Source organism: Homo sapiens, chromosome 14, assembly GCF_000001405.40.
Source record: "Homo sapiens chromosome 14, GRCh38.p14 Primary Assembly".
Classification (NCBI taxonomy): domain Eukaryota; kingdom Metazoa; phylum Chordata; class Mammalia; order Primates; family Hominidae; genus Homo; species Homo sapiens.
In genome coordinates this window covers 100,783,656-101,345,815 of record NC_000014.9, presented here as the reverse complement: position 1 = coordinate 101,345,815, position 562,160 = coordinate 100,783,656, and the positions used below count along the sequence as shown (strand labels likewise).

Here is a 562,160-nt window from a genome sequence, read left to right as displayed (position 1 = left end):
GTTATTGAAAGAATTTGTGTAAACTTGATTTTGTTTCTTTCCTAAATGCTTGGTGGAATTCTCTAGTTAAGCCAAGTGGCCCTGGGATTTTCTCTGTGAGAAGATTTTAAACAGCAAATTACATTTCTTTAATAGATATGAAGCTGGGCTATTTGGATAACCTGTTCTTGAGTGAGATCTGGCAGTTCATGTCTTTCAAGGACTTTTTCCATTTTATTGAAATTATTGAGTTTATTTATAGAAAGTTGCTCATAATATTCTCTCATAGTCATTTTATTGTCTGCAGTATTTTCAGTGATATCCTTTTTCTCTCTTATTTCTGATATTGGCAATTTGCTTTTTTCTCTTTCTTTTTCCAGATCTGTCTGGAGAGTGGTTTATCAATTTGATCCTTTTTTTTTTTTTTAAAGAGATGAGGTCTCACTATTTTTCCCAGGCTGGTCTCGAGCTCCTGAGCTCAAGTAATCCTCCTGCCCTGGCCTCCCAAAATGCTAGGATGACAAGCGTAAGTCACCATGCCCAGCCTTTTGCTACATATATTTTTTAAATAGAGGTTGCTTTAGGACTTTCAGTATAAATCTTAAATTTATAACAGTCTGTCTTTGAGTAATATTAGACTACCTCCCATACAGCACAACCATCTTACCAAGCTGTACTCCTGTTTCTCCCTTTCCAGCCTTTGTGCTATTGCTGTTATGCCTTTCATTTCTTCATATACTTTAAGCCTCATTATTAAGCTTACTTGAAATAGTCAATTATCTTTTAAAGAGATTTTTTTTTAAATAAGAGAAAATGCCTTTTATATTTATTCAATATGGACCATTGCTGGTGCTCTTCGTTTCTTTGCATACATCTAGATTTCTATCTGTTAACATTTGTCTTCTGCTCAAAGGGCTTACTTGACCATTTCTTGCAAGTGAAGGTCTGCTGGCAATGGACTTCTTCAGCTTTTGTGTATCTGAAAAGGTCTTCCTTTTTGCCTTTATTTTTGAAAGATAATTTTTCTTGGTGGGTAAATAATTCTAGATGGACAGTTGTTTTCACTTTCAGATGTTGCTGTATTATCTTTTGGCATACTTTGTTTCTGATAAGAATTTGGCTCTCATTCTTACATTTGTTCTTCTGTACATAAAGCATTTCTCCCTCCCTTATGCTGAATGCTTTTAAAGTTTTCTCTATATCACTGCTTTTGGGCAATTTTACTATGATGTACAGTGGTTGAGGTTCTTCAAACTTCTTGTATCTGTGGGTTTATAGTTTTTATAGAATTTGGAAACATTTCAATCATAATTTCTTCAATTTTTTCCCATCTGCCTCTCCTTCAGGGACTCCAATTACATGTAGATTGGGACATTTGAATTTGTCCCAGCAATGCTAATTCTCTGGTCAGTCTCCCCTTCCCCCATCTTTTTACTTTCTTTATTTTATTTTGTGTGGCTTGCATTTCTGTGTCTTCAGGTACACTACATTTTTTTTTCTATAGTGTAATCTACACTTCATCCTAAGCTTTAAAAAAAACTCTATCAATTCAATTTGTGTCTTCTTTTCTACAACTTCCAATGCCTCTTTTTCAATATTCTTATGTTCTCCTCTACCTTCTTTACATACAAAATATAACTTTTTAACATCTTTGTCGACTAACTCTACATACAAAATATGATAACTTTTTAACATCTTTGTCCACTAACTCTATCATCTGTGTCATTTCTGGGTCTGTTTCTATTGATTGATATTCCTGATTCTGGGTCATATTTTTCTATTACTTTGCATTCTTTTCCATTGGATGCCAGCATTGTACATTTTATTTTGTAGGTGCCGGATAACTTTATATTCCTTTACATGTTCTTGAGTGTTATCCTTGGAAGCCATTGTGTTACTTGGAAACAGCCTGATCCTTTTTGAGGTTTACTTTAAAGCGTTGTCAGGGGAAACCAGGATGGCCATTGGTGTAGGGATGATTTTACTTTGCTCTTGTGGCAATAGCCTTCTGAGTACTCTACCTGATGCCTTGGGTATTACAAAGTTTCTCTACTTGGACTGGTGAGAACACAATCTGTTCCTGGCCCACTGAGACTCACACATTTTTCTGCCTGTTCCTTTCTGGTGGGAGTTTCCTGGCCTTGGTAGTTGTCTTGCAGGCATACATCCATCAGTACTCCATGGAAGTCTCCAGGGGAAGCCTCGTTGAACTCTGCCCTACAATTCTAGCTGCCTGGGCCTCCCTGGGTTCTCAGCTCTGTCTCCTCCTTTGAGGGAACAGCAGGCTCTGTTTGGGTCAGCTTTCCCTGGAACGTAGCCTGGAAAGGATTTCTAGGTGGTAAGTGAGGACCGTGGTAAGGCTTGCCCATTTGTTTCCCTTCTTTAAAGGATCTCTGCTCTGTGTGGCCTGTTGTTCTGTGTCCAAAAATCATTGTCTTTTTTTTTTTTATAGTTGTTTTGTCTGGTTGTTTGGTTGTTTAGTGTGGGAGGGCAAAGCTAGTTCCTGTGACTGCATCATGGTCAGAAACAGAAATTCTGCCTATGGACAGAGCATGGTGGCTCACACCTGTAATTCCAGCTCTTCGGGAGGCCAAGGCAGGTGGATCACTTGAGGCCAGGAGTTTGAGACCAGGCTGGCCAACATGGTGAAATCCCATCTGTAATAAAAATACAAAAACTAGCCAGGCCTGATGGTGGGCACCTGTAGTCCAAGCTACTCGGGAGGCTGAGGCGGGAGAATCACTTAAACCCAGGAGGCAGAGGTGGCAGTGAGTCGAGATTGCACCACTGCACTCCAGCCTGGGTGACTCTGTCTCAAAAAAAAAAAAAAGAAAAGAAAGAAATTTTACCTATATATTTTTTTATTGTGGTAAAATATACAGAACATGAAAGTTACTATCTTAGCCATTTTTATGTGTACAGTTGTGTGGCATTATGTACATTCACATTGTGGTGCAACCATCACCATCATCCACTCTAGAACATGTTTATCCTTCCAAGTTAAAACTATGTCCCCATTAAACAAGAACACCCAATTTCTACCTTCCACCCAGCTCCTGATAACCACCATTCTACTTTCTTAATCTTGGAATAGTACAGTATTTGTCCTCTTGTGTGTGGCTTATTTTATTTAGAATAACATCTTTAAGATTCACTCATGTTGTAATATTGTGTCAAATTTTCCTTCCTTCTTCAAATGTTTAATTGACACATAAGAATTGTACATATTTATGGGGTAGATGTGATATTTCGATATGTGTATACAATGTGTAATGAAAAGCGAGGTAACTAGTATATCTATCACCTCAAACATTTACCATTTCTTTGTATTGGGAGCATTCAAAATCTTCTGGCTGAATAATATTCCACTGTATGGATGTACCACGTTTTGTTTACCCTTTCATCTGTTGATGGGCACTTGGTTGTTTCTACCTTTTTGTTGTGAAGAAAGCTGCTATGAACACAGGTGTACATATATCTATGTGAGTTCTTTTCTGTTCTTTTTGCTATCTATCCAGAAGTGGAATTGCTAGATCATATAATAATTATATTATATGTCAACTATTTTGAGGAAGTGCCATACTGCTCTCCACAGTGGCTGTACCATTTTACATTCCCACTAGCAATGCACAAAGATTCCAGTTTCTCCATGCCCTCTTCAATACTTCTTTTATGTTTTTTGATCGTAGCCATTCTAATGGGTGTGAAGTATCTGCACTGCAATCTTTAAACTTTGTTCTGAGAACACAAAAGAATGGGCTCCCGGTCAAGCAGGGCTGGGGGATGGTGGGCAGGGCACTTTCCCAGGGTTGGGGTGATTGGAGCTGAGTCCAGCACTCTGCAACATTGCTTTAAATTTACTCAACTGTGAACTCCCTGCAGCCATTGCTGTACCCAGTGCCCATCACAATGCCCAGCAAGCCCTGAGTGCTTGCTTGGTTGGCAGACATGGCAGTGTAGACAGCCGACGGCTTTGGAAACTGATTCAGTGTGGCTGCAGCAAAGGAGGTGGAAGGGGGAGACACGGGATGAGGCTGGAAGGTGTGGGGGAAGGTCACACTCAGGATGCAATCTCTATCCTGGGAGCTATGGGAGGATCTTCAGTAGGGGCCAATATGGACAGAATTGCCTGTTTCAAAGATCACACTGACCATAGGAGATTGTTCATCACCTGCGGAGAAGTGATTTTACGAAATCAGTGAAGACATAAGGAATGGAGGATCCGGTTGGCAAAGTGGGGATGAGGCCGAGGCAGAGTGCCTTAGGGTTCTCCAGAGAAACAGAACCACCAGGGGATATATCCAGTCATGCCTGGCTTGATGATGGAATACCTTCTGAGGTATGTGTCATTAGGTGATTTTGTTGTGCAAACATTAAAGAGTGTATTCATACAGGCCTAGAGGGTAGCACCTTTTGCTCCTAGGCTAGAAAGACATACGGCATGTGACTGTACTGAATACTGCAGGCAGCTGTAATCCAGTGGTAAGTATTTGTGTATCTACACATATCTGAACATAGAAAAGATACGGTAAAAATATGGTATCATAATCTCGTGAGACCACTGTAGTACATGCGGTCTATCATTGATTGAAATGACATTATTCAGTGCATGACTCATGTGCGTGCGTGTGTGTGTGTGTGTGTGTGTGTGTGTGTGTGTGTGGGAGCCTTATTATGAGGAATTGGCTTGCACGATTATGGAGGTGAGAAACCCCATGATCTGCCTCTGCAAGCTGGAGCCCCAGGAAAGCCCCAGGTGCTATAGTTCAGTTGGAGCCAAAGTCCTGAGAACCAGGGTAGACGATGGTGTTAAGTCCCAGGCCAAGGGCAGAAGAACATGAGATGATCTTTTTTTTTCCAGCTCAAGCAGGCAGGTAGGAAGAAAGAAAGAAAGGTGAATTCCTTCTTCCTCCACCTTTCGTTACATTCAGGGCCTCAAGGGGTGAGATGCTGTCCACTCACACTGGGGAGGGTGATTTGCTTGGCGGAATCCACTCAAATGCTCACCTCATCCTGAAACACTCTCATAGGCACACCCAATAATGATGTTTAATCCGGGCAGCCCTTGGCCTGCTCAAGTTGACACATACAATTAGCCATCGCACAGAGGATGGGAGAGTCAGTTCCCACCTTCCTCTTACGACGATGGCTAAGCTCTAGCCCAGGAGACCCTGCCTCCTCACGCATGTCACAGGCCACCATCTTTGGCAGCAGGTGGCAGAAATTCAGTCCTTGTTTGGGAACTCACAGATGATACGAAAAGAGACTAACATGGGAAAGGGGAGAGGAGTTTGTCTCAATCTGGGCAGATATCTTCCACTTCTAGAATCTGAGAAAGTGATAAAAGAACTTACTGAAGAAGCATAAGTTGCTCATCTTGGTAGCTGAGCAAAGGAGTCCAATGAGATTAATTTCCCTGCTGCTGAAAATCTGTTGCATGAGTTTTGGGTTTCCCTTTGTCCTTTTCCCCCTTGGCTTCTGGTATGAAAATGACAGCTCCACATTTGCTTGACACTGTAGAACTATGAAGTCAAGAAAACAGAAGGCTTCCATTTGTTTTTTATAGGAGTGCTAATGGCCTCTTCTCAGATTTGTGTCTGCCTCTGGGTAAATGGCCAGTGCCTTTTGTCATGAAATTAAAACCATTTGAAGCAAATGGGAATTATAAGTGTGTGACCATTATCGAAATGCATCTTTAAATTTCATAAGCTCATAATTTTGGATACGTGAATTCAGTGCACATATTATTTTAGGTTTGTGGAGTTTTCAAAGGATATTCAAGCTTAAGGAAGGGAATTGAAAAAGATCTGATTGTATTGAGAAATACAAATAAAATCCTAAGCCCCCCAGCTGACTGAATGGACCTCCTCTTGGCCAAAGAGACCCCCAGAGAACCTTAAAAACTGAGTTCCCGGCCATGGGATGGATGAGAGGTCAGGCACACCTCAAGACAGCCCCTCCCTCGCTAACCGCCATTAGAGTTTCTTTTTAAAGAGATAAACAGAAACCAGCCCTTTTGAAAGATTTGCTCCACTGCTGATTTCAACCAGTCACCTGACGTTACAGCCAGACCCCCTGCCTTTTGCAGTTTAGACACAACAACTGACCAGCATGAACGCTAGAGATAATCAGACTGACGATAGGATGCCAAATTGCAAGTAAGACCGGAGGCCGTGGCAGGCAAGGGTTAAATCACGCACCTCTGTGCTTCAAGAATAAACGAGGCTCTCACTGCCACGAGGTTTTGTCTTTTTTCTAACAGCTAAATAAGCATTGACCTCAAGATAAGCAATATTAAAACAATGGCAGCTCCACCAGATGCTGACTAACTGATCCCTGTCCCGCAAGCCATAACTACAGCTTCGAGTGAACAAGAGACTGATTTCAGTAACTTTCCCCTGATGGGAGACCACCCTCCAGGGACTGGTTCTGGCTGGTCCATGGGGACTGTGCACTGAGTGCCTTGGAGTCCCAGCTGCACCTTGCGACATATAGGGCCCAACTGTAAAACATTTAAATGTGAAGTCTTCACTCCCAGGTGAACATGTGTGTGTTGATGGATGTAACAAAGATGTTTGCTTACTACACGTGCACACAGCCCCTCTTCATGAATCTTCCCAGCTCCTCCTATAACCTGCTAAATCTGTACGCTTAGCCAGCTCCTTCAGCATAGTTTCCTCTTTTACTGTTCCTTCTTCAAAGTGCCTGTTCCTGATTTAACAAGTTGTTAAACAGAACAGCCTACAGGTTGTAATCGTTTATAAAAAATAAAACTCCTCTTTTCTAAATGTATAGATCTCGTGATTTTAAGTCAATGGTATCATGGCAAAATTTGTTACCTGTCCCCCAACTCCCCACTCCCATTGGTTTCAAAGTTTCAGGACAATTTCTATAATTAATAAGAAGCTCTGTGGCTGGGTGCAGTGGCTCATGCCTATTATCCTAGCACTTTGGGAGGCCGAAGCGGACAAATTACTTCAGCCCAGGAGTCTGATACTAGTCTGGCCAACATGGTGAAACCCCATCTCTACCAAAAATACAACAACAACAAAATTAGCTGAGCATGGTGGTACATGCCTGTAATCCCAGCTACTGGGGAGGTTGAGGGTGGAGAACCCCTTGAACCCGGGAGGCGGAGGTTGCAGTGAGCTGAGATTGCACCATCGCACTCCATCCTGGGCAACACAGCAAGACTCTGTCTCAAAAAAAAAGAAGAAGAAGCTCCATGACACATTACACCACCTGAGACTCCCCAGACCCTGGTCAGTGCAATCGCGTCTCAGCAACCTGTGTGCCGTTCTGCGGCTCCTTTCCAGCCTCCGTCTTCCATCCTTCCCCTGCCTCCTACCTTTCCTCTTATTCTGTCTCTTTTTAAGACCCAGTTTACCTGTCGCTTACTTCTCTTGGAATTATTTTTACTGCTTATGAAGATTGGTTGTTATGTTCTAGTAGCAATGACAGATCTCCAAGCCATTTCTTCCTTGGAGAATTTCTCTGCTTTTAAAACAGGCCCCTGGATATTTGATAAAAGCAGCTGCGGAAGCTGTGAAGAGTGGCTGACACCTTTGTTTCTAATGATATTTTAAAGATGTTCCCATTGGGAAACGTGGAACTGTGTTTGAGAGGAAAACAAAACCCAAAAGCTTATAAACAATGATATTAATGATGATGGAGACTTTTCCTCATAATTAAATAAGCAGTCCTAATTTTATAAAATACAATTATCAGGAGTTTAGATTTTTAATCTCCTGTGTATTTTGAAGCATGGCTAAAATATAATAAATCCTAATTGATTTCTTCCAAACAAGCAAAGCCTACAAAAATCCATGGAAAAAATTTACCTTTAAAAATAAATATTATAAAGTCCACACAAATTCACTATTTCCCAGCAGAAAAAGAGCTAGCCCTTTAGAGAAGGGACCCTCCTTGATCTCCAGGAATGACACTAAGGGGGAGCAGACCATTCCTATTCAGAAAACGTGAGCTGAGCCTTGTCATTCCCTTTTCCTCTTGGAGCAGAGGCTGGCTAGTGGAGGTCAGAAGACTGAGGTCCTAGAATGGGAAATTTGGGCCATGGAGAAAAGGAGGCAAAATCATATGACTTGGTGTTAAATGTTTTCATGGCTGTGGGAAATAAACCCATAAGTTCACCCTACAGCACCTTCCTCTACACTGCTCATGTGGCTGTTTCTTCAAACCAGACTGATGAGCTATTTATTTTATTAATTTGTTAAATATAGATGGATGCTGGGCTGACAGCGATGAATAAGAGAAAGCTCAGCCTGCTGCCTCGATGGGGTTTATCTGCCACTGGTAGAGACGCCCAACTCACAACTAAATAACAACCAATGATTTCATCTCATTTGCCACCGGTGACTTGCAGGAGAGGCTGCAAAGCCTGGAATGAGTGGGCTTGACCCCAGATTGAGGCTCGGGAAAGAAGGCTTCCTTGAGGAAGCCATGTTTGAACATTCGAAGGATACAGGCAGGTGCACACAAGGTGGGGAAGGGCGTTTCTGGCAGACGGCATAGCATGTAAAGGCCCCCGAGCAGGAAGGGCAGAATGAGGAAAGAAAAGACAGACAGACAGTGTGGGTGTAACCAGGTGAAAGGAGAGCAGTTCATGGAGCCAGCCTGCAGGGGAGGGCACTTCTGGGCCCACAAGTAATAATGTTGCCTCATGGTGGCAATATTTTGGCACCTTCTTCCGGCCACAGCAACTCCTCAAATGTTACTACTGGCTGAGTCGAGCAATTTTGTCTTCAAGGTCTTGAAATGCCTTGGAATGGAATCACGTGGCCTGGGAGCATAGCACCCTCCTCCCCTGGGCGGCAGTCCTGGACTGCTCACCTCTTCCCCTGGCCACTGCTCACTCTGTTCCTTGCAGTCTGAGGTACTTCTTGAAGAGATGATGGCAACCAACGAGGAGCTGAGGAGTGTCTTCTTCATCCCTGACATCTGTTCCTGATACACCATCTGCCCTAGACAACAAGCCCACGTCTTTCTTCTTGTTCTTCCTTCTCCACTTCTTGTTTGGACTCTGGGAGTGGAGGAAGTCATTATGCCTCACGCTCGGGGAGCCTGCAAACATTCTGCAGAGGAAAAGGGGCTTGGGGAATTACTTTCTGGGCTCCTATCGTCTCTTCTTGACATTATTTGCTTGGGGGCTCAGCTTTCCAGCTGGCTGGAGCAATTCAGAGAGGTCTGTCCTTCCCAACAAATGGAAGGGAGGGGCTCAAGGTTACTCTGTCCTGCACAGGTGGACATTGGCCCAGCAGGCTGCAAATGTAGATGAGATTTTACATAGACTCTAAAAATCACCATGACATTATCTAACATTAAAAAAAAATCCTGCAAGCAAATTGGACAGAGGACTGAAGCAGGGAGAGATGCTGGGAAAACCTGTTTTCTTCTCAAAGCACTATCAGTGACATGCCATATGGTTTTTGCCAAACCATTTGGCTGCTTTAAGATTTTCTATTCCCAAATGTAAAACTGAGCTAATAGAATTTGCCACCCCACTGGGATATCACAAGCACTAATCAGAATGTCTATAAATGCCTTTGAACTCCTTTGGAAAAACATGCAACCAAAATACCAAGTGGGATTTATATAAATGTCATGCTAACCCTAGATCTTCATTTTGACAGTGGGAATTTAGGGCTTACGTGGATGCATTTATTACAGTTCTCACCGAAATTACACATGACTGGATGCCTTGAGCTTTAATTTTTTTTTTTTAACAAGACTTTGCAACCTGCCAGGTTGAAACTCAGAAATTTTTCAAATGTGAATTCCGTTATGAAGAACAGTTTGCATTGAGGAAGTTTTCTTTAACTATCTGGGTCTATCCCATATGCCATGGCCATTGAGGTCCTGTCATCACCTTTGGTTTCCTTGAACTGAAAATAAGACAACCTGATCTTTTATCCTCAAATCTTTGGGGCGTGCTATGGTGCATTATCTTAATACTCATGCATTCTCTGTCCTTTCTGTTGGGAGAATTGAGAAAAAATTTCTATCGACAAATCTGCAAAGGTTCATCCTTTAGAAAGCCCCATGACTGTTTATTTGACTCTCGGATAATTATACTTAAGTCCATGTGTTTACTTCGGAGATCTCCAAAAAGAGTAGAAAAGATCTAGCAACCCCAAATTAGTTTAGGAACCAGCATGTCCCTTGCTTTAAGGAACACAGTAAACATTTCAAAAGAGCATGCCAGCTCATTATCTAACTCTCTCTTCAGTGACTTCAGGGAAAACAGCAGCAGTTAAGCAATGTTTGCCAAAAGCAAATCTGGGGACGGGTGTTGATTTTAAAAGAGAAGGAAAGAAGAGCTAGTTGCTCGCTGCAGGTTCTCCTGGCTCGGCGGCGCGGAGGCAAAGGCCTGTTTCTGCAAAGACTTTGTGAGGCCCCATGACTCTTCCTCAACCTCCCGACCGCTGGAGGTCCCTGATAGTTGAATAAGCTAAGTGCAATGTGCCCGCCCAGTTCTTTCCTGGAAGATGAAACACAGCTCCCTGAGTCAGGAGACAGAAGAATGGATAAACATTCCTCAATTGCTGTTGATAGGTTCTCACCCCAGAACCCAGGCAGTCGGCCTCATGCTCCAGAGTGCAGGTCCCATAAGGCGTGAGTATGGGGGTGTTTTCCACCATGACATCAAGTGCATCCCCACACTGCCCCCAAACGTAATTAGCATGTCCTATGGCTGTTGGAGATTCTGGCTTGTTTCGAGAACTAGCTTCCTGGCACTCTAGGGCTCAACTGCAAAGAAATGCTCTTTTGTGATAACGCATCTGGACATCCAGTGCAAGAAACTGAGCATTAGTCCCCCTGACCCTCCCACCCCCCAGAAAGACTCCAACTGAAAGGTTGCACAATGGCTGATCAAAGTCCACCACATTTCTTTCCAGGGCTACGATTTTGTTCTGTCTCCACTCTGGGGAGTTGGAAGGCTGGAGCACGGACGAGCCATCTCTCCCCCTACCTCCTGGTGATGTTTGGAAATCTTAATTTTGTTTTATAGGTCACAGGTCAGCCCATCCATGCCGATCCTTGTAATTGGACAGGACGTGCTTTGTGTGGTCTGATTACATCTTTTCTTTCAGACCCAAGGGGAGCCGTCAATTAGAGCCGTGCTTGAGCCTAAGGCTGACCTGAACCGTTTGAAGGCAGATCTTCCATGGAGTGCCCCGGTACTACTTCATTTCCAGGAATCTTAATTACAAGGCATTACTCTGATGGATTGAATGTATTAAGTAGCCTCAATTCACCCCAGTTTGCAGCCCTTTGGGAGGCGGCTCCCCTCCCATCATTTTCTGCCCCGCTTTGCTGCCCCAGTGCCATGGCACCAGGAGGGCTTTGTTCCAAACCAACTTTGAGCTGTGAGTATTATCAGAGGCCCCTCCCCTGCCTGGAGGCCTTTCGGAAACTACTTTATCTCTTGCAGGTCCTTTTCTGGAAAGGTCAAAGGGATGAGAGGGGTCTCTGCAGTGTCCTGGATCTGGTTTCAACCTCACCTTCTCCATGTATGAGAAGACAAGTCACTTGGATTCACCATGCCTCGGTTTCCCCAGATGGCAAGCAGGACTCAGCCTTTTGGTGAGAATCAGATAAGACTTAGAATGAGATGAGAATTACATGTGAATGCACAGTTGGGACGTGGTGCGTATTTCACTGTGGGGCTGTGACTGCCAGGCAGACCTGAGATTGCTTCTGAAGAAGAGCCGCTGACTGGTTCGTGGGCCATCTCGGCAGGATGTGCACTGGGAGCAGGTGCTCCTGACCTTCCTCCATGGTTCCTGCCAAGTCCTCAGTGATACGGAATGCTAGCCAAGCCCCTGGGGGAAGGGACACAGGGCCCCTCTGAAATTTCAAAGCCGGTTTGCACAGCAAGTTCCAGGAGAAGGTGGGCACATTTGCATAGCCACCAAGGAGCCTCTTTGTTGGAAGGGAATCAAGGCAGGACCCTCCTCCTTTTTTCAATTTAATAATGAACAGCCGGGCATGGTGCTGACTTGGGGCTGCTGGCAGGGACAGGCACCAGCGTTGCCAATGGAGAGCTAGCTAGCTATGAGAGAAATTCAGGGGCAGTGCCGGGGGCTGAGTGGGGGTGCCAGCAGTGTGTGCTGGATGGGAAGTGGGGCTGGGGGGCCTTGCTAGGAGCAGTGGCTACCGATGTGTGAGCAAACCAAAGGAGTTGTCACCCTGGAACCTGCTCAACAGAGCACCCGGTGATCACCCTGCTAGGACATCCTTGCGGCTATGGACAAGTGCCCATTGGGTGACTCAGGCACCTTATCGGAGCCCCTCCCCAACCCCATGTGGTGAGTGCAGTCGTATTCACTCTTTACCAAATAGCAGCTTAGCATCCACTTTTCTCCCTTTTTCTTCTGGGTCACCAGAGGGCTTAAGTGTGACTGGTTGCAGACGTGGCACTTGTGGCCGTGTAGGATGCCACACGTGGCTGATGTGGAAGGGGCACTGCAGGTGTGACGGATGCCAGGCACTGAGGAAGCAGCTGCATGCCCTCTGGCCTCACTGGTACAGTTTTCCAGGTGCCGTCTCACACCCTAAGCTGGCCAAGGCATCCTTGGGGATGGCCCTGGAGCAGCGCCTCCCTATCTGCTCGCTGCAGAGGTGACAGCATTTAATATGGCAAAGGCTTCCCAGGGGCCAAATGGAGAGGTCATCAGAGCCTCGTGGTGAGAGCCAGGTCCAGATTTGGCTTTCTGGAAGTGAACGACTAACATGATCCACCTATGACCACAGATTGTTCTCTGAAATAAGTCACAACTTTGAAAGAATGAGTGAGCTTTCTCCTGGGATTTGATTTGGTTAGAGGGTAAGGAGCACACTGCTTTGGCCACACTGTGGGTCTCTAACACGGTCTCCAACCCTTTGTTCCATTTTCTCCCCTCCCTCTTCCCCTTGTCCCCCTCATTTTCTTTCCTTTCCTTCCTTTGAACAGTACCTGGTCCATCAGAGGACGAGCTTTCACGTGTTAGCCAACACCTCCGTCATCACCATCATTGCCATGATCATCGTCCTCATCACCTTGACACGCTGAGCTTTGTAGCTTAAAAACAAAATGCCTTTAACAATGTGCAACAGGTCTAAGATGCCACCTTTGGGATCAGATGGGAGTTTGGGATTATTTCTATTTTCCAATTGTTCAGCCCCCTCCCACTAAGTGCGAAGCGGAGAGCCATTAAGTTGCAATGGATTTGATTCACCACGTGGCCCCTCAAATCCTTTCTGGAACAAGATTGGATGTAAAAATAAATCAAATAAATGCATTTTCAGCGTGTGCAGCCCAGCCCAGAGCTCCTTGCAGATGACTTCTTCCTTTCAAGCATGTGCCCAGCCAGTGCCACTAGGAAAGTGTCAAAGAGAAAAGCCGGCTCTGGCCCCGGGTTGCATTGGAGCAGTGGATTGAGCTCTTCAACTCTCAGCACTTCAACACTCCGCTTGTCCCCTAAGGGTTTTCTGAAGGTCACTGATGCTGGCAGGAAGTGTGGAAAAAGGATGTTTATACCTGGGGCCGGGAGATGGCCTCTCTCAGGCTGGGAGAGACTGGCAGAGCTGCCTGATAATGAGAACAATGCCATCCACACCATTGTGAGCACACGGTAAGCCTCAGGCATGTGGTACACCTGAGAGGCGCTTCTGTGTCTCCTGGATTGTTTATGACAATCATGACAAGCAGCCACTGCCTTCCCATTTCACAGCCAAAGGAAGCATGGTGTGGGCAGATGCAGTTGCAGTTTGTCTCCAAGGAAGGAAAGTGGCTGAGTTGTAAGTGGCTGAGTTGCAGGCTGGACTTCGGTCCATATTATTATGGGTTGAACTGTGTTCCTCCCCCCAGATTTATGTTATGGTCCTACCTCCCAGGACCTTGGAGTGTCACTTTACTTAGAAGTAATGTAGTTGCAGAGGTAATTAGTTACGATGAAGTCATGCTGGAATGGGGTAGGCCCTCGTCCAATAGGACAGGTCCTTATCAAAAGGGGAAATTTGGAGACAGACCCGCACTCAGGGTGGATGCCACCTGAGGATGGAGGCAGAGGTCAGCGTGGTGCTTCTACAAGCCAAGGAAGGCCAAGGATGACCAGTGAGTTAGGAGAAGCCGGGAGAGGCCAGGGACAGATCCTCCCTCACAGTCTTAGAAAGAAGCAGTCCTGCTGACACTGCAGTCTGGATCTTGCAGCCTCCGGAACTGTGAGCGAGTACACTTCGGCTGTGTAAGGCACACGGTCTGTGGTGCTTTGTGAATTACGGCATCCCTGGGAGACTGACACAGACATCAAACCAAACCTGTCCCCTTTCCACTGTATTTCCTTGAGCTTTAACGGAGCAACGAGAAGACTTTGAAGGCCCCCTTGAGTCCTCTACAGGGTGAGGACGGAAAGGAAGCAGGCCTGGGCTCCAGGGTCCCAGGGCTCTGGGAGAGGACTCTTGGTGCCTGCTGGTGGCTGTTCCCTCCTCCTCTCTGTCAAGCCACTTTTCCCGTTTCTGCACTCGCTCTTGGGCTGAGACTCCTCAAGAGGGAACTCCCTTGGTGCCGCCATCTGCGGCCGTGGGAGGGATCAGAGTGGCCCAGCGGCCATGCAGAGGGTGCGCAGTGCTGAAGAAGTCATGGAGGTGAGACCCACTTGTGAGGCTTTTGAAAATGTTCACTTTTGGATAATGAGCTTTTATTTATTTATTTATTATTTATTCATTTATTTTCAGCAAACTGATCTCTTACTAGAACGAAGTCAACAAGAGCTACCCTTGGACTCTGGATGCCTGGGAGGGTCTGGAGCCGTCGGGCAGAAGGAGAAGGTGGAGCGGGTCTTCCCGGAGGCCGGCTCCCACGGGGGCGGCCAAGGCTCTGGGCCTCTCGGCATGCCTCTGCGGATCCTGTTGGATCCAGAACCGTCTGGATCACCTGAAGAGTTATTTGATACCAGCTGATTTTCTAAGGGGACAGCCGGGTGGGGATATCATAGGCAGGCACACTGGCTTCAGAATTAGAGGCCAAAAGTGTGGACTCTCTCAGCCACTAACTCAGTTCTGCTCTCTGGCAAAACCCTTCGCAGCTCGGGCTGCCCTGTCTGTGAGTGGAGGTGGGCAGCTCCCGTCTCAGAGTCCTGGTGGGGGTGAGGTGGAAGGCCCCAGGGGCGGCACCCTCCAGTGAACTCCGTAGCTTCCTCCCCTTCATCTCCCACGTTGTTTACAGTGTAGCTAGGGGTCAGGACACTGTCCCTATTTCATATGCTTTGTTTGGCATTTTCGGTATTTAAGCCTCTGTCAATTCAATCAGACTTCGCTACAGAAAGGGCAAGATACCAGGAAATGCAGACAGTGCCTAAGCATCGTTCCTCATCTCGAACAGTGGTTCTAAGTTGACTCTGTGGTGTATTTCTAGTGGCAATACTAGATATTTTCCTTTATAGCAAAAATGAGAATCTTTATTAAAACAACTATGTATTATTATTTAACATCCTGATTCCAAAGTGACAGCTATATGGCATGGCTTATTAAGAAAGTTGATATCTAGGTGCTTTGACAGTTTACTAAATCTTTTTTTAAAAATTTATTTATTTATTTTTGAGACATGGGGTCTTGCTATATTGCCCAGGCTGGTCTCAAACTCCTGGCTCAAGCAATCCTCCCACTTTGGCCTCCTAAAGTGCTGGGATTACAAGTGCGAGCCATGACACCCAGCCCAGTTAACTAATTCTTGATGATTGAAAGCTTTATAGCCCTAGTCTCACCTCACTCTTTAATGCCTGCTTTCCACCTCTGAAGCTAGAATGTTCCTGATGCATACGTGTGGGTCTAGGGTGGTGAGTGGGAGTTTTCTCTGTCCCTGATCTCTGCTAATAATATTGAAGGATACAGGCCTAGTTTTTCACCATCCCTATTCTGAACTAGGGAGGAAGGAGAGAGAAAGAGAAGGGGGCAGTGGAGAGAGAGAAAAAGAATGAGAGAGAGATTGAGAGAGGAGGCAGGCAAAACTCCTATCTATAGGCCATTTCCGTGCCTTTGAGAATATTAATTCCTGTGGCTTCTCCTGGAGAGAATGAACAATTTTCCACTCTCATAAAGAAAAAAGACAATTTCCTTCCTCCCAATAGGAGTTTGCAGGGGCCCTGTGCTGCTCTGGAAATTGCACGAAATGTCAATACTATAGACAGACATATACATTAAGCTCTTCTTAGCCTGGCTCCTTAACAACCACTCTGGTGTCCACAGCCTGCCTTAACGACACACTGCCTTAGTGGTGCGGTCCAAGATGACTGGTTTTAAAAAGAGCTGTGTCCTCCTGGTGCAGACAATCTCATGACGACAATGTGTTAGGCAGGAAACATGTGGGTCTTCAAGCAGAATTCCCGTGACTCTGAGCTGAGACTTACCACGGGGACCCTGAATTACTTGGAACCTTGTGCTTTCAGCTTTGGAGGGTGCGATGGGGTGGGGGGGCCTCTCTTTTAGCAAGATTTTAAGCTCATGAGAGGCACGTCCTGCCCTGTGCCTCATTGCCAGCAACCTCTGTAACCCTCTAGAACCTGAAACTTAATGATAACTGTGTGGGGAGGGCCTGCCAGAGGGCTTGGCTTTGACACTTGTTTATGGAGCAGGCAGGCGTGTTGCACCCCTGTTTGCAAAAATGGGGCTGATTTTATTCTTACTGTGAAGGTCTTTAGCTATTTTCTTCCAGAGAAGTACTACCTTTCCTGTTCTCTCTCTTTTCTAAACGTTTCTTTGAAATATAATACATAGGCAGAAAAGTGCATAGGAGTGTACAGCTTGATGCCTTTTCATTGACGGAACACACCTGTGTAACTGGCATCCAGATCAAGAGACAGAATATCCCATAACCTCTGAAATTGCCCCACTCCCCTGCTCCCCACCACGGTAAATCACTAGCCTGCCCTCCAATGATACAGAGCAGTTTTGCCTGTTCTTGTACTTTACATAAACGGAGCTACACAGTATGTGCCTTCTTCGCGCCTGTTTCTTTTGTTGCAACATTTAGTCATTTAGTCAGATTTAGCCACAGTCTTGCCTGTGGTTTTCAATCCTTCATTCTGGTTGTTATATGGTAATCCAATGCATGAATGTACTACAGTTTATCTACTCTACTGATGAGGAACACGTAGTTAGCTTCCAGTTTGGGGCTATTACAAACAGTGCTGCTGGGAATATTGTAGTTTACACTTTTTGTTGCATGTCTGTGAGCGTGTCTACTGGAGGGCATACCTGGGAATGACATGCTAAGGCCAAGGGCTCGTTAATCTTTAACAGACAGATGCAACCAAGGCCATGACAGTTTGCAACGGCCAGGAGGGAGAGTCCTGCTTGGGTACATCTTGGCCATACATTTTGGTCAACACTTGGTATTTTTCTGGTGCACATTTTCGTTATTTGCCTTTTCTTTTTCCTCCCCTCTCCTCCAGAAATACAGCCATTTGGATTGACAAAGATGCAACAGCAATTCAATGGCGGAATAGTCAGTAGTCGGTTTAACCAATGGTATTGGAAAAATGGGACATCCATATGTGAAAAAATGAACCTGGGCCGGGCGCAGTGGCTCATGCCTGTAATCCCAGCACTTTGGGAGACTGACGCAGGTGGGTCACAAGGTCAAGAGATCGAGACCATCCTGGCCAATATGGTGAATCCCCATCTCTACTAAAAATACAAAAATTAGCTGGGCGTGGTGGTACATGCCTGTAGTCCCAGCTACTGGGAGGCTGAGGCAGGAGAATTGCTTGAACCCGGGAGTGGGAGGTTGCAGTGAGCCGAGATGGCGCCACTGCACTCCAGCCTGGTAACAGAGTGAGATTCCGTCTCAAAAAAAAAAAAAAAAAAAAAAAAAAAACCTGAACCTAGACTTCACTCCTCATATACTAAGAGCGTGTGTATGTGTTCTTTTCAAACACCTGTGGAATATTTACAAAAATCCTGTTAGGAACAAAATCTCAGCCAAGTCCCCAAGGCAGAATTCACTAGGCTAATTTCTCTGACTTCAACGGAAGACAATTAGAAATTAGTATCCAAAGAATGTCGGCGCTAAGAGGCGGAGGGTTTTCGTTGTTGTTGTCCGTGGCTATAGCCCCAAAGCCTAGAATAGTGCCTGGCATCAATTTCTGAATTAGTGAAAAACGTAATGAGGCATACTGATTAGAACACATCCAATAAAAATTAACAGAGGAGCTAAAGTAACGATATGTATTGTTTATTGAATGTCTAGAGGTACATTTTCCAGGCTCTGTGTAACATCCTCATGAAGAATCCAAGCCCGTTCCTTCTGCTCTGTATTCTCATTGTCTTGGCCTCATGGTCCCAAGATGACGATGATGATTATACTAGTATTAATAACTATTATTATTATAAAGATAATGATAGTTCGTATGACTTGCTTTGTGCCAATTGTTGTTCTGAGCCCCTGACGTATTGTTATACATTACATGCTCACATCTGTCCATGAGCTAGGTGTAATTTTTCCTCATTTGCAGATGGGAAAATAGAGGCATAGAGCGATTCAGTAACTTGTCCAAAGTCATACAGCTAATAATTGGTACAGCCAGGAGTTAAGCTCAGGCATAGCCCATAGTCTGTGCTTACTTTCTAAGTTTTATTTTAACTCCAGGTGTTGTATTTTCACAGCCAAAGCAGGAAGAAAGAGGCCACATGAGGCCACGTAGCCACAACAATCTCAAGGGAGGCCGGGAAATTAAGTATCTGACGAAAAAGAGCAGGAGTTCCACCTTAAATGAAGCAGGAGCCAGGCCTGAGAGCAGGACGCACTGCCATGCTGAACAGAGGGCCTGGTCCCTAAAGCAGGAAGGAGTCAAGGATCGCAGTCGGGATTGACAAATGATATCTCTGCCATATTAAAAAATAATCTATCTACTTGCAAATTTGAAAAAATTCTAGATAACTTGGGTTAAAAAGAAAATGAACACTTTGGGAGGTTGAGGCGGGCAGATCACGAGGTCAGGAGATCGAGACCATCCTGGCTAACAAGGTGAAATCCCGTCTCTACTAAAAATACAAAAAATTAGCTGGGCACAGTGGCGGGTGGCTGTAGTCCCAGCTACTCGGGAGGCTGAGGCAGGAGAATGGCGTGAACCCGGGAGGCAGAGCTTGCAGTGAGCCAAGATAGCACCACTGCACTCCAGCCTGGGTGAAAGAGCAAGACTCCGTCTCAAAAAAAAAAAAAAAAGAAAGAAAGAAAATGAAAATCTATTTAGAAATAATTGGGAATAGATTAACTAAAATTCAGAAGAGGAGAAAAAATCTAAAGAAGGGGAAAAGTCTAAAGAGAAGGATAACCCATAGAAAAAAATGGAAGGGTAATCAGAGGACTACAGGCCCACACTGCTGTGCAGGCATATTCTGCATTTCTAAGGAATAATGACATTCATATTAATATTATACTTATAAAAGCTATTCCACAGAATATAAAAAGATGATCTCCAACTCATTCAATAAAGCTAGTATTACCCTGACACCAAATCCAGACATAACTAGTGCAGAAAATATATACGCCACCCCACTTGTGCAAATGATACAAAAAAATTCCAACTAAAACATGAGCAAATACAAGAATGCGATGTACTAGAAGATCACATTTTTCCTAGGAATGAAAAGATGGTTCGAGGTTAGGGAACCTATCAGTGTAATTTCCTGCAATAACAGTTAAAAGAGACCGACGATATGACCGTCTCAGTAAACATAGCAGATAGTGTGTTGCTGCTCCATCCTCTACCTGACCTTCTGAGGTCTTCTTGCAGGGATTAGAAGTCTGGAAGCTCCATTTCCCAGGCTCTCTGGCAATGGTTCCAGTTTAGTTTCTACCACTGAGAGGTACTCATTAGTTTGGCAAAAGGTGAAGAAGGCTGGACTGGAGATGTGATTGCTGTTGCACAGGTCACAGACTGCCTGAGCCTGGTTCCACACCATTCACAGAAGACTATCATGGGAATCCTCTTGGAGCTGTGCAACGTGCACGCCCTGCCTTGGGGCAGGGAGGGGTTCTGCAATATAATTTTTGCAGAAAAGAATGGGCATCATCTTTTCAAAGTATTCGGTACTAAGGGTTCCCCCTGAAAGATGTAAGTTTCCTTCTGTTGGCTGAAATAATATAAGAAATGGAAAAAGTACACTTTCAAGAATTTCAATTTAGATACTGTTTGTATTTGTGTGTGTATGCAAAACAGTTCTTGTATTTTTATGTACAAGATTTGGCACAATAAATGCTGATTTTCTTGGGGCTGTGGATAACATTTCTGGAGCGGTGTCTCACTTGTTTACATAGATTATTGACTTGCAGGAGTTCTTCGCTCTGTGTCAAATGCCTCTGTGTTAACTGGTTAGAAACTAAACAAGTTAGACCTGGCAGGCTTCAAGTCTCTGCAGGCAATAATAGACGTTATCAGTTATTGATATCGAACATCTTTATGGGCAAGCATTGTGTAAGTTGCTTTAAAATGTCATCTAATTTAAGGTTTGCTATTGATTGATTGATTCAGTGAATTTTTAAGGGGTAACTCCTGTGCAAAAAACACTGAACTAAGGCCAGAAGATGAATAATAAGAATGATAATAAGCCAAATGCGGTCTCTGCCCTCATGGAACTTACAATGTGTCAGAGAAGAATCTATGGAAATACAATTGGGGGCTGGGTGCCGTGGCTCACGCCTGTAATCCCAGCACTTTGGGAGGCTAAAGCAAGTGGATCACAAGGTCAGGAATTCAAGACCAGCCTGGCCAAGATGGTGAAACCCTGTCTTTACTAAAAAATACAAAAATTAGCTGGGCGTGGTGGTGCACACCTGTAATCCCAGCTACTTGGGAGGCTGAGGCAGAGAATTGCTTAAACCCAGGAGGTGGAGGTTGCAGTGAGCCAAGATCACGCCACTGCACTCCAGCGTGGGTGACAGAGCAGGACTCCATCTCAAAATAAATAAATAAATTAATTAAAAAATAAATAAATAAATAAAATAAAACATGACTGGGGTCAAGACTAGGTAAGTACATTCCTCTGGGGCTCCAAGAAGTGAGTGAAACGGAAGCCCTGGACAGGAGACAGGGGGCAGCCCTCAGGATTCCTGGAAGTGGATGGTAACAGGCTGACTGGAGGAGGAAGCTGGAACTGAAAGAATTATTGTATCAGCAGCGAGTCTCATTCGACACCCATCTTTCTTCTTTTCCCTCCAGTATCTTCCAATTTGACCTCAAAGGCAGCTGAAAACCTGGAATTACATATTGACTATGCACAGAAAAATCCCAAGGCAAGCCCTCTGTTTCTAGTCTGAAAGACAGGAAACAGGGGCCCTACAGGTCAGAAAGAATGGAGAAAATTCTTTTCCCTCTCGTGTGTTAGTGGTTGTCCTTTCTTGTCCTTTATGGAAACAATAACTCTGACAACTGCAGATTTCTTTCACAGGCCCATGAGTCAGTGGCAGTGGGATGGCGTTTGTTAACTGCTGAAAGAAAACCGTCAACACAGAATTCTTTATCCACTGAAAATTTCCTTCAGGAATGAAGATGAAATAAAGACATTTGCAGAGGAAGGAAAACCAGGAGAAATTCTCCCCAGCAAACCTGCTTGCTTATTTGATTTTGGTACCTGTCATTAACCCTCATAAATAAAATCTGCTATTGTGATACTATGGAAGTTGCTAATTTTATCCTTGTTCTTAAAAAAATAGTGTTAGAAATAAATTTTCAGTGCTGTAAAAGAAATAGCACTCGAACATAAATTTAATTTTCTCAGCAAGGCAATTTTACTTCTATAGAAGGGTGTGACTCATAGATGGAGCAATGGTGAGAGCACACCTGAACAAGGGAGAGGAAGGGGTTCTTATCCCTGATGCAGGTAGCGCCTACTGCTGTGTTGTTCCCCTATTGGCTAGGGCTGGACCACACGGTCTAAGCTAATTCCTATTGGCTATTTTAAAGAGAGTCAGAGTGGTGGGGTGAGTGGTTTGCAGGAAGGACAGTTACAGAACAGGTGACTCAGGATGACTAAGAACAGAGCAGGTGACCAAGGATGACTAAGGTCAGAGCAGGTGACCAGGGGTGACTCAGGACGGAGCAGGTGACCAGGAGTGCCTCAGGATGGAGCAGGTGACCAGGGGAACAGATGTGAACTACTGATTAGAACTGGCGGATTGTTTACTGAGACTAGGGGCAAGGAGACGAGGAGAACGAAGAAGTTAACCTTGAAAATGAAGAGCAAAGAACAGGGGAGCTGAACGTACTGATACGTTGGTTCTTTGGAGAGGATCTCAGAACTCATTGTACTTAACAATTTACAGGCTAAAACCTCTGAAGAGGAAGTTATTATATCCTACAATTTCCCCCCTTCCAATTTTCATAGTCCTTCCTCTTCAAATCTTTTTAACATGTCTTGGCTTTGCTGCTCGACTGAATCCTCTAAAAGAAAAAAGCTGATCTGAATAAGGTGGAGGAGAGTTAAGGAAGGTTTTAGTAAGTGCTGCTTTTATAAGTCTTTGCACCAGCCCACGGATGCAGGGTATGACACAACACCTAACAAGAATGAGTGCACCTATTACAGCTGCAAGAGAAGTAAGAATTGAGGCTATGATTTCTTTCCATTTACCGAACTACTTTTCTAGCCATCCTGAGAAAGGGTTATTGACTTCAGAATTTTTAGCTAACAAGTTGGATAAAGCGGTAAGTCTTTGTAAGGCCCTTGTTATGCTCCCAGTGGGGGCAGTGTTGTTTGGGATAAAGGTATAACACTGAGTTTTAATCATAATACACACACCACCTTTTTCAGCTAATATCATATCTAGGGCCATTCTGTTTTCCCAGGCCATCTGGCTAGTGGGCCCCAATTGTTCTGCTATTCCTTTGACAGCATCCCTGGTGTATTTAACAAACCACTGATGATTATAATAGGTGTAATTCATCCAATCTACGTTTTTATTGTCACCCACGAAAATATTGAGCCAAATCCTGCAGCTATTTGATCTTGAGCTTTAAATTTGTCTGGTACTCCTTGAGGAACTCCAATAGCATTTACATAAACATGGGGGTCAAAGGACCCATGTGGAACACTTCTTCTTTTACGATTTTCTTAATCATATTGACGGAATGCTAGGGTGAAAGGGATGGCCACTTGGACTACAGCACAAGTGCTGCTCTAATTACTTGCAGAGTACCCAGCAATAGTCCCCTGCAATACCACCATGCACCTGCTCCAGGATGAACAAGGGCAAACTGATTGGTAAGCTCTTGAAAAGGCTTGGTTTTGCTGTACCCTGTTAAGTCTCCAAGGAATGCTAACTTTTCCTCCCTCCGTGAAAGGCATGAGGTGAAGTTAACATCAGGGGCTGGAGGCCGGATGGCCCTCGGGGGCTGACCCGCAGGGCTCTTGACCTCAGGGAGCAGCAGTGAAAGAGTCTTGCATGACTCATTGCCCCAGGCTGTGGGGTTCTGGAAGAGAGCTACCATACAGCTCATGCCTGGTCCATGAGAGGACCACACAAGTGGAAAGGGGACAGTTTGGGTCTCTGGCCTGCCTGTCACACAAGCATAACAGACGGTTTTGTTTAGCATGCAAACAGAATATTTAATCCATTCCAGCCAAGTATTTGCATCCTGATACCCTGTTTCAATTGCTATAGTTTGTTCTAAATCTTTAACCTCTACAACAGCTACTTTGGTTTTATCATTGGGTATATAACAAGAGAAGGTTTGGTTAGCAGAGAACTTAGGAGAGGGAGAAGGGGGTGCAGGAGGTGACAAGGCAATGAAGCACATTTCAAAAGATCCTATGGGGTCCTTCCCTGAGACTTCTGCTCCTACACCACAGAAATGGCCTAATAAAGGGGAAGAACTCTGGGGAGCAGAGATGGTCATCTGTGCTGGATTACACTGGCTCAGCTGGCAAAGGGGAGGGTAAACTCCTTTAGTAAAATGAATATATGGTTTTAGGAAACTGCAAATACTAGTTGGGGTGGTCCAACCTTCTTCTTTAGTATTTTATAGAGCATTGGACCAACTTCATCAGAGAAGCTGTGTTCTAGGAGGACAAGATTCCCAGTTCATACTGGAATCTTCGTCAAACTCCTCCCAAACTAACTTATCCCAGTTAACAGATTTCCAGTCTGAGGAGAGCTAGGAAGGATAAAGGAGCTTTTTTGAAGTGGAGAGTTTTCTCTGGTTTGGAAAATCTCCACAGGTCATCACAAGGCAAGCATCAAAAGTAATGGTTTGGGGTGAACTTGACCTAGTTACATTAATAACAAGAGGACTAGCAATAGAAGGGGAAAAGAAAGAGATGCAATATAAGAGGATCAAGCCTGTTTTCACTTTAGCTTGGTTGGGTTTGGCCCTGAAACAGCTGCCCAAGATTCTGGAGGGGGTGGTGCTCTTTTGACCCAGGTGGGATGAGTCCATCCTCTCTCTGCTGTTCGAACCGCCGTCTCGGTGTTTAGAAGCACTAGGTAGGGTCCTTCCCAAGCCGGTTCGAGTTTTCTTTCCCTCCAACTTTTGATGAGGATGTGGTCCTCAGGCTGATGCTGGTGTATTGGAAACTCTAGGGGTGGTACATGTGCTAAAAGACCTTTAGTTCTGAGGAAAGAGAAAGTGGAAGATAAACCAAGTACATAACTTCTGAGAAATCGATCTTTTGTTTTGAAAGTGGGAAGGTCAACAGTGGAGTACAAACAGGGCAACCTATATGACACTTCATAAGGGGCTAAGCCAACATCTTTCCAAGGAGCAGTTTGGATTCTCAACAGGGCAATGGGAAGGCATCTAGTCCATGGCACCCGAGTCTCTAAGACTATAGCTAGGCGGCTTTTTAACAGTTTCGTTCATTCTTTCCACTCTTCCTGATGAAGGTGGGTGCCAGGGAGTATGATATTCCCATGTTATATCTAGTACCTGGGCTAATTTCTTAATGGCATGTGCAGTGAAATGAGTCCTATTATCTGAATCAATGTTTTCTGTTAATCTAAACTTGGGTATAATATTTTCAACTAATGCCTTGACTGCATTATTAGCAGTTGTACTTGAAAAGAGAGTAGCTTCTACCCAATGAGTAAGATGATCTACTATTACTAATAAATACTTTAGACGACCAATTGGAGGCATCTCTGCATAATCAATCTGGATCCTTTGAAATGGCCTTAAGCCTGGACTCCTACCCCAAGGGGTAATCTTATAGTTTGTTTATTGGTTTTCTTTTATACTGAGCAAATGTCTGCAACCTGTTTGGCCAGGTTATAAATTCCTATGCACCCATAAACCCTGAGGACTGCATCACACATGGCTTGGGGCCCCCAGTGGGTCCCTTAATGCAGTTGGAACAAGATTTCCCTCATGAGGGGTTTGGATAACACTTCTTTCTGGTCTGGCAATATCCATTTTCCTTCTGAATTCTCTTTAGCACCTATTTCTTATTAGTTTTTTGACCAAAGAAAGCCAAACAGCATTTTATATTCGACAATGCTTCCTGTATGGTTTTATACCAGATCAGCTAAACTTCACCTTTCTATTAGTGTGCTATTAATGTTAAACTCGATTTTAATAAAATCTTGTAGACATATTTATCCAATTGTAATGTCTAACCATAAGGTAAGATTTTTAGCGACTCTTTTTAACCCTTTATAATTTTTGTTAAAGAACAAGTTAGTGCTTTAAGAAAAACCCATTGTGCTTTTATTTAAATGTCCTGTTTACAGAAAAACTGGATGATACCCCTTTAACTTTAGCCAATATGTTTACACACAGAACTTCCTCTACAATTAACGTTTCAAAACTTGCTTAAACCTTCAAAACAATTTTAACCTTTTAATGTAGGTAAAAATCCACATTCTTATGCCTCCTTATAATTCTTTTACCAAAAGTATATTTTACTTTCCTTACACACCTTGCACATAAACTGTTTCTTCAAAAGTTTTACAGCGAGGAGGCCTACTTTTAAATTATGCAACATTTCTTGCATAAATTCTCTTTAATAACATTTTTCATGACTTCCACAGACAATCTTTGACATGCCTTAACTTTCTGACTTGTTGTAAACATCCCTTTCTTTAAACAACCAGTCAATTTATTTTAGGATAAGAATTTACCATATAAGATTCTTTCTACATAAACTCTTCTTTTTTTAATGTCAAAGATGATAACCATTCTTTTCCAAAGCAAACTTCCTTCATGTCTGTGGACTAGACTGCCTAAGGCCACAAGGTTAGAAGTTAGAATGATACATGTTACACTGTTAACTTTTAGCAAACTTTACTTTTGTTGAAAACCTTGGAAGTTTGGGATTTTAATTATGTGCTGGGTTTAGAGCTTAGGACCTAGACAGAAGTGTAGATAAGGTCTGGCCCATTCTAGCATTTAACTCCATGTGTCCTGGGTTTTACCTAGCTGCAAAGCAGGCCAATTGTACAGCTAAGGAACGGTAGCCTGTTTGGCTATCTGATTTGCTAGGTTATTTCCTCAGCTTTCAAAAGAAAGGCGTTTTTGGTGTCCAGGGACGTGGACAGTACCTATTTCTTTTGGCACTGAAGGTTATTTAATACTTGGGTGATTAATTCCTTGTGGACCAGGTCTTGCCATTTGCTATTAATAAGGCCTCATTCAGTCCAAATGTTTCCAAGTGTGTGAGCCACTCCAAAGGCGTACTTAGAATTGGTATAGATGGTTCCTTCCTGGTTCTGTAAGTACTTTAAGGCTTGGCTGAGTGCAAACAGCTCACACATTTGAGCAGACCAATTATTAGGCAATTTTCCTAACACTATTTCTATAAGAGTTTCTCTATCGATTACTGAATGCCAATTGTGTCTTTTTCCCTCAACCACCTGGGAGGAACTGTCTATAAATAAGTGTCGTCCTGTCCTGAAGGAGTTTCTCCTAGGTCTGGTCATACCTTTGTATGGTAATCAGTTAAATCTAAACATGTATGCTCTTTCTTTAGATTTGGATCTCCTATTAGGAAACCTGCTGGGTTAAACAAATTGTCAGTGGTTAATGTTAAATCATGTTTTTTCTAACAGAATAGCATCATGCTTTAAGATTCTTGAATCAGTAAGCTACCTTTTTGTTTTCTGACTTAGGATAGTTTTGACCTGGTGAGGTGTGCTCACAATGAGGTTTCCTCCAAAAGTTATTTTTCTACATTCTTCTGTTAGCAAAGCAGTTACCACTACAGATTGAATGCATTTGGGCCATCCGCGGGTTATGAGGTTAGGGATTTTTGATAGGAAGGCTACAGGTTGCCAGTGGCTTCTGTGTTTGGGGTAAGTACTTCTAAGACTACACCCTTGTTTACACTGACAGAGAGATGAAAGGGCAGTTCTAGGGAGAGAAAAGCTAGGACAAGGGCAATTACTAGTAACAACAGGGTTGGTGGTTTGGACTATCTGATTAACAGCGCTAAGGTCTTGCACTAACCGGTAGGACCCGTCTGGCTTCTTTATAGGCAGTATTGGAGTGTTACAGGGAGACATATAGAGTTTAAGAAGCCCATCACGTAGAAGACCTTCAATTATCAATTATAGGTTTTAAATTTACATTGGCTTTTAAAGGAATAGGATATTGCTTTCTCTACTACTTCCCCAGGGGTTTCTAATTTAACGTGAATCGGAGGAATCTGTAACTTTCTTCGATTCCCGTCTTTTGACCATACCTCGGGATGAATGTGTTCTTTGTCTGTGGTGGTGAGCAAATTTAGGGAGGGGAGAAATTTTCCATGATTGATTTGGAGGCCTAAGCCTAATTTTAGCATTAAATCTCTTCCTAATAGATTTGTCCCTGCTTCCAGAATTAACAGAAATTTAATACTAGCTGATCAGTTTTTAAATTTCACTTCTGTCTGCTCTAAGATTTTTGCTCTAAACCCCTCTCCTTTTACCCTGGAGATAAAAAGTTATCCTTGTGAACAAGTTACACTAGATGGAAGATAAACTGAGAAGCGAGTTACTCCTGAATTGATTAAAAAGGTAATAAGCTTAGGTTTAGGTCCCACTTCTAAATTTAACAAGGGTTCTTGGTGGGACTCAAGATAAAAAGCTAGCACCCCTGACTTCCCTAATCTTCTTCAAAAGCCATAAGTGGGATGACATTTTCTTCCTTTTCCCATTTGGGACATTGTCTTTAAAAGTGATCTATTTTTCCACTTTTGAAACATTTGCCGTGTAATTTCTTAGTAATGTCTGGCCAGCTATTGGTGACAAAGTGGAGCTTTAACATTCTTTGTCCAAGGAGGTCTTCTGATTCTAGGTCAGCGTATTTTCTCTTTTGCTCTTTAAGCCTTTCTAAAAATTCTGTCTGTCCCTCATCTTTTCCCTGTTTTATATTAAAGCCCTTGGTAAGACTCTGGGTGCAGAGCACCAATTTTCAAATTCCTTTTATTACCATCTCCCTACGGTCTTTCATATTTCCTCAATGGGCTATATTGTTGTTATCCCATTGAAGATTCTGGGCTGGGAATTTTTGTTCAGCTGCTGGGACGTTCTGACCAGGAGGGTGTTTATGTTCCCAAAATGTCATAGCGGCCCTGCGTATCATGCTCCTCTCTTCTCCTGAGAATGAGATGCCTAAGACAGACATTAACTTGTTCCAAGTATACAACTGGGGCCCTAAAACTGATCAGTTTGATCTGCCACTCTATAAGGGGCATCTAAGAGTGGTTTAAGCTCCTTTTTTTTAGGTTTAGCGGAAGGGTCTGGGGTGGCAGCTGCTTGGGGGAGAAGAAGGTTCTTTAGTCCAAATAAAACAGCAGTATTTTATCATTTGCTGCTTTTTCTTGTATTTGGTCCTTCCATCATCTTTCTAATATTCATTCTAACATTAGGCCTAGGGGACTGTTAGAGGGGATATTATCATGATCATGATCTTTCCTATCTTTACTTGCTATATTTCCCATCCTGGAGAAAGTGTTTTTCCCTGAGTCCATGGGGCTCAATCTCTCTTATTAGAAATTTCTTGCACCCTAGTGAGTCTGTAGGGCTTAACCTCTCACCCTCCAGCTTTTGTGTCATCCTTCTGCGTCTGCTTCCATTGTGGGGATTTTCAGGTCCTTCTTAGGATAAGCTGTATGAGGTGATTGCAGAACCAGATCCGGACTCTGTACTTGCTCCGCCCTCAACTGTGTGTTTCACTCGCACACTTTCAACCTCCAGGATGTCCTGACCACCAAGGAATACTTCACTGCCCCCCATGGCTTTTCTTACCTTGATATGTCCCAAAAAAGAAATACTTCACTGCCCTGCAGCTTTTCTTATATTGGTCCCAACCACCAAGGAAATACTTCACCATCCCCGCGGCATTTCTTACCTTGGTCTGTACACAGAGTTACCTGGTCACCATGGTATGTATTTGTAGGCCTTTTCTTCCTGCATTGCTGAGATTCTGGCTTTATTCATTGCACTGGGTGGGTCCCAATTCCTTACCTCTGAGGCCACCACAACGTGGCAGCAGGGTGTGCCTCCTCACAGGAGAGGATGGGACCCTTCCCCAGAGAAGAATGGGAATCCTGGGCAGACCCGCAAATTTGTTAGAAATAAATTTTCAGTGCCACCAAAGAAATAACACCCAGACATAAATTTAATTTTCTCAGCAAGGCAATTTTGTTTCTATAGAAGGGTGCACCTCGTGGATGGAGCAATGGCAAGAGCACACCTGGATAAGGGAGGGAAAGGGGTTCTTATCCCTGATGTAGGTAGCCCCTACTGCTGTGTTTTTCCCCTATTGGCTAGGGTTGGACCACACAGTCTAGGCTAATTCTGATTGGCTATTTTAAAGAGAGCTGGAGTGGCGGGGAGAGTAGTTTGGCGGGAAAGACAGTTACAGAACAGGTGACTCAGGATGACTAAGAATGAAGCAGGTGACCAAGGATGACTGAGGTCAGAGCAGGTGACCAAGGGTGACTCAGGACAGAGCAGGTGACCAAGGGTGACTCAGGATGGATCAGGTGACCAGGGGAACAGATGTGAACTACTGATTAGAACTGGTGGGTTGTTTACTGAGACTAGGGCCAAGGAGATATAAAGAACAAGGAAGTTAACGTTTAAAATGAAGAACAAAGAACAGGGGAGCTGAATATACTGATACGTTGGTTCTTTGGAGAGGATCTCAGAACTCATTGTACTTAACAATTTACAGGCTAAAACCTTTGAAGAGGAATTTATTATATCCTACGATAGCATTACATATTTCAGACCAAGAAGTCTAGAATTATTATGAGCCAGCATTAACTGACTTGCCTGAGGCTACACATCTGGTTTGTAACTAGGCAAGGTTCGGACGTAGATTTTCAAGCTCACTCATCCTGGGGTGCTGATTTACACCAATGTACACTGGCCAGGGGCACCAGGACAAAGAATGCCAATACTGGTTCAAATGATCATCTTTTTAGATAGGCACTTCTCATTTGTTGACTAAATTTTATGATCAGTTTGGAACTTTTATGTTGAATTTCTATGCTTTTGGTTGCTTCTCTAATTTGGCCTTCTTGCAGCCCATTCCATTGTGAAAGATATAGTTGCAAACCATAATTATTAATAAACAATAAGGAACAGGGTTTATTCACTTACTTTGAAGATACTCTATCTCTTCCCAAAATAACCACCTATTCTAGTATACATTAAAATATTTTTTAATTGACTTGATTGAGGTGTGATTTCATGAGGTTTGACTAATCTTAGTGAAATATTTGTCACCAAAAGTTCTGCCATGTGACCTCATAGTCAACTCTCCCTATCCCGTGGCCACAGGCAGCCACTGCACTGCTTTCTGTGAAAAGATGGGCTCATGCCTTAGGCATTGTTTGTGTCTGGCTGATTTCGTTCAGCATAATATTTTGGGATGTTTATCCATGTTACTGTGTGTATCAGTAGTTTGTTCTTGTTTATTGCTGAGTAGTGTTCTATTGCAGAGATATGCTCTAATCACCAGCAAGTAGGCATTTGCATTGTTTCCAGTTTGGGGCTATTAGGAATGAATGTGCTTTGAACATCTGTATATAAGTTATTTTGTAGACGTGCATTTTTCATCCCTCTTGGGTAAATATTTACAAGTAGGATTTTTGGGTCATGGATAAGTACGTGTATGTTTAACTACTAAGAAAGTGTCGGCTGGGTGTGGTGCCTGTAATCCCAACACTTTGAGAGGCCAAGGCGGGTGGATCACCTGAGGTCAGGAGTTTGAGACCAGCCTGACCAATATGATGAAACCCTGTCTCTACTAAAAATACAAAAATTAGCTGGGCATGGTGGCAGGCATCTGTAATCCCAGCTACTCGGGAGGCTGAGACAGGAGAATCGCTTGAACCCGGGAGGCGGAGGTTGTGGTGAGCTGAGATCGCGCCATTGCACTTCAGAATGGGCAAGAAGAGCGAAACTCCCTCTCAAGAAAAAAAAAAAGAAAGAAAAGAAAAAGAAAGTATCAAACGGTTTTCTGAACTGTGTGGACCATTTTGCTTGTCCACAAACAATATATGACGGTTCCAGGTTCTGCAAATCCTCCCCAGCACCTGGTATTCTGCGGTGGTATCTCACTGAGGCTTCCCACTTGCATTTCACACGTGACTCATGGTGCTGAGTCTCACATGCTTACCAGCCATGTGTATGACTTCTTTGGTGAAGGGGCTGTTAAAATCTTTTATTCAGTTTTAAATCTAGGCTATTTGTCTCTGTAACTTTTTAAACAGGTAAAACAAGGCTCAGGAAGCCACCCACATAGAGAGCCACGGACAGGCGCACCCAGGGACATGGGACACACAGAAGGAGGGACACCCACATGGGCACACCAGTCCTCTCGGGGAGACGTGTGCACACGCAGACCCATGCAGGAGGGCAGAAGGGGGTGCACTTCAAGTCTGACAACATGTCCTCACATACACATGCATGCACATGCATGCAGACATGGTGGAAGATGCCCAGTCACACAGTCCAGTGCTGCTCCTGTGCCCCCAACAAACTGGGAAGGTTTGTATCGGGGAGGGATGTGAAAGGTGGTAGAGGACAGGGCAAGGTTCCTTGCCCTCCAGTCCGCAAACTATCAGCCCTGGAGAGCGTTCTGCGTGCCTGCAATGGGCAGCAGGAAGAAGTAATAGATAAGAACAATGAAGGAAGAGCCATGAAGGCAGCAAAACACCAGCTTCAAGGAGCTGCCTGAGAGAGCAGCCCACGGGAAGCCTCCCCCACCATGTCGCCTGTTGTTGGGGATGAAACCAACTTGGGGGCAGATGGAGGGGGCTCCACAGGAGAGAGAGCCCAGGGAGAAGCAGGTCGGGGCAGGTGTCTTGGCTTGATACCCAGTGGCCCTCCATGGACACCGCAGGCCAGGGATGCAGTGTGCAGACCACCCTGTAGGGGCGTCAGACACAGAGCCACTCACACAGGGGCCTCTCTCCACAACAGAAGGCCACAGGAGGTCACAGCTGGTGTCCCATTGCTGTGCAGGGCTCTAAATGCAGGTCCGGGGACTGGAGATTAATCTTAGAGACTTTTTTTCTCTTTAATTAGTAGACTTTTTTTTTTAAGAGTAGTTTTGATTTTACAGAAAAATTGACCAGAAAGTATATAAAGTTCCCAAATATGCCCAAGCACAATTTCCTCAATGATTTCTATCTTGCATTAGCATGGTACCTTTGTTGTAATTGATGAGCCAATTGATACATTATTATTAATCAAAATGCACAGTTTACATTAGGGTTCACTCTTGGTGGTGTGCATTCTGTGGGTTTTGACCAGTGATAATGTCAAGTATCCATCATTACAGTAAGCTCACTTCTTCATCCCTCCTTTCGTTCCTCCAAATCCCTGGCAACCACAGATCTTTTTACTGTCTCCATAGTTTTGCCTTTTCTAGAATGTCATTCAGTTGAAATCACGCAGTAGGTAGCCTTTTCAGATTGATTTATTTCCCTTACTAATATGCTTTTAATATGTCTTTTCATGGCTTAATTAGCTCAATTCTTTTCATTGCTAAATAATATTCCACTGTATGCATGTACCATAGTTTATTAATCCATCTCTGCTTTGTATATCTTCTTTGACGAGGTGTCTGTCCAGATCTCTTGACCATTTTTAATTGGGTTGTTTTCTTATCGTTGAGTTTTAGTTTTTTGTGTTTTAGACACGAGTCCTTTATCAGACGTGTGGTTTGAACATCTTTTTACCCCAGTACGTGGCTTGTCTTTTCATCCCTTAGCAGTAACTCTCACAACCAGATGTGATGAATTTTAATGAAGCCAAACTTACCAATTTTTTCTTTCATGGATCATGCTTTTGGTGTCGTATCTAAAAAGTCATCACCAAACACTTAGGCTTTCTCTTATGTTATCCTTACAAGTTTAATAGTTTTGTGGTTTACACTTAGGTTTATGATCCCATTTTGACTTATTTTTTGTGAAGGGTGTAAGTCTGTGTCTATATGCATTTGTTGGCATGTGTGTCTGGTCATCACAGCACCACTTATTGAAAAGACTATCTTTCTCCATTAGGTTGCCTTTGCTCTTTTGTCAAAGATCAGTCGATTATATTTATAGAGCCTATTCCTGGGCTCTCTGATCTGTTCCATTGCTCTGTTTGTCTATTATTTTGCCAATACCACACTGTCTGTTACTGCAGCTTTGTAGCAAGTCTTCAGGTCCTCTAAGTTTTCCTCCTGGATGTTATATTAACTATTCTGAGCCTTGCCTTTCAGTCTAAGTTGAAGAATGTGATTGTCAATATTCACCAAGTAACTTGCTGAGATTTTTATTGGGATTGCACTGAATCTATAGATCAAATTGGGAAGAACTGATAACAATATCATGTCTTTCTATCCATAAACATGGAATATCTTTCCATTTATTTAGATCTTTTATTTATTTCATTAGAGTTTTGTAGTTCTTCTCACATAGATTTTGAACATGTGTTGTTAGATTTGTACCTAAGTATTTCATTTTTCTTGGTGCTAATTATTATCTTTTTAATATCAAATTTCAACTATTCATTATTGATATATAGAAAAGCAATGACTTGTATGTATTAATCTTGCATCTTGCAACCTTGTTACAATCATTTATTAGTCTCAGGAGGGTTTTTTGATGTGGGGGATTTTCTACGGACACAATCACGTCATCGTAAAAAAAAGGCACTTTAATTTCTTCCTTTCTAATCTGTATGCCTTTTATTTTCTTTCCTTGTCTTATTGCATTAGCTAGGACTTTCAGTACAATGTTAAAAATCAGTTGTATAAATGTAAATAATTATTATTTATTGCGAAAGAAAAATATCTTGGGCCCCCAAAATCACTAAGCGAAAGGGAAAAGTCAAACTGGGAACTGCTTACGGCAAACCTGCCTCCCATTCTATTCAAAGTCATCCCTCTGCTCACTGAAATAAATGCATATCTGATTGCCTCCTTCGGAGAGGCTCATCAGAAACCCAGAAGAATGCAACCGTTTGTCTCTCACCTACTTGTGACCTGGAAGTAGCCTCCCCGCTTAGAGTTGTCCCACTTTTGCTTAGATTCTGGACCAAACCAATGTTCATTTTACATATGTTGATTGATGTCTCATGTCTCCCTAAAATGTATAAAACCAAGCTGTGTTCTGACTGTCAGGGCTCTGAGCACAAGCTAAGCCATCGTATCCCATGTGACCTGGAAGTATATATCCAGATGGCCTAAAGTAACTGAAGAATCACAAAAGAAGTGAAAATAGTCTGGTCCTGCCTTAACTGATGATATTACCTTGTGAAATTCCTTCTCCTGGCTCATCCTGGCTCAAAAGCTCCCCCACTGAGCACCTTGTGACCCCCACCCCTGCCAGCCATAAAACAACCCCCTTTGACTGTAATTTTCCACTACCTACCTAAATCCTATAAAACGGCCCCACCCCTATCTCCCTTCCCTGACTCTCTTTTCGGATTCAGCCCGCCTGCACCCAGGTGAAATAAACAGCCTTGTTGCTCACACAAAGCCTGTTTGGTGGTCTCTTCATACAGACGCGAGTGAAATTTGGTGCCGTGACTCGGATTGGGGGACCACCCTTGGGAGATCAATCCCCTGTCCTCCTGCTCTTTGCTCCATGAGAAAGATCCACCTATGACCTCGGATCCTCAGACCAACCAGCCCAAGGAACATCTCACCAATTTTAAATCCGGTAAGTGACCTCTCTTTACTCTCTTCTCTAACTTCTCTCACTATCCCTCAACCTCTTTCTCCTTTCAATCTTGGTGCCACACTTCAATCTCTCCCTTCTGTTAATTTCAGTTCCTTTCCTTTCCTGGTAGAGACAAAGGAGATGCATTTTATCCGTGGACGCAAAACTCCAGCACCGGTCACAGACTCGGGAAGACAGTCTTCCCTTGGTGTTTAATCACTGCAGGGACGCCTGCCTGATTATTCACCCACATTTCATTGGTATCTGATCACCGCAGGGACGCCTGCCTTGGTCATTCACTCACATTCCCTTGGTGGCAAGTCAATTGCAGGGACGCCTGCTTTGGCTGCTCACCCACATTGCAGCCCAGGGCTGCTCACCCCACCCATTCTCTCCATGCCTCTACTCTCTCTTTTCTCTCCACTTTCCTGGGGGGCAAGCACCTCCCACCCCTTTTCCACTTTCCTGGGGGACAAGCACCTCCCACCCCTTCTCTCTGTGTCTCTACCCTCTCTTTTCTCTGAACTCGCCTCCTTCACTATAGGCAACCTTCCACCCTCCATTCCTCCTTCTTCTCCCTTAGCCTGTGTTCTCAAGAACTTAAAACCTCTTCGACTCACACCTGACCTAAAACCTAAATGCCTTATTTTCTTCTGCAACACCGCTTGACCCCAATACAAAATCGACAATGGTTCCAAATAGCCGGAAAACAGCACTTTCTATCTCTCCATCCTATAAGATCTGGATAATTCTTGGTGTAAAATGGGCAAATGGTCTGAGGTGCCTGATGTCCAGGCATTGTTTTACACATTGGTCCCTCCCTGGTCTCTGTTCCCAATGCAACTTGTCCCAAATCTTCCTTCTTTCCCTCCCACCTGTCCCCTCAGTCCCGACCCCAAGTGTTGCTGAGTCTTTCCAATCTTCCTTTTTTATGGACCCATCTGACCTCTCCCCTCCTCCCCAGGCTGCTCCTCGCCAGGCCAAGCCAGGTCCCAATTCTTCCTCGGCCTCCGCTCCCCAACCCTATAATCCTTTTATCACCTCCCCTCCTCACACCCAGTCCCGCTTATAGTTTTGTTCTGCCACTAGCCCTCCCCTACCTGCCCAGCAATTTCCTCTTAAAAAGGTGGCTGGAGCTGAAGGCATAGTCAAGGTGAATGCTCCTTTTTCTTTATCCGGCCTCTCCCAAATCAGTTAGCGCTTAGGCTCTTTTTATCAAATATAAATACCCAGCCCAGTTCATGGCTTGTTTGGCAGCAATCCTGAGACGCTTTACAGCCCTAGACCCTAAAAGGTCAAAAGCCCATCTTATCCTCAAAATACATTTTATTACCCAATCTGCTCCCGACATTAAATAAAACTCCAAAAATTAAATTCCAGCCCTCAAACCCCACAACATGACTTAATTAACCTTGCCTTCAGGGTGTACAATAATAGAGAAGAGTTGCAATTACTTGCCTCTGCTGTGAGAGAAACCCCAGCCACATCTCCAGCACACAAGGACTTCAAAACGCCTAAGCCACAGCGGCCAGGCATTCCTTCAGGACTTCCTCCCCCAGGATCTTGCTTCAAGTGCTGGAAATCTGGCCACCGGGCCAAGGAATGCCCGCAGCCCAGGATTCCTCCTAAGCCGTGTCCCATCTGTGTGGGACCCCAGTGGAAACTGGACTGTCCAACTGGCCTAAGGCTCTGACTAGCTCCTTCCCAGATCTTCTTGGCTTAGCGGCTGAAGACTGACGCTGCCCAATCACCTTAGAAGCTTCCTGGACCATCACAGAAGCTCTAGGTAACTCTTACAGTGGAGGGTAAGTCTGTCCCCTTCTTAATCAATACAGAGGCTACGTACTCCACATTACCTTCTTTTCAAGGGCCCGTTTCCCTTGCCTCCATAACTGTTGTGGGTATTGGCAGCCAGGCTTCTAAACCCCTTAAGACTCCCCCACTCTGGTGCTAACTTGGACAACATTCTTTTATGCATTCTTTTTTAGTTATCCCTACCTGCCCAGTTCTCTTATTAGGCTGAGACATTTTAACTGAATTATCTGCTTCCCTGACTATTCCTGGACTACAGCCACATCTCATTGCCACCCTTCTTCCCAACCCAAAGCCTCCTTCATGCCTTCTTCTCATATCCCCCCACCTTAACCCACAAGTATGGGACACCTCTACTCCCTCCCTGGCAACTGATCACCAGCCCATTATCCCATTAAAACCTAATCAACCTTACCCTGCTCAACACTAGTATCCCATCCCACAACAGGCTTTAAAGGGACTGAAGCCTGTGATGACTCACCTGCTACAGCATGGGCTTCTAAAACCTATAAACTCTCCTTACAATTCCCCCATTTTACCTGTCCAAAAACCAGACAAGCCTTACAGGTTAGTTCAGGATCCGCACCTTATCAACCAAATTGTTTTGCCTATCCCCCCCATGGTGCCAAACCCATATACTCTCCTATCCTCAATACCTCCCTCCACAACCCGTTATTCTGTTCTGGATCTCAAACATGCTTTCTTTACTATTCCTTTGCACCCTTCATCCCAGTCTTTCTTCGCTTTCACTTGGACTGACCCTGACACCCATCAGGCTCAGCAAATTACCTGGGCTGTACTCCCGCAAGGCTTCACAGACAGCCCCCATTACTTCAGTCAAGCCCAAATTTCTTCCTCATGTGTTACCTATCTCGACATAGTTCTCATAAAAACACACGTGCTCTCCCTGCTGATCGTGTCCAGCTAATCTCCCAAACCCTGACCCCTTCTACAAAATGACAACTCCTTTCCTTCCTAGGCATGGTTAGGTACTTCCACCTTTGGATACCTCGTTTTTCCATCCTGACTAAACCATTATATAAACTCACAAAAGCAAACCTGGCTGACCCCACAGATCCCAAATCCTTTCGCCACTCCTTTCCATTCCTTAAAAACAGCCCTAGAAGCTGCTCCCACACTAGCTCTCCCTAACTCATCCCAACCCTTTTTCATTAACACAGCTGAAGTGCAGGGCTGTGCAGTCAAAATTCTTACACAAGGACTGGGACCATGCCCTGTGGCCTCTTTATCCAAACAACTTGACTTTACTGTTTTAGCCTAGTCCTCATGTCTGTGTGCGGTGGCTGCCGCTGCCTTAATACTTTTAGAGGTCCTAAAAATCACAAACTATGCTCAACTCTCTACAGTCACTCTCTACAGTTCTCATAACTTCCAAAATCTATTTTCTTCCTCACACCTGACACATATACTTTCTGCTCCCCTCCACTACCTCTCAGCAAGCCAAACTCATTTCCTTAACTCAAGCCCTACTCTTGCAAAAGGACTACTTGTCAATATTTATACTGACTCTAACTATGCCTTCCATATCCTGCCCCACCATGCTGTTATATGGGCAGAAAGAAATTTCTTCACTACACAAGGGTCCTCCATCATTAATGCCTCTTTAATAAAAACTCTTCTCAAAGCCGCTTTACTTCCAAAGGAAGCTGGAGTCATTCACTGCAAGGGCCATCAAAAGGCATCAGATCCCATTGCTCAGGGCAACGCTTATGCTGATAAGGTAGCTAAAGAAGCAGCTAGCGTTCCAACTTCTCTCCCTCATGGCAGTTTTTCTCCTTCTCATCGGTCACTCCCACTTACTCCCCTACTGAAACTTCCACCTATCAATCTCTTCCCACACAAGGCAAATGGTTCTTGGACCAAGGAACATATCTCCTTCCAGCCTCACAGGCCCATTCTATTCTGTCGTCATTTCATAACCTCTTCCATGTAGGTTATAAGCTGCTAGTCTGCCTCTTAGAACCTCTCATTTCCTTTCCATCGTGGAAATCTATCCTCAAGGAAATCACTTCTCAGTGTTCCATCTGCTGTTCTACTACTCCTCAGGGATTGTTCAGGGCCCCTCCCTTCCCTACACATCAAGCTCGGGGATTTGCCCTTGCCCAGGACTGGCAAATTGACTTTACTCACATGCCCTGAGTCAGGAAACTAAAATACGTCTCGGTCTAGATAGACACTTTCACTGGATGGGTAGAGGCCTTTCCCACAGGGTCTGAGAAGGCCACCGCAGTCATTTCTTCCCTTCTGTCAGACATAATTCCTCAGTTTGGCCTTCCTACCTCTATACCGTCCAATAACGGACCGGCCTTTATTAGTCAAATCACCCAAGCAGTTTCTCAGGCTCTTGGTATTCAGTGGAACCTTCATACCCCTTACCATCCTCAATCTTCAGGAAAGGTAGAATGGAACAGACTAATGGTCTTTTAAAAACACACCTCCCCGAGCTCAGCCACCAACTTAAAAAGGACTAGACAATACTTTTACCACTTTCCCTTCTCAAAATTCGGGCGTGTCCTTGGAATGCTACAGGGTACAGCCCATTTGAGCTCCTATATAGACACTCCTTTTTATTAGGCCCCAGTCTTATTCCAGACAGCAGCCCAACTTGGACTGTGCCCCAAAAACTTGTTATCTGTACTATCTTCTGCCTAGTCATACTCTTATTCACTGTTCTCAACTACTCATAAATGCCCTGCTCTTGTTTACACTGCCGGTTTACACTGTTTCTCCAGGCCATCACAGCTGATATCTCCTGGTGCTATCCCCAAACCACCACTCTTAACTCCCTCTTAAAGTAAATCAATAATCTTTGCTGGCAGGGCTATGCTGAACCTCCTTGGGCACTCTCTAATTGGATGTCCTGTGTCCTCCCAATTCGTAGTCCTTTAATACCAGTTTTTCTCCTTCTCTTATTCGGACCTTGTGTCTTCCGCTTAGTTTTTCAATTCATACAAAACAACATCCAGGCCATCACCAATTATTCTATATGACAAATGCTCCTTCTAACAACCCTGCAATATCACCCCTTACCACGAAATCTTCCTTCAGCTGAATCTCTCCCACTCTGGGTTCCCACGCCACCCCTAATCCCGCTTGAAGCAGCCCTGAGAAACATCGCCCATTATCTCTCCATGCCACCCCCCCAAAATTTTCACTGCCCCAACACTTCAATACTATTTTATGTTATTTTTCTTATTAATATAAGAAGGCAGGAATGTCAGGCCTCTGAGCCCAAGCTAAGCCATCGTATCCCCTGTGACCTGCACATATACATCCAGATGGCCTGAAGTAACTGAAGAATCACAAAAGAAGTGAAAATGGCCTGTTCCTGCCTTAACTGATGACATTACCTTGTGAAATTCCTTCTCCTGGCTCATCCTGGTTCAAAAGCTCCCCAACTCAGCACCTTGTGACCTCCACCCCTGCCAGCCATAAAACAACCCCCTTTGACTGTAATTTTCCACTACCTACCCAAATCCTATAAAATGGCCCCACCCCTATCTCCCTTCCCTGACACTGTTTTCGGACTCAGCCCGCCTGCACCCAGGTGAAATAAACAGCCTTGTTGCTCACACAAAGCCTGTTTGGTGGTCTCTTCACAGGGACGTGCGTGAAACTGACCACCTTGGACACATGTCATCAGGACCTCCTGAGGCTGGGTCACAGCCTTGTGACCTCAAACTTGGCAAAATAAACTTTCTAAATTAACTGAGACCTGTCTCAGATTTTCGAGGTTCATATTATCAATTAAAAACCAAAATTTAAATTAAAAAAAAAGGAAAGCAGTGTTGAGGAGGGCATTCTTACCTTGCTCCTGATCTTAGCAGGGAAGCTTCAAGTTTCTCAACTTTAAGTGCAACCACTGTTGGCTTTTTGTTGAGCTTTGACAGCTGTGGGTTCCTTATCAAGTTCCCCTCTAGTCATCTTTGCTGAGAGCTTTTATCATGAATGGGTGTTGGATTTTGTTAGATGCTTTTTCTGAATCTGCTGATATGATCATGTGATTTTTCTTCTTAAGCCTGTTGAGGTGATGGATTACATGACTAGATTTTCAAATGCTGAACCAGTTTTGTGTACCTGAGATAAATCCCACTCGGTTGTGGTATATAATTCTTTTTATGCATTGTTGGATTTGACTTGCTAATTTTTCATCGAAGATTTTTGCACCTATGTTTACGAAAGCTATTGGCTTATGGCTTTCCCTCCTTGTGTCTTTGTCTGGTTTTGGTTTTAGAGTAATGCTGGCTTTATAGAATGAGTTACAAAACATTCCTTTTGCTTCTATTATCTGGAAGACATCATAGAAAATTACTATCATTTCTTCCTTAAATGTTTGGTAGAGTTCATCAGTGAACCCATTCAGACCTAGTTCTTTCTGTTTGGAAGGTAGTTATTTATTGATTCAATTCCTTTAATGCATACATACCTATTCATATTATCTATTCTTTCTTGTGTAAGTTTTGGTAGATTGCATCTTTAAGAAATTGATCTATTTCTTCTAGGTTATTATATTTGTGGGCACAGAGTTGTTATGGTAATAACATTCTATTATTATCCTTTACAATATTCCTTTAGAATCAGTAGCAGTGGCCTCTATTTTATTTCTAATGCTAATAATTTGTGTCTCATTTCTTTCTTTGTTAACTTGGCTAGAGGTTTATCAATTTCATAGGTTTTTTTTTTTTAAAGAACCAGCTTTTGGTTTTGTTGATTTTCTCTAGTAGGTTCCTGATTTCAGTTTCATTGATGTCTGCTTTAGTTAATTTTTTCTGTCTACTCTGTTTTTAATTAGTTCTTTTCTAGTTTCTTGAGGTGGAAACTTAGATGATTTGTTTCAGATCTTTCTTCTTTTCTAAAATGCCTTATTTCAATGCCATAAACTTTCTTCTAAACACTGCTTTTGTTGCATCTCACAAATTTTGATAAGTTGTATTTTCATTTTCATTTATTTCAAAATATTGCTTAATTTCTCTGGAGACCTTTTTCTTTAACTGACGTGTTATTTAGAAGTGTGTTGTTTAATCTCCAGGTATTTTTTAATTTTCCAATTGTCTTTCTGTTATTGATTTCTAGTTTTATTGTGTTCAGAGAGCATATTTTATTTTTCCATTCTTTTAAACTTGTTGAGGTGTGTCAGGGCTTAGAATTTGGTCTATCTTGGTGAATGTTCCACGTGAACTTGAGAAGAATGTATTTTGCTGTCGCTTAACAAAATATTCTATAGATATCCAGTAAACTGGCTGAATGATAGTGCTGTTATGTTCAACTATGTCCTTACTGATTTTCAGTCTGCTTGATATGTCCATTACTGAGTGGTGTTCAAGTCTCCACATGTGACAGTGGAGTCTTCTACATCTTCTTGCTATTCTATCAGATTTTGCTCCAAGTATATGACACTCTGTTCTTACACATTAGAGATTGCTATTTCTTATCAGAGAACGGACTCCTTTATCATTATCCAGTGCCATTCTTTACCTCTGATAATTTTCCTTGCTCTGAAGGCTGCTTTGTCTAAAACTAATATAGCAACTCCAGCTTTCCATTGAATAGTATTAGCATGGTATAACTTTCTCCATCCTGTTACTTTTAATCTATCTGAGTCTTTATATTTAAAGCAAGTTTATTGATTTTTTTTTAATTCACTCAGACAGTCTGCCTTTTAACTGAAGTATTTGGACCACTGGCATTTGAAGTGACTAGTGATGTTTGGATTAATATCTATCACATGTGTCACGGTTTTCTATTCCTTGTCCTTGTTTTCTGTTTCTTTTTGTCTTTCACTCTTCTTCTGCCTTCTCTAGTTTTAACCAAGCATTTTGTGTGATTCTATTTTCTCTCCTCTCTTAGAATACTAATTAAAATATTCCCCCACTTATCCACAGGTTTGCTTTCTGTGATTTCAGTTACCCACCCTCAACCACAGTCTAAAAGTAGGTGAGTGCAGTCCAATAAAATATTTTGAGAGTCAGACAATATTCACATAACTTTTATTACAGTGTATTGTTATAATTGTTCTATTTTATTATTAGTTATTGTTGTTAATCTCTTACTGTGTGTAATGTATAAACTAAACTTCATCTTAGGTATGTATGTATAGGAAAAACAACCATAGTCTATATAGGGTTCAGTAGTATCCACGGTTTCAGGCATACACTTGGGATCTTGCAATGCATCCCCCATGGATAAGGGGGGACTACCATGTCTTCCTTTCTTTTTTTCTTTTACTTTTAAAAATGGCTGTTCTAGAGTTTGCAATGTACATTTGCAGCTAATCCAAATTCGTCTTCAAATAACGCTATACTGTTTCCTAGGGAGTGCAGGTACTTTGTAATAGACCACTCTCAATTCCTCCCTCCTGTCCCTTAAAACATTGCTGCTGTTCATTTCACTTATTCTAAAGTATAATCAGTAAATATATTGTTGCTATTATTTTGAACAAATTGTTGTTTGCAAGATCAATTAAGAATAAGAAAAATAAAAGATTTTACTTTACCATTACGTATTCATTCTCTAACACACTTCTTTATGTTGACTCAAGTTTCTGACCTATTTCATTTTCCTTCTCTCTAAAGAACTTCTTTTTAACATTTCTTTCAAGGCAAGTCTAATGGTGGCAAATTCCCTCAATTTTTTTTTGTCTGCAACATTTTTTCTTTACTTTTGGAGGATAACTTCACTAGATACAAAATTTTAGGTTGTTGGATTTTTTTCTTTCAAACTTAAAATGTTTAACTCCAACTCTTCTTGCTAATGTACTTTCTGAAGAAAAGTCTAATGTAATTCTTAACCTTAATCTTTAGAAATTCTCTTTATACTTTTCTCTCAGTTACTAAGAGAGGTGGATGAAAATCTCAAATTAATTGTTCATTTTCATTTCTTCTTTTAGTTTTGTCTGTTTTTTTGCTATACATATTTTAAAGCTCTGTTATTAGGAGCATACATGTCTTTGTTGTGTATATCTTGAACTAAACATTTTGTCATTGTAAACTGTCCCTATCTTTTTCTGGGAATATCCCTGGTCCTGAAGTTTTTTTGGTCTACTATGCACACAAACACCCCAGTTTTCTTGTTATTAGTGTCTGTGTGATATCTCCTTTCCCATTCTTTTATTTTCATCTATGTGTGCCTGTATACTTAAACTGGGATTTTTATAGACAGCATATAGTTTGATCTTGTTTTTCCTTACCTTTTAGAATATCTTCTAATTAAAAAAAATAAAAGCCCAACACAATGTATCTGGTTATAATAACTGAGACATTCAGCCTTTAGTGTGAAGTTTTAGGTTAATCTGGCTAGGAGCTGAACTGTGTTTAATGTTTGATGTAGTTGTAAATTCCAGAGGCTTCAAATTCCTCTAGGGTTTTTGTTTTTTTCTCTCTCATTGTCTTTCTGTTTCTCTAAGAACTATTTCTTAAATACACTCTGTGCTTTCTAGCTCTCTCACCTGTAATTCATCATTATTACATTGTAGCCCTGTTGATGTGGTTGTCGAGTATGGGAAGGGAAAACATTCTATCATCTTATGATTATGCTTTTGGCTTTTAATGAGTTTATGTCCCTGGGTTGTGACTTTCACAAGTGTTTCTTAGCTTTGCCCTTTTCTCCCCAGCTTAGGTAAGACAGGAAGACCAGAGGGGGTAGGAGTTTGGAAATTGGCCTGGCTCCTGAAATAAGGCTCTGATAAAGTTCTTTCCCCTGCTGAGTAGGCCTTTGTTACGGACATGCTCTGAGACTATTTCAAAATGGTTAATTTTCCCCTCTCCCTGATTGAGATGTGAGGGGATTTTTTTTGTGGCTATTCACAGTGAAAACTCAGTGGGATTAAAAATAAAACCTAATCAAGTGGAGGAGGGGTAGCTAGGAATGTGACCCCCAGAAATGTCTCACTCTTATGCCAGTCCACATTCAGCTGCTGGAAATTTGTCCCAATTACCATTAATATGTTCCCACCAGTTTATGACTCCAGTGGCTTTTGCTCCAGGTAAGCAGATCTCAGCTGTGAGCCTCTGTATTCTCCTGTCTCTCCCATTTCTGAGTGGAGTCTTCCCTGGGACCTCAATTCTCTGATGGGTCCAACAAAGGCACTGATTTTCACTTTGTTCAGCCTTTTTCTTTGTAGTAAAGATGGGAGTGATTGTTTTCAAATACTTTACATGTCAGAGCTAAAATTGGAAGTCTCCAGTATTACTTTTTTATTAAGTCTAATAATCTTTGCTTTTTAATTTAGACCATTTATATTTTAAATTTAATTCTATAATCTTGCTATTTGTTTTCTCTTTCCCAACCTCATTATACCTCATTCTACGTCCTTTGTTCCTGTTCTTCCTTTTTCCTGTATTCTTTTGGATTCATTTTAGCATTCCATTTGCTCTCATCTATAGGCTTATCAGTTATACCTTTGCTTTATGCTTTTTAGGCTTATCAGTTATACCTTTGCTTTATGCTTTTTAAAGCTTGATCTAGGATTTATGATATGCATGCTTAATTTATTGCAGTTTATGTTCAAGAAAAGTTACTATTGTGTGATGTTGATCAAGAAAAATGATGAGACAAGTCTCAATCATTTTAAGAGATTTATTTGCCAAAGTTAAGGATGTGCGCCCGGGAGACAGTTCTATGTCTTTCTTTGAAGATAATTTTGAGGGCTCTAAATTTAAAGGAGAAAGGGTGAAATATTGAGAAGTACACGATTTTCGTGTAAAAAGCAGGTAGGGAAAAAGAATCATTCATGCCTTTGTCTGGCTCAGTGAATCTGCATTTTTTTTTTTTTTTTTTTTTTACATAAGATGACACAGACAAATGGGGCAGAGGAAAAATGCAGAGAATCTGGATTTTACATGAGATAACATAGACACAATGGGGCAGGGGAACAATCAGATATGCAGTCGTGTCTGGTGGGCCGGGGTGACTGCACCTGTAAAGATAAGCTATCAGTTTGCATTGCCATGGTGAAATTTTAACAGAAACACCTTAAAAGATCTTGCAGCTCACTAGGAATTTCCTTGTGGGCAAAATACAAGGGAGGCATGTAGCTTTTCATCTTGTAGCCATCTTATTTAGGAACCAAAAGAGGGAGGCAGTTTGCATGTCCCACTTCCCAGCTTGACTTTTCCCTTTGGCTTAATGAGTTTAGGGTCCCAAGATTTAATTTCCTTTCATAGTGTATTCTGCAAAATATATAAGCTGTATATTTCTGTTTCTCCCTCCTGTCGTCTGTGCATTGTTGTCCATATATTATTCTACAGATGTTACAAACTCCTAAGACATTATCATTAATTTTGTTTTAAACAGTCATTATTATTATTATTATTACTATTATTATTATTTAATTTTTGTTCTGAGACGGAGTCTTGCTCTGTTGCCCAGGCTGGAGTGCAGTGGCGCGATCTCGGCTCACTGCAAACTCCGACCCCTGCGTTCAAGCAATTCTCCTGCCTCAGCCTCCCTAGTAGCTGGAATTACAGGCATGCACTACCACACCTGGCTAATTTTTGTATTTTTAGTAGAGACAGAGTTTCACCATGTTGGCCAGGCTGATCTCAAACTCCTGACCTCAAGTGATCTGCCCACCTCAGCCTCCCAAAGTGCTGGGATTACAGGTGTGAGCCACCGCGCCCAGCCACTGTCATTATTTTTAAAAGAAATTTTAAAATGAGAAAACAATGTCTTTTAGATTTATTCACAGTTTTGCTTTTTTTTTTTTGCTGCTTATTTCTTTGTGTTGATCTGAATCTCCATCTCATATAATTTTCTTTCAGTTTAAAAACCTTCCTTTATCATTTCTTATAGTGTAGATTTATTCATGGTGAATTTTCTCACTTTTGTTTATTTGAAAAAGCATGTACTTCAGCTCAACTCTTTTTTTTTTTTTTTTGATACAGATTCTCACTCCATTGCCCAGGCTGGAGTGCAGTGGCACGATCTCAGCTCACTACAACTTCTGCCTCCTGAGTTCAAGCGATTCTCCTGTCTCAGGCTTCCAAGTAGCTGGGATTACAGGTGCACACCACTATGCCCAGATAATTTCTATAGTTTTAGCAGAGACGGGGTTTCACCATGTTGGCCAGGCTGGTCTCAAACTCCTGACCTCAGGTGACCCACCCACCTTTGCCTCCCAAAGTGTTGGGATTACAGGTGTGAGCCACTTTGCCTGAGCTTCAGCTTGATTTTTGAAGGATAATTTCAATGAATGTAAAGTTCTATGAGGATATTGAAACTGCCTTTGCAAAATTATGACTGAGACAGTGAAAGAGATCTAACTTAACTGACTCTATCTCACCTCTAACCTCCAAGCTGTCTTTGTTCAGTCCTGGGTGTATGTTGAACTAACTTTGGGAGAAACTTAGCCTATAGTTTAAAACCAAGGCTATAACAACCCTTTCCCAAAGCAAACCTCCTTGCCTGGGGACTAGACTGCCTTCGCATGACTAAGAAATTAGCCACAAAATTAGAAATTATGGTTTAGAAGTCATGCAGCTGGAGGCTACAAGAGTCTGACCCTCCCTAAACTGCTCCTAAGATCAGTGCTTGAGATTGCAGACCCTGTGCTTGATGAATCAGCTGGCACCACCCAGATCAATAAACTGGCTCATATGATCTTGTGGCCCCCCCACCCAGGAACTGACTTAGCACAAGAAGACAGCTTCGACTCCCTATGATTTCATCTCTGACCTGACCGATCAGTGCTCCTGACTCACTGGCTTCCCCTCACCCACTAAATTGTTCTTAAAAACTCTGATCTGTGAATGCTCAGAGAGATTGATTTTTAATAATAACAAAACTGTGGTCTCCCGTACAGCAAGCTCTGCGTGAATTACTCTTTCTCTGTTGTCATTCCCTTGTCTTGATAAATTGGCTCTGTCTAGGCAGCTGACAAGGTGAACCCATTTGTATTACATTATTTAAAAGATGTTTTGTATTATCTTTTGTCTTGCACTATTTCTGATGATAAATCAGCAGCCATTTTATCTTCATGCTGCTGTATGTGTTGTTTCTTTTTGTTTTACTAGATTCTTTTAAGGCTTTTCCTCCTCCATCCCCCTCCCTCAGTTTTACTGAGGTAAATAACAAATATATATATTTATGTTCATTGATCGTTTATTCAGTATCTATTAGACTGTCAATTCATCCAGTGACTTTTTAATTTCAGATAATTTTTGCCTTTATTACTTGCATTGGGCTCATTTTTATAGATTTCATATCTTTCCTCATTGTGTTCATGTTTTCCTTTAAATCCTTGAGCATATTTATAATAGTCATTTAATTTTTTTTTAATTTTTAACTTTTATTTTAGGTTTGAGGGTACATGTGCAGGTTGGTTGTATAGGTAAACTCGTGTAATGGGAGTTTGTTGTACAGGTTATTTGATCACCCACGTACTAAGCCTAGTACCCAATAGTTATATTTTCTGATCCTCTCCCTTCTTCCACCCTCTATCCTCAAGTAGACCCCAGTGTCTGTTGTTCCTTTCCTTGCATTCATGAGTTCTCATCATTTAGCTCCCACTTATAAGTGAGAATATGTGGTATTTGGTTTTCTGTTCCTGTGTTCATTTGCTAAGGATAATGGCCTCTGTATCCATCCATGTTCCCACAAAAGACATAATCTTGTTCTTTTTTTAGGGCTACATAGTATTCCATGGTGTATATGTACCACATTTTCTTTATCCAATCTGTCATTGATGGGCATTTAGATTGATTCCATCTCTTTGCTATTGTGAATAGTGCTGAAATTAATATTTGCATGCATGTGTCCTTATAGTAGAATGATTTATATTCCTCTGGGTATATACCCAGTAATGGGATTGCTGGGTCCAATGGAATTCCTATATTTAGCTCGTTGAGGACTTGCTATCCTTTTCACAATGGTTGAACTAATTTACAATGCCACCAACAGTGTATTAGTTTTCCCTTTTCTCCGCAACCTTGCCAGCATCTGTCATTTTTTGACTTTTTAATAATAGCCATATAATGGTGAAATGGCTTAGCTGTAACCCCACCCAAATCTCATGTTGAACTGTAGCTCCCATAATTCCCATGTGTTGTGGGAGGGATCCCCATTGAATCATGGGGGCAGTTTCCTCATGCTGTTCTCATGATAGTGAATAAATCTCATGAGATCTAATGGTTTAATAAGGGGAAACCCCTTTAGCTTGGCTCTCATTTCTCTCTTGCCTGCTGCCATGTAAGACATGCCTTTTGCCGTCTGCCGTGATTGTGAGGCCTGCCCAGCCATGTGGAACTGTGAGTCCATTAAACCTCTTTTTAAATTATGCAGTCTCAGGTATGTCTTTACCAGCAGTGTGAAAAAGGAATAAGACAGTAAATTGGTACCAGCAGAGTGGAGTGCTGCTGTAAAGATACCCGAAAATGTGGAAGTGACTCTGGAACTGGGTAACGGGCAAAGGTTGGAACAGTTTGGAGGGCTCAGAAGAAGACAGGAAAATGTGAGAAAGTTTGGAACTTTCTGGACCCTTGTTGAATGGCTTTGACCAAAATGCTGATAGTGATACGGACAATGAAATCCAGGCTGAGGTGGTCTCAGGTGGAGATGAGGAACTTTTTGGCAAGTGGAGCGAAGGTGACTCTTTCTATGTTTTAGCAAAAAGACTGGTGGCATTTTGCCCCTGCCTTAGATAATTGTGGAACTTTGAACTTGAGGGAGATTATTTAGTGTATCTGGCAGAAGAAATTTCTAAGCAGCAAAACATTCAAGAGGTAACTTGAGTGCCATTAAAGACATTCTGTTTTAAAAGGAAAACAGAGCATAAAAGTTTGAAAAATGTGTGGTCTGATGATGCAATAAAAAAGAAAAGCCCGTTTTCTGAGGAGAAATTCAAGATGGCTACAGAAATTTGGATAAGTAGCGAGGAGCCAAATATTCATTGCCAAAACAATGAGGAAAATGTCTCCAGGGTATGTCAGAGGTCTTCAGCACAGCCCCTCCTATCACAGGCCCGGAGGCTGAGAAGAAAAAAAATGGTTTATTGGGCCCAGGGCACCACTGCTGTGTGCAGCCTAGGGACTTGGTGTTCTGAGTCCCAGCCACTCTAGCCATGGCTAAAAGGGGCCAAGGTACAGCTTGGGCTGTGGCTTCACAGGGTGCAAGCACCAAGCCTTTGCAGCTTCCACATGGTGTTGAGCCTGCAGGTGCACAGATGTCAAGGATTGAAGTTTCAGAACCTCTGCCTAGATTTCAGTGGATGTATGGAAATGCCTGGATGTCCAGGCAGAAGTTTGCTGCAAGGGCAGGGCCCTCATGGAAAACCTCTGCTAGGGCAGAGCAAAAAGAAATATGGAGTTGAAGTGCCCACACAGAGTCCCCACTGGGGCACTGCCTATTGTAGCTGTGAGAAGAGGGCCACCATCCTCCAGACCCCAGAATGGTAGACCCACCCACAGCTTCCACCATGCACCTGGAAAAGCCACAGACACTCAACTCCAGGCCATGAAAGCAGCCAGAAGGGAGGCTGTACCCTGCAAAGCCACAGGTGCAGAGCTGCCCAAGACCATGGGAACCCACCTCTTGCATCAGTGTGACCTGGATCTGAGACATGGATTCAAAGGAGATCATTTTGGAGCTTTAGGATTCGACTGCCCTGCCGGATTTTGGACTTGCGTTGGGCCTTTAGCCCCTTCGTTTTGGTCCATTTCTCCCATTTGGAATGGGTATATTTATCCAATGCCTGTACCCCGATTGTATCTAGGAAGTAACTAACTTGCTTTTGATTTTACAGGCTCATAGGCCGAAGACACTTGCCTTGTCTCAGATGAGACTTTGGACTGTGGACTTTTGAGTTAATGCTGAAATGAGTTTAGACTTTGGGGTATTGTTGGGAAGGCATGATTGATTTTGAAATGTGAGGACATGAAATTTGGAAGGGGACGGGGCAGAATGATATGGTTTAGCTGTGTCCCCACTCAAATCTCATCTTGAATTGCAGCTCCCATAATTCCCACATGTTGTGGAAGGGACCCCCATTGAATCATGGAAGCAGTTTCCCCCATACTGTTCTCATGGTAGTGAATAAGTCTCATGAGATCTGATGGTTTTATAAGGGGAAACTCCTTTTGCTTGGCTCTCAGTTCTCTCTTGCCTCCTGCCATGTAAGATGTGCCTTTCACCTTCCACCATAATTGTGGGGCCTCACCAGCCATGTGGAACTGTGACTATATTAAACCTCTTTTTCTTTATAAATTACCCAGTCTCAGGTATGTCTTTATCAGCAGCGTGAAAATTGACTAACACAAATGGCTATTCTATGAAGTGATTATCTACTTCTTCCGTCATCTCTGTCATTGGTGTCTGTTTCACTTGATTGATTTTTCTCCTGGTTATGGCCAACTTTTTCTGATTGTTTATATGTCTAATCATTTTTAAGTTGGATGCTGGACCTTATGCATGTTACATTTGAGAAAAGAAAAATAGCTCAGAGCAGTCTGGGCTATTTGAGGTATGCAAAATTTCGCAGGCCCTGCAAGACATGAGTGTATGGGGGGACTTCAGTCACACCTTCCACACCCATGCCCAGGGGCAATTGTTGAAAGTCATTTTGTTCCTGACTAGCTGCCTCACCCATTGTCTTCATGTTCCTGGAATTTGTGAAACAAAGAATAATATACAGCCAATCAACTGCTTATGTTATTTTAATGTAAATTCTTGGTAAACAACTTAGGAACTGCCTCTTTTTTTTCTTTAAAAACCTGCTAGCAACTGTTGCTTATCAGAGTATATATTCAGGGCAATTGAAATCAGTGCTCCCAGGTTGCAGTTCTCAGACTTGACCCAAATAAACTCTTACATTGTTTGCCTCAATTTTTTCCTCTAGATCAACACAATATTGAGTGTGTAGCTTCTGTTATTTTCCAAAGAATGTTGAAGTTCATTTTAGCACTCAGCTAAGTTGCTTGCAGATCAGACCCTTTTGAGGTTTGTTTTTAACCTTTATGAAAGCATTTTTAAAGAAGGCTCCCTCTAGAGCTAATTCAGCCTGACTACTTAGTCATACCCATTCTGAGATCTCCTGAATGTCCTGGGTGTTCCTGAGGTATCCCCTCTCTGGTTAGTTGAAATGCAAATTTATTCTTGTCCTGAGTGAGCTCTAGGCATTGTTCAACTTACAGCTCTGAAGTTCTTTACCCAGCTTTATGGAGTCTCACCCTGCACATGTATGGCTTAGTCTTCAGTCAATGTCTTTTTTTGTTTGTTTGTTTGTTTGTTTGTTTATTGAGACAGAGTTTTGCTTTGTTTCCCAGGTTGGAGTGCCATGGGGATTGTAGCTCACTGCAACCTCCACCTCCTGGGTTCAAGCGATTCTCCTGCCTCAGCCTCCTGAGTATCTGGGAATACAGGCATGCACCACCAGACCCAGCTAATTTTTGTATTTTTGGTAGAGACGGGGTTTCACTGTATTGACCAGTCTGGTCTTGAATTTCTGACCTCAAGTGATCTGCCTGCCTCAGCCTCCCAAAGTGCTGGGATTACAGGCATGAGCCACCTTGCCCAGCCTAGTCTTCAGACAATGTCTAAAGGGAATCACCATGCAGACTCCGGGACCCTCCCTCTCTGGGTAGCCCCCTCATCTCGGGTACTCTGAACCTCAAGTACCGGCTGCCTTTGCCTCCCCAGACTCCACACTGTATCCTCACCTCGGTGACACCCCATCCTGCACTTGGGTCCCCCTCCCTGTCCCCTCTTCTCTTGGAGATTACAATCTTTGCTGCTTGTTTTCCCATGTCTGGAAGAAGTTGTTTCACAGTCATTGTCCAGTTTTCTGGTTGTTTATTCCAGAAGAGCAAGTTCAGTACCAGTGCCTCCATCAGGGCCAGAGGCAGAACTCTGCAGCCTGCGTTCCACGGGGCAGAGAACTCAATGGATTCTATTCAGAGAATCTCAGAGTGAGTCAAAGTTAGATGACACCTTCTGGATATAATCGAAACTTAACAGAATGTGGGAAAATCGTTTTTTTTTCTAATGAAACATGTGTTAGAACATGGCCCTGGGACAGCAGAGGCTCACCACACTCCACCAGCAGAATGATTGGAGACGAGGAGGGGGTCTAGTTTAGGCAAATTACTGTTATCCAGAATATGGATCAATAAAAAGAAAATACCCAATAGAACCGGAATCACTAAACTTTATTTCTGTAAACACCCAGTAGTAAATGTTTTAGGCTTGGCAGGACACATATAATCTCTGTCACATCTTCTTTTATGACCCTTTGTAAAAACTATTCTTAGCTCGCGGGCAATAGAAAAACAGTCCACAGGCTGAATTTGGCCAATTGGCTATAGGTTGCTAACCCTTACGATGGAATAATAGCATAAGCCATTCACAGAAGAAGAAAAAGAAAATTACTAATGCATGTATGAAAAGAGACTTAGCTTCCATAATCATCAGGAAAATATGATTTAAAGTAAACAAGAGAACATTTCACACTAATCAAGTTGGTAAAATGTTAAAAGACTGACAGTATCAAGAGTTAGTGGAGATAAAGAGAAACAGCCATTCTCACACACTGCTGGTAGGAGTGTAAATTAATTCAGCCACTTTGGGAAGCAATTTGTCAATATCCAAAGCAAAATTGGAATTGAAAATGCATATTCACAAAGACTCGGCTATTCCACTTCTAGATCTATTATCTAAAGAGACTCATACATAATTGTGGCATTATAATAGGAAAATAAATTGGAAACAACTTAAGTACACACACACACACACACATATATCAACATGGTTACATCTCAAAAACATTATGTTGAGTGCAAAACAAGCTCACTGTGTAATATCATTTATGAAATGTTTAAAAACATACTGCAAACAACACTATGAATTATTCATAGATATCTCTTTCTGTAGGTGTAAACATGAAAACAGTGGACTGGAGAAACCCACGCCAGATTCAGGGGGGTGAAATTCATGGTACCTGCGGGGAGAGTGCCCTGAGAACGAGAACAGGGAGGCAGCCTTATCTGTAATATTGCGTTCCTTTTATAAAAATGTCAAGCAACTGTGATGAAACATGAAAACTTGTCGGTTTGAGATGGTGGCCACACAACTGTTTGCTATGCTGTTCTCTTTGCTCTCTGTCTTCTTAATTTCCTGTGAAAGAGAGAAAGACAGAAATCAGTTTGGGCCATCCATACAAGTGCAGTGTGAGGCCAAGGACGGTAGTGATGGGTGTCAGGCAATTTGCCTGGCTGCCTGGCTGGTCCCTGGCTCTCTGTGTGACCCCTGGCCCTCTCTGCCCATCAGTGTCCCCAGCTGTGGCATGAGGAGTGTACTTCAAAGTGGATCTTGCTACTGAGTCCTCACCAGTGTTTGTTTAATGGAATAGACTAGAATACATTAGAAAACATGAGTGCATCAGCTACGTGGGCTGGAGATAGGGGAAGGGGGAGTTAGTGTTTAATGGGTACAGAGCTTCTGTTTGGGATGACGAACAGGTTCTGGAAATGGGTGCTAGTGCTGATAGTCAACAATGTGAGTGCACTGACTGCCATTCAACTGCGTGCTTAAAAAAGGTCAAAATAGTACATTTATGTGATGGATATTTTTGCACAATGAAAAAAGAGTGCATGGTGTGGAGCAAGGGTAACTATTGTTTCGTGAACCTTTCCTTTTCACGGATTTAAACAACTGGAAACTCAAAACCCTCTGGGATAGAAGAAGCCATTTTTAGAAGGCTCCATGGCAGCAAGGGCTCAGGAAGACAGAAGACAGACCCTCATGCCTTTTCTTCCACCTCTCGGTCTTTTTATTACTTCAATTTTACTTTCACACTCCTGCTGCTGGTTCCAGCCTCTCCACCAGACATCCAGGATTGGGGCCAATGACATTCTCTACCCCACTTATCCAGGCAATAGGATTTCAATTTCTTTTCTCTTGAGGTGGAACTGCATTGTGTTCCAAGCAGCCCCATCAGCGTTAAACGCTCACCATAATGATGATGGCCATTAGTCTGCCAAGCTCTAAGTAGCAAAAGAGAAGAGAGAGAGAGAGGGGAGGCAATGCATTGTGCCATTTAAGCAGCATGGGAAGTGGTGATGGCCAGGAAAGCAAAAATAGATTGATGTAAATGGGAAGCCTTGCCGGGGAGGGCACAACTGAGGGGCCTGGAGAGAGAGCAGCTCCGGGCCCTTCTGTCACCGTGCTCCACTTTGTCAGGGCCCATCACATAGAAAAATCAGCCTGGGGCTTTTAATGCACAGTTTGGAGAATTAGTTTCAATTAGCAGAGAGACATTTTAAATCTCGAGAAATATTCAGCCTTCATAGATTCCATTTAGCATTTAAAATCCATTCTCAGCACTCATAGAATCATAGAGCATAAAACTAGAAAAGACCTTGGAAATTATCCCCGCAGCTTCCTTTGTACAGGGGGGCATGGAGTGATGGAGCCTACGGGGTCAACCTGCTGAGAGGCAGCTCCAGGACTTAGAAGTCAGCCTCTGGGCTCCCAAACCCCGTCTTCTTTCCATTAATACCCCTGGCTTCCCTTCTCTTCCCTAGGAGTGGGGGGCAGTGACCCGTGATATTTCCAGTTTGTGCACAGTTGTGCCTGTGTGTGTGTGTGTGTATGTGTGTGTGTGTGTGTTTATGTATGCGTGTGTGTGTGCATGCATGTGTTTGCCAGTGGTAAGGACAGAAAATAAGTGGCTAGTGACCTCCTTGGACACCTACACCTAACTCCGCAGCCTTCGGTGACCTAAAGAGTCAGTCTGTGCCTGGTGGTGGTCTGAGAGCCGCTAACACAGTCACGTTGCTGCAGGCCTGAGCTCATGTTCTCGTTCCATCTCTGCGCCCTGGGAGGAGAGTGGCCACAGCACTCCAAGTCTGTTTCTGCAGCTGCAGAATGAGCTCAATAGTGCCTACCTTGCAGGGCATTTTTTGAAAATGGATAATTACATGAATAGGTCACACACATAGTAGGTCTTGGTAAATATCCCTTTTCATCTCACATAAGAACTCTCCAAGGGCAGCCTGATGACAAGGTGGTCTCAGCGCCATCGTGTTCCATTTCGTGGCGTCTGGAACCAACACTTAAGCAGAACAGCACATCCCACTTGTTTACATCTCTGATACCACCACCTCCTTTTGCTAATGGGCTTCGGTTTTTCCTTTTCTTATTCTCTTTGCCTAAAGGCAACAACGCTTGTCTTTAATCAGCATAAGGCAATTTAGTACCCCTCACATCAGCCTGCCAGGAAAAATGAGCCATTAATTTCCTGGAGGTTCCAAGAACACACTTTTATTTGTTATACTACAAACACATTGAGGCTGCTGTGCCGGAAAAAAAAAAAGAAAAAAGAAAACTACGCTAAGTCCCCTGTTTGCCCAAGGTGACTCCGTAAAAATTAACTGCAGTGTTCAAGGCTGTCTTTCCTCTTTGTGACACAGCTGATGAACTTAGGTGTGATTCGAAGAGCAAAGTGCAGGTGTGTTTACCACCGTCGCTCTGTCAGGGAATCTGTTTCAACTGTAAAGGGATGCGATGCGGTTGTGCAATTTTCGGCCTGGGAACTGCATAGGTAAATAAAAAACAAGACGCGGTGTGAGTTTGGCTGTTCTTTTGCCCGCAGTTGGCTGTGGCCTTCTCCTCATCTTCACCATCCCTCCGGCAGTTTCCAGTAGAAAATTCTGGTGAAGGCGCTGGCCGTTCTTGCAGCGTTTCCCAGGATACGTTTGCCTCTCGCCCTGCTGAAGAAGATATCCTGGGCAGGTGGTCCTTTCATGGCTGTTCCTCACGGACAGTTCACTGCTCTGCTCAGAGATGTGTCCTGCCTCCCTGCTGACGCCACTCTGGGGGCCTGGGTTTGCTGTGTCAGCCAGAACCTCCACTTGCTGTTGGGAGGATCTTGCACCTGCCCCACACCTACTCTGTGGGTCCCGAGACCTCCCTGCCATTCCTTGGAGGGTCTGTCAATTTCAGGGTCTGGGGTCTGAGCAAGGGAAAGTGGGGAATGCCACTGTCCAATTTTTGCGCTGCTGTTTGGGTCTGGCAGTAAATCATTGAAGAGTCAAGGCCGAGTCCACCAGGGGGAGGGAAGAGGCAGAGAGGCCAAGGCCCATCTTCAGCATGAATGAATTGGGAGCTGGCCTTGAAATCAGAATTGGGTAATCACCGACATTCCTTCCTGCTACTGGGGGTGGCCATAGCTGGAGAGCTGCTGTGGGTGGCTGTGGACAGAGGAGAGGCTCAGAAAGGGGCCGGAAGCAAGCGACGCTCCATGTTGTGTAATTATTGTCCAGACTTTGATCTCAAGCGACAGGGTCCTCGGGGAGCTTGCTGCACTTGATTTAGGAGTCTGTTCTGCCGTCTCCCACCGCAGACTCACAGCGGCTCCTCCTGCAGTGTGAAAGAGTGGTGCTGACTCTTCTAGGATACAGTAACAGGAATGGTTGTTCCTGTCATACGTGAGGCTTCCACCTCCTCTCCAGGGGAGCAGAAGAGGGCTTCAGGGTGGGGCATCCCTCCAGCAGTGGGGGCCACACCAGTCAGCGCCCTTCCCAGGGGAGCACCCTGGGCCCCTGAATTATGCTTCTTGTCCCCACCACTGACTCCTGGGGACCCCGTGTCCACTCCAAGCTCCAGCCTGGCTCCAAGGAGGGAGCCACGTGAATAGAGTCTCAGTACACTGTAGGGTGTCCTGCATGAGAGGCAAGCTCAGGCACACGCCCTTTTCATTAATTCAGCAGAAACAGGAACATACTCTTTTCATTAATTCAGCAAAAACAGGCACACGCAGGGAAAGTGAAGAGAAAATAAGGACAGAGCATGCAAATGTAATAGCATCAAACCTGCCCTACTTCCCGCGCACACCAGCAGAGTGCTTGACTGTTCCTGGCCATCTCCTTGCCTCAGGTAACTCTGCTCAGCAAAGCTTCACAGGCCTCCATTCATCAATGTGGGATGCCAGGGACATGGAGGCTGGGATTCGGAGTGGACATTGCTGGGAGCAGATGTGCTTCAGGCATGCCGGGGATGTTCCTGGAGCTGGTGAGGGGGCGCCTAGTCCAGGCTGGGGGAAGGCTGAGTCCAGAAGCCAGCTCGGGAGGGTTGAAGTGAACTATGAGGTAGCAATGCCTTTAGGAGAGAAACTGGGAGGCTGGGGCTATCCTCCACAAAGAAAATGGGATGCTCTGGACCAGAAGAATGTCTGCAGGTACCATCATTTTGGTTTTTGCTAATTTTTTATCATTTCTTCACTCATCATTAAGCAGGGAGATTCTGTATGTGTCTGCCGCAGAGCTGGGGACACAGTGACTAGCCACCAGCCCTGCCCTGAGCAAGGAGCACACAGCCAGTCAGGGCTGCGTCCCTTGGCTCGTGGCCTCTTCCTTCATCTTCAGGGTGGCTGCTGAGTCTGAGGGTTTGAGTCCTTCTCACATCCCCTCCTGCCTCCTTCTTTTACATTTAGGGGCCCTCTGATGACACTGGGACCCACTAGGGTAATCCAGGATAATCCCCCTATTTTAAGGTCAGCTGATTAGTGACCTTAATTCCATCAGCAACCTTAACTCCACCCCTTGACCTACAAGCAACATAGCCACAGGTTCCAGGGATCAGGATGCAGACATCTTTGGGGGGACATGATTTTGCCCACCATAGCTTCCCAGAGGGGCTGGCATCTAAACTGATCCTGGAAGAGCGCACATGAGCTTGCTGGGTTCTGCTGAGGCAGCAAGAGGACTCTCACCACTAACAGAGCAGATCTCTTATGTGTCCTCTTGGACATTTGGAAAGACTGGTGCGGTGGGGCGGGGAGACATTAGAAATGGGCTGGTTTTTTGAAAAAGGAGACAAGACCCGGTAGAGATCAGCATGAGTCGGGGGTGTTACAGCGAACACCCAGTCCCTACCATGCCCATGACATTGGCACCATTTCCAGCAGGCGCAACCCCACACAGACCTCGGGGCAGCAGCCTGCTGGGCAGAGAGAGCTTGTCCCTATTCTGTATTTAGGCACAAGAGAGGATTCGGGGAAGGCAGCCAGATGTGCGAGCTGATGGAGACCATGTCCAGTCGGGCTTAGTCCGGTTCAGTCCAAAGGCATGCACTGTACTCTGAGGCCATTTCAAATGTTGCCAAGACCCCTGGGTTCAAGCCAGAAGGAGGACCTCTAGTCAGAGCTGGGGGTGGGGGTGGGGTGAGGGCAGTGGGTATTGTTGTAATTGTTTCAGAACATACTAAGTTAATTTATTTGTTTTGCCTTGTGCCTTTTAAACAGGCTTTCATCATCGAATGTGTTTTCCATCTCGTCCTGTCGCACAGGTAGGAGACCTTGTATTGTTTACTCCTGGAGGCGTCTCCTCCCCATAGCCCTGTTTAGTCGGCTGGGCAGGGAGCTCGTCTTTTTACAGCCTGTGCTTTGCGTGGCCTGGCCGCCTTCTCCGTTTTCACTCCCCTTGTTGATCTGAACCCCTGCCACAACAGCATGCTTCCCTCTGACTTTCACACCAGAACAAATTCCGTGCAGGAACATGGACCTGTCTGCTCTAACCCGGCCCACACCCCGCCACTCCCCTGCCCTCGGCCTCCAGTAGCTGAGTGACCAGGGCCCAGGGATGCCCACACAGGAGGCAGTGAGGTGTGTGGAGGACCCAGAGGTGGGCGGGTGGGTTCCAGGACCAGCCGGGCTCCTCCTGGACTTCAGGATCACAGGGTCCCACGTCAGGGCTCACCACTGCTCCCCTCAAAGCTGGCCAGGCCCGTCCACCTCCGTCTCTCTTCCGTGGCATCTCTAGGTTTGGTTCAGGGCAGGGAGCCAGCAGCCCACAATTGTTCACCATCTTGTCAGGAACCAGAAGTTGTCCAGCCCCCTTATGTTGGCAATGGGGAGACGCTCGGTGCTTCCATTTAGTACACGTTCATGGATGTTCGTTCTAAACCAAAGTGGCAGAGCTCAAAACCATGGCCTCCAGGGGCCTCCCCAGCCACCCAGAAGCAAGAGCCAGTTTCCAGAAATAGACCCCCATCAGATCAGCTCTCCAGAGAACTGCACCAGGGTTCCTGCCGCCCCTGCTGAAAGCCCTTTGCGGTCTGCCCAGGCTCCCCTCCCTCTGCTCTTCCCCTTTCTCTCCATCCTCCAGTGGCCATCCTCACGGACGCACTGCCCTCCCACCTTCCCGATGCCGCCCTTCTCTCCTGGACTCGCTCCTCATCCTGGAAGGTGCAGCTGAACTACTGCCTCACCCCACTCTCTCTTGGTGTCCTCCCCCGCAGGTCAGCTGCACTTTTCTGCTGTGTTCTTGCCTCCGTGACTCACGATTGTCATATTTAGTTATTATCGTGCATTACTGTGTGCCCATCTGCCCCACTAGAAGGTAATGGAGTTGTGTCACTCTCGACCATGTGCCTGCAGCCCAGCTCAGAGCTTGGCATAGACTGGGCATCAGTGAATGCACATTGATTGGGGTGATGGAGCGCTTGCCCGTCACCAACAGGAAGGGGCTGCACGACTTCTGCTTCCTGACAAGATGGTGAACAATTGGCGGCTGCTGGCCCCCTGCCCTGAACCACACCTGGTGATGCCGAGGAAGAGGGAGGGAGGGAGGGGGACAGGCCTGGCCAGCCTTGTGAAGTCTCTGAGGCAACTGAAGGTGGTTGGGTCCTGCTACGTGGGAAAATGTCACTCAGAGCAGAAGAGACTTAAAGCCAGTAGGATGCTAGAACACAGAGGTAAAGGAGAGGAATTTAATTCAGTAAAATGTACAGTTACCTAAACAGGCATGGATTAGTCAGGGTTCTCTAGAAGGATAGGACTCATAGGATAGATGAATATATGAAGGGGGGTTTATTAGGAGAATTGACTCACATGATCACAAGGTGAAGTCCCACCGTAGGCTGTCTGCAAGGTAGGGAGCAAGGAAGCCAGTCCAAGTCCCCAAACCTCAAAAGTAGGGAATCCAACAGTGCAGCCTTTGGTCTGTGGCTGAAAGTCCAAGAGCCCCTGGTGAGTCCAAGAGTCCAAAAGCCGAAGAGCTTGGGAGCCCGATGTTTGAGGGCAGGATGGGAGTAAGAGGAAGCTGGAAGACTCAGCCAGTCTAGCCTTTCCACATTCCATTAGCAGCTGATTAGATGGGCCCACCCAGACTGAGGGTGGTCTACCTCCCCAGTCCACTGACTCAAATGTTAACTCCTTTGGCAACACCCTCATATACACACCCAGGAACAATACTTTGCATCCTTCAATCCAATCAAGTTGATACTCAGTATTAACATTTCGAGGCAAGAACCGAACCAAAACAAAGCCAAAACACAAACCTGTAAGACTCTCAAACTAAAACTCTAAATGATACCCATGTGATTTCAGGAGGGGCTATGGAGTGAAACTGTGGATAGTGAGCTAAGCTTAATTTGAGGTCATAATAATGTAACTACAACTGCATTGAAACAAAAATAGAATGTATACATTTCTATCAGCGAAAAACCTTTCCGTCTTTCTAATGCAAGGTGGGAAAAGAAAAGAGAATACAAAATGAAAGTTAAATAGAAAAAAAATGGAATAAAACCGCTGAAATAAAACTAATTATGACAGTAATTACAGTGAGTGTAAATTGGTTGAATCAATTAAAAGAAAGAGACTTTTGCAGTGGATTTTTAAAAAAGAGTTTCAACAATAAATTGTTTCCAAGAGATGTGCTTAAAATAAAAGAATGTCTAAAGGTTGAAAATAAAGACACAAAAATATATATTGCAGGCATACAGGAATCAAAATAAATCTAAGGTAACAATTTGTTAAACATCTCCCAAAATAGAATTTAAAGTTGGAAAATATAATGTTGGTCAAAAAAGAGATACTATAGAGTAGTAGAAGAGAACAGTAAATATAAAAAGACATTAGAGGGCCAGGTGCCCTGGCTCACGCCTGTAATCCCAGCACTGTGGGAAGCCAAGGTGGGTGGATCACGAGGTTAGGAGTTTGAGACCAGCCTGGCTGACATGGTGAAACCCCGTCTCTACTAAAAATACAAAAATTAGCTGGATGTGGTGGCGCGTGCCTGTAGTCTGAGTTACCCGGAAGGCTGAGGCAGGAGAATCACTTGAACCTGGGAGGCGAAAGTTGCAGTGAGCCAAGATCGCACCATTGCACTACAACCTGGGCAACAAATCTCAAAAAAATAAAAAAGATAAAAATAAAAAAATAAGAGAACAAACTTTTGGGTTCTAGGAATGGCAGAGTAGATTGTATCAGACCAGCCTTCTGCCAATAACAATTACAAACTCTGGACCAACTGAAAAAGCAACTGCTTTATGGCACTGCTGTGCAACCAAAGGCAAGAAGAAATCAGAAGGCATGTGACCCCGGAGGGATGGAAAAAAAACCTACTGTCTGAGTCCTGTATTTTTTCAATTCAACCAGATTTTCTGGGGAGGGCGCTCCCAGTCCTTGGGGCACAGGAGGAATTGAGCTCACCTAAAAAGTGAAGTCCTATCGGGCTGAAAGGTTTGAGTGAGAAACCAAGACTGAAAGCAGCTAGGAACTGTTTTTGTTGCCTTTCTTAAAATATCAGATTGGTGCAAAAGTAATTGAAGGTTTTGCCATTAAAAGTAACGCCAAGAACTGCAGTTACTTGTGCACCGACCTAATATAGTTCACACACAGTAAAATTCCCTATTTAAGGGTCTAATTCAATAATATACATTTTGAAAAATATGTATTCATGTAAACACCATCGCGATTGTGATATAGAACCTTTCTGTTGGCCCCCAAATTTGTCTCTTGTCCTTTGGAAATCAGTCCCTTCTCAACCCCTGAACCCCAGCAATGGCTGATTTGAATTTAGTCACTACAGTTTTGACTTTTTTGAGAACTTCATATAATTGGAATCATGAAGTGCATAGGTTTTAGTGTTTTCTGTCTGACCTCTTTCATTTAGTGTACTGGTTTTCAGCTTCATCCATTTTGTTGCATGTATTAGAAATATATTCATTTTCATTGCAGAGTGATAGCTATTGTATGGTTACACTTCAATTTTTTAATTCACTTCAACAAACATTTGAGTTGTTTCCAGTTTTTGTTGATTATGAATAAGACTACTGTGAACATTCACGTATAAGTCTTTTTGCAAACACGTTTTCAGTTCTCTTGGACAAATACCTCAGAACAGAATTTATGGATCATATGGTAAGTGTGTAACTTTAAAAAAAAGGACGAGACTGTTGTCCAAAGTGCCTGTGTAATTTTGCACTGCTACCAGGAATATGTGAAAGTTCTAGTTGTTCCCCCATCCTTGTCAACACTTAATGTTGTCAAACTTCATTTCAGCCATTTTAGTGGGTGTGTAGTGGGGTAACTTCACTGTGGTTTTAATTTGCCTGTCCTAATTAAAAATGGCATTAGCATCTTTTCAAGTGCTCACTGGCCATCTGTATATCTTACTTTGTGAAGTATTCATTTAAATGTTCTGCCCATTTTTAATGAGGTTGTTTGTCTTATAGTTGCAGTGTAAAGATTGTTTAGTCTGGCTACAAGTCTGTTTTCAAATATGTGTTTGGCAAATATTTTCTCTCAGTCTGTGGCTTTCCTTTTCATTTCCCTAACAATGACTTTTGAGAAGCAAAAGTTTTAATTTTAATGAAATCCAGTTTATCTTTTTCTAAATAGGTTGTACTTTTTCCATCCTATGTAAGAAGTCTCTTCTTAATCCAAGGTCACAGAGTTTTTCTTCTATATTTTCTCCTAGAATTTTTATCATTTAGCTCTTTTATTTAAGTCTGTGGTTCATTTGAAGTAATAAGGTATGAGGCAAAGCTTGAGCTACATTATTCTCTTTTTTTGCATATGAACATCTCATTGTTTCAGCATTTGTTAAAGACATTATCTATTCCTTCATTAAATTGCCTTGGGACCTTCATTAAAAGACAATCCACACATATGTATGGGTCTGTTTAAGAATTTTTCCCCTTCCATTGCATTGCTTTATTTGCCTACCTTTATCCCAATACCAAATTGTCTGTTTTATGCACCTTCATAATAAGTATTGAAGTCAAGTGGCATAGCTAAAATTTCACTGTAAATATTGCCTTTGCTTTATCACATCAATTTAATGTCATGTTTTCATTTTCATTTTGTTCAATATACTTTTCAATTAATTTCTTTCTTGACCCATGCATTATTTAAAAGTGATGTTTAATTCCCAAATATATGAACACTTCTCTGATTTCCTTCAGTAGTCGACTTCTAATTAACTCTGTTGTGGTCAGAGAAGATACTTCAGATTATTTCAATTATTTTAAGTTTATTCAGAATTTTTCTAATGCCTGACAACATGACCTATCTTGGAGAATGTTGCAGTTGTGCTTGGAAAGAAAAGCACATTTTACTGTCACTGGGTAGATTGTTCTCTATGTGTTAAGTGTGGTTATTTGGTAATGCTTTCCAAGTCTTACGTATCTTACAGATTTTCTGTGTTATATATACAGTCATGCACTGCAAAATGACATTTCAGCCGTCAGTGGACTGCATTGACCATGGTGGTCCCATAATGAAGCTGAGAAATGTCTATCACCTAGCGACATCATAGCTGTCATAGCGCAAGGCACAACTCACCCATTCGTGGTGATGCTGATGTAAACAAACCTACTGTGCTGCCAGTCATAGAAAAGTCTAGTACATACAATTATGAACAGTTCCTAATACCTGATCATGATAATAAACAACTCTGTTGCTGGTTTATGGATTCAATATACTACACTTCTACTGTTATTTGAGAGTGTACTCCTTCTACTTATTAAAAAATCAGTTAACTATAGCCTCAGGCAGGTGTTTCAGGAGGTACCCAGAAGAAGGCATTGTTATCATGGGAGATGACAGCTCCATTTGTTTTTTGTTTTGAGATGGAGTCTTGCTCTGTGGCCAGGCTGGAGTGTAGTAACATGATTTTGGCTCACTGCAACCTCTGCCTCCAGGGTTCAAGCGAGTCTCGTGCCTCAGTTTCCCAAGCAGCTGGGACTATAGGTGTGCACCACCATGCCTGGCTAATTTTTGTTTTCTTAGTAGAGACAGGGTTTCACCATGTTGGCTAGGCTGGTCTCGAACTCCTGACCTCAAGTGATCTGCTAACCTCGGCCTCCCAAAGTGCTGGATTACAAGCCTGAGCCACTGCACCCAGCCTCCATTTGTTTCACTGTCCCTGAAGACCTTCCAGTGAGGTAAGATGGGAGGTGGAAGATAGCAATACTGATGATCCTGACCCTGTGTAGGGTTAGGCTAATGTGTGTGTTTCTGTCTTAGTTTTTAAGAAAAAAGTTTAAAAAGCAAATAATCATAATAATAGAACAAAACGCTTACAGAATAAGGATATAAAGGAAGAATATATTTTCGTACAACTATACGATGTGCTTGTGTTTTAAGCCGAATGTTATTACAAAAGAGTCAAAAAGTCAAGAATATTGGAACGTTTATAAAGAAAAATGTTACAGTAAGCTAAGGTTAATTTATTATTCAAGAAAGAAAAATCATTGTAGTAAAATTAGCATAGCCTGAGTGTGCAGTATTTGTGAAGTCCACAGCAGCATACAGGGATGTCTTAGGCCTTCATGTTCACTCCCCACTCTCTCACTGGCTCACCTAGAGGAACTTCCAGTCCTGCAAGCTCCATTTATGGCAAGCGCCCTTTACAGGTGTCCTCTTTTTTATCTTTTACACTGTATTTCTACTGTTCCTTTTCTCTGTTTAGATACACAGATCCCATTGTATTACAGTTGCCTACAGTATTCAGCACAGTATCACTTCTTGTAGCAGGCTCCACCGTCTAGGTTTGTGTAAGTGCACTCCAGGATGTTCTCACAATGACAAAGTCACCTAATGACACATTTCTCAGAATGCATTTCCATCATTAGCAGCACCCGGCTGTGCATCTATAACTGATCACAGTCTACTGGTGCCATTTTACTAGTTCAAGTGAAGTTTTAAAAAATCACCCCTCTCTACATCTCTACTCTTTCTAGTTTATAATATAGTTGTCTTAAATATCTCTTCTACATACATTGAGATCAGACAGCATTATAATTTTTGCTTCAACTGTCAAACATGACTTTAAAAACTCAAGGGGAGGAGGAAAGTATACTGTATTTAATTATATTGTTTCTCTCTTTGTTGTGAATCCTTCTTTCCTGGTGTTCCAGGATTCCTTTATTTTAATCATTTCCTTTATGCTTAGAAAACTTCCTTTAACCATTCTTTAGGGTAGGGCGGCTGGTGGCAAATTCTTAGTTTTTCTTCATCTCAGAATTCTCTGATTTCTTAATTACTGAAGAATATTTTCTCTTGATACAGAATTCTGGGTTGGCAATTCTTTTCTTTCAGGACTTGAAAAAATGCTTTGTCACCTCATTCTGGCCTCCATGGTTTCGAACATAAAATTCATTGTCATTTTAATTGTTTTCCTCTGTAAGTTAAGTGCTGTTTCTCTCTCCCAGCTTTAAAGATTTTATTTATTTTTTGAATTGTCTTTAGTATTGAGGAGTTTAATGTGTCTTAGTATGAACTTATTTGGGTTTATCCATGTTTGAGATACACTCAGCTTTTTAAATATGTAGGTGGTATGATTTGGCTGTTTCCCCACCCACATCTCACCTTGCATTGTAATAATCACCAGGTGTCAAGGGCAGGGCCAGGTGGAGATAACTGAATCATGGGGCCACTTTCCCCCATACTGTCCTTGTGGTAGTGAACACATCTCACGAGATCTGATGGTTTTATAAATGGGAGTTCCCCTGCACAAGCTCTCTTGCTTGCTGCCATGTAAGATGTGACTTTGCTCTCCATTTGCCTTCCACCATGATTGTGAGGCCTCCCCAGCCATGTGGAACTGTGAGTCAATTAAACCTTTTTTTTTTTTTTTTTTTTTTTTTTTTGAGTTGGAGTCTCACTCTGTCACCCAGACTGGAGTGCAGTGGTAAAATCTTGGCTCACTGCAACTTCCGCCTCCTGGGTTCAAGCAATTCTGCCTCAGCCTCCTGAGTAGCTGGGATTACAGGTGCCCACCACCACACTCGGCTAATTTTTGTATTTTTAGTAGAGACGGGGTTTCATCATCTTGGCCAGGCTGGTCTTGAACTCCTGACCTCGTGATCCATCCACTTCGGCCTCCCAGAGTTCTGGGATTACAGGCATGAGCCACTGCGCCTGGCCCTCTTTCCTTTATAATTACCCAGTCTTGGGTATGTCTTTATTAGCAGTGTGAGAACAGACTAATACAGTGGGTTTATGTCTTTTGCCAATTTGGGAAATTTTCGGCCATTCCTTCTTCAATTACTTTTCCAGCCCCACCTTCTTTCTCCTCTCATTCTGGACTTCAATGGCATGAATGCTAAATATCATGTTATAGTCCCACAGTTTCCTGAAGCTCTCTTCATTTTTTCAGTCCATTTTTCCCTGTTGTTTTATTTTTAACTACAGTGATTCTTTTCTCTGTCCTTCATATTCTGCTATTGAGCACATTTATTGAGTTTTACATTTTTGTTATTTTTTTTTCTGTTCTGTAATTTTCATTTGCATTGTCTTTATATTTTCTATTTCTTTGCTGAATCTTTCTATTTTTTATTTGGGTTGAACGTGTTTTTCGAGGCATTTTTAGTATAGCTGTTTTAAAGCCTTCATCTGAGAATTTCAACATCTATGGAGTCTTGGTTTAAGCATCTGTTGATTGTCTTTCTTCATTCAAGCTGTTATTTTTTTGTTTCTTGGTATAATTAGTAATTTTTAAATTGAAAACCTGACATTTTGGGTGTTATATTTTTGGATCCTAGAATATATTTAAACCTATTGCATCAGGCCTCCACTGACACTGCCCCACTGGAGAAAGAGGAATGCTGTTTTGTTGCTGCCAGGTGGAGGTGGAAATCAAAGTTTCCTCTCAGCCTCCACTGAGACGCAAGGAAAGGAGAGACTCCTCCTTACTGTTGGGCAGGGGTAGGAGTTAAAATCCTCTGCTAGGGCTGCACTGATTAAACCTTGGCTGAAAGGCCCAGGGATGCCTCATCACTCATCCCCACATTGCTTCCATTGACCCTGGGGTGACCTTGCGACTGCTGACCTTTATGTCTTGATTCCACTTCAGTAGGGATGGGGAGGGGTCACTCATTAGCGATGAGTGATAATGGAAATCCAGGCTCTCCACGTGGTCTCCCCTGACTCTGTGGGGTGTAGTGTCCCCTGGCATGGATGAAAGTCCTTACTCCTCATTCAGCCTTCTTTGACGCTACCCCAGTGGAGGGGCTGATGTGCCTTCTTACAACCCCACAGGGCTAGAGAGCTACGCTCCCCCTGCAGTTTTAAAGGGCAAGGGTGGAGTTAGGGCTGCAGCTGTTTGTGTGGTATTTGACAGGTGTGGAGAGGTTCTTGTCTAAAAATTTTCTATATTACTAGCTTGCCCATTTACTCATCCTTTACCAAGAGAGAACAGGCTTTTGTTGGGGCTGTTTTGGTCTGCACACATTGGCATTTCCATGTTCCCAGATTATTTAACACCAAGTCTGGGATATTTAAGGCAAAAAGAAAACCCAGGGAACTCAATTCCATGATGTTCTTGAGATCCTGAGGTCCCTAGCCAGCTTTCTTTCTTCTTTTCACTTTTTTGTATTTCTTATGTTTGTTTTATATATAACGTCCAAGGCATTTAGCTGTACACGCCAATTCCATGGTGTTCTTGAGATCCTGAGGTCCCTAGCCAGCTTTCTTTCTTCTTTTCACTTTTTTGTATTTCTTATGTTTGTTTTATATATAACGTCCAAGGCATTTAGCTGTACTTAGCAAGCGTGAATAGAAAAAGTATCTACTCCATCTTCCAGAAGTAGAAGCCGTCTACTGTATTTAATAAATCAAATGATACAGTGTTATAATTTTTGCCTTAGACAGTCTTGCTGGTGTTTAAAAAACATTAAGCATGTGTTTACTTTTGTGTATGTGTGTACTCAGTCTTTCATAGTATCCACATATTTACCATTTCCAGCGTTCTTCCTTTCTTCCTGTAGATACATTTCCTGTTAGCCTGAGGCACTTCCTTTACTCATTCTTATAGAGCAGACCTTCTAGAAACTCATTCTTTTTGTTTGTCTGAGAATGTTTTTATTGCTCATTCAATTTTGAAGGATTTACTAGCTATAGAATTTTTGGTTGAGTTTTTTTCTTTTGCACATTGAATGGCATTTGACTGTCTTCTTGTTATCATTAATTCTGATAAGAAGTCAGCCATTAATCACTTCTCCCTGTACATGATCAGTTGTTCTTTATTTTCTGCTTTTCAGAGTTTATCTTTGTTTCTTTATAAGCATTTTGGAATTCCATGAGAAACCCACAAGGGCCACATCCCAGAATCAATGGCTACATTCCAGGACTAAGGCATGAATATAAATGGACCTGCCCTGACAAAGCTTAAAACCACGTCTCTGCAGGAGTCAGGTGATCCACAAGTTACTTATATCAACATTCTTCACAGGAAGACACAGAATCAAAAGGTCTGAAATGTATCATTCATGATGTTCAGCATACAATAAAAAATTAGTAGGCATGCAAAAAGTAGAAACGTTTGACCTATCAAGAGAAAAAAATAGTTTGTTCTTAATAAAAGTAGGCTGCATTAACAATCCAGATCTTAGAATTAGAGAGCGATCACCTTAAAATACCTATTATAACATGTAAGTAATTCACAGGTAAAGATGAATATACAAATGCTTTATTAAACTTATAGTGAGGTTATGTCACAAACTCAGTGAGTTAAAAATACTATAAGTCAAAAATGCACTTAATACTCTTATAAACCAAACCCATCATAAAGTAAAACAAAAACAAAAACAAACCCATAAGTTGAATCATTGTAAGTTGGGGACTGTCTGTAATAGGTGAAGAGATGAGGAATTTTAAGAGAGATATAGAAATCATAAATAAAGAATTAATGTACATCACTATCTGAAGTCAAGTATTTATTGGATAGGATTAACTTGATATTGGATATATTGTGGAGAGAAAATGATCAGCAAAAATGAAGAAATGTCAAAAGAATTTCCTAAACCAAAGCACAGAGAGAATTTTAAAAGGCAAAAACAAGGAATAGAGAGAGCCTCAGTGACCAATGGAACACTATTAAACAGTCTATTATATGTGGAATCAGAAGCTCAGAAGTACGTAAGAGAGAAGAAGCAAGAAAAAAAATTGAAGAAATAGTTGCCAAAACTTTCCCAAATTTTATTAAAAACATCCAGCCACTGATCTAAAATCCTCTGAGAAACTCAAGCAGGATAAACACAAAGAAAACCACAAGTAAGCATATTGGAGTGTGGCACAAGTTTACTCTTTGACTTTCAGCTGCTGAAGCTTAAAGATAAAAAGGAAAAAACAAAGACACGTGAAATATAGGGAAACAATGCTACAATGATGCTGTTCTCCTCATAAGAAACAAGGTAAGCCAGAAGGCAACAAAAAAGTATCTGTAAAATACGGAAAGAAAGAAACATTCAACATAGAATATCCTTTAAAGATGAAGATAAAATAACACACTGTCATTAAATTGAAGTGAAAGAACTGGCAGCAGATATGCATTATAAGGAATGCTAAAGAAAGTTCTTTAGGATGAAGGTGTGTAAGACTTGATAGAAACACACCTGTAGGCTGGGCGCAGTGGCTCATGACTAAAATCCCAACACTTTGGGAGGCTGAGGCGGGTGAATCACTTGAGGTCAGGAGTTCAATACCAGCCTGGCCAACATGGTGAAACCCCATCTCTACTGATAATACAAAAATTAGCCAGGCGTGGTGGCGGGTGCCTGTAGTCCTGGCTACTTGGGAGGCTGAGGCTGGAGAATCGCTTGAACCTGGGAGGTAGAGGTTGCAGTGAGCCAAGATTGTGCCATTGCACTCCAGCCTGTGCGACAGAGCCAGATTCTGTCTCTAAGAAAAGAAAAGAAAAGAAAAGGAAAGAAAAGGAAAGAAAAGGAAAGAAACACACCTGTAGAAGAGGAAATGAAGAGCACTGAAATGGTGAGTATATAGTAAATAGACTATTTTTTCCTTAATTTCTTTAAAGTAAGTGGTTGTTTATATAACAATGTAATGTGGAGTTTATTACATGTAGAAATAAAATATATACAACAATTGCAAAGGGGATGGGAGAGCATTAAGTTAAAATATACTATCGTAAGATTCTTCTATATCAAGTGGTATAATATTAATTCAAGGTAAATGTGACAACTTGATGCATGTTGTAATCCTTAAAGTAACCACTAAAAGAATAATGATTAAAATATTAAGAATCATGCAAAGAGATATGCCTAAATATCCAAAAGAGGCGATTCATCAGTTGCTAAAATGATGACTTGATTTGGCAGGAAAGGAGGAACAAAGTAAAAAGAACAAAAAGGGAAAATTGAAAACAAATAGCATGATGATTTATTTAAACCCAACTATATTAGTAGTTACGTTAGATGTAAATGGTTTCTAACAGAGATGAAAAGGGACATTTTATACTTGAAGTATTAATTTATTGAGAAGACATACTAACCCTAAGTGTCTTTGCACCTTATAATAGAGCTTCAAAATACATAAAGCAAAAACCGGCAAACCGAAAGGAGAAATAGATACATACAAAATCATAGTTGGAGACTGTAACATTCCTCTTTCAGAAACTGATAGAACAGACGAGGTGCAGTGGCTCATGCCTGTAATCCCAGCACTGTGGGAGACCGAGGTAGGTGGATCACCTGAGTTCAGGAGTTTGAGACCAGCCTGACCAACATGATGAAACCCTGTCTCTACTAAAAATACAAAAATTAGCCAGTTGTGGTGGTGCACACCTGTAATCCCAGCTACTCAGGAGGCTGAGGCAGGAGAATTGCTTGAACCCAGGAGGCGGAGTTTGCAGTGAGCCGAGATCCTGCCACCGCAGTCCAGCCTAGGCAGCAGAGCAAGACTCCATCTCAAAAAAAAAAAAAAAAAAAAAAAAAAGAAAAGAAACTAATGGAACAAGTAGATCAAAAATCTGTAAGATATAGAACATTTGAATAACACTATCAACCATATTGTTATAATTGGCATTTACAGGTGATTATACCCAAAAAGTGCAGAATGCACATTCTTTTCCAGTGCCCACGGAACTTCATGAAGAGAGAATCTGCTGTGCTGTAAACCAAATACCAGTACTGATCTTCGACAAAGCAAACGAAAACATAGAGTGGGGAAAGTTGGGATAATTGGCAAGCCACATGTAGGTGAATGAAACTGGATCCTCATCTCTCACCTTATACAAAAATCAACTCAGGATGGATGAAGGACTGAAGTCTAAGACCTGAAACTATAAAAATTCTAGAAGAGTACATTGTTTGATTATAATGGAATTAAACTGGAAATCAATACCAAAAAGATAACTAGAAATCCTCAAGTTTGAGGAAATTTAGCAACATACTTCTAAATAACCAATGAGTAGAAAAATGACTAGAAATTAGAAAAGCTCTCAAACTCAATTAGAATGAAAACACAATATATCAAAATGGGTGGGTGCAGACATTGACAATATACCTAACCAGTAGTCTACAAAACTGTTGAGATCATCAAAAACAAGCAAAGTTTAAAAAATTGTCACAATTTAGAGAAGCCTCAGAAGACCTGATGACTAGACATAATGTGCTCCTGGATAGGATCCTGGGACATAAAAAGATATTAGGTAAAAACTAAGGAAATTCACATAAAATATGGACTTAGTTATGAATAATATACCAATGTTGGTTCATTAGTTATGACATACATGTAGATGTATGTTTACTTACACATAAGAGATATTAATAGCAGAAGAAACTGGCTATTGGGTATATGAGAACTCTCTGTATTGTCTTTGTAAATTTTCTGTAAATGTAAAGCTATTCTTAAAATTAATAAGTTTTTTAAAGAAGTGTAGAATTTGGCTAAATCAGTTTTAGGGAAAATTACAGTTTTAAATATTTACACTAGAAAATAATAAAAATTTATATCAATGACCATATATCTTATATTACAAAGCTAGAAAAAGTAGAAGAAATCAAGCCTAGAGTAAATAAAATGAAGAAATCTAAAGATAAGCATGGCAGTCAACTAAATAGAATATGGTCAAACAAAACAGAAAATTAACAAACCCCAAAGTTCGTTCTTTAAAAATATTAATAAAATTTAAGAAAAAATCCAGCAAGACTGATTTGAAAAATAGAAAAAAACCCAAATCTCCAATATCAAGAATGAAAGAGGGACCATCACTACAGTTTTACAGACATTACTAGGATAATACGGAAATATTATAAGCAAATTTATGCAAATAAATTCAACAATTTATATGAAATGGAAAATTCCCTTGGAAAACCCAACTTACTGAAATGAAGACAAGAAGAAACAGAAAAGATGAAAATCCCTATCTTTATCTATCATGGAGCTTGAATTATAATTTAGAGCCCACAAAGAAAACTCCAGGCCCAGATGGCTGCAATTTTTATTTCTATCAAACATTTAAGGGGAAAATAATACCAATGTTATACAAACTTTTTTCAAAAATAGGAATGAAAATTTCTCAGCTCATTTTATGAGGTCAGTGTAAAGCTAATACCAAAATCTGAAAAGGGATTATAAGAAAGAGAAAATTATAGATCAATATTGCTCAGGAAATTGATGCAAAATTTCTTTTTTTTTTTTATTATACTTTAAGTTTTAGGGTACATGTGCACATTGTGCAGGTTAGTTACATATTTAAACATGTGCCACGCTGGTGCGCTGCACCCACTAACTCGTCATCTAGCATTAGGTATATCTCCCAATGCTATCCCTCCCCCCTCCCCCCACCCCACCACAGTCTCCAGAGTGTGATATTCCCCTTCCTGTGTCCATGTGATCTCACTGTTCAATTCCCACCTGTGAGTGAGAATATGCGGTGTTTGGTTTTTTGTTCTTGCGATAGTTTACTGAGAATGATGATTTCCAATTTCATCCATGTCCCTACAAAGGACATGAACTCATCATTTTTTATGGCTGCATAGTATTCCATGGTGTATATGTGCCACATTTTCTTAATCCAGTCTATCATTGTTGGACATTTGGGTTGGTTCCAAGTCTTTGCTATTGTGAATAATGCTGCAATAAACATACGTGTGCATGTGTCTTTATAGCAGCACGATTTATAGTCCTTTGGATATATACCCAGTAATGGGATGGCTGGGTCAAATGGTATTTCTAGTTCTAGATCCCTGAGGAATCGCCACACTGACTTCCACAATGGTTGAACTAGTTTACAGTCCCACCAACAGTGTAAAAGTGTTCCTATTTCTCCACATCCTCTCCAGCACCTGTTGTTTCCTGACTTTTTAATGATTGCCATTCTAACTGGTGTGAGATGGTATCTCATTGTGGTTTTGATTTGCATTTCTCTGATGGCCAGTGATGGTGAGCATTTTTTCATGTGTTTTTTGGCTGCATAAATGTCTTCTTTTGAGAAGTGTCTGTTCATGTCCTTCGCCCACTTTTTGATGGGGTTGTTTGTTTTTTTCTTGTAAATTTGTTTGAGTTCATTGTAGATTCTGGATATTAGCCCTTTGTCAGATGAGTAGGTTGCGAAAATTTTCTCCCATTTTGTAGGTTTCCTGTTCACTCTGATGGTAGTTTCTTTTGCTGTGCAGAAGCTCTTTAGTTTAATTAGATCCCATTTGTCAATTTTGTCTTTTGTTGCCATTGCTTTTGGTGTTTTGGACATGAAGTCCTTGCCCATGCCTATGTCCTGAATGGTAATGCCTAGGTTTTCTTCTAGGGTTTTTATGGTTTTAGGTCTAACGTTTAAGTCTTTAATCCATCTTGAATTGATTTTTGTATAAAGTGTAAGGAAGGGATCCAGTTTCAGCTTTCTACATATGGCTAGCCAGTTTTCCCAGCACCATTTATTAAATAGGGAATCCTTTCCCCATTGCTTGTTTTTCTCAGGTTTGTCAAAGATCAGATAGTTGTAGATATGAGGTGTTATTTCTGAGGGCTCTGTTCTGTTCCATTGATCTATATCTCTGTTTTGGTACCAGTACCATGCTGTTTTGGTTACTGTAGCCTTGTGGTATAGTTTGAAGTCAGGTAGTGTGTTGCCTCCAGCTTTGTTCTTTTGGCTTAGGATTGCCTTGGCAATGCAGGCTCTTTTTTGGTTCCATATGAACTTTAAAGTAGTTTTTTCCAATTCTGTGAAGAAAGTCATTGGTAGCTTGATGGGGATGGCATTGAATCTGTAAATTACCTTGGGCAGTATGGCCATTTTCACGATGTTGATTCTTCCTACCCATGAGCATGGAATGTTCTTCCATTTGTTTGTATCCTCTTTTATTTCCTTGAGCAGTGGTTTGTAGTTCTCCTTGAAGAGGTCCTTCACATCCCTTGTAAGTTGGATTCCTAGGTATTTTATTCTCTTTGAAGCAATTGTGAATGGGAGTTCACTCATGATTTGGCTCTCTGTTTGTCTGTTGTTGGTGTATAAGAATGCTTGTGATTTTTGTACATTGATTTTGTATCCTGAGACTTTGCTGAAGTTGCTTATCAGCTTAAGGAGATTTTGGGCTGAGACAATGGGGTTTTCCAGATATACAATCATGTCGTCTGCAAACAGGGACAATTTGACTTTCTCTTTTCCTAATTGAATACCCTTTATTTCCTTCTCCTGCCTAATTGCCCTGGCCAGAACTTCCAACACTATGTTGAATAGGAGTGGTGAGAGAGGGCATCCCTGTCTTGTTTCAGTTTTCAAAGGGAATGCTTCCAGTTTTTGCCCATTCAGTATGATATTGGCTGTGGGTTTGTCATAGATAGCTCTTATTATTTTGAAATATGTCCCATCAATACCTAATTTATTGAGAGTTTTTAGCATGAAGGGTTGTTGAATTTTGTCAAAGGCTTTTTCTGCATCTATTGAGATAATCATGTGGTTTTTGTCTTTGGCTCTGTTTATATGCTGGATTACATTTATTGATTTGCATATATTGAACCAGCCTTGCATCCCAGGGATGAAGCCCACTTGATCATGGTGGATAAGCTTTTTGATGTGCTGCTGGATTCGTTTTGCCGGTATTTTATTGAGGATTTTTGCATCAATGTTCCTCAAGGATATTGGTCTAAAATTCTCTTTTTTGGTTGTGTCTCTGCCCGGCTTTGGTATCAGAATGATGCTGGCCTCATAAAATGAGTTAGGGAGGATTCCCTCTTTTTCTATTGATTGGAATAGTTTCAGAAGGAATGGTACCAGTTCCTCCTTGTACCTCTGGTAGAATTCGGCTGTGAATCCATCTGGTCCTGTACTCTTTTTGGTTGGTAAACTATTGATTATTGCCACAATTTCAGCTCCTGTTATTGGCCTATTCAGAGATTCAACTTCTTCCTGGTTTAGTCTTGGGAGAGTGTATGTGTCGAGGAATTTATCCATTTCTTCTAGATTTTCTAGTTTATTTGCGTAGAGGTGTTTGTAGTATTCTCTGATGCTAGTTTGTATTTCTGTGGGATCGGTGGTGATATCCCCTTTATCATTTTTTATTGCGTCTATTTGATTCTTCTCTCTTTTTTTCTTTATTAGTCTTGCTAGCGGTCTATCAATTTTGTTGATCCTTTCAAAAAACCAGCTCCTGGATTCATTAATTTTTTGAAGGGTTTTTTGTGTCTCTATTTCCTTCAGTTCTGCTCTGATTTTAGTTATTTCTTGCCTTCTGCTAGCTTTTGAATGTGTTTGCTCTTGCTTTTCTAGTTCTTTTAATTGTGATGTCAGGGTGTCAATTTTGGATCTTTCCTGCTTCCTCTTGTGGGCATTTAGTGCTATAAATTTCCCTCTACACACTGCTTTGAATGCATCCCAGAGATTCTGGTATGTTGTGTCTTTGTTCTCGTTGGTTTCAAAGAACATCTTTATTTCTGCCTTCATGTCATTATGTATCCAGTAGTCATTCAGGAGCAGGTTGTTCAGTTTCCATATAGTTGAGCGGTTTTGAGTGAGATTCTTAATCCTGAGTTCTAGTTTGATTGCACTGTGGTCTGAGAGATAGTTTGTTATAATCTCTGTTCTTTTACATTTGCTGAGGAGAGCTTTACTTCCAAGTATGTGGTCAATTTTGGAATAGGTGTGGTGTGGTGCTGAAAAAAATGTATATTCTGTTGATTTTGGGTGGAGAGTTCTGTAGATGTCTATTAGGTCTGCTTGGTGCAGAGCTGAGTTCAATTCCTGGGTATCCTTGTTGACTTTCTGTCTCATTGATCTGTCTAATGTTGACAGTGGGGTGTTAAAGTCTCCCATTATTAATGTGTGGGAGTCTAAGTCTCTTTGTAGGTCACTCAGGACTTGCTTTATGAATCTGGGTGCTCCTGTATTGGGTGCATATATATTTAGGATAGTTAGCTCTTCTTGTTGAATTGATCCCTTTACCATTATGTAATGGCCTTCTTTGTCTCTTTTGCTCTTTGTTGGTTTAAAGTCTGTTTTATCAGAGACTAGGATTGCAACCCCTGCCTTTTTTTGTTTTCCATTTGCTTGGTAGATCTTCCTCCATCCTTTTATTTTGAGCCTATGTGTGTCTCTGCACATGAGATGGGTTTCCTGAATACAGCACACTGATGGGTCTTGACTCTTTATCCAATTTGCCAGTCTGTGTCTTTTAATTGGAGCATTTAGTCCATTTACATTTAAAGTTAATATTGTTATGTGTGAATTTGATCCTGTCATTATGATGTTAGCTGGTGATTTTGCTCATTAGTTGATGCAGTTTCTTCCTAGTCTCGATGGTCTTTACATTTTTGCATGATCTTGCAGCGGCTGGTACCGGTTGTTCCTTTCCATGTTTAGCGCTTCCTTCAGGAGCTCTTTTAGGGCAGGCCTGGTGGTGACAAAGTCTCTCAGCATTTGCTTGTCTGTAAAGTATTTTATTTCTCCTTCACTTATGAAGCTTAGTTTGGCTGGATATGAAATTCTGGGTTGAAAATTCTTTTCTTTAAGAATGTTGAATATTGGCCCCCACTCTCTTCTGGCCTGTAGGGTTTCTGCCGAGAGATCCGCTGTTAGTCTGATGGGCTTCCCTTTGAGGGTAACCTGACCTTTCTCTCTGGCTGCCCTTGACAATTTTTCCTTCATTTCAACTTTGGTGAATCTGACAATTATGTGTCTTGGAGTTGCTCTTCTCGAGGAGTATCTTTGTGGCGTTCTCTGTATTTCCTGAATCTGAATGTTGGCCTACCTTGCTAGATTGGGGAAGTTCTCCTGGATAATATCCTGCAGAGTGGTTTCCAACTTGGTTCCATTCTTCTCATCACTTTCAGGTACACCGATCAGACGTAGATTTGGTCTTTTTACATAGTCCCATATTTCTTGGAGGCTTTGCTCATTTCTTTTTATTCTTTTTTCTCTAAACTTCCCTTCTCACTTCATTTCATTCATTTCATCTTCCATTGCTGATACCTTTTCTTCCAGTTGATCGCATTGGCTCCTGAGGCTTCTGCATTCTTCACGTAGTTCTCGAGCCTTGGTTTTCAGCTCCATCAGCTCCTTTAAGCACTTCTCTGTATTGGTTATTCTAGTTATACATTCTTCTAATTTTTTTTCAAAGTTTTCAACTTCTTTGCCTTTGGTTTGAATGTCCTCCCGTAGCTCAGAGTAATTTGATCGTCTGAAGCCTTCTTCTCTCAGCTCGTCAAAGTCATTCTCCATCCAGCTTTGTTCCGTTGCTGGTGAGGAACTGTGTTCCTTTGGAAGAGGAGAGGCGCTCTGCATTTTAGAGTTTCCAGTTTTTCTGTTCTGTTTTTTCCCCATCTTTGTGGTTTTATCTACTTTTGGTCTTTGATGATGGTGATGTACAGATGGGTTTTTGGTGTGGATGTCCTTTCTGTTTGTTAGTTTTCCTTCTAACAGACAGGACCCTCAGCTGCAGGTCTGTTGGAATACCCTGCCGTGTGAGGTGTCAGTGTGCCCCTGCTGGGGGGTGCCTCCCAGTTAGGCTGCTCGGGGGTCAGGGGTCAGGGACCCACTTGAGGAGGCAGTCTGCCGGTTCTCAGATCTCCAGCTGCATGCTGGGAGAACCACTGCTCTCTTCAAAGCTATCAGACAGGGACATTTAAGTCTGCAGAGGTTACTGCTGTCTTTTTGTTTGTCTGTGCCCTGCCCCCAGAGGTGGAGCCTACAGAGGCAGGCAGGCCTCCTTGAGCTGTGGTGGGCTCCACCCAGTTCGAGCTTCAGGCTGCTTTGTTTACCTAAGCAAGCCTGGGCAATGGCGGGCGCCCCTCCCCCGGCCTCGCTGCCGCCTTGCAGTTTGATCTCAGACTGCTGTGCTAGCAATCAGCGAGACACCGTGGGCGTAGGACCCTCCGAGCCAGGTGCGGGATATAATCTCGTGGTGCGCCGTTTTTTAAGCCAGTCCGAAAAGCGCAATATTCGGGTGGGAGTGACCCGATTATCCAGGTGCGTCCGTCACCCCTTTCTTTGACTCAGAAAGGGAACTCCCTGACCCCTTGCGCTTCCCGAGTGAGGCAATGCCTTGCCCTGCTTTGGCTCGCGCACGGTGCACACACCCACTGACCTGTGCCCACTGTCTGGCACTCCCTAGTGAGATGAACCCGCTACCTCAGATGGAAATGCAGAAATCACCCGTCTTCTGCGTCGCTCACGCTGGGAGCTGTAGACCGGAGCTGTTCCTATTCGGCCATCTTGGCTCCTCCCAATGCAAAATTTCTTAAGAAAACATTAGTAAATCAAATCCAACAGTATGTAAAATAATAATACATAATGACCAGGTTAAGTTTATCTCAGAAATATGAGTTTGGTTCAACATTTGAAAAAATAATTCAATTTAAGTTGTCACATTAACAGATTAAGGAGAAAAATCATATAATCATTTTGATAAATACAGAAAAAAATTATGATATTTAATGCTTATCTATGATTTAAAATTAAAAAGAAACATCTCAGTAAACTAGTAATGTAAGAGAATTTCCTCTCACTAATAAAGAGATGGTATCAGAAACCTACAGTTAGCATCATCCTTAATGGTGGAAGCCTAGTCCAGATCATAAATAAGACAAGAACTTTCACTTTCAATCCATCTATTTCTCATCGTTCTGAAACATGTGAGGTGATCTCTACAATTGCCCCAGTTTATTGCCTGGAGAGAGTTTGCAAGCTGTGGCGCAGTACTGGGGAGCCCTGGCAGAGTGAGACACACTCCCCGAATGGAGGATTTCAAGATGAGGGTCCTAACAGACCAAGGCAAAATTAGCCAGTTGCGGTGGCTTACACCTGTAATCCCAGCACTTTGGGAGGCTGAGGTGGGCGGATCACCTGAAGTCAGGTGTTTGAGGCCAGCTTGGCCAACGTGGTGAAACCCCTTCTCTACTAAAACAAGAATTAGCTGGGCGTGGTGACGCATGCCTGTAATCCCAGCGACTTGGGAGGCTGAGGCAGGAGAATCACTTGAACCCCGGAGGCAGAGGTTGCAGTGAGCTGAGATCGCACCATTGCACTCGAGCCTGAGCAACAGAGCAAGACTCAGTCTCAAAAAAAAAAAAAAAAATTGGAAAGGAAGAAGAAGAGTGCACTCTGTTTATTCTCAGAGGACATGATTGTGTATATGAAAAACTAAGAAATCTACAAAAACAAAACCTTGCTAGAAATAATAAGCTAATTTAGCAAGGTTTCAGGATCCAAGGTCAGTATACTAAAATCAATTTCTTTCTATACACTAGCCAAAAAACAGTTGGAAAAAGGAATCCAAACATAATACTACTTAAGCCAATATAAAAATTAACTTTTTAGGGAAGATTTAAAAAGCTGAAAATTCAAAATAATGTAGTCTTTATAGAAGATTCCAAGAAATAGGGAGCCATGTTCACACATGGGGAGACTTGGTCTTATTAAGATGATAATTCGCACCAGGAGGCTTTGATCAACAGAGTCAACACAATCGCAATTCAATCAATACCCCAGTAGGCTTTCTTATAGAAATGGATAAGCTGAGTTGTAAATGTATGTAGAAATAGGCTTCTACTTCCAGCTTTAGATTCCTCCCTGTTAAGATTAAGTAACAGGGAACAGATTGTTTGATCTGAAACAACAAATTTTTTAAGAAGACAAAACACCCAAAATGACTTTTTTCAAGACCCTTGATGAAGGACAGTGATCCTTGAGAGATGGGAAATGCATGAGGTAATCTCTCCGATTACCCCAGGTTATTGCCTGCAGAGAATTTGCAGGCTGTGGTGCGGTAATGGGGAGCCCAGACAGAGCAGGGAAGACTCCCTGAATTGAGGATTTCAAGGTGAGGGTCCAGGGAGACAAAGGCAGCTGGAATTCACTGGGTAGAGTACCAGGGAGGAGAAAGTGGTACAGAGAAGGAGCCCCAGATATCAGCAGAGGCACCCCTGGAAAATTCCGTTGACTGCTGATCTGCCTATTTATGTGAGAAAACTATGCAAGGCCGAGGAGAGAATGACTTGAACAGATTAGAAGTAACCATGCCTGCTGCTCACACAGGGCCAGGAATATTGCCTGTTCCAACAGCCAGGCGGGAAAACCTCTTAATTTAGGGAGCTTTGGGTCAAATAAAGGGTTTGCTTCAGTAATGAAAAATAATTAGGCCTAATCAGAGCCAGAACTAGGATGAGGCAAATGAGATCTCTCTGGCACAAAAATTTAAGGAGGACCCTGCCCTCGTATGACTCTGAGAACAGGTGTCTCCCTAAATTTTGTACCATAGGCACCTAACTTTCTTTACCTTTGTACCAGCCCTGGCCCTAGATCAAACACTTTGCTGGTCTTGTCTATCAAATCCTAGAGAGAAGGCCCAAAAGATCAAACTATTTTTAAGCGATTTAACTGCATCTCAGGGCACAGCACAAGAATATGCATAGAAATCCAGTACCTAACTGTAAAATCCACAATGTCTGCAATCCAATCAAAGATTCCCAGGCATGCAAAGAAGCAGCGAAATAAGTCCCATAATGAGGAGAATGATCAATTGAAACAAACCCAGAAATTTCACAGATGTTAAAATCAAAAGACGAGGACACTGAAGTCACCATGATAACTATATTCATTATGTTCCAAAGGTAAATACAGTCATGGAGAATATAAAAAAGACCCAATGAAACACCCAGAGATGAAAACTACACTGTCCATGATGAAAAATATTCTGAATTGGATTAACAGCATATTAGACATTGCAGAAGAAAAGAAGAGTGAACTTTCAGATACGGCGATAGAAAATACCCAAATGAAACACACAGAGGAAAGATTTAGATGGAAAAGGCATCCATGTGCTATGGGACAACTTCAAGCACTCGTGTACATGTAATTGGAGACTCTGAAGGAGCAGTATCCCCTTGTTCATGGATCAGAAAACTCAAAATTGTTAAAATTTGAATTCGCCACAAATTGATCTGTAGATTCAATGCAATCCCAATCAAAATTCCAGCAGACTTTTTTGTTAGAAATTGAAAAGCGGATTCTAAAATCTATATGGAAATGCAGAGAAGCTAAAATAGCCAAAACAACTTAAAAAATATAGTTGGAGGGCTGGCTCTTCCTGATTTCAAGGCTTATTAAAAAGCTGTGAAAAAAAAAGCTATCATGTCATATTGACTGCAAGATAGACAAATAGGTTAAGTGAACGAGAATCAGGAGCTCAGAATTAGAGCCACAAAGGCATACAAACTTGACTTTCAACAAAGGTGCAAAAGTGAGGGAATGGAAAACGGCATTTTCAACGAATGGTGCTGGATCTATTGGGTATCTATATCTCATAAATTACACTTTGATCCATAACTTGCATTATATACAAAAAGTGAACTCAAAGTGGATCCTAGACCTGAATGTAAAACCCAAGGCCATAAAGCTTCTAAAAGAAAATATAGGAGAAAATTTTTGTGACCTTGAGTTAGGCAAAGATTTCTTAGATGTGACATTAAAAACATGATCCATAAAAGGACAAATAGATAAATTGTGCTTCATTAAAAGTAAAAACTGCTGTTCTTCAAAAGGTGCCATTAGGTAAATCAAGACAAGCCACAGACAGGGAGAAAATATTTTTAAGGCATATATCTGATAAAGAACTTTTATCTAGTGTACATAAAGAGCTCTCAAAACCCAATTATAAGAAAACCTAATTTTTTAATGGACAAAATATTTGAACATATACTCAATCAAAGAAGACATATAGATAGCAAATAAGCACATGAAAATATGCCCAACATGATTAATCATTAGTGAACTACAAATTAAAACCACAATGCGATACCACTGCATACCCACTAGAATGGCTACAGCTAAAAAGATGGATCATGCCAAGTGTTGGCAAGAATGTGGAGCCACTGGAACTCCTGTCCACTGCCAGTGGGAATGTAAAATGGTGTAATCACTTTGTAGAACAGTTTTCCAGTTCCCTAAAAAGCTAAACATACACCAACCCTATGTATCAGCCATTCCAACCTGAGGTATTTGTCCAAGAGAAAGTGTCTAGTTCACTTGGGCTGATGTAATAAAATAACACAAACTGGGTGACTTATAAACAAGCATTTATTTCTCACTGCTCTGGAGGCTGGGAAGTCCAAGAAGAAGAAGCTGGCAGATGTGGTGCCTGGGGAGAGCTCTCTTCCTCATAGATGCCACCTTCCTGTCCTCACATGATGAAAGGAGTGAGGGAACTCTCTCTGGCTTCCTTCGTAAGGGTGCTAATCCCATGATGAGGGCCCCATCCTCATGACATAATCACTTTCTACAGGCCCCACCTCCTAATACCATCACCTTGGGGAATAGCATTTCAACATAGGAATTTTGAGAGGACATAAATATTCAAACCATAGCAGAAAGCATATGTCAACAGAATGCAAAAGCATGAGTATGTCAATGCTCATAGCAGTTTTATTTATAATATCCTCACCTGGGAAACAACCCAAATCTCCACCAACCAGTGAATAAGTAAATTTTATTACAGGCATATAATGGAATATTACTCAGCAATAAAAGGAATGAACTATTGATACACTCAACAACATGTGTGGATCTCAAAATAACTGGGTGAGAGAGATCAGACCAAAAAAAGAGAGACAGTATGATTCAATTTATATAAACTCTAAAAAGACAAACTAATATGTAGCATAGAAAGCAGATCGGTGTTTGCCTAGAGAAAACAGGAGGGAGAAAAATAGGGATTAGAAAGAGGCACTTGAAAACTTTTGAGGCTGATGGATACATTCACTATCCTGATAAGGGTGATGGTTTCACAGTTGTATAGATATGTTGGATCTTACCAAACTGTACACTTAAGATACAATAAACAGGCTGGGCGTGGTGGCTCGCGCCTGTAATCCCAGCACTTTAGGAGGCTGAGGCAGGCGGATCACGAGATCAGGAGATCAAGACCATCCTGGCTGACACGGTGAAACCCCGTCTCTACTAAAAATACAAAAAATTAGCCAGGCGTGGTGGTGGGCGCCTGTAGTGCCAGCTACTTGGGAGGTTGAGGCAGGAGAATGGTGCAAACCGGGGAAGTGGAGGCTGCAGTGAGCCGAGATTGCACCACTGCACTCCAGCCTGAGCTACAGAGCAAGACTCCATCTCAAAATAAATAAATAATAAAAAAAGATACAATAAACAATGTTTATTGTATGCCAATTGTTATATCTTAATAAAGCTGTTCAAGAAATTACATGGAAATATAAGGACCTAGAATAGCCACCACAAGCATGCTAAAGATAAATACTGTTTCTGACTTGGACTATTTGACTTCAAGCATTACTGTAAAGCAACAGTAATTATTTTAGTATGAGACCATCATCCCCCTTTATCCACAGGGAATACGTTCCAAGACCCCCAGTGGGTGCCTGAAACCATGGATGGTACCAAACCCTATACGTACTCTGTTTTTTTCTTGTACATGCGTACCCATAAGGAAGTTTAACTTACAAATTAGGCACAGTAAGAGATTAACAAAAATAATTGATCCTAAAATAGAACAATTATAAGAATATACCAGCATCACTACTCTTGTGCTTCAGGGCCTTTATCAGGTAAAATAAGGGTTATTTGAACACAAGCAGTGTGATATGGGGACAATCGATCTGATAGTTGAGATGGCCGCTAAGTGACTAATGGGCGGTGGTACAGACACCACGGATAGGCTGGGCAAAGGATGGGGTGGGAGAGCAGGAGATTTCATCCTGCCACCAATTTTAAACTTATGAATTGTTTATTTCTGGAATTTCCCATTTAATATTTTCAGGCCATGGGTCACTGAAACCTGGAAAAGCAAAAGAAGGGACAAAGGGGAGCGGTATGTTGTTACACAGCTAAATCAATGTGACAGAATCCAGAGCCTAGAAACACACCCACATGTATCTAGTCAATTGGTATGTGATGAAAGTTCCAGTGTAATTCAATCGGGAAAGGAAACTTTTCAACAAACAATACTGGAACAACTGGATATCCATATGGAAAAAAAAATGAATCTTGACTCCAATGACATATAAAAATTATTTTGATGTAGATCGTAGACCTAAAATTAAACGTTAAATCACTGGAGAATATACTTTTCAGAGAGGATTCAAAAATGATAAGCATGAAAGAAAAAAATTACAAACTGGACTTCATAAAATAAAAGATTTCTGCTCATTAAAAGGCTCTTTTACTAAAGTGAAAATACAATCAACTGATTAAGAGAAAATATTTTTAGTACCTATATTTGAAGAATAACTTATATTCAGAATATGTACAGAGCTCCTACAAATCAAAACTAAAAAGGTAGTCCTATAAAAAATGAGAAAAAGAATTGCATAGATACTTTACAAAAGAATATATAAAATGGCCAATAAGTACATGAAAAGGTACTTAGCATTATTAGTCATCAGAGAAATGCAATTTAACACTGCAATGAGAATCCATTTCATTCCCACAGAATGGCTAAACTTGAAAACTGAAAATACCAAGTGCTGATGAGGGTATGGAACCGTGGGGATTCTCATAACTTGCTGTTAAAGTGTCAAATGCCACAACCACTTTGAAAAATTATTTGGCAATCTTAAAGAAGTAAATATATACTTAGTCAATCATCAAGCAATCCCACTCTTAGGTATTTGCCTGAGAGAAATGAAAACATGAATCCATAAAATACTTGTATAAAATTATGCATAGCAGTTTTATTCATAGTAGCTAAAAACTAGAAACAACCCAAATGTCCATCAACAGGAAAATGGCTCATAAAATTGTGTTCTGTTCATATAGTGGGAAACTACTTTGCAGCAGAAAGGGATGTATGAGTGATATGTGCAACAACATGAATGAATATCCTAAGCATTGTGCCGAGATGAGCACACGCCTCACAATTCCATTCACATGACGTTCTGCTGCAGGCAAACTCAGCTATGGGAGTGAAGTCAGAACGGTGGCCAGGGTGGGCATGTGGCAGCTATCTTGGTTGATAAAAATGCTCTACATCTTGATTTGGGAGTTGGGCACATGAGTGTACACATTTGTCAAAACACATTATACCGTACACGTATAATCTGTGCATTTTGTTATATGTAAATTATGCCTCAATGAAAAGAGTATTATGGAAAAAAATAACCGTGAACATATGTTCTCCCAAAAAAGTAACAATGAAATACATGAAGCTGCAACCAATGAAACCATAGAGGAAACTAGATAAGTGAATAATTATAATTGTTATTAAAAATAAAACTCTTGGAAACTGTTAGATTGGCAGATCAAGCCATCAAAAACATAAAGCAAAGATAGAGAAGATTGAATAACAATGACTTGGAGCTCTTTAGAAATGGAAATGGCAAAGATATTCCCCTCAAAAAATTTTCAGGCATAAACAGCTTTAGATAAGGATTCTACCAGATATTTAAAGATGAAATACTTTCAGAGAAGTTGTTTTAGAAAGTAGAAAGTAAGGGAAATCTGCCCAACTCATTTTATGAGGCTAACATAACCTTGATTCGAAATACTGATTAGGCCAATATAAGAAAAAAATAGATCTACTTCATTTATAAAAATAGATGCAAAATTCCAAATAAGCTACTAGCTAATTAACCCTACTGTGTAGTTTAAAAATAATCTAGTTGGATTTATTCTAGGAGGGTAAGAACAATTTGACATTAGAAATTCTATGAATTTATCTACCATATTATCGGACTAACAGAGCAAAGTAACTCTTGACAGATGCCGAAAAGGATTTGATGAAGTTCAACGTCTCTTTCTGATTTTTTAAATTTCTCAGAAAACTCTGAATGGAACTGAATATCCTTAATGCAATAAAGCTTTGCATATTAAAAACTTTGTAGAAAACCTACTACTCTGCAGATGAACTTTAATTCATTCTCTTTAATGTTGGAAACAGGACAAGCGGAAGCACCGCAGCTATTCAACCTAACACGAGAGGCTCTGGCTAGTGCCATAAGATGAGAAAATGAAAAGATAGGAAGAGAAGAGGGAGGGAAGAGACGCAGCTGTCATCACACGCAGATTATATATCATCTACATAGAAACCCAACAGAATGAACAGAAAATTGATTGGAACTAATAATAGAGTTTAGCAAGATTGCTGAATACAAGATCAACTTACTAAAATTAGTGGCTTTCCCTACACCAGCATTAACCAATTAGAAATATAATAGAAAAAGAGATACATTCACAAGAGGAACCCAAATGATGAAGTATCTAGAAATTAAGCCAGAAATAAATGCAGAAAACCTTTATAGAGGAAAAAAAAATTAAAATTTTAAAAAAACGTAAAGGACATAAAAGAAGACATAAAAATGGAGAGATGAAATTGAAAACATCAAAAGGACATAAAAGAAAACATGAACAAATGGAGAGATAGACCATTTTTATGGATGCTTTAAGTTGTAAAAATGTCAAATCTTCCCACATTAATCTATAAATTTCATGTAATTTTGTTCAAAATACCAGCTGGATTTTTTTGAGGGACTTGACAAACTCATTCTAAAATATATATAAGCCATAATGTCCACAAATTGCTAAGTCTATTTTGACAAAGAAGAGCACATGTTTTGGGGGTGAGGAGTGGACTTACCCTGCATGATCTGGAGACGTCTTGCAAAGCCAGTGCCTAGCTCGGCTGGCTCTCTGCGGTCAGGCAGGGCCAGGGATGCCTCATACGGCAGGTGTTGGCCACCTCCATCCTAGGTGGTTCAGGACCCCAGGGATTTATTGTACCCTATGTGATGGCCCCAGGGAAGAACACGTTTCCCAGCCCATTCATATGCTGGCTGGATTGAGCTCCTTGTGGCTGTAGGGATGAGGCCCTCATTCCTTGCTGACCCTCAGCTCCTGGAGGTCGCCTGCATTCCTGCCAGGTGGCCCCTTCATCTTCAAAACCCAAAAGCCAAACATGGGGATGCTTCCTCTCATCTGAGCCCTCTCACACCTCAAATGTCTTTCAGGGAGGGCCCAGGGCTCACCTGATGCAGGCTCCAGGGATTGTCTCCTTTTTTTATTAACTCCAAGTCACCCGATTAGTCACCTAATCAAAGGAGGATACCCCTCCAGAGGTCACAGGGGGCCCTTGCGCTCAAGGAGAAGAGATCATATGCATTCTAGGGGGCATCTTAGAATTCCACTTACCACATCATAGTAATGAAAACAGAATCGAGGGCTTAAAGCCGTATCCTTCACACAGGAAACATAGTGTGTGATAGAGGTGGAGTCACCAGCCAGAGGGGAGGGGATACATTATTTTATTGTCTATGTAGGGAAAACTGACTCACTGTACAGAGAGAGAATTAGATTGATTTCCTAACACCTCATACCACACACATAGAGAGTCTGGATGGGTTAAATATAAATGGATTAAAATACTATGTGTGAGGATAAAACTATAATATTAATTAGAAGTGTGCAGAATACCCTGTGATTTTCAGGTGGAGGCGAGGCTTCTTAAATAGGGTCTTTGACAAAGCACAGCCTATAGAATAAAATGCTAATGGGGTTGACTAAGTCAGAATTAAATATTTCATCCGCAGAAAATAGACTCAAAGTTAATGGAGGGCTACGGACTGTAATATGCTATTTACAACGCTGGCATTGATAAAGGATTACTATCTAGAACATACAAGGGACTGTCAGAAATCAATGAGGAAGAGATGGGAGACCTGCAGAAAACAGTGGGCAATTCGGAGAAGGGAAATCTGAAAAGCTAACAAGTACGTGAAGTGATACTCAATTTCAATAGCAATTTGGGAGGGAGATGCAAAAATAATAAGATACCAATTTTGCAAAAAACAAAACATTGTTGGGTAACACTAATGTTGACCGAGCTGTGAGGAAACAGGAGCCTAACTCATTGTTGCTGGGAGCAGCTGATAGTGATCTGGCTGCACTTAACACGTTACTTTGTGTGGCTCTTGACTCAACAATCCCCCTCCTTAAAACATGCCCCTGAGAAACTCAAGCACGGATCCAGGGGCCAGGGGACACCAAAGGCATCATTGTCCCAGCTCCTTTTGCAGAGATGACAACTTAAGTGTCCACCCCCGGGGCATGGGTAAGTACAATGAAGATGCACAGTGCAGAATTCCGTGAAATTGTCAAAATCCCTGAACTAGAAGTCTACACAGCCACAAGCAGCACAGACAGATTTTTAAGGCATATTGTTGAATGAAAAAAGTGAGAAGCAGGAGCTCGATGGCACAACAAAACATACTCACATTGGAAGCAGTACTTACACACAAAAACAAGCTACATGTGTTTCAAAGTTAAACACCCATTCAAGAACATATATGAAACCTTCCCACGAGTATGGTGGGGATGAGGATGGGGAACAGAAGGTGAGAATTGGTGACATAAAATATGATAGGCAATTGGTAATGTTGTGCCATAGAGTAAGGAGTAGGGTGAATTCAGCTGTCTGAACTTAAGTGCACATCTCAAACATATATAAATAAAGGATATGTGATGGTTGGTCTCCACGGACGCTGCTCCTTCCAGAGGTCTGGGCGACTGCTCTGAGAAAGCCACCTCTGCGTCCCTAACCCTCAGCTGTGTCCCCGTGGGCATTCCTCCATGCTGGAACTAGCAGGCTGGGTGCAGTTCCCTCCCAGAGGACTCTACGGAAAGGACCTTCCCTGGGGGGCGAGAGGAAGGTGGGGGAGGCAAGCTTCCAGCCTGTGGCAGGTGGTTATATTGTTCCAACTATCTGCTGTTCCTCTCTGCAGGAAGATTACATTCTCCATGCTGTTGACGTCAAGGCTGGCCACAGGACTTGGCTCGGCCAACGACGTGTGGGTGGGTACATTGTGTTTCACTTTCAGGGAGCGGCTTCCAGAGCCAGTGGGTGCTTCTCCACGGCCTCAAGGCCAGCAGTGTGGGGATGAGGACTGTGAGGACCACCCATATCCAGAGCAGGGACAACAGGGCCACTAATATGGATTGTGGGGTGAGTGAGAAAGCAACAGAGGTGGTTGGAAACCACTGAACTCTGGGGGCTGCCTGTTTCTGGAGCGTAGCCCCACTCAAGCTGACCAATGCAGAGCTTCAGCGGGGGAACCCGGCCCTGGTTATCCTCTTCTTCATAACTTTAGAAGTTCTAAGATCTGGCCACAGGCTGGAGAGTGAGAAGATCTGATCAACTTTTCAACTGCCCTGACACTCTGTTGGAGTGGGTCGTTATACAGAAAACTGGAGAAGCTCTTGTCCAGAGAAGGGAACTGAGACAGCCGCCCACCAGCTCTCAGCTGTCAGAGTCCCGCTGTCCCTGGACATGAAAAAGAGGCTTCTTGAGTGTCCATTGCCATGGAATTCATCCCGCCTGGGGGTGCTAAGCTGAGCGAGGGCCCTTAAGGATGTATTAAGGGCAGAATAATGAGGTGATGACTAAGGTCCTCCCACCTGGGCTGCAATTATTTCATTTTCCTGGAAAAATGGCATCATCATGATGAATACTTGGCTGATTTCAGGGCAGATTAATGCACTTGATATGCAGTGTATCCCCGTTTATCACTGGATGTGTCTTGCTGAGAGCTCGTACCTCTTAATCAGCCAGGGCCGGCTCTCCCAGCCAGCTCACTCACAGCTCCCAGCCCTCCCAGAACAAAGGACTTGCGGGGAAGGGCAATTTTTCAACCTTATGTTCCATTTCTTCGTTTTCAAATTATTTAAACACAACTTTCATCTCCTGTTACAGGCCAAATGGTGTCTTTCCAAAGATTCCTGTGTTGAATCCCTAAAACCTTTGGGGCTCAGAATGGGATTGCGTTTGGAGGCAGGGTTTTTAAGAGGTGATCAGTTCAAACCAGGTCTTTAGGGTGGACCCTAATCCCATAGACTGGTGTCTTCCTTATCAGAAGAGGAGATTAGGACACACACAGGCACAGAGGGAAGACCGCGTGAGGACACAGAGAGAAGACGGTATCTACAAGCCAAGGAGAGAGGACTCAGAAGAAATCAGCCCACTGATACCCTGATCTTGGATTTCTAGCTCTGTGGTTTAAGCCCCCGGCCTGGTAGTTTGTTATGGGAGCCCCAGTAGACGCATTCATCCCTGTTCAGCATCCTCCAATGGCTCTACATTCTCCGATTTACCAATACTGGCCTTTGGGGGCCATTGAAACACCTATTACCACTCCTACCCCAATATCTGTATCCCCTCAAATAGCTGTAGTCTGTTTTCTAATTGCAGGTTCAAAAATATGGGAAGCACCTTTCCTCTGGAGGCAGCCTGTTCAGCCTCTGTGCACGGCAGGCCATTCGAGGTCTCATGTACCCAAGTCAGGGTGTGCCCTCCCACTCCCGGCTGCTGTCTGCTCTGGCATGTGCTGAGAAGGCTGAATGTGATAGGGGCTTGCAAAGACAGAAGTATCCACAACAGGAACAAGAGGCTGGGTGTGGTGGCTCATGCTTGTAATCCCAGCACTTTGGGAGGCAGAGGCAGGTAGATCACCTGAGGTGAGGAGTTCGAGACCAGCCTGGCCAACATGGTGAAATGCCGCCTCTACTAAAAATACAAAAATTAGCTGGATGTGGTGACGGGCGCCTGTAATCCCAGCTACTTGGGAGGCAGAGGCAGGAGAATCACTTGAACCCAGAAGTCAGAGGTTGCAGTGAGCTGAGATCATGCCACTGCACTCCAGCTTGGCCCACAGAGTAAGACTCTGTCTCAAACAAAATCAACAACAACAACAACAATGACCACCACCAAAATAGGAATAAGAGGGAAAAGGGAACAGGACATAATTGTGTGAGCTTGCAACAAAACAGGTTAGGAGCCAGTGTTTCCGGCCCACGGTGAGACTGGAGGCTGCCAGGCTGTCTCTCACAGCCCTGAGGAATTTCCCATGTCCAGGGCCTGGCTTGCACCCCGCCTGGTGCCTCAGAGGTGGACTCTTCAGCGCCAGGTTCATAAAACCAGGTGCCAGCGTGCTAATGTTCAGCAGGCAGCACAGCCTGTCGTGTGGCCTGGACGCGTGTGGGCACGACCCGCGTACTCTCCATAGCTGGGGGTCCGTGGGATGGCCCATTAGGGCCAGGCCTGGGGCTGGCATGGAGCCGGAGTGAAGGTGGGGAGCTAGGCAGGCTGTTGTTTACTTGCCCTGGACTGAGAGAACTGCACAGGCTGCAGCACGGCGTCCGGCCCTGCCGGTGTGACGGGATGGGAGCCACCTGGAGACTGTTTCATGTTGACTGCACACCCCAGAAACCCACCCGCTCGGTCTCCCGAGATGGGGGTGGCCGATGCTGTCAGCCTGTCCCTCCCGTCTGCCTCCTTGGGACCTCCCCAGGTGACCCAGGCTTGCTTCGATGACACAGTCTTGCTCTAGTCTGATTTGAGTCAACATTTAACCACGGGGGTGCCAACTTTACCCATGCAGTGACCTGCATCTCTGCCCTCCAAACCTTCCTGCACTCGGTTGATGCTACACTCTCAGAAGGAGGTTTTGTTCCCCTTATTTCCATATTTGAGAGGTCCCCCCAGGGGCCTGAGCTCATGGGCTAAGAGGGAGAATTGAAGAGTGAGATCAGCAAGTGGGTCTGGATGGAGGCTTCTCTGTCCCACAGCAGGTCAGCTGGCTCCTGCAAGGCCTGTCTTTCTCTTCTGTTGGGTGTGGATGGTGGTGTCTTTGTCACAGGAGGGCCCTGGCATTGGGCAGCAAGCACATGGAAGTCACCTGAGCACACACAGCCAGGTGCACAGGACATTGCAGCTGGCAAGGTTTGGGATGAATCGGGTTTTAGGTCCCCCAATCTGTTCTCACCTGCTTGGCTGCGGAACTTCAGAACAAGATCTTCCACTCTGTCTGCTGCCCCAAAAGGGCCTCATGGAGGGTGACAGTGGCCACTAGGGTGAAGGCGATGGGACCTGAACGTCCTGCAGAGAGGTTCAGCTAAGATTTCAGTGGCAAGAGCAAAGGCACGGATATTTATCAGTCCTCATCCTGTGTGGATTCCAGGGTGCTCTGGAATGGTTAGAGTGGGCAAATCCCATAGAGGTCATGCCCCTGGCTTTGCACGGAAGGGGAAACCGAGGCAAGGAGGCTGGAGGAAAAAACTGTTTAGCACACAGTGTGATAAAAGCAGAGGTGCGGCCGGCATGCAAGGCCTGTGGCTCCTAACCCACTTCCTGCCTGTCCCCCGGAAGCTGCCTGTTGTCAGGGAAGGGACTTCCCTCCTTTAATGGGACGTTTGTACAAGAAGGGGGGACCGTTTCCATGGCATAGGAGGCTCTGATACTTCTGATGCACTTCCCCCCTCTCTCATTGGAGTGTATGTCCCCCCAGACCTTCGCAGTACTCAGGAGATGTCTCTCATGCTCCTTTACCTGATGGGTACAGATACGCCCAATGGTGGGCTGGAATGGACCGGCATTTTGTGCACACTATGCGGGCAGGCACAGAGAGGATTTGTGGTGTGAGCGGAGCCCTGCGGGTCCTCTGCAGCTCAGCTCACAGTGGGCCATGAGGTTCCACTCAGTGCCACGGGCACCAGATCAGGGGGATGAGTGGGCAAGCTGTGGATGGTGAGGCAGGAAGAGGCCCAGTTCTTCCCTCTTGCTTGGCCTCTGCGAATCTAAAACCCACAGCCCAGGGGACTTCCTTGTTCAGCTTGGCCACTTTTGGTGGGCGCTTCATGCTGTCTGCTAGTGGAAGACAGTGAGATGGTAGAAGCCACATGCAGACCCGGGCCGGCCCAAGGCCAGTGGGGTGGGCTCCAAGGTGGCCACGTTCTCCTGGTCATGGCTACTCAATCACACCAGGATTCAACAGGGCTTAGCTGCTCTGCCCTGGGAGCTCCAAGGGCCATAGACTGAGTGGACTGAATTCACTGCTCTGTTCCCAGCACTTGGCCCAGGGCACAGATGAGGGCTCAGGATCATGGTTGGAGAGGGAGGGAGACATGAGACAAGGAACAGCCCACTCCCTCGTTCCCTAGCACCTCCTTGGCCCACACCCACGGGGCTCCTCCTCACCACACTCCAGAGTCCTGTGGCCATGGTCCTGATGGTCTCCATGCTGTCAGATCCCAGCTTCTTGTTCCCTCCCTCCTTGAGCTCCTGCCTTCTTCTGGTCCTGGTCCTGGTCCTTCCCTGCCTGAGACTGGCCACGCCTTTCCAGCCTCATTGCTGCCCACCCTCCCCCTGGGCCCTGAGGTTGGATTTCCAAGGGCTTTGTTCTGGGTGCTCTTCCTGCATCTCTGCATCGCCCTGGGGAACTTCATCTGGTCCCAAGCCCCCACCACCGTCTGAGGGTCTCCTCCTTGGACCACCTTTGACCTCTAGACTTCACACACCAGCCCGCATCCTTGGCAAGCTAAATATGGCATTGCAGAGCTGAGTCAGAATCTTCCAGCACACTTTCGTGAGTGTCACTCAGTAACCCGGGCACCTAGGACAGCCACTGCCCAAGGACGCTGCCACCGCATGTCTTCCTGGTACATGGGGGATGCTCAGGGTAAGCATCGGTGTGAACCGGGGTCCGCTCTGTTTGCAGGGTCCTTGTCCCCTCAACTCCATCATACCTCCTCCATCCCCAGTGAGTGCTGGCTCATGCTCTAAGACGTCCTTCAAGCTTGCCCCATCTGCAACCTTCTCAGGCCGTGGGCTTGGAAGTGGCCTCCTTCGTGTGCTCCAAGGTGGTCCAGGCAGGCCCCCTTGTCCACCCTGATCACATGTGGCAGCTACCAGCTGCTCGTCTCCTAACCTAGACTGTGAGCTCTTGGGGGTGGGGCCGGGGTTTACCTGCCTCTGCACCCCCAGCACCTAGCACAGAGCTTGGGGCCTGCAGGAGCTCAGCAGATGTGGAACATGCACTGCCCTGCACCTGTGGCTGAGACCCTGGGAATCCTGCGTGCTGCCTTGCATTGCAGACAGAAGGCGGGAGTGCTCGCCTTTTCCCAGCTAACGCCCGTCACCGTAGGAGTCAGCACCTTGCGCGCAGCCTCCGTCTGGAAGCTTTCCAGTGCCAGCTCCCATGACCCTGAGTGTGGAGTCTCCTCTGCAGGAAGCAAGCGCCTCCACTGTGTGGCTGGGGGCTATCTAGACAGAGGGGGGCCAGGGCACCTCTGATCTGGCCTCCCTACCTTGTTTTGTGGTTGAGCAAAGCAGTGCTTTAAAGGGAATTTATTTTTCCAAATTGCAGAACAAAGAACACGATGTTTAGGAAGAAAGCACATTGCTTACATTTGAAAAAAATTAGCAGCATTATATAATGAAAGACACTTGAAAGTGTTGACTCACCCCGGGCTGACATACATCTTTGACTAGTTTGTGAAATACTCATAAAATTACATCCTGTTAATTTAAGACTTCTTATGCTAATTTTCAGTCAATTTTATTTGCCTAAGAAATTTATTGGTGGCCTTCAGGGTAACAGCCGGGTTTGGTCCAAAGATGTGGGATTCTTGTTAAAAACACCATGCCAGGGAAGAGAAACAGAACTCAATGTTAGGGCCAGAAGGATGGGAGGACAGCGTCAGGGCGGGGTGGGCTCTCGTGGTCTCCCCAGGCCCTGCCCTCAGAACCGGGCAGGGTGATGCTGACTCAGACCCCGCCCTGGTCCACACAGAGCGGAGCAGCCCTGGTTGAGTGCAGCACCCCTACTTTATAAAGGAGAGAGATGAGAGACCAGAACCCTTGACATTGCCCCTGAGCGGAGATCCACTGCTCAATGCACCCCACAAGTTGAAGTCGGCAGGAGGAGGTGGTTCTAGATGAAGAACATTTGGGTGATGTGTGAATTTATACAACAGCAAAAGGAGGCCACTTTTGTAAACTGGCATCCATCTCTTTGGGCAGGGAGGCAAGTTTATATTTGGGGCCCCCAAGCTGAGCCGGCTTCCTGGATGTGCAACAGGGCCCGGCTCTTGGGGTTGGATGTTCTGCTGTCTCTATCTTGAAGTTCCTGATAAGGAGCCCACATTCCCATTTTGCACAGAGCCCCACGAATCACATGGCTGGTCCTGCCCTCCGAAAGCAGATCACAGAACAGAGGACAGTGAAGGGCCCACGGTTACCACCCTCCGCCCAACACCAGACAGTTCTAACAATGTTCTCCTGATCTTGGCCTCACCCACCTTCCCTTCTCTAAAAGGAGGATCGAGACCCTCATGGCACCTGCATCCTGGGAGAGCCCTGCCATGGCACGGTTCTGGAAGTGAGGGCCACAGCCCCCGGGGAAGCTCCCCCAAACAGCCTCCTTCCTGTTGACCAGGACAGAGATGGATGGTCAGTGGTTCCCTGGGGTGGAATCCCCCTCCTCACCTCCAAACCCACGTACACACATGTGGCATGTTATGCCCATGCTAACCCTGAAATTCACCAGGAGCCACCGCCCTGTGCCAGAAGAGGCAGAGGATGTGCTCCCCATGCAGCCCGTGGGGAGGGCGTGGCAGGCAGGGTTGCTGTCTCACCTCCCCAGGCACCTGGCTGCTGTGGCCTGGTCTCGGGGCTCCTGCTACTGGGTTTTAGGCCCCAGCCATTCCCGCTTACAGCCACCCCAGGGCGGCTGGCCCCGTAACTGTCTCTGGCAAGCATTAGAGATAGGGCAATTTTGAGAACACGACCAGCTCAGAGAGTGGTGGTCTACCACAGATGGCTCGTCTCCATCCCTCTTAAGAAGTCTGGGCAGATGTTTTCTGCTGGATGTTGGTTGTTGGAGGTGGGAAGGATGGTAGTGGGGGAATCTGTAGGGTGCCGACTGATGTCACCTTAGGTCAAAAAAGCCCTTCTGGAGGGGCTGCTCTTTCCCAGCTTCTCCGACCAGGGACCACCAGATGGGCCATGACAACGCCTGCGTAGGCCGCCCCTGCTAGTCCAGTGCCTCCCGTCTTTCCAGGGGACCATTTGTAGCCCCATGCAGCTCTGTGCAGGCCTTGCTCCTGTCCCTTGTCCTCTACAATTGGGCAGTGCCCCTTCCTTACACCTGACGGTTCCCCGTGGGCCAGGCCTGTGTCAGGTTCTGGGAGCACAGGGAAACCTCCTTGCCACCTGCCCAAGCAGTGCCTGGCCCCGGGGAGAAGGGGAGGGCCATGGCTTGGAAGTCTCCAGAGGAATCATCCCTCCTGGCCCTGAGAGGCCTGTTTGCCCTCATCTGGGGTGCCCGGGGTGTGCTGTGGATCCCATCTAGTTTGTCCCCTCCCTGTGAACCCAGGGTTCCTCCAGGATTCCAGCTGGGCTCTGTTTGAGTGGAATTGTCTTGTGTTTGCACCCTCTCCCGTTATTCTGGTCTCGAGTTTTTCTCTCTATCCATCTTCTCTCATTTAACATAGGTTTCCCCAACACCCCCCGACCCCCGCACCAGGTTCTGAGACCCACCAAGATACAGAGTGTGATAGAACTCAGACCCCGACCTCGAGGAGCAGAGGGGGAAATTGAGGCCTGGAGAGGGAGGAGACCAGTCCTCATGTATCTGACAGCCTTCTCCTGAGACAGACGTTAAGAAACAGTTCCTGGTGGGGACACAGGACACCTGGTCACTGAGCAGAAGCTTCAGAGAAAATGTAATTCAAAGCAGAGACCTGGAGACTGCATAAGGACTGACCAATGGAAGAGGTGGTGGAATGGGTAGAGTCCCAGAAAGGAGAGGCACAGGTGCAAGCAAGGACACACACTGGAGGGAGGGGCGGCTGGGGAGGTGGGCGGAGGCCGAGTCCCCCAGGGCATCGCGTGGTGGGAGGTGGGGTCTGGGACTTGGCGCTGGGGTGGACCCTCATTGCAGGAGAGGAGACCTGGAGTGCACTCTGGCTGCAGTGCAAGGCATGGGCTGGAAGGCAGCAGGCCGAGGGTCATCAGAACCAGAAGGTCCAGGACAGGCTGAGGCCTGGAGAGGGGCACAGAGCGATGCAGGGCAGTAGGTAGAGTTGGGGGAGACTGTGGAGGACTCGAAGCACGCCTGGGATGGACTCACCGTCCATAGGGCAGGAGCAGAGACATCCGGAGGGTGCTGCTTGGGAGGCAGCGTCCCTGACATGCCGTTCACCATATGGAGCTCCCGGGGGTTTGTGGGGTGGGGGCAGTGCGGGGAGATGAAATTAGGGTGCGGCGGCTCTGAGAACCCTGTGTTGTGTCCTCTTGGCAGCTGGAACTTAGATCTGGAAATCTGAGGCCCCAAGAGGCAGATTTTCCCATCGTCCTTCCACAGGGATGATTGGATCCACAGGACGAAGTGGAGAGGAAAGGCCTTGGGGTGCCGGGGGCTGGGGAGAGGGGTTCACCAAGGAGGGTCCTGCGGAGGCTGGAGGTTTGCAGTGAGAGAGCTGGGAGGATGGGAAGCTGGGGTCAGAGATGGAGTCTGAGGATGTGGGCTCAGAGGATGAGGGGCAGGGGCGGCTGGATGGCACTCCTAGACACAGCCTTGTCCTCTCCTCAAGGTGCACCAAGTGGACGAAGAGCAACTTGTGAAGGGCCTACGGTGCCTCCAGGAATGGAGGGCTACCTGTGAGGCAGTGGTGTCTTCCTGAGACATGTGGGAGTTGAGGAGGCAGGCTGAGCGAAAAGCTGGGGGCTCTGGGGAACAGATGCAGGTCTGTCTCTGAGCCTAGAGTGGGAAGATGCAGAAGATGAAGGCATGAAAACTACGGGAGGAGTTCTACAAGTGGTGTGGGGGGCATTGGACGCCACAGGCATAAAACAAACCTCACGTCCTATCTAAACCTCGCATCCTATCTAAACCTCGCATCCTATCTAAACCACGCATCGTTTATCTAAACCTCGCATCCTATCTAAACCTCGCATCCTATCTAAACCACACATCCTACCTAAACAACGCATCCTATCTAAACCTCCCATCCTGTCTAAACCTCGCATCCTATCTAAACCTCGCATCCTATCTAAACCACGCATCCTACCAAAACCTCGCATTCTATCTAAACCTCGCATTCTGTCTAAACGACGCATCCTGTCTAAACCTCGAATCCTATCTAAACCTCCCATCCTGTCTAAACCTCGCATCCTATCTAAACCAGGCATCCTATCTAAACCTCGCATCCTATCTAAACGACGCATCCTACCTAAACAACGCATCCTATCTAAACCTCGCATCCTATCTAAACCTCGCATCCTATCTAAACCTCGCATCCTACCAAAACCTCGCATTCTATCTAAACCTCGCATTCTGTCTAAACGACGCATCCTGTCTAAACCTCGCATCCTATCTAAACCTCGCATCCTATCTAAACCACGCATCCTACCTAAACCTCGCATTCTATCTAAACCACGCATCCTATCTAAACCTCGCATCCTATCTAAACCAGGCATCCTATCTAAACCACGCATCCTACCAAAACCTCGCATCCTACCTAAACCTCGCATCCTATCTAAACCTCGCATCCTATCTAAACCTCGCATCCTACCAAAACCTCGCATTCTATCTAAACCTCGCATTCTGTCTAAACGACGCATCCTGTCTAAACCTCGCATCCTATCTAAACCTCGCATCCTATCTAAACCTCGCATCCTATCTAAACCATGCATCCTACCAAAACCTCGCATCCTACCTAAACCTCGCATTCTGTCTAAACGACGCATCCTGTCTAAACCTCGCATCCTATCTAAACCATGCATCCTATCTAAACCTCGCATCCTATCTAAACCTCGCATCCTATCTAAACCTCGCATCCTATCTAAACCACGCATCCTACCTAAACCTCGCATCCTACCTAAACAACGCATCCTATCTAAACCTCGCATCCTATCTAAACCTCGCATCCTATCTAAACCTCGCATCCTATCTAAACCACGCATCCTACCTAAACAACGCATCCTATCTAAACCTCCCATCCTGTCTAAACCTCGCATCCTATCTAAACCTCGCATCCTACCTAAACCTCGCATTCTATCTAAACCTCGCATTCTGTCTAAACGACGCATCCTGTCTAAACCTCGCATCCTATCTAAACCTCGCATTCTATCTAAACCACGCATCCTATCTAAACCACGCATCCTACCAAAACCTCGCATCCTACCTAAACCTCGCATTCTATCTAAACCACGCATCCTATCTAAACCTCGCATCCTATCTAAACCTCGCATCCTACCTAAACCTCGCATTCTGTCTAAACGACGCATCCTGTCTAAACCTCGCATCCTATCTAAACCACGCATCCTATCTAAACCACGCATCCTATCTAAACCACGCATCCTACCAAAACCTCGCATCCTACCTAAACCTCGCATCCTATCTAAACCATGCATCCTATCTAAACCTCGCATCCTATCTAAACCTCGCATCCTATCTAAACCTCGCATCCTACCTAAACCTCGCATCCTATCTAAACCTCGCATCCTATCTAAACCTCACATTCTATCTAAACCTCAAGTCCTATCTAAATTTCACGTCCTATGCAAACCTCACATCCTATCTAAAAATTCACTAAGATAGATCAGAGATTTCAATGTAAAACTACACAACTTTGTTTAAAACATAGGAGAAAAGCTTTGCAAACTGAGGGCTTGGTGGAGAGTTCTTAGACATGATACCAAAAGCACAATCCATAAAATAAAAAATCAGACATTGGACTCCATCGACATTAAGAACACTTGCACTGTGAAGTTCCCTGTTCAGAGGATGAAAAGGCAAGTCAGACTTGGAGGAAATATCTGAAAAGCATATATCTGACAAAGGACTCATAGCTAGAAAAATAACAAATTCTCAAAACTCAAAGGTATAAAACAAACAATCCAATTAGAAAATGGGCAAAAAGCATGCATAGACATTTCTCTAAAGAGAACATACGGATGGCAAATAGGCTCACAAAAAATGGGCGACAGCATTAGCCGTTAGGGAAACGCAAATTAAAATCATGAGAGTTATCAATATATGCCTATTAGAATGGCTAAAAGAAAATAAAAACTAGTGACAACCATGAGAAAATCATCAAATGTCCTCAATTTGAGAGACATTCTACAGAATACCTGACTAGTATTCCTCAAAAAACAAAACATAACAATAAACACAGTCATAACACCAAATGCCGGTGAGGATGGTGAGAAACTGGGTCTCTCATATATGGCCAGTGGGAGTGTCAGATGGCAGAGCCACTCTGGGAAAATTTGGCAGTTTCTTTAGAAACTAGGCATAGCCTTACCTTGTGACCCAGCAATTACATTCCTGGGAATTATTCCCAGAGAAACGAAAACTTTCCTTCACACCAAAACCTGTGCACAATGTTCACAGTGGCTTCATTTGCAACAGCCCAAAGCCAGAAACCGGAAGGCCCTTCGGCAGGTGCACAGTTAAACCGTGGTGCATCCGCGCTGGGGAATACTGGTCAGCTCCCGCAAGGAACCAACTGGGAACAAGCCCAGCGTGGATGGACCTTGGGGCCCGTCTCCAGAAGCTGTGTGTCACAGCCTCAAAATGACAAAATTACAGAGATGGAGACAGACTGTTGTTTACCAGGGGATGGGGATGGGGTTGGGGAGAAGAAGGGCATGGATGTGACATAAAGGGGTTGCAAGAGGGATCCTTGTGGTGATGGAACTGATTGTGCTTTCCTAAATGTACCCATGTGAGAAAATTGCATAGAACAAAATATATACACATACACACATGCACATGACGAACACATGTGCTGTGGACCGAATGTTTGCGTTCTTCCAAAATTCGTGTTGAAGCCCTAACCCCCCAAGGCATGGTATTAGGAGGTGGGGCCTTTGGGCGGTGATGAGGTCTTGTGGGTGGGGCCCTCATGATGAGATTAGTGAGAAGAGACTTAAGAAGAGATGGTCTCTCTCCAGCGTGCCGGGACTCAGCGAGAGGGCAGGGACTGAGTCTGCCAGCCCTGTGATCTCGGACTCCCCAGCTTCCGTATCTATGAGAAATAAATGTCTATGATCTGTAGTATTTGTTACAGAAACCCCCACTGACTAGGACAGCTTGTAAAACTGGTGAAATCTGAATAAGATCTGTGGATTCCACCGAGGTCAGTTTCCTGATTTTGATATTGAACTATAGTTATGCAAGATGCTACTTTTGGGGGAAACTGGGTGAAGAGTGCATGGGACTTCTGTGTACTATTTTTGCAACTTCCTGTGAATTTATAATTATTCCCCCCACCCCAACCCCCCAAAAAAAGAAGGAGAAAGAAGTAAGGGAGAGTGCGGATGCCTGGAGGGTGCACAGCGTGGGCGAGGGCCAGGCATAGCAGAAACATGGAAAGCAGCAGAAATATGCAGAGGGCAGGTTGCTTCCAACATCCTAGGCAAACCTGCCAGGCCAGACGTCTGGGGAGGTTAACTCAGGTAAGGAGGAAAGGGTGGGCCCCCAGGAATGGTGCCTGCTGGGAACAGGATGTGACCTCTCAGCCCCAGCAGAGAGAGCCCTCTGCCCACAGAGGTGTGTGCCCAGGCAAGCAGGGGGCACACGGGGACTTGTGTCCCCCACCCCGCCGCTGGGGAAAACCAGCTCTGCGGGAGCCAAAACTTGATTCCATTTGGAGCTCTGGGTAGTGCTTTTCAACAATAACCTTTTCCATCAGGGGAGGGTCTTCTGGGGCTTCTCGGAGCCACAGTCACAGCCTGGGCTTCCCAGCAGAAAGAAGTAACTAAACGATCTTGCTTTGCACACTAGGAGCTGCTGCACCCACTCTTCCCAAGTTACATGAGGACACAATTTATCTTTAGCCCGAAGCCACCTGCTTGGTAATCTGTTTCTGTGTACCCAATTGATCCCACCATCCTTACATTAGCTGGAAAAGCGGCTGACTTTATTTAAAGCAATCAGCTTGCACAGATACCCTGGACGGGGTGGTCCCAGGGTGCCCGTCTGGGCGGCCGCCGTTGGGTGACCCTGCCCTTCTTTGAATGGTGGAGCCGTCTGCTCCAACCCAGGCTAAGGAGGGACTCATGCCTTGTGAAGGTAACACTCCAACCCCAGCGAGAGGGTTTCATGCAGATTGTCGGTGGAGATTTTCCCCTCGCTGGTCACTGAAGCTATACTTCATTTTAACGTTTTGGTCCTTCTTCCAGGCAAATGATTAAATTGGTTAATAAAAAGTCTGGAAGCGTTTGTACCCAACACTGCTCGATGCTGGATAAATTGTGAAGTATATTGTTTTAATGATGTCTTAATAACTCTGAGGTTTGACCCTAAAGGAGAAGAGCTGCCTGTGCCCCGCATTCACTGGGTCATCTCAGATGCTTCTCCCCTTGTTTCTCCCATGACTGAGCAGCCACGCATCTGGACAGGTATCCAGAACACTCCCTCCCCTCCCTTCCCCTCCCCTCTCCTCTGTCTCTCCTTCTCTCCTTCTCCCTACAGGGTGACTGTGCATGTCGGCTGCCCCTCTGATTCTTCCATGGTCAGGATCTGTTGTGAGATACATTCACATAGAGGCTGAATTTAAATGATAAACAAATGTGAGTCATGACCCAACAATGTGCAAGTGGGCAGGCCACAGGAAGCCAGGGAGTGAGGGGCTTGGTCAGCCTCCTTTAGAAGGTGGCCCTGCAAAGATGCAGCCTCCGAGAAGGTGGCAGGGGCTGGCTCTTGGCAGGCCACCTACTGGGCTCTACAACCCACCGTGCGGAGGCCGTGTTTCCCCGCTTTGCAGATGTGATGTGAGGCACAGAGGGTCTGACCTCAGCAGGGGCGTTGGACGTGCAGGCGTGTGCACCTTCTGCTGAGCCCCAAAGACTCCCGGGCCCCTCCTTGCAGTTAGGACAGGACTCGCCAAATGCCTCCAGCAAAAGGTGCACATAGCTTCACTGCCTTTTTTTTTTTTTTGTATTGTGGTAACAACACATCACCTAAAATTTGCCATTTTAAAGCGTACACATCAGTAGCATTAAATATATTAACATTGTTGGCTCACCATCACCACCATCTGGTTCCAAAACTTTTTCATCACCCCAGATGAAAACCCTGAACCCATGAGCAATCACTCTCCATCTCCCTGCTCCTCCCAGCCCCTGGTAACTACTAAGCTGTCTTCTGTCTCTATGGGTCTGCCTACTCTGGACATTTCATATAAATGGAATCACACAATATGTGGTCTTTTGTGTCTGGTTTCTCTCACTTTGCATAATGTTGTCAAGGTTCCTCCATGTTGAAACCTGTATTGCATCATTCCTTTTTTATGGCTGAGTAATATTCCATTGTGTGCACACAGCACGTTTTGTTTATCCATTCATCTGTAGAGGAGATGGAGCATCTGGGTGCCTCAAGGGGTCAGTTCATCTCCAGAGGCATCTCTGAGTGGGACCTGCAGGAAGCGGGGACTTAGCATGACATTCACAGCTGCATCCCCAGTGCCTAGAACAGTACCTGGCACAGAGTAGGTGCTCAGGAAATATTTGCTGAATAATGAACAAATGAAAGAATACTTGGGTATGGTTGCCAGGAGTGACAGTGACAGCATTTTTGCTCTGATCTTCTAGAGGGAAGAGAGGGAACCCAGCTGCTACGACCACCATCTGTAGCCAACTTTTGGGAGAAAAAGCCAGTCTAGGGCTCTGGGTGCCAATCACTAGATGGGGAGTCAGGAAACTGGCCACAGGGTCGTGGCTTCACCGCACATGGGCTCTGTTACTTAGAAAGCTGAATGAGTTTCCAGTCACTGTCACAACAAATTACCACACACCCAGTGGCCCACAACAACACATGTGTATCACCTTGCTGTTCTCGAGGTCAGAAGTCTGATCCGAGTCCCAGGGGATAAAATGAAGGCACCCACAGGGCTGTGTTCCTTCTAGGGTTCTAGGGGCAGCATCTGTTTCCTTGACTTTTCCAATTTCTAGACCCATCTGAATTCCTTGGCTTATAGCCCCATCCTCCGTCTTCAAAGCCAGCCATGCAGCAGGACCTCCAATTCTCTTCCAACCCATCATCAGGTCTGTTCCTGACACAGCTGGGAAAGGTTCTCCGCTTACATGGACTCAGTGATTAGATGGTTGAGACTGCTTGGCTAACCCAGGATACTCTCCCAGCTCAAAATCCTGAATGTAATCACCTCTGGAAAGTCCCTTTTGCCATGTAAGGTGACATATTCGCAGATTCTTGGGATTGGGACACGGATGCCTTGATGGGGGGACATTATTCTGTCAGCCACAGAAGCCCCTTGGCCTGAGACTTACTTTCCCCATATGAGAAGGCAGGCCAGATAATTTCCAAGGTCCTTCCCAGCTCTTGGAGTCAGGTCATTGGAGCAGGAAGGAACAACGGCTCTGACATATCAATGGATCATCATTGAAGCAGGTGCCTTGGAGCAAGGCCCTGTCTGGCCAAATGCTTGATTTGACCTTTCCACCCATGCTTTTTCCGACTCCTCATGGTGGCCTCTGAGAGCTCTGTCCTCCTCTATTGAGGTGAGAGACACAAGCGTCAGGGAGGCCGAGTGGCAGTCCCTGGGTGGCGTGGGGACCTAGAGCCCCACTGTGTCTGTCAGACACAGAAGCAGATGGAGTGCTCTGCTGTTTGCACAGGTGATTTGTGTAAAATGCAACCACTTTAGAGCATTTTTTAAAAAAACCTATGAATTTTGCATATTTGAAATTGGTCCTTTTAGGAAACTGGAATATATACTCAATTTAGTCATTAATGTAAAAGGTTTCTGAAATGGACTTTCTCAGCAAAAATGTGGGGAGGGGGTGTTGTGGAGAATATCCGCTGATGTGACTGTAATGGTTGAGCTATTTGCCTTCTTTAAGTCTTTTTCTCAGGAGGAGCGAGCTGCAGAAAGAGAAACTGCAGAATGATGTGCAACATCTGGAGATTCTAGAGGTGAAACATCTGTATCTGTGGGCTGGCTGGCCCCTGGTCCCTAAATCCACGTGTTCTTTCTGAAGCTGGCTCCGCAGATGCCAGCAAGCAGCTGAGAAGACACGCAGTGTGCGGCTTCTCAAAATCCAAGATGGGACCGAGATATTCTCCCGGGGAGATGCACAAGCTCCCAACACCAAGCCCCCCAAAGCTTTCATCTTTACCATGTCCTTCCCTCCACTTAGGCTCCTCTGTGGATCTTACCATCTTGCCCCGAAAGACTTAACACTGCTGGGGGAGGATGGTCAGCACAAACACTACCCTTTGCTTGGAAGTGTGCCCTTTCAATAGTTCAAAGGGTATCTTTCAAGGGGCCGAGCTCTCAGAGTACAAGGCAGGGCCATGCACACACTGCGGTGGCCCCAGTTGTTTGCATAACACCTGCGGCAAGAGCTCTGCAGGTCGGCACCCACCGAGGGAGAATTGCAGCTGACCCTGAACCTGGGCCAGCAGCGCCTGGCAGAAGGGCTGAGGTCACAGACACTGCCTTCTTCCTGATAAGTTTCTGAGAAACACAGGTATGTGATGGGATGAGTCTGCAGCAGGCTGGGCTTCCTGGTACAGCCAACAGGATGGAGCTGTCCCGCTCTCATCGTCAGAGGAGCTTCGTAGGTGCTGCTTGTTGAGATCATGGTGGTTTGATCCACAGGAAGGATGCAATGCATCTATTTGTACGAGTGTGTCTTCATTCATCCCTTTGTTCATTCAAGAAATATGCGGGGACCTTCCTGCCTGCTCCAGGGAATAAAAAATAAATGCGAAAATCTTCCTGCCCTCCTGGAACTCACAGTCTAAGGAAAGAGACATACTGGCAGGCCACCTGTTACAATGTAGCCCCTTTGTTTATTGATGGATTCATTCATTCATCAAGTACCTCTTGCAAGCTGTTTATGTGGTAGGTACCTGGGTGCTCACCAGGGATGAGTCCACAAGAAGCAGTTAGTTAAAATGTCAGACGTTGCCTGTTGAGTGGTGAGCAGACATAAACCTTTTGAACAATGTGAAAATAGCTCCTCAAGAATCATTTGTTGAGAAAAGACTCTTAGGCCTAAAAGGTTCATTTGAAACCTTATATTTGATAACCACATATCAGATGCAGCCAACAGTATTTGCTGCTTCTTGCATCCATTGATCACTCACTGGGCACCCAGTAGGCACCAGAGGAGTACAGGCATGACAGAGACACAGCCCCAACTTCCAACAGCTCGTGGGTGGTTTGGGAAGAAGAAAGGTCAGAGCCCAGCGTGAGACCCATCTCTCACCCACCTGATCAGCACACAGCAAGTGCCTGGACTTCTTCTGGGACTTCTGGGCTCTACCTGGAGTTCTCTGCCTCTTCAGGGACCACCCCATTTGCTTGATAATTGAGTGACTCCTGGTAGCCTCCCCCATCCCATTGCCTCACAGTACTTCTGAGGGCTGGAGACAGTTTCTTTCTACAGATGAGAGCACCAAGACCCTCTGAGGAACGGTCACCTTGAAGGAGTGGCCAGCCTCCTCTGAGACCGGGGTGGCAGGAGGCACGCTTGGAGACCCACTTTCACTGGGTGGCCTGGTCCTTAGGACCAGCCCATTTCTGCCCTTTGAACATCAGCAGATTCATTTTAGGGCACTTGGTCCTTGGGGTTGGCTCTTGCTGCAAAGGCACCATTTTCTCCATTTAGAAACTTGGTCCTTTTGGAAGCTGGAACATATCATTAATTTATTCATTAGTTTTAAAGATTTCAAAACAGACTTTCTCAGTGAAAAAAAATGTGGAGACATGTAATCCCAGCACTTTGGGAGGCCGAGGAGGGCGGATCACGAGGTCAGGAGATCGAGACCACCCTGGCTAACATGGTGAAACTCCGTCTCTACTAAAAAAAAAGACAAAATATTAGCTGGGCGTGGTGGCTGGTGCCTGTAGTCCCAGCTACTTGGGAGGCTGAGGCAGGAGAATGGTGTGAACCCGGGAGGCAGAGCTTGCATTGAGCCAAGATCGCGCCACTGCACTCCAGCCTGGAAAAAAAAAAATGTGGAGGCAGAGGAGGGCCCTGCAGGAAGCTGGAGCTTTGTCCTGTGGAGGATGGGCGCTGAGTGTCCAGGCTGGGGCCTTAGCACTTGCAGGAGGCGGCGGCGGCGTTGGACATGTGTTCCTGCCTGGCAGAGACCTGGGGACACGGAGCTGAGGGGTCCAGGCAGGGGTGGCCAGTGCTCTGAAATCAGCCAAGTTTGCCTAAAAAGAAACCGAGGAGTGTGGAAGTTAGGACTTGTGTCTCCTCCAGATACCACCTGGGAAGGAGGCCAGGGGAGGCGGAGTCCCCTTACCTGACAGCTGCTTTGTGAGACTAGGCACTGTGTGCCCATGGGCATGGATGGGGCTGGCCGGTGGAGAGGGCATCTGGAGCAGGCCACAGCACCCATGAGGTCTTGGGAGCAGGACACACTGGGCCAGAGTGGGTGGGAGGGAGACCACGCAAAGGTTCTGCTCAGCCAACCCCGCAGCGAGTGTTTCTGTACAACAGAGAGGCTGTTTTAATTCAGACTCTAAGAAGGATGGACTCTGCCCATCACAGGGGGACTCGGACCCCTTCTTGGGGACCCCATGCTGAGTCCGCAGCCCCCAAGACCAGCATCAAGTCCTCAGGGCCTGGCACTCACCTACCACCAGCAGTGGGAAGGAGCTGCAGAATTCAGTGACAGGTCACACATCCACTGCTTACCTGCCTGGGCTGAGACCAATGCCTTTGGGATGCACCCTGGGAGGGCCTGAGGACAAAGGCAGAAGATAAGGTCCACCATCAGCGATGGAGGCAGGCAAGGATCTGGCACACTCCACAACTTCCTCCTGCCCTGCTGGTAACGGGCCCTCAGAGGCACCTGAATGAGGGAAGGTGGGCCTGGCATGTGTGCCAGGACCCTGGGAGGCCGTCCAGTAGACGGAGGCCATGAATGCGACTGCAGCTGAACTTTGAGCCGATAGGCACATTCTTTTGAGTTAACAACCCCAGTGGGGTGTTTTCATCTGCGGGACCCCGGGCAGTGGGCTGTGCAAGCCCAGCTGCTAGAGTCCATCTGAAGTGGGGAGCTGGCAGAGGCAGCCCGAGATGGACAGACCCCATCACCTGAGATGGGCGTCCCTCAGGGGAGCAAGGCACAGCCCTGTGCCTGGGAAAGAGAAAATCCACCGGGAACCTGGAGGAGAGACAGTGCTGTTGTTGTCAGGCTCAGCAAATAAAAACACAGAACACTCTGTTACATTGGAATTTCAGACCAACAATAAATAACGTCTTCATATAAGCGTATCTCAAATGTTGCATCTTTGTCAGACATTCCAACGTAACTGGGCATTGTTTTTCTTTTTTTTCAGATATTTCATCCGGAAATTGTGTAAGGAAGACGAGTTCTGACAATGCTATGAGGCTGCCGTTTGGGGGGATTCTGTGGTGGGAGGACAGCCCTGCCCGACCTCCTGAGGGCCCCCCACCCATCACCATGGCCCTGAGAGGACCTCTGTAACTTCCGCTCACAAGCACTTTTCTCTCCCAGGCCCACTCTCTTGACCAAAATAGAGACTCTTGAAAATGCGTCTGGCAGGGACAGGGGGATGGGTATTGGCCCAGCCCCTCGCTTTCCTGGCCTGAGTCCTCATTGGCCCAGAAAGGACTCGTTCTTCTCTTTCCTTTCCTCCCAAGAACGGGAAAGCCCGGGTGGCTGGCTCCAGCAGCAGGACACGCAGCTCAATCCTGCAGAAGCTTTGAGGATCCCCTCTGTAGGGGGTTCTGAGGGTACATTCAGGGCAGCTCCCAGACCCTGCTGATCAGGTCTTAAAGTCCAAAACTCATGAGATGTCTGATTGCGAGGGTCCTCAGCCCTGCCAACCCAGATGCTGCAGCTGAGGTCTGGAACCAAGGGGTGACCTGGCAGAGGCCACCAGGAGCTGGTGGCAGGCAGGAGGCATCTCCGGGTGGGCGCATCGGATGGGCTGGTCCTTCCTCTTTAAGATCCCTGGCAGTTGGTTTAGTCAAAAGGGGCTGGTTCTCCCCTCCAGAAGCCTGGGCGAGGTGGCCCACCTGGAAGGGACAGGCACCATCCTGGTGGGTCTGGAGGTCTTAGGTCAGAAAATCTGCTGTTTTCTTGGAGGGGGGCTGGAGGACAGAGCCCCTGCACAGAGGGGGCCCATGGCCTTGGTCCTTCCGGGGCCCTATCTGTGGTTCGCTGTCCACTCCAGCCCCAGGCCCTTGGGCACTGAGGATGGCCACTGGGGGGCAGTGCGAGCCAGGAGACCTGGCAGGGATCCACTGGAGCTCCCTGCCCAGCGGGCCCTGCCCAGGAGGAAGCGGCCCAGGGTGGTGAGGGGCCCTGGCAGGCACCCCCGCCTCTCCTGCCTGAGGCGGTTTGGGGACCAAGGCCCTGCTTGGGTACTGAGCTTTTCCCTGATGTCTGTGATCACAGCCCTGGCCATACACAATCACGCACACACACACACGTAAGCACACACATGAACACACGTACACGCTCATAAACATCCACACTCAAGTGCACACACGCAAACACATGTACATGTACACGCAGAGACAGTCATACTCACACATGTACACAGACGTGCACTCACACGCGTTTATAAGTCACACACAACCCACAGAGACATGTTCCCACACACACGCACCCTATTTTGCACATACGGCACACACACAGGCCCAGGAGGGTGGCAGAGGCACCAAATGCCCTCTCGGAATGCAGGGACCTTGAATTTTCCATTTGTTTCTCCCTTGCCGGCAGCCTAGCTGGGAGCTGGGCTCAGACCCTGCTGCTTGAAGCAGGGTGAGCCCCTGTTAGGTCCCCACCGCCAGGCTGGGCCTTCCTCAGAAGCCCCTTCTGCTGCCAAGCAGACCCCCGGGTCCCTGGGCTCACTGCCCTCCCTCTGACCTTGTACCCCAGCTGGGCCGTGTCCTCTGCGAGGCTGGACCCCGCGTCCCTTAGGAGCCCACCCTAGAGGGGGATTCTCTGCTCTCCCGCAGCCCCACTGTGCGGCGTGATCGCACTGGGTGGTCGTGTCCTCTTCTGCGCAGGGACTCCTCACTAGGCTGGAGTCTGAGAAAGGCCCCCCACCCCCGCTGCTCCCCCACTTCCCTCTCTCTTCCGCCATTGTCCTTAGCTGTCTTCTTGCAGCTGCCATCCTCCCTCTGTCTTACAAAGGGAAACCTGGGCCCCCAGCACAGGGAGTGGCTCGCGCAGGGTCACACGCAAGTCAGGAGTGTCTTTTCACAGCTGTCCGAATGCAGGGGGAGCTGCTCCCCTCAGGGACCTTGGTGAGCCCACCCCTGTCGGGTGGGCGATGAGAACCGATGCCCTGAAGTCCCTCCCCCACCGACTCTAGACCACCCTATTTTCATCTGGCTCTGTGAATATGGAAACAACACAGCCCCCAGCTCCCACTCCCTTCCTCTCTCTGCAAACAAGCATTTCCTCACCCCTAAGTGCCATGTCTGCCTGAAAGGTCATGGCTCCTCGAGACCTCCCTACTCTGCTCCCCCAGGGGACCGTCTCTCCTACCCCCTGGACATACAGCCCTTGGCTGTGGGTGCAGAGCCCTTGGCTGCGCTTTCCTTGTTGGGTTTTCTGCTGGTGCGGTGAAGGAGGGCCACCCGACTCCCTCACCTCAAAGAGGGGGACGTGGGAGGCCCCAGCAGAGGGTACATCTGCAGCAGGCAGGGTGTGTGGTGGGGCTCTGGGGCTCTGGGGCTCTGGGGCTGTGGGGCCATGGGGCTGTGGGCTGTGGCTGTGGGCCGTGGTCTGGCCTCACCACTTGCTGTGAACAGGTTCCAGCCCACAGCCTTTTTTCATGGAAGAAATTCTCTGGCTAAATCCAATTCTCCCAGTTGCCAGACAAGCCTGCCACAATCCCATATCCTGTTCTAGGGACGTTTGTTTAGCTTTGTGCACAGACAAAATCGGTGAGAGTTTCTACATACAGAGTGTGCCTTAACGGGCTTGCATTTGAGGCTGGGGTCTGTGTGGGTGAGGGCGGAAGGTGGGCCTTGCTTCCGACCCTCCGCTGTGTGGCCTTGGGGAGTCGCCATCCCCCAGTCTCCACTCCTCCTCTGCTGTAAAACGAGGACAATGGGGCCCAACCTTTGGGGTTGCTGTGAGGATCCCTTTATACACCCGGCAAGGGGCCCCTTTCAACAGTTCCCCCAGAATGGGGATTGAAATCCTGAGGGATTCCCGTTGCCATCAGCATAAGAGGCCTCATCTTCCCCACCGTCTCCGAGGGCCCTGGATTATTAAGAGAGTAACCAAAACTGAGGTTTTCATTCCCCATGCTCCTCTGAGCTCCTCGGTCCCGAGATGCTGTTGAGGCCATGTTTTCAGTTCCCCAGGCCTCCGGCTGGCAGGAGCCTCCCCTTGGCTCTGATCCTGTGCCATCAATCTTGCTCACCAAGACTCAGCCCCCGTCTGGGTGGGCTTAGGGAGGCGGGAGGCCTGGTGGCTTGGCACGTGGAGGGGGCCGCAGAGGCGCATGCAGGAGGCCCTGGCCTTCCTGGGGAAACGCCTGCCAGCACCTTTTGCAAACAGCCCGCCGGGGCAGGAGCAAGAATGCGCGGGAAGGAGCAGTGTGGGGAGGAATGGTGCGGGGTGGAGTGGTCTGTGCCGTGGGCCCTTGGGGCCTGAGGAAGGGCAGGTTTTCAGGAAGCCCCTGAGGCCCAGGGTGCACTGTGCACCCTCATTTTGCCACACGTCTCCTCTTGGCCTTTGCAAACTCTGCTCTCCAGCTGCCAACATTTTTTGACAGCGAGGCACCGCTTTAACCAGACCCCAGCTCCTGGGCCTGAGAGCACTGCTTTACGCGGGCTAAGCACAGGCCCGGCGCCGAGAGAAAACACATTCATGAAAGCATCCACATTAATCATGGGCGATGGCACAGAAAGGAACCGAGGCTAGCACTAGACAGCACTGTGTGTGGGGGCACTTGTGTGTTCATGTGTGTGTGCGTGCTTACATGTGAGCGTGTGTGTGTGCACTTACAAGAATGTGTGTACGGATGTATGCACGTGACCGTGTGTGTGTGTGCGAGTGCATATGCTCACGTCTGTGTGTGCGTGACTGTGTGCGTACCTGCCTGTGGGGGGGCACATGTGTGGGCATGTGTATGTGGGCATGTGTATGCAGGCATTCATGTGTGTGCACTGTGCTTGAACGCTGGCAACATGTCACCAAGAATTCTGCTAGGCAAGGAGAAAGAGGCCCGATGGGCTGTCCCAAGCTTTGTTTTGAAAGGCCCTTTTCCTCTCCTCCTCACAAACCAAGTCATGCCTCTCTGACTTTGCCATTTCCCTTGGCCCTGGCGGCGGTGTTTGCCAGCTCCGCAGGGAGGTCTGGTGGTCTGGTTGTGGGGTGGTGTTTCCCACATTGTTGAAAGGTTTGGTGGGCAAAAGCATCCAGTTTTCATCCTGACCCCAAAACCTCCAGCCAAGGCAACTGACACTCAGTCAATAATAATACAAAATTAATCTCATGTTTATATGGAATCTTCCACCCCAGAGACAATCGCCTTGTTTGGAAGCTGGGGGTGGATTAGCTGGTGCGTGACCCGTGTGGGTGAAAGTGAGGAAAGCCAGCTTCAAGGCCAGGCCACCACCACACTCTGTGACCTGGGACCTGCCACCCACCCTCTTGGCCTCGACATTCCCTAGAAGGAAGGACCAGGGCCAGGTGTCTCCTGGAACTCTGAAATCCTGAATCAGAAGTGTGACCCTGAGAGTAGGTCTGTGTGCTCTTGCTAGGAGGATTTGCTGTCTAAAGGCCATGGCATCCAAGGTAGGTTCTGAACATGCAGAGGCTCATGGAGGAGGAATACAGGAGGAGGGGAAGGCATAGGGTTGGCTCCTGGGACTTGTGGGCTGTGTGGGGTTTGGGGTCTGTTTCATGCTTGACACATGTAAACATTTACTCAAACTCTGTCTCACTTCATGAAGGAACACCTCAGCCTACAGGCACGATATAGCAAAACTAAGTGAAACACAAACACACAAAAGGTCCCAGGTAAGAGTAAATATACATGAGAAGAACTGAACAGCAAAGAGAAAAGTAAAACACAAATATACAGGCCAATAGGTCCTGTAGAGTGGATTTGTCTGAAGTTTTGAATTTGTCTCTGAGATTCCTGGAAGCCAAAATGAAAAGGGAAATAAGATTAGTTCAGTTGTCTTCACAATCCCTTAGAATAAGATTTCCCAACTCTCTATCCATCAGGGCACACAGAGAATATGTGAGACCCCAGGGGAAAATGTATGGGGCCACTGTCATCATCCTGGAGACCGTCCCATGAGCTGAGCAGAGCAGTGTCTTTGCACACCAGTGTTAGGAAAAGGCTCTGTCAAAGACAGCAGTCATTCAGTGCTCTGGAAGGTGCAAAGCTTTTTCTAGCTTTGGCTCTGAAAGATGCTTTTCTCATGAGGCTCCATCTAGGTGGCCCTGAAATGAAAAATGGATAATGTCCCCAACAGCATCTGGACAGCAAATGCGGTGATGAGTCTCATAAAACTGCTTCTTGTAACTGCCCCCCGTGAAAGCTGAGGGCACGCATCCAAATGGCAGAGGCTGCAAGGTGAGAGTGAGCTACAGGCAGACAACCTTGTAAACCTGGCTGGGCACTGTGCCCACCTGCAGGGTGAGGCAGGTACTCGTGCCTTTCCTGAGCACCTGCTATGTGCCCAGTCCTGATAGGAGGTTTATATACATGGTCCTGTTCAATCCTCCCACACTGAGCACAGTGGCTCCAGAGGCCCACTTCATAGATGAGGGCCCAAATCTCATCCATGACCCAGCCTCACACCAGGTCTCTGTGGCCCTGCAGCAGCTCTGTCCTCTCCCTTGGCCTGGTCCTTGGACCTAGTGGTCACCTAGGGTGCAATGCTCAGGCTGTGGTTCTGGAGCTTTCCAGCTTGTTCGAGACAGCAGGGTGAGGCACCTGCACAGGTTAGGGTGGGCACCACCACAGCCCAGGCCTAGGCATGGTGCCCTAGACAGGGCACTGATGGTCAGCTCAGCCTCAGAAAGGGCCAAGGCTCACACACCTGCAAGTCCCTGCATGGGATGAGGTCCTCACACCCTCCCTGTGCCCTTGTCCTCGCTGAGCCCTTCCTTGGGGTGACCCCATCTTATCCACAATCACACCTCTATCCCCATTTCACAGACTTGGAAGCAGGCACAAATGATACAGGAGTGCTGGGAAGGGAAGAGCGTGGTCCCTTTAAACGATACGGAAGCAGGGAAGGGAAGTGCTGGGTAGAGAAAGGCGGATCCCTGGCCGGGGCTCCACCCCCACGGACCTAGATGAGGACAGGCATTTCCTGCCCATATGCTGCATTTACCAAGACCACCCTGGACTGCCTCGCCTCCATCCTGGGCCTATACAAACCCTCAAGACACTAGCGGGCCAGAGGAGGAGAAGAGCACATCGGCCGCGGAAGGAGACACCAAGCGGCTGGTCTGGTCATGGAGAGGCTGCGGAGGGGGCGAGGCTGCGGAGGGGGCGAGGCTGCGGAGGGGGCGAGGCTGCGGAGGGGGCGAGGCTGCGGGGGGGGGCGAGGCTGCGGGGGGGGGCGAGGCTGCGGGGGGGGCGAGGCTGCGGGGTGGGGGGCGAGGCTGCGGAGGGGGCGAGGCTGCGGGGGGGGCGAGGCTGCGGGGGGGGCGAGGCTGCGGGGGGGGGGCGAGGCTGCGGAGGGGGCGAGGCTGCGGAGGGGGCACGTCGGCGGGAGAGCACAGCGACAAGCCCCGGCACACCCGCAGGCCCTTGAACCAGAGGGACGAGTCGGAGTTTGGCTGGGGCAGTCAGGGGAGAGCCGGGGCCGCCAGCAGCCCAACTCCAGGGGAAAACCGTCTCCCTTCTGGCTCCCCCATGGGCTGAGAGCTATAAATAAAACTCAATAAAACCTTAATAAAACTCAATAAAACGTTACACTTATTCTCCAAGCCCAGGTGTGATTCAATTCTTCCAGTACACCAAGGCAAGAACCCTGGATGCACAAAGCCCTCTGTCCTTGCCTCAAGGTGGAGGGTCTAATTGAGCTGGTTAACAAAGGCAAACTAAGAGAGTACCTGTAACACACACCCACTGGGGTTTCAGCTGTAAACATTCACCCCTAGACGCGGCCATGGGGTCGGACCCCCATGACCTGCCCTCTGTGTGCTCCCCTAGAGGTTTGGGCAGCAGGGCACTGATGGAGCGAGTCACATCCCCATCGCACGCCCTGCGAGAGGGACAAGGGAACCTTTCCTGTTGTACAGGAAGGTAATAATAGCTTAGCTGGGATGAGAACCCAGACGTATCCGTAGTCTGGAGGCTCGTGTTTAGAGACGGACAGCCGTGAAGATGTTACACCTAGGGGAGGAGCGAGGGGATAGCTACCCAGGAGCACGCAAGGAAGGGAGGAGCTGCCCAGAGGGAGACCAGGGCCAAGGTCTCTGGGCAAGGGCAGGGGAGGGCCAGGGAGGGCTGCCGGACAGTGGAAAGCGCTTGCCAGGCAAGTGGGCTTTGGGGAGCAGGGAGCATTCTAGACAGAGAAGACTGCACACAGAGGCCAATGTGAGCTGCTGGGCAGTCCTGGGGAACTCCCAGTGGGCAGAAGGCAGAGCTGCAGGGCACAGGGGGCCTTGGGAGTCAGCCTAGGAGGCTTCCCAGGCTCTGGCCCTGAAGCCTGGGGCTCCACAGACGTGAGTCTGCACCATAGAGGCATCGTCTTGACGTGAGCACGCTGGCAGACGCCACACACATTCACCAGAATGACGCTGGTTATTTTATTTACCTGAAGTTCCCCATGAATTTTAAGTTTTTTATTTTTATTTTTCATTTTTTAGAGAGAGAAACAGTGAAACGCAGTTGCTGGGCCCTCTGTGTCTTTCTGCAGAGAGCAAGGAAGGCCCAGGAAATGAGTGGCCTGGACCGTCGGTGGGTGAGGCCTGGACCCCGAGACCCCTCTCCTGGAGGGAAGTCAGGATGGAGAGAGACCCAGATCTAAGGCCACGAGGACTTGGCCTCCCAGAGGGCTGGGGGGCAACCAGTGAGATGGGGTGGGGGCTGTGAGGCCCCAGAGGCGTTGAGAAATGTGAAATTCCTGGCAAGAAAAGGAAGTTGTTTGAAGGAATTGGTGGGCTGGGAGCCAGAGCCCTGGGGGCTCCTCCAGGGACACCGGCAGACGGGAGTTACTTTGTCACCTTGTTCCTCGGATTGACTGTGTTTCTCTGAGGACGCCTCGGGCGGAGACTGGGCCACAGGCAATGCATATTTGGGATAGCGCCTGTGCTGAATCCTTTGCCCAGACATCACACTTCCCTTCTGCAAGGCTGAATCCTAGCTGAGAGACATCCTCCCAAACACCAATCAGCGCTCAGCGCTCCCCACCAGGCGGCACAGACCCCGCGGTTCTCACAGACCCCGCGGTTCGCACAGACCCCGCGGTTCGCACAGACCCGGCGGTTCTGCAGCTCCGTTCTCCGGGGTCCTCCAGTGCTTGAATTTTGAGAAACGCTGCGGTCAGCAATGGAGATTTGTCTTTGAAATATTATCCCACAAGATGGCCCATGTGGCCCCATCTGGTTCCCCTCCCTTTCCCCTCACACCACCATGGATGGACGGCCGGGGCTCTGGTCGCTCCCTCTTGAGTCTGTGCTCCCCACTTGGGTTCCCGGGGAGATTTTCCTGAATCCAGCACTGCTGTTCCCCTCACTCAGGGGCCAGCCTCGAAGGTCATCTCCAGTCCCCAAACCTGCATTCAGAGCTCTGCAGGGCTTTGAGACACTAACTGTGTGACCTGCTGCGGCCATTCTGAGAGAGGCCTCCGCGTAAGCTGCTCTGTGTCTGACGCCCCTACAGGGTGGTCTGCACAGCGTCCCCGGCCTGCGGTGTCCAGGGAGGGCCAATGGGTATCAGGCCGAGACTCCTGCCCCGACCTGCTTCTCCCTGGGCTCTCCCTCCCATGGAGCCCCCTCCATCTGACCCCAAGTTGGTTTCATCCCCAGCAACAGGCGACATGGTGGGGGAGCCTTCCCGAGGGCTGCTCTCTCAAGCGGCTCCCTCGAAGCTGGTGTTTCGATGCCTTCACGGCTCTTTGTTGTTCTCATCTATTATTTCTTCCTGCTGCCCTTTTGCAGGCACGCAGAACGCTCTCCAGGGCTGATGGTTTGTGGACTGGAGGGCAAGAAACCTTACCCTGTCCTCCTCCACCTTCGACATCTCTCCCCGATACAAACCTGCCCAGATTGTCCGGGGCTTGGGAGCCGCACGGGGCCGTGTGACTGGGCATCCTCTGAGTGTATGCGTGTGCAAGCGTGTGTGGGCACATGCTGTCTGACTTGAGGTGCACATCCTTCTGTCTTTCGGCACAGGTCTGCGGGTGCACGCATCTCCCCAGGAGGGTTGGCCCCCGCCTTGTGGTTGTCCCTCCCTATGTGCCTCCCACCCCTGGGTGCGTCTGTCTGTGGGTCTGCCTGTCCCTGGGTGCACCTGTCTGGGGTCCGCCTGTCTCTGGGTGCGCCTGTATGTGGGCCCGCCTGTCCCTGGGTGCGCCTATCTGTGGGTCTGCTTGTCTCTAGGTGCGCCTGTCTGTGGGCCTGCCTCTCCCTGGGTGCACCTCTCTGTGGGTCGGCCTGCCCCTGGGTGCGCCTGCCTGTGGGTCGGCCCGCCCCTGTGTGCACCTGTTCGTTGGTCTGACTGTCCCTGGGTGCCCCTGTCTGTGGGTTGGCCTGTCCCTAAGTGTGCCTGTCTGTGGGTCTGCCTGTCCCTGGGTGTGCCTGTCTGTGAGTCTGTCTGTGACAGGCCCCCCCGAGCTTTGTCCCAACCCTGACTCTGCCCCTGTCTCTTCTTGGTCAACAGAGATTACTAGAAAGTTATGCCCTATGCGGAGATGAAACTGACTTCCCTGGGACTCTGGCCTGTGGGCGGGCTCTGAGTCTGTGCCAGGCCAAGGCCACAACACGCACTGTGTACTTTGTGGCCTGCAGCTGGTCCCTGGAACGGGAGAGTGGTTTGGGCTGGAATCCAGCCTGGGACCCCTCTGCCCACCACGGTGTGTGGCAGACTGGAGGAGGGGCACCTTGTCCTTGGCATAAAGAGGCAGAGCTCACTCAGCACAAAATGGGGAGCAAGGGGTGCTCGTGGTCCAGCTGCCCCCTCCCAGGACTATGGACAGGCCTAGCGGGTGGCCATGCTTCTGGCTGCATCAGGCTTCTGGGTCAGGCTAGGCCCAGCTGTTTGTCCCTGGACCCCCTAGGCAGCTTCCCCCTGGCCTCTCTGCACCCCCCTGTGTCTCTCCTCCCTAGGTTTTCCAGGCTGAAAGCTGATGTGTCACCCCCACCCAACCTTCTCAGTGGATCCCGTGACCTTTACGTGAAAATCCATGCCCCCTTAACTTGGCGTGCAGGACTCTCCTTCCACGACCTTGCCGACCTCAGGTCTTGGCCACCCCAGGCCAGGCAGTGCCACACTCTCTCCCTCACCCCTGCTGCTGCTGTGCCCTTTCCTCCCCCTCCCTTCAAGGCCAGCCCTGTACCCTCCACTAAGCAGCCACCTCTGCCAGAAGCTCACGTTCCCCTTGGCAACGCCACGGCACCTTGAACCCTTACATGCAGAGTCCTGTTACTGGCTGATGTGACGTCTTCCCGCTCAACTGAGAAAGTGAGGCCCAGCCTGGGCGTCAGCCCCAGGAGGGCCAGTGGGGGTCGCTCAGGAAGTGCGGGGGCAGCAGCTGTGCAGCCCTGGATCAGGAGCACCCACTTGGCACCCCAGAAACCAGGGGCAGGCGTGTGTTGTGCTGAAGGTGCAGGAAGGGGGTCAGAGGCGGAGGCGTCCACATACAGACACAGGAGAGCTCTGAGGTCGCTTGCCAAGGCCTACCAGGCCAGGCATCCAGAGGAGGCAAAGAGGCCCCTCCGCAGCCGCCCACCCCTAACTGACATCCCCCACCCCCACTCCTTGGAAGACCAGTTCCAGGAATTCAGCTCTCAGTCACGACCTGGGGCCCGTCTCAGCCTGGAGATGCTGAGATGCTGTTTCCTGGAAAACAGGGTCCCACGGCCCCCGGGGGGCCCTTGTGGGGAAGGCTCACACCCTGGGCAGCCGCCAGGAGTCAGCAGGGGTGAGCGGATTCTGCAGACTCCCTGGCCAAGATACAGCTGGTGTGGGTGGGGCCCAAAGGGGCAAGAGGGAACTTTGTGGTCAGAGGGGGTAGCAGTTTCACTATCAGTCCCCAGTACCACCTTAAGAGAGGGGACACCCACTGGGTGCCAGGCTAGGGTCCTGGGGTACTCCTGTCTCTGTCCCTGATGGGTTCGACGTGGCCCCAGGCAGCCTGTGCCCAGCAAGCCTCTCACCAGGACAGCCCCAGCTCCTGAGCCTCTGCCCAGCGTCCTGCTGTAGGCGTCTCTCCTGAGCGCTGTCTTTTTGACCCCTGGCGTTCCTCTGGGGCTGGTGTGATGTGAAAATGAAGCCCAGAGGCGTTGGCCTACACAGGGGGCTGCGTGCCCTTCACTGGAGCCCCCTGGCTAAAGGAAGACAGCATGGCTTCTACCCCCGCAGGGGTGCAGGAGAGACCTGGGGACAGGTGTGCTGGGAGGGTGGCCAGTTCCGGGCCCTCAGGGCGATGGGAGGGCTCACAAGGAGAGGACTCACATGAGGATGGGCCCCAAGGCCCCCTAAAATCACTCCTGCGTCTGGATTCGGGTGAGGAGGGTCCGTGGTGAACTCTGACACTAGAGGGGCGACAGCGAGCAGCTGGAGGAGGCTTTGGCCACCTTCCCGCAAAGCTGGCCTTTATCTTGCAGGCAGCTGGAAGGTACAAGCAGGGATTAACAGGCCTGGATTGGCCAGACTCATGTTCACTTCTCCGAACACCGAGGGCCCCCGTTGGGTCTGCTCTAATTGGTTTATGTCTGACTGTAGCAAAGAACAAATTGATTTCCCTCCAGCTGTTTCTGCAGCTTCGGTCCTCACTCAGCCGTGGGCGGCCTGCTCTTCATGGGTCTGCTCCTGTCATCTCTGCTTCTCCAGGAACATGGAGTGGGGGGAAAGAGGTGGGGAAGGAGTCAATGTACATGCGAGGGAGCCTGCCTCAGTGTCCCTTCCCTGACCCCGAGCTCCCGGAGCTGGAACACATGCATGCACATCCGCACACACACGCACACCTGTGTCTGGGCTCGACATGGGCACCTGCAGGAATGAAGCCTCACATCTGAGCAGAGTGGGCTCCTCACCCATCACCCGAGGTCAGGAGTTTGAGACCAGCCTGGCCAACATGGTGAAACCCCCACCTCTGCTGAAAATACAAAAGACTAGCCAGGCGTGGTGGCTCAGACCTGTAATCCCAGCTACTCAGGAGGCTGAGGCAGGAGAATCACTTGAACCTGGGAGACGGAGGTTGCAGTGAGCCGAGATGGCACCACTGCACTCCAGCCTGGGTGACAAGAGCAAAATTTTGTCTCAAAACAAAACAAAACAAAACAAAATAAAACCCAGGCTCGCTGCTGTCACTGCACGGGACTTTGAACTCAGAGCTTCAGTCATGCTGGGGTTTTTACAAACTCGCCACCCATGTTCTTGCCCCTGGGCCTTTGCACATGCGGTTCCCTCAGGCCAGGAATGCCAGTGCATCTCCTTCCTGCCTCTGTTCTTCGGTTGACTGACAATATATCATTGTCCTTCAGGACCTGCTGGCAAGTCCCCTCTTCTGAGAACAACCCCCGTGTTTGCCCTGACAGGACGCTCACCACGCACCGAATGGAATTGTTCCCTGGGCTGGTCTGGCCCCACCACCAGGCATGTGTCTGCCAGGTCTCTGCAGCCACCATTCCTGGAGCATGAGCAGCCACCATGCTAGAGAAACAACAGGGGCTCAGGGTTTGATGAGGAGACCAGGGAACAAGTGGAATAATGGGTCTGTAACCCAGATAAACCCCAAGGCCCACATGTCCAGGCACAGCGCTGAGTCACATGCAAAGAAACAGCAGTCCAGCAACCAGAGAGTTGAGAAGGAGTCCCAATCCTTGTTGCCAGCTTTGGAGAAAAACGTTTTAGGAGATGCCTTTCATAGTTCCAGCAAGGTCTCTGTGAAGCCCTCACTGTCTTCTCTCCCCAGTTCTCCCCTCTCTGATGCCCCTGTCGTCTTTCTCTCATCCCAACACTTACAAAAACTTGTCCTGGCCCCGTCGCAGGGCTCTTTCTCTCTCTGACAGCGCCCTCTCCCCCGGCTCTTTCTGATGCAGCTAGACTTGGCCTCCTGGCTTCTTTTTTTGTTTCCTTTCTGCTTTACCCATTCTCCATATTTCTGTGCAACAAAGGGGAGCCCTGGAACTCACCCAGCCAGGAGGAGCCCTCCTCCCTCTCTTGCCCTCTAGAGACCTCTCTCTTTGTGCTCTGTCTCCCAAATCTGCATCATAAAAACCCTTGAAACCCAGCTGGCAAATAGAGGGCTCTCCTTGGGGCTGGGGGAACAGAAAGGGTGAAGCCGAGCCAGGGAGGTCAAAATTCTCTTTATTCCACAGGGGATGGGGCCATTCACATGTTAATAAATCATATTCCCCTCGTGGAGCAAGGAAACCTTCTTACAAACTGCATTTTCACCCCTCACAATTGCTCCGTGAACAATTCTACAAATAAGGAAACTGAGGTGTGTGTTGTCAGGGAGGAGAGTTGGAGGGGGGCCGTGACTCAGAGAAGGCTGCCATGTGCAGGAGGACTGTCCCCAGGAGGGGCACACAGCCTGCTGTTTTAAAATCCCATACTATTCCCTATCCTGGGTTCCATCCATACATCCCAGAATGAAAGCTGGCCCAGACCTTGTGGCTCAGACAGCCTCGTGTGCAGCCAAGAATTGCTGACTGGAGGCACATATTCAGGGATGGGAGGAGGAAATTTCCAGGGTCTCAGTGAGTTCCCTTAAGCAGATTATATACAATTCCCTGCAAGCACCACATATACCGTTTTGTTCCTAATGTTGGCTAGATGAACTGTTCAGAAAAGTTCAACCTCAACTCCTTGAAAAGCGTAGATCTGGAAGTGATTCCGGTTCCCGCACGCCCTCAGAGGATGCCCAGGCAGGCAGAGCTCTGGGGAAGCAGAGGCCGAGGGCAGCTCTCCACCAAGGCAGCTGGGGACACTGGATGGATGCAGGCCTTGGGTATAGGTGCAGCCGGCTGTGGGAACCGGTGTCCTCTCCTGACACCAGGCCTGCTTTTTAAGGTCCCTAACTACCTGAGTTTCACTGATGTGTTGTTCTTTGTTTTGGTTTAGTTGTGTTGTTTTTGTTTGTTTTATTTTGTTTTGTTTTGCCTCCTTCAGGGTTTATGGGTTGGGGAAAAAGAGGAAGCCAAAAAATTTTTTTTTTTACGTTTTACAAAAGTTTTAGTAAATTGTTCTTGTGCAACTGAAAAGCTGAAGGATTTGAAAGAAATCTATGGGCTAGGGTCAAAGTACCCAAATCAAGAACAGCTTCCTTACTCCCCACCAACCATATTCTTGTCTACCGCCCCCTCATGTGTCCTTTATAGACCTCAGGGCCACAGCCCAGGAGAGGGCACAGGCTGGGGACAAAGGGTTCTAGGCCCCCAGCAGGGGCAGGGGCAGCGGCAGGACAGATCCATGAGGATGGGGCAGGGTCTGAGGGGCCAAGGCAGAGTCACCGGCTGAGAGCATGCAGCGCCTTAGTGAGTTGCTGCTGCCATGACAAATTTCCAAAGCCTGGGCAGCCTACAGATAGCCCAGCTTTACTTCTACAAGTCCGGGAAGCTGGAAGTCAGGTTGCCAACATGGTCAGGTTCTGGGGAAGGCCCTCTCCTGGGCTGCAGACAGCTGTCGTCTCATTGTGTCCTCACATGGTAGAAAGAGGGTGAGAGAGCTCTCTGGGGCCCCTTTTAGAGGGCACTAATCTCATTCGTGAGGGCTCCACCCTCGTGACCTAGTCACCTCCCAAAGGCCCCACTTCCTAATATCATCACTTTGGGGGTTAGGATTTCAACATCGCATCTGGGGGGACACAACCATGCACTCCATAACAAAGAGGGAGACACACCGTGTAGGGAATGGGTCTGTCCATGGCAATGGGGCAGGGGGCTAGGAGTGTGAGTTGGGGACTATGCCCCAGGAAGCCCAGAAGAAGAGCAGAGTCACCTCCCATGACACTTCACATGTCATGGGAGGTGAGCTGTGACCAGGGAGGCTGCAAGGAAAGCCCCCATACTTCATGTGGTGGGGCCTGCCCAGCAACAGAGGCATCACTGGCAGGGCACGATCACTCCTGGAAAGAAGAGGTCACAGCATTTGGGCAGAAGCACCACTCAAGGGTAACTTAAGGCATGGCTCTCTTCTAGGGAGGGGCATGTGGCCACACCGCTGGCACCACTGACGTCCGAACACGGGCTAGGACCTCCCGCCATGGACTCAACTGTGGAAACACCGCGACCTTCTGGGAACACACAGATGATGGCCAGTGTGAGCTGTGCAGTTCGGCTGTCCTCGGTCACAAGAGGCCTGATGAGACCCAGACACTCACCAGGGAAAATGCGATTTCTCATTGGATCTTCCTTCTTGGTTTTGTAGAATAAACATTTGTCAGCTCTGGGAGCACGTATACCAATTAATTACCACTTGGACAGGCTCAGAGGCGCGTGCCATCTGAGGAGCCTGCTCATGGTCACGTTTTCCTCTCTGTGCTCTGCCCGGCCTTGGGGATCAAATTAGGGGGTGGGGTGGCTTTCAGGAGTCCAAGATGTGGAATGAGGCCTCTGTAAGGAAGTTGTGTTGGTTTCCTGGTGGCCTTTATAATTGCACTAGGGTTTTGGTGGGGCAGGTGGGAAGGAGGGAGGAAGCAGAAATGTCACCTTCCTGGTAAGACCCACCCGGACTGCCCTATTTACAAACGTACCCTCTGGTCACCATGATCCTAACGCACCCCTTAACCAGCTCTGTTGCTTTCTTGTTTTCCATAGCAGTGAATACTTCCAACATTCTGTACATAATTCATTGTTCTATTTTGTTTATTTTTTATTTTCTGGTTTAGACCACCTCACTGTCCTCGTGTCCACCCCGAGGGTCGAGCTGTCAGAGCTTGCTCTCCAGTGCAGCTCAAATGCATAGAAGTCACCTGGCTCTCGATAATCATTGGTATGGAATAAATATTTGACAGTCAGCAAATATTTGATGAACTTTTACCTCTCACTAGGAAGGATAACAGGGACTAGAATTCCCCTCCCTCCTGAAGCATCTAAAAATCTGGACAAAACATGTGAAATCAACAATTTTCAGACATGAGACATCAGACAGTTCAAGACGGTAATCCCTGAGACAAACAATGTGAGCCCTGCGATTGCGCCAGCTTGCTGTCTGGAGACAGTTTCCAGGCCATGGTGCAGGGAGGAGGACTGAGACAGAGCCAGGGTCTTTCTGAATTGAGATGGAACTGGGAGTCTGATGAGGCCGAGGCAGCTGGAGTCCACAGGACAGAAGAACGAGAGGCACAGAAAGGGAGTTTCTGAGATGTGCAGAGGGATCTCCCCCGACCCCTAGCATTCAGTAGAGGGCTGATCAGCACATGGGTGGGCAAACTGCATGGGAGGAAAGACCCACCCAGAAGCATTCGCAGCAACAGTGCCCATGCTCACGAAGGGCTGGGAGTAGTGCCTGTTCCCACCAGCCAGACTGGACAATCTCACAGCTTCTGGGCACCCAGGAGAGTACTCAGTAGGGTGTCAGCCCAGTAGTGGGGTGAAATTCACCCTAGACTAAATGATGCTCTGGTCCCACCTAACAGAACTTAAAACCAAGCCTCAAGAGGATCAAACTGTTTCTAAGTAACTTAACTGTGTCTGAAAACAGTATTTATAGGAATATAAACGTCAAGCACCTAACAAGGTAACATTTATGATGTCTGGGATTTAAGAAAAGATTACCCAGGCATGCAAAGAAACAGGAAAATATGCCCTATAATCAGGAGAAAACCCAATCAAGCAAAACTGATTCAGAAATACTAGAGATGATGGAATTAGTCAACCGGATGAGAAAACAATTATTATAATTCTAATTCTCCACGTTCAAGAAGCTTCAGGAAAGATTGAGCATGTTAAGTAGAGACATGTAATGAAAAGAGATGTAAGTCAAACTTCAAGAGCTGAAAATACAATTATCTTAGATGAAAAATATACTGGATGGGATTAACAGAAGATTAAATACCACAGAAGAAAAAAAGATTAGTTAACTTGAAGACATAATAATATAAACTATCCAAAATAAAACATATGGAAAAAACAAAAATTGAAAAAAAAATAAACAGAGAAGAAGGAAGCTATGGATAACTTCCAAAGACCCAAGGAATATGTAAACTAGAGCTTCTGGAACAGAGGAGGAGGAGAAAGAAAAAATATACATTGGAAAAAAATAAAGCAGAAAATTTTACAAATTTGATGAAAACTATACATACCAAGATCCAAGAAGTTTAATGAATCCCAAGTCCATGAAACGCGAGGAAAAGCACACCCAAGCACATCAGGGAAAATTGTAGAAAATAAAAAGCACACATTACATACAGAGGGACAAACGGAACGAGGAGAGCAGACGTCTCGTCAATAGCAATGCATGTGGGAAGACAATGGGTAAAGTCTTTATTGAAAAAAACAAATGATCAGCTTTCCATTCTATACCTAGCAAAGATATATTTCCAAAATGAAGGCAAGGCTGGGCACAGTGGCTCACACCTGTAATCCCAGCAGTTTGGGAGGCCGAGGTGAGTGGATCACTTGAGGTCTGGAGTTTGAGACCAGCCTGGCCAACATGATGAAACCCCGTCTCTACTAAAAATGCAAAAAATTAGCCGGGTGTGGTGGCAGGTGGCTTTAATCCAGGCTACTCGGGAGGCTGAAGCAGGAGAATTGCTTGAACCTGGGAGGTGGAGGTTGCACTGAGCTGAGATCGTGCCACTACACTCCATCCTGGGTGACACAGCGAGACTCTGTCAAAAAAAAAAAAAAAAAAAAAAAAAAAGGTAAAATAGACTTATTTAGCATGCAGAAGCTGAAAAGAATTTGTGAATTTGTGATCAGCAGGCCTGCACTACAAGAACTATTAAAGGAAGTCCTTCCAGCAGAAGGAAATGAATTACAAATAGATGCAGGGATATATGCAGCAGAAATAAGAGCACTGGGAATGGTGATTATGTGGATATATATTTTCCCATTATTCAAAATAGCTTTTTAAAATATAATTATGAGCCACTTGGTGCTGAAGTCACCTTAGGGACCCAGGGACATGGATCGGGGTGCTGACAGCCTTCAGCAGCTGAGGGCCCTGCATTGAAGGTCCTGGATGAAACGCACGGCCAGACCAACCGGGAAGGTGAATGCCAAGAATGGAAGTGTTTAATGATGCAGGTCATTGCGTTTCTTTGTCTGGAGTATGTTCAGAACCGTTTCTGAGCATGTCCACAAGCCAGTATGCAGATGATGATCTGATGGTGAAGAGACGACCTCAACGGGGTTCATGAAAACTAGTTCCCATGTACTGCTTGAAACAGCTGTCATCCGCAAAGCACTTTACCCAGCATGGACGCTCCACCTCTTGCCACAGCAGCACAGACAGCTAATGGCATACCTGCTTCTAGAAGACCCTTCTACCTGGAGGATCTTCCTGTGGCATCTACCTCCCTCATGAAGCAGAAGTCATCTGGCACCTGTGTGCAGTCATCTTATCGCTCTGCATTTGTGTAGGTTGGAACAGTTTCATTCAGCGTGGACTTTATCAAGACTGTGCATTTAGGCCTACAGTTCATATCCCTGATAACTATCTGGGTGGTGCCTGTCCACACTTGGTATTTGACGTTCCTCCCTTTCACACCCTCATTAATTCCATCTCTGTGAACTGGATGTGCAGAGAGATTTGCAAAGTAGAGGCGGAACCATAATTGCACTTGGGAAGTACCCATCAGTACAAAGAAACATTTCTTCAAGATTGATACAGCAAACCCCCTAAACCCAGAGGCTACAGTAGTGTGTGTGTACAGTAGTGCGTGTGTGTGTGTGTGTCCTTTTAAAAATAACGTGGTTGATGGTTTTAAGATGTGTCCCGCTTGTTTATTTGAGCAACCTAAAATAGCAGACCCACATTCCATTAGCTTTTCTCCATGGTATCCATCTGCACATCATGAAACCAGAGGGAAGAAGCTGGATGAGCTGCACAATAATTGTGTTCCTGCGATGTGTAAAGCCTGACTCAATGCCATCTTTCAGCAAGGAAGAAAAAACAGCAGCAACCTAGGAGATGCCGAATCTGTGGACCTTGGCCTGGTGAGAGCTGATCAATGGCAAGCACTGCCTATGAACATAGCAAGGTAAACACAGGCCACTGCTCCGCAGTAGAAAGGAAGCAACTATTGAGACACTCCACAGCTGGAAGAGAGCTCACGAGCATTGTGCTGGGTGAGAGCCACTAGTCTCCCAGAAACAGGGCGGTGGCTAGGGAGCATGGAAGGAAATCTTCACCATAGCCATGCGGTGACAGAGACAAGGTGGTGTGTACAGTGGTGTCCTCACCATCCTCAGCTTGTTTGGGAGGTATTTATTGGTGAGTTTCCAGGACCCTCAGGACATTCTGTGTCCTTCTGAGAACAAGGTAACACGTAAAAGCATTTTGTAAACTCTCTGTGAAAAGAAGGGGTTATGACCTCCAATGCCAGGGAATCTTCTCCCTTGAGATTCCCACGACCCTCTGGCTTGACTGCAGTGGTGAGATGGGGGTGTTGCAAGAGTTCATGGTCAGAGTCCACAGTGCTGTTGCGTGGCCCCAGGCAAATGACCGTTGGGGAAATAAGACAATCCTCCTGTCAAAAGACCCTTCTGTACCAAAATAGAAGAGAGAGAATGCAGTTTAATCTTAAGTAAGCACTGTGATATTCACATGCATGTAAGATAGCACAAAAGTGTCTCCAGAGACTGGACTTCAGAATTTCAACAGACGTGCACAGAAATGCAGAAAAGAGAAGAACGAAGCATTCTCCTATCTCCTAGACAGATAAGAGGACCCACTTGTCTATCTGTGAAAGATTTCCGAGGTCCTCTTAGGGGGTTGTGTTTACAGTTCCAAGGGTCAGGAGGCCTCATATCTTACATAGTAAAACTAAAAGATTGGGCCTCTTATCGGACTGATTATTTTTTTCCAAGGAGATACCCTAAGGAGGAGAGGGTGGAGAGGAAGCGGCCTCCTTCCTGTTTATTAACAAAAAAGGTCCATCATCTTATCCTTACATTGACTTAACTAAGCTTCCATTTCCTCAGCTGCAAAATCATGTTGTGCTCCGTGTGCAGCATCGTGCCTACTGAGGGGTTAACCACAGTCTGCAGAGAGCGGGTCCTCTGCCATTCCGCCTCTCTCCCATATGCTTGTCCCCCACATAGATGCCTGGGGGTAGAGGCTGCATAGCCCAGAATCATCCCGCGTCCCCGCCACTGCCTCTCACTAATCCCATGCTGCTGATGTCCTGGCCTGATCCACATCTGGTCTGCATCTCACATGCAGCCCCGGGACCCACTGCCCTTCAATTAGAAGGACTGCGTGTTAGGTAAATACGACATCTTCCAAATGTCTCAGGGTGAGCGCGGCCTCCCAGCCCATGCGATGGAGCCAGCTGTGATTGCTGCAGATCGAGATTTCACAGATTTAGCTTTTCTCTTGCAAAGCTAAGCTCCCAGAGAGATCATGGAACCTTCTACTAAGAGTTCTGCTGTTGTCAATTAAGAAATATTTTTCTTTCTTTTTTCTTTTTGAAGAAGGGATGTCATCATTTTCAAGTGTCAAGAAGCTGAAACAAACAGTTGTTGGGGATGTTTTTAGTGAAGTTTTGACTTCACTGGGGTTGTCTTTTTGATCCAAGTGATGTTACTCTGAGACCAGTGAGTGAGCTCACGTCCTACCTGAGTGATACCCAGGGGAGCTCAGATGTCATTGCTGGCTTTCCAGCTTTGCTCAGGGAGGGATAGGGAGGACCAGGTCCTTCCAGAATAACCCCCTCACCCCCCAACATCCTGCCTTACAGGTGTCTTGACACTTGATACTCATGTGATACAACATGCAAGAGCTTTAGAAAGTGGAAAGAGGTGTCTTCATGCACACCTATCTTAGCGGCAGGAAAGGGGTCTTCATCATGTATCCCCCAGTGGCTTGGCACGTTGCGGTGGCTTTGCTGAGTGATTCAAAGAACTCTTCAGTGTCCAGGCCCAGATGTCTCCGTGGAGTGTCTGGAGACTTCATATTACGTGGGTGTATGAGTCAACTTGAGCTGCTGTAACAGAACACCTGAGACTGGGCAACTTAAACAGTGGAAGTTGATTTCTCACAGTTCTGGAAGCTTGAAAACCCAAGATCAAGGTGCCAGTGATTCAGTTCCTGGTGAGGGCTCTATTACTGGGTTGCAGACGACCATCTTCTTGCTGTGTTCTCACATGGTGGAGAGAGAGAGAGAGAGAGAGAGAGACAGAGAGAGAAAGAGAGAGAGAGAGAGGTCATAGCTCTTCTTATAAGGGCACTAATCCCATCATAAGGCCTCCACCCTCAATGACCTAATTACCTCCCAAAGGCCCCATCTCCACATACTTTCTTTTTTTATTTTATTTTTATTTTTATTTTTGGAGATGGAGTCTTGCTCTGTTGCCCAGTCTGGAGTGCAGTGGCACAATCTCGGCTCACTGCAAGTTCTGCCTCCCGGGTTCATGCCATTCTCCTGCCTCAGCCTCCTGAGTAGCTGGGACTATAGGTGCCTGCCACCGCGCCCAGCTAATTTTTTATTTTTATTTTTTGTATTTTTGGTATAGACAGGGTTTCACCGTGTTAGCCAGGATGGTCTCGATCTCCTGACCTTGTGATCCACCTGCCTCGGCCTCCCAAAGTGCTGGGATTACAGGCTTGAGCCACCGTGCCCGGCCCATCTCCACATACTTTCATATTGGGGGTTAGAATTTCAACATATAAATTTGGGGATGGCCTGACACAGTCCATAGCAGTGGGGGTAATACGGTTTGGCTGTGTCCCCACCCAAATCTCATCTTGCAGTATAGCTCCCATAATTCCCACATGTTGTGGGAGGGACCCAGTAGCAGATAATTGAATCATGGGGGTGGTTTCCCCTATACTGTTCTCGTGGTGGTGAATAAGTCTCATGAGATCTGATGGTTTTATAAGGGGTTTCCCCTTTTGGTTGGTTCTTTTTCTCTCTTGCCTGCCGCCCTGTAAGACATATCTTTCATCTTCCACCATGATTGTGAGGCTTCCCTAGCCGCGTGGAACTGTGGGTCCATTCAACTTCTTTTTCTTTAAAAATTACCTAGGTTTTAGCCAGAGAAATTAAGCAAAGCAATTCTACAAACATAGAAAAAATTATAAATTTGTTTATAAATTACCTAATACAGGGGTCAAGGGGTGAGGCAGTTCCCATGTAAGATTTACCCGCCCAGAGCTCCAGGAACACCAGGAGGGCAAGTGCTCTGATGCCTCAACCTTCAACTCCCTCTGGACCCCCCAAATCAACACTGTCCCAAGGACCAACCTTTCAAGCCACAGCTTGAATTCAGGCTTACTTGTGCCTACCTGCTCACCTTTAGGGCACTCATCCTCCCCCTCAGCTCAGGGTCAGCCAGCATGTGAACTGGGTACCTCTAGGCCTGGGATTTTCAACTTGTGGATGATAAAACATTAGGGAGTCCAGGGAGTCATTTTTGTGGCCCATGACCAACGTGTTGTTTAAAGAAATAAGAATAGAAAAATCAGAATGTGTTCCTAAAGCCGTAGCTGCTGTTATAGTACCTATAGCAGGAGCAGTAGCCTGATGAAATTTTTGTTGCATATGTAATGCAAGAGAATCAATGTGTCTGCTTAGACGCATGGGCCAGGTCCTTATTTCTAAGTGGGTTCTAGAGAAGCTGGAAAGCTGCTGCTTTGGGGGATGCTGAGAATAAAAAGATTCACACTATGTATTCAAGATGCCTCAGACAAGGCACAGAGAAGGATATTTGAGGCAAGAAAGCCCTCTGGGATCATCTTTGCTGAACATCTCTTTTTACAGCTATGGAAAAAGAGGCCAAGAGGAATCCAGAAAGTTGCCTCAGGCCATCCATGGGTTTCTGCCTCAGGCCTCCCCAGGGCTCCTCCTAGGAATATAGTAAGGGACAGGGTAAAGTCAGTGAAAACGGCAGAGTCAGGACCTCCAAAAAGTGTCTCCTTGAAAACAATGAGAATACCGGCAAAAATTGGCAGCATCAACGATTTCAAAGTTCTGGAAATTGACCATAGGCCTGCAACAATTCTAGGAGGATTTATTCAAGCAAACCGGCAGAATCTTACAAAGAACAAGCCTTGCAGCACTTTAACTTACTCTATCCCCATGCCACACTCCCCAGCCCTGTGGTAGACTTGAAAACCAATAACCCACTATCAGGGTGAAGACTAATAGCTTGGCAGCCGCCAGAAAGGAAAAATGGCTAGAAGCAACTTCAAAGCCTCATTAACAGAATTGTCATTACTTGAAGTCTGATGGTTCACTAAACCCACTTGCAAGGTTGTCTTTATTTGACCTGACTTGGAGTTCTCCTGGTACAAAAAGCATTTTCAGTGGGGCATTTATTGGAAACATTTATAGGCAAATGTTTAGCTTCATGGTAACCAAAGCAGTGGGTAAGAGTTTGCGAAACAATAGGGTAGCCAACAAGCTTCAAATTACAAAGCTGGGGAATGACACGTCTACAGGAGCTGCGAACCAACATCTTTCCAGGAATCCAGAAGGCCATGTGCATGTTCAGGAAAGGCCTGAGCTCTCACCTCTACCTCTGGCTGGTCTTGAGGCTCTACAGAAGTAAGAAGTAAAGGCTCAGCACTTTGAGAGGCCAAGGCCGGGGATCACCTGAGGTCAACAATTTGAGACCAGCTTGGCCAACATGGTGAAACCCCGTCTCTACTGAAAATACAAAAATTGTCTGGGCCTGGTGGCAGGCACCTGTAATCCCAGCTACTCGGGAGGCTGAGGCAGGAGAATTGCTTGAACCCGGGAGGCGGACGTTGCAGTGAGCCGAGATCACGCCAATGTACTCCAGCCAGGGCAACAGAGCGAAAGTCCCTCTAAAAACAAACAAACAAAAAAGGAAAGGCTAAGGCAGAACTGCCTGGCTGGACATTTTAATGCTAGAATGTGCTCTCTCAGTCTTTGCCAAGGAGCTCTCTCTCTCTCTCTGTGTGTGTGCTGTGTGTATGTGTGTATGTGTCTCTCTGTGTGTGTGTGTGTGTGTGTGTGTGCGTGTGTGTTGAGGCACTCCGACTCACGGGATGCAGTTAAAGCAATGCTTAGAGGCAAACTTATGGTTATAAATGTTGATGTTAAAAAAGAAGGAAGGTCTTATGTCAATAATCTAAACTCCAATTTTAAGAAACTAGGTAAATGAAACCCAAAGCAAGAATAAGAAGGCACATCATCAAGATTAGAGGTGAAGTTAATGAAACAGAGAATAGAAAAGTAAGAGAAAGTCAGTGAAGCCAAATGTTGGTTCTTTGAAAGACTGACAACACTGACCAACCTTTAGCTAGACTCATCAAGGAAAAAAAAAAGACTTAAGTTACTAAAGTTGGAAATGGAAGAGAGGATATTAGTATCAATTTTACAGAAATAAGGAAGATAAGGAAATACAATAAAAAAAATGCCCACAAATTTGGTAACCTAGAAAAAATGTACAAATTCCTATAAAGATGTGAACTACTGGCCAGGAGTGGTGGCTCACGCCTGTAATCCCGGCACTGTGGGAGTCCCAAGCAGGCAGATCACTTGAGGTCAGGAGTTCAAGACCAGCCTGGCCAACATAGTGAAACTCTGTCTCTACTAAAAATACAAAAATTAGCTGGGCGTAGTAGTAGGCACCTGCAATCTCAGCTACTCAGGAGGCTGAGGCAGGGGAATCACTTGAACCCACGAGACGGAGGCTGCAGTGAGCCGAGATTGTGCTACCACACTCCAGCCTGGGTGACACAGTAAGAGGCCATCTCAAAAAAAAACAAAAGACATGCACTACTGAAACCAACTCAGTAAGCAATAAAAATGTTGAGTAAATCTATAATAAATAAAGAGGTTAAATTCATAATAATAATAACAACATTATATTTGCCACAAAGAAAGGCCCAGGACTTGGTGGCTTCCTTGAATCTTAAAGAAGCGTTAACACCATTCACAAAGTCTTTTAAAAATAGAAGGACAAACATCTCCTAACTTATTTTATATTAATTACCCTTATACCACAGCCCGACAAAAACATCACAAGCCAATAAAACCACAGATCAATATCTCTTATGACATAGATGCAAGCATTCTCTACAAAATACTAGCAAAGCAATTCTAGAAACAAAATATATATATATATATATATATATATATATATATATATATATATATATATTATGAAAAAGTAAGATTAATCCCAGGACTGCAAGGTTGCTTTAACATCCAAGAGTTTATCAATGTAATACACCATATTCGTAGAATAAAGAATAAAAAATACATGTTCATCTTGATAGATACAAAAAAGAATGGCAAAATTCTAACACCATTTCATAACTCCTTTACATGTTGTTTCACTTAATAAACTTGGAATACAAGAGAGCTTTCTCAAGCTAATAAATGGCATCTAGAAAAATCCCACAACAACTGTCATGTTTAATAGTGAAACACCGAAAGCTTTCTCTCTAGGGTCAGGAAGAAGACAAGGATGCCCACTATCTTCACTTCTACTCAACATTACACTGAAGGTTTTAGCCGAGAAATTAAGCAAGAAATAGAAATAAAGGCATTCAGATTGTCAAGGAATACAATCTCTATTTACAACTGATATACTCTTGTATATGGAAAATCCTACAGAACACACACACACACATACACACACACACAATTAGACCTAATAAATGCATTTGGCAAGGTTGCAGGCTACAAAATGAATATGCAGAAATCAATTTTACTTCTTTACAATAGCATTGAACAAACAAAAAATGAAATTAAGAAAACGATTAACTTGCAATCGTAGCAAAAAGGATAAAATGCATAGGAATGAATCTAACAGAAGAAGTATAAGGATAATACATAGAAAACTATAAAATATTGAAAGAAATTAATGAAGTCTTAAATAAATGGAAAAATAACCCAAGTTCAGAGATTATAAGTGCTAATATTGTTAAAATGGCTACATTCCCCAAATTGATACAGATTCAATGCAATATCTATGAAAATCCTAGCTGGGTTTTGCAGACATTGACAGGCTGATCTTACAATCCATATGGAAATGCAAGAGCCTGGACTAGCCAAAACAATTCTGAAAGAGAAAAAAAAAGTTGAAGGACTCACACTTCCTGATTTCAAAATTTACTACAAAGCTACAGTAATCAAGAATGTGGCACTATATAAGAATAGCCATATAGATCAATAGAATGGATTTGAGAATACAGAAATTAGCCTTTGCATTTATGACTTTTGGAAAGGGGACCAAGAAAATTCAATGGGACAAAAACAGGTCTTTTCAACAAATGGTGTTTATAGAACTGGATATACCTTTATAAGAGCTCCAGGATGCAGGTGAGAGTACCATCCTGATGGAGCACAGAAATGAGAAATAATGCATTGAAAAGGGTAAAAATAGTTTCACTTGACCTGCATCGCTTCTCTTACAAGCTCACAGAGTGCAGCACCAAGAGAGAGCTTGTTGGTCTACAAGTTCTCCTGTGAGGAAAAGATAGATCAAAGTGAGTGTCCAACTTCTCCAGCCTTCTCAGAGAATTTTAAGTGAAAAGTGACTTATCACATACAAGGGAATCCTCATAAGGCTATCAGCAGATTTCTCAGCAGAAACCTTGCAGCACACAAGAGTGGAATGATATATTCAAAGTGCTGAGGAAATAAAACTGCCAATCAAGAATACTATACCCAAACACTGTCTGTTAAAAATTAAGGAAGACGAAGACTTTCCCAGATAAACACAAATTAAGGAATTTTGTCACCACTAGATCTGCTATATGAGCAGTGCTAAGGTAAGAGTTCAGGTTGAAATAACAGGATGTTAAACAGCAACATGAAAGCATATGAAAGTGTGGATCTCACTGACAAAGGCAAATATATAGACAAATACAGAATAATGTAATACTGTAATGGAGGTATGTAAAATCACTTCTAACTCTAGTATAAAAGTTAAAAGATTAAATACTAAGAAAAACTATAACCATAAAAATTTCTTAATGGAAGCAAAATATAAAAAGTGAATTCCTGCTGGGCGCAGTGGCTCATGCCTATAATCCCAGCACTTTGGGAAGCTGATGCGGGTGTATCACTTAAGGTCAGGAGCTCAAAACCAGCCTGGCTAACATGGTGAAACCCCATCTCTACTAAAAATACAAAAAATTAGCGGGGCATGGTGGTTCATGCCTATAATCCCAGCTACTCGAGAGGCTGAGGCAGGAGAATCACTTGCACCCAGGAGGCGGAGGTTGCAGTGAGCCGAGATTGTGCCACTGCACTACAGCCTGGGTGACAGAGCGAGACTCTGTCTCCAAAAAAAAAAAAAAAAAAAAGTGAATTCCAACATCAATAACTTAAAGTGTATGCACACGTTGGAGGAGGAGTTTTTCTACATGTAATTGAATTCAAGTTGTTATTGGCTTAAATAGACTGTTACAACTATAAGAAGTTTCATGCAAGCCTCATGGTAAACACAAAGAAAAAAACTTAGATACAAAGAAAGATCAAAGTATATTACCATCAAACCATCAAATTAGAAAGCAGCAAGATGAGAAAAGAGAAACGAAATAACTACAAAACAGACAGAAAAAAATTAACAAGTGGCAATAGTAACTCCTTACCTAGCAACAATCATCTTATGTAGAAATGGATTAAACGCACTAATCAAAATATGTAGCATGGCTGAATGAATTAAAAAAACCCAATCCAACTATTACTGTCTATAAGATATTTACCTTAGATTTAAGGACACACAAATGCTGAAAGTGAAGGTATTGCAAAAAGATATTTCATGCAAATGGTAACCAAAATGTAGCAGGGGTGGCCACACTTAGATCAGACAAAATAGAGTTTAAGTAAAAAAGTACCACAAGAAACAAGGAAGGAAATTATAAAATGATAAAAGGGAGTATATATACGTGTGTATATACATATATATGTACATACATATATATAATAAATGTGTATGCACCTAATATCAGAGCACCTAAATATGTAAAGCAAATACTGACAATTTGAGAGGAGAAATAGAGAGCATACAATAAGAGCAGGAGACTTCAATACCCTAATTTCAGTAGCAGATAGATCATCCAAACACAAAATCAATAAAGAAAGAGCAGTGTCAAACATTATAGGGTAAGTGGACCTATCACACACACAACATTCTACCCAGTAGAAGTAGAACACACATTCTTCTCAAGCACACACAGGAAATTCTCCAGGAGAGATCACATTCTAGGTCACAAAAGAAGTCTTAACAAATTTAAGAAGATTGAAATCATTCCAAGTTCCTTTTCCAACTACAATGGAACGAGACCAGAAGTCAGTAACACAAGGAAGAAGGCAAAATTCCCAAATACACAGAAAGTAAACAAAACACTCTTGAACAACCATTGGGCCAAAGAAGAATTCAAAGGGGAAATTAGAAAGTATCTCAAAACAAATAAAAATGAAAATACAATGTAACAAAATGTATGGGATACAGCAAAGGCAATACTAAGAGGGAAGTTATAACAACAGATGCCTATATTAAAACGAAAGAAAGATCTCAAATAAACAACCTAACTTTACACCTTGAGGAATGAGAAAAATATGAACAAATTAAGTCCAAAGTTAGCAGAAAGAAGGAAATACCAAAGAGTAGAGCAGAAATAAATCAAATAGAGAATTAAAAAAATAGAAAAAATTCAACAATAAGAGTTAGTTTGGGAAAATATCAACAAAATCAACAAACCCTTAGGTAGGCTAAGAGAAAAGGAAAAAGACTCAAATAAATGAAATCAGAAATGAGAGGCAAGATATCACAACGATGCCACAGACATAAAAAAATTATGAGACTATCATGAACAATTATATGCCAACAAATTGGACAACCTAGAAGTGGATAAATTCCTGTAAATATACAACCTACCAAGGCTGAATCAAGAAACAGGAAGCCTGAACAGGACAATAGCAAACAAGGAGATAAAATCAGTAATCAAAAACCTCCCAAGAAAAAAAAAGTCCCAGGGCCAGGTTTCTTCACAGGTAAAATCTACCAAACATTTAAAGAAGAATTAATACCAATCCTTCTTAAACTCTTCTAAAAAAAAAAAAAGAGGGAACAGCTCCAAACTCATTTTATGAGGCCAGAGTCATCCTGACACAAAAACCAGACAAAGAGAACACAAGGAAAGAAAACAATTGGCCAATAGCCCTGATGAAAATGAATATAAAAATCCTCAAGAAAATATTAGCAAACCAAATTTAACAACACATTAAAAGGATCATATACCACGATCGAGTGATATCTACCCTGGGATGAATGTATACTTCAACATATGCAAATCAATCAATGGGATACAACACTTTAACAGAATAATCACATGATAAAAAGTACATGATCTTCTTAATAAATGCAGAAAAGCATTTGACAAAATCCAACATCCTCTAGTAATAAAAACTCTCAACAAATTAGGTAAAGAAGGAACTTATTTCAGCACAATAAAGGCCATATGTGAAAATACCACCGCTAACATCATACTAAATGGTAAAAACCGGAAAGCTTTTCCTCCAAGATCTGGAACAAGACAAGAATGATTATTCTTGCCACTTCTATTCAATGTAGTGCTAGGAATCCTAGCCAGAGAAATTGGGCAAGAAGAAATGAAAGTCATCCAAATCATAAAGGGAGAAGTAAAATCATGGTCTTTTTGCAGATGATGTAATCTTATATGGAGAAAGCCCTGAAGACTCAACAAAATAACTAATAAATGAATTCAGTAAACTCAGGACACAAAATCAGCATACGAAAATAAGTTGTTTCTATGCATTAACAATGATCTATTTAAGAAGGAAATGAAGAAAGCAATCCCATTTGTAAAAGCATCCAAAAGGAATAAAATACTTATTATTCATGGATTTATGGATCCATAAATGGATAGGAAGAATCACAGATAGGAAGAAAAAATACTGTGAAAATGGCCATACTGCCCAAAGTAATTTGTAGATTCAATGCTACCCCCATCAAGTTACCACTGATTTTCTTCACAGATTTGGAAAAAAAACTACTTTAAATTTCCTGTGGAACCAAGAAAGAGCCCTCATAGCCAAGACAATCCTAAGCAAAAAGAACAAAGCTGGAGGCATCATGCTACCTGACTTCAAACTATACTACAAGGCTACGGTAACCAAAACAGCATGGTACTGGTACCAAAATAGATATATAGACAAATGGAACAGAACAGTTGCCTCAGAAATAACACCACACATCTACAACCATCTGATCTTTGACAAACCTGACAAAAACAAGCAATGGGGAAAGGATTCCCTATTTTATAAATGGTGTTGGGAAAACTGGCTAGCCACATGCACAAAACTGAAACCAGATCCCCTCCTTATACCTTATACAAAAATTAACTCAAGATGGATTAAAGACTTAAACATCAGACCTAAAACCATAAAAACCCTAGAAGAAAACCTAGGCAACACCATTCAGGACATAGGCATGGGCTGAGACTTCATGACTAAAACACCAAAAGCAATGGCAACAAAAGCCAAAATTGACAAACGGGATGTAATTAAACTAAAGAGCTTCACACAGCAAAAGAAACTATCAACAGAGTGAACAGGCAACCTACAGAATGAAAGAAAATTTTTGCAATTATTTTTGCCACTTCTATTCAATGTAGTGCTAGGAATCCTAGCCAGAGAAATTAGACAAGAAGAAATGAAAGGGCTGACAAATAGCTAATATCCAGAATCTACAAAGAACTTAAACAAATTGACAAGAAAAAAACAAACAACCCCATCAAAAAGTGAGAGAAGGATATGAACAGACACTTCGCAAAAGAAGACATTTATGCAGCCAATAAACATGAAAAAAAGGTCATCATCACTGGTCATTAGAGAAAGGCAAATCAAAACCACAATGAGATACTATTTAATGATTGCCAGTTAGAATGGCAATCATTAAAAAGTCAGGAACCAACAGATGCTGGAGAGGATGGGGAGAAATAGGAACACTTTTACACTGTTGGTGGGAGTGTAAATTAGTTCAACCATTGTGGAAGACAGTGTGGCAATTCCTCGATGATCTAGAACCAGAAATATCATTTGACCAAGCAATCCCATTACAGAGTATATACCCAAAGAATTATAAATCATTCTACTATAAAAACACATAAACATGTATATGTTCTGAGGCACTATTCACAATAGCAAAGACTTGGAACCAACCCAAATGCCCATCAAGGAGAGACTGGATAAAGAAAATGTGGCACATGTACACCATGGAATACTATGCAGCCATAAAAAAGGCTGAGTTCATGTCCTTTGCAGGGTCATGGATGAAGCTGGGAATCATCATTCTGAGCAAACTAACACAAGAACAGAAAACCAAACACTGCATGTTCTCACTCATAAGAGGGAGTTGAACAATGAGAACACATGGACACAGAAAGGGGAACATCATACACCAGGGCCTGCTGTGGGGTGGAGGGCTAGGGGAGGGATAACATTAGGAGAAATACCTAATGTAGGTCACGGGTTGATGGGTGCAATAAACCACCATGGCGAGTGTATACGTATGTAACGAAACTGCATGTTCTGGACGTGTACCCCAGAACTTAAATAAAAAAAAGAATGAACTTAACCAAGGAGGTGAAAGACTTGTACACTAAAAACTATAAAACATTGATGAAAGAAATTAAAGTAGACACAAATAAAGTCACTCTGTTTTCATGGACTGGAAAAAATATTATTGTCAAAATGCCCATAAAACCCAAAGTAGTCTATAGATTCAAGGCAATTCTTGTTAAAATCCCAATGGGATATTTTACAGAAATAGAAAAAAAACCCTAAAATTCATATGAAACCATAGAATACCCCACATAGCCAAAGTAATTTTGAGCAAGAAGATGAAAGCTAGAGACACCACACTTCCTTATCTCAAAATGTATTACACAGCTACAGTAATCAAAACAGTATGTCAAGAATTTGCCCTTTTTCTAACTTTTTGTTCCTTCTGGCCCCCAGCAATTGGATGGCATTAATGTAAATCAGTAAAATTATTATGGAAAATCATATAGAGTTCCTCAAAATATTAAAAATAGAATGACAGTATGACCCAACAATCCCACTTCTGGATATCTGTCCATAGGAATTGAGATCAGGATCTCATAGAGATATCTGTGCTACTATGTTCATTACAGCATTTTCACAATAGCCAAAACATGTAAGCAAACTAACTGTCCATTGATGGATGAATGGATAAAGAGAATGTTGTATACAAACACAATGAAATATCATTCAGCCTTAAAACAGAAGGAAATCCTGCCCTTTGCAACAACATGGGTGAACCTGGAGGATATTATGCTAAGTGAAATAAGCCAGACATAGAAGGACAAATACTATACAATACCACGTGTTTTAGTCAGGGTTCTCCAAAGACATAGAGCTGATAGGAGAGATGCAGAAAGAGATATATGAGAGAAGGTTTATTAGGGGGATTGGCTCACCTGATTATGGGGGCCGAGAAGTCCCACAATAGGCTGTCCCTAAGCTGGAGACCCAGGGTAGCAGGAACTGTGGCTCAGTGTAGGTGTGAAGAGCTCAGAACCAGGAAAGCTATGGTATGATTCTAAGTCTGAGGCCACAAGTCTGAGAAACCAGGTTGGCCACTAGTCTAGTCCCAGACTCCAAAAGCTGGAGAACCTAGAGTCCTGATGTCCAAGGGCAGGAGGAGAGGGGCATTCTGGCTTCCTCAGAAACCATCATCACTGCTAGGAATGTAAAAAAAAGTGGAAACCACCCAAAGGTCCATCAAAAGATTATTGAATAAGCAAAATGTAGTAGATCTCTACAATGGAATATTATTCAGCCATTAAAAAGGAAGGATGTTTGACGTGTGCTGCAGTGGGGATGATGGCGGGGCAGATCATCCTGCCTTTAGGACCACATGGTCCAGTGGAGGAGGCAGAGCAAAAACACCTGGGGCCATTGGAGGTGGAGGGGAGCTCAGGGGAGCTTGGAGGAGGTGAGGTGGAGCCATGTTCTGCGGGCCTCATCTCAACAGTCAATGACAGAAGAGGCAGAATTTACCTCAGAAAAGACACGTGTGTGCCCGAGCTGATGGGAACATTCCCTAGGCAGACTGAGGACGCCAGGCCTGGCGAGCTTGGCCTACAACCTGCCTGTGGCCAACTGCAGTGCTGATGGGGAGGCTCCATGGGCCTGCCTAGGTGGACATCATGCCTGCAACACACGAGATATCAGATTAGAGATAAAGCCACCATGGAGGACGTTGATTTTTAGGTGCCTGGGTTGAGAAGTCACAGATCCAGTTTGCTTGAAATGATCATGAGGGTCGAAGGAAACCCAGACCCCTGTGAGGAAAGGCTGTCAGCGTGGCCGAGGTGGACCAGGACAGACGGAGGGAGGGGAGTTCCTGGCAGGCCCCCACTTTGATGGCTGCTCAGTGGCCATGGGGTCAACTGGGCTGTCTCCGGCCAGGGGACAGGGCTTCGGCACAGTGGTGTGAGCCCTGCGGGCACAGGGCTCCCAGAAGATGCCAGGCCTCCAGAACTGCCCCTGTCATTCGGGCTCCTCTCCCTGCCCTTGTGGTCTCCAGCGGCGTTGCTCCCTGGTTCAGAGAAGACGCGCTCGGCTCTGACTGACCAGGCACTCCTGCCGGCTGTGCCTCCCCATGCTGGCGCTTTCTCCAGAAGCACCTTCTCAGAGGTGTGGTTCCGAGTCCCCAGCGCCTGCCCGTGGGCCTACATGCTCAAGTCTCCAGGCTTTCCTTCTTTTTTTTTTTTTGAGATGGAGTCTCGCTCTGTCGCCCAGGCTGGAGTGCAGTGGTGCGATCTCGGCTCACTGCAAGCTCCGCCTCCCGGATTCACGCCATTCTCCTGCCTCAGCCTCCCGAGTAGCTGGGACTACAGGTGCCCGCCACCACGCCTAGCTAATTTTTTGTATTTTTAGTAGAGATGGGGTTTCACCATGTTGGCCAGGATGGTCTCGATCTCTTGACCTCGTGAGCCACCTGCCTCAACTTCCCAAAGTGCTGGGATTACAGGCGTGAGCCACCACTCCTGGCTGCCTCCAGGCTTTCTGAAACAACTCCCCAGCAGGGCCAGGTTGTGCTCCGCAGAATAATGTCTCCCAAGATACCTAAGCCGTTTCCTCGACCTGTACAGATGTGATCCTGCAGGTTGAAGGGACTTTGCAGGTGTGATTAAGCTGAGGATCTTTTGAGTTGGAGAGATGAGCCTGGATCACCTGGTGGGTTTGATGTCATCACAGGAGTCCTCCTAAAATGACGAGTGAGGCAAGAATTGCAAGGTCAGAGCCACGTGATGTGGGAAAGGCTTGACCGGTCATTGCTGGCTTTGAAGGCGGGGAAAGGGCCACTGGCCGAGGGATGTGAGTGGCCTCTAGGAACTGGAACAAGCAGGAAATGAATTTCCCCTTCCAGCCTCCAGAAAGCCCAGCACGTGCCGTCCATTTCAGACCTGTCCTCCGCACTGTAAGGCAAGACATTTGCTTTGTTGTAAAGCCACTAAGTGTGGGTCCTTTGTCACCGCAGCACAGGGAAACCAGTACACCACCCAAGCCTGAGCCCCCACCCCGTGTGAGCGGGGCACAGTGCAGAACACCGGGACGGCATTGAGGATGGGGCCCGAGAAGTTGGTGACTCTTCCTCCCAGCTCGCATGAGGATCCTGAAGCCCTCGAGGAAGTGGCTGACATCTAGGGCTGGAGCCAGGCCTACAGGCAGTCCTGGTCCAGCTCACCGCTTCTCCAAATCAAGGTCATATGTGTTGGGATGCAGTGGGGAAGCAGGATGCCAGGGTCACCTCCCCATGCCTCCTCTCAGTTTCGGCTCTTTGAAAGCGCATGCCATCTTCCAGGCTCAGAAGGGTGTGCAGGTGGCCCACGCCCTCCAGGAAAGGGGTGCATTGTGTGGGGCTATCTCTGAAGCACAGAGAGGCAGAAGCAGGAACCATGTCCAGGGAATGAGTAGTGAGAAGGCCTTGCCAACTCATGCCATCATTGCTTATTATGCCCCTGCTGTGTATGAGGCGTAAGCTGGGTTTTGTTAGGGATCCAGAGAGAAACTCTCAGTAGGGGGTGGAGATACAAGTGTGCAAAGAGTCACAGCAAAGACCAGGCCAGGACAGGCACGAGGCACGCCTGGATCAAGGGTAGGTGAGGGCCCAGCAAGCAGGGTTCCAGCAGTGCCCAGGAGAGCTGGCTGCTGGAGGAGGTGGTCCAGTGCTTCCTTCGTGAGATGGATCCAGGAATCCGGGATGGCATGAGCAAAGGCCATGAGTGGAAGAGGCTGGAGGGAAGTCACTTGACTGGAGGCTGAGCTGTGTGGGGAGTCCTGAGGCCCCAGGCAAAGCCCTGGAGGGCTGAGCATGAAACCCAGAAGATTGAGCTTGTCCTGGGGGCACGGGGAGCCAGGACCGTTCTAGAGGGCTCTCTTTGGAAGCCCCAAACGGACAAGGATCTGGCAGGGTTGAGACTGCAGACTGAGGCCAGGGAGGAGGCCGGAGTCTCACTCACCAAAGAGGGGATGGGCTCAGCCCACAGCGGGAGTGGGATGGAGAACAAGTGCCAGCCAAGACCCCTACCTGAGATGGGTGGCTGGGGCAGGGCACCCGGGCTGCTCTTCCAAGAAAATGTCACTTACAATACAACACTGGGGGAAGGAGCCAGAACCCTCCCCAGGATGGTTCCCATGTCCTGGAGGCCTGGCCCTGGCCCACTTCTCCCTGCTGCCCTGTGAATGGAGCCCCCGCTCTCCAGCTCGAACAGGGTTCTCTGCACCCCCTTGCTTCTCAGGGATGTTTTCCTTCTGAAAAGTCCTGCCTGCATGGCTCCCTGGAGGACAGCACGCCTCCACCTACCCTGGGATCCTCGATTCCATTCCCTCTAATGAGCCCATCTGAGCTTGGGCAAGGCAATGAGGAGCGCCAGGCCTTCTCAGAACTGCTCTCACAGCCAGACAGGCAGGCGGCCCCAGCACGTTGCCCACTGCCTTGCCACCTTGTAATGAGCGGGAGAAATCTGGGAATTAATGAGGACAGGAAAATTAATCACAGGTTGCTGGGAGGCCTGCTGCAGGCTTGCAGCTCGGACTCCAGGTCCAGATTTGGGGGTGGGGATAGGAGATCTGGGGTCTAGGATCTTGCCATAAACATGGTGCCTTCCTTCACCTGTCTCACACTCAGAGAGGAGACCGTCCGGGGCAGAGTTAGGGGACGAGCAGGAGCCTTGAGGATGGAGTCTGAGTTCTGGCCCTGCCACCTGCTGTGTGATCTAGAGGTGGATGCTTAAGCTCTCTGAGCTCTGGAGTCCGCCATCTTTTTTTTTTCTTTGAGATGGAGTCTGGCTCTGTTGCACAGGCTAGAGTGCAGTGGCTCGATCTTGGCTCACTGCGACCTCCACCTTCCGGGTTCAAGTGATTCTCCTGCCTCAGCCTCCTGAGTAGCTGGGATTACAGGTGACCGCCACCACGCCCGGCTAATTTTTGTATTTTCAGTAGAGACGGGGTTTCACCATATTGGCCAGGCTGGTCTCGAACTCTTGAACTCAAGTGATCTGCCCACCTTGGCCTCCCAAAGTGCTGGGATTACAGGTGTGAGCCGCCATGCCCGGCTGAGTCTGCCATCTCTTAAAGGAAGAAGATAACCTGTAGCGATTCTCATGCTGATGAGGTGTCACACGTTTTACCAACCCCAAAACACACAGTTAGGAAATGAGCCCTTCGCCTCCCCAGGAGCTCACAGTCTCACTGCCCAGAGGATTAAAAAGATGTCCACATGGTGATGGCCCAAGGCAGTGTCCCTGGATGCACAGACCGTGGACCTGGACTTCTGGGGCTGCTCCGCCTTCAGCAGGCCACAGCCATCCCAAATTGCTTCTTGGGAAAGGGGAGGAAGGGAGGGCAGGGAAAGGCACAGAGGTGGGAGAGGACATCTGTGTTTCCTTTTCCAGTTTGATGGGGCAACTTGCAGGGGAGAGAGGAGACACAAGCTGCGGATGCTAGTTGGGGCCAAATGAGGGTGGGTGCATGTTGCCAGGCTGAGAGCGCGGCTGTGTGCCCCGACATATACGGAGGGCAGGCATCGCTCCACTCTGTGCCCCCCACCCCCTGCCCCCTGCCCCCTGCCCCCTGCCCCCTGCCCAGCCACGGCCTGCTCTGACCTGTGGTCAGCACTGGGGTCGGCTGTGGGGTGACATAGTCTAGTCCAGATATCATTGGAAGGCACAAACAACACGGCCCATCCAGAGACAGCTGCCGGAGCATTTTTTATTCAGGACAAAGATTTTCAAATGTGTTTTCAATCCCCTTCTAAGAAAGTAAGTTTATATAGAAGACATTTGGCCTTCCAGACTGCTTCGCTTATAACAGACTCTTTGTTTACCGCTGGGTATGGCCAGTGCCTGAGAAGGGAGTGGCTCTGACTCATGATGGGTGCAGGTGGGCACAGATAATTGCAAGTGAGCTCAGGTGGGCTCAGCTCAGAGGTGGCCTGAGGGAAATGCCATGAGCAGTGGGCTTGGAAGGAAGGGAGACACAGCGTAGGGCCCTGAGGTCTCTCCCATGACTGGGAGCTGTGGCTAGGTCACTGCTAGGGTCCTCTGAGCTCCTGTCACAAGCTGACTCTCCGTGGGGAGTAAGGACCACAGGGCTGGAAGTCAGGAGGGAAAAGCTCTCATGGGCCCCAAGAGGCTTTTGAGGGGCCGGCTGAGTCAGTGCCTGCAGTCCCCCCAGCAGCGGCTGTACCGACCCCAGGCTGGGGGCACAGAGGAGCGGAGGAAGGAGGCGCCTGACAGCAGGGCTCACGCAGAACTAAGAGGGAGACTGAGGCTGCGGGACCCGGGGTGGGGCTGAGTCCAGGACCGAGCCTCTCGGCTATGGGGCCACTTTGGTGCTCTCAGTATCCACCCGAGAAGACCCTCATGGAGGAGCTGGGCAGCCTTGCCTCAGCTCTGCTGGAGAGGCCTCGGAGGCTGGCTGCTCAGAGGCTGCACAGGCGAGTTGCTATGCTGCTCCCGGATGCGTTCAGCACAGGCCTGGGCATCCCTGCCCAGCTTCTGCCAAGACCCAGCAGGACCTGCCCACACCCCAGGTGTACAACCTGGGCACACACGAAGCGCCACCCCAGGGACCCACAGGAAGGCCTCTTCCCGCCGCAGGTTCACGCTGCTTCCCTGATATCCTTCAAGGCCTCAGAGAGCAAAGACTCGAGCCTCAAGGTGCCTGGTGAGCTCAGGACCACCTGCCCTCTCCTCACTGGCCTCATTCCTTCCTGGCCTCACTCTCTTCTCCTCCCCTTTGCTGCCCGGGGACTGCACGCTCCTTCCAAGGTGGCTTCTCTCTTTCCTTGGCCTCAGTGAAGACGTGGACCAGGGCCTGGGGGCTTACGTGGAAGGGAGAGGGTGCTGGGGAAACCGGGTCTTCCACTGTGGGTGGGGAGAGAGCAGGATGGAGGAGGAGGCAGCTGAGGGAGAAGACAGAGAGGCCAAGCAGGAGAAAGCGCTGCACCCAGGTCTCCAGAGGGTAGGAGACTCCCTGGATCCAGCAAGGTCCTTGGCTGCAAACAGCAGAGACGGCCCCTCTTGCCGCAGGGGTAAAGGACGTGTAGGGGCACCCAGAGTGGAAAGGCATCAGATAGGTGGAGCCCAGGTCACAGCCCATGGCCTGGCTTCCAGGAGGTTCCAGCAAACTCCCCCACCCAACTGTCTCTACTCCACCTGGAGACTCAGCTCCCCCTCCAGGAAGCCCTCCTGGAGCCACAGCCAGGCTCTGTGGGCCCTGGAGATTCCTCTGTGCACTTATCTGTGCCCAGCCATGCCAGCCTGCTCTTCATCAGCCCGGGAGTTTCCCTACGGAGGGAACAGCATCCCACTCCTCTCCCTGACCCAGGGCCCAGCCCAAGGTGAGGCACAAAAGCAGACGGGCGGAGGTGGAGCCGCTGGTAAAAAGCAAGTGAGCGCCAGAGGCCTGCACTCAACCCTTCTCAGCCGAGAGGCTGCGGTTTGGGCCAGGCCTCTGCTTGGCTTCTTGGCGCAGGAGTGGGAGGGCCAGTGAGGATGGGGGTGGGGCCATGTTCCTGCTAATTGGGTAAGCCTGTTGGCCATGCCTCAGGAAAGGTTTTCCTGGTTGCTTTCATAATGAAATGTTTTATGACATCAAATATTCCTCCTCATTAACCCAAAAGGTTAGGGAACTGCACCTCTTTTGTTTCCTGGGCAATTTGGTCTGACCTTTAGTTAGTGAAGGAGGTTGCTGCTGCCTCCAGCGGCTGGCTAGAGGGATCCTGCATCTGATGTGGCCCTTCTGCTGTGCCTGTGGCTCCCCAGTTGCCTCTGGGCCATCCCAGCCTCAGTTTCCCCATCTCTGTCATGAGTTAAGTTGGACTCAGTGGAGGGGCAGGGCAAGGGCCCTTTGGCTTCCTTGGAACTGGGAATGAAGGCTCAGTTTGTTTGGGAAGCCTCTTGGGAAAGGGTGGGCGTGGGTCTGTTCCCCTCACCCCAGCCTTATGCCTACCTGCTCCTGCTTTGGGCCCCCTGGAAGGCTGGCAGCAGAGGGGACCCCTTTACAGACCTCATGCTCGGAGAGTTGCTGTAGCTTGCTAAAGATGAGTTTGTCTCTTAATTGCTTGTCCACCTGGTTTTAATAACACTTTGCCCTGCAGAAATACTCACCCCTCAAGATTCTCACCCCTTGTGTGAGGCTCCAGCAACATAAGTAGAAATTAGAGCACTGGGAAGCTCTGTTTGTTGGAATAGCACTGGGAAGCTCTGTTTGTTGGAATAGCACTGGGAAGCTCTGTGTGCTGGAATAGCACTGGGAAGCTCTGTGTGTTGGAATAGCATGACAAACAGGAAAAGAACGAGTGTGCCTGCCTTTATGGGTGGCTCGCCCTGTGCCAGACACTCATTTATCTTTGCTGAAATGTTCTGTAATGTGTGCTGTTATGATTCCCATTGTACAGATGACACCATGGAGGTTCCGTGAGGTTAAATGTGATCTCACAGTTTACATTTGATGGAGCTGGGCTTTGAACCTGGGGACCGCATCCTCTCACCCCTCTCCTTTTCTGCCACCTTGGCTGGGAAGTGGAGGAGTTCTGACTCACAGCCCAAAGTCCTGTCTACACCGGATGCCAAGAGAAGAACCCGGCATACAGCAGACGGTGAAGATGCAGGCGCAGCCCTGCCAGGGGGTGGGCAGTGGGGTGGGGTGGGGGGCAGGGCTCCGAGCTGCTGGGGTGGCTGGGCTCCGTAAACAGAGGAGGGTGGAAAGGTGGTGGGGCCCCCAGTCTGCCCATGATAAATGTGGTGATTCGTGGACAGCCGTCAACAAGGGCTAGAGAAATCTAACGAGCCCAAAAAACGCCCTGCACGAAAATCTTTGGAAAAATCAACGGGAAACCAAAGCCTGCCAAAGACTTAAGCTTGTACCACTCGCTTCTTTGGAGCTCATCGGGCCCAGTTATTTAAGAACAACCACCCAAGATCAACTTTAGAGCCACTTTTCCTTGCAAGGAGAAGGCAGAAAGCTGAGAGGAACATAAGGAGGAGAAAAAACACGGAACCTTCTTTGACGGGATCCGTGTGCCTCTTGCCAGGTTTACACTTTGAAATGAGAAGCAAATGTTGGGAAAACATGTCAGACGATCCAGGCTCTGAAACCAGTGAGAGGCTTGGAGGGAACTAAGGAGGGGCGGGAACAGCCTGCATGAGGCCAGCGGCTCCTGTCAAGAGGAAGGGGCCTGAGCAGGAGAGCCCCACGGGCCCCCAGAAGGGTGGTGACACCGTCCGTCCACATATGGGCACCTGCCTCAGGAACTTGTCCAGAGCAGGTGGTCACGCTGTCACATGGAAATGGGTCTCAGGACTGGAGATGTGTCGAAGCCTGGAGCCAGGAAGCCTGGGGTGTTGGGCTCAGGACAGGCATGAGAACTGCCCTCCCATGTCTGCAAAGCTCCCAGGGGGTGAAGGAGCCAGAGAAGGTTCTTGAATTAGAGGTCATCTCCTTCTACCCAGCAAGGCACCCAGGACAGCATCCTGTTAGCACCTCCGACCTGGTCATCTTGTCTCCCACTTTCCTCTGGGAACAAGTTCCTGGGAGCCCCTGCAGGTTTTTCTGGCACGTTTGCCCTCTCCTGGGATCAGGCCGAAAGTCACTTTCTCCAGAAAAAACAGGATTCCACCTGTGCTCCTGCAGCTCCCAGGTTTGGGAGTGAACAGCGGGGACAGGTTCCTGGGGGCACTGGAGGTCATCCCCTTCCTAAGGGGGCCGGCTCCTGGCTCTGGTGTTTTCTCCATCCCTGTATATAACCACACCTCGAAGGACCTACTCTCCCACAGGCCTGAGCACCCACCCACTATGTGGCACCAGGCAGCAGAGCACATGGGCAGGGGCTATGGACCAACTTGCACCTCACCTTCAGACTTAGGGGCACCTGGGCTGGGAGTGAATGCCTCATTCCTGGAGGCTGTCTTCTTGCAGGGCTGTGGGAAGAGAGGGTAGAGACTGAAATTAGGATCCTCTCAGCTCAGATATTTGCAATGCTCCGGCCGGCGGTGGGCTGGGAGGCCTGGAAGACCTGGCTTGGCCTTGCCTCTTCGTCCCCTTCCTATGGGGCAGACTCGGGGACAAGACCACCCAGAGTCCCAGTGTTCACGGGCATCAGAGGTGCTGCCGCCTCTCACTGTGGGGCTTGGAGGTGCTGACTGTCTGTAAGCGCACAGCCCCCAGCCTGGAACCCAGCTCTGGGCAGAGCGGCAGGTGAGGGCTGCAGGGGTTCTGACCTCAGGAAACCCTCTCACTCCTCCCCTTCTGTGTCTCTCGCAGGCCCCCAGGGCAGAGACTACTTGCGTGGCTGCTGAGGGCACTCAGGCACCCCCACGCTGGCAGGTGTGCACGTTCCCACCTGCTTTGGGCACCCAGGGCCTTCCGGCAGCCAATGCCACACTGACTGTGGTAGCCCCACAGCAGGGGGCCGAGAACCTGGTGGGAATGCTAATGCCGGCAGGTGGATACCAAGGTGACAGCGTTTATGTGCCCAGCCCCCTGCCAGGCCGCATGGCTCAGCTGATAACCGCTCATTACTTCAGGCAGGCGCTCTGCCCTCCTAACGAGCCTCTTGGGGCTGCTTCCTGCAAGGAAAGTGCTTTCCTGTGCTTCAGTGGAGATGGAATAAGAGAAATAGGTACGTGTCTAGGGCAGGATGACAAATCGTTCCGTGAGCTGGACTTTCTAAGGTGTTGTCAAAAGTGCCTGAACCCAAGCGGGAACCCTTAGGGACAGCAAGGTCTCCCGGGAGAAATCCAGGCCTGGGGCAGACAGGCCGGGGCAGTACCCCCTCCTTTGCTGGCCACAGCCTGACTGTGGCCTCTCAAGACGTGCCCTGTCTCCCCTGGAGAGGGCTTAGTGAGCCCCAGCCTGACGTGGCTGTCCTGAGAATGAAACAAGAAACTGAGGCACGAACACTCTGCAGAGTTGGAAGTGCCCACACAGCCCCAGAAGGACATGGTAACACCCTTGGCAGAAGCCTCCATTCACACGCCCAGCTCCTCCAGCCCGCTAGCAGTGGGAGTCCAGAAGCAGGAGTCATGACTTGGTTCAGGCGTGATGAGACCCCGCTGGCACTCTGAAACCCCACCAGCCCCCAGCACCGAGCCCGCTGCACTCCTGGTGTCTTGCGCTCATAAACGGCAGTGCTCACTGTGCATGTAGGTTGTCAGCTGCTCTCCTCTGGCCAGGCACCAGGGGCCAGGGCTCCAGCAGGATTCGTACACCTAGGCCCAGGGCAGACAGGGCTTCCCAGACCACTTGTCTGCTCACCTCCAGGAGATGGGTAAATGAGGGCCACTATGGCAGTGGACCAGGCTGAAGGGACAGGGCTGTGACCAGCCAGGGCACTCCTGCCTGCAGCTGCCGTAGTTGGGGGAGACCCCTGTTCAAGGGCAGGGGTGCTTCAAGGCAGCATGATGTTTGCCTCTGGCACCTGAGGCTTGCTGCTTCAGGAACCAGCTGTGGATGGTGCTCAGTATTTCTGCTCTGCATAGGAACAATGGCCACTGGTCCCCGGGGTGCCGAGGCTTTGATGAGACCTGTCTCACTCAGGGTCCAGGGTGCCAGCAGCCAGCTACATCTGACACGGGTGGAGCCCATGTGGTTTCTGCTGGGGATGGGACCTCACTTCTCACTCCCTCCTCGGCTTTGCCTGCCTGTGTCAGCCCCAAAACGGAGCTTTCCTAGCAGATGGGGAAAGGCGTCTTGCAGGGAGAGGGAGGCATCCACTTCTCCCTGCAGTTCATTAAATCTGGACACGGGGATGCTTGTAGCAGCAGAAAGCTGAGTGATTTGTAATAACAGATGACAAACTAACACAAGTTGTTTTTTAATGACATTCTAGTAAAGTTGTGTCCCAGCCCCCTGGGATGGGTTTGTCTGACTGACCCACTGGAGCCTTCTTCGTGGGGAAAGGCACAGAGAACTTTGGTATTGAGCAGAATTTCTGTTCTTACAGCAGCTCCTGTGTCGCGGGGCCAAGGGAGCTGGAAGCCTGTGTGAGCACTGCCCCCCACAGCTGCCAGAAGCCCCTCAAGTTCCCTGGCTGGTCCCCCTGGGGGAGTGTATGGCCGAGTGGATGTGCTTGCTGGGTGAGGATAGAATGACACTGCACCTCTCCCATCCCCTGAAGACCCAGCTCAAAGACCATCTCTTCCAAGAAACCGTCCTCAAACCCTCTTGCCTTCCCCAGCCCCTGCCAGAAATGGCCTTTCCTTCTCCAGGCCCCCAGGGCCTCCTGTGGGCCTCTCTCAGATGGGTCGCCCTTGTTCCTTGGCCTTTGTTCCACCCATGCTGTGCACCCTACGGAGTCCTCTGGGACAGGAGAGCTGTCTGGGAGTCCTCTGGGACAGAACAAGATTTAAGGCTGAAGGTTTCCAATAGGAATCATCAACATCCCAGGAGGTCCCCTGGCAAAGCTGCCTGGTGCTTCCCCACCAAATTCCAGAAGAAACATGGTAACAGATGGCCTGGGAGCAGAAATCAAGCCTCCTTTCTGCCTTGCGGAGACTGCTGAACTGGTAGCCAGTAGGCAGGCAGACAGGTCATCTCTGGCTTCCAGAGAGGCACTGAATTAACAGGGTCCCTTGGGCAGCCATGGGAACGAGACAGAACCATAAGGCCTTTCAGTAAAATCACAGAGGAACTGTAGATCCATGACTGTGCCCAAGGATACAGCGTGGACCCTGAACAAAGCCTCAGCAACAGGCCCGCCCTGCCTCTTCCTGCCCCACACTTTCCTCAGTCAGGTCAGGGAAGACAGAAGACAGGTTTCCCAGCCTAGCAATGCCCAGACCTGGGAGGAGACTCTCATCTCACGGGTGACCTGTCGACGGTTTACAAGTGCATGATGTGGAGTCGTGGACTTGGCTGGTCCTCTATCTGTGTTGATTGGACCGGAATCTGCATCTGGGTAAACTGAGGTGAGGGGCTCCCAGACACTGGACGGGGTGAAGGCAAGGTCAGCACTGGAGGAAATGTTCCTGCTCGTCTCAGCTGAAGCCCCATTTCCAGGTGACCAGGGGTGACATCCCTGCAGAAGTCGCCCACCCACAGGCCACCCTGCTCTTGGGAACTGAGTCACATTCTACTTAGTAGCTTGGGGATGGTTTTACTTTGCAGTTAAGTAATCTTTAATAAGGTAATTAAAAAGGAAAAAGAAGAAAAACAAAGGCAAATGAGGTAACCGTGCAGCAGCATTATTGCCAGGGAGGGGCAGCCCTTCCAGGTTTGGCCTCAACACCAGCTATGGCCTCTGGTGCTTCTGAAAGGTCTCTGATTGACACTGTTCCAGGCTCAGTTCATCTCTACTTGCCAAAGGTGAGGTTTGTCTGCTTCCCCCCACAGATGCTGCCAGGGTCCTGAGAGTCAGCTTGGGGAGGGTGAGTAGATGCAGGGGTAGGGATGGGAGGGTGGATTCTGGGCTGGGTTGCACAAAGGCAGGCTCTGGGGCTTGGAGAGGATCCTGGGCCCCATCTGCATAATGAGCTCTTGACAGTGACAAATGGATAGTGACAAATCATATCCGCTCTCTCGTTTCATCCTTGCAGTGGCTCCAGCATGGAGACAGTGTCGGCTCCACTTTAGGGAGAAGGAAACTGAGGTCCAGGAAAGTCGGGTGGCTTTCCAAGGGCATCCCCCATGGAGGGATGTGGTGAGGGCTGGCCCAGGCCTTCCAGCTTCATCCCCACTGCTCCCACTATACGGGAAGTCTTGTGGGACGTATCCTGTGGCTGAACCTCTTCCCATCCAGCAGCATGGGAACCTCTTTCCATCTTCTTTCTCATGAAGAAAACCAAAAACAAGGATTTCCACTTCTCGGAGCAAGTCTTTACTCCACTCTTCTAATCCACTGTGTCCTGGACCCCACCCATATGGGGCCATCCTCCTGTGCCCAGCACCAACTCCGTCCCAGGGACCTTGGCTGCAATCACCTTCCTCTCTCACAATTCACAATTTTCTGGATTTTTTCCTCATGTCGTTTCCACTGACTCCTCACCAAAGCTCATCTCTCTCATGCTTCCCAGCCCTTGATCTGGACATCATAAGGCTGTAGAAAGATCCTAGGATAGAGACCGAGAAAGCTGAGTTCTAGAACTTTCCATCAACCAAAAGCATTATTTTTAACAATAAAAAGATTTGCAGGTTTGAGGATGGCTTCAGAGAAAGCTGCAGGATTCCAAAGCAGAATGTAATCTTTGGAAGCCCAGGTGAGTCTCCACCTGGCTGTGTCATGCTGCTTGCATCACATTGCTGCTCTGAGTCTTTATCTTCTCACCTAAAATTGACGTGGTTGTGATGAAGACTGAGCAAGGAAACACAATACTGAACTCAGTGCTTGGCATGTGTCAGGTGGATTGGTAGTACAAGCACCTGCCCTTCCTTCATGACAGGCAACCAGGACCCAAAACTTTCATCCATCTAACTTTCCATCCATACACTCACCCGTCCACCCATCCATTCTCTTATCCATTCTGTCATCCATCCAGCCATCTATCCAACCATCCATCCATCCATCTATCCCTCCCTCCATCCATATATCCATCCATCCATCTATCCATGCATCCATCCATCTTTCCATCCATCCATCCATTCATCCATTCCTCCACACATCCAATCATTCCTCCATGCATTCAGCCATTTCTCCATCCATCCATGCATCCATTCCAGTCATCCATCCATCCGTCTATCCACTCATCTATTCTTCCACCCATCCAACCATTTCTCCATGCACTCAACTATCACTCCCTTCCCTTCTCCCTCACTCCCTCCCTCCATCTAACCATTCATCCATCCATCCATCCATCCATCCATCCATTCATCCATCCACCCATCCACCCATTTTCCTACCCATTCTCTCATTATCCATCCATGCATCCATCCACTCACCCATTCACCCATGCATTCTCCTATCCCTTCTCTCAACAAACCTTCCTTCCTTCCTTCCTTCCTTCCTTCCTTCCTTCCTTCCTTCCTTCCCTGCTTCCAATCCTTAGCCCTAGATTATGTCACAGCTCTGGATTTCTGTAGCATGAGTTCACTGCTCTTACAGCTCCTCACAGCGGCCTCTCAAATTCAACTTCCTCCTCCCAAACCAACACCTTTTCTGAGAACCCCTCAGAAGGCCCTCTCCACTGTTCTTTGGCAAAAGACTCCATGGAGAACTTCATGCTATTCTTTAAACTACGGTTTTTTCCTCTTGCCTCCCCCCAGGCCCTCCCTCCTTATGTACCCACATTACTAAGCATGTTGCATTATGGGGCAAGAAGTAGAAACAGAGTAATTACCCATCCTTTTTGACTTTGTTTCCTGAGAGACAATTGAACAAAAATAACCCATTGTCATGTGGTCCCTGTCACAGCTACAAAATCTCTGGAGGTCTGGCATTCTGGGTCACAGATGCTTGCTCGCTTGGCACTAACTGCCATTGAGAGGGACAAGTTTAGGTTTAGAAATGCACAAACAACCCAAGATGAGTTGAGAGTATTTTCCTTTTTTTCTTTTCCTTTTCTTTTTTTGGTGCTCAAGTCTGAAGTTCTTTTCAATATGTCAGGCTTTTCAAAAAATGATTAAAATGCACCAGATTATTAAATAGAGCTGCTTCAGACTTAATTTAGCAAACTGTAACATTTTTATCATTTTTATAAAGCCCTTTTTAATGAAAACCGTCTGCAAGGAGACCAAATATCGAGGCTGAAATCATGTTTTCTCTATATTTGTTATCCCTGAAGATGTTGTTCCCAGATTTTACAGAAATAATAAATTTCATTTAGAAGTTTGGGCCTCCGCAGCCGTGCCACACATCTCTGAATTTTCCAATTTGCAGTGCGAGAAGCTCATCCCACTGTAATTTCTCACGCTTGCCAGCTCCTGACCGCAATTTCATACCTTCCTTGCCTCTTTGTAAATGTAGACCTTGTAGCAACATTCGACCCAATATGTTTATTCTACATGAGCCCAAAAAACGTTGTTCTAATGAGCATAAACATATTTTCTCAGTGACAAAATGTTTTCATCCTGTGGCTCCTGATTTTACAGGTCACTGCTTTGTGCTATTTCCCACAGGTCGTCCCCTCAGCCACCGGGAATTAGGCAGGAGGCGTCCGAGCTGGCTTTACACCATACAGGGTGTCATCTGTTTCGGTGTTGTGTGTGCCTGTCAGACATCCAAGCCTGTCCTGGACACCCCTCCAGTGACACCTCATTAACAGAGGTGAGACTTCCAGCCCCAGAAATTGTGTTTGCCATAAAACTACCTCGAAAGTGATTTCTCAGGTCCAAGGCCTGCGACCTGTCTTGGTGGCCGTCTGATGGCCTGTCTCCATGTTGGAAGCAGAGGTGGCTGGAGCCCGAGCTGCCCTGTGAAGTGGGCCAGGCCCTGTGGCCATGGCTGGCCAAGGTCATGACTGGCACACAGCCAGTCAGAATTACGCCTGAGAGCCAAGGTAGTGGGGCGTGGCGGGGGTGGGAGTGCTAACCTGGTTTGGCCCCTCTGGCTTCTGGAGTTTGGCTACAGAAGTCAGGTGGGGTCACGGGGCCAGGTAGTTCCTCCCTGGCTCCTCCTGGAGGGCGTCTTGTTAACTCTGATCTCTGGAGAGCAGAAGAGGGTTTGATGAGTACAGTGGAGCCCACAGCATAGAAAGGGCATCTGTCCTTCGGATCCCCCAAAGCCAACATCCTAACACTAGTCAGAGTCTGTAGGCCAGTCCGGTTCTCTTCAGCAACTGGGCTTTGGCTGGATTCTGAGAGCACCTCCAGTTCCTCCTCTCTGACGATCGAATTGGGAGGCAATCTGTGGCCAGGGGCACCCCTCTCTGCTGTGATTTCAGCCTCCAGGTGCTGCTGGTCCCAGGATGGGTTTGTATCTCCTGCTTTGCACCTGACTTGCAGGCATCACAGGTGCAATTGCTCTCAGTGCACTTTGGGTGCCCAGTTTTTTATCGAGGACTGGAAGTAGGGTCACCAACCATCCTGGCTTGCCTGGGACTGAGTTTTCTGGGATGCAAGACTTTCGGAGTTAAAATCAAGAGAGTTCCGGGCACACCAGGGAGGCAGATAAGCAGCGTTTATGCCGCCGCCTTTGGTGAAAAGTCATTTTCTGTAGGGGGGCCAAGTGGAACGTATCTCTCCTCCACCATACTGCAGGAGCATGGACGCCAGGGCACACCCTGCGTAACACTGTAAGTGTTCCCCGGCTGCTTCCAAGTGCCAAGGGATGTTCTCTCCACTTCTTCTTCATCCAAGAAGTTTAGGCAAACCAGCACATTACTGTCTGGGGTCATTCTCAGTCCTCAGCACCAGGGGACTGGCACCCAGGGAGCTTGATTCCATGAGTAACTGGCCTTCCCAAGAGGCCAGTTCTCTCAACACACTTGGGAAGAGACCGAGGCCAGAGGGGACAAGACTGGCCCACTGTCACTCAGTGAGTTGGTGACACTGTGGGGATCTGGACAGACCCCAGGGCACTGACCTCCCAGCACAAGGCTTTTTCTACCATGCACCTTGCCACGACCTGGCCCCAGCAGACCCCCCACATTCTCCTCCCAAGAAGCGAGGCCAACTTTCAGTTCAGCTGAGGTCACCCAGAACTCCCGGTGGCTTTTGTCACATCCAGCCTTACACTCCCATCAGTGCCAATGTCCCCAACCAGCCCTACCACCAAACTAGCAATCTTCTGAACCCCATGCTGTGAAGAACAAAGGACCAATTCAGCCTCCTGGGCAGGGAAGGGGTCTCATTAAGGCCCTGGGAGCCAACGTGGGGGCTGAGGTATTGTTTTTAATGGAATAACAAGAATTTGCTGTTATGTGTTAGATTAAAGGCTTTATCCTGGGGAATTAATCGGATTGCTACTGGCCTTGAGTCGCATAGCCTTTGACTTCACATCCTCAGAGAAGTCACAGACCAGGGCTGTGAAATTGGTTCATTTCTCTTTCTGGTATTTAATGAAGCCCCAGACAGCCGTGGCACGGCATCTCCTCCCCAGGGCGGCTGTGAATTACCTCTCACCTGCACTGGCGACAGTCTCTGAGCACTCACCAGCCCACCCCCCTCCTCCGCTAATCCATCCAAGACACACTGCCAGATTCATCCTCGGAAAACATAGCTCTGGTCACGAACTGCTCAGAAGCCTGGGTCTGCCCACCGCCTCCAGAATAATCTTCAAATTCTCCCATCCCCTGAGCTCCTGTTTCAACAAACTTCAACTTTTTATTGGAGTATAATACACAGGTGGAATAGTACATGGATTGGAGGTGTACATATTGAATTTTCACAGAGTAGCGGTGCAGGCCTCTAGCCATCCCCCAGAACAAGAAACAGAACCATGCCAACGCCCCAGAAAACCTCCCACCACACCTCCCTTCCGGTTGGCAGCCTTCTGTCCCAGGGGTGACAATTACTCTGCTTTCCACACTATTTTTAAGTGGTTTTTACATTTTTATACATGAAATTATACAGTACGTTGTGTATGCTTTTGTGTTCAATATGCTTTAAAAAGGTGGCCTCTCCTTCCAGCTCTGCATACCCCACACAGCCAGGAAATAGTAGGCACCTCCCAGACAGACCCCACCATGCGACCCTGCTCCTCTGGGCATCTATCATGCCTCAAATCCTTGACTATCTGATCAGGAGCCCCCTTTTCCAGGAAGCCCCTCTGGATTCCCCTGCATGCTGAGAGCTGCTTCCTACGGGTAGAAACTTCCCCCGTGTGAATCTCTGGTTAGACCGGGAGCTGCTCAGGGATGGGGACTCCTGGGGGTACCTGTCTAAGGACTTGCCTCCCAAGGGGAAGTTTGTCCATAAACAATAGTGCTTGCCAGTCCATTATGAGTTCCCGTTTCTTCCTCTATTGTAGTGTATCCTGTCTCAAGGCATGAGTTTGCTTGTCATTGTCATCATGGATTTCAGATGGTGGTATAGTCTCCTGGGAAAGAGAGGGAGGAACCAAGAAAGAAGCCAGGAAGAGAGGGAGGGAAAGAAGAGGGTGGCTAAATGTTTGAAGGCCTACTATGTGCAAACCCTTGTGGTCACTATGCTGCTATTGCCTGGTTCCATCGTCTCAACCACCTCCTGAGGTGAGTTCAATTTCCCTACAAGCTGTGTGGCCCTGCACAGGTTGCTTGACATCTCTGAGCCTCTGTTTTCTCCTCTGTAAAGTGGGGATCATGGAACCCACCTTGCAGGCTGCTGTGTGGACAGGTGATAGTGAGGCCAAGAGCTGGCCCGGGGCTGGGGGCACGGGAGGCCGCCAAGTCACAGCTGTGATCACAACCTCGATGTCCTGTCTTTGCATCTCACCTTGGAGGAAGGAGGAAAGCCAGAGAAGCTCTTCCCACCCCGGGAGGAAGCTGGGCAAATCTCAGCACCTCCTTCCTCCTCTTGCAGACTCTGCTGGGTGTGACCCAGTTGAATATCTCTGGAAGCCCCCGCAGCTAAGCAGGGGCCATTCCATTTCTTCCAATCTTGTCCAAGGTGAGGGTCCAGCCCAGGGGGGAGGACTGGGCCATGGTGGCTCTGGGCACCCCCGGCACCCCTTCCCTGAGGTCTGCATATCTCCAAGAGGAAGGGACACACTGGAACTGCCTGGGAGCTGGCAAGAGGTTTAGATCTCTGCTTGGCACAAGACACAGAGGTCCGGTTGCTGCTCTGCTGAGGTGAAAGCCGGGATCGGTGGGGCCTCGGGTGTAGTTTCTAAGGAAACGTCTTTCCGCCACACCTTCATTGTCGGTGACTGAGACCCCAGAGTTCTATCTTCCATCTGGCAAAAATCTGTGAAAGTTAGTTCCTATTTCATACCCAACAAATACCCTAAAGGGACTGAAGATTTAATAAATGACAAATAGCTAGAGCATTAGAAAAGGGAAGAAAAATACCGGACCCTCAGATGGGGAAGGCTTTCCAAGCAAGATGCAAAATCCAGATGCCGTGAAGGAAAATAATAACCAATGTAAGATCATGAGACCACTGAGTGCTGAAAGACACACACACATACACATGTACACACACATACACACAGGCACACACACAGATGCGCACACACACACACACAGGCACACACACAGATGCACACACACACGCACACACACAGATGCACATGCACACACACACGCCACACACACAAACACTCGCACACACACACACACAGACTAAAATTAAAAGATAAATAACAAACTGGAGGAATATAGTTGAATGTTTCTGATAGACAAAAGAGCAATACCCTTAATAAACAAAAAAGTTATAAATTAATTGAAACAACTCTCAATAGGAAAATGGACAAAGGCTCCAAGGAGGCAATTCACAGGAGAGCAGTAAAAATAGCCAGAAACATCTGAAGAGTTTCTTGACCAGAGAATTTTACATTACAAAATGAAACAATGAGATGTGGGGTTCCTTTTGCTGCTGACATCGGCCCAAGAGTTCCTGTTTGACAGTAGCCAGGGCTGACAAGGGTGTGAGCAGCAGGTGCAAGCCTGTGCATCCACGCCGCGTGCGTGCCTGTCTAGGGAGGGTGCTTAGGAAGAATCTTCCACGATGAAAAATGCAGCAACCCCCGGACGCAGCCGTGGGTTGTAGGGATCCGGCAGGACCTGCTGCAATGTCTTTCTCTGGGTCTCAGCAGGACACATCTTGTCCACGCATGCCTGTTCGTCTTTAATGCTCTCACCTTAGATCCCATAAAACTGGGGCACCCCCCCCATCACCCATGTGAAGAGAGGTGGGGCCCAGGGCAGGTTCAGTGCACGTGGGGCACTCCTGCTGTGACCGCTCCCTGCAAAGCCTTTTCCCCTGCTGGGTCCACCTCATTCTGGAGGACACCCCCAGATCTCAGGCCATGCATGTGTGTTCAGGCCTGGGTGCAGTCACAGCTCTCAGGGTGGTCGCAGTGGCAGCTGCTGGGTCTGGGGTTGGGGACCTTGGCCGGGCAGGCTCCATGAGGCTCTCCTGTGCATGAGCTGACTCACATGCGTGCTTGTGGGGCCTGTCACACCGGTTCTGGGGATGGCAACCCGGGATGAGCGCCCCTCAGCCTTTCCATGGGGCCCAGAGCCTGCCAAAGGTGGCAGATACTTCAGGCCTGGAGTGGGGTTGCTGCCGGCCTCCCAGCTGCTGACAGCCTCCTGGGAGAGACCTATGCCTTCCCTGCAGGTGGCCGCTGTGCTAGACGCTCACATGTGTGGCCTGGGCGGGCTGGGCCGGAGGTCCCGGGCATCCCTGCCCCGCGGTCCTAGTGTGAAGGCTGCACTGCCCACCAGGTGGCCTGGCTCCAGGACTGGAAAGAGAGGACCCTTCCTGCCCAGGGTTTCTCTCCAAGCCCACAGCGCCTGGGGAAAAGCAGCCCCTCGTCCGCAGCCGCAGCTCATGGTGCCCCCTAGCGGGATCCGGGCTGGCGGCAGCTGCATGAGCAGGGCTTTGGGGTGGGTGGGAGCAGCCTGGCTCTGCTGTCCCTGCAGCCTGGGCCTGGGGCCTGTTGCACAGGGAGATGCCCCTAGAAATGAAAGGAAATGAGAAAGTGAGGAGGACCCCGGGACCAGAGATGCAGAGGAGGGAGGGAGAGGGGCCAGGGGGAAGGAAAAGGAAGAAAGGGAGTGGGGAAGGAAAGGGACAGAGACTCAGAGACTGAGAAGGGGGAGGATAGTGGAAGAGGGGAAGGGAAGAAGGAGCAGGGGTAGGCAGGGAGGGAAAGAGGGGAAGGGGAGGGAGGGAAAGAGGGGAAGGGGGGCAAGGAAAGCCCTGAACCAGGGCAGGGAGAGACGGAGCTGGAGAAGATGCCAAGGGTGTTCCCCACCCCTGACTCTTCCATTCATCCTGAAAGTGATTTGGACACACATCTGCCTCACTCTCTCAGGGAAATGGTTTTCTTGTCTATGAGTGGGTTTGAACACCTGACCCCTCCCTGCCCCAGTGCATCTTGCAAATCCCTTAAACTTGTCAGGAGACATAGTCGCAGCCTCTGCGATGGTCTCTGGAGACTCTGGCCTCCTGGTGTTCACACCCAGAGTAATCCCCTCCCCTTCAGTGGGAGCTGGTCTTAGTGATGGCCTCTCATGAGTACGATAAGCAGACATGATGGGACATCACTTCTAAGATCAGGTTTTAAACACCATGGCTTTCGCCTTTGGGTCCCCCCTCCATTAGATCTCTCACTCTGGGGGAAGGAAGCTGCCATGCTCTGAGGCTGCCCTGTGGGGAAGCCCATGTGGCCAGGGACCAGGGCCTGCCCATAGCACATGTATGGACTTGGGAGTAGAGCATCCCCACACCAGTCGAGTCTCTGATGAGACCATAGCCCCAGTCAACAGGCTCATCACAGCCTGTGACAGACCCTGGGACAAAGGCACCCAGCTGAGCCATCCAGGTATTCCTGATGCTCAGAACCTGTGAGATGATGAATGTTTTTGGTCCCCAGCTGCTAAATTTTGGGGTTATTTGTTACACAGCCACAGACAGCTAATACAGGAGCCCCCCAGGGAGAACAAAGGGGTCTGCCTCTGAGGGAGTGTGGGCACTGGCCGGTCACTCTCTGGACACTCTCTGGCCTTGGGAGCTCTCTTGGTTCCAGCCTTGGGGTTCCAGATGGGGAAACAGGCCTGGAACAGGGTGGCATTTGCCTGAGGTCTCCCCTGCTTTGGTCAGGGGCTGGAGTGCCTTCCTTGGCGGGCCTGACTTTGGGACTTAGAGACACTAGGTCCTCAAGGGCTCTGCTGGGGGAGATATGCTGCAGGCTGTTGGTGCAGTCACAAGAGAAGGTCCTTGGACCCTGGCAAGGGCAGGCACAGGGCAGGTGCTGACCAGGAGGACAGCATCCTTCGACCTCCCCTGGCCCCTCACTCTCCGTTCCTCATAATGGAAGTGATTTGGGGAAGGTAGGGTTGGAGGGAGTGGGGCTGGGGTCAGGGCAAGGGTATGCACTGGTCTCTGTGATTTGGCTAAATGGTGGTCCTGCAGGTGGCTTAGAAGGCTTAATTCCCCACCCACACCTCCCACTATAAGTGAGGAGCTGGGGCCCGGGAAGGAAGGAAGTGGCTCAAGCTCACAGCAGAAGCTCTGCAGAGTGGTGAGCAGGGCCACTGAAGCCTCCAAATCCATGGGCCCTGGAAACAGCTCCCCACTTACCCCACAAACCCTCACTACATCTGGAGACCAGAGCTGGCCAAGAAGGAGAAGGAAGTGGGGAGCCAGACATGCCCACATCTGCACCTCAGGTCTGAGGCTGATGGGTCTCCCCACTTCCCCACACATCCTCTTTGGGCCCCAGTTCTGAGCCATGGTGAGCACTCTGGGCATCACACTCGACAGAAATGATGATTTAGGCACACCAGATAAGACACAGGGTGCCTGATTAAGTGGGAATCCCAGACAACCAATGAATAATTTTTAGATATAAGGATATTCATGCAATATGTGGGATATACTTATACTAAAAAAGTATCTATTGTTTATCCGAAATTCCGACTTCACAAGGCATCCTTTTTCTCATTTGCAAAATCAGGCAATCCTATGACAAGGGCAGGCAGGCTCCATACAGGTGGCTGTGAGCCTCTGGCTTTGGGCCATGTCACACTATTCCTTAATTGGGTATGGGAGTTAGGGACTTAGCAGGGAAGAGCTGGAGTCTGATAACTAAACACCAGCACCTCTTGTTGATAACTAAACACCAGCACCCCTTGCTGATAACTAAACACCAGCACCCCTTGCTGATAACTAAACACCAGCACCCCTTGTGATAACTAAACACCAGCACCCCTTGCCATCTTGGGCTGGATTTCAGCCCTCACCTCTTCATACCCTGGGCCTTGAGCAGGCAACCAGCAACACAGCCCTTTGAGGACAAGGTGAATCGGGATATCTTGAAGGGTAATGAGCTCCCTGTCATGGGAGGTGTGTCAGGACTGAGAATGCGATAGCGGGAGAGGAAAGGAGGGCATAAGCCACTCAGCTCACCAATGGGTCTAGAAAGAAGTTACCGAGGACTCTCCTGGGAGGGGTGCCCTTGGAACAGATCTTGAGTGCCGGGGGGGGGGGTGACCCAGAGGGAGCAGGGAAGGGAGGTGCAGGCAGGAGAGCAGGCCCTGCAGGGGCTAGAGGAGGTGCAGAGAAGGGTGTGGCTGGGAGATGGTGACCAGAGGCTGGATGAGTTTCCTATCGCTCCTGTAACAAATCACAACAGACTTAGCAGCTTGAAACAACGCAAACTTTTCTGGAATCAGAAAGTCGACATGGAGCTTACGGGGGTAAAATTGAGGTGTGCTCAGAGCTGGGTTCCTCTGGAGGCTCTAGGAGAGAATTCCCTCCTGAAGCTTTTCCAGCTGCTAGAGGAGCCTGCATTCCTTGGCTCATGGCAGCATCATTCTAATAATATCTTGTCCATTGTCACATTTCCTTCGCTGACCCTGAGCCCTCCCACCCACTGACCTCCTTCTTACCTTATAAGAACCCTGCGATCTCACTGGGCTCACCTACATAATCCAGGATCATCCCAGATCATCCCCCACCTCAAAATCCTGAATCACATCTGTAAAGTCCTTCTGTCACACAGGGTGACACATTCACCGGTCCCAAGGGCTGGGACATGGGCATCCTTCAGGGGCATCCTGTGATTTTCCCAACAAAGGCAACTGCCAAGCCTGGCAGCGGCTAGTCAGAGGCAGCCTTGGAGCCCAGTTTCAGGGATGCAGGCCTTTTCTTGAGGCCCTGCACCTCAACTGAGTAGGGCCAACTTCAGGCCCTGCTGGTCGAAGCCAGTGTGGGTCAGGGGCAGCCTGAGCCCCCTGTGACCCTGGTGTGGCCAGTGGAGGTGGGTGGCTGTGTGCTGGGACTGACCCCCCGTAAGTGTCAGCAGCAGAGCTAGGGCAGGGAGGGGGCGTGGGCAGCTCGCCTACATGGGCAAAGCATGTAAAACACGTGCTTCACATTAAGGCTGCAAGAGTGTGATTCCCATCCCAGCCTGGCACACCAGGGACGCCTGCTGCACGCAGTCCTGGCAGGGTTCAGCAGCTGCTGCAGAATTCCGAGGCTGTGAGCACTGCCTGTGGAGAGCAAGGCCTTTGATGTTGACAAGGCGGCGGGGAAGGAGGAGGGGGCTGAGCGTGAAGTCCCCCCATCCCCAGCCCCAGCCCCAGCAGGCAAGGTCTGCTTTCCACAGAGCCTGGCATTTTGGGGCCCTACTGGGGGAATGCAGCCCACACACACGAGCCCTGCTAGCTGGAAAGGTTGAGCTAAGGTCCTCAGTGAGGCGTGGCCGAGGCCTTCTCAGAGACAGCATGATGGGAGGCTTAGCTTGTGTTTGGGCTTCTGCCTCCTCTCCTCTACTTTTGCCTCATTTTGGCCTTCACCTTTCATCAGAGTGGGTTGAGTCCCTGTGGGGACTCTGTTGGGGACCTGAGGATGCCCCTGTTTCTCTGAGTCTGAAGAGAATTCATCAAGGCCCTCATCAAGAGCCCCAGCATGCTGACCATGGGGTCTCACTGTGGTCTGGAGGAGAGGTTCTGCTTCCCCAACCCCATCTAGACCGATTTTCTTTATTATTATTATTATTTTAATTTTTTATTTTTTGAGACAGAGTCCCACTCTGTGGCCCAGGCTGGAGTGCAGCGGCACAATCTCAGCTCACTGCAACCTCCGCCTCCCTGGTTCAAGAGCTTCTCCTTCCTCAGCCTCCTAAGTAGCTGGGACTACAGGCGCCCACCACTACATCTGGCTATTTTTTAAATTTTTAATAGAGACGGGGTTTCACCATGTTGACCAGGCTGGTCTCAAACTCCTGACCTCAGGTGATCCACCCGCCTTGGACTCCCAGAGTGCTGGGATTACAGGCGTGAGTCACTGCGCCTGGCCTAGACTAATTTTCAAACCCTGTTCTCCATCCTGTGCCCACTCTGGTCCTTGCTCTTGAATCGTGCTCCAAGTTTCTCACCTCGGAGACTTTGTCTGTGCCATTCCCTCCCCACAAGAACATCTTGCCTCCAGCTCCACCTCAGAGCCCGGCTGGCCTTCACTGCCATGTGCTCATCTTCTCTGAGTCTTTTCAGGAACCCATGTCTTCCTGCTGCCCAATCTAGTCCGTTCCATGCTGTTCCGGGTTCTCAGAAGCCTGGGTCTCTAGCTCGGACGCGGCAGTGATCGCTCTCCATCTTGGAGGACGGCTGGGAATTTCCATGTCTCCACCCACCCTGTCCCACGCCCAGCTCAGGGCAGTTGGTCTCCCTGCACAGGGTCGCTTTGGACATCTGTGACTCTGACACTGAACAGCATTACTATGACACCCGCCCTTACAGCCCTGTTGCCTAGAATAGCCCCTGGTACGTGGAAGTGGCTCCCTACAGCTAGTGAATAAACGGAAGAGTCTGGAGGTGAATAACGCTGAGAGGGGTGCCAGGGTCCTGGAGCCCTGCTGGGCCAGGGGGCGGTTCTGGATTTGTAGGTGCCTAGGGGAAAAAAGTTGGGAAAGAGGTCATGCAGAAGGGGACATTTGAGCTGGGTTGTAAAGGCTGAGTAGGAGTCTGTGAGAGGGAGAAGTGGAGAAATTCGTGCTAGAATGAACATTTTTGTCCCTGTGGACCCAGGGTCAGCACATGCCACCCCGTGTCCATGTTCTGCCTGAGACCTCTTTTTGCATGGCCTGTGAGCTAAGAATGGCTTTACATGTGTGAAAGCTTGTCTTATAAAAAAGGCAAAGAAGAATATGCAGCAGAGACCGTATGCAGCTTGCAATGCCTGAAACGTTTACTCCCTGGGCCTTTACAGCAAGGCTTCCTGAGCCCTTTCTGCACAAGGGGGAGGATGTACATGGGGCTGACCCTCTCCTAGGAGCTCCGGGAGGGCTGAGGATGGGAGCTTGAGCTGACTTGCACATGGGGGAGAGAGCTATGGATGTGGATCCACCACCCATTACTGCATGAGCAAGGCAAGCCCCTGCCCCTCTCTGGCCTCAGTGGGTGATGGCCTCTTTCTCACAGGAAGGCGGGAGGGCTGGATGAGATCACTGCTGTCACAGAGTTGAGCAGGCCTGGCCGGGGGGCCCACCGTCTCTGCAGCCAGATCCGTGACCCTCGGGCCTGGGAGGGAGAAGACTCCCACACTCCGTTTTGAATTAGCCGTATTTTCCACCGGCTGCCTGAGTCTGGAGGGACCCAGCAAGACGATGTTCCAAGCTTAGTAACGTTTCAGCGCTAATGAGCTGGAATTCTGGTGGTTTCTTTTATTCCCACTGTGTTTACCTCAATCAGCGATCGAAGGTTGGCTGGGATGGTTGTCATTTTCTTCTGTGATTACAGCTCTGGCAGGCGGGCCTGTTTTCCAGGAAAGGCCACTCTTTCCCATCTCTGCGCGGACTAACAGTGTCTTTGGAGGCCCCTGGATGCCAGACTGGGATATGGGTCACAGCAGCAGACACCGGGTGGACACCAGGCTTCTCGCGTAACTCTGGTGCTTTGCATCAGCTCGTGTTGTGTCCGGTTGTAACTGTCGGTTACACTTCCTGAAGACGGGGGCCATTTCTGAGTTATTGTCTTAGTTTGGATTCCCCCAGAAGCAGAACTTGAGACAAGGTTTTAGTACAAGCAGTTTCTTTGGAGGTGATCCCAGTAAACACAAATAAGGGGCAGGATGCATTTCCAAGCAAGCTACCACTGGGAGAAACTGAGGCACAATCCTCCTGGGGAGCCCCAGGGGTCAGTGTAGGGCATGTGCCCTGGAGCTACCCCATGCAGAAGTGGGGAGCGCTGGGGTCCTTGAATGACAGCACTGCTCCTAGAGATGTCAGCTTCCTAGTATTTCGGGCCAGCCATGTGTGCATAGAGCAGACCTTAGCAGCTTCAAAGAAAGCACCTCAGGCAGAGAGAGGCAGCAACTGGCAGCTGGATGGCGGCTGGCACGCTCTGAAATGTTAGATCCAAGGGGATGTAGCAGGGCAGGCCCAGCGCATCTGCTACCATCATGTTTACATGTCCTACCATCCACGCCTATGCCACTGCCACGCACATGTCTGGTCCTTCTAAGCTCTGCAGTACATCATGGCCAAATGACTCTCCTTTTAATGGACAGGGAATTGGCCCAGAGTCCTGGGAATACACGTAGATGACCGTTACCCGGACAGTGTGACCTGTCCGGATTTCTTAAGTGCCTGCTCTGTACCAGGCCTGGGAATGCCTAGAGGACGCTGACCCAGGCAGGCCCCCGGCTCCCCTGTGTCTCCTCCAGGGCTCAGCGGGACACCACCCAGAGAACGTGTTCAGGAATCGTGTGCTGAGCTCCAAGGTGCTGAGCAATGCCCTGTATCAGGAGCGTCCAGGAGGGCCAGGCTGGGGGCCTCGATAGCAGGCCAAGCTGATGGCAGGGGAGCTTCTGATGTGCCACAGGGGCCAGGCAAGGCCTCTGACTTGGGGTGGGAAGGGGTTGGCCTATGTTGTAAAGCTCATACTGGCTGATGGGCTACGGTCCTAGGGGTGCTCATGAGCCTAAGCACACACTGTGCAGCCCAGGGACCTGGCCTAAGGGGAGGTCCAGGTGGGTGGGGGAAACGCAGGCCATGTCACTTTCTGTACAGTGGCCCCAGTTACCGATGCTGAGGCAGCAGCATCCCCCTCCCTCCCTAACAGCCTGAGTCCGGCTCAGGAGACACCTGCCCTTCTCTTATTGTCTTTGGTCTGCACAGCAGCTGTGAAGAACCAGGCCTAATAACACCACTTTGCGGGTGACACCGCTGAAGTGGCCTTGCTGGTGAGTGGCCCAGCAGACCTCACTCCTGAAGATGTCCTGGCCCTTTCCCTTGGTGTCAGCGATGTCCACCACACAGCAAATGGCCAGACACTGCATGGCTTGATGTAACACGTTTCTGTTCTCACAGTTCCTGTGGGGCAGGAGTCCAGGCCTGGCTGACCTGGGGCCTCTCCTCAGCGTCTCATGAGGCTGCAATCAGTGTTGGCTGGGTCGCATTCTCATCTGGAGGCTTAACTGGGGGGAAATTGGCTCCCAAGCTCATTGGGGTTGCTGGCAGAACTCATTTCCTTGTGGCTCGAGAACTCATGGAGGCTGGTTTCTTCAAGACCAGCAGGAGACAGCATCTGACCCTGAGGTCCAGGCCCTCCTTTAAGGGCTTCTGCCTGAAGAACGCAGGCTCACCAAGTGTGATATTAATACTTCAAAATCCACCAGCCTCGATCTGCAATAACTCATCTCCTATGCCATGTTCTGTTGCTTAGAATTCAGCCTTGGGTCCCCCACACTGAGGGACTGCACAGGCACGGACAGTGTGGGGAGGGAGGGACTATTGGGGTCACCTTGGGGTCTGTCTGCCACACCATCCTTCATTCATTTGGCCAAAAAATGTCCCAAGATGCTGGCCTTAGCTCACACCAACTAGAATGGGCACTTGGTTTTGTCACCCACGGAATGAGTATTGCTTTCTGCTGCCATCTGAGGTTCCTCTAGTGATGGTGCCTCACTGGGGGCATGCAGCCCTGGGCAAGGGCTGGGTTCTGTGGGAGGGAGGTGCGGAGAGCCCTGAGTGAGCCTCACCTCTCATCTGCATGTATATTGCCTGACTCTGACCCAGGAGCCCACGTGGAGTGCAGACCTGGAGGCATGTCTTTAGCAGGGTACGCACTCCTGCCCACACCTCTGGCCTCCTGCCCACACCCCTGGCCTCCTGCCCACACCTGCCAGGCAGAGCCTTCTGTTTGGATCTGCCGCGCTCCACCTGCTTTGTGACATTAGGGAAGTCACTCACCCTCTCTAGGCCCACGTTGTCCCTCCAGTGAAGTGGAAACGGATGGACTGGGCAGGGCCCAGAGTCCTCACCTATACCAGGGAGACAGTGCCACCCAGGAAGGGACTCTCTCTGAGACTGTGGTCCTGGTGGCAGGGGAATCGAGGGAAGGACCGGCTGGGGCCCAGCAGAGGAGACTCAGCAGAAGCCAGCATCTCCACATCCGCCTTTGCTCTCTCTCCCAAGCCCATACTGTTTTGTAAAAAAAATAATTTTGCCTTCTTTCTTTAAAACAACAGACAGGCAATAAGCCTCCTGTGCTCAGGGCCTGGAAGAGACTTGCGAGAAAGTGCAAGCAACAGAGCCCGAGGGGTCACTGCAAAATGCCAGCCCTGCCGCCCTCACCACTGCGGGGAACACAGAAACCAGAGCCTGTGGTGGCAGAGGGGAGCTGTGGGCGGTGGCAGCAAACACTTGAGCTCTCCGCCGGCCACTTATGTCCCCGTGAGCCCTCACTCAGACATGTGCCAGCCCACGCATCAGCCATCGCCGGCCTCCACCTGCAGGCTGGGAAGGCAGCTGCCCGGTGTGTATTTTACATTTGCCTTTTCCAAAGCCAGCCTAGCGTGTGGCCTCCAGTGGTGCTGGCCTCCTGCTGCCTCTGCGTGGCTGACTGGCATTTTGGAAAAAAGTGAAGTTGGAGGGTGTTCTCTTTCCCTCTTTGTGAGAGAGGTCTGGGGTGCAGGCTGGTGGGTGAGGGGAGCTTGAGCACTGGGCTGGGGTGACACTGGCCAAGTGGGGTGCCAGCCATGTCCTGAGCCAGGCAGGAGCTCAGGAAAGCCCCTTGCCCTCTCTGGGCCTCGTCTGCAAGCTGCCCTGTGCCAGACTTCCTGGAACTCTTAGGATGGAGGCCCAGGGTGGGGATGGGGGAGGATGCAGCCGGTGGGAGCAGGCTCAACCCAGAAGATGAGGTCCCTGCTCGGGGTGTGCACATCTGCACGGGGAAGTGCTTCTTTTTTATGAGGGGACTTCAACTGGTTAAATTTTACAGCAATAGGAAACTTGTAACCTCACTTAGTAATTACATGGAGCCCTGCAGTGAGCACACCCCATAAAAGTCCATTGCCCGTGGGAACCTGGTGAGGGGAAGAGCTCCTGCCACCTCCTCTCCTCTGCAAGGCAGGCGATGCCCAGGCCCTCAGGGGTGTGGACGTTGCAGGCACCTTGAGGCCCCATCAGAAGGGTGGCTCCATGCCAGGCACCCCAGAGTGTCTGCTGGTGGGGTGGCCTGTTCAGTTTTCTCTCAGAGGACTGTAGATAGAGCCTCTCTGTTACTTGAACCAATGCCTGGCTCACTGAGGCCACACAAGGGCCACATCACACATGCTCCTGAGCAACAGCTGGGTGTGGGCAGCAGAATAATGACCCCTAAGGGTGTCCAGTACCCAGAACCTATGACTGTGTGACCCTACCTGGCTCAGAGACTTTGCAGATTTAATTAAGGATTTGGAAATGGAAAGGTCTCTCTGGAGTGTCTGCTGGGCCCAACGTAACTGCAAGGGTCCTTATAAAGGGAAGAGAGAAGCAAGAGGGTTGGAGTCAGAGGGGGAGAGGTGACCATGGAGCAGATGTTGCGGTGATGAGGCCACTAGCCAAGGAATGTGGACAGCCTCTAGAGTTGAAAAAGACAAGGAAACAGCCTCCAGGAAACAGACAAGGAAACAGCCCACACCTTGGTTTCAGCCCTGTGTCAGACCTTTGGCCTCCAGACTTGTAGGACCAATTTGTATTGTTTCAGACACCACATTTGTGGAAGGTGATTATGGGAGCAGTAGGAAAAGAATCCACCAGTGCTATAGACTAAATGCTTGTATCACCCACCTGAGCCGATGTGGTTTTGATATGGTTTGGCTCCATGTCCCCTCCAAAATCTCACCTTGAATTGTAATAATCCCCTTGTGTCAAGGGCAGGGCCAGTGGGAGATATTTGAATCATGGGGGCAGTTTCCCCAAACTGTTCTCATGGTAATGAATAAGTCTCATGAGATCTATGGTTTTATAAATGGGCATTCCCCTACACAAGCTCTCTTGCCTTCCGCCATGTAAAACATACCTTTTTGCCTTCCGCCATCATTGTGAGGCCTCCCCAGCTGTGTGGAACTGTGAGTCCATTAAACCTCTTTCTTTATAAATTAGCCAGTCTCGGCTATTTCTTCATAGCAGTATGAAAATGGACTAATACAGATTGGAAGTTATGTCCCCTGCAAACCTCCTATCAGATTGTAATCCCCAGTGTTGGAGGTGGAGCCTGATGGGAGGTGACGGAACGAACCCTGGGGGTGGGTGGGAGGTGACGGAAAGAACCCTGGGGGTGGGTGGGAGGTGACGGAACGAACCCTGGGGGTGGGTGGGAGGTGACGGAACGAACCCTGGGGGTGGGCTTCTCATGAATGGTTTAGCACTGTCCCCTTGGCGCTGTCCTCATGATCATACGTGAGTTCCTGCGAGACCTGGTTGTTTAGAAGTGTGTGGCACATACCCCCACCCTTGCTCCCTCTCTCACCGGTTGATGTTCCTGCTGTCCGTTCACCTTCCATCATCAGTAAAAGCCCCCTGAGGCCCCTCCAGAAGTGGAGCAGATGTGGCACCTGCTTGTACAACCTGCAGAACCATGAGCTAATTAAACTTCTTTTCTTTATAAATTACCTGGCTCGAGTACTCCTCTCCTCTCCTCTCTTTTCCTTTCCTTTCCTCTTTTTTGTTTCACTCTTGTCACCCAGGCTGGAATGCATTGGCGACATCTTGGCTCACTGTAACCTCCACCTCCAGGGTTCAAGCGATTCTCCTGCCTCAGCCTCCTGAGTAGCTGGGATTACAAGTGCGTGCCACCACCCCCAGCTAATTTTTGTATTTTTACTAGAGATGGGTTTCACCATATTGGCCAGGCTGGTCTTGAACTCCTGGCCTCAGGTGATCCACCCACCTCAGCTTCCCAAAGTGCTGGGATTACAGGCGTGAGCCACCTCGCCCAGCCCCTGAGGATTTCTTTACAGCTACACAAGAACGGCCTAACACAGGAGTCATAGGCTGAAATCCTAATCCCCACGGCGATGGCAATAGGAGGTGGGGCCTTGGAAAGGTGATCAGGTCATGAAGCCTTCACAAATCGGATTGATTAGTGCCCTTATAAAAAATGCCCCAGAGAACACATTGGCCCCTCTGCCATGTATGAACACAGCGAGAAGGCACAGCTGTGAACCAGGAAGTGGACCTTTGCCAGACACCAAATCTACCAGTGCCTTGACCTTGGACCTGCAGCCTCCAGAAATGGGAGAGAAATTTCTATTGTTTTGAAACCTCCCAATCTACAGTAGTTTTGTTATCATAGCCTGAATAGACTAATACAGAAAATGGTAGCAAAAAGCAGGGTGCTGCTGTACCAAAATCCTTAAAAATGCAGAACTGGGTCATGGACAGGGGACAGAAGGTGGGTGCTAGAAAAACAGATGCTGCTGTGAATGGACTGTTGAACTTACTTGGATCTATCATTTCTTCCTTCTTTCCTATTTCTTCCTTTTGGAATGCCTATCCTATGCCTGTCCCACCACTGGATCTTGGAAGCACATAACTCGTTTGGCTTCGTAGGTTCACAAGTGGAGAGAGATTGGCTTCGGGCAGTTGTACCTTGAGTTTCACCCATATCAGATTTAGATGCTGTTTAGATGAGACTTTGGATTTTAGACTTCAGAGTTGGTGCTGAAACAAATTAAGATTTTGAGGGTTGTTAGGACATAATGAATGTATTTTGCATGTAAGAAGGACATGGATTTGTGGGGGGCATGGCAAGAATGTGATAGACTGAATGTTCCTGTCCCTCCAAAATTCATAGGTTGAAATTTCATCCCTGGAGTGATGGTATTAGGTGTTAACCTTTGGCGGGTGATTAGGTCAGGAGGGCAGAGCTCTCATGAATGAGATTAGAGCCCTGATAAAGAGACCCCAGAGAGCTCTCTTGTCCCTTCTGCCATGTGAAGACACAGAGAGAAGATGGCTGTCTATGCACCAGAAAGCAGGACCCCAGCGAATTCAGCATCTGCTGGTACCTTGATCTTAGATGTCCCAGCTGCTAGAACTGGGAGAAAAACATTTCTGTTGTTGCTAAGCCACCCAGGTTATGGTATTCAGCCTGAATAGACAAAGAAAATCAAGTGTGCAGTAGATGCTCAATTAATATCTACCAAAAGTGTTGAAGTGTGGACACAGTCAAGGAAAACCTGAAGGATTTGTTCAAAGCCCTGATGCAGCCCAGAAAGCTGGAGTCAAGGGGACCCCAGGGGCAGCCAAGGAATGGCTGCTGGAGAAGAGTCTAGAATCATGAGAAGGGTCTATCTAGGCAGAAATGACATCATGCGCTATTGAGTGATGGCTATAGCCCTGCCGCTGTGCTGGGCTCTTTTTCCATCCATTCGAAAACTAGTTCTCGAGAACCCACTATTTGCCCTTACGTTCTTACTTTTACACACACTTTTTAGCTGAATCTTCACAGCTACCCTATAAGGTTTGTACAGCTTTTATCCCATTTTCACACAGGAACAAACCCAGGTATAGAGCAGTTAAGAGACTGCCCCAGCGTCACTCAGCCAGTGAGTGGCAAGGCCAGGAATTGAACCCAGCTCTTTGTCACCCATTTGGCCACATTGAGAAGAGCTAGGGTCAGCAACCAGAAGGAGAAGGAGCGGTCAGGTACAGAACACCAGCAGCTGGAGGGAGGAGGTGAGGGGCACGGGAACCCAGGCCAGAACCCACATTTTGCTCCTTAACCAAAACTGAGCTCTCTGGGACTGGGCACGGAGTTTCAGGAGTTTGAAAATTCTCTGAGGATATTTTTGACATGTGTTTTCTTTTTAATAATAATCTAAAAAGATTTTTACTAGTTATACAGGGAAAACTCTTTGTGGTGTTTTATTCAGTGTCTTCCACACTGAGGACTGTAGTCCCTGAGAGCATTCACTGATTTAATTTGGGAGATCTTTGAGAATTTTGTTTCCTTATTAAAGGGTTGGGGGAAAAATTAAAGGTAGAAACTTCTGGTTCCAGGCAAGATAAAGTGGCCCTCCTCCCTCTCTAGTTTCTTTTTTGATTAAAAAAATCCCAACAATTCTGGACATAACAAACAAGCTTGATAAGCTTCTGAAAGATGGGAAGAAGGAGACGGATGACCCAGGGGCCTCGGAACCATAGGAACAGCATGGCAGTGAGTGTTCGGCTTTTCTTTTTGCCTCCTGTATCTCCTGTACTGGGTGCTAGAGAAGCTGCCACCCTAACCACCAACAGGCACAGACCAAAAAAAACAAAAACAAAAACAAAATAAAAAGCCATAAGAAAAGCCTGTTTCCTCTAGCCAAAGATAAAATGGCAGCTTAGCAGAACAGAAAACCTTTTTTAAAACACCCATCCTACTGCAGCCAAACCAATGAAATGATTGCCTCCCTGCCAGAGAGACCAATCAGGAAGCTCAACCTCCATCTCCACCCACCCAGCAGCAGCAAGGCCGAGCAAGCAGCCTACACACGTGCGTTATGGTCCCATCAGCCAGTGGTGCTGGTGAGGTCCGGCTGAGAGCTGAATATATCCCCCCTACCCAGAACCGGTGAGGCAGCGTAAGGCTGAATGAGGCAGTGCTAGCTGAAGCTTTGCCCCCACCCTGCTGATGTCAATGGGGTTTAACAGAGAACCATACTTCCACCCCCACTCAGCAGCAAACAGGCAGTGCAAGTTTAGTGCTCTGCTTTCGAGAGCGGGGTCAACTTTCAGCCTCACCCTTCAGCAATGAGGTGGGATGAGTCAGGGAACCACTGTTGCTGGGGTGTTGTTGTCGTTGTTGTTGTCGTTTTTGAGATGGAGTCTCGCTCTGTCGCCAGGCTGAAGTGCAGTGGCATGATCTCGGCTCACTGCAAGCTCTGCCTCCCAGGTTCAAGCAATTCTCCTGCCTCAGCCTCCCGAGTAGCTGGGACTACAGGCGCACACCACCACACCCAGCTAATTTTTGTATTTTTAGTAGAGACGGGGTTTCACCATGTTGGCCAGGATGGTCTCGATCTCTTGACCTTGTGATCTGCCCACCTCAGCTTCCCATAGTGCTGGGATTAACAGGCATGAGCCACCGCATCTGGCCAGCTGGAGTGGTTTTAAAAGAGCAAGGTGCACAGTAAAACCACACCCTCACCCAGGCCTGACCACTACACCTGAGCAGCATGACTGCCTGTTAAAGAGGAAGATTAAATAGGATACAGAGTCTCCTGACACAGTACTCAAAATATCCAGAACACAATAAAAAAGCCATATTGTACCAGGAACCGGGGCAATCACAGCTGAAATGAGAAAGTCAACAAATGCCAACATAGAGATGAATCAGATGTTGGAATTATCTGACAAGAATTATAAAGCAGCAATCTTAAGAATGCTTTAGCAGCAATTGTGAACATACTTGAAACAAATGGAAAGATAGGAAATCTCAGCAAAAAAATGAAGATATTAAAAAAAAAACACACACACACACACCAAAGGGAAATTTCAGAGCTGAAAAAGTATAGTAACTAAATTAAAAAAAAAAAAAAACTCACTAGATGGTTTCAGTAGTAAATTAGAGATGGCAGAGGAGGGAAGTGGTGAACTCAAAGACAGATCAATAGAATTCAAAGACAGACCAATCTGAGCTACAGAGAGAAAACAGACTGAAGAAAATGAACAGAGACTCTGGGACTATTACAAAGGTTCTAATATTCCTGTCACTGTAGTCCTAGAAGGAGAGGAGAAGTAAGGTGAGACATTAAAAGGATCTGAGTAAATAAAGGCTGGAAATTTGCCAATTTTTTTTTTTTTAGAAAGACAAGCGGCCTTGCTATGTTGCCCAGGCTGGTCTCGAACTCCTGGCCTCTAGTTATCCTCCCACCTTGGACTTAATTTAAGTTTGTCAAAAGCATAAGCTTACAAACCCAAGACATGAAGAGAACCCCAAAGAGGATGAACTCAAAGAAATCCTTGCCAAGAAAAATCATAATCAAATTTCTGAAAACTAAAGACAAAGACAAAGAAAAATTCCTGAAGGCAGCCAGAGAAAAATGACATACAGTCATGTGCTGCATATGATGTTTTGATCAATAAACTGCATACACGATGGTGATCTCATAAGATTATAACACCGTATTTTTACTGCACCTTTTCTACATTTAGATAGGTTTAGATACAAAAACACTGACTGAAGTATTACAGTTGCCTACAGTATTCACTACAGTATAACGCTATGCAGGTGTGTAGCTGAGGAGCAATGTGCTATACCAGAGAGTCCATGTGTGTAGTAGGCTAGGTTTGTATAAGTACACTCTATGATATTTGCATGATGACAAAATTACCTACTGACTAATCTATCAAAATGTATCCTCACCATTAAGTGATGCATGACTGTATTATGCTTAGGGGAACACCAATCCAAATGACAGCCGATTTTGCATCTGAAACCATGAGGGCCAAGAGGAAGTGGCACAACATTTTCTGAGTTCTGAACGAATGGAACTGTCAACCCTCAAATTCTATATCCTGAAAAAAAAATTCTTCAGTAATAAAGGGGAAATAAACTCTGATAAAATCTTTTTTTTTCTTTTTTGAGACAGAGTCTTGCTCTGTCACCCAGGCTGGAGTGCAATGACACGATCTCGGCTTACTGCAACCTCTGCCTCCTGGGTTCAAGTGATTCTCCTGCCTCAGCCTCCTGAGTAGCTGGGACTATAGGTGCCCACCACCATGCCCAGCTAATTTTTGTATTTTTAGTAGAGATGGGGTTTTACCAGGTTGGCCAGGCTGGTCTCGAACTCTTGACCTCAGGTGATCCACCCGCCTCAGCTCCCAAAGTGCTGGGATTACAGGCATGAGCCACTGCATCTGGCTGAAATATTTTAAAGACCTAAATAAATAGACATTCCATGTTTGTGGATTGGAAGTTTCAATATTGTTAATCTATAGATTTAATGCAATCCCAGTCAACTTGCCAGAAAACTCTTTGTTGATATCAGCAAACTTATTTAAAGTTTATATGGAAAGGGAAAAGGCACAAAATAGCCAACACAATACTGAAGAAGCACAAAATTGAAGGACTCACACTACATGATTTCAAGAAGTATAGTAATCGAGCTACAATAATCAAGACAATGTGGCATTAGCAGAAAATAGACACAAAGGTCAGTGAAACAGAATACAGAATGCCGAACTGGACCCACACAATTCTAGCCGACTGGTCTTTGACAACAGAGCAATGGCAATTCAATGGAGAAAGAGTAATCTTTTCAAAATATAGTGCTGGAATCATTGGACATCCATATGCAAACAAATGATTCTAAACACAGACTTTACACCTTTCACAAAAATTAACTCAAAACAGGTCATAAACCCAAATGTAAAATGTGAAACTATAAAACTCCTAGAAGAAAATACAGAAAGAATTCTACTTCACTTTGGGTTTGCTGATAAATTTTTAGATACAACATCAACAGCATGATCCATGAAAGAAAATGATGATAAATTGGATGTTATTAAAATAGAATCTTGTGTACTGCAAAAGACAATAAGAGGATAAAAATAAAAACCACATATTTGGGGTAAATATTTGCAAAATGCATACCTGTTAAATAACTTGTATCCAAAAATTTTTTAAAGAATTATTAAAAATTAGCAGTAAGAAAACAAACAACCTAATTCAAAAGTAGGGAAAAGATCTTCATGGACTCCTCATCAAAAGAAGATATATACATAGCAAATAAGTACGTGGAAGGAGCTCAAAATCATTTGTCACTAGCAATTTGCAAATTAAAACAATAATGAGACACCAATACACACCTATTAGGTTGGTTAAAATCCAATACCAATTGCTGGTGAGGACGCAGAGCAACAGGAACTCTCACTCATTTCTGGTTGGAATACAAAATGGCACAGCCACTTTGGGAGACAGTTTGGCAGTTTCTTACAAAGCTAAATATAATCTTACCATATGATCCATCAATCATGCTCCTCAGTATTTACCCAACTGAGTTGAAAACTTATGTCCACACAAAAACCTGCATATAAATGTTTATATCAGCTTTATTCATAATTGCCAAAAACTGGAGATAACCAAGATGTCCTTCATAGAATGGATAAACAAACTGTGGCTCATCCATACAATGGAATATTATTCAGCAATTAAAAAAATGACCTATCAAGTCACAAAAGACATGGATAAATATTAAATACTCATTTCTAAGTGAAAGACCACTGTTAAGCATATTGCTAAATGAAAGAAGCCAGTTTGAAAAGGCTACATTCTGTAAGTTTCCAATTATATGGCATTCTGAGAAAAGCAAAACTATTGAGACAATAAAAAACGATGGTTTCTAGGGGACTGGGGGTACAATTGAATAGGTGAATCACGAGGGATATTTTAGGGCAGGAAAACAATCTTGTATTATACTGTAATGTTGGCTACATGATACATACATTTGTCAAAATCAATAAAGCTTTACAGCACATTAACATATAAATTCTTTTCCATATATGCAAATTTAAAAATCATTTAGGAGGTTGGGACAGCCCAAAATGGAAGGCAGTCAGTGAAAAAATCATCTAAATGCATTATAGATGTATAAAACAGCCTAACTGAAGGGAATGGGAGGATAAGGTGCTCACTTAAGTGACTTTGAATGTAGTAGAGTCTGAACACTAAAAGCAAAAGAACTGTACCTAAACACTGCATTCTAGTTGATAAAGTTGTTCCCACAGAGGGTACAGGTTGACATGAAACTGCTATAGATGTACACTGGAAGAAACAATTAAGTAAACAGATGACAGAGGATGGGAGCCAAGTTTTTTATTGTTAAGTAGTAAATTACAGATAAGCCAGGAGTCTAAAATGATACATGTAGCAATCGATTAGAGTTGACATCAGTATAAATTCATGTTTAGAATAATGTAAATACATATAGTTACATACAGAAATAGTAAAGATGTGTATATACATGATTTAGTATAAACAAACATATCGCTTTGCTCCATCAGTTGAGAGGGCCTAGAAGCAATGACACTACAGTAGCAATAAGCACATCTTTCACCCAGACCTTGGTTTCTAACACCATTCTCCAATAAAAGGAACCAGGAATTCTTGGAACAATGATTGATTCTAGGACTGGGTCAGGAAAGTGCAAGATGGGCCTGGAGTATCTTGTAGTGCCAGGAAGAAAGACAGTGCAAAACAAACAAACAAACAAAAAAACCCAAACGGGAAACTCACAGTGATACGAGGTATGTCAATGGGTTAGAGGAACCAACTGAAAGAGCTTCCAATGGTCAAAGCTAAAACAATGAGTGATAAAATAAACGTAGTATTGGGTGATAGCCAAAAGTATAAAATAAATACTGATATAAATAAATGATTGAATACATAAATAAATGACTACAGGCAATCTCCTGTGCAGAATTCTAAATAATGATGTGGGTATCGTGCCCTCAAGGAGGTAGAGCGGCGCTACCAACTCCTTCAGTGTAGGCTGCACATAGTGACTTTTTCCCAAAGATTACAGTATGGAAAGGGAGATGAACAAAGTCACTTTACAGTGGAGAAACCTCACAAGCCCTACTTCAAATGAGGTGATCAAGGTCAACATCAGCAGTGATGTTAACATTGGTAATATATACCCTTGACGTGATATAATGAGAACAGCACTTTACTTCTGTGATCTTCCTCCCCCAAACACATTGCCCCATCCTTATCATGACAAGAACATCAGATCAATCCCAATTGAGGGAAAGTCTACAAAATACCTCATGTATACTCCTCAAAACCCTCCAGGTTATCAAAAAATAAAAACAGAGCCTGAGAAACTGTCACAATCAAGAAGAGCCTAAGGAGACATGATGACTACATGAAGCAGAATCCTGGGACAGAAAAAGGATATCAGGGAGAAAGTGAAGAAAGCTCACTTTTAAATAGAAAGCATACAAATAAACTGCAGACTCGAATCAACAATAACATATCAGGCCAGGAGCGGTGGCTCACGCCTGTAATCCTAGCACTTTGGGAGGCCGACGCAGGCAGATCACCTGAAGTCAGGAGTTTGAGATCAGCTTGGCCAACATGGTGAAACTCTGTCTCTACTAAAAATACAAAATTAGCTGGGTGTGTTGGCGCATGCCTGTAATCCCAGCTACTCGGGAGGTCGAAGCAGGAGAATCACTTGAACCTGGGAGGCAGAGGTTGCAGTGAGCCGAGATCACACCAATGCACTCCAGCCTAGGCAACAAGAGTGAAACTCCCGTCTTGAAATAAATAAATAAATAAATAAAATAACATCAATAGTGGTTCATTAATTGACCAATGTATCATACTAATGTAAGATGTCAAAAACATGGGGAAATTGGGTGTGGGTATACGGCAACTCTCTGTACTATCTTTAGAATAATTCCATAAATCTAAAACTGTTCTAAAATTAAAAGTTTATTATTAGAAATTCAAAAAAATTTCAAAAAGAGAAGAGAAAGAAAGGAATGAACTGTTGGTACATGCACCAACCAGAATGGATCTCCAGAGCATTGTATTTTATATATAAAGTCAATCTCAAAATCTTCATACTATATGATTCCTTTTATGCAACATTTAAAAATGACAAAGATATAGAACTGGAGAACTTATTAATGCTTTCCAGCAGACAGAGATGGAATGGGTTGTGCAAACTACTTGAATAGTGAATAGTTATGTGAGTCGGTTGTAAGAAAGGGGCAGCACAAGACAGCTTCTTTGTATAATCGGTGATGACACAAATTTGTGTATGGAATCAAATTGCACAGAACTGCATACACCCTCTACATATACACAAATAAATGCCTGTGAAAATGGAATAAGGTCTGTAGTCTAGTTAACAGCATTGCGCCAATGTCAATTCCCTTGTTTTGATACCGCACTAGAGTTAGCACCATTAAGGACAACTGGGAAAAGGGTATATTGGAGTCTGTGTTCTAGTTTTGCAATTTCCTATAGACTCCTGTGAGTCTATAATTATTTTTTAAGTTAAAGTAAAAGTCTGAGTACTCCAATAATGGCAGAATAGCTTGTAACAGACTCTGTTTTCTCCTGACAATAATTACACTCTGGACAAAATATAAAAACAGCCATTTGAATGAACATTTAAGAAAAACCTGAAACAGGCTAAGACTTAAGAAGACATGACACCTAAAACAAGGAAACATTAGGTGAGATGTATGTTTAAATGATGTTTCCCCGAGAGACACTATCCAGTGTGTATCACATGCAGGAATAAGCTCAAGCAGAAAGTGACAGTCTAAAGAGGCTGCTGAACCAGAGGCCTGGGTTAAGAGAAACCATAGAAGCTGAAAGTGGGGAAGAAAGGAGAGAGTCATGGGGTGGAAGGAAGTATCCCCAAATCTGCATACCAATTCCTCTTCAAAATCTTAGCTAACTCCTAAACTGCTTATGTATGAGTAAAGACTCTAAAAATCTCAGTGAAAAGCAGCACCTAGAAGTCTGAAAGATCCAAGCAGAGATTTAATCAGCTGCCCAGTTCAGGAGGGATAGAACTTGAAGTTCCATTTTTGAAACGTTATCCCTTCAACGGAAGCCAAAGGAGCCATGCCTTATGTATAAGGACCATGTTCCAGGGCTAAGGACCACACTCTAGGACTAAGGGAAAAATGGGAAGGAACTCGCCCTTTGAAAACCTTAAAGCAAGCCTCTCCCAGACCAAAGTAATGACTGCCACTTATTTATTTGCCTTCCAGAAAAAAGGAAACACTCTTTAAAGGAAAATAATAGAATCCAGAGCTTCTATGATGTATCGCCTATAATGTTTATTGTATGGTCAAAAATTAATAGTGTAAACCAAACATAAAATTCTATGTGCCCCTCAACCAACTGAATGGATCCTTCTCCTGGCCAAGGGGATCCAAAGAAACCTGAAAAACTAGTTTTGGCCATGACAGCAAGTGGAGATCAGACATGGCCCATTATACTCTTCTCCCTTTGGAATTAAGGCGCAACGGATCAGCATTAATATTACAATGGGGATCATAAGACAAACAAAACAGACTCTTTGTAGCAATGATACCCACTCCAAACTGACTCTGGTATAGCATCCCATGACAGATAGTAGGCCCTGAAGGAAACCAAAGTATTTTACCCCAAAATACATTTTCTTTAACATATTTTGAAAAGCCCCTGCAAAGCCATCTTTTGTAGGGGAAATGTTCATTCTCTAGAGAATCTCTTTTCCTTACTAGGTCTTTTTCAGAGAGTCTGACACCTTTTAAGGTCCTATAGACACTTACCATCTATTCTCTCTGAAGCCTGTTACTTGAAGGCTTCACCTACGTAACAAGAACCTTGGCTTCTGCAACCCCCCCTTATCTTAACTCAAGCATTTCTTTATTCTGACTTCAACTCTTCAGGCAAAGCTTAACTTCTTCAACCAATCACCAATCAGGAAATCTTTGAATCCAGCTAGGACTTGTGAGCTACCCCAACCCTTCTTCACCTCAAGATGTCCTGCCTTTCCAGGCTGAATGTACTTTACATGTACCGATGTGTGTCTTTGCCTATGATTTCTGTCTCCCTAAAATGTATAAAACCGAGCTATAACCCAACCACCCTGGGCACATGTTCTTAGGACCTCCTGAAGCTGTGCCACAGGACATGAGCACTCAAATATAAGACTCAGAAGAAACCTCTTTAAATATTTTACAGAGTTTGGCTTTTTTGAGGTCAAAAGTAGGCATGAAAAGGAGCAGAAAAATGTGACTCATAATCAAAAGAAAAAAGCCAGGCAAAAGAAGCAAACTAACAGATGACTCAGATATTTGAGTTAGTTGAGAAGAAGTTTAAGTAAATTTTTTACAGGAAAAAGATGGATATATTATGTATATTTCCACTGTAATGAGAAATATCAGAAGAGAAATAAAAAAGAAAAAGAATCAAATAATAATTTGGAAACTGGACAATTCAATATCTGAAATGAACACTGTATTAGAAGGCAGACTGGAGACTCCAGAAGAAAGCATCAGTGAACTTGAAAATAGGTCAATAGAAATTAATCAAATTGAAACCTAGAAAAAAGTTAAAACTTCAAACAGAACTCAATGTGAGACAATGTTAAGAAATCTAATATATATGTGATTGGATTCCTAGAATTAAAAAAAAAGAAAATGAAACAGAAAAATATGTAAAGTATTAATAGCCTCCCCCAAATCTAAATTTAAGTAAAAACACTAACACACAAGTCTAAGGATCTCTGTGGGCCTAAACAGTATACATACAAAGAAAACTACACCTGGATATACCACAGTAATATTGGGAAAACTAAAGATAAGAAAAATCTTAAAAGTAGTCAAAGAAAAATGGTGCATTACATACAGCGTAGACAATGATAATAATAACAATGGACTTCTTGTCAGAAATAATAGAGGTCATAATGAAAGGTCCTTGTATCCGTTCAAACCTCGAGAGCGCACCAACAGACAACACCAGGCGGTGTGGAGCAACACGCTGTTTTAATGAGCCCCTGGGTGCGGGCTGGCTGAGGCCTAAAATGGCGTCAGCCCCAAATGAAGAGGGGGAAGGAATTTTATAGTCCTCTGTAAACAGGAAGTGTCCCAGTCTGACGTGACTGCTAGGTAGTACCCGGATGGCCTCTTTCTTGATCTTTAGGGGTACGTGTCTTCCGGCCAGGGTAGGTGTCTTCTGGTGGGCTCTCTTCCTGCTTCTGCTATCTTGCTGACACACGCTGCTGAAGTAAGTAGCCTTGCGCCTTGGGACTGGGCCTGAGAAGGGGGGAGTTACTCATCCCTTCAAGCTTTCAGGCCCTGGGGAGAATCTTTCACGTAACAATAGAAGAACATCTTTAAAGTGCTAAAAGAAAAATATGGCCTTCCAGAATTCTGTCTCCAGCAAAAATATCTTTCAAAAATAAAGGAGATTTTCAGTTTCCAGTCAGGCATGTAAGAAGCTTAAAAGTTGCCACTCTCTCCCAAAAGGTAAAAAAAAAAAAAAAAACTGAACAAACTGCTTTCAAAACCAACGACTTGTTTGAAAATCAATGACTCTTCTTACATCTGTACAAGAGGTGAGATGCAGGGCACTCCTCTTCCCCCCTGAATTGGAAAGATAGGCAAATTCAGAGATTCAAAACTTACTGGAACAGAAACCCATTCACTGAAACCTCATGGAAACCAGTGCCAGCATAGAAAAACCTAAAGTGTAATCAAAAAATTGCTGGAGGCTTAATGTGGACAAATCTGAGAGCTAAAAATTCCAGGAAGAGCCGGTCATGGGAGTAGGAGGGAACTATCTTGTGAGTTTTACCTGCAGAACCTCTATCAGGTCCTCATAGTGAATATTGGAGAAAAATTCCCTCCTGCTTCTGGCAAGGAAAGGGGAAAGGGAACCATTTTGATATATACTAGAGCATTATATTCTTCTTAATAAGGTCTGCCCTCAGGAGAAACTATTTGACCAGAGCTTAACCTGCTGGGGTTTTATCAGAGCCTAACTAACCTGGGGAAAGGAAAATACCCATTTTCAGCCAGCTCTAGCCTTCTACATGGAGGAAGGGAAATACCTAACTCCAAAAGCTGGTTCTTTGAAAAAAAAAAAATCAATAGAATTGGTAAACCTCTAGCCTGGTTAACTAAGAAAGAAGACACAAATTACTAACATCAGAAATGAAATAGAAGCCATCACTACTGGTCCCATGAAAATGAAAAGAACAAAAAAGGAATGCTATAACAATTCTATACCTACAAATTTAATAATCTAGAAGAAATGAACCAATTCCTTGAAAAATACTCTGCCAAAACTCACATAAGAAGAAACAGATAACCTGATAGGCCTATATCTATTATGGAAATTAAATAAATAAATAAATAAGAACCCTCTAAAACAGAGAGCACTAGATCCAGATGGGTTCACCTGTGAATCCTACCAATCATTCAAAGGAGAAGTTATAACAGTTATCTACAGTTTCTTTCAGAAGATAGAAACAGTAAGAATACTTCCTAAATCATTCCATGAGGCCGGCATTACCCTACTACCAGTCCAAAGACATCGCAAGAAAAGAAAACTACAGACCAATATTGCTCATGAACAGAGATACAAAAACCCTAAACCATACTGGCAAATAAATCCAACACTGTATAAAAAGAAGTATATACCACAACCAAGTGGCATTTATCCCAAGTATGCAAGGCTGATTCAACATTCAAAAATCAATCAAATGTAATCCATCACATTAACAGGTTAAAAAATTATGTGGTCATATCAATAGATGCAGAAAAACCATCTGACAAAATTTAACACCTATTCATGGATTTTTAAAACTCTCAGTAAACTAGAAATAGAGAGGAACTTCCTTAAAAAAGAATATCTGCAAAAACCCTACAGCTATCATATTTAATGGTGAGAAATTTGAAGCTTTCCTGTTAAGACTGAGAATAAGTCAAGGATGTCTCTATCACCACTGCTTTTCAGCATCATGCTGGAAGTTCTAGCTAATGCAATACAAGAAAATGAAATTAAAGGTATAAAGCTTGGGAAGGAAGAAATAAAACTGTTTTTGTTTGCAAAAGACATGATTGTCTCTATAGAAAATCAAAAAGGATAGAAAAAAAGCTTCCTGGGCATAATAAGCAATTATAGCAAGGTTGCAGGATACAAAGTTAATACCCCAAATCAACTGCTTTCCAATATACCAGCAATAAACAAGTGAAATTTGAAATTTAGCACCCTGAACATGAAATACTCAGGTACAAATCTCACAAAATATGTACAAGATCTATATGAAGAAAATTACAAAATTCGGATGAAAGAAATCAAAGAATGGCCAGGCATAGTGGCTCACACCTGTAATCCCAGCACTTTGAGAGGCTGAGGAAGGTGAATCATCTGAGGTCAGGAGTTCAAGACTAGCCTGGTCAACATGGTGAAATGCCGTCTCTACTAAAAATACAAAAAGTAGCTGGGTTTGGTGGCACGTGCTTGTAGTCTCAGCTACTCAAGAGGCTGAAGTAGGAGAATCACTTGAACCTGGGAGGCAGAGGTGGCAGTGAGCCAAGATTGCACCACTGCACTCCAGCCTGGGTGACAGATTGAGAATCTGTCTCAAAAAAATAAAAAATAATAATAATAATAATGGAGAGATATTCCATGTTCATGGATTGTTGTCAGCTCTTCCCAAACTGATCTGTAGTTTTAATGTTATCCATTAAAAATCCTAGCAAGTTATTTTGTGGGTATCAACAAATTGAATCTAAAGTTTATATGGAAAAGCAACAGATCAAGATAGCCAACATGATGTTAAAGGAGAAGAACATAGTTGGAGGAATGATACTACCTGACTTCAAGACTTACTATACAGCTATAGTAATCAAGACAGTGTGGTATTGGTAAAAGAATAGACAAGTCAATTAGTGGAACAGAATAGACAGCCCAGAAGCAGACCCACACAAATGTAGTCAACTGATCTTTGAAAGAAGCAAGGGCAATACAACGAAGAAAAACAATTCTTTCAACAAATGGTGCTGAAAGAACTCTACTTCCACATGCAAAATAATAAATCTAGATACAGACCTACATCCTTCACAAAAATTAACTCAAAACGATCACAGACTTAAGTGTAAAATGCAAAACTGTCAAACTACTAGAAGATAACACAGGAGAAAACTTCAATAACCTTAGGTTTGGAGATGACTTTTTAGATATGACCCCAAAAGCATGGCCCATGAGAGAAAAAAAATCATAAGTTGGACTTCACTAAAATAAAAAAATTCCCAACTTGGGCAACATAGTGAGATTTCATCTCTATTAAAATTTTTAAAATTAGCCAGGCATGGTGGTGTATGCCTGAAGTCCCAGGAGGCTAAGGCAGGAGGATCACTTGAACCCAGGGGTTAAAAGCTGCAGTGAGCTATGATTGCATCACTGCCCTCCAGCCTGGGTGACAGAGTGAGACCCTGTCTCAAAAAAATAAAAATAAAAAATTTCTGCTCTGCAAAAGGCATTCTCAAGAGAATAAGAAGAAAAGTCACAGACTAGGAGAAAATATTTTCAAAAGATATATCTGATAAATGTCTTTTATTCAAAATATACAAAGAACTCTCAAAACTCAATAATAAGAAAATGAACAACTTTATTTTTAAAATGAGCCAAAGACCTTAATAGACACCTCACCAAAGAAGATATACAGATGGCAAGTAAGCATAATTAAATGATGCTCAACATTGTCAGAGAAGTGCAAATTAAAACCACAACCAGCTACCTCTACACGCCTATTAAAATGGCCAAAATCCAGAACACCGACAACACCACATGCTGCTGAGGATGTGGAGCAACGGGAACTCTCATTCATTGCTGCGGGAATGCAAAATGCTACAGTCACTCTGGAAGACAGTTTGACACTTTCTTACAATGCTAAACACACTCTTACCACACAATTCAGCAATCACGTTGAATTTACTCACAGGAGTTGAAAAGTTATGTCCATGCAAAACCTTCACATGGATATTTATAGACTCTTTATTCATAATTACCAAAACTCGAGAGCAGCTAAGATGTCCTTCAGGAGGTGAATGGATAAATAAACTGTGGTATATTCAGACAATGGAATATTATTTAGTGCTAAAAAGAAATGAGCTATCATAAAAAGACATGGAGGAAGCTTAAATGCGTATCACTAAGTGAAAGAAGCCAGTCCCCTGAAAAGGTTACATACTGTGTGATTCTAACTATATGACACCCTGGGAAGGGCAAACTATAGAGACAGTATCAATAGCAGGGGGTAGGAGGGAGGGAGAGATGAGTGGGTGAGGCACAGAGGATGTTTAGGGCAGTGAATGTTCAGTATGATACTATAGTGGTTATTATATACTATAGTGTTATTATAAATTTGCCCAAATGCATAGAATGTACAACATCACGAGTGGACCGTAACATACACTATGGGTGGAATGCTGTGTCACTGTAGGTTCATCAGTTGTAACGAGTGGACCACTCTGGTGGGGGATGCTGATAATGTGGGAGGCTGGGCACGTGAGGGGTGCTCAGGAGGTGTATGTACCTTCTCTGTACCGTCTGCTCAATTTTCCAGTGAAACTAAAACAGCTCTAAAAAATAAAAAAAGTAAAGTCTAATAAACATGAGAGAGAAATAATGACATTCTTGGGGAAATGAAATACAGGAAGATTCTTTGCCAACAGACTTGCACTACAAGAAATGCTAAAGGAATTTCTTCAGTCCGAAGGGACATGATAATGAGTGAAAGTTGTGCTGTGCAGAGAGGAATGCAGAGCGTTGGAAATCGTTACTATGTGCATAAATGGAAAATTGTATTTTTCTAATTCCTTAAAAGACAATTGATTGTTCAATGGGTGAACAATAGGGCTTGTCACTTACTGAAGTAAGATTTATGGCAGCAATAATTCAGAGGATGGGAGGGAAGAAATGGAATTATACTGCTGCATCTTAGCTTATACGTGAGATGGCATAACATTCATTCCCATTGGACCATTATGTGTTAAGAATGCATATTGTAAGCCTGCAGAAACAAGTAAAACTAATACAAAGAAGTATAGCTGAAAACCCATAAAAGGAAATAAAATGGAATACAAAAAAACCCCCAAATAACTCAAACGAAGGTATGGAAGAAGAAAGCAAAGAACAAATAAAAGGGGGTAAATAGAAAACCAGCAGTAAGATAGTAAACTTGAACCCAACCGTATCAATCATTTTATTAACTGCAAGTAGACTAAACCCCCTAATTAAAATGAAACATCTCCACTCCAGATAATAAAAGATAGGCGTGGGATTTCTGCTTTCAGGCGTGGTGAGGCAATACCCTACTGAAACACTCCCACCCCTACACACACCCTACAGAAAACAATTGTAAAACCTGGACATAATAAAGAATTTTGAAGGTACTGGGGAATAAAAACAAGCACAAATATCTGGAGGAAGTGCTCAGAAAACACGTCCATGTGGTGCAGAATTTTGATAATGGGCAGGGGGATTATGTGTGTGGGGGCAGGGGGTATATGGGACCTCAGAGCTTCCAACTCAATTTTGCAATGAGTCTAAAATGGCTCTAAAATATAAAATCTATGAAAAAAATTATGAGCACTTGCCAAAAAAACAGGAACCAGATGAAAGAAGCTACCACTGGCCAAATTCAGGATAATTAGAGCACAAAGATAAATAATGATAGTAATGAGTTTCAACCCATTGAATATAAGAGAAATCCACATCTATGCTGAAATGAATAAAGAAATAAATGTGGAGAAGGGAAAGTTCTTCCTTCAGAAGAATTAAAACTAATAAATATGGAAGGAAAGATGAAGTTAGAAAATCATCAAAAACTATCAATGAGGAAAGACATTTAGAAATTAACAGTTTCTAAATGTTTGTGTGTATTTATCTGTTCTCACACTGCCAATAAAGACACACCTGAGATTGGGTAATTTATAAAGGAAAGCGGTTTAATGGACTCAGAGTTCCACATGGCTGGGGAGACCTCACAATCACAGCAGAAGGTGAAGGAGGAGCAAAGACACATCTTACATGGCAGCAGGCAGGAAAGTGTGTGCGGGGAAGGCCCCTTTATAAAACCATCAGCTCTCATGAGACTTATTCACTATCACAAGAACAGCATGGGAAAACCCCACCCCCACAATTCAATTACCTCCCTCTGCACCCCTCCCACGACAGGTGGGGATTATGGGAGCTGCAATTCAAGATGAGATTTGGGCGGAGACACAGCCAAACCATATCACTCTGTTATGAACTAAATTGCATCCCTCCAAAACTCCTATGTTAAAGCCCAATCCCCAGTACCTTAGAATGTGACAGTATTTGGAAATAGGACCCTTGGTGATTAAGGTTACATGATTAAGGTTAGGTGATTAAGGTTAAATGAGGTTGTATGGGTGGAGCCCTAATCCCATATGACTGGGGAACCTTACAGGAAGAGAAAGAGACACCAGGGATATGTGCACACAGGGACATGCCCTGTGAGGACGCAGCAAAAGGCAGCCATCCACAAGCCAAGCCAAGGAGGGAGCCCTGTGGAGAAACCTCTTACTTGGTGAAGGCTGTCAGACACACACAAAATGATTCTATTCTTGTGAAGGTCTAGGGCAGGCAAAGCCAACCCATGGGGATGTGAGTCAGAGCAGCGTCAGCCTCTAGAGGGGAGGGGTCCATTGACTGGAGATAGGGTGGGCTTTCTAGGGTGATGGACATGTTCTATGTCCTGATTTGTGGGTTAATGATGTGGGTGGTTGCATTTTCAAAACTCATCAAGCTGTTTATTTGAGATATATTTTATTGTATATTGATTCTACTTCAATTGTAAAAATTGCAAAAAAAAAAAAGAAGAAGAAGGAAGAGGACTGGGGCTTCCATATTAAAATAATAAATTAAATTAATTCAAATAAAGAGTCTGAATCTTACTGACTTGAGACACCAGGGTGTCAGGGGCAGTAGGCAGGGACCCAGAGGGGTGACCCCCTCCCCAGCATGGGTCCCACAGGCCCTGGAAAGGGAGTTGGCTCATCTGCAAGGCTGAGTTCCCACCTCACATTCCCTGGAACAGGAGGAAAGACCCCAGATGCAAAAGTTATCTGAGCTCTTCCTCTGCTGTGATAGGGTGCGGGGGAGGCTGCACACCTCATATCCGGGTCAGCCAAGCATCTTCTCCCACAGAGCAAAGCAAGGATCTCCCATTATGTTCAGCACTAGGCTTGTCCCAAGGCAATGTCTCTAGGATTCCCCAGCAAAGAGGAAGGAGAAGGGAAGACTCTCCTGAAAGGACCTCGTGGCCAGATGCACACAGCAGCAGGAAGTGCCTACGGGGCACTGAAGAACCAGACCCCACCAAGGTCAATGTGAGCTCTGGGTCTGGGGTAAGAAGGACAATGGGGCAGGAAAGTGGGCCTGGAGGGAGGCCTGGGGGAGGGGCTCGGGGGCAGCTCTAGACCTGGTGAGAGGGTTGGGAGCCCAGGAGCCCTGAGTGTCTGACGGCTGCTGACCAATGGACTTGGAGATTTTTCTGGAAGTGCCTGAGCGAGGACGGCCAGGGTGTGGGCTGGAACTGGGAGGGGGCTTAGGGTCTGTGCCCAGGCCAGCGTCACAGAGCTCAGGGAGAGGTTGTCTCCCTGAGAAGGGGACAGCTCGGCCAAGTGGTCTCGGAGGGCAGAGCTAGGGCCAGGGTTGGGGGCCGATGTAAGAGGGTTGACCTGGCTTTGCCCCCAGTTCAACCACTGTCCCTTTCTGGGCCTCAGTTTCTCCATCTTTGAAATGAGGAGGATTAAACTGATGCTATGCAAAATCTCCACCAGCTTAAAAGAAAAAGCTTTGTGACTGTCCTGTGTGAAGTACAGAGAGGCAAATTTGGCTTCATCTAAGGAAGAACATTCCAATATTCATAAGCGGCCCTGAGATGGCTGTGGGGTGAGCCACGCTCCCCTACATTGCTCACGAGGTTGTCCAGGGGCGGAGGTGCGGTCCTGGGCCAGGTCTCTGAGGCCCTCACATACCCCCGGTTCTCCTGGTGCACCCATGAGAAGCATCCCAGGCTGGCCACTGCCTCTCTAGGAATCAAGCCCCGGGAAATCAGACTTTCACTTCCACGGAGATGTCTGCAAATGGCACCTGTGAGTTCCATCACCCGGCCTAAAGACTCCTCCTTTTCCCATTGAGGACATCCAAGCCATTTTGAAACCCAGTTCCAGAGACCACACCTTGATGACAGCACGTTCATAACTAAACCCCGTTTCTCCCTGCCTTGGGGTCCATCCCAAGACCCGCTCCTCTCTCCCTCCAGCAGTGAGACCATGGAGGGGGAGCCTTGAGAAAACCAGGGTCACTTCAGCTCGGAAGGACTTGGCCCTGCGCGCCGCCACTGGCACCGACCTACGAAAATAGCTGCACTGGCCGAGTTTTGCTTTGCTGACGAGCTTTGCTGAGCGGCGAGAACTCGCCAAAGCAGATTTCCAGTTTCCAACTGGCTTTCAGGAAAAAAAGAAAAAAAAGGCGGGGCGGGGGAGATGATTTTCTTTTGGGCTGGCAAAGACACCAGCCGTGTTCATGCCGGCTGGTGGCAACCTATTCAGGGGCCACAACTTCCGCGGTCATTTATTTGCCGCTTCTTTGAAAGCCCACCTCCCTGGCAGTCTCGGCGAAGCCTTGAATCTCACGGCTCCGCTCCCTCTGGAAGGCGTGGAGAGGCCCAAGCCGGGAGGGCTGTCCGGGCACAGGCTCTTGCTCCATCCCCACTGCCCCTGGTGATGGACGCCATGGGAAATGGTGAGCAAGGCAGGGAGGTGGAGGGAGGTGGGGAGGAGGAGGGGGAGCTACGGGAGGGAGTGGGCACTGGGAGGGAGGCTGAGACCCCCGAGTGGGAGCGCGACCCCGGCTTCTTGTCCCTCAGCCCGGAGTCCAGGGAAGCAAGCCCTGGAGTGTTCAGGCAAGAGCCCACGCCCTGGCCTCACCCGGCGAGGTGGGTGGCGCTGCCATGACTCACTCTGCCCCACCCCGGCCCAATCTGGCCTCCCCTCCATCAGAATCCCTTGCCAAAGACTCAAAGGAAGCAGCGTGGTCAGTCCCGAGTCCTCCCCACGCCCGGCCTCAGGTGATACACAGTGGGTGTCAGGTTGCTGTTAGGCTGAAATCCTTCCCTGCCCCTGCCTTCCTACTGCCTGCTCTTCCCCTTTCCTTATGTGAAGAAAGGTGAGCATTTGCAGCCCAGGCTGTCAGGAATCCCAGGCCTGCCGCGGCCTCCCTGAGCTCCTGGGGCAATTCCATGTCTACAGTTCTTCAGTTCCACAGTGGTGTCAAAGCCCATGGTTCATGGGGACACAGTCCTTTCCACTGGCAGAGACCAACTGGGACTGCCAGGTGGAGGTGCTGCAGTCAGCCATGGGGGCAGGAAAGGGAAGGTAAGCAGAGAATGGGGGTGAATGGCAAGGGAGGAGGAGAATTAAAGTCAATCTCCCTCAGTCGCTGGTATAACTCCTTACAATGGAGACAGAGAGGGAGAGGCACAGAGAGAAAGAAGGGACAGAGGGAGGATAACTCCCTACAACAGAGACAGAGAGGGAGAGGCACAGAGAGAGAAGGAAGGGAGGGAGAGAGGAGGGAAGGAAGGGAAGGGGAGGGGAGGGGAGAAGAGGGGAGGGGGAAGGAAGGGAGGGAGGGAGGGAGGGAAGGAAGGAAGGAAGAAAGGAGAGGAAGGAGAGGAAGGAAAGGAGGGGAGGGAGGGACAGCAGGCCGTATCTTTGGTGCAGGGATTATTTCCATTTTATAATCTTGAGGCTCAGCCATGCAACCAGAAACTCTCCAATGATTCCAGACTTATTGTGACCCAATTTAACTCTAGGTCAGATGCTGGGCAGGAGACCCTGGACTTGGAGTGTCACAGACAGAAGGCAACTTGGAGGGCAACCGGGTCAGCCCACCCACTCCCCTCAGGGAGACTGAGGCCCCAGACAGAGGGGAAGTGACTTGTCCAAGACCACACCAGTGCTGAGCTTTCTTTCTGCATAGACCCTGCTCCCTCTGGAGTTTGTGCCTCAGTGTGCAGTTCTGTGACCTGACTGGATTGGTCCAGATGACTCAAAGTTCCTCCAAGCTGAGACATCTGCTTTTGTTCATGGCTTATTCCTGAGAACCCCTGGAAAAGGCAGCTGCAGCTGGAGCTGGCCCCCGCCCCTCCCAGGCACTCCAAGGCCAAGGGTCCTTTCCCTCCTGACGCAGGAGTCACCCGTGGGGACAGAGGGGGGGATCAGCCCACCTGCAGCCCACACCTGCAGCGGAGGGCAGGAGAAGGCAGTGGTTCCCCTGGGAACGGCTCACCTGCAGGGGCCTGGGAGGGTCTTGTGAGCTCCTTGGATCCAGGTGGGAGCAGCCTCCATGCAGAGCTCAGACAATATCTTCCCTGGGGAAGTTTAGACAACCAGGCTGGTGAGCAAACTTCCTAGATTTGATTAAAAGAAGCCTGACGCTTTCAGGTTCTGCTGCTGACAGCCGAGAGCAGACTTGCCTCCTGCTCAGCAAGGTGGGGGCCACTGAGGCATCTTTTCTTTTAAAAAAGAAAAAACAAGAATACCATGGTGATAGTGAGGATGTGGAGCAATTGAGATACCCTTTTTCTTTTTTGCTGCTTGGAATGCAAAATGTTACAACTGCTTTGAAAACAGGTTTGCAATTGCAGTTTCTTATTGCTTTAAACACACACTTACCCCGCAACCCAGCAAATCCTCTTTCAAGATATTTACCCAGAGGAAGTGAAAAGAAGTTATGTTCACACAAACACTTATGTGTATAAGTTTGCGGTGGTTTTATTCATAATCACCAAAAATTAGAAATAACACAAATTTTATTTAACCGATGAAATGCATAAACAGACTGAAGTATATCCATAAAATGGACTTGTACTGGAAAATATAAACAAACTACGGATATGTGGAACGTGGTGAAACTCAAAAGTGTTATGCTAAAAATGACATAACTAGGAAATTCCGTAAACCCCCTCTCCCCCAAAAGCAACAGAAATACTTGCAAAACAATAAAATTCGACCATTTTTGAATTCTGGAAATTAACTACACGCGAGAACAAACTGAAAAACACCAATTACCAATTACTGAACCTTGGTAATACCAGTGGGTCTGTGGTGTATTTAACTTGGGGCTATTCTCATACTCTCTCACCCTCCAGCTCAGAGGTGCAGTGGTGGTGAAAAGCCAACATTCTCGCAGCCAAAAGAGGATTGACTGCTTTAAAGCTCTGTAGCTGGAAGAGAGGATATTGCGTGTTCTCAACACAGAGAAATGATAAATGTTTGAGATGATGGATATCCTAATTACCATGATCTGATCATTAACATGGCATATATTGAAACATCATTATCCATTTTATATATATATATATACACAATCACTATGTGTCAATTAAAAGTAATTTTTATTTTGTCAGGCACAGTGGTTCATGCCTGCAATCCCAGCACTTCAGGAGACTGAGGCAGGAAGATCGCTTGAGCCCAGGAGTTTGGAACCAGCCCTGGCAACATAGCAAGATCCTGTCTCTACAAAAAAATTTTTAAGAATTAGCTAGGCATGGTGATATGCACCTGTGATCCCACAGGTGATATGCACCTGTGAGGTGGGATGATCACTTGAGCCCAGGAGTTCGAGGCTGCAGTGAGCCATGATCGGACCACTGCACTCCAGCCTGGGCAACAGAGTGAGACCCTGCCTCAAAAAAAAAATTTTTTTAAAGGGCCTATACTCAGAGAAAGTCAGTAGTTTAGCCCAACCAGAAGCTGCCTAGAATATCTCTATTCCTATGATGTTGTTGCTATTTGACTTGTCTGTGAACTCAGCTCTGCAAATAAAACTTCATGCCCATGGCACTACTGAAAACGGTAAGAATCTGCTGGTAACATTGCTGCTGCCTAAGGCTATGATTTCAGTTGGGGCTAACAAGAGCCTGGCCGAAAAATGAAAAGGAAGACATATAGAACTAAAAAGCCATGGGGAACTTGAAGAGTTCTGTATTTCTGCCTGTGCAGGGCTATATACACGTCCAAGAAAGACCTGGGGAAGGAGGAGGCCCTGTCGCTCACTGCTGACCTTGAGGCCCTAAACAAGCAGGAAGTGGAAACTACAGAGGGTTTTTAAACTGCTTGAAGTTTGAAAGTATGTACATTCCCACACAGATAACTTTGGCAAAGGATGGAGAACCGATGCTCAAGGCAGTTAAGAAAATCTGATCGATCACTTGCTGAGCAATAAATTGTATTGACAAAAGACTGAACCCCAGGAGACCAGGCTTAAAGATATAAACAAACTGATCAAAAGGTGGGGAACAAGGAATTTAGTGGCTGCATAGTACAGGAAACAGAGTTATGCCAGGAAAGCCACTAAACAAACAGGCAGCAAAAATAAAAACAAAAGCAAGCAAAAAGAGAAAAGAAAGACCCAGCAAGAACAATTCCTGGAAGAGGAGAAACTAACGACAGATTGTTACAATGTGTTATCTAAAATGTCCAGTTTCCAACAAACAATTATGACATATGCAATAAAATGGGAACATATAGCCCATTCAAAGGAAAAAGACCAACCAACAGAAAATGCCCCTAAAGGCACCTAGATGTTAGATTTGGGAGACAAAGAATTTAAATAAATACGTAAATTTGGGAGCTTAAAAGTACAACACCTAAAATAAAAAATTCACTAGAGAGCTCAAGAATGAATTTGAACTCAAGTAAGAAAGAATCAGAGGCCAAACATTTTTAAAGAATGAATACCAATTCTTCACAATCTCTTCTAAGAAGTAGAAGAGGAGGAAACACTTCCCAAATTATGAATATTCTGAGGCAAGTATTACCCTGATACCAAAACAAAAGAAAGACACCGCAAGAAGAGAAAACTACAGACCAGTATCTCTTATTACTATGCATGCAAAATCCTCAACAAAATAGTGGCAAATCATATCCAGCAATGTATAAAAATAATTCTACACCATGACCAAGTGAGATTTATCCCAGGAATACAAAGTTGGTTTAACACACAAAAATCAATTAATACAACACTCTATATCAATAGAATTAAAAAACAAAAACTCCATGATCATCTCTATGCAGACAAACTACACGACAAAACCCAATAAACATTATGATGAAAACACACAATAAACTAGGAATATAAGATAATTTTCTCTGAAACTGACAAAGGGCATCTTAGAAAAACTCACAGCTACATCATATTTCATGGTGAAAGACTGGATTCTTTCTCTATAAGATCAAGACCAAGACAAGAATGTCTGCTCTCCTCATTTCTATTCAGCATCGTATTGGGGTTTCCAACCAGAGCAATTAGCAAGGAAAGAAAACTAAAGACATTTAGATTGGGAAAAAAAAGGTAAAAGTATCTCTATTTGCATATGTCATGATCTTGTATATATATATATAGATTATGAATAACCCACTTTAAAAAACTATTAGAACTTATAAACAAATTCAGTAAGGTTTTAGGATATAAGACCAATACATAAAAATTACTTGCATTTCTATACACTTGCAACAGACAGACTAAAAATGAAATTAAGAAAATAATTGTATTTACAAAAGCATAATAAAAATGAAATAGGAATAAGTTTAACAAAAGAATTGCAAAGCTTATACTCTGAAAACCACAAAACATTGTTGGAAGAAATTAATACAGCTCTAAATATATGGGAAAATATCCCATGTTCCTGTATTGAAAGACTTAATTTTGTTAAGATGGCAATACTTCCCAAATGGATCTATGAGTTCAACACAATCCCTGTCAGAATCTCAGCTTTTTTTTGTAGAAACTGACAAGCTAGTTCTAAAATTCATATGCAATTCAAGGTATTCAAAATAGCAAAAATAATCTTTAAAAAGAAAACCAAAGTAGAAAGACTCACACTTCCTGACTTCAAAACCTACTACAAAGCAAGAATAATTACTATAGTACAGTACTGGAAGAAGGGTAGATAAATAGATTAATGGAATAGAATTGAGAGTACAGAAATAAACCCACATTTCTAGGGTAAACTGATTTTTGACAAGAATCCAAGTCCACCCACTGGAGAAAGAATGGTCTTTTGACAAATGGTGCTAAGACAACTAGAGATCCACACACAAAAATAATGAAATTGGACCCTTACCTCACACTGTATTCAAAAGTTAACTCAAAATGGATCAAATTTCTAAATGTGAAAACTGGAACTACAGAATTCTAGAAGGAAACAGAAGGGGTAAAATCTTCATAATCTTTGATTTGGCAATGGATCTTAGATATAACATCAAAAGCACAAGCAACCAAAGTAAAACCAGACATATCAGACTTCATCAAAATTAATTTTTTTTGTTTGTTTGTTTTTCCAAAGGACACTATTAAGGAAGAGAAAAGACAACACACAGAATGGTAGAAAATATTTGCAAATCATATACCTGATAAAAATTTGTAATAGCCAAAAGGTGGAAGCAATCCAAATGCCCACCAACTAATGAATGGATAAACAAAATGTGGTATATCCATATAATGGAATATTATTTGGCCATAAAAAGAAATTAAGTATTGATATATGCTATGATATGGGTAAACCTTGAAAAAAGTATGCTAAGTAAAGAAAGCCAGTCACAAGAGGCCACAAATTATATAATTCCATTTATATGAAATGTCCACAATTGGAAAATTTATAGAGACAGATAGTACATTAGTAGTTGCTTAGGCCTGGGAGGAAGAGCATATGGAAAGTAGGAGGATGATAGTTAAAGAATACAAGTTTCTTTCTGAAGTAATAAAAATGTTCTGAAGACTATACTTTCAGGGATCATTTCTATAGTTCATTACTAGAGAAGTTTCTCTGAATGTGTAGAGCACCAGAAACTATGAGGAGGAGGCACAGAGTTCTCTCCTGAGCATGAAGCTGGCACTTGGTGTTGCTTTGCTGCAGCTGCCACTTACCATTGGTGATTGTTCTTGTCTTCCTCTTGGAGAGTAAGAGAAAGAGAATGCAGTCTGAGAGGTTCTTGTTTTCACCAAAAAAAAAAAAATTCTGAACTTTATTGTGGTGCTGGTTGCACTTATTTGTAAATATATTAAAGACCACTGAACCTGAACTTTTTTAATGGATCCATTTTATATTATATGAAATATATCTCAATAAAACTTTTTTTTTAAAGAAGATGGATGTAGATGTGTGGCATTATTTCTGAGGCCTCTGTTCTGTTCCATTGGTCTATATATCCATTTTGGTACCAGTACCATGCTGTTTTGGTTACTGTAGCCTTATTGTATAGTTTGAAGTCAGGTAGCGTGATGCCTCCAGCTTTGTTCTTTTTGCTTAGGATTGTCTTGGCTATATGGGCTCTGTTTTGGTTCCATATGAAATTTAAAGTAGTTTTTTTCTAATTATGTGAAGAAAGCCAATGGTAGTTTGATGGGGATAGCATTGAATCTATAAATTACTTTGGGCAGTATGGCCGTTTTCACCATATTGATTTTTTCTATCCATGAGCATAGAATGTTCTTCCATTGGTGTCCTCTCATTTCATTGAGCAGTATTTTGTAGTTCTCTTTGAAGAGGTCCTTCACATCACTTGTAAGTGGTATTCCTAGGTATTTTATTCTCTTTGTAGCAATTGTGAATGGTAGTTCACTTATGATTTGGTTCTCTATTATTGGTGTATAGGAATGTTTGTGATTTTTGCACATTGATTTTGTATCCTGAGACTTTGCTGAAGTTGCTTATCAGCTTGAGATTTGGGGCTGAGACGATGGGGTTTTCTAAATATACAATCACGTCATCTGCAGAGACAATTTGACTTCCTCTCTTCCTATTTGAATACCCTTTATTTCTTTCTCTTGCCTGAATCCCTTGGCCAGAACTTCCAATACTATGTTGAATAGGAGTGGTGAGAGAGGCCATCCTTGTCTTGTGCTGGTTTTCAAAGGGAATGCTTCCAGCTTTTGCCCATTCAGTATGATATTGGCTGTGAGTTTGTCATAAATAGCTCTTATTTTGAGATATGTTCCATGAGTACCTAGTTTATTGAAAGTTTTTAGCATGAAGGGGTGTTGAATTTTATCGAAGGCCTTTTCTGCATCTATTGAGATAAACATGTGGTTTTTGTCATTGGTTCTGTTTATGTGATGGATTACGTTTATTGATTTGCATATGCTGAACCACGTTTGCATCCCAGGGATGAAGCTGACTTGATCATGGTGATCATGGTGGATAAGCTTTTTGATGTGCTGCTGGATCGGTTTGCCAGTATTTTATTGAGGATTTTTGCATTGATGTTCATCAGGGATACCGGCCTGAAATTTTCTTTTTTTGTTGTGTCTCTGCCAGCTTTTGGTATCAGAATGATGCTGGCCTAATAAAATGACTTAGGGCGGAGTCTCTCTTTTTCTATTGTTTTGAACAGTTTCAGAAGGAATGGCATCAGCTCCTCTTTGTACCTCTGGTAGAATTTGGCTGTGAGTCCGTCTGGTCTTGGGCTTTCTTTGGTTGGTAGGCTATTAATTACTGCCTCAATTTCAGAACTTGTTATTGGTCTATTGAGGGATTCAACTTTGTCCTAGTTTAGTCTTGGGAGGGTGTATGTGTCCAGGAATTTATTTTATTTTATTCTTTAGATTTGCTAATTTATTTGCATAGAGGTGTTTATAGTATTCTCTGATGGTAGTTCGTATTTCTGTGGGATCAGTGGTGATCTCCCCTTTATCAACCATCTGATCTTTGACAAACCTGACAAAAACAAGCAATGGGGAAAGGATTCCCTATTTAATAAATGGTGTTGGAAAACTGGCTAGCCATATGCAAAAAACTGAAACTGGATCCCTTCCTTACTCCTTATACAAAAATTAACTCAAGATGGATTAAAGACTTAAACGTAAGACATAAAACCATAAAAACCCTAGAAGAAAACCTAGGCAATACAGTTCAGGACATAGGCATGGGCAAAGACTTCATGACTAAAACACCAAAAGCAATGGCAACAAAAGCTAAAATTGACAAATATGATCTAATTAAACTAAAAAGCTTCTGCACAGCAAAAGAAACCACCATCAGAGTGAACAGGCAACCTACAGAATGGGAGAAAATATTTGCAATCTATCCATCTGACAAAGGGCTAATATCCAGAAACTACAAAGAACTTAAACAAATTTACAAGGAAAAACCAAACAACTCCATCAAAAAGTGGGTGAAGGATATGAACAGACACTTCTCAAAAGAAGACATTTATGAGGCCAACAAACATATGAAAAAAATGTCATCATCACTGGTCATTAGAGAAATACAAATCAAAACCACAATGAGATCCCATCTCACACCAGTTAGAATGGAGATCATTAAAAAGTCAGGAAACAACAGATGCTGGAGAGGATGTGGAGAAATAGAAACACTTTTATACTGTTGGTGGGAGTGTAAATTAGTTCAACCATTGTGGAAGGCAGTGTGGCAATTCCTCAAGGATCTAGAACCAGAAATACCATTTGACCCAGAAATCCCATTACTGGGTATATACCCAAAGGATTATAAATCATTCTACTATAAAGACACATGCACACGTATGTTTATTGCAGCACTGTTCACAATAGCAAAGACTTGGATCCAACCCAAATGCCCATCAATGATAGACTGGATAAAGAAAATGTGGCACATAGACACCATGGAATACTATGCAGCCATAAAAAAGAATGAGTTCATGTCCTTTGCAGGGACATGGATGAAGCTGGAAACCATCATTCTCAGCAAACTAACACAGGAAAAGAAAACCAAACACCACATGTTCTCACCCATAAGAGGGAGCTGAACAATGAGAACACATGGACACAGGAAGGGGAATGTCACACACCAAGGCCTGTTGGGGGGCGGGGTGCTAGGGGAGAGATAGCATTAGGAGAAATACCTAATGTAGATGATGGGTTGATGGGTTCAGCAAACCCCCATGGCACATGTATACCTATGTAACAAACCTGCACATTCTGCACATGTATCCCAGAACTTAAAGTATAATAAAAAATAATATAATAAAATTAAAAGGATGGAATGATCAACTGTTTTGAATGTTACTCAGATAAAAACTCCCTCTCCCTCTCTCTCTCTCTCTCTCTCTCTCTCTCTCTCTCTCAGTGGTGGCAGAGAGAGAGACAGAGTAAGGAAATTGGTAAACTTAAAAATAGACCAATAGAGATCATTGAGTATAGGGAACAAAAGTAAAAGAATGAAGATAAAATGGACAGAGTCTCAGATATCTGTAAAAATCATCACATGTACTAACATATGCATAATGGGAGCCCCCAAATGAAAAAGAGAATGAGGCAGAAAATGATTGAAGAAATAATGACTAAAAGGTTCCCAAGTTGGATGAAAAGCATTAATAAAAACATCCAAGAGGCTTGACAAAATCTCAGTAGATTAAACTCAGAGATCCACACCTAAACACATTATAGTCAAACTGATAAAAGTCAAAGACAAAAAGAACGTATTGAAAGTAGCAAGAGAAAACTACTTACAAGGAACAATGGTTTTCAAATAAGACTAATTGCTGACTTCTCCTCAGAAACTGTGGGGCCAGAAAAAAATAACATAACATCTGAAAGCGTTAATAGCAAAGACTGTCAGCCAATAGTTTTATAGCCAGCAAAACTATCCTTAAAATAAAGAAAAAACAAACATATTTTCAGATAAACAAAAACTGAAAAAAACCTATTGCCATAATATCAGCCATACAAAAAATACTATAGAAATTCTTCATGCTGAAAAGAAAGGGCATTAAATAGTAACTCAAATCTACATAAAGAGACAAAGAGCACTGGTAAATATAACTATATAGGTAAATCCAAAAAAACAATATGAATGTATCTTTGTTATTTTTTTCTCCTCTCTAATTTAAAAGAAAACTTTACAAACCAATAATTATAAATCGATGTTGATGAGAAAACAATGTATATGGTTGTATTTTGTATGACAATAACAGCATAAAAGAGTGGAGAAGACATAGAGCTAGAGGGAAACAAAGATTTTGTGTAGTAGTAAAATTAACTTTGTACTAATCTGGAGTAAATTGTTATAAATAGAGATAATAATTGTAATCTCCATGCAACCATGAAAATAACTCAAAAATACATAGTAAAAGAAATGGAAAAGTTTTAAAATGGTACACTAGAAAATATCCATTTAAAACATAATAAGTCAGTAATGGTGGAAAATAAGAACAAAAAGGGAATAAGACATAGAAAATAGACAGCAAAATGATGAACAAATCCTACCTTATCAATAATGACATGATCTGTGCTGGAAACCCCATGGTACATGATTACCTATGTAACAAACCTGCACGTCCTGCACATGTACCCTGAACTTAAAAAAAATTTGAAGAAAATAATAATAATAATAATGACATGAAATATCATACCAATTGGATTAAAACTCCAATTAAAATGCAAGGATTGGCAGAATGAATAAAAAATATGATCCAACTATATGCAATCTATAACAGACATAATGTAGATTCAAAGACACAAACAGGTAGAAAATATTGATAAATGGAAACAGATGTACCATGAAAATATAAAAAGAGTTAGAGTGGCTATATTAATACCAGACAAAATGCATTTTAAGACAAAAAGTTACTAGAAACAGAGATGACATTTTATAATGATGAAAGTGTCAATCCATCAAGAGGATATAGCAATCGCAAACATGTATGCACCTAACAACATAGTCCTAAGAGACATAAAGACAAAACTCAGAATTAAAGATAAAAGTAGGCAATTCAACTAAAATAGCTAGAGATGTCAATACCTTACTTTCACTAATATATGGAGCAGTTAGACAAAATAAGGAAAAAGAAGACTTGAACAACACCACGAGCCAACTAAACCTAACAGAAATGTATAGAACATTTCACTCAACAACAGCAGAATATGTATTCTTCTCAAGAGCACACTGGACATTCCTCCAGGATAGACCACGTTAGGCCATAAAATCAGTCTCAATAAATTTAAAAGGACTGAGATCAGCAAAGTATGTTCTCTGACCACATGGGATGAAATTAGAAGTCAAAGACAGAAGGAAATTTGGGAAATTTACAGATATGTGGAATTAAACAACACACTCCTACATAACAATGGATCAAAGGGTAAATTGCAAGGGAAATTAGAAGGTATGTTGATAGGAATGAAAACAGAAACGCAAGATACCAAAACTGTGGTATGTAGGGAAGTCATGCTCAAAGGAAAATTTATGCCTACATTAAAAAAAGAAGAAAAATTTCAAATCCACAGCCTAAACCTCCACACTAAAAAACTAGAAAAAACAATGCAAACCAAACCCAAACCAGTATAAGGAGAGAAAGTGGAAAGTGGAAATTAACAAAAAATAATAGAAAAACAATAGAAAAGATTAAAAAACAAAAGCTGGTTCTTTGAAAAGATTGACAAACTTATTGTAGACTGACTAAGAGCAAAAGAGAAAATACAAATTACTAAAATCAGGAGAAAGGGGACATTACTACCAGTCTTATAGAAATAAAATGTATTATAAGAGACTCTTGTGGCCAAGAAATTAGATAATCTAAATTAAATTATTTTCTGTAAATCACAAATGACCAAAACTGAAGGAATAGAAAATCTGAATTATATTAATACCTATAACAAGTGAAGAGATTTCGTTAGTAATCTGGAAAATTCCCACAAAGAAAAGTCAACGTCCAGCTGGTCTCATTGGTGAACTCTAACAAATGTTTGGAGAAGAGTTAACACTAGTCCAAAGCAAACCAAAAAAGTGAAGATGTGAGAACACTTTCCAACTCATTCTATGCAGTCAGTATTGTCCTGATACCAAATCACACAAAGACATCACAAGAAAAGGAAATCAATATTCCTTGTAAATATAGATGCAAAACTCCTCAACAAAATACTAGCAAACTGAATCCAGTAGCATATAAATAAAAATAACTGTACACCATGACCAAGTGGGATTTCTTCCAGGAAAGGCTGGTTAACCAAAAATAAATTAATAAAATATATATCAATAGAAGAAAGGATAAAAATTATACAGTCATCTCAATAGATGCTGAAAAAGCATATAAAAAAATCCAATACTTATTCATGATTAAAAAGAAAAAACTGCCAGTAAAATTGGAATAGAAAGGAACTTTCCCAAGTTAATGAAGAGTATCTAGGAAAAATCTATAGCAAAGATGAAACTTAGTGGTGAAAAACTGTATGCTTTCCTCCTAAGAACAAGTAACGGACAAGAATGTCTGCTTTCATCACTTCTACCCAATATTTTCTTGGAGGTTCTAGCCAGAAAAATGTAGTAAGAAAAGAAATAAAAGATGTCCAAATTGCAAAGGAAGAGGTAAAATTATCTCTGTTTGCAGATAACATGGTCTTTTGCATCTACAAAGAATCCTATTAGAACCAATAGGAACTAAAAGAACTAAAAGAATCCACAAAAATATCCTATTAGAACTAATAAACAAATTCAGCAAAGTTACAGAGTTAACATACAAAAGTCAGTTTTATTTCTATACACTAGCAATAAGTAATCTGAAATAAAAATAAAAATCTGATGATAACTTTCACGTTATCATCAAAAACATAAAATACTTCAGAGTAAATTTAACAAAGAGGTACTAGGCTCATAGACTGAAAATGACAAAACAGTGCTTATGGAAATTAAAGAACTATTTAAATGGAGATATGTTCCATGTTCATGAATTGGAGGACTCAACATTGTTAAGATGACAATTCTCCCCAAATTGATCTACAGTTTTAACGGAATCCTTATCACAATTCCAGAAATTTTTTTTTCTCCAGAAACTGAGAAGCCGATCTTAAAAATTATATGGAAATTCAAAAGACTCAGAATGACCACAGCAATCTTTGTTTGCTTTTTTTGGTTGTTGTTGTTTTTGTTTTTGTTTTGAGATGGAGTTTCTCTCTTTTGCCCAGGCTGGAATACAATGGTGTGATCATGGCTCACTACAACCTCTGCCTCCCGGGTTCGAGTAATTCTCCTGCCTTGGCCTCCCAAGTAGCTGGGATTACAGGCATATGCCACCATGCCCAGCTAATTTTTGTATTTTTAGTAGAGATGGAGTTTTGCCATGTTGGCCAGGCTGGTTTTGAACTCCTGACCTCAAGTGATCCACCCACCTCGGCCTCCCAAAGTGCTGGGATTACAGGCATGAGCCACTGTGCCTGGCGGCCCACAGCAATCTTAAGTAAGAACAGAGTTAGAGGATACTGTATTAGTCAGCTAGGGCTGCCCAAACAAAATATCACTGACTAGGTCACTTAAAACAACAGAACTCTGTTCTCCCACAGTTTTGGAGACCAGAAGTCTGGAATTAGGTGTCAGCAGGGCTGCACTCCTATGAGGAGTTCAGTTGAGATTTTGTCTCTGTTCCATTCCAGCTTCTGGGCTTCTGGTGGCTCTTGGCATTCCTTGGCTGTGGCCACATCGCCCTACTCTCTGCCTGCAGCCTGGCGTGCTCTTCTCCTCTATTCTCTCCTCTGTACATCTCTCATAGGAACATTTGTTATTCGATTTAGAGCCCACTCTGACAATCCAGCACCATCTCATCTTAAAATACTTCACTTAATTGCATCTGCAAAGACCCTTTCTCCAAATAAGATTGAATTCACAGTTTCCAGGGATTAGGATGTAGACATATCTTCTTGGAGGCCACCATTCTATTATAGAGGGTGTTCACATCCCAACTTCACAACTTACTATTAAGCTGCACTTATCAAGGCAATAAGACACTGTCACAAAGATAGACATATAGATCAACAGAACAGAATTTGAGAGTCCAGATATAAATCCTTATATTTATGGTCAATTGATTTTTAACAAAAATGCTAAGGCAATTCATTGCCAAAACCTTTCCAACAAATGGTGCTGAGATAACCGGATATCCGTGCAAAGAGATGTTCTTGGGCCCTTACCTCACACCACACACATACACTGCTCCTGTTAGCAGCTTGATGCCAGGCTCGTTCTGAAAGTCTGAGGTCTTCTCTGTTGTCCTGATCTAGTCTCAGTCTGGGGCAGGTTCTCCGCACCAGGTTTCAGGGGCGGGTCGTTGCCTGCCTTCCTACCCTGATAACTTGGCCTTGTGTCTGTGGTTGGTCTTGTCGGGGAGTTCCCTGCACCTCCCTAGCAGTTGCAGCTTCTGTTTAGCATCAGGGCCAGATCCAGCAGGGCCCAAGGTGCATTTCCACTTTACTCCCAAGGCAAAGTGTTTTTTCTTGTGCCCTTCTCTCCAGAAACAATGGGCTTTTGCCTGTGCCCTGGGGTTGCAGATTTCACTACCCCTCCACCAGCAGCGTAAAGCTTTTACTTCTTAAGACTGAAGGGTCTGGGGACATGGGCAGTCATTAACGCGCATGCCAAATTAGGGAAGCTGTCAGTTATCAATCAGTTATCAATCAAGTCCAGGTCATTTGGGGCCAACTGTTACAGAAGCCAGGGTTTAGATCATCGCTAAAGATGGCCACGTGGCCTCCTGCAAGTCTAACTCACCGTAGGTTTGCTTCCTGAGTTGTTGTTGTAGATTTGTGTTAGTTTCCTGGGCAGGTTGTAGGTCAGAGTTCTGTTTTCATCTATGGCCCAGCCATCTTCGGTTTATATATTAAATCTCTCATGGCCATGTTGTCAGGTCTATGATCTCCAGCAGGACAGGATAAAGTCTTTAGGACACTGAGCTCCTTCAGGATGAGGCCATGTTTTAGGGCAAGTGCATGGCTTAAGGCCATGGGCTCCCTCAGGACAGGGTGATGGTTTTCACACTGTAGTTGCTCTCAGGAGAGGGCTATCACAACTGTGAAGTTGGGAGCTGCCCCAGAACAAGGCCAAATAGACTGGGGCCTTGGGGCCATGAGCTCCCACAGACAGGGCCCTGGCTTCAAGCTCTGGGCAAACTCCGGACAGGATCGGGGCTGTGAGCTCCTTTTGGACTCGTAACTCTCTCAGGACAGGGGCCAGGCCTTTGGCACAGTGAGCTCCCCAGGGACACAAGCCCAGTCCTGTGTCCCCAGCACGAAGCAAATCTTGGCACCAGCTGCCTACAGCAGTGGCTTTGCCTGATTCTCGAAGGTTTGCGGCAAAGAAGGGGCTGGCTGTGCAGGTGGGGGCTGGGAGGGGGCTGTCCTGGAAGGCTGGTGAGTGGCCAGAAAGTGAGCAGAAGCAGAGGTTCCAATATCACTCCACAATCTCTTCCCAAATCTGAAATCAGGAACATGTGGCTCAAATCTCCTGTTTAGGTTCCAGTGCTTAGCACTTGGCAAGGATTTATGTAAATCCTATACCTTCCAAATAAACCCGCCTGCAGGCTGAGGCTGGGAAGGGTCTTTTTCCCTGAGGGGCCGGGACCATGAGTGCACAGAAAGTGGCTTCTCTTGGCCTGCTCATCACCACTTGGGCCTTTTGCCTCAACCCCTGCCAGAAGCTGCCCGACAGTTGCCTGTCACTCTGTCATCCAGACATGCCTGGTGGCACTAGCCAGGGCATACATGCAGGAGACACAGATTGCCTGGGCATGGACCAGACCTGGCCCCCAAAGTCCCCACCTGGATCTCCCATCAGCCCCCAATTCAGTCACACTGACTTATGCTCCAGCTGAACTCGCCACCCCTTTGCATGTGCAGGTCCTTCTTCTAATGGGGCTGTCTGTCCCCTCTTAGCCCCTGGTACGAGGCCTCCCGAAATCCCCAGCCCCAGAAAGAGCCACATGTGTGAGTTCATCGAGCACAGTCATCATCACTTTTCTTCTCACAGAGTGAGCGGCCCTCCTGTAAGTGTTTGCAGCATCTTGTCATCAGAGAACCTCTCTGAACCTCTGTTTTGTCTTCTGTGGAAGGAAGTCATCATGGCGTCTACCAAAAATACGGGACTGGGGTAAGGCAAGTGAAGCACTTATTGGAGGCCCAACCTTTAGTTTGGTGGGAGGGGGCATGCGCAGAAAAACTCAGTAATTGAGATAAATAATATTTTAGCACAATCTATTTAAATATCAAAATTAATGCAAAGATATCCCCGATAAATGAAAGATCAAAATTGTAAATAGAGAAACTCAGTAATTGAGATAAATAATATTTTAGCACAATCTATGTAAAAATCAAAATTAACTCAAAGATATCCACGATAAACAAAAGATCAAAATTGTGACTCAAGGCAGGAAAGACGATTCATATTTCTGCGGTTTCCTTTGGCTTCAGGAAACTGTTCAGTAACTGTGAAATAAAGGACCTTAGATTGAAGGACTCTTTTCAAAGTTATCTTAGCAAACCTCCTTGTTGAACGTGAGGGAAACAACGGCTGAGGGGTGGGGCTTTACTCCAAGTCAGTGACAGGGCTGGAGCAGGGTGCAGGGTCCTGGGCTTACCCAGGGCTCTCTCTGGGGTCTGCACCTAGACCGCCTTACCTCCGAGGGAAACCCTGCAAACCTCAGCCACGGGCCCCGCCAATTGTTCCTGGCAGCGCTGATCAAGGGAGGCCGGCCCTGTCTCCAGGTGTCCGTGCGAACTGACCTCTTCTGCAAAGTGACCAAAGTCCCCTCCCACTGTAAGAATCCAGCCCCTTCCTTTCCCCATTCTGCTCCATTTCCCTCTGGCTATTCAGTTCCAACCTAATTTATGTTGTTTGTTTATTCTAGTTGGTTCTATCCATTCCTTTCTACCTCCTAGTCTAGCCCGCTCTGTTTTATCAACTTTGGCTTATTTTGTGCATTTATTCCATCCTGTTTTATAGTTTCCATTCTAGTGTATATGTTCCATTCCTTTCTATTTTATTTATTTTATCCATTCCATCCTTTTGGGTCCACCCCACCTCACTGTGCTCCTGCACGCAGCCCCGCTGAAGGGCCCCAGTGTTTATTTAGAAGGGCACGGTGGAAACATCCATGTCTGCAAGCCTGCCTCCCAGGGGCCGCCTGCCGCCTTTCCGGCAAATGCCCACATGAGCTCATGCTTTGTGGTTGGGGCTTTAAAAAAAAAAAAGTCAACAAATTTGAAGGGAAAGCAAGGCCTGTCTTTCATCTGATAGCTCCCAGATCCGTTTCTGATCAGCCTCCCATCATCAGAGGTGTCTGCAAAATTTCAGCTGCAAACATTCACCTCCATGTTTGCCTCCGCACCCGCTGCCAGCTGTCTGGGCACCCGCTGCCTTGGGGCTGCACTGCAGACGGGGTTGGGAGGGACCTTGGGGCTTCATCCCATCTTGATGCTTCCTCAAGAAGAACGTTCTTGTTGGGGTGGCAGCCTGAGCTTCTCTCTTAACTGCCTTGTGCCTTCCACGCTTCCAGAATTGTCATAAAACTAGGAAGACACACACGTATGCATGCAAAAACGCACAATATCTCAACTTCCACTTCCCTGGCCCAGCGCCCTCAGCGCCAGGCTCTGTCACAGAGATGAGGGCGCCCATCAGGCATTAAGTGAAACCTAGTGTTTGGTGCTTTCTTTTTCCTTTGTTGTTGCAAAACGAAAATGTTTCTCTTGGAAATCAATGGTAATGGTCTGTATTCTAGACCTTTGTCTTTGCATTGACATGTATAGGTGGATATTTTGCCAAAAAAAAGTTGTTTAGTATTGTTCTGCCATGATTTGGTTTCACTCCTGGACATATTGTCATGTTGGCACATATAGATGTATCACATTTTTACTGGCTGCATAATATTTCGTTGTATGAAGTATTGTTTTGTTTCGTGATTTCTCTGCTGAAGAATTTTTATTTTTGCTTTTACAAATAAAGTTGCAGCAAACATTCTTGTTCATGGGTCTTTGCATACACATTTGTGTGATTATTCTTATTGAGTGGATTCTTAGAAATACTATTGTTTGGTAAAGGAATATCCATATTTTAAAATATCTTAGGTGTACAAATTGCCCTTCAATTTGTCCTTCGAATTAGTCTTCTTTACGTGAGCAAGAGTGATCTTTGTAAAATGAATTTGGTCATGCAATTTCCCAACATTAAAAACAAACAAGAAAAAACTCTCTGGAATTGTGGCTGACTTTGTGCCCTGGAGAAACTGGGCTGTTGGACCAGGTTGCAAATGTCAGATACCTACAGGTATCAAGGGACTGTCCAGGTGCGGTGACTCGGTTTTATCAGAAATGAAAGCTCCTTTCCTCTGCCCCAAGTTCACCTCCCAAGCCCGTCTGAAACCAGCTGGTCAGATACAGGTTCCAGAGACTTTGAGATGGGGCCCCCTGGGGCTGTGGCTGAGGCCGGACCAGGCAGGCCTGGACCGAAGCCCTCAAAGATGACACCAGTGGGCTGGAGACTCGAAGACTGTGTCTCTTCCCTCCTTGGAGCTTTGGCGTCCTTTCCTATACAGCGAGGGGAAAGCACCTACCCTGGATGGTTTTCACTGAATGAGAAAGAATGATGAGCTTGTTTTGTAAATGTCAGAGGGTGATCTGATTGCACATCCTTCTTATGGAGCACAGAAAATACGATCATTCTTATGGTATAAAATAACGATTTGATCCATTCATTCCACATTGCTGTGTAGTTTCCATTCTGGTGCACACATCCCCTTTCCTTCTGTTTGATCTATGTATCTATTCCATCCCATTGGGTCCACACCTTCTCCCTTTCATGGGTGACAGCCCCAGAATTCCGAGGACAGGGTGTGGGGGCCCCTCGGCCCCTTGGGTGGGCTTTCGAGGCACGGTGCCTGGAGAGAACATCTGGCTGAGCAGGTGGGTGGGGGGCTGCCCTGTGGAGAGACACAGGCCAAGTCTGTCTCCAGGGAGGTGAGAGGGCAGAGGTGCCTAGCGGTCATGGGTCAATCCCTGCCCGCCTGTGCCATCTCCACCAGACCCACTATGCTGGGAGCTAGGGAGACTCTGCCCAGGGGATCCTAGTTTCGCCCAGATGGTGGTTTCTGGGCTCACGCTACAAAGCAGGCAGAGCCATCACAGGCACAGCTAGGAGACCTCCAGCTGGAAGCCATCACCCATCCTTCAGACAGGAAGTCTGAGGTTCTGGGACCCCTCCCAGACCCTGCACAGACCTGCAGTGAGGATTGGGGTTTCCCACCCCAGGCCTTGACTCCATCTACAGAGGTCCCATGTGGGCCTCAAATGCCTGTCTTACGTTCAACAGAAGATGCCAGCCAGGATGCAGGGACCCCCCCCTGAGCCTGGCAAGCAGCCACGGGAGGGCTGAATCACAGTTACGCAGCCTTGGGCCCTGGTGCAGGGTCTGGTCCAGAACAGAGGTTCCGTGAACAAGGTGACTCCCTGACTTGCTGCCCTCTCGGGCATGCAGCAGGCAGTAAACGCTGGGCTTGGTGTGGACCAGCGCATCTTGGGGAGAGTGGGGCATGGGGAGTCGTGGGGTGTCCTGACCCTGCAGCACCTGCCCTGCCCCAGGAAGCCTGTCTCCTTGTGGCTCAGAAAGATCGTGCTGCCTACGTACCTGGAGCTTTGGACACAGGAGCTCCCGGGGACAGCGGCCGGGCCTGTGACTGGCCATCCTTGCCACACATTATTAACAGAACAGCCCCTGCAGGGGCTAGAAATTGGTTGAGCCTCCTGGTGGGAAGATCCAATTTTCACCTAAGCAGAAGTAGGAGGAGGGAGGAGGAGATGCTACTTCCTGAGGGGCCCAGCACTGCCCTCTTATCTCTGCTATGCCCAGAAGGTATCGGCTACCCATCTCCCAGCCCGACTGAGCAGACAGATGCTGGCCGACACAGCTGGCCCTGAGGTTCCTGGGGGCACACACCATGAGCTCTGTGGATCTCGGTTTCCTTGTCTGAAAATGCAGGAGCTGCATGAACCTCTGAGTTCTGAAATCTGGCTTGAAGCACCCCCAGCCAGCTCTGAACTGAGTATATCAGCCACTCGGCAAAACGCCTGGGGCACCTGCTCTGTCCCAGGTGCTGGGGCTCTGATCCGAGGCCAACCTGGAGGGGTTGAGTCTCACAGGAGTGATAGCTCTGACAGATAAGGGATTCACAGGGCAGGGGACAGGGACAGAATGCAGGCTGCAGTGGGAGCTCTGACAAGGGGCATCTGGCTCAGGCCAGAGGCTGTCACTTATTCATTCAACAAACATTTATTGAATGTCTTCTACGCACCAAGATTTCTAGGCAAGCAGCAACAATGGACAAGGTCCTTAGCTTCCAGGAGCTGACATTCTAGTGGGTGGGAGGCAAGAGAGGAGCAAGCAAATGAACATGTCAGGTAACACCAGGCCACAATCATGCTGTAACAAAGACAAAACAGGGACTGGGTGAGTGGGTGTGGCTATGGCTGGTGGGGACAGGGCTCCTCTAGATAGGGGGTCAGGAGGAGGGGCTCGCTGAGGAGGAGACAGCTGGGTAGAGCCCAACATGGCTGCCCCAGCCAGGGGCCATGCTTTGGAGTCAGGGCTGGCAGGACCCACAGGACCTACTGGCGGTAGGGACGGAGCTGGCCAGGAGGCTCCTGGGCTCTGGTCTGAGCATGGGGGTGGATGGAACTGCTGGCGGCCACAGCCAGAAAGCTGGGGAGCAGCAGGCACGTGGAGGGGGTCTCTGTTTTTGTCCTCTCAAGTCTGGAACATGATGGTTTGGGAATTTGGAGGTTTGGTCCTCCTCCCCTCCAGTGTGTGGGCTGGACGTGGGGACTGGAATCCAGCAAATTGCAGCCCCTGCGTTGGATACTCAGCACCAACCGGGCTGTCTTCCACCCAGCTCTCGGGGGCCATGTGGGGTCTCTTTCCCTGTCTCTGTCTCTCTCTCTCATTCTCACTCTCTCTCATTCTCTCTCTGTCATTCTCTCTCATTCTCTCTCTCTCATTCTCACTCTCTCTCATTCTCTCTGTCATTCTCTCTCATTCTCTCTCTCTCATTCTCTCTCATTCTTTCTTTCTCATTCTCTCTCTCTCATTCTCTCTCTCTCATTCTCTCTCTCTGTCATTCTCTCATTCTCTCTCTCTGTCATTCTCTCATTCTCTCTCTCTCATTCTCTCATTCTCTCTCTCTCATTCTCTCTCTCTGCCATTCTCTCTCTCATTCTCTCTGTCATTCTCTCTCTCTGTCATTCTCTCATTCTCTCTGTCATTCTCTCTCCCATTCTCTCTCTCTGTCATTCTCTCTCTGTCATTCTCTCTCTGTCATTCTCTCTCTCTGTCATTCTCTCTCTCTCATTCTCTCTCTCTCATTCTCTCTCTCTGTCATTCTCTCTCTGTCATTCTCTCTCTCTGTCATTCTCTCTCTCTCATTCTCTCTCTCTCATTCTCTCTCTCATTCTCTCTGTCATTCTCTCTCTCTCTGTCATTCTCTCTCTGTCATTCTCTCTCTCTCTCTCTGTCATTCTCTCTCTCATTCTCTCCCTGCCACCTCCTCCCTTGTCTCTTTCTCCTCCTGAGTGGAAGGAAGGAGGGATGGACGGATGGCAGACAAGCATCTCCTCTGCAGAATCTGCCCCTCCTGGGGCCTCAGTTTGCCCATCTGGAAAACGTCAAAGTGGACCTGATGTTCTCCTTTGAGCTGTTGTTTTCTGTGGGTTTTATTGCTTTTGATGCTTTTGAGCTCAGTCAGCAAATTGTTCCCTGTTTTCTTTCTATTTTGAGAAGGCTTCTTTCCCTGGTGAATGCAATTTTCAAGTCTCTCTTCCATCATACTTTTTTTTAATGATATAGTCTTTCAAAGTGGCCTTCTATTTTTACTTTTCCTTTGGCAAGATAATTTCTAGCCCTTTTCTCACCACCCAACTCAATTTCCTTTGTTAATTTCCAAGCCTCTTCTTTCCACAGGGGCCTCACCTCTTAGTACTTAATTGATTTCTTCTATCACGTAATTCCACGGTTTCATCAATAAGCAATTTTAGACCCATTGTCAATTTCTATTTTTTATACCATTTCATCTGCTCAGAGGCCGAGAACATGGATTAGACACAAGATGAGATTTCATTATCTCTTAGACGCCAGTTTTCCCCCCTGGCCCCATTCACTGAAGCAAGAATGTCTTCTGGACTTTGCTATATTCCCTTCTAATTAATTACTCTCCTTTTTATTCACTTCCCTCAATTCTGTGAGTTTAAAGTGTAAATTAACACGTGTATCCTGCTTCAAATGTCATTTTAATGTTAGGGGACTTTGCGCATACGCGATCCCCGTGACCCTGCGGCCTCCTGTAGACACGGACAGTACCTGCAGTGGAACTCTTTTTGGGTTCAGTGGGGTTTTTCCTGTGCCCGGCTCTGCCGACGTCCTCTGCCTGCTTGAATGCCCTCTCTAGCTGCTGCTTCCTGCCACGCACACAGGCTGGGGGGAGGCAGAGAGCAACAGGAGCCCAAGGGGGCCAGCCAACCTCGATGGGCCGAGCAGAGCCCAGGAGCTATGTCTCCACTCGGCAAACACGAGCCCCGCAGGAGCCCCTTGCTTTTTGCAGATGGGTTTTGACACGGCCAAGACTCTGCAGACCGTTAGACTTTTTACCACCTTGAGGAGAAACCTGTCAAAAACATTCCAGACTGTGTTCAGCCATTGAGCGGGTATCGACCGCCTCCGCCTTTGCCTCTCTGGAGAGGGATTAGTTACCATCTGAGCCGAGTGAACCGCACATGGAGCTTGACGCCCCTGCACCCTGCCCCGGATCCTACCTGCCGGGAATCTCCGGGTGCGTGGGAACTGTCTTTCCTAAGATCATGATTTCTACCGCAGGTGGGATGGGAGGTGCTCTGCCTCTTCCATGTCTGTTCCTGAGCGACGGCACGCCAGGCAGAGGCTGAAGCCCCGTGATGGCCAGAACACCCACCATCCACCGCTCCTCTCAGGGCCCTGCAGCTGCCTCTCCCATCTAGATGTGGGCACGGTCACCCTCAGTGGGGCCAGGCATGAAAGCAGCTTCCTTGTTTCCACTCTTCTGTGAGAACAGCCACCAGGAGGCTGTGTTGAAAGTCAGCCATATCCCCAAGTGTGCCTATCTGCACCACGAAGAGGTTGGGGGGCACATAGCTGTGAGATCATGGCTGCCACTTCTTTGGGAGGTCTCTCAGGGGAAAACAGCCATCTGGCTTCCGTATCAAAAAGAGCCACATGCCTCCTGACCCACTAGTGTGGCGTATCTAGTTGTCCTTTCACTCCTGTAGACTGATCATGCTTCTTTTTTCACCATGGCTACTAGGAAGCTCAGTAAATAGGATTTCAAGGCAGGAACTTTGTGAGCTTCAGATCTGACTCCACTTGCTGCTGTTGTCCATGCCTTCCTTCCTCATCTACTCATTTTATTCTCCTGTAACTCATTCATTCATTCCCTTACCGAGCACCCTGTCTTACCAGACACTGGGCAAGGGGCTAGGATCACAGCAACACCCAAGTGCAAAGGCGCTCAGGGAGATGATAATCTAGCATCATTGAAAAGCAGCAAGTCAAAGTACAAGATCCAAAGTGCTGGGATGAGACTTAAACAGGAACATGGGATAAGTAACTGGCTTGGGCAAGGACTGCTCTATAATAGTGGTGATCTGTGGACAGTGAAGAAGAGCGCTCTGAGGAGACGACATTTTAGCTGAGAATTGATTACTGTGAAGGAGCTAGATGTGGTGGTTGAGGTGGCAGAGCCTCATGCCTGGAAAGGGCCATGAATGTTCTGGAAATAACAAGGAGGTTTGTATGGCTGGAGCCAGCAAGAGGAGGCAGGAAGGAGATGAGGACAGAGACATCATCAGCAGGGACCTTGCAGGCTTTGCCACCACTTGTGCATCTTAGGTCGCCTTGAGCACACCTTTCCTGAAATCCTTCTCTGAAATAAGTATAAGAATGAACAAATTTATATACAAATGTATGCTTATCTACATGCAACAACTCTGTGCCTTTTGATCTTTCATCAGCAGTTTGTCTAACATGGTTGTACAGTGTGTGTGTGCATGCACAGAAAACGGCAGCATCTCCATGCCTCAGTATTTGCCTTAGGGAACACGAACCCCAGCAATACCTGCCTGGGGTTGTTGTGGGCATTAAATGAGTTAACACTGACAGCGGGCTGACGGCCTGTGGAAGGGCTCCCTATGTGTCAGCTCTCGTTACCAGTGTGTGTACATCTGACATGTGGGACTGGTTAGGGAGGGCGTGAGTCTGGACATGGTTACTGACACGATTAGTTACATAAGATCCGACGGTGAATGTTCCTGTGGACATCTGGCAGGACATATATAATCTAATAAACATCCGTAACCTCTTTAGAGCTTGGGAAGTGTTTCCCCAGCTCTTCTCTCATTTGATTGGAGAATGACCTCAGCTTACGAGAAACTCCTCGCTGTCTAGGGCCATGGTTAGGATGAGTTTTTCCCCCACTGTGGGGTTTGCTGAGGGTCCACACCCAGCAGTCATAGGAGGTGACCCAGCGTGTCCAAGGACTGGGGCCCAGGCCTGAGGGCTGGGGGTGTGTGGCTGTTGGCTGAGCAGGGCTGCAGGGGCTGAGATCACTGTCTCCAGGGTCTCGTTTGGGGGTCGTGGCAGAGTGGCGGAGAGCTGAAAAGTACAGAACTGAGCAGAGGTAGGGGCCCCGGGGCAAGGGGGCCTTGGCTGGTGTAATGAAGGACTTCCTGTCACCTGGGGTTCTTCTCCCAGAAGTGGACAGGGCAGGCAGCCTTGCCAAAGGGTGAGCTCCCCATCCCAGAACCTGCAGCCAGGTTGTGATGTCTCAGTGCCCTGGCCTTGAAGGAGGGGCTATGGGGGCTATGAGCCCAGGCCAGGGGCTCCATGCATACTGTCCTACAAGCCCCTTTCTTTGGGGCTTCTGTTTCCTGGTCCGAGAAATGAGGAGGGCACGAGAAGCTCCCAGGTCCTCTTCATTCTCTGATGCCCAAATTCCACAGAACAACAAGGCTCTCTCAAGCCCGTAGTGGTCAAGGAATAGTTTGGAACATTGGTGGCCAGCCTGCCTCATCTCGTCAAACTGAGAACCAAGGGGTCCTGAGAACACATAGCTTTGGCTGTCTCTGCACCACGCGCGGGAGCAAGAGGGCTCGGAGACCGGCCCGCAAGGATCACGAGTGGCCTTCGCTTTCCAGAGCAGAAATCCCAGGGCTCAGGGCCAAGCTGGAAACCGAGGAGGCCCTGTCTCTTCTCATTCTCCTCATCGCATTGGTGGCTAATTGACCACAGGACAGTATCTATGGCATGTATACAATAAACATGACTTCAGCTGTCTGGAACCATCTTCCTGTGGGGCTGTCCATCGCTGTACGGCCCCCAGCCAAGTGCTGGGAGGAAGCTCCCGCTTTGGGGCCAAAGGCAGGGTCTCTCCTAGGCAGGATCTGGCCCCCCGAGGGCACCAGCACAGCCTCCATCTCTGCCCTGGGGTTGGTCCTCGGCACACAGTGATAGGCCAGGGCCGCCTCTGCTCACCTGAGGGCGCTCGGCAGAGCTTTATGGTGAGCAACAGAACCGGGTTCCGAGACGCTGCAGACACCTGGGTCTCATTTCTTCCTCATGGTCTAGGAGGGTGACGGAGGAGACACCAGTCACAAGAGGCCTCCAGGAGTGCCGACGTGCCCCAGACCCGGGTGCTGAGGAGCAGCTGGGGAGGAGCCATGGGTCCCTGGGCAGACGGCGGGGAGATGGCAGGATGGGTCCAGGGATGGGGCCTGGTAGGGCGCTGTGGTTTCACTGGCCACGACTTTAGAGAGGTTTCCTTGGGAACCAGCGACTGGGCCGGAGGCAGGAGGAGGGTGGGCAGAGGGGACGCGCAGCAGGGTCACACTTGCCTGACCCACCCCTCAGGCCATGCCACCCCCTAGACGGGAACCTCCTCCCACGCCAGGGCATATGAGTCCCTTACCCGTGGTCCACTGAGGTCCAAAAATATTAAACAGAAATCCCAGAAAGAAACAATCCCTAAGTTTTCAATTGCATGTCGTTCTGCACGGCTGGATGAAATCTCTCACCTTCCCACCCTGGACACGCGTCCCCCTTTGTCCAGCGTCTCCACACTGTAGGCGCCCTTCCTACCTCTTAGTCACCTAGGAGCCCTCTCGATGACCAGGTCTACCGTCATGATGTCATAGTGCTGGTGGTCAAGTCACCCTTATTTTATCTCATCATGGCCACAAAGTGTGGAGAAGCAGTGCTGGCATATTGTTATCATTGTTCTATCTGGGTTATTAACTATTGTGGTTAATCTCTTCCCGTGCCTGATAAACTTCATCATAGGTATGCATATACAGGAAAAAACACAGTAGAATAAGGTCCAGTCCTACCCAAGTTTCAGGCTTCCACTGGGGGTCTTGGAATGCACCCCCCCCGATAAGGGGGGACCCCTGTGTAAGGAGGGAACCCCGATGCTGATGTTGAGGCTGACGATATTCTGTTCAGGAGGGCAGCTGCGTGTGTTGGCCAGACTTCGCCTCTGCAGACTTACAGGAGGTTGTCCCTAGATCCAGGTTACAGAAGCTGGCCTGTACCCAAAAACCAGTGCGTGCACTGCATGGCTGTACATGTGTGTATGTACGTGTGTGCACCAAGGGGAGTGCGTATGTGGGTGTGGGTGAGCACATGAGTACTTGTACCCATATGAGTGCATGTGTGCATGGCTCTGAGTGTGTGTCTGAGTGCCTGTATGTAAGGGTGTGTGTTTCTGTCTGTGAATGTATGTATACGAGCATGTGTGAGTGTGTAAGTGTGTGTTGCCTGCGTGCGTGCCTGCGGGTGTGTCTGTGTGTGCTGGGAAGGGGGGTGTCAGTCCCATGACTTCCCCAGGTGGCCAGGGGCTGAGGCTGCAGCATGTCCATCCAGATGAGCAGGCTGACCTTCTCTTCAGCTCATCCTGGAAGGTTTTCCCTGGGCCCAGTTTGACCAATGCTTCTTGGGCTGGGCTGTTGGTGTCCCACGCACAATATTACTTATGACTAAGGATCCTTGCTGCAGAAAATGGTGACTGCATCTGTCCTGACAGTAACAACCCTTCCCACCGTCTGTCATCCAGGACGAGGCTGTGGTGGGGACATAAAGGGGACTGGGGCTGGATTGGGAGCTGTGCAGAGGCCCATAGGGATGGGGCTATTAGATTCTCTAGAGGTTCTATTGGAATGGGGGTTAAGCTACCCTGCCAGAAGCAGGTGGGTGCTTTCACTGGGGTCCTCCCATTAGAGCAGGAGCCCCGGGCTCTGGGACCAGCCATGTCTGCCACACTGATAGGTGACTTCTGACCCTCTCCACCCTACAGGGACCCCCCAGTTCTCACCAGCCCTCTGGAGTCCCCCAACAGAAACATCTAGGGCAGGGCATCGGGAGGCAAAGTCCAGAGCAGGAGGATAGGAGGCAGCCCAGGGGCTCAGGCACAATAGCATTCAGAGGACGTGAGGCCGGCATAACCTCATTGCCTAGTCACAAGTCACAGGTGGGCTCTGTGGGGCTTTTGTAGACTCTGAGCTCTGTCTGGGCCACAGTCATATCCAAACTCCCCTTGGATCCTGACCTGCAGGCAGCATCTCCAGATCTTAGGACCCCAGTCTGGGAGCCTGCAGAGGAAGACATGAGGTAATAGCGAGGAGGCGGCAGCCAGATGTGTGGGACGGTCAGTGTCATGATGCAGAGGCCCTGGTCAGCAAGGAGCAGGATTGGAAACCCCCTTGGCTCTGCGCATCCTGAAGGGGAAGGCGCCTGGTGCCTCTCTACCCTTCGATGTAACTGACGCTGTGGGGTATAATTATTTTCCTCCCTCGGTGCGAGCTGACACAGGCAGCAGCCCTGCGTGGTAGGAAGATGAGCAATAAAGCATTCTGAAATGAAGGCTCAGTGATCCGGAAGATTTAAAGCACCCTGCGTAGGAAGCAGGCTCGGGCAGCTCAAAGCTGGCTCCAGTGCCGGCCAGAGAGACGTCTTACAGCCCCCTCTTGGGTGATGGCTGTGAGGTATGGAGGGGGAAGCAGGCATCAGCATCCAGATGTTGACTCCTAGAGAGGCCTGAGGGTGGTAGGTGACCTGGGCAAGACATCAGGAGCCTAGGGCTGTTTTATTATTTGTTTCGTAGGGATGTTCAGGATTAAATATTTAAAGACTTTTAAAAATCAAGGCATAACATATGCAATAAAATGCACGCATCTGAAGTGTGCAGCTGGATGCATCTCACAGGCACAGACATGCAGGAAACCTCTATCTCATCACAGAACATTTCCACATCCGAGAGGGTCCCCTCGCCCCTCCAGTCAACAACCCCAGAAACAGCAGCAATGAAGCTGTTGGCATAGATGGTTCTTGCCTGGTTCTGGGCAGATAGAAACGGCCCCATGCAGCATGTACATGTGCGTGGTTGCCTTCTTTAGCTCAGCAGTAGGTCTGTGAGATCCACCTGTGTTGTGGCATGCCAACAGCTCTTTCCTTTTCCTTGCTGTGTAGAATTCTTTGCATGAATATAATGGGATTTACTGCACATGTTACAGTGAATGGGCCTGGGCTCCCAGCCTCCTGGTCCCCACCAAAGGCAAGCTTCTTCCTCTCCCATCTGCTTCCCATTCTCCTGCTGACCGCAGTCTCTGTCCATCCTCCCAAGCTCTCAGAATCTGAGGCTCACGGTGTCAAGAGTGGAGGAATCAAGCCGATCGGGCTGGCTCTCCACCCAGACTGGGGGACTCCTCACTGAAGGGCCTCCACCTGGAAGATCAGGGCATGAGAGCTTCAGAGAGAGGCCAGGGGTGCTGACAGGTGAGCAGCCCTGGAGGCCTCCTGAGGACAGGCCCACCCCGTCCCAGTGCTGGCCTTGATCTATCTAGGGCCCAGTCCCACCGCAGGCTCCCTTGGGCCCTTCCAGGGTCTCGGGGAGGAAAGCCCTGGAATGACCTCTCATCATCTCTCATCCTATTCCAGAGATTTCTGGATAACACTTGTGCTTGAGAGGCCGAGCTCATGGGATCCCAAGGAGGCAGAGCTGCTAGAGGGGCCACCTGAGTTCTCCAGTCCTGGGAACACCCCACTTCGCTCTGAACCAACAAAGGCCTCCGCTCTCCCATTCCGAGGTCGTGTCCTGGGATCGCTGTGTTGAGTAATTACTTACTGGAAGCCGTCCCTCCCTCAGGTGGTGGGTGGGCCGTGTGCGCGCAAGTTCGAATTGTGTGTCCACAGAGGGAATATTCATGAACTCAGTGGCGGGGGTGGGGGTGTTTTGGAAGACAGACTTGGATTTCTGAGGGAGAAGATACTTACAAGGCCTTGGTGGCCAGCCAGGTTCCCCCTCAGCCTCTCGGGCAAGGACCCCAGGAGGCCACACATCGGGGGAGGCCTGGAGGCCCTGGGGCCAAGTATTTGGTTCCTGTCGATGAACAATTTAATGAGAGTTTTCAGAAGGGCCAGACAGCCCTGGGATGAATGGCTGATCCCAAAATAGCCTCAGCTGGCACTTGGGCAGCTTAAAAGAGGCTTAAAAACAGAAAGAACCTTCAAAGAAGGGTGCCCGGGTGCCCCTGAAGCACTCTCATGCGGAGGCCTGGGGTTCTGCTCCCCAGGGACGCTGCCCTGCCCCACTCTGCCCTGAGCAGCCGGGCACAGATGCACTCTGTCACATCCCGTCCTGGCAGAGGCCAGAAGGGGCTTGGCAGAAGGAGCCTTAGGTGAGCACCGTTCCCACCCAAAATGCCTGCCCTCCAGTCCGCCACGGTCGGCCCAAGCTCCCATACCACTGCCCATGTTGGAAAAGCCCCTCTTGGCAGCCCCTATCCCCCAGCAGGCAAGAGTGGTCCTGAGCCTGGAAGGAATGTTCTAGATGGGAAGAATTGTCTCCTACTCTCGGTGGGGTGCCCCGGACCAGCTACAAATGGTGAGGAAGACTTGACTCAAGAGTATTACAGCAGGGACAGAGATGGACTCAGTTCTGAACACAGTGGGGACACCTGGGGATTGACAGCCCATGGGCAAAGGGAGGGGCTGTGGATGGAAAATGATGACGTGGAATTCAATCATTTGTCAAGGGGAGGGGATTCTCAATCAGCTCACTTAGGATTCTCTGCTAAAATTGAGTTCAGCAGGCCGTGGTGGAGTCTCGTGGAGAAGAGCTCAGAGAGAAGGGCCCAACTGAAGGGCAGCCAGGGAGGGATCCCTGTTCAGCCACACGGAGGGCCCCTTGTCCTGAACTTCCTCTCGGATTCACTGCTCGCTTCAGCCCAGTTGCCCTCGTTGGCTCCCCTAGCACAGCTGACGTAGCCCTGAGACTTCCTCAAACCCGTTTAAAAGCTGGGGGACAAAGGGGAAGGAAACGCAGTGAGCACACCAGCAGGCTTCTGTCCCCAGCCAGGGCCCGTTCCTCTGGGTGGCCCTGGCTCGGGCCTCCGGTGGAGCCTCCTGCTCTGCGGATCTTCTGGTTTCTCATCTGCCCTCCCCTGAGCCCTGGGAGGACGGCGCTCACCGACACACTGGAGCTGCGCAGTTTCAGGCCACTGTTCCCAGACTTGCACTGACTCCATGATGATCAACTCTGCCCAGGAAGTTGTCTCAGAGGGTCACCAGGAAGTGCACGGTCCAGGTGGGCATTGGGTCATCCCAGCCCCAGAAAGGCTTCAGCATCAGAGGGCTGCAAAAATCTGTGTCCCCTGGCCCCCACGGGACACAGTTCTGCAGATACAGGGCTTCCCAGCAGGGCCCCAGTTCCAGCCCTCCTTGCTTCCAGGCACAGGCACAAGCTTCTTCTCAAAAAGACTGTGAGTGGAAGGGAAGTGGGCCACTTCCGGGCTGAGGTTTCTGAGATAGGGCTGGGCCATCCCCCTGGCCACTTTCCTTCTTTGCCAGCTGCACACAGAGGGCTCTGACTCTCCCTGAACAGCAGAGCCACAGGGGTCCCTGAGTCAGCCAGGAAGAGGGCCACCTGCCCACCAGAAGCACCACATGGAGCTGTTCAGGAAGCAAGAATTAACGGTGTTACATGAAGCCACTGAAATGCGGAGGTTTTGCTTGTTAGATGCTATTATAAGTTCCCTAATATGGCATGTTATAAATCATCTCTGGCTGCCTCTGAATACAGTGTGTTTTCTAAACCAAAAGTCGCAGAGTTTATTCCCGCCTTCTTTAAACCTCCGCAGTGCATGGCTTTCCCTCCTGGATGTCACGCACCTGCCGGTCCCCTGAGCTTTGAGTACTGTCTCCCTGAGCCGCACGGGATGGTCACGCAGGGTCAGGGCCCGTCTGGCCATCGCTGTGTTCTTGGGCCCAGCACAGGCTGTCCCCCGGTGGCTGTTTAGAAGAGGGGCAGGGCTAATAGATCCTAATTGTCTCTGCCATGCTCCTCCTGTCTGTTCTGGGATCAGTGGACGCCTCGTTCCTCTTGTTTTTCATTCGTGGGACTTTCATGGGAAGCTATTTCCCTGACGGCTGTTTGCACTGATTTTTCTGAGACGAGCAACATCCTTTGCTTCTTTTCCTCTAATCATCTGGAAATGCTGTGTCTCTTGGCATCGCTGTCTTGCCTGTCTTCCACCCACCAGCTGTCCAGCTCAGAGCACTCTCAAGAGAGTTAGCTCTGGAAGAAGGACACAACCCCCTTCAGAAGGTTCTGAAATGTAGAATGCTGCCTCTCCCTGGGGCTGGGGAGTTAAGGGAAAGCACGGTGTGGGAGGGAGAAAAGCAGGACTCACCTCTGCAACCCGAGGCTGCCTGCCGAGCAGGACAGGAAAGCAGGAGGTGGGGGGAGGAGGAGAAAGACTCCTTTGGGGGCAGGAGCCTGAGTTCATATCCCGCTCAACCACGGGCTCGCAGATCCCCAAACTAGAGGAGATCCGAGGTGCAGGAAGAATGAATACCCAGTGCTTGCTCCCCTTTCAGGCAAAAGAATCATTCTGTTCATTTGACAGATGAGAAAACTGAGGCCGAGGGAGTTCAGGTAATTGGGAAACTAAGACTCAGCCGGGAAAGTGATCTGGTCAGGACACACGTGGAGTGGTACACGATGGATGCAAACCCTAGCTCCTCCGACTGCCCAGCTCTGCCCCTGACCACACCTTCATGGTGTCCATGGATATGTTCGAGAAGGATGGCAGCCCTGGCCTCCTGCCTTGGAGCTGGCCCCTCCCGGCGATCCAGCCCTCATCTCTAAGAAGGGAAAGCCCAGCCCCGTCACATCCTGGCCACGCCCGACTGTCTTCACGCTCCTGGGGCTCGCTCTTGGCTCCCAGACACCCCATGTTCACTGTGCCCCCCGGGCCTGGTCTTTGTCTAGGGCCTCCTCCCTCCTTGCTCAAGCTGATTAAAGCTGATCTCTGTTCCAAGCAATTAAACTCCAACCTGAGACCCTGCCCCTGGTACCGCCCAGGGCTGCTGTTGGCTCCACGGAGACAGCGTCTTTCTTTGCACAGCTGTACATGCGGAAGGGATGGGCTCGTTCGGAGTCAAGATGGGGTCATTTGGGACAGTTCTGGACTGGGCCAAGGTCAGGAGACCTTTCCACCATTGCAGTTTCCTTCTAGTGTATAAGATACACAAACAGCAACACATCTGCCTCTAAAGCAGGGGAAAAAGAACAAGAAAAGCAAACTCCTTCTTAAAGCTTATTAGGAAGACAACACGTCATGTTAATTCTTTTAGTGGAGTGATGATGCGGGGAGAAACAACACTGCAAGTCCTCAGGGACTCTCCCCCACGTGCTCATGGAGACACTCAACTCTGTTCCAAAGAACAAAGTTGAAATAGTTTGTAGGCGAGAACTTGATGAAAATTTGACATTTGATAAGAAACTAATTTTGGTGTGCCTTTTTAATACCTTAAAACACTATAGTAATAAACAACATCTATAAATGTCAAACTTTTCTATTTTGATTATGTTGCTTTGATTTTTATCAACTTTTTTTTATTAAAAATCCACTGTAAATGAAATAGAGAAGGGAAGATCGGCACAAAAAGATAAATTTTACAGTTTATCAAGATGTAAGCGACAGCATCTCATTTTTTTCAGCACTGGGATTATTATTTTTTGTCTCACTGTGGTTATTATGATGTTTTTATCTTTGTCTTCGAGTCTAGGAAACTTGCAGAGCTATGGGAACTGGGATTAAATTGCAGAGTGAAGGCGGCTTTCGCCTCAGCAGAGCAGAAAGATGCCAAGGTGGGCCAGGGATGGGGGAGGAGGGACATGCTCAGATTCTCTAGCTCTTTGGGTAGCTGCCAGAAGAGTGGAGTTAACTCTTCTAGGACCATAGCCCTTCCCTGGCTAGTGCTAAAGTTCCTCTCTGAACCCCTGTGGGTTCCCCCACACCCACTCCCCATTCTGAAGTTTCACATTTAGTTGAGGCCTATGTCCTATGGCTGTCCAGGCTCCAGTGGGGGATGGATCTAAGTCTGGGTTCCCTGTGCCAAACATGAAGGCAGTGTTTGTGAGTGCTGGAAGGAGAGATGGAGGGAGGTGGATAAATGGGGAGATGAATGGATGGATGGATGGGCATAAGGATGTATGGAAAAGTGGATTGACAGATGGAGGAATATATAGATATATGGAAGGAGAAAAGGATGAATGGAATGACAGAGGGAGAAAGAAGCAGATGAATGGGTGGGTGGATGGATGGACACATGGAGAGATGGATGGATGGGTGGATGGATGGATGGATGGATGGATGGATGGATGGACGAATAGAAAAGTGGATGGAAGGATGGGAGAATATACAGATATATGGAAGGAAAATGGATGAATGGAATGATGGAGGGAGAAAGAAGCAAATGAATGGGTGGGTGGATGGATGGACACATGGAGAGATGGATGGATAGGTGCATGGATGGATGGATGGATGGATGCATGGATGGGTGGATGAATGAATGGATGGATGGGTGGAAAAGTGGATGGATGGATGGATGGATGGTTGGATGGATGGATGGATGGATGGATGGAAGAATACGTAGATATATGGAAGGAAAATGGATGAATGGAATGATGGAAGGGAGAGAGAAGCAGATGAATGGGTGAGTGGATGGATGGACACATGGAGAGTTGGATGGATGGATGATGGACAGATGGATGGATGATGGACACATGGGTGGATGAACGAATGGATGGGTGATTATATGAATGCAGGGAGGTATGCATGAAGATAGGGAGAAAGGGGGAGGGTGGGAGAGCAGGCCTGTTCACTGGCTGGCAATTTTAGAACCACAACCTGTCAAGGCTTTAGTTCAGGCTTAATAACCTCCCCAGATCCTTCTGGCTCTGAATATTTTCAGTCCTCCAAAGTCAAGCTCAAAATAAAAGGGAAGGAAAATAAATCTCTTAAGGTAGCCTCTGTGTGCTTTTGAGAAGCAGTCACTTACAAGGACAACCATAATAATCATTTTTCTATTCCTTCCCAATTTGTAAAACATGTCCATGCCCTCATTTAACCCTTACAACCACTTGGAGATGAACATCATCCCAGCTTATCTGACAGCGGAACCGGGACTCAGAGAGCAGGGGTTTGCCCAAAGTCAGATTGCAAGTGACAGACAGAACTGGATCCTGGAGAGTCGAGCCTTCTGGCCCCTCTCCCCCAACAAGTCCCATCTCTGGCCTCAGGAGGCCGAGCTTGCTGGAGGCCCAGGGTGGTGGGTGGCATGCCAGATTCAGCTTCCTTTTGTGCAGTCTGGTGGGAAAAAAGGAGCCCGACAAAGCTGGAGAGTATCGGAAGTCTTGCCTGAGACGCAGAGCTCTGGAGCGTTCCAGGCCTGTGAATTCCCTGCTCCTGGAGGGCAGGTGGGAGAGGAGCTGATGCTGTTCACGGTCAGGTCAGACGGTGCCGCAAGCCTGTCCTGAGAGATTTGGGATCCGGAGGTTTGTGCACAATGGTGGCAGCAGCACAGACGTAAAGCCCCAGTCCTCAGCATCAGAATCCGTGACTCTTCTGAAAATGTGACTTCAATTCCACCAGCGCTGCAAGAGCACTGAGCTTGGAGTGCTTGGAGTGGGAAGGGAGGGGGGCTTGAGGGTCACTCAGTGTCCATGAGTGGTAGATAGAACTGGGTCCTGGAGCAGCTGAGCTGCCTGTGCAGACCGGCAGGGCCACTGTGAGCGTGTGCTCAACTGCTGCAATTTCTCATCCCACCCGTGTCTTCCGCTGCTGTGCTCCTTTGCTGAGAAAAGAAGGTCTTGCAAGTCCATAGGGTTCCCACATGTTAGATGCCTCTGCACCCTTGAACTCCAAAGAGTTTGTGATCCCAGGAAGCAGCTCTGAAATCCATTCCATAGAACTCTGGAGGTGACCGCCTGCTGTGCAATAAACAAAACCTCCAGACACCCCCACCCCCAACAACAGCTTAAGGAGCCACTGGGTGCTGAGAGCAAGGAGGGAAACCATGACCACACCTCTGCCTCTCTCACCTCCTTCATGGCCTCCTGCAGCCCTGGGATGAGAGGGGACAGCGCCCTAACAGTGAAACAGGCCCTGGAGGCAGAGGCTGGCCCCCTCCTCTCCCCTAGGGACTGTTGCTACATCAGGGAAATGACCTTAGATTTTCCCGCCTGTCCACCGAATTATCTATACTCTATTCTAGACAGCTCAGGTCCTGAGTTGAGTGAATTTGGTAACTATTTTAGTTTGCTGAAAGACCCTGGCTGCCTGCAGCCGAGGTCGGTCAGTGATTTTCCCCAAAGGTGTTTGTAGGGTCCCTAGCTGGGGGACTCCATGTCCACCCACTCACTGGCTCTTCCTCCTTGGTCCCCCATTCCGCTAATGCTGCCTGGGCACCTGCCTTCCACCCAGGGGCACCGGGCACCGAGGAGATGGGCGGGAGCAAACTGGGACATTTCTTCCCTTGAGAGTGATATTCTCTCCAGGGAGGGACCACATAGGGGAACCAGAAGACACAAAAGGCCATTACACTTCAAAAAATAGATTTAGGGGTCCAGGGCATTCCATTAACGTTGCATGGTGGTGAGGTCTGTGCCGTTAGTGTAGCCATCACCTAAGCAGTATACATTTGTACCCATTAAGCAGTTTCTCGTCCCGCATCCCCCTCCCACCCTTCCAAGTCTCCAGTGCCTCTCACTCCACACCCGGCATCCATGCGTATGCATTGTTTAGCTCCCACTTATAAGTGAGAACATGCGGTCTTTGACCCTCTGCGTCTGCTATATTTCACTTAAGATAATGGCTTCCAGTTCCATCCATGTTGTTGCAAAAGATGTCAGTGTGCTATGAGCGAAGCCAGCAGCGCACCTGCGCAAGCACACTGTGGGCAGAGCCTCCTGCAGGAGCTGTGCTTCAGCTGAGTCAGAACGAGATGCAGAAGGAGACGGGAGCCGCCTTGGAAGGAGAACTTGGGGAACGCAGTTCCAGCAGGAGGGACAGCGGGGACAAAGGCCTGAGACTGGGAGGCGGCTGGCTCTGGACTGGATGGGAGGCCGGGTGGCCACAGGATGACAACAGGAGGAGGTGTGGGATGGAGCAGCTGCAGGGTGCTTGGGTGGGCCTGGACACCAGATCTGGGTTTATCCTGAATGCAGAAGGAAATGAGGACAGATTGAGCAGGAAAGGGAAGGGACCCAGTGTGGAAGCTGATGCTGGACCCTGACTATTCAGCAGGGACTGTGAGCCATGCCCAGCCATGGGAACACAATCCAGTGGGGACGATGGATGGGGGACGAGGCATAACAAGTGTGTCCGGGGCCCTGAAGGGGGACCAGGGGCTCCGGGCAGCAAAGCTGGATGTTGGCTGCAGCCTGGTGTTTGGGAAGGATGTTGTGAGAGAGGTGGATGATGAGCTCCTGGGCATGGGGGAACCAGGACTGGAACACAGCCTGTCCGACCTCCCCACCCCAACCACGCTTTCTCCACTGAGCCCCAAACCGTGGAGAGATGGAGAAGGAGGTGCATGGCCCTGCCCAGTAGTCAGGAGGGCTGAGGCAGAGGCCACTCCCAGACCACCCTGGGAACTGCCCAGGGGGTGCTGGGTGACGTGGCCTGCAGCTCCCCAGTCTGGCACTGCTCCCAGACTCCACACCCCAGGATGAAGCCTCCTACAACCTGGCAGATGTCTTACCTGCAGAAACAGATGCCGGGGTCCAGTCAGAGGCTCTGTTCTCTTAGGAGGCCAATTGAAGCGGGGCCTTCCTGGATCCCGACTGTCTCCTCCCAAATTTGCTGCTCTGCCCCAAATGCAATTGGGGCCAAGTTTATTCCCCAAGGACCTCTCTGGGGGATTCTCTTTGAATTTCCCTTGAGTATTACAGCTGGAGGCCAGAGCTCCAGAAGGAAGCCAATGGCCAGGCTCCAGTCCTCCTGGAAAGCACAGTGGCCAGACCCAGAACGTGTCTGGGTCTGCCTGGGAAGGCTCTCACCGAGGTTCCTGGTGGAGCTGGCCTCCGGGACCTGGGGGCTCCAGGCAGCAGTGGCAGCCTGACCTCAAGGTGGAATCTGGAGGCCAGTGTTGTTTGGGTTTTGGTGGTTTAGGGCTTGAAAGGGGCCCAAAACACTGTCAGCACCTCTCCTGTGATTGATGGCCTTAAGAATACGGTCTGCAGGCACAGGCGCTGTTGCTGCGCTGGAGACCTCAGTCATCCACCGACACCCTCCAGCCCCCGCGGGCGGAGCCCTGCCAGGAGCTGCCAGGAGAGGTGCCGAAGGCTCTTCCAGAGCTGTCCTGCAGGGGATAATGGCCCCATCATCAGAAGCAGGGAGTTTGGGCCTGGCCATGGGGAGACTAAAGCTCTGGCCTTCGAGAGTGGCTGTGCAGGTGGCTTCACCTGGGGACCAGCACAGGGAGTCTGGTGTCCTGGAAAGGCGTGGGTGGGTCTGAGGGATGATTGGTGACTTTCCTGTGGCTGCCGTAACAAATTGCCACAAACTTAGTGACTTAAAACAACACAGATTTATTATCTTACACTTCTGAGGTAGGATGTCCAAAATGGCTCTCCTGGGGCTACGTTCCAGGTGCGGGCAGGGCTGGTTCCTCCCGGAGGCCGCAGGGGAGAATCCCTTTCCTTGCCTTCTTCAGCTTCTAGAGGCCGCCTGTGCTCCTTGGCCAGTGGTCTCATCCCTCAGACCTCTGCCTCCCCCGTCATGTCTCCTCCTCTGACCTCTGTCTCTCTCATAAGGACCCTGGTGATTACATGCGGCCCACCCGGATGACCCAGGATGACCTCCCATCTCAGGGTCTTGACTGTGAGCCCCATCTGGAGAGTCTCTTTTCACACATGAGGTGGCACATGCCCAGGTCCCGGGGACTAGGGTGTGGACATGGTTGGGGGGCGTTTATTCTGCCGCCACCAGTGATGCCAAAGATGGAGGAGATGGTGGCCCCATCCTCCCAGCTCTGAGCTTCTGCCCTGGATTTATCTGTTCCCATCAGATCAATCTCCAGGACCACTGAAGCCCGCAGGAGGCTGAGGCACGGCCCTGCTCCCACCTCCCCAAATCCAGCTCCTGGCAGAAGTCTGTCCCAAGGGGGCTGGAGGGTGTCAGTGGATAGCTACCACCTCTACTTGGCTCAATGCCTGCTTTCAGGGGCCTGCAGCCCCACCCACCTCATCTCTGTCAACACACCATCCTCATGAGCAAGTGGAGCTGCCCCCTTGCCCACCCGCCTGGGCCCGCAGGCCCCAGCAGGCCCCTGCATGCTCCACATCCTTCTTGCTTCCTGGCCTGTCCCTCCAGGGCCTCAGAACTTTCCTTACCCTATCGCCAGGTCCCTGCGCCACCCTGAGGGGGCCACAGCTGCCTGCACTGTCAGCCGGATCCACTAGCCCCAGAGCCCACCAAGGCAGGGACGGTGCCCGCTTTACTGTTGCGGCCTCAGAACCCAGCGTGGGGCATGTCCGGTGCCTGCACATCCTCTAAGCATGCGGGTGTGCATGGGCCACAGGGACTGCGCCACTTCAAGGCACAAACGCCCGGGGGCCCTCCCTCCAGGCCGTGTTCCCAGGCAGTTCCTGGGGCCCCTACAGTCCTGAAAGGCCCTGTCCCTGTCCACGTGCTCTCCCTGCTCCCTGAAGAGGAGCCTGAGGGGACTCGGCCGCAGCCTGCCATCCCTGCGGAAGCATTGTGAGGGGCACAGGCCTGTAGGGGTGGGTTTCCCTGGAGGCCACCTCCGTCACGGCCACAGTGGACACTATGGCAAGCTCCAGAATGGGCCCCCACGAGCCCTTGAAGTGTCCGCATCCCCAAGGGTGGGGACTCCAGAGCACGTATTGAAGGTGGGGGGCACAGACAGGGCCGAGGAAAAGGGGGCAGACCTGGGGAGGGGCTGGCATACAGAGAAAGAGAAGGGTGAGGCTGGGGCGCAGGGCACAGACAGGGCCGAGGAAGAGGGGGCAGACCTGGGGAGGGCCTGGCATAGAGAGAAAGAGAAAAGTGAGGCTGGGGCGTGGGGGGTGGGTTTAGAGTTGGGGTTTCCTTCATTCCCTTCTTCCCTCTCTGAGTGCCAGGCACCGTTCTGGGGCCAAGAGCTCAGACAACAGCCCTGCCATCCAGGAGTGCTGGGCTGGTGGGAGACAGTGACAGACATCAGGGCATGGCCCCCGGGCAGGGGGAAGGAGAGGCCCCAGCCCCAGCTCAGCCTGGGTGGTGAGGGAAGGCTGGGGCAGGTGGCATCAGAGCCAGCCCCGGAAAGACAAAGACGGGCTCCTCGGCGAAGGAGGAAGGGGAAGGAAGGAGGCGGTTCAGGCCTAGGAAACGGCAGAGGCAAGGGCAAGGGCAAGGACAAGGAGCGGGGGCCTCGCTGGCTGACGCCCACTGCACAGCTGCCACTGCCCTGGGGCCAAGCAGGCTTTTCTAGAATGTCCCCAGGTCGACGCCTGCCTGAGGAAGGGTGGGGGCGCGGAGGGGCCTCGCACTCAGAGAGGAGGCTCAGGGTGTCCTGGGCCACGAGGTGAGGCCGGAACCTCTCAGTCTATTTTTGGGTCCCAGCTCTTTCATCCCCAAGAGCGAATGTTCACTCCTTTGTGAGCAGCCTCAGAGGCCCCGCGCCCCTCAGCTCCCGTCAGTCCCCCTTGGCCCCATGACTGTTGCTATTTAAAGGCATCTTGGTCCAGGCCAGAGAAAGGGGTAATTAGGGGCCTGGAAGATGAAAGGGGCCGCCGCCCCCACCCTCCATGTGCCTGCCCTCGTCGAGGGGTCAACAAAACCCTCTTTGTGGCCCTGCCAATGATAGGCACCAAGGGGGACCACTGGGCCACACGGGAGACATGACTGCGCCCTTCCCCAGGGTGGGCTGGGGTCTCTGCTGCCCACACACAGGGCCCTGGGCCACCAGGGTCAGCCTGGGAAAGTGTCCCCAGGCTGAGGCCCAGAAGCCCTGGGGCAGAGCTCCCCCTGCTCTGCTGGGCACCTGTCCACCGTGCATCCACAGACCTGGTGACAGAGGTGGGAGGGCGGTGTAACCGGCTCCTCTGGGAAAACTGCCCTGCCCTGGTGGTCATGAGGCTGCTGGGCCCAACGGGGTCTCTCATGGGAGCAGAGTGAGCCCGTGCCACAAAACGCCCTTTCTGGGCCTGCCAAGAGCATGTCCTCGGCCACCCAGCATCTGGCCCGAGCACTGCAGGTGGCACGGAGCATCCCTGCTTGTCCCCCACCAGCCAATGTCCCCTGCAGCCATGGAGGCCTGGGCACCTGCACCCGACCATCCTGGGTCAGGAAAACTAGGCCCTGGGATGTAGCATGGGGGTGCCTGCTCTCCACACCAGTCCCAGGCCCTGACACGGCGGCACCTGGTGTCCCCAGCCCTCCTGCTTCCCGTCACTCCCCTGATTCACAGCCAGGCCAAAAACAGGTACCAGCAGAGGCACCAGCGGGGCAATGTTCATCGAGGTGCCCTCTGTCTCCCTCTGTGCCTGTTCCTCTCTTTCTCCACCTCTCTGTCTCCGTGTGTGTGTGTGTGTGTGTGTGTGTGTGTGTGTGTGTGTGTTCTACCCAAAGTGGTTGCCTGCTGGGAACTTCTTAGAAACGCTCATTCCAGGCCCCACTCCAGACCTGCTGGAGCAGAGGGAAAGGCAGCAGCCCCTGCCTTCCTGCGAAAGGGTCCGGAAAAGGGCCTCAGCCACAGGTCTGACACCTGAGGGTGCACGGCCTCCTCTCTGGCCCTGGGTTTGGGCCTCATTGTCCTTATCTGAGAAATGGGAACTGGGGCTGGAGTCTCCCTCACAGCCCTGAGTACACTCAGCCCCTGTCCCCTAAGCCCGCCACTGACCCCGGGTCCTCCTCCTGCCGCCTCTGGAGGAGGGCTTAGGTCTCTGGTCCCCTGTCTGCCCACCAGGCCATTGTCACCCCCTGCACTCTGCCGACACCACTGTCATCAAGGTCCCCACCAGCACCTTCCCTGGCCTCCTCTTACTGGTCACGGCCGCACTGGAGACCCTTGGTCCCCCACCTACAGGAGCCATTTTCTCTGCGGCACACCCAGGCCCCTCCTCCCATCCAGAGCTCTGTCCCCGCTGCTGCAGCTTCTCTTCTGACCTGCCTTGTCACCTTCCTCTTGCACAGCCAGGTGGCTTCTGCAAACATCCCGATTCCCATGGCTACACAGGCTCCCAGCGCTTAGGATCCTCCCCGCCACTCCAGCTGATCTCATCTCTATGCTAGTCCCAGAACAAACAGGGTCCTTCCCACCTCCAAGTCTTTGCTCAAGCCGCTCTTCAGGTGTGGGATGAGCACAGCAAGAGAATTTATCATGGCCTGAGGTCCTGCAGGGTTCTTAGGTCAAAAAAGGGTGGTTCCCAGCCCCTGGCCCCAAGCAGGGAATCAGCCTCACCTCCCAAGCTCATATTAGGTGATGCCTGGCTCTCTCTCAGACCAGCTGCCATTCACTTCCCATCTGTGAGCCTCCATTTCTTCATCTGTAAAATGGGCTGTAGCATCGACCCTCCTCCTACTTGGCAAGGACTAAGTGCAGGTGACATTCCCAACAGGAGTGGGGGCCCAGTGCACACCATTCCCTCGTCCCCTTCCCTGATCCTCAAATCCGTCATGAGGATCTCAGCAAAGTAGGAGAGGAGCCTTTGGAAGAACATTTGTTCCGAAGCGTCTCATTCCTCAGCCTCAAGAGCACCCAGCACGCACCTGCGAATCTCTGGTTTTCCAGGATTCTTTATTTCTGGAAGACCAATGTACCTTTCCCCACTGGGCCGGGCAAATGTGACACTGACCCTGGCGGGACAGCCTGGCAGGTCCTGAGTGCATGGGCCTCTCTGGGCACACCGGCCTATCTCCAAGACCTGAGAAAGGCCGGGGGAATGGCAGAGCAGGTGGGAGGCTATGACACTGTCAATTCCGGGGCATGTGGCCCAGGACCAGAGAAACAACCCTCTCCGCTTTCTCACAGAGGAGATGGTCTGGACAGGCATGCGGCCGCCATGGGGAATCAGCAGCTCCACCATCAGCTCTGGGAGAAGCAACTACCAAAATCACACAATGACTCAGAGAAAGTGGAGAGACGGCACTCTGGAGGCTGGGCAACCTTGAGGCCAGGTGGCTGCTGGAATGGATGAGGCCTGGCCCAGGCCAGGGGGCCCCGTGCTCCGGGAGTGAGGCTGTCCTACCCAGCCCTGAGCTCCGACTGGCTGACCAGGGTGAGGATGGAGTCAGTAACCTTTGGGTGCCAGCTGCACGTGGGTGTTGAGCTGGTGCTTGCATTCCTTTGTTTGTTTCCTGGGAGCCCTAGGGGCGCCCTGGGTGGGTGTCCAGCCCGCGGATGGTGCTTGCATACCATGCTCACGGTGATGCTGAAATCCCAGTGTCAACCCATTGTACAGATGAGGAAACTGAGGGGTAAGGCACCGAGTCTCTTGAGAAGCAAGAATCCCATCCTAGTGTCTGGCCACCCCACCCCACTGCGGGCCAGGCAAGCTAGGTTTGCAGTTATTTGGAGGTGGGAACAGGCCCTGGGTGGGTCCCCCAGCAGCTCTGTTTGGCAGTTGGCCAGAGAGTGAATTTGAGGCAAGCATCTGCCTCGTCCAGGGACTTCTTACCATCTCCTTCCAGCCATGGCAGGGACCAACCCATCAGCCAGGGGGAACTAGACTAATTCACCCAAGGGTGGGTAGACTGAGGCCTAAAGAGGAGGGCAGCCTGCCCAAGGTCCCTTACTGCCAGGAGTCATCGGCCTCCTGGAGGATTCCCTTATTTGTTTATTTATTTATGTATTATTTTTGATTGCCTGATACAAATTGCATGTTTATGGTGTTCAACATGATGTTTTGCTATACGGATGCTCTTTGGCTTACAATGGGACTACATCCTGGTTGTAAGTTGAGAGTTGAAAATATTATAAGTTGAAAATGCCATAAATAAAAAATGCATTTAATACACCTAACCTACCAAACCTCACAGGTTAGCCTAGTCTGCCTTAAACACATTCCAAACACTCACATTGGCCCATAGCCCATTTTATAGGAAAGCATTCCACATCTCATGTAATTTATTGAAGGCTGTGCTGAAAGTGACAAACAGAATGGTTGTATGGCTCCTCAATGAATGTTCACAGTTGCAAGCGCAGTGGGCCTGAAGAGTATGGGAAGCGTGGAACTACAATCAATTGCTGCATGGTAGGGATGCTACAGCCACAGGATCATCCATTTCTCTCTCTCCTGTTGGGGCTCGAGACAAGCTGGGGGAAGGTACTGGGGCATCCACACCACACTTGTCAATGGATTAGCAGGCACAAGTGTTCCACTGGAAGACACCAAATTCTGACAGCACGGTTTGTTTCCTCTTTTCATTATTACCCTCCAAATGCTGGCAACACAGTACCCAGTAGAGTATTGGTTATTTAACCTCGCGATTGCGTAGCTGACTGGAAGCTACAGCTCTCTGTCACTGGCCTGTGTCATGAGGGAGTATCATACTGCATATCACTAATTCAGAAAATTTTTAGATATGCTGGGAGATGAGGCTCTAATTTCCTTCTTCTGCATGTGGATATCCAGTCTTCCCAACACCCTTTGTTGAAGAGACTGTTATTTCCCCATTGTGATTCTTAACATCTTTGCTGAAAATGAATTGACTGTAACTATGTGGATTTATTTCTAGGCTCTTCATTTTGTTCCACTCGTCTATGTATCTTTTTGTGTGTGCCAGTACTATGCTGTTTTAATTACTATAGCTTTGTAGTAGATTTTAAAATGAGGTAGTGCAATGCCTCTGTGTTTGCTCTTTTTGGTCAAGCTTACTTTGGCCATTTGGTTTTTTTCTGTGGTTCCATACAGATTTTAGGATTATTTTTTCTCTTTGTGTGAAAAATGACATTGGAATTTTAATATGGCAAGGCATTGAACCTGCAGATTGCTTTGGATAGTATAAACATTTTAATGGGATTAAGTCTTCCAATTTATGAACAAGAGCTATCATTCCTTTTCTTTGTGTCTTCTTCAATTTCCTTCATCAATATTGTATAGTTTTCAGTGTACAGAGTGATATGGCTTGGCCCTGTGTCTCCACTCAAATCTCATCTTGAATTGTAATCCAAATTGTAATCTCCCAGTGTTGAGGGAGGAACCTGGTGGGAGATGATTGGATCATGGGGGTGGTTTCACCCATGCTGTCATCATGAGAGTGAGTGAGTTCTCATGAGACCTGATGGTTTTATAAGTAGCAGTTTCTCCTGCTCTCCTCTCTCCTGTCGTGCTGTGAAGAAGGTGCCTGCTTCCACTTCGCCTTCCACTATGATTGTAAGTTTCCTGAGGCCTGCCCATCCCTGTGGAACTATGAGCCAATTATACCTCTTTTGTTTATAGATTACCCAGTCTTGGGCATTTATTTACAGCAGTGTGAAAACGGACTAGTACACAGATCATTCACCTGCTTAAGTTTATTTCTAAGTATTTTAGTATTTTTGTAGCTATTGTAAATGGGATTATTTTCTTGATTTTTTCCAGATGGTTTGTTACCAGTGTATGGAAATACTACTGATTTTTATATGTTGATTGTTGCCTCCTGCCACTTTACTGAATTTGTGTATTGGTTTAGTGACTTTTTTGGTGAATTCTTGAAGGTTTTCTATATAGAAGAACATGTCTGCAGAGACAATTTTACTTCTTCCCTTCCATCTTGGATGTCTTTTATTTCTCTCTCTTTCCTTATTGCTCTGACTAGGACTTCTAGTATTACGTTGAATAGAAGTGGTGAGAGTGGGCATCCCTTTCTTGTTCCTGATTACAAAGGAAAATATTTCAACTTTTCACAGTTGCATATAATATTAGCTTTGGGATTGTTGTGTATGGCCTTTATTGTGTTGAGGTACGTACCTTCTGTATGAGTTTGTTTTCATGCTTCTAATAAAGACACACCCGAGACTGGGTAATTTATAAAGAAAATGAGGTTTAATGGACTCACAGTTCCACGTGGCTGGGAAGGCCTCAAAATCATGGCAGAAGGTGAAAGGCACATCTTACATGGCAGCAGCAAGAGAGAGAATGAGAGAGCCAAGTGAAAAGGGTTTCCCCTTATAAAACCATCAGGTCTTGTGGGACTTATCCACTACCACAAGAACAGTATGCGGGATACCACCCCCATGATTCAGTTACCTTCCACTGGGTCCCTCCCACAACATGAGGGAATTATGGGAGCTACAGTTCAAGATGAGATTTGGGTGGGGACACAGCCAAACCATATCACCTTCTATACCCAATATGTTGAGAGGTTTTTTTTTTTTTTTATCATGAAAGGATGTTGGATTTTGTTGAGTGTCTTTTATGCATCTGTTGAGATATGGTTTTTGTTCTTCATTCTGTTAATGTGATATATTATATTTATTGATTTATAAATGCTAAACTATCCTTGCATCCCAGGGATAAATCCCACTTGCTCATGGTGGGTGATCCTTTTAATCTGCTGTTGAATTAGATTTTTCAGTATTTTTTTTAGAATGTTTATCAGAGATATTAGCCTGTAAATTTATTTTCTTGTAGTGCCCTTCTCTGGCTTTGATATCAGAGTAATGCTGACCTCATAAAATGTGTGTAGAGATATTCCCTTCCCTTCTATTTTTTTGAAGAGTTTGAGAAGGATTAGTATTCATTGTTCTTTACATATTTGGCAGAATTCAGCAGTGAAGCCATCAGATCTCGGGCTTTTCTTTGCTGAGTGGTGACCACAGTGCAAGCACATGGGGAGAGACCTTGTCTCCAGGGCCTAGTGTGTGAAATAGCTCACTATGGCAATGGCTAGGCAGTCTGAGTTCTAAGTGAGTGCAGTGCAGCCACAGAGCTGAGTCTGGAGTATGTGCACTCATGGAGTGGCTGCAGCTTGTGGGTAAGAGGCACACGCAAAGTTGGGAGAGGTGGTAGCTCCTTGCCTGAAGCAGCACACCAGTGGCTGCTCTTTGGGTGCGGGGAGGAGGTTTACAGCTGCATCTCCCTCTCTGGGGTTCCCCGGCAGGAACAGCTGCTGGTAACCTCCGTAGCAAGAGATGGCAGTATCCTCTGTGGAGCAGACCACTGGAGACCATGGTGGCACCCACTCTGTGGCTCATACCAATGGCCTCATCTTTCTTCTTTGTTCCTAGCCTTCTCCTGGCATCTCAGATGTGCCAGTCTCACTGGTGATCCTTTCTGTGTAATATTCTCCTTTTTTTTTTTTTCTCCGCTGGGTTGCTGCAGATTTTTCAATGGGTCCCTGAGCCCTTCTGGGACCATTTTGGTTCATGCACAGCTTTCTATATTTGTGTTTTTGTGGGGACGAGAAGGCTGTTACCTTCTACTCTGCCATCTTGGTGACCTGACTCCTGCCCACAGGATTCTGAGCTGGCAGTGACCTCAGGGATTTGGCCCCCAGCCCTTGGTTCAGGGCAGGAATCTGTGCCTGGAGAGAATGAGGGTTTGACCAAAGACTCTCAGAAGGTCAGTGGCAGCAGGTAAAAGACGGGTTTTCCTGCTGTCCCAAGAGACAAGGCTCAGCCCCAGCTGTCCCCACCGAGCAAATCACTCACCCCCAGGACCACTAACCCCCCACATTCTCAGAGGCCCCATGGCATTTGTGAATCAAACAGACTTGAGAGCAGCAGGGTCAGAGTGGGGGTCTGAGTCTTCCATGCATAGGTGGGCTCTGTGGGGGCCCGGGGCTCTCCACTTGCCCATAGTGAAGGGCTTGAGACACCGCCCTGCCCCTAAGTTTGACTCTGCTCTGTTTCCCCACCTGTCAGGTGAGAAACCTGGGAAGGGTCTCAAAGGGCCTGCCTGTTTCTTAGCTTCTGAACTGTGAGTGTTCTTCACCCCACTGCTTACCCTTCTATCCCTAAGAAATCTGCCTTGTAGAGGCCTGGAGTTCAGGGTCCCAGGCCCTGAGAGCAGTGACCTAGCCCACTTGGCAGGCTCGCCCTGGAGCATCTGATGCTTCCCGCACCTGCAGTTGTTCCTTCACCCCAGGCTTTGAAAGCCCTGATTCAAGCTCTCACCTGCTCCTTTCACCCCCAGATGAAATTCTGAGCTCCTCAGTTACTGCAAAGCCCTGCCTGTTGGGGCCCCCACACAGCCCACACCCTGTCTGGGATGGACGGGCCGTCCACACAGGCCCATAGCCATCCTACCTCTGGGCCTGGCTCCTGCTTAGCCTTCTGCCCATGGGAGAGGAGGAGGCATGACCTAGTGTGGGGCTGGGATGACAGCCAATCATAATGGTGAATTTTACTAGGCATTTGCTTTCCACCAGGCACTCTTTTAGAATGATCCACTCCTGTGTGTCTGTAGCTGACTCTCCCCTCGTATGGAGGAGACTGAGGCACGAGACTCAGGGCCTGCTGGAGATGGTGCAGACAGCAAGGGGAGCCAGGCCACAGATCGGCCAATGGCCCTCTGCAAGTCGCTCTGCTGCCTCTGGGGGAGGCGGAGGGACATCAGTAACGTGGCGCCCAGCTGCCGCGGGTCCTGCGGGGTGTCGGGGTAAGAAAGGTCAGGGCCGACTGGTTTCAAGCGGCAGTGAGCTGGGGAGGAGAATGATGATGTCATCCCTACAACCAGAGCCCCCGCGGTGCAACCCCTGAGTGGGAAGATGGTGCCTTCCACATGCCCCACACACAGCCTGAGCTGGCCAGAGGCAGGGAGCGCCTCGGGTGGGCTGGACAGGCTCTGTGGTGAGGGTGATAGCTGAGCGGGGCAGCGAAGTGGAAGGACGCCTGGTTGGAAGGGAGTGGCCGGCCCAGGCAGAGAGGCTGGAGTGCTGAGGGAGCCAGCTGCAGTGCGGGGGACGCGTTAGCGATGTATTTGAAGTTTCTGCAGGGAGGGCCCCACTGAGCCTGCACCAGCAGCCTGGGCCTGCAGCCTCGGCCCCTCCTAGCCAACATCGGTGAGGGTGTTCCCCCAACGTTTCACCTGACTCTGTCCCAGCTCAACTCACCTGGTAAGACTCAGACCCCATAACTCTTGTCCCGAGACACAGCCTTCCCTGCCCTCCCCCACATCCTACCTTCCCCATTTAGAGGAATTGGCCTCAAATGACCCACAGCAAGGCCCACTAGCAGCCAGGACTCCAGGGAGAGTCACCACCGGACAGCAGGCCTGGCCCTGGCCCAGGTTCTCACCACCCACGTTCCAGTGTGTCCAGACCACAGCCGAGACACTGTGTGCCTGCTTGCCACCTGCAGCCCATCTGGTGCCCTGGAACCCCCTGGAGCACATCCCCAGACAGGGACTCGGCATTCCTCACGCCACCAGCAGGGCTGCCCCATGCTGGCCTCCGAGCTCCAGTCCCTGCCTGAGACACTGCTCAAGCGCTGCCTCCTCTCTGGAGCTGCCCCGATCCCCCCAGGGCTCCCTGGGGCTCCCGAAACCCTCCTGCTATAAAAATGGTTCAGGGCCTTCAGGGCCTGGAGTCAGGGAAAGCAAGGCTGGACCCTGGCTGTGCCTCTTTCCAGGCCAGGGCCTTGTCCAATCTGTATCTTAGTTTTTCCATCTGTAAAGTGGGCTGGGTCCATCATGGGGCTGTGGGAGGGCTCTGGAGGGAATGTGGACAGCAGTCTTAGCTCCCAGTCAACAGCCACATAGGATTCAGAAACCTGAACTGACCCAGTCTGGGGGACCATCTCCATTTGTCTCCAGGTCCCTGGTAGCCAGCACAGGCCAGTGTCCAGACTCCCTTAAAAATAGCCAAGGCCAGGCAAGGTGGCTCACGCCTGTGATCCCAGCACTTTGGGAGGCCGAGGCGGGTGGATCACCTGAGGTCAGGAGTTTGAGACCAGCCTGGCCAACATGGTGAAACCCTGTCTCTACTACAAATACAAAAATTAGCTGGGCGTGATAGTGCATGCCTGTAATCCCAGCTATTCTGGAGGCTGAGGGACGAGAATCACTTGAAGTTGGGAGGCGGAGGTTGCAGTGAGCCGAGATCGCGCCACTGCACTCCAGCCTGGGCCACAGAGTAAGACTTTGTCTCAAAAAAAAAAAAAAAAAAAAAAGCCAAACTCCCCTCTAACATTTATAAACCCCCATTTACATGTCAAGAAAAATTGAATTTGTGTTTCTGATTCATTTACAGTTAATTTGTGAATGGCTGTTCTACAAGAGATAGCTGGGTCCAAACACTCCAGGCTGCAAATACCCAAGGTTGCAAATGTCCAAGGCACAGTCTCGCCTCCCTTTAGGGACACTCCCAGGATGGCAGGAAGCTCCTCTTCGGATGGGGCCTGGGCATGGGCAGAGAGACAGCATGACAGCCACAGACTCCAACACAACCAGGCTCCTGGTCCACTGGGAGCCTCCTGTCCCAAGTCACGGCCACCGTCCCTCACATCAGCAGTTCTCCAGCTATCCATGACTGGCCAGGGAGGCCCCTCATGGATGGTGAGAATGGCAAGCCGGGGAGAGGCACTGTATGGGCAAAGATGGGAAAGTTGGCATGCCCTTGGATGTGGGCAGGTAGGCAGGTGGCCCATGGAGAGGACTGGCTCTCAGACCTGTCTCCTGGGATCTGTTTGCTCAGGCAACCATGACCAAGTATCACACCCTGAATGACTTAGGCAGCAGGAATGGATTGCCTCACAGTTTTGGAAGTTGGGAGTCTGAGACCAAGGTGTTAGCAGGCTGGGCTCTTTCTGTGGGCTGTGAGTTAGAACTTGTGCCAGGCTTCTCTCCAGCTTCTGGTGGTACACTGGCAATCTTTGGCATTCCCCACATGTGTGTGTAACTGTGTCCAAATTTCTCCTTTCCCCTTCTTTTTTTCTTGGCCTTTGGTGACAATTATCCATGTATTTTTATGAGTATATCACAGTTGTACATATTTTGAGGGTACACGTGGTATTTTGATACTTTTATAGAAAATAATGAGTAAATCAGGATTATTAAGATATCCATCATCTCAAATATTTATCTTTTTTTTATGTTGGGAATATTACAAATCTTCTCTTCTAGTTATCTTGAATAATATACACAAAAATTATTGTTAACTATAATTTCCCTACTGTACTGTCAAATACCAGAGCTTACCCCTTTGAAATTACCCCTTCTTGTAAGAACACCAGACACATGGGACTAGGGCCCACCCTAATGGCCTCATGTTAATTTGATTATCTCTGTAAAGACCCCATCTCCCAATTCCAAATGAGGTCACATTCCAAGATACTAGGGCTTAGGACTTCAACATATGAATTTGGAGGGCACAGGCTAGTCCATGACATTTCTCAACAGACTCATTGGCCTTGGTGGGGGGGGGGGGGTGCCCGGGTGACCACAGGTGTGTAAAGGGAAGGCATGATGAGCCCATGGACAGCAGAGAGAGTGGGAGCAGAAGGGCAGAGCAAGGCTGTGAGGCAGGGATGCCCTCAACAGGAAGGTTGTCAGAAGAGCCAGGAAGGGCCAGTGCAGAACTCGGTTTCATGAATGTGGAATGACCTAAGTTGGGGCAACATGGCAAGAGGTTAGCCCAGGTTGGGGGGTCAGACCTACCTGGGGTGGAGTCTCAGCTCTGCAGTATCTGCCCTCTGAGATGTCAGGCCTTTAACAGCTCAAGTTCAGTTTGCAGATCAGAGAAATGGGATGGTAACCACAGCTCACAGTGCATGGCAAACACTTGGCTCTTGACAGGGAACTCAGAACCAAGTCTGGACAGGAGAGCCAGCCTGGGTTTCTTCAGTGCAGTGTCAGGCCCTGGATAGCCCCTTTAAATCACTGAGTTAGAAATGGGGCTGCCCACTCCTATTCAATGAGTACTAGAAGTCCTAGCCAGAGCAATTAAGCAAGAAAAAGAAATAGAAGGCATACAAATAGGAAAGGAAGAAGTGAAAATATTTGCTGATTAAATTACCTTATATACTGATTACCTTGAACACTTCATCAAAAGCTGTTAGAACTAATAAACAAATTCAGTAAAGTTGTAGGATACAAGATGCAAAACTTAGTAGTGTTTCTATACACTAATAACAAATGATCTGGAAAAAAATTAAGAAAACAATTTCATTTACAATAGCTATAAAATAAAATATTTAAGAGTAAAAACTAGAAAATATTGATGAATGCAATTGAAGAAGATAAAAAAATTTTTTTTAAATCCTGTGTTCATTGATTGAAAATCAATATTATTAAAATGCCCATATGACTCAAAATGATCCACAGATTCAGTGTATCCCATATCAAAATTCCAATATCATTTTTCACAGAAACAGAAAAAATAATCCTAAAATTTACGTGGAACCACAGAAGACCTCAAATAGCCAAAGTAACCTTGACCAAAAGGAACAAACTCAAAGGCATCGCACTATCTAATTTCAAAATCTACTACAAAGCTACAGTAATCAAAACAGCATGGTACTGGCACAAAAAAAAAGACACATAGATTAATGGAACAGAATAGAGAGCCTAGAAATAGCCATGCAGAGCCATGCATTTACGGTCAATTCATTTTCAACAAAGATGTCAAGAACACATAATGGGAAAATGACAGTCTCTTTAGTAAATGATCTTAGGAAAGCTGGATATCCACATACAGAAGAATTAAATTAGACCCTCATCTCATATCATATATTATTACAAAGATCTACTCAAAACGGGTTAAAGACTTCAATATAAGACCTAAAACTAAAACTACTAGAAATAAACATAAGAAAAAAGTTTCACGACATTCGTCTAGGCAATGATGTTTTTGGATGTGACCCCAAAACCACAGGTAAGAAAAGCAAAAACAGACAAGTGAGATTACACCAAACTACAAAGCTTCTGCACAGCAAAGGAAACAATCAAAAGGGTGAAAGCAACCTAAGAAATGGGAGAACATATTTGCAAACCATACATCTCATAAGAGGTTAATATATAAGAAACTCAGCCCAACAGCAAGAAATCAACCTGATTAAAATTGGACAAAGGACTTGAAGAAACATTTCTCAAAAGAAGACATACGAATGGTCAGCAGGTATATAAAGCAATGCTCATTGTCACTAAATCATCAAGGAAATGCAAATTAAAACCACAGTGAGATATTACCTCACACCTGTTAAAATGGCTATTATCAAAAAGATGATGAAACACTTACCAAAAGTGTTGATGAGGATGTCAGGAAAAGGAAACCCTTGCACACTGTTGGTGGGATTGTAACTTAGTACAGCCTTTTGGAACACACTATGATTCTTCAAAAAACTAAAAATAGAACTACCATATGATCCAGGAACATCACTTCTGAGTATACATCCAAAGGATACAAAATAATATGTCAAAGAAATACATTACAGCACTATCCACATTAGCCAAGATATGAAATCAACCTAAGTATGCATCAGTGGATAATGGATAAACGAAATCTGACAAATATGTGGAGTCCTGATAAGATAAGTAAGCAACAGTGAGGAAGAGGCCCCAGGAGAGGGAGAGAACAATTGTTCTGGGAAATGGCTAATCACAGACAACCCACTGGCACAGCATCCTGTTCCCGAATACCTCATTCTGCACATAGCCCCAGCAGCACCACCTTATAAAACTTCCCTCCAGCCTCTGCTTCTTGGTAGACAAGCCCCTTCTCTGCTGTGCTGCCTGTTGCTCCCTTGAAACATACTTTCTCTCTAATAAACTTGTTTTCTTTAACTTACTGCTGTTTCAGTAAATTATTTCACTGCCCGCAACGCCAGCCCCAATCACCACCCACATCGCCACTGACAACAACATATACAAAGTGGAATACTATTTAGCTTATAAAAGAAGGAAATCCTGTCATTTATGAAATGGATGAGCCTGGAGGACATTATGTTAAGTGAAATAAGCCAGGCACAGAAAGACAAAGACTTCATGTTCTCACTTATATGTGGAATCTAGAAAAGAGGAACTCACAGCACCAGAGAGTAGGGTGGTGATTGCCAGGGGCTGGAGCGTTGGAACTGGGGAATGTGGAGATGTTGGGCCAAAGGTGCAAAGTTTCAGTGAGATGTAAGGAATACGTTTTAGAGATCTATTGCACAGCATTTTGACTATAGTTAATAATAATGTATTGTATATTTCAAAATTGCTAGAAGGGTTTATTTTAAATGGCCTTACCATAAAATATAAGTATGTGAGGTGATGGATTTGTTAATTAGCTTGATTTAATTATTTCATGTGTATGCGTGTATGAAAACATTGCAGTTTTCTAAAAAGTAAACTGAGGCACATAAAATTTTGAAGAGTTTATTTGAGCAAGCAATGATTCATGGATTGGGCAGCTCCAAACCAGAAGGAGTTCGGGACCTCCTCCAAGGGAATGCAAGAGTGAGGCTTTTACAGAACAAACATAGAAGAAAAGCAAAGAAAATATTTGATTTAAACACAGCTATGCCGTTGCATTTTTTGGTCTATCCTGTTGGAAAGTCACTAGTTATATAATTATAAGTTTGTTGGATACTTCTAATTGGTTGAGCTTAAGCTCTTTTTTTAAAAAAAAAAAAGTAGGTATTTAAAAGAAATAGCTTAAGTTTTGCTTATGTTTGCAAATAAAGCAAGGTTGAGGTCACTTATGAGACCTAACTGGTTTTGTCCTCTCAGGAATTCATCAGGCCCAATCTCCATCTTCACTTACTTTAACAACCCCACACCTCACTCCCCTTTGTTCACCCTCTCAGCATGCTGAGGGTGTGACCAGACAGCATAGCTTACTCTCAGCTGCCACTATTGATATAGTCACTGGAGCAGTCTTGTAGGCATTATCATTATCAACAGCTGCATTGGGATGTAAGGTCACGTTATCATTATTATCCAAAATTGAACATTCATTGTAAGACTTGAGTGGTCAGGTGGTTCAGGTCTCTAAATTGTCTAATCCTGATGGCAATCATTTGAGGTGTGAGTGGCTACTGGAAAGTATTTAAAATCCTCACAAGGATACAAGGACTACAGGGAAGTGAATACAATGACTAAGGAGAATGAATACAATGACTAAGGAGGATAATAGCCAAGAACTATTGGCTGAAAAATTCCCTGGAGCAGAGATCCCAGGAGTCAAGATTTAACCAACTGAATAAATCCAACGAGGAAGCAGTACCTATTTGATGAGAAATGTATTTGTTAATGAAAAGCCTTTTAATTTGGGGCAACGATTTCTAATTTATGGACATAGAAGCAACATTTTTTATTAAAACGAGCATAAACTACTTCTTCTTACCAGATCAAGAACTTCTATGGAAGTTAGCCTATGGAAGCTAAATTGTTCATTTCAGATTGTATTGCTTGAAGGAAATTCAAGCTGTCATCCTATGAGAGTAAACTAAAAACAAAGATTAATATTTGGAGTATACTGTGATCTTAGAGTTTGAGTCAGAAGGACAGCTAGTTGAGATTTCTAGATTTGAGTTTGAAACATCTTTAGAGGGGGGATGAGCATGGCAGCTGTAATCTAATGGATTTTCCTGATTTGCAGTTAGAATATCTCTGCTTATGTCATCAGATACTCCTCTGGTGAACTCTCCAAGTGACCCATATAGCAGCAGGCATGAACATTGCCCATAGATGGTCTGCTATAGTGATTTTTCTGAAGTTTAAAGTCCTCCAGTTTCAGCTTGCAGAGCTTAGGACAAAGGAACTTTTAGCTTTTTACTAAACTAGAAGAAATCGGAATTCACTCCCGTTTACAGATGGGTAATAAAACCTCAAAGAAAATGAACAGGACTAGAATTTGACCACAGATGCTCCATAGGTTTCTATTAAAATAGAATCTTTTTAACAGACACTCCCATTTTTACCAAAGGTAATTACAGTAAGATTTTTTTAATAAGTCCAGTTTCAATTAACTTGGCCTCATTATTTATGTAAGTGTAACAAGAATAGTAATTCTGTGTATTTTTAAAAATATAATATTTTAGTCGGTGCTTTGGTAGTATCTGTTGATGAAAAAAGCCAAACACTGTAAAATATGTAGAGACTTATTCTGAGCCAAATATGAGTGACCATGGCCAGCAACACAGCCTCAGGAGGTCCTGAGAACACGTCCCCAGAGTAGTTGGCTTACAACTTGATTGTATACATTTTAGAGAGACAGAAGTTACAGGCAAAGACATAAACCAACACATATCAGTGGTTCAGCTGGTAAACATGGGACATCTTGAAGTAGGGAGAGGGGCTTCCAGATCATAGGTGGAATCAGAGGTTTTCTGACTGGTAGTTAGTTAAAAGAGTTAACCTATTTGCCTGAAAAGTTGAAGTCAGCATAAAGAAATGCTTAATTTAAGATAAGGAGGGTTGTGAAAGCCAAGGTTCTCGTCATGTAGATGAAGCCACTAAGTAACAGGCTTCAGAGAGAATAGACAGTAAATGCCTCTTATGACGTTTACCTTAAAACCTACCTTAAATGACCTTAAAAGGTGTCAGCCTCTCTGAAAAAGACCTAGAAGGGGAAAAAGATTCTCTACAGAATGCAAATTTCCCCCCACAAAAGATGCTTCACAGGGCCACTTCAAAATATTTCAAAGAAAATATCTTTGGGCGGTAAATACTCTGATTCTCTACAGAGCCTGCTATCTGTCATACAACACTACAGCAGAGCCAGGTTGGAGTTAGATATTCTATTGCTACAAAGAGTCTGTTTTGTCAGTCTTATGTTCTCAATTTCAATGTTAATGCTGGTCAGTTGTGCCTGAACCCCAAAGGGAGGAGGGCATGACAAAGCAGGTCTGACCCCCCAACTTCCCATCATGGCTTGAACTCACATGATAAGGCAGGTCTGACCCCCCAGCTTCCCACCATGGGCTGAACCTGCATGACAAGGCAGGTCTGACCCCCCCAGCTTCCCACCATTGTTGTACCTGAGCAAGTTAGAGAAAACGCCACACTTTGAGACGAATTAAGAGTCCGTTTATTTAGCCGGCGGCCAAGAGACAGCTAACGCTCAAAGTTCTCTTGGCCCCGAAGAAGGGGCTAGATTTTCTTTTATACTTTGGTTTAGAAAGGGGAGGGAGTTCTAGTTAAAACAATTTTACAGAAGTAAAGTAGGCAAAAAAGTTAAAAGGATAAATGGTTACAGGAAAGTAAACAGTTCCAGGTGCAGGGGCTTTAAGACTATTACAAGGTGATAGACGCGGGGGGCTTTGGGCGTTATCAATCGGATGAATTCCTGGGAACTGCGGATATTGCTCGCCACAGTATCTTATCACTCTTGGATGTGCTGGGAGTCAGCTTGCAAAGGTTAAGTCCTTGAGGAAGGGGCTGCCAGTGAAAGAGCCAAGATGGAGTCTGTCTGGCTCTCTTAGCTGAGAGTCAATTCAGGTGGAAACAAGGCTAGGTGATTAAAGGGAAGGGAGAGTCTAAGAACAGGGTTAGTAAAAACAAGGTTGGGCATTACACCAGGGCCTGAACTCGTTTTTAAGGTTTCTTTGTGTTCCCCTTGGCCAACGGGGGCATCCATTCAGTGGGTCGGGGGACTGAGAATTTCATTTTCCTTTACATATTCAAGGAACTTTATTGATTTTCTATCAGTCAACTTTAGTTTTTTTAAAACTATCTGGTGAGGAGAAATGTCATATTAGACCTCTACAAACCTCTCTAAGCTAAGAAGCCAAGCCAAAGACTTTCCCAATTATGGCCTGTTACAAGAAGTACAGATTCTCCCCTCTGCCCCACTCCGAGATGGAGTCTCACCCTGTCACCCAGGCTGGAGTGCAATGGTGCAATCTCGGCTCACTGCGGCCTCCGCCTCCTGGGTTCGAGAGATTCTAGTGCCTCACCCTCCTGAGTAGCTGGGATTACAGGCATGCACCACCACCCCTGGCTAATTTTTGTATTTCTAGTAAAGACCGGGTTTTACCATGTTGGCCAGGCTGGTCTTGAACTCCTGGCCTCAGGTGATCCACCTGCCTCGGCCTCCCAGAGTGCTGGGATTAGAGGTGTGAGCCACTGTGCCCAGCCTCAAGGAGCACAGATTCTTATTGAACCTAAGCAAACACCCATATTGCCATGAAAATAAAAATATTTAATATGAGTTCCCCAAATTCTGGAGGAATCAGGTATGGAGAAAAAAATAAATGCTCCATTTTTGTTTACAAAAGTATATTTTATCACCGCTATAACTTATAGACAGCTTAAGAGAAAAGAGAAAAGGAGTTTATTAAATCTAAAATACAAAGGCATTGAAGAACAAGCAATGTTTCCAACAAACAGTCATAGAGATTATAATTATCTTCAGTTAACTTGATCCCATGTAATTAATTTTTGTTCTGTTTGATATTGGGTTAGCAGCTTTATGAATCCATCAGTTTTTCATTACAGTTCCGGAAATTCTCACCCAGTCCTATAGTATGATCTTAACATTATCAGAAACCTGTACTTGTCAGTCTTTTTCATGACTCTCTTGAAATTTCCTATCATGCAACTGATAAGAAAATTTGGTTATTTTGGTGACATCTAATATTTTATGACAATAATCACAATTATAATAGATAACACTATATTAGGACATATCAGATTTTTAGCAATTTCATACAATTTCTGTAATACTCATATCAACAAATTGGTATAAATTAAAATATAAATTTAAGAAGGTTTAGCATCGCTTATTACTTAGCAATGCCTCTCTTACAGTTAATAAGCCTAATTAGTTTAATATTTATTTTTATAAAGGAGAAAAATTCTTTTTTTTTTTTTGAGACAGGATTTCACTCTGTCACCCAGGTTGGAGTGCGCTGGTGCGATCACTGCCCACTACAGCCTTGACCTCCCAAGCTCAAGCAATTCTCCCATCTCAGTTAGAACTACAGGCACATGCCACCACGCCTGACTAATTTTAGTATTTTTTGTAGTGACTGGTTTTCTTCATGTTGCCCAGGCTAGTCTTGAACTCCTGGGCTAAGGCGATCTGCCCACTTCAGCCTCCCAAAGTGCTGGGACTACAAGCGTGAGTCACCATGCTTAGCCGAAAAATTCTTCTGAGATATTCTAGGGACCCTTCTGGAAACTCCCAAAGCTAATTCAAGGTCAAAAAGACTTAATTCAGAATTTGATTTAGGAAGCTATCAAAAATGTCAGAAAGTTTCAAACATTTGATTAAATAGGATCATAGGTCACTGCGAAACAATACCAAAATGACAAACGATTTTGAAGGCAAATGCAGAAAACTACATAGTTGTAAAAAAAAAAAACAAAACACTTAGCTCTTTCAGTCTTAAAAAGACTCACTTTTCTGAAACAATCTAAGACCTAATAAAAGACTACATGTGGCATAAGAAATTATTTGATAAAACACAAGATGTTTGTTTTCTGGGCCAATTACTTAAAGGGTAAAGAAAAAACATTTTATAATCAACAACAGACCAATATTGCAAGAAAACTTCATCCTTTTAGCACAGAGAGAACCCAATTCTAGCTTTGTATTAGTATTTACTTAGCTTATTTTTTAACCGTTAGAAATAAAATTTATCTAATCTTAATAAAACTCCCTTTTCACAGACCTACAACTTTCTATATCATTTAGTTTTTGTCTCACTCATTTTCTTCCTTTTCCTTCTGGAACAGTCAGCCACCTTGCTTTAAGACAAAATTATTATTTTTCCCCTAATGAAAACACATACCTTGTATACTTTTCCTTATTAAGGTATTTTTAACATATTATTAAAGTATCCATTTTGTGTGTATATTTTTCATATACACTTGTTTTCTTCATCCTTATTATTTATAGTAGTTTTAATTACGTATATTAATTAAGATCCTTAACACTTACTAAACTTTATATCCAGTGAAAATCAGACAGTGCACAATTTCATAATTTTTAAATAGCATATGTTTCTTCATAGCACTGGACATGCCTGCCAGTAAACCCAGATACCTCTAATTCCTCCTAATAAGAAGCAAAAGATATGTAAGCTTAAACTTATGTTCAGGAATTAATGTTTTAGCAGTTTGTATTATTTGGAAATGGTCTAGATATTTAATGAATACCTACCACTTAATTTAACTTAGTATAGTTTTAAGGTTTCAAGTTATCAAGAAGATGTTGGAAATTGTTTTTAGACAGACATATTATAACACTAAATAAAAGTAGCTGTCATCTCATGTTATTTTTCTTGTTGACAAATTTTGTAACAAAGATGACATAAGCTTATTCAACTAGTAAAGCTAGATGGAATATACTTTTTTAACTAAATCACAAATACTTTTATTTATTAAAGATTAAAGTCATTAGAAACTTGAAAATCAGTGGGGTTAGTTCCTTTCTCTTCTGAGAAAATACTTATTTTATACATGAATTTACTTTTCCTTTAGACAAACTAAACAGACTTCTTTCAATATTATTTCTAGGAATACCATCCAGATATATCATTTCTAATAATAACATCCATATATAATATCATTATATGCAGAATAATATTACATAAAATTATATACATATATGTACGGCTATATATGTGTATACATACATATAAATTAGATATATGCCTATATACATTTATATGTATATATACATATAAATTATTTATATGTATGTTTGTCTATATGTATATGGCCAGACATACAAATAATTTATATGTAATATTATTCTACATATGTGGATGTTATTATTAGAAATGATATATCTGGATGGTATTGTTAGAAATAATATTGAAAGAGATCTAATTTGTTTAAAGAAAAAATAAGTGCATGAATAAAATAGTATTTTCTCAGAAGAGAAAGGAATTAACCCCAATGGTTTTCAAGTTCCTAATGACTTTAATCTTTAAAAAATAAAAATACTACTGATTTTCATATATATATGCATATATTTTGTATATATGTATATATATAGCCATACATAAAGATACAGGCAGATGCAAACAGAGATTCATGGAGTCTGTTCTGTCATTTTAGCCACATTTCAGGTATAATAATATAAAACTCACTAGTTGGATCCAAATTTTGTCTCTGGCAGTTAAAGTTACCTGCTCAGATGGCTAAAGCCTTTTATTAATATTTGTGAAAAGGACTTTTAAGATTTTTCATTTACCATTTATTTCTAAAAAGTTTCTCTTTATGCTTTCCTTCTGATGAGTCATTTCCCTGAAGTCTGCATTTCAAAGATTTAGACATCTCAAAGGCAGAGGAAAAGGACGTGAAGTTTTCTCTCATAAGGAATTTTGGGGCATATTCCTCTCTTATCAGGAGTCAGTCTTAATAAGACTGTAGACTGAATTATAGGTGAGTAACGGAGGAGATACCCAGTCTATTTCCAGTGAGTCTTTATCTGTTTTAGCCTTAGGTGGTTGCTTTTATAATAGCTCAGAGTTGTGTGCAAGACCAAGAATTAAATTTAGTTGTTGCAGGTACAACTGGTTCATTTAAGGATCTAATTTTTTAAGGAAGTTAGTGTTGAGGAGATTCAGATGGAAGAAGCAAGACTAAAGACTATTAAAGAGGTTAGTAGATTCAGAATAATTTTTTATTAGTGTGCTGTAGAGATTCCTTTAGAGAGATTATTTTTTGAGTCATTCTGTCTTTTGGAAACCTCTGTATACCAATCAAAAATGTATCTCGGCCAGGCACGGTGGCTCACACCTATAATCCCAGCACTTTGGGAAGCCGAGGCGGGCGGATCACCTGAGGTCGGGAGTTTCAGACCAGCCTGACCAATATGGAGAAACCCCATCTCTACTAAAAATACAAAATTAGCCGGGTGTGGTGGCTCACGCCTGTAATCCAAGCTACTCGCGAGGCTGAGGCAGGAGAATTGCTTGAACCCAGGAGGCAGAGTTTGCAGTGAGCCGAGATCACACCATTGCACTACAGCCTGGGCAACAAGAGCAAAACTCCATCTCAAAAAAAAAAAAAAAAGTATCTCATTGTTTCCGAGGCATTTGGGATCACTTTTTAAAAATGTACCCATAGACAAATAATTACATCTAGAATAAAAGTTTCCCCAATATGATCACTCTAAGTTTCAATTATCTTCCTGAGTTGCATCCATTTCTCTAGAAAGGCACAGATGCTGGGTCCCTAGATAGTTTCATAGTTTCAAACACAAAATTAGCTGGAGTTCTAAATGGAGGAGTCCTGGGCCTCTCAGATTCTGAAGAACCCATAATACTTTGTTTTTCTAAAACTTTACTTACCTGAGGCTTTCAACTGGATCCAATCCAGTTTTTGTTGAACACTTAGTTTGACCTCCAGATTCCAACTTGGATTCCAGGCCTATCCCAGAAACAGAGCACTACCCTGGACCTAGTCCAGTCCCTATCAGACCCAGTTTGACCTCCAGAATAAAAGTTGTTCAAAGGAAGTCAAACAGCTCAGGATACAAGTTGCAAAGCTCAACATCCAAGAGAGGCTTACCCTGCGATCGCCACAGCGGGTCCAGTAGGTGCCTGTGTCTGGTTATTCATTGCTCCTGGGAGTTGTCAGGGGTCTCCTTTAGCTCCCACTCTGAACACCAAACTTTTAAAATGGTAAACTGAGGCACAATAAAATTTTAAAGAGTTTATTTGAACAAACAACAATTCATGAATCAGGCAGCTCCAAACCAAGAGTGGTTTAGGAGCTCCACTGAGGAACTGCAAAAGGAGGGCTTTTAAAGGATGGACACAGAAGTTAAGCAAGTATTTGATTGGTTACAGTTAAACTGTTGCCATATTTGTTTTATCCAGTTGGAAACTCCTTAGTTATATAATTATTAGTTTATTGGCTACTTCCAGTTGGCTGAGCTTAAATTTTGTTTTTTGTTTTTTGTTTTTTGTTTTTTTTGAGATGGAATCTCACTCTGTCACACGGGCTGGAGTGCAGAGGCGTGATCTCGGCTCACTACAACCTCCACCCCCCTGGGTTCAAGCAATTCTCTTGCCTCAGCCTCCTGAGTAGCAGGGATTACAGATACCCACCACCACATCGGGCTAATTTTTGTATTTTTAGTAGAGACAGGGTTTCACCATGTTGGCCGGGCTGATCTTGAACTCCCAACCTCAGGTTATCCACCCGCCTTGGCCTCCCTAAGTGCCGGGATTACAGGGGTGAGCCACTCTGTTGTTCTTCAATACAGGTATTTTCAAGAAATAGCTTAAGTTTTGCTTATGGTTGCAAATCAAGCAAGGTTCAGGTCACTTACGAGACCTAAGTGGTTTTGTTTGCTCAGGAATTCTTCAGGCCTAGTCTCTGTTTTAATTTAACATATCATACCCCATAAATATATACAATTATTACTTGTCAGTTAAGAAAATAAATGTGGCTGTAACTTCACATTAACCAAGAATATTGCTGAGTGCTGGGAAGAAGAAGCAGACAGGGAGGGGCAGGTTTCAAAACGATTTAATTCTTCAATGTGCTTCTAATTTTCCTTATCCATGTCATCTAATTTCTCTGCAAGGACCACTTAGCACTTGGTTCTGTTTCATGGCAGAGAATTCCTGCCACATGCGGCTTCCCAGAATCTCCCAGTCATGCCCACTAAAGTGCACAAAGTGCAGCGAGGGGCTGATGGGCACAGGATAGGAGCCCCCCATTTCCTCTGTGGCCCTGGGCAAGAACCTTCACCTCTGAATGGGTGCCATTTGCACCTGAGCTAAACAGATAGAGAAATGCCTACACTGGACTCCCCTGGACTCCCCTCTCACAGCATGTGAGAGCACTCTCCGGCGTAAAGCTCCAAGAATGCCTGAGATGGAGCGGGCTCTGTGTCCTGCCAGGCCCTGCCAGGCCCTGCCAGGCCCAGGCCTCTGGGCCTCTGCTCACCAAGGCCAAGGGCCCATCCTTGAACCTGGTCCTGATCACCCAGCAGATTCCAAGCATGGTTTCCACCCCAAAGGCAAAGGCCTACTGGCCACGGTAGCTCGTGAGCTCGCCAGGCTCAGGTCAGTTCTGGGCCATAAACACTTCCTACTGGCAGAAAGGGAAAGAGATTCCTGTCCCCTGGGTTCCCTGGTCTCTGTTTCCCTTCCCTGCTCCAAGTGGCCATTGAGGAATCTGGCCACAGAGGGCAGGAGCTCAAGGCTGGCAGGACATGCCATGCGGCGAGCCCTGGGCTCTGCACCATACATAGGCCTTGTTTCACTGCTTGGTAATGCCGGGATTGTTATTTCCAGTATTTTGCAAGAAGCAATGTTTATGTGATGTTTTACCACTGGCAATCTTCTTGTGGTTTTTGATGGGTGCCAAACAAGTCTCCAAAGGCCGTAGTGCTGGAAGCACACAGCGGGTGTCCAGGGCTGAGCCTCTTGCCTTCAGGGCTGAGCCTGTGAGCAGGACTTGGTGTCCACACTGCCTCCTGCACGTTGCTCCAGGGTCAAAGCCATGTGCAGTGGTGCTTTATGGACCCCCACTGTTAGAGAGTTTATCTGAGCAAACAACTCTTTAACAGTGATGTGATATGACAATGAACGGGGACACTCACCCCAGTTTTTCCACTCTGCCCCCCAGCCCAAGTCCAGGCTGCTTGGCCACTGCCACCATCTCTGCACTAGGGGGCCTAATCGCAAGGGACTGGACTAGGTTTGCAGAAGCAAACCCAGAGGAGGGGCTCCTGGCCTTGATGCCTTCTCACACTTACCTGCTGAACAAGGAGGGCCATGAGTTAATCGTCAGCTCCCCATACCTGTCCCTCCTGCTGCTTCCTCCTCTCACCAATAGCTCCAGAGTGCACTTAGGGACCAAGCCAGGAGCCAGCCGCTGGCCTGCGTTACTCCCCTAAGGCCCCAGCATCCACTTCGAGTGGATCATTTCTCTTATCTCAGCAGTGCATGGATCCGCCAGCTTCTTTTAGTCTCCTGGATCCAGTCACTCCATCTCTACCTGGACAGGGGAAGAATCATCTGTATGGACTCTCTGCTGCCCCCTCACCCACCCTTACCCCTGCAACACACACACACACACACACACACACACCCCACACACACACACACACACTCATACCCCAACAGCATCTGGAGTGAACTCCTGGGTGGGAAAGCGTGCATATGTCACAGTCCTTTTTGGTTCCCAGAAACACTCGACCCCTACCCACCTCTCCAGCCCCATCTGCTATGAGCACAGTTTCCCCATCCCAAAATAGTTCAGAAAGCCTCACAGTCCTCCTTGGACCAAGAAAGCTTACCAACCCAGCTGACCCAGCTCCTTGGCATGGCCACCTCAGTGGGCAGTTGAGTGCCAGGGTCCCTGAAGTTCCCCCTCAGCACCTGCCATGGATCCACCAGCCCGGGAACTGCCCACACCCATCCTGTGCTGACCCATTAGTTCTACAGTCTTCTGGAGCCCAGGATATCTCCAGCCATGACCCTACATGGGAAGAGAGGGCTGCCTGAATCCCAGGGCTCCAGTACGTGTCTGCCCTGCAGCCCCTTTGCAGGTGTGACCCTCAGAATGGGAATGTTTACCCCAGAAAAAAATTCACTCATTTACGGTCAATTGAATTTTGACAAAGATGCCATGAACACACATGGGGAAATGACAGTTTCTTCAAAAAACGGCATTGGGAAAGTTGGATATCCATATGCAGAAGAATGAAGTTAGACCCTCATCTCACACCATATACAAAAATCAACTCAAAATGGGTTAAAGACCTTCACATAAGACCCAAAACTGTAAAACTACTAGAAGAAAACATAAGGGAAAAGCTCTATGACATTGATCTGGGCAATGATTCTTTGGCTATGACCCCAAAACAACAGGAACAAATATAAAAATAGACAAATAGGATTGTATCAAATTAAAAAGCTTCTGCACAGCAAAGGAAACAGCAGATTGAAGAGACAATCTATGGAATGGAAGAATATATCTGCAAGCCCTCTAACTTATAAGGGTTAATACCCAAAATATATAAAGAACTCAAACAATTCAACAGCCAGAAAACAAATACCCTGATTCAAAGATGGGTAAAGGATCAGAATAGATAATTCTCAAAAGAAGACATACAAATGGCCAACAGATATATGAAAAAATGCTTAACACCACTAATCATCAATGGAATACAAATTAAAACCATGATGAGCTACTACCTCACAACTGCTAGAATGATTATTATCAAAAAGATGAAAGATAACAAGTTTCGGTGAGGATGTGGAAAAAGAAAACCCTTGCACACTCTTGGTGGGAATGTAGATTGGTGCAGCCATTGTGGAAAACATATGGAGACTCTTCAAAAACTGCAGACAGAATTACCACATATCTCAGTCGGTTTGGGGCTGCTATCACAGAATACCTGAGCCTGGGTAATTGATGAAGAATAAAGATTTATTTCCTACAGTTCTGGATGTTGGGAAGTTAAAGGTCGGTGGCCCATATCTGGCAAGGGCCTTCTTGCTGGGCCATCCTATGGTGGAAGGTGGAAGGTGGAAGAGCAAGAGAACACAAGAGAGGGCCAATGAGAGAACAAGAAGGGGCAGAGCTCGCTTTCATAACAAACCCACTCCTGAGATAACCACATTCATCCATTTACAAGGATAGAGCTCTCATGACCTGATCACGTCTTTTCTTTTTTTTTTTTTTTGAGATAGAGTCTCGATCTGTCACCCAGGCTGGAGTGCAATGGCGTGATCTCTGCTTACTGCAACCTCCGACTCCTGGGTTCAAGCAATTCTCATGCCTCAGCCTCATGAGTAGCTGGGATTACAGGCACCCGCCACCATGCCCAGCTAATTTTGTATTTTAGCAGAGACGGGGTTTCACCATGTTGTTCAGGCTGGTCTCGAACTCCTGGCCTCAGGTGATCCACCCACCTTGGCCTCCCAAAGTGCTTGGATTACAGGCATGAGCCACTGCACCCGGCAACCTGATCACCTCTTAAAGGTCCTATCTGTCAACATTGTTGCATTGGGTACTAAGTCTCCAACATGTGAACTTTAAGGAATACATTCAAACCATAGCACCACAGGATCCAGCAATCCCACTTTTGTGTATGTGTGCATATGTGTGTGTGTATATATATATATAATGCAATCAGGATGTCAAAGAGGTTATCTGGCCTCTCATGTGCATTGCAGCACCATTCACAATAACCCAGCTATAGAATCAACCTAAGTATCCATCAGTGTACGAATAAAAACAATGTGGTATATATAAACCATGAAGTATTATTCAGCCTCAAAAAAGAAAGGGATCCTGTCATCGTCAACAACATGGATGAAGCTGGTGGATGTCATGTGAAGTGAAATAAGCCAGGCACAGAAAGGCAAATACTGCCTGATCTCACTTATATGTGGAATCAAGAAGAGCCAGACTCACAGAAGTAGAGGGTAAAATGGTGGTTACCAGAGGCTGGTGGTGGAGGCATTTAGAAGATGTGGATCAGAAAACACGAAATTTCATTCAGACTGTAGGAATAAGTTCAAGAGATCTGTTATACAACATGGTGATTATCGTTAACAACAACACATTGTGTCGTTGACAATTGCTTAGAAAGTAGATGTTAAGTGTTCTCACTACAAAAATATAAGTATGTGAGGTAATGCATATGTGGATTAGCTTGATTTAGCCATTCCACAATGTATACATATATCCAAGCAATATGTTATACATGATAAATATATCCAGTATTTATTTATCAGTGAAAAACAAATAAGCAAAGGAGTGAGAAGGCTCATCTCTCCCGGCCCTAGTCGGGACGGGAAAGCTCTGTGGAAGTGGGTTGGTTTGTGGATGTCGCCGGGCAGAGTGAGGAGTTGCTTCCCCTAGAGAGCAGGTTTTTTTCCTGGTCACCTCTCTGGGCTCCACAAAATGGGGCTTCTGAGTAAGTCAGATGGTCTGAAGGGAACGTTACCAGTCTTTGGGCCCAGCATTGGCCATATATGTTTGTGATGACAACTGGCCCTGGCTTTGTGTCCAGCTTCAAGCTTCTCCCTCCCTAAAACCTGAGCCCCAGTCCTTCCAGGCACATCCCAGCTCCTCACAGAGGCTGTGCCATTGTACAGATCAGCCCCTCTGCATGTGCTCTTCCTTCTGCCTAGGATGTCACCTCTCCACCCTGGTGTCTAGTGAAGCCATTCCTCCCCTGGCACCGTTCCTGGGTTTGGGGTGGACTCTTCCTCCCTCTCAGCACCTGCCTGCACAACCTGCCAAGGTTCTTGTGCCTAGGGCCCAGCCTAGAGCCAGGCACAGAGGGGAACGGGGGACAGTCACCATTTGCTGAGTTGGGGAGTAAGCAGGTAAGCCCTCCACCCCACCAGACAAAGGCAAACACCCAGCTTGAGGGGCCCATGTGGAGCTGTGGTTAAAAGCATGGGCTCAAGCCAGTGAGACAAGTCTGGGGCCAGGTCCAGCCACCAGCCGTTCCACTCTGGGCACGCCGGGGAAGCCCTCTGACAACAGGCTTGATTCCAGTTCCCGCCCCCAGAGGGCAGGGTGGAGGATGGATGACTGCGTGAGCAGCACCCAGCACAAGGCGCTCTGTGACTGTCGGCTTCCACCAACCCCCATGTGATTGTTGATATTGCATTCTGGATGGCACCGAAGCTTGGACCTGGAGCCCCGATCCTATGACCCTGGTGGCCCCGGTCGGGAGGTGGGGTAGGAGGGTCTTCCCAATCCTTCCTTTCACTTAGCCTTGGGCAGTGGTAGATCCAGCAGGAAGGGGGTGCCCCGAGTGGTCCTCGGTCCTGTGGATTTGAAGCCTGGTGTATAACTTTCCCTGTGCTGCTGTAAAACTTACCACAAATTTAGTGGCTTTAAAACAACACGAATTTATTATCTTACAGATCTGGAGGTCAGAAGTTCAAAATGGTTCTCGCCGGGTTAAAACCAAGGCATTGGCAGGGCTGCGTTCCTTCTGGAGGCCTAGAATAGAATTCCTTTTCTTACCATTGCAGCTGCTAGAGGCCACCTGCACTCCTTGGTTCATGGCCCCTTCCCCCATCTTCAAAGCCAGCAGCATAGCATCGTCCAGTCTGTCTCTTGACCTCTACCGCTGTTGCCTGATCTCCTTCCCCTTTTGTGACTCTCGCTCTCCTGCCTCCCTCTTATAAGGATGCTGTGATTACACTGAGCCCACTCAGGTAGTCCAGGATCATATGCCAGTCACAAGATCCTTAACTTAGGCACATTGGCAAAGTCCCTTTAGCCCTGTAAAGCAGCAAAGCAGCATGTCCCCAGCTTCTGGGGATTAGGACATGGACATCTTTGGGGCTGTCCCCAGCTTCTGGGGATTAGGATGTGGACATATTTGAGGCTGTCCCCAGCTTCTGGGGATTAGGACGTGCACATCTTTGGGGCTATTATTTGGTCAAGCACACCTGGGATTTCAGGTCCTCTAACCTGTGCTCCAAACACAGTCTCACATCTCCACCTCCAGCTACCCTGGGCTGTGCTGAGGAGGGACCCCCAGGTCCTTGCCACTCCCCCAGGTCTCTCATCCTCTCAGTGGGCTGAGACTGTGGAGCCGGAGGGCCTGAGTGCAAATCCCAGCTTGCCACTTGGAAGCTGTGTGACCTGGGCAAGTTACTTAACCCCTCTGTCCTCTGCTCATAAGTAAAGAGGGGATGGCAATAACACCCCACAGTCCCCGTGGAGCTGGGATGAGGATTCAATGAAGCTACGTTCCTAAGATGCTTAGAACGATGCCATGCACAGGATGTGCCCTGTAGTGACAGTTGTCACTACCTGGTTGAAGCCTGGCCTCAGTCTTTACCAGTGAGGAAGAGAAAACCAAGCGGCCTCTGCTCCCGTGAAGCACTGGAACCTGATCTGGGCCAAGTTATTCTCCTGTTGGACAGGAGCCATCTCGCAGGAACCAACCTCAGACAAGTGTCTCTGAGACTGTGACAGAATTAGACCAAGGCTAGGCCACTCTTTGTCCAAACACAGACAAAAGCAAGGTCACTGTGCCACCCTCAAAATCCCAGCCCGTCCCTTTGTTGGCAAAAGTGAGTGGCGGCAGCTGCTTTACGGGTTCTCCATTCTGCTCTGCCCACAGCAGATGAGCTTTGTCGAGATGCTTGATCGTAGAACCACCCTGAGTTCTGACAGCATCCACACTTGAGGGATCTCCTGCTTCTTTACATCCTCCCCCAAGCCCCCAGCTCTGGCCCTGTGTGTGCACGAGTTCTTTCTAACTCCCCGATGCATGCCTGGCGCTTCCCTGCAGGGCGTGCTCTCTCTCTCTGCAACATGTAATGAGCTCAAACTGCGTAGCTACAGGTGGGTCCCAGTGGGCTCTGGCTGGAGGGCTTTACTTTTGGTTTTATTTGTACAAATTTATGGAGTACATGAGAAATATTTTATATGTATATAATGCAAAGTCATCAAGTCAGAGTATTTAGGGTATCCGTCACCCAAGTACAATACATTTTCTTAGTATAGTCATCCTACTCTGCTATCAAACATCGAATGTATTCCTCCTATCTTACTGTAGGTTTGTACCTTTAACTCACTTCTCTTCATCCTCTCCCTTCTTCCCCACTCCCCTTCCCAGTCTCTGTTATCTATTTTTCTACTCTCTACCTCCATGTGTTCAAACTGTTTAGCTCCCACATACAAGTGAGAACAACAGATATTTGTTTTTCTGCGCCTGGCTTATTTCACTTAACATAATAACCTCCAGTTCCATCCGTGTTACTAAAAATGACATAATTTCATTCTTTTTTATGGCCAGATGGTAATCCATTGTGTATATATACCACATTTTCTTTATCTGTTCTTCTACTGATAGACACTTAGGTTGATTCCATATCTTTGCTATTGTGAGCAGTGCTGCAATGGACGTGTGAGGGCAGGTGCCTATTTGAAATACTGATTTCTCTTCCTTTGGGTAGATACCCAGTAGTGGGATTGTTGGAGCAAATGACAATTCTCTTTTCAGTTTTTTGAGAAATCTCTGTACTGTTTTCCACAGTGACTGCACTAGTTTACATTCTCACCAATAGTGTACAAGCTCCCTTTTCCCTGTATCCTCGCCAACATCTGTTATTTTTTGTCTTTTTATTAATAGCCATTCTGACTGGGGTAAGATGATATCTCATTGTGGTTTTGATTTGCATTTCCCTGATGATTAGTGATGCTGAGCATTTTTTCATATACCTGTTGGCCATTTGTATGTCTTCTTTTGAGAAATGTCTATTCGTGTCCTTTGCCCACTTTTTAGTGGAATTATCATTTTTTTCCTGTCAAGCTGTTTGAGTTCCTTGCATATGCTGAATATTAGCCCCTTTTGGCTGAATAGTTTGCAAATATTTTCTCCCATTCAACAGGTTGTCTTTTCACCCTGTTGATTGTTTCTTTAGCTGTGAATAAGCTTTTTAGTTTAATTAAGCCCCATTTGTCTGTTTTTGTTTTTGTTGCATGTGCTTTTGAGTTTTACTCACAAATTATTTGCTTAGACCAATGTCCAGAAGAATTTTCTCTTCTGGTATTTGTATAGTTTCAGGACTTACATTCAATTCTTTAATCCATTTTAAGTTGATTTTTGTATATGGTGAGAGATAGGGGTCCAGTTTCATTCTTCTGCATGTGGCTATGCAATTTTCCAAGCATTCTAATGTAAGTTCCTGTGGAGTTTGTCAAAGATCAGTTGGCTATAAATATGTGGCTTTAGTTCTGGGTTCTGCATTTTGTTACATTGCCCTAACTGTGTCTATTTTTATACCAGTATCATGCTGTTTTGGTTACTATGGCCCTGTAATATATTTTAAAGTCAAGTAGTGGGACGTCTATAGCTTTGTTCTTTTTGCTCAGGATTGCTTTGGATATCTGAGCTCTTTTTTTGGTTCCATAAGAATTTTAGGATTGTTTTTCCTAATTCTGTGAAGAATGACATTAGTATTTTGATGAGGATTGCATTGAATGTATAGATTGCTTTGAGCAATATGGTCATTTTAATGACCATATTGTTTATTTGTGTAATCTCCAATTTCTTTCATCAGTGTTTTTTGGTTTTGCTTGCAGAGATCTTTCACCTCCTTGGTCAAAGCTATTCCTAGGTGGGTTTTTTTGTTTTTGTTTGTTTGTTTGTTTGTTTTGGTAGCTTTTGTAAATGGGATTGCCTTCTTAATTTCTTTCTCAACTAAATCATCATTGGTGTATAGAAACATTACTGATTTTTGTACATTGATTTTGTATCCTGCAACTTCACTAAATTCATGTATCAAATCTGTGTTTTTTGGAGGAGTCTTTAGATTTTTCTAGATACAAGGTCATATCATAAGCAAAGAGGGACAATTTGACGTCCTATTTTCTAATCTGGATGCCTTTTATTGGGTTCTCTTGCTTGATTGCTCTGGCTAGGACTTCCAGTACTGTCTTGAAGAGGAATGGTGAGAGTGGGCATCCTTGTCTTCCTCCAGTGCTTAGTGGAAGAGCTTTCAACTTTTCCCCATTCAGAGTGATGTAACTATGGGTTTGTTGTAGATGGCCTTTATTATTTTGAGGTATGTTCCTTGTATGTGCAGTTTGTTGAGAGTTTTTAGCATGCAGGGATGTTGAATTTTATTAAATGCTTTTCCTGAATCTATTAAGATGACCACACGGTTTTTGTCCTTCATTCTGTTGATGTGATGTAGCACATGCATTACATATGTCAAACCATTCTTGCATTTACATCAGGTATAAATCCCACGTGATCATGGTATGTTATCTTTCTGATGTGTTGTTGGATTTGATTTGCTAGTATCTTGTTAAGGATGTTGGTGTCTATGTTTTTCAGGAACACTGGCCTGTAGTTTTATTATTATTTTTCGTTGTGTCTTTGTCTGGTTTTGGTATCAGGGTAATACTGGGAAACCTTGAGGGAATGGATAAATTCCTAGAAATATGCCACCTACCAAGACTGAATCAGGAAGAAACAGAAAACCTGAAAAGCCCAAAAACAAGTAGCAACATTGAATCAGTAATAAAAAGTCTCCCAACAAAGAAAAGTCTAGGACTGGATGGATTCACAGTCAACTCCTACCAAACATACAAAGAACTAATACTAATACTCCTGAAACTATTTCAAAAAAATCAAAGAGGAAGAAATTTTCCCTAACTCATTCTATGGGACTGAAGGGCTTTGACCCCAGCTGTGGGGCTCTGGGCTTACGGTGTCATCACTCTGCGCTTATCTGGAAATGAGATGAGATGCCTGGGAATGATGAGGTGAGGCCTGTGGGGCACCGGAGCACAGAAGCGCCACCCCACCCCCACCCCCAAGCTCCCCACCAATGGAGACACATCGGGCTTGCCGTCCTCCCAGGGGGAAGAGCCTTGGGCGAGACCATCTTCTAGTGCTCTGCCCTGCCCTGCTCTCGGGAAAGGCAAGGGTGAGCACCCTGTACAGCGAGCCCTGCCCACCAAGGAGCCACAGGCACAGGCGTGCTGCAGAGCAGATACGCAGCCTTTGGTCCTCTTGCATTTGTGGAAACTGCAGTTCAGAAGCATTTTCCCTGGGGACCCAGAGTTTGGTGCAGTGCCCAGCAGGGGAGGTGGGGTCTCCCCAGAGACATTCGGGAACTGTGGGCAAGCAGGTGGGCTTAGTGGCTCTTGGGATCAGGCATTCATCCCAGTGTACCCTGTGCCAAGCCCCACTGAGCCACCAACTCAGATCTGCTGTCACTCCATGATATCTTTTGTACGAAGTTTTGGCTTTAGAAGGCCGGGATCCTGAGATCTAAATTTTTCAAGCATTTTTACCCTTCTGTTGGTCCAGGCTTATACAGCTCCCTGCACCCTCCGGCAGCTTCCTGGAGGAAGGGGGCTGGGGCTTTGGAAGGAGGGGAAGATCCCCTAGAGTCAAAAGAGTGGGGGTACTGAGAGTGAGAAAGAGGAGGACTCCCATGGACCTCACTGGGGCTGGGAGAAAGATCTTGGGGGAGCACCTGTCCCCCTCATTGGCTTGGCTGTGTGTTCTAGAAGGTGTGAGAAGAGCCTAGCTACTCAGAGCTGGGGGCTTTCTTGAACAAGGGTCCAAAGTGGATGCTGGGGGCTCTGGAAATTATGGGGCCAACGGAGTGGAGTGAGTGTCTGCATGAGCACAGAGGTGAACAGCTGGAGCCAGGAGGACCCAATGGGTGCATGGTCCATTTTCCACCTGGAAACTGGAGGCCCAGAGAAACCAGGAGTCTGCCCAGGGTCACCCAGCAAATACCCAGAGGAACCAGGCAGAGAGCGAGGCGGTCTGCCGTCCCCCTAGGGTGCTCCAACAGGGTGTGGGGGCCCTGAAGCCCACGGCAGCCCCTCACCCCCCCCCCCCCCCAGGCCTGAGCCGGTCTGGCAGTCCTCCATCCTCTTCTGGAGGCTGGGGGTGGGACAGCGTTGCAGGGGCTCTGTGAGCTGCAGATCCCGAACCCAGAGCAGCCCCCAGCTCAGCGGAGGGGTGGCTGTGATGTCTGGTAAATGTGCGGCTCTCGGAAACCCGCTCTCCTCCCTGCGCCGCCCCTCCCCTGCACCGTGCAGTGGGGGCTCGGGAAGTCTACGTCAAAGGCTCAGACACCTGCTCCCTGCACCCAAGCCGTCATGGTCGGCTTGCCTCCGCTTGTCCAGAAGTCTCCAGGCTTGGGGCCCTGATTGCCAGCCGGTGACACTTGGTCTCCCAGCAGCTGCCCCTTGAGGGGAGCGAAGCAAGGTCAAGTTCTCCAGCAAACCCCATCCGCCCCTCCCTCCTCCCCGCCAGATCAGTGTGGGATCGGCAGCGCCTCCCCCCGTAGCCCCTCCCTCCAGCCATCCCGGCGCTGCCCACCCACCACACCGCTAGCGCCTCTGAACCTCGCCAGGCACGTCCGGTTCTGCGGCCCCCACTCCGCCCCCGCCTGCCGGGAGCCGCGCAGTGAGTTACTGACTCCGCCGGCGCGCACTTCATTTATTCAATAGCTCTGGGCCTGAAAAACACCGGGGAAATTGCATCCCATTTTCCCCAAGCCCATTAGCAACCAGCGGTCTCATTCTCGATGATTCCGCTGAGCCACCCCGGCTCTAGGGGAGGGGGTTTTATTCTGCCTCTGCCGCCACCCCCACCCACCCTCAGAAGGGCACCAGCTTTTCCAATCTGTGAACCCCAAAGAACTGCAGGGCAGGGACCCCTGGGGACCCCTCAACCCCCCTCACCCCCGCAGCCTTCAGTACCTCCCGCCGGCATTCCTCTACCCCCTCTCCATGTCCACCCAGCCTGGCCCCAAGGGCGGATTTCTTCTGGCTCTGGGCTCTATTCTCGGGAGGGGGGCACTGGGGTGGGGGCGCCCAGATTTGGAGTGGCAGCACCCCCTCCGCCTCCACCTCGGGCTGTGGGACCGCAGGCAGGTGGCTTCTCTGGCCTGCGTTTACTTTTTTTTGGCTGAAAAGGGGAAAGGTGGAACCACTGGCTGGCTGCCAGGAAAGGGCATTGGGGGAGATAAGGGGTGTAAAGGCCTTGACGAACGGGGTCCTCTTGGCCAGGAAGCATCTTGGGGCTGCACTGGGCACACGGCATTTTCCCCAACCCAGAGGTGGGCGCCCAGTGCCAGTAACTGGTCCAGGCTTCTAAAGGTCCCATTCCTTTGTCTCTGCAGCCTGGTGCGCCCTGCCAGGCAGTTGCGGGGAGGTGGTGGTCTCTCTGTGGGGTCATAGTTCAGAGCACGCGTGCTCGGAGACATAGTTAAATAGAAGCTGAATGCGTGAAATATGAATACATCCTCACGGTCCTCGTCTCGTTATAGGTTACAAAGTGCCGGGAGCCGTGCAGGGCCAGTGAACCCCTCGCTGAGACTCAGTTTGCTGCCATCACAAGTGCTCTGAGAATCCTGGAGAGGGAGGATATTGGAGACAAACGGGACTGCTGCCCGCCTTTTAGGCGACCGTTGGAGGCTGCTCTGTGCCGGACACAGGCAGGGTAGGTGGAAACCCCGCAGCAGTTCCAAGTTTTGGGGTTTTCGGGGGAAACCCATGAAGTTACCCCTCCATGGAAGGGGTGGTCTGCACCCGTTCTTTTCCCCAAGCGGGGGGAAGAGACAGCCTTAGTACAGGCCGGGCTTGCCCCCTCACCGGGGCTGTCTGTGCAGCTGTCACCCTCCTTCCTCCTGGACCTGCCAGGAAAATGTCAGCCCCGCGAGGGAAATGGCAAAGGGAAGATGACAGCAGACGAGAGAAACAACAGCCCCACCTGACACAGCCAGGACCCTGCGGAGAGGCGGCAGGAGCCCCCACTTCCTCGGGACTCAGCCTCTGCACCCCGGGACTGCCCATGGCCCCTCTGAGGGCTCTCCTCACTCCTTCCTCCCTCATTAGGGAAGAGGCCAGTACCCAGCAGCCATGGCCCAAGCGCAGGTGGTCTGTTCTGTGCACCCAGCATCCCCCTAGGGTCTAAACCAGGTATGGGGCTGAAATGGGAGAGGCAGAGAAGGTTGGCAGAGAGGCCTGGGGTGACGGAGGAGGAGTGGGCTGCTGGGCTCTGTTCCGGGCATGCTTTGGTGTCTCTCTCTCAAGAACCCAGATCCTATTATGAGGACACGGAAGCCCAGAGGGTTCAAGTGACAGCCCCAAGGTCACAGGCATGGGCGAGCTGGGCTAGTGGCTCCGGTGTGTTGGAGCATGAGGCTCTGGCAGCATTGATGCCACCTTTGCCCCCACACCCATCCTCAGGGTTAGTGCCCAAGTTGGGGGTGAAACCTGGCCAGCTTCAGTCCACTGACTTTTCAGCATCCCTTCCTGAGGCTTAGAAACTTCTTTGTCTTTTGGAAAACAAACTCTTTCTGTGCAAGAAACTCCACTCAATTCTTGGGCAGTGTGACCCCAGTCTTTTTAGTCAGAAGTGTCACTTCCTCTGCTACCCACCAAAGAGGGGGTGTGGCCAGCCGAACAGTCCCCAAACCAGGGGTGGTACCCCCTGCGCCTCAATAAGAAAATGAGTGTGGCCAGGAGGGGAACTGGATGAGAGTGAGAAATCACCCATCTGTGAGAAGAGAGGCCTCATCACCGGGGAGAGAGCGCAGAGTCAGCTTCAGTAGTGACTGGGACAGAGAGAGAGTCCTGTGGCTGTGTGATATCAGACAAAGTCACCCAGGGACAGCTGCACAGGTGTCAGTTGCTTTGGTCTTACAAAGAACCAGAAGAAAGCTATGCTTCAAAGAGAACTGGGTCCACTCTGATCCCAAGCCTTTCTTCTAGCCCAGGTCCTGATACAGCACCCACCCACCACCAACGTCCAGGGCTCCTTGCCATCCCTACCAGCACGTGCTTCTGCTGCCCAACTCCCTCGACTCTTTCCTACCCATCCAGGGTCCCTGGCCTCTGCTCAGGCACAGAGAATGCCCCCATTCCTCAAATGCATGTCAGTGTGTGTGCACGTGTACATGACAGGGCACGTGTGGTCATTTAGAGATGTGCACATTCCTTAACCCATTGAAAGTCTTGGCATGGGTTGTGGCCTCGCAGGAGAGCTGTGAGTTCATGGCAAAGGGGGAGATGGGGTGGAGCTACCAGGGTGAAAGTGGCAACGGGCCACAAAGCCCTTTGCTGGGATTTTTGGCTCAGACAAACTCAGGGAAGGCTACTCTGTGGGGCCTGCCAGTCCTGGGACCCCCCACTGTACCTCAAGCCCACCTGGGTCACAGCACTGATGGCTGACCAGTGTTCCTTGGTCCCATGTATCCTGCCCTGTGACCCCGAGCTCATTTGCCTAAGATGCATTGAGGATTACCAATCCCAGTGCCCTCCAATTCTCCCTCTCCACTCATCCCAGGCGCCAGGCTCTGTGCCAAGCCCAGGTCATGTTCCCAGTTTTGAACACAACTCTGTGGCCCTGACTTGAATTTCTACCTCTGTATCCTCCCATCAAGTCTGTGGCCCACTCCTCTCCCTTACAGCTCCCACAGCTCAGAAGTCAGCGGAGCAGAGTCCCCAGGAAACCAGGGTCAGGGATGGAGGCTGCTGAGGAGCGGGTCTGGGTGAGGACCAGCTTGTGACCTGTAGCTCCGGGGACCAGAGTGTGAACGATTTTGGCATAGATGCTGCTCTGAGCTTCCTAAGAGCAAAAACGGGCTGTTGCTGTTTGCGGTTCTTGTTCTGTTTGGGGGATGCCATCAGGTGCTGGGGGCGTATCAGGAGGGCACAGCCCCAGAGCCAGCAGTGTGTGGGGGGCTGGACCATCAGGCCAGGTCCCCGGGCCAGGGTGAGGTCTGGGCTGCAGGTGCACAGCGACCTCAGGATTGGTGGGGGTCCTCCCCAACCATGGATCACTGAGGGGGAGCCCCAGTTTAACGTGAACCTAACAGGCATTTAACTCTCATCCTGCCTAGGAGGTGGAGGCCAGATACAAGAAAACCACAGTACCAGTAAATGACAAAGGCTGGATCTTAACCCAAGTCCTCCGACTCTGAAGGCCATACCCAACAGGTCCCATTTTATTTGTTTTACTTTTTTTTAATTGAAGAAAAAAAAACTAGCATTCCCCTACAGTGCCCCCCACCTGGTGGGGACATCTTGGGTTGGCAAGGCCACCACTTTCAAGAGTAGAAGTGTTTTTCAGCAGGAGGAGTTGGCTGCACCAAAGGAGCTCAGGAGAAGCTGGAGTCTCAGGCCCAGCAGGAACAGCCAGAGGTTTTGCAGCTTTGCCCAGCGGCTGGGTTCGCCGAAGGGTCTCCCTGGGGGTTCCCAGCATGAGCCGAAGCCACCCTCCCCTGTGGGATCTGTGAGGCCAGGCATTGGGCCTCTTTAGGCCTCAGTTTCCTCCCCTGTCATAGGCAACTGACAGTCCCTCTGGAGCGCCACTGGGGCTGCAGAGGGAGGCCGGAGAGATGGTGCCCCCCCTCCTCCCCGCCACCCCCACACACAGCCCTCAGCAGGATGGTGGCTGCCTGGCCGATTGCTTTTGCATTTGCAGCAGAGCGGGGGAGTGAGGCCAAGCTGAGTGCCCCCTCCCCCTGCCCAGCCAGCTCAGACCCAGGCGGTGGAGCAGGAAGGCTCTGGGGAAAACAGTGTGAGTCACCGGGCGGCCAGAGTGTGTCCTTCCCTGCTAGCGCACTACACGGCAGGTTTCATAGGTAATGATGTCATTTATGAGGCTCCCGCTTGGGGCTGTGTCTGAGTCAGCCTGGCTGTGTCGTGACCAAGCGGAGGCTGGCAGCAGCGAGGCGTGGGCACGGGCTCTGCCGCCGGGCTCTGGCCTCTGCCCCCTCGTGGGGCCCAGGCTGCCAGCCCCAGGCCTGGAACGGGCAGGCAGTGGGGCTGGGGGAGCCGTTTGAGACCTCGGATTGATGAAGAAGCATGCATTTTCGTGACCCTGGCTCCTGCCTTGGAACGGGGGGCTCGCATGCAGTGGAGGGGGACCCAGGAGTGAGCCCCGACTTCAGGAGGTTGCTCCCTGCAAAGTGCTTGTTGGGCGAAGGCCAGTGACATTCTGTGCGAATCCCTGCTGAAGGCAGATGGCCTCCGTTGTTAAACCTCCCGCTTAACAAACATCATCTCCGAACATACAGACACACAAACATATTTACATTTTTATAATGTGTATTTATTATTCAAATAGCTTGACAGCAAAGTGTTTGAAAACGAAGAGCAGGAATTCCGCGGTTCCTGCCCGGCCTCGCCATCCAGCTGGGAGAAGAGCATGGTCATTTCCTTCACTTAGTCCACGGCCACTCGGCGCTCATCCCCAGCACAGCCCTCCCCAGGCTGCGGCAAAGACTGTTGCTGTCCTGCTGAGGGATGTGCCCCCGGGGATTCAATCGAGATTCTGTAAGATGTGGGGGATGTGGCGGGGTGGGGGGTGGCTTCTCCACATCCCCAGGGCTCTCCTTCTTCCCCAGTGAGGTGGGAGAAGCCGCAGATTGGGGTCTGCTGAGGAGCGGGCCTACATGAGGCCCAGGTCGTGACCCATGGCTCCGGGGACCAGAAGGTAAACAGTTTCGGCACAGGGTGCTCCCACTAGGTCATAGGTGGATTCAGCCTTCTCTGAGAACCGAGAAGATTCTGGAGTCTTTTGAAGCAGGAAAGGAGATCAGAGGAGGAGATGGTGGCAAAGCGGGGACTGAGACTCTTGAAATGTGTTTATCCCAGGCAGAGCAGCCGCTGAAAGGGGAGATGGAGAGAGAATGTCAAAAGCAGCACTGGGTGTTTTCCTGGGGTCTCTCCACAGTGCCCCATCATTTCCGAATCACCAGGCCCGCTGGCACAGGGGTCTGCAGCCCAACCTCGCAGAATGACCCCCTCTCTGCAGGCGGGCATCACCCTGACAGCCCCCTCCCAGGACAGAAAACCTATAGACACCTGGCTGCTGGGTGTCAGGCCACCCGCCCGTTTCTCTTCCTTTCCTTCCAGCCTTTCCTCTCCCAACCAGCCCCCTCCCCACCCGGTCCCCCTTCTATTTTTCCTGGCTAAAACCAGCCACAGATACCACCACACCCGGAAAGAGATAAATAAATAAAAGAAAAACAACCTCAACTGTGAAAAGCAGTCCAAATCTGAATTTTTTCCGGCCTGAGTTAATTACACTTTAAATTGGCATGTTTACTGATCGGGGAATTTCAAGTTAACAGAGACAGCGCCCCCTCCCCAACTGTTTGTACAGTAGAACTCAGCAGGCTGGCGGGCTCCCCCAGGCCTTGGCAGGTCCTGCCGCTCCCCTGCCAACGAGAGAGCATAACAGAAACATCTATTTTTGAGTGTTAGAGAAAACGAAGATCTCACAGATGGCGGGAAGCAGCATTCTGGATGGTTTCCTGCACCCAGGCTCTGTGCACCTTCTCAGCAGCCTCTTGCCCCAGGAAAGACCAGGGCCTTTGGCCTCTCGGGACCCTGCAAGCTAGCTGCCTTGCACAGGGGGCTGTCTGCCTATCCCATCGTCGAGGGCCGAGCCTGGTCGAGGCTCCCCATGCTGTAGCACTGTCCAGTTGGCTCTGACCCCTTCTCCTTGGAGCAAGGCTGTGTGGGGTGCGGAGGGGGCTCTGGGCAGGAAGCAGGAGTCCCTGATGCATTCATTCACTCAGCACACACCAATGGAGCGAGGAGCTACACCAAATAAAGTGGTGGCCTGATCTCTGCCTTCTCAAGACCGACCCTAATAATGGGCCTGGGTCTCCCCTAGACCCCATGTACCTTGGAAAAATCCCATCCCTGCTCCAGGCCCAAATAGAGGCAACCAGTGGATCTTCTGATGGATGCAAACCCAAGGAATGCCTCCGGGGACAGGCCAGACCCCCAGCTCACAGCCACATCTCTCCTGGCAGAAGTGGCCTGATGTGGCCACCCCCGCCCCAGGCCTTGGTTCATGGTCGGGATCAACCGCAGGCTCTGCCGTGGGATGTCCACACCCTCAGGACCCGCCGGGTGCCCTGTGCTGCCCACAGAGGAGAGACAAGGCCAACAAGCATCACTGAGCACTTTCTCTGGACTCAGTCCTGTGCTAGGTACAGGGATGCCATTGTGCACAAGTCAGAAACAGCCGCGGCCCCAGCAGAGCCTGCAGTCTGGGTAGGGAGATACTTGCTGATCTAAGAATCAGAGCAGTGGATATCTGACTGCAAATTGAGACTGCCTGTGAAGGATGAATCAGGGAAGGCTTCCTGGAGGAGGTGGCCTCCCAGAGCTCAGCTTGTCCTTCCTTGAGGTCCTTTCCATTCCCAGTCCCCCTCTGGTCACTCACTTGGCCCAGGGCCTAGGGCCTTCGGGCAGGCAGTGCAGCTGCACAGGCAGGTGCTGTACCTGCTCCCCTGCACGCTGCTGGGATAACGGGAAAATGATGAATGAGGCCCCATCATGCCCTGCTTCCCGGCCCTCAAGCCCATTCCCATCCATGACAAATTGTCCCTCTACCTCCACAGGGTCTTTTCAGCAGCCTCGCCTGGGAAGCCTTGGCAGCACTTGGTGGAGATTTATGCCCATCTTCCCCAGATTCTTCTTTGTTTTTCTGCTTCTTTATTCCCTCAAAATATGCTTTTATTTATTCATTCCACAAACGTTCTCTGAGTGCCTCCCGTGTGCTTCCTCCTGGTGATAGAGAGATCGGGTTCAGTACACCCTCCTGTGTTGAACACCTGCTTTGCACTGGTGTCTATGGTCAGATTTCATCCAAGGAGACAGGCATGAACTAAGCACCTACTATGAGCCAGCACTGCCGAGCCAAGGGCCCTGGCTTCTAAAAGCTCTGCCACAGGGTGGCCGAAACCCCAGCCCCTTGGGTATTGAGGTCCTGGCTTGGTGATTTTGCAGCCCTTCTTGGTCTGGGTCGCCTCAATTTTTACAAAGAAGGAAGCCGCTCGTTCATCAGAGGTGGGTCTTGACCCCAGAGTCTCAACCCCAAAGCTGGGGAGACAGTGCTCAGAACAAAAGCCACAGCAATGCACCCTGCCCTCTGTGGACCTCAGTTTTCTTACCTGTCCAAGGGTGTGAGCAGAGAGGCAGGACAAGAAGGGAGCAGCCCTGACATTTGGGGGTTCTCTGAATCCTTGAGGACCCCTGACGACCGTGAGCTCCGTGGGTCTCCAGGACTGCACCAGCCAACGTGTCTGTGCAGAGTGGTGGTACACAGACAAGGGTGGGGGTGGTGAGGGGAGCACCTGGTCCCACCCAGGAGAGATCAACCAGATGGTCTCAGCGCACCCACCACCTTCACTAGGTCTTGTTCACTCCATGCAACTGAGGCAGTGAATATAGCCCTCAACTGCCATCAAGCGGAGTGAAAAACACAGGTCAACATAGGTCTTTGGTATTTGGATGCCCATCATGCTTTGAGTCTTCTGACAAAGCAAGCAGCCCTCTCCCCAGGCCAGACACGCACCAAAGCATCCCACTTCATGGGTGATGGCACCAAGTTGGAGAGATGACAGGTGAGTACAGAGAAAAAACCATGAATATTCTGGCAAGCTAAGTCTGGGGGAAAGTGAGCCTACCTCATCATATGATACCAAGAAAAGAGGCCCATTCGGTGAGCGATCTGTCTTCCAGGACACAGGGGCTATTCCTAAAGCCCGTGCAAGCAGGGTGGGTGAGAGCACACAGCCTGGAGCCAGACCCTGCCCCACCTCCAGCTGGGTGACCTTGGTTGACTCACTCAACCTCTCTGCGCTCCATTTCCTCAACTATGGAAAAGAAACTGTCTCCTCACAGCAGCTGATGGGGCCCAGGACCAAGGCAAGCGCCCCAACACGACAGCTATTACTTCTCCTCTTATCTCCCGCTGAAACAACAAGGAAATGGGAACGGAGGTCCAGGTTGTTCAATTTCCCAACCACGTCCAGGAGACATAGTGGGGATAAACCGGGCCCTTGCACTGGAGAAGGGAGCACACCTCGTGAACTTGGACCGGCGGCAGGGTTTACACACCGCACTGAAGACGGGACAAGTCACAGAGCCTCTGGTTGAAGGGTCCATGGAGACTTTCATCCTGGCCACCTGTGGGGCACACGTTCTTATTTGGCTTATCTGATGAGAAAGGCCCTTTGTTTATTTTTTCTTCTCCGCAAACAATAGATAAATCAATCATTTTTGCTTTTAATGAAATTCTGCATCAAGTGGCACAGGGTCACTGTGTTTGGGTTAGAAATCGGCGGGGAACATGCACGCTGCTGCATGCCGGGCCGACGCCGGACTCACCCCCTAATTCTCAAGTGGCGCGTGATGCACCCAGCACTCTTCCTGAGTGGTGGCCTGGGAGACTCGGCGGGGGGGCCGTGCCTGTTAACGCCGTGGTGTGCGGGGATGGTTATATTGAAGCTATTAAATAAGGCTAATGTCACTCTTCCCCTCACACACACATTTAATATATTCCAAAGATGTGTAGATGCATTAACAGCAATTTTCATCTCCAAATGTTCCCATTTAGTCAGCCCCATGCATAAAATATGAGCCCTAACACCACGCTCCAGCCCGTTGCAGATGGAGTTCCCCAGAGCATTTGGCTCTCAGCGCTGGGGCGTTTGCTGGAGGGGCGGGGGCGCGATCAGTCGGCATCTGCAGGGGAACACAGGGCCTGTCACTTCCTCTGGGGCTTTGGTGCCCCCACCCCCCGACAAGTGGAAGAGAGAACCCAGACCCAACTGACTCGTGCCTCCTGCAGCTAATCTCAGCCTCATCCTGGAAGGGCAGAAAAAGCTAGAAAACCAAACAGCTTTGAACAAATGGGAAGAATTTCTAAAAATCAATTAACATATTCATGTACTCCATCACCACATCTTATTGACTGCCTGCTTTGTGCCCAGCACCTGCCTGGGAATTCATCTGATCCGGTCCCTGCCTTTGGGGACTCCATTAGTCAATCAACAAACACTCACTGTTCTGCTACTGAACACAGCAGGGGATGAGAGAGAGAGAGAGAGAGAGAGAGAGAGAGAGAGAGAGAGAGAAATTTCTGCCAATGAGAAATCTCACAGTCTAGGGCACAAAGAAGGTAGACATTAACATTAGGCAATTTCAGAGAACTGTAAGCTAGGAAGAAAACAGTAACGGGGCAACTGGTAGAATGTGATAGGGAAGAGGCAAGGGGAGCTGCTTTTATAGGGTTATCAGGGATGACCTTGCTGAACAAGAGCCATTCCATCCCCTTGGGAATTGTGAACCCCTGGGAAAGGAAAATGCAAAGGATGTGGGCCTTTAAGGAAGGAAGGGCCAGAGCCTGGACAGGAGGCAGCCGAGGGCAGAGCAGGGCGGCCCAGGACCCAGCTCCGGAAGGAGGGGCATGTGCAAGGCCAGAATGAAGGATGAAAACACGTGGGGGATAGGCTGTGGCTCCAAAAGAAGAGGGGGGCTGCCACTCTGAGGGCCTGGGGGGTCCTCGGATCATTTTGGTACCAAGCCCAAGGGAAGGGGCCTGCAGAGGTGCCCTGGGCAGCGGAGTTAAACAGCTGGACTCTGCACTTGGAAATGCTCTCCCTGGCAGAGGGAGGGGCACTGGAGGGAGACCCAAGTGCCACAGGCTGGAGGGACCTAGCCTGTGGGGCGGCCTCTCCAGCAGGGCTGTGGCCCAGGGGCTGGGGAAGAGGGGTGCTGAGGGAGAGTGGGAGCAGGCAGCCCAGAGGGATGGTGCCAGGGATCCCCACTCCCATGCTAGGCATGGAGAGGAGCGGTCCCGAGGAGGAGGACAAGGGGGAGGGCAGGCACAGGCTGTGACTTCCAAGGCAGCGACGTCTCAACTAGGGGATGACGGGAGCCCAGCTCAGGAAGATCTCCCGAGCCCAGGAGCTCACTGATCAACAATGAGTGATAAAGGACAGCCTTAGCTCATTCTTTGGGGTCACTCCTGAGGTGCTCCTTGCCTTCAGCCCTGGACCCTGGGCATGGGCAGCATGTTCTGGAGTCACTAAGTCTCCAGGTCAGCTGCAAACAGGCCTCTGGTCATCTTCCTGTAGTCTGGGCAGGCCAGGGGTGCAAATATGACATAAGCATCGGGTAGCTGAGAGCCAGCCCAGCCTGGGGGATGTGCCAACCGGAAGCAAGGGCATGGCGGGTGCTCCCGCTGACACTGGAATTGGGGATGCCATTCTGTCACACTTCCAAAGCCCCCCAGAACAGAGTGGAGCTGGAAAATTAACAGGCCAAGTGACACAGGTCCTACACAAAGTCCACAGGGTCAACCAGCGCAGAGCCAGCTGCTGCCTGGAGTTGACAGCAAAGAGGAAGGCATCCAAGGTGGGATTCGATATCGGAAAGAGGTTGACTGTATAATATTCATCATATAGAAAGTGAACACCTCACAGGCAACCTATTTCAGGTACCACTGAGCAGCACTGACTCCAGGGAGGAGGCTTCTTCCACAGGGAAGGGCCCTGCCACCCACCCGCCTCCAGGATGGAGGCCAGCACAGGGCTGCAGGTGGAAGTCAAGCGCGTGCTCGGCCACCAGCCATGCCTCTGGGGGCCCACAGGGCGCGCAACCGGACCTCCCCGACATCAGCAGGTGCAGGAATCATGCAGGTGGGATCTGATACTGAAGAGAGGCCGCTCGTGTCTTGTGTGTCATGATTTCTGTGAATGCAACACAGGCCACCTCTCCTCAGGCACCACAAGGAGCAGCACACGCACACGGCCACCCAAGGCACCAGCTCCCACCCAGGGTCTCACAGCACTGAGATGAGCAGAAGGCAGCCCAGGTGCAGGGAATGCATGCAGCCGCCCCCAACATCCTGGCGAGGGGTGGGTGGCCTTCCAGCAGGATGCCTTCCAGCGGGACTAGCTCCCCCGTGTCCTCTGCCTCGATGACACTGGCCATGAAAAACAGACTGAGCCCCGTCACCATTGCTCATCAGCTTCATGACCGCCCCCCACCACAGTGCACAACCCTAGCATCTTCCCCAAAGTCCACATGGCCCCCCGAAAGCTCTCCCAAAATGATTCAATGGCGGGGGTCAGGGGAAAGGATGACAAATGTCACACCAGCCCATGCATTCACGTACCCTGGAAAGTCCCGCCTCAGGCGTGGCGCCCGCACACCACCGGGCGGTAGCGGTACTGAAAACAGGCCATCTGTGTTATATTCGTCATTAATAAAAGCGAACTCATCACAGACAACCTCTTCTCAGGTACCCAGAGTGCCATCGGCTCAAGAACGTGGCTGCCGCGTCCCGTGGTGCCAGCGCTGCCCCCGGGAAGCAGTCCTGAGGACGGATGGGACATCAAAGGTGAGAAGACACAGAGACAGGAAAGAGACCCCTGCCCGGCCCACTCTCGGTGACCAGGCCCCACTGAGGCAGCGACTCCAAAGCACCCGTCCTGCTCCTACCCTCAAAAGGGCTTCATCTCCAACGGGTCCTCCAAGGTGAGATTTGATACTGAGAAAAGATCAACCATGTATTATTCGAAGTCAATAAAGCGAATATAACACGGTCGATCTCCCTTCAAGTACCAGGAAAGGCGCTGAGCTGAAGCGCGATCGGCTCCCCGGCCCGCAGGCCCCACAGGCTGCAGCGGATACGGACGGCTAGTGGACCAGGTGAAGTACATTAGAAACAATTACTTTCCAACTGGTCGACCATCCATCCCCGTACCCCAGAATGGTGCTGATGCCGGCGTCCTTCCCCGAGGTGCCCCAGCCTCCAAGACGGCCTCCCTGGTGGAATTTGATACCGAAAAGGGGTTCACCGAGCAACATTCGTCGTCCAGATGCAAAGTTGCTCGGGTAACCTCTCCCCGAGTACCATGGAGAGGCTCAGATGCTCGGACTAAGGTGAATGCTTGCAGGCGGCTGTGCTTGCAGAAGACCCTCCCCCAAGGGCAGCACAAGGTCTGGGCATTCAGAGCCCAGAGCCTCACACTCTCCAAGGACGTTCCCAATCACCAAGTCCAACGATTCCAACCCCTTCCAGAATGAATCTAGAGACTCTTCCCAGAAGTTGAGTGCAAGACCCAGGTAGGATCTTATACTGAAAAGACGGCAACCTTCCTTGGGCACCTTGCTAAAGATGAAAATGAAACCCTGCTCGCACCCGCTTTTCATTCCCAGACCCTGAGAGGGGGTGACCCTGTAGGGACCCCTGCACAAGCACAGAGCCTCCCTCCCAGCAGAGGATTCCTTTGGCGGGAGCTCAACGGGGCACAACGCTGACCCCAGACCTGCGGTCTCACCAGCACCATCTCCAGCCCACAGAGGCATCACCCCAGGATCCCTCAAAGAGTAACTTCACAGTTATCAACAGCTGGCTGACCATCTGATTAGCCTCATAAAGCAAGTGAGACATTCAAAATAAGGGACTGGGGGGATAAATGCAGCAGAAGAAAGCAGGTGAGTCACAGATGTCTTCTCTTCACAAGGGTCAGGGCAGCCCTGACCTCAGAACCCAACCTTCCCCAGACTCAGAGAACACCCAGAAGGTGCCTCCTGGAGCGGGCAGCCAGCAAGCATCGGGCCAGACGATGGATGCCACAAGCAGAGTCCAGATTCTGTGCCCACCACCCATTCTGTGAACTTTGGAGTGGGACCGACAGCAGAATCCTTTCCCTGACGTTGGCATGAGCTCAGAGAGCCCTCTGCGCCTTGCTACAAGTGGAGCAAGAGGCCAGCCATGCGAGGCCTGCTGTAAAGAAAGAAAAGATGTCACAGACGACTTCCCTTCAGGAGCCATGGGCACTGACCTGCATCAGAGCCTCCTTCCTGGGGCAGGCATCACCTCCCAAGGTGGTCCCGGAACGCACCGGAGTCAGCAGGAGTGGAACAGATGACATGCACCGTGGGTACAATCGGGCCTGTCCCATGGGCGGCCCTCAGGCACCTGCCCTGGAGAGGGCTCCGGCTGCAGGCCGCCTCCTGAGGGTGCTGTTGCTTCTGGAAATTCTCCAGGTAGGGTTTGATCTGAAAAGAAAGCCATGTGCAATGCTGGTCACCAACAAAGCAGGCCAGCAAACAACGAGCTCTTTCCACAGCCCCAGCAAGGTTTTTGACCTTGGAAACATCAACTCCAGAATGACTTTCAGCCTCTATGACCAAATGACATTCGGCACCAACGAAGGGCACGTCCTTGGGGCCAGCATGGAACCATGTAAGGTATCAACAGCAGAGTCTGAGGAAGGACTGAACCCCAGAATGTTCCTGGATGCCTGTGTGTTCATCAATAGCCTTGGAAGTGTGAAAGGAAAGTTATCTCGGGCCCCTAAAATCACTAAGGAAAACTCAAGCTGGAAGCTGCTCAGGATAAACCTGCCTCTCATTCCATTCAAAGTCATCCCTCTGCTCACTGAGACAGATGCGTATCTGATTTGCCTCCTTTGGAAAGGCTCATGAGAAACGCGAAAGAATGTAATCATTTGTGTATCACCTGTCTGTGACCTGGAAGCTCCCTCCTTCCTGCCTTCGCTTCAAGTTGTCCCACCTTTGCAGACAAAACCAATGTACTTCTTACATGTGCTGAATGATGTCTCATGTCTCCCTAAAATGTATAAAGCCAAGCTGTGCCTTGACCACAGTACTTCCTGAAGCTGTGTTACGGGTGTATCCTCAACCTTGTCAAAATAAACTTTCTAAATTAACTAAGAGCTGTCTCAGATTTTCTGAGTTCACAGAAGCAACTGTCCTGAAAGACCAGACCCCACTGACCGTAGAACTTCTGCTTCCCTCCGGAGTCAGCGTCTCACCCAGAACCCTCCGTGGGGATGGAGGGAGACCAGGTGATGCCTGTCACTTACGTATGAATGCTCTGGGGACAACATGCACCCAGATCCCCGGGAGGACGCCTTACCAGTGTGTCACGCCTGAAGTCAGCACACCTTTCCGGGAAGCTCTCGGGAAGGTTTGGGGCAGCAAGAAAAGATCAACTGCATAAAGGGGGAGACTGTATCCCATTTTTTGACCCTAGGTTCCTACTGACCCCACCAACTCCACTGTAAACACGCACAAATGTAACCACCTTCACAAGAATTGTACCAACACTGATATTCATAGAAACGTGTTTTTCAGAGCCAATGCCATTATACTAATCCAATTCCCTGTTTAGCTTTCCTGACCGCGCTGTTGAGCTGTTTTCATTTCTCTTATTTCCCTTGTTATTTTCCCCAAATCATTTTCATTAGGATCAATTTTTTCCATTTAAAAATCTGCATGAAGATTTGATTCCTCAATGTGTTCTTGTCTACATCAAATATCACTGTTTATCACCGCCGCCACCGTGAATTTCCTTCCATGGCTGCCACGTCGGCAGCTTGCTATTTCCCCAGGTCAAATGTCACAGCTGAAATGTTGTCAAGAAAATTGGATTCCTCTGCCAATTTGTAGTCAACTGAACACATTTAGCACTGTGCCGTTTCAGCTGTTTTTAGTTTTATTTTGTGTTGATTATTTTTATCAGTATTATTTAATACAAATGGGATGAGATACTGATAGCCTCTATTTGTTTCATAACCCAGGAGAAAATTGGGAACAATGTTTGGTTGGGGGATAGAAAGAGAAAGATAGAGACAAGGAAAGGTGCAGAAAGAAGCACAGTGCTTGTGAGCTAGACGGGGGTCTGGGGCTGCAGACTCGTCACAGACCCTGCCAAGTGTGAGCTCTTTGTGTATCCGCGAGGTCAAATACCTTCCGAAAAAAAAATGGTGGAGTCAAAATGTCTTTGGGATCAACACAGCCAAAATGGTGATGTAAAGAGACAGGGTCCAGGGTAAGAGCTAAAGCCGACGCGACACCAACGCCATCCTCCCCGGGCCGCGAGCCCCGCCCCCATCATGAATGAAGCTTGTGTTCTCTGAGCGACATCTGTTCTCATCCACCGCAGAGGACCGCAGAGGGCAGACCACCCACGTCTACCCCGTCCATTCTTGCTCACGGGAGGGGTGTAGATGCCCCTGAGCTTGCCACTGGGTCCCGGAAGCCATCCCAAGCAGGATTTGATACTCAAACAAAAGTTGCCTTTGTGTGATTCAACATAAATAAAGCGAATTCACCAAGGGCAACCTCTGCTCAAGGGTCAAACATCAGCACGGGCAAGAACACACCGAGATGCCTCTTCACCAAAGGCGGCATTGCCTGCGGGACCTCCCTGCTGACTCCAGCTGCAGGCTCGCTGGCTTGCTGGCTCGCTCTCTCCCCTCTTGCTCTCTCTCTCTCTCTACCTCCGAGAAGCCCCCCAGGCAGTGGTCAGAACATGGTTGGTCATGGACCAGCTTCTGTAGCCCTGGAGCAGGCAGTGGGGGCGAGGCTATGCACACACACATCACAGGTCAGCCCGAGCTAGAGTCAGCCCCTGGTCACCTACCCTAGAGGGGCTGGAACACCAAGGTCCACCTCCAGAGCCGGTATCTCCTCTGGAAGTCTCTGAAGCAGGATTTCACACAGAGAAGGGGGCTGCCAATGAACCATGTGACCGTGTTCAGTCCAGCCTACAGGGGTTTGAGGGAGGACCCGACCTGAAGGCTGGCGACTCCTCGTCCAGCGCAGCATCCTCAGAGGGTGGGTGGGGCTGCGTCACAGGGACAGCACAGGCTCAGGTGACTGTACTCCATGCACTCCATTCCAGGAGGCCTCAAAGAGAGTTCAACCAAGAAAACAGGTCACGCTGCCTATTCATTCATTCAGCATCACACCTACTGTGCACATCTGGCGACACAGCACCAGGCAAAACAGACAAGGACTCTGCCCTCAGGGAGCTTCCATTCTAGTGGCGAGAGGACAATGAGTGCAGATGACATAACATTCATATAATGACCATCCTCAGAAACAATGCTTATCCTACAGCCACGTGCCAGACGCTGTCTAGACACTTCACAAAGAGCACGTTTCCACTCCGCTGTTAACCCTGCTTTACAGAGGAAGAGACTGAGGCCCAGAGAGCTGATAGGTGAAGGGATTTTCCAAGGGCACACAGCTGGCAACATAAGGTAGTAATAAATGCTATTAACAATTCTCGTCTTGCAGTAGGAATAACCGAGTCGTGCCATGGAAATGTGTCTTTAAACAACATTAATTCTCACTGCTGAGGAAACCCCCTTCACCCCTTGCTTCCCAGAGGTCACCCAGAAGATAAGGTATTTGAGGGCGTAATGTGGATGTCTTCCATTCAGCCAGGAGTTCCTTTCCCTAAAGTGTGCCACACAGCCAAGATGATTTCACACCTAAAAAGGTTGACTAAATGTGGTTTATTCACTGACGAGTCTTCAAGGATGCGACTAGAAGACCACCATGTCAACTAAAACGTCAGCATCATTTCGGGGAATTCCTCCTAATGATGGCCGGGATATGAGCCAAGTGATGTAAGTCACACAGAGAGCACCTGTCATGCGGAGGTGATCCACTTCCTTACCCTGCGCAGGTGCCGGCTGGGCTTTCCCCTCGTGACGTTTCCCAAGAAGAATTGAGTACCGAAAGGAGATTGGCCATGTAATACTCATCATAAATAAAATGAACACACCATGGACAACCTCCATTCGAGTACCTGACTTGGGTGCTCGCTTCCAGCGCGTCCCAGCAGCAGGCCTGAGGACGGACGGGATACTGAGAGTCAGGAAGGTGGCAACACACCACCCACGAAATAAGCTCTGCGGTCCGGGCCGCACTCCATCCCTTACTTGCAATTAGCACCTCTTGCAGGAAGCCATTCAGGGAGGGAAGTGCCACAGCAGAGAGGTCTGCAGAGCACCATCTGTGATACATGAAGAGAGGGCAGCAGGGAAGACAGCAAGACGGTGTCTTGTCAAACATGCAGTGAGCCGATGAGGGAACTGCCGCCTCTTTCGAGGAAACTGCCATGGTAAGCAAGCAGGACGCCTGCAGGTGCACGACCCACCAAGAAGAGTGTGCACACTGTCAGCTTCGCCGTGCGTTCAGGCATTCAGACACCAGTTCTAGTTCCTAAACTCGGCACCACCCGAGGGTGCTTTAAGGCTAGATTTAATGCTTTCAAAAGAGTCCACTATGTAGGATTGGTCAAAAAATAAATCGAATGCATCATGGAAGACCTCTCCACCAGTACCACAGAGTAGCTCTGATAGGAAAAGCTCCACTTCTTCCCCAAAGGTGGCACCATCTCTAGAAACCTCCCCAAGGACGGGGCACACACAGGGTTAGGGCCAGGGCACACTGCTGGGTCGGCTATGGTCAATGGTCCCCTTCCTTACCCTGGAGAGGAGCTGACACCCTGAAGTAAGACTCCGCTCCAGGAAGCCCTCCAAGGCGGGATTTGGTACTGAAAAATAGGTCAACCGTGTATGATTCGTCACAAATAAAGCGAAGGCAACACGGATAACCTATCTTCAAGTACCACACGCTAGCGCAGACCCAATGTCAATGCCTGTTCTCCAAAGTTGGCCTCCTCCAGGAAGTCCCCCTAGGAGACAGTGAACATTGACGGTTAGCAGACGGACTGCAAGAGGGTTGAGAAGAAAGCACACGCCCTGTATTCAACCATTCCATCCCGGACCCTGCAGCCATCCAGACCTCAATGCCTTTGCCAAGGTGGGTGCATGTCTAAAGGAGCACTGCCAGGGAACCTGATGGTGGAGAGGCCAAGTGCACAGAAACTCAGCATTTGGATCAGAGCAGGGCACATTCCCTCATCTCACATTAGCATCGAGGCTGACAGTAATGATCCTTTCCTTACACAGGCCTTGTGTCCAGGAACCCTCCAAAGCTGAGTCCATGACAAAGAGACTGACTTTACAATATTGATCATACAGAAACAAACAGCATTGAATGCAAACTTTATTAGACCATGGCATGGCACTGACCTCAGAATCATGGCCTCATCCCCAAAGGTGAGCATAATTTCCAGGAAGTCTTCCTAAGGATAGATTGCATGCTTGGGGTTAATGGTACTTCATATATGGTTTTTCAAACTCTTCCATTGTTAGCAGAAAATTCACATACCTGGCCAGTGGTGCTGACTCCCACGACCATCTCAGAAGTGGCATTGCCATAAGGCATCCTGCCAGGGTGGAAGGTGACACTGAGGAGGGGGCATCTGGGTAGGATTGTTTTAAATAGACAAATGCACAGTGCAAATGACAACAGACTGACGTGCAGACAGATGGCAGCAAGGGGCCAGATGACAGACTTTCTTCTCCTCCAGTACACAATGAAATGAACAAAACAGATTATTTCACCAAAGAAAAAACCAACACCTGGAGTAGAAAAGTGCTCATAAAATGAATAAATCCTTGAAACAAAGGAACGATTAAATCTACTCATCAAGAAGGCATATTATGATTCAGAAAAACTAATGAATAAAAATAGTGACTGAGTCATAACCCGGTAAAGTCACCAACGTTCAAGACTAAAGAAAGAATCAGGAAATCTAAGCAGGAAAAAAAAAAAGTTCATCCATCCAAGGGAAAGCAGCTGTCCCCAGGCTTGTCCACAGCAATGGTTTAACACCAGAAAGCAATGGAGGCAAGTTTACAAAGTTCAGAGGGAAGAAACTGGGAGCCAAGAATGTCATGCCAAGTTCACCCATCATTCAGCTCAAAGGCTCCATCCCAGCAACAAGCACTGATAGGGAACCCTCTCCTCCACAAACATTGAGAAGTGTTGGATAAAATGCAACAGCAGGCAAAATCAATTCCCAAATAAACATACAGCTGAAAGGCAAAACCCTCAGGTGTTAATGAAAAGAATTAGTTCATGCAACCTGCCACTAAGGGATCTAAGGGATGCTGTGCTGGCTAGAGGCTCCAAGGGTCTACAGTCAAGTTCAAGTACAAGCAGGATGAAAAGACATGACCGTGCATCCAGGAGAAGTTGATCTGGGAATGGAAAGGGGAACCAGAAAATTTTATAATGGCCAGGGATAAGAGAATTTGTCATTTTTAGGGAGTGGATAGAATGAGGTCTCCTGTGAGATACCAAAGGTTCAGGACAAAGATATGGTGAGGACTTCTGCCAGCCATATGTCTGGGAATCCTTAAGCCAACAAAATGAGTTGAAAAACTGGTACCAACTGGTAAATTCCTTGGGGTACCAGGCAGAACCAAATGCAAACTCATGTGCATAGGGATTGAAACAAAACAGAAACACCTAAGTGCTCAACTGATGATAACCTCACAACACAAAGCTACAAAAACCATGAAGAAAAGCACCATCATGAGAGTCAATAGATTCAACAAAGAAAGGGGCTTGTATCCCTAAAGCTGAAAGAAATTATACAATAAATATCTTTAAAGTGACTAAAGAAATTTTAAAAACTTGAAATCATAAAGGCCAAATAGAACAGAATGAAAAAAAAATGGACAGATGGGAAAAGGTGTAAGAGCAATGGTCAGACATTCTCAGAGACGAAATACCTCACAGAACATAGTACCTCAAAGTCTTTCCAACAAGGTTTGTGAAGATCGCTAGATAAAATAGTCCAGGTAAGTAAGAGCTACATGGAGAAGCCACATTAAGACAGCTAGTGAAAGCCTCAATGCAAAAAACAGTGGACAATAGCTATAAATTTCTGAGAAAAAACAAGTAGGCTGAGACTTTTATACCTAGTTAAGCTGTCCCTTGTGCATAAAGAGATATATACTCTCAAATGCACAGGAACTCAAGGGTAGTGTCTATGAGCTATTCTCACAGAAACAATAAGATCATTTCCATTGAGAGATAAATTAAACTTAAAAACTAAAGAACGGAGAAACCTCAGTTAAAAAAAAACAAACCTTGTGGTCAGAAATGAATTCATTTAAATATAGAACTATGGCAAAACACCTGCAAGAATTATAGTTCTAGAACAAATTGCAGATATTTATAATGTAAAATTAAAATGTATAATTGAGAAAAAGCAGGAGATAGTAAGCAAAGGAAGAATAAGAATGCTGACTTCTTTATCTTTCTGAACTAGGAGTGAAATTGAAATAGTTAAAAACCATAACAATCCTAACCACTTAATTTTTACACTCTAATTTTTCTTAATTTTACAGGGATCTTTTAGGAGTTGCTACCTGTGGTGGTAAAGCGAGAAACATTTATCAATCATTTCAATCTCCTTTAGCTTGTTTTTTATGATAAATTCAAGGAAAATTATAGTTAGCATTTTTAATAAAATGATTAGGTACAGTGTGATCTCATATTTTCCCTGCGTCTGTCTTGTTTTTCTATTTGCATGTATGCTCAGACAGGTGTATGAAATTTCTAAAGCCCTTAATGGTTATTTCTGGGTGCCAGAGAATTGGGCAATTTTCCTTCTTTTTCATTTAGATTTTTCCACATCGCTTGAATTTTATTAAGCATGTGTCATTTTCATAAATATGGTAATAAGGTAGAATAATTATCCTTTTTGAAAAGAAAAACAAGAAATTGAAAATGCAACTGTCTTCTGTTCTTAAATTTGCTGTGGCCTCCAGATCAACAGATGTGGTGAGTCACCCTTCCAGTGAGTCCCCAAGAATGCTGAAATCAACGCCCCTTCCCTGAATTTGTCAACATGTCTAAGAAGTCCTTCCTCCATGGTAAGATTTAATAGTGAAAGAGAAGAGAACTATACATTGTTTTTCTTTAAAAAAAAACACAAAACCCCAGAAGCATCATGGGCACCACCACTTCCTCAGTCACAGAGGGGTCTTGAGCACAGATCACATGCTTCTTCCCCAGGAATGCACTGGCTGAGGATTAGGAGTGCTAGCAGCACCTACCCATTGGTTCCAGGGCCACACACATGTTCAGTTGCACTGGTGTGGAACCAACATGAGTATGGTGTCCCCTAAATCGGCATCAGGTCCAAGAAGACACCTGGTGAGATCTGATACCGAAAAGAGGTCGACCGTGTATTGGGCATCATTAAATAATGCGAACTCACCACGGACAACCTCCCTCCGAGTACCATGAGGTGGCACTGCTCGCAGCATTCCTGCATCTTCTGCACAGCCTGGGCAGCTTGGGAGTGGCCTCTGAGGGTGGATGGGACCCTGAGGATGAGTGGACCAGGTGGCTCAAACCCATGCTCTCCGGCCAACCCCAGGTTCACCAAGCCAGGATTAGTGTGCACAGAAATACCACTTCTTGTGCTCAGCTGGCCATGCAGGCAACATTTAATAATGCAAGGATGTCAGTGGCACAGGAGTCATTAAATATGAAGCAAACCACACACAAATGTGTGTGCAAAAGCAGGCTAAGCACTGCCTCCTTGGTAAACCTGGGATTCCCTTACAGGAATTCTCTGGAGGGTGTAAGGCTGCTGTGGGTTAGTAAACCAGGGGTCGCACAGAGTCCTGTTCCTGTTTTCTTCTGTATCCCGACGGCTGACTAATAAAAGATGCTTCTAGATGCCCAAGATTCAACTCCAAGGTTGAATTTGATAGGAATAAAAAAAGAAGTCAGCCATGTGTATTTCAATCTTAACTTTTAAAAAATTAGGGCATCCCAACAACCTCTCTCGATTTTCCTAAAGTTGGTAGTGCCCCAGGAAGTTGTTTTAGGGTCAGCTTGGACTCTAAAGTTAGTAGGTCAGTTACATGCATCCTCAGGAAAATGCTTGCCATGGGGTCAGCCATCCAGAAACCTACCTTGGAAGCAGCACTGGCTCAGGAAGCCCTCCGAGGCAGAATTTGACACTAAAAGAGAGGAGAGCCGTGTATGACTCGCTTTGATGAATCGAATTCATCACGGCCAGCCTCTCTCCAAGTACCACACATGAACACTGGTGAGAAATCCATTGCCTCTCTGGCAGAGGTGGCCGCCCTTCTCGGGAGTCCTGTTAGGAATGGGTGGGATAGTATTGGGTAGTGGGCCGAGCCGAGTGACATACACCCACATTAAGTGCATGCTCACCCGAGGCGCACTTACCTTAAGGGAGTGCTGAGGGCACTGCCTTCTCCCCAGCAGCAAGGATGCAGTTCGTCCTTCCAGACAAGACAGGGAGCTTTTGCGTAGCTCACTGGTCCCTGACAGGAGAATCATGGCCGCTTCCCAAAGCCGCATTATCTCCATGGAGCCTCCTAGGGAGAGACAGGATGCTGGGTATTAGAGGACGACGTGACAGACCTAACAAAGGCAGCACATGCTCTGGGAAGAAGGATTCAGTCACACACCCAGGAGAAAAGCTGGCCCACATCAGGTCCCTCAACAGAAGACAACATGGCGTCCCACATCGGAAGTCAACACTTCAAGGAGGCTGTCACAGTGGTGAAGGGGCTGCCAAGGCTGACTCATTGCATTTTAAGTAAACATACACCCCCAAGAGCACGTGTCATCGCAGTCCACCAAGCAGTCACAGCAAGTCCATGGCCGCTTCCCCAGAGTTGGTGGGAGCTCTGGAAAGTCTTCCTGGAGTGGGAGTGATGCTGAGGGTTGGTGACTAGGTGGCCCACAGGGTGAACACAGTGCATGCCCCTCTGGTCAACCAGTCACACACCCTGGACGGTGCTGACACCAACATCTCTTCTGGAAGTCGGCCTGGGGCCCAGGGAGCCTCTCTTCAAAGTCTTGTGAGGTGACGCTGGTGACAGAACCACAGCTGATTCCCCAGAGTTGGTGAGACCCATGGGAAGACCTCCTATAGGTGCATGGGAGGCTCGGATTATCGGGCCAGGTGACTTACAGCTAGGTCAGCGCATTGTCCATGGCCCGCCATCCATTCTTGGCTTTTCCACATGGTTGACACAAAGACTATCTTTCCTGAAGCTGCCATTGTGTCCAGGAAGTCCTTAGAGGTAGCATTTGGTACTGAAAAAAGTGTTGTCCGTGAATGATTCGTCATAAGTAAAGCGAATCCACCACGAACAACTTCTCTTCAAGTACCACAGAAAAGCAGAGACAAGACAGACAAGGAGTCCCCTTCCACTTCTCCAAGGGGAGTGGCTGCCAACCACCATCCTGTGGACAGAGTGGACACCGAGCATTAGTGAGGCAGCTTACGGGTGTCCTAGGAACACACTGGAGTTTGGGCAACCCTTCACTCACCTCCCTTGGAGTGGTGCTGGCACAGTCCCCCTTCCCTGGAGTTGAAATTGTGGTCCTGAATCCACACGCACAAGGTTTAGAAATAAGAAGAGGGAAGCCACTTGTCACACGCCAGGAGCACTCCGCAGTGTGTAGACCCCAGGGTTTCTGAACAGGGCCTTGGACTTCTCAACAGAGCACACTGAGTTATCCATCAAGCACATCAAGGTGCCAGCCAGGCTCCCGCAGGGCCCACTGAACTAGGGAGGTCCAGAGGGGGCCCCCTTTTGCCACTGCAGGTGCCCCTAGAGAAACTGCCCAGCTCAGGCACGCCAGGCTCCTGGTAGGTTCCCCATCACTGCCCTGGGTAGATTCTCTATCAATGCCCTTGTGGTCAGAGTGATCTTTCCAACACAGACCACGCATCCCCCCTGCTCACAACCCTTCCAAATCCCCCATCTCACTCAGAATAAAACCTGGAGTCCTGCCTCTCCCAGCTCAGACCCAGCGACTCCCAGCAGCTCGGTTCAATCCCACTGGCCTTCTTGCTTTTTCTTAAAGATGCCAGGGGGCTTTCCATGGGCCTTGCCCTCCTCCTGAAATGCTCCTACCCCAGACCTTCCTCTGGTCCACCCCACTCCATTCCCACCCACATCCTCAGAGAGAGCTTTCCAGACCCCTGTATTTAACACAAAGGTCCACCTGCTTTTACCTCTTTCTGTCACTGTAACCCGCTTTCCCTTTCCCCATAAAACCTAGCAGTGGACAAAATTACGCTTCCTAATTCATGTGTTCTCATCCGTCTCTTCCACCAGAATGTAAAGTCCACATGAGCAAGAACTTGATTTCATTCACTGCTCTCTGCTAAGGTCCAGAATCACCTAGAACACAGTGTGCACTCCATCACTATTTATGGAATGACCAAGTCATTCCTTGTTATTTGATCAACTCATGAACCATGTAGTTATGCTATAAACAAAAGAATCTGATTTTTTTAAAAAGAGAGAACTTTATCGAAACAAAATCATGGTGGCCAAAGTCACCAACCCTCTCAATAGCCATTATGGCCATGGGCAGGACACAGCTCTGGCAGGAGAGTGAGCTCAGGGAGACGCCTCAGAAACAAAGCTCAGACTGCTCAACTAACTCTCCACAAACTCCAACAGATGTGGATGCCAAGTCTCCCCAGAGGGCGGTGCTGCTTCCAGAAACCCTTCCCTGGCAAGATTTGGCACTCAAAAATTCTGCCCTGGAACAAAAGCAATAATGATGACCAATTACCTATCAGTCAGTCCGGCTGATGACAGTAACACTACCGAGCCAGCATGTCTCCAGAGATTCATCTTACCAAGGGTGAGGGTCACTTGGAGCAGGTGACAGACGTCTTGTGTGAATGGGCCTCTCACTGGTCAACTTCCCCCAATAATGTAGTGCAGACACCAAAGCCCCTTCCAGAAAATCACAGCCTTAGAAGTAACCATCTTCCTCAGAGATTCGATTCTGGTCATGGCTGTGGCACATGAAGAAGCTAGTGCACTGCGATGGCCCGTTCACATACATACCTTGGGTGGGAGGTGAAGCCAAGACCCCTTGCCTGAAGGCGGGACGCTGTCCGGGAAGCCTTCCAAAGCAGTATTTGATACTGAAAAACTGGATGTCCCTGTATGATTCGTCATAAATTAAGCGAACACAGCAGGGATAACCACTCTTCAAGTACCGAAGGCTGACGGTGACGGCCCACGTCTTCACCAGAGTCTGCCTTCCTTCCAGCTAGTCCGCCTGAGGATGAATTGGGGACAGAGGGTTAGGAGAGTTGAGGGGTGCACAATGTCAATCAAGCCCTTGCTTTCCAGCCAACCATGCATTCTTGCCCCTGGAGAGGGACGAAGGGCAACAGCTCCTTCCAGAAAGCTTCCCCAGCAAGATCCATACTCAAAAAAGGCACTCCCTCATGAGACTGGGCATAAAGAAAGCAAACCCGGCAAGGAGAAGGTCCTTTCAAGTGCCAGAAAATAGCATGGCCTAGGAAACCACCACCTTGTCTTCTGAGCTGATGTGGCCTCCAGAAGTCACTGGATAGGTAGGGACTGTGGATCAACTGACATACACCATTTATAAAATGTACGTTCTCTGATCAACCATCCATTCCCCTATCATGGACAGCACCCTGCCTCCAGGTCAGGGTCCTGCCAGGGGACATCTCCGGGGAGTTTGTCCTGAAAAACAGTGGTCCAATATGATAAGCCACAAACCCAGGCGAGGCCCCACGGTCAGCCTCAACCCTGCTCTGCCCCCGAGGCCTCCAGAGCCTGGAGGCCACAGCATGTGAGTCTTACTCCAATGAAGACACAGGCTCTGCCATGGGTCATCCTTACGAGTATTTCACGAGGTGCTGACACCAATGCCTCCTTTAATAATTCCTTGGAATTATATCCAGGAAAGAGGTGATGCTGAGTTGCATTTGCAGCAGAGAAAGCATTGTAGAGGGAACCTGCCATTGACGAGACCTCCCCAGGTGTGTCAGAGGAGTCCCCCTGCCTCCTCTTGTAGGTAGCCTGGATGCTGAGGGTCAAGGACAGAGAAAGCCTGTGACCTGGCTTGATAATCTGTCCTGTGGCCTCTGGCTCTGCAGCACCTCCTGGATCGTGGCCTCGTGCTGATGGCCAGAACCTTTCCCCGGAGTTGCCCTCCCTTCTGGGGGACCCTCATGGGCAGGCTGCATGGATAATGAGAATTAATGACCCATTTAATAGGTATCATCAATTCAGCCCCCTCTCTGCCTGGGACACGGAGTGGGGCTGAGCACCGAAATGGTCTTGCCCAGAAGTCCCCCAAGGACGGGTTGCTTGGGCCATTGAACATTGGGCATCGTCAGCAGACCCTCCCCCAGGTACCTGGTGATGGTGCTGACATAGACCTCCTCTCTGGTGGCGGGACACCTCCACACATTCTCCCACTGTGCAGGAATGAGGCCAACTGTGTGGTCTTTGTCATGAAAAATGCAAGAGCACTCCGGTGGTTCCTCACCAAGCCCCACGCCGCGACACGAGCACATCGGGTCCCCCGGCCAGAGCCTGTATCACTTCTAGGGCTTCTCCTGAGGGTGGAATGAATTCTCTGGGTTAGCTGTGCAGAGAACACATTCGTCAACAAAGTTCATATCCCTGCGTCACCTCTGTGCCCATACCTCAGGCGAAGCTGACAGTTTTCTTACTGTGAAGCCGGCACCTGCAGGCACCCATAAAGAACTGACTCCACACAGGGACCCCAGCGCACTGGCCACCTCAGATAGGACAAAGCCACGGAGGCAGAGAGCAGTGGGGCTTTGCAGCCACTCCAGGATGCTGCCCCACACAGGGACCACATCCTGAAGGGGGCGGGGCTTGGTGCCACTGCCCTCCACTGTGTTAGTCCATTTTCTGGCTGCTGATAAAGACATACCCAAGACTGGGCAATTTGCAAAAGAAAGAGGTTCAATTGGACTTACAGTTCCACGTGGCTGGGTAAGCCTCACAGTCATGGTGGAAAGCAAGGAGAAGCAAGTCAGGTCTTACGTGGATGGCAGCAGGCAAACAGAGACCTTGTGCAGGGAAACTCTGCCTTATAAAACCATCAGCTCTCATGAGACCCATTCACTATCACAAGAACAGCAAGGGAAAGACCCACTCCCCTGATTCAATTACCTCCCACCAGGACCCTCCCACAACACAAAGGAATTCAAAATGAGATTTGAGTGGAGACACAGCCAAACTATATCATCCACCAAACGGGGGATCAAGGACAGCCTCCCTTCTCCATAACCAGGGGACACGCTGGAGTCCGTGTTCTCCTCTCAAACCAGGTGCTGTGTGCAGGAAGCCCTCCAAGGCAGCATCACAGAGCCGAAGATTCATTAGCTGCATGGTCTCCATCGGGAAGGAGTGAAGGGAACCTGGCACCGTGCCAGTGTCTATGAGCACCAAGCAATGGACCAGGAGACCCCACCAGGTCGGCTGGCAGAGGGAAGCTGACCTGAGGAGGAAGTGGCACTGGGCCAGTGACCTGGGTGAGGAGTGGGAACACAGCCCAAGTCGGCCTGCCCTTCACACACCCACAGAGGTGCTGGACTTCATCCAGGGAGCCACCCTGAGAGGAAAACAGGCTGTCCTCAAAGGAGTCCGCATGGAGGAGTTAACCTCTCCTCAAGTGTCCCAGTGGAGTGGTAAACCTTGTCCTTGCCCCCAGGGACCCACCCTGAAAAGCACTGGGTCCAGGAAGGGACCTAGCCCTGTGGCTAAGCCACAGACCCAGCCACTGGGGGAAGGCACAAGTTGGCATTCAAAGAGGAGGGAACCTCACATAACTCGCAAAAACACATCGCATTCACAGCAAACACAGCAAAGCAACCCAGGGCTCTTCCCTCCACCAGCCTCACTTCCAGGAAGCTTCCCTCACGCAGCACGGAGCCGGGGCAGGGGCTCTCAGCTCACACAAGGCACACACTCTCACGTCTCCTGTGGGGGCGGCCCTCCGAGGCAGAGTCTGATATTCAAAAAGAGGTTAACCATGTATTATTCATGATGAATGAAGCGAACATAACACGGATAACCTCTCCTCAAATATCCTTGCATAGTTCTGAAACGAAAACCATGGCCTCTTCCCCACCGTTGTCTTTGCTTCCAGAAGATTCTTCTTGGGATGAGCTGAATCCCAGGGTTGGGGCAGGGAGGTGTTCACATCCTGCAAAGAAAGCACACGTACTGGCATTGACCTTCCATTCCCGTACCTCAGTCTCAGGGCCCAGGCAGCCCTGGCACCAAAGTCAAAACCCTGACATTGGAACCATGCTCAGAAAGACTTCTAAGGCAGGTTCCATTAAAAATATATGAAAGCTTCCTCCACGGATTCCTGAAAGACGGGATTTGATGACGAGAACCAGCAGAATGCATGTCAGAGATAAGCAAAGCCATCATGAAGAATTCTGTTTCCGATAAAATGGGGTGTCACTGATCCCTGAAGACAGGGTCCCTACCGCAGAGATGGTCTCAGTTCCTGGAATTTCCTCCCGATGACTGCTTGGAAACGGAGGGTCACAGAATTCCAGGGCCCAGCACATCAATAATGAATAAGCGTGCCGTTGACCTGCACCCGACAATCTTGCAGCAGCTTGACACCGGCGGCCCCTCCCTGAAGCAGGTCTTGTATCTGGGAAGCCCTTTGAGGCATGATTTGATTTTAAAGAAAAGTAATCTCATGCTATTTACGCATGTGAAAGTGAACCCTTGTTCACAAACCAAAACATGGCACGTTGATTCTGGGCCGTTCTCCCACGATGGACGGTATATGGCATGTGGGGAGACAGGCGACACATATCACAGGGAAAGCACCTGGTCTCCAGCCCCAAACCACTGTGAGTGTTGTCCACAGACCGGCGGTATTAGCATCACTTGAGAACTTGCTAAAAATGCAGAATCTTGGTCCCTGAATCAGAATCTGCTTTTTAACAAGATCCCTAGGTGATGAAAATCTTAGGAGCATTTTTAAAGTTTGAGAAACACTACTCTAGCCAACTATTCATATGCACACGCACACAAACACACACACACACACACACACACCCCAGAGGTGCTGTCGACCACAACGTCTTATTCCATGAGAGTCTGTCTAAGATGGGGTGGTTCCCAAGGAAGGCACGAAGCCATGCCACGTCCACCAAGAATAATCCAAATACCCAACAGGCAGCTGCTTAGGAGCTGCCAAAAAGTAGTAATAGTAACAGGAAATGTACGGAGTTTTTACTAATGTTTGCATTCCCTACAGGAAGTGTTTCATACTCAGAATGAAGGCTACAGATAGGAGAGGCTGGACCCAGGTTCCCCGGTCCACCATCTACCTAGAGAGAGGCTTGACCCCGGCATCTCTCCAAGGAATTCCTCGTGGCTAAGATTTAATAACAAGAAGAGAAAGAGAGATGAAATAATTGTGAACATCTTCCAATAAAAAGATATGGCACCAAGCCCCTAAATGGCATCTCCACCCCAAAGCTAGCATTTGTCCAAGGAAATCACACTGGTGGCTTGCATTCTGAGATCACTGGATTCATCATTATAAATCATCAACACAGTCACACTCCATGGTGGGGCAGGCACCAATGTCCCCTCACTGAAGTCAGCACTGTGCTTTCAAAAACTTCTGAAGCAAATTTGGATACTAAAACAATGGTTGTCCGATATTAATCATCATAAATATAGAGACCATACTACGGACAGCCATTCTTTAAGCACCAAAGAACTGTGCCATCAAGAAGAGCTGGGCATCTTCTCCAAAGTTGGTGTCTCTTCCAGAAAGTTCTTCTCAGGTAGTCCAAACAATGAGGATTAGCAGGTCAGCTTCACACATTGAGAGTCAAGCCCATGCCTGGGGGTCAGTCACACTCTTGGGCAGGGGAAGGGGGTCTGGCCCCAATGATCGGTCCCTAAGGTTTGCTTCATGTCCAAGAAGTGCCTCCAAGAAGCAGGATTTGATAAGTAGCTTGAATGCTGCGTCACCCACAACACACACCCATGGCCAATGCAAATCCCTGATAGCACCAAGGAGTCCCGTGGCCCCCTGCCAAGCGTGGCCCCGCCTCCAGGGTTCTGAGGTTAGGGCACAAGTGTCCCCACCACAAACCAACTGCATGCGCCCTCATCCCCACCCAGGCGTGAGCCCCTGGGAAGGGCTGATGCGTGCATCCCTTTACAGAACTTGTCATGGCGTCCAGGAAGTCTGCCGAGGCAAGATTTGATACTCAAAAAGAAATTGTCCTTGTATGATTCATCATAAATAAAGCGAACACACCAAGGATAATTTCTCCTCAAGTATGAAACAGCAGCACGGACCACCACCTCCAGGTCTTTGGCTCAAGGTTAGATGGTGACTGCTTCGTGGCAAACCCAGTCACACACTCGCTCATGCACACACACCACGCACACACAGGCATGCACAATGCATGCACCAAGTTTGACCTCTCTTTAAGCACCAGGGAAGCAAGATGCCATAGAATCCTCACTCAGCTTGGCATCCTCGCTCAAGACTCCTTCAAAGCGTAGATAGTGGCCGAGGTCAAGAACCCAGGGACTGTCTCTCTTAAGTGGAGCAAATGTTCTCGGCACCCCTGCTGACCCCCACTGCATGTGGCATTCTGTATCAAAAGCCACTGTGTGAATGGCTTAGCTGCCAAGCATCAAGAGCATCACTAGCCCCCATTGTAAACACCGTGTATGCTCTGGGCTTCCTAGTCCATTCCATACCCGATGAAGGACTTGACTTCCATGTTTTGACACTGTTCCAAAAACCCATGGAGAGATTTTAGTCATAAAACCACCACCACCACCACCACCACCACCACCAATGATAGTTTCACAGCACACAAGGGTCCTGGCTACCACCTACGAAGTGCCGACCACGGGGCTCTGCTCTGAGCCGTGTACAAGTCTTAACTCGTTCAGCCCCAGCAGCCCCAAGAAATGGACGCCAATGTGATTCCCCTTTGACATGTGAGACAATGGGCACAGCACGATGAGATCCTTGCCCAAGGTTGGACGGTTAGTAAATGTCAGAGGTGGGATCCAAACACAGGAAATCGAGCTCCAGAGTCTGCGCTCTTGATACTGAAAAAGTGGATGACCCTGTACGATTCGACATGAGCAAAACGAACAGGACAGGGATAACCACTCTCCAAGTACCAAAGGTTAGCACGGAAAAGAAAGCCACTGCCTTGGGTGGACTTGGTACGTCTTCAAGGCGCGGTCCTGGGGATGAATTAGATGCTGAGGGTTAGTGGACCGGGTCACATACCCCAAGCAGAACATGCACACTCACGGACCGAGTAACAGCAGGGACCACAAAGCCACTACCCCACACGAGCGCCACCCCAGCCATCGGCCCGGGCTGATGACTTCCCGCTCAGGAAGCAGGGACCCAGACCACACACATCGTGCATGCTTTTGGCCCCGCCCACACTGCACCAGGAGAGGGGATGTCCCAGAGGCCACTGCCTTCCCTAAAGTCATCCAGGTGCCCGTGAAGTCCTCTCTGTGAAGTGGGGACCCGTGAACGATTTGCCACACACAAAACGGATACACACGGTCATGCACACACATACCGCATCCCTTGCTGAGTGTGGACTGGGTCCAAGACAAGGTTTGATACTCACAGAGAGCTTGCCCTTGTATATTCCATGTCAATAAACCGAATATACAAAGGGCAACCTCGCTTTAAGTACCAAACAATAGCACTGGGCAGGTTCCTCACTATCATTCACGGGGCCGGCCTCCTCTCCCGGGGTTCATCCTGGCGGGGGAGGGGGTGGGAGATGCGGGATCAGCAGACCAGGTGGCAAACACCACCTGCCAGCTGTGTGCCCATAGGTCAGCTCTCCATCCCAAAGGGGCCAGGAAGGGGCAGACGCCAGTGCCCCTTCACCAGAATCAGCCTCTTTTCCAGGCATCACTCCAGATTAGAACTTGTTCCTGAAAAGGAGATCCACCCCACGGGCCTTCCTGGGCACACGCAGAGCTCAGCTTCTCACTTTCTATAGGAATTCCCTGGGGTGGGACCACCATCTCCTTCCCAGTGTGGGCACCTCTCCAGGAAGTTTTCCTAAGGATGCACTCAGCACCGAGGTCCCAGGCACTGGATGAATTTACACCTTAGACAAAGCAAAGGCCCTGTGGTCACCATCCCTTCATCCATCTCACAGAGCCGTTGACACCAGTGTCATTCTCCATGCCAGCCCTTGCCCCACCCCTGCCAGAGGCTGGCATCGTGGCCATGAAGCCATGCTAAGAAAGAGCACAGGGTCAACAGTAGTAAACCCCACGTACCCCCAAGTAACTGAGGAAGCAGACCCACAGCCCATTCCCCACAGTGGTCTCTCCTTCAAGAAGGGGAGAGGAGCGGGAGCCGCCTGGTCCAGGTGGCAGGTTATGTGACTCATTACCCAGGCGTGGTGCTCACCTCTCTTCAGCTGGACGTTCGCTTTCCTTGGGCTGAGGATGCTGCGAATGTCCTTCCTGAAGCTGGCTTCGGGTCCAGATGACCCCCATGGCAGTCGGGGTGTAAAAAGCCGGCAGTCACACGGCCCAAGGAGTGTCTCCACAAACACAGAACAAGAGTCCCATTCTCAGGCAGCCATCCTAGGTGTGAGCAGAAAGCCAGCAGTCAGAGACGGGGCACAGACATCGAGGCAGAAGCAGGCGCCCTCTGACCTCCCACATGCACGCACCTGGTGCGGGGCTGACAGCTCCCACGGCTCATCCCCAGCGCTGCCTTCATGGGCAATCACAAATGACAAATAGAAGCAAACCATTCTTACAGATTCAGCCTGGGGACTGCGAGCTGGATCATGAACACCCAAGCATCAAAAAAAAAAAGCGCTGATGAGCACACCTCAGCCCCTTCCCCAAGGTCAATACCACCTCCAGGAAGCCCTCCTGGGGCTGGCCTACCAGGCTCGAAAACAGCATAGACAGAGCCAGTGCTCCGTGGTCCACCATCACTGCTGTCTGTGTTCCCCTTGAAATGATCCAACATCCAGGTCCCCCTTCTAAGGCTGATGCTGGGAACAGGAAGCCTTCTGTGTATGACTTGGTACCAAGAAGAGGCAGATCAATGTGTGATTTATCCTTAAAAAAGCAAACCACCATTAAACTTGGAGCACACAAAAAGGTCCCTCCTCTCCCACTGCTTCCAGGGAGTCCACAGGAAGAACCAGCATAGAGGGCGAAGGCAGAACCCAGGGGCAGCGTCACAGCCAACCTCACGTTCCCGGACATGGAAGCCAGGCCATACCTGAGAGGGGCTGACATCCGAGGCTTTGTCCTGGAGACAAGCAGGGTATGAGTGTCTTCTCCGACAGTTTGATACGCAAATGAGAGTCTCCCCCTGTATATTCGCCATTAATCAAGTGAACATACAAAGGGTATCCTCTCTTTAAGTACCAAAGGGTGGCTCAAAGAGCAGGTGAGGACCATGCCGGGTCTTTGCCGGAGTGGACATCTCCTCCTGCGAGGCCTGAGACCAAGGGGGAGGGGCCCGGTGACAAGCCTCATCTGGCTGACCCTGGAGCTGGGCCTGCACCTTGCACATTGTGGCCTGGCCCCGAAAGGTGGCACATCCAGGACTCCCTGCAGGCGAGACTGGCTTCTAAACAAGGGAACAGGTAGGCATGACTATCAGTGTGCTCAGCATGCATGGGTGAACCTGCTTCAAATACCCACAAGCTACATGGACAATGGAACCATCACCTTTCTCCAAAGGGGCACAGGGTGTGAGGGCTCAGCCCGGCAAGACATGGAGTTATCAGAGAAGAAGGCATCTGCAGGCATTCTCAGAGCTGGAGAGCGCTGAGACAATGTCTCTCCTCTGAGGCTGGTTGTCCTAGAGATGACCAGATCCAAGAATGTGTCACCTGTACCTACCTCGAAACAAACAAAAAGAGGGCCCCAGCGTCAGACTCTAGCGACAAAGGAGTCCTGAAGACCAGACACACCTGCCCAAGGCACACTCAGGTGCAATCACTGGACAATGTGCTCCGAGGACTGGCCATTGGAGTCCAGCGACAGTCCCAGAGGGCACAGGCAGGCTCAGGGAGCTCCACCAGTAACTTGCCTTAGAACAACCTGACATCCATGTGCTTCCCTCAAGGCTGACACTCTCTCAAGGATGGAGACCACCAGGGAGTGGCAGGTCAGGGGAGTAGCAGGTGAGAAGCAGCATCAGCTCTGCGCTCCACCATCCACCACCCATTCGTGTGTCCGGAGAGGTGCGAGGTTAGTGCTGGACGCAGGAAGCCCTCTGGGTATGACTTGGTATGGAGAAGAGGCAGATCCATGTGATTTATCCTTAAAAAAAGCAAACCACCATTAAACTCAGTGCACACAAAAAGGACCCTCCTCTCCCACTGCCTCCAGGGAGTCCACAGGAAGAACCAGCACAGAGAGCGAAGGCAGAACCCAAGGGCTAGGATCACAGCCAAGCTCACGTTCCCAGACAGGGAAGCCAAGCCGTACCTGAGAGGGGCTGACATCCGAGGCTTTGTCCTGGAGACAGCAGGGTCTGAGCGTCTTCCTCGACAGAGTTTGATACGCAAATAAGAGTCTCCCCCTGTATATTCGCCATTAATCAAGTGAACATACAAAGGGTATCCTCTCTTCAAGTACCAAAGAGTGGCTCAAAGAGCAGGTGAGGACTATGCCGGGTCTTCGCCGGAGTGGACATCTCCTCCTGCGAGGCCTGAGACCAAGGGGGAGGGGCCAGGTGACAAGCCTCATCTGGCTGGCCCTGGAGCTGGGGCCTGCCATACAGTTGACTTTACTTCCCAGCATCTCTTCACGACAGGATTGGTTACCAAAAGACAGGCAATCCTGTACCATTTGAAATAATGTAAATGTAAAATGGCTGAAATCCCTTTAGGGCCTGCAAAAACACCCTGGGAGAAGAACCTCTGCCTCTGCCCAAAGCCACTGCCTCCAGGAAGCCCTCCTGGTGAACACTGGCTAAGGGAGGTTAGAAGATGCAGTCACATGCATCATTAAAGAAAAAAGAGAAACAGAAATCCAACGCACTCCGTTTGCAAATCACAAAGCAGCACTATGACAAGTGTCCCTTCTCCTGAATTTGGCATTGTATTCAGAAAGCCATCTGAGCAGTTAGTTGTTACTCAGAAGTATTCATCTAGGGCAAGATTCGTCAAAGGAAAATGAGATTCTCATGGGCCAACTCTCTCTGAATAAACACATGCTAACACCAGGAATCCAAGGGTCTTTCCATTGGCAAGAATCCCTAAAGGACACCAATGGACTAAGAGAGCAGTGGGGCTTAGAGGTCCCAGCAGCAAGTCCTGTAGCCACACTGGGTGCTCTGGGGCCTCCTTCCTGTGGACTGGCCTTCCCTCAAGTGGACAGTGAGGTCCAAAAGTCACTCCAAGGATGGGCTAGGTATGGAGAGTGGGTAGACCAGATGACCCACATCTACATTAGACATTGACTTTGCTGACGGTCATTCTTTCATGTATCTGGGAGATGCACTGACCACGAGACCTCTTCTCAGAGGCTGGCATCATGCTGGGCAGACCTGCCGGAGTAGCAGCCCATGGATGCTTTGTGATAAGTAGGGCCCATCAAGGGAGGCCCTTTGTTCTTTTCTTTTTTTTTTAACCTATTGTGTTGAGACAGGGGTCTCTGTCAGCCAGGCTGAAGTGCAGTGGCACAATCTTGGCTCACTACAACCTCCCAACTCCCGGGCTCAAGTGATCCTCCAGCCTCAACCTCCTAAGTACTGGGACCACAGGCGCACACCATGACACCCAGCTAATTTTTGTATTTTTTGCAGAGATGGGGTTTCGCCAAGTTGCCCACGCTAGTTTCGAACTCCTGGGCTTAAGCCATCCACCGTCTCAGCCTCCCAAAGGGCTGGGGTTACAAGCGTGAGCCACCGTGCCCGGCCAAGGTAGGCCCTTTTTGCTAGGCAGAACAGGTGGTCTGAAGAGAAAACCCTATATCATCTCCAAAGCCAGCATCTCTTCCAGAAAGTTCTTGGAAGGAAGCATGAGATGAGGAGGGTCAGAGAACCAGGTCACAAACAGCAAGACAGAGGCACATGCCCTGTGGTCAACCATCCACACCCCAGGGCTATCCTGGCCATCTAACAGGTTGCTGGAGTCAGCCTTGTTCCCAAGAAGGCTTCCCAGGCAGGATTTGCTCCCCAGAGAGAGTCTGCCCTTGTATAATCATTGCAAGTAAAGCAAATGCGTGAAGGATTACCTCTCTTCAAGTAGCAAATGATGGCAGTGACAGGAAGGCCATTTCCTCTGTGACTAAGTTGCCACCAGCTCCAGGAGCAAGCCTTAGAGACACAGATGGGATCTGCATGGTGAGAGCAGCACACCGAGGTGTGAAGTGCAGGCCCGTGGGTGAATCACACATCTATTCCTTCCATAGCCCCTGAAGCAGTGCCCCTTCCTGAAATTGACAGCCCACTCAGGTATTCTCTAAGGTACAACTAGTCACAGTAAAAGAGGTTCATTCCAGAAAATGCATTGCAATCATGGTAAACATACAGAGAACAAACTTCATTCAAGGTCAATGAGGCAATACTGAGAACACAGCCTTGTAACAACACATTATGTGTGCACCAAGGGCAGTGAGCAAACAGCAGAGAAGCTGACGGCGTATTTCATACAAAGTACAATTCTGTGTCTGTCCGTCCTGTACCCAGGAGGGGTACAGATAACATCTCCTCTTCCATGGCGACTTCACGTCCTCCGAGGTTTTCAAAGCAGCATTTGATACTGAAAACGTGGATTTTCCTCTATGATTAATCATAAATAATGTACTCATAGAAGGAGAATCTACCTTTTAAATACCAAAGAAGGATTCCATCCAGGAAAGCGTGCACCTGTGCTTGAGTCATCAGAAAAGAAAGTCACATGAGGCAGACGAGCTTCCAGGGAAGAACTGGCACCACGAGACCCACAATTTAATCTTCACCAAGTTGGCGTCTCGAGATGGTTCTCGGGCATACCCCGTTCATTCAGATACGACGTGCGGCCTACCATCTTTGCACCTACTCAGGCCCTACGGTCTCTTCCAGAAACATTTCCAAAGCAGCATTTGATACTGAAAACATGGATTTTCCTCTATGATTAACCAGGAATCACGTAAACATAGAAGGAATATCCACGTTTTAAATACCAAAGAAGGACTGGGCTCTGGAAAGGACAAATCTGAACACAGTTCATGGAAAATGGAAGCAAGACAGTAAAGCAACCGTTTTCAGTCCCGTAGCATAGCTGTGACAACACACCACAGCCTGTGCACCAAGCTGGCTCCTCAGCGAAAGGGGGCTTCTAAAGGTGATGGTCAGCAGACATATGGCACGAACTCAGCACATGTTCTGCGGCCCACCATCTTTCCACTTACCCTGGAGGGCTCAGCCCCACCTCACGTCCCTGATGGTGGCTTCAGTCCAGCCATGATCCCAAGGCAGCATTTGATACTGAAAACGTGGATTTTCCTCTATGATTAACCATCAAACACGTAACCATAGAAGGAAAATCTACCTTTTAAATACCAAAGAAGGTTTCATCCCGGAAAGCACGAACCTAAGTACAATCCATCAAACACAAAAGTAACATAGCACAGAGGAGAGCATTCGGCCTCATGGAGAAAATGACGACGGAGCCCAGCCGCTTGGCCGAGCGGGCAGCTTGCGAGAGGGGTCTCCTCAAGGCGGGTGGGTGGTCCGCAGACATATGGCACGAATTCAGCACATGTTCTGAGGTCCACCGACTTTCCACTTACCCTGGAGTGGGGGGGGGGACTTTATTGTCTCTTCCCTGATGGTGGTTTCAGTCCAGGAATGTTTCCAAGCAGCATTTGATACTGAAAACGTGGAATTTCCTCTATGTTTAACCATAAATAACATAAACATAGAAGGAATATCCACCTTTTAAATACCAAAGAAGGATTGAGTCCTGGAAAGCATGAACCTAAGCACAATCTATCAAAATTAAAGACAGCACAGGATAGGTGCAGTCGGCAGGGGCCTCCCGGGCTAGCGGCAGTGACATGGGCCCTGCGGAGGACGCATGTCCCAGGACAGACCTTGCTAACAAGAGCTTAGGTTCTGGGATTCACCTTCCATCACTCTCCGCATGGGGGAGGGAGCTAACCTTCCTCTCAGAAATGTTCAGAAATGTTTTAAAAGCAGCCTTAGATACTGAAAATGCGGATTTTCCTCTATGATTCACCATAAATCCTGTAAGCATAGAAGGAACATCCACCTTTTAGATGGGAAAAGTGGGAACAGCCCTGGAGAGCACAAACGCAAACATGATTCATGAAAGACAGAAGGTAACAGAAGCAGGTGAGCACTTTGCGAGTCCCACGTGGGAAGCGCAGGGCCCACCCCTGGCCTCTTCACATCCAGAGATGGAACTCCTATGCAGGCAAACGTAAGTTTGGGGTCTGCCCTGCTGTCACTCGTCTGGGTGGGGGTAACCCTAATGTCTCTTCCCTAATGGAGGCTTCATGGTCAAGAGCGTTTCCAAAGTAGCATTTAATTCTGAAAAAAAAAAAAAAAAAAAGTGAATGTACATCAAAAATTTGCCACAAGTAAAGCAGGCAAAGTAGGGATTCTATGCTTTGAATTCGAAAAATATCAAAAACAAAAAGAAAATAAGCCTGTCAGGTTCCTAAAGTCACATCGCCTCCATGAAGCCCTCCCAAGGCACCTAATGACCAATGTCATGTAACTGTGGGCTGGAGCATCCTTCACATACCTTGGAGGGAGAAGGACACCCAAGAATCTTCCAGAGACTGAAGCTTGTGTCCAGAAAGTTTCAATCGGCAGGACTGGTCATGTTGGTGTGACAGACTGAGGAATAGGCAAACAGGTCAAAAACAATGTCTCTTTAAATACAACTGAGAGAGGTAGCAAAACATGATGCTCACCAGCCCCTACCACCACCACCCTCCACCACCACCACCACCACCACCACCAACACCACCAACACCACCACCACCAACACCACCACCACCACCACCACCAGTACCACCACCACCACCACCACCACCACCAACACCACCACCACCAACACCACCACCACCATCAGTACCACCACCACCACCACCACCACCAATACCACCAATACCACCACCACCACCACCATCACAACCACCACCACCAACACCACCACCACCAACACCACCACCACCAACACCACCAGTACCACCACCATCACAACCACCACCACCAACACCACCAACACCACCACCACCAACACCACCACCACCACCACCATCAGTACCACCACCACCACCACCACCACCACCACCACCACCACCACCACCATCAGTACCACCACCACCACCACCACCACCAATACCACCATCACCACCATCACCACCACCACCATCACCACCACCACCACCACCACCACCACCACCACTAATACCACCCTCCAAAAACAATGATCACAGCTTCCAGAAAAATCATTTTTGGGGTGGAGTGGATGCAGAGGCTTACTAAAATAGCGACAACACATGCCTCCCATAGCAAAAAATGAAGGACCAATAATCCCAGACTCAAACCCTATCTCGCAAGGGTGCCATCACTCCAGGAAGTGCCGCTAAAACGGCTTCAGTTCTGAGGACCAGGAGACATTTTCCACAAGCAAAGCGTATGCTCCATGTCCCACCCTCCATTCACATTCCACACACGGACAACCTACACCAATCTCACTTCTCTAAAGCTGGAACTGGTTCAAAAAAGTCTTGTACTTGAAAACCACTACTTCTCACACATGCAGAGTTAGACATTCCTCCTACTGGCGAATGGATCAGTGAGTGGACCAGATAACACCCATTGTCTGCTATTAGCCAGTCCCTCCCCTGCAGTCACAGCTTGTTGAGGAAGCAAGTCTGATCCCCCGAAGCCCCCAAGCACGATTTGGCATAAATAAAGCACGTCTACATGGACAAGCATTCTGCACATACCAGCCAGAGCAAGGCCACTTCCCCCAGGTCGGGGCTGCCTCCACGAGGCCCTGTTGAGAACCAGTGGGACATAGCTGGTTAGGGAATTGGACGGTCTGAGTCATAAACATGTATTCTGTGTGGCCAGACATCATTCGTGTCCCAAGGAGTGGGTCTTGCCAGGATGGTCCTGAAGGAGGGGGACATGTGATTGAGGAATAGCTGCTGGCTGGGCTTAGGGGTCTTCTTTTGGTAACTGAAACAGCGGCAGCCTGGAAGAGCTGGGGTAGGTGTAGTAACCAGCCAAGGAACTCTTCTTCCCCTGTGTTGGGAGAAAGGTCAGCCCACACACTGTCTCTTCCAAGGGGCTGGCATCCCTCCCTGAGGGGCCTGGCTAGGGTACCCAGGCTAGTGAACTGACACATCCGTGTCTGCCCCGGGCCCTCAGCTCTAGGTGCAGCTGACTCCCCAGGCCCTGCTGTGGGATGTGGCTGCAGCAGCCCTGCTCAGGACTTGTCCTTAATTGCATATGCCCCTAATTGGTTTCTTCCGCTTTTTTCACCTGCCCCCTCCCCACTTCCTCCTGGAATGGGCTTCCCTGATGGTACTTCCTCTGTGATTAACCATAAATCCTGTAAGCATAGAAGGAACATCCACCTTTTAGATGCAAAAAGTTGCTGGCCAGATGCAGTGGCTCACGCCTGTAATCCCAGCACTTTGGGAAGCCGAGGTGGACGGATCACCTGAGGTCAGGAGTTCGAAACCAGCCTGGCCAACATGGCAAAACCCCATCTCTACTAAAAATACAAAAATTAGCCAGGCACGGTGGTGGGTGCCTGCAATCCCAGCACTTTCGGAGGCTGAGGCGGGCAGATCACAAGGTCAGGAGAGCAAGACCATCCTGGCTAACACAGTGAAACCCCATCTCTACTAAAAATACAAAAAATTAGCCGGGTGTGGTGGCGGGCACCTGTAGTCCCACCTACTCAGGAGGCTGAGGCAGGAGAATGGGATGAACCCGGGAGGCGGAGCTTGCAGTGAGTCGAGATTGCGCCACTGCACTCCAGCCTGGGCAACAGTGTGAGACTCCGTCTCAAAAAAAAAAAAATCAGTTTGCCTCCCATGTAGTCACAAACATTCCCATCCTCCTCACGTATTTGCCATTTTTTTTTCCAGTGTATACCTATGTCCTCCCTATTCTTTAGAGTTTAAGCTTTGGCAATCAAGAGACAAGCTAGTGTATATTTTGCCATTCTTCTAAAACTCTGAAAACTGTGTTACACATGGTTTTGTTCATATTTCTTGGTCCATTTCTTAACAAGAAATTGGTGGTGTAGGACCTAACTTTTTATGTATAGATTTACCTTAGGAAACAGGATTATATGGTGATTCATTCAATAAAGTCTCAATTCTCAAAAGAAAAAACAAATAAAGGAAAACACTTGCCAGCTGTTCCACCATCTGCGCACATACCCTCTGCGAGGGGCTGACAGACACCCACACTGTGTTCCTGAACTTCACACCACGTACAGCAAGTCCTTCAAGGAGGCACTCAGTGCTTTAGGAGGTCCACTGTGGGGTATCTGCCACACACAGAGTGAACACATCACCAATAGCCTCCCTCCAACCATTCCTGGCCGGCTTCTGGGGTGCTGTCTCTCTTCCAGAGCCCAGGGTGTCCTCCTGCAAAGGAAACAGACGGCAAGGGTTAACACACAAGGATACGTACCATCAGAGATGCAAGGCTTCCTTGAGGCCCTCCTCTGACGTACCTGAGGTGATGGAGGCAACAGTGACCCTCTCCTGACATAAGCAGCAGTGAGAGCAGAATCCCCCCTCGATGGGAGACAAGGATCTGGTCGAAAGAGAACTGTCCATGTCGCGTCATCCAACAACTGTGCTTCCCCTTCCACAGGGGACTCAGAGCCAGTGTCCCCTCCAGAGGTCCTCAGGCTGAGGGTCCACCGGCCAAGTGGCACGTGTCATATACAGACTGTGGGGCCTGCCTTCTGCTCCCACAGCTGCACCTTCCCTGAAGTGGGCACCCCATCATTTAGAAAGGTGGCACTCAAATGAGTAAAACAGGTTGACTATGCAGGCCACAGCTTGGACAGCCTTTCTTGATGGAATGTCCTGACATGAAGACCGGTGCTGCTTCTCCAAAGTGTTTCTGCCACCGGGAAGTTCTCTGGAGGGAGGCCAGAGCCCAAAGGATGGGTGGAGCAGCTGCCCACTGTCTGAAGGGCACCTGCTGAGGCCAGCATGGTCCCAGTGTCACCAATGGACTGCCGTTAGCATCTCCTTCCAGAAGTGGGTTCTGACCTTTCCCGATGGCACATGATTCTCAAATAGAAGTGCACCATATTTTTCATCATAAATAAAGGGAAAAAACACAGATAACCTCTCCTCCAGTACCAAAGTGTAGCCCGGAGAGCAGTCCCACAGCCTCTAGTTCTGGCTGGCAGAGCTCCAGGAAGCCCTCCTGGGGGACAGGGATGCTGAGGTTCGGGGGACAGGGATGCTGAGGTTCAGAGGACCAGGTGGCCGTGGGGATGACGCGTATGCTCTCTGGGCAACACCCATCACTCACCCCAGAGAGCTGCTGATGCCACCAAAGCTCCCAGCTCAAACAGCCTTTCCCTTCAAGTGGGATTTGATACTGAAAAAAGAGTGGCCAAAAATGATTCGTCACAAATAAAATGAACACACTGGGGAAACCTCTTCTCTTCCAGGGCCCAAGGATGGACTGAATGTGGGGACTGGACACCCGGACAGCAGTGTCTTCGGGAAGGCATGTGTTCTGCCGTCAGCCATTGTTCACTGCTCCCGATTTGGGGCAGACACCAATGTCAGACACCATCTCTCTGATGCTGGTGATCAAGGAGCACATCTCTCAGAGGCAGAACTGGCACCTAGAAAGAGTGGGGCGGGGGCTGGGCGCACTGGCTCATGCCTGTAATCCCAGCACTTTGGGAGGCCAAGGTGGGTGTGGATCATGAGGTCAGGAGTTCAAGACCAGCCTGGCCAACATGGTGAAACCCCGTCTCTGCTAAAAATACAAAAAATTAGCTGGGCCTGGTGGCGGGCGCCTGTAATCCCAGCTACTTGGAAGGCTGAGGCAAGAGAATCGCTTGAACCTGGGAGGCAGAGGTTACAGTGAGCCAAGATCGTGCCATTGCACTCCAGCCCAGGAGACAGTGCGAGACTCTGTGTCAAAAAAAAAAGAAAGAAAAAAAGAAAAGAAAAGTAAAGAAAGAGCGGGGCAGGGAGGATTAGGCTCCAGTAAATCACCACTCTGAGAAATCCCATCTCCCAGAACCACAGGGACGCCTTCTGCCACAATTGCTACCCCCAATCAATTCTTCTGTGGAGGTGCGGGTGGCAGTCCCCCAGATGGCATGTCCTCATGTCCCCTTCAGCCATCCCCTCAAGCCTCTGGAGAGAGCGGATGGGGGCAGGGGTCTTCATTGCTTATTTGTTTTTGTTGTTGTGGCAGCTGCTTCCTTTTTTATTTTTTTCTTGGCTGCTATGATCTGAACTCTTCTCAAATGTTGGGGAACGCTTCTCAATGGAGCCTGGAAGTGCATCTCCCCAGCCTCCCTGGCAGCGGGGAACTGGCATGTGGTTGAGGCCTCGCCAACTGTGCCTGTCCGAGAGGTGGGCGTGGACTGAGGACTGAGGACTGAGCATGGTCCCTGAGCCCACCAACACACAAAGTCACCGAGGGGCTGCCAGGACAAATCCTCCATGTACATACCAAGAGAGGTAGTGACACCAGGTCCCATGCTCAGGGTCCCGTCGGGGATGGAGGCACTTCAAGGAGATATTTGATACCGAAAAAGAAGTGCACCATGTTTGTTTCGTCACATATAAAGCGAAAATAACATGGGCAACTTCTTTTCAGGTACCAGAGATGAGCACGTCCTCCCTGCCAGAGGCACACCTGGGCGTGAAGGGACACTGAGGGTCAGGGCGTGAGGGCAGGGCCGGGCAGACGCTGCCAATCAAACTTATGCTCAATTAAGCCTAAAAGCATCAGGTAAGTTGGCTCACCCCAGGGGAGGTGGGGGACATGCTTCGAAGGGCTGGGCTGACACTGAGCAGAGGCGGACAGTCATCACGGATAAAGCAAACCGATCCCAGACTCCCTCTACTTCGGGATCCCAGGAAGTCTTCATGGGCAGAATTCAATAATCAGGGCAGACGGCTTTCGGAATGTTTACTATCAACCCTGCAAATGCTCATGGAGAGCATCACTTCAGAGAAAATGGGATGGTCCTGGACCCAAAAATAGAATCTCCTCCATGAGCCCATGGTTCCAGGAAGGAGATGGGAAGACAAAGATATCGAATCAGGAGAAACAAACCACCAAGGCAGCCCCGGCTCTCGGTGGACCCATCTCTCTGTGCACCTTGCATGGTGCTGACCACTGCACCTCCTCTCTAAAGTGCTCCGGGTTCCCTGGAGGCATGGCTTGGTTCTAAAACACTGACAGTTAAGTGTGAGTTGTGACAAATACAGCCAACCCACAGAGAGCCAAAGGACAGCAGGGGCCAGGAAAGGACAACGGCTTCCCCAAGTCCACATCACTTGCAGGGCAGCCTCCCAGAGAGAGGTGGATTCGAGGGAGAGTGAATCGGGGCAGAAGTTCTGGGGCCCACCATCCATCAGGCCTTCCAGAGAGGACCCAGTGACCCATTGCTGGACACAAAACACGGTAATTGTGCATCATTTGTCAACCATAAATTAAATCACTAAGACAAAGCTTTGAAAGCATAAGTCCATAAGAAAAGTCACCTTCCACCAAAACCCTGCCTTAAATAGGACACTGAAGATAGATAGGCAAACCGTGAGAAACACATCATTGAAAAAAATGCAGGCTTTCCCAGTCACACTGGAAAACACACTGTGGTATCATCTGTTTGTATTGCAAGTAAGATAAGATCTAACTCCAACTGGCTTAAACAAGTAAGGGATTTATAGACGTATATAACTAAAAAGTACAGAGACAGAGCAAGCTTCAGGCAGGGTTTGATCTAGGGACTCAAATGATATCATCCAGGCTCTTCTCTAGGTCTCCAAGATGCCTTTCATGGTACAGACTCCCTCTGCTGTGTCTGCGTGGCACCAAGCCCTCTCCTCTCAGTCCTTAAACGGCTGTGGGACCTTCGAAGCTCACGTCAAAGTTCACTGTCTATTCCCAGCTGAATGGAATAGACAGTGTCTACTCTGGCAGCTATCACAGGAAAGGGAGAAACAGTTTCTTTCCCAGAAGCTGCAGCAAGCATCTCCTTGCCTATCACTGGCCCAGTGGGGTCATGGGCCTATTCCGGAAGCAATTGCAGTGGCAAAGGAGAAGAGATCAAGAGATTCGCTTAAGCCTGGGCTGGTGGAGGAAGTGGGGCAGGGTCAATGCAATCAAAGCACACGGCGGGAAGACGGGAGCTTTCATAAAAAAAAAAAAAAAAAAAAAAAACAAGGAGAAATTTAGGAAGGAGAAAAGACATGGGGTAGGGAGGTCCTGATCAGCGTCCACTACAGGGGCCCATGTGCCTTCCCTGAAGTTGCACCCAAACCAAGACGTCTTCAAGGCAGAATAGGATACTGAAAAAGAAGTGCACCGCGAATGTTTCGTCACAAATAAAGCGAAAAAAACACGGGCAACTTCTCATTAAGTACCGCACGTCAGCACCGTTGACAACACTGCTTCTCCGCGGCTGGTATCACTCCTGCGGGCTTCCTGAGAGCACATGGGTCCTGATGCGCACCGGGCAACCGGTGACAAAGATATGGCCGTGCATACAACCCCCTCAAGACCTGGGAGACATCTAACAGGTCTGCCCCCTCTGCACAGGTGGCATTGTGTCCTGGAGCTGCTTGTGAGCACGATGTGTTCAATTTCTCAATAACAAAAAGTCTCCTCCAGTAGCACAGAATATGACAATGGCACAGAAACAGTGATTTTGCATCCTAAAAGTCCTCCTGAGGATACATGAGGAGGGACCAGGAGAGTCACAATAACTCCCCAGATAAGATGGATGAGATCTACCACCCACCCTTTAGGGACAAACAGCAAAGTGTCTGCCCTGATGGAGCCTCTGAGCCAAGGGAGTCGTCATAGAATGGGTAGCGCAAGGGATTTTTTAACATTTGCCTCAAACAGATGGAATGACCAGGGGTCCTGGCACAGCGTCACCACTGTCGATCAGCCTGAGCCGGAGAAGAGCCCCCGGGGCAGACCGGAAGCTGCGGGTTAGGGAGGGATGAATGAGCAATGAATAAAACCCAAGTTCTCAGGTGGTCCACGTGGACAACTGACTTGGTGGTGGCAAATCCTCACCGGTTCCTGCATTCACACCTCACCACAACCCCCTCCCGGGTGGAGTGGGCCTCCCCGCCCCTTGCCTTGGGTTCGGCCGTGTAATTGTTCTGGTCAATGATCTGTGGGTAGAAATATAGCAGTTCCCAGCCTTGGCCTTAAGGAGTTTCTGCGTTTCTAATTACTTTCTTGTGCCTCTGCCGTAGCCATGGGAGCATACCAAGGCCGGGGTGAGAGCTGTGGGTCCCAACTTCAGCCCTCAGGGCAGGCCTTCTCTCCACAAGCCATCCTAGGTATGGGAGGGAGACTGAGGATGAACGGACCAAGACACACACCCGAAATAGAATGTCTGCTCTCAGACAAGATGTCCACTCCCATACCTCTCCATGGACCTGACGCCAACAGCCCTCCCCTGAAGCGCGTGTCACAGCCGGGACACATCTTCCGCAGTCTGACACTGAGGGCATCCAGGGCATCTGGGGCCTCGTAAGGCAAGCAGAGCTGAACAACAGACAGAGATGAGCAACGGCAACAAAGCCCTTTCCCCAAGCATGGACTGAACGCTGCCCACGAAGCGGCTGGATTCTGAGTGGTCCCAACACAGGAAGGGCTCATCTCAATCACGCTGCCAGCTCCTCAGTCCCCCATCCACGACTCACCAGGAGTGCTGCTGACACCAGTGGCCCTGCCGGAATCTAGCTTCATGTCCAGGAAGTCCTCCTATGGAAAAGAGATGGGCCACGTAGCATTCATCAAACACATGGCAAGCTTTGTCAGACAGCCTCTCTTCATGTAGCACAGAATAAAGTGGCCCTCACTACCACAGCTGTCCCAACGCCTGCCCTGTCCTGCACACACACAACACTCCTCAAACCCTTCCGAGGATAAACCACACCCCTGTACCAGGTCACACACACACCTCCTGCAGTCAGCATGTGGTGTGGGGTGGGACTTTCCCTGATGGGGCACTGAAGCCCAGGCCTCTGCAATCCTGGCATTGTCTGTGGCCAGACTATCAGCCCTCCTGGGCAGGATTTGAAACCAAAAGAGAGATTATTCACTGATGATTGCTTATATTGATTTTAACGAGGTAGGAGGAGGGGGCCCCGAAGGGAAACCCCTCCTAAAATCCTGCAGAGTCCCACGGGCCCCACGTCCTCCCACATCTTCTCCGAAGTTGCCATGTGCACCAAGATGTCATCCCACAGATGGACCGGGCGCTGGTGGATAGTCAAACGGGTGACCTACATCGTAAATGAAGTGCACGTCACCGGTCTACCATCCCCTCAGCTACCCTGGAGAGCAGATGGCACCATCGTCCCTTCAATGACGTTGCTAGCGTGTCCAGAAGGCCATCCAAGCAAGATCTCACACTGAAGAGGCGCCACCCACCGTGAATCAACAAATAGACAAACACCACAATGAGCAACCTCCTTCAACCACAGAAGCACAGGCCCTTCTCCAAACTCAGCTTCCCCTCCTAGGGGCCCTCCATGGCTGGGGCCTGAGAGCCACACCCCCACGACGCATGGCACGCTGTCAGCCTCGCTTGCGCCTACCGAGAGTGGAGCCGGCAACGTCCCTCCCTGAAGGCTGCATCAGGAACAGGAAGTGCCTCCAGGGTGGGATTTGATACTAAAAAAGAGGTTTCCCGTGTATGTTTCATCATAAATAAAGAGAAGACAACACGGACAACCTCTCCTTCGAGTATCGAAGATTAGCACTGATCAAAAAACAAACAAAAAAAATCAAAACAGAACTGCCGAATCTTCGCCGATGTTGGTGTCACCTCCAGGAAGATTCCCCGAATCTACATGGCACTGGGTAGACCAGACGTCAGATGGCTTCTATTTGCGTGTCCCAGGTTGCTTTTGGGAAGTCAGCCAAAAGCTCTTCAAGCCTTCACAATGAAAAGAGGTTGCCCGGGAAACATTTTCCGCCAATACAGAGAACACTTTAGGTACAACCTCTTTCCAGGTATTGGAGCTTTCCTGACGGTGGAACCAGGGTTTCCTTGTGGAAGTCCAGGCCACGGGAAGTGCCCCTAGTCATAATGGTTTGCATCCCAAAGTCAGTGCGTCAAGAGAGCTCATGAGTAAATCTCGAATTCTGTGGTCAAGAAGCAGGTGGCTGGGTCTGCAGTTAGCCGGTGCCCAGGCCCCTGTGTGGCACTGGCCATGGGTCCAAGCAGCCTTCCAGGCAAGGTGTGATTCCAAAAACAGATACATGGCACCGAGGAAGCTGTAAGCAAAGTGAGTGCCTGCTACACACGGCTAGGGAGGGAGGGTCGGGGAAGCCAGGAGCACCGCCAGGCCACCTTCCTCCAGGTCAAATCCCACTTAATGCCTTCTGCTGCCTTCAATCCAATTCAGCAGAATCAAGAAATAAAAACGAATCTCATTTCCTGATGTGAGCTCCCCAAATGTTTTAGCCAATTCTGGGCCGGATTTTCTGTTTGCTATAAAACTCCTTTGACAATAATTGTTTTCATGGTGGGGGGAGTACTGTTATCTCCAGACTCTTTTGCATCTCAACAGAGAGTTAGATCAATCCTGACAGGGCTGGGGAGAATCAGGGGTCAGAAAACTTCAGGTTTCCTCTTACAAAGTTGTAAAATTGTGCCCTCTTTTCCCCCGAAGGTGGACCCCGGAGCAGAGGTCTGAGAAGAAAATCCCAGGGCCAGGCTGCGGCTCTGCACCCTTGCCACCTGTCCTTTGACCCCTCCGTAGCCAGCAGAGCACCCAATCTACATGGACCCAGCAGCCGCCTACCCTGGATACCCCGGAGGCAACAGCATACTGCCTGCTGTCACATGGCCTTGACACACTCTCTCTGCCCTCTCTTTATGAGGGCTCTTTTCGGCTGGAAGGAACGGTGTTTGGGTATCAGCTAATAGGAAGGATTGGTGGCGGAGGTCATTGGTGCTACCTCATATGTTCTCTCTGGTTATAAAAAGCAGGGTTGACATGGAAATACCTGGCCCTTCTCCAGAACCTGAGGCCCTCCTCCCTCACAGTCCCATCCCCAAATGCCACAGATGAGCCGAGGACCCACAGTCACAGCTAAGTGCCATCAAAACAAATGCAGCACCAGCAAAACCTACTTCTGTGCCTTGGCTTTAGAGCTGGCAGGGAGCCTTTTCCTTCCCCAGAGGCTGGCATCACCTCCAGGAAGTCCTCCTGGAAAGGATCGGGCACCAAGCATTACTGCCAGACAGGACGCTTAGAACAGGGGAAGCACCCATCTCGGCCCACTCACCCTGGCCTGGGCCTGACAACTGTCTTATCCGGAAGCCTTCCAAACTGGTGTTTGATACTGAAGAGTGGTCCACAGAAATGATTTATATAAAAGAAACAGATATGCCAAAGGAAACCTCTCCTTGAGCACCCCAAAGAAGGACCATCTGCAGAAACACAACCCTGAGGGTAGGTCAGATGTGCTGGTCAGTGGAGCAGGTGTGTTCCTGGGGAGGTACATGCCCCGTGGTGGGCCATCCACTCCCTTCCCCTGGATCAGGGCTGGTGACAATGCCCTCCCTTCAAGCTGGCATGACATCAAGGATTCCTCCAGATTTAAAGGAAGTCAACTCCACAATTCCTGTGAGAAATAAACAGGTCTCAACCTGGGCCAATTCCAGGGCCCCCAAGGTCTCCTCTTGACCTCAGAATCAGCTTTTCTTCCCTAAGGTGTCATTATATCCAGGACATCCTTTCAGAATAAACTGCAGGCTAGGGGCAGGCGTGCAGGACACCTGCACTATCTGTCCAGGGCATGCTGGCATTCCCCTGCTGTGGGCTGGGCTCATTCAAGCCCATCACTGAGTGTGGCAAGGACGAGGCATCCCCCTACAGCAGGGTCAGATGCCGAAAGAGCCTGAATTACACACACGATCCGTTGGGAGCACAACGAAGGCAACCACAGACAACTCACCTGCATGTTCCGTGACACTGTCGTGGTGACACTGTCTTCCCCCAGGCTGCCATCACATTGAAAAGTCCTCCTAAGAAGGGATAAGACATTGAGGGTTAGCGCAATCGGTGGCAAAATTCAGAAACATGGGGCACGCTTAGTGATCAGCCATTTGCTCGTGTCTCCTTATTTATGTCCACAGCACCCCTTCCCTGAAGCTGAGGTCTGGACCAGAAGGCCTCCAAGATGGGATTTGATACTGGAAAAGAGGTTAACCAGGTGTGTTTCGTCCTCAATAAAGAAACAGAAACCCAGAAAACCTCTCTTCAGGTACCACCAAGTAACACTGACAAGAACACCACTGATTCCTTCCCCAAACTTGACATTCAGTCCTGGAAGTCCTGTTAAATACGGATTGGACACTGGGGTTAGTAGAACAGATGACATCAGTCAAAATAATACAGCACAGGCTTCGTGGTTAACCATAGATTTCTGTCCAGTGGACTGGAGCTGAGAGTAACGCCCTTCCCTGAAGCTGAGGTCTGGACCAGAAGGCCTCCAAGATGGGATTTGATACTGGAAAAGAGGTTAACCAGGTGTGTTTCGTCCTCATTAAAGAAACAGAAACCCAGAAAACCTCTCTTCAGGTACCACTGATTAACACTGACAAGAACACCACTGATTCTTCCCCAGACTTGACATTCAGTGCTGGAAGTCCTGTTAAATATGGAATTGCACACTGAGCGTTAGTTAGTTGATTTGCCGGAAGAAGCCAAGAGTTGGATGCATGCTGCTTGCCAACCATCTATCCAAGTACCCCAGTGGAGCAGACCCCACATCACGTCTGGAAGTTGACATCACAGCCAGAGGTGGTGATGCCATAAAAAGGCTGGTCACAGCAGCTATCGCGTTTAGGGTTAACCTCCAGGGCCATCTTTTCTCAGTTACTCAAGAGAGGCACAGATGCCCCAAAGCAAGGCTGACTCCACCAAAGGTCCTGCTAAGGACCCAGTGGAGACTGAGGTGTGACGGGCCAGGCGACCTTGGTTGTAAATTAAAGTGCATACACTCAGGTCAGCTGATCACTGGAGGACTTTGGGATGGTATAGACAGCATGCCCCTTCCCTTGAACTTGGATGCCTCCACATCTAGGAAGCCCTCCAAGGAAAGAGATCGGAGTGAAAATCAGTCCAACTCAGCCACATTTGGCATACATGTCGCAAACGCCTCGCAGATGCTCTCTTCAGAGTCTAACAGAGTGCAGCTGGCCCCAGTTTACTGTCTCTTTCCCAAAAAGTTGACACCTCTTCCAGGAAGTTCTCCAAGGGGGCATTAGATACTGAGGGTTAGTGGACCAGGTCACAAACGGCACAAATAAAGCGTGTGCTCTCTGGTCAACCATCTCATGTATCCAGGCACGTGCTGACACCACGCTCCTTGTCCGCAAGTTAACCCTGCTGCCAAGCCAGAGCAGTGTGCTGAGAAGAAGGCTGCCACACGTGAGTTATCGTCACACACAAGACAAACACATCACAAACCCCGCTGGGTCACACTGAGCGCAGACCTAGTGGCCCCCACCCCCGCAGTTGATGTTAGCTCCAGGAAAGCTTGCAAGGCGGGATTAGATACTGCAAAGAGGTCGACCGTGTAATGTGCGCCATAAATAAAGCGAACGCGCCACGGACCACCTCTCTCCAAGTACCAAGCAGCAGCCGTACTGACACCAGGACAGTGGCTCTTCCGCAAAGCTGATATCACCTCCTGGAAGTCTTCCAAGGCGAGATGTGATATTGAGAAGAAGTAGACCATGTGTCCTACGTCACAAATAAAGCGTACACACCATGGTCAACCGCATCTTCAAATACCAGGAAGTGACGCTGACCCCTGGCTCTCTTCCTTTCACCTGCTATCACCTCCAGAAAGCCTCACAATGCGCATCATGAACTACCAGCCACCGGCAATGTGGCAATGACCACAAACCCACATCCAATGCCACTACCACCTCCAGGATGCCCTGTAAGGGTGGGACCGGTACTGAGTTCTTGGCTGGTGGACCAAATGGCCAATGTAATAAATAAAGGACTGGGTCTGCAGCCAACCACCCGGTGACCTGCACTGCACCCTGGCTACCACTCAGGCCTGGCTCTCAAGTCGGCATGGCCTCCGGGAAGCCCCAGGGCTGGCTGATACTGAGAATGAGTGGACCATGCTACATCTGTCATTCAACAATGCATATGCTTTATGCTCTACCATCTCTCCAAGTACTGTGGAATGGCGCTGAAGCCAGATCAGTGTGTCTCCCACGAAGGTGACTTTGCCTCTCTCTGGGAAGCCCTCTATGACTGAATTTGATATTGAGAAGATGTGGACCATATTACATACGACACAGAGATAGCGCATGTTCTATGGTCAACCATCTTTTCAGGTACCTTGGAGAGGGCTGAGGTCAGAGCCGGTGTCTCTTTCCTCTCACTAGCATCACCTCCAGGAAGCCCTCTGAGGCCTGATGTAGTATTGAGAAGAGGCCACCATGCAATGTCTGCCGCAGATGCAGTGGACGCAGCACAAAGGAGCCCCTCAAGAATGGAGATGATGCTGGAACTAGTGCTATGACTGACACTCGTTCCTGCCTACAGAAAGCCCCCCGAGGTGCACGCTGTTATAGGAAGGTGGACGAAGTAACATGCGTTGTAAGTAAAACATATGAAGCATGGCCAACTTCTACTAAGTACCCCGAGGCAGTACTTGTACCAGAACTGGTGCTTTGTCTCCTAAGCTTAACATAACCTCCCTGGAGACTTTCCAGGCTGAATGGGATACTTCAAAAGAAGTAGACCATGTTACATACGTCATGGGGAAAAGACATGCAGTGTGGCTGAACCCTTTTCAGGTACCGTGAGGTCAGTGAAGAGGCCAGAACCAGTGCTCTGTCCCTGAGGCTGGCAGCTTCTTCAGCAAGTTCTCCAAGCAAGGGTTCTGGGATGGAGATAGGGAAGAAGTGGGCCATGGAGGCACTTCCTCTGTAAACATACACGATGGGGTCGAGCAGCTCTTCATGAGGATCAGTGCTGAGTCCAGAGCTGGGACATCTTCCCCCGAGATGGCTAGACTTGAGATGGAAAAAAGATAGACTGTACACGCATCAGCAAAGACAAAAACGAGTCAGTGCGTCTTCAAGTACCTGGAGTGGCATCATCTCCTGGACCCATATCTGCTCCTACATGGGCGTACTGTCCTGAAGTCATCTGAGGAGGGCTCTGAGGATGAGAGGTGACCTGTTTCACATCCCTCGTTCATGAACATTTGCGGCACCAGCCACCGTTTCTTCAATTACTCCAGAGGGATGTGCCAACGTGGGCAGTAGGACACCTTCCTGGAGGTCATCCTTGTCCTGAGGAAGTCACTGGAGGCTGTGTTTGGCACTGAGGAGAAGACCGCATCACAAGCATTGACAGAGAAAGCACACATCTAAGAGTCTACCATTCCACCAAGTGCCATGGCATGGCGGATGCCGAGACCCGTGGCTCTCCTCTAACTCCAGGCTTTCTCCAGGGAGGTTTGGATGGCTGGGCTGGATACCAAGAAGCGGTTTACCATCCCACATACATATTCAAAATGTATGTGGGACGGTAAACCATTTCTTCAAGTACCGCACGATGGTGGTGGTGGTGGCTGGAAGAAGGCTCATGTCCACGAAGTTGCCTGAGGGCGCTTCTTCTAGGCTGCATTTGACGCTGAGAAGAAGCAGGTCACGGTGTCTACTGAATAAGCGTAGCGTAGTCAACCACGTCATTGAGCACCATGGAATGGCACTGATTCCGGGAAGAATCAAGGTCTCCTCCCCAGGGATGGCGCGATTTCCCAAGGCAGAACTTGATTTAAGAGGAGCGAGATTATGCCATTTTGCATCATGCAGAAAAACACATGCCATACAGAAAATCATCTCTTCGGGTGTCATGGAGAAGTGGTGGTGGGTCCAACCGTTCCTCCCCGAAGACAGCGTTGTTTCCAGGAGCCTCGGGGATGGATTTGATACTGAGGGTTAGTGGACCGTGTTACATACGTCACAGATAAAGCGTACGCTATACGGTCTACTATCTCTCCAAGTACCACACAGAGATGCCGAGGACAAAGGCTCAGGACACATCCAGAAAGCCCTCCAAGGCCTTGAGCTGGGTGGAACCAGAAGGGAGGTTGAGCACAGCACATGCATCATGCGACAAGCACACACAGGCCAGGAGTCTCGTCTTCATGGTCGGGGGTTGACATGAATGCTCGAAGCAGTGGCTCATCCCCAAAACTGGCAACTCCTCCAGGAAGCCCTTCGAGGCCGAAAGTCCCACTGAGAAGAAGTGGACGATGATATGGATTTCATCACTCCATAAATACTGATTAAGTGCCTGCTGTGTGCCAGGCGCACTGTGCTGGGTCTGAAGGAGTGGGTAGATGGGAGGGAGGACATGGCACATGGCTAACAGAGCTGGTTAGGGGAGTGGGGAGAAAATCAGAAATACAAAATGGCCCACGTGCAACCAAAGAACATCCATCTAGTTACACTAACCAGGCCAAGGAAACAGTACTGGGCACCTGAGGCCCAGATCTTACCTATTAGTGAGCTCTAGTCTTGGGCATTAAAAAAAAAAAAAAAGTGCCCTAAGGCCATATCTGCCTCAATACCAAGGGCATTTCCAGGAGGTCCTCTTAGGTTGGATTAGATTCTGAGCAGTAACCACCATGCCATCTTCATGAACAAAGCAGGAGTTGTTTTGGTCAACCACCTCCCTAAGGACAGAACCACTGTCTCATTCCCAGACTTGGCACTGCCTCCGGAAAACCCTGAGACTGAATGTAAGATTGATCAGAGGTGGACATTGGTATAAACAGAAAACTTCAACACAGGAAAGCAACTCTTCAATGCCACACAGCGGAATGAAGGATGGACTGGTGGGTCCCCCTGAAGGTAGTATTGGCTCCACGAAGCCCTCCAAAGCTGGCAGGCTACTGGGAAGTGGTAGCCCATCTCACACAAATCCCTCCTTTCGCACAGGCCACATGGCAAATCATCTCTTCCAGAACCACGGCTGAGGCTGGAACCGGTGTCTTGAGCCCAAGTTGCATCACTTCCAGAAAACTCCCCAGAGAGTGCATTTAGTGCCCAGAAGAGCCAGGCCTTGTTGCACAAGTCAGACATCAACCATGAGCCACAGAAATTGCCGTGGAGCAGTGCTGAAGCTAAACCACGTGTTCTCTTCCCTGAAGTTGGCAACACCTCCAGGAAGCCCTCCGAGGATGGATTGGATACTGAGAGTTAGTGGACCATGTTACATAGGTCAGAAATCATAACGCCTACGTTCCATAGTCTACCATCTCTTCAGGAACCACGGAATGGTGCTGACCCCAGAACCAGGGCCTTGCCCCTGAAGTTGGCGTCACTTCCAGAAAGCTTTCTGAGGCTGGATTTGGCATTGGAAGCAGGCACATGGTGAACATAAACAACCCCTCCTCCAATGTGGGGCAGTGGCATTGATGGGGGAAGGGGTGCCTCTACCCTAAGTGGTAATTCCTCCAGGAAGGCCATGTCAACTTGGAAAGACTGCGACAAGGCAAAATGTACAATACTGACCATGCTTTGGCCATTATGTGGTCAACTATCTCTTCATCAAGATAAAGGGCAGTGTTTTGTTCTGCATGGCAAATGGGACACTCCAAGAGCACAGTTCATCATATAAAAGGGGACCCTCAACCTCTAGGTAAAAACTTCCCTAGCTCACCCAAGTTCCGATGGTCCTCGCCATGCTCTAGACCACCTTTGGAGACTCAAACCACAGAGCTGAGTGGGCAGTGCGTTCCTCCAGCTCCTGATTAACCTCTCCACCTCCTTCAGGAGGTCTTCCTTGATTTTCTCCATCCCCTTTCATGGCACAACTATCCCATGTGAATGGAATGCAAAGCAATGATTTGTTAGCCTCCAGGGAAAGGACAAGGGCAGAACCCTCAGCAGCCCTGCAGGACAGCTCGGTTGTCCTCTAAAGTCCTGAACCCCAGTGTAGACGGGGCCCTGCAACTCAGTTGTTGAAGTCCTAACTCCTTAGGAAGTCATTCAAGGCATCATGCTCCCCTGCTCCCTCCAAGTGTGAGCTAGTCTAGTCTAAGAGATTACCCTCCATACCCCGTGCATTGTCCACATGCCTTTGCTGGCACTACTCCTCCACCCAGACCCCGTGTCTGCTTACATCTCTCTGAAGCCCAACCAAATGGCAGTTCTTCCACGAGCCCGACCCCACCTCAGCCAACTCAGGCCTTTGCATCCCTGACCCTCCACAGCACCCTGCCTGCACCTCTCCTCCAGCCCACTCACATTTTCCATGTGGTCACTCGTAGAAATAAACTTGTGTTTACTGAACATCTGTGAGGTGCTGGAGCTAGACCAGTAAATAAGACACAGTCTCTGCCTTCCTGCAGCTGCTAGCGTTGTGGGGAAAACCAACATTAAAGTAGTTATTGCAGAGAATTGGTTTCAAAATGTGAGGAGGCCAAAGTGTTGTGAAGGAGCAGAGAGCATTTAACAAGAGGCTCTCGCCAATCAGGAAAACTTCTCAGAAGTTTAGATTAGAAGATAAAGGATGAGGGGACTAAGCCAAGAAGAGAGAGGACAAGAGTGGACACTGTAGGGTAAAAGCAGAGGACCAGATGGAGCATGGACTGGATGGAGCATGGGTCAGATGAACATGGTCGGGGTGGACAGTGGACTGGATGGAGTATGGACTGGATGCAGTATGAACTGGATGGAGTAGTGGTCGAGGTGGGGCGTGGATTGGATGGAGCGTGGTCTGTGTGGGGCATGAACTGGATGGAACATGGACTGGATGGGGTGTTGACTTGGGGGAGTGTGAACTACATGGGGTGTGGTCTGGATGGAGTAGTGGTCTGGATGGGGTGTGGACTGGATGCAGTGTGACTGGATGGGGTGTGGTCTGGGTGAGGTGTGGTCTGGATGGGGTATGGTCTGGATGGGGCGTGGATGGTCTGGGTGAGGTGTGGTCTGGATGGGGTATGGTCTGTATGGGGCGTGGACTGGATACAGTGTGGTCTGGATGGGGTGTGGACTGGATGGGGTGTGGACTGGATGGGGTGTGGTCTGGGTGAGGTGTGGTCTGGATGGGGTGTGGACTGGATGCAACGTGGACTGAATGGGGTGTGGTCTGGATGGAGTGTAGACTAGAAGGGGTGTGTACTGGATGGGGTGTGTACTGGATGGGGTGTGGTCTGGATGGGGTGTGGACTGGATGGGGTGTGTACTGGACAGGGTGTGGACTGGACGGGGTGTGGACTGGATGGGGTGTAGACAGGATGGAGTGTGGACTGGATGGAGTAGTGATCTTGATGGGGTGTGGACTGGATGGAGTGTGGACTGGATGGAGATTGGTCTGGGTGAGGTGTGGACTAGATAGATGGACTGAGGTCTGGATGCAGTGAGGACTGGATGGAGTAGTGGTCTGGATGGTGTGTGGTCTGGATGGGGCATGGACTAGATGGTGTGTGGTCTGGATGGGGCATGGACTAGATGGTGTGTGGTCTGGATGGGGTGTGGACTGGATGGGGTGTGGTCTGGACAGGGAATGGACTGGATGCAGTGTGGACTGGATGGGGTGTGGTCTGGATGGGGCATGGACTGTGTGCAGTGTGGACTGGATGGGGTGTGGTCTAGATGGGGTGTGGACTGGATGGAGTGTGGCCTGGATGGGGTGTGGACTAGATGGGGTGTGGTCTAGATGGGGTGTGGTCTAGATGGGGTGTGGACTGGATGGGGTGTGGACTGGATGGGGCGTAGACTGGATTGAGTATGAACTGGATGGAGTGTGGTCTGGATGGAGCATTGCAACCGAAAGAGTATCCATGTGAATTGAGCGTGGGGAGCCAGAAATGTGCCAGAAGTGAGTCTGAGGATCTGGGTGGCACCAGATCATTCAGGACCTTAAAACAAAGGTAAAATTCCGACTTCTCTTCAGGCTAAGGGGAAGCCATTATTAGCTGATAAAGGACATCGCGAGCTTCCTATTTTTACAAGATTTCTCTGGCTGATGTGAAATCTCTGGCTGATGTTGCTGGGAGTAGGAGCAGGAAGAAAGAGTACAGAACCCCAAAGAGAGGATGGTAGGAGTCATGGAGACAGGAAAGCGGCCATGTTTCCGAATATTTAGGAAGAAGAGCACAAGAGACTTGGCAACAGCCCAGATGTGGACAAGGCATGGTGGGTCATGAGAAAACATGGGATGTCCCTGCGGGTGTCTGGCCTGGGAGCTGGCCGAGGGTGGGGCCGCTCTTGGAGCTGGGGGTCACTAGATGAGGACCACGTGCTGGCGGGGCACACTTAGTTTTAAGTGTGCTGAAGTTGAAGTGCCACCAAGAAATCCGAGTGGAGATTCTGAGTTGCCAGTTGGTGGAGGCCCCTGATGATCTGTACCTAGCTCTCTGGGTGGAGTGGTGGGGTTGGGAGCCACAAAGAAGTGAGATACAGAGAAGCCGCCAAGAAGATGGCAGGTAGGTGAGGGGAGCTAAGGCGGATTCTTGAGGTATCTAAACATAAAGGGACTAGAACATAAGAGCCAAGGGGGAGGCTCCAGTCGGGGGGCGGGTGGGGAACTCACTCAGGTCCCCCCTTGGTATGGGAACTCCTCTGGGGCAGGAAAGGGCTGTGCTGGCCTCAGCTTTGTACCCCTAGTTCCCAGCACAGGCCGTGCATGCCACAGCATGGTGAGGAAGGAAGGAGTACAAGAGATAGACCCCAAAAGCATCCATGTCCTCCTGGAGAAATTGGCCTGGGTCCCCACTAGCCTCTTGGGTATCTAGAGAGGTGGGTGGACCCACCTTCTCACCCAGCCTCCCAACACACCAAACTTGGGCCTGGAAGCTCCTGCTGACCACAGATGGCTGGCAACCCTTCTCACTCCCCAGACCCCAGTCACTGTTCCACTCCCTCATCCATCCTTTCTTGCAAAGGTGCACAGATTCATCCACTCCTGCACACACCCCTCTCCCTGAAGAACCCACTCCTCCGCAGAGTCATCCGCTCCTCAGCTACGCATCCTCCCATTGGCTCGCTCAGGTACTCTCTCGGATACTCAACCATCGATGCATTTTCTAGCATGCCTTGCGCAGAGGCTGAGACTGACTCAGTGCTCCTGCCTTCCAGGGGCTCAGAGGCTGGATAAGGGAAAAACAGATACTCAACCCACATGACGTTGATCAGTTAATTCAGAGTGCATGAAGTGGTAGGATTCAAGGTCTACACGATCTATAGTCCAGAAACAGTAAGTAGCCCCACCTACTGCGGGGGGGCAGACCACAGAGGCAGAGAGAGGCCATTTGTGCCCCCCAAAGCACATGGCACAGGACTGGGGGGGATGGTGAGTAGAGAAGGCAGGGATAAAACTCAACACCTTCCTTAGCGTTTGGGAGGGCGTAACAGTGGGAGGAAAGGGAGGAAGCAGATGAATATGAAACTTAATTATTCCACAAAGGGCAAAGTCAGAGAATACTATTTCATTTGTTACCATAGAGAAATAATAGATGTAAGCGTAGTTTTTCAAAAATTGAAATGTAAGCACTAACAGACATAGAAGCTGGTTATGTACTTTCCAAATCACAGAGAAAATTAAAATTTAAAAAAAATGTAGTCTCTGTGAGATAACAAAAGATAGCAGGGAAAAAAGGGTGAAAAAAATAAAACAAGCATTAAGTACATTTTTGTTTTTAAGCGCAAACATGACAAATAAGACACAAAACGTAAATGGGTTACACATCCTTTCCAAAAAGAATGCTCAGTTTGGGTCAAAAGACTCCAACTGAAACTATATGTTTTCTATCTGAGACACAATTTAAATAAATTAACTCAAGAAAATTCAAAGTTGAGGGATGGCACAGATAAATAGGATGGCCTCAATTTCCATGCACTGGAATCCCAGGCAGCCCACACAATCATGCACTGACATCCTCCAAACCACGGAATGCAGACAGAAGCTGACTGCCAGCAAGCAGTCAATGGCACCCCCAGTTTTGCCTACATAGCCATTTTTTTTCAGTTTGCTTGTGCAATTTTAAATATTTCTTTGCAGAGGCTTTCAAAGGGTATTCTCAGGGGCATTTGGGGTCCCCCATAGCATTTTAAGGAGGGTGCCCAGCACCAACAGCTTGGGGTCACAGCACAGCCCTGAAACAAGGCAGCCCTGACTTGATCTATTTTACTTATGGGGCTTCTGGGTAATATTTGGTCTGAATAAAGGGTTTGGCTGCCTTTGAAAGCAAGTATTTAATTACATTTTGCTCCCATTGTTTTATAAATAAGTGGAAAATGGAAAAACAAAGTTGCTGATACCTGTGGTAAGAGCACCGATCTCCTATATACTTAAGAAATTAGTATAAACATGGACATCGTTAGGCGGACCCAACGTGGCCAGTCCTTGGCCTTGATAATTGAATTTAAGGCAGTCGACTGAGTGTTTGAAAAGAACAAAACTAAAGAACATCCATGGAATGTTAGAAATTGCCTGGAAGATTGAGCTCTCGAGGAGCAAAATTCTTTGGAACATGCAAGTCTCCAGTTCAACTTTCAAACAACACTTTGCAGAAACAATTACATGAGAAAGTGAGGCTACCTAGCTTAGGAACACAAATGAAAAGAAAACAGATGTGCTTCTGTGATTTCAGGTCATTAAACACCTCTCTGAGGGGGAAGGTATAATCCACAACAATGACATAGCATTCATGAACATTTGCATTAGAAATAAAATAGCACCAAAACAAGGAAAAAGAATAGAAACATCGTATCCAAAACTCTTCCAGTCCTAAAAATATCAAATAAGTAAGAAGTCAGTGATGAACATACCTCAAATCTAGAAGCAACAACAAACTTAACAGAACATGAGAAAAACAGGAAAGAAGCCCCTTCATCTCATCAACATTAGGTCACCGTCCAAAAAGTTCCAACCAATGTAATGAAACAAACAAAAACCAGGTACATCCAGTAAACTCTTAGATTGAGATTCAAAATACGGTTGCTTATAGATTATGTAATTCTTTACTAAGAAAATCCAAATAAAGACTAAAAAGCTAATAAAACTAAATGTCTTTACATCAAAATCCATACCTTATAAACAAGTACATCCTACTTTTAAATGTCCACAAAAATCATTTACAAAATCAATTATATTATGCACAAAAAAGGCATCAATAAATTCCCCCAAAGTAGAATGTATGTGTCCACATTCTCAAGCCACAATAAAAGATAACCACAATTGAATTAAAAGTATAAACAACTTACAACTTTAAAAAATTAGAAATTAATTTTTTAAAATCAGCTCTAGTTTTGAACATTTAACTCAGATAATCATTTCTTCCAATAACAAGAAGAAACAAGAAGCCTTATAACAAATATTTTAATGTTCTGAAGACCACATATTAAGACACATGAAAATGCAGTCAAAATTGTGAACAGAAGCAAGTTCATACCATGAAATATTTTCATTATTAAAGAAGAATAACAATAGGGCATATATGGACAAATCCATAAAACAAACTTAAAGAAAGCAGAAGAAAGAAATCAATAAAGACAGATATTATTTAATTTGAACACAGGCACACAAAAACCAGTTGAACTGACAAGTTATCCCAAGAACAGATTCTTTGAGAAACCTCTAAAATAGATATTCTTCTAGGTCATCTAATGAAAAAGAGATAAAGTATGCACATACAAAATTAAGAATGACAAAAGTGAAGTAATCATAGAAATACATTAAAATTCTAGTATAAAAATACTATTTATAATCCTATGTGAATAAGTTTTTAAATCTCAGAAAAATCTATTATTTTCTAGGATAAATAATATCTAAAAACATTATTGAGCACTCATTATGTGCCAGAACCAGTGCAAGGTACTTTATCTCTGAATCCTCACGCTGGTCCTGTTAGGGCCCTCGGAGGCTTTCGTTTTAACCATTTAACAGGTGAGGAAACTAAGAACTAGGGAGGTGACACAGTTTCCCCATCATATGGAAAATGAGAGAGCCAAAATCTTAAACTGGATTTGTCTAATTCCAGTGCCTGCGCATTTAAACGCTGAGCTATGTTAGAAAAAGAAGCAAAAATTCTAAAGACGTAGAAAACCTAAAGAATCCAATAAATACAGAAGAAATAAGAGACGTTACCAAAGACTTATCCCAGGATAGTTACATACGTGAGTTCTTTCAAGCTTTCGTGGACTAAATCATTCAAATAATGCATATATGGTACAGAACATAGAAAAAGATGGAATGTTCCCTAATTTATTTTACAAAGTCAGCATAACTTTGACACCCAAATTCAACAACAAATAGATTTGGAAAATTCTAAATGAAATATTAGCCCAGCAAATCTTGTAGTGTATTAAAACAACAATACACCATAATCAAGTAGAATTCAATCAAAAATGTTTCAAAGTTACGAAACATTAGCTTATTGTATCAACAGATCAACAGAGAAAAACAACATGATATCTGCAGATATCAAAAAAGCATTTCATAAAATTCTAACTCCAATCCTGATTTAAAGTCTTATATTAACTAGGTATAAATACTTCATTTATTTAAAAAATCTCAACTAAAAAATGATTTGCAACCATACTTAAAAGTGAACCAGAAACAAGACAAGATTTCTGTTATCAATAATATAATGTTTTAGAAGATCTAGTCAAAGGAAAAGAAATAGATGAGATAAAGTGACAGACAAAAATTGCATTATATATAGATATGAATGACCCTTTTTTTTTGACATGGAGTTTCGCTCTTGTCACCCAGGCTGGAGTCCAGTGGCACAATCTCGGCTCACTGCAACCTCCGCCTCCCGGGTTCAAGCAATTCTCCTGCCTCAGCCTCCTGAGTAGCTGGGATTACAGGCACCCACCACCATGCCCAGCTAAGTTTTTTGTATTTTTGGTAGAGCCAGGGTTTCGCCATGTTGGGCAGGCTGGTCTCGAACTCCTGACCTCAGGTGATCCGCCCACCTGGGCCTCCCAAAGTGCTGGGATTACAGGCGTTAGCCACCATGCCCAGCCATGAATGACTCTTTACCTAGAAGTTCCAAAACACTCAACTAGAAACTTGTAGAACAAATTAGAGAATTCAGTGAGATGAACAGTAACAATAAATATACAGACATTTCCCTACATACCAATAACAACCAGTTAGAAAATATAAAGAAAGTGGATCAAATTCACAATAGAAGCCATACTTAATTCCTTGAGATAAAAATAACAAATTGTGAATCTGTCGAATTTGACAACTTATGAATATATATGTATACATAAAACTCAAAATATCATGCAAAGCCTGTTTCAAAAAATATCAACTCTCTTTAAATTAATTGACAGTTTTATAAGGTTCCACACAATATCCATAAAGAATGTTTTTAACTTTACAATATCACTACAGTTCATCTGAAAGAATATACAAATAAGACTAACGGAGAAAATCTTGAAAAATAAGAATTAAGGAAGACTATTGCTACTGAGTAATAACACATTTTAACAATACAATATACTAAAATAAAGCAATGACAAAGCAATGGATAATAGAAAACCAGAACAAGAACCCGAGCTATAAAAGTATCTAGCATGTATTAAATGTGGAAGTGGAACAAATAGTTATTTCTCACAATAATTAAGATGATAAGTAAAGATTCAAATATAAAAGATGAAATCATGAAAGAACTAAAAAAAAAATTAAAGTTCAGTTTGGGAAAGGACTTTCTGAGCTAAAAGAAAAATTCAAGTGAAGAAACTGTAAGGAAAAATTAAAGATAAATTTTTAGAACATAGTAATTTTTAAAATAAAAAATAATTTATCAACAAAATGAAATGGCAGATGAAAAAGTGGGGGATCCTGGTAACATATGATATAAAAAGAGTTACTATTCTTGTTAAAAAGGCCTTACAAAATCAAAATTAAAAATGAACACACCTACAGAGCAACATGGGTAAACGATTTCCAGTTCTAAGTGGTAAACTGAACAAAGCTTGCCTGCTCTGCAGGGAGAAAAAAGTTTCAAAAGACCTATTATTAATATTATCAGAGATATTAAAGAAGCAATTGCATTCATAAAACAAATTGTTATATAATATTTAGAATATAATTTAAAAATTAAAAATTAGAAATATGAAAGCAGAAATGAAAATAAGTTAAAACATAAAGATAGGGAAATCCTTCTTAGAAACAGAACATGAATATTAAAAGTTGAAAATCAAAGGAAAAATATGGGAATATTACAAAACTAGTCAGGAGTTCCAACATACAAACAATAGAAATGCTAGGAAGAGAGAGGCTGGGCACGGTGGCTCATGCCTGTAATCCCAGCACTTTGGGAGGCCAAGGTGGGTGGATCACTTGAGGTCAGGAGTTCAAGACCAGCCTGGCCAACATGATGAAACCCCATCTCTACCAAAAATACACATATTAGCCAGGCGTGGTGGCACACGCCTGTAATCCTAGCTACTTGGGAGGCTGAGGCAGGAGAATTGCTTGAGACTAGGAGGCAGAGGTTGCAGTGGGCCAAGATCATGCCACTACACTCCTGCCTGGGCAACAGAGTGAAACTCCATCAAAAAAAAAAAAAAAGAAAGAAAGAAAGAAAAGAGAAAGAAAAGAAAAGAAAATGCTAAGAAGAGAAAACAAATGTGAGGAAATGATCCAACCAGTTGTTCAAGACAAGTTTCTAGAACTGAAGGACAAGTATCTTCAAGGTTAAAAGAACCTGGAAAAATGGATAAACATAGATACACATCAAGACACAAACACATGAAATTTTAAAACACTGGAAGACAATGAGAAAGTTCTACAAGTTCCAGAAAGGAAGAAAAAAAAATCACATAGAAGGGATGAGGAATCACAAAGACTTAAGACATCTCACCAATAACACTGAAAGCCACAAGATAATGATTTGTGCTTTCAAAATCTGAGCCAAAATAAACAAAGGTTTCCAACTTCGAATTCTATACCCAGCCAACCTTTCAATGTCAGTGTGGGCTAGACATTTTCCTTTTTAGATGTGAAAGATCTCTAAAAATTTACCTTCCATTAAGCATTTCTACAGAAACTGCTAGAGGATGCACTCTAGCAAAACAAAGGAGTAAATCAAAAAGAATGAAAACATGGAATCTACAAAAGTAGGTAATCTACAAAATCCAGCTAAGGAGAGAGGATCAAAGGAATCCTCAGAAGGAGAATGTGAAAGAGATTCCAAGATGGTATCCAGAACCCTAAAGATTACCCAGTTCATAACAAAACCAGCCAGAAGGCTCTAGGAAGATACTTCTAGATAGGATAAAACATATCTTTTAAAAAATTAAAAATAATGTGTTTGAATATATTGAGAGGCTAGGGATAAATCAGCTAGGCTCCTAAAAAAAATTAACCAATCAAAGAGAAAAAAATACAAGTATTAACTCCAAGAGAAAAATAATAGTCATGAAGGAAAGGTAAATTGTAGTGCTGTGTTGCTCAGATTTCAGGAATGCTTACACTCTCATAAAAAGATGAACTCTCAATTTGGATCAAACCCGAACTATGTACTAAATATATTGAGGATGGTGCACAGAAGGAAGGGAGGAGGGGGCGGTGAGGCCAAGGAGTCAAATCCTCATCTTCTACAGTTGTAAAGTCACGATAATGCCTAAGCCTCAAAAAAGAAAAAGAAAATCAAGAAGTAGAAGAGAAAAACAATGTTACTTAAACATATGGATGTAAATGTCAAGAGAATAGTTAAAGGAGTTAAAAACTATTGCTTCCATTAAGCAGAATATTAGGGTGGAGTTGGGAGAGTTGGAGGCCTGATGCTCTACAACGATCATGTAGAACTATCTGACTCTTAAAACGATGCATATGCATGACTTCGACAAAAATAAAAACTAAATGAAAAATGAAAAAAACCTGAACTGGCAATTCAGATACAGATAACCAAAAGAGATCGGGGGAAATGTTTTTTTTTATCACAGGTAATAAAAGAACTGCCAATGAAAAGAACGAAATACTGTGTTTTGACAAATTGGCAAAGGTGAACAACCTTGATAATTCCCAGAGAAATAAGTACCTCTCAAACTAATTCTGAGAACGTAAGTTGATACAAGCTTTAAGAGGGCAATTTGGCCATAAAATGATCACACCTTTTGACACGACATTCCACATTTAGAATGAACTGCAGAAAATGAGCCAGACATGTATATGACAATGAATAAACAAAGATGTCCTCCCAGACTTATGCAATCCAACCTCTAAATGGATCTAAATATTCAATAAAAGCAAACCAATTAAATTAATTACAATATAGCCATTTGCTAGAATCCTATGTAACCATTAAAAAGCACAAGATAAGGAATTGCTTAATGGCATGGGAAATGTTCAGGATATATAATTAGTGGAAATAAAAGACAGGATGGCAATGATAAACTCAATTAAGCACACACAGACACGTACACACCTAATTTATAGAAAAAAAACAAAAGGCGGAGGCTGGCCACCAAAATGTTGGCAATGGTGATCTGTGAGTGGGGGAACTAGGGAGAGTCTTGCTCTTACACTTGTTCTGTTCAATATTTTTCAAGCTTTTTATAATAAACATGTATTTCTTTTTTAATGGGAAAAATATTTGTAAAAATTAGGTGCAATAAATGTTAGCCATTAGCTTAGGTTATTTTATGGGGAAAACGTACATGGCCCCTGCTTATTGCACTCTCCATTACGGTAATAAGTTAATAGAATGCAATTAGCTACGTAATTTTTAAAAGAGCCTTCGGGCAGGGATGTGAAGGTTACTCTGAGCCCCATCTCAAGCTGGCATCTGGTCAGCTGCAAAGTAACACGCCTCCCACCACTTAGGTGGGACCAGAGATGAGGGACTTCTCTAGCCAGCCCTGCCCTCCGCTCAGAGAAGCAGCTGTCAGAAATGACCCAGCCTCTGCTTGCTAATGTTCTTGGTGAGAAGCACATGCATTCCAGCCCCTGTCTGAGGCCATCGCAGGCACTCCAGCCTGTCACAAAGCCCATCTTTGATCACCTATCATCTAGTCTGAGTTTGGCCCTTAGTCACAGGTACACAAGTATTTCAGAGTGTAACCAGGAAAGGCAGAGCTCACCCAGCAACGCACACAGAGCCCATCACGGTTGTCCTCTTGGAAGCCTGGCTCAGGCCACTGCACCTTCACAAGCTCTGGGCAGGATGACCTTCCAAGACAAGAGGGGCAAGTCACACAATCTGCTCAATCACATGACTTATTAACAAGGCAGGGGGACCCATCCACATTCACTGAGAGGGTACTTTGGGAATGGCAAGTTGGGTCAGAGCTGGCTCCTGCCCTCCAGATACATGGAAGTCAATGTGAAATGGACAACTATGGAACTGCACATGGGGAGTGATGAAAGGGGCACTTGAACAGGTCTGGAGAAGGGCTAGGGGTGTCTTGAACAGGTCTGGAGAAGGGCTAGGGGTGTCTTGAACAGGTCTGGAGAAGGGCTAGGAGATCTTGAGACTCACAGACATGATGGAGGTGTGAACTGAAGAATTACAAGTAAGGCTGGAGCAAGAGAGGAAAAGGAAGGGACACAGGGCCAAGGGGATAGAGTGGCTTGGTACACCACAAGTGGGGCCCCTGGAGCCCATGGGGGGTTTAAGTGGTACCGGGTATGCATGCATGTCACCCACAGGATACAGTCAGAGACGAGGCAAGCAAGCAGAGGGCATCCAATTGGGCCAGAGAGGGAGGATGAGGCCTGTGACCAGGCAGGGGCAACTGGAAGGAAGCGAGGAGGAGAGGCATTCACGGTGTCACGCTGATAGGACTTACTGATGGATTGCTCCTGGAGGGTGCAGGGAGGAAGAAGATGCAGCCGACCTTGGTTTCAGGATTACTGAGGCCATTCATTGAGATAAAGGAACATGGGGGAAGGGGGGTATATAGGTTTGGCCAAGTAGAGCAATGCACTGAGGTTTAGACCAGTCAAGTTATTGCTATATTTTGTTATTACTATCATTGTCCTCAAACTGAAATATACACAGAATTGGACTGATTATAGTCTTTATTCTGACACCAATCAACATGAGTCCATGAGTGGCTCTATTTTAGTATCTTCATTTAACTTTTTAAGGATTCAGTGCCCATGCATAAGCCCAGCCTCCAACCCAGAGCTAGAAGAGTAACTAACTTACATCCCCCTGGGTCTTCTCCCTGTGCCGGGTCAATGTCCCATACAGCCAGGTGGGCCGGGGGCTTCCCGCTGGCTCTTCCATCTGAGGCTCTGACAGCCACTGGCTATGACCTGACCCTGGGTTTAGGAGCTGTGCTTTGCATGCTCACTGCCTGCTCCTATCAGTAGAGTTCCTTCCATGCCAATCTTGGCCCAGGAACTGACTCAGCCAGGCTTTCCTTGCTGGGAAAAAAATGGGCTGGTATTCATAACAGATGAGCACCAAGGGGGGCTGTCCCTGAGGTCATGGACGCAGGAATTTGGAGGCAAGCGAGTGGGTACCAAAGGCAAGGCTCTAGGGCTGGGGGCAAGCCCAGGCAGCTGAGAGTGGCCCCTGTACCCACGCCAGGGAAAGAAGAGAGCATCCTGTTGGCTGGGCCAGGAGCAAGGCTCTGAGCTCTGCAGCCCATATGTTCTGTGGATTTGGAAACATGCCGTTCGGGGTGACTGTCAGGAGCAGGAAAGGAGCTTTCCAGATGCCTTGCTGCGGGGCTTTATGAAAAATCACCAAGTTGGTCAACTTGGACAGGAAAGTTTTGTAAGTTCTTTCGTCCTGATGAGCAAACCATGAACATGTGCTGCAGTGCTCTCGGGATGGAAACCTTCACGTGAAAGAGGCCCTGACCCAAGCCCACAGGTGCGAGACAAGGCAACCAGCCTCTGCAGACAGAGCCGCTGCCAGCTTCTGCTTCAAACCCCTACCTGTGTGTCCCGGGTGCGGTGAGCAGTACTGGAGGCAGGTGTGGGGATGTGAGATGCGCCCCAGACTTGATACAGGCTTGGGCTGTCTGCACTCATCTGAGCCTCAGTTTCCTTCTCTGTAAAGAAGGCAAGTGGCACCGCAACCCCCCCTCCGCCGGCAACACTGGCAGGCTTCAGCAAAGTGGCCAGTGTGGCAGCACAGACGCCACCCATGTCAGGGAAGCAGGGAAGGAGGGACAGCTCCCTGGGGGGTCATGCGGGGTTGCGCTGGGGAACATGAAGCACCTCTGCTTCCCTTGTTTCCAGCTCACATGCCTCATTTTTTTTTCTTTCTTCTTTTCTTAGAGATAGGACCTTGCTCTATCACCCAGGCTGGAGTGCAGTGGCACAAAGCCACGCTAGATGTGGGGGTAGGGGGGCATCCCAAGGACCCCAGAGATCCTCCCACCTCAGACTCCTGAGTAGCTGGGACCGCAGGCATGCACCAACACACCCAGCTCATCTTTTTATTTTTTGTAGAGACTGGGTCTTGCTATGTTACCCAGGCTGGTCTCTCGGCCTCAAGCTAGCCTCCCACCTGGTCTCCCAAAGCACCGGGATTACAGGCATGAGCCACCACACCTGGCCCTCACAAATCTCATTTCTTAAGGCTCAATTCCACTCCAGAAAACCAACTAGCAAGGCTTGATTTCCTGCTCATCTCAGCCTTTGTGACACACCCCACTCTGTCTCCTCTTCCTCACAATACAAATCCAAACCCAGGCCACACATCATGACCAAGCCACAGTCCCCGAGAAAGGATGGCAAGGAGGAAGCCTGGAAGGAGAAGAAGCCAGGAGACCTTTAATGCAGCAGCAGGGGACCAGAGGGCCCCGGGTGGCCCTTGGCACCCAACTCCATGGCTTTAAAGGGGTTGCTGCTACCTTTGGGACCCCTCCCCTCCAATATGGCTTCTCCAACTCTGATGAGCACCCAATCTTTGGATTTGTAGCCTGCAGGGCAGTGGGGTTTTGCAGGGAGCAGGGGGTGGGAATGTAGAGCACAGCTGCGCGCAAATGAGTGGGCCAGGGGCCAGGGTCGCAGAGGAGGACAGGGGAACCCTGTGACAGAGGGTGTCAGTTAAGCAGCCCCTTATGAAGTCTGAACTCTGGCTTGGGGTTCCCCGGAGAACCCCACAGGAGAGTCCATCAATAAATGAAGCCAGGAGCCCAGCAGCAATGGGTTGGGGGGTGGGCAGCTGAGGCAAGGGAGCCCGCAGCAGGACCGTGTGTGCCCAGGAGGGCCTTTCTCCCCTCTGGGCGGCCGCCAGCAGCCCCGGCTGGCAGGGGGCCGGCCGGGGTCACCAGCTGTTGCTGATACCAGAAACATCTGTCAGGGATGGGGTTCGGTCCCTGCTGCAGGAGCAGGGCTGTCTTTTTTTTTTTTTTTTTTTTTTTAGATGGAGTCTCACTCTTGTTGCCCAGGCTGGAGTGCAGTGGCATGATCTCGACTCACTGCAACCTCCGGCTCCCGGGTTCAAGCGATTCTCCTGCCTCAGCCTCCTGAGTAGCTGGGATTACAGGTGCATGCCACCATGCCCAGCTAATTTTTTGTATTTTTAGTAGAGACGGGGTTTCACCATGTTGGTCAGGCTGGTCTTGAACTCCTGACCTCGTCATCCACCTGCCTCGGCCTCCCAAAGTGCTGGGATTACAGGCGTGAGCCACCGCGCCCAGCTCAGGGCTTTTATTTTGTCACGTTGAAAAAACAATGAGTTGGTAGGAGAAGCCTCGGATCCAAGGACAAAGACAATATCACCAAATAGCTCCAAAATTACAATGAGGATCAGAAGCCTGGAAGGATGGGGTGGAGGTGAGTGGGGATCAGAATGGAAACATCTTTCCTCTCTCTAGCGGCCAGTTTGGTGAGGGCAAGGGACTCGTGCCATCCTCCCTCTTCCCATTTCACAGATGGGAAACAGCCAGAGCTGAGCTGTCACTGGCTCCGTCTAAAGCCTCCAATGAAGGAAGGAAATGTCTCTCTTCAAGAAGGTCATCAGAGGACATTGAGGTCCCCTTCACGCTGGAGAAGCAGGTGGAGGGAACATGTGAATGCCACAAGGCCAGCGTGGCTCACCCCACATGGAGGAGAGTGACTCCTTCCATGTGCAGGGGCTGCCAGGCCTTTGGGGTTTCATGAGATGCCTTCCTACATGCAGAGGCAGATGCTCACCTCCGACCAGGAGTGAACCCCTGATTTCTCCCAGCGCGGTCTCTGGCTGGAGGACCATGCATGCGCTCCACGGGGGCAGGGGCCGCACACATGTGCTCATCATCAGTGCATGGCCATGGCACACACCGAGAGTTTTACAGAATAAACAAATGAAATGTACTTCCCTTTTACAGCTGAGGGGCACGAAACTTAGATGGTTCTTGGAACTTAACCAAGAACAGAGATCAGTATCTTTCCTGGCAGAGAAAAGATAAAAGAAATCAAAAGAGAACAAGACACCTTGAATCCTCCTGTCCCAGGGGTCAGTCCAGGTCCAGTGTCCACCCACTGAGGACAGCAGGGGCATAGGGATAGCCAGTTGTGAGGACACCAGCACTGAGAACCTGGCATCCGGGTACCCTAACCCTTTGTTTTCTGCCATCCCCCCCCGGCCCACTGCATCTGTGATCCTTGGTCACTGCTCTGCATGGCAAGTGCCCGGACGCCTGCAGAGAGCACTGAACATTGAGTCGGAGCTGCCTGGGCCCTGATCGTGGATGGGATGGGCCCCAGGTCTCAGTTTCCTTGTCTGCACAATGAGGAACTGACATCACCCGCCCGGGACATTGCCCAGATGAAAGGGGAACTGCTAGCTCTGCCTGGCACACAATAGGCATGATACAATTTTCCTTTCATTCTCCCCAGTGTCAGGGTCCACCCAGCGCCTGCTCCCTGGGAGAAGGGTCAGCCTCCAGCCACTCCGCCCTCTGAGTGGGACTGTACAATCGCTGGCCCTGGCCCTGAGTTCCCTCTCCTCCCAAACTGAGATAAAGCTCCCATCCCACCTAGTGCCTGCACACTTGTCCCATCCATTTCAGGACAAATTAAGCTCCCTTCTGCCTTTGGGAGGGTTGGAGCCTTCGGCCAAAGGTTCGAAAGAAGAGCTAAAGAGGATAGCCAAGCTCACTCAAGTTTCATCAGAGAAGCAAAACCAGACCTCGGAATTCTGTCTCACAAACCATCAGCCTAGGTTTATTTTCAATCTTTCCTTCCCTTCTTTCAGGAGGCCCCCGCGAACCCCACAAGCCAGACTCAGCTCTGGCCGGTGGCCACAGGGTTTCAAATTTCGAAAGGGGCCTTTTGCAAAACGTTCAGTTTCAAGAGCTAGTTCGATTGCCCACATCCTGTCCAAGCTTCCTGGGGGAGTGAGATTTATTTAAGAAAGGAAAAAAATCCCCATGTTCATGCCATTGAGTGAAAACATGCTCCGTCCCAGGCAATTTCAAGGATTAAGGTTACATATCTCTTAATGAGTCGCAGGTGGAAGGCAAAGTGGAGTTGGCTGGAGAAGGAGGTGCTATTCCGCCATGCCAGGGACCCCAGTTCTCTGCCAGGGATATAATTTGTGCCCCAGTATGACCATACAACTATCCTTTTGTGCATCCACTCATTCCTTCAATTCAACTAACGTTCTTAATGATCAGCTCCTCTGCACTGGGTTGTGTACTGGACAGTGGGGGAGTCTGAGGTGCCCAGGACAGAGCACCTATACCCAGGGAGCTGAAGGTCTGGTTGTGGAAGCAGACACCTAAACAAATCATGACCAAACAACAGATGTTATGAATGAAGGTCAAGTTCATGGCCTTGTAACAGTTCAGAGTGTGGGGCAACATAGCCCACCTTGGGGAGGGAAGCAAGAGAAGTCTTGCATCTATGGAGCAGTGGGAGGGTGACCACAGGGAGGGGATCAGGGACAAAGGCATAGAGACACACACGCCCGGAGACCCGGGGAGGCTCTGCCAGGCAGCACACAAGGGCAGGGGGCATGTAGTGGGAGGCGTGGCAGGAGGGAAGGAACTGGGCCTCCATCCTGGGGCCTGTGGGAGCCATGAGCGGGCTCTCAGGAGCAGGGACTCTGGGTCATGCATTCTAGAAAGACCGCTCTAACTCCATCGCCCAGGAAGAGAACAGAGTGGAGGTGGGAGCAGAAAGACCAGCCCAAGATGAGGGAAGCCTGGGCGGCATGGTGGTCCAGATGAGAAAAGGGACCTGCGAGCTCACTGGAGGTGCTACAGAGGAGAGATGGGTGCTTTGGTGGAGACTGAACAGCAAAGGCAGAAGGAGGAGGCAGCTGGGATGATGCCTGGAACAGCACATGCCCAGTGGCCCGGCTGCCTGCAGGATATCACTGTTTCTCAGGCAACCACTTTAAGAAACTCAGAATGAAATGCAGTGGAAGAAAAAGAAAAGGTCAACTCATATTCCAGTCTACCTTTAGTTTGTCATTTGGCAAAATATCTGAGAGAAATACTTGGAAGCTGACCAGGGAAGATCAAACCCTGACACTCAGCAGAGATTTTGTTAACAAGTGAGGTGCTTGAGTGAAGGGCAGGGTTTGACGGCTCACAACCGCCCAGGTCATTATCAAGCAGAACTCAAGTAACAGCCAAGCACAAACCCCCAGGTCCAGTCATTTCTCTTTCCTCCTAGATGTCCAAACACCCCACGGACCTGACCCCAGAGGGCCAAAGCCACTGGCCATCTCTGACCATGGCTAGAGTCCTGTCCTTCTCTCAGTCTCTCCTCAAAGCCAAGGAGAGAAGCAAGGGGAACTTCCTGTGAGCATCAGGACCAACCCAGCTGGCCAAGCGAATGACAGTCCCTAGAGCCATGGCTTCATAGCACTTATCACGAGTGTAATTAAATTCTTTTGCCAGAAACATTTGCTTAAAATCTCTCACCCAAGACTTGGAGCTCTATAAGAGCAGAGGTGGTGTCTCTCTTACTTCTTTTAAGATAGGTTACTTATTTCTACCACCCAGCCTGTAGCACACAGAAAGGGCCCGATACCTTTTGCATAAATGAATGACTGGATGAACACCTAATTCACCTAACATTCCCTGATGTCTAGACCTTCTGTGGGCTATAATGACATAAAAAGAACACCTGTCCTCAAGAAGCTCATAGCCCTTTGGGATAAATTGGCAGCTCATAGCAGACAATGTGATGTGGGTTCTGGCATGAGTACGGAGGAGTGAGAAAGGGCAGGTGTGAACAGAGGACTGTGGAAAGGAAGCTAGGGGAGAGGGCAGGGGGCTGTGAAGATAGGAGAGGGGGTGACATTTGTGTCAGGCCCAGCACAGGTGAGTAACCAGTGGGAGGGATGGGAAAACTAAATTAATTGTAAGTTGCTGAATGCTCTGAGGTTGTTTTGCCTCATTATCCAAGGAATTCTGTGGACAGAGGGGCAGTGACAACCTAACTCCTCTCTCCTAGATCAGCTTCCAGGCACCAAGCAAACCTCAGAGTCTAGTCCGAAGCCTTCTGTGCTGACGTTGCTGCCCAACCCCAGCGTTCAGAGGTCTCCCTGCCACCAACACAGCCTAAGCTCCTCTTATAAGGGGCTGGAGCTCACCCAGATGGAAAACGGCCGATCTGGAAGAGTCAGAATAGGGGTCCCAATACCCCAAACTAAGAAGGGGGAGTCTACTTGGCGTGCTCTGAAGTAGGAAGCCCAAATCAAGTCCTCACGAAGGAGAGGGCAGTATCCACACCAGATGACCAAGAACCAATCGCCAAGTTCAAACGAAGGACGTGAGAACACCAGTGAGAGATGAAATCCAGGGTCAGGAGCCAGCCAAGACAAGAGAAGACAAGAAATGGTCAGTGTGAGGCATACAGTGGGCCCTGAATACCTATGTGTTGAATGAAGGAAGGGAGGGAAGGGTAGAGAGGTGAAGGGTGGGTCTTGTGTATGTGTCCTACATAGAGCGTGGGTATTGCCAATTCATTTTTCTGGTTGTCTGTTCCCTGGTAGAAGGGCGTGCCATGCCATCTTGAAGGTCTGGACTAGCCCAGAATACCATCCAGACTGGTGTTCTTCCTAGAACTCAGTTGAACTCTCCAATCTTCTGGAAGAGGGGAATTTGAGTATCACATCCATTTGAGAGCTTTTAAATTAATGCATTTGAAATAATCAAATATAGCTACGTTAGGTGGGGATGATGAAAACTGGCATGTAACATTTCTGAGACATCTCTTTCCTCCCAGGTACCATGCTACCTATGTAACATGTATTAAATAATCTCCCGTAAAGCAGCACATCCACCCAGCCAGACAGGGATTGTTATTCTCATCTACCAGATAAAGGTCAAGGGGTGCTTCAACCCAGTGTCCCACAACTACAGCAAGGAGGAATGTGGTTGCTTGGAAAGGCATGGAGTGGGCCCACTCGCTGGAGGCATAAAAACAAGACCGGGTTATTTCTGATCTCCTGTCTTGGCAGAGGCAAGGGCAGCTTTCGGGAAGACCTAGGGCTTTCATTTCACCATGCCATGCCAGCATTGCCCAAGGATGGGGCAATGTCCAGGGCAGTCCGAACTGCCAGTATCCTGTCTCGCTGTCTGGCACTGGACACAGGAAGCTGGATTCAAGGCAGAATCTAGACTTGCGTAGGAGGATGCCACAAACCATCTGACACACAGCACATCTCCCCAAAGAACAGCTCCCAGACCATTCTCAGATGGGCCATCCTGGTTCCAAAAAAGCCAATGTATTTTTAGCTATCGTTCATTCATTCAGCAACAATTTACTGTGCTCTTCCGAGGCTCAGAGCTGGGCAGGCACCAGGGATACAGAGAATAATTTGACCCAGTTCCTGGCCCCTGCGGCACATCAGTTTAGTGATGACATGTAAACAAACGCCCACGATAGCGTAGGGTGGGTGCTCTGATTGAGTTATTTATGCTGTGGTGTGAAGCTGGGGCATGACTACTCTCTGTTGAACAGTCAGGGAAAGAGTCCCAGTGTGAGTTCATTCACTCACTGCCTTATGCTTCAATAAGTGACTAATTCACTAATTTATTGACTCATTCACTTATTCACTTACTCATTCCCAGAGCTAATTTATTCCTTGATTACATACTCATTCACTGACTCATTTGCTCACTCACTAATTCACTCTTTTATTCACTAGCTGTAATATATCCATCAATTATCCATCCCTTTGTCTATCTATTCGCTCATAATTTGTTTCATTCACTGACTTATTTATCCAGTTAATTTATTTGGTTGTTTCCTCTTTCTTTGAGTTATTCATTAGTAAACTCACTAATTCCTAGATTAATTCATTCATTTGGTTCTTCAATGAGTCATTAACTCATTGATTGATTCATACATAGACTCATCTATTCATTTATTTTCTCATTACTCATTGACTTTCATTTATCTGTTAATTCATAAATTCATTCAAGAATTCATGGACCCATTGATTCACTCATCCATTTACATGTTTGTCTTTCATTTCTTGACTACTTGACCTATTAATCTTCCATTCATTCGCTCAATGACTTAGTCATTCATCATCCACTCATTCACTTTGTGACATTTTTACTTACACATGAACTCACCCACTCATTAACTCGCCATGCATTTATCCACTTATCACTGATTCAGTCACTCATGGACCTATCATTGATCCATTCACTCATTCGTGTACTCATTCCCATTTTCATTACTTCATTTATTCGTTCCTTTGTCTACTCAAAGACTCATTTGTTCATATACTGCTTCACTCCTCCATTCTTTTATTCACCATGTATTCACCTATTCATTCAACAGATGCTTATTGCATGTGCTGTCCATGTAAGGCACAAGGGGCAGAGCAGTGAAGGAGAGGAGTGTGGTCCCCAGCTTTGCGGAGCTATGGACTAATGAGTCTGTCACTGGCTCAGGAGTCATCTCTTCCACAACTCAACTGACACTGAGATTGAGCTGAAGGCATACCTTCTGTGCTTCTAGAAAGCCCATCTACCTGTCCTATTTTATCAAATTGCTGCATGTATAAGTGGGTCTCCCTCTAGTCTCACAGAGAACCCATCTACCTGCCCTATTCTATTGAATTGCTGCATTTGTAAGTGGGTCTCCATCTAATCTCACAGAGCTACTCAATGAGTGGAACTAGACTAAATTCATATATAAATTTCACTCCTCATATGGGGTCTGACAAGAGTTAGCATCAATACTTGTTGAGCTGAAATTAATACCTTAATATTAGTCATTTTAGTACTCTCTTAGATATCAGCTGCCAGAAAATTTTAAAATATGGGGCATAGGGGTTTCCTACCACCACCTCCAAATAAATCAATTCACTAGAATTTATAACTCAGATAGTGAAAAAAACTGAATGTAAGTAGCATGAGAAAATGTCTAAAATATATCCATAGTATATGCAGAATGGTACTATGTACTATTAAAATAAAGATACAAAAGATTAAGGTTTCATTTCATAAAAGTCCACAGTGCAGAACTGAAATACCTACAATCTTTGTTTCAAAACACATTTTAATCACTGGTTCATGATTTACCCTCTTGTAATTTACTTTTTCATATACTTATTTCCTTAATCATAATAATCAACTCCATGAACCCACCAAAATACAAAAACAAGAACACTGAATATTTTAACACCTGTTTCTGACCTCATTATACACAGAGAAAACAGATTGACTCTTTTCTGTTAAATGGATTTCAGGGAAGCAGAATTGTGTTGATCATAATTCTTGCTTCATGAAATGTCATCATTTGAATATTCTTGTCCATTCTAGTGTTTTTGTCGTTCATTAATTTAGTCAGTCACTCATTTTCAAAAACAAAGTCAACAACAAAGAATCTACTCCCAAGAAAGAGGGGAGAAATTGACTATCATTTAAATCTTTCCATGACCTCCTCAAACAGTGATAAAACAGTTAACCAAAGTTAAACAAATCCTTGTTTCATGATATAATCTCCAAATTGGTCATGAGTGGCCATTGTAATTTTACTAGCATAAATGCTTTGTACTTGTTTAACTATTTATTATTTTTAATAAAATAACAAAACTCAAGAGAACCACAACTAACCCAAAAACAAGATCTTTGACCAAGGCTAGAATCTGCCTATAATCTCCTTAATCTAAGAGATAGCAAACCAAACCTCTTTTTAAATGGATCTCGTTTTGCAAAATGAATTAACCATGACACTTGGCAGGATTCATTCTTATCATTGGTTCAGGCATGGTCTTCTTGGATTTTATGACTGCATAAAGTCATTTCTTCTTTTCAAATAATAATTAATCATCATCTCTAACAAAAGGCTAAACCAAGAATAAAAACTTAATCTGACTCACCCTGTTCTACACTCTCCTTGCCACATGGGTAACAGTCAAGATCTTCATCCTTTAAATAATTATTAAAACAGCCAAGTTACCTCTGTTCTGTGGGGTTACAAAGCAGATATAGAAAATAATGAAGTACCCTTATCATTGGTTCATACTTGGCACCCATTTATTTAGTTATACACGTATTTGTTTGTTTAATTTTAATTTTTTTGTCTTAATGAATCAAACATCTGGGAACCCACAGCAAACTAAGAACAGAACATTGACTATTAAGTACTTCTATCTAGATGCTTCTTACCCAAAGTGGTGACAAATTTAATCTGTTTTTTTTCTTGATGGACCAAGGTATTTCAGAATTGAATTAATTATATTCCTTGCTTTACAACATGCCCTCAGAATTGGTCCATGTCTTAACCTCTTTTTCTTTACTCATGAATATACTTGTGTGTTGATCCACACAAGTGGATCTGCTAATCATATAAAATCAGTACCTGTGAACCCTCTCAAGCTCCAGAACTAGATTCTCAAACTTTCCTGACATTATTCCCACAAAGGTTTACATATTAGTTCTTCATTTTGCAGTGGACCTCAGTTGTTCCAAAAACTGATTGATCATAATTTTTATTCAGATGCATTCCATTCACATCATTGGTCCAGACATGGCCCCTCTACATTTAATTTGAACAACTTTTAGATATCAAATGAACAAACTTGAACCACCATCCTACTCAACAACTAGAATACTGACTCCATAAATGAGTAACAGCCTTTATCAAGAGAAGAGTCTTTAAATAATCAATGAGACAAACATACAATGTGACATTTAACTATTGAAAATGAATGGGAAAGCTAAATTTTTTCTTACACTTCATTTGTGCTAAATTGGATTAATTTCGGTCCACAACACATTCTCATCATAGGCCTAGTATGACCTTTTAAAATTTAATTATCTTTTTAAATGACAGTAGAAATCATGAACCAACAACCCAACTCAAGAACTTTATTACTTACATTATATGACATTCTCCTTACTCTGAGGGATAAGGTAAAGTTCCTCATCAATGGGAGAATAATTTAATCAGCTCTGGTCTACCCATCCTGTAGATGATATTACCAAATGAAAGAGGAAATTACCAACTGAAAAGACCTAGATTTAGGTTTCGACTTAGTAAACGTGAAGTAACCATCGTAGAAATTGAACACAAACAATGATTTATGCCACATTGTTATCTCTGGTTCGTGAATGGAGCTCCATCTTATTAATTAACATATTATCCATTTTAACAATATCAGGAATACCCTTAAATGAACCACCCAACATAAAACCTATGAGAGTTACATACATCTGACTCCATATTCCATACCCACAGAGCTAAAAATGTAGAGCTCTTCTTTTAAAAAGGGCTTCTGTTGTGCAAAACAGTAGTCATCATGAACCTTGATTTATAATACAATCTTATCATTGGTTTTTCTGTAGCCTTCATTGATTATATTACGTATTATTTTATCATACACTAAATACCCTAAATGGACCATCCCAACAATGACAAGAACTTGGATCATTACTCACACTGACCCATAAAGGTCTTCATCATTACAGAATCACTGTAGTGATAAGTGTGTTCCTTCTATGGAACTGAAAGCAGATGGTGAAAAAAAGGAAAAATAAACATGTATTCTTTTATACCTTTAAAAATGTATACACAAAATATGCAGGAATATTCCTTACAAAAAGGGAGTGAAAATATCAAAAATTCTTTCAATTGATCCATGTTTCCCCCGTTAATTTGCTTAGCTATTTATAATTAGGTATTGATAAATTTGTGAAATTATTTATTTGTTTCTCTTAACAAGACAAACTTGAACTCACCATTCTCCCAGAACAAAAACGTTGACTATTACTATTCTTTGTCTATATGATACTTACCAAAAGAAGGAACATTCCTGATTTATTAATTTATTCATAAAACTCAGTGTTTTGGGATATTAAAAATATATAATTCCACAGATGTTCTGATTGGACTCATTCTAATTATTGGTGTGTAACACACTCTCATCCCTGTTCTTTTTTAATTCTGTATATAGATGTAGTCATTTATGCATTATTTTATAATACAATGAATACCTCTGAGTAAACACCCCACCAAAGGACAAGAACTTTGGGCATTATTTGTATAGGTCTATAGCCTTTTTCCCAGAGACTTACCAGCTAAGATCTTCACCAATGATAATCCATTCTGGAGGGTAGAATGCAAATGGTAAAAAGAATGAAACATCCTAAATTTTGACTGTGCTCTAATATTCTAATAAATGAAAGGAGAGCAAGTTTAGATTAATTTTTATAATTGGGTCATGCTCTTTTTACAACTGGCCAGAAAACCCTCTTTTTTGTCACATTAATTCAATTATTAATTTTGCATTTAAAATGGATGCCTTTGCAATTGCAACAAAAGCAAAAATTGACATGTGGAATCTAATTAAACTAATGAGTTTCTGCACAGCAAAAGAAACTATCATCAGAGTGAAGAGACAACCTACAGAATGGGAGAAAATTTTTGCAATCTATCCATCTGACAAAGGTCTAATATCCAGAATCTACAAGGAACTTAAGCAAATTCACAAGAAAAAAACCAACAACCCCATTAAAAAATGGGCAAAGGACATGAACAAACACTTCTCAAAAGAAGACATACATGCAGCCAACAAACAAGAAAAAAGGCTCAACATCACTGATCATCAGAGAAATACAAATCAAAACCACAGTGAGACACCATCTCCTACCAGTCAGAATGGTGATTATTAAAAAGTCAAGAAAAAACAGATGCCGATGAAGTTAAAGAGAAATAAGAATGATTTTACACTGTTGGTGGGAATATAAATTAGTTCAACCATTATGGAAGACAGTGTAGTGATTCCTCAAAGATTTAGAAGCAGAAATACCATTTGACCCAGCAATTCCATTACTGGGTATATAACCCAAAGGAATAGAAATCATTCTATTATAAAGATACATGCACATGTATGTTCATTGCAGCACTATTCGCAATAGCAAAGACATGGAATCAACCCAAATACTGGATAAGGAAAATGTGATACATATACACTATGGAATACTATGCAGCCATTAAAGGGATGAGAGCATGTGCTTTGCAGGGACATGGATGAAGCTGGAAGCCATTATCCTCAGCAAACTAATGCAGGAACAGAAAACAAAACACTGCATGTTCTCACTTATAAGTGGGAGCTGAACAATGAGAACACATGGACACAGGAGGGGAACAACACACACTGGCGCCTGTCAGGGGAGGGTGGGGAGAGCATCAGGAAAAACTGCTAATGCATGCCAGGCTTAATACCTAGGTGATGAGTTGATAGGTGCAGCAAACCACCATGACACATGTTTACCGATGTAACAAACATGCACATCCTGCACATGTACCCCAGAACTTAAATAAAATAAATGGACGCCTTTGAATCCAACATCTGAATCAAGAATGAGAGTTCTCTACAAAACACGTCAGCTTCAATGCCTCCACCCATGCACTCAACAACCTAAATCTTTGGACCTCCCATATGCACAATTAGATTCATCTAAATACTTGTTTCAGAGCAATTTCATACCAATGAACAGTGCTTGCTATCACTTCATTCACTCATTCACAAACCAATTTGGCGAATTATTCATTCTTTGTAAAGAAACAGAACATATGTAAACCCTCAGAAACCCAGAATGTGTCTGATACTGTGCGTCTATGTATAGCCTAATTATGCAAACACTTGTAAGAGCCAAAATACTTGCCTTAAGAAGAATACACTCTCCGGACCCAGTTACATCACAACCATCATTTCCAGACATGTTTGCTACTGGCCCTTGCTTTATCCTTTTTAGCTAATTGATTATTATTAACTTAAGCATTTGTTCATTATTAAGATAAAATCAGTATCCTTACACATGATCTAAACTACAGCATGGATCATCGTAGCACATGCATAGTTGATCATTACCAAAGTAATAACAGATGATGTCACTTTGTAATGGAATTTAGTGAGCACAATAGCTCTTGTTATAGAACAAATTATTGTCACTGGCCCTCTTTAAAAATAGCTTTCTATTTATATAAACAACATCCCTAGTTAAGGATAAGACAACCAGGAAACCAAAGACAACTCAATATAAACATGGACAGCTCATACATTTGTCTACATGTTTCTCATTCTGAGAGATTAAAAATCTGACACAATTCCCACTCCCTGAGCAATAGATCAGTACTGTGACTTGCTTCATTACACATGTTATAGTTGGTCCAGGTGTGGCCATGTTTTTATTCACTTATTTCTTTTACTTGAGTTCTTCACGCATTAATTCATTATCCGTGAATTACAAGAGCACAAGAATAGGGTAACTGATTTTTTGGGGGTTTTTTTTGTTTTTTTTTTTTCGAGACAGGGTCTCACTCTGTTGCCCAGGCTGGAATTCAGTGGCGCGATCTCGACTCACTGCAACCTCAACTTCCTGGGTTTAAGCAATTCTCCTGCCTCAGCCTCCCAAGTAGCTGGGATTACAGGCACTCGCCACCACACCCGGCTAATTTGTATATTTTTAGTAGAGACGGGGTTTCACTGTGTTGGTCAGGCTGGTCTTAAACTCCTAACTTTGTGATCTGCCCACCTCGGCCTCCCAAAGTGCTGGGATTAAAGGTGTGAGCCACCGTGCCCAGCCGATAACTGAATATTTTTAACTACTGTCTACAGGATCATTTCCAACTGATCAATAGGCTAGATTTCTTTTATATCGGAGCTTAAACTTCCTGACTCCTATTACTCATCATCCTTGACTCATACCCACGAGTCATCATCTCTGGGCCAGGCCACAGACCATCAATCATTTTTTTCATTTAGACTTTGTCTATTTCATTTATTTATTAATTTACTACTTTATAATAAAGAAATAGACATGAATCAGAAAAAAAATAGGACAAGAGCTGTGATAACCCTGTTGTCTATCTGTAGAGCAGTTCCTACAGAAATTAGACATGTTTCTTGAACTGACCTGATTGTTTCAAACATGCATTACTCAACAAAATGTTTCATATCAACCCCATGTTCATTTTGGGGACACGGTTAGTCTTCTTTAATTATATTTTCTACTTATTAATAATGCATTGACCACTCTTAAATGGCCCAAACCAAGACAAGAACTTTGACGATTACTCACATTTGTCTGTAGGTTCCTTAAAACAACCATAGAGCAAGTGGTCATGGCAGAATCAGTGCAGGGAGTGACTGTTCTGAGGATTACAAGGAAGAGCAGAAGACAAAATTTGAGATTTTCTATCCATTAATTTTTTCATTCTACCTTCCATTTACTCTGTCAGTTGGTATTTATTGATTTGTTAATATTTGCTTATTTCCCCCTTAATAAAATAAATATTGAACTTACAATTGACCCAGTTGACCTGAGAATTGACCTAAAAATCACATAGCCTTTGATAACTAATAATCAGTGCTATTGCTCTATCAGTGGCTCTATGATTCTTAGCCAGAGAGTTAAAAACCACTGGCCCATTTATTATCCATTCCAAATTAATTAATAGTATTTCTTTCCTTGCCACATATGTTAACAATTAGAATATGCCTCTCTCTCTCTTCATGTTTAATCATTCAAATCTTTGTTTGATTCTTTCATTAATTCATTTATATTAACACAATCACAATCCATGAACTGTAAAATTGGAAGCAAACAGCCTTGATATCACTAACATCTATCTAAAGGATTTTTTTCAACAGAGGAATAGATTAGATTTCTATTATATTGAACCTCAGAGTTCCAGGCACTTAGTATTCATCCTCCATGACTCACACACCACCGGCTGTCATCGCTTGCTCAAGCTTGGACCTCCTTTTCTTAATTCGTGTCTACGTGTTTTTATTGATTAATTTATCAGTTCACTAACAATAAAATAATTACCTAAGAGTCACAAAAACTTGTGAGTAAAATCCTTAAATAGCTCTTATATCTGTCTATGTCAATATTACTCACAGCAATACACCTCTTTCATTAATTAAATTCAATGTTTTCATTAGTTAAATTCAATGTTTTATATATATACATTAATCAACATAATGCTTTATATTAATCCTATTTTTACAAATGGGCCAGAGTTTACCTTCAATGATTGTATTTAACACTTCTTAATAATACTACGAATATCTTTTTTAAAAAACACTGAAACCAAGAATGTTGACTGTCACTCACATTGGTCTCCACACACCATATAACACATAGACGCAACCATGGATCTTACCATTAAAAAAGAATGATAAAATCAGCCAGAGTGTGTTTATTTTGAGGAGTACAGAGCACAAGAGATGATCAGAAAAGATTAAGACATTATCTGCATTACTCTTTGCATTCTATCTTCCACTGATTCAGTCACATAGGTTATTTGAGATAACATATATTTTATTTACTCTACATAGCCAGACAGTATCAGTCACACCACTGACACAAAGCATAAACATTCATTATTATTTACCACTGTCTATAACATCCCTAACTAAATAAATAACAACCTCATACCACTTATTTCCTAATGGTATTGGTGTTTTCAATATATATCATAGATTTTCTTCTCACTCTATTGCCCAGGTTGAAGTGCAGTGGTGTGATCTTGGCTCACCGCCACCTCCATCTCCCAGGTTCATGTGATTCTCCTGCCTCAGCCTCCCAAGTAGCTGGGATCACAGGCATACGCCGCCACGCCCAGCTAATTTTGTATTTTTAGTACAGATGGGGTTTTACCATGTTGCCCAGGCTCATCTCGAACTCCTGACTTCAGGTGATCCACCCACCTTGGCCTCCCAAAGTGCTGGGATTACGGGTGTGAGCCACCATGCCTGGCCATATCATAGCTTTTTTTGCCTCACAAATTATTTTTACAGTTAGAGAACGCTTAGTCGCATCCAACATACTTTATTTGTATATTTGTTTAGTGGTTCCTTCATTGATTGAATTATAATAATAGATTGAAAACTCGTGCTCACAAAGAGCAAAAACAAGACCCTTGCATATTCCTGACGTCTGTCTATAGGATCACTTCCAAAAGAGGGAAAACACTATATTTCTTTTCTGATGGACCTCAGAGTTCCAGATAGGCATTCACTGACGAAGACCCATCCAATACCAGTAGTCATGATTGATCCAGGATTAGCTCTGGTGCTCTTCATTCATTGTTACATTATTTATTACTTCATTAATTCACCATTAATAACTTTTAAACACTATCACTCACAAAACCCCAAGAGGAGCCTTGATATCTCTAATTTGTATATACACTCATCCTCACAATACCATATCCCCTCATTATTACCTTTCTTAATAATACAGGACATGCTTTTCATATAAGCATCCCTCAGTGTAACATTCCACATCCATTCCATATTTATCCCTGGGCTACTCATGGCCTTATTGGATTATATTTCATATTTTTTGTTAATGCACTATAAACCTTTAAACAAAACACCCAAGATGAGACAAGAACTTTGACTATTACTCACATTGGTCTCCAGCTTCTAGCACAGAGATGGACCATACAGCTCTTAACTATTAAAACCAGCTTCTGTGCTTCCATTCTGAGTACAGAGCAGAAGAGATGACAACAAAAATGAGACCTTCTCTCCATTGATCCTTGCTTTTCAAATATACCTCAAATTAATAAATGTATAAACATTTATACTCATTTATATGTTCATTAATTTGAGGTATATTTCATTTTTTTATGAATAACTGGCCAGATGTGGTGGCTCATGCCTGTAATCCCAGCATGTTGGGAGGCAGAGGCAGGTGGATCACTTGAGGTCAAGAGTTCAAGACCAGTCTGGGAAACATGGAGAAACCCCATCTCTACTGAAAATACAAAAACTAGCCAGGCATGATGGCACGCGTCTGCAATCCCAGCTATTAGGGAGGCTGAGGCACAAGAACTGCTTGAACCCATGAGGCAGAGGTTGCGGTGAGCTGAGATCGTGGCATTGTACTCCACCCTAAGTGATAGAGCAAGACTCCATCTCAAAAAGAAAGAAGGAAGGAAGGAAGGAAGGAAGGAAGGAAGGAAGGAAGGAAGGAAGGAAGGAAGGAAGGAAGGAAGGAAGGAAAAGAGAGAGAGAGAAAGAGAGAGAAAGAAAGAAAGAAAGAAAGAAAGAAAGAAAGAAAGAAAGAAAGAAAGAAAAGAAAGAAAGGAAGGAAGAAAGGAAGGAAGAAAGGAAAGAAAGAAAGGAAGGAAGAAAGGAAGGGAAAATAAAGAACTTTGGAATTGTCCCTGACCCAGAACTTGAATACGGTCAAAATTTATACTGTCTATCTCATTCAAAGAGGTAACAGGTATGCAAGATTTCTCTTTAGTTGTTACCAATTTCAGTATGTATTAATAGTGTTTTTTGTCTTTCCACATATTTTTATAGTTGGACAATCCTTAATCTTATCCTTTTTATTTTTTTCTTTTTGACACAGAATCTTGCTCTGTTGCCAAGCTGCAGTGACGTGATCTCGGATCACTGCAGCCTCCCAGGTTCAAGCAATTTTTGAAACCCGGGTTCAAGCAATCCATGTGCCTCAGCCACCCAAGTCCTCGGATTAGAGGCACATGCCGCCATGCCTGGCTAATTTTTGTATTTTTAGTAGAGATAGGGTTTCGCCACGTTGGCCAGGTAGGTCTCGATCTCCTGTCATCAAGTGATCTACCCGTGTTGGCCTCCCAAAGTGCTGAGATTACAGGTGTGAGCCACCATGCCCGGCCCTTATTCATCTTTATTTGTATATTTATTAACTGATTCTCTGATTGAGCCAATCATAAATGTAAAATAAAAATTCATAAACATGAAAACCAAACACATATACATTCTATTTTTTGCCATCTGTCTGTAGGATCATTTGAAACAGGAAATAGACTAGATATCTTTTGAGACAGACCTCAGAGTTCCAGACATGTATTCACTGTATATGACTCATGCTACCAGTAGTCATCATCGATCCAGGATTGGCCCTTCTTTTCTCTGTTATTTTCTACATTGTCTGTTGATTAATTCATTAATTTACTAATAATAACTTTAAACCTTATGACTCACAAAACCCAAAAAGATATCCCAAATAATTCCTATATTAATGTTTCATGAGTTATCCTGTTTTTCATATGTGAATTATCAATATAATACTTCTTTTGACTCCAATATCCCTCACTAGATAAAATTCACCATCTTTGATTATATTACATGTTTATTCACAGTACATTGAGTCCTCTTAAATAAACCACCCAAAGAAATGCAAGAAATCTGACTGTCACTCACATTGGTACACATGCTCCTTCCTAAGCATGGTGCAAACAGAACATGTGACCATGAAGAAGTCCTCAAATCAGAACAAGTACGTCCATTCTAAGTACAGAGCAAAGAAGATAATAACAAAAGAGAGGCATTTTAACTATCAATCCTTGCTTTTCACCTATCATTAGTTAGTCATCTAAGCTATCATTATTTGGAGTAAACTTATTTCATTTCCTCTTTAAAAAATGAACAATTTCAAGCTTACAATTAACCAAGAATTTGAACATTGTCTATAATTATCCTGTCTATATCACCATAGCCAAAGAGGTGACAGACATGTACATGTACTTCTCTTCAGACTTCACTATTTTCAATACATATTAATAGTGTTTCTTACCTCACCAAATATTTTTTACAACTGGACAATGATTAACCTTACTCATCTTTATTTATACATTTGTTTATTGGTTTTTATATTGGCCAATTACAAAAATAGAATTAAAACATGTAAATACAAAGACTAAAACCAAACTCATCTAATATTCCTGATGCCTGTCTAAAGGATTATATCAAACACAGAAAATGAGCTAGATTTCTTCTGTGATGGACCTCAGAGTTCTAGACACGTATTCATCGCATATGACTCATACGCCACCAGCAGTCATCATCGATCCAGGATTGTTCATCTCTTTCTCTATTCATTTCTACCCTGTCTATGGATTGATTTGTTAATTCACTAATAGCAATTTTAAGACTTTATAGTTCAAAAAAATCCTGAGAATAACTTTAATATTCCTAATTTGTATACTGAATTATTCCAACATTGATACACCTCTTAATTAACTATCTTCAGGTTTTTATATATGCATTATCAATACAACGCTTCGTATCGTTTCCATATCTTTCACTGGGATGCAGGCGGACATCTTTGATAATGTCACACACTTTTTATAATACAATGAGTCCTCTTAAAATGGCACCAGAAGGAAGTAAAAAATGTTAACTATTACTCACATTAGTCATCCGGAGCCTAATCATGACGCAGATGCCTCAGGTGACCATGGAAGAACTTTTCAAGGTGCACAATTCATCCATTCTGCAGAGCACAAAGCACAGAGGAGTTCAGAGCATACAAGGGGACTTTCTCGCTCATGATTCACCTTCATCTAATGAGTCATTTAGGCAATCATTATTTGAAGTGTATTTCATTTTCTCTTAAGAAAATTACCAATTTCAAACTTGCCACTGACCCATACCTTAAACATTATCTATAGTTTATACTGTCTACACTATCACTCGCAAGAGGCCAAAGGCATGCATCATTCATTTTTCCTTGGCTATCACTGTTTCAGTACATATTAATAGTGCTTGCTGCCTCATCAAATATTTTTATAATTGGACAATGCTTAACCTGATTCATCTTTATTTATTCAAATATTTGCTTATTGATTCTCACTGATCCAATTATAAAATAAAATATAAATGCATAACACACAAAGACCTAAAACAAACTGAGTCTGTATTCCTGACATCTACCTATAGAATCATGTGAAACAGAGGAAATTGACTTTCTGATGGGCCTCAGAGTTCCAGACATGTATTCATTGTATGACTCACACGACACCAGTAGTCAACACTGAACCAGGATTCTTCCTATTTTTCTCTATGCATTTTTACTTTGTCTAATAATTAACTCAATTCACTGATAATAAGTTTAAAATCTTTGGTTTTTAAAAATCCAAGAGCTTTGATATTCCTAATCCCTACATAGAATCATTATAATGTTGATATATATTTTCATTCATTGTTCTCCATTTTTCATATATGTGTTTTCAATATAGTACTTCCTATCACTCCTCTAACTGGGAAAGAGTTGGCCGTCTTTGATTACATTCCTATAATATATTGGAATATATTATATATAGATTATATTCCTATAATATATATTTTATATATAAGATATTCCAGTAATATATTCCTATAATGTATTACCTCTTTTATAATGTATTATATCTTCCTATAATGTATTTTATACTACATTATATTATAGAAATATATATAATATATTCCTACAATATATTACATTTTTATAATGTATTATACGTTTTTATAATACACTGAATCCTCTTAAACAAACCACTCAAACCAAGACAAGAGCTTTGACCATTACTTACTTTGGTCTGTACGCTCCTTCCTAAGCATGGTGCAAACAGAGCACGTGACCTTGGAGGCATCTTTAAATCATCACAAGTACGTCCATTCTGATGAGTGCAGAGCAGAGAAAATAATAACAAAAATGTGATTTTTCTCATTGTTGATCTTTCCTTTTTACCTATCTGTAGTTAAACATTTAGGCAATCGTTATTTGAAGTATGAACAACTTTGAACTTGCCACTAACCAAGAACACGAAAATAGCATATAATTTATACTATCTCTTCATTATTGGCCAAAAAGGTTAGGTATGTTAGATTTATTTTTGGCTTTCATCAATTTAAATACGTATTAAATACACCTCATCACACATTTTTATAATTGGACAATGCATAACTTATTTATTTATTCATATATGTTTTATTCTTTCATTGAACCAATTATAAAATAAAAACTCATAAACAAAAAAAATTCATTCTCTATTCTTGTCATCTATCTACAGAGTTAGTTGAAACAGAGGAAACTGACTTCTGCGATGGACCTCAGAGTTCCAGACACGTATTCATCGTATGTGACTCATACTCCACCAGTGCTCATCATCGATCCAGGGTTGACCCTCTTTTTCTGCATTCATTTCTATGTTGTCTTTAAATTTATTCATTAATTCACTGGGAATAATTTTACACTCTGTGATTCACAAAACACTAAGAACAGACTTGATATTCCCTATCTTTATACAGAATCATTCTAACACAGATATATCTGTTTCATTAATTCTTCTCCGTTTTTCATATATGCATTATCAATAAATACTTCAGATCCCTCTCATAAATATCACTGGGACATAGTTGACCATAGTTGACTATATAATACACTGTTTCATGATACATTGAGTCCTGTTTAGCAAACCACACAAACCGACACAGGAATTTTGACTATTACTAACATTGGTCTGCATGCACCTTCCCAAGCATGGTGTACAAATGGGGCGCGTGATCATGGAGGAATCCTTAACACAGCACAAGTTGTTCATTCTGAGGAATACAGACCAGAGAAGATAATGACAAAATTGAGACATTTTCAATATTGATATTTGCTTTTCAACTATCAGTTAGTCATTCATGCAATCATTATTTGAAGTATATTTAATTCATTTTCTGAAAATAAAATGAATAATTTTGAAACTGTCACTGACCCAGAAGTTGAACATTACCTATACTTTATTCTGTCTATACCATCATTAGCCAAAGAAGACACAGGAATGTACCGTTTATTTCTCTGTGGATGTCGCTGTTTCATATACATTAATTGTGTTTCTTATCTTGTCCCTTAGTTTCATAATTGGACAATGCTCGAATTTATTCATCTTTATTTGTATTTGTTTATTAATTCTCATATGGATCAATTATAAAAATAGAATCAAAACATGTAAACATGAATACCAAAAACATATACATTCTATACTCCTGACAGTTGTCTGTAAAATAATTTCAAACATACAGAATAGGCTAGATTTTGTTTGTGACGGACCTCAGAGTTCTAGACACGTATTCATCGCAAAAGACTCATACGCCACCAGTAGTCATCATCGATCCAGGACTGATCTTCTATTTTTGGGTTCGTTTCCTCCTTGTCTATTGACTAATCTGTTAATTCACTAACCATAACTTTAAGCCCTATGATTTACAAAACCACAAGAATAGCCATGATATTCCTAACATATAGGAATATTTATTTTATTAATTATCCTCAGTTTCTCATGTATATATCTTCAATATAATCCTCACATCAGGCCCATGTTTATTTAAATACAACTGCTCATCTTTGATTATAATATACACCTTTTTGTAACACATTGAACCCTCTTGAACAAACCACCCAAAGCAAGGTGAGGACTTCCACTATTACTTACATAGGTCTCCAGGCTCCATCCTAAAAATGGTGCAAGTGGAGCACATGGACTTGAAGGAATCCTTCAATCAGCAAAGTGCAATCATTCTAGGGAATACAGAGCAGAGAAGAGGATAACAAAAGTGAGATGTTGTCACTACTGACCCTTTCTTGTCACCTATCATTAGTTAGTCATTTTGACAATCATTATTTGCAGTATATTCATTTTATCTAAAGAAATGCATAATTCTGAAATTGTCGTTGACCCAGAAATTGAATGTTGTCTATAATTTGTACTGTCTATACCATCATTAGCCACAGAAGTCACCAGAAGACACCATTTATATCTCTGTGGACTTCGCTGTGTCAAAAGATATTAAGAGTGCTTCTGGCCGGATGCTGTGGCTCACACTTGTAATCCCAACACTTTGGAAGGCTGAGGTAGGCGGATCACTTGAGGTCAGGAGTTCGAGACCAGCCTGGCCAACATGGTGAAACCCCGTCTCTACTAAAAATACAAAAAATTGGCAGATGTGGTGAAGGGCGCCTGTAATCCCAACTACTTGGGAGGCGGGGGCAGGAGAATCACTTGAACCCAGAAGGCAGAGGTTGCAGTGAGCCAAGATCATGCCACTGCACTCCAGCCTGGGGGACAGAGCGAGACACTGTCAAAAAAAAAAAAAAAAAAAAAAAGAGTGCTTCTTGCCTTATCATATATTGTTATACTTGGCCAATGCTTCCACTTTTTCAGCTGTATCTATTTATATATGTGTTTATTGAGCCTTGCATTGACCAGTTATGAAAATAGAATGAAAATACATAAACACAAATGCCAAAAAAATTATGTTCTATATTTCTGAACTCTGTCTATAGGATCATTTGAAACTGAAGCAATAGGCCAGATTTCTTCTGTGACAGACCTCAGAGTTCCAGATACGTACTCATCATATGTGAGTCATATGCCATCAACAGTCACCATCGATCCAGGATGGATCATCTGTTTTTCAATTTAATTCTGCCTCATTTGTTGATTAATTCATTAATTCATTACTAATAATTGTAAATCCTATGATTTACAAAGCCCTATGGAGAGCTGTATACGTCTAAATAATATGTATACAGAATCATTCTAACACGAATATACCTGTTTTATTAATTATCCTCAGCTTTTCATATATGCATTATCAATATAATACTTCATATCCCACCAAATCTATTATTGGGATAGAGTTGGCCATCTTTAATTATATTTTACACCTTTTTATAATTCATAGAATCCTCTTAAACAAAATGCACAAAGCAAGATAAAGACTTTGAATATTACTCACACAGGTCTGCACACTCCTTTCTAAGCATGATGCAAACTTAGCTCCCAACCTCAGAGGAATCCTCAAATCAGCAAAGGCATGTCCCTTCTGAGGTGTACAGAGCAGAGAAGATGATAACAATATGAGACATTCCTACTACTGATCCTGGCTTTTGCACCCTGCCTCTGACCCAGAACACACATATTATCTATAATTTATAATGTCTATACCATAATTAGCCAATAGATGACAAATAATACCATTATTTATCTTTTGACTTCACTGTTTTTAATATATAAATAGAATATCCTGCTTCACCAGATATTTTTATTATTAAACTATGTGCCATTTTATTTATATCTTATTGATTACTTTCATTGATCCAATTATAAAAATAGAATAAAAATACACAACCCCCAAGAAAAATAACTACATTCTATATTTCTGAAATCTGTCTATAACATCATTTTAAACAGAAGGAATGTATACATTTCCATTGTGATGGACGATGGACCTCAGAGTTCCAGACACGTATTCATTGTCTATGACTCATACGCCACCAGTAGTCATCATCGATCCAGGATTGGTCTTCCTTTTCTCAATTCATGCCTGTATTTTTGTGATTAATTTACTAATTCACTAATAACAACATTAAAGAGTCTGATTCAAAGAGCTCCAAGAAGAGTCTTGATATTCCCAATCTGTACATGGAATCATTCTAACATCGATATATCTGTTTCATTACCCTCAATTTTTCATATATGCATTATCAATATAATGCTTCATATCACTCCAATTTCTATCACTTAGATACAGTTGACCATTCTGATTATATTATAGGCTTTTTGATAATACCCTGAGTCCTCTTAAACAAACCATTCGGGCCAAGATAAGAATGTTGATTACTACTCACATTGCTCTGCAGGCTCCCAACCATGATAAAAACAGAGCACGTGACCATGAAGGAATTCTCAAATCATAAAAAGTGCATCATTCTGAAAGGACAGAAAGCAGAGAAGATAACAAAATTGAGACATTCTCAACATTGATCCTTGATTTTCACCTGTTATTAGTCATTTTGGCAATCATTATTTGGATTATATTTCTTTTATTTATTTTCTCTTAATAAAATGAACAACTTCAAAATTACCACTGACTCAGAATATGAACATTGTCTATAATTTATACTATCTATATCATACGCCATTTATGTCTTTCTAGATTTCACGATTTCAATATGTGTTAATAGCATTTCTTGCCTTACCACAAATTTTTATAATTGGGCAGTGTTTCAATCATTTTCTATTTATTATATATTTGTTTCCTGATTCTCACATTGATCCAATTATAAAAATAGAAGAAAACTTCATAATCACACAGAAAAAACAAACATTCTATATTTTTTAAATCTGTCTGTAACACCATTCGAAACAGAGAATAAGCCAGATTTTATCTGTGATGGACCTCAGAGTTCCAAACACGTATTCATCACATATGACTCATACGCCACCGGTAGTCATCATCGATCCAGAATGTGTCCTATTTTTCTCTGGGCACTTTTACCTTGTCTAATGATTAATTCATTAATTTGCTAATAGTAATTTGAAAACCTTTGGTTCACAAACGCCTCAGAACAGCATTAATATTAATATTCTTTATCTGCATATAGAATCATTCTCACACTGATAAATGTTTCATTAATTATCCTCAGTTTTTCAAACATGTATTGTTAATATAACGCTTCATATCACTCCCATTTCTATCACTGGGCTGCAGCTGGCCATTTTTGATTACAGTGCAGACTTTTTAATAATACATCAAATCCTCCTAACCCAACCACCCAAACTAAGACCAGAACTTGATTACTCACGTAGGTCTGCGTGCTCCCAATCAAGAGGCAGACACAGCATGTCACCAGGGAGGAATCCTTCCATCAGCACAAGCCATCTATTCTGAGGAATACAAAGCAGAGACGGTAACAAAACTGAGACATTCTCACTAATGATCCTTGCTTTTCACCTTGCCTTTAGCCTGTCCTTTAAGCATTCATTAGGTGGACTAATATTTATTTCATTTTCTCCTAAGAAAAAGAACAATTTGATCTTGCAAGTGAATAAGAATTTGAACATTATCTGTAATTTATTCTGTCTACATTATTATAAGCCAAAGAAGTAACAGGTATGTACAATATCTCTTTGTACTTCACCGATTTCAATATACATTAATAGTATTTCTTGCTCAACACATATTTTTATAGTTGTACACTGTTCACGCATTTTATCTTTATTTATATGTTTATTGATTCTTGCATTAGAATGAAAATGAAACCAAAACAACTTCATTCTATATTCCTGACATCAGTCTATAGATTCATGTAAAACAGAGGGAATGGACTAGGTATCTTTTGTGGTGGACCTCAGAGTTCCAGACACGTATTCATCACATATGACTCATACGCCACCAGTGGTCATCATTGATCCAGGAATGGCCCTCCTTTTTTCTATTCAGTTTTACATTGTCTGTTGGTTGCCTCATTAAATCACTAATAATAATTTCAAAGCCTATGATTCAAAAAACTCCAAGAACAGCCTTGATATTTCTGATCTGTATCCAGAATCATTCTAACATTGATATTATCTGTTTCATTAATTATCCTCAGTATTATATTAATACTTCATGTCACTGCCATGTCTACCATCGGGATAACATTGACCATCTTTGACTGTATTTCACACTTTTTAATAATACATTGATTACTCTTAAACAAACCACAATAAGGACTTTGACCATTACACATTGGTCTGCACGCTCCTTCCTAAGCACGGTGCAAACAGAGCATGTGACCCTAGAGGAATTCTCAAGACAGAACAAGGATGTCCGTTCTGAGGAGTACAGCGCAAAGAAGATGATAACAAATTTGACATATTATCACCATTGATCCTTGCTTTTCACATTTCTTTAGTCATTTAGGCTACCATTATTTAGAGTACAGTATATTTATTTCACTTTGTCTTAAAAAGATGAACAATTCTGAATTTGCCACTGACCCAGAATAAAAACACTGTCTATAATTATCCTCTCTATATCATCATTAGCCAAAGAGGTGACAGACACGTACCATTTATTCCTCCTTGAACTTCACTATTTCCAATACATATTAATAGTATTTCTTGTCTCACCACCTATTTTTATAATTGAGCAACACTTCAACCAATATATCTTTATTTTTATATTTGTTTATTGATTCTCACATTAACCCAATAATAAAAATAGAATGAAAATGTATGAGCACAAAGACCAAAAACAAACCCAGTCTATGTTCATGATACCCATCTAAAGGATTGTATCAAACATAGAAAATGGGCTAGATTTCTTTTGTGACAGACCTCAGAGTTCCAGAGACGTATTCACTGTAGATGACTCATACGCCACCAGTAGTCATCATCGATCCACAGGACAGGTGCTCTTTCTCTCCACTCACTTCTAATTGCTTATTAATGATTTATTAATCCACTGACCATAAATTTTAAAATCATGGTTCATGAAATCCCAGTAAGAACCTAGAGATTCCTAATCCCTACAATGAATCATTCTAATATGGATACAGCTGTTTCATTCACTATCCTCAGTTTTTCATAGATGCATTATCAATACAATGCTTCACATGAGTCCCACATTTATTGCTAGAATACTACTCGACATCTTTGATTATAGTATGCACTTTTTTAGTAATTCATTGAGTATTTTGAAATAACCACTCAAACCAAGAGAAGAATTTTAATGATTACTCACATTGGTCTCTATGCTACTAACAAATAGATGCAATCACAGAAGAAAGATGCAAGGAGGAATGTTTCAATCGGCTCAAGTGCACCCATTCTGAGGAAAACAAAGCAGAGTCAGTATTTTAAAAAACAGACACCTCATCCTCTATAATTCTTGCTTTCTGCATTTCATTTACTTAATCATTCAGGTACTTCATAATTTTCCATGAAGTATATGTTTTTTCTCTTAACGAAAGGGACAACCTCAAACTTAGAGGAACTGGTTCAGAACAATAAAATTGATTCTTACTCTTAGTGTCTATATGATCTTAAGCCAAAGAAAGAAGGAACATCTTTGATCCAATATATTCTTAATGGATGTCAGTTGTCTCTACTTGTATTAATAATCTTGATTGCCCCACTATATACTTTTATAGCTGAACAGAGCTGCACTCTCTTCAATTTTATCTATCTACTTATATTTGTTCAATGGTCCTATCATGAATTCCCTAATATTAACAAATCTAATCTATGAATCTAAAATAAGAACATGGTCTTTATATATCCCAAACATCTGTCTGTAGGATTATTCCAAACAGAAGGAATAGACTAAATACGTTTTGCGTTGATGCTCAGAGTTCCACACACATATTACTCATAGTTTATGACTCCTGCACTACTATTTGTTATCGTTGTTCTATGCATACTCATTGGCCAGGTTTTTCTTCACTCAATCTTACATTTGCAGAGAATGAATCACTAATTCACTGAAAATGAGTGAGTCAGAAAAATGCAAAAATAAAATGCTAGAATAGTGCTAACAGCTATCAATACAACCATTTCCCATACACATTCCATCTTTTTCACTTAATGATGTCAACATTAGGGATTAATCAACATCATATTTCACATTATACTTGTTATTGGGCCATAAATAACTATTTGATTAATACTTTTTAATAATACCATGAATACTCTCAAGCAAATAACTGAAACCAAGACAAGAACATAGACTATATTCACATTGGTCTCTTTTTGAACGGAGTTAACATGAGAAACTTGATCGTTGTTGCAGAGTGCTCAAATCAGCTAATTGCATCTGCACTGAAGGGTGCTAGGTGGAGATAATGATAAAAAGATTGAGATATTTTGTCTGTTGATCTATAATTTCTTTCTTTCATTCACCTAGTCATTTAGGTATTTATTAATTTATGGTAATATTTATTTATTTTTCTTCTTATAAACTTCAAACTTGTAATTGACTTGGGGCAATAACTGGCTATTACTTATCAGTAATTATTACCATTGTCTCTATCATCTTTAGTCAGAAATATTATACACGTGGTCCATTTATTATCCATTCCAATGTACATTAGCAATATTTTCCTTACTGCATATTTCAGCAATGAACAATGCTTTGTCCTCTTCATTTTTATTTGTTTTATTTTATTTGTACATGTATTTGCTTATTCTGCTATTGCCACTTTTACAATCTTTTTAAACCTCATGCTCACAAGACTAATCACAAACTCCTTGTATATTTCCGGTATCTGTCTATTACATCACTTTAAACACGGGAATGAACTAGATTCTATTTGTGTTTGGACCTCAAAGTTTCAGATATGTAATATTCTTCATATACAACCAGCATGTACAACCACATAAGCCACCACTTGTCATCAACAGTCCAGGATTGGCCTTCTTTCTCTTCATTCTTACCTACACTTGTTTATTGAGTAATTCATTAATAAAGACATACACATAAACCACAAAAAATAAGCTCTTCAATATCACTCACATTCATCTATACTATCACAAAGAGCCTAAATCCCTTTCTTTAAATGAATTCAGTTTTTCACATAGCATTAATCAACATAATACTACTGCATATCAATCTGAAATAAAACATCAGCATGATTGACTGTCTTTGAATCACTCAAACGAAGATAATTTTTACCATTGCTGATGTTGGTCTCTATGCTCCTAACACACAGATATAAACACAGAGTTTGTAAGTATGGAAGAATATGCAAATCAGAGCACAGAAGATGATTACACATTCTCTTCATTGAGCCACAGATTCCTCTATCCTTTTATATAGTCATTCAGACATTTATAAATTTACATCAATATTTATTTCTTTTTCTCTTAGTAAATCAAACATGAAATACACAAGTGAACCAGATCAAAAACCGTTACTTCTCACTTTCTGTTATCACCATTAGTCTAAGACAAAATACACTTGTTCCAATTTATATTAATACTATTTTTCCCTCCTGTATATTTTAACAATGAGCACGCTTTACCACCTTGATGTTTATTCATTATGTGTTTGTTTGTCTACTCTATCAGTGATTCCTTACAATTTTCAAGAATCCATGAACACAGCCAGGCGTGGTGGCTTATGCCTGTAATCCCAGCACTTTGGGAGGTCAAGGTGGGTGGATCACAAGGTCAGGAGTTCAAGACCAGCCTGGGCAACATGGTGAAACCCCATCTGTACTGGCTAATTTTACTACAGTATTAAAAATTATACAATATATTAAAGAAGGCCAACTGCAGCCCAGTGACAAACATGAAATTGATATGAAGTAGTATATTGATTAATTCATTGAATTAATTCATTTAAGAAAACTGAGGATATTTAGTAAAGGAGGTACATTGACCTGAGAATGATTCTATACACATATTAGGGACATCAAGACTTTTTTCAGGTTTTGTGCATTAAAGCACTTTAAACATATTATTAGTAAATTGCTGAATTAATCAATAAACAATGTAGAAACGAATGAAGAAAAGATAGGCCATTTCTGGACCAATGATGATGCCTGGGAGGCAGAGGTTGCAGTGAGCCAAGATCACACCACTGCACTCCAGCCTGAGCAACAGAGAGAGACTCCATCTCAAAAAAAAAAAAAAATGCATGAACACAAAGATTCTTGTATATCACTGACACCAACTTACTGCACCTTGTAAAGAGAGGAAATGAATGCATACTCGCAATGGTTTGTGTGCTCCTAACACAGAGAACCAACCATAGTGCACATGCCATGGAAGAGTGCTTATATCAGCTGGAATGGGGCCATTCTGAGGAGTATAAACAGAACAGATGATTTAAAAATTCAGACATTCCTCCAATGATCCTTGCCTTTCACCTTTCATTTAGTCACTTAAATCATCATTATTTGGAATATATTTATTTCATATTCTCTTAAAACAAACGACTCTGAACTTGCCACTAACAAAGACACTTACTATTCATCACCTTTAACTCATACACCACCAGTCATCATCATTGGTCCAGAAATGGCCCATCTTTTCTTCATTTGTTTCTGCATTGTTTATTGATTAATTCAGCAATTTACTAATAATATGTTTAAAGTGCTATAATGCACAAAACCTGAAAAAAGCCTCGATGTCCCTAATATGTGTATAGAATCATTCTCAGGTCAATGTAACTCCTTTACTAAATATCCTCAGTTTTCTTAAATGAATTAATTCAATGAATTAATCAATATACTACTTCATATGGATTTCATGTTTGTCACTGGGCTGCAGTTGGCCTTCTTTTATATATTGTATAATTTTTAATACTGTAGTAACTATCCTTTAAAAAAGCACTCAAGCCAAGAACATTGACTATTACTTACAGTGGCCTCCAAGCTCCTAACACACAGATGCAACTGTACAGCCTGAGGGCATGAAGGAGTGCTTGAGACAACTCAGGTGAGCCCATTCTAAGGTGTACAAAGTAGGACTGTTGATAAAAAATTTGAGACCTTATGGCAATGGTTCCCTGCTTTGTGTCTACCGTTTAGCCAGTAATTAAGGCAAACATTCATTGGGAGGATATTACATTTTCTCTAAAAATGAACAACTTCAAATTTGCCACAGACTCAGAGCATGAACATTGTCTATAATTTAAACTGTGCATCATTAGCCAAAGAGGTAAAAGTCACATACCATTAATTTCTCATTGAATTTCATATTTTCAACATATAGTAATAGTACTTCTTGCCTTGCCACATATTTCTATATTTGGACAATGCCTCATCTATTTTATCTTGATTTACTTATTTTATTGATCCGATTACAATAATAGAATGAAAGTGCATGAAAAAAAATCACTTTTCTTTTGTGTTGGACCTCAGAGTTCCACACACGTATCATCCATTATCCAAGATTCATATGCCAGCAAGTTTTATCATTGATCCAGGAGGGCCCACTTTTCCTCAATTCATTTCTAAGTTATTTATTGATTAATTTAATAATTATAATTTTAAAACTCTGTGATTCACAAAAATGCAAGAGATTTATATCCCTAATATGTACTTAAAACCATTCTCACTTCAATATCTCTTATGTTAATAATAATTGTAGTATTTCATGTATACACTAAAAAAATAATATCTCATATTAATCCCATGCTTATTACTAAGCTACAGCTCACCTTCTTTGATTATATTTCACACTTTTTAATAATACAGTGACTGCCCATAAACAAACTATGCAAAACAAGATAAGAACTTTAGCTATTACATTGTTCTCTAGGCTCCTAATGCAGACATGCAATCAAAAAGCTTGTGACCAAGGAGGAATTCTGAAGTCAGCTTGAGTGGGTCCATTCTGAGAAATATAAATCAGAGAAAACAGCGCAAAAAAAAAAAAAAAAAAAAAAAAAAAAAAGACATCCTCTGCATAGAATGAAAAGACCAAAACCAAGATCCTTGTATATTCCTGACAACTGGCTACAGGGTCACTTAAACCAGAGTAAATGAGCTACATCTCTTTCACATTGGACCTCAGAATTTCAGACATGTATTCATCGTATATGACTCATACACCAACAGTAGTCATCACTGATCTAGGATTGGCCCTTTTGCTCTATTGTCACCTACATTTGTTTATTGATTAATTCATTGAATCATAAAATTATAGTATTATTATTCACAAAAACTCAAGAAGAGTCCTTATATCCCTAATTTCTATATAGAATTATTCTCATATCAACATAAATTTCATTAACTATCCTATTTTTTATATATGCATTAATTGATATAATATTTCATACATCTCATATTTATTACTGGGTTATAATTGCATTCATTGTATTTCATGCTTTTTAATAATATAGTGAATAATCTTAAGATAAAAGAAATACTGAAACCAAGAAAAGAATGTCAGCCATTACTCACTTTAATCTCTGTGCTCTTAATATACAGAGGCAACCACAGAGCTCGTGGCCATGGAAGACTGCTTAAATCACCTGAGCGTATCCATTCTAAGGGTATGAAGCAGAGCAAATGATAACAAAATTAAGACCTTATCTCCATTGATTCTTGATTCCTGCTTTCTGTATTTCATTTACTAGGTCATTTAGGTATTTATTATTTGTTCACTGTGTGTGTGTGTGTGTGTGTGTGTGTGTGTGTGTGTATTTATCTTACGCAAAGGAACACTTCTATCATGAGACTAACCCAGAACAATAAAATCAACTCTTACTTATCAATTTCTATATTATTCTTACTAAAAGTGGTAATATCTTTTATCCATTTATTTGTAAATGAATGTCAGTGCTTTAAATTTTGATTAGTAATATTTCTTGACTCCACACATATGTTCATATTGGACAATGCTTGACCCTCTTGTTCTTTATACATTAATTTATATTAGTTTAATGGATCTATCATTGATCCAATGGTAATAATAAATATCAATCTATGGAATCAATACATAGATATTATCTATATATTCCTGACATTTCTCTGTAAGTCAATTTCAACAGAGAGAATACACTAATTATGTGCTGTGTTGGACCTCAGAGTTTCAGACACATATCATTCATCGTCCATAACTCCAATGCCACCATTTGTCATCATTGGTCCATGATTGGGTCTCCTCTCCTTCATGGGTTCCTACATTTTTATCAATTAAATGATCATATTATTGACATTAATAAAAACAAATACATGGTTCAGACAAAACCAACAAGGTCTTTGAATATCTATAACATCTACAGAGTCACCTTCAACATAGACTAGATCTCTTTCATTTATTGACCTCAATGTTGCACATGAGAAATTAAACAACATACTGTTTCAGTCATACTCATTATTGAGCAGTGGTTAACTGTGTATTAATTTAATACTTTAAAATTTTTTGATTGACAGATAAAATTGCTTGTATTTATCATGCACAACATGATGTTCTGAAGTATATATACATTGTGGAATAACTAAATCTATCTAACTGATATATGTATTACATCTCAGAGTTATCATTTTGTGATGAGAACACTTAACATCTACTCTCTAGCATTTTTCAAGAATATGATGTATAAAATGAACTATAGGCACCATGTTGTATAATATTTCTCTTGAACTTATTTCTCCTCTCTAACTGAATAATTTAACACATTTTATAGTAATACCAAGAACATCTTCAAACAAATTACTGAAACCAAGATAAGAACTTTGACTATAACTCACCTTGGTCTCTTTCCAAACAGAGGGAACACAACAATCTTGATCCCAACAGAATGATTCAAAGAGCTTGTTGCATCCATTCTGAAGAGTAGAAAGCACAGAAAAACATTGAGATGTTCTCTCCATTGATCCACGTTGTCTACCATTTGTTAACACTGCCTTTTAGGCTTTTATTAATTTATGCTAATATTTATATATTTTGCAAGTAATAAACTTCAAAACTTGCAACTGAATGAGAGCAAGAACTGTTACCTATTACAGTCTATGTCATCCTTAGTCCAAGACATAATATCCTTGATCAATTTATTACCCATTCTATTTCTATTAATATTCATTTTCCTTACTATGAAGTTTAGTAATAAACAATGCTTCACCCCCTTCATCTCTATTAATTTATAAATTTATTTATTCTGCCCTTGATTCGTTTACAATAATATTTCTAAAATTCATGAACACAAATATCAACAACAAGGTCCTCATATATTCTGACATCTGTGCATAAGATCCCTTCAAAATGGGGAATAGATTACATCCCATTTGTGTTGGACCTCAGAGTTCCAGACACGTGGTGTTCATTATGCGTGACTCACACCAGTAGTCATAATTGGTCCAGGATATCTTTGATTTAACACTAATACAAATTTATCCACTGATTAATTTATTAATAAGAAATCCACATCAGTCAGAAAATACAAGAATAATATTCATAAAGATTTCTAACATTCATCTACAGATTCATTTCCACAGACTAAATCTCTTCATTACTGTCTTCTGTGGTAATGACCTTCTTTGGTCCATATATTGACCAATCACTATAATACATCTATCAATCTGATAGTAAAATTGGCATGTTTGGGTCTCTTTGGTTATATTTAACACATTTTAATAATATAGGAAATATCTTTTTTAAAAAGCTACACCAACAAAGACAAGAGCATTGACTATTGCTCACATTGGCCTTCATATTCTAACACGAGATGCAGCCAACGTGCTGGTGAGCAGGGATGAGAGATTGAATCACCTCTAAAGCATCTGTTCTGAGGAGTACAGAACAAAACAGATGACTTAAAAAATGAGAAAATCCTCCATTGATCCTTGCTTATCATCTTCCATTTAATCATTAATTCAGGCAATCATTACTTGGAGTATATTTATTTCCTTTTCTCTTAAAATGAACAATTTTGAACTTGCTACTGACCCAGAACAAAAACATTATCTAATTAATACTGTCCATATCATCCTTTGCCAAAATAAACCATTATGCACCATTTATTTCTCTTTGCATTTTAGTGTTTTCTATATATATTAACAAAATTCCTTGCCTCACAACAAGTTTTTATAATTAGACAATGTTTCCCCCATTTTACCTTGATTCACTTATATATTTGTTTACTCATTCTTTCATTGACCCAATCATAATAATAACATAAGAATGCATGAACAGAAAGACTCGATTTCTTTTGTGAAGGACCTCAGAGTTCCAGACACATATTCATCATGTATGACTCATACGCCACCAGTGGTCATCATCGATCCAGGATTGGGCATCCTTTTCTCCATTCATTTCTATATTGTCTGTTGATTTAATCATTAGTTCACTAACAATAAATTAAAACCCTATGATTCACAAAACCCCAAGAACAGCCTTGATATTATTAATCTGTACATATTACCATCTCATCTCCATGTATCTCCTGCTTTAATTATCCTCAGCATTTCACACATGTATTAATCAATATGATGCTTCATATTTGTCATTTGTAACAGCAGGCCTTATGTGATTATATTTCACACTTTTTAGTGATGCAGTGAATACCTTAAACCACCTAAACCACACCAAGAACTTTGACTATTACTCACATTGATCTCTAAGCTGTGACGCACAGATGCAATCATAAGGCTGGTGGCCATGGAAGAATGCATAAATCACCTCGAGATTATCACTCTGAGGAGTACAAAAAAGAGAAGATGATTTTTTTTAAACTAGATATTCCTCCACTGATCCTTGCTTATTGAGGTGTTTTGTATGTTGGACCTCAGAGTTCTAGACACGTATTATTCATCACCCAACACTCATACGCCGGCAGTTGTCATCATTGGTCCAGGAAGGCCCGCTTTCTCTTCATTCTTTACTACATTGTTTATTGATTAATTCATAAATTCACTGATAATATTTTTTAAAGCCTATGATTCACAAACCTCCAACAAAAGCATACCAATTTGTTAGGTAGCCATCATTATTCACATGTCAGTATTTAAATTTTATCATTTATCCTCAGTTTTTCATATATGCATTAATCAATATAATGATTCATATTAATCCCAAATTACGATGTTTACATTAGGCCTTTTGTGATTATATTTCACACTTTTTAATAATATACTGAACATCCTTAAACAAACCACCCAAGCCATGACAAAAATTTTGACTCTTACTCACATTGGTCTTAACAGAGATTCAATCATACAGTCATAACCATGGGAGAATTCTTAAATCAGCTCAGATGGGTCCAGTGTGAGAAATACAGAACAGAATAGATGATTTTAAAATGAAGAAGAACAGACATCTGAGACGTTCTCTCCATTAATCCTTGCTTTTCACCTTTAGTCAGTCATTTCAGTAATCACACATTTAGATTACTTTTTTCTCTTAAGAGAATGAACAAATTCAAAATCGCCATCTATCCAGAACATGAACAGTGTCTGTAAGTTATACCATCTACACCATCCTGAGCTAAGGAGGTAAGAGTCATGTAAAATGTATTTCAAATTAGAGTTTAGTGTTTTCATAATATATTAGTAGTGTTTCTTTGCTCACTACATATTTTTAATTTGAACAATACTTCATTAATTTATTTACTTATTGATTGGTTATTTCACTGGTCCAATTATAATACTAGAATGAAAATATATGAACACAAAGATCAAGCCCAAGATCCTCGGATATTCCCAACATGGGCCTAGAGGATGCCTTATATCAAGAATATGGACTATATGTCTTTTGTGTTGGACATCAAAGTCCAGACATGTTTTACTCATTGTATATGGCTCACGCCATCATTGGTCTCAATTTTCACTCATTTCTACCTTTGTTTTGAATAAATCATTAATCAATTTATAAGAGTAAAATAAGAACATGATTCACAAAAACCTATGAACATGATGCCAGACATACCAAGCATCTGTCTACAGAATCCTTTTCCACATTAGACAATGTCGCTTTCATTCATTCACCTCTGTGTGGCACATTATTGATTAATAAACATACTGTTCTATATTATGTTAACCATTGGGCCATGGTTAATTTTATAATAATTTAAAATTTTTAATAATACTGTGAATACCTTTAGACAAGTACCCAAAGGAAGACAAAAATTTTGGCTATTACTCACATTAGTTTCTTTCCAAACGCAACAGCAATACAGGTTTCCATCAAGCAGAAGCCCACTTGATGCATCCATTCTGATTCATCTTCACACAAACCAGAGAAGATGATAAAAAATGGAGAATTTCTCTCCACTGACTGATATATTCCACTATTCGTTTGTATCATCTTTTTGGTTTTTAATAATTTATGGGACCAGGGCAGTGGCTCACTCCTGTAATCCCAGCACTTTGGGAGGCTGAGGTGGGTGGATCACCTGAGGTCAGGAGTTCGAGACCACCCTGGCCAACACGGTGAAACCCCATCTCTACTAAAAACACAAAAATTAGCCAGGCGTGGTGGCGGGTGCCTGTAATCCCAGCTACTTGGGAGGCTGTGACAGGGGAATCACTTGAACCCAGGAAGCGGAGGGTGCAGTGAGCCAAGATTGTGCCACTGCACTCCAACCTGGGCAACAAGAGCAAAACTCCATCTCAAAGTAATAATAATAATAATAATAATTTATAGGAATATTTGCTTATTTTTCTCTCAATAAAATGAACTTCAAACATGTAACTGAGAGTAATAACTATTATCCATCACAGTTGACTCATCTTTAATCCAAGACATAATAAACTCGATCCATATATTATCCATTCTAACTTATACTAATAATCCATTTTCTTTATTACATATTTTAGCAATAAACAATGCTTCACTCTCTTCATTTCTGTTCATTTATACATTCATTTATTTATCCTGCCCTTGATTATTTTACAATAATATTTTTTAAATACTAACACAAAAATCCCGAAAAAGATCCTTGCATATCCTGATATCTGTCCATTGGATCCCTTCACAAAGGAGGAATGGACTAGATCCCATTTGTGTTGGACCTCAGAGTTCTAGAAACATGGTGTTCATGTGTATGACTCATATGCCACCAGTGGTCATCACTGGTCCAGGATCAGCCCTCTTTCTCTATTCCCATCTAAATTTGTTTATTTATTAATGTATTAACAAAGAAATACACAAAAATCTGAAAAGAAAAATAAGAATTATATTCTGAATATCCCTAACATCCATCTATATAATCCTTTCCACACAGACCAAATTTCTTTCATCAACTGAGCTTTTGCATAGATGCATTACTTTTTGCATAGATGCTTCATATCAATGTGATATTGAACATGGGCAGACTTCTCTTATTTGATTATATTTAAAACTCTAAAATAATGCAGCAAATACCATTCTAAAAACTGCTGGATTTGGTATAAGAACACTGATTACTACTCACATTGGTCTGCATGCTCCTAACACACAGATGCAACCACAGAGCTCATGACCATGGAAGCGTGCTTGAATCAACTCAAGTGCGTTCATTCTGAGGATCACAGAGCAGAGCAAATGATTTTAAAAGGTTGTAACATTCTTTCCACTGGTCCTTTAATTCCTCTTTCCAGTTAGTCAGTCATACATAATTAGTAATTTGTAATAATGCTTATTTTTCTCCTATGTAGGCTAACAATGTCAATCCTGCCATTGACCCAGAAACTCAACACAGATATTTACCTATTACTGTCTACATCATACTTAGCCAAAGATTTAACAATCATGTACCATTTATTTCTCTTTGGACTTCAGAGTTTCCAGTACATATTAATATTACTTCTTGCCACACCATCTATTTTTATAATTGGACAATGCTTCACACGAATCATCTTTATTTAGTTATATATTTGTTGATTCATTCTTTTATTGATCCAATTATAATAACAGAATGAAAATACATGAGCAGAAAGAACTGGTTTTCTTTTCTGATGGACCTCAGAGTTCCAGACACGTATTATTCATCATCCAAGACTCATACGCCGGTATTTGTCATCATTGGTCCAGGAAGGGCCCACTTTCTCTTCATGCAATTCGACATTATTTGTTGATAAATTCAGTAATTCATGTATAATAATTATAAAAATTTTATGGTTCACATAATTCAATTCTATCACCAATATTCGTTATATATACATACACATTATTTGACTTTTTTTATTTTCAGTAACATAGTAAATATCCTTAAACAAACCACCCAAACAACACAAGAACTTGGCTGTTACTCACACTGGAATCTTTCATATCATGACAGCAACACAAGTCTTCATCAGGGCTAAATTCATAATCAGCTCAGTGCATCCATTCTGAAGAGTGCAAAGTGGAGAAGATGATAAAAATATTGAGACATTCTTTGCATCAATCCATACATTTCACCATTCATTTACATTGTCACTTTGGCTTTTATTAATTAATGGTAATATTTATTAATAAAATAGACTTCAAGGTTGCAACTAACTGACAGTAATAACTATAACCTATCACAATCTATGTTATTTTTGGTCCAAGACATAACACCTTTCATCCATGCCTATATTATCCATTCCAATTTAAATTAAAATCCATTTTTCTTAACACGTATTTTAGTAATAAACAATGCTTCACCTCCTTATCTTCTTCATTTATACACTGATTTATTCATCCTGCCCTTGATTCTTTTACAATAATATTTTTTTAAATTCATGAGCACGAAGATCATGAAGAAGATCCTTCTATATCCTGTATCCTGACATCTATTTATAAGGGGGAATGGACCAGATCCCATTGTATTGGACCTCAGAGTTCCAGACACATGATATTCACTGTGCATGACTCACACACCACCAGTCACCATCACTGGTCCAGGATCAGCCCTCTTTCTCTATTACCATCTAAATTTGTTTGTTGACTAATTCACTAACAAGGAAATACACCTAAGTCTTCAAAAAAAGAATATGATTCTTGAATATCCCTAACATTCATCCATATAATCATTTCCACGAAGACCATATTTCTTTCATTAACTGAGCTCAATGTTTCACATATGCATTAATTAACCTAAAGTTTTTAATCCAGATTTTAAATATTGCATATTTCCCCTTCTTTTATTGTGTTTAATACTTTTTAATAATATAGCAAATAACATTTTAAAATGGTCAAAACAAGAAGGAGCATTAACGATTACCCACATTGGTCTTCATGCTCCTAACACATAGATGCAGCTATAGAGCTTGTAACCATGGAATCGGCTGGCAAACATCCATCCTGAGGCTCACAGAGGACGGCAGATCACAAACAGATAAAACAGTCCTCCATGATCTGTGTTTATCATCTTCCCTTTAGGAAAACATTTGAGAAATCACTATCTGAAGGATAATTATTTCATTTTCTCTTAAGAAAATGAACACTTTGTGCAACTTTCCTTGACCCAGAGGTTGACCATTATCTATAACTACCACCTGTATCATCCTTAGTCAAAGACGTTACAGTGGGGTACCATTTATTTCCCTTAGGACTTCAATGCTTTAATATAATATTTTAATATGTTATCATATTTAATATATATTAAATATTGCATTAATTATATATTAATATTAGATTTTTATTTAATATATTAAAGCTTTAATATAATGCTTTAATATAATAATAATAATACATCTTGCCTCACCACTTATTTTATAATTGGACAATACTTCATCCCCTTCATATACGTACATGTATACGTATAAATTATTTCATTGATCCAATTATAATAATACAGTGAAGTGAACAAACCCAAAGACCAAAAGCAAACACATTGTATATTCATAGGATCACCTGAATCAGAAGGAATGGGCCAGATTTCTTTTGTGATGGACCTCAGAGTTTCAGACATGTATTCATCATGTGTAACTCATACACTAACAGTAGTCATCATTGATCTTCTTTTTTTTTGCTATTCATTTCTACCTTGTCTATTGATTATGTCATTTATTCATTAATAATACTTTCAAGGCCCGTGATTCACAAAACCCAGTAACACTCTTGATATTCCCTATCAGTATACAGAATCACTCAAACATTGGGTGTTTCATTAACTATCCTGTTTTTTATATATGCATCATCAATATAATACTTCATGTCACTCCCATATCACTGGAATAACATTGGCCATCTTTGACTGTATTTCACACTTTTAAATAATACGTTGATTACTCTTAAACAAACCACCCAAACAAAGGTAAGGACTTTGACTATTACTCCCCTTGGTCTTCACGCTCCTTCCTAAGCGTGGTGCAAACAGAGTATGTGACCTTGGAGGCATCCTCAAATCAGAACAAGGACATCCATTCTGATGAGTACAGAGAAGAGAAGATGAAAACAAATTTGAGACATTGTCACCATTGTTTCTTGCTTTTCACCCATAATTAGTCATTTATGCAATCGTTATTTGGACTTCATATTAATTTCATTTTCTGTTAAGGAAATTTCATTTCATTAATCATAGTAATTTCATTTTCTGTTAAGAAAATGAACAATTTCAATCTTGCTACTGGCCCAGAATCTGAACACTCTCTATAATTATACTGGCTATATCATCATTGGCCAAAGAGGTGACAGGCATGTCCCATTTATTTCTCTTTGGACTTCATGTTTTCAATACACATGAAATGTTTCTTGCCTCACTACAGATTTTAATAATTGGGCAATGATTAACATTATTCATCTTTTTATATAATATATATAAATTATATATATAGGTTCTCACATTGAGCAACTATAATAATGCAATGAAAATAAGTAAAAACAAAGGCCATAAACAAATAAATTCTGTATCTCTGACATCTATACACATAGGATCATTTCAAACATACGGAAGGAGCTCTACTTCTGTGATGGACCTCAGAGTTCCAGACACGTATTCATCATGTAAGACTCATACGCCACCAGCAGTCATCATCGATCCAAGATTGATCACCTCTTTTTCCACTCATTTCTATCTTGTTCACTGACTGACTTGTTAACTCACTAATAAGTCTCTATGGTTCAAAAAAAACCCCAAGAATAACCTGGATGTTCCATATCTGTATCTAGAATCATTCTAACATTGATATATCTGTTTTATTAATTGTCTTCAGTTTTTCATCTATGCATTATCAGTATAATACTTTATATAACTCTCATATCTATCATTGGGATAATAACATTGGCCGTCTCTGTATTATAAACTTTTTTTTTTTTTTTTTGAGATGGAGTCTCACTCTGTCGCCCAGGCTGGAGTGCAATGATGCAATCTCAGCTCACTGCAACCTCCGCCTCCCGGGTTCAAGTGATTCTCCTCCCTCAGCCTCCTGCGTAGCTGGAATTACAGGCACCCACCACCATACCCAGCTGATTTTTGTATCTTTAGTAGAGGCGGGGTTTCACCACGTTGGCCAGGCTGATCTCAAACTCCTGACCACAGGTGATTCACCCCCCTCAGCCTCCCAAAGTGCTTGGATTACAGGCATGAGCCACCGCACCCAGCCTATTACAAACTTTTTTATAATACATGACATACTCTTCAACAAACCACCAAGACAAGAACTTTGATCATTAATCACATGGGTCTGCATGCTCCTTCCTAAGCACGGTGCAGAGGACCATGGAAGAATTCTTAAAACAGTACAACTACGTCCATTCTGAGGAGTACAAAGCAGAGATGATGATAACAAATTTGAGACATTATCACCATTTATCTTTGCCTTTCACCTTTCATTTAGTTGGTCATTTAGGCAGTAATTTTCTGGAGTATACTTATTTCATTTTCTCTTAAGAAAATGAACAATTTTGAACTTGCCACTAACCAAAAAATTGAACATTGTCTATAATTATACTAACTATGTCATCATTGTCCAAAGAGGTGACAGGCATGTACCATTTATTTCTCTTTGGACGCCACTGTTTTCAATACATATTAATAATATATCCTGCCATACCTGAACAATGCTTCATCCACTTTATCTTTATTTATATACTTATTTATTGATTCTCACATTGATCCAATTATAAAAATAGAATGAAATTATCACAAATAAAAACATTTCTGAATTATTTCTGTAGCATCATTTGAAACAGAGAGAATGGGCCATGTATCTTTTCTAACAGACCTCAGAGTTTCAAACATGTATTCACTGTATAAGACTCATAAGCCACCAGTGGCCATCATATCATCAATCCAGGATTGGTTCTCTTTTTCTCCTCTCACTTCCACATTATCCATTGATTAGTTAATTCGTTCACTAATAATTTTAAAGCCCTATATTCACAAAACCCAAGGAGAAACTTGATATTTCTAGTCTGTATATAAAGTCATCTTATGTCATCATCTCTCCTTTATTATCTTCAGTTTTTCATATACCCATTAATTTATATAGTGCTTTATATCAATTTTGTCACTGCACAACAATTGGTCTTCTTTGATTATAATTCACTCTTTTCAATAATATAGTGAGTGAATAATAATACCTTTAAGCAAACAACCCACACCAAGAAGCAAACTTTGATGATTACTCACATTGGTCTCCATGCTCCTAATACCCTGTGGCAACCATAAGGCTTCTGACCATGGAAGCGTGCTTAAATCAGTTTAAGAGCATCCATTCTAGGATTGCAAAGCAGAACATGTGATGAAAAAAATGAAGACCTTATCTGTATTTATCCCTCCTTTCCAAATTTCATTGACTTATTTATTAATTTTTCATTATATATGTGTATTCTTTCTCTCTGTCTCAACAACAGGAACAATGTCAAACTTGCAACCAACCCAGAAAATAAAACTTGATTGATACAGAAAGCCTCAATGTTTTATATATATCAAAGAACATAATTTACATCAATCCCAACTTCATTACTGGGGTGCATTTGGCCCTGTTTGATATTTCATATGCCATTATATAATGAATACCCTTAGATAAACCACGCAAACCAAGACATAAAATGTGATTGTTACTCACGTTGGTCTCCATGCTCCTACTGCAGACAGCCTCCACCTTGAGGAATATAAAGGAGAACCAGTGATTAAAAAGTTGAGACATTCTCTCCATTGACAATGGCTTTCCAACTTTCATTTATTTATTCACGTAAATGTTTACTAATTGATGTTATTATTTGTCTCTTCTAAAAATAGGACAGGATGGTACTTGCCATTGATGCAGAACAATAACACTGACTGTTACTTATCACTGTCTATACCAATGGTCCCCAACATTTTTGGCACCCAGGATGGGTTTTGTAGAAGAGAATCTTCCCACGGACCAGGGCAGGGAGGGGTGGTTTCCAGATCACTGTTCTACCTCAGATCATCAGGCATTAGATTCTCATAAGTAGCATGTGACCTTGATCCCTGGCATGCACCATTCACAACAGGTTCTGCTCCTATGAGAATCTAATGCCACTACTGATCTGACAAGAGGCGGAGCTCAGGTGGTAATGCTTGCTCCCCTGCTACTCACTTCCTGCTGTGTGGCCTGGTTCCTAACACACCAGGCACTGATACTGGTCCGCAGCCCTGAGGTTAGGGACCCCTGGTCTATATGATACTGTACCAAAGAGGTGACACCCTTGATCCACTTATTTACTTATGGACCTTAGGACTTTCAAATTATATTAATAGTATTTCAGGCCTCACCTCACATTTCATAATTGGACAATGTTTCACCCTCTTCATCTTCATGCAATTGTATATATTTTGTCATTGATTGCTTTGTAACAATACAATCAAAACTCATGAACTACAAAAGTCCAAGAACATCACCTTTGTGTATAACTAATCATCCTACAGGACTACATCCATCAAAAATAACAGACTAGATCTCTGTCTAGGTACTAACCTCAGAGTCTCAGGCATGTATTTATTCATCATCTGTGACTAAATATGCCACAAGCCATCACCACTAGTTCAGGATTTGACATCTTTTTCCTCATCCATTTCTATATTTGTTGATTTATTAGTTCTTCAATAGATTAATTACAATAAAATAAATGTACATGAACCACAAATTCCACAGAACAGTATTCTTAAGTATCCATAACTGTCTACAGAGTAAATTCACTCAGCAAATATAACCTTCATTAATTAATTTGTGTTGTATATATCCACTAATTAACATACATTTCATATCAATGCCATAGTACACCATAGTCAACTTCTTTGACTAAACATTTTGTAAACAGTACAGTGAATATTTTTAAACAAGCCACTCATACTAAGACACGTGCTTTGACTCTTACATTGGTTTCTATGCTCCTAACACATAAGAGTTCATGGCCACAGTAGAATGCTTAAATCACCTAGGAGCTTTCATTCTGAGGAATATAAGCACAGCAAATAACAGAAAGCTGAGATATTCTTTCCACTGATACATGCCTTCCCCATTTCCTTTGCTCAGTCATTTAGGTATTTATTATTTTATGGCATAATTTATTTTTTTCCCTCTGCAGTAAGTGGCCACTTGAACTCATCACTGACTCAAAGCAAGAACATACATCACAATCTTGCTTACTTATCCTTACCCCAAAATGTAACCCCTTTGATGCATTAAGGGGTTACATTTTGGGGTAAAGATAGCATTACTTACTGAACTCCAGTGGTTCTATGTTATATTAATAATAATTCTTGCCTCACCCCATACTTTCATAGTTAGATAACTTCATTCTATTCATTTTTATACACTGACATATTTATTTATTCTTTCACTTATTGAATAACAACAAAATCAAAATCCATGAAGCACCAAAGACTGAGAACCTGATTCCTGAATATCACTGAAATCTATCTGTAGGCATTCCTACAGATATAAACACTTAAATCCCTCTTTGTAGTGGACCGCAGTAGGTCACAGATATTTTGATCATAAAACACATTTCAGAATGTATTCCACTCGCATCGTTGGTCCTTCCTTAGCCTTTTTTCACATAATTTGTATATTCTTTCTACATAAACACGACTCAACCACCAGAAGAAAACGCTGACAAGTGCTTCTAGTTCCTATGTGTCCCTTCTTCGTAACTTACATCTTTATCACTTGAGGAATGCTTAGGGAAAACCTGCAGTAGAATTCTAAACAGAGCAATTTGTGATAGGGACTTGATCTTTTTTAAAAACCATCCTAAATAACACTAAATCAAATTAATCCTAAATTTTGGTTCTTCATCGTTAGTATAGGCTTGTCCTTGTTTGATTTTATTCATGTATGTAGTCATTCACTCATTTTAAAGATGTACAATGAACACCCATGAAAACCCACTCAACGGACAAAGACTGTGCCAATTCCACTGATTTCTAATCTCCTAAAATGTAGCAGTATCCTAGAAAGCCTGGTCTTTTCAGAATGCTTAACTCACCTAAGGTGCATCCATTTTGTACAATATAACAATGATGTTATATAAATTAGACATTTCTCCATTGAGCCATGTTGTTCCCCTTTCATTTACTTAGACTTTTAAATATTAATTGGGTGGGGTGCAGTGGCTCATGCCTGTAATTGCAGCATTTTGGGAGGCTGAGGTGGGCGGATCACTTGAGGTCAGGAGTTCAGGACCAGGCTGGCCAACATGGTGAAACCCCGTCTCTACTAAAAATACAAAAATTAGCCAGGCGTGGTGGCACACGCCTGTGATCCCAGCTACTCGGGAGGCAGAGGCAGGAGAATTGCTTGAACCTGGGAGGTGGAGGTTTCAGTGAGCTGAGATCGCGTCACTGTACTCCTGCCTGGGCAACAAACAGAGTGAGACTCCATCTCAAATATAAATAAATAAATATTAATTGCTTAATTAATTAATTACCTTCTTTTTCTCAATAAAATAAACAAACTGGAACTTACCACTGACACAGAGCAAGGACATTAACTATTTCATACATTTTTCTCAGTGATTCTGAAAATATTTCTCAGGAGGCAGCATCAGCATGATTTGGGAAACTATTGGAACCTACAGAAATTAAGTTATTAGAAATTTAGATTCTCAGACCCCACACCAAACCTACTGAATCAGAAATCCTGAGAATGTAGGTGACCTTCTGTATTTTACAAGCCCTCCAGGTCACTCCAATGCTCGCATTTGAGAACAACTACTCTATATTACCCTACCCTAGACAGGTGACACCCTTGATGTACAGGTTTCTTAATGCATTGCAGTGTTTCAGAATTACAGAACCAAAAATTCCTGTCTGATAGCATTTTCCTCAATTAATCCAGCTTTATCCTCTTCATCTTTAATTATTTATATGTGTGTCTGTATGTTTTGCTGATTCTTTCATTTATTTCCTTCGAATAATGCAATAAATCCCCAGGATCTACTGAAACCCCATAATTAGATCCCTCAAATTTACTGAAATTTACTATAGACTTATTCTCACAGATGTAATGCCCAAGTGTTCAATCTATGACCCATTGTCCCTCTCATAGAAAACTTGGTTATACAGGCAGACACCATGGAGGCTCTTGTCTGTGTCCAGTTTATTCCTACCAAGAGAGGCACTCTCTAGGAGAGCCCCAACCTGGAAATCAGTTAGGTCTGGGTGTGTTGATCAGTTGAGACACAGAAGAAACAACTTAGCAAAGCACATGAAATAACAGGAGCAGTGTACTACTCACAAGTCCCAGAGAACAGATGGCAGCATGCCTGGCAGGGCCAGTGGGAAGGGAGGACATTCATTAAATATACTTCAAATTTCTAAATAACACAGTTAGGAAGCAAACCACTGGAACCATAGCAAGAACTTTAACAGGTACTTACATTGGTTTTTTCTTTTTTTGTTTTGTTTTCTTTTTTTTTTCTTTTGAGATGGAGTTTCACTCTTGTTGCCCAGGCTGGAGTGCAATGGCGCAATCTCAGCTCACTGCAACCTCCGCCTCTCGGGTTCAAGCGTTTCTCCTGCCTCAGCCTCCTGAGTAGCTGGAATTAAAGACATGCGCCACCATGCCCGGCTAATTTTGTATTTTTAGTAGAGACGGGGTTTCTCCATGTTGGTCAGGCTGGTCTCGAACTCCCAACCTCAGGTGATCCGCCCACCTCAGCCTGGGATTACAGGCTGGGATTACAGTGCTGGGATTACAGTGTTGGGATTACAGGCATGAGCCACAACATGTGGCCACATTGATCTTTACTCTCCTGACAAAGTTTAATAAAGACAATCCCAATCATGATGTCCATTCTGTGGAATATAGGACAGGTGTGAAAAGCATGAGACAATCACTCCATTGAAATTTCCATAGATTTAATATACCAAATCTCCCTTTTAAATAAATTGCAGGGGTGCAGAAATGAATTTAATCATAAAACTGATCAATCAATCCATTCATATCACTGATTGGTGCTTGGCCTTTTCTTCATTTAACATGTACATACGTTTAAGATGGAACAACGAACAACCATCAAGTCATCACCCCATTCAACATCTAAAACCCTGATAATGACTTATAAAAACACAACTACGTAAAATTTAAGCCTTGGATCTAACCCATAGATTGTTATCCATCAAGGAATGTTGCATAAACAGGAGTAAAACCCAAAATGGAATAATACATAGCTATGAAAAGAGAATGGAAAACACTGATCTCTTTTTAAATCGTGCTCCATTGTACTAAAATGGATTAAGTTATAATCCCTGCTTAAAAACACATCCTCATAAGTAGTCCATGCTTAGCTTCCTCTAACTTCCTTACCTATGTTTTGATTTATGTATTTATATAATGTTTTCAATTTACTAAAAGAGAAAACAAAAACAAGTATAAACTAAAAAGCTCCAGAAATAAAGACAATGAGTATTCACATATGTGTATATGCAGGTTACTGACTTGGGTCACAAGCTTGGTCTATTTTTATTAATGGATCATAACATTTAAGACATGTCATAATAATTCTTGTTCCAGTAAATATACTCAAAATGAGACCACACTTAGACATATGTATCTATATTAACTTACAAGATGTTTATGCATACTTATCCACTGATAATAAAATTAGTATGTGTTAACAATCCACCATAGCCCCTAAGCAAGTTTCTTGAATAGTCTTAATATCTGTCAATGGGTTCATTTCCAAGAGAGATAATAGACAAGGTAATATAATAGGCTAGGTCTTTTTTTGTAACGAACTACAAAAATGTTGTGAAATATAATAATAATCATGTTTGTCTAGATTTGATTTCAGTTATGTCATGGTCCATGCTTGAACCGTTTTGTTTAAATTATATAGTCTATGAAGATGTAACAATAAGCCGGAAGAATATTCCACTTGAACCCACTATGATAATGACAAGTATTTACTTCACATGTGCTCCTTCCTCAGGGAGTTCACAGACTAGGCTATCTAGCAATATAGGAACGTTTGTGTAAACTATGAAAAATGCTAAAATGGGATATTAAAAATGTCCCATTTTTAGTTTATCTATAAAATGACTAAAATGACATCAATCTTTATCTTTTCAAAATTGTCCACAGTTGTACTGAATTACATTAATTATAATCCTTAGTTTATAACAGACTCTCACTTTTTGTCCCCTTTGATTTTCTTTAGGTATGTGGCCATTTATCTACCTTCTATAGTACTATGAACATCAATGAACAGGCAAACTACCCAATCAAAAACAAGAATGTCAACTATGACTTACATAAGAACACACTCCTTGTCCTCTGGGGAACAGTCAATACCACCGTCGCTACAGGATGATCAATCACCCATGAACATCAACCCTGCGAAGTACAAAGTAGATGTTACAGGTAAGAAACAACAAGATTCAGGCTGTGTCTGAATAAATATGAAATGATCAGGGTTAGGTTCATCTCAAACATTGGTTCACGACACTCCCCATCCTTAGATTAGATTCACTCTCCTTTTATTTATTGAATTATTTAAGTTATGAATTTTACATCAATAGTGAACATTCTTGAATCCATCACCTGCATTAAGAAAAACATCTGACTATGGGACATATTGGCCCCAGTGCCGCCACTCAAACATGTAATCGTCTTGCTATTCTCTGCAAGTTAGCTTTGCTTTACAGAATCAGCTTCTTCTCATTCCTGGCTTTATAACACAGTCTCATGAGTGGTCAGTTCTTGATCTTTTTATCTATTAACTCATTCATTATTAGTCTAAATGAGTTTATAATTCAGGAACAAACGAATTAATTTTTCCAACCAGCTATTCCTTTTCAACAAAATGAGTAATCTTTTCATTTTCAGAAATCTAGAACAGAAATGCCTATCCGACCCTAGTAAAATCCTACAATTTGTTTCTAACTAAGAGCAACTTTATAGAGGACATACTTAGTCCATACTTGGTTCCATTTTTCTTCGTGTATTCATACATTTCTTTGGTTATTTGTGCACTAATCAACTTATGAAGATATAATCGATAGCTACGAAACACAATCGGATCTTTGCTATTTCTAATACAGAATACAGGCTATTATTTATGTTACCTGCATGATTTTTAACCAGGTGTAACAGCCTGAACCATTGGTTTTTTAATGACATTCAGTGTCTTCAGTGTACATACACGTGGATTCTCTTGCCACCACATCTTTCCATAATTTGATGATGCTTCACCCTATTTACCTTTATGTATTTGTATCCATATGTTGATCCTTTTATTGATCAATTTATTATGATAGAGTAAAAACTCATTTAAAAAGGCCAAATAAGATCCTTATATATTCTTAAATAATCTATAGGATTATTTCTAAAAGAGGCAATAACCTAGATTCCTTCCTTCTTGGACCTCAGAGTTCCAGACATATATTCACCAAATATGATTTATACGCCACCAGTGGACATCATTGATCCAGGCTTGGCTCTCATTTTCTTCATTCATATCATTGAATAATACATCAAAAATCTAATAATACTAAAATAAATACCAAGAATCACAAAAACTAGAAGACAAGATTCTTGAATATTTCTAACATCTGCCTATGGAATAAGCAGAAATATAATAATATTTCTAACATCTGCCTGTAGATCAACTGACCTCAAGGCTTCATATATAATAATTACATTTTTTACATTTGGGTAATGGTTGGCAGTCACTGATTACATTTTGCACTTACTGCATACCCTTCAGAAGAACACTGAAACTGAGACAAGAAGTTTGACTATTACGTCAGTCTCCATGTTCCTAACACATGGAGGCAACCACTGATCTCATAGCCACAGAACACCAAAATCAGCCCGGGTCTGTCCATTCTGAGGAGTACAGAGCAGACTAAAAACATTGAGACCTAATCTCTGTTGATCCTGCCTTTCTGCATAGCATTTATTCAGTGATTTGGGTATTTACTAATTTTTCATATTATAGGTGTCTTTCTCTCTTAACAGAAGAAACAATCTCTGACCAAGAAAATAAAACTGACTCTTACTTGTTAGATTCTATATAATCCTTAGTCAAAGAGGAAACACTGTGATCCATTTCTTTGATAAGAGGAATCAGTATCTCCTATTTTTAGTAATAATTTATCTCATCTCCTATATTCATAGCTGGACACTGTAGCTTAAATCTCTACTTGTAATCTGTTTATATTTGTTTAATGGTTCTATCATTCATATATTAGTAATAATAAACCTAAATCTATGACCCCAAGATAAGAAAATGATCTTTGTATGTTTCTGACATTGTCTACAGGATCATTTCCAACAGAAGCAAAAACCTAGATTCTTTTCTTCTCATATTCATCATCCATGACTTATATGCCACCAGTGGTCACCATTGATTCATAGTTGGGTCTCTCTTTCATCATTCATTTCTAAATATTTATTGAATAAATCATTTCTTCTTTGATAATAAAATGAATACATGATTTTGAAAACCCAAGAACAAGATATTTGAAGAATCCTTACATTTGTCTATACAATAATTTCCCACAGAGACTACATCTCTTTCATTAATTAACCTCAATGTTGCACATTGTCATTAAGCCAATTAACTTTTTATTATATTAAATAATTTTTAATAATATCAGGAATACCATTAAACAACCTAAACCAAGACAAGAACCATTACTCACATTGGCCTAACACAGAGGCAACATAGCCTTGATCACAGCAAAATGATCAGCTCATTGCATCCATCCTGAAAAGTGCAAAGCAGAGAAGATGATTAAAAAATTGAATATTCTTTACATTAATCTATATTTTTCACCATTCATTTACATAGTCATTTGAGTATTTATTAATTTTTTCTTAATACAACAAATGTGAAACTTGCAACTAACCATTACTTACTGCTATCTATATGATCCTTAGTCAAAGATGTATTACACTTGGTCCATTAATTATCCAACCATTTCAATTTATATTAGTATTGTTTCTCTTTACTACACATTTCAACAATAAACAATACTTCATCCTCATCTATATTCATTTATACATGTTTGTTTATTCTTCGTTGCTATTTTAATAATATAATATTTTTAAAATTCATAAACATAAAGAAAAAGAACAAGGTTCTTGTATTTCCCTGACATCTGTCTACAGGAGTTTTTCAGACAGAGGGACTAGGCTAGATACTGCTTGTGATGGACCTCAGAGTTCTAGACACGTATTCATTGTATGACTCATAGGCCACCAGTGGTCATCATCAATCCAGCCAGAATTGGCCCTCTTTTTCTCCTTTTATTTGTAAGCTGTTTCCTAATGATTCATTAGTTCACTAACAATAACATAAATACCTCTGGATCACCAAGTTTTAAGGACAAGATCCTTAAGTATTCCTAGTATCTGTCTACATAATCATTTGCTTCAATTAGTATATTAATACTTCCTTCATTCATCATGTTCATTGTTTAAAATATCTATTAATCTACACAATATTTCATGTCAAGTCCATACGTATCCTTGGGACATAGCTGGCCTTCCTTGATTATATTAATATATAATATTTTTTAAATATTACACTGAATATCCTAAACAAATAAGCAAAAGCAAAAAATAATTTTACTGTTAACTCACATTGGCCCATGTGCACCTCTACAGAGGGGCAGACATGGGGCTCCAGATCAAGGCAAGATGTTCTGCCAGCCCAGGTGTGTCCATTCTGGGAAGTGCAAAGCAGAGAAGGTAACAGGATTGAAATATTTTTCACGGATTCATTCATTTGACCCTTCTCTTAGTCATTCAGGTATCTATTAATTGTGGTAATACTTATCAATTTTCTTTTAAAAAAATGAACAACAGCACACTTGTTCTGATGCAAAATAAGAAACTTCACTATACTGCTTATGTCATCCGTAGTCAAAGATTACACTTGAATTGTTCGTTTTTTAAATGGTATTCATATTTTCAATACATTTTAATGATTTCTGTTGTCTCACCATTTACATTGAGTGGACATGCTTCACACTCCTCATCTTTAATTTTTTACATGTGTACATTGATTATTACATCAATGAATTTATTTTAAAGAAGAAACAAAAGTCACAAAAACAATCCAAGAAGATGGCCCTTTTGTATTTCCAAAACCTAACTATAAGATCACTTCAAAAGCAATAGACTATATTTCCTCCTCTATTGAACCTCAGAGTTCTAGACACACATTATTCAGCATCCTTGACTTCTATGCCACCAGTTTTCATCACTGGCTCAGGCTTAGGACTGTTTAGCTTAATTCTCATTTACATGTTATTTATGCATTAATTCATGAATATTAATATTATAACCCATGTAAATATAATATCCAAACAGTAAGAGCATAGAATATTCCACAACTTTCTATATAATCTGCCACTTTGATATATCTTTCATGAATTATCCTCAATGTGTCATAAATGAGCTAGCAAATATACTGTTTCAACCAATCTCATATTTATCATTGGCTGAGGTTGGCCTTTTGGATAATTTTTCACACATTCATGATATTATGAATACCCTTTAAAAAGTCTCTTAGAGAAAGACATGAACTTTATTACTCACACTGATCTCTATGCTCCTAACCAACAGTGGCAACCACAAATCTCATGACCATGAATGCTTAGGTCGGCTCAAGTGCATCCATTCTGCAGAATACAAAGAGCAGGTAACTCTTTTAGAAAAAATTCAAACCTTATCTCCATTGATCCTTTCCATATTTCTGTTATTCAGTTATTTTTATATTGATTAATTTTTCAGAATGGAAATGTTTTCTCTCATAACAAAAGGAACAATGTCAAATGAGACTTAACCAGAAAATGAAACTGACTCTTACTTATTAAGAGTCTAGATGAACCTTAGCCAAAGAGCTGATACTCATGATCCATTTCTTTTTTTTTTTTTTTTTTTTTTTTTTTTTTGAGACGGAGTCTCGCTCTGTCGCCCAGGCTGGAGTGCAGTGGCGGGACTCATGATCCATTTCTTTAAGGGGCATCTGTGTTTAAAATTTTTAGTGATAATATTTCTTACATCATCATGTATATTCATAATTGAACAATGATTCACCTTTATTTATTCTTGTTTAATTGTTCTATCATTTATCTATTGATGATGAACCTCAATCTATTAATCCAAAGTAAGAATATGATCTTTGCACATTTCTGATATCTATCCAATTATGTTTTCTGTTGGACCTCAGAGTTTCAGACACGTAGTATTCATCGTCCATGACTCAAACGCCACCAGTGGTCATCATTGGTCCATGTTTAGTAGAGGTGGGGTTTCACCATTTTGGCCAGACTGGTCTTGAACTCCTGACCTGAGGTGATCCACCCACCTCGGCCTCCCAAAGTGCTGGGATTACAGGCATGAGCCACCACACCCGGCCAGGGAGACAGTTCTAATAACTACTTCAAGTCCTTTTCTGCTAATGCTCACATCTGTATAAGTTCTGGGTTGGTTTTGATTAATTCATTAGTCTCTTAATTGTGGGTTGTGTATTTTTTGCCCCTTTGAATGCCTGGTAAATTTGCAGATGTGAATTTTACCCTGCTTGTGTGCTGGATATATACGTATTTCTAAAAATGTCCTTGAGCTTTGTTCTGGGATACAGTTAATCTACCTGGAAAGAGTTTGATCCTTTTGGATCTTGTTTTTACCATCCATTAGGTCTGAAGCAGCATTTAATCTGGGGTTAATTATTTCCCCCATGGAGGCACTCGCTTCTTGAGAAACCTCTCCAATGCCCTGTGAGGATGAGCATTTCCAGGCTGCTTGGTGGAAATGGACACTAGTCCCCCCTCACATGAACACTGGGCGCTGGTCTCCCTAATTTTTTGGACAGTATAAGATTTTTTTCTTTTTTCTTTTTATTGATGATAATAAAATAACCATGAAGCACAAAAACCTAGATCATGAATGAGCCTGAAATAGTCCTGCATCTCTATATAGAATCACTTTCTCTCTTTTATTAATCATCCTCAAAGGTGATTAATCAATATAATGTTTCATATCAATTCCATATTTATCACTGAGCCATGGCTGGCTTTCTTGGATTATATTTCATACTTTTCAAATAAAGAGTGTATGTCCACAAAAACTCATATTTTTTTCCATGCGCCAAACATACAGAGGCAGCTATACATCTTGTGACCACCAAAGAATGTTTAAATCAGCTCCAGTGCATCCATTCTAAGGAGTACAAAGCAGAGCATTTGATTAAAAGAAAATTAGGACTTTATCTTAATTGAATCTTACTCCCCACATTTAATTTACTCATTCACTTAGGTGTTTATTAACTTTTTGTAGTTTATATATTTTCTAGACAAAACATACAACCTCCACTTGGTTTGAACCACAGTAATAAAGTTGACTATTATTTATCAGTGTCTATATGATCATTAAGGGTAACACTTTGATCCACTTATTTCTTAATGGGAATAGTGTTTTCAACATTTATTATTAATATTTCTTGCCTGACCACATATATTGATACTTGAATAAAGCTTCACCATCTATAGTACAATAAATCATACTTATTGATTTATATATTAATTTAATGCTTCCATCATTGATTTACTTATAAGAATGCTATCAAATACATATTAGGAATATACAAAGATTTTGCCCTTTTATTTTGGATTTCCATCAGAGTAATTAGACTAAATTTTTTATTGTGTTGGACCTCAGATTTCCAGATACAAACTGTTATTCAACCTCACTGACTCATACCCCAACAGTCATTATCATTGGTCCCAAGCTTGGGCCTCTTTTATCTCATTCATCTCTACATTTCTTTACTGGTTAATTTATCAGTAAACTAATCATATTAAAGTAAATATCTACCTATCTAAAACGCTTATGAACAAAATCCCAAAACCCTTGAGAACAAGATGACTTAAGTATCCCTAACACCAGTCTATAAAGTCATTTACCATGTTTTTTTCATTAATCATCCACAGTGTTATAAATATGGATTAATCAACATGTTTCATGTCCACCACATACTTTCCACTGGGTCATGGGTGGCTTTCTTTGGTTATTTAAAAATTTATAGTGAATCTTTTAAAATCTACCCTAAACAAATATAAAAATATGACAAGAAGATTGACTCTTACTTCTATTAGTGTCCAGGCTCCTACCCAGAGGCAACTGTGGAGAACGCGATCACAGCAGAAGGCCTGTAAGTACAAAGCAGTGCAGATAAAGAAAATAAAAATGGAGACATTATTTTCCTCGATCTATGCATGTCACCTTTCATTTAGCCAATCATTTAGACATTTAAAATTTTCACTTAATATTTATTAATTTTTTAAGAAAACAAACAACATTGATCTTGACACTGACACAAATCAAGAGCGTTTCTTTGTATATTGACTATTTCATAATAGACTCTATTGTTTTCAATATATATGAATAGTTTCTTTTATCTACTCATACAATTTTTGTAATTGGACAGTACTTCACTTATTCAGATTTATTTATATTTGTTTATTAATTATTTTATCTATCTATATTATTTATATCCTCTATATCATCCTTAGCTAGAGGTAACACATTTGAAACATTTATTTCTTAACAGACTTTTTCCATATATATATAAATGGCTTCTCGTTTCCCTACATAGTTTCATAATTGTACGATGATTTCATTACTCATGTGTGTTTCTATTGCTTTATTGATTCTTTCATTGATCTATTTATAATAATAGAATCAAAATCCATTAATGCAAAAACCAAGAACATGAGCCTTGTGTATTCTTAAATCTGTCTATAGGGTATGGTATTTTCAACAGAGGCAGAGTCATCATTGACTGAAGACTGGCCCTCCTCTTCTCCATTACTTCTACATTTGTTTATTTATTAATTCATCCTTTCACTAATAGTAATTAAATAATGTTACAAAAACTTAAGAACAAGAAATACTGTATAGCTCTCTATAGGATCATCTCTCACAGTGATTTTATCATTAATCATTTTTAATTTTATAAATATTAGATAATCAACATAATGTTTCATGGCAATGCCATAATTACCCCTGGACCATGGTTAACCTTTTGGATTATCTGTAATGTTCTTAATAAAACAATGACTACCCCTTAAAAACCCAGAACCAAGACAAGAACTTTGACTATACTCACATTGGTCTCCAAGCTTCTAACACACAGAGGCAACCAGAAACCTCATGACCATGGAAGGGTGCTTAAGTCAACTTGAGGGTGTTCATTGTGAGAGTACAAAGCAAAAAAGATAAAAAGATGGAAATATTCTGTCCATTTATCCACACATTTCTCCTTTCATTCTATTAGTCATGTAAGTATGTGTGAAACTATTTTTTCTTGAGAAAACAAACAACCATGAACATGGTCCTGACCCAAATGACCTCACATACGTTATTATTATTTTTACTGTATATGCCATCCTGCAGCAAGCGAGTAATACCTCTGAGTCATTTATTTGTTAATAGAAAGAAGACCTCAGTGTTTTTAATAAATGTGAATAGTATTTCTTATTTCACCATATATTTCCATAATTGGACAACGCCTATTTTTATCTTTATGCAGTTAAAATATATTTGCTTATTGATTCATTGATCCAATTATAAAAATAGAGGGAAAATGCATGAACGTGAAGACCAAGAACAACATCCTCAAATATTCCTAATGTCTATCCCTAGGATAGAAGGTGAAGACTAGATTTTTTATTATATTGGACCTCAGACTTCCAGACCTGTATTCACCGTCAATGACTCATACGCCACCAGTCATCATCATAGGTCCAAGATTGACTCTATCTTTCTTCATTCATGTCTATCTACATTCGTTTTTTGATTAATCAATTCATTAATAGTGCTGTAATCATAAAATAAATAGCTATGAATAGGGAAGTCTTAAGAATAAATTTGTACTTAGGTAGTGAATAATAAAAATGCTTGACCTTATTTGATTATATTTTAGACTTCTTAAGAATACAGAGAATACCCTTAAAACAAAACAAGAATTTTAACTACTACTCACAAGAGTCTTCCTGTGACACACGGAGGTAACTGTACAGTTCACGGTCATTGCACAGTGATTAAATCAGATGGGGCTGTTCATTCTGAGGAATACAAAGCAGACCAGATGATAAACACTGATAACTTGTCTTCAGTCACCTTTGTATTACCCTTTCATTTTCACAGTAGTTTAGGTATTTATTAATCTGTGATAATATTTACATATTTTTCTTTTAAAAAATTAACAAACTTGAACTTGAACTGATCCAGAACAATAATATTGACTATTTCTTATATGCAGTGTCTTAAGACCCTTAGACAAAGTAGCATGCTTGATACATGTATTTCTTGAGACGTCAGTGTTTTCCATTTATATTAGTAGTTTTTCTTGCCTAATCACATTTATTCATAGGCGAACAATGCTTCAGTCTCGTTTTTTACTTGTTTATATGCTTGTTTGTTGGATTTGTCATTGATCTCTTTATAATAATAAAATCAAAATTTACTAACAAAATCCTTGATATTAGACTTAAGAACTTAAGACAATTACTAACAGCAGCCTATGTCCTCCCTACTCACACAGGTGGCCATCAAAACCTTCATCAGTGGAAAATGATTGCATCAGCCATCACGCCTCCATTCTGTGAAGTACAAAAGAGATGTTAGAAAGAATGAAACCACTGTGATTTTTCTTTCTGTTTATGGATGTCATGTGTTACTGGATTAATTGAAATTCTTGATAGGTAACAGAGTTTTATCATCAGCTTATGATTGCCTATGACTAGCTCAAAGTTAAGTTTTAATAAACTAGTAAGTACAATAAACCTCATTCCTAAATACAAGGAAAAGAACTATATAATGAATACTTGTCTCTATGCCCCTCTCGCATAGATAACAATAATTTAGGTTTACCTTTAAATGAACTGCATTTAAATGAAATTAATCTAAATGATTGTTTCACAGCACAGTTTCATCAATGGTCTACGGTATCCCTTATTTATGTATACATCAGTTTGTATACATCTGTATCTATGTATTTGTGTCTGTACTTCCTTATGGATTAATTAATCATCATTCACATTTCTAAAGAAAATGAACAGGTTAAGAAAACCAACAACTAAGTACTAAAATATAATGTTTGCATCTGTCTACGTATAAAATACCCTAAGTGGACAGAGCCTTGAAATTCTTTGTATATCTGAACAGCAGGTAAATAAAAAGGAACCCAGGCTTCTTAACAGTCAATGTTTGGCCCTCTTTAGTTTAGTTAGTGGGTTAATCTTTTACTTATTTATTTAATGGCTTTTTTCTTTTAATAAAATGAAAAACTATGAATTCACTCTATAACCTGAACAAGAACACTGACTATTACAAAAATTGCCTATATTCTCCTCATCCAAAGGGAAAAAATGCTTCATCAAGTCCTAGTGAAAGTCAGTGTTTCAGAAATATTTTTTGGAATAGCAAATTCATGCTGGGCTTAATACCTAAGTGATGGATTGACAGGTGCAGCAAACCACCATGGCACACATTTACCTAGGTAACAAACCTGCATATCCTGCACATATACCCCAGAACTTAAAATAAAATTAAGATGTAAAGAAGAAACAAAAAATTATTATTTCATTCTATATGCCCACAGTAGATTCTTTTCTTCTTTTATTCTACATTAGTGCACTGATTCAATCATCGATATATTTATAATAATATAATCAATACCTATCAAAACCTTAAAACTTAAATACCATGAGTACTGCCACATTGTCTGTGGGCTCATTTACCACTATCCCTCTTGGGAATGGACACTACTACTGCATATTTGAACTAATCTTAATCCTTGGTTCATACCCAACAAAAACCCACCATTGGTCCATATTTAGTATTCTTCATCATCATTCATTTACACATTATTTCATGTTTCATTGATTTACTAACAGTATAATCAATTCCTATGAATCCCAAAAACCCAATAACAAGAAATCAGACAACCCTGACATCTCTTCATAGGTCATTTCTCACAGAGGAAGGAAGATAGATCCCTTTGTGTGATAGATTCAGTTTTTCAGATTAGCAGATTAATGACCATATCTGCTTCATATTAATCCCATACTCTTAATTGGTCAAGGCTTGATCATCTTTCATTGACCCTGTCCATATTTTAAGGATGTGATGATGAAGAACTACGAAGCTGCCATTTTACTCCACACTGACAATATCTTCCATCTTGGAATGTGAATAAGCTGTCTTTATAGAGGGAGGTTAAAATCAACTGTGACTCAAATAAAATTGAATAATTTATTTTTACATTAATTAACTCAATAATTAACTATTAAAATGAATAAGATGGTCTTGCTTTTTTCTCCTTAACTGACCACAGATGTGCTGAATGATTCACATATAACTTCATTCATTTTATTTGTATACATAGTCATTTATTCCTTTCCAGAAAGACTTAACTCTCTTAACAACCACTAAAGCAAAAGCAATCACTTTGTTACTTACATAGGTTTCTACACTCATTACTCAAACAGACAACAACCATGATCTTCCTCGCTGGAGAATAATTGAATCATTGCGCATTCATTCTGTGGAGTACAAGGTGAATATAATAGGTAGATGAGAAAGAGAGAGAGAGAGAGAGAGAGAGATAGAGAGAAATGGATCAGCCTAGATTTAGATTTTTTTAAAATTCCGTTCAAGTCAACAATTATTGATTAGAAATAAACCCTGGTACTTGTCGTGTATTTAAAAGATGAACAACATTGATTCATTGACTAATTGACTCAAGTATGAAATTTAACTACTGTAAGTAAAACCAGGCAAAATAATAATAATTGTGACTATTAAACACGTCTGTCTGTTTATCTGCCTTCTACTCAACTAGGAAAGGGTTAAATTTCCTTTCTACATGAATCTTGCTAGAAAGAATTAAATTAATCTGAATCCTGGATTCGAGTACATTCTCAACAATTGTGTATGCGTGCATACACACATACATATAAAGTTAAATAGTTACACATGGAGGCATGTCTATTCCGTGTTTTAAGGAAATTGCACCAATGAGACTGAAAGGGAAATACTATCCAAATATATAAACATATTCACCATTCCAAAAATGCAAGAGCCTACCTCAATTTTGTTTATGGAAATAATGACAATACTGGAGAGCTGTTGTATGGAACTGGATTAATCACTCTTTTTGTTCCATAATACCTGGCCCTCATTGGTCCATGATTTGGCCTTATTTTGAATAACTGATTGAGACATTAATTTGTTCCTTTTTACATTTATAATAAAATCATTATGTCTGTGACTTCACAGAAACTGGACAATATCAATGCCCATCCCATGCTCATTAGACAGAAAATTCAGATCATTTTCCTTGCTTTCGTAAATTAAACTGAGGAACTGAATTTAAATAGTGAAGATTATTAGAATTCATTATAACTGGTCATTTGACATATTCTCAAGATAGATCCATGTGTAAACTCTCTCTCAATTAGGTAGTAATTTAAGCAATAATTAAAGTAAACATTTTGCCCTTTTCTTTAAAAAAAAAAAAATGAACACCCTCAAGCAGAACAACAACATGGACTCTAACATCCATTTATCTAACTGCTCCTTACCCAAAGGGTCAGCTTTGATTAATTTATTTTACTGGGACTTAGTGCTTCAGAAACGTATTAGTAATGATTCCTATTATTTTATGTACTCTCATATTTGGAGCAGGAATAACCATTCTGTTATTTATACCGTACTTTTCTTGATTTATCCATATACTTCTTTACTAAAAATAATACAGTCCATACTCAGAAGCCCAAAAACTAAATCCTGATTATTGTTAGCTTCTGGAATAAGCTCATTTCCCATAGACATAATGAAAAGTACTCTTTTTGTAATGGACCTCAGAGTTATAGGGTTTAATCAAAATCCAAGATTCAGACACCCCAGGGTACTCATCATTGATCCAGGATAAGCAATCTTTTCCTTCATTTATACCTTTGTTTATTGATCCATTCATTGATTCAGTAGCAGTAATAAAATCAATACCCATTGTTATTTTAGCATCCACAAACAGTATCCTTGAATATAACCAAGATCTGTTTACAGGCTCTTTTCGCATAGACTAGCCCTATTCTCAATAGACTAGATCTCCTTTTGTAGTGGCCCACAGTGAAGCAAGTATAGATCAATGAACATCCTTGCTTCCTAGCCATCTCATTCCACTTATCTTCCACCTTTCCATGCATTCCTCCCTCATTAAAGAGCTGTCTAACAGGACTTTGCATATAATGTAAACGTACTGTAACTGCGTTCTCCATTACAGTCACCAATAGCAACATACAGCTGCTGAGCACTAGAAATGTGGCTAATGCAACCAAGAAATTACATTTAAAAGTGCATGTACCTTTAATTATTTTAAATATAAATAGCCACATGTGGATAGAGGAAACGACATTGAACAGTGCAGCCATAGATTTTATTAGTGAATAAATCTTAAATTAAATGCAGTACAAAATAAGATGAATTATTAATCAGATAAAAAAATGAATAAAATGTCTTTCATCTTATTTTTAACCAAAATTGTGCTTAATTGGACTAACCACAATCTAAGTTTCATAACACATTCATCTCATTGATCTACATATGCCTTAACTTTAAATAATTCAGTGAACATTAATGAAAAATTTACCCTAATTGACAAGTTTTTGGACTGTTATTTACTTAAGTCTTTAGCTTCCTTACACACAAAGGTAACAGCCAAGATCTTCATCAGCAGAGACTGATTAAATCAACCATGGTCTTCATTCTGTGGAGTTGAATACAAATTTTCAAAAGAATGAACAGTACAGATTTAGATTGACTTAAAAGACATTAGTTGTGTGATATTAAATTAATCATAAAGTTGATTCAAATCCCATTTTTATCACTGACCCAAGAACTGCACTTATTTTTATTTCCTGATTTAACTATTAACTTTAAATAATACAATAAACACTGTTAAATTCATCACCCAAAACAAAAACTATGACTATGGCACACATCTGTCTATAGACACCTACACAGGCAACCGCTTTAGATCATCTTTTTTATTTAATGGACTCAACATGTGTAGAAATGGATGAATTTAAATTCATGATTCATGGCATATTATCACCAATGGTAAATGCTTTACCCTACTTATATATGAATTCATTTATTGTTTTGATTTGTTTATGTTATGACGCATGGAATATTTCATTATACATTCACAAATACTAACACACACACACACACACACACACACACACACAGAGCAGTAAACTCATGAAGAACCCACAACAGAAATGCTTTTCATGTTCAATGTCTATATTCCCACACCTAACCAGGAAGACAGCATCAGTAGTTTAGAAAAAGACTAACTTTCATTTTCATTTCTCACTCAGTTGTGTTACGCCCTCTTTTAAAAAATTAATTGTGACAAGGACATATTCTATTCACATGTAACAATTCAATATATAGGAATTTACTTACATTATAGAAGAAGCTTGAATAATATTATGTCTCCATATGTCCATTATGCTATCCACAAGATTTAGAAACTAGATGCTTTTTTTAGTTTTTAATAAAACTCAGTACAGAGTTGGATTTATAATAACTTTTCATAAGGAATATTCTCAAGTTGAAACATGCTCATTTATTTCCAATTAAATAACTGTTTCATCTATTATTTATTTATGCAATTTTCCCTCCTCTAAATAAAACCAATCAGTAAACAACCATCAACATCAAACAATTATTTTGTGTCTGGCATACATCTGTCCACATACGCCTTCCAAAACAAGGCAACAGCCTCTATCATTATATATCACTGGAATTCAGTGCTATCGAAGCATATAATAATAATCCATTCGTCATTACATACTCTCATAATTGGTCAATGCCAAGCTCTCCTTATATTTACCCATTTATGCAAAATTTATGCATTGATTTACTTATAAAATGGAATCTATACCAAAAAACTATGAACACCCATGATCAAGATACCTGAATATTCTGAACTTGTGTTATAAGCTCATTTCCCTAGAGGGAAAAATGGGGGCCTCTTTTTAAAATGGACCTCAGAGTTACAGATGGCTTTAATCAAAATTTTTGATTCAGACACCCTCCAATCTCATCATTGGTCCAGGCTTGGCACTCTTTCTTCATTCATGTATACCTTCATTTTCCCATGAATCACAAATTCTAAGAACAAGATCCTGGATATCACAACAATATATCTCTAGGCTCAATTCCCACAAAGCTGTCAGACTAGATCTCAGTGCCACACATGGAATAATCAACAAATCTTGCTTCAGATCAGTACTATCAACATGAATGGCCGATGACTGGGCTATGTTCATTTAATTTGCCTAATTTTAAAGGTGGTATAATGAACAATGAAAATCCACAATGGTATCCCCCACTAGAACACAAACAGCATGTTTCACCTTACAAGAGCTTCTCCTGAACAGTTAACAGCCTGAATCTCTTCCAATATGGAAATGCTTAAATCAGGTATGGCGCAGAAATACTACAAAATATGAAACACTTCTGAAAATTAAATTCCTTCTACCTTTTTAAAAAATAAGTCTCTATTGTGCTGAAATGGGTCAGTCCTACTCCTTGGCCTACAACACATTCCTATTATTGGTTGTTACTTGATGTTTTCATTTTTGTGTATATGGCCTTTTGTTCCTTTCTTCAATAATCACACATGAACCAACCACATAACCCACCAACAGAAACTCCATTACTCACATTGCTCCTTACCACAGAAGAAATCGCCATGCTCTTCACCTTGGGGAAATGACCAAATCCAATCTCGTCTATTCCTTCTGGAGGAAAAGGCAGATTTTTATAAGAATAAAAAGTGTACATTTTAAAATCCATTTTTAAGTAGAAGTTAGTTCTCCATTACTGGATGGATCATAAACATTGGTTTGTGTCAAATTTTAATCATCAACCCAACAGTAGTTCTTTTTCATGTATTGACATAATTCTTAGCATGAAATAATATCATGAACATTTTTGAATCTACCACCAAACACTAGAAGAGCAGTTTTCAATATCTGCCTAGGTATTCCTAGCATAAAGGGAAGACACATTTTTAATGAGGAAAACTTTTGCACTATAAGACGAATTTAAATTGTTGTTTTATAACACAATCTGACCAGTGGGCCACAGTTATTTTAATTCAAACTATTTACTGATTTGTTTATTTACTCATCTATTTAATAACTCAAAAAATAATTTAATTATCTACTCTCCTTTCTAAAGAAAACTCAAAATGGTGAAGACACCTGCTACCTAAAATTAAATACTATTACCTGCAACTGTTCATATTAGCCCTGTATGCACTGTGGGAACGTTCTTCGGTGATACGAGTGTTCTCTATTGGCAATTCTGAAATGGTGGTCACTTGCGACATGTGGCTTGGGGTGTGGCTAGTGCGACTGAGGAACTGAATTTTTATTTTTAATTAATTTCCATTTAAATGTTAATATCAAAATATGTCTAGAGAGTGGGTCTTCACAACCCTTCCAAAGGAAGGAGGGTCCTGGACCTTTTTGTTTAAGTAAACCTCAAGAGGATAGACAAGATTAATCACACCCTTTCATACATTACATATGCTTCTCACTAGTCCATGATTTGCCCTCTTTTAAATAAGGGATGGAGATATAAAATGATTCTTTTACTCATAATAATAGTGCCACTATTCATGAATTCAGAAGACACTGGACAAAAACCCTTCATGACACTAGCATCTATTTATTCACTTATTACTCATGAAAGTCATAAAAATGCATTTGCATTTTTCTTTTTAAATAAAAATGAGCAAACATAAGAGGATTTTTGGTTATTATATTCAAATTTTCAACGTTCATCCTTAGACTTTCTCCACATTTCACAACCTAATCATTAGTATTTTAGTGTTTATTATTAATTGTATTAAATTGTTGTTTATTATAAAAATTATGTTAATGTGTTTAGCATGATTTGCAATATTGTTATTATTGAATATGAATGTTAATTTTATTGGCTAATATTTATTATATTAAGTATTATTAAACTAAATACATCATTTAAGTATATGTTTTATCCCTTTCTAAATCAAACAAGACACGCAACCAGAAACTTGCCACTAACTCGGAACACTGAGTGCATATCTATCTATATGCTCTCGAAGGAGGAGCAGACTTATATAAACTCAAAACATCATTAGCTCCTTTCATAATTGAATGAAATGAAGCCTTCCTTGTCTTTATTTGTATTTTTCTTTATTCATTCATTGATTTACTTATAATACAATCTATACCCATTAACCAAAAAGGACCAAAAACATATTCCTTGAATATGTCTAACTTTCTCTCCAAGCACATTTCCCATAGATGCAATGGACCTCAGAGATACAGACAGGGTATAATCAGAATATTTGATTCAGATGCCCCACGCATACTCATCATTGATCCAGACTTGGTATTCTGTGCTTTAATTCAATTATACTGTTCTTGATTTAGGCATTGATTCACTAATAGTAAAATCACTATCCATGAATTAGAGGGCAAAAAGATCCTTGAAGAAGTAACTATGTCTGTAAGATTCATATTCCACAGAACTAGAGGACTGGCTCTCTCTGTAATGAGCCTCAGTATTGCAAAGGTGAATTAATTCATTCCACAAATTGCACCACGTCAATTCCATATATTCCATTAGTCCATGGTTGGGCTTTTTTCATTTAACATCCGTATTTTTAAGACGTTACTATGGTTATATCATGGTATAACCACCAAGTTATACCACAGCTATAGGCAAGGTTTTCCATTTTCTTATGTTCTTCCCTCAATTAGTTAACTGTCAATAACAATCACAATGGGGAAGTATTTAAATCCACTATGGTACAAAAACAGCATATTAAGGCATTCTGAAAATGACAGAAATACCTTTCAACTTTTTGTCCTAATGAATTTCGTTGTGCTGAAATGGATTAATCATAATTCTTAATTCATAACACATTTCTACCATTGTTCCATGCATAACCACCTTTGACTCATTTATGTATGTAGCCTTTTATTCCTTTGAAATAATTCAATGAATAAACTTGATCAAGTTTCCCAAGCGAGAACACAAAGTTTGATTTTTACTTACATCAATCTCTTCTCTCCTGATTCACAGAGATAACAGCAAGATCTTCACCAGAAGACTATAATTAAATCAGGTAGAGTGCGTTCATTCTGCAGCATAAAACGCAAATTTTAAAAAGAATCAAATACTATATGTTTAGCTCTTTAAAATGAATCATAGCTCTGTAGTAAACAATCATAAACCTTGTTTTGTACCCTATTCTGAACACTTGAGAAGAGAGAACACTTCTATTTATTAACTTACATAAATTGTTTTTGTCAAGATGAAATATCTCTCACCATGAAATTTTTTGTTTTAGATAATATAATAAACGCTGTGAATCTAGTACCAAACTTGTCTGTTTGCTTAAGTAAAATTCCATAAAAGACTGAATTAATCATGAGTGTCGTTGTATATAGATCTCATCATCATTCCATGCTCTCCCTCTCTCAATTACAGTTACTCAGTCAACTATTTATTTATGTAAATGTATTTCTTTTTCCTTAATAAAATGATCAACCAGTAACCTGCCTCAACACAGAACAAAAACATTCAGTCTTGTGCACAGATGACCATATGCTCCTTACCAAAATGAATAGAGCCTTAGCCACTAATTTATTGGGACTAAGAACCTCAAAATTGTTTCAATAATAATCCATGTTGCATTACATGCCTTAGTAGGTAAGTGCATGCATACCTTTCTTATTCTTCATTCATTGATAAAATTCTATATTCATGGACTAAGTTTATTATAATAATTAATTCATACCCTCAAACCACAAAAGGCCCATGAACAAGGTCCTAGACTCATTTTCCATGAAGAATAAAGAGGTGTCTCTTTGTAATGGACCTCAGAGTTGCAGATGGGTTTAATCAAAAATGTTGTTTCAGAAACCCCATGATATTCATCACTGGTCCATGATGTGCATTTTTTTCATCTATTGATTGACCTATTGACTCACAAATAACGATACAATCAAAAATCCCCAAAACAAGATCATTAAATTTTAGGCTCTTGGCCCATAGAGCTAGACTACATTTCTTAGGCCATGACACGTAAAGGTGCACATGTGAATTGGTCAATGCCCCTGCATGCTCTCAGTTCACATTCAGCATTCGTTCTGATATAGCCCACTTCTATTTAATTCATACATATGTCAACGATGGCCTGATAAAAAACAACGAAATCACCTATTTCCATATTCTCATGCGCTGCCCCAAAACGGATGTCAGCCAGGATCTCTACCCATAAGGGAACGTGTAAAATAACCATGGCATGAAATAAAGAATAATGTTGAGCTGCTCTGAGAATAAGTTAACTTTTGTCTTCTTTTATAATCAACTCAGTTGTGACGATTTAGATTAAACATAATTCATGGTTCATTACACATTCCCATCATTGGTGCATTTGGGGTGTGTTATTTATTTCACGTATGTAGACATTGATTCCTTTGAAATCCTTTAGCTAACACCCAAAAACAAACCATTCAAAGAAAGAACTTGAAATAAGGAACTTACTTATATTTGTCTCTATGCTCCTTACTCAGGATAACAGTTCTTTCTTAAATTATTAAATCAGCTGGCCTATGTCCACTCTGGAGGGAAAAAGGCAGATTTAGAATAGATATACGGTTTTCTCAATGGATGTTAGTCAAGCAGAACTAGATAACAATAAACCTTGGCTCAAAAATGCAATTTTTTCAGGCCAGTATTGAACTTTTAGTTTTAAATAGTATAATAGACACTAATGCGTCACCTAGCCCAAGAATAAGATCTGTAATGATTATGAATATTTGTCTATATAAAAATCTGTTAAGTAGATATTACTTAATGGATTTCTGGCTGATGCAAACACTTTCCCTTTTCTTAATTAAAAAAAAAGCAAACTATAAAACCAAAAAAATTGTCTCAACTGCAGATACAATATGTTCTGTATAATAGGATTTTACCTCAGATTAATAATTATACTTGTTTTATTGCCAGTGTTAATATTTATAATACTTTTTCATTGTACTCAAAGAATAGTTCCATAAGTAGGACTGTTAATCTTCTCTCATGTATACACATTTCTCTATTTACGCATTGAATTCACTTAAAATAATACATTCCATATCTTTGAACTACAAAAGTTCAGGAACAAGTTTTATTGAATTTTCCTAACTTCTATTAGGTAATTTCTACAGAGAATATAGGCTGGTTCTCATTCAATAACAGATCTCAGAGTTACACAGAGGGCTTAATCAAAAGTGTTGATTCAGACACCTCCACCAATACTCATCATTGATCCAGGCTAGGCATTCTATTTCTTCATTCATTTATACCTTGTTGAACTGACTCAGTCATTCATGGTTTCAGGAATAATAATTATATGATCAATATCCCTTAATGACACAAAACTGAGAACAGAAGTCTTTAATAGAACCAAGATCTGTTCATTACTCTCTTTCATGCAGAACAAATAGACTAGATCATATTTTGTGATCAACCTCAAGTTTACACATAGAGATTCATCAGCGACTCTGCTGCATTTAAATCTCATACTTATGATTGGTGTCTACCAGCTTCCCTTCCACTTGATTTGTCTACTCATTAATGTGATTGCAAACCATGGATCTACCATGTGAGCCCACAATTAAGCAAATTAATATATAATATCTCCCAAGGTACCTCTACCTCAAAAACTCAACAACTTCAATGTCTGTCCGTGAAGGAATATGTTAAGCAACTATAGCAAAAACATTAAATGGGAATTTAAATTACTATGACAATATATGAAATGCTCTTCCTTTATTTAACAATGGTCTTCAGTTGGGTTGGGTTGAATTAATCATAAAATTTTGTTGATGACACATTACAATCATAGGTCCATGACTGGCATTCCTTAATTTCATGTGTTATTTAACCATTTATTTTATCAAAATAATGTAGTGGGTTCCCATGAATGAATACAGTCCAAGCCCAAAACATCAATTTGATGTTTACTTACATCAGTCTTTCTGCTCCTTAGTCCACAAATAACAATAATGGTCTTCATGATTAGAGAATAATAAGACCAGCTACATGGTTTTCATTCTATAGAGAAAAATAAAGCCTTCTTTTAAAAACATTTTAAAAGGCTCTTTTTAAAAGCCTCTTTTTAAAAACATTTTTCTAAGAAACTACTTGGAAAGAACCATGTATGTATTCCAAAAACAATGAGAGAGCCTAGAGTTTTTCTTAGAATGTCTATCATGAAAAAAAAAAACAAGAATCAGCATTCTCATATCATAACATTTGTTCCTAATTGGTCCATGGTTTGCTGACTCTAAAATATAAACTGAGACATAAAAATGCAAGTTCCTTCTCATATACAAAAGACATCAGTATCTGTGATCTCACAGCACTGGACAAGAACACTGAAGAATATTTACATCTGTCTAGAGTTATTGCCCTCAGGAAGAATAGACTGTGTTTCTTTTATTATTTGTTTAATAAAAATCCATTAAAAAATAGATTAATACACTCATCATTGGTCTCTGCTTGGTCTCAATTAAGTGGTTATTTAACCAACTATTTATATGATTAAAGATGCTTCATTTTCTTCATAAAATAGTCAGCAACCCACCACCAACACAGAACAAAAACTGACTCTTGCATACAAATGACCATATGCTCCTTACCAGAATGGTAGAAGCCTTGGGTATTAATTTATTGGGAGTCTCAGATAAGTTTTAATAATAATCCATGTTTCATTACAGTCACTGATAATAAGTACATGACTTATGCTTTATGTTTTACTCATTGATAAATTTTTAATTCATGGGCTGATTTTATAACAAAAATGCAATCCATCCCCAAGAACCACAAAGTCCAAGGAAAAGGTACCATAGGCTCACTTCCCAAAAAAGGAATAATACGTGTCTCTTTGTAATGGACCTCAGAATTGCATATGGGTTTAATCAAAAATCCTGTTTCAGATACCCCATGGTACTCATCATTGGTCCAAGCACGTTTTTCTTCCTTTATATCATTCATTTATTATTCATTGGTTCATGAATAATAATATAACCACAAAATTCTAGGAATAAGATCTCCCCATTAGTGGCTCTCTCCCTGAAGACTAGGTCTCCTTTTACAATGGACCTCAGAGAACATGTGTGATTAATTAACATCCATGCTTCATACCAAATTCACAATCACCATTATTTCTTCTGTAGTCTTCTTTTAGTCAATTTGCCCATGTTTTAAAGACAGTGCAATGAAAAGTGATAAAACCACCATCTTCCAACACTGACAGTGTCTTCCATATTCTCTCAGGCTGCCACACAAAGAGTTATCGGCCAGGACCATACCAATATGGAAAAGATTAAATCATTTGAGGTAGAAAATAAGATACAATGTTAAATAATTGTGAATATAAATGGTCTAACTACTATATTTTTATCACTTCAGTTGTGCCAAATTATATTAAACATATTTTCGGAACACATTTCCATCACTGGTCCATTCCTGGTTATTTTAATTTGTTATAGATATTGATTCCTTTGAAATACCACTAAACACTCCTGAACAAAGCATCCAAACCAAGGACATGAACTTGAGGTGTTAACTTACATTAGTATCTATATTCTTTACCCCACGGATCTAACTGCCAAGATTTTGTTTCTTAGAAAATGAATGTCATCTATCCTGTGGTTGTTACGTGGAAGAAAAGTAGACTTATCCTAGAAGAACAAGAAGAAATAAAAGGCATCTTTATAGAAAAAAGAAGAGGTGAGATTGTCTCTATTTGCTGATGACACGATTTTATATACAGAAAATCCAAACTACCTCACACAAAAAAAAAAAACTGTTAGAACTGATAAATGACTTCAGTAAAATTGCTGGATAGAAAATCATCAAAAAAAATTCAGTAGTGACTCTATATCCTAATAGGTAATTAACTTGAAATGAAGAAAATAAGCCCATTTACAATAGCACCAAAAATATTGTCTAAATTTAACCTAGATGGTGAAAGACCTGTATGCTGAAAACTATAAAACACTAGTGAAAGAAATTGAAGAAAACACAAATAAATGGAAATATACCCTGTGTTCATGGGTTGAAAGAACTAAAATTGTTAAAGTGTCTATGCTACCTAAACCCATTTACAGGTTCAATTCAATTCCTATTAAAATTCCAATGTCATTTTGCATAGAAATAGGGGGGGAAATCCTTAAATCCATATAGAACCACAAAAGACACTGAATAGCCACATACAAAAAATCTTAAACAAAAAGAACAAAGCTGGAGGCATTACATCCCTGACTTCAAAATATATTATAAAGTGATTATAATCAAAACAGCATAATACTGGCATAAAAACAGATACATCAGCCAATGGAGCAGAATTAAAAGTTCATAAATAAACTCACACATTTACAATCAATTGATTTTGGACAAAGGTGCCGAGAGAACACAATGGGAAAAAGACAGTATCTTCAATAAATGGTTTTGGGAAAACTGGTTATCAACATGCAGAATGAAATTAGATCTTTATCTCACCCAATATACAAAAATCAACTCAAAATGGATTAAAAACTTCAACATAAAATCTGAAACTATAAAACTACTAGAGGAAAAGCTCCACAACATTGGCATAGACAATGATTTTTTTAATAAGACCCCAAAAACACAGACAACAAAAGTAAAAATAGACAAGTAGAATGTCATCAAATTAAAAACCTTATGCCCAGCAAAGGAACAATTAACAAAATGAAGAGACAACTTCCAGGTCAGGAAAACAAATCTGCAAACCATACATCTCATAGGGGTTAATATGCAAAATATATAAGGAACACAAACAATTCAATAGCAAGAAAACCCAATTTAAAAATAGACACATGATTTGGACAGATATTTTCCCAAAGAAGACATACTAATGGCCAACAGATATATAAAAAAATTATCAGTCACTCTAATCACTAGGGAAACACAAATTAAAATCACAATGAGATATCATCTCTTATCTTTTAGAATGGCTTTCATCAAAAAAATGAAAGGTAACAAATGATGGCAAGGATGCAGAGAAAAGGGAACTCTTCTACATTGTTGGTAGGAATGTAATTTAGTACAGCCATTGTGGAAGAAGTTATGGAGATTATGGATAGGAAAGTCCAATATTGTCAAGATGTCAGTTCTTCCCAGCTTGATTCAATGCAATCCCAATAAAAACCCCAGGAAGTTATTTTGTGGATATTGACAAAACTGTCCTAAAGTTTACATGGAGAGGCAAAAGACCCAGAATTGCCAACACAACATTGAAGAGAAGAACAAAGTTGGAGGACTGGCAATACCCATATTCAAAACTTACTACAAAGCTACAGTAATAGACAGTGTGGTATTGGCAAAAGAACAGACAAATAGATCAATGGAACAGAGTAGAAAGCCCAGAAATAGACTCACATAAATATAATCAACTGATCTTTGAACTTTCAAAATTTCTGCTCCATAAAGAAACTGTCAAGAAAATGAAAAGACAAGCAACAAATTAGGAGAAGATATTTGCAAAAGACATATTGGATAAAGCACTATTATACAAAATACACAAAATACTCTTAAAACTCAACAATAGGCTGGGCATGGTGGCTCCCAGCCCTTTGGGAGGCCAAGGTGGGCAGATCACGAGGTCAAGAGATCAAGACCATCCTGGCCAACATGGTGAAACCCCGTCTCTACTAAAAATACAAAAATTAGCTGGGCATGGTGACGAGCACTTGTAGTTTCAGCTACTTGGGAGGCTGAGGGAGGAGAATCGCTTGAACCCGGGAAATGGCGGTTGCAGTGAGCCAAGATCAGCCTGGTGACGGAGTGAGACTCTGTCTCAAAAACAAGCAAACAAACAAAAACACTCAACAATAAGAAAGTGATCAGATTTTAAAATGGGCCAAAGACCTTAACAGACACCTCACCAACAAAGATATAAGGGTGGCAAATAATCACATGAAAACGTGCTCCACATCATATATTATTGGGAAAATGCAAATTAAAACAACGAGATACCACCGCACACCTATTAGAATGACCAAAATGCAGAACACTAACAACACCAAATGATGGCAAAAACGTGGAGTCACAAGAACTCTCATTCATTGCTGGTAGGAATACAAAATCAACACAATCACATTGGAAGACAGTTTGGCAGTTTCTTCTACAACTAAACATAGTTTTACCATACAATCCAGCAATCATGCACCTTGGTATTTACCCATAGTTGAAAAATTATATCCACACAAAAACCTGCACACACACGTTTATACCAGCTTTTTTCATAATTGCCAAAACTTGGAAGAAACCAAGATATCCTTCAGTAGGTGAATGGATAAATCAACTGTGGTAAACCTAGAAAATGGAATATTATTCAGCACTAAAAAAAAGAGCGATCAAGCTATGCTTAACATGGAAGAACCTTAAATGCAGAGTACTTGTGAAAGAAGCCAATCTGAAAAGGCCACGTATTGTATGATTTCAACTGTATGACATTCTGGAAAAGGCAAAACTACAGAGACAATAAAAGATCAGTGGTTGCCACGGGTTGGTAGGGGAGGGAGGGATGACTAGGCAGAACCCAGAGGATGTTCAGAGCATTGTGGTATTTTGTATGATACTATAATGGTGGATATATGTCATTATAAATTTGTCCAAAACCACATAATGTACAACACCAAGAGTGCACCCTATTGTAAACTATGGACTTTGGGTGATTATGATATGCCAATGTAGATTATAACAAAAGCACTACTCTAATGGGGTGGATGTTGATAACAGGGGAGGCTATACATGCAGAAGGACAAAGGGCATATGGGAAATAATCTCTGTACCTTCTGCTCAATTTTGCTGTGAACCCAAAATTACAGGCGCGGTGGTCCACCCCTGTAATTCCAACACTTTGGGAGGCCCAGGCGGACAGATTGTCTGAGCTCAAGAGTTCAAGACGGTGAAACCCTGTCTCTACTAAAATACAAAAAATTAGCCAGGCGTGGCAGTGTGTGCCTGTAATCCCAGCTACTCAGGAGGCTGAGGCAGGAGAACCGCTTGAACCCAGGAGGCGGAGGTTGCAGTGAGCCGAGATCGCACCACTGCACTCCAGCCGGGGCAACCTGACCTCGGGTGATCCGCATGCCTCAGCCTCCCAAAATGCTGAGATTACAGGTGTGAGCCACAGTGCCCGGCCTAATTTGTCTGTATTTTAAATGTGGCACAATAAATGACCACGAGCACACCATCTTACCCCACAATAGGAACACTGACAATATAAACCATTGTCTATGTACTGCCCTTAAACATTCAACAGATTGGCCGGGCACCGTGGCTCACGCCTGTAATCTCACCACTTTGGGAGGCCAAGGCAGACGTATCACGAGGTCAAGAGATCGAGACCATCCTGGCCAACACGGTGAAACCTTCTCTCCACTAAAAATACAAAAATTAGCTGGGCATGGTGGCACGTGTCTGTAGTCCCAGCTACTCGGGAGGCTGAGGCAGAAGAATCGCTTGAACCCAAGAGGCGGAGATTGCAGTGAGCCGAGATCTCACCACTGCACTCCTGCCTGGTGACAGACAGAGGCTCCGTCTCAAAAAAAAAAAAAAAAAAAAAAAAAAAAAAAATATATATATATATATATATATATATATATATGTTCAACAGATTAGGTCACTTGAGGAAATATAAGTTAGCTATGGTGCAAAAATAAAATGGAATAATCCTCAACTCTAAAAGTCATTTAAAAACCCTCTAACTTATTTTCTTTAATGTTCTCAGTTGTGTCGAATGGAAATAGAATTTTGTTATTGTTTACAATCATTTCTATCACTGGGCAATGCACAGAGCTTTTTTTTTTTTTTTTTTTTTTTTTGAGACAGAGTCTCACTGTGTTGCCAAGGCTGGAGTACAGTGGCGCGATCACAGCACAGAGCTTTTTTACTTTATTTAAATATGTGCCCATTTATTTCTCTAAAATAATAAAAAGCATGAACAAGCCCACACGAATCAAGAATATAAAAATTAACTTAAATCCATTCCTACACTTTTTACCCACAGAAGTAAAAGCCATAATTTTCACCACTGAAAAATAATTAAATCAGGTATGGTGCATCTATTGTGTAAAGTAAGAGTAGATTTAAGAAAGAACAGCCTACATGCATTTAAATCTTTCAAGGGACATTTGTAGGACAGTACTAGATTAATTATAAACTCTTATTCACACCACATTTTAATCAGTGGCCCAAGAATGGCCTGGAATATTATTTACTGATTTATCTGGCACCCAACACAAGAATAAAAGCTACTACAAGTATCCATCTATGTGTTTTCTACCCAGATGGTAAAAATCTGAACTTTATTCCCAATAATGGATCTCATTTATACAGTACAGAATTAGGTAAATTTAACCACTTTTTTTATGGTAAATTTTCACCAAAATAGTCCATGCTAGACTCTCCTTTATGTGTTTCTTTATTCATTTGTCATTTCACTTATTCATTTAGTAAGTACTCATGAACAATTCTTTGTTTTTTCGGAGAAAACACAGTATGATCAGCCCATCAACAACCCAGAATCGTAATACAATTAAATGCAACTATACACATGAACCTGACCCCGTGGGGGAAGAGCCTAGTTTTAGGTCTTTTGTTTTGCTTTTTCTTTATCTGAACATCAGTAAGATACTACAGGATAAATAATTCACACGTTTTTAACACATGCTCCTCTTCAGTCCATGTTGTACCTCAGTGGTTCTCAACTGGGGACAATGTTGCCCCCCACAGATGAAATTTGCCAAAGTCTGAAGAAATGTTTGATCGTCACACTGGGAGGAGGGTCAACATTGGCATCTACTGAGTAGAAGCCAATGAAGTTACTACACACCCTACAATATACAAGACAATCTTGCACCATAGAGAATTACCCAAAATGTCAATAGAGCCAAAGTCAAGAAACACTGCTTTACCTTCCTCAAATAACTGAATACATTCACTCCTGTGTATACATTCACTCATGACATCATCAATATCTGTGAACATACAGATTGCATCAGAAATATGAATGGCGTTAACACCTGTCATTTGCTCATGATTCCCAGACTAGATCATATTTTCTTGTGTTCATTAAGAAACAGCAACATCTAAATAATGCAGGACAAACAATACTGATTTCTAGGTACTTGTCTCTGTATGTATATTCCTTACCCAAATAGGTATCAGATTTAATCAATTTATGTTGAAACTGAGTGCTTCAGAAGTGTGTTAATAATAATAAATACATTATACATTCTCATAATTAGGCAACATATGGCTCTACTTGTCTTCCTTTATTTACATATTTGTTTCATTTTTCATTTACTAAATCTTTTCTAGTAATACAATCCACACCTATGAACTTCAACCACCTAAGAACAAAATCCCAAATAATTCTAACTTCCACTATAATATCATTTACCATATAGGTATTAACTAGGTCTCCTCTTATAATGGACCTCAGAGTTACAGGGTTTAATCAAAATCATTGATTCAGACACCCCAGAATACTCATCATTGGTCTAGGCCTAGCATTTCTTTTTTATTCATTCATTCATACCTTTGTTTATTGTTTCACTCATTGAATCACTAACAACAAAGCCAATAGACACAAATCAAAAAAAACTAAGAACAAGATCCTTGAATATTACTGAGATCTATAAGCTTATTTTCCATAGAAGTGATACTGCATTTTTTCAGAATGGATCCAAGCATTATACAAATAATTAACTACACTTCCTTGCTTCATACCAATCTCACATTAATATTTCATCCAGACTTTCTTTTATTTAATTTGTCCATATTTTAAAGATAGTACATGAGGTAGCCAGCCTCCAAATGGCTCCCAAGGCCCATGCTCCTGTTATGCATAGCCTTGTGTAGCTTCTTTACATATTAAATCATGACCGCCTGTATTACCAACAGAATACTGTGGAAATGATGGTGTATGACTTCTGGAGCTAGATTATAAAATACATTGAGGGTTCCACCTTTCTCTGTCTTAGATTGACTGCTCTAGGGGACATCAACTGCCATGTTGTAAGGATACTCAAGCAGTCCTGAGGAAGAGTCTATTTGTGAAGAAACTGTGGCTTCCCGCAATCAGCACCAACTTTCCAGCCATGTAAGTGAAGCAGACACTCTAGCACAGTCAAGCTTTCAGATGACTGCAACTCAACCTGACATCTTGCCTGCAACTTCACAAGAAACCCTAAGCTAAAACTGCCCCCAGTAAGCCTCTCCTGGATTCCTGCCACATAGAAACCGTGAGAAATGACAAATGTTTATTGTTGTTTTAATCCATTAAATTGTTCAGTAATTCATTACACAGCAAAAGATAATAATACAATAGAATGAACAACTGTGAACCACCATCTTAACTCACAATGAGGACACTGACACTATCTTCCTTTTCCTATCTGCTTCTCCCTAGAGGAGTGAATAGCCTTGATCTTTAACTTTAAAGAAATGTGTGTAAATCAACCACGGCACAAAATAAAATACAATATTAAAAACCTCTGAAATTAATAAAAGCCCTCCATCATTTGTAATGGACCTAAGTTGGGCTGAATTAAACTAATCATAAACCTTGGTTCACTTCCATTATTGGTTCTTGTATGGTATGCTTTTTATATATGTATATATTTAGCGGTTTATTCTTCTAACATAATTTAGTGATGAACAAGCCACCTAAACCCAGGACATGAACTTTAACTATTATCTACAACAGACTCTGAGCTCCTTAACCACAGAGGCAAAACACCAATGTCTTTATTGTTATCGAATAATTAGCTGTGGCATGTTCATTGTGTGAAGGAAAATACACATTTTAGAAAGAACGAAACAGCAAAGACTTAACTTCTTTTAGAAATTATTTTAGATTAATCATAAACCTTGGTTCCTAACACATTCTCATTATTGACTCAAGAATAACCATACCTTTTATGTATGAATTTACTTACTGTTTAATTCTTAATATAATGAACCCTTAAATCCACCCAATGCAAGAGTAATAAATGTAACCACTAACAACTATCTATCTGTATACTCCCTAACCACATCAACACCCAAACCTCATTAATTTTTTTAAGGCACCATATTTGAGCATTTCTGAGAGTGTGCCATGAAGCAATGATCCAAGATCTACCTTAATTTAAGCATTTACTGACTCACTTGTGTTCTTTCTTTTATTTAATTACCCCCAAAATAATTTGATCATTTATTCATTTTTTCTAAAAAAAGAATAAAAACAAACAATAATCAAGAAGTGAAATACCATTTCATGCAACTGTTGACACGCACTTTGTCCAAAGTGGGATCCATGTAGATTTCTTTTATTTTTCATCTGTAAAAATGGGTTAATTGTTATTTTTGTTTGATGACACTTTGGCCAATCCTCCATACTCTTTTAAATAATTGAAACGCAAACTCATTTATTCATTCACTTTTTACAATACATCAAAATGAATAAAAGCCAAGACAATGGACAAGAACACTGACTAATATCTGTTTGTATGCTCACTGCCCAAAAATACAAATGGCTAGATCATTTTTGTTGTTTTAGATAATGTTCAGTGAACAGAATTGGATTAATAAGACCTATGGTCATATTCTCAGTATTAGTCCACACCTGGCCTTCTTTCAATTAGGCAATTATTGGAACAATTACTTTTAATGTAAATGATTTGTTTCTTTTCTAAATAAAACCGACAACCCAACATCAATCCAAAATTACAACAGGGACTCTCGTGAAATTAGATATGTCTTTTGTGGAAAATAGTAAGGGACACTTAATCTATTTATGTTATGAAACTCAGTGCTTCAGAAAATAACAATAATTAGTAATAACCCTTGTTTCATTAAAGACTTGCATAATTAGCCATCATTAATTTCTACATCTTTATTCTTGCATTGGTTCACTTCTCATACAGTTCACAGGCATGAAGAACTGAGAATCAGATCTTTGGCTATTCCTAACTTTTGCTGTAAGCCCCTTTCCCACAGACGAAATAACTAGTTTCTTTTTTCTAATAAACCTCTGAGTTACAGAATCTAATCAAAATCTTTGATTCCTACAGCTCAGAATACTAATGATTGGCTATACTTGACATACTTTATGCATTGTTTATTTCTTTATTCATTGATTCATTAATAATAATAGTATAATCAATTCTCATGAATCAAAAAGCTCAAGAACAACATCTGTGAATACTAATGATTGTATATATGTCCATTGACCAAAGAGCTAATAGATGGAAGTCACTTTCTGCAACATATGTGTGTGTGAGTTTGTATACATATATATACATATATGCACTTTTGGCACTTATAAATTAATCAACTTCCTTCTTTCATGTCAGCTCCATGCTACTCACTGGTCCACGGTTGGTCCTTTTTCAAGTGCCAAATATGGTATAATGAATCACCAAGGAATCATAATCTTACTGCACAACTAGAACACTGACAACACTGTCCATCTTCCTATGTGCTCCTCCCTCAAGGAATTAATAGCCTAAATCTTTATCAATGGAGAGGTACTTAACTGAATCACAACGCAATAATAAAACAATCTGAATCATCTCTGAAAATGAATGAAATACCCTGTATCTTTTTTATTGAATTTTACTAGTACCAAATCAGATTAATCATAAATCCCAATTCTGAACATATTCTCATCACTGGTACATATTGGTGTTACCTAGTTTTATTTATTAATATATCCAGTTATTATTTTAATAAATTCAGGCAACACCCATGAACCAACCTCCCAATCCAAGAACAGTAAACACTAATTGTTACTTACATAAATCTCTTCTCTCCTTACCCACAGAAGTAAAAGGCAAGATCTTTAGCATTAGAGAATGACTAAATCAGTTCTTCACCATAATGTGCTCATTTGGTGAAGTAAAATACATACTTTCAAGAGAAAGAAAGACCCTACAGTTAGACTTTTTAATGGAAATTTGTTTGGCAGTATTAGATTAATCATAAACTTCGGTCATCTCATCATTGCCCAAAAATGGCACTCCTTATTTATTGACTTGTGTAGTTTGGGCTTTTAAATAATACAATGAATATCAACATGAGAATAAGAGCCATATCTATCATAAATATCTGTCTACATACTCCAGATCCATAAATTTACCAGATAGGTGATCACTTTTAGTGGATCTCACTTGTGCAAAATTAGATAAATGTAAACCTTTGTTTTATGGCATATTCTCATTAATGATGCAAAATCTTTCTGATTTACATGTCTAGTGATTCACTTATTTACTCATATATACAATTATGCATGGAATAAATTACATATCTGTTTTTCTAAAGAATTACTCCATGGAAATTTCAATGTGTGCTTTATCCAAAGCAGGGGCAACCTGGAGCTCTATTTATCTGGACAACATTAGAGTATAACTGGAGTAATCATTATCTTTGGTTCATAACACCTGTTCCTCACTGGCCCATGCTTGGCCTTCTCTTAAATAATTGATCTTGATATGAATAACCTCCTTTATTCCCTTAGAACAACATATCAATAACAATGGACTCCAAGACAAAGGATAAGAACTGTCAATATCTGTCTACATATTCATAGCCCATAGCTACAGCCCAAAAAATCCTCTTTTAATTTTCTTAAAAATAAAACTCACTAAATAATGTTGGATTAATTATAACCCTGGTCATACGACACATTCTGAATATTGGTTCGTGTTTGGCCCTCTCTCAATAAAATATGGTAAACCCACCAGCAGCCCAGAACTGAAATATTCTATGATCCCTCTCTATGAACTTAACCCAAGTTAACCCAAGTTAGAAGCGCCTAGATCCTACTTTCTCTATAAGGACACCAGTAGGGTAGAACGGGATTAGTCATAAGCTTTATTCCACATCACATGCTCCACACTGTCCAGAGTTGGCCCTTGAGATATAATTATATTCATTCAACTTAAAAAACAATATATAATTACCAGAGATCCCAGACTCTACACTTGAACTTGAACACAAAACAAAACAACCCATAGAAATAACCGACTCTATCCCTTGCCATTTTTTGTCGCTTTTTATAAAATTCAGTGGATACAATTAGATCCATCATAACTGGTGTCATGTAACACATCCTCAAATTGGCACATATTTGCTCCTTTTCTATTACAGTCATGTAATCTTTTGTTTGTGTAAATATTTTTCCTTCTCAATAAGCTGACAGCTAGCAACCTCTTACCAATCCAGAATGCCAACATGGACACTTAGATGCATCTGTCCATGTGCTTCTGCGTGTCTGCAGCTCCTATGTACTCCAAATGACAGCTTTTGCCTATATGTTATATTGAAATTCAGTATTCTACAAATATATTCCTAGAAATACTTGTTTCATGACATGCTCTCATAAATGGTCCACATATGACAGTCTTTATCTTCACTTACACATTTCTTTGTTAATGCATTCATCGATTCATTTATGATCCCTACCTAGGAAGCACTAAAGCCCAAGAAACTGAACTTTTACTCTGAATTCCACTCTCTTACAGAGAAGAGCAAGGTCTCTTTCTAATGGACTTCAGAGTTTAGGGTTTAATCAAAATTAATGATTCATATGCCACAGAACTATTCATCACTCACTTTTTCCTCATGTATTTACTTATGCACTGTTTATTGATTATGCATATTATTTCATTCATGGTTTCACCCACAAAATAATTTAATATCCATGAATCACAAAAACCCAAGAACAAGACCTCTGACTGCTGCAGAATGCTATTTCCAGGCTTGTTTCCCACAGAGCTGGTAGACGAGATCTCTTTTTAATTGGGCCTCAGACTGTGCCTATAATTAATCGATAACCTTGCTTCCTAACCATCCCGTGTGCTACTGCTCTTTGCTCAATCGTCTTTCGCTTAATTTACTCATAACTTAATAGCAGTACAATGAACACCCTATCACCTCATTCCACAACTGGAACACTGGCAATTTGTTCAGTATTTGTAGGTGCTCCCTCCCCACCAATGAAAAAGCCTAGATCTTTATCAATAGAGAAATCTTCTTAAAATACGGTGCACAATAGAGTAGAATATTAAGCAACTGTGAAAATGAATACAACCCCCTCCAATTATGTTTGTAAGGGATTTCAGTTGTACCAAAATAAATTCATCTTTGTAAGGGACTTCAGCTGTACTAAAATGAATTCATCTTAACCTATGGTTCATTACATATTCCCAATATTTGCCCATGCATGGCATTGTTTAATTGGTTTTGATTTTATTATTTTATTTTTAATTGACAGATAAAATTATGTGTATTTATCGCATACGACATGATGTTTTGAATTATATATACATTGTCGGATGACTAACTCTAGCTAATTGATATAACCATTACTTCTCGTAGTTGCCATTTTTGTGGTGAGAACACTTCACATCCACTCTCTCAGCATTTTTTAATTCTATTTATGTTTGTGGTAGCCATTCATTCCCTTGAATTAATTCCATGGACAACATGAATAGCCCCCTTCAAAGCAAGAACAAGAACTCTGTTACTTAACGTGCCTCTCTGCTTCTTATCCACATAAGTGACAGCCATGATCTCCATCATTGGATAACAAATAAGTCAGATCTGGCATACAGAATGTGGAGTAAAAACTAGATTTTAGAAAATTCAAGAAGCAGCACAGATTTAGATTTTTTTTAAGGGACCTAAGTCCTGTTGTACCAAATTTATGGAAAAAAAAAACTCCAGTTTTTGTCAAATTCCCATCATTAGCCCAAGAATGGCCCTGATTTTATTTATTGACTTTTTAAATTACTAATTTAGGCAATATAGTGAAAACTCCCAAACCTGTGCCCTAAAAAAAATAATAAAAAACTAGGCATGTTCCAAATTCTATCACTTAAGCCCCACCCACATAGGTAAGAACCAAGGTGATCTTTTTTATAGGTCTTCCTTGATTAGAATTGGATAAATTTATGTCCCCATTTCTTAACACATTTTCACCAATGGTCCATGTTTGATCCTAATTTATGAATCCATTTATTTGTTTATTTTTTATTCACTCATGGAATAATTTGTTAGTATTTTTATTTTCTTCAAGGAAAATGCAAAATGGCCTACAATATTATTACAAATAACTGACTCTATGTTCTTTATCCACAGTGTGCAGAACCCTAGTCCCCTTTTATTTATATGAACATTTTTAATGATACATTAACTTTATTCATCTATGTTTGTCCTCTTTTAAATAATCCCTTTCATGCAATCAGTAGGACTGCTATACTCCAACAATAACCAAGCTAAGAATCAAATCAAAAACTCAATCCCTTTTACAGCAACTGGAACAAGAACAAAAAAGTGCTTGGGAATATACCTAACCAAAGAGGTGAAAGATCTCTACTAGAAAAACTACAAAACACTGCTGAAAGAAATCATAGATGACACAAACAAATGAAAACACATCCCACGTTCATGCATGGATAGAATCAATATTGTGAAAATGGCCATACTGCCAAAAGAAATCTACAGATTCAATGCAATTACCATCCAAATACCATCATCATTCTTCGCAGAACTAGAAAAATAATCCTAAAATTCATATGGAACTGAAAAAGAGCCCACATAGCCAAAGCAATACTAAGCATAAAGACCAAATCTGGAGGCATTACATTGCCCAACTTCAAACTATACTACAAAGCTATAGTCACCAAAACAGCATGATACTTGTATAAAAATAGGCACATAGACCAATGGAAAAGGAGAAAGAACCCAGAAATAAAACCAAACAGTTACAGCCAACTGATCTTCAACAAAGCAAACAAAAACATAAAGTGGGAAAAGGACACCCTATTCAACAAATGCTGCTGGGATAATTGGCAAGCCACGTGTAGAAGAATAAAACTGGATCATCATCTCTCACACCTTAAACAAAAGCCAACTCAAAATGGATCAAAGACTTAAAATCTAAGACCTGAAACCATAAAAACTCTGCAATATAACATCAGAAAAACTCTTCTAGTTATTGGCCTAGGCAAAGAGTTTATGATCAAGAATGCAAAAACAAGTGCAACAAAAACAAAAATAAATAGATGGGACCTAATGAAACTAAAAAGCTTCTGCACAGCAAAAGAAATAATCAGCAGAGTAAACAGACACCTCTCAGAGTGGGAGAAAATATTTGCAAACTATGATCTGACAAAGGACTAATATTCAGAATCTACAAGGAACCCAAACAAATCAGCAAAAAAACAAAACACACAAAAAAAAAATCTATCAAAAAGTGGGCAAAGGACATGAATAGATAATTCCCAAAAGAAGATAAACAAATGCCCAAAAAACATATGAAAAATGTTCAACATCACTAATTACCGGGGAAATGCAAATTAAAACCACAGTGGGATGCCACCTTAGTCTTGCAAGAATGGCCATAATTAAACTATCAAAAGTTAATCAATGTTTGCATGGATGTGGTGAAAAGGGAACACTTTTACACTGCTGGTGGGAATGCAAACTAGTACAAGCAGTATGGAAAAAAGTATGGCGATTCCTTAAAGAATTAAAAGTAGAACTACCATTTAACCCACCAATCCCACTACTGGGTATTCACCCAGAGGAAAAGAAGTCATTACATGAAAAAGACATTTGCACACACATGTTTATAGCAACACAATTCACAATTTTAAAAATATGAAATCAGCCTACATGCCCAACAATCTGCAAGTGGATAAGGAAAATGTGATATATATATATATATACACACACACACACACACACACAAACTGTGGAATACTACTCAGCCGTAAAAAGGAACAAAATAATGGCATTCGCAGCAACCTGGATGGAGTTGAAGACCATTATTCTCAGTGAATTAACTTAGGAATAAAACCAAACATTGTATGTTCTTACTTATAAGTGGGAGCTAAGCTGTGAGGATGTAAAGGCATAATAATGACATAATAAACTTTGGGGACTCAGGGCGAAGGCTGGTAGGGGATGAAGAATAAAAGACTACACATTGGGTACACTGTACACTGCTCAGGTGACAGGTGCGCCAACATCTCCGAAATCACCACTAAAGAACTTACCCATGTAAACAAAAACCACCTGTTCCCCCAAAACTATTGAAATAAAAATAGAAAATTTTTAAAAAATTGCTCAGTGATTAATATATAGTAAACAATTGTTAGCTATACTGCTAACATTTTTATTATTTTTTATTATTTTATTATTATAGTTTTATTTTGTCATTGCTATGAAGGAAGTATTGTTCTTGATGCTATAGATAATAAAAAAGCATTCTGTCAATAAAAAATAAATAAGCAAATAAATAATCCCTTCCTTCATTTACTTAGAATAATACTCTCATAATTGGTGCATATCCAGCCCTCTTTGGCTGAATTCATTGGTATGTGTCTTTATTTACTCATGCACTGATTTACTACTAATAATAGGATTCATATCAGATGTGCAAAATCCCAAGCACGAGATGCCTATATTCCTCACTGCAGCTACAAGCTCATGTCCCACTGAGGCAGTAAATTAGGTTTGTTTTTATAATGGACCTAGAGTCATATAGTTTAATCAAAATCCTTGATTCAAGCACCTCAGGGTACTTACCATTGGTTTAGTTTTGAGACATTTTTATTTATTTATACAGTTGTTTATTGATTTAATTCATTAATTGACAAAAATTGCTTTATCAATATTCATGAATCACAACAAAGCAAGAATAAGATATATGAATATTATAACTGATAGATGTAGGCTAATTTCTCCAAGAGCTAATCCACCAAATCTCCTTCAACAGTGGATCTCACTGTTACACATATGGACCAACCAAAATCCTTATACAGTCCCACACTCAATGTGGTCCAGGCAGGGCCCTCTTTCTCTAGCCTTTCCTCAACTTTTTCAAATTTTAAACATTTAACAAAGAACATAAAGGAACCACTTGTTTTACTTCCCTGACAACATTTTTTTCCTTACTTGTGTTTTCTCTGTCAATAGCTTAGAAACCTAAATCTTTATCAATGGCAGAATGTGTAAATTAAGAGTGGTGAAAAAATGACATATTAAACAATTGTAAACTGAATGAAGTTATTTTCTTCCATCTGTTTTGTAGTGGAACCCACTTGTTCAGAATTATATTGATCTTAAATTTTGTTTCAGGGTACATTTTCACCAATGCTCATTCTTTTTTTAAGTTTTATTTTATTCTTAAAATAAAATAAAATTTTATTTAATTGACAAATCCTTCTTGTCCCTCTTTATGTATTCATCTATTTGCTTATTTACTATTTAATTTGTAATAGGTTAATTTAATCTCATATCTATCTTTTGAAAGAAAATTAAGAAGGATAAATCTACCAGCATCCAAAACTGACTATAACAAGAACACATCTGTGAACATTAAGCATTTAGGAGTCCAGACATTATATCCTTTACATGGACATCAGCAGTATAGAAATGTATTATCCTAATACTTGCTTCAAAATTTATGACCATCACTGGTCTGTCATCTGTCCTCTTTTAACTTATTGTGACATAAACTTATTCATTCATTCCCTTACAATCCATAGCTGAGAATCCAAAGAAAACTGTTCAAAAACTCTGAATAAAACTAACATCTGTCAATCTGCCCATCACCCACAGAGATAATCAACTAGATCTTCATTCTCATTGTTATTCAATGAACTCAATGACTAGAACTGGATTAATATTAATTCTTATCACCTGACACATTCTCAACACTGGTCCTCTTCCATTTTCTTCTTTATGTAAAAATCTTTCCCTTAGAAGTAAGAGCAACCATCCAGCCCTGGGCTTGTGTGTATTTTATTGACTTCAATGCTTCAAAAACATAATAATAATCCATTGGTTCATGCTTGGCTTTCTTTTTTTATTCATTTACACACTTGTTTAATAAGCTCACCTGTAATCCCAGCACTTTGGGAGGCCTAGGTGGGCAGATCATTTGAGGTCACGAGTTCGAGACCAGCTTGACCTACATAATGAAACCCCGTCTCTACTAAAATACAAAAATTAGCTGGGCATGGTGGTAGGCACCTGTAATCCCAGCTACCCAGAAGGCTGAGGCAGGAGAATCGCTTGAACCCAGGAAGCGGAGGTTGCAGTGAGCCGAGATCGCGCCATTGCACTCCAGCCTGGGCGACAGAGTGAGACTCCCTTTCCAAAAAAAAAAAAAAGTTCGTTTATACATTTGTTCAATTTGTTTAATGATTTACTCATCGATTCACTTACACTATACTAATGTAATCACTACCATGAGGCATAAAAGGGTTAAGATCAAGACCCTGCTACAGGCCCATCTATGAAGGTAAGAGACTGGGTATCTCTTACAGTGGATTTCAGTAGTGCCTACATGGATTAATCCTCACTCAGCACTTGCCATGCTTGATCCTCTTCCATTTAGTCAGCTACATAATCAGGTATTTGTTAATGTCAGTAATTTTCTTTGAAACAAAAAACTGAAGACTAGCAAGACACCACCAACAACACAGAACAGCATCGATTATTACATGATCTTTTCATGTCTTCCTTACCTAAACAAACTAACCATCCTTACCTAAAAGAATTAACCATTAAACCATAGCCATTATTTTTACGGGTTTTGGTGCTTAATAAAAACTACTTATAATAGGCCAGACAGTGGCTCATGCACTTTGGGAGGCCAAGGCGGGTGGATCACTTGAGCCCAGGAATTTGAGACCAGCCTAGGCAACATGGTGAAACCTCATCTCTACAAAAAATACAAAAAAATTAGCCAGGTGTGGTGACATGAGCCTGTGGTCCCAGCTACTAGGGAAGCTGAGGCAGGAGGATTGCTTAAGCCTAGAGGTCGAGGCTGTGGTGAGTTGTGACTGCGCCACTGCACTCCAGCCTGGGTGACAGAGTGAGACTCTGTCTCAAAAAAAAAAAAAAAAAAGGAAAATAATCCTTGTTTCAGCAGTATACACTTTAATGTTTAGCATGTGCTGTTCCCATTTTTTTCTCATTCATTTATTCACTTGTCATTGATTCATCACTGATTAGCCAATAATAATACAATCAGTACCCATGGATTAGAAAAACATAAAATTGAATATTCCTCTCATTGGATTATAGCAGTGCTGAGCAATAAAAAATATAATGCCACCTACACGAATACTTGTAAATTTTCTAGAAGCTACAATATTTAAAAAGTAAAAAGAAAAAGATGAAATCAACTGTAATTGTGTATTTTATTTAGCCCAATATCTAAAATACTATCATTTAATAAATATAAATAATTCTAGAAATATTTTACCTTTTTCATATTGAGGCTTCTAAACTCGGTGTGTATTTTTCCATGTAGATCACATGTCGATTAGACTAGTCACATTCCAAGTGCACAGTAGCTCCAGTGGCTAGCACTGATGATACTAGACTGTGCATGTCTATAATCTAATTTCCCACAGAGATAATACACTAGATCTCTTCCTATAACGCATCTCAGTATGACACACATGGATCAATGGATCAATCAACATTCTTCATACATAGCAATGCCACAGTTATCACTGGCCCATCCTTAGCCCTCTTTCTTTTAATTTGTCTATATTTCAAAGATGACACAATGAGCTACTATAAATCCACCATCTTCTTGCCCAATAGAATACTGATAATTACTTTCAATCTTCCTTTGTGATACCCTCTTAAGCAGTTAATGGCATAGGTGTATATCAATGGAGGACTGTTTAAATCAACAGTGATGTAAAATGTATATGAATATTAAACTGCCAGCAGCACAAATAAAATAGCCTGACTGTACTCTTAATAGAAGTGGTGTTGAATTGGATTAATCATGAACACTGATTCATATAACATTCTCATCATTGGTCCATGCATGTTCTGCAATATTTTAATATGTAGAGCTATTTATTTCTTTTAAATAATACAGTCAACATCCATGAGCAAATCATCCAAACCAAGAACAAGGACCCTGACTGTCCTGTCATCAGCCTCCATGCTCCTTGCCCACAGAGAAAGCAGCCCGGCCCTCATCATTACAGAATAGCTGATCACCTGCGGTGCACTCACTCTGTAGAAGAGAAAGCAGGTGTGAAAAGGTGTGAAAGAGACTAGATTTAAACTTTTTAAAGAAATATTAAAATTTTAATATACTGGATTGACCATAATCCTTGGCTTGTGCCACATTCTCAACATTGGTCCATGGCTGGCCCTCTTTCTCACCACTGACCCACAATTAACACTTCATTCTTAATTGACTTAATCAATTGATTATTTTAATTATTAACTTAATGAACACCATGGAGTGAATCACCTAAAATAAAAATGAGAATGATGACCATTACAAACCCCTCTCTATGTGTCCCCACTTATATGAGTGACAGGCCCAGGTAAGGAGAGCCCACATCATCTGCCCAGCAGGACTACGGAGTTGCCGTGGGGTGGCACTGCTCAGTGCCTCCTATTCTTTTTGTAAGTGGGAGTGGTTCTTGTGACCTTCGTGTCTATAGAATATTTACCATATAGAAGACAGATAACCTATTTATTTAAGGTCTTTGAATTTTAAAAATGTATTCACTTATTGATTTTTATAACATAATCAAGTAAAACACCACGAATCTACCATCAAAACCAAGAAAAACAGTAGTATATTATAGAGATAGATAGATATATAATAGATAGGTGGGTAGGTAGATAGATAGAAAGATAGATAGATAGATAGATAGATAGATAATAGATAGATAGATGAATAGATAGATAGATAGATAGATAGATAGATAGATAGATAGATAATCTTTTCATCCTTAACCATAACTGGAGAAACAGAAACCTTTACATAATGGACTTCATCTGTTGAGAAATGTATGGATATAATATTTGGTTCATGACACACTTTCATCACTGGTCCATGCTTAGGCTTTTATTTAACTTTTGTATTTATGTATTCATATTTAATATTCAAAAAACTGCCATGAACCAACCACCTAACACAACTGACTAATGTAGTAGCTTTAAAATTTGACTGCCCCACTGGATATCAGACTTGCATGGGCCAGTAGCCACATGTGACTATTTAAATTTAAATTAATAAAAATTAAGTAATATTAAAAATTCAGTTACTCATGAACGCCAGCCACATTTCAAGGACTCAATAATCACATGGACTAGTAGCTACCATACTGTACAGAACAGATTACAGAACATTTCCATCACTGCAGAAAGTTCTACTGCGGACGGGTATGGTGGCTTGCACCTGTAACCAGCTGTTTGGGAGCCAAGGCCGGTGAACTGCTTGAGCCTAGGAGTTCAAGACCAGCCTGGGCAACATGGAGAAACCCTGTCTCCACAAAAAATACAAAAATTAGCTGGGTATGGTGGTGCACACCTGTAGTCCTAGCTACTCAGGAGGCTGAGGTGGGAGGATCACCTGAGCACAGGGAGGTCTAGCCTGGGCAACAGAGTGAGACCTGTCTCAAGGCAAAAAAAAAAAAAAAGAAAGAAAGTTCCATTGGGCAATACTAGAAAATACTCTTAGGTTATATTCTAGAACTTTTTCTAATGAACCTAATTGGATTAATCATGATCTCTGCTTCATGAAACATCATCATTGGTTTATGCTGACACTCTTTTATTTGATTTGATCATTTCTAAAGAAGTTGCAATGAGCAATCATAAATCCAATCTGTTACTCCACTAATAGAACACTGACGTCATCTTTCATCTCTTTGTGTGCTCCTTGGTCAGAGTAAATAGCCCAGATTTCTATTTATGGGCAAACGTGTAAATAAACTATGTTCATGTACAAAATGAAATACAAAACAGCTGGTAAAGGAAGTGAAACAGGGTAGGTTATTTGTGTGGCAGTCAGAATTTAATTAACTATAATGCTTTCATTCTTGGACCATTCTCATCACCAGTCCATGTTTTGGCCTTTTGTTTATTTTACACACTTAGGTAATTATTTATTTATTTTTAGTACTAAAATCAACATCCAACATGCCACCATGCCAAAAAAAAGAATATTAACTGACTCTTTAACCAATGCATTTTTAAAGGGACCTTGGATGAACTGAATTGGAATAATCATAATTCTAGGATGATGAGTGTTGTACTTTCTTCTAACATGGTCTTGAGGTCTGTCTCAAGAGAGTGAATATAAATTCTAGCTCTGCCTGATGGGGATGCAGGAGAGGTGGTCATGGGTGTTTACAGCGTATCTTTTATGGGATACGTCTTTATCCCAGCAGACAGTCTAATGCCTAAGCATCCTATCCATTACCAGGTGTCCCTCTCATAGGAAACTCATTTACACTGGCAGTACCCCTGTGGTTCTTGTCTGACCTACATCTAGTCTATTCCTGCCAAGATAGCCATTCTCTAGGAGATCCCTGACCAGGAAAGAAGTTCAATTCAAGTGTGTTGGTCAGGTGAGACACAGAGGAAGCAACTCAACAAAACACATGAAATGAAACAACAGAAGCAGTTTATTACTTACAGATCCTGCATGCCTCACAGGGCCAGCGGGAAGGGGAAAGCCTGTATTGCAGGCTATGGCATTTCCCAAGCAGGTTTCCTGCAGAGAGTTCTCACTGGTGCATTTAGAGCAAGCCACTATATCTGTGTGGTCCACATAGGCTGTGGGGTCAGTGTATCTAGCTGTTTTTTAGGGAGGCAGTATCCTGGAGGTGGCTGTACAAGGCAGTTATCTGGATCTAACATATTAAGAACTTGGAGGAGGTGGATAACTGCAAACTGTGTCAAGGGTGACTAAGCCTGCTTCTGGAATGAGAAAGTTAAACTTAGGTTGAAAACGGATGCTGAAGCTACATAAAAAGAATTTACGACAATGAGATATGATCACCTTTGTCCCATGTTTGCCCTCTCTTGTTTTATTCATGTGTTTGTTCATTCATTCATTTACTCATTTATGAACACCCTTAAACAACTCTCCAGCCAAGATTTAACAACATCAACTATTAATTACATTTTCTTTAAGTACCTTATCTACCCAAGTAAGAGTCAACATTCTCATAAATACTGCATGACTATATAAACTATGATTTGTCCATTCTGTGCAACAAACAGCAACTATTAGAAAAATAAACACCCTGGATCATTTTTAATGACTTTTACTTGTGTAGAATTTAATTAATAAGCCTCACTTTACATGAAATATTATCCTCATTATCTATGCTTGGCCCTTTTAAGTTTTATTTATCGCTTTAAACAAAAATCATGAAAGAACAATCACGAATCCTATTCAACAAACAGAAAACGACCAATACCTTACTTCCCTATGTGACTCTCTGCCACCGACATAACATCCCAAACTTCTTCAATAGGGAAGTGTTCATGCAAAAGTGTAGTGCATAAATTAATAGTGGAATGCTACTGAAATGAATGAAACAGCATAAATATTTGTGTTTCAATGTCTCTCCAATTTGCAGAGCTGTGCAATCATAAATCTTAGATCATGATACATTGTCTTCATTAGTCCATGCTTGACTCTCTTTGATCTTGTTTATACATGCATCCATTTATGTTTAATTACCCCATAAACATATATAAACCCACCCCAGCCTGCAAATATGAAAAATAAACATAACACATATTACGTATGTGATATATATATAGGATACATGTATAAACATAACACATGATACATGTGATATATATGTAGTATACGTGTGTGTGTGTGTGTGTGTTCCTTTTTTTCTTTGCTCATTTGCTACAGAGAACAGCCCAGTAATATTGTTTTTTAATTTGGTAACAGTTACGCTATATGAAATTAATCACCCTTGGTTCATGACATTCTCATCATGCCCGTCATCTTTGACCTTATTTATGTATTGATTCATGTTTAATAATGTAATAAACAACCATCAACCAACCACCCAACTTCAAAACAACAACACTAAACATTACTCACATTGGTTGGTTCATGGCTCATTTTCCACAGAGGTCACAATCAAGATCTTCATCGACAAAGTGTCATTAATTTCACTCTGGAGCCTCCATTCTGTGGAACACAAGGCTGATATTAAAAAGGATGAAAAAACCTAGATTTTTTTAATGGCCATCAGGTGAGAAGCACAGTATTAATCATAATCTTTGGTTCATGACAGTCTCACCACTGGCCCAAGCATAGCTCTCCGCAATTATTCATTTATTAATTTGTATTATTACAAATGAGTGTGTATTAATTCACCACTCTAATCAAAAACAAGAATCATGACTCTCACAAACATATGTCCCTGTGCATCTTACCCAAGAAGGAACCAACCCAGATATTCTTCCTAACGGATGCAGATGACGCAGACTTGGAGTGACAATCATATTTGATTCCTACTCACCCTTTTCAATGTTTTCATTTATTTTTTTAAATACAACAAACACAGATGAACCCACCACTGACCCAGACCAAAAATATTGATTAGTACATCCAAATACTTCTTATCCACTGAGGTCAAAGTCTTGTTTTATTTTATATAGTCCACAATTGTACACAAATGGATAAATCTTAATCTTTAGGTCATAAAACACTGTCTTTGTGGTCCATTCTTGACATTCTTTCATTTCGTCACTTTTGTACTCATCTAATTCATTTTTGACTATGCAGCCACTACACTTGAAGTCACCATTTAGCCCAAGACCAGTGACTATTCTGTATACCTGTTGATACACTTCCTACCCTCAGCCTCAACAGCCTAGAACCTGGCTTTTGTTTTGGAATAACCTCACAGAAGCAGAGACTAGAAAGGTAGTTACTAGGGGTCAGGAGTGAGAGGAATCTGGAGATCTTAGTGAGAGGATGCAAACTTAGGAGTAAGATGCAGTTAGGAGTAAGTTCTGGTAACCCAATGCAGAGTACGGTGACTATAGTTAACAATAATGTATTTCATGCTTGAAATTTGCTAAAAGAGTAGACCTTAAGTATTCTCACTGCACACATGGAAAAACGGAACTACATGAGGTGATGGGTATGTTAATTCGCTTGATTATGGTAATCATTTCACAATATATATGTATATCAAAATGTCACACTGTACAATTTAAATACAATACAAATACATACAATACTGATTTATCAATTATATATTTATAAAGCTGGGGAGTGAGGAACACATTGCCATCATTGGTACATGCTTGGCTGTCTCTGGTTTTATTTACGCATTCATTCATTTTTAACTGTTCAATCAACACCCACAAAGCCGGCTTTTATTTGTCTGCACTCACCTTCTCTGGGAGAGAAACCCCAGTGTGCCCATTCTATGGAACATAAAGCCGGTTAAAAAAAGAAAATAGCCTACGAGGCCTTTTTTGTTTGTTAATATCAGGTTACCAGACCTGGATTAGTCATAATCCTTTGCCCAGAACACATTCTCAGAATTGTTCCATTCGAGGCCTTTATTACCTTATTTCTTTATTCCTTGATTATTTTTAATAACAAAATTAATAGCCACGAACCACTCTGATTTCTTTTTTTAATGCCCCTCAGTTGTGAAGAATTAATCACCATCCCTGGTTTACAACCCACTCCCGTCCTTGCTGCTGGCATGTCTCTCTCTTCTTGTATTGATTGTTAAAACCACCCACGAGAATTACCACTGGTGGTCCCCACCTCCATCCCTCCCCCTCTCATGCCCCTGCCTCCCTCTACCTTAAACAATCACTCCCAAATCTCCTGGATACAATCCCTTTCCAGATATATATATATATAAATTTACAACATATATGTAATATATGTATTCTTAAATATTTTCCATGGGTCAGTGGCTTGCAGGAGTTTTCAGTGAAGGCTAAAGAGAAGGGTCGAGGGAGAGTGTGAAATACACAAGCTTGAGTTCAGAGTACACCCACTGCTGGGGGGATTGGTAAAAGCCCTCAAACCCAGATCACTGAGCCATCTGCACCTGCGCACACACCACGAGCCAGTGGGCCCAGTGGTTGCAGCACATATGCTCACACCTCAGTACCCACCTCCCAAATCCAGCCTCAATGCCAGACGAGCTGGGTGACATCAGCAAAGCAAACTAACGTCTCTGTGCCTGTTTCCCCATCAGCAAGATAGTTGCAGTGGGGGGTCCCCAAGCAAAGTTATGTTATTATTTTCAAGCCAATGGCAACCAGGTTAAAAAAAAATACAAAAAAACCCTCCATCCCACCTCTGAGCCCCCTCCCTCACCCAAATCTTGGCTCCCTCTGCAGCAGCGCCCGAGCTCTGGTGTTAGACAGACAGACAGACCAGGTTCCACCCCAGCAGGCACTCGTGAGCTGTGTAACTGCAGAGACGTGACCTGGCTTCTCTGTCTTGTGCCCCGACTTGTACGGTTTGTAGAATGAGGAATGCAGCGCCCTCGTGGGTCCAACCGGAGGGTGACCTGAACTATCGCCCATCCCTCAAGTAGCCCGCCTTGCACACCTGCGCACACCCCACCCTTTCCCCGTCCCATGACGCCCAGCCCACTGCTCAAACAGTCCCCAGTTTGATCAAAGAAATGAATTAGTTCAATGCTCAGATCAAGCCAAGGGTTTGGGACTCGGGCAGGGAATTGTTCGGGCATGTTCTTTTTTGGACATGGCATCAGAGCTTAAACAAATACACTGAAAAACAGAAATCCAACTAAGGGATGTGCTTTGGAAAATGAAAATTCATTTTGTGAAGTGGGACTGCCCTTGGGGAAGTCTATGCAGTGAGATTCTTGATGTTCAACTTGATTCCAAGAAACCAAAAGAGGCTTCACTATGGGCCTTACCAAAGATACACAGCCAGTTTCCTTCTTACCCCTCCCCCCAGCTTGTCCTGGGTGTGTACCACCTGCCACAACTGGCCTCAGAGCAACTCAGGGACCTGAAAATAATTCTATATATTATATAGAGTTATGGTGTAGGTGTATAACGTCATTTACACATCAATCTGTCCATTGGGGGACTGTCATGAGGGAGTCGTGGGAAGACCACCAGTGTGGGGACCTGCCCCTGCCTTCTTCATACTGTGAGGCCTTGGAGAAGGCCTGTCCCCTCCCTGAGCCTCAGGTGGCGATCGTCCCACCAGCCTTTCCTCCCTCCTAAGTGGTGTGAAAATGAAAAGCATAACATTTTAAGTGCAAGTTCCCTCCAAGCAGCAGGGATCATTAATATTGTACCTCCTGTACCCAGCACGTAGTGTTCACAGCATGCCTCAGCATACATTATCTCGTTTGATTCTCACAACAGTCCTGTGAATTAGACATAATAATCATAATTAGCCAATATTTATTGAATGCATACTCTGTACCAAGCACCACACTGCCTACTTTGCATACATTGACACTCCTCTGGGGTGGATACAATTCAATAGTATCTCATAAATTTTTCCCCAAAATTTCTGAGCATGCACTTTGTATTGTTGCTGGGTCTAAGTGCCAGGGATACAGTAGTGAGCAAAACGGACAGATCCCGGTTCCATGAGAATTAACATCCCTGTGGGTGGAGATAGGAACAGAAAATCATCAGAAAAGGTAAGCCTAATGCATGGGATAAAAGATGGTGGTAAGAACTAGGGAGGAAAATAAAGCAGGAAGGGGGTAGGGAGTGACACCAGGGAGGAGGCCTCACGGAGATGATGATATTTGAGCAAAGCATTACTAGTCCTATTTTATACCTAAGGAAACTGAGACTCAGGGAAGTTAAGTGACTTATAAGTGGTCACACAGCAAGGAAATGCTGAGCCAGGAGGCAAACCCGGGCAGTGTCGCTCCAGAGTCGGCCTTACCACTTCTTCCGGAAGCCTCGTTTTGGCAGCAATGTCCCACTGCCAGCCCGCAATGTGAGTGTGAGAATAAATCACGTGGCGGGGGCTGGGGGGGAGGTGCGAAGGTTTTTCTGACCTCCCACACAGGCAGCCCCAGAAGCAGAGGGAATCCCCAGGATGTACCATTGGACCTGGATGAATAAATAGACTGTCCATCTTGGAGGAGATGCAGGGGCAACAGTTCTTACAGGACTGGCACAGAATCTGAAGTCAGGCAATGCTGGGATCACAGCTTATCCTCAACACAGCCCAGCAAGTCAGCACCAATGCTAAACCCATCTCCTCCCGCCTGGCTGTTAGGGCATCCGATTGCACCCCGCCAGAGGCACCCCATGTGATGTGCAGCCACATGCCACCTAGGCTCCAGTTACAGATGTGCTGCCCCAGGAAAAGGAGGAGGCTTCCCAGTCCTCATGCCCCTCATGGTAAGAGACTCAGAATTTTTCCAACTGGCCACCTCCAAAAGAGCAAGTCAAGAAACATTTCTCAAGTGACTGTTTCTCCCCCAAAAAATAGGAAGGGAAAGAAGTTTAATGAAATCATATCTGAGAACTGGGGAACCTTGCCCACTACTGCTAGAAACCATGAAGTTTAATGAATTTCAACCTCAGAAACTTGGATTCAGAGGACTGTAATTATTTATCTTGCCTTTGACCTACTCAGCTTCTTCCCAGCAACCATGCAACCCCTGTGTAAGCCCCTATACTGCAAGGAAATTCCTTCACAGGAGTCTCACCTCTCTTAGGGTTTCATCTTTCTTTAGATGGATCATGCCCATTTGCTGTGTAGAACTCTTACTTCTATCACTAGAACTTCTAGTTTTAAATTAGTATTTCTGTTTCTATTTCACTGATGCATTCTCCAAAGACAAGCACACAGGCCTCTCTGAGCACCTGTTCAGTTACTGGTAAAATGTGGATAATGATTCTTACCTGCCAATGATATCAAATGACACCTCAATAACAATACTTATAACAACTGTAATTTTCACTGTAAGTAAATATTTATTGAATGCTCAACATCTGGAAAGCATTCTTTTTTGTTTTTGTTTTTTTTTCTTTGGAGACCGGGTTTCCCTCTGTCATCCAGGCTAAAGTGCAGTGGCACAACCATGGCTCACTGCAGCCTTGACCTCCCAGGCCCAAGCAATCTTCCCATCTCAGTCTCCCAGGTAACTAGGACCACAGATGTGCACCACTACACCCAGATAATTTTTAAATATTTTGTAGAGATTGGGGTCTCCCTATGTTTCTCAGGCTGGTCTCGAACTCCTGGGCTCAAGGGATCCTCCCACCTCAGCCTCCCAAAGTGCTGGGATTACAGGCATAAGCCACCATGCCCAGCCTGGAATGCTCTCTTTTAAGGAATTTATATGTTTGCCTCATTTAATCCTCAAGTACTCATTAGTAAGGTACTATCGGTATTAGTAAGGTACTGTTGGTACAACTGAAGAAAACGCGGCACAGAAATTAAATACCTTGTCCAAACTCACAAAAGTAGTCAATGGCAAAGCTGAGATTGAAACCTTAGCACCTAGAATGTGTGAAGTAGGGCCTAGCCCATGAGCAGGTTCTCAAAACCTATCTGCTAATGTTAACCCAGGTCTGCAGCAAGGCTTACTGATTCGCCATTCAGCCCTACATCCAGTCCCCTCCCTCCTTGCCTTGCACTGGAGTCATTTTTACATCTACTACCATTAGCATTCAGTCAGAATATGAGATGCCAGGAATCTAATTTGACTTGATTAATTGTACTGTAGGATGCCAGTGATATGTGTGGCCCTTGCCTGTGTGATCATTACAAATAGAATACACTAGAGATATTACTTGGGAAATAAGCTTGGATTTGATTGGATGAGAAGTTCAGCTCACTGACAGACCAAGAGAGTGAGTCCAATATGAGACAACCCCAAGGCAGATTTCTTCAGACATGGTCATAGAGAAAAGGAAATAAACAGGTTGAGGGGATGAGTTTGGAAGGAAAGAAGACTCGAGTTCAAATCCTGGGTCTGCATTTCCTCCTTATACGATTTTGGGTAAGTCACTTACCACTCCTAAACTTCGGTTTCCTTTTCACTTAATTGAGAATAGAAATTGCTATCATGGAGGGTGGCTGTGATGATTTAGAGGAGATAAAATTATGCCAAGTGCCAGTGAAGGGCTGAGTATGCGGTTGGGGCTTAGGGCTTAGTCATCCAGGAGAGCCAGTGGAAAGGCGGATGCCTGCTCTTCGTCAGTGCTGCGTGAAAGCAGCAGAGACGGAGAGTTGCCACTGAGCAGCTCCAGCACCACAGCTGGGACTTGGTCCCTGTAAGCTGGCATCCCACCTGTTGTCCCAGAGCCACCTGAGCCAGTCAGTGCGCTCAGAAGCAGAACAGAAGGCAGGAGCTTCACCAGCAAGCTCCATTCAGAGGGAACCTCTCTTCAAAGATCAAGTAAGCCTTTGATCTTGGTGGGAAATTGACTATCCTCTCTCATTCCTCTCTCCTTCCACCACCTGTGCTTCAATTCACTCATCCATCTTACCAGCATTCATGAGGTAGCCAGCCATCTCTCCATCTATGCATGTATCTTGATGTAGGCATCCATCCATCCATCAGACCTGACATCCATCCTTCCACCTCTCCATTTTGCAGAGGAATCACACAGACCTGAGTTGGAATCCTGGGTCTTGCTTCCTAGCCGACCTCGAGCAAGTCACTAACCTCTCCAAGTCCTCTAATCTGTAAAATGAAGGGAAATCAGATGTCGCTGGGATGAGGATTTAAAGAGAGCGTAGACATACCAGTGTCTGGCCTCAGCAAAGTCATTAAATGTTCATTCCCTCTGCTTCTGCAATCTGGTTGGGATTTATGCAAGGAAATAAACCACCGCATCTTTTGCATGACATGTTGAGAAGTGCTTTTTAGAAATTATCTGCGATGTTTTAGTGGTGTGCATCTTCCGGTGGCACCCAGGGCTGGGCAGTGGCCAAAGCAGTTTGGGGTGGTGGTCCCCCCTGGACTCACAGTAGAGAGTGCCATCTAGTGGATAGGCACCTGCCGGGGTCCCCTGTTGGTCCCAGGTCACAACAGCTGAGGTCAGGCAGCTAAACGGCAAGCCAGGAGGTCCAGGCGAACCCAGCCCCCAGACTGTAGGCTGCCCTTTTTGGGATGTAGTGCATGTGCTGTTTTAACCACTCAGGGGACCTGGACTGCCAGGAGCCTTTTGTTTTATGGACAATAGCCAGCTATGTTTTGCCTGCCCCTGCCCAAATCCCCTTTAAACGTTTCTGGGAAAAAGAATCATTCTCGCAGCTACTGTTTGCTGAGTGTCTCTGACATATTAGACATGCGGCTGGGGCTTCAGGGGTTAATGCTCTAACCCTCTCAATGACCCAAGGAGAGACCCAGAACTTGCCCCATTTTCAGTGAGAACACTGAGGTTTGCTGAGGTTGAGTTTCTCATTTAAGGTCCAGGCAGATATTCAACCCCTAAATGTGTAGCCATACTTACCTTCTAGAGCCCCAGATCCCCTTGAAAGAGCAGGAGATAGTTTGAACACTGACTTGACCAAGCCAACTGTAAAAGAAATTTATGAGTCAATCAAGAATATTGGAATGCTACATAGATGGTGGATGATATTAAGGAAAGGCTATTAATTTTTTAACTTGTGATAATGGTGTTGTGGTTTTATTTTTAAGAAACAAAAGCTTCTTATTTAGAGATACAAACTAAAAAATGCTCAGAGGAAACAGGATGGTGTCTGAAATTTGCTTCGAAATAGTCCAGGGGTAGGGGTTGGGCAGTGGGAGTAGAGGGACAGTTTAGGGTTTAGATGAAACAAGAGGGGCCAGGGTTTGACGGCAACCGTGTCCGGGTAATGGCAAGATGAAAATTGAGTAAACAGTAAAAATACGTACTATTTTCTCTACTTTTGTGTTGTTTGCAATTTCCCATAATAAAGGGATTTTTAAATCAACAAGTGAAAATACAGTGCAGAAGATGAAGGGCTGGGGGTGAAGGGTGCCATTTAAAAGAACAGAGGGGCCTGGGGTATGAGAGAAATTTTCTGGAGTAGCAGGGAACTGATTCACAGGGGGCAAATGCCTCAAAGTGAAAAGGGAACTAGAGGGGCTGGATCCAGAGGGAAGAGAATCATTCCACGTTGAGTGGACGGAGGACGATGTACCAGGGTGCAGAGTGTTGCGGAACGAGACACCCGCCAGCTGCCCAGAGACCCTCCTGCAGCCCCCAGCGCTCCTCTCCCCACTCTCCCTCCCAGTCCCTGCCTCCCCGAGCCCTCCAGCTCTCTCCCTGACCCCTGGCTGGAAAAGGGCCTGAGGGTACCACTCTTCAAGGCAGAGCGGCCACCTGATGAGCCCTTCCCTGGGACTCTGGTCCCAATTTGGTTACTGGGACAACGCTGTCTCCCATTAGACACGCTTTGAAGGAAGACCCTGGAGTGACCGGCTCAGTCATGCTGGGAAGGATTCAGCTGTCTAGCTTTCAAATGCCTTTTTTTTTTTTTTTGGCTTTTTTATTTCTTTTGGAAAGATAAGAGTTGATGCTTTTACCCTAAAACTGTGTGCCAAGCCGCTCTGGCTATCCTCAGCCCCACTCTTCCCCTATCTCTGTAGCCCTCCTTTCCGTCCTTCATAGGCTGCAAGCTGACTGGCGCCCGACCCCAGGTCCACACCCACCTCCCTCTACCCCCTGGTCCATGCACCACTCCCGGCCTCCTCCCCCACTCTTCTCTTTCTGGCCCCGCTGCAGAGTCTCGGGCCCCTCGGCTTCCTGGGCGCCTGGCCACCACGCAGCGCCTGGAAGTGCTCCCTCCCTCATCTCTCGTTCCCCACTTTGGAAAGCCGGCCACCGGACAGGACAGCTCCCGGGACAGCTCCCGCAGCCTGCTGCATTGCAGCGCAGCCGTCTGTGAGGGAGGGGCGCAACCTGCAGCCCCCGCCCCCCGCCCCGACCACCCCCGCCCAGCAGCCCCCAGCCCCGGCACGGCCGGCTCCCCCGCCGCACCGCACGCATCTGTCGCAGTTAAAAGCGCCGCTGCCAGAGCAAAAGCGCCGGTCCCTCTTGACTGTCCCCCTCCTCACTTTTCGGGCTCAGAAATGTGGCCCAGGCAGCCCCCTTGTGGCACGTGGGGGCGCCACAGACTCTTGGCTGGTGTCTGAAGAATTCAGACTGTCTGATTCCACCGCACCGTGAGTTGGCACAAATCTTCGGTGGCCCAACTCCTACCCGATGCAGAACTCTGCTCAGCGGCCTCTCTGAGTGGGGGGCACCTCTCCCCTCCCCTCTCCCCGTCCACACCTCTCCCTTCTCCCTCCAGGGAGGAAGCGAAGGAACTCTCCTGTTGAATATTGCTCTGACAAGCAGACAGGTGTCTGGCAAACGTGATTGGGGTGGTGGGGGAAGGGGGGGGCCAGGAGGGTGGTGGGAATGGGGGCTTTTCTCGAAATGACGTTTGGTTTCCATCTCTTATCTCACAGATGGGAAACCGAGGTGCGGGGAGGGCCATAGTCCCTGTCTGTGTCAGAGTCAAGGCTGGAGATCCTCCTCCAAGTCCAGCCTGGGGCATTTCCCTGAGGTGCCGGGGCACCCTTAAGACGTACCCCTCTTCCCCCTCCCACTTGTCCAGCCCCTCCAGATCTGGTTCTCCCCGTCCGGAAGCCCTGGAGGGCCCCTGGATGTTCTCTGTCCTCTCTAACTCACTGTCCACACAAACAAGCCCAGCCCCCTCCGTCTCTATCTGCAATCTACTTGCAGACAGGCAGGGCCCTCTCCACATCAGGTTAATAATGCCATTTTCATAAGCCTCTGCCCATAGGTGCTACCACCTAATTTTGAATCTGCCCTTCAAACGGATTGGGCCACAGAGGAGCTGGGATCTCAAGCACCGCTGGGAGGTGCTTATAACTAATCAATCCGTCCCCTGCCCACCCACACCCCCCCAGCACTCGGCACAGCCTCGCTGAGCAGCCTTCAGCAGCAGGGTGTGGTGGGGAGCCTCGGAGAGTCTGGGGTTCCATCCTGGCCCAGCCTCACACCAGCTGAGAGACGGTGAGTATAGGACTTTGCCTTTCTGTGCCTCAGTTTCCTCATCAATCTAATGGGGCTCATGAGACCAGTGTGCAGGGTTATTGCCCGGGTGAGTTCTTTGCAGACAGCCCAGTTCGGGACTTGGCTCCAAGACGGGGCTCCATAAATCTCCATGCCTGCACCCCCTCTTGATCACCTCAATTTCCAGTGTCTTATTCCCTGTTTGTTTCCCCCACCAGACCGACTGAGCTTCGAGGACAGGAAGCCACCGGCATCACTAAGCCACCGGCATCACTTCATCCCCAGCCTCACGCTTGGGACTGGGCCCGGGGAAGGTAGGTACACTGTGGTGGCTTGGAGAATGAGTGCATGGATGGATGTCTGTCCCATAGTCTATGGGATGCCCGGACCCCGCTGAGTTTCTCCTCCCCAGACCCCTGTCTAAGCTGGCCCTTCAAGGAAGCCGCCGGGAAAAACTGTTCCTTTATGCCTTCATGCTTTACCCCTCGTGCTGTTATATACAATGCAAATTCTCGGTCTATTAAATGCAGATGTGGGCTCTGCATGTCATTTATGCTGCCTGCTGCATCTACTGTGAGTTCCACAGGCCGGGGGCTGCCTCCGGCTGACTTGATTTGTGCGATTAAGCCAGCAGAGGGGACTCTGCCAGGAGAGGTTCCCGTTTGTATTGGGAGCAGGGTCTTGAAAGGCCAGGCTGTTTTCTCTCTTGCGACACTTGTTACATACCTCTCTCTCCCTCCCTGGGTCCCACCGTCTACTCCACAAGCATTTATGAAGTGTCTGATGTGTGCAAGCCTACACTTATCTCATTTAGTCCTCACTTCACGCCAGTGACGGAGAAACTCTCATCTCCATTTCACAGGGGAAAAGCCGAGTCTGAAAAGTAAAGGGAATTGTCTTGCAGCTAGAGAGCAGGGAGTCAAGCCGGTCTGCCTGGCTCGGGAGCCCCCAGCCCTGCTGTGGCTGCCTACTGCTGCTGCTGCTGCTGCTGCTGCTACTGCAGGGCTGACCAGGGCTGGCCGGGAGGCCAGCAGCTCCTGCAGAAAAGGCAGGGGGCTGCATACAGAGCGTTCTCCCTAGCAACTGGAAAAGGGGCCATAGAAAACCCAAGAGGGCTGAGAAGCCGCTCAACAGATAGACATGGAGCAGCTGGCCCCAGGAGGGGAGCACCACGCCCTCCCCTGGGCTTTTAGCAGAACAGCAGGGCAAAGGGCTCTGTCCCAGGTCTAAAAGAACAGAGACAGAGGTGTTAGGACAGGTGTAGAGGCGCCCAATCCTGTTCCCACCATTGGTGGGGGTATTGCCATTCAGCACAGAAAGGAGAGGACTGAAAAGAGAGGGAGCCCACAGCCTGCAGAGATCGGAGGGCAGAGGGGGCAAGGGGGCTGCTGCACAGCCGAGGAGGCAGATGCAAAAGGCAGGGGAGGGCTCAGCAAAGCAGCTCTGCGTGCGAGCCCTGAGCAGGCTGCCTGGGGAGAGAGGGAGCTCCCTGTTACAGGAGGCATCCGAGGGGAGAGAGGCAGGCCAGTGCTTGGCTGAGAAGGCTGCAGCACGGTTTCCTGCCCAGGCTGGCAGCCCACATGTTTAGGCCTTTGAGAAGCTCCCACAGCACCAACTCCTGAGCAGGCAAGCGGGCAAGTGAGCGAGGTGGCCAGAGGGGACCAGGCAGGGGTCAGTATGAGGCCATTTGGCCTCTCCCGAGTAGCTTGCCCTGGGCTAAATGGCAAAGGCACAGAGATGGTTGGCGGGGTGCCTCTGTCCCAATAAGGCAATGAGGGAGAGGAGCAGAGAATGGGGTTGAGTGCCCAGGGCTGGTGGGGGGAGGTGGGGACTGTCCTGCTGCCAACTCCCCTCTTGAGGGCCAGAACACCTAGAGTGGCCAAGCACCTGCCCTGGCTCCTGAGCCCACAGAGGCTGGCCTGTGTCCTCTCTGGGGCAACAGGCTGGCAGAGTGAGTGGAAGGAGCGAGGAGGTCTGGCAGGTTGAGGGGCCCTTTTCTGGAGGCTGAGCAGCAACCACAGATGCAGCCAGCTGCCAGACTGTGACTTACATGTTCAGTGGACTCATGAAAGCTCCTCACACAGTGACAGGGCTGGGGTGCCGGCCTGCTGATGAATGCAGCCCACACGGGAGTCGGGAGCTGCCTCTCCTGGCCCATTCACAGGGGTTCAGTTCCCAGGAACTGTGGGACCTTTATCAGGGGACCTCTGCTAGACAAGGCTCTGTTCTGCAGTTTCCAAAGGAGTTTTCTGCCTTATGCTCCCAGTGCAGGCACTCAGCATGTGTGTGTGCGCGCATGTCTGTGCGTGTGCGTGTGTGCATATGGGGGATGGCTGCGAGGCCAGCCAGGGCTCCTTGTCTGTGAAATGCCCAAGGTCCTCGGGGGCAGAGATGCACCTCCATGGAGCAGAAAAATTTCAAGGAGGGCAGAGTCATTCAAGGATGGAGCCCATCCTCACTGCAGCCTCATTGTCCTGCTCCTGACAACCCAATCTGTCAGCCCTGGGGTCGCCACAGCTGCTCCGACCCGCCGTGGGGGGGCAGCATCGTGTTGCAGGTGGAGTGCGCAGGCTGGTTTGCCTTCCTGGCTAACAGACAGACAGACGGCCCTGGCAGCTCAGTTAGGCACTGCAAGCCCTTCGGGAAAAACTGTTTGTTTCTCGGGAGCCTCTGTTTTTGTTGGTTTTTGTTGGTGCTGTTGTTTTAACCTATTAAAAGGTTGATTTGAAGCTGCAGGTGTGAAAATGTTTGGGAGAGTGACATTTACATGTGTCATTTACATAAACGGGGGAGGGGGCGCGATGCAGGGTGCAGAACAAGAGGCACCCACATGGGAAATTCTGTGAACAGGGATTTCTGGTTCAGGATAGCTGGTGGTGCAGAAAGGGTTCTGAAGGGCTTTGGTGTAGATGTGAAAAGTCACCGACCCAAATCCCTATTTAGAGGCAGACGCCACAGGGCAGCAAGCCCTTTAGCCCCTGCCGGACACGGAGGGAACACTCCCCCTACACTCCTTTTTGCTGTGGTTCCCTTGCCCCGTTGCTTGAGGAAGTTAGGAAATGGGATTCTGGCATGAAGCGCAGGGTTAAATTGCAGAGACCTGGACAGCTCTACATATGGCCGCAGAGAAATAGCCCCAGTATCAGACATGTGCCTGACCAGGCTCACGCTCCCGAGTAAACAAATCAAACATTTCGGAGAGCGGAGCCTTTGTTCACAGCGGCCGAGGAGGTTCCCTTTTGTGTAAAGGGCAACGTGCAAGTCATGCTTCCACTAGGTAAGGCTGTACTAACACACAAAAAGCTCATTTAGCCTGAGCCCAGCCCAGGGAGAATTTTCTGTGAAATTTAGGAGAAGTCAGGTTTGGCCAGAAGTTTTTCCAGGAATTATGAACCTCTGGAGACTGTAACCACTGTTCCTTCCGAGTGACCCTTGCCAAAGTCTGTAAAATATGAGCCTCAAAAAATCTGCCTGTGGAGAAGTCTGACTTTTTATATGTTATTTACATAAAAATAAACTCTCACCAAACTTTTCGGGAAACCCGATTCAAAGTGGTAGGGCAGCCCCTTCCCCGGCCCCCAGGTGTTCAAGAAAGCACACTTTTCCCTGGGAAGATGTCTGGGAGGGAGGCGAGCATCAGCTTTTATTGCCCCTCACACTCTCTCTGGCATTTGTGTTGTCCTCTGTTGGGTCTCCCTGCCCTGAAAGGGAGCAGCTGCCCGTCTCAGGGAGGGGGTTAAGCATTTCATGACGGGGTAAGATGGGGAGAGCTACCGAGTTTTGCTGGGTACTGCGTGTTGGCTACTGTGCTGGATGATTTATTTGCGTTATTTCCTCATTGAGATCTCAATAGCCCTGTGTGAGAGAGATTATGAGTCCTTTTTTTTTTTTTTAATATCAGGAAACCAAGGCACAGAAACACTTGGGGATTTGCCAAGGACACGCAGCTCAAGTCTGTTCTGTAGCTGGGTCTGTGCTCAGGGTGGCTGGCTTCCTGCAATGCCTCCTTCTCCCTTCCCCTGGGAGAGAAAAAAAGGGACCAAAAGCCCAAACACTGCCAGTGGCTCCTGTTACTCCTGACAAGCTCCCCAGGGGGATGCTGCCTTGGCCTCACAGCTCCTCTCCCCCAAAGCCTGTGCTCTTTTTAGAATATGACTCGGTCCCAAAGGTCCCAGCACTTGCTCTCAGCCCTGTCCTTCCCCAGAGCCCCTCATCGTTACTCCAGTCATCACATGTCCTCCTCCTGTTCTGGGACCAGACCCGTTTACCTCTGGCAAGGAGGAGCCATAATGGCAATCAGCCATTTCCAAGCTGTAATCATACCCCGAACCTCATCCCCAGAACTCACAACACTGAGACGCTACTCCCGCGCTGTGGACCCCATGACTCTGGGTTCTGGGGCCCGGCACAAGGCAAGCATCAGGGGAACGTGGTATAGCGCAGGCTGGGGCAGTGGGGGGGTGCCAGCCTGAGCCCCACCCAGAAGGGTGTTTGCAGCTTTACAACACTGCAGACTTACCCAGCGCCACGGGACAGATGACACGATCCTCCGACACTGCCCATCTGCCCATCGGTGCAAGAAAGAATTCGAGGCAGTTTTCACTGAGGCAAAGTCAGACCCAGGCAACACTGGGGGAGCCCAGGGCTCCTAGAAAGGGACAAAGGAAGGAGGGTGAGTAACAGTTGACCAGTTTCATCAATTCTAGAAAAATGCAAAACATTCCCTTTAATTGGGAAAAAAATGTCAATGAGGCATCCCACTTCCAGGGTCAGGGCTTCGGTGGGCTTCTGAACACAGTGTTTCGTGGGGCCCATCTAACTTTGGGCTCCCCAACAGGGATATTTCAAGCCTGCTCTTTAAGGCCGGGGAGAAACTGGCTGAAAAGGCACGGCCGCGCAAAGCCTAAGAAGTAGGGAGCCCGCTGAGAGAAACAGGTAGCCCCGTGGGGGTGAGGTGCGCCTAGCAGGTAAACACCAGTGGGGAGGGGCTGAGGCTGGCAAGTTCCAAGACAGACCCTAAAGGGTCTTCCATGCCAGGATAAGGCCTTATTTTTTGGACCCCGTCCCGGAAGCTCCAGGAAGTCAGATGGAGGCTTTAAAGCAAGACAGTAACAAGGTCAAAATGCCATTTTAGAAAGATCACTCAATGAAAATAAACTTTTGCAAACAATTTAACCCACCACCCCATCTCTAAGAAGCTGGGGTAAAGGAACAGTCGAGGATGTGTTTACAGATTTAGCTGCAAGAATGCTCACTGCAGTGTCGTTGGTAACAGCAACAAAAAATGGAAACAGCTTAGATCTTTTTTATCGGGCATTAGTTGAGCAGAATCGTATTAATTAAAACCTCGATTTGTGACACGCTTCCTCACTGATCTGCATTAAGCACCATTTTTATGTATTCTTTTTTAAAAAATAATTTAATGAACACCTATGAATCTGTGACCCACCCTGACGGCTAGGACTGTGACCAAAGCTTCTCCTCCCCCAGAGCACTTTCAGCTGGGATTTTCAACAGTAGAAGAGTGTAATCAACAATGGTGCATACATACCGTGGAATATTAAACAGCTCTTAAAAGGAATGAAACAGCCAAGACCTATTGTCTTCTAATGGACCTCAGTGTTTTGTGCAGAACTGGATTAATCATGATCTTTTGTTCATAAACACTGTCTCATCATTGGTCCAGAAAAGCCCCCTTTTATTTTGCTAATTTATGCACTCATATATTCATTTATAATAATGTCATAAACACTCGTGAGCCCACTCCCCAAACCCAAATCTCAGCAATTACTTACACCTGCCGCCACCAATTCACTGCCCCCCCCCGCCCCCCACCCCCCCACCCCCCCCCCCGCCAACCAGGGTAAAGGACCTGAGGCTTTCATGCCAGCAGCAAGGTGGTTAAATAAACTCTGGTGTGTACAGCTCGCAGGATACTGAGGTGTTGTTATAAGGAATAGTGTTGATCTTTATTATCTCTAAGCAGACTCTTGAAGGAAGAAACACAAGCTGCTGCGAGAGGAAATGTACACTATGATATAGTTTATGTAAAAAATAAACAAAGTCATAGATTTTAGAGGTATATTTATCTACATATGCAAATGCACAGAAAAAAATATCTGGAACCAGACGCCTGAAACTGAGAAGAGCAGTTAATTTGCTGGGGGGTGATGGGGAGGGATCGAGGGAAGCATTAAAGATGGCTTTATCTGCAGTGTTTGATTTTTACTAATGCGTGTATTAATTATCAATCCATTTCTTGCATAATTAGAATAAACATTTTGTGTGGGGGGGATTTAATTTGCTTGTTCGCCTGTGGGTTGTTTTTGTTTTTGTTTCTGTTTTTACAAATACAAAGCAAAGGGCATGTTTCCTGATGGATTGGGAGTGGGTACATGCCCAGAGCAAGTTCTGCAGACACAGGGGATTTATTTTATCGCGAATATGTTTTTTAAAAAATATCTATATGCTCTCACTGGAGCCCCAAGCCTCCGAGCAGCCTGTCAGTGACATCGGGCTGGCAGGTGTGTGCCCAGGGCTGTGATTTCACCACCCACAGCCCCAAATCCCTCCCAAGCTGTCCAGCACCCACGGGGGAGTGCTTTACTTTTTGGTCTTTAAAAGGACCCGAAAGCCAATGCCCTGGCCGGTGTTCTTGGAGATTAGCCGAGTGGAATGAGACCTTGGGGGAATGTGACATGAGATGGGGCCAGGCGGTGGGGACAGGGACCTCTAGAGAGCTGCGGCCCGGCGGCTCGCGTTCGCAGCCTAGACGGCTTGCTGGTAAGGAGCTGGGGCCTCACTGTGCCCCCTGACAGCTTGATTCCTGTGCAAAACACACAACTGCCATGTTTCTTCCCGACTCTAACCCAGAGGGACTGTGGCTAAACGGCACTGGCATTTCTAACTGTCAGCTGCAGGAGAACGGGAAGCAACCTTTGCCCACCCTAGCCCACCCCCACATCCAGAGGAGGCACCCCGACTCCCGTCAGAAGCCCCTCTGTCCCCAGCTCCTGCTTGCACACTAAGCTTCAGGGCCCCCTGCAGCCGTCACAGGCTCTTGGAATCCTCAAACAGGCACAGGGTTACTTGTGTGACAAGGATGTGACAAGCATACTCCCATCTACGTAGAAAGGCACTGAGGCTCCCAGACACCAAGAAGACAAAACTAAGCCCACTTTACACCCAGTCGGGTGGCACCCTCGTCCTGCTCAGTCTCCATCCGCACAGATCACTAATTGGTTAATTGGTTAAATGTCTTCCCTCTCACCAAGCTAATGCAGACAGAGGCCTTCGAGAACTTCTTTACCCTCTGCCAGGCAGAGACCTATTTTCAACCATGACTTTGTGCGGAAGAAATCTGAGACAGGTTAAGCAGCCCTCGGCCTGCATGCCTCGCTCTTAATCGCCTTTCCTGCACGTGAAGCCCCACTATTTATTACACAGCATTTTAGTTTGGACTGAGTTTGATTCCTGTGAAAACCTTGAGGTGATTGCTATAGTTTTGCAATTTTTCTTTCTTTTTTTTTTTTTTGAGACGGAGTCTTGCTGTCACCCAGGCTGGAGTGCAATGGTGCAATCTCGGCTAACTGCAACTTCTGCCTTCCAGGTTCGAGCAATTCTCATGCCTCAGTCTCCTGAGTAGCTGGAACTACAGGCATGCACCACCACGCCCAGCTAATTTTGTGTATTTTTGTAGAGACGGGGTTTCACCATGTTGGCCAGGCTGGTCTCAAACTCCTGGCCTCAGGTGATCCACCGGCCTCGGCCTCCGAAAGTGCTGGGATTATAAGCGTGAGCCACCACACCCAGCAAATATGAAATATTTTTATGGTAAATAAAAATGCAGTGCCCAGACTGAGGTTACCTGCATCCAACCTGCAGGCTGGGGTAGCCCCACTTGGAGACACTCCACTCCTCTCAAAGTCCGCATAAACCCAGCCAGTACCAATGAAAGATATGCCATTGCCTCAAGAAAATGCCCTCTGCAACCTCACGTCGTCCTTCCCCTCCACCCCGACCCTGCTCCCCACACCTTCCCTTTGGATTCCAAAAAATGAGAAGAGCTTGCAAAAGGGCCATTCGGCGGCAGATCCACCTAAAATAAGTGCCTTTTCTACATGTGTTGAGCATCTACTATGTGCCAAGCATTTTATGTTTTATTTCCTTTAAGGTACCAATCAAGGCAACTCTTGAAAGTTGCATCCCCATCCTATGTAAGACGGGGAGGATGATTTACAGCCACATGTCCACAGTCATCCATCTCCCCTAAGCAAACCCTGCCCTGTCTGACCCCCACAGTCATCCATCTCCCCTAAGCAGATCCTGCCCTCTCTGACCTCCAGGTAGACCCCTGAGCCCCATCCCAGATGTCCCCACGCACATCTGTATATCATGGTGATAAACTTTAACACCGCCCTTGGTTTCACATAGCAGACAGACAAGAGTAACAGGGTTAGTGGGTTTTTGGATAACACACTGTGTTAAGGTTATACGACCCTGACTCCTCTCAGACCCTGTCTCCCAAAAGGGGCTGTTAGGTGGGAGAGAGAAGAGCACACATACCTGTCAGGGCACCAAGCGAGTCTGGAAGGCTGGTCTTCTTCAAAGTCAGACTAACAGGGCCCCTCACCCCTCCAAGCCAGGTGCCATCTTGGGGGCAGCAGGGCTGGGTCATGCCCTGTCCTCAGAAACCCCCTGGACCCACTGCCCACTGGGGGCAGTGAGCCTCAGCTGCAGAATGAAGGGCTTGAGTTAGTTCTATTCTAAAGAATCTACAAATTTGCAAATTGTCGAAATTTACACATTAGGACAATGAATATCATTTTTCAGACCTTTTGATTTGGTCCTGGGCCAGGCATCTGCTCCCTTCCCAGGAGAAAGCAGCCATCTCCCCTTCACGCCACCTGGGAGGGCAAGAAGAGAAACTGCTCACTCGGTGGCATGGCCAAATGGCATCTTGCCTCTCTGAGCCCTTGCCCCAGGCCTCACCTGCTGCCAGCAGCCCTACTGTGTGCTGAGGGAAGATGGGACAAAGGAGTCACCAATGCAGATTAATATGAAGGAGCAGGACAAAAACCCCATGGGGTTGCTGTGTATGGGGACCCAGGGCGGAAGGGATGAGCAGCCTGGGGCGCAGCCACTTGAATGGCGCATGCAGGTGGCAGGGTCAGGAGAAAGGAGTTGCAGCTCAGGGTGCTAAATTAAGATTTACTCAAAGTCCAACAGAGGCCGGGGCCCAGACTCAAATACACGTTTTTTTCTTTTCTTTTTTTTTCTTTTTTTTTTTTTTTTTGAGACGGAGTTTCACTCTGTCGCCCAGGTTGGAGTGCAGTGGCATGATCTCGGCTCACTGCAGCCTCCATCTCTCAGATTCAAGTAATTCTCCTACCTCAGCCTCCCAAGTAGCTGGGATTACAGGCGCACGCCACCACACCCAGCTAATTTTTGTATTTTTAGTAGAGACAAGGTTTCACGGTGTCAGCCAGGCTGGTCTTGAACTCCTGACCTCAAATGCTCTGCCTGCCTCAGCCACCCAACGAGCTGCATTACAGGTGTGAGCCACCCCGCCCAGCCAGACTCACATAAACTTTTCTATCCATTTGCTAGAGAGCAAAATGGTTGTCCACCAAGGGCAGGAGGCTTCCAGGAACTGAAGAGCAAGGCTGCAGGGCCATGGCCAGTGAGGACGCCAGCGAGGCTGACGCTCTGGCTGGACTTAGTCCTTGCCCAGTCCGGGTTATTAAAGTGAGCGTGGGCCCGGGTGTGAGGGTGGGTGTAGGTCCCAAGGCCTCGGATTCCTCTTCTGAAAAATGGGGATAATAAAAGGAAGGCCCTCGCAGCTTCTTAGAACGATTGAAAGAGTGAAAACCTGTAAAATGGTGAAAGCAGCGCTTGGCGCATAGTAAGCACTCAGGAAGCATCACGGAGGTCCCCAACGTAGCCACGTGGAAAAAAGCTCACAACAGAAAGGCACGCGAGCAGAGCAGGCTGGAAGACTGTGTGTGTGCACTGTGGTTGCTACTGTAGAAAATGTACGCATGTCAAAAAGACTGGACTTTCACAATTAAAGAAACAAATGTATTCAATAACTTTTTAGCAAGCAGCGAGGATCGAGTGGCACAGGACGGGAGGAGATCCACTTGAACGCTTGCAGCCAAGGTAAGATGTGGGGCAGAGGTCCCATGTCGACCTCCCCCAGGGATCGGGTGGGCAGGCAGGGGAGGTGGGGCAGTGAATGGGATGGCCTGGCACTCAGGACAAGGGTTAAAGTGTTCATTCGTCTGTAAGAAAAAACCATGACATGGTGGTGTGTACTCAAGGCCTCTATTCAAATACTTGAGCAGCTATAATTAGCAGGTCCTGGGCCAGCTGTCCTGTCCCTCCTCGAACACCAAATAAGCTAGAATGAGTTGGGAATGACAGCAAGCACCTTTGGGGGAGATGGAGGCAGACACTGAGACCCCCACTCTTGTGGTCTGGATGCCCCTCAGGCCACGAGGCTGGCAGTATCAACACCATGGAATGAAGATGGCATCTCTGGCTCTGAAGGTCCCAACAGTTTCCCAAATGGCAACTGCCAACCCCACTCTGGGCATCTGCTCCTGCCCAGGAGAAACCTGGCTTTAAACCCTGCCTCTGTCTCTCGGGGGCCTTGTGCCAGCACCTCGCCCTCCGAATCCCAGTTTAACTCTGTAAGACGGCAGCACATCCCCCAACTCGTTAGGAGCAAAGTCAGTTTTAGGGGTGAGTGGCTAGAATCACGCCTGACACAGAGCAGGTACTCAGAGACTCATTTGAATGTATTTAATAAATACATTCTAGTCGTCCCTTTCTGGGTCACATTCCGTCTTCCGCACGTACCCCTCACCAACTCCAGTCATCAGCCTGCCCCTCCCGGGGAAGGTCCTGTATGCTGGGTCTGTGCACCATTGTCGCCGATAATTATGGTTCCAGAGGAGCCACTTCACCCCTCTGGACTCTAGTTTACTTACTCTCCAAGCAGGGCATCGTCCCCTTGTGGGGTTAACGGGAAAATTAAAGTTGACACCATGCATGAAATGCTGTCCAAATCTTGACCATACAATTACAGTGGGTGTTCTGGAAGTAACAGTCGTAAGAATCCTAATGACGGTAGCTATCCCTGACTTGTCCATAGCATTTACAGTTTACAAAGGGCTTCACACACCCGTCTTCCCTGGAAGGAGGTGCTCCTACCTTTCTAATCATCCCCTTAGAAACTGAGGTTCTGCAAGGTTAGCCAGCCTCTCATCTGCCTTCTGCCCTCATTCTAGTTCCACCAGGCCCTGAGGTGGGGCCCTCCTTGTTTGCCTCAAAGTCTTCACCTTCCTACTCTAAGAACAGCTCCACTCCTAGGCCTGCAGCCACCTGGGCTTGTCCATGCAGCCCACTGGGTGAGAGTAGAGAGCCCACCAGAGATGAGCAGGTTCCACTCTTACACCCCTCCCAGCCCAGGTTGGAAAATCAAGACAAGCCATTAGAAGAGACCACATAGTCTGTGCTTTCAACCATTGCTCAGATCTGGCAACCTCTGTTTAAATGAAATAATACGACGACCCCAATTTATAGGAGCAGCTGGTGGAACTAAGGCAGCAATGGGTGTCCCTGAGCTCCACCTGTTGGGCCAGCCACCTCCTCTCATTACTGTTTCCCAGGGACCCCCGCAGGCACCTCTTAGGAACCCCAGAGCTACAGGAGCACAGTGAGAAGACCACCACCGAAACCCTCCCTGCAGACATGGGGAAACTGAGGACCTGGGAGAGGAAGGTCATGTTGACAGTCAGAGCCCATCTAGGCTAGGAGGCCGGTGCAGACCTGTCCCTGCCCACTTGCCTTGAAAGGCAAGATCAGCCTCAGGAGCAGCTGATTGGCCCCGCTGATTTGGGCAAGACAAGAAGGACAAGCTCACCCGTGACCCCTCGCACAGCCCCTCCCGCAGGCGGCACACGCCCCTTCCCAGGGTTATTCTGGGCAGAGTGATACAGCTGCCCCCTGGAGCTGCCAGTCAAGCATAGAGGGGGCAGGGACACAGCAGCAGGAGCGCTGCTGGGCCCAGGCACTCCCTGTCACCTCAGTGGCTTAGCAAGGTGAGGGGCTGGGGGTCCCTCTACAGAAGACCCCCACCCTGCTGGGTGGTTTGGGATTTAGACACGCCCTGGGGACAGCGTAGTTCTACTGTAACTCCCTGTTCCTCCTTCCAAAGACTCAGTTTCCCCATCACTACGATGAAGTCCGAGGCCCATGGGGCCTGGCATTCAAGGACCTCGGTCCAGACCATAGGGGAAGAGAGGGAATGTCCGAGACTGGGCTGCCCTGGGCCGAGATGCCAACGGCCTCCCACCCTGTAAGGCTCAAGTCGTCTTTAGCCACAAGTCAGGGGTGTGCAAGATTGAAGGGTCCCGGGGGGAGGGACTCCAACATAAGCTATGCCAGGCCAGCAGCCCCTGCAGACTCCACAGTCCACTGGGATCCCCAGGACCCAACCCAAACTCCTTATGAGGCCCTCAGGAAGCCCCCAGGAATCTCACCAGCCTCCTCACCAAGTCCCATCAAGTGAGCCATCCTTGACACTTGTTCATACCAGGGAAACCAGGAAGGCTTCCAAGCCTCAAGCTGCCATGGACACATCTTAACCTTGACACGAGTTCAACAAAATAAATAATAATAATAATCGATAAATAATAACAAACCCTCCCAGGGTCCCTGCATGTCCACCCTCACTGTGACGCTGTGCCTTCCATCCACAGGAGGCCACAGCAGGCCAGGCAGCAGAGGGAGCTGCTGGGGGTATTCATTTTGAGGCCACTTCCCTCCTAAGACCCAGTAGCTATGTCCCTCAAACCCAAGGAGCTCTGAGCACCACCTACAAGGAGGCCAAGATGGACAGGGATCTTCACCTGACACCCATCCTGGCAGCCCAGAGAGCCAGGGGCCCCAGGTGTGACTGGGCTAGTTTCTGGAGGCCAGGAGAGGAGGCATGGCCAGCATTCCAGAGAACCCACCTCTCCCTTACTCCCCTTTCCATCCTCACAGCCTCCCCACTCCTCACCAGCTTCACCTTCCTCCTCAGCCCCCAGCCTCCCACCCTCCTCCCCTGTCCTCACCTCTCCCCTAATTCCCCCACCCCGGCCCCCCGCCCCAGGCTCAACTCTGCTCCTAAATATCCTCTCATCTCCTCTTCCAAGCTCTATTTTTAAAATCAGATTTCCTTTACTGTACAGGCGAGCTGACAGAGAGAGGTATTTGCTGAGGGATTTGTCCCCCCCATGGCCCCCCCCACACCCAACCCTTCATAGACACACGTTGGCAGCCCTGACCCAATGGGCCACTGGCTCAGAGGCAAGCAAGGAGCTGACCCGACAGAGGCTCTGGGCACTGAAGGTGGTGAGGCTGGGGCGTCTGTCTCTTGAGTGTTGGGGGGAAGAGGGTCCCATTCGAAGACCTCAAAGGCAGTTGTGACCCCAAACCAGCAGCATTAAATTCTGGGCTTCTTTTTTTTTTTTTTTTTTTCAAATAAGGCGGGAATTTTCAAATCAGTAGATATTTCTTAAAGAAACTGTCATGAGATTTGAGAACAACATGTATTGAGCCACAGCTGAAGGACTGAGAATATGATTTCTGCAAAGCGCAGAGAAGAGGCAGGGCCCAGGCTATGGCAGGCCAGCTGGTAGGCAGGTGAAGCCAGATGGGAATCCCAGAGTGCCCATCTAAAGCCAGAATTTGGAGGCCCGACAGGCCCCAACAACGCCCAAAGCCCTCCCAGAGAGGCAGATGCTCAGCAGGTGTGGAGGGAACCCCCTGGCCCTGCTTCCAAGGCCCCTCACTCACCTCCAGTGGGGTATTCGTCTCCAGGACATGAGTCTCATCTCCTTCCTGGTGATGACCTGCAAGATGGGTCTGCCTCCATTTCCTTCCATTGGGGATCGAGCACCGTGCCTGGCCCAGAAAAAGAATCAGGACATGCTGCTGTATGAATTAATGAATTATGGGCAGAGGGACGTGGTTAAACAAAAAAAAGAAAAGAAACATTTGGGGACAATAAAATCGAAATGCATTTGGAGGCTGGAGAATGGGAAACTCAGTCTTTTCAGAGAGAAGCGTGAGGAACAGGAAATGGAAGCTGGAAACTGTAGGTGGTGAAAAGTTCTAGTTTCATGCGAAAAGAACTTCAGCTTTATAGTTTAAGTAGAGAAGAGCAATCCAAAGATTTTTAATGTAAGAAATAATTGGTCCAATTTTCATTTCATGCTCAGGCATTTAGATTTTATGTTGAGGACATGAAATTTGACAGGTTTGAAGCTGGGAGTGCCATGATTAAAAGTGGGTGCCTTGCTAAAATGGTGAGGCTTTTTGTAGTGATGAAAACACGTTGAGATTTTAAGCAAGAGTTTCATAATTTGAGTTTCCTGGGAAGAAATCTGGACTTTGTTTTGAGGGATGACAGGATCAAAGTTTTATATCATGCTAAGGAGTTTGGATTTTTGCCAAAGGGTTTTAAGAAATGTGATGATGAGATTCTTGTTTGTGGGAGATAAGTATGCAGAAAAACATGATAAAATATATTTTACGGGTAACGGCTTTGGGATTCACATTACAAGCAACAAGGAAACACTGGAAATTGTAAAAGTAACAGCCACCAATTTAACAATCATGCGCAAACATTTTGAATTTCTATCTTGGGGGAGTGCCAATTTCAACCTGCAGAGCTTGCCTAGGAGGTGTGATTAATGTTGACACCAAAGTTGAAAGATTTTAATCAGAGGAGTTAAATGATCAATATTGCGAATATGAAAAGAAATTTGGAATTTATTTTGAGGCTCCAACATGATTAGACTGTTGCATATGCCAAGGAATTTGATTTAGCCAATAAAACTTTCTAACAGAGTGGCCTGGTGAGTTTTTTGCGTTTGATAAATAGTATGCAGTGAATTACAAAATAAAATTCACATTTTATGCTAAGAATTTTGACTTTTCTTCCATTTACAACTAAGAGACACTGTAAGATTTTAAAAGGAGTTATAAGATCAAATTTTATATATTGTCCTAGGAAGTGTGAATTTGACTTTAAGGGATGACATGATCAAATTTTTATATCATGTTAATAACTTTGGATTTAAGCCAATAAAGGGCTTACAGCAGGAACAGGATGAGATTTGGGGTTTTTTAATAGATCATCCTGAGAGAAACTACATGGTAAAATGTCGCATTTTGTGTTAAGTAGTTGGGACTTTATGTTACAGGCAATGAAGAAACCTCGAGAAGTTTTAAGTTGAGAAGTTACATGCTCAAACAAGTGCATTTTGGCACAGCTATAAGACAGGATCTCTATGATAAAGATGATATGATCAGATTTTGCTCACATGCTAAGGAGATGTGATTTTACAAAAGAGTTGAAGGCATTCAAGTGCTGTGTTTGGAAGGGGTGGGGGATGAGCTCATTGAGCTCATTGTTGAAATCTCATGCAGAGGCGTTCGGATGTCAGCCAGTAAAGCGTTTTAAGAAGTAAATTGATGAGGGTTTTGTCTCCAGAGAAACTGGATTGTAAACATATTTTAAGTTAAGGTATCTGGATTTGCTGAACCAGATAATGAATAAGCATCAGACCACTCGTGAGCAGAGGTATCCCCTGGGCACAAGGGCACCCAGGCTGGGCTCCATGCTGAGGAGACGGGTCATTTATAGACAAAGCATGTTTTTATAAAAAGAAGTTATATGATTAAATTTACATAGCATGCTAAGAAGTTTGGACACTATTTTGAGGGATGACAGAATTACATTTTTATGCCATGCTAAGGAATTTGGACTTCAGCCATTAAGAGTCTTGTTTTTTTTTTGAGAGGGAATCTCCCTCTGTTGCCCAAGCTGGAGTGCAGCGGCGCAATCTCGGCTCACTGCAACCTCCAAGGTTCAAGCGATTCTCCCGCCTCAGCCTAGGAGAAGTAGCTAGGATTACGGGCATGAGCCACTACTCCCGGCTAATTTTTGTATTTTTAGTAGAAACAGGATTTCACCATGTTGGCCAGGCTGACCTAGAACCCTTGACCTCAAGTGTTCCACCTGCCTTGGCCTCCCAAAGTGCTGGGATTACAGCTGTGAGTCACCGTGCCTGGCTCATTAAGAGATTTTTAAGGCAGTAACATGGCAGAAATTTTGTCTTGGGTAGAGTAGTCAGAGAAATTTTATAGTAAAATGTATTGTTCTATGCTAAAAATAATTAGACCTTATCTCATAGGTAATTAAGAGATAGAATAAAGCTTTAAGCAGAAGTTATAAGAGCAAATTCGTGTATCTTGCAAGGGAGAGTGACCTTTTTATTTTGAGGAATGACATGGTCAGAATTTTATATCATGCGAAGAGGTTTGGAATTAAGCCAATAAAGGGTTTTAGGAGTGACCTGATGAGATTTGGGGGTTCGTATTAATCAGTTGGCAAGTAAATTACACGGTGAAAATTTTCATTTTATGCTAAGTGGTTGAAACTTTACAGGCAATAAAAATGAATTTTTATATGTGTTAAATAGAGAAATTATGAGATGACCTTTATTCATCTTGCTAACAGTTTAAACTTTGATGTTAAGAAGTATTAAGATTTTTCTAACATGCCGAGGATATTAGATTTTGAGCTGAAGGCAGGAACATTGAAGGATTTAATCATTCACATGGTCGAATTTGTAAATATGTTAAGCAGTGTAGACTTTATATTAAGAGGGGGCATAATCTAGTTTTTAAATCGTCTTGCTAAGAAATTTAAATTTTCACCAATAAAGAGTTTTAAGTGAGAGACATGCTGAGATTTTTATTCCTGATAGATAAGTCTGCAGATGAATTACTTAGTTTTTGTATTTCAATTAGAATTATTTATTTGTATTTCAATTAGAATTTTATATTAGAGGTTTGGAATTTTACAGTAATAATGCATATCTCAGAGGACTTTTATGGAGAGGAAATGAGTTAATTTCTGCAATGTGCTATGTACATCATGATGATGATGATGATGATTCTTATAATTCCTATACCATGCTGATTTGTATACTGTGCTTTAAAAAAATGTGATCTCTACCTTGAGGAATGACAAAATAAGAATTTTATATTATATTAAGGCCCTTACATTTTAACCAGAGAATAGTTTTGGTGAGTTTACATGTCAGATATGTTTACGCTAGAAGGTTTGGATTTAATATTGCAGACAGTAAATAAACAGTGGAAGGCTTTAATCAGAGAGACTGCATGATCAAATTTAAGTGTCATGCTAACAAGGGTGTACTTAATTTTGAGAAACAGCAGATCTGAATTTTGTATCCTGTTGGAAAGCTTGGATTTTAGCCAATGAGTTTCACGTAAGGGGGAACGCAGTTTTTTTTTTTTTTTTTACGGATGGGTCCAGTGGCTTAGAAGAAAACTCAGAAGTAACAAAAGGTGTTAAATTTATAAAGAGCAGTAGCTTTACAGTTAATCTATCAGATAATCAAAGCTTAATTTGCTCTGCCCCAGCAGAGAAGAAATGTGCAAATAACCCCAACCAAGACATTCCCTTTCAATTCTGTCTCAGCCCACTAAAACCACCCAACACTAGATTTCCAAAAATCCACTCTGGGACCGTCAGATTCCAAAGATGTCACATGTTCCCCCCAACCCCCACACTCAATGTCCCAACTCTGCCAGATACATGTCTGTTGGGAGGGCTCAACCAGCAACAGAGAGAAAAAGATATTTGCTAGAAAGAGGAGACCAGACCCACTGGCGTTAAGAAGGGGACCTGGGAGGATAAGATTGGAGAGGCGTGCAGATATGCTTGCACTGGTGAAATTGAGGCCAGATGTGTGAAGTTCCAGAAGCCTCACAAAGAGGGCAGTCCTGGGAGAGTGGAGATTGTAGGAAGAGAAGGAGATTATTTGAAGATCTCCTCAACAGCTCAGAGGTCGGGAGAACATAGCATTGGAAGGAGACCAAATCGAGAAAGAGAAATTGGCCAAAAGTCTGAGTTAGAATCAAGTAACAAATATGCAGTTATCCAGCACATAGTAGGTATGTTATAAAATTTATGGAAAAAAAAAAAAAAAACCCAGACCTGTACACACCCCCTGAAATTTCTATTTTGAACATGGGGAAGGAAATAAGAACTATTTTGGGCTGCTGACCCAACTGACGGGACAGTGGCCAAGTGCCCATTTTCTCCTCTTCCACTGCACTGGTGAAACAGTAGGCATCTTTGCTAGAGATTCCCGCTCCACAACCAAGGTGGCTGGGCTTGCTCCAGAGCCCTGAGCCTGCCAGGGGTGGCTTTGGATGGTGCTGAGATGTGACCTCTGTGATTCTCAGGTGACCAAAGCAGGAAAAGAGGATTGACCAGGTGCATGTGCCAGGGGGGAATGGAGCAGCCTGTGCACCCTGCCAGGTACCCGCCTGCCACGGTGGCTGCTCCCAGCCACAGAATTTATGGGCTGTGAATTTCTCACATCTATGGAGGAAAAGGACAGGACAGGCAGACTGAATAAGCCTGGGAGGCAGGTCAGGGGTTGACAGATCTTCCCTCCCTGGGGGCACCCCAAGTGACCAGCCAAAGAGGCTGGCTCGATACAAGAAGGCTTTCCCCCATTTCTCTCTGCTCTGATTAGTTGGGCATCTGATTTGTCCTTGAGACCCTGATACTGCCACTTCACAAGATCCTAAACTACTGCCTTTACTCCCCACACTCCCCTTCCACCACCAGGTTCTGATCTCCACGGTCCCAGCTACTGACTGGACGCCATCACAACCTTACCAATCTTCAGAATACACTCCTTTCCATCCGACGAAATGATAGAACCCTCTGAAGACTCATTTGAGACGATGATGGAGCATAAGAATCCATCATCAAAACAAATGGAGTCCTCCGAGGGCTCATCCAACACCACCGAGGCGACGTCGGGCAGTGGAGTGCGGGGAGAGGCAGGGCCAGCCAGCGGCCCAGCCCAGGAAAAGAAGGAGCCCCCCAGTGGCCCACTCCAGGAAATGGAAGAGCTGCCCACTGATCTACTCCAAGACATGGAGGAGCCATCCAGTGGCCCACGTAAGGAAATAGAGGATCCACCCAATGACCTACTCCAAGACCTGGAGGAGTCATGCAACGGTTCACACCAGGCAAGGGGGGATCCACTCAGTGGAGCATCTGATAGGATGAAAGAAGCATCAGTCAACCCATCGGGAGCCCGAGAAGAACAAGAGGCTCACACTGACCTGAAGGAATCGGGAAGGGAGGAGACTCCTCAAGAGCAAAACCAGACCGAGCACTCAACCGCAGAACTTATGGCCATGGTGAGGTCCATCATCTCGCTGTACTTCCGAATGCAAGACCTCAAAGAGCAACAGAGAGTAGCAGAAGAGATCTTGATCAAAGGGATCAATGCAGGCCAACTGCCCGCCCCAAAGCACTTCTCTGGCGATCGCAGAGAATTCCACGAGTTCATCGTACTCTGCCAACTGACCTTACAGAGCTACCCAAGAATGTTCTATAACGACCGTCTGAGAGTTGGCTATGTCATCAATCACCTGTCCGGCTTGGCATTAGAATGGGCCAAAGCTCTACTGCAGGAAAACAGCCCCCTGATCGGAGACTTCCCAGCCTTCCTGGAGGCCATGTCCGAAGTGTTTGAGTACCGCCAGGCACTGCGTGTGGCAGAAGAGGCCATGTTCACCATCAGGCAGGGCGGCCGCTCTGCCACTGAGTACATCGATGAGTTCCAGAGCCTGGTACCCATCTTGGGCTGGCCAGATGAAGTCCTGCAGGCCCACTTGTGCCAGGGGCTCAACGAGGAGATCAGGCACTATCTATTCCGGGTCCCTCAGCCGGATTCCCTAGACAGTCTGATTGTGCTCATCCTGCAAATAGAAGAGAAGCTGGCAGAGAGAAGAGCTATGCTCAGGCTGCCCCCCGAGGCCCGCCCCCGGAACCTGACCTGGATCGACTCACCTGCTCCAGAGAGGTGGATGGTCAGCAGCTGGTTGCCCAGCGAAGTCCATCCGGACATCAATCGCGCCCACCTCTTCCTGCTGCTCATGGTGAGAGTGAACCCCTACCACAGCGTCGCGGTCCAGGCCCTGGTGGATTCGGGAGCTGACGGCAACTTCATGGATGAGAAGTTCGCCCAAGAGCACTACGTCGAGCTCTACGAGAAGCCGTACCCACAGCCGGTCCAATCCGTGGACGGCTCGCTGATTGGCAACGAGCCTGTCTGGCTCTACACGGAGCCCCTGGTGTGTATCCACCAGAACCACCAGGAGTCCATCGAATTTGACATCGTACCTTCACCGAACTTCTCTGTGGTCCTAGGCATCCGCTGGCTCCGAGTCCACGCCCCCGAAGTCGACTGGATCAAAGGCCGCTGCACCTTCCACTCTCCCTACTGCCTGAAGAACTGCTTCCGCCCGCCCCCGCCATGCATTGCCCTAGAGAGGCACGGCATGAGCCTGCTACCCGGACTGCCACACCCATACTCAGACCTGGCCGACGTGTTTAACCCGAAGGAAGCAGATGATGAGACTTCCGACCAGCCAAGCTCAGACGGATCCGATGATCTTTCTGAATCAGAGCCCTCTGAGCTTCAGCAGGCTGGAGACAGTGATCACAGCGAGACCTTTTACGAGTGTCCCTCCACCGCGCCTTGGGAACCTGTGGGTGCCAGGATGCAAGAAAGAGCCAGGCTACAGGAGGAATACTGGGACCTGCAGGACATGCTGACCAACAGACAGGACTACATACAGATGATTCCGGAACTGTTTGACCAGTTACACGGAGCCGAGTGGTTCACAAAACTGGAGCTGCGTGGGACCATTGTGGAGGAAAGCGTGAACGGGCACCGCACCGAAGATGTGTGGAAAGCAGCGTTTGGTTTGGAGCTTGAAGAGATGAAGAGCTACCAGCCGTTTGCGCTCTCCCCAGACCCTATCATACCTCAGAACGTGATTCACTTCATCCTAAAGGACATGCTAGGGTTCTTTGTGCTTTCTTATGGCCAGGAAGTCCTGATCTACTCAATGAGTCAGGAGGAGCACCTCCACCACGTCCGCCAAGTCCTGGTCCGCTTCCGCCATCACAACGTCTACTGCTCCCTGGACAAGAGCCAGTTCCACCGCCAAACCGTGGAATTCCTGGGCTTCGTCGTCACCCCCAAAGGGGTGAAACTGAACAAGAACGTCATGACCATCATAACAGGGTACCCTACCCCTGGCTCCAAGCTATCTCTGCGAAACTTCATCGAATTCGTCTTCCCCTACCGCCACTTCGTGGAGCGCTTCAGCATCATCGCAGAGCCCCTGGTGCGGCAGCTGCTGAGCTCCTACCAGTTCTACTGGGGAGTCGAGGAGCAAGAGGCCTTCGAGTGCCTGAAGAGGGCTTTCCGCAAGGCGCCTCTCCTCCACCACCCCAAGCCCCAGAACCCATTCTACTTGGAAACCGGCGTCACCGGCACGGCCCTGCACGCCTCCCTGATCCAAATCGACGACCAAACCGGCAAGAGAGCCTGCTGCGCTTTCTACTCCCGCAACATCTCCCCTATCGAGGTTGAGTACTCTCAAGCGGAGATGAAGATTCTTCCAATACGGGCTGCCTTCATGGTGTGGTGCCGCTACCTGGAGAACACCGAGGAGCCCATCATGATCCTTCTCAACACAGAGGATCTAGCCTCTCTGAATAATGACAGGCTCACCGTACTTCTCCCCGGGCATTGGGTCTTCTTCTTCTCCCACTTCAACTTTGACGTCATGGAGCTGCCAGAACAAGACGGCGGCCGAGCTCTGCCACCTGTGAGAAACCTCCGGTGGAGGAGAGCCTTCCAGAGGAACACTGCCGCCAGGCAAACCCTGCTGCTGGCCTCAAGGGGATTCCCCAGGGATCCATCGACGGAATCCGGGGAAGAAGAGAATGAAGAACAGGATGAGCTCAATGAACAGATCCTACGGCAAGAGCTGCTGGCCATGATACCCATCGACCAGATCCTCAACAGCTTCCTCGCCCACTTCAGCATGGCCCAGATCAGGGCCGTCATTCTGCACTTCTTCCGAGGCCTCCTGTACTGGAAGAACACCCTAGCCCTGGCAGCCATCCTCGTGCTACTGCGCGTGAGGCAATGCCTCTCGCTGCGGCCGGCACCCGCCATGCGGGTGGCTCGGCCCCAGCCCCAGCGCTCCCTACGACTCATCCTGGATTCGTCCCTCATCGCAGGCAGCAGCATCACGACAGCCATCACCCAGCTGCTCACCCAGATGCCCGCTCTCGTAGGTGCAAACACCATCCCAGCCCAGGAGCTGGCTGAGCTGTTCCTGGGCCCTGGCCGCTGGCAGCGAAATGCTCTGCACTCCCAGGCCCACCGAGGCCTGCAGTTCACCCCTGGCTTCTGGCTGACGCTGTGTGAGTTCTTCGGTGTCAGAGTCACCCCCCAGGAGGGCCACCTCCCTGCCCTGCGTCAGAACCGCTACCTGGAGCTGCACGTCGTTGGTGATGAGGATGTCGTCTTGCGAGAAGCCCTGCAAGACGACCTGCAACGTTACCGTCAGTGTGGCCTGCATGACGGCCTGCAAGACACCTCGCAGGACAAGCAGGACAACGACGTGCAGGAGGCCCCACCCAGCCACACAGCAGCCACCCACCCACCCCGCCCACGCCACCTGATGGATCCCCAGGTCCTGGAATTCCTTGGTAGCCGCCTGCTCCACATCCACAGTGCAGATGGCCAGCTGCACCTGCTCAGCCGGGAGCAGGCAGCCAGGGCCCTGAGCCAGTTCCTGACCCTGATCTACAGGCGGGCCCTGCCCATCCCCGCCTGGGAGAGCCAGCCCAGGGAGCAGGCAAGGCTAGAAGAGCTGCCTGATGAGGACGAAGATGCTAACCTCGACTGAAGACGCCTCCCTGTCTCCAGCAAAGAGTCCCCTCTATTTCTCACCCCAACACCTCCCGACGTCCCCTGGCCTCCCCGCGCCTCAGCCTGCTTCGCTTCCCTTCCTGCCACTCCTGACCCAAGAGGAACCCACTTGTGAAGGGCAACAACTTCTTCAACTCATCAACCAGCAATGCCACCTGTGCTAACGGACTACCCAGTCCTCAGAGACCCAGCGCCAGCCCTGGGCTACGAGTTCTCCGTTCTCCAGGTCCCAAGCCCATGCCCGGGAGTGACATCCATGAGGGAGAAAGCAGTGGTGAGCAGGAAGTGACCCCATGACGCGTGGCCAGATGAAGAAGCAGGCACAGCAGGCGCAGCCAAGCAAGCAGGTGACGGGGCCCCCCACCCGGCCTGGTGATGGCCACCCTGGGACACTGACCTCGGGTGCTCCACTGACTTCTTCTACCTCCACTGCCGGTGCTCCTGCTCCCCTGAGCTCCCGCCCCCGCCCCCCAACCCCCATCCCCCAACCTCCCGACATCTGATGATGTGGTGCCTCCCTCACCCCCATCACACCCTGCAAGCAAACCCACCCCCACCCCCACCACATCTGCTTCAGCTTTTTTGACCCCGCCTTCCTCTTGCCCTGAGCTCTGGACTTACCTGGACAAAGCCGCTCTTTGGGGCATCCGGACGTACCAGTGCCACTTACCAGACTTGCACAGCAAAGAGGGCCCCTGCATGCCTTGGGGCGCCTTTCCCTCCCAACACTGAACACTGGACAGTGCAGGGGTGCAGGGGCCCCTCATACAGGGATGGAGTCCCAGAAGGCACACAGACACCCAGGGGACCATGCCGAGTCACAGAGAGGCTCTGGCCACACCACCGCTTTGCAAGGGGAGTAGACCCTTCCCCACCCCCCGAGCTTTCTCACCCCCCAATCTTTTTGCACTCCTCAAATAAAGCAAACTAAAAGACTGTCTGACTTTGGGGTTTGTTCTAAAAGTGGAGGTGGTGGGAGGATAGGCGGGGGAGGGGACACGCATGGGAGGAGGGAGGGAGTAGGTGGGGTGGACGAGGGGGCAAGTGGACTGGGCAGGAAGGGTGGGGGCAGGAAACGCTCTGCCCTGAAACAGCCCCTGGGGGCCTGGCACATGGGCAGCAGGCCTCCCCCAACCTTCCTGAAGGCGTCCCCACCAAGACTCTGGGCACTTCTTTCTGCCATGAGAAGGCACCCACCCCCACTGAGGCCACCAGGGACGTGCACCCCCCACAGGCTCATGTCAAAGAGAGGACAGAAGAGGTGCCTTAGGGCAGTGGGAGGCGGGGGAGTGGGGGCTGTCTCTCCTAAGGGTTCCAGAAAAGGGAGCCCCGAAACCCAGTTCCCACCTCTGGCCTTGGCCTCCTCGCCATGTGATTAACGAGGTGCGGTCTGAGCCCCACACTGCAGGGTCCACAAGCCCTGGTCTCAAGCAGTCCCTAACCCCCACTCCGAGAGGAAAAGTCCTGGGTCCCATTTCAGAGGGTCATGCTGTCCCCAAAGTGGCAAAATGGCTGTTGTGAGGGTGAGGGTGCACTGCCCTGGGTAGGGGAGCTGCCAGGGGTCCCACAGGGAGTTGGGGAGGTAGGGCAGGTGGCACTCACCCACTCTGAGTTCCCCCTCCACAGTCCAGGACATGCTGACCCCTCTTCCTGGCCATGGGTCACACCTATCCAGGAGTGGCCTCCAACCTCCCAGAGCACCCCCGCCCCACTGCACCCCTCCACAGGTGAGAGCTCTGCGAGGACACAGAGGGGAAGGAGCCGTGGGCCTCTCTCAGCATGACCTTGAACTTCATCTAGGAGGGCAAAAACACTGGAGCTCTGTGCACACGGGCCCCCATGCCAGGACACACCAGCTCTGCCCTCTCTGCCCTGCTGAGGAACCTGCTCCTGAAGACACACCGTGAGACCACCCAACAGATCTCAGGCTCAAAGCTCAGGGGCCCCGCAGGGGTCTGACTAGCCTGAGTTGGAGCCACCCCATCCCCTAGGAAAGCCATTTCCACCTGGCCCCAGAGTTCTCAGCTCCCACATGGAAGAGACCCTACTGTGTCCTCGAGGGGAGGCACGGGAGCATGACAGCCTCCAGACAGTGTGGCTCTGCCTCCTGCTCCTACCCATCGTGGACCAGGACCACTGGGCACACAGTGGGGAGCCCCTGACCAAGGACACACCCCACGGGAGCCCAAGGCTGGCACTGCAAGCTCAGCCTCCTTCCTTCCCTGCACTGCCCAGCCCCACACAGGGCTCACGATGCCCTCACAAGTCCCCAGGGGTGCCTGGCCTTCACCCACCATCCACCTGTCTGAAGAATCTACCCCTGATAGCAGCACCAGGAGATCATGGTCAGGATCTCCAGGTTCAAAGGCAGGGGCTACACCTCTGGGCTTCTCTCTCCCTCCACTGGCTGGCTGCAGGAAGGCCTCTCCCAGCCTCAGTTTCCTCATCTGTCACTCCAACCCACCAAGGCTGCTGTGAGGATTCAGAGTTAGGAATAAACTGCTGGGCACAGCTGGCACTCAGAGCTCCCAGCCCCATCCACAGACTTCTCATGTCAATTTCCCAAGGTAAACTTGGGGAAATCAAGGCCCAGAACCGGCTGCAGAGGAGCTGAGGACAGAGCCAGGATGGAGGCCCCTTCCTGGTGGCTGATCTTTGTCCTCTCACCTGGGCCACTTCACCCACTCTGCCTCCAGTCACAAGGCCCAGCAATGACCTCCACAACAACCAACATCACAGCAGCTCCAGGAGCTCAAGGGCACCATGTCTGTCTGTCCGTTCACCTAGCACTCTGCCTCTGATGGCAGCCCAAGACAGGCTGCCATGGGTTAAGGCCAGGGGCTCAGCTGCAAGAGGTGCAGATCCCCTTTAGTGACCTGGCCCCAGAAGGCCCCAACTTTGACTTGCTGGGTGACCTCAGGTAGTGGCTGTCCATCTTCCAGCCTGTTTTCCCATCATCAAATGGGGGATGTAGTGAGAGGGAGGGTCATTTCCAGAATAACCAGACCCAGTCTCCAAGGGCCGCTGGCTCCTAAAACCCCCTCTGTTCCCAGATGACATTCTTCTTGGGGCTCCCAAGTCCCTTGAAGTAAACTACCTTGGGATAGAGCCTGGGGTCATAATGGAGGGTCCCTAGATCAGGTCTCCTGAAGGCCACCCCTGGGGGGTCCCAGAGGCTGGATTTTAATGGCAAATCTCTGTCCCTGCTTGGTAAGGGCTCCTTGGGTAAATGTGGGGTGGATTGGCAGTCCCCGTGTCCCTGCAGCCAGGACCGTCGACGACCGCCATCCTTTCCTCCTGGCCATCAAAGATGGAGGGGCAAGGCCGGGTGCAGTGGCTCACGCCTGTAATCCCAACACTTTGGGAGGCCGAGGCAGATGGATCACCTGAGATCAGGAGCTCGAGACCAGCCTGACCAACATGGAGAAACCCCGTCTCTACTAAATAACAAAAAATTAGCTGGGTATGGTGGCGCATGCCTATAATCCCAGCTACTCAGGAGGCTGAGGCAGAGAATCGTTTGAACCTGGGAGGCGGAGGTTGCGATGAGCTGAGATCGCGCCACTGCACTCCAGCCTGTGCAACAAGAGTGAAACTCCGTCTCAAGAAAAAAAAAAAAAAAAGGTGGAGGGATGAACAGGACTACCTTGCAGGGTAAGGCCAAACAGAGAATTTACCAGCAGTAATCACCCGTGCCCCACAGTGGGGGAATCCAGACACGCGCTAAGGTAAGCGTATTTATCCACAGTTCACACACACACACACATATTGACTGGGGGCTCCCGGTGCTAGAGTGGCCACGGCCCCCCACACCAGCAGACAGTGAGGACCTCGCCTCCTTGGCTCCCCTGCCCCATCCAGCCACAGCAGGTTTAGTTTACAGAGAAGAGCGGCAGCCCCCAGGCCCAGAGGAGAACTACTGATAAAGTGATACAACGGACTCTGGGGACTCCAGGAAAAGGGTGGGAGGGGGTGAGGGATAAAAGTACAAACTGGGTTCAGTGTGTACTGCTCAGGTGATGGGTGCACGAGAATCTCACAAATCACCACCAAGGAACTTACTCATGTAACCAAACACCACCTGTTCCCCAAAACCTATGGAAATAAAAAATTCAAAAGAAAAATAATACAAACCTTTTTTTCTCCTGGGGAAAGAAAAAGGAAGGTTAATGTTAAATGTCATGCTGGGTTATGACATCATGGCCACCACAAAAAAAGGTGAAAACTCCTCTGAACAGCAGACAGCACAGCCTGGCGCGGACACTGGCACACAGGCCCACGGGACCTGGCGGGCCACAACTAAATGCACCCATCTTCCACCTTCTCTGTCCACCCCCAGGTCACTGATGTCAGGGGATGGAGGGAGCCCTGAGCTCCACTCCTGCTGAGTCTTGTCCATCAACCTCCCTTCCCGACCCAGCCCACCCCCATGAGATGCCCAACGTGCCAGCCTCCAGCCCTGGTGCACACAGGGCCAGTTTCTGGAACACTCAACAGCACACCACCCAGGCAGCTGAGGGCTACTCACCGCTCGGGTCCGGACTCGCTCATCCCTCCTGCAGGCGGCCCCAGGTCCAGTTAGGGCCTTGGACTCAGGCCCCCGTGCCAGGAGCTTGACCAGCTCTTAACAATCTGCCCAGGGCAGAGACGTGAGGTCCCCTCCTGCCCACCTGGTGACCCCGGTTGCTCCCAAAGTGAAAAAGAGAAAGACAACAAATAGAAGCCATCACCCCCACTCCCAAGCTCCACCCACCCGCTCAGAGCCCTGCTGCGGGGACGACAAGACCCTTGTCATGCCCCAAGCCCATGAGCACTGACCTCAGACCCAAACAGTAAGCCTCGTCCAGACCCCTGTCCACCTGTCTGAGATCAACAAAGACAAGCATACCCATCCTGACACCACAGAAGCTGAGGGGTAGACCAGGAAGGGAGCGGGTGCATGGGGGAAGCGGGGGTGAGGAAGGGGAGACGGGAGGTGGGAAGGAAGGGCAGGGGAGAGGGTGCTCCCTCCTGCAGGAAGGGAGGGGGTGCATTGGGGAGGAGGGGTGAGAAAGGGAAGATGGGAGGTGAGTGGGAAGGGCAGAGGTGAGGGTGCTCCCTCCTACAGGAAGAAGGGGTGCATGGGGAAGGAGGGGTGAGGAAGGGGAGATGGGATGTAAGTGGGAAGGGCAGAGGTGAGGATGCTCCCTCCTGCACCCTCTTGTCCTCTCTAATGGCCTCAGCTACTGCAAGGCCTCTCTCCCCACACTGGCTGCCCTGCTGCCCCGATGCTCATGCCTGGGCTGGCTGTCGTGGCTTGTTAATGGGGTTAATGATGCCAATATCACAGGGCTTGGTGCGGGTCACCTCTGCCATGCACAGGACCTGAGTTAGTCAGAGAGGCAGAAGACAGAGGTCCAAGAACCAGGGGCCACGGCCGTGCCCCCTGCTCATGTTGCCATTGGGCACCCTCAGGTACCCAGCCTGAGCAGGGTACGCACAGGGGAAGAAGGGAGCCCAGCTGACAGCTTCTGGGGACCCAGAGTTGGGAATCCTTGGGGAGAGGGGAAATGTCTCCAGAACAGGTTTAAGGAGAGAGTAAGAAGCCGCCTGTGAGGGGCCTCAGCCTCCTGGTCATGAAAGAGTCCTGGGTAGAGGCAGAGACCCCTCGAGGAGACCCTCCTCTTGGGGCACAGAAAGGGCCAGCCCTGGTCCGCCAAAGCCCCACCCCCTCCACCCTGGGCACAAAGGGGCACCATCTCTCCAACGTCTGTCCATCCATCCTGTGGGCCGGGTCCCTTTGGAGGGCTCTGTGTGGGAGCACAGCCCCAGCCCCTCAGTGGGAGAAGCCCCAGGGCTACCCAACTCCCCCTCCGGCCTATCTGCCCTTGGCTGTGGAGTCAGCCCAGGGGGTGTCCCACCAGGGGCATAGTTCCCTGCCAAGGAGGGGCCTCAGAGATGGCCCAGCCCCAGGCCCTCCCCTCCAGGAAGTCAGAGAGCTGCAGAAGAGAGAGAGAAGAGCCCAAGGAGCATGCCGGGAAGAGGCTGGCAGGACAGCAGCGGACTTGAGGACGCGTCCCCGTGCAGCCAAGGGTGCAGAGGAGGGTCCGGGGGCTGCGCGTGGTTGAAGGGGATGAAGAAAGGCATCATATAGGAGCTGGATAACTGTGCATCAACTCCTGTATGAAGCCGTTCCCACCCCCCAACTACTGACTACGGGCCGCAACCCTCCTCCCGGAAGCGCAGTGCAAGCGCTCGGATGGCAGAGGGGACGCCTGCTGCTAGTGGTTAGAGCAGTGACAGCAAGGGACAGCCAGCCTAGGCAGTGCCACCCACTGCTGGGCACCTGCAGCGCTGGGGTACCTGTCCACCCTGCCCAGCCTTGCCCTACCTGCCTCCTATGGCCAGGGCCTGGGCCTCCCTTAGCCCCACAGAGCCCCCAGGTGACTGTGCAGCCAGGCCAAGGGACGGAGGATGGGGAGGTGAAGGGGGAGACAGGCCTGATTCTGGCCCAGGTCTGTGAGTGGACATCGGGGACTCGACCCCACCCACCCACTGCTTTGACTCCCTGGTACTTCTCCAGCCTTGCCTTCTACATCTGTGAAATGGGTTGCAACAGGCACCTCTGGGGACCCAGTGAGGACTCATGAAGTCCAGGGGCACTTCAAGAATTTCCCAGAGACAGAAAGTAGATTTTTGGTTGCTGAGGGCTGGGGGGTGTGCATGGAGGGTGAAGGTGACAGCTGAAGGCTCTGGAGTTCTTTTGGGGGTGATGAAAATGATCTTAAATTGATTATGGTGATAGTTGCAGATATCTGTGAATAACTAAAACACACTTCGCTGTGAGCTTTAATGGGCGGATTGTGTGTATGTGGATTACATCTCAATAAAGTTGTACCCCAAAACACCTTCCTTTGTTCTTTGACATCTTTCTCAACCACCATACTGCCTGCCTCGTCCTACACTCTCCAGCCATCCACACCACCAACACACATGCACAGGGACACGCAGCCAGGCACGTGGTAGGTGGTGCAAAAATATCTGTGAGTAAATGACCTGATAATATAACATTCTCTGAAAGAGCCCATGGAGGGAAACCTTTAGGGAAAGGGGTTAAAGATTAAGAAGTAGGGGTGGCAGGAGGGTATGGAGGTGGGAAAGAGGCTCAGAGTGACACATGAATGGAAAAGGGGCTCAGATTGACAGACACATGGAGGGAGGAGGGGCTCCCTGTAACACATGGGTGGAGGAGGGGGCTGGTGTGACACACGGGTGGGGGAAGAGCTCCATGGGACACATGGGTGGAGGAGGGGGTTGGTGTGACCCATGGGTGGAGGAGGGGGCTGGTGTGACACATGGGTGGGGGGGGTTAGTGTGACACATGGGTGGAGGAGGGGGCTGGTGTGACACACGGGTGGGGGAAGAGCTCCATGTGACGCATGGGTGGAGAGGGGGTTGGTGTGACACATCAGTGGAGAGAGGGTTGGTGTGACACATGGGTGTGGAGAGGGGCTCCATGTCACATAAGTAAGGGAGGGGCTCAGGGCAATGCATGAGTGGGGGGAAGGTCTCTGGGTGATGCATGGGAAGGGGAGGACTTCAAGTGACATGTGAGAGAAGCTCAGGTGACACATTAGTAGGGAAAAGGCTCCTCATGACACATGAGTGAAGGAGAGGTGGAATGTGAGACAGAAAAGGGGCTCAGTGTGACGTGTGTGGGAAGAGAGTCTCTGTGTGACATATGGGGGGAAGGGACTTGGAGTAACACAAGAAAGGCGACTTGGTGTGACACGTGGGTGGGAAGAGTCTCTCTGTGACATATGGGGGCAGGGACTTGGAGTAACACAAGAAAGAGGACTTGATGTGACACGTGGGTGGGGGAAGATCTCACGGGACACAAGGTTGGGAAGAGATGCCCAGTGAGACACAAGGGTGCAGGGAGGGCTCCGCGTGTCAGAAGGAGTCCATGCAATACATCAGTGGAGGAGGAGCTCAGTACGACACGGGGTGGGAGAGCGGCTCAGTGTTATACATGCATGAGGTGAGGGGTCCATTCGACAAACGGGCAGGGGGTGCTGTGTGCCTTGTGAGTAGAGGAGGAGCTTCATGTGACATATGAGCAGGAAAGAACTCGGTGTAACACATGGACAGGGACAGGGGCTCCAGGTGACACATGAGTCAGGGAAGGGCTCTGAGTAACACATGTTGAAGAGAAACTCAATGTGATACATGGATGGGGAGAGGCATTCTGTATGACTTATGAGTGTGGGGAGAGACTACATGTGTGACACATGATTAGAGGAGGAACTTAGAGTGCAGCTGAATGGGTGGGGCTCCTAGTGACACACACGCAGAGGACAGGGTCAGAGTGACACCTAAGTGGTGGAAGGAGCTCAGTGTGCTACAAGAGTGGGAGAGGGGCGTCCTGTGACACATTAGTGGGGCTTGCTGTGACACCCTTAAGAAAGATAGAACATTCAGTGTGATACAAGTAGATGAGAAATTATTTGTGTCACATGGGTGGAGGCTCCATGTGACATATGAGTGGAGGAGGTGTCGAACATGACACAAGGATGGAGGAGGAGGGGCTCCATGGGACACCTGGGAGGGAGGAGGAGCTGAGGATGACACATGGAAGGAGAAATGGCTCCATGGAACAGGAGGTGGAAGGAGGTGCTGAGTATGACACATAGGAAGAGGAGGGGCTCCATGGGACACCCTGGAGGAAGGAGGTGCTGAAAATGACACGTGGGAAGAGGAGGGACTCCATGGGACACACGGAAGGGATAGGAAGCTGAGGATGACACATGGGAAGAGGCGGGGGCTCCATGGGACACACAGGAAGGAGGAGGAGCTGAGGATGACACATGGCAGGAGGAGGAGCTCCATGGGACACAAGGATGGAGAAGGCGCTCAATATGGCACATGAGATAAGAAGGGGGTTCCATGGGGCACACAGGTGAAGGAGTGTCTGAGGATGACACATGGGGGGAGGAGGAGCCCCATGGGACACTCACGAGGGAGGAGGAGCTCTGAGGATGACACATAGGAGGAGGAGGAGCTCAGGATGAACCCCAGGTGGAGGAAGAGAGCTCCGTGGGACACACGGGTGGATGAGGTGCTGAGGAGGAACCCTGGGTGAAAGAGGGTTCCATGGGACAAAGCGGAGAAAGGAGGTTCTCAGGATGACTCAAGGGAGGCGACAGGACCTCTCTGTGACACATGATGTAGGAGTGACTCAGTGTGGCACATGAGGGTGGAACTGTGTGACACGAGTGCAGATGGAACTCAGTGGGACACAGAGATTTGGTGTGTCACATGGATTGGGGACGGTTCAAGTGGTACATTGGGGAGGGACAAAAGGCTCCAAGTGACACTGAGTAGTCAGGGCTGGAAGTGACACACGGGGGTGTCTCATGTGACACATGACTCGAGGAGGAGCCTAGTGTGACACGTCTGTGTGGGGCGGGGTCAGAGTGATGGGGGAGGAGGCGCTTCTGGCGATGCATGTGGAAGAGGCTCCACGTGACACTTGAGGCTGGGACACTTTTCAGCCTTGTGAACATCTAATGAAGCAAGCCCCTCCCAGGTGAATGATGGGTGTCCTGAGCTGAAGGTGGAGACCCAGTAGGCCTGCCTCATCTCGGTAGACCCAGAAGCATATCTACATGCCACCAATTCTAATTCTGAACGAGATAAAACATGCAGGTAAACAATTCTAAACATTTTTCAGAAGTTTCTCCAGCAAAAGTAACATTTCCTTAGCAAACATGGGACATCTTTAAAGACCACAGAGGCCCCCGAATACTGAGTGTGCTCTAGTCCTTAAAGGGAGGTGACCCTGAGGACCTCAGAGTCCACTGTTTTGTCCCTGGGAGTCCACATCCCTTCACCCCAGGGCATCACAGGTTCTTCCTAGACACCAGAGGGCCCCAGATTCTGGCTTTCCAACACCTAAAAACTTCCAAAATAGATATTTCACAACAAACACTTCACACACAAAAAAGAAAACATTAAAATCAACTGACAAAATAATTCCCATCTTCAATCACCATCATTTTAGAGCAAAACGTACATCGTTAACAATCCAATGACACCCACCAACGCGGGCAGCACAGAGGCTGACCAGCAGACTAGGTGGCAGAGTTCAGGTGCCAAAAGGCTCCTGGGGCGCAGGAATCTTGCCAAGGACTTGGGAGTGAGGACCTTGGGAGCAATCTAGGGACCCCTGAACTCCGGCAGCCATTACTGAGATGACCCATGGGGAATAGAGAGGGGACATGCAATCTCTCCCTCCAGGCTCCACACAGCAGGACCTCAGCTGAGCCCGCACTTCCTCCCCCTGCCCACCACCCCAGCTGATCCCGCCCTTCTGGAAACCAGCTCACCCTCCTCTGCACTCATGCCCACACCCACGCCCCCACCCCCAGCCCTGGCCCAGGCTCTCCTGCCATCCACCGGTGACACATGACTCGAGGAGGAGCCTAGTGTGACACGTCTGTGTGGGGCGGGGTCAGAGTGATGGGGGAGGAGGCGCTTCTGGCGATGCATGTGGAAGAGGCTCCACGTGACACTTGAGGCTGGGACACTTTTCAGCCTTGTGAACATCTAATGAAGCAAGCCCCTCCCAGGTGAATGATGGGTGTCCTGAGCTGAAGGTGGAGACCCAGTAGGCCTGCCTCATCTCGGTAGACCCAGAAGCATATCTACATGCCACCAATTCTAATTCTGAACGAGATAAAACATGCAGGTAAACAATTCTAAACATTTTTCAGAAGTTCCTCCAGCAAAAGTAACATTTCCTTAGCAAACATGGGACATCTTTAAAGACCACAGAGGCCCCCGAATACTGAGTGTGCTCTAGTCCCTAAAGGGAGGTGACCCTGAGGACCTCAGAGTCCACTGTTTTGTCCCTGGGAGTCCACATCCCTTCACCCCAGGGCATCACAGGTTCTTCCTAGACACCAGAGGGCCCCAGATTCTGGCTTTCCAACACCTAAAAACTTCCAAAATAGATATTTCACAACAAACACTTCACACACAAAAAAGAAAACATTAAAATCAACTGACAAAATAATTCCCATCTTCAATCACCATCATTTTAGAGCAAAACGTACATCGTTAACAATCCAATGACACCCACCAACGCGGGCAGCACAGAGGCTGACCAGCAGACTAGGTGGCAGAGTTCAGGTGCCAAAAGGCTCCTGGGGCGCAGGAATCTTGCCAAGGACTTGGGAGTGAGGACCTTGGGAGCAATCTAGGGACCCCTGAACTCCGGCAGCCATTACTGAGATGACCCATGGGGAATAGAGAGGGGACATGCAATCTCTCCCTCCAGGCTCCACACAGCAGGACCTCAGCTGAGCCCGCACTTCCTCCCCCTGCCCACCACCCCAGCTGATCCCGCCCTTCTGGAAACCAGCTCACCCTCCTCTGCACTCATGCCCACACCCACGCCCCCACCCCCAGCCCTGGCCCAGGCTCTCCTGCCATCCACCGGCTGGCGTGCGTCTCCCCGAGGCGTGCACTCACAAGGGCAACGTCCATCTACACGATGCCTGGCACAGGGCCTGGCACACAGTAGACCTTCACCGAATGTGCAAACGAATGAATGAAAGCCTACCATGTACAAAGCCCTGGAGGCCAGAATGAGCCCCGAAGCGAGGATGATGGAGGTGAGGCGGGTGATGGAGGCTGGAATGGCCAGAGATGAGATGCTGTGCCCAGGATGACAGAGGCCAGATGGAGGTGATGGGAGCCGTGATGATGGAGTCCATGGTAACAGACATGCATGAGATGGACCCCCCCCAAAGACGAGAGGGAGAGGAGGAAGCCAGGGCCCAAGAGCTGGGCCTGGAAACCTCTGAGGGTCAAGGTGGGACATGAAGCAGGAGCCTTTCCTGTCCAGACCAGCGTTCAGCTCGACGCCCCACCACCCACCCCACGCACTTGCATTCACAGAAAATCGACCCTGTGTGATCCTCAGAGAATAATCAGTGAGCCCGAGAGCCCTGCCAGTGAGGAGTGGGACGTGCCCTGGAACAGGGGGCAGCAGACATTTCTGCTTACAGACCCCATGAAGGGATTTTGGAAAGCCACGGATCTCCCCCTCCCATAGCCCATTTTTAAATGGGCCGTAAAAGTTAATAGGAAGTTTACAAAGTTGCAATGAGGTGGCCTCTGGCATATACTATAGCATATAGATGTGACAAATGCTAGGTATGGAGCACTTGTCAAAACCTCAGAGGTCTGGAATCAGCTCATTTTGATTTGTCCACTCTGAACCTCACTGGCAAACCAATCGGGCAAAACAGACTTTTTCAGAAAAAGCCTGATGTCATTTTGGGAACCCCTCAATTCAAATCAGTGTGTAAATATGCAGTGCAAAGGCAAACATTTCCCCCCTGGATTCGGAACCTCAGGTAGATGCATCACCTGGATGCCAAGGAGGGTGGGGCACCGTGGGTATGACGAGAACTCACCTGGAGGCTGGGTGGAGGGTGCAGCATCTGGCCAGAGGGCATGGCGGGCACAGGCGTCGTCCGGGCCCAAGGCCCTGTCCAGAGCGTGATGCAGTAGCCGAGGCCTGGGAGGCCCCATCTGGTCCTGAGGTTCCCCAGCCAGTGCCACAGAGCAGCAGAAGCCCCATGCAGTGGCTGGGGGAGCTGAGGGGCTAGGCACAGGACCCAGCCTGCCCCTTGCTCAACCCATTGTCTTGGGAGCTGCCTTGGAAGCTGGAGACTAGGGGGTGGGGGTGGGGGGGATGGCCAGAACCCCAGACAAGGGGGCAGGGGTTAAGGGGTGGGCAACGGGGGTGGGTTCCACTCCAGGACACAGGAGGGAGAGCCGGTGAGAGGACGGTGTCTGCAGCTCATGGGAGCACAGTACCCCCAACCTTGGCCTCAGCCCAGGTCTCACTCCAGCTGCTTTGCCAAGAAGAGGCAGGGGGGGAGGTGGAGAAGGATGGAGAAGAGGAGGGGTTCAAGGGCCAAGACTCTCACTCTTCTGTCCACTGAGGCAGACCTGGACACAAAGACGGACTGATGGGCAAAGCCACAGGGGATATAGGCATGGGTGACTCCGGGAAGCAGGTCTGGGGGCAGGATGTGGATGTGGCATCGGCACCCAGGGTGCTGTAGGCTCAGGGACAGATCCACTGTCGCCCACTCCCAGTCGCTCTCCACCATCTGTCTCCCACGCATGCACATACACACAAGCATAGAGCTGCATACGCATGCACTGGCAGGCACACGCACCCACACACGTGCACACCGGGCATGCTCACACACTCATAGGCTCACGAAGGCACACACAGGCTCATGGAGGCACACACACCCACACACATGCACACAGCTACCCGCTCCCAGGCCAGGGGCCCCTGTGCTCTGAGCCCTCCCATAACAGGAGCCCGGCACATACATCTGAGCCTAACCCAGAGCTAATGGGCATAGGAGCCCATTCGCCCCACACTAGAGGGTGCACACCTAGGGCTGGGGACTGTGCAGGAGCAGGGGTGAATGGAGGACACTAGCCCCACTGCCAGGAGTCCCAAGTTGCAGAAACCCTCCGGAGGCAGCACTTCTGCAGGAGCACCGGGCTGCATGGAGGCTTTTGGCTAAGGGCTGGCCCTTAGAGGCTCACAGCCAATTCTAAATGAAGGGCAAGAGAGGCAGATCCCCACCTGGGTGACTAACCCCAGGTCCCAGGAGGTCAGGTCTGGAGTTTACAGGGTCTTTCCTCCTAGCATATGGCCCTGTGATTCTGGGGGAGGAGGGCCTCCAGCCATAGCATCTCAGGAAGAGCCCCGCCTCCTGGTCCCAGGAAGGGAATCCCAGTCCCCCTGTAGACACTCGAGAATCCCTGGGAGAGCCTCTACCCGCTCTGAGCCCAGGGTCAGTACCTCTGACATGGGGGTACTAACCAGCACCCAGGCCACAGACAGGCATCTCCAATCACTCCTTCCACCATCAGCCAACACCAGGCAAACATATAAAGTGCTTTGTAAAGTGCAGGTATATAGGTAATGTTTCAGAACACCCTACCAGCGCCCACCCCAGCCCACCCCCTTGCAAGCCCAGCCTTCAGTCCACCTCTGCTTGAAAAGCAAGGGCCCCGTGCATGCCCCCATGGAGTGCTGCCTGCACCCAACCCTGCGAATCTGCCTTGCTGCTCATCTACCCCACGACAGCATCACCCCAGTGAGCCAGCCAGTGCATGCTCTATAAAAGCCAGCTGAGCTGAACTAAGCTGACACCAAAAACCCACCCTCCCAGGGCAATTGGGGGTCCGAGGCGCTCTGCCCAGAAGGCCCTGGCTGCTGATAGGCAGCTGTAGGTCCGTGGGCTGCCTGGGAAGCCACAGCTATCCCATGGTGCTCATCAGTGTCTCCATGGGGTGGGGGCGGGGCTCCCCCTCCTTTGCTGATTAATCCAGTAATATCTGGATTGAATTTGGCAGGACTCTCTGGACCAGCTGGTCACTGTCCTGCACTCCCCTGCCCTGCCCACCCCATCCTGTCAACCCACCTCCACCCACCCAGGCCGTTCATGAGCCCGGCCTCTGCAGAGGGCATCATCTGCTGCGATTCGGACTGGCTTCACTGCCCTCGAGGGCCAGGTTGGATTTCCATTCCAGTCACACGAAATGCCGCACGGCATTGTTGGGTATGGAGGCGGGGGCGGAGTCCGAAGTGTCTTCTGAGAAGTAGGGGGTCACAATCAGAAGCATAACCTCCTGCTGGCTGGTGGGCACGTGAAAACAGCTCTGCACTGAAGGGGAGCTTGAGGAAAAGCTTTCAGAGCCCCGCCTGCCTCTGTCCCACAGCAGCTACCGGTGAGGATAAGAGGGGAAAATTACAGTCATCTCAAAGAAAATTGCAGCCCAAGGCATCTCCATTCCCTGATTCCTCTACAAGCTGAGCTGGGAGTGTCAGGGAAATTGGGAGCCCAGTTCAGCCCCTCTTGGGAAGCAAGAAAGCCATGATTTTCCTCTCCCCGGTAATTGCCCACTTCCCTGCGATGGACTCACTTTGCCAAGTGGCCACCACTCAGGAAGCTCACCATACCTCAGGGACAGTCACCCAGAGCCCACAGCCTGGCTCAAGCCATGGCCCACGGAAGCCAGATAGCAACACAGAAGCCTGGAGAACATCCCTCTGATGGGCAGAAGGACAAAGGGAGTGATGGAGAAACAGGCTCTGAGGAGTGAGTCTGAGACAGGCTGTGGCTGCCGGCAGGGGAGGGCCCACAGTCATCTCAAGGCTCGTCTTTGCCACGGGGCTCTGCCTGGCCATCTAGACCTTCTGTTCTGTCCTCATTTTCCCTAACGCAGCTCTACTTCTGAGTCTTGCTCCCTGAGGCCAACGACTTTATAGAGTAGGATTCACATTTTCTTCACAGGCCTCACAAGCTGGGCTCACCCATTTTGCATTTGGCTTCAGAATCTGTTGTGGAGACTTCTAGGAAATCAGCAATGAGTGATTCTAATTGCTTGTTCTTGGAAATTTCCTAAAATAACTTGGCCAAATGAGGGTGGGGAGCGGGGAGGCAGTCCTCTAAGATGACATTTCTCCTTCATGCAATCCCAACTCTCGAGTTCCAGTTACTCATCAAAGAAGTTCTTGTTTGCACAGTTCCAAGTTCTAATGAGTTTCTAGGAAATATCACCAGAATGATGTGGCATCATTAGGGCGTGTTTTTCAAGAATGCTTGTTAGCTGCTCCCTTTTCCTCCAGACTCCAGCTGAATGAAGTAAGTCGTCCTCTAGGATCCATTCTCATAGCTGTGTCTGAATGGCAAAACTGGTGAGATAAGATTCTCTCCCATTCTGGATATTGCAGAGCTCAAACATCCCAAATAGCATTCAGCGCTCTCTCCTCCCCAAGTCTACATTTTTCGTCCCTTGGATTCTATCTACCTGTAATGCTCTTATGGCTTCTGAGCAAGTCAGTATTCCTGGCCTATTTCTTTACTTGCCATCTCTCTCCAGCTTAATGGACAGTCTGGTGTCAATGGAGCTCCTGGAGGGCAAGTGGTAGAGTCAAGGTGCTCAGGGCAGGGCTGCAGCCCCAAATGCAGCTTCACCTGAGACATTAGCATCCATATCCCCACGTATTTGGGGGCCTCCTTTGCCGTTCATGCTGTCTTCACACCCATTGCGATAGCCTGGCCCTGCCCCAGTCCTAACCTAGATGAACTTCCATTGCTAGAAGGAGGCAACCAGATCTGACTCGCCCCAAGGTTGCAGCTTTACACTGGGCTGGCAAGTGGGGGTTTAGCACCTTCCACTGGGAGAGGAGCTAAGCCGCAGAAACTAGCTTGGGTTACATTCCGGGGTCCAGCCAATTTGGCAGCCCTGTGGGTCAAGGCTGATGTGTGGCCAGCCATGAGTCCAGCAAAACTAAAAGGCATAAAACAGCGCTTTGCTGCGGTGTTACACGCCCTCAGGCAAGCTTCATCGAAGGCATCCCATCTGCAATCCATGATTTCTGCTGCCATGTTCTTCCTAATACGCTTCCTCCCACAAGGAGTCCCCTCTCCACATCTCTCCTGCAACTGGGACCCCTCTTTATGCCAGTGTCACTATTGAGAAATGTTGCAGGCCACCATTGCACAGAAGAGTGTTGTCTGCCCTCTCCAGTCTCAAGACAAACTTGGCCACACCTATCCCTGCCCAGGAAAGCCCAGAGGCTTGAGGTTTTCTCACCAGTTCTGGACACCTGGGTTTCCTCAGAGGCTAGATCTGGGTTCCAGCTCTAGAACATCAAGGGGGTCCCTCTTTCTGGACATCTGGGCTTTGTCAGAGGTTGGAGCTGGGTCTTGGCTCTGGAACATAAAGGAAGTCCCCCTTTCTGAATATCTGAGCTTCATCAGAGGCTGGAGCTGGAGTTCTGGCTCTAGAATTTCAAGAAAGTCCTTCTTTCTGGACATCTGAGCTTCATTAGAGGCTAGGGCTAGAGTCCGGGTTCGAGAACATCAAGGAAACTCTTCTTTTTGGACATCTGAGCTTTGTCAGAGGTTGGAGCTGAGTCCCAGCCCTAGAACATCAAGGAAGTCCCTCTTTCTGCACATCTGAGCTTCATCAAAAACTAAAGCTAAAGTCCTAGCTTTGGAACATCACGGAGGTCCCTCAGCTCTGGAACATCAAGGAGACCCCTCTTTCTGGAAATCTGGGCTTTGTCAGATGTTGGAACTGGGTCCCAGCCCTAGAACATCAAAGAGGTCCCTCTTTCTGGACATCTGCGCTTCTTCGAAAGCTAGAGCTGAAGTCCTGGCTGAAGAGGGACATCAAGGAGGTCCCTCTTCCTGTACACTTGATCTTTATCAAATGATAGAGGTGTTATCTTGGCTTTGGAACATCAAAGAGGCACTTCTTTCTGGACACTTGAGCTTTGTTAAGTGCTACAGCTGGGTCTTGGCTCTAGAACATCAAGGACGTCCTTCATTCTGAACATCCGAGCTTTATCGGAGGCTGGAGCTGGAGTCCTGGCTCTAAAACATCAAGGTAGTCCCTCTTTCTGGACATCTGAGCTTCACTGGAGGCTGGAACTGGAGTCCTGGCTCTAGAACATCAAGGAGGTCCCTCTTTCTGGACCTCTGAGCTTCTTCAGACACTGGATCTGGAATCCTGGCTCTAGAACATCAAGGTCTCTCTTTCTGGACATCTCAGCATCATCGGATGCTGGATCTGGAGTCCTGGCTCTAGAAAATCAAGGAGGTCCCTCTTTCTGGATATCTGAGCATCAGACACTGGATCTGGAGTCCCGGCTCTAGAATATCAAGGAGGTCCCTGTTTCTGAATATCTGAGCATCAGATGCTGGATCTGGAGTCTTGGCTCTAGAACATTAAGCAGGTTCCTCTTTCTAGACCTCTGAGCATCACCTGATGCTAGATCTGGAGTCCTGGCTCTAGAACATCAAGGAGGTCCCTCTTTCTGAACATCTGGGTTTCATTGGAGGCTGGAACTGAGTCTTAGCTCTGGGACGTCAAAAGTTGGGTGGCTCATTCTGAATGCCCAAGGTTCAACAGAGGCTGGAGCTGGGGTCTTGGCTCTGGAACATCAGTGGGTGGCTTGCTCTGGACACCTGAGCTTCATCAAAGGCTGATACTCTGCTCACCACACAGGACTCTCCTGGACTCTCAGCCTGGTCTTGGCTGAGCACAGACTGACTCATCTAGGTGGGGTGCACTCTGAAGGCCATCTCCTCCTCTTCTCACTGCTGACTCAGCGCCATCCATGTCACCATCTCCATCAGGGGCTGGGGTCAGGTCTCCTTTGCCAGGTCATGGCCATGATCCCCAAGGCGGTTGTTTCTCTCAGCAAAGGGGCCATGCTCAGTCCTGTGCACTTACGGCTGGACTTGCCTGCAGTTCTCTTGAGGTACCTCCCTGTGAGGGAGAGGAGGAGGAGAAGCAGGAGGAGGAGGAGAAAGAAGGAGAAGAAAAAGAGAGAGGGGGAGGGGGAGGAGGGAGAAACAAATGAAAGGAAGGAAGGAGGAGGACAAAAAGGAAGAAGAGGGAGAAAGAGGAGGAGGAGGGAGAAGGAAAGGAAAAAGGAAGGAGGAAAAGGAAGAGGAGAAGAAGGCAGGAAAGGAAGGCGAAGAGGGAGAAAGAGGGGGAGGGAGAAGGAGGAAGGAGAAAGAAGAAGAGGAAGGAAGAGGAGGAAGAAGGAGGAGGAGGAAGAGGAAGAAGAGAAGGTGGGAGGAAGAGGAGGAGGAAGAGGAGGAGGAAGAGGAGGGAGGAGGAGACGGAAGGAAAAGAGGGAGGAAGAGGAGGAAGAAGAGGAGGAGGAGGAGAGCAAGGAGAAGAGGGAGGAGGTGGCAGTGGCAGTGGCGGCCATGGTTGTGATGGTGGTGGTAGTGGCAGTGGCAGTGGCGGCCGTGGTAGCTGTGATGGCCGTGGTGGCTGTGGCAGCAAAAGCAGTCGGTCTCTCCTTCCCCATAGGGAGCATGTCCTTATGATCCGCTGCAGCAAAGCCAGGTGTGCAGACTCAGGATCCGTCTTGACTTGGGTCTAGTGCCCTTTGGCCCCTTGCCCCTCAGTGCCCCCGCTCAGCCCAGCCACAAGCTGCTCACAGAAAGCCACTCTGAGGGGTGCAAGGCTCACCTCCCCAGCTCAGCCGGCATTGCTGCCGCGGGCAGGGATGGGTCTGAGGCTCCACCTTTGCAGCCCTGCTCAGGAGCCTACACACAGAGCCTTGCTCAGGAGCCATTTTGAGGAATGAGTTTAGCCACAGCCTGGCTGGGCCATCTTGGCCATCGCTCAACATCAGTTCAAGCATGATGACCACTCAGCCCAGCCCTGGGGAATGTGAGAAGAGGAGGAGGAAGACTCAGAGCCCCAGGGGAGCTTCCTCTCTGGGGCTCCAGGAACTCACGCAGTGAGCTCAACTCAGAACCCCTCTCCACCACCACCTCCTCCTGTACAGTCCCTTCTGGAAAGAAGCCTGGCATCCCACGATCAGTAGAAGGAGGGGACCAGAGAGATGTTAGTTCATCCAAGCACGTGTCAACCTCCGGACCTCCAAGAGCCACCCTCCCCTTTGAGAGCCCAGTGGGCAGGGTAGGGTGCTGGCAGGTGTGTGGGGTTCAAGTCGGCCCCCGCCCTCCCACCCATCACACTACCCAGCGAGACAGGATGCCCAACACTCGCCCCTCCTTATATTAGTAGCACATCCATCAGTTTTTGTTAAGACAGGAAACACATTTATTGAGAGCACAGTGGGGTGCGCCAAGCCCTGTGCTTTGGAACCGCATCACAGCGCCCCTCACAACAGCCCTGTGAGGTAGGTGAAGGAGCCCACTTCCCACATGCAGACACTGAAGGCTCAACAGCTCCCCTAGGCCTCAGGGTTCCTGCGGGGTGGGCAGGGGTCCAGCCCACGGGTCTGACCCCAGGTCAGCGGCGTCCATCAGTCAGAGGGCGGGTCTCTACTCAAGGGGAGGCCCCGGGTCCAGAGTCTCTGGGTCCAGCCTGTCCCGTGGGAATAGGTGCAGGGTGTCCCCGTGGCTGTGGAGGCTGAGAGAGACACAGTTGCAGATGAAGGCCACCTGCTCCCGGCCTCGCTGGCCGACAAGAGTTCACAGACAGACAGGCAGGCCCCAGGAGGGAGGGAGAGGAGAGCAAGTCCCTGCTCACGGGCTCCTAGCAGCATGGAGGGTGAGGGGAGCACCCAGCCACCAGCTCGGCCTGTCTACCTAGTGCCCCTCAACTTCTGGCGTACCCTGCCCTACCTTAGACTCGGCCCACTTGCAGAAACTTCTGGAAGCATCACTCTAGTCCTGACGCCCACCTACAACTGGCAACCTCTGGTTTCTCTCACCTTGATAACCCAGAACCCAGGACTCTCAGCCTCTCTAAATGCTATCCCCAGCTCTTCTGCCCAACCTATCCAGCTTTGATGTTTTTCCTAAAACTCGGTCTCTTCCTCCTCCTGAGGGCTCTAAACATTTCCCCTCGGATCCTCTCCTGTCTGAACCTGCTGAGTGTATTTAAAAGCAAACACTTCCCTCTGCCACTGTCTCCCCAGAGCAGGCTGGTGCTTTCCCCCTTGCCCTCCACTCTGCCCAAGAGTCCCTGGGACCAGCGCAGACAGTTCCAGGGAGCACAGGGCCTCCGCAGCCAGCACCCAGCGGTCCGGGCCCACCAGGAGAGCCGGGATGAGAGCGCCTGTGTGCCAGTCACAAAGCGTTTATTTCACACAAACAATCTCATTGAAGCCCACAATAACCGTGCCAGGCAGGTGTGACGCTTTCCAGGTTACAAACAACAAACTCGCCCAGGCCACACAGTCAGAAGGGGTTGCGGGGGCCTCGAACCCAGACCTTGAGTCTCACGAGCCAGCCCACGGCATGCAGCGAGAATTCTCAGGGGTCACAGCCGTCTCCCAAGCGGACACTGTCATGAATTACCCTGTTTCTAACGGGTGGGAAAATCGAGGCTCAGGGTGATTCAAGTAACCTACCTGGTACCCATGTACCATTCTTTGGGGATGAGACAGTTAAAAGGAATCAAGCTCTGGGGTCTTAAGCCCCCACCCCACCCCTCCACCCCCGGTTTTCTGGATGTCTAAAGCTGCGTCCCGAACCTGGCAGGTGCCTCACAGGTCAATGCTGATTGTCACCAACGGTGGGGACAAAGACTTCTCAGGTAGAACAGCCTCCTCCCAAGGCAGGGGCTTCTGAAGCCTCCAGCCTCAGGGAGGGCATGGGGGGCGGAGGAGCAGGTCATCACTCCGTTTGGAAATTGCCAAATGTATTCTACATTCTCAAAATCACCTGGGCCACAACACCAACAAAGACATGTTGGTCCAGATGAAGTTTTATCCTAGATACAAATATTTCCAAAATATTGTGTTTCCACTGGGGGGAAACCCACCAGTGACTGCCTGTCCCCGGCAGGAAGGGCAGTGAGGCCCCAGAACAGGTAGAGACCCATCCCCAGTTCAGCGTTTCCTCCGAAGAGTCTTTGCCAAGAAACACACCCTTTCCTTTTAAACAAATGCGCGTACGCTAGCCAAACAGCCCACTCAGCTCTTTCCAGCCATTTAAACCCTGCCCTCCACAGGTGGCGAGCATCTATTATGTGCCTACTAGTGCAGGAGGCAGGGTGTAAAGGGCCAGGGCAGTGTGGGCCTCAGAGGAGGGGTTCAAGGGCAGCTTCGTGGAAATCTCCCTGAGCCTGTCTCCCCACCCGTCCTCAGGAGACCAGGACCCAGCCCCGCCCACCTCCAAGGGACACTAGGTGCCTGACAGAGCCCCCCAGCCTTAGGTCACACACAGGCCTGGCCTGAGGGGACCCCAAGGCCCACCCAGGAATCGACACCTAAACACAGACTCAGAATCTCCTGGGAGGGGCTCCCTACTGTGGAGCCTCTTGGGAGCAATAGGAGGGGCCCCCTCTGCTTCCAAGTTCTCAAGAACAGGGGATGGGCATGAGGCAGACACCAAAGGCCACAATGAAAGGGCTCCTTAGCAAAGCCCAGGGGAGGAGAGAATCAGGGGACCCACGTGGGTGCTTCTGGGAGCAGGCATGGCAGGGGCCAAGGTGTGGCGCCCAGACCTCACGGTAAAGCTCAGGCTGAGAAAGAAGAGGCGGGTGGAAGAGAGCCGGGGCAGCAACAGGCGCAGCAGCCTGCCCGCCAAGGCTGTGAAAGCTGGAGACAAAGAGTGGGGGCAAGGGAGGCTTGCGTGGGGTGGGGGCCGTGAGTGGGGAGTGGGGAGCAGAAGGAACACCCAGCTCAAACCCCCACCAGCTGGAATGTGGGGATGTGAGAGCCAAACACTGCACCCCCACGTGCAAGAGACGAGGGCTGAAAAAGGAATACGGTGGTCTGGTGAAGAGATGCCTGATCTGAAAGGACCCCTGCGTGGGATGTCTGGAGACCCCTGCCACTGCAGCAGCACCTCCTCTAACGCAGCTGAGTCCCCTGGAGGGCACAGCCTCCTTCCTCATCCCTGCACTTCTCTGCCAGAGCACTCCTGGGCTCTTGGCAGGGGTGGGGACGCACCAGGCTGCATTTGCTGGGGGCTGGCAGGGGTGAGCCGGACCAGGCAGGAGGCCTTATTTGGTGGACTCAAAAATGCACAGGTTGTTTGTGCAAGACTGGGAAGTCCTGGCTCTGATACCAGCTGTCCTGATTCTCAGCAAGCTCATCTAGGAAATGGGCCCACACCCCAGTTAGAGAAGGGAAAGTGTGTACAAGACCCCCGAGCTTGGTGCCAGGCCCAGGGAAGGTGGCAAAGCCTACCTTCTGCACCTTCTACCAGAGACAGAAAAGGGCTGTGAGGAAATTCAGAGCGCAGGATGGAAGCAGGGTTGGTACCCCAAGGATGCCACCCAGAACCCCTTCCTCATCCTCTCTCTAGGTCACCCCACTCCTTCTCCCTAACAAACGAAAGCAGGGGCATACATGAATGTTTGCAGAAACCCCTCCGGGCAGACAGATCGTCCCCTCACGGCAGCGACAGGTACAGCAAACCCCAAAGCACAACGGCCCTGCCAGCTACAACCCGCTGGGGAGAAGCAGCAGCCCACGTTGGAATGGGGGGCAGGGCAAACTCTGAGGAAGGAAAAAGCCATCACTCATCAATCAAACAAATATTTACTCTGGGCCCACATCGCTAAGCACCTGCAGGCTGCTCTGCCAGTGGTCTGCACATGCCACTGACTGTGGGAAATGCAATCCCAGCGTAAGGTCAGGGCTGACTTTTTATTCACTTAGGACTAGTAAAGCCATCACTCATGCTTTCAAGACAAATCCCAACATATGCCCATTCCCAGGGAAAGCCAGCATCTGCACACTGTTGAAACACACCCACCCTCGGCCCTCACAACAGCCCTGTGAGGTAGGCTTTCAGGTGACCTATGGCTTAGAGAAAAGGAGATTGAGGGTCAAAGAGGCAAAGGGTTAATTAAGTGGCCCCTGGGTCTGCCAGATCCTAAGGCTACGCGCTTTCTAACATAAAACACAGATTCGCATCAGACAGCTCAAGTTCCATCAACATGACGCCGAAACAAGGCTCCTGCTCTTCAAACGTGGCATACAAACGTCCGTAAGATACAATATGGTGGTTGTTAACAGGTCCATGAAGAGCAAAATAATAATCTCTTAGTAAAGGTTATAAACATCAAGGCTTGTCATTGGTTACAATTTCATTAGCTATCCATCCATTCAACAGAAAAGAAACGTAAGCGCTACCACTCGCCAGGCACTGTGTTGGGCACCCAGCCTGCTGCATTTGAGCCCAAATGTTGTCAGTTGGGGGGAGGGGTGGGGGAGGCAACAATGCAGTATCTTTGATGGCTGGTGCCTAATATTTTGGGGAAAAGGACGCCACCCAGAAGGGCCTTTTGAAGGCGGACACAAGTAGGTGCTGCACACAGGCCAGGCACAGAGGCAGGAAGCACACAGCATTCAGAAAGCACAGCCAGGCGTTTCCAGCCTCTCAGAGGTGAGCGTGAACGCGTACCCCCGGGGGGTCCAGGGGCATTGTCCAGCGAGTCCCCCAAACCCCTAGCATGAAAGTTCCTGCCCAAATTCCTCCTGTCCCACCATATACCCCTCCAGGTTTAGAGATAAATGCTCTCCCACTCAGCTGCCTGAGTGAGGCTGTCTCCCTGGCCTTTTCTCCTCACTCCCCTGGCACACCCCCGGGGACACGCACACCGCCCTTCCAGAATCACAGTTCAAAATCACGGTTACATTGCTCCTCACAACAGCCCTGCGAGGTAGGTGCCGCAGTCCTCCCCCGTAGGCAGACTCAACTCCAGCTCTCACAGTGACTTTAAACCACACGAGTTTGTCCAGTTCCAGGGTCTTGGCTTTGCCTACTCTCCTTCCTCTCCAATGCAATGAATGACATTCAGAATTCCAGGTTGAACCCCCAAGACCTATGCCTCACCCCCGACCCAGGCAGCAGGAACTCAGGGAGTTCTCACCTGGTCTGGGACCTGCAGGACAGCTCGGAGCTGCACCCAGAGTTTGCAAAATGCCACGTGCCTTGGACACCCAGGTTTGCCTATGGAGTGTTCTATGCAGACCCCTGCACGGGAGGTGATTCTTATCACCCACATGAGCAATCATCTCCCCCAATTTTCTCTAAACAGAGCTGGGCATTAACTCCTCTTGAAAGGGGCAGGAATGGCTCCAAGATCACCTCCAGGAAAGGCCAGAGTGTTCTAATGACTTGAAAACCTGCTCCCGGCCAGAAGCAGCCACTCATCTTGGAACCCCCTGGCTCTCATTTTGGCCTCTCGAGGATATGGGCTGTGATTTCTGAGCACCCAGGGAACACAGTTGGCTGATTCCTAATCAACCTAGTTGTACAGGGGACAAAGTCAGAGGGGCAATCAAACTCGCAACAGAACTCGAATCTACAAGCCTGACCTGACTCAGGGATCTCGCCTTGTCACCGACACACAAGCACGGCCCCTTTACCAACGTGTTCATTGTTTTGTTTCAAAAGGCAATGCGGCAGCGGGTCCTTGGGAGCCAGCTCTAGTATAGCACTGGCTAATTTTTTAAAAACGTCTGTTGGCTGTGAGTGAATGAATGAAGGGATGAAGGGATGAATGGATGAGTTACAACCACTGCCACCCTGTGGAGGAAGCTGAAAGGCTGAAAGCAAAGCTCATGGGAGGGACCATGCGCCAGGCAAGGTGAGGCCTGGGGAGGACTTCTCCGCTCATGGGTGGGAGGGCTTGGCCCCAGGCTACTCTTGACCCCGACCCTGGGTCACAGTCGTGGTGTGTGACACATGGAAAGCACCATGGGGAAGAAGCTATGGGTGACAGTGGCAGACGAGATCCAGCTGGGACGTGCTCAGGGCAGTAACCCCGGAGGAGGCAGCTACAAGAAAGGGTGTTTGCTTCATAACCACAGCCCATGGCGCTACACAGCCCACCCAAAATGAAAGGGTTTGCTTTCAGGAGAAGAAAAGGCCAAAAGCACGGGGTCAAGATAAGTAGGCCAAATGCATGGATGGGTAGATGGAGCAATTCATGTTGAAAGTCATTGCCGGCCTCCCAAACTCGGATACCAAGCTAAACATGTGGGTGAGGGATTCTGACACGGGCAAACAGTGCTCAGTGCTATAGTAGAGGGATGGGTGGGCAGAAGCAGCTCTGCTGAGAGCGGAGGATGCTCTGGAAAGAAGGGCGAGCCCTCCTTGGGTGACATGCCCTCCCTAAATGGCTGTGACTGACCTGTGAGCCCTGATGCTTTGGGCAGAACATGCCCTTTATTCCGCTCCTTAGAATGTAATTGCCCCAGGTGAAGAAAAATGAAAGGAGATTCTCCCATCAGTCCTGATCCAAAATGTTCCATTCGTCAGTTAAACCCCAAAGACCACCACTGAGGCCACATGTGCAGGCCAGGGCTGAGGACATTTGCTGACATATCACAGGACGCGGGGAACCCAATTCCCCTAAGAGGTGGGAAAATGGAAACCCCAGGGCCTGGCTTCATCGGGATCTAATAGGAATGAGTGACTGCGCTGGTGGGAAGGCCACTAACTGATTGTACAGGGTGCTAGGATGTGGCTGTCTGGACCTTGGAGGTTCAAAGAGCTATTCCTGTCCCACAGGGGTTTTATCAAGGGCAAGATCGGAGTCCACAAGCACACCCAGGAGGTCCAGCCTGCAGTGTCTACACCTGCCAATGGAAGGTGTCTTTTTCCCCATCACCCACTTCCCAGGGAGAAGCAAATCCTAACATCAAACAGACCTGAAAGGCCACCTAGGCCAACCCCACACCATGAGAATCTCCTAAACACTACTTTCTCTGAGGGCTGCCTGGCTGGTTCCTTGAATGCCTCCAGTGAGCTATGGGCTCCCTACATCCCAAGGACATCTGGGACCAGTCTCTTCAGAAAGCCATGACCCAAAGGACTTGGACAAACAGTTCACAGAAGATAAAATACAATTTGTTAACAAACATAGGTCAAAGTGTTCACCCATCATTAGTAATTAAAGCAATGCAAGTTAAAGTAATGCAAAAGTACTTTATAACAGAGACAAACTAGCCATATCTTAATTAAGTGGTCATACATTGCTGAACATTGTAAAATGCTGTAAGCTTACTGAAATTATTCAACATCCATACAAAGATCCATAGCCTTTCTTTCAAGAGACTTAACCAAAGGAAATTCATTCATTCATTCACCAATCCATCCTTCCGCCTATCCTTCCACCCTCTTATCCATCAGCCAAACACTCACTCACTCGCTCCTTCCTCCATTCTTCCATCCACTCATTCATCATTTATTTATAGTCTACAACATGTTGGGCATCAGAGATACAAAGGCCAATTCAATAAGCTCCTTGCCCTTATGGGGCTCACAGTCTAGCAGGGGAAACTGATCTGTAGTGAAGCAATGATAATTTCTGGGTGGAAGAACATAATTCTTAAGAATGAAAAAAAGGGTGTTTTAAGCAGTTAGTTGTGGCATTATTCATAATATTTTTAAAAGGTGGTTATACATAAGAATAACAGAATGGTTCTGTGAATGATGCCATAGCCACTCAACAAGGCACAACGCAGCAAGTGAGGTTATGAAGATTCATGGAACAAGGGAAAATGTTGATGACAGAAAATTAAATAGAAGAGGCAGGATACAAAAAAAAAAAAGTGTATGTGGTGAATAATGGCAATTAGGTTTTTTTAAAGAAGGGATGCTCATTAAAGAATAGACACTCTTTTTTTAAAAAAAGTATGCCTGTAAGAATGTAAAATGGGTGACATGTCAGAATGTTGAGTGGTGCATGCATTTCCCACTGCTCTAGGTCAAGTGCCATCCACACCATTTATATTAGGAACACAACGGGACACAGCAGGATTCGTGGCCTGTCTATCCCAGAGGTCCTGAGGCCAAGCTTCCCAAGGAGGGAGTTGGGAGTCACAAGAGGAGGCCAAGGAGAGTTGTAGCTCCTGGTGTCACCAGGAAAGGATTTGTGTGTGGGGAGCATGCAAATGACAATGTCAAGAGACAGAATTAATTCTCATTGTTAAAAGTTTAACGAACACATAAAGATAGGCCCTGACCAGACAGGAGCACTAGGATCCCAACTCGGACCTTGTGGGTCTGGTACAGAAAGAACCGGGTAGGGAGCACGTGAAGGATGTTTTATCTCTGGCTTTTGTGCCATTAGGAACCCTATCCCGAATCTCAGCATCCCAGAACTAAAGAACCTTTGAATTACAGATACAAAACTCTTAAGGGTCAAAACCCTAAGAGCCCTGATCCCCCCTCATGGCCTCCACATTTCCAAAAGGACACACAGAATTCATCCAACCCAAACCCACCCAGCCTCCAGGGCACCAGTGGGTCTCCCCAGAGCTGCTCTCATTGGCTCAGTTCGACCCACTGTGACCCGTCAGGACAGCCCCTAGATGTTGGGAGCAGGCTCTCCTAGCAGCCAACGTCGCTTGTTCCTTCCAATTTCCTCTTGGTGCATGCAATGGGCCCTCCCTTCCCCGCCTTCTGCACACTTTAAGTCTTCCTGAGCCTCTGCTGACTTTTTTTAACAGCCGTACATGAGTTCTTTTGAAAGACCCTCCCGGTCTTCTTCTGCCCTGAACCCCTCCCGCCCCATCCTCATCCAACAGTGACACAGCTTGTCAGGGAGAAGCTTCAGCAGGTGTCCCCAGGGATAATAAGTGCACCCCCAGACCTCAGTCCAGCCAAGGCATAGCCTGGAGCCCCAGATTCTGAAAGAGAAGAAGAGCAGACCCCTGAGGCCCCAGCACCACATCAGGCCCACGAGGCCCAGCTCATGTGGCCCTGACACGTGGTACTGGAGGCTCGGAAGGTGGCTCCTGACACATGAATTCCATGTCCTCCGCCTTCCAAATGCTGTTGCCATCCACTCGGCCGGAGCTAGAAGCGTGGGAACCACCCCCTTCTTCTTGCCTCCCTCCCTCCTTCATATCCTGTCTATAACCCCATAGCTTTGATTCCTGAGCACCCCACTTTGCTGCCATCAGCTCAGACCTCAAGCATCACACTAGCTAACAGCCCCATCCATGCCTGCGCCCGCACTCCCCATCCCACCCAGCGTCTACAGAGTCACTCTGAGCATGACGCCTCCCACTCCAGATGGCCTGGCCCCACCCCACTCCCCTGCCTCCCACGTGCTCCCTGCCACAAGTCCTGAGTCCATCCAAGCTGTGCTCCTACTGCTCCGGGCGCTTGTTAAGAATCCAGTGTTTTTATATGTCCCAAATAGGAATTGAGAGGTCAACAAGGGAGACTTTGGTCCTTGCTTTTACAGACAAACACAGGCACACAACACAAAACTACACACATTTCCTCCACTACAGAGAAAGGAGACTCAACAGAACCGGGGAGGCCCTGGGGGAGGACTGTCAGCACGAGCAACTCTCCAGATTTACCCCGGCAGTCCCCCGGAGGGCGAGTCAGAGAAGAGACAACCTCGACACAGCGAAACGCAATCCCGCCAAGTTACAAAACACGTCGTGAAACAGCCGAGAAGACAGAGAGGCCTTGAACCAGGCTCTGGGGATGGCATGTCAAGGAAGCCAGGGTCCCCGGACCACTTCTGCAACCCCAGGGGTGCTGAGGTGCACCTGCTGCCCAGGGAAACCTGAGTTGAGAAGGGTGGGCGCCCTGCCCCATGGAAGACCAGGCCAGAGGGTGGCCTGGGCACACTGCAGAGAGTTGCAAGAACAAGGTTTCTGGTGGCTTGCCCAGGGCTCCTGGGTCCCGGGGCTTCTGGGTCCCCCTTCTCAGGTGCGCCTGGCCACCTTCTGGCCTTTCCCTGCACCAACCCCTGGATGTGAGTAGGTGCCACACCCAGGGTGGCACACAGCAGGCGGGGCCCATGCTCCACCCAGGGCCTATTGCTCCCTGACCCTCTGCTGCCCCCTGGTGGGCAAAACCTCCTGTGCAGGTGACCCATGCCGCGGGAGTGGCCAAGCTACCCAACAGGCTTCACACCACTCGTTCATGCAACCTTCTGCGGGGCTCAGGGTCCAAGCCCTTCCTGCCTATCCAGGCCATAGATGGGGTACCATCAACAGAGACACATAAGATCAACTCTAGTAGGCAGCTGGTGCCACTCCAGGTTTACAGATGGGGAAACTGAGGAAGAGACAGATGCAGTGAAATGGCCCACACAGCCAAGATAGGGCAACAGCACCCCAAGACCAGGGTCTTCCTGAGCCAGCTCCTCCCTGCCAGGGCAAGTGCATGTGACAAGCACATGACATGCCTACAGCCACCCTCCCTGGGGACCACTTCATTCCACTGTCTAGAACACAGGACTGGAAAGAAGGTTCCTTCCTCTCTTCCCTTTTTCCCTCCTTCCTTTCTTCCTACCTTCCTACCACCCTTTCTTCCAGTCATTCGTTCATCCATTTAGATCTGAGTCCTTTGTTTATGGACTTCAGTAACATAGCTTGAAATTAATCATAGCCTTTGGCCTAAAGGCCTCCATTCACAAGTCCTATTTATTGACCGTTACATTATTTTATTCTTTATTCATTTCTTTTTCATTTCTTCCCAAATTGCATCTTTCTTTCTTCCTCTCACTCTTCCTTATGTTTCTCTGGTTCTTTCTCCTTCTTTTTTTTTTTTTCTTTTTTGATCTAAGATAGTGTCTTGCTCTGTAGCCCAGGCTGGAGTGCAGTGGTGCAATCTTGGCTCACTACAACCTCCACCTCCCGGGTTCAAGCAATTCTCCTCTCTCAGCCTCCCGAGTAGCTAGGATTACAGACAGGTGCCACCACGCCCATAATTTTTGTATTTTTTTAGTAGAGATGGAATTTCACCATGTTGGCCAGGCTGATCTCAAACTGGCTGGTCTCAAACTCCTGACCTCATGATCCGCCCACCTCGGCCTCCCAAAGTGCTGGGATTACAGGCGTGAGCCACCATTCCCAGCCATTCTTGGTTCTTATAAAGTCAGGTGGACAGAATCCCATGAATCAGGGCTCCCGGTCACCACCTTCATGCTGGTCCCTAAAGCACTACTGCTCCTACGTCAAGCACCATTCACTCTCTCATCCACTCACTCATTTGTCAGTCTTCCTTATTTTGGGTATTTGTTTTCCTTATTAATTTTTTTAATTAAAACTCCATGGGCAAACCAAACATCTTTGGCCCATGTATTTATTTGCAATCTTTCTTCCCCGCATTTAGTCACCTTTCACGTTTAAGTATTTATTCTTTTATTTATGAACCTCAATTGCATCTATTTTATTACAGTGGCAGAAGATACAGCCTTGTTTTGGAGCCAGGTATGTCTCTCTATTTTTCATTTATTCTTTGAAAGGTGTAATGTATTTATCTGTTTAAGGAGTATGTATGTAAACTAATTATAATCCCTGTTCAGACAACCTCCCTTAACTATCCATTTATCACTTTGGTTGTTTGTTTATTACCTTTCCTTTTTCCTTTTTCACATCTTTTTATATTTTCTCCATTTTCCCTCCCCCTGGGAACCTGGGCCTGGATTATCTCATCCATCTTCAGGATTACTGACAGTCTTATGACTAATCCTAACAGATCCTACTCTTACAGATACACCCACGTATTCGTTCTCTTTTTTATTGGTTTTTCTTTATTTTCCCTTTCGCTTTCATTTAGTTTCATTTTTGCCTTTCCTTAGCTCTATCTTTGACTCCCTGACACTTCTCTTCCTGCCTCTTTTCACGCTTATGGACCTCAGGTGCCCAGAGTGAGATGAATGACAATCCCATGGGCAGCTCCTTCCTGGCTGTGCCAGGCATTTCCATTTCTAATTCAGTCGTTCATGTGTCCATTCATTCTTTCTGTCATTCTTTCATTTCAATACTTATTCTTTTATTTATGGACCTCAGGTGCACAGAATTGGATTAACCATAATCTGCGGTTCCTGGAGCCTTCTGCACACTGGTCCGTGTGGGGCTGTCTTTTGTTTGTTAATTTCTCCCCCTGGGGATTTGGTGCAGGATTTATTTAACTATCTCAGGAACCCAGTTTTGAATTAGTCATAATTCTTGCTGCCTTCTCTCCTCTTTTTGTCCTTGCGTGGTCCACTCTCCCACATATTTATGTCTTTATTTATTCATTCAATATGTTTGTATTGCTTATATACATCCTGTCATACGTTTCCATATTCTCTCCTCTCTTGCTTTCTCTTTTGGGCCTTGAGTGCACAGGATAGTGAAAATCATCCATTCTCATTCGTTCGGCTGAACGAATTCTATTCAGGTCACTCCTCTATTCAGGTATCTGTGCTTTTATTGATGAACCTCAACGTTTACTGTTTATTATATTTAATGGGTAAAACTGTCTCATTATATTTCAGTGCTTGTCCAAGAAGTGCCTTTTCTTTCATATGCCTACTTCACTTTTCCTTTCTTTTCTTACATCTCTCCCTCTCTCGTTCTTCCAATTTTCCCATTCCTCACTCCTTTTCTTGCATCCTATGGAATGCACGCATTTATTCTTTCATTCAGTCTTACACTTGTGGTCATTTAAAAAACAAACTTCAGAGCCACAGGTTTGAATTAATGTGGATGGCTTGTGCTAAACCAGTCCCCTTTCATCAACTTATTTGATCTAATTATTTATTATCTCTTTCACTTCCTTTTTTCTATTTTCATTTTTTCCCATCCTATTGTTTCTTTCCACCACTCCCTCTTTCTTTCTGTCATTCTTTTGGAGATCTGCACCCAGGATCAATGACCCTCATCCCTGTCTACAATGCCCTCCTCATCGGTCAATGCAAATCTTTTCTGTCGTTCAATCATTCATGCATTCACCGTGCATCCATTCAGTCTTTCTTTCTATGTAAATACTTATTTTTACACTTCTCGAAGGCAGGTGCACCTAACTGGATACATCGTAATCTGCAACTAATGGGCCCTCTCTCTGTGGCCCCACTCCTCCCTCCCATGTGTATGCTTTGAGCCGTTCCTTAGTTGAGTAGGTGATTGACCATACCAGCAGCACTGGTGCCAATTAAGCGGTCTGCTTGGTTCACACAGCCTTTCATTCCTGTTCTAGCATGGCTCTGTCTTAAATCTGCATGCATGTATTTATTCCTTAATATATTACCTCTCTTCCTTTCTTCCTTTTTACATTTCTTCCCATTTTTTATTGTTTCTCTCTCTCTCACTCTCTCACTCATTCTCTCTTGCACTTTGTCTTCGGAGCTCATTGCCATGGAGTGGCTTGGCTGTACGCATCAAAAAGCCACCCGCAAACGTCCATCCTTGGCCGTGCGGTTCCACGTCTCACTCATTACTTCCTTCCTGCATTCATAGCATCCTTCCTTCCTGCTTGCTCTCTTTTTATTAGGCATTTATTCCTCTATTAGTGGAGTCAGGTGCCCTTATGACAAGTCCTAGCCTAACTCTTCTCGTGGATCTACCCATTTATCCATTTGGTTGTTATTTCTTTTTACCGTTCCTTTCTCTCTTCTGTCATAGCTTTCCATACCTCCTGTCCTTCATTTTCATGCAGCTGGGGTGCCCAGGGGGGACCCCAACACCCTCATCAGGAGGACCCATGGGGCCATGTCTTCTCATTCACCTCATCCTTGTCTATTTAGGTACTCACTGACTTGTTCACTTAGATGTTCATTATTTAATGGACAGCCTGTGGTTTTCTAGAAGTGGACCAGCCATAGCCCTTAATCTGTGATGATCTTTTGCCACCATCGATCGCATTGCCTTCTTTTACATCTTTATTTACCACCCATTAATGTATTTCTGTACTTAACATTTGTTACATTGTTTCCTATTTCTTTATTTACCAATATTACCTTTCTCATATCCTTTCATCTAACAGACCTCAGTGCCCAGGACTGGATGACTCAAAACCCCTCACAACATCTTGTCACCTGGCGCTGCACTCCCACTGCTCATTCATCCATCCACACACGCAATGTAGACTTTTTGGCCTTTTTTTCTTTCTTTTGTCATTTATTTATTTATGTGCAGACTTCAAGTGCTCAGGCTTAGATAACTTTTGGTAAAAGTACACTCTCATCTTTCGCCCACTGGGTCCTCTTTCTTTCTTTGCTATTCTTTGAACTCGTTCTCTGTGGTTTATTTTTCTATGCCAGGAGCATATATTATTTGTATCAGTCCTAATGCTTAGCTTACAATAGTCTGACATGGTCCTCCTTACAGAGTTACTCATTACTCATCCTCTAGTCTGTTTTTTTTTTTAACCTTTCTTTGTTGTTTTGGTTTTTTAAAAAAAACCTTTCCCTTCTCCCTTTTGATCACTTGTTCCCTAACTTGCATCTTTTCATTTTGACGGGCCTCAAAATCTATGTCTCATTCTGCACTTCACTACTCATACATCCATTCTTTCTTTCATTTAGGTTCTTTTTCATTGTCAAATGTCAGAGGCATATATTTGAGTTACACATACCCCTTAGTCCATAATCACCTGATATCGCTTTGTGTGTTGCCCTATTACTTAGTGATTCACTGGTTTTTTTCTATTTATATATTGATTGCCTAGCCATCAAAGCGGATGAACCATGGTCTTGTGTACACACACTCTCATCCTGGCTTGCTTACTTCTTTACCTATTTACTTGTTTATTCATTCTCTCTTGCTTCACTCATTCATTCATCTGGTCATTTATTATACAATGCAATAGATACCAGTGAAACAACCTCTCAACAACAACAGCAACAAAACTCAGAACATTCACAGTATCTTTGGCATTCCTGCTTCTTCTCACTGAGTCACCAACCAAGGTACACACAGCCCACAGTCCAGAAACACACACAAATGGCGGATGCAGAGCAGAGACACAGTGAATGTTAAGTTTACTCCCAGATCCTTCTGGGGCTCGCGTCCTAAACATACTGGGGGCAGATCTGAGATGAGGGCCCACGTTCCCCAGGCCCCCTGGGCAAGGCAAGCGCCGCCTGTTCTGCCCCTCTGGACCGTGGTGAATGACCATCCCCATGAGAAACCTGTTTCAAGACCCCAGAATACATAGAGACACACACATGGTACATAGTCTCCTGGTGGGAAACGACGGACATGGAGTTCATTTTTAAATAGGTGGCTTTGTCTGTGGCAATATAAAAATATTTTGGCCTTTCAAGGCAAATACAAAAGAAACTACCCATTAACATGGCTGAGTGTCTCAGTCCCAAACAATAAAGAACTTGAAGAGGTTTAGCCGGAAACTTTGAAGACAGAAAATCTGCCCATTATGTTTTCCAGACATTTCGAGGGGGCGAGCGGAGGTCATTGGAGCTTGAAGCCCATTTGGAAGGCTGGTCCCTCGGCCTGCGTTTTCTCCTTGGCCCTTTGAAGGGCCCCCCAGCTCACAGGGCACTTCCATCCTAGTCTGCCCTGCGGCACAAGAGCCAAAGGGAGACTCAATAATGAAAGAGCCATTCATTTAGAAGAGTGAAAAAGAAGAAATTCTTTTGGGGTCCGACATTTGAAGCCCGCCTATAGAATTCTTTTGCCACAGAGACAACACAAGGAGGCAGGGGGCTCCTGTCTTAGAAAACAGGAGCCCCCAGGTCTGCACTTGGCTTGACTCGATGGGCACCCACCTCCCGGTGCACAGACCCCCGGCCAGTGCCCGCCAGCCCCTCCACGAGGTCCGCCTGGCGGTGTGCTCCGGGCAGCTGGCCCCACCCTCAGCAGCAAGGCCACATGTGTGTTCTTTACACTCCAGCCACTTACGATTTCGAGCTGGAGAGGGGCTGGGGTCCCACATTCGAGGTCCCTTCCCACGTAGGCATCCAGGTGATGGCTTCCGCTGTAACAAGAAGGCACTAGGTCACAGAGTAGAACCTCACTCAGGCCGGCGAGGAGGAGGAGGGCGGATGAGGACAACAGCTCTGGGGGGCGGGCAGGGGTGGCCTGGAGCAGAGACTCCCCAACCTCCAGCAAGTGTGGAATTGGAGAAGCCACGCATTTCTCTCCTGACTCCACTCACCCACCAGCTGCCTATGGAGCGGAAGGGGCAGGTGTGGAGACATGGAACAGACTTGGGTTGGTGCTGTTCACGGAGCGAAGTCGTGCTCTGTGGGACCCAAAGGCTTAGGACCCTGCATAGATGAGAAACGGGGGTGGCCCAGGCCCTGAAGACAGGGCATGAACCTGTGCTCTGGCAGAAGCAAGGTGCCCAGGTCGGCGAGCAGGATGGCTGGCCCTGGAGGAGACCAGGGAAGCGGGGTGTGGCCGGGAGGGCAGCCCACAGAGGGCTGCAGGGCTATTAATGGGCAGCGTTTCCCAAAACCATGGCACACACGTTGTGTGCCTGGACAGACAACTCCACTGTGGCAATTTTGTTCACAGTGCAGTAGGCCCCGGGAAGCACCATGGCCAGGCACATCGAGTCTTCAGTGTCAAGATCTGCCTTACGTTTTAACTTGTTTTTTTGTTTTGTTTTGTTTTTTCTTTTTTATAAAAATCGGGCAGCAGGCTGGGCCAAACATAGTTCAGAATACTCCCAAAATGTTAAGCTTTAAGAAAAGGTGACTTCAGCAATGTCAGACACGTATCATGACACATTTGTCAAGACCCACAGGATGTGCGCCACAAAGAGTGAGCCCTAATGATGTGAACCAAGGCCTCTAGTTAATCATGTATCAGAGTCGTTCCATCGATCGGAACAAACAGACCACACCACACGGAGGCAACGTGTGAATGACAGGGGAGATGGTGGGGACGGGATCTGGGAATTCTCTGTACTTTCCCACCAATGTTTCTGTAAACTGAAAACTACACAGAAAAAAAGTTTATTCATTTAAAAAATGTGTTGAATGAATGGCTTTTAAAATCTGTTCAGAGTCTACTTAAGGTGAGGAGGCGTCATAGAAAGGTAGCCTGTGACAGCTGAGGTCCCACCAACGCAGCAAGCTAGGTGATAGGGCAGCCAGGGGCTGGGCCAGGAGGACAGGGCCAAGGTCTGTTTGAAAACACCATCTCTGGGGACCGTTTCCTGGATTAGGCACAGGTGGAGACAGGAAGCCAGGGGGAGACCATGGGACACCCCCACAAAGCCACCCAGGAAACAGAAAGGCCATGAGAGAGATGTGGGGGCACCAGGGCAGGCAGAAGCCACAGACCACAGGTACCAGCCCCAGGGGGGTGGCTCATGCCTGTCATCCCAGCGCTTTGGGAGGCTGAGGCAGGTGGATCGCCTGAGGTCAGGAGTTCGAGACCAGCCTGACCAACATGATGAAACCCCGTCTCTACTAAAAACTAGCTCAGCGTGGTGGTATGTGCCTATGGTCTCAGCTACTCGGGAGGCTGAGACAGGAGAATCGCTTGAACGTGGGAGGCAGAGATTACAGTGAGCCAAGATTGCGCCACTACCCTCCAGCCTGGACAACAGAACAAGACTCTGTCTCAAAAAAAAAAAAAAAAAAAAAAAACAGGTCCCGGGAGACACCTGACTCCAGCTGCCTGCCCCACTGCAGGTCTTCAGGGGCTCCCAAGACTGCCGCCTGTCCTCAGGCCTCTCAGGGATCTCTCCAACCCACCCCTGCCATCTGGGCCACCCCTGCTGCCTCTGCCTCTCTATTCCTAGTCATGTCTCCAGCCAGGATGTCCAAGACCCGGCCAGGGCACTGGGGACACTTCTTGCCTCCAAATCTTCCTAAAATCTCCTTCCCTGGCCTTGCCCTTCATAAACCCTGTTCTGCCATAACTGGTTAATTTGATAACCAAGAAACAACAAGTCTTAAAATAAGTGTTAGTGAAGCAATGATCAGTGCATGGGTGACTGAGGGGCCGACTTCGGTTACCTAAAGGCTGCCAGACCACCCATTATCTACTGACCACCACTCGAGACCGTTTCCCACCCTCCCTCCGAGACTGTGCGTGGCTGGGGTGGCCTCTCACCATCGCCACGTCCTAAGGTGGCAACGAGACTCAGGCCAAGAACACACAGCGCGACCAAAGGCACTGCCATTTCCCGCAGGAATCAGAGGCGGGTGCTTTGTTTGGCTGTTTTTGTTTTGTTCTTTTTTGTGTTTTTAATAGGAGCGGAGAAATCAGAAGCAGGAAGGAGCATCTGGGTTTTTTCCTGCTTCTGCTCCAGGGACCCCATGAAACCTCAGAGTCCCTGACCGTCCTTAATTAACTCTTGTGTGCAGACCGCAGGCTGCTCTGCTACAGAGAAGCCCCAGCAAATTCGTGCCTTGGTTTAAAAGCTGCGTGTGCCAGCTCTGGGCTTGCTGTGATGTGTTAATAACGCAGTGCTGGGCTAGAATCTTAACAAATGTCAGAAAAGCTGCAGAGATGAGTCACTGTCTGGAACCAAAGAAAAACACGAGGCCTCCTTATAGAGTCCAGAGGAGTAATTGTCACAAGCATTTGATGGAAGACCTCATAAGTGCGTGCAGTGAGCTCATGACCCACGCAGAAAGCATTGGTGAACACTCCAAAAACATCTTCCACAGCTTAATGGGATTAGAAAACTCTAGCTCTGCATCTTAGGATTTTAAAAGTTCCTCTTTTCTGGAGGCAAACAGCACCTAACTGATCTGGCATGTCTTTGGTATAAACAACTTATGGCTGTTTCAAACACAAAAGGACCTAAAAGGATGACTTTTATTAAAATGTTGATCTCAAGAAATAGAGCCCGTCGTTACACAAATAATCAGTCTTGCCTCAGATCTCGTACTTCCTACCTGTTGAGTAAACACCACCCCCTTACAACTTCCCCTGACAAATGCAAGCTCTTTGCAGAGCTAATTTCCTGTACCTTTGTGAGGCCGGGGCCCTGGACATTACAGACCCATTTATGAAAATAGGAGAGGTAATTGGGACATCTTTTGAAATCATGTCCCCTCTCTCTCGCAGGCCCCCATCAGCCCTCTAATTTTACTTGGTCAGGTTACAGAGGATGTTTACATACGCCTCTTCCTGGAATTTCACCTCTTTGCTTCAGGAGTGGGCAATTAGAGAGAATTAGGGCCTATTTGGTGCCTGTTTACCGTTAATGGATGGAGTGGCGGAGGCAGCCTTGGGAAAGCAGTCTGCCCGTCTAATTGAAGCTGGCAATTTTTCGATTCCTCATTTCAGCTCGCAGGTATTGTAGCAACCAAGGTCACAAAACAAAAGCTGCAGCCCACCACGGTAATAACCAGGTGCAGGCCCAGCCGGAGGTTTTGTGAGCTGTTCATTACTACACACTGCAGCACACAGAGATAGCTGGGAATGTTGGCAAAGCTGAGTCTAAGATGGGCAGCCAGTGCAGGCGGGTGATGATCACTTTTCCAGAAGTTGTCATCCTGTTGGCTTTTTCAGGAAGTTCTCAGCCGACTGGGCCACCGTGCCAACAGAGGCGCTGGCGAGGGTCTCAGGACCCAAAAGGCACAAGGTGAGCCACGGGGGTTGGGGGAACGAACATCTCCTGGTTCTGAAGCCACAAGTCCAGTCTCATTAAACAAGAGTCACTCTACAGACCAAAAAGGTGTTCCAGACCAGACCAGCAGCCTGCCTGTTTGGAATAATGCCCCATAAAACACGATCCCTGCATCCCAGCTCATGGGGCAGCCCCTTGGAACCTTCTTTGGGCAAGAGCTCTGACCCACACTAATGACCGGTGACTGTGACCCCCCCCGACCACACAGGTCACACAGGAGCTGGCAACTGGCAGGGGCTTCACCTCCAGGGCCTGCTGCCGGCTCACCGTGCAACCTCGGGCAAGGCTCCGGGCCTCTGGGATCGCTGGTTTCCCCACCTCTAAAGCAGAGGGGGCAGCGGACCAGTGACCCCCAAAGTCCCAACAACTCCAAAGACCCAGCAAACAAACGACAGATGACCTCCAGGGAGGCCTGAAGAAACCCCGAGCCACTCGGACGACCATGGGCCTGCACTCGCCCATTTCGTAGACGGGAAAACTGAGGCCTAAGGGGCTGGAGACAGGGGCCAAGGTCACACCCATAGTCAGGGCTGAGCACAGGCTCTAACCAGGTCTCTGGAAGACTGCTGACCTCTCTGAGGCTCAGAAGCCAGCAGCAGCAAAGTCAGTGACCAGCCAAGACTGAGACCTGTGCCCCCCTCCTGTCACGGCAGGGACTTTGTCCCTGGTGCCTCTGGAGTGGCCCTACCCTTACGGCAGTCTGGGGCAGTGGTGGTGCAAACAGCTTCGCTCTAACCTGAAGCGTCCCCTCTCTCGCAGCTGCCCACCATCCCTGCGGGCCACCATGACCCCCTCCTCTCCTGGCTAACTGTGAAACAACAGCCCTGTGGATTTCTGAGCCCCCTACCGCCAACTTCCTGAGTAGGGAATCACTCTATGTCCACTGCCAGGAAGGCCCAGAGAAAGGGCTGGGGTGGCAGAAGGAGCAGCCCAGCTGTGAGCGCGGAGGCCGGCGCAGACATGCGGTCAGCCTTTGGCCCCCGACTGTCCTCCTTCCCCAACTTTCCATCCTGGACCTCTCTCCCCGCAGCCCCATTCTGTCTCTTTGGCTATATTTCAGGCATCAGGCCCAGGTTGATCAAATTTTTGTTTACAGGCTCAATCACTCTGATTCCCCTTTGCTAAGAAACTTTCAAAATCAAGCCCTAGAATCTAAGAGCGTGAGCATCCCAGGGTCGCGCGAACCCAGTGGCTGGTTAAGTGCGTCATTGTGCAGCCTTGGAGCTCCCGACACACACACAAGGGCAAGGGGCCCCACACAACCCCTGGGAGGGAACACACACACACTCCGTTTCAGGGGAAGGTAATTGACGTTTTCTTCTTTTCATCTGGAAAAAAAGGCACCTTCCATTGAAAGGGCGCATTCACAGAACCTGGGAAAACTCATCTGCGCTCAGCCCTCCCAATTATCCCCAGGTGGCTGTTCCCCACGGGGGGCTCCCCCACATTCCTCTCGGCCTGAGCCTTTGTTTCCATCTGAAACAGCCCTGGGAGCTCCCAGGCTAAGAGTCTCCTCCTTAAGCCCCTGCCAAAGACCCTATTCACTGCTCAGAGTCGAGGCAAGCCGAAGGTGGTGGGCAGCCTTCCTTTCTCCCAGGATAGGGGACTTAAGAACTCTCCATCTGGATTTATTTTTAAGCTCAAAGAAATTGGAGAGCAGTTAAGAAAGTCATGGCTACACCCTTCACCACCATCCTCTCCCTTAATGAACTCCTCTCTCACACACAGTCCCTCATGTTGGGAGGCCCACGGCGGCCCCAGTGACCCAGCACCTGCTCTGTACACGGGCCGCCCACGATCGCCAAGGGCTCAGGGGTGACGCGAGCTGAGAGGACAGACAGAGATATGTCCCAAGTCCTCATCACAGTTTATCCTGAGTAAAGTGACCAGTTTTCCATGGTGAGGATCAGGGCCCAGGCCCTGGCCTCAGGACCTGACTCAAACCCAGAAGGCCCTAGAATTCCAGACCTACGGGCCTCTCAGGCACCGCAGAGCTCGTCTTGGCAAAGATAAGGGGTCTCTCCATGTCTGCTGGATCCGGCTGGAGCTGGAACCCCTCTTCTGGCAGAGTGCCCTCCTGCTGCAGTGTCTGCAGGGCTCCTGGGACAGGAGGTGGGAGGGGAGGGTCTGCACGCCCTCATCAGCCCCGAGGGCCCCCCACACTCCCACCTTTCCTGGCTCTGAAACACTGACCCAATCCATGCCAAGGAGGCAAGCCTGTTCTGTGGCTCCCCTTTCCTTAGACTCCCCCAAGAACCTGTGGGCAGCCCAGGTGTGGGACTGCCCTGTCTGAATGGGGCTCCATACGAGACCCTCTCCTACCCCAGATTCATCCTTCCCCTTTCCAGACCAGGAACCCCACATCTGAGGCCTCGTTTCAAAAGGTACACCTCTTTTCTAGACTCTTCCATCTGCTCAAATCGGGGATGGGAGACGAAGCTAGACCTCCTTATTCCTCCTTTGGAAGAGGGGACAGGGCTCAGAGAAACAGCAGGGAGGGGGAACCAGTCCTTGGGACACTTCACAACTCATTAATTCCAGTCTCCTAAAAAGAAGCCACTCCCAGCGACCCAGGGCTTTTCCACTGCAGCTCACAATGCTGGCTTCCGCATTGTCCACTGCCCTTTAACCCTTTGGGACCTGAATCTGTCTCCCTCCACACCCCCTTCTGTAGGAAGCTCCCTTCCTCTTTGCAAGGAAAAATTCATTAGCAAGTTCATTAAAGATGGGTAGATTTTCCTTTTCATTCTTTTTGGAAGTCAGATTGCTCATAAAAAACACACTTAAGTTATTTTATGTAAATGAATGAATAAGAAACACATGCATCCTGTTGCCCTTAAGTCTTGCCAGGTTTTGACATTATTTGGAGAAATGTACTTGGAAATTCATTTGGGGTTTGAATCACAACTCAGGAGGCATGAGGTCAGGGGCCCTGAAAGCAGCAATGAGCAACTCGCAGGTGAGAGAATGTGGGGGCGAGTGAGCGAATGAGGGGTCATGTTCTTCCTTTCCACGAGCTCAGGCCTGAGCTACCCTCTTGGTTTCCTTTCCCAACCACCCAGGGCGGGCAGGTGCGAGAGGAGAGCCAGTTTCCAGACCAGACCGCCGTCTTTACCCTGACACTTGCACCCACCCAGAAGAGTCCCACTAGAGGCAGCCCCCTAGGAATCAGCACGATGACAAATGGCCAGAGACCCCTCACCGCCCTCCGCTGATGTGACAGGGTCCTCTGTGGCTCACTGCCTAGTCAGTCAGGGTCTCATCTCCACCCGCTATGGCTCAGGCATTGGCCAATCCATCAAAATAGAATTTTCCTGAAAATGATCATGTCTTTCAGCACTTACTAGTGGCCTTTCGGCAGTTCCCGAGAAGATCACCAGCAAGGCTGACGTAGTAAGTCACGTTTCAACTTCTTTCATTGAGAACGTGGCATATTTTACCTATTTTATACCTAATGACACACAAAACCCCAAATATGTGTTTGCCTGAGACCGAAACACTCATGAGTACCTGAAATACAACTCAGTGCAAAGAGGGTTCCATTTCAACCCCTGAGAGCCAGGGGCTGCCAAAGCTTGGTCCTATCTGGGCCTCTCCTGTGTGCCCCTGGCCTTCACTTTGACTTTGTCCCTGGGCTTAGTCCACCTTGGGAAAGTCCTGAGATGTCCGTGAGAAACCAGTCCAAGAGCTGAGGGCATCTGGCTCAGACCAGTTACTCGAATGCATTCTAGTAAGCTTGGGACAGGATCCCCCCAGGACCCCAGCAGCCTGCCCCTGTGCAAACCTCCCCTCCCGGGCCTCTTCTCCACATCACTGTGTTTGCAGGTGGCTCAGCAAATGCTAGCCTTGGAGTAAATGTCACGGGGCAGAGCCTTCCTGGGCCCCCTCCCTGGGTTTAGCCCTGGGCACACACTCCCCTCCCCGTCTCTCCAGGCTCTGGGGCTCTCCAGAGAGCAGAAACAAGCAGACAAAGGCAACAGCCCCAGGTTAGAGCGCCTCTGCCCCCTCTGCCTACGCTGCCAGATTTTGTTTAAAAATAATATCCCCATCCCATTTCAATTTCAGGGGAGAAGTGCAGGGCTGCAGGAGAGCTGTCTCCAAATCCTCTGTTTGATTAAAGAGCATTACGAGGCTGCGTCGGAAACCAGAGACACTCCGGGGGTGGGGGGTGGCGGAGGGCGGAGGCCTGCACAAGGGCTGATGCGTGCACATGGCTGAGGACTAGAGGCTGGGCCCCACCCAGCGTGCAGCTGTGTTCATCCACTTCCTTCTCAGAGACCCCATTCGTGGGCGTCCAGAGGGGAGTATTGGCATCTGGGCCAAGGACAGTGCTAGGGCCCCCTCAAGCCTCCATAAATGTCTGGGGGAATGGAGCCAGCCTCACCCCACGGTTCAGACCTTTCTCAGCGCCCACCCAGCTTCTCTGGGAAGTCTAACTGCACTCATTCACCACAATGGCCACCCCAGGGGCGTCATATATGAGGGGTGCCAGGATCCTGACACTGCCTCCCAGGGCAGTGGCTCTAAAAACACCCCATCGCCCTGAGTGAGCCACAGACTCAGTCCCTGGGACCCCCAGAAAGGAAAGTGGCCTCAGCTGAGCCTCCTCTCTTCCTGCCAGCCCAAACTTCAGCCTGGCATGGCCGTCCAGCATGCCACCCTGAGCCCCCGCCCTCGACGACACCTCGCCTGGCTGCTGTGCAAGCCACCTTGCTGCATGGGTGCTCCACGGCACCCAAGTAGACCCTCTGGTCCTTAGTGCAAAGCCCAGCCTTAGGCGCCCCAGAACAACCCCAGGCCCGAGCCCTGGACGGCTCCCGGCTGCATCTTGAATTAGTAAAACACAAATAAACAAATGATGGGTCCTCGAGTGAATTGTGTGGCTCCAATCCCGCTTTCTTCTTCTCTACCATTGCTGTTTTATTTAAACAAACAAAAACATTCCCGTCTCATTGCAATTTCAGGGGTGAGGAAAGGAGGAAAGAGAAGAACTTGCTCAAAAACCACTATTTGATTAAAGGACATTATCAAAGCCTCATGTGTGAGAAACCACGGTTCTCACAGGGGGTGACGCTACCATGGCTGGTGGAAAGAAATGTCTTCCTAGCTGAGGAGCAGGCAAGCATTCCCATTTCCTCCTCTCCGAAGGGGTCCCTGGGCCGGGTGTGGGCAGGGCAAGTGCCCCCTGGATCCCTTTTGCAATGTGTTCAGCAAAGCCGTACTGAGGGCTCCTGAGTGCCTGGCCCGAGCCGCTCTCGGGGGTCTAGAGTGGAGGTGGACACTCCCCACCTACCGTCGCCGGCCCACAGCATGCCATCAGCCAGGGTGGACCCCCACACATGCTTGCTGGGTATAGCAAGGGTCTCCACTCCAGGCAGCTCTCCGGCCCCCAGACCCCTGGGGCTGATGTGAAGAGAATTCACCTTGGCAGGGTGCCTCCTCCCCAAATTAAATGTTGACACTCTTGTTGATCAGAGAGGAGAGACATGAGCTGACCCTAATAAAATCCTGGGTCTCAAGAAAGCAAGAAACTCACCCCAAACCAGGAAGGAGACGAGAGGCCCGCCAGGAAGAAGACTTGGGTCCGGGATGGTGGGCCCCATCAGGGCCTCTTCCGCAGCTTCCATCCGCAGTTCTTCAGCCGACCCAGCCGGGCCACGGCCCACGTGCCTTGGGGAAGGGCAGAGAGTTAGAATCATGGCAAGGCAAGCGCCCCGGAAAAGCCAAACACACCGAAGAAAGACTCGGGGCACGGCCTCACCTGCAGTTTACTTTTCGGTGGAGTGGGGTGACTACTGGGGGATGCCCAATGACAGGAAAAGGTGCAAAGCAGCAACGGGCTGGGTTAGGGGCAGCCCCAAATCCAGAACTGAGTGGGGAGCAAGGGACCGGGCGGGGCAGAGCCCAGGACTCTCAGGGCCACGGCGGAGGCAAAGGCAGGCGGGGGCAACACCCACCAGGGCACGATCACGAGGGGTCTCTGGGATGGGACAGGAGTCTGTCCATAGCCCTGAGGCCAGGCCCACAGGAGGAGGCACTGGAGGATGCTTGGCAGGAGATGGAGACACCAGCAGGGGCTTGTCGGGGGCACTGGGAACCTGCTGGAAACAGGCAGCTGGAGTGGGAGTGGCTCCTGGGGCAGGGGAGTGGTACTCAGACCACAGGAGGGCCAGGTGACCACAGGTATGGGCTTGGCAGGGAGAACCAGCCTGCTAGGCAGAGGGCTGTGGAGCTGAGCCCTGGAGCCCAGGGACTGAGGCAGAGAAGGGGAGGTTGGTCAGGCCCACCTCAGGAGACAGAGCAAAGCGGAGTGCCGGGTGGGTGAGGAAGCTGGCCGCTGGAGAGCCACCAGGGAGAGCAAGCCAGCAGCCGGGCAGAAGCAGAGCCTGCAGATGCTCCCTGGAGGTTTCCCCTGCTGGTCCTCGGCATGGGAGGTGGGCCCCAGCAGCTGCTAGAGAGTGAAGGAGCTGGACCAAGCCCCGGGGGAGGAAGGCATCACGGCAAGGGAAGGGTCGCAGTCACAACCACACCTCGAGAGGGAGACCTGTGGCCAAAGCCCGGGGGGGCACACACTACAGCTGTTCCCGTGCCCACTTTGGTCCTGAGAGACTCAGGGCCAGGGGTCCAGAACAGTTCAGCATCAGGAATGGGGCGGGGAAGGCAGAGAGGGAGAAGGGGCTGGCTCCGACCAGAGCAGAGCCCTGGGGATAGCTTGAATCTGCCCTCACACCCTCCGGCCTACCTCTATGGAGCCACAGTCCACTGCTCCAGCCCCTGGGCAACCCCCCGGCCCGCCCTCCTGGGGACACAGAGGCCATCAAGGGATGGGCTACGGTGGCCGGTGCCCAGGCCAGACCAGGGCCGTGGGCGTGCTCAGTTAGGATCAACTGTTGGATGACGGGATGGCCGCGCGGGTGAATGCAGGGACGCGACCAGCAAGGCCCCCGTTCAAATGGGGCAGGGGTCGGAAGCTGCTCACACACCTCTCAAAAATGAATTCCACCCTCCAGCCTTTGCACCTAGAACTCTTCGCATGGCCCAGCTAGTGGCTCAGCTGTGGTGGTCGAGTCCTTTCATTCACTCACCTGGCGAAACCAACATCCCACATACTCTAACTGAGCCCCACTCTGTGCCAGGCTGGTGCTGGGACACCCTGAGGAGACACGGGGCTGGTCAAGGGCACCCCGGGATGGCCAGGTCAGGAACTGGGGAGGGACAAAGAGAGGGAGATATTGAGAGAGAGGAAGACGAGGAAGAAGGCAACAGAAGCAGAAAAAGCAGGGACTCAAGGAGCCAGGTTAAAGGGCTGCCCCTACACTCAAGGGAGCAACGAGACCCCTCTGCCGGTGCCTCAGAAAAGTCCAGAAACCCAAGCAGGATGGGGACGTGGGGAGTTAACTTTTGAAAGTTTTTAGGGCTCCAGGAGCCTTGGGCACAAAACCCCAGAGAACCTGCCGGGGGCCAGCTGATTTCTTCCACGCCCTCTCCGGGCTTTCCAATGTCCACAGGAGCTACTGCAGCACTAACAGTGGCTTTGGGGCCTGTATGTGAATGACTGCCATGTGTTTGAGGGTGAGGAGAGTGCCATGGATTCTTCATTACTATTGAAAGTCTTCTCATTTAGAAACATCAGGCGTGCTCTATTTTTCTACTCTCCAACAGCTACATGGCGGGGAGGCCAGGTTTTCGTGTGATCTCAGCTTCAGAGGTCTACACCCGAGTCCACCCATAGTCAGAGTGGCCAACTACATCACCGTCACTGGGAAAGTCTCGCCTTGGCAAAAGGGGATGAAAGATTGCCTCAGGCTTTTGCCCCAACCGGCCAATGGGAGATCCTTCCACATTCTTCCTCGTGGGGTGCTGGGGTAGAGTTGGTTTTGCTAACTTGGAAACAGTATCCGATTCTAATTCACGAAGCCAGAGAACCTTTAGCCAACAGACTCACTAAGGGAGGAAGGTCCCGTAAGGTTTCAACTAATAACATTTTCTTGCTCCAACTACCTCCCTTATCCCCTAGTTTTTTTTTCCATTTGGCTGAAGGTCTGACTGGAGCCTAAAGTTTAATTGGAGTGATTTAATCATGATTGATCCGCCTTGGGGTGAGAAATGTCCAGAGCTTGGGACAAATAAGGGCATGTTTCAGACTCGGGACATACCTGCTCTAAAGAATTATGGGCTCTAGGGAGCTCAAAGATCAGAACAAAAAGAGGAGGAGGGTTCAGGCAGGGTACAGGACATGTGGGTGAAGATATTAAGGGGCAAAAGAAGAACTACTATAGGGCTGGGCATGGTGGCTCACGCCTGTAATCCCAGCACTTTGGGAGGCTAAGGCAGGTGGATCATGAGGTCAGGAGTTCAAGACCAGCCTGACCAACATGGTGAAACCCCGTCTCTCCTAAAAATACAAAAAGTAGCCGGCTGTGGTGGTGGGCGCCTGTAATCCCAGCTACTCAGGAGGCTGAGGTGGGAGAATTGCTTGAACCCGGAAGGCAGAGGTTGCAGTGAGCCGAGATCACGCCACTGCACTCCAGCCTGGGCGACAGAGCGAGACTCCATTTCAAAAAAAAGAACTACAAGTTCTGATTCCGGACTCCCAGATGTGAGTTTTAATCTCCTCTCCACTGATTGATCCTGACTAATCACTAGCCCCCTGTGCCCAATTTCAACAGTATGCTGGAGTCAAATCTGAACCCCAAACTATGCCCTCTTAAGGGGGGTCCCTCTGGGATGCCAACATGCATTCACTTCTTCACCTGGCTAGGCATTCCATGAGTATTCACATTGTAGTCACTCCCCTAGGGCTATGCCCAGGAGTTAGTACTTTCCTACCACTTGGTGATCTTGAGTGAGTTTTGGATGTCCTCAATGGGTCCTGAGATGAGTCAGAGGAGAGCTAGAGTTGGGAACTGATCACCAGTGGCCCCCCCAGTCCTCAGCTCTTGAAGAAAGGGAATGAATGCTCTGGCCATTTGCATCTGTGCGAAGGATCGAACAAAGCCACTTTCTACAATGCAACCCTGTCCGACGCCCCCCTTCCCAAAGCTGCCTGCAACTTTCAACCCCGCTGAATGGACTTCGCACTGGGACAGAGGCAAAGACTTAAATGAGAAGCCAAAGAAATGTCGGCTCCATCACCAAAATTAGAAGTGTGGCTTAAGAAGCCACATCGCCCCGGCCCGGCGGTGGCCAGTTCACCTCATTATGATAATCAGTGTGTTTTTCCTTCGCAGACAAAGAAGGATCCTTATGCGACGAATACTGGAATCCAGCAGCTAACCTCATTAACGTCTGCAGCCTCTTCCTTCGACAAGGCCCGAGATTAGCCCTGTGTTCATTAAGGGAAAAGGGCGGAAAGTGGAATAAAACTGAAAAACACCGCCAGGGTAAGGGGGAGGGGAGGCCCTTTTCTGTTAGCCATTCATTCACTGAAATACTTCGTGTACCTTCAGGATTTAATCACCAGCAAAGGGGGCGGTAGGGAGGGGGCAGGGTTTACCAGGATGTGGGAGGTAAAGAGGTTAAACTCGATGGAAGGAGTTAAAAACCCAGAATAGGGTGATTTGATGTGAAAGCTTCCTGGGATTTGTCACTGGGATAATCAATTTAAAACCTTCTTCCCATTTGCTTTCTTTTAGCCCAACTAACGTAAGGGGAAACCGTCTTTGGATGTGTTTTTGGTGGCTTTTAATATTTTCTAAGTCTCCCTTTCCTACTTTTTTTTTGTCTTTAATGTCTTTGTTTAGTTATTCTCTTCTCCTGTCTCTCCTGCACGCTCCTCCCTTTCCACTTCTTTCTTCTCTCTTCGGTCCTCCCCGTGGGAACCTAATGTATACGAAAATCTAGTGGTGCCTCCAGTTGTATTTTCCCATGAATGCTTTATTGACTTTGCTTCAAGCCTTTCAAATGGCATCTGGTGCTTACCTGTGAGACATCCCACCTGACCTGCCAGATAAAGACGATTAACCCTATTTTGAAACTGAGATAAACCTGGCTTGGAAAAGTTTACCTACCCCAAGGTCTCAGCACTAAGTAATTTAACTAGGACTCGAACCCAGGCAGCGACTCCTGACTGCTTAAGACGGCATGGTAAGAAGCAGGTCCAGAAGTCGAGAGACCTGGGTGTGCAAGTTCCTAGGGGATGCTAAGAACGAGAGAAGGGGGAGCAAGTGTCTCTGTGAAGGGAGTGTAAAGACACAGAAGTGAACCGGAGACGCAGAGCCCTGTGAGAGAAGGCATGAAAATGTGTCCTTGTGTCCATGAGCCGAAAACATGACAAGGATTAAGCCACAGAAAAGTCTTTACCTTTGTGAGCGTGCTTCCACGGAGTAGAGCGAGTCAGGAAGCAGTGGGTTGAAGAGGAAATTGGAGGTGAGGAAGGAAGACAGCAAGTGTAGACAGGCCTTTCAAGAAGCTTGGCTGTGAAAGGAAAGACAGAGACTGTAGTGGCTAGAAAAGATGACAGCAGGGACCTGGGAGGCTCCAGGCTGCCGGCACAGCAAAGTCAGAAATGCAGAGGGAGGCCTTCTGGAGGTGGCCGGGACTGAGACAGGTACAATTCTTCCTCTAGAACTCAGGGAACAGGGGTTCAATGATCCAGTGGGGCCCAATCTGTGGAGCCTCTTGACAGCCTCTGTTTCCCTGGGAGTGGCAGTGGCCGGTCCTGGCTCAGGACAGGGAGTTGTGAGGATCAAATGAATGGACGGTTGCAAAAAGTGACAGAAACATTCACTACCATTACTCACTGGGAGCAGGACTCTCGATTTTACAGCCCACTCGAATCTCACTGGGGCCTGGATTTTCACTGACCATAAATTATTCGTCCTGAACATTAAGGATGTAAAAACCACTGGTAAAAGCTCCTGCCAGTCTCTGGAAGACAAAAGGTCCCCTCCTAATAGCCTGGATTAACTCAAAGCAGGTCTCCGCCCACTTCATTTGTCACCGTCCAAGTCATCCTTGCACCTCCATTTGCCACATAATCCAATCAGCCCCTTTCAGAGGCTGGGCAGCTATTGTCTACACTGAGCTGGGCTTCTCTAAAGCAGCCCAAGTTGTTTTTGTCTTGTCCGGACAAAACTGGTTGGCTTAAAACGGGACGAAAGAAATTCCTGGTCAAATGAGGACCCCAATTAGGTTCCAAGAGACTGTTTTCATTATCTTTGTATCAGATACCTAGCCTGGTGCACTGGGCAGATTGTCGGTGCCCCAGAAAATGTTTGTTGAATTAATTCATTTTTATTTATTCTGGAATTTCTTAATTGAACACAAACACACACAGCACCTACTGAGTGCTGTTCTCACTAAGGGAGAATTGGGCTGGACATGTGAGCAAGGAGGGACAGCCTCGGGTGCTTGAGTAGCTCACACTTTCCACAGCAATTTACAAAGCACTTTCATAGTAGTTACAGCATTTGGTCTTCAAAAGCGCCCTGTGGGGTAGATACACGAGGGGGTGTGTGTGTGTGTGTGTGTGTGTGTGTGTGTGTGTGTGTTTTAATCTCCATTTAGACCATGAAAGAAACTGAAACTTAGAGTAGTTAAGCGACTTGTTTAAGGTCACACTGTTATTAAAAGGTGAAGCCAGCACATGGTACCAGCACTGGGGCCACCCAGACCCCCAAGACCACCCCAGGCAGCTGGGATTTCAAACAGACTGTCCCATTGTCAAACATTTGGTTTGAAATAAAAGGACTCTTAGTATAACTCTGGGCCAGAGGGGAAGAAGGGGTGAGGGCAGCTAGCGTGGCACCCTGGGTCCAACTCCAACCCCTTCTGTTGCCAGCAATGTGACCAAATACTTACACCTCCCAGCAAGTTTCTGTTTCTTTAATGTAAATGTAAGCCCTACCCCATGGGACAGAGAGTTCAGTCCTCACGGGTCCTCTCTCCCTTTCAGCTTCTTTAAATTACAAAAATCAACACTACCAAATGCATCCTCACCTGGAAATGAGGCTGCCTCGTTTACATACACATATTACATAAAAATCACATGTTCATATCACATAGAAAGTGCTCTGGAAATGGCCACATGCATAATTCGTGTTCTTACTCAAGTCAGCCCGTCGATGGTCTCTGCAAAGCCCCTACCTGATGCAAGGAGAGCCCGTGGACAAGGGCTGCCTGGAGTGCTGTTGGAGAATAAATAAGACAAGTAAGACAAGCAAGAGGGGTGGGAAGGGACTGACCTGTCAAACCTTTTCAACAAACATTTGCTGATCACCTCCTCTATGCCAGATCCTGCCTGAGGCCTCTTTTATCTCATTTAATTCTCACAACAACCCTAGGAGGTTGCTCTCATCGACCCCATTCCCCCAGAAAAGGATAGGAAGATCTTCAGAGAGGTCGGGCGTGCCTTTGGTGATTCAGTAGCATGCTCATTCCAGAAGCCCACCCAGGGCCTTGGAGTTGCCAGCAGGATGCTGGCCAAGCCCTTGGCCCAGGTCCCCCTCCTGAGAATTTCCCAAAGGGATCCTTCCATTCAGGACATCATAAGGGTGATGACAGAGTCAGTCGACAAAGACTGACACCCCCTTGGGGAGGGAAACACTCCAGTTTGCTAGCAGGTGAACACAAGCAAAGACTTATAGGAAAGTACTCATAGAGTCAAAGTATGAGCATAGCAAAGGTCAGGGCTTAATGCCCAATGCCCCCTCACTAGGGCATTGGTTTAAGTCTTTAGGTAAGAGGGACAGCTGGCTGGTCAGTTCCGGTCCTCTTCATCCTTTGCCATCCTGGTCCTGGGGGTCAGTGAGTGGCTGCTTTGTATGTTGGTGGGATCCAGGAAACCGTGCTCCTAGTGCCCTCTGCAATTGATCAAAGGTTAGAGAACCTGCTTAAAAGCCCAAGCCTAGATCATAATTACAGTTTAAGTTCATTAATTACAATTAAAGCTGATTAGTTAAAATTTAAAATTGTCTTTTAATTGCTAGTGGGTCTGGGGGTGGTGCAAGGATGGTGGTGGGGTTGGGAGATTCTGCCCGCCACGTTGGTTATGAAATGATAGCAGGAGGGTTGAAGTACCGTGAGGTGTAGATGGGCAGCAGGCCCCTTGGCAGCAGCTCAGCATGGAGAGGAGGTGGTCCTTGAAGACAAGGAGGTGGACGGATGATGTCATCCCTGAGGAGAGACCCTATGGCATGGGAGGGGGGCAGGTTAGAAACCATCTTCGTGACCTCTAACGGCCAGCACCGGAACAGCAGAGAGCAAAAGGGGGCAGGCAGAGGGAAAGGCAGGGAGGAGTGGCAAAGGGGAGGACTGAGGAAGGCAGTAGGGAGGGGCTGGGAGGGAAGAGGGAGGGGTATGGAGGGAGGAAGGAGGGGGGCAGGGAGAGGGGAGGAGAGAAGGGGAGGGGAAAAGAGAGATGAGGAAAATGAGGGGGGAAGAGGGAGGAGGGAAGAGGAAAGAGGGAGGAGGGAGAAGAAAAATAGGAGGGGGAGGAGGGACGAGGAAATGAGAAAGGGTGGAGGGAGAGGAGAAATGGGAGGTGGAGGAGAGGAGTGGGAGGGGGTAAGGATGATTTGACTGACAGGTCACAAGTGTTAGCTGTGTGCGTGTGCGCAACTCAAAACCCAAGGTAGCGGGGCTGGCACACACCGCTAGGGGGCGCGCGGCCCGCACCCGTAACCCAGGAGTGCAGCAGCCACCTGCGGCGCCCCGGCCCGCGCCCGGCGGGCCTGGATGGACAGGGGGTGCCCAACAGGTCTCAGGCTAGGAAGGGCTCCACAGCCCACCCCAGGCCACCGCGCCAGGTCGCTACGCCCCCTGGACGCCTCTCCAGCCACCACCAGCCAGAGCCCACCTGTGGCTGCGGCGCAGCGCCTCCCGCCCGCACCAGGCGCCTCCTGCGCCCCCAGCCACCGGGCCCCAGCCCCAGAGGAAGGTGGGCCACCCAGCGGACCTGCGCCAGGCCCCTCTGGAGCGCCGCTCCGCCTGCTACAGGGAAAAGCAGAAATCCCGACTCCCACCTTCGTCAATCCAATTAAACACACGTTCACTAAAGTCAGAAAGACCCAGTCCTCCAGGCACCGCTGTCACGCATGTGGGTGGTCTCGGAACGAGAGACAGAACCTGTGACATCGCTGGAAAGTAACGCAAAGGGGGCCACCACGCCGCTCCCCGCCTTCGCCCCCAGGCATCAACATCACGCCTCCAAAGTCGTGCCTCCCTCCTTCGCCACAACAACAATTTCTAGCCCCCGCACGATGGCCCCTCACTGACCTTGTCACAGCCTCTCTCTCCATCCTGCTCAAATGAGCCACACCTTCCTAAGACCCCCGAAACCAAAAACCACTGGAAATCAACTAACGTGCCTCTGTGCGCCTCCACAACACCCGAAGCCACGGCGCAAAGGCCGACCCCGGCCTCTGCGGCCACTCCGCAGTGAATCCGGGGGGTCTCAAAACTGTTCCCTCTTGGGTAAACGAATCCAGGATCCTCCAGTAGATCCCGCGCCCGACCCCCTCCATCAGGAGAACAAAGGCCACCTCCCCTCCCCACCCCGCCCCCCAAAATTCCGCAGTGCCGCCAGCGCCCTCTCGCGGCCAGCCAGGAAACCTTCCAGAAACCTGCCACGTAGCCACCCGCCTGCGCCCCCACCAGGCCCGCCGGCCCAGGGTGGGAGGGGGCGGCCTGGGGGGGCTTGACTCTGACAAAGGAAATGGCAAAAGGCGATTTGACCAAAAGTCCAAGACTGCAACATGTCAGGATTTTCGAGCGACCACCACGCAACGCTCTGAAGACCCCCGCGGCACCCCATCCCCAGCTCCCAGCGTCCAGACCCCAGCAACACACCCCCTTTTCTGCATTTCTCTCCTCCCTCTTCCCAGACCCAAGGACACGGCCTTCTCTCCTCCCCAACCCACCCCCTGCATCTATTCTCCCAGTGCCCCCAATCCCACGACCCCCCTTCGGCAAGGACTGATCCTAGGGGGCTACTGGCAGGTTTGCACTTGGGCGCCATCTCTCTCCACTGTGAAAGTGGCTGATCAGGGCAGAACCAGATGATATCGGGTAGAAATTTTACTCCACATTTTGCCTGGGGTCCACACTGCACTAAACCTGTGTATTTGGATTCGGAAAACCTCGCGAAGAGGAACCTCCACTCCTCCCGCCCACGATCCACCAAAAACCTGGCCAACAGCTGGCGAGGCAAATATGCCCGGGAGACCCTTCTATTCGGGTGCTTCCCCCCCTAATTCATGGGGCACGCAGAAGGCATCGCCGCCATATCTCCCACTATTAACGCGATTCTAGAGGCGGCTTCTAATACAGGAAATCCGGGGTTCGCCCCCCAGTGACTGCCGTATACCCGAATCCAAGAGGAGTTCCATCTGATTCCTCCCGCTCCTCTGAACTGAAGTCCCTACCACCCAGCCCACCCTTAAGGACTGGACCCTCCAGAGAGGAGCCCTGACTTCCCCCCAGGGAAATGTGCCTCAAGATTTTCTTTCTGACAAATTTTGTTGCGGACGCTCGGGGACCAGGCGAAGTGGCCGCCTCCAGCAGCAGGACCCAGGATCAGGCAGGCTCTCGGCATGTCCAGGAGGACAGAGCCCATCCCAGAAGCGGATGCCGTCTTCCTTTTGCACATCCTTTGCGGCAAGGATGGCCAACCACTCACCGGGTGAGGGATCCTCTCGTGGGCGCCCCAGCTCTCCTGAGGAGCCGCCGCCAAGGCCAGCGAGCCAAGGCGCGCTCCCTCTCTGCTCTCCGCCGTCTGCGCTAGGGGCTGGCTGGGTGGGGTTTATATGGAGGCGCAGAAGGGGTGGTCTCTGACGTCAGCGCATTCTGCTGCAATGCGCTCATTTCTCTAAAAGTGATTGGCCGGAAAAATGAGCCCCCCAGATTCTATGACAAATTGCTCTAGCCGCACCCAGATTGCAGCAAAGAAGGGAGGAAAAAATTCTGCCGCAGTGCCCCTGGCCGCCATGACCAACACCCTGTGGTCGCGGGTGCTTTTTCCCTGCGTGAGCCCGGCTCGCCAGGCAGGGTGAATTCAGGCACAATGTGTGGGGGGAATCGCCCCGATGGCTGGCCGTCCTCAGGCGGCCGATGGCCAAGGTGGGGCTGTCGGGGCGCAGATCCCACACCTGGCGGTTTCGGAACATCCATCGGAGGATGCGGGCTTAGCGAAAGAAAATCATGCTTTCTCTTATTGTTCAGGAAAATAAAATGCCCGGGCGACATAACTGGTTCCCAGATGTAAGCCAGAGGCTGTCACCCCCTCCCAGCCCACCCGTGCGTTTCTGACTGGTTCTCTTTGACATGGGAGACAGAGCTCCGCGTCTCCGAGTCAGAAAACCCTGGCTGTGGAGTCCCGGGCTCTGCCGCTTACAACTCATGTTCGCGGAACCCGCTATGCCCCTTCCTCTTCCACTGGGTCCGCTTCCTCCACCTTAACCAGGGGTACCCCCCACCACACACACCAGGGTTGTAATAAGAATCCAGACAGGAGCCGTGCCCTCTAAGGAAAGTACTTTTAGAGGGCGGACTGTGTCCCATGTGGAGATGCCTGAGCTACCCCTCAAAGTTGGGGTGATCCCCACACACATGCCCTTTGAAAGAGCCCCAGCGCCCCGAAAAACAGGCAGCGACACATGTTGCGCCGAGCCCTGCCGCGGCCTCGGCTCCGGAGCTGGCACATGGGAGTTAATCCCTAACAGGTGGGAGCCCTCGGCAGCTCTGCCCGGCTCTGAGTGGCAGAGCGTGCAGGGCCGTCAATCAAATGTCCTCTCGCAAAGGTCAAAATGCTGTTGAAAGGGACCGAGGATCTATCTTAGGGTGACAGGTGGGTGGCAGCCAGGAGGACAAGGATGGAGTGCTCGGTGACAGAAAGCAGGTGAGGATGAGCAAGGGGCCCCAAAGAGGACAGCAGAGAGGCCCCGCCGAGGGCATCAAGTCAGAATCGCTCCCCCGCACTTCTTTGGGGGGTTTAAGCGGCGTCAGAGGGAGCCCCCCATGCCCAACGATCCCACAAGGTGACTGTAAAGCAGACGGGAGATTCCAGGGCTGAAAAGAAGGGAGAAAGGCTATTTCTACGTCCACAGCTAATGACTAGGGAGGTGAACATTGACCGTCAGGTCACTAGAGGCGCCGAGCCTTGGGACGGCGTGTGGGGGGCTCGTTTTTTCATAAACAGGCGCACTGTTGGGGAGATAGAGACGTGGGACGTTGGGGTCCTCATGGGGCGCTGCTTTAATATGTCAGGTAACACGAAGGAGAAAGAAAACACCCCCTTTACAGCCTGTGGAGCTTGCCAGGAGCCCCAGGGACTAGAGCCCCGGAAGCAGGCCTTGCACAGCAGAAACGCCCGCACCAGCCACAGACGTCAAGAACGCTTCAAAAAATCATGGCTCCGAGCACCCGCGTCAACAGGAGAACGTTTATTAGCCACAGTATTAATAGCTAGGAAACAGCCAGAGCTGGCCGGGGCCAATCAGCAACCAGGAGCCCCTGTCGTCAGGCCCCCACGGCCAATCAGACGCCGGCAGGCCCGGTTGCTAGCCTCTCGGGGGCAGAGGCGAGGGGCACGCATTGACAAGGGGCTCGCATTCACCCGCCGCGCGTGGGAACTGTGGTGGCCGCCAGAGAGCATCCGCAGCCACGCACCCGGGGGCCCGGGAGGCTGTCGTAGACACAGTGCCAGCCCGCGTCAGCCCTGCAGCCCCACAAGGGCATGAGTTGACGTTCCGGTGGGAGCCCCAGGCCTCAGGTGGGATGCTCCTGGAGCCCCTAGAAGGAGAAACTTCCAGACACCTAATGTCCAGTCTCTCCTGTCAGGGCCTGGCGCCCCTGCGGGAAGTTGAGCCTCCCAGTGAGAAGCCAGCCTCTGCCCTATTCTGGGCCCCCTGGCTCTTGAGCCTGCTCCTTCGAGGTTCACAGTAAACCCCACTCTCCTATTTCAGGGCCTTACTGACAGCCCAAGGAAAAAGACCGTGGAAATTACGGGTTTCCTACAAAGCACCACGGGTTTGAATCCCGGCTCTGCTCCCTCCGCGCTGGGAGGCTGAGGTCCAGGCCCTCCCTCTCTGTGGGCCCCTACTTCCTCATCTGGAAAAAGGAAAGACTTGGACAAGATGGTCCCTAAGGAGCCTTCCAGTCCTACTTTGCTTGATTTGAATGTATACATCAGGCGAGTCAAATGTCTTCCAGAACATTCTGCATGACAGTAATTAGTATCAGGTGTATCCTGCAGTCCATGTGGTTACTTCATCATGCTGCTTTTCTTTCCATTGTATTTTATTTTAAACAGAACTCCATGGCAACATGTTTACCCTTCTGGCTTCCTAAAAGAAAGAAAGAAAATGATGAGGGGGGGGAGCAGGAATGCGAGGCAAAGAGAGAAAGAAAAGACTGCTGCAAACTAATCTCCACTGAACATGGTTTAACCACAATTTAAAAAAAAAATCCATATGTTTAAATGTTTTTGTTGGCTTTTCTGGAGCTCAGAACCTAACTTTTTAAATATTTATTGGTCCAAAGCAATGGAAGAAATTCTTGAAGGAGCCAAACCTATAGTAATATTTGGATCTGAACTATTTCTCAATCTGAGCAATGCTATACATGCCTTCCTCCCTCAAAAAGGCCATTCAAGGGCTCAGATTTGTATCTATAGGGGAAAACAGACAAGGAAATCCAGGTTTGAGAAATGGAGCACTTTCTCTCTGTGCATGCTGAAACCCAACTCTCCTGAAATCCTGGAGGCGAGCCAGTGTCCCAGACGCATGGCTTAGCTTGCTGCCTTTTTTTTTTTTTTCTCAGATCTAACTCAAAGCACACATTTTTCTTCTTTTTTTAATTCATACTTGAGAACCCTCAAAAGCCATGTGAGCAGCCTCCTATCCACATGTACATACTTATGGGCAAGGGGACAAACCTCCTAAGAGCCAGCCAGGAAATGAAGACAAGGTCCTCCTATACCCATCTCCCAGGCATGGGCAAATATACTCTCTTCTCAAAAAGCATACTCTGAACTTTTACAAACAGCAAACCCCAAGTGCCTACCCCTCTAAGCCGACGTCCCAGTTTTCCCCGTACCCTTGAAATTTAGCATGCACCAGAGATCTCTTGAGTTCCTCTTCTGCACTCCCCCCAGGGGGCTGCCGGGATAGGGAGGCTGCTTTGACTTCTTCCTATATAAGCTGCCACTGCAGTCCCAATCCCCAGCTCTAGTGCCAGCCTCTGGCCCTTCAAGCCTCTGAACATCACTGAACCCCCTCCCATTCTGCCATAGACCTCAGCTCAAGTCAGAGAAGCAGTTGAGCGCATGGGCGGTCTTCCATGGGGCTGAGTTTTTCCTTCTCGTGGGACAAGGGGAAGCCTGTCATTGTCAAATACAATGTCTGCCTCCCATAAGAGGTGAGGCTTGACATCAAGTAGTCAAGGATTTGGAGGAAATGATCAAACACACCAGGCCTATCTTCTGGGATCTTGAAATTGACAGCAGCTCTTCTAGAAAACACACCGACCCCAGCTCCCAGTGCCGGGAACACTCTGCTCCCCTTAAAACCAGAGTTCTGGGCACAGCCCCAACCTTGCATGGAAGAGTTTGCCAAATTGTAGATACTAAAAGACAAATAAAGTTCAACGCCTTTCACAGACGGCCAAGGATGAAGTTTAATTCCAGGTAGACTGCTGGGTTTCAAGGCAGCGCATCTGTATATTTGAGTTAGCTAGACTTCCAGCCATTCCCCGTTGACTAACAGTAACCCAAGAGTAAATGTTCAACCACAGAGTTGCCCTTTTCCTCATCAGCCTCTGGAGGAGCGTGGTATGTGGACAGGCAGGGGACATTGCTCTTTGGGACTACTTTTTATAATAACTAGTGCCAATGAAAAAGAGCTGGAGGGTAATGCCCCCAAATGGTACCATTAGTTGTGCTGGATGGATAGATTCTGAGTGAATTTTCTTCTTCCTTTCTACTTTTATGAATTCCTTTACTGGCATGTATTCCTCTTATAGTGTGTGTGTGTTTGTGTGTTTTAATGCTGCAGTCCAAAGCCAGGCACAGTGGCACATGCCTATAGTCGTAGCTACTCAGAAGGCTGAAGCGGGGAGGATCACTTGAGCCTAGGAGTTCAAGGCCAGCCTGGGTGACATAATAAGACCCCAACTGTTAAAAAAAAAAATTCGTTTTAATGTAACGGTACAAGAAAAGTGACCATTTTAGCCTCTTCTTTATTGACCTCAATTTAAAAATCTTTTCCTGTTAAGTAAATAAAAATCAAGAGACCCAGGATTCATGTCCTGCATAGCATAAGTCCCCATTCCTGGACAGAGGCATTCATGCATGAGTGATAGCTGTGGGGTGGGCACAGAGGTGGGTGCCAGTGGCAGTCACCTAGCTGCGCCCAATCTTTGGAAGGACTCTCCTGAACCTGCCACAGAGGTGAACAAATTCCAAGCTGGTAAAAGCAAAAAAAGTGCACTTCAATGATTTCATTCCTACTGGGGGGACCTAGAGAAATCCATTTCCGAGAAGACCAAGCAGGCCAAGAACGGGGTCTTGGTGAAGCAGACCACTGCCATGGGTTGGATTTTAGAAGTCACATCCTGACACTAGGAAAAGACAGCCACATTGCCCACCCCACCCCCACCCGGGGCCCCCTGGCTTTGGGTGTGGGCCAGCCCCAGATTCAAGCAAGGGGTTTTCTTGGCCCCACTCCATGGAAATATTTCCTTCGGTGGAGCAAAGAACTGCTCCATTCAACTGCCTGCGGCTAGGGAGGGGGTGGCTTTTGCTGTGTTGACAGAGAACTGCAGAGGCCTGGGGAGGGGCCCCAGAGGAGAAACTGTGTTCCAGGTAGAACAGGACTGGAAAGTTTGCTCTTTTTTTCTTTTTTTTTAACTAAAAGATTGCTGACAGTTGAAAAACTCCCACCCCACCCAAGAGGCTCCTAGAGGAGGCATTTGTACTAGGTTTCAACAAGGACTAGAAACTTCTTAAGTCTTAATGTCAAAGGGAAGGGGGCCGAGGCTGGGCACACTTTCAATTTAAACATTGAGGGTCTGGATGGTTCCAGAGCACACAGTTGGCCTCCCTGAGCCAAGCCTGGTGATACCTCTGTCTCAGAGCTAACCCAGAAGCCACCAGCTCCTGGGGGAGCCAAGGGTGCGTAGGAGACGCACTGTGATTAGGGGCCCGTGCACATAGAGGCAGCGGTCAGAGGTTCCAGAGGGCACACAATCTTCCCTCGTTGAGCTTAAGTTTGCTGATGTCCATGTCGCAGCCCACGCCCAGAGGAGGGTACCAGCAAAGGTAGGAATCTCCTTGAACTTTCTTCAAAAAGCCCAAATCCATGTGACTCTTGCTTCGTAGAGCTGCTCAGAAGCTCATGAGGGCTCGGGGGAAAGTGACAATCCCTGGGAGATAGGATGATGAGTTCCACCTACCACGGCAGTCTACCACCACTGCCACCGCTGCCTGCCACCGCTGCCTACCACCACTGCCTACCACCACTGCTGCCACCACTGCCACTGCTGCCACCACTGCCACTGCTGCCTACCACCACTGCCTGCCACCGCTGCCTACCACTGCTGCCTGGCACCGCTGCCTACCACCACTGCCTACCACTGCTGCCTTCCACCGCTGCCTGGCACCACTGCCTACCACCGCTGCCCTCCACTGCTGCCTGCCACCGCTGCCTACCACTGCCTGCCACCACTGCCACCGCTGCCTATCACCGCTGCCTGCCACCACTGCTGCCACCGCTGCCTGCCACCGCTGCCTGCCACTGCTGCCCTCCACTGCTGCCACCACTGCTGCCTACCACTGCCTGCCACCAATGCCACCGCTGCCTATCACCGCTGCCTGCCACCACTGCCTACCGCATCAGTCTACTACCGCTGCCTGCCACCGCTGCCTGCCACCGCTGCCTGCCACCGCTGTCTGACGCTGAAAGGAGATGAGAATCAAACAGAGGGCAGCACATGGCAGTGCAGGGTGAGTGCCACTCCATGCAGTGGCCTGTGCTGCCCAGAGTCTACCGAGCCACACGTTGTGCACCTGGCGGGATGGCTGACCACCCCATAAACACAATGTCACAAATGCTGATTGCAGCCTTTCTTTCAAACCATTGAGTGCAGCTTGCAGGGTGACCGGCAGTCTTGCCTGGTGATTGAAGGTTTGGGCCCCAACATCAGACTGCAGGTGCTAGTCCACTTGCTACCTGTGTGGTCTTGGGTTGGTTGCTTAACCTCTCTGAACCTCATTGTCATGATCTGTACAATGGGGACAAAATACCTTCTTCAGTTGAGAAGATTAAATTGGGGAAAAATGTGTGCTGTACTTATGGCAGGCCCTAGCCATATGACATGGAGTGAGGATGAAGAGACCTTCTTGTCTTCCATGTAGTTTGCATTTATTTTGTAAGAAGAAAAATTTTATTTTGTAATTTCGTAAAAGTTAACCTGGCTGGGCACAGTGGCTCATGCCTGTAATCCCAGCACTTTGGGAGGCTGACGCGGGCAGATCACTTGAGATTAGGAGTTCGAGACCAGCTTGGTCAATGTAGTGAAACCCCGTCTCTACTAAAAATACGAAAATTAGCCAGGCATGGTGGCAGGTGACTGTAGTCCCAGCTAATCGGGAGGCTGAGGCAGGAGAATCACTTGAACCCAGGAGGCAGAGGTTGCAGTGAACCGAGATGGTGCCACTGCACTCCAGCCTGGGTGGCAGAGCGAGACTTCATCTCAAAAATAAATAAATAAATAAATAAATAAATAAATAAATAAATAAACAAACAAATAAATAAATAAAGTTTGGCCGGGCACGGTGGCTCACGTCTGTAATCCCAGCACTTTAGGAGGCCAAAGCAGGCGGATCACCTCAGGTCAGGAGTTCCAAACCAGCCTGACCAACATGGAGAAACCCCGTCTCTAATAAAAATACAAAATTAGCCAGGCATGGTGGCACATGCCTGTAATCCCAGCTACTCTGGAGGCTGAGGCAGGAGAATCGCTTGAACCTGGGAGGCGGAGGTTGCAGTAAGCCGAGATCGTGCCATTGCACTCCAGCCTGGGCAACAAGAGTGAAACTCCATCTCAAAAAAAAAAAATTTAAATTTAAATAGTTAATCCAATATATCAGCTAGGTCCATGAGCAAAGGCCTGTGCCATGGGTGCCCTGCTGCCCTTCCCTTCCCACAGATGTGGGACAGTCTGGGACAGACTTGAATGCTTCCTCTGAAATGCCTTCCAAAACAGCTGCGCCCCTCTGTGGTTTTGGGGATGGGCTCTGCCAGTCCCCATAATCGGTCAGAGGGAAAAGAGAAACAAGCATCCCCACTCCCAGCCTTTTGGCTGAGCCTCACTGGCCATCAGCAGCCTAGGCTGGCCACCCTAACACAGCCACCTGGCCCCTTGCCCTCCCTCCTTGTGGCCAACAAGGGCTGGGTAGGGTGCTCTCTTCCTACTTAGGACTTCCTGTCTCAGAGTGTGGGATCTGAGATGTCATTTACAAGCTCAGTGGGAAAACAAATATTCCAGATAAAAATATTCCCATGACACTTGGCCTGCCCCTGCCGTCTTTCCTGTGGCTCTCTTGTTCCTGGTTGGGGTGGGGACTCTGCAGCCTGGCATGGGACATTTGGCAGTGAGGAGGCCATGAGGCAAGGTGGGTGAGAACACAGGCTCCCAACTCAGACAGCCTGGCTTGAATTCTGATACCACCACTTGACTTTGGCTGGGATCCTTTCACCTCTCCTCAATTTCTCCACCTGTAAAATAGGGATAATAGTACCTACCCCCACCCCCCCACCCCCGGGTGTTGAGAAGGTTAAATGAGACAGTAGGTGCTCAGTAACCCAAATGGCATCCTCCCTCCTCCTGCAGAGAGCCCCCGCTGCCCCAAGGAGAGCAGGCCTCACAGTGCCACCCACTCCACAAGAATGCAGAGCTCAGAACCTTTACATCGGGCTCCTGTTTGCAGGAACGGCTCCAGGCCTGGCTGACAAGGGCTGTGAGCCTCTCTGGCCTCCACCACCAGCCTTTCCTGGGAATCCCAGGCCGGGGTAGTGGAAGATTCTCAGAGCAGCCGAGGCGCCCTCCACACCAGCCCTGGTGTGCACTTTCTACAGCCATCATGCCAACACGTCCTGCAGCCTTCGCCCACCCAGAGTTCATTTCCTCCCATTTGGGGTAACTTCACCACCCCAGGTCACTGGACAGGACCGAAGGTCACCAAAGGTCATCCCGGAACACCGCAGGTCACCTTGGCTCTCAGTGCTTCATCCAGAAACCTGAGTCTACCCCCCATACCCGTCTACCGAGCCGCCAGGGCTTATGTTGTGCAAACGCTGCGCCCTCTGAGACAGGGGCTCAAATGTTCAACATACCCTTTAGGTGTTTGCGGAAAGGATGAGCTCAAAGACGCCTGCCTCTAGGTAAACGGAGCTGCCCTTGCACATGTGATGATAAGGAAAAGCAAACGAAGGCTGCCTTTGAACGGCCTTTTTGCTCCACCAGCTCCCAACCTAAAGCTGCCTTTGCAGTCGTGAACTGTGGGGGGATGGGGGCGTGGAGGTGGTGGGGGAAGGACAGTGGCCACTAGCACCCTGGCCCTTTGAGAAGGGTCCTGCCCACTTCGCCCTGCCAGGCCTCGGTTTCCCCCCTGCAAAAACAGGAAAGTTGATATTCATGCCACAGGCTTGCTCTGAATACAGACTAAAACAGACTATTTTCTTTTTATTTATCTTTTTTTGGGACGAGATCTCACTTTGTTGCCCAGGCTGGAGTACAGTGGTGCAATCATGGTTCATTGCAGCCTCAAACTCCTGGGCTCAAGCAATCTTCCTGCCTCGGCACCCCAAGTAGCTGGGACTACAGGCGCTTCCCACTACATCAAGTTTTTTTGTTTGTTCGTTTGTTTTTTAAGAGACAGAGTCTCTCTATGTTGCCCAGGCTGGTCTGGAACTCTCAGATTCAAGAGATCCTCCTACCTCAACCTCCCAAAGTGCTGAGGTTACAGGCATGAGCCACCACTCCTGGCGACAGACTATTTTCTAAAAGCCTCACACGTTACCCAACTAAATAGGGATGTTGAGGGTCAAGGTCCAGGGCTGGGGAGGTGGAACTCTGGAGTAGGGAGCACAGGGAACATAGGCAGGGAGGCCAGGCCAGGCACACTCAGAAGAGGCTGCTTCAAAATACACCAGCAGAGCATTTGCACCTTTAGCCTGAGTTCTGGCAACTTTAAAAGACAATTCCAGATTGTCTTACTTATCCATTCATTCATTCCATTCAGGAAGTACTTCCTGGGTGCCTAGGGCTGGCATTATTTTACATGCCAATGGCTAGGGATAAAATGACAAGTGATGGGTCAAGCTCCCTGCCTCACTGAGCTCAGAGCCAACAAGGGAGCTGAGCTGCACACCTACTGTGTTCAGGCTGCACTCTGCATGCCTCTGCTTAGATGTTAGATGGCTAGCTTGCTCAGCCCAGGCCCTGAGAGTGAGTGAACGCTCTCCCTGGGAAGATGAAATGAGAAGTAAGACGCTGTCATTTAACCACAAGAGAGAGCCCGTGGAGGTTTGGGATGCCCAGGAAGAGCTGGCACCTCTCACTTCGGTGGGAGCATCAGGAATCTGGGCCCATATCCCCTCCCGAGAGTCTGGCCTTATGTACATTTCCCAGAAATTCTCACTGTTTATACTGAGGGGCCTCCCCGGAGCAGAAGTCATTCAAATCCTGTTTTCAGCTGTAAGTCACTTCCTGCCTAGCTTAGGGCACAGGCATCTCAGAGCATTGAATGTATGGCCACGTGGCCACCCCAGAGATCCAAGCAAAACTGTCTGGTTGCCCAGCCTCAGCTGTTCCTGAAAGGCTTGAGTGTGCAATCCCGGTCCCCTGCTTTGGAGTTACACAAAGGGCCCTCCCGTAAGCCCTGAACAGCAGGCATGACTCAGGCCCAGACTTAGGGCTGGTTTCCACAGCCCATACCGGGGCCCTAATTTGGAGAAATCTGAGTGGACCTAGGCTGAAGATCCCCCCTGAGGAGGTCAGGAAGTGGCCAGGGGACCTTATATAAGCTGACCTCTCCCACCAGGCTGGGCAGGAGGCTAGGGTGAGTGTAGGGGCAGGAGGTAGAGGGAGGAAGATGAGGGGAGAAGGTGAACGGGCTAAGGTCTCCAGCGCTCCCTGGTGAGACCTCTCCAACTCCCGTTTCGGTAACCGCTTCTCTGGCAGGGGTTTCCGCAGGCCTGCCATCCTGACCAAAGGGGAAGAGCACGTCCACCTGGAATGGGAAGGCTCCCTCCTGCCCATCCCAGGGCCACAGAAATGTGGACCTGGAAGGGGTAAGAAGGCAGGCGCTAGCTCCATCTCCCACATCCCAATCATAGCATCTCAAATTATACATGTAGCATCATGGGGCTTGTTTAGAACATAAGGTAGTACTTCCTGGAGGGAAAGGCTTGAAATAAGCAACCCCAAATGAACAAGGCAAAGATGTAACAAGGGCCTGGAACCTGGCAGCCATGCTGACTCTGCGTGTGCCATGTCCTCCCTGGTGAGTGATTGGGCCAGGAGAAATGGGGGTCCTAGGCCTATGGGTCAGACACCCCAATGAGAAACTATTTTGGCTCCAAGGAGCCCCTAGCCACACAGCTCCAGAAACCTGGGAGACGCAGGGCAGCCCACGGTCACTCCGGCTTCATCCCAAGTCCTTGTGTATTCTGTGAATTGGGAGCCTGAAGGCACAAGAACCATGGGAGGGTATGCGTTTGACCAGAAGGTAGGAAGGAAGCAGCTTAGCCTACAACCCTTCTGGGGCACCTCCTGGGCCACCCTCTGCTTTACAGCTTAGACCTCTGGGGAAGGGGGTTGGGCACTCGGCGGAAATCATCACTCATTTGCATAGTGAAGTCTATGCCGTACCTAGGTCCCAAATCCAGGGGAAGGCAATGCACGGCAGAAACGGGGTTTGAATGACTTCTAGGAGCCCTTTGTGCCAAGTCGAGATGGCCTCATCCCCACAGCCCACATTCCTGGCAGGCTGGGTCAGGGATCCCTGGGCCAGAGATCTGAGATCAGCCTGGCCAGCAAGCCCCCAAGTAAAAGTTTATGCTGAACAGAGCACAGAAGCCGAGCTGTGTTCCCTTAGGTCAAGATTTTCACACTTGAACTCACGTTCCCTTTAAATAAAGTGGAAACTCCCCATCTCTGCCACTCTACACCAAGATTCAAATCCCCCCAGCATGACCGTGTGCTGAGGCTGTGTTTGCTTTAGGCCCTCACCCCGCTCAGGCTAGTTCAGTTTTGTGACTATCTAGCACCTCTCACCCCCATCCTACAGCCTGGGGTGGCTCGGGAGCCACCTGGTCTGAGGAATGGCTGGATTGGGAGGGACCATATCAAAATATTCCTGCGGGACTACTGTTAGTTCCTTAAGATACCATTAGAAGGCCACCCCATCCCACGAAGCTTCTCTCATCAACTTTACACTATGTCTGCAGTCTAACTAGGTGTGACTTCTCGGTTGGCATTCTGGCAATATGTACCCAGCATTTCAATGCACACGAGTCTCAGCCCAGACATTCACTCCTAGAAATTGTCCCTGCAGAAATACTTGCACAGCGCAAAGAGACACAGAGCGACAAGGACATCCGGCACAGCGTTATCAGTCTGCAAACTGAGTACAGCATTTAGCATGCACTTAGTATGTGCCAGGCAGGGTTTGAAGAGCTTTTTATCCTTATTAATAGCTCATTTAATCTTCACCCAAGAGGTAGGTCCTTGACCATGCCCGCTTTACAGATGAGGAAACTGAGGCACAGATCTACCCAGCAAGAAGCAGGCCTGGCATCTGCGCCAGGAGGCATCACCCTGCTGAACTGGATTCACAATCCTTCCATCCCCTTTGCCTGCTGGGAGGGCAGGGACACTGGAAAGTTCAGGATGTTGAACTGAGTTCTTGGCCACACGGATAACAGAGAACCCCAAAGGAAGCTGGGGTGTCATCTGCGCACAACCTCCCGATTGGAAAGTTAGCATTCTCCCTTCAGTTGTGAGAAGGCTCATAAGCCCCCCCCAAAACACACACACACACTTGTCCCAGGTTAGGGGCATCACCGTATCCTAGCCGCTCTCTGGTGTACACGGCTCAATGCAGAAATCACAGTTCGAGGTGACTCTCCGCAGAGGAGCTGGGTCTTGCAGCCTCTCAGTTTCCCTAACTCGGGAGAAAGTCTTGTGGCAGCTTCCATTCAAACTCTTCATCAAACACCCAGGGGGAGCATGCCATTCCAGACCCACTGCCACAGGAATCATGGTGGGACACCGCAAATCACAGCACAAAGATCATCAACATCAACCCCACAGTGAGGGCCACAGGGTGCCTGTGCACTACCAACCATGGGACCTCGGGGCCACGGGGCAGCAATAGTGAATCCTGCTGAGCCACAGGAGAGCAGACTGGCAGGCCCCGGTGCACCGGCCGTGGCCCACCGCTGGCTTGAAATCACTGATAGGTGGTAAAAATAAATTTTAAGAGGAGTCCCGAACTAGTAGCACGGGGAACCCTAAAGAGCCCTGCTCTCCACTGGATGGAGAGCTGACTCTTCCCAGGTCCCAGGAGGCAACACCGACTTTGCTGAGTCCCAAGCCTATCATGGGCTTTCCCACCCAGCCTGGGGCAAGAAGTGGAATACGCTTAGCCCAGGCAGTGGATGGAAGCAAACTCCCCCAAGGAAGGTGGTATTAGTCTCCCTGGCCATTCCCAGTTGGAGTTGATTTGTTCCTTTAAGAAGGGGAAGGATTCTCGAGCACTGGAGTTTTCAGGTCCCCTCCCAGTCTTGAAAGTTTACATCCCCAAGTCCCCTTTTCATTTGCTCAAAGAGTACATGTGGCTGGCAAGAAGTGCTCGAGAGGCTTCAGGCAGTCTTGGAGTGGATTCTGCAGGTGCCAAGCCTCCTCAAGACCCAGAGATCCTAAAGCCCAGTCTTCAGTCCTCAGAGTCAGAGGATAGAGATGGACAGGACTTCAGCCTCAGCCCTCCCGCAAAACAGAGTCATTTGCAAACTTTCAAGACTGGGAGGGGACCTGAAAACTCCAGTGCTCGAGAATCCTTCCCCTTCTTAAAGGAACAAATCAACTCCAACTGGGAATGGCCAGGGAGACTAATACCACCTTCCTTGGGGGAGTTTGCTTCCATCCATTGCCTGGGCTAAGCGTATTCCACTCCTTGCCCCAGGCTGGGTGGGAAAGCCCATGATAGGCTTGGGACTCAGCAAAGTCGGTGTTGCCTCCTGGGACCTGGGAAGAGCCAGCTCTCCATCCAGTGGAGAGCAGGGCTCTTTAGGGTTCCCTGTGCTACTAGTTCGGGACTCCTCTTAAAATTTATTTTTACTACCAAATCCTCCCCAACAGAGCTTCCATCCTCCACTTTTACAGATGCCTCAAGAGAGGTTTACAGAGGCCCAGAGACTTGCCCCAGCTCTGTATGGGAGCACTGAGATAGTGCCAATCTGGCCATCCAGGTCATTCTCCTCCTTCCACTGCCCCAAGGGAAGTGACCAGCTTGAGAAGGAGACATTAAGAGGACAAGTAGGCCCAGCACCGGGGCCCTGCCATGCCGGGTCCTGTAGCGTCATCTCTCTCCTGCCATCACTGGCAACAGATCAAATGTCAAAGGTCAAAAGGAAAAGGCTCCCTCAGGGCTAACCACTCAGATACTTCCTTTTCTTGCTTCAAACAGAGGACAAGATCCACCCTTTTTGACACAAACAAGATGACAAAGAGCTCAGGGAAGGTAGGGCAAGTCAAGGGCGGAGGAGAATTCTTCAAGCTATGACTTCTCCCCGAGAGAGACACCACTGTCCCAAAAACCTCATCCCACTGAGACAGTTGCTTCAGGGGCCACAGAACCAAGGGGTCCTCTGCCCAGTGAGCTCGGGTCTTCCCAGCCTCTTCTGTCTCCTGACAGCCTTGCTGCTCTCCCCTTTGGAAAAGCAAGATCCACAGTTCTGTCCAGTGGCGGGGAACAGGAATAACTCATTCTCCTCCTCAGACAACACACAGCTTGAGCCCCTGCACCTTTTGATCCAGGAAACAATCAATATGTATCTCATGGCGATGGAGCTGCTCCAGACAAAAGTGTGCATGTGCGTTATACGTGTGAGTGTGCGTGTGGCCATGGCGCGCTCTTGTGTGTTGGAATGAGAATGAGGCTGGGGCTGCAGTTTATGATAGCTCAGGGTTGCGCCTGCAGAAGTACCACACCCACCTAGTCCTCAATGATAGGACCCCCAGTCTCCACCACCTCTGCTCAAACAGCTCAGAGAGCGCAGAAGCGGACCTGGGCATGGGAGGTGCCGCCCTTCCCACTTCTGTCTCCACCATCCCCCACCATTGGCCTCCAGCAGGGATTCCTTGGGCTGAGTTCTGGCTAATTCATTGTAACCAAGAGCATTGGGGGAGGGTTGCCTAAGCATCAAGATTCCATTTCTCTTGAAATGTAGAGTTTCGGATGGGGGAGGTGCAGGACACAAGCCTGGAGCAATTTGGCAGCAGCTTTCCTCCAAATGGGCAAGCAGGAAGTTGCCTGAGGACCGTAGATAACCTGTGGTCTGAGAATCACCAAGACCCATGAAATCACAAACCATGGCGAATTGTGGTGAATCACAGTGAACTGCACTGCTGAGAACTGCATTTGGGCAAAAGAGGGCCGGGAAGCCTAAAGGGCGAGTCCATTGTGGCCAGTTACAGTACCACAGGATTACGGGTTTAGCGGACCGCGGGCAACTGGCGAACCACTCGCAATTGGCAAATCGCTGGCAATTAGCAAGCCATGGGCAACTGTGAGCCTCGGGCAACTGTAAGCCACGGGCAGCTGGTGAGCCACGGGCAGCTGGTGAGCCACAGGCAACTGGTGAGCCGCAGGCACCTGGTGAGTCGCGGGCAACTGGTGAGCCGCGGGCAACTGGTGAACCACAGGCAACTGGCAAGGCCCAGCCCAGTGAGCGAAGTCATTTCTCACAGATCCACAAACTCTTAGCAATTCCAGCCTGGGGTGTAAACAATGCCCCAGTTCCCAAGATGCCCAGCTGCCCACCCTCTACTTGGGGACGCGGAGGAGCTAGCAGTCTTGGGGTGAAGCTAAAGGTGTCAATCTCCTCAGAGACCCCAAAATTCAATAACTCAGACTCAGACCTAAAGCAGGTTTCATTCTCAGGGAAGATCAAGCCAGCTGCCAGGTGCATCTGCCGGCCTCCTCGGGTGAGAGTCATTTACATAACAAGCAGCGCCAGGTGGGGGTAGCCCCATCCCTGATGTTCAAGAGTGTTCAAGTTGGTTTTTTCCTTCTTTCTTTTCTTTTTTTTTCTTTATTTAGTCTTTTAAACTCTACCCTATCTTACTCTTCTTAAAAAACAGGGTGTTCAGGCCAAGGTGCGGTGGCTCACGCCTGTAATCCCAGCACTTTGGGAGGCCGAGGTGGGCGGATCACGAGGTCAGGAGATCGAGACCATCCTGGCTAACACGGTGAAACCCCGTCCCTACTAAAAATACAAAAAATTATCCAGGCATGGTGCCTGTAGTCCCAGCTACTCGGGAGGCTGAGGCAGGAGAATGGCATGAACCCAGGAGGTGGAGCTTGCAGTGAGCCGAGATCGTGCCACTGCACTGCAGCCTGGGCAACAGAGTGAGACTCCATTAAAAAAAAAAAAAACAGGGTGTCCCTAGGCAGGCTGTAAGGAACAGAATTTACAGAGTTCATCTTGGGGTGGCAGGGAGGATGGTTGTTGCTTTTCTTATCCTGCCTTATCCCACATGGGATGACCTCAGAGTGGACACAAGACATTAAGGAGCTACCCGAGCAGAGTTCACCTGGTTCACCTGTCCACCCCACACATGAAGAAAAGCTAGTGTAGTGTGGTCGCCCAAGCCCCAGCTGCAGATCAGGGATTTTGTGGTTCTGAAGGGGAATGGGTACCAAAATGCTTATACAATTCGTAGTGTTTTCAGTAACTATACCATGAAATTCATTCCATTTATTCAGTACAACAATGCTAGGAAATGGGTCTTCCGTTCTCCAGTTTTACAGAACACCAGACTGGCTGGCACCTCTCACTCACTGAGCAGGTCAGGGTTGCAAAAACCATCAAGGAAAAGAACTGGGGTCACAGGTGGGTTTTCGACGGGAGAACTGGGTCTTTGGGACCCTCAGAACGGTTTCCCTAAGCCAGGATGAAGGTCTGGGGCAATTCCTACTGCAGAATTTCAGCAAATACTCGAAAGGGTGCAAAAAGTTACCTGGGATTAGTGGTTGGCATTATTTCACACAGATACCCCGCAATGATAACCTGCGGATCTGAGAATCTCAGAGACGCATTAAGTTGCAAACCAGGGTGAAGTGTGGTGAATCACAGGGAATGATGGTGCAGGGAAGGGCCAGGAAGCCTAGCAGGTCAGGGCAGCTCAGATCCTTTGTAGCAAATTAAAGTGTATCAGAGAACCGCGGGCAAATGGCGAACCGCGGGCTACTGGCAAACCCAGTTCAGTGGTAGGACTATGTGCTCTCTTGTCCAAGGAGTAGTTAGCATCTTGGCATGAAGCTGCAGATGCCAAATCTCCTCAAATACCCCAAAATTCAATTCCTTGGCCCCCAGAGATGAAAAGAAGAGAGGACAGCAAGTCTCCCTCAGGGCGGAGGGGGCCAGGAGGGCGCTTTGCTAGCCCCAAAGCGGAGGCTTCAGGCAGAGAAAGACATTTGCAAAACAGTAAGAGGAGTGGGAAGCCTCATCTGAAATTCGGTGGGCTTTTTAGTATTCCTCTTCTTAAAGGAACATCCCCAGCAGGCTTTACAGAGCTGCTCAAAGGGTGAAATTTACCAAAGTCATCCCAGGGAAGGGTGGTTGTTGCTGTTCTAGTTCTCTCATCCCAGGTAGGAGAAGCACAGAGCGAACCCTGGACAGTTTGGTGTGGGTGAGGAAAGCCGTTCTGGTGACACCAGTCCCCTAGATCAGGGAACAGCCACACACCACTCCAAGGATCAGAGATGAATGAATGCCTGGCAATTCATGGTAAACTGAGGGCACAAACCACAGCCTGAGCCAGATGTGCTGGCTCACGCCTGTGATCCTAGCTACTCAAAAGGCTGACACAGAAGGATCCATTGAGGTCAGGAGTTCAAGGCCAGCCTGAGCAACAGTACAAGACCCCGTCTTGGGGGAAAAAAAAAAGCAGCAGCAAAACACAATCTGGCAGCAGTGGAGCAGGGAGAAAGAAGAACCCAGGGAATGTCATTGTACCCACCAGTTATGGTGTTCCAGACTGCGGGCCACTGGCGAACCATGCACCACTGGCGAACCACGCACCACTGGCGAACCACGCGCCACTGGCGAATCGTGGCAAGAGGAAAATAGCCTCTCACAGACCTGCAAAGTTTGTGATCCCCTATTTAGGATCTGGGGCATGAAATCCTCACTTCCTAATCACCTAGTAGCCAGTAGCCCAATCCAACTCCTGGGCTCAGCGCTGTTGGAGGTCTTGAGAACCCTGCAAATGTCAAATTACATCAAAAATGCGGAACTCGATTCTATAGTCCCTAGGGCCAAAAAAACAAAAGAGGAGTGTACTCTTCCCCAAGGAAGGAGTCCATTCTCATTCCACAGGGGTGCTTTGCCAGTTCCAGTGCTCAGGCCCCCAGCTGACAGAGCTATTTGTGAGACAGCAGGAGAGCAGAAGGTAATTCCTTGGGCTGTTGATCTTCTCCAACCCTGTGGGGCCTCTCTTCTTAAAGGAGCCAAGTGTCTCCAGACAGGCTCTCAGGGGTGGTTTGGGATTGAAATTTACCAAGTTCAAAGTGAGAGCAAGTACTAAGCATATTTATCTCGTTCTCGCCCGGGGCCTGAAGGGCAAAGCTCTTTGGGGTCGTGGAGGAACATTTCCCTAAGCATGGGCAAAGTCTTCCAGCAATCCCAAACCCCATCCCCAGCCAGTAAGCAAATGAATGAAACACAATGTAGCTTCTACGATATTGGCGCCAGCACTGTAAGGGGCACGGGGACCCTCCTGCAGTGAGCTGATGCAGAGAGTCAAGGCATATGGCAACTTGAGGTCACGGGGTACCAAAGCCCCTCCAGGCATGGGAACCAGGAGACCACAACACCGTTAATAGTGGTGGGAAGCAAGCGTGCCAGTGACCGGTGGGCCGAGCGAGCCTGGCACTCAGCGGCATGATGCAGGGCAAACCGCAACACCGCTGGTTGGGTCCCTGCTCTCCATCTCAGCAGCCTTAGGGTGACCCTAAAGCCTGACTCCAAAGTCCCCAGGGTTGCACTTAAGAAGGGGTTGGGGCTGGGCAGGCCTCCCGTCGTGATCACCTACCTTCTCAACCCCACCACCTTTGGACATTTTCAAGCTAGCATGACCAGGTTAGAGTGGTGGAAAATGAATTCTGCTTTGTTTCTCTTCGTCTTTTTTTTTTTTTTTTCCTGAGACGGAGTTTTGCTCTTGTTGCACAGGCTAAAGTGCAATAGCGTGATCTCAGCTCACTGCAACCTCTGCCTCCTGGGTTCAAGTGATTCTCCTGTCTCAGCCTCCCAAGTAGCTGGGATTATAGGCGTGCACCACCACGCCCAGCTAATTTTGTATTTTTAGTAGAGACGGGGTTTCTCCATGTTGGTCAGGCTGGTCTCGAACGCCCAACCTCAGGTGATCTGCCCCCCTGGGCTTCCCAAAGTGCTGGGATTACAAGCATGAGCCACCACAGCCGATCTTCTCTTCTTTTATTATTATTTTTTTTATTTTTGAGACAGAGTCTCGCTCTGTCACTCAGGCTGGAGTGCAGTGGCGCCATCTCAGCTCACTGCGGCCTCCTCCTCCCAGGTTCGAGAGATTCTTTTGCCTCACCTCCCAAGTAGCTGGGATTACAAGTGCCCACCACCATGTCCAGCCAGTTTTTGTATTTTTTGGTAGAGATGGGGTTTCACCATTTAGCCAGGCTGGTCTCAAACTCCTGACCTCAGGTGATCCACCTGCCTCGGCCTCCTGAAGTGCTGGGATCACAGGCGTGAGCCACCGCGCCCAGACTAATTTTTGTATTTTTGCAGAAACGGGGTTCCGCCATATTGGCCAAGCTGGTCTTGAACTCTTGACCTCCAGGTGATCTACCCGCCTCAGCCTCCCAAAGTGCTAGGATTACAGGCATGAGCCACCGCTCCCGGCCAGTGCTTCTCTCCTTAAAGCAACAGCCAGGAGCCGCTCCTCAGACCAAACACCACCACCCCCAGGGCAGTTTGCTTCCATTCGCTTCCTGCTGAGCCAGCACCACCCCTGCCCCAGGCGGGGAGAGGAGCTCAGAGGATTGGATAGCTCAGGCTGGGAGCTGGGCCAGCTCATCACTGTCTCCTGGGGGCTGGGGAGACCTCCACCCAACTCCACTGTGAGGAGGGCTCTTCAGGGACCCCCAGGCTGCCAGATCGCTGCCAACTCTTTAATTCGCTGAGATCTCAGAGGCGATTGACCTTGACCTGACATTTATTTCGCCGCATCCTCACATGAATCCCTGGAGGTGTATTTTTGTTATTCTCCAATATTATAGGTGCCTAACTAGAAAAGCGGCCGGGTGCAGTGGCTCACACCTGTAATCCCAGCACTTTGGGAGGCCGAGGCAGGAGGATCACCCGAGGTCAGGAGTTTGAGACCAGACTGGCCAACATGGTGAAACCCTGTCTCTACTAAAAATACAAAAAATAGGCGTGTGGTGGCACATGCCTATAATCCCAGCTACTCCAGAGGCTGAAGCAGGAGAATCACTTGAACCTGCGAGGCGAAGATTGCAGTCAACGGAGATCGCACCACTGCACTCCAGCCTGGGTGACAGAGCGAGACTCAGTCTCAAAAAAGAAAAGAAAAGAAAAGTGAAGTCACTTGACTTTTTCCACTGGCAGCGCTAAGGTTAGATCCCAGTCCTGTAACAGTCCCAGGCCTCTGTGTGCTGCTGAAAAGGCAACTTTCGGGGTGCAAAATCCCCCATCACAGAACCATGGAGACAGGGCTGGGGAGGGCAGCCATGAGGAGCTTCTCAACATTTGACATGGAGGTTGGGGGCTCAGGTGCCACAAGCCCTTGCTGGAGAAAGGAGTTTGGGGGCAGGGGCTTGGCAGATCCAGAGCGCTTAAATATTCTAGTAAGAATTTGGCCCCGAAAGTTCCTGATGACTGAAAATTCCTCTCAAAGACTTGAGTGTGCCATTAGGATGCAGGCAGGGTCTCCCTGGAGGACTGGTAAAGGATTCTGACACGTGGAAGATGCCAGGAGCCAGGATTTGATGAGTGACTAACTGAGGGGCCCAAACAGCTCCCCATGGACGACTGAGGGAAAGGATCCTGGTGGCAGAAGTGCCATCCTTTTTCGTACACAGCCGCAGCAGTCCCCAAAGCCACACTGACGTTCCCTGGAGCCTCATCGCATTTAATTCTCCCAACAGCCCGATCAGGGAACCGTCATAATATTTTAACCTTTAAGACAATTACAGGAATAATTCTTGTTTCTTGTTTAAAAAAAAGAGAGAGAGAAGAAGAAGAAAAGAGAAAACACAAAACAAAAACCGAAGAATGCAATGGTCTGTGGCTGTGCAGAGTGTGGTTTCTTAGCCCTTTTCTAAACTCCCTCCCCATTCTGCTTCCCTGGGGGAGCCCTGTCACACACAGTTGGGTTCCTGGCATTTCAGAAGACAGTCCTGGAGGAAAGGGCTTCTCCACAGAGCTCAGTGTCACCCCTGGAGGGTCGGGAGACATGCTCAGTTTTAAGGTGCCCCTAGCTCTAACAGGCCCAGGGGTGTCCTTGTGGCCTCAGGGGAGGACCAGGGAGGATGCGGGCAGATTCACCTTTGTGTCTTGTGAAGCCATCTCTCTCTGACCAGGTAGATTACATGCAGCATGGGGTAAAAGCTGAACCCCAAAAAGGACTGGGGGCCTTTGCTGACTTTGAGAGATGCATTTTCCTTTGAATGCAAGCTCACCTTGCCTGAAAACCTTCCCTTTTGAAATGCAAAGGGGTGAGATGAATACTTGATGAGCCCTCCTGGGTCCAGAACTGGATGGAATGTTTCCCCAGAGCGGCAGCCTCAGTCCCACAAAGTCCAGGGAGCAGGTTTGCTGGTTTCCCTTGAACAGAGGAGGCGATGAAAGGCCGCTGTGTGATACAGCGTGAAGATGCCAGTCCCGGGGACCTGCGTCCCAGCTCTGCTCTTTCTCATGGGTCATGTAGCATGGGCTGGAAGAGGTCTGGAAAAAAAAAGGAGACTTTGTTCACCCTCCTCCCTGGGCTGGCTTCTCACCTCCCATGGGGTCTCCCCTTCACCACTCAACTTCATGTCCCTCCTCATCCCTAGGGCTCCACTGTGGGTGGATGGTCCACGGACACGAGCAAGACAGCCTCCCCGTCAGGTCCAGGGGAGCGCCGGGCGGCCCCTGCCTTCCGATGAGGACCAGGAAGCCGTTTACCAGGGAGACCTGCAGAGCGCAGGGCTGAGCTGGGCCTCACTGCTTTCCTTGGGTCCCCGGGGCAAGGTTGGCAGCCATGCCAGGGCCAGCACCCAGGGGTCAGGGTGGGCATGGGCAGCAGGTGGTGGACACTGGAACACAATGCCTGACACCACCCGGTGGTGTGGCCCACAGACAGCGCTGGCCAGTGTCCTCAAGACCAGAAGGAGAAGGTAACAGAGGGAACGCTTGTTGGGGCTCTCTCTGTGCAGAGTAGGAGCAGCCCCTGAGGGAGGTGTCAAGGAGAAAGACCCTCAGAAGGAGAGGGCACTGAGGGGCAGCCCAGAGATGGCTGAGCAAGCACCTTCGTCCCAAGCCCTGTGCAGGGGGATAGCTTGGGTCTAACAGTGCGGGCCGCTGCGTGCAGCTCCATTTTGTTTCCTGCCTGGGCCAGGGGCTTCCCCAGTCCTAGGTCAGCACAGCCAACCAAGAGGACAGGAGATGCGGAGCAAGCAAAAGTCAGGAAGCCAGGAGGCCACTTCCCAAGAAGCCACTTCCCCGGATGCCCTCCGCGCTGTCCTCATACCCATAGAAAGACAGCTCGGCTGCGACGTCCTCTTCCCACAGCCTCCCGGCCAGGGCCCTCCCTGCCAATCCTCCCCACAGGCCAGGCACAAGCTCTGGACGGAACCATCTCTCCTTTAGGCCTCACAATAGCGCTGCAATTTTATTTATTTTTAATTAATTAATTATGTACTTAGTTACTTTTGTATAGAGAAGGGGTTTTGCCATGTTGCCCAGGCTAGTCTCAAACTCCTACGCTCAAGCCATCCTCCCACCTTGGCCTGTCAAAGTGCTGGGATTACAGGCGTGAGTCACCGTGCCAGCCTCTGCTATTTTAATTTCATTTTCTCATGTGCTTCGTCCTGGCTATCAGAGAGTTGGACCGCAGAGAATCTTGTGAGTAAAAAGTGAAGGTAGCTTCCTCCGTGATCAGGACACTCCAGCTGGAACTACTGACAGTAACAGGTGCTTACTGGTGCACACCAGAGGGATGTGGGAGGGGAATGGGCTTCTGGGTCCAGCAAACTCTGCTGTTTTCTCATTTGTTGGTGGTTCCAGGGCATAGCCTTCAGCCCTGTAGCCAGCCATGGGGCCGCCCCCCAGTTTCCCTTTCCCACGGAGACATTCTCTGCCAATAAGATTCTCTTGGGTAGGCTCTGTAAGAGCCTTCCAGAGCATTTTCAGGCACGAATGAATGTCAAAGTGATGTGGGTGGAGGATGGAAACTGTGCGTGGAGTTATCTATTGGTACTTCTGGGCACTTCCATGCCCCACAACACATGCCATCAGCCTCATCTCAACCTTCTCTTGCTCACCCTGTGGGCCCCACTGAGATTGCCCCAGAGAGGATAAAAGGGACTATAGCCCTCATTCTTCCATCTCCTGGCAAACCCACACTTAGCCAGCTGTGTTCTCCCTCCAGCAGGGCAGGGCAATGCAGCAGCCAAGCCGAGGTTTTCAGTCCCATCATGTAATTACTGAGGGCAAGGAAGACTCCTCCAAGCCTAACTCTCCAGAAGGTGCTTTCTCACTGGAAACCTGGAGACCTGTTTAACTCCATCCCAGCGGTACCAAAAGGACGAGGGTTTGTAGCTGTATTTTTTAACTTGATGGAGGTAGACTTGGCATACAATAAACTGCTTATATTTAAACTGTACTAAGGGGTCCATTTTAGCTTAGGTATACAACCGTAACACCATCACCATGGTCAGGACAGGGAACAGATCATCATCCCCAGAAGCTGGCCCCCTTTCCTCAGTTGACCGCCCTGCCACACTGTTCCCCAGCAACCCCTGGTGTACTGTCTCTACAGACTCCTTGGAATTTTCCAGAGTTTTATAAAAATGTACTCTTTTGAGCCTGGCTTCTCTCCCCGCACATTAATTATTCTGAGACGTATCTACATCGCTGCCTATATGAGCAGTTCATTCCTTTCCATTCCTTAGAACTCCCTTGTTGGAAAATGCCATCTGTTGATCTGTTTACCTGTTGATGGACATTAAGGCTGTTTCCAGTTTGGAGCTATTACAAATAAAGCCGGGGTGACCTTCGGGTCTCAATCTTTGCTTGGATATCTGCTTTCATGTCTCATGGGTAATCTTTAGGGGTGGAAGGACTATCGTGTATCGTTCTTCATTTAAAAAAAACTGCCAAATTATTTTCTAAAGTGTTTCACCATTTTACAACCCCCTCAGTGATATATTACAGTTTCAGTTCCTGCACGTCTTCACCCACACTTGATAGGGTCAATCTTTGAAATCTGTGTCAGTTTAATAGCTGTGTGATGGGATCTTATCATGGTTTTAATTGGCATTTTCCTATTAAATAACGATGTTGAACAGGTTTTTGTGTACTGATTTGCCATCCACAGATCTTCACTGGTGTAGCATATGCTCCAATCTTCTGCCTATTTTTTAAATCGAGGTGTTTGTTTTCTTTCTTTCTTATTTATTTTTGACACAGGGTCTCACTTTGTCACCCAGGCTGGAGTGCAGTGGCATGATCATGGCTCACTGAAGGCTTGGCACAGTGGCTCATGCCTATAATCCCAGCACTTTGGGAGGCCAAGGTGGGCAGATCACATGAGGCCAGGAGTTCAAGACCAGCTTGGCCAACATGGCAAAACCCCGACTCTACTAAAAATGCAAAAGTTAGCCGAGGGTGGTGATGCAAGTCTGTAACCTCAGCTACTCAGGAGGCTGAGGCACAAGATTCACTTAAGCGGAGATCGCGCAACTGCACTCCAGCCTGAGCGACAGAGCGAGACCCTGTCTCAAAAAAAAGAAAAAACCAAAACAAAAATATGGCTCACTGCATCCTCAACCTTCCGGGTTCAAATGATCTTCCTGCCTCTCCCTCCCGAGTAGCTGGAACTACAGGTGCACACCACCAGGCCCAGTTAATTTTTGTATTTTTGGGGGACAGGGTTTCACCATGTTGCCCAGGCGGTCTTGAACTCCTAGACTCAAGTGATCTGCCCACCTCAGCCTCCCAAAGTGCTGGGATTCAAGGTGTTAGCCACTGTGCCCAGCCTGTTAATTTTCTTATTATTAAGTTTTAAGAGTCTATATATTCTGGATGAAAGTTCTTTTTCAAATACATACATTGCAAATATTTTCTGAGGTCTATGGCTTATCTTTTCATTCTCTTAAAAGTGTTGCAGGAAGAGAAGTTTTGATTTTAATGACGTCGTATTTATCAATTTATTATTTTATGATATCATCATTAAGAATTATTATTTTTATTTATTTTATTTTATTTTTTTTGAGACGGAGTCTCACTCTGCCGCCCAGGCTGGAGTGCAGTGGTGCCATCTCGGCTCACTGCAAGCTCTGCCTCCCAGGTTCATGCCATTCTCCTGCCTCAGCCTCCCGAGTAGCTGGGACTACAGGCGCCGGCTACCACGCCCGGCTTTTTTGTATTTTTAGTAGAGACGGAGTTTCACCGTGTTAGCTAGGATGGTCTCGATCTCCTGACCTCATGATCCACCTGCCTCAGCCTCCCAAAGTGCGGGGATTACAGGCATAAGCCACTGCGCCCGGCCCATCATTAAGAAATCTTAAACCAGTGTCACAAAGATTTTCTCCTGTATGTTCATATAGAAGTTTAACCGTCTTAGGTTTTACATTCGGGTCTATGATGTATTTTGAGGTCAGTTTTGTATTTGTTGTATGGTATGAATTGGAGTTTTGTTTTGGGGGTTTTTTTGTTGTGGTGGTTTTGTTTTGTTTTTTGAGACAGGGTTTTGCTTTGTCACCCAGGCTGGAGTGCATTGGTATGATCTCGGCTCACTGCAGCCTCGACTTCCTGGGCTCAAGTGATTTTCTCACCTCAGCCCCACAAGTAGCTGAAACTACAGGCACACATCATCCACCTAGCTAATTTTTTTGTATTTTTTGCCATTTTGCCCAGGCCGGTCTCAAGCTCCTGAGCTCAAAGTGATCTGCTCGCCTCAGCTTCCCAAAGTGCTAGGATTACAGGCATGAGCCACCACACAAGACTGTGGGGTTTTTTTTGTTTTTTTTTTGCATATGAATATCTAATTGTTCCAGTATCATTTGTTGAAAAGACTATCCATTCTTTTCTGAATTGCCTTTGCGTGTTTGTCAAAAATTAGGAGTCTTTATGTGTGTAGATCTATCTCTGTGTTCTCTGTCCTGTCCCATTGATCTGTTTGTCTCTCTTCTTACCAAGACCACGCTTTAAAAAATTACCATAGCTTTATAATGAGCCTGGAAATCAGGCTGTATCAGCCTACCAATTTTATTCTTCTTCAGAATTGCTTTAAGTGGCATTATCCTAATAAATAATGAAAATTCTTTTTCAGAATTGCTTTGACTATTCTGGGTCTTTTTGAATTTCCATATGAATTCTAGAACCAACTTAGAATGAGTTTATAAATTTTTATTTTTAAAAGCCCTTCTGGGATTTCACTTGGAATTGTGTTGCTGTGTAGAATAGTTTGAGGAGAAATGACATCTTACTAAGTCATCCAGCCCATGAACAAAGTGTATCTCTCTATTTACATCTTTAATTTCTCTCAGCAATGTTTTGTAGTTTTTCTTGTACAGACCTTTCATATCTCCCATCAGATTTATCCCTAAATTTCATGTATTTTGATGTTATTGGCATTTTTTTTTCAATTTCTGATTATTTGTTGCTAGTATGTAGAAATGCAATTGATTTTTTTATATTGATCTTGTATCCTGCAATCTTGCTAAACTCACTTATTGATTCTAGGAGCTTTGTTGTAATAGATTCCAAGAGATTTCCAACATAGATGATCATGCCATCTGCAAATAAAGTTTTACTGCTTTCTTTTCAATCTGAGTGCCTTTCATTTATTTCTTTATCTTTTTTTCCTTTTGCCTGTTTTCTCATCTGTCTCATTGGTGTCATTGTACCAGAACAATGTTGAACATAAGTGGTGAGAACACACATCCTTGTCTCGTTACTTTTCTCAAAGGGAGAGAATTCAATCTTTCACCACTAAGTCTGATGGAAGCTATAAGATTTTTGCACATTGAGGAAGTTCTCTTTTATTCCCAGTTGCAGAAGGTGTTTCTTAGAAATGAATGTTGAATTTCATGAAATGCATTTTCTATGTCGGTTAAGATGATCACATGGTTTTTCTTTTTTAATGCATTAACATGGTGAATTACATTGATGGATATTCTTCTTTTTTCTTTTTTGAGACAAGATCTCACTCCATCACCCAGTGATGCAGTGACACAATCTCGGCTCACTGCAACTTCCGTCTCCTGCCTGGGCTCAAGCAATCCTCCCATCTCAGCCTCCCGAGTAGCTGGGAACACAGGCATGTACCACCACACTCGGCTAATTTTTTCTATTTTTAGTAGAGACAGGGTCTCACTATGTTGCCCACGCTGGTCTTGAACTCCTGTGCTCAAGCAATCCTCCCACCTCGGCCTCCCAAAGTGCTGCGATTGCAGGAGTGAGCCACTGCACCTGGCCACATTGATGATGGATTTTCAAATGTTAAACCAATTCTATATTCTTAAAATACAATTACCGCATTTGATAATAAATATTTTTCATGTTACATATTGTTTGATTCAATTTGTTAAAATTTGCTAAAGATTTTTGTGTCTATGTTAATAAGAGATATTTGTCTACAGTTTTCTTTTCTCGTAATAACTTTATCTGGTTTTCATAAAACCAAGTTAATGCTGGTCTCTTAGAATAAGTTAGGATGCATTCCCTCCTTTTGAATCCTCTAAACAGTTTTTGTAGAATTGGAATTATTTCTTCCTTAAATGTTTGGTAGAATTTACTATCAAAGCCATCTGGGCCTGGAATTTTCTCTGTGGGAAAGTTTCTTTTTTAATTTAATTTTTATTTTTAGGGACAGACTCTTGCCCTCTTGCCCAGGCTGGAGTGTAGTGGCACAATCATAGTTCATTGCAGCCTCAACCTGTTGGGTTCAAGTGATTCCCCTGCCTCAGTATACCAAGTAGTTAGGACCATATGCATGTGCCACAGTGCCAGGCTAATTTTTTTTTTTTTTTTTTGTATAGAAGGAGTCTTGCTGTGTTCTCCAGGCTGCTCTTGAACTCCTGGCCTCAAGCGATCCTCCCACCTGGGCCTCCCAAAATGTTTGGATTACAGGCGTGAGCCACTATGCCAGGCCTTCTGGTGGAAAGTTTCTAACAACAATTTTTTTCATGTACATACAACTATTTAGGTGATCTGTGTCTACTTGAATGAGGTTTCATTGTGTGTGTGTGTGTGTGTGTGTGTGTGTGTGTGTGTGTGTTTTGTTTTTGTTTTTGTTTTTTGAGACAGAGTTTCACTCTTGTTGTCCAGGCTGGAGTGCAATGGCACCATCTCGACTCACTGCAACCTCCGCCTCCCAGGTTCAAGTGTCTCCTGCCTCAACCTCCCGAGTAGCTGGGATTACAGGCATGTACCACCACACCCAGCTAATTTTGTAGTTTTAGTAGAGATGGAGTTTCTCCATGTTGGTTGGGCTGGTCTCAAACTCCCAACCTCAGGTGATCCGCCCACCTCGGCCTCCTAAAGTGCTGGGATTACAGGTGTGAGCCACTGTGCCCGGCCTATAGTGTGTTTTTTTTAGAAGGAATTTAAGAATTTCTGCCTTTGTACAACTTAAGAGACATCCCAGAAATTCTATGTTTTTTGTTTGTTTTGTTTTGAGATGGAGTCTCTCTCTGTCACCAGGCTGGAGTGCAATGGCACAATCTCGGCTCACTGCAACCTCTCCCTCCCAGGTTCAAGCGATTCTCCTGCCTCAGCCTCCCGAGTAGCTGGGATTACAGGCATGCGCCACCACACCTGGCTAATTTTGTATTTTTAATAGAGATAGGGTTTCTTCATGTTGATCAGGCTCGTCTCGAACTCCTGACCTCAGGTGGTCCGCCTGCCTCGGCCTCCCAAAGTGCAGGGATTACAGGCGTGAGCCACGGCAACCGGCCTCTATGTTGTATTTTAACTTTCATTCAGTGCAAAATACTTTCTGCTTTCTCTTTTTATTCCTCTTTGACTCATGAGTTATTTAGAAATGTGTTATTTAGTTTCCAAGTGCTTGGGAATTTCCCAGACATCTGTCTGTTATTGATTTCTAATTTCATTCCACTGTGGTCAGAGAATATACTTTGTGTGACTTGTATCCTTTTAAATATACTGAGACTTATTTTATGACGCAGAATATGATCTATCTTTATAAATGTTCCGGGTACGCTTGAACGGAATTTGTATTCTGCTGTTGTTGGGAGGAGTGTTCTATAAATGTCAGTCAGGTCAAGTTGGCTGATAGTGTTATTCAAGTGTGCTATATCCTTGTTCCATCAAGTTTTGAAAAAGGGATATTGAAATATCCAACTCTATTTGCAGACTTGGCAATTTCTCCTTGCAGCTCTCCCAGACTTTATTTCATGTATTTTGCAGCTCTGTTATTAGAAACAGAGCTATCTGGGGCCGGGCGCAGTGGCTCACGCCTGTAATCCCAGTGCTTCGGGAGGCCGAAGCGGGCAGATCACGAGGTCAGGAGATCGAGACCATCCTGGCTAACACGGTGAAACCCTGTCTCTACCAAAAATACAAAAAATTGGCCAGGCATGGTGGTGGGCGCCTGTGGTCCCAGCTACTCAGGAGGCTGAGGCAGGAAAATGGCGTGAACCCGGAAGGTGGAGCTTGCAGTGAGCCGAGATGGCGCCACTGCACTCCAGCCTGGGTGACAGAGAGAGACTTGTCTCAAAAAAAAAAAAAAAAGAAAGAAAGAAAGAAAGAAAGAAAGAAAGAAAGAAAGAAAGAAACAGAGCTATTTAGGATTGCTGTGTCCTCTGGATTAATGACCTCTTTATCATTTTAAAATGAACTTTTATAGCACTGGTGATACTCTTTGCACTGAAATCTACCAGTCTAACATTGATATAGCCACTCCAACTTTCTTTTGATGTGCATTATCATGGTGTATCTTTTTCCATCCTTTTACTTTTTTTTTTTTTTTTTTAAGATGGAGTCTCTCTCTGTTGCCCAGGCTGGAGTGCATGGCATGTTCTCGGCTCACTGCAACCTCCGCCTCTTGGGTTCGAGCAATTCTCCTGCCTCAGCCTCCCGAGTAGCTGGGATTACAGGCTCATGCCACTGCGCCCAGCTAAAATTTTTGTATTTTTAGTAGAGACAGGTTTCTCCATGTTGGCCAGGGTGTTCTTTTTCTTTTCTTTTTTTTTTTTTTTTTGAGACGGAGTCTCTCTCTGTCGCCCAGGCTGGAGTGCAGTGGCGGGATCCTGGCTCACTGCAAGCTCCACCTCCCAGGTTCACAGCATTCTCCTGCCTCAGCCTCCCGAGTAGCTGGGACTACAGGCGCCCGCCACCACGCCCAGCTAATTTTTTGTATTTTTAGTAGAGACGGGGTTTCACCATGTTAGCCAGGATGGTCTCAATCTCCTGACCTCGTGATCCACCCGCCTCGGCCTCCCAAAGTACTGGGATTACAGGCGTGAGCCACCGCGCCCGGCCAGCCAGGGTGTTCTGAAGCTCCTGACCTCAGGTGATCCACCCTCCTTGAGCTCCCAAAATGCTGGGATTACAAGCATGAGCCACTGCACCTGGCCTCATCCTTTTACTTTTAACCTATTTGTGTCTTTATCCCAGAGGGGCATTTACTGTAGGCGGCATTGGGTCTTGCTTATCTGTGAATGGGAGCGTTTATCAATTTAATGTGATTATAAACTTAGGTAAATTTAAGCCTATTGTCTTACTATTTGTTTTCTAGCCCACCATTCTTTGTTTTCTTTCTCCTCTTTTTCTGCATTCTTAGGACTACTTTATATTTTTTATTATACCAGTTTATCTTTTTGTGGGCTTATTAGCTAGAACTCTGTTTCATTATTTTTGCCATTGCTTTAACATTTACAGTCTACCTCCAAGTCATATACTGCTTCACCTGTAGTATAAGAACCTTCCGTTTCTCCACTCCCAATCTCTATGCTACTGTTACACATTTTACTTATATATTGTAAACCCTACGATGCACTATCAACATTTTTAACTATCAATTATCTTTTAAGAAACTTAAAGAAAAAAATTGAATATTTACCCATATAGTTACCATTTTTGGTGTTCTTTCTTTGTGTAGATCCAGAGTTCTAATATCATTTTGTTTATGCTTGACGGATTTCTTTGACATTTCTTGAGGTGTGGATCTGTTGGTGATGAACTCTTTCAGCTTTCGTTGGCCTGGGTTTATTTCACCTTTGTTTTTACACGATATTTTCACTGGGGCTAGAATTCTAGGTTGACAGTTCTTTTCTTTAAGTGCTTGAAAGATTGCTGCCCCTCTATCTTCTTGTGTGTGTTGTTTCAAACAAGAAATCTGCCTTGATCCTTATCTTTGTTTCTCTGTTTGTACCATGTCCTTTTTCTTCTGGCTGCATTTAAGACTTTTTTTTTTCTTTACTACTGGTTTTGAGCCTTGGTCGGTTTTTTTCTTGTTTTTGTGCTTAGGGTTCATTGAGTTCCTTGGATCTGAGGGTTTACAGTTTTCATCAAATTTGGAAAAATTTTAGCCACTACTCTTTCAAATATTTTTTCTGTACCCCCCGCCCCCCGCCGCCCCCCACCGCTCTCTCTCCTCCGTTTCAGGCTCTGGAATTACCTCCATATTAGGCTGCTTGAAATTGTCCCACAACTCTCGATGCCATGTTAACTTTTTTGGATTGTTCTCCCTCTCTGTATGTTTTATGTTGTATAGTTTCTGTTGGTAAATCTTCAAGCTCACTAAGCTTTCCTTCTGCAGTGTGTACTCTGCCAATGGTCTCACTCCGTGTAATTTTCACCCCACACATTTCATTTCTAGAAGTCCAATTCAGTTCTTTTGTAATATCGTCTGTGTCTCTGCTTAACTTTTTGAACGTATGAGAGACAGTTCTTTTTTTCCTTTCTTTCTTTCTTTTGAGGTGGAGCTGACTCTGTCACCCAGGCTGGAGTGCAGTGGTGCAATCTTGGCTCACTGCAATCTCCACCTCCTGGATTCAAGCGATTCTCATGCCTCAGCCTCCGAAGGGATTACAGGCATGCACCACCACACCCGGCCAGTTTTTTGTATTTTTAGTAGAGGTGGGGTTTCGCCATGTTGGCCAGGCTGGTCTCGAACTCCTGACCTCAGGTGATCCACCCACCTCGGCCTCCCAAAGTGCTGGGATTACAGGCGTGAGCCACCACGCCCAGCCAGGGAGACAGTTCTAATAACTACTTCAATGTCCTTTTCTGCTAATGCTCACATCTGGATAAGTTCTGGGTTGGTTTTGATTAATTCATTAGTCTCTTAATTGTGGGTTGTGTATTTTTTGCCCCTTTGAATGCCTGGTAAATTTGCAGATGTTGTGAATTTTACCCTGCTTGTGTGCTGGAGGTATATGTATTTCTAAAAATGTCCAGCTTTGTTCTGGGATGCAGTTAATTTACCTGGAAAGAGTTTGATCCTTTTGGATCTTGTTTTTACCATTCATTAGGTCTGAAGCAGCATTTAATCTGGGGTTAATTATTTCCCTCATGGAGGCACTCGCTTCTTGAGAAACCTCTCCAATGCCCTGTGAGGATGAGCATTTCCAGGCTGCTTGGTGGAAATGGACACTAGTCCCCGCCCTACATGAACGCTGGGCACTGGTCTCCCTAATCTTTTTGGACAGTTTAAGATTTTTTCTTTCTTTCTTTCTTTCTTTCTTTTTTTTTTTTTTGTTTGAGACAGAGTCTTACTCTGTTGCCCAGGTTGGAGTGCAGTGGCATGATCTAGGCTCAGTGCAACCTGTCTCCCAGGTTCAAGTGATTCTCCTGCCTCAGCCTCCCAAGTAGCTGGGATTACAGGCGCACGCCACCATGTCCAGCTAATTTTTGTATTTTTGTTGAGACGGGGTTTTGCCTTTTTGGCCAGGCTGGTCTTAAACTCCTGACCTCAGGTGATCCACCCGCCTCAGCCTCCCAAAATGCTGGGATTACAAGCGTGAACCACCACACCTGGCTAAGATTCTTTTCTTTATTGCTGGATTTGAGCAGCCTCGTGTAGTTTCCTTCTGTGCATGAACTGATCAGGCCTCTGCTGGATCCTTGAGGGGCACCCCTGTCATTCCCCAGGGCTTCTCTCTGTGTAGCTCTTTCCCCCCCAGGGCTCTGTCCTGAGAGCAGTAACTGCTTCGGTCTCCGGAGATGCTCAGCTCTGTCTCCTGAACTCAGGAAATCCTCAGGCTACTGCCTGCGTTTTCCATCCCTGAGCCACAGCCTCACATCTCACCCAGGGAAGTAAGCTGGGGCAGTGGTAGGACACATTCATGTTTTTCACCTTTCCATAATGTCCAGTGTCCTGAGCCAGGTCCATCTGTTCCATCTAGTGTTGGTGGTTGCTTCTCACACATGTGGCTGTTCCCTGTGACTCTGTCCCAACCAGAAATGGGAATTCAGCAGCCACATTGCTGAGACATCTTCTCACCTCCCCAGTGCCCACCCTGACCAGCACCCCTGCCCCCCACCTGCCAGCTTTAATTATCTGCATTCCGTTTAGCCCGACAAAAAGGATGGAACCTGCCAGTGGGGGGACCCCCATTGTTTGGCTGTAAAAACAGCCCCCTGACTTTCTCCAGAAAACCAAGGAACAGTCCAGACACGGCATCTAAGGTGGTTTGGAGGGTCACAAGCACTCGGGCCCCAGCTCAGCAAAACTGCCAGGACTCCAGCAAATCGTGAGGGCATTCACCACGGGGTGGATGTGAGAAGTGTGGGGATGGGACAGGACTAGGAAGACACTGAGTGTCAAGACTGCGGGGCAGATGCAGTCCCTGAGAAGAGGCTTTGCACAGTGCAGAAGGCAGCAGCTCTGAGGGCACAGACTCGTGGGGAGAATGACAGAGATGTGGAGGGTGGTCTGCCTTGGAGGATGAAAGTTTCTACCAATTGCTCTTTTTCTCTAGGTAGAAAAAGGGGACCGGCTCTGGAGAGGGGCAGGGTGGGGCCGGGCTCCCTAGGCAAAATCTATTCCTGAATGTCCCTCGTCCTGTGGAGTGGCAGTGAGGCCTGAAACCCCCTGGCTTCACCCCGCGGGGCCAGGTCAGGACAGCGCGGCCAACCCAGGGCTGAGGCAGGGCAGGCTGGGCCTCATGCAGCATGTACCCAGGCAGGGCCCCAGCCATGGCGCCAGCAGGGTATCAGTTAATCTCCATAAGAGGCTGGCGAGGGTGGGTTCTTGGCCCCATTTTACAGATCAGGGGCCAGATTTCCCAAGCTGCTCAGCTGACAGATGGCGACAAACCAAAGGGCCGACCTGAAGCCGGTCTGTGCTCCAGCCGTGGGCCTCCACTTCACTGTCCTTGAGATCTCAAAACCCCTACTCCCAAAATTTCCAGGCTGGGTAGCCTCTAGAGGCATCCTGGCCCCCAGCCCCTGACTTCTGGCCCATTGCCGTGTGCCCACTCAGAGAGGGAGCATGGAAGACCTTTCCGTCTCCCTTCGGGCCTTATAAGTAAAACCCAGCTGCGCTTCCCTCATGCCATCTGCACCGGTTAATGATAGATTGAGAGGATGCTGGCCTGGCCATGGGTGAGGGTCTGTCCTAAATAGGACATGTCAAGTGCCCAGCAGGATAGCTCTGTGTCCTGGAGTAAGACAGGTGTGGATCTAAAATTGGAGGAGCGGAGGTGGCGTTGACTTTTTCCAACCTTGGTTCACCCATCCCGCGCCTTCGGCCGGGAAGGACCTGACAGGTGGTCCCAGCCCCTGGGCCCATATGCCTGGATTCCTGTGCTCACAGCAGAGGCCCTAAAATAGACCAGGACATTATACACCATGTCCACAGTGCCCTGCTTCTCCGTGAGGAGTGGCGCGGTTTCCGCCTGGAGTCACAGGGGCTAATCCCTGCTCTTCCCCAAGCCTGTGGCGGATCAGGGGAGCCTGGGTGCCGGGCGGGCCTGGCCCTGTGTTTCTGTTCAGCTGCCTGTTCCCTGTGGGTTTGAGGGCAAGTCACCTAAGTCCTCTGAGCCTCATGTTTCTTGTTCATTCCTGTTTCTCTCTGCCTTTCCCTCTTTAGAGCCTGGAGACATGCCTTTCTCCCAATTAAGTGCCTTAATTATTTGCCATCTTCCTCATTCCAAAAATCCCACAGACAGGACTTAATTCTTCCATCGACACAGAATACCCGGAATTCCGCTATGAGCAAATTCACAATATCCTCTGAAGCCTGCAATTTTCTTCTGCCTAAAGCCAGCTGACGCACACAGGACAGAGCCACGGCTGCCTGCATTTCCTAGCGGAGTACATGATTCATCATTTTCAGACTTGGGGATCAGGGGGCCGGGCAGGGCCTTTATCTGGTGGGAGGCAGGGCGCAACTTCTGCTGATTGCAGACTGCGCAGTCTGTTGTGGCCGATTCTTACAGGAATCCTACAAGAGAGCTCGCTGTCCTTGTTTCACAGCTAAGGAGACAGAGACACAGAGCTAAGAAATAGCACACTCAAGTTCACACAACCAGTAATGACCAGATTTATTACAATTTCTCCCAGTGTCTCAATCTGGAATCATGTTTGTCCCCTCTAGGGCTATAGAAACTGCAAATGATGGTTTCTTATTCTCAGCCCTGAAGCTACCAGTTGCTGAGATGTTGAACAGGAGCTTCCTGGCACTGTGTCCCGTGTCCGGGGCTATTTTAGGTGTCAGAAATTCATGCACATTTAGCACATGGCCAGGACCACTGGAGTATCCCTCCTGCCCTGCCTGTGCTCCTCAGCCCACCCCAAGACCCTCTTCCATTTCCTGCTAGGCAGCAGATGGAGGAGGATAGGGTCTTCACCTGACAACTCCTACCCCTGAAGAAACTCTGGCGGCTTGAAGCCCAGGTCCTGTGGACACTTTCTGACCTTCTGTCCATGCCTGTAACCTCTGGACCACCCTGAAAGGTTTCTCTAAAGTGGTTGCCTCTGTTAGACCATAGAAGCTGGCCAACTAGCTGATCCCCTGTCTGGAAAGCCTGATGGCTGTAACCTGCCTTCCTGCAACAATTTGGACAAACATCATCAATCTGCAGTTTCTTAACAGGATCTCATTTGTCCTGGTTCTCAGGCAGGGGTGGTAGGAGCCGAGGGCAGGGCCTTGGCCTGCAGGACTGTGTGCGCATCAGCAGCGAGCAGCCATGTGCAGACTGCTTTGACATGCGTCATCCTGAATGCTTTTAGCCACCCGTGGGAAGAGAATGCCAAGGGCCAGAGGAGACAGCTTGAGCCCACAGTCTTTGAATTCAGGTCTGTTTTTGTCTGAAATTCACAGCATATCTTTTTGGGAGGTTCAGAAATGTTCACCTTTCAAATCCTATGCCCAGGCTACCTCCCTAGCAGACAGTCAAGGGTGGCACCAACATGAAGTGCCACGTCCCAACCTATGTTCAGGACCTGGTTTGGTTCCAGGCATCTGAGCACTTCCAACAGGTGGTAGGACCACCCAAATGTCCCCCAGCCACAAGTGGAGCAGGCGCCACTGGGAGGAGGACAGAGCCTGTGCAGACCGGAATGTTTAAGTGCCTGCAGTCTGGTTTCAGCTTTGCCTCCATGTGGGACCTACATTTATTGGTCTTTTTATTAATAACTGACCAGCACCAGGCTCAACAGCAACTCTGGTTTTTGCAGACTTCTTCCCATTCTTCAATCAGAAGCTTCAGGGGTGCAAGAGATCTTTAGGAGAAGTTTCCTGAGCCCCATGGTCTGCGGAGGTTTTCTTTCCATTTGAAACAAGTCTTTGAAGTCTGAACAATTCTCCTGGAGGGCTGCAGGCCTGGGAGTCAAAGCATTTCAGGGATTTGAGACCACGCACGGAAGGGAAGGCCACTCAGTCTTTCCTGAGCTCACGGCCCCTTCATCCATCTGGGATGAGGGCCTCCCCTGAGTACAGGCCACTCAGGCTCCTGACACCACCCTGCAGAAGTCCTCCGTGGCCACAGCTTTCTGGAGCTATGCTCAACCTCACTACAGAAACATCTGCATTCAAACCTGCCGTTAAATTTGAGGAGATGGCCTAATCCTGGATGTGCACCCCAAGCCCTACTTAAGAGGCCTCTGAATTCATCAGCCCCAGATATCCCTTAGACTTCAAAGCCATCCTCTGGATTCCAGGGGGCAGCCAAGAGGTTAGGGTGATGTAACATCTTGATGAGTTGGGAGGGGTGGCCGTCCCAGATCAAGTGATGCCTTCCAGGAACCAGGGACAGATTTTAGGCAGAGACCCACAGTACAGACATTCCCGGCCTTGCCCCGCCCTGTGCTAGGTGAGGACGGGGCTATGCCCTCCCTCCAGTGACCTGAGACATGCATGGAGCTCTGGACAGGAAGTCCTCCCCCAAACCCTCTCTCTTGCAGGCTGCTGGTCTCCCAGCACCATCACGGGAGGGCAGCTCTGTGTGCGCAAATACACGAACACCAAGGTGCTGCTTCATCTATGGGTTTTAAAGAGAATTTCAATATGATTTATCTTCCAATACAGGAACTTGGCAAGATCTGCTTGTTCCAGGATCGGGAGAGCCTCAGAGCAAGGTCTGGGTGGCCCTGCAGGGGGAGAGTCAGAGGACAGCGGGAGGTAGCCGGCTGGGGAGGCCTCTCCCCACAGATGGCAGGAAATGGGGACAGGCCGCCAGGCAGGATTGGCCCAGGCCTTGAGGCCACAGGGGGGCCCCACCTCCAGACGTGCCTGGCCTGGGTTTCCTGGCCTTTGGCGCTGGAAGGCCACACAAAGATGGTATTCATGGTGAGGCCTTAAATTCTCTCCGGAATGAGGCAGGGTTTAAATAAATACATAAGAAGGTTGGATCCTGGGCCAGACTGAGCTTGCACAGGGCGGTGGGTGCTGTGAAGGCCGAGAGAGAGAGAGGGTGCCCCTCCCATGCACACCCAACTTTGTGCAAAATTAGTAAAAAAATGTTTCTTCCATGTCAATTAATGGGGAACTCCCGTGCACCCCCATTCAGTGAGAGTCGTGAAGGATTTGTGTTTGCGGATAGCTCTAGGGGCTGACCATTTACTGGGTATTCTCCATGGGTCAGGCACAGACTGGATGTTACTCAAGACTATAAGGTGGGTAGTAGGTCCTGGGATTCACCCGTTTATTCCTTTACAAAGAGTGACTGGGCTGAGGGCACTATTAAGTATTGGGGTTGCTGGGATGAGAGGACTCCGAGACACACTCTGCTCTCATTCAAGTCACAGTGGGGACAAACAATTAGAAAAGGAGACACCGAGAGTCAGCCCCAGAGCCTAGCTCGTGCAGGCGTTGGGGTGAGTGAAACAGGTTCTCAGCTCTGCTTTGCAGATGGGGAAACTGAGGCAGAGACTTGCATTAGGAAATGGAAGCTAAGTGCTGCGTCCTGGAGGAGGTGCATTCTTGGGGCTTGCAGGGCTGCGGGAGGGGTGCTGAACCCTCCGCTGTCATGCGGGGCACTGCCTCCGGATCTTCACCCCGCTAAGCCAGCCCAAAACTGCAGGAAAGGCGTTAGAATGACCTTTGACTTCTGAATGGCGTAGTCCAGGGCCGGGGGCCCAGTGACTCTTTGCTTGAAGCAGAGTCTGTAGTTTTAAAGGCTCTGAGAATGGCAAGAGAGCAAAGATGGTGGGCCCGGCCCGGCAGGCGGCTGGCCATACCAGCTCCCTCTCCTAGGGCCTGGGGGAAGCTTTGCGATGGGGTCCGGCAACTGAAGAATTGCAAACATTCTTCCTGTCTCCCTTGATGGTTCTGGGTTCCAAAAGCCAGACGCTTCTAAAGAGAGAGGTTTTGGAAAAGCTAGGACACCCTGCAATCCTGCCACCCAGAAGGTCATGCCTCAGGGACGGGGAAGAAATGTGGGGGAAAGTTTTGGTCTCTTTTCGGGAGAGTTAGGAGATTTCCCCTTGGAAATGGGGTTTTGTTGACGAGTCCCCATCTCCCAAAACCTCAGGCACTTTACAGTTACCTCACTTGAAAGGGGTCTTTTAAGAAATGCATAAACCCCCAGTGGGGTCAACTCCGCCCAATGGGGTGATAAATGAGAAGTCAGATGGGTCAGGCAGGACGCTCTGACAGACGGATGGGTGGTCACAGCCACTCCAAGAATTATTACACCATGGAGCAGGGCTCCACTCCCCTCAAAGGGCCTCAAAGGGCCACGGAGAAGGAAAGTGACAGCGTGCCTCCCTCTGCATCTGATATTATGTTCAAAAAACATGTGGGCTTTGCTTCCTGTGCCATTCTGCAGCCTCACTAGTTTCAGTATAATTTTTTAAATCACATGCCATTATTGAGGGTGTAGATTGGTGTAACCTTTCAGATGCAACATTTCAAATGCCCTTTTGCTGAGTTCGGCTAAAATGGATGAGGTGTTTGGGGCTTTTTTCTTCCAGCACTATTTGTAATTATAAAAAATTGCAGTGACCTCTGTGTCCATCATTAGAAAAATGGCTGGATGAACCGTGGTGACACCCATTTAAGGAATACTATTCACTATCCTGCTGATAGACAGGGAGAAGTGGAACGGCGTGTATGGGCACGGGGAGGAGTGAGCGCCTCGCCAAAAGCAAAGGCAAGTTGAAGAACCGTGTGTGTGTGTGGGGCGGGGGGGATGATTCCATCTGTTTAAAAAAATGTGCATATGTACATATTTATTTAAATGGCTGTATATGCCTAAAAATATTTGGAAGGAGCCACAGCAACCAGTTAACAGTGATTATTTTGGTGGGGAGCATACATTCTTCTGTATTTGAATCTGTGACAAGAAGTCACTTCTGTCACATCAAAAATAAAGATTTACAAGAAATTCCTTACGTTTGGATAAAATCATGGCTCTGGGGAAATACACCCTATCTACCCTGTGGCTCCGGTCTCATGCCCGGGGGCACTGCCACTGGATGCTTGGAGGTCCCCCATCCCACATCCCTGGCATGCAGGACACAGACTCGGGGCTCAGCGGCCCCTCTCTGGGCTGGCTGGGCACCAGGGAGGACATCAGCCAGTGACAGCTTCTGGTTAGACTGGCCGAGCTCCTCCCTTCTTTGGAAGTGGGTGGACAGCAGGGCCAGATGCCTCCGAACGTCCCCCCGGAGGGATAATGGGCCCCATTGTCTGGGAAGAGGAGGATGCCTGCCCCTTCCTGTTTCCTCTCATCCCACGATCCAGAGCAGCGTCCAGTTGTGACGGAGACAGAGAGTTGAAGGAGGGCACACTTTCTTTGGTCTCCTCCCACCTCTGTCTTAAGAAATTCACATTCAGCCACCTCTAAATTTTGCCAAAAAAGCAAGGGGAAGTTGTACCAACATACTCCCTGCACTGCACAATGGCCGAGACCAGCGGAGGATTCGAACCTTGGCACTATGGCGCCAGGACACAGGGCACCTTAGGCCCAAGTGGCTGAGAAGGGACCTGAGTTCTGAGTGACTTCATCTGCGGGGACTTGGCACAGCCCTGTGCTCCAATGGACAGGACACGCCAGTGCTGGGATCATAAGGCTGGCAAATGTGCCAGATGCAAAGGCAAGAACAGGGAAGAACAAGGGAATGGCAGGCCCAGGAGCGCCAGGGACTCGCCGTGCTCCAAGGAAGGCTCAGGAGGAGGTTGAGGAAGGTCCTGGGGCCATGCATCTGGGAGCTCAAGCCCTCACTGCTCAGTCACCACACAGTCCTCCTCCATCATGGCTGAGGCCCCTCACCCACATGCCAATGGGGGGCCTGTTGGCTCATTTTAGTCTGCTCCACTTAGGAGAGCAAAAGATGACTGCCTCATTTTCTAGAGGAAAAAGACAAAGAACAGGCAAGAAACAAAATGGGCTCATCATGGTTGTCTGTGTGGCTGCTCAGCTGGGAAGAGCCAAAGGCCAAGGCTGGAGACCCGGGTGATTGCAACAGTTAAAGGGGTACAGGGCACAGTGCCCAGGGACATGAAGCAGAGGGACAGCAAGGAGACTGCTGGGCAGAGTCAGGAAGGAGGGAGCTCCAAGGATGCGGAGGGGCCAGAGAGGCCGCAGCGATCAAGGCTGCAGACTCTGCAGTGTGATGAGGACAGAGAGTGCCCCTTGGATTGGTCACGGGGAGAATGCCGTGCCGTGGGATTCTGCAGGGGAGCAGAAGGCAGGGGGCGAAGTGCATTTGATATGAAGTAGAGTTGGGTCAGTGGAGACCCACTTGAGAGACGAGGCTGGGAGGGGCAGCCCGAGTCACCCCAGGGTGCTTGCATGCCAGCAGGGGAGAGTCTCAAGTGTGTCTGCAGACCAAGGAAGAGGAGCCACCAGATGGGCAGGGAATGGGGAGAGCAGAAACAAAGAGACAAGTGCTCTCCACACCCACTGGCAGATGTGCTGGGAGCCGGCAGGGCAGAAGGCGTTGGGGTTTGCCATTTCCACATGACAGTTCCCCCTGTGATATGACTCCAGGAGTGGGGTTGAGGAGACATGGAGACAGAGGTTACTGAACTCCAGAAGACCAGGAAACAGTGAGGAGGCAGACAGAAAAGAGACTCTGCAATGTGACAATAAGGCTGGTATGCCCCATTGTGTAGTTGCACATTATACCACTCACAGCAAAGTCTGAATTGTGCAGTGCACAACATGCGCAACTGTACTTGCTGGCCCTTTCAGGAGCTGGATGTGCCATCCATGTGCTTGTGAATCCCCCAGCATGATGGCTGTGCGTTGAGAGAGCAGGATTGTAAGTCAGGCCCCCAAATGCTGCTGTGTACACAGAAAGGTGGCTCCAGGGAATAAATAAGGAGCGTCAGGGCTGGTGGACAGGTCTGGGAATGCCAGCTGCTCCAGCCAGAGACAAGCAAGGGAGGTGAGAACAAGGACAGCCTCCCCAGAGGGAACCAAAAATCCCAGTGACAAAAGCAGTTTACACCCAGGGCCGAACACAGCTCTGGACACAACAATGACAACCCCCATTTGACAGACAAGGAGACTAAGGCTCCATGAGATTAAACACTTGCCCAAGGCCACAGAAATAATCATAGTTGGAGGCAGCATTGGGATCTGGGCCTAGAACAGGATGGCCCAGTGGTCAGGGGCTAGCATCCTTCCAGATCGCAGCCGTTTGCACGTGTCCACACTCGGTGCCTAGCCCGCACGTAGCCCCTGGGCCTGGATGGGGCCTGCCTGAGATCTCCAGTGAGGATAGAGAAATCAAGTCAGCCTTAATTAAGTCACACACAGGGACTGGGGGTCCAGAGGGGCCACCACCTGCCCGCAGCCCTCATTGTGCACAGTTAATCCTGTCCAGGTGTCTGCTGGCAGCCCCTGATCAATTAGTCACTGCGATTGAAGCTGAGTGTAATTAATTATTCAATTTTGAGCTGTTCCAGCTTAATGCATCCGAAATGACATCATGCAGCCTGGGCTTTCTGCAGGCGGGGGACAAAAGGCAAACAGGTCTGAACAAAGCCCCGGTGCACCTGACCCTCTCAGTCGGCGCTAATCCTCGACCGCCCAGAGCAAACCCGCTCACCTCACGCCGTCGCCATCAAAAAAACCCTCCCCAGCAGGTGCACAGCCTCACACGTTGGGGCTGCCGGCTGGCCCGCTCTGGAAGCCTCGACCTCCGGGTCAATGGACCCTAATTCATGGGTCGCCACCCCAGCTCCCCTCCTCAACCACACTCTCTCAAGCCTGCTCTGCTGTCCCTCCCCAAGAGCCCGAAATCCTAGCCCTGGCACAGCTTTTGGAGGAATGATAC

The 562,160-nt window shown here is 46.3% G+C and overlaps 2 protein-coding genes, 8 long non-coding RNA genes, 100 other non-coding genes and 2 pseudogenes across 129 annotated transcripts, besides 42 other annotated features; 6 read left to right on the top strand and 106 right to left on the bottom strand.

Moving 5' to 3' along the window:
* The first annotated feature begins 10,322 nt into the window (after window positions 1-10,322).
* On the top strand, window positions 10,323-20,264 carry LOC124903387 (uncharacterized). The gene is made up of 7 exons (XR_007064342.1): window positions 10,323-10,611; window positions 10,896-10,975; window positions 11,091-11,177; window positions 11,432-11,583; window positions 12,953-14,625; window positions 14,716-17,603; window positions 18,643-20,264. It is a non-coding gene; the product is annotated as an uncharacterized LOC124903387 (long non-coding RNA).
* Window positions 12,178-12,378: a silencer, noted in NCBI's record as "peak2251 fragment used in MPRA reporter construct". NCBI's record gives its function as "represses an SCP1 promoter by STARR-seq MPRAs in K562 erythroleukemia cells {active_cell/tissue: K562}" and the evidence as "EXISTENCE:reporter gene assay evidence [ECO:0000049][PMID:32103011]".
* Window positions 21,428-22,627: an enhancer, noted in NCBI's record as "BRD4-independent group 4 enhancer chr14:101789526-101790725 (GRCh37/hg19 assembly coordinates)". NCBI's record gives its function as "activates an origin of replication core promoter dependent on BRD2, P300/CBP, MED14 and CDK7 cofactors, and independent of BRD4, by STARR-seq in HCT116 cells {active_cell/tissue: HCT116}" and the evidence as "EXISTENCE:reporter gene assay evidence [ECO:0000049][PMID:35650434]".
* Window positions 29,225-30,424: an enhancer, noted in NCBI's record as "BRD4-independent group 4 enhancer chr14:101781729-101782928 (GRCh37/hg19 assembly coordinates)". NCBI's record gives its function as "activates an origin of replication core promoter dependent on BRD2, P300/CBP, MED14 and CDK7 cofactors, and independent of BRD4, by STARR-seq in HCT116 cells {active_cell/tissue: HCT116}" and the evidence as "EXISTENCE:reporter gene assay evidence [ECO:0000049][PMID:35650434]".
* Window positions 40,032-40,533: an enhancer, noted in NCBI's record as "NANOG hESC enhancer chr14:101771620-101772121 (GRCh37/hg19 assembly coordinates)". NCBI's record gives its function as "activates a minimal SCP1, AML or CMV promoter by ChIP-STARR-seq in naive H9 embryonic stem cells {active_cell/tissue: H9 hESC(naive)}" and the evidence as "EXISTENCE:reporter gene assay evidence [ECO:0000049][PMID:30033119]".
* Window positions 56,539-57,074: an enhancer, noted in NCBI's record as "H3K4me1 hESC enhancer chr14:101755079-101755614 (GRCh37/hg19 assembly coordinates)". NCBI's record gives its function as "activates a minimal SCP1, AML or CMV promoter by ChIP-STARR-seq in naive H9 embryonic stem cells {active_cell/tissue: H9 hESC(naive)}" and the evidence as "EXISTENCE:reporter gene assay evidence [ECO:0000049][PMID:30033119]".
* Window positions 109,167-109,790: an enhancer, noted in NCBI's record as "H3K4me1 hESC enhancer chr14:101702363-101702986 (GRCh37/hg19 assembly coordinates)". NCBI's record gives its function as "activates a minimal SCP1, AML or CMV promoter by ChIP-STARR-seq in primed H9 embryonic stem cells {active_cell/tissue: H9 hESC(primed)}" and the evidence as "EXISTENCE:reporter gene assay evidence [ECO:0000049][PMID:30033119]".
* Window positions 112,775-113,421: an enhancer, noted in NCBI's record as "H3K4me1 hESC enhancer chr14:101698732-101699378 (GRCh37/hg19 assembly coordinates)". NCBI's record gives its function as "activates a minimal SCP1, AML or CMV promoter by ChIP-STARR-seq in primed H9 embryonic stem cells {active_cell/tissue: H9 hESC(primed)}" and the evidence as "EXISTENCE:reporter gene assay evidence [ECO:0000049][PMID:30033119]".
* Window positions 123,495-124,271: an enhancer, noted in NCBI's record as "H3K4me1 hESC enhancer chr14:101687882-101688658 (GRCh37/hg19 assembly coordinates)". NCBI's record gives its function as "activates a minimal SCP1, AML or CMV promoter by ChIP-STARR-seq in primed H9 embryonic stem cells {active_cell/tissue: H9 hESC(primed)}" and the evidence as "EXISTENCE:reporter gene assay evidence [ECO:0000049][PMID:30033119]".
* LOC100128373 (AKT interacting protein pseudogene) lies at window positions 127,585-128,429 on the top strand (annotated as a pseudogene).
* Window positions 147,038-147,856: an enhancer, noted in NCBI's record as "H3K4me1 hESC enhancer chr14:101664297-101665115 (GRCh37/hg19 assembly coordinates)". NCBI's record gives its function as "activates a minimal SCP1, AML or CMV promoter by ChIP-STARR-seq in naive H9 embryonic stem cells {active_cell/tissue: H9 hESC(naive)}" and the evidence as "EXISTENCE:reporter gene assay evidence [ECO:0000049][PMID:30033119]".
* Window positions 151,289-151,812: an enhancer, noted in NCBI's record as "H3K27ac-H3K4me1 hESC enhancer chr14:101660341-101660864 (GRCh37/hg19 assembly coordinates)". NCBI's record gives its function as "activates a minimal SCP1, AML or CMV promoter by ChIP-STARR-seq in naive H9 embryonic stem cells {active_cell/tissue: H9 hESC(naive)}" and the evidence as "EXISTENCE:reporter gene assay evidence [ECO:0000049][PMID:30033119]".
* Window positions 161,435-162,067: an enhancer, noted in NCBI's record as "H3K27ac-H3K4me1 hESC enhancer chr14:101650086-101650718 (GRCh37/hg19 assembly coordinates)". NCBI's record gives its function as "activates a minimal SCP1, AML or CMV promoter by ChIP-STARR-seq in naive H9 embryonic stem cells {active_cell/tissue: H9 hESC(naive)}" and the evidence as "EXISTENCE:reporter gene assay evidence [ECO:0000049][PMID:30033119]".
* Window positions 162,068-162,701: an enhancer, noted in NCBI's record as "H3K27ac-H3K4me1 hESC enhancer chr14:101649452-101650085 (GRCh37/hg19 assembly coordinates)". NCBI's record gives its function as "activates a minimal SCP1, AML or CMV promoter by ChIP-STARR-seq in naive H9 embryonic stem cells {active_cell/tissue: H9 hESC(naive)}" and the evidence as "EXISTENCE:reporter gene assay evidence [ECO:0000049][PMID:30033119]".
* Window positions 193,742-194,292: an enhancer, noted in NCBI's record as "H3K4me1 hESC enhancer chr14:101617861-101618411 (GRCh37/hg19 assembly coordinates)". NCBI's record gives its function as "activates a minimal SCP1, AML or CMV promoter by ChIP-STARR-seq in naive H9 embryonic stem cells {active_cell/tissue: H9 hESC(naive)}" and the evidence as "EXISTENCE:reporter gene assay evidence [ECO:0000049][PMID:30033119]".
* Window positions 194,293-194,843: an enhancer, noted in NCBI's record as "H3K4me1 hESC enhancer chr14:101617310-101617860 (GRCh37/hg19 assembly coordinates)". NCBI's record gives its function as "activates a minimal SCP1, AML or CMV promoter by ChIP-STARR-seq in naive H9 embryonic stem cells {active_cell/tissue: H9 hESC(naive)}" and the evidence as "EXISTENCE:reporter gene assay evidence [ECO:0000049][PMID:30033119]".
* Window positions 200,121-200,336, top strand: LOC124903435 (small nucleolar RNA U3). Its single transcript, XR_007064413.1, has one exon. It is a non-coding gene; the product is annotated as a small nucleolar RNA U3 (small nucleolar RNA).
* Window positions 211,315-211,816: an enhancer, noted in NCBI's record as "H3K4me1 hESC enhancer chr14:101600337-101600838 (GRCh37/hg19 assembly coordinates)". NCBI's record gives its function as "activates a minimal SCP1, AML or CMV promoter by ChIP-STARR-seq in naive H9 embryonic stem cells {active_cell/tissue: H9 hESC(naive)}" and the evidence as "EXISTENCE:reporter gene assay evidence [ECO:0000049][PMID:30033119]".
* LINC02285 (long intergenic non-protein coding RNA 2285) lies at window positions 222,271-224,960 on the bottom strand. Its single transcript, NR_146490.1, has 2 exons — window positions 224,672-224,960; window positions 222,271-222,927 (listed from the first exon to the last, which is right to left on the bottom strand). It is a non-coding gene; the product is annotated as a long intergenic non-protein coding RNA 2285 (long non-coding RNA).
* Window positions 224,520-225,302, top strand: LOC124903386 (uncharacterized). The gene is made up of 2 exons (XR_007064341.1): window positions 224,520-224,788; window positions 225,052-225,302. It is a non-coding gene; the product is annotated as an uncharacterized LOC124903386 (long non-coding RNA).
* Window positions 228,707-229,596: an enhancer, noted in NCBI's record as "H3K4me1 hESC enhancer chr14:101582557-101583446 (GRCh37/hg19 assembly coordinates)". NCBI's record gives its function as "activates a minimal SCP1, AML or CMV promoter by ChIP-STARR-seq in naive H9 embryonic stem cells {active_cell/tissue: H9 hESC(naive)}" and the evidence as "EXISTENCE:reporter gene assay evidence [ECO:0000049][PMID:30033119]".
* Window positions 229,597-230,488: an enhancer, noted in NCBI's record as "H3K4me1 hESC enhancer chr14:101581665-101582556 (GRCh37/hg19 assembly coordinates)". NCBI's record gives its function as "activates a minimal SCP1, AML or CMV promoter by ChIP-STARR-seq in naive H9 embryonic stem cells {active_cell/tissue: H9 hESC(naive)}" and the evidence as "EXISTENCE:reporter gene assay evidence [ECO:0000049][PMID:30033119]".
* Window positions 261,274-261,774: an enhancer, noted in NCBI's record as "H3K4me1 hESC enhancer chr14:101550379-101550879 (GRCh37/hg19 assembly coordinates)". NCBI's record gives its function as "activates a minimal SCP1, AML or CMV promoter by ChIP-STARR-seq in primed H9 embryonic stem cells {active_cell/tissue: H9 hESC(primed)}" and the evidence as "EXISTENCE:reporter gene assay evidence [ECO:0000049][PMID:30033119]".
* Window positions 267,863-268,083: a silencer, noted in NCBI's record as "fragment chr14:101544070-101544290 (GRCh37/hg19 assembly coordinates)". NCBI's record gives its function as "represses an EF-1alpha promoter that drives an FKBP-Casp9 reporter gene in an ReSE screen in HepG2 liver carcinoma cells {active_cell/tissue: HepG2}" and the evidence as "EXISTENCE:reporter gene assay evidence [ECO:0000049][PMID:32094911]".
* LOC105370670 (uncharacterized) lies at window positions 268,160-273,838 on the top strand. Its single transcript, NR_188195.1, has 5 exons — window positions 268,160-268,244; window positions 269,110-269,282; window positions 271,255-271,335; window positions 271,687-272,430; window positions 272,916-273,838. It is a non-coding gene; the product is annotated as an uncharacterized LOC105370670 (long non-coding RNA).
* Window positions 268,607-269,264: an enhancer, noted in NCBI's record as "H3K4me1 hESC enhancer chr14:101542889-101543546 (GRCh37/hg19 assembly coordinates)". NCBI's record gives its function as "activates a minimal SCP1, AML or CMV promoter by ChIP-STARR-seq in primed H9 embryonic stem cells {active_cell/tissue: H9 hESC(primed)}" and the evidence as "EXISTENCE:reporter gene assay evidence [ECO:0000049][PMID:30033119]".
* On the bottom strand, window positions 272,879-275,905 carry MEG9 (maternally expressed 9). The gene is made up of 2 exons (NR_047664.1): window positions 275,761-275,905; window positions 272,879-275,374 (listed from the first exon to the last, which is right to left on the bottom strand). It is a non-coding gene; the product is annotated as a maternally expressed 9 (long non-coding RNA).
* Window positions 275,906-279,014: 3,109 nt separating this feature from the next.
* On the bottom strand, window positions 279,015-279,092 carry MIR656 (microRNA 656). The gene has a single exon (NR_030392.1). It is a non-coding gene; the product is annotated as a microRNA 656 (primary transcript).
* Window positions 279,093-279,824: 732 nt separating this feature from the next.
* MIR410 (microRNA 410) lies at window positions 279,825-279,904 on the bottom strand. Its single transcript, NR_030156.1, has one exon. It is a non-coding gene; the product is annotated as a microRNA 410 (primary transcript).
* Window positions 279,905-280,148: 244 nt separating this feature from the next.
* On the bottom strand, window positions 280,149-280,218 carry MIR369 (microRNA 369). The gene has a single exon (NR_029862.1). It is a non-coding gene; the product is annotated as a microRNA 369 (primary transcript).
* Window positions 280,219-280,278: 60 nt separating this feature from the next.
* MIR412 (microRNA 412) lies at window positions 280,279-280,369 on the bottom strand. The gene has a single exon (NR_030155.1). It is a non-coding gene; the product is annotated as a microRNA 412 (primary transcript).
* Window positions 280,370-280,437: 68 nt separating this feature from the next.
* Window positions 280,438-280,516, bottom strand: MIR409 (microRNA 409). Its single transcript, NR_029975.1, has one exon. It is a non-coding gene; the product is annotated as a microRNA 409 (primary transcript).
* A 721-nt stretch (window positions 280,517-281,237) lies between these two features.
* MIR541 (microRNA 541) lies at window positions 281,238-281,321 on the bottom strand. Its single transcript, NR_030594.1, has one exon. It is a non-coding gene; the product is annotated as a microRNA 541 (primary transcript).
* Window positions 281,322-283,697: 2,376 nt separating this feature from the next.
* On the bottom strand, window positions 283,698-283,766 carry MIR377 (microRNA 377). The gene has a single exon (NR_029869.1). It is a non-coding gene; the product is annotated as a microRNA 377 (primary transcript).
* A 1,375-nt stretch (window positions 283,767-285,141) lies between these two features.
* MIR496 (microRNA 496) lies at window positions 285,142-285,243 on the bottom strand. The gene has a single exon (NR_030176.1). It is a non-coding gene; the product is annotated as a microRNA 496 (primary transcript).
* Window positions 285,244-285,977: 734 nt separating this feature from the next.
* Window positions 285,978-286,061, bottom strand: MIR154 (microRNA 154). Its single transcript, NR_029704.1, has one exon. It is a non-coding gene; the product is annotated as a microRNA 154 (primary transcript).
* Window positions 286,062-289,515: 3,454 nt separating this feature from the next.
* Window positions 289,516-289,597, bottom strand: MIR323B (microRNA 323b). Its single transcript, NR_036133.1, has one exon. It is a non-coding gene; the product is annotated as a microRNA 323b (primary transcript).
* A 727-nt stretch (window positions 289,598-290,324) lies between these two features.
* MIR485 (microRNA 485) lies at window positions 290,325-290,397 on the bottom strand. Its single transcript, NR_030160.1, has one exon. It is a non-coding gene; the product is annotated as a microRNA 485 (primary transcript).
* A 95-nt stretch (window positions 290,398-290,492) lies between these two features.
* Window positions 290,493-290,558, bottom strand: MIR668 (microRNA 668). Its single transcript, NR_030408.1, has one exon. It is a non-coding gene; the product is annotated as a microRNA 668 (primary transcript).
* A 498-nt stretch (window positions 290,559-291,056) lies between these two features.
* MIR134 (microRNA 134) lies at window positions 291,057-291,129 on the bottom strand. The gene has a single exon (NR_029698.1). It is a non-coding gene; the product is annotated as a microRNA 134 (primary transcript).
* A 305-nt stretch (window positions 291,130-291,434) lies between these two features.
* On the bottom strand, window positions 291,435-291,510 carry MIR382 (microRNA 382). The gene has a single exon (NR_029874.1). It is a non-coding gene; the product is annotated as a microRNA 382 (primary transcript).
* Window positions 291,511-293,290: 1,780 nt separating this feature from the next.
* MIR487A (microRNA 487a) lies at window positions 293,291-293,370 on the bottom strand. Its single transcript, NR_030162.1, has one exon. It is a non-coding gene; the product is annotated as a microRNA 487a (primary transcript).
* Window positions 293,371-294,020: 650 nt separating this feature from the next.
* On the bottom strand, window positions 294,021-300,659 carry MIR381HG (MIR381 host gene). The gene is made up of 3 exons (NR_104192.1): window positions 300,632-300,659; window positions 294,547-294,749; window positions 294,021-294,214 (listed from the first exon to the last, which is right to left on the bottom strand). It is a non-coding gene; the product is annotated as an MIR381 host gene (long non-coding RNA).
* Window positions 296,170-296,266, bottom strand: MIR655 (microRNA 655). The gene has a single exon (NR_030391.1). It is a non-coding gene; the product is annotated as a microRNA 655 (primary transcript).
* Window positions 297,068-297,158, bottom strand: MIR544A (microRNA 544a). The gene has a single exon (NR_030257.1). It is a non-coding gene; the product is annotated as a microRNA 544a (primary transcript).
* On the bottom strand, window positions 297,837-297,915 carry MIR889 (microRNA 889). The gene has a single exon (NR_030595.1). It is a non-coding gene; the product is annotated as a microRNA 889 (primary transcript).
* Window positions 298,418-298,495, bottom strand: MIR539 (microRNA 539). The gene has a single exon (NR_030256.1). It is a non-coding gene; the product is annotated as a microRNA 539 (primary transcript).
* Window positions 299,050-299,550: an enhancer, noted in NCBI's record as "H3K4me1 hESC enhancer chr14:101512603-101513103 (GRCh37/hg19 assembly coordinates)". NCBI's record gives its function as "activates a minimal SCP1, AML or CMV promoter by ChIP-STARR-seq in naive H9 embryonic stem cells {active_cell/tissue: H9 hESC(naive)}" and the evidence as "EXISTENCE:reporter gene assay evidence [ECO:0000049][PMID:30033119]".
* Window positions 299,278-299,361, bottom strand: MIR487B (microRNA 487b). The gene has a single exon (NR_030267.1). It is a non-coding gene; the product is annotated as a microRNA 487b (primary transcript).
* Window positions 299,551-300,051: an enhancer, noted in NCBI's record as "H3K4me1 hESC enhancer chr14:101512102-101512602 (GRCh37/hg19 assembly coordinates)". NCBI's record gives its function as "activates a minimal SCP1, AML or CMV promoter by ChIP-STARR-seq in naive H9 embryonic stem cells {active_cell/tissue: H9 hESC(naive)}" and the evidence as "EXISTENCE:reporter gene assay evidence [ECO:0000049][PMID:30033119]".
* MIR381 (microRNA 381) lies at window positions 299,822-299,896 on the bottom strand. The gene has a single exon (NR_029873.1). It is a non-coding gene; the product is annotated as a microRNA 381 (primary transcript).
* An 873-nt stretch (window positions 300,660-301,532) lies between the features above and the next one.
* On the bottom strand, window positions 301,533-301,618 carry MIR1185-2 (microRNA 1185-2). The gene has a single exon (NR_031571.1). It is a non-coding gene; the product is annotated as a microRNA 1185-2 (primary transcript).
* A 1,135-nt stretch (window positions 301,619-302,753) lies between these two features.
* Window positions 302,754-302,839, bottom strand: MIR1185-1 (microRNA 1185-1). Its single transcript, NR_031575.1, has one exon. It is a non-coding gene; the product is annotated as a microRNA 1185-1 (primary transcript).
* Window positions 302,840-304,370: 1,531 nt separating this feature from the next.
* On the bottom strand, window positions 304,371-304,453 carry MIR300 (microRNA 300). The gene has a single exon (NR_030582.1). It is a non-coding gene; the product is annotated as a microRNA 300 (primary transcript).
* On the bottom strand, window positions 304,967-305,034 carry MIR376A1 (microRNA 376a-1). Its single transcript, NR_029868.1, has one exon. It is a non-coding gene; the product is annotated as a microRNA 376a-1 (primary transcript).
* Window positions 305,281-305,380, bottom strand: MIR376B (microRNA 376b). The gene has a single exon (NR_030157.1). It is a non-coding gene; the product is annotated as a microRNA 376b (primary transcript).
* Window positions 305,517-305,597, bottom strand: MIR654 (microRNA 654). The gene has a single exon (NR_030390.1). It is a non-coding gene; the product is annotated as a microRNA 654 (primary transcript).
* On the bottom strand, window positions 305,668-305,747 carry MIR376A2 (microRNA 376a-2). Its single transcript, NR_030266.1, has one exon. It is a non-coding gene; the product is annotated as a microRNA 376a-2 (primary transcript).
* On the bottom strand, window positions 306,061-306,126 carry MIR376C (microRNA 376c). The gene has a single exon (NR_029861.1). It is a non-coding gene; the product is annotated as a microRNA 376c (primary transcript).
* LOC124903407 (mucin-2-like) lies at window positions 311,334-339,979 on the bottom strand. Its single transcript, XM_047432049.1, has 5 exons — window positions 339,887-339,979; window positions 338,271-338,447; window positions 338,067-338,163; window positions 336,986-337,137; window positions 311,334-326,163 (listed from the first exon to the last, which is right to left on the bottom strand). Exons 1-5 carry the CDS (start codon window positions 339,977-339,979, stop codon window positions 325,012-325,014), a joined length of 1,671 nt encoding a protein of 556 aa, XP_047288005.1. The 3' UTR covers window positions 311,334-325,011.
* On the bottom strand, window positions 311,980-312,061 carry MIR495 (microRNA 495). The gene has a single exon (NR_030175.1). It is a non-coding gene; the product is annotated as a microRNA 495 (primary transcript).
* Window positions 313,752-313,829, bottom strand: MIR543 (microRNA 543). Its single transcript, NR_030619.1, has one exon. It is a non-coding gene; the product is annotated as a microRNA 543 (primary transcript).
* MIR1193 (microRNA 1193) lies at window positions 315,687-315,764 on the bottom strand. Its single transcript, NR_036132.1, has one exon. It is a non-coding gene; the product is annotated as a microRNA 1193 (primary transcript).
* On the bottom strand, window positions 316,102-316,182 carry MIR494 (microRNA 494). Its single transcript, NR_030174.1, has one exon. It is a non-coding gene; the product is annotated as a microRNA 494 (primary transcript).
* Window positions 318,633-318,716, bottom strand: MIR329-2 (microRNA 329-2). Its single transcript, NR_029968.1, has one exon. It is a non-coding gene; the product is annotated as a microRNA 329-2 (primary transcript).
* On the bottom strand, window positions 318,952-319,031 carry MIR329-1 (microRNA 329-1). The gene has a single exon (NR_029967.1). It is a non-coding gene; the product is annotated as a microRNA 329-1 (primary transcript).
* Window positions 319,709-319,796, bottom strand: MIR758 (microRNA 758). Its single transcript, NR_030406.1, has one exon. It is a non-coding gene; the product is annotated as a microRNA 758 (primary transcript).
* On the bottom strand, window positions 319,999-320,084 carry MIR323A (microRNA 323a). The gene has a single exon (NR_029890.1). It is a non-coding gene; the product is annotated as a microRNA 323a (primary transcript).
* MIR1197 (microRNA 1197) lies at window positions 320,165-320,252 on the bottom strand. The gene has a single exon (NR_031713.1). It is a non-coding gene; the product is annotated as a microRNA 1197 (primary transcript).
* On the bottom strand, window positions 320,739-320,799 carry MIR380 (microRNA 380). The gene has a single exon (NR_029872.1). It is a non-coding gene; the product is annotated as a microRNA 380 (primary transcript).
* Window positions 321,960-322,022, bottom strand: MIR299 (microRNA 299). Its single transcript, NR_029841.1, has one exon. It is a non-coding gene; the product is annotated as a microRNA 299 (primary transcript).
* Window positions 322,396-322,491, bottom strand: MIR411 (microRNA 411). The gene has a single exon (NR_030389.1). It is a non-coding gene; the product is annotated as a microRNA 411 (primary transcript).
* On the bottom strand, window positions 323,684-323,750 carry MIR379 (microRNA 379). The gene has a single exon (NR_029871.1). It is a non-coding gene; the product is annotated as a microRNA 379 (primary transcript).
* Window positions 336,449-337,172: an enhancer, noted in NCBI's record as "H3K4me1 hESC enhancer chr14:101474981-101475704 (GRCh37/hg19 assembly coordinates)". NCBI's record gives its function as "activates a minimal SCP1, AML or CMV promoter by ChIP-STARR-seq in naive H9 embryonic stem cells {active_cell/tissue: H9 hESC(naive)}" and the evidence as "EXISTENCE:reporter gene assay evidence [ECO:0000049][PMID:30033119]".
* Window positions 343,929-345,128: an enhancer, noted in NCBI's record as "P300/CBP strongly-dependent group 1 enhancer chr14:101467025-101468224 (GRCh37/hg19 assembly coordinates)". NCBI's record gives its function as "activates an origin of replication core promoter dependent on BRD2, BRD4, P300/CBP, MED14 and CDK7 cofactors, with strong dependence on P300/CBP, by STARR-seq in HCT116 cells {active_cell/tissue: HCT116}" and the evidence as "EXISTENCE:reporter gene assay evidence [ECO:0000049][PMID:35650434]".
* On the bottom strand, window positions 346,703-456,167 carry MEG8 (maternally expressed 8, small nucleolar RNA host gene). The gene is made up of 51 exons (NR_146000.1): window positions 456,060-456,167; window positions 451,046-451,117; window positions 450,777-450,944; window positions 448,084-448,223; window positions 446,731-446,859; window positions 439,653-439,718; window positions 438,684-438,880; window positions 435,512-435,583; window positions 432,295-432,384; window positions 409,935-410,044; window positions 408,328-408,413; window positions 406,860-406,936; window positions 405,366-405,451; window positions 402,978-403,054; window positions 400,891-401,007; window positions 398,700-398,782; window positions 396,777-396,838; window positions 396,220-396,301; window positions 395,344-395,414; window positions 394,322-394,384; window positions 391,770-391,852; window positions 390,810-390,894; window positions 389,867-389,931; window positions 387,473-387,554; window positions 385,597-385,755; window positions 384,684-384,789; window positions 381,816-381,851; window positions 381,377-381,463; window positions 379,081-379,171; window positions 378,030-378,177; window positions 377,092-377,168; window positions 376,271-376,357; window positions 373,470-373,554; window positions 371,613-371,690; window positions 370,320-370,405; window positions 368,094-368,211; window positions 365,153-365,239; window positions 363,231-363,312; window positions 362,274-362,355; window positions 361,382-361,468; window positions 360,076-360,161; window positions 359,110-359,197; window positions 358,186-358,272; window positions 357,026-357,107; window positions 356,036-356,122; window positions 354,251-354,325; window positions 351,909-351,981; window positions 348,900-348,930; window positions 348,270-348,329; window positions 347,705-347,791; window positions 346,703-346,751 (listed from the first exon to the last, which is right to left on the bottom strand). It is a non-coding gene; the product is annotated as a maternally expressed 8, small nucleolar RNA host gene (long non-coding RNA).
* On the bottom strand, window positions 347,275-347,349 carry LOC124903421 (small nucleolar RNA SNORD113/SNORD114 family). The gene has a single exon (XR_007064399.1). It is a non-coding gene; the product is annotated as a small nucleolar RNA SNORD113/SNORD114 family (small nucleolar RNA).
* LOC124903422 (small nucleolar RNA SNORD113/SNORD114 family) lies at window positions 351,486-351,559 on the bottom strand. Its single transcript, XR_007064400.1, has one exon. It is a non-coding gene; the product is annotated as a small nucleolar RNA SNORD113/SNORD114 family (small nucleolar RNA).
* SNORD114-31 (small nucleolar RNA, C/D box 114-31) lies at window positions 352,507-352,580 on the bottom strand. The gene has a single exon (NR_003224.1). It is a non-coding gene; the product is annotated as a small nucleolar RNA, C/D box 114-31 (small nucleolar RNA).
* On the bottom strand, window positions 353,827-353,897 carry SNORD114-30 (small nucleolar RNA, C/D box 114-30). Its single transcript, NR_003223.1, has one exon. It is a non-coding gene; the product is annotated as a small nucleolar RNA, C/D box 114-30 (small nucleolar RNA).
* Window positions 355,657-355,725, bottom strand: SNORD114-29 (small nucleolar RNA, C/D box 114-29). Its single transcript, NR_003222.1, has one exon. It is a non-coding gene; the product is annotated as a small nucleolar RNA, C/D box 114-29 (small nucleolar RNA).
* Window positions 356,510-357,709: an enhancer, noted in NCBI's record as "MED14-independent group 3 enhancer chr14:101454444-101455643 (GRCh37/hg19 assembly coordinates)". NCBI's record gives its function as "activates an origin of replication core promoter dependent on BRD2, BRD4, P300/CBP and CDK7 cofactors, and independent of MED14, by STARR-seq in HCT116 cells {active_cell/tissue: HCT116}" and the evidence as "EXISTENCE:reporter gene assay evidence [ECO:0000049][PMID:35650434]".
* On the bottom strand, window positions 356,616-356,686 carry SNORD114-28 (small nucleolar RNA, C/D box 114-28). Its single transcript, NR_003221.1, has one exon. It is a non-coding gene; the product is annotated as a small nucleolar RNA, C/D box 114-28 (small nucleolar RNA).
* Window positions 357,319-357,488: an enhancer, noted in NCBI's record as "experimental_33725 CRE fragment used in MPRA reporter constructs". NCBI's record gives its function as "activates a minimal promoter by MPRAs in K562 erythroleukemia cells, with activity observed for the introgressed 14:101454750 variant allele {active_cell/tissue: K562}" and the evidence as "EXISTENCE:reporter gene assay evidence [ECO:0000049][PMID:34662402]".
* On the bottom strand, window positions 357,587-357,655 carry SNORD114-27 (small nucleolar RNA, C/D box 114-27). The gene has a single exon (NR_003220.1). It is a non-coding gene; the product is annotated as a small nucleolar RNA, C/D box 114-27 (small nucleolar RNA).
* SNORD114-26 (small nucleolar RNA, C/D box 114-26) lies at window positions 358,700-358,770 on the bottom strand. The gene has a single exon (NR_003219.1). It is a non-coding gene; the product is annotated as a small nucleolar RNA, C/D box 114-26 (small nucleolar RNA).
* SNORD114-25 (small nucleolar RNA, C/D box 114-25) lies at window positions 359,689-359,759 on the bottom strand. The gene has a single exon (NR_003218.1). It is a non-coding gene; the product is annotated as a small nucleolar RNA, C/D box 114-25 (small nucleolar RNA).
* Window positions 360,969-361,039, bottom strand: SNORD114-24 (small nucleolar RNA, C/D box 114-24). The gene has a single exon (NR_003217.1). It is a non-coding gene; the product is annotated as a small nucleolar RNA, C/D box 114-24 (small nucleolar RNA).
* Window positions 361,870-361,940, bottom strand: SNORD114-23 (small nucleolar RNA, C/D box 114-23). The gene has a single exon (NR_003216.1). It is a non-coding gene; the product is annotated as a small nucleolar RNA, C/D box 114-23 (small nucleolar RNA).
* Window positions 362,820-362,890, bottom strand: SNORD114-22 (small nucleolar RNA, C/D box 114-22). The gene has a single exon (NR_003215.1). It is a non-coding gene; the product is annotated as a small nucleolar RNA, C/D box 114-22 (small nucleolar RNA).
* Window positions 363,771-363,841, bottom strand: SNORD114-21 (small nucleolar RNA, C/D box 114-21). Its single transcript, NR_003214.1, has one exon. It is a non-coding gene; the product is annotated as a small nucleolar RNA, C/D box 114-21 (small nucleolar RNA).
* On the bottom strand, window positions 364,742-364,812 carry SNORD114-20 (small nucleolar RNA, C/D box 114-20). Its single transcript, NR_003213.1, has one exon. It is a non-coding gene; the product is annotated as a small nucleolar RNA, C/D box 114-20 (small nucleolar RNA).
* Window positions 365,750-365,824, bottom strand: LOC124903420 (small nucleolar RNA SNORD113/SNORD114 family). The gene has a single exon (XR_007064398.1). It is a non-coding gene; the product is annotated as a small nucleolar RNA SNORD113/SNORD114 family (small nucleolar RNA).
* Window positions 366,726-366,814, bottom strand: LOC124903417 (uncharacterized; annotated as a pseudogene).
* Window positions 368,351-368,427, bottom strand: LOC124903419 (small nucleolar RNA SNORD113/SNORD114 family). The gene has a single exon (XR_007064397.1). It is a non-coding gene; the product is annotated as a small nucleolar RNA SNORD113/SNORD114 family (small nucleolar RNA).
* On the bottom strand, window positions 369,266-369,339 carry SNORD114-19 (small nucleolar RNA, C/D box 114-19). The gene has a single exon (NR_003212.1). It is a non-coding gene; the product is annotated as a small nucleolar RNA, C/D box 114-19 (small nucleolar RNA).
* On the bottom strand, window positions 369,921-369,991 carry SNORD114-18 (small nucleolar RNA, C/D box 114-18). Its single transcript, NR_003211.1, has one exon. It is a non-coding gene; the product is annotated as a small nucleolar RNA, C/D box 114-18 (small nucleolar RNA).
* Window positions 370,937-371,010, bottom strand: SNORD114-17 (small nucleolar RNA, C/D box 114-17). The gene has a single exon (NR_003210.1). It is a non-coding gene; the product is annotated as a small nucleolar RNA, C/D box 114-17 (small nucleolar RNA).
* SNORD114-16 (small nucleolar RNA, C/D box 114-16) lies at window positions 372,153-372,221 on the bottom strand. The gene has a single exon (NR_003209.1). It is a non-coding gene; the product is annotated as a small nucleolar RNA, C/D box 114-16 (small nucleolar RNA).
* SNORD114-15 (small nucleolar RNA, C/D box 114-15) lies at window positions 373,076-373,146 on the bottom strand. The gene has a single exon (NR_003208.1). It is a non-coding gene; the product is annotated as a small nucleolar RNA, C/D box 114-15 (small nucleolar RNA).
* SNORD114-14 (small nucleolar RNA, C/D box 114-14) lies at window positions 373,640-373,713 on the bottom strand. The gene has a single exon (NR_003207.1). It is a non-coding gene; the product is annotated as a small nucleolar RNA, C/D box 114-14 (small nucleolar RNA).
* SNORD114-13 (small nucleolar RNA, C/D box 114-13) lies at window positions 375,865-375,937 on the bottom strand. The gene has a single exon (NR_003206.1). It is a non-coding gene; the product is annotated as a small nucleolar RNA, C/D box 114-13 (small nucleolar RNA).
* On the bottom strand, window positions 376,795-376,868 carry SNORD114-12 (small nucleolar RNA, C/D box 114-12). Its single transcript, NR_003205.1, has one exon. It is a non-coding gene; the product is annotated as a small nucleolar RNA, C/D box 114-12 (small nucleolar RNA).
* Window positions 377,632-377,705, bottom strand: SNORD114-11 (small nucleolar RNA, C/D box 114-11). The gene has a single exon (NR_003204.1). It is a non-coding gene; the product is annotated as a small nucleolar RNA, C/D box 114-11 (small nucleolar RNA).
* Window positions 378,694-378,764, bottom strand: SNORD114-10 (small nucleolar RNA, C/D box 114-10). The gene has a single exon (NR_003203.1). It is a non-coding gene; the product is annotated as a small nucleolar RNA, C/D box 114-10 (small nucleolar RNA).
* On the bottom strand, window positions 379,717-379,787 carry SNORD114-9 (small nucleolar RNA, C/D box 114-9). Its single transcript, NR_003201.1, has one exon. It is a non-coding gene; the product is annotated as a small nucleolar RNA, C/D box 114-9 (small nucleolar RNA).
* SNORD114-8 (small nucleolar RNA, C/D box 114-8) lies at window positions 380,965-381,035 on the bottom strand. Its single transcript, NR_003200.1, has one exon. It is a non-coding gene; the product is annotated as a small nucleolar RNA, C/D box 114-8 (small nucleolar RNA).
* Window positions 382,687-382,762, bottom strand: SNORD114-7 (small nucleolar RNA, C/D box 114-7). Its single transcript, NR_003199.1, has one exon. It is a non-coding gene; the product is annotated as a small nucleolar RNA, C/D box 114-7 (small nucleolar RNA).
* On the bottom strand, window positions 388,580-388,650 carry SNORD114-6 (small nucleolar RNA, C/D box 114-6). The gene has a single exon (NR_003198.1). It is a non-coding gene; the product is annotated as a small nucleolar RNA, C/D box 114-6 (small nucleolar RNA).
* On the bottom strand, window positions 389,504-389,576 carry LOC124903418 (small nucleolar RNA SNORD113/SNORD114 family). Its single transcript, XR_007064396.1, has one exon. It is a non-coding gene; the product is annotated as a small nucleolar RNA SNORD113/SNORD114 family (small nucleolar RNA).
* SNORD114-5 (small nucleolar RNA, C/D box 114-5) lies at window positions 390,378-390,446 on the bottom strand. Its single transcript, NR_003197.1, has one exon. It is a non-coding gene; the product is annotated as a small nucleolar RNA, C/D box 114-5 (small nucleolar RNA).
* Window positions 391,369-391,472, bottom strand: SNORD114-4 (small nucleolar RNA, C/D box 114-4). Its single transcript, NR_003196.1, has one exon. It is a non-coding gene; the product is annotated as a small nucleolar RNA, C/D box 114-4 (small nucleolar RNA).
* SNORD114-3 (small nucleolar RNA, C/D box 114-3) lies at window positions 392,394-392,467 on the bottom strand. The gene has a single exon (NR_003195.1). It is a non-coding gene; the product is annotated as a small nucleolar RNA, C/D box 114-3 (small nucleolar RNA).
* Window positions 393,884-393,960, bottom strand: SNORD114-2 (small nucleolar RNA, C/D box 114-2). Its single transcript, NR_003194.1, has one exon. It is a non-coding gene; the product is annotated as a small nucleolar RNA, C/D box 114-2 (small nucleolar RNA).
* On the bottom strand, window positions 395,913-395,983 carry SNORD114-1 (small nucleolar RNA, C/D box 114-1). The gene has a single exon (NR_003193.1). It is a non-coding gene; the product is annotated as a small nucleolar RNA, C/D box 114-1 (small nucleolar RNA).
* SNORD113-9 (small nucleolar RNA, C/D box 113-9) lies at window positions 400,097-400,167 on the bottom strand. The gene has a single exon (NR_003237.1). It is a non-coding gene; the product is annotated as a small nucleolar RNA, C/D box 113-9 (small nucleolar RNA).
* On the bottom strand, window positions 402,293-402,365 carry SNORD113-8 (small nucleolar RNA, C/D box 113-8). The gene has a single exon (NR_003236.1). It is a non-coding gene; the product is annotated as a small nucleolar RNA, C/D box 113-8 (small nucleolar RNA).
* SNORD113-7 (small nucleolar RNA, C/D box 113-7) lies at window positions 404,615-404,690 on the bottom strand. The gene has a single exon (NR_003235.1). It is a non-coding gene; the product is annotated as a small nucleolar RNA, C/D box 113-7 (small nucleolar RNA).
* SNORD113-6 (small nucleolar RNA, C/D box 113-6) lies at window positions 406,187-406,260 on the bottom strand. The gene has a single exon (NR_003234.1). It is a non-coding gene; the product is annotated as a small nucleolar RNA, C/D box 113-6 (small nucleolar RNA).
* SNORD113-5 (small nucleolar RNA, C/D box 113-5) lies at window positions 407,553-407,629 on the bottom strand. Its single transcript, NR_003233.1, has one exon. It is a non-coding gene; the product is annotated as a small nucleolar RNA, C/D box 113-5 (small nucleolar RNA).
* On the bottom strand, window positions 409,252-409,325 carry SNORD113-4 (small nucleolar RNA, C/D box 113-4). Its single transcript, NR_003232.1, has one exon. It is a non-coding gene; the product is annotated as a small nucleolar RNA, C/D box 113-4 (small nucleolar RNA).
* Window positions 415,827-415,897, bottom strand: SNORD113-3 (small nucleolar RNA, C/D box 113-3). Its single transcript, NR_003231.1, has one exon. It is a non-coding gene; the product is annotated as a small nucleolar RNA, C/D box 113-3 (small nucleolar RNA).
* Window positions 418,404-418,474, bottom strand: SNORD113-2 (small nucleolar RNA, C/D box 113-2). Its single transcript, NR_003230.1, has one exon. It is a non-coding gene; the product is annotated as a small nucleolar RNA, C/D box 113-2 (small nucleolar RNA).
* On the bottom strand, window positions 420,926-420,995 carry SNORD113-1 (small nucleolar RNA, C/D box 113-1). The gene has a single exon (NR_003229.1). It is a non-coding gene; the product is annotated as a small nucleolar RNA, C/D box 113-1 (small nucleolar RNA).
* On the bottom strand, window positions 434,603-434,677 carry MIR370 (microRNA 370). The gene has a single exon (NR_029863.1). It is a non-coding gene; the product is annotated as a microRNA 370 (primary transcript).
* On the top strand, window positions 442,094-466,063 carry RTL1 (retrotransposon Gag like 1). Of its 2 annotated transcripts, NM_001134888.3 has the most exons (4): window positions 442,094-442,211; window positions 442,430-442,525; window positions 452,311-452,372; window positions 460,942-466,063. In NM_001134888.3, exon 4 carries the CDS (start codon window positions 461,028-461,030, stop codon window positions 465,102-465,104), a length of 4,077 nt encoding a protein of 1,358 aa, NP_001128360.1. In that variant the 5' UTR covers window positions 442,094-442,211; window positions 442,430-442,525; window positions 452,311-452,372; window positions 460,942-461,027; the 3' UTR covers window positions 465,105-466,063. The 2 variants fall into 2 exon arrangements, with proteins under 2 accessions (NP_001128360.1, NP_001412214.1); NM_001425285.1 differs by lacking the exon at window positions 452,311-452,372.
* Window positions 447,820-447,896, bottom strand: SNORD112 (small nucleolar RNA, C/D box 112). The gene has a single exon (NR_003080.1). It is a non-coding gene; the product is annotated as a small nucleolar RNA, C/D box 112 (small nucleolar RNA).
* Window positions 454,235-454,736: an enhancer, noted in NCBI's record as "H3K4me1 hESC enhancer chr14:101357417-101357918 (GRCh37/hg19 assembly coordinates)". NCBI's record gives its function as "activates a minimal SCP1, AML or CMV promoter by ChIP-STARR-seq in naive H9 embryonic stem cells {active_cell/tissue: H9 hESC(naive)}" and the evidence as "EXISTENCE:reporter gene assay evidence [ECO:0000049][PMID:30033119]".
* Window positions 456,162-456,331: an enhancer, noted in NCBI's record as "experimental_33604 CRE fragment used in MPRA reporter constructs". NCBI's record gives its function as "activates a minimal promoter by MPRAs in K562 erythroleukemia cells, with activity observed for both the introgressed and non-introgressed 14:101355907 variant alleles {active_cell/tissue: K562}" and the evidence as "EXISTENCE:reporter gene assay evidence [ECO:0000049][PMID:34662402]".
* Window positions 456,991-457,160: an enhancer, noted in NCBI's record as "experimental_33596 CRE fragment used in MPRA reporter constructs". NCBI's record gives its function as "activates a minimal promoter by MPRAs in K562 erythroleukemia cells, with activity observed for the non-introgressed 14:101355078 variant allele {active_cell/tissue: K562}" and the evidence as "EXISTENCE:reporter gene assay evidence [ECO:0000049][PMID:34662402]".
* Window positions 459,830-460,124: a silencer, noted in NCBI's record as "tiled region #13483; HepG2 Repressive non-DNase unmatched - State 21:Repr". NCBI's record gives its function as "represses a minimal TATA promoter and a strong SV40 promoter by Sharpr-MPRA in HepG2 cells {active_cell/tissue: HepG2}" and the evidence as "EXISTENCE:reporter gene assay evidence [ECO:0000049][PMID:27701403]".
* MIR136 (microRNA 136) lies at window positions 461,033-461,114 on the bottom strand. Its single transcript, NR_029699.1, has one exon. It is a non-coding gene; the product is annotated as a microRNA 136 (primary transcript).
* On the bottom strand, window positions 461,240-461,333 carry MIR432 (microRNA 432). The gene has a single exon (NR_030173.1). It is a non-coding gene; the product is annotated as a microRNA 432 (primary transcript).
* On the bottom strand, window positions 462,741-462,837 carry MIR127 (microRNA 127). The gene has a single exon (NR_029696.1). It is a non-coding gene; the product is annotated as a microRNA 127 (primary transcript).
* On the bottom strand, window positions 463,838-463,930 carry MIR433 (microRNA 433). Its single transcript, NR_029966.1, has one exon. It is a non-coding gene; the product is annotated as a microRNA 433 (primary transcript).
* On the bottom strand, window positions 464,696-464,809 carry MIR431 (microRNA 431). The gene has a single exon (NR_029965.1). It is a non-coding gene; the product is annotated as a microRNA 431 (primary transcript).
* Window positions 468,411-468,621: a silencer, noted in NCBI's record as "fragment chr14:101343532-101343742 (GRCh37/hg19 assembly coordinates)". NCBI's record gives its function as "represses an EF-1alpha promoter that drives an FKBP-Casp9 reporter gene in an ReSE screen in HepG2 liver carcinoma cells {active_cell/tissue: HepG2}" and the evidence as "EXISTENCE:reporter gene assay evidence [ECO:0000049][PMID:32094911]".
* Window positions 470,712-470,783, bottom strand: MIR665 (microRNA 665). The gene has a single exon (NR_030617.1). It is a non-coding gene; the product is annotated as a microRNA 665 (primary transcript).
* MIR337 (microRNA 337) lies at window positions 471,231-471,323 on the bottom strand. Its single transcript, NR_029889.1, has one exon. It is a non-coding gene; the product is annotated as a microRNA 337 (primary transcript).
* Window positions 471,975-472,144: an enhancer, noted in NCBI's record as "experimental_33586 CRE fragment used in MPRA reporter constructs". NCBI's record gives its function as "activates a minimal promoter by MPRAs in K562 erythroleukemia cells, with activity observed for the non-introgressed 14:101340094 variant allele {active_cell/tissue: K562}" and the evidence as "EXISTENCE:reporter gene assay evidence [ECO:0000049][PMID:34662402]".
* Window positions 476,668-476,756, bottom strand: MIR493 (microRNA 493). The gene has a single exon (NR_030172.1). It is a non-coding gene; the product is annotated as a microRNA 493 (primary transcript).
* Window positions 478,108-478,277: an enhancer, noted in NCBI's record as "experimental_33583 CRE fragment used in MPRA reporter constructs". NCBI's record gives its function as "activates a minimal promoter by MPRAs in K562 erythroleukemia cells, with activity observed for the introgressed 14:101333961 variant allele {active_cell/tissue: K562}" and the evidence as "EXISTENCE:reporter gene assay evidence [ECO:0000049][PMID:34662402]".
* Window positions 484,790-519,708, bottom strand: MEG3 (maternally expressed 3). 19 transcript variants are annotated; one of them, NR_190993.1, is made up of 10 exons: window positions 519,599-519,698; window positions 517,000-517,108; window positions 516,067-516,782; window positions 514,282-514,395; window positions 513,175-513,304; window positions 511,065-511,184; window positions 509,937-510,080; window positions 509,516-509,649; window positions 500,283-500,358; window positions 484,790-485,125 (listed from the first exon to the last, which is right to left on the bottom strand). It is a non-coding gene; the product is annotated as a maternally expressed 3 (long non-coding RNA). The 19 variants fall into 19 exon arrangements; NR_003530.2 differs by lacking the exon at window positions 509,937-510,080 and having other exon boundaries at window positions 519,599-519,708; NR_190995.1 differs by lacking the exons at window positions 484,790-485,125; window positions 509,937-510,080 and adding an exon at window positions 491,591-499,940.
* Window positions 490,357-490,858: an enhancer, noted in NCBI's record as "H3K4me1 hESC enhancer chr14:101321295-101321796 (GRCh37/hg19 assembly coordinates)". NCBI's record gives its function as "activates a minimal SCP1, AML or CMV promoter by ChIP-STARR-seq in primed H9 embryonic stem cells {active_cell/tissue: H9 hESC(primed)}" and the evidence as "EXISTENCE:reporter gene assay evidence [ECO:0000049][PMID:30033119]".
* Window positions 493,329-493,426, bottom strand: MIR770 (microRNA 770). Its single transcript, NR_030528.1, has one exon. It is a non-coding gene; the product is annotated as a microRNA 770 (primary transcript).
* Window positions 504,977-505,736: an enhancer, noted in NCBI's record as "H3K27ac-H3K4me1 hESC enhancer chr14:101306417-101307176 (GRCh37/hg19 assembly coordinates)". NCBI's record gives its function as "activates a minimal SCP1, AML or CMV promoter by ChIP-STARR-seq in primed H9 embryonic stem cells {active_cell/tissue: H9 hESC(primed)}" and the evidence as "EXISTENCE:reporter gene assay evidence [ECO:0000049][PMID:30033119]".
* Window positions 505,737-506,498: an enhancer, noted in NCBI's record as "H3K27ac-H3K4me1 hESC enhancer chr14:101305655-101306416 (GRCh37/hg19 assembly coordinates)". NCBI's record gives its function as "activates a minimal SCP1, AML or CMV promoter by ChIP-STARR-seq in naive and primed H9 embryonic stem cells {active_cell/tissue: H9 hESC(naive and primed)}" and the evidence as "EXISTENCE:reporter gene assay evidence [ECO:0000049][PMID:30033119]".
* Window positions 514,662-515,163: an enhancer, noted in NCBI's record as "NANOG hESC enhancer chr14:101296990-101297491 (GRCh37/hg19 assembly coordinates)". NCBI's record gives its function as "activates a minimal SCP1, AML or CMV promoter by ChIP-STARR-seq in naive H9 embryonic stem cells {active_cell/tissue: H9 hESC(naive)}" and the evidence as "EXISTENCE:reporter gene assay evidence [ECO:0000049][PMID:30033119]".
* Window positions 521,398-522,098: an enhancer, noted in NCBI's record as "H3K27ac-H3K4me1 hESC enhancer chr14:101290055-101290755 (GRCh37/hg19 assembly coordinates)". NCBI's record gives its function as "activates a minimal SCP1, AML or CMV promoter by ChIP-STARR-seq in primed H9 embryonic stem cells {active_cell/tissue: H9 hESC(primed)}" and the evidence as "EXISTENCE:reporter gene assay evidence [ECO:0000049][PMID:30033119]".
* Window positions 530,155-530,655: an enhancer, noted in NCBI's record as "H3K27ac hESC enhancer chr14:101281498-101281998 (GRCh37/hg19 assembly coordinates)". NCBI's record gives its function as "activates a minimal SCP1, AML or CMV promoter by ChIP-STARR-seq in naive H9 embryonic stem cells {active_cell/tissue: H9 hESC(naive)}" and the evidence as "EXISTENCE:reporter gene assay evidence [ECO:0000049][PMID:30033119]".
* MIR2392 (microRNA 2392) lies at window positions 531,242-531,325 on the bottom strand. Its single transcript, NR_039729.1, has one exon. It is a non-coding gene; the product is annotated as a microRNA 2392 (primary transcript).
* Window positions 536,044-536,612: an enhancer, noted in NCBI's record as "H3K27ac hESC enhancer chr14:101275541-101276109 (GRCh37/hg19 assembly coordinates)". NCBI's record gives its function as "activates a minimal SCP1, AML or CMV promoter by ChIP-STARR-seq in primed H9 embryonic stem cells {active_cell/tissue: H9 hESC(primed)}" and the evidence as "EXISTENCE:reporter gene assay evidence [ECO:0000049][PMID:30033119]".
* Window positions 538,700-539,615: an enhancer, noted in NCBI's record as "H3K4me1 hESC enhancer chr14:101272538-101273453 (GRCh37/hg19 assembly coordinates)". NCBI's record gives its function as "activates a minimal SCP1, AML or CMV promoter by ChIP-STARR-seq in primed H9 embryonic stem cells {active_cell/tissue: H9 hESC(primed)}" and the evidence as "EXISTENCE:reporter gene assay evidence [ECO:0000049][PMID:30033119]".
* Window positions 559,989-560,519: an enhancer, noted in NCBI's record as "H3K27ac-H3K4me1 hESC enhancer chr14:101251634-101252164 (GRCh37/hg19 assembly coordinates)". NCBI's record gives its function as "activates a minimal SCP1, AML or CMV promoter by ChIP-STARR-seq in naive H9 embryonic stem cells {active_cell/tissue: H9 hESC(naive)}" and the evidence as "EXISTENCE:reporter gene assay evidence [ECO:0000049][PMID:30033119]".

Coding starts and splice junctions, on each gene's coding strand:
- LOC124903407 (XM_047432049.1), bottom strand. CDS start 339,979: ATGGCAGAAAACAAAGGGTTAGGGTACCCGGATGCCAGGTTCTCAGTG. Junction 338,164..338,270: donor GGAGGGGAGGGGTCCCAAAG/GTAGCAGCAACC, acceptor TTCTCCTTCCAG/GCTTCCTCCTTGCCATCCTT. Junction 337,138..338,066: donor GGAAGAGGAGACAGAGTGGG/GTGTGTCACAAA, acceptor TTTTTCATAAAG/CCCCGCAGCAAGGCATCTGG.
- RTL1 (NM_001425285.1), top strand. CDS start 461,028: ATGATAGAACCCTCTGAAGACTCATTTGAGACGATGATGGAGCATAAG.